Source organism: Lepidochelys olivacea (genome assembly GCF_965140295.1).
Source record: "Lepidochelys olivacea isolate rLepOli2 genome assembly, chromosome: 12".
NCBI lineage: Eukaryota > Metazoa > Chordata > Testudines > Cheloniidae > Lepidochelys > Lepidochelys olivacea.
The window spans coordinates 5,198,983-5,657,438 of record NC_140422.1 but is presented as its reverse complement, the minus strand read 5'-3'; the positions used below and the strand labels follow the sequence as shown (position 1 = coordinate 5,657,438).

Below are 458,456 nucleotides of genomic sequence, written 5' to 3'. Positions count from 1 at the left end.
TGTGAATGATGTCACTGCTCCTGTTATTGGAGGCAGCTTTTGTCATAGATACTGCAGCCGGCTGCAGTAGCTTTGAGGTTTGTGATTCATTTGTGTATCATTGTGGGGCGGGTGTTGTACGCACTGCATGGGGGAAGGGTTAGTGCAGCTCCTCCAGGAATTAAAAGAAGTATGTGGGTAGGAGGCTGGGAGGTGTGGTTCGGGCTAGTTGCTGAAATAATAAACAACTTTGAAGAGGAACCACACCCTGGGAAGGCTTGCGTGTGCTGGTTCAAACTGGGTCCTCCAGAGATCAACAGACAAAGAAAGGGCTTTTGGTATATAAAGGCTGCGTTTAAAATGGCACAGGACCTTCTGTTTGATTCAGCAAACAGACAGGATCCTCTGTCCAAGGGGCAGCCCCAAATCTTGTGGAAGGGTTGGAAAGACTTTGTCCCATGAGGGCTCCATAAGACTGATGGGTGATCGCTGGTGAGCTTTTAGCATGAGTATAGGAACTTGTGTTGTTTTTTAAATGTTTTCTCTGTAATGCTTTTACCCGAAGAATAGAATATGTTTTGCTTTGTGAAGGCTGGTTAGTGGCTGGCATACACTGTTGTAATAACCCCTGGAGAAAGGTAAATCACAGGTGCTGGATCCTGATCTGACCTGCTGGGGAAATCACAGTGAGGTACAGAGGCACTGCAAGCGTAAACTCCCAGTCTTGGAGGGAGCGAGACATGGGTCTCCGCCCAAGATAGGTGAAGGCTAGGAAGTCTCAAACCTTTAAGTGAGTGCCTTCAAGGAAGACCAGGAGGGAAGGGCAAAAATGCAGTCAATCCTGAAACTGTGACATAGCTGGTAGCAGAAGTGGAATCTATGGCCAGTGAAGTACCAACAACAGCGAAAGCAAGTGCTTCGGTAGGGCAAAGCACAGAGAAAAGTCTTGTAGCCTTTTGGGGAAAGGAAGGGTGAAGAGAGAGAGAGAGAGTAAAGTGAGTTATGAACAGCTAGAAAAAACATCAGCAGCTGAGACATGCAGAGAAAGGCAGCTCAACACTGAGGAGCAGACAAAGGCCCAGCTAGCCAACCTGCCGGACTCTGAGGACCAGGAAAGGAACAATGGTCCAGAATCGCAGGGAACACCCAGCCCACTGGCAGAGAGACCAGCAGGTAGGGGAAATCTGGGTGACACCTCCCTAAAGGGAGGAGGTTGACAGAAGCAGCAACCATGCTCCATCCAGACCGAGTGCACCCCTGCAGAGAGAGCGTGGACAGATCTACCAGTAGAGCAGGAGAGGGACAGACTGCATCTTGAAGCCCAGCTGCTTGCAGACAAGGAGCAAGAGCGAGCACCCCAGGAGAAGCAGTGCAGTTTGAGGAGAGAGAGAGAAGGACAAGAGGCAAGAGAGGGAGCATCAACATCAGCTCCATATGGAGGGAAAGTGACAGCAAAAACCTGACCCGGGAGGTGGAGCCAGACCCCAAGTACCTGGCCCAGCGGATGGCATAGACTCCAAGTTATTGCCTCCCTTCAGGCAAGGGGATGACAGGGATGTGTTTCCAAATGCTTTTGACATGGGATGTGACTGGCACAAGGTGGGGCAGGAGAACGAGGGAATCTGACTCCACTGCTGTCGGGAAAGGCCTTAGACATTTTCACCCGTCTGGCCAGAGAGGACAATGCAGATTATGGGCAGTGCAAACAAGCATGGTTGCAAAAGTGGAAATTGACCCCTGATGCGTACAGGAGGAGGTTCTGAGGAGTTCAGAAAACGGCGGATCCGGCCCATGTTGAGGTGTCAACTCAAATTAGGGGTTAGGTAAGAAAATGGGGAAATGGGTGGGGTATCCACAGTTGATGAGGCCTATGAATTAATGGGTTTGGAACAATTCTACAAACTCTGCCCCCAACCTAAAATAATTGTCAATAGACAAGGATGCTAGAGACATGACCATAACTGGGAAATGGGCTAACCAACAGGCCGGTAGTTGGACCAGGTTTGATAAATTCAAGGGACAGTGGCACAAAACTGACCCCCCCCCAACCAGGACCTCCCGAGAAGGGAATGGGCCAAGTCCAGATTGGTGCAGGGAGGAAACCCTACCCGGGGTCCAAACAAGGAACCCAGGGATCTGAAATGCTTTTATTGCAATGAGAAAGGCCAGAAGGTGATCCACTGCTTGGTGCTGGGGAGGCCAAGTACTAGTGGTAGCCCACAGCAGGTCCAGGTGACAGTGACCCCACCAATGGTAGAACCGGATCCAGTCCCAATGACCCAATCAGTAAACCTGACCATTTCAGACCCAGGAGAGGAATCGACAAAACTCATTTCCCAGTGGCTGTGGATGGAAAAAGGCCCAGGAGTGGAGGGCCCAAGGAACTCTGGGGGTTGTGAATTATACCTGATCGACTCTTGACCATTTAGGGACTTTCCATCATGGTCAGACCCATCTATAATGGGGTGGCACCAAGGGACCTAAGGATGTTGTGGTGTGCTACCTTCCAGATGCCAGGAGAAGTCTCGCTGGGGAATGACGGACTCCTGGTCCCAAGCCACTTGGCTGCAAGCAGCAGCCCTTGGCTCTCACCCCAGGCTGCAAAGGGCCAGGCTGGGAGGCGGCTCTGATTGCATGGCTAGGGCTGAACACAGTCCAGCTGATGAACTGACCTGGGGAGGGGCGGGGAGCAGGTCCCAGGCTGAGCTCAGCCCCCCAGCTCCTGCTATGGAATTCAGACGGGAACAATTGACTAACCCTTCCCTAGAAAAACCTAGGGATGCAGCTGACTCCCCAGACAGCCCCTGGATAGGAAACCAGAGGGTTTCTCTGGGATCGGGCTACTCTAGAGAGAGGGACTCCCTGGGAACGCTGAGCCATGGGGAATACAGAGACAATTGGTGGTACCAAAAAGTACTGACTTCGGCTACTCAGCCTGGTCCATGTTATACTCTTCTCAGGAGCCATGAGAATACTAAACAGCTTACTCCAGAATTTCTACTGGCCTGGGGTGTGTGAGGCAGTGCCAAAATACTGTAAGGCCTGTGACCTGTGCCAGAGGGTGAGGTAGGTCCAGGCTGCCCCAAGCCCGCTAATCATCACAGAGGAACCTCTTCAGAAGGTGCTCTGGACGTCGTGGGGCCCCTTAGCAAAGTTACCTGGATGGGAGGAAAAACGTCTATTTGGTTGGTAGTAGCTTATGCCACCTGCTACCCAGAAGCAACAGCACTGTCCTCTGTAGGGGCAGACATGGTGGTTGATGTCTTGCTAGCGATATTCAGCCGAGTGGGGTTGCCCTGCGTGGTTTTGGCTGACCGGTGGGGGTGGGGCACAGACTTTATGTCTGCCCTAGGGGCTATGGGAGAAATGTGGCGTTCAACACTTCAGGGTGTCTCCCTCCCACCCCCAAGCTAATGGGCTAATTGAGAGATTTCATGGAACCTTAAAACAATATTGAATCATAGAATCTCAGGGTTGGAAGGGACCTCAGGAGGTCATCTAGTCCAAGCCCCTGCTCAAAGCAGGACCAATCCCCAACTAAAACTTTTGTGGACCAGCTCCCCAGGGATGGGTTAAATGTTTACCTCACCTGCTGTTTGCCCATAAGGGGACTCCCAGGAACCCACAGCATTGTCCCCTTTGAACTGCTCTGCAAGGGGATGGTATGGGGGTTGGTTGGACTTAATGAGGGTGCAGTGGGAAGGTACAGCCTCTCCCAAGGGGGACTCAGCGGTGGAGTATATGTTGGCCTTCCAGGAAAAACTCCCTGAGCTCCTGGCTATTCCAGCCCCAGGCTGGCACACTCTACCTTCCCTCTCCTGTATTATTGCCTGGCTTTTCTCTTCTCCCACAGTCAGTTTTTTCTGTCTTCTCTGCAGGGGCAGTGGAACTGGGGAATGGGGGCTAGTGCCCCCAGAAAGGAAATACTGGGGGCGGGGAGTTCTGATCTATGTTTCTACTCCCATAGGTCGTTCTGCTACACATTCTAGGAACTAATGTTCCCTATGAACTGCGTGCACAAGTTGGGGGCAGAGGCAAGAGCAGGACACAGAGGGGCTAGAGCAGTGCCTGGAATTGGGCCAGGGAGTAAGTAGGACTTGGGGTGATCAGGCCAGATCTGGGAGCAGCTATACCTCGTGGACAGCAAGAGAGACATGAACTGTCAGGACCCCTCTTCCCCAGCCTGGAGCCAGCTGCCCATGTCCCCCACCAAGTCTCAGTAGCTCCCCTCACTCCCTATGCAGAGCACGCACCCTGCTCTACTTCCCGTCCCTCTGCCCCCCACCCCTTCAAAGCAAAGTCCCTGCCACCTCTCCTTGTCTGACCTGCTTGGATTATATGTAAATCTACAATCAGAATGTGTAAGCACAGATGGTGTCAGGGAGTATTGCCTAGAGGTTACACCAGGGAATGGATTAGGATGCCAGAGGCCCGGGTTTGCTACCCAATTACCATGTGCCCTTGGGCAGTCACTTAGGGACAGCTGTCAGGCGTATTGAGCACCCACCACTTATGCTCACAGAAGTGGCTTAATACTTCTGAAAATCAGGCCAGTGAGGCGTCTGGGTGTCTGTCTCCCCAGCTGGAGAACAGAACATAGCACAGTACTGCTTCCCGGCACCCTAAGGGGATGTGAAGCCTCACATATTAATGCTTAGGGCGTGCTATAGGCAGGAAGAGTGTTATTAGACGCAGGTCTTAATTCCTGGGATGAAAGGTAAATTGAGACTGGATGGACGGAAAAATATGCTAACAACTGAGCTCCATTTGCCTGTGGAATGGCTTCCAAGGGAAGTGATAAAGCCCCATTGCCAGACTGACTCGGAAGGAAGATGGACCGGTCACTATGTGACTATATTGCAGGGAGGAATTCTGCAATGGCCCCCAGGGGGGGAAAGAGAGTTTCCAATGTGGTCAGTTACACTCCACCCCTTCCCACAACCTGCTCCGCATTCTCTGTGGCAGGAACACGTGGCTGTGGTTCCTGCAGGGTGGGTGCCCTGTTCTGAATACAAGGAAACAGATGGCCTCAGCAAGGGGCATGCATGCCAGCCTCTTCCAATGGCTTTGCATAGCATCTTTCACACAAAGGTGCATGGCCCCCTCTGCTTGGCTGGGCCCAATGCCTCTGACATCGGATTTCAGAGTAGCAGCCGTGTTAGTCTGTATTCGCAAAAAGAAAAGGAGTACTTGTGGCACCTTAGAGACTAACCAATTTATTTGAGCATAAGCTTTCGTGAGCTACAGCTCACTTCAGTATGCATCCGATGAAGTGAGCTGTAACTCACGAAAGCTTATGCTCAAATAAATTGGTTAGTCTCTAAGGTGCCACAAGTCCTCCTTTTCTTTCTGACATCAGAATGACCCTGCTGCTTGCGGGAGTTCAGAAGCGGAGCTGAATGCTGCTGTTCAGGCCACGGCAACCACACACTGGCATCTTGGTTTCGTTCTGTTGCTGGCACGTTGCATCAGAAAGTTAGTGGCAAAGAAAACAGGCTGATGGCACTCAAGGGAAGCCGTGTGGCAAGCCAGTGGGTTTTAGATGCACCAATCAGAGCAGCTGCTTACTCTAGGCTTTAAATCTATAGGCTAATGGCATTATTGAAGACAAGTACTTGTTTTCTCACTGTAAAGCTTTGTCCCTAAGTGCAGGAGTCTCTGGCCCACTCCCTGGGCAATAGGTAAGTTACAAGAAAAAGCCCCTAGTCCCAGAAGGGTGTGTTGGCTTAAGATACTGCGTCCCCCACCTTTAGAATCATTTAAAGGCTGTTGGCCCTTTTCCACCCCGTCCAGCTGCAGCTTGAATAGCTGTTGCATTGTTGAAGCTGATGAGACCAGTGATACCAGGCCGCTGTCCCTTAGGACTAGCGATGCATTTTAAAAAGCTGCACACTGGCACTGAAAGGGGAAGTGGCAGCTTGTAGGGAGTTGTGCGAACCTATCCGCACCGCTTCCCTGGGACTGCCACAACAACCAGAGAGGAAGCAAGCAGCAGGAGGTAGCTGAGTTTTCGAGCGTGGCTAAGGGATTTAGAAGCACAAATTCTGTTGACTTTCAAGGGGACTTATGTTCCTAAGTCACTCTTGAAAATCCCATCCTGTCTGGGTGTATAATGCAGCTGGGGCTTCAGCCAGGATGCCTCCTAAATGGTCTCCCAGCCAGCACCACTGCTGCTTGGAGAAAACGGACACGAGGTGAGATAAGGGGTGCGGAAGATAGGAATTAGAGCAGAGGAGCACGTGGGAGGGAACTGAGGATTGCCTTTTACTGTCACCAGCAGGGGGTCAGGTCCAGAGAGAAGAATCATGTGTTACTGCTTCCTAATAAATTGGGCCAGGCCCTGAGCTCCAGAAACACATTTGTTAGCACGGCAAAATGGCCCTTCCACAGCGCACACTCCAGCAATGTGGAATACAGTCAGCTGCCCACTCCCCCTTTAGAGATCATGACATGGGGGCAGCAGCTTAACAAGGAGGAGGCTCAGCAATGGAGATGATCCACCTCCAGGAGCAACTCTTGGTTTATGAGTCATAGAGGGGTGTACTAAAGAAGTGCCTCTGCCCCTCCCCACCAGAAGCCAAGTAGACCACGGTTCTCAACCAGGGGTCTGGGGCCCCCCAAGCAGGCTTCAGGGGGCCTCCAAGCAGGGGCAGCATTAGACTCGCTGGGACCCAGAGGAGAAAGCCGAAGCCCCACCGCATAGGGCTGAAGCCCAGGTCCCTGAGCCCCGGCACCCAGGGCTGAAACCCAGGTCCCTGAGCCCCGGCACCCAGGGCTGAAACCGAAGCCTTGTAGCTTCGTGGGGGGTCCCTGTGGCATAGGACCCCAGGCAATTGCCCTGCTTGCTACCCCCTAATGCTGACTCTGGCTTTTATATGCAGAAAACCAGTTATTATGGCACAGGTGGGCCATGGAGTTTTTATAGCATGAGAGGGTGCAGGGGAGGAAGGCTCAGAAAGAAACAGGTTGAGAATCTCTACAGTAGAGCATCAGGCAGTGGTTAGCAAAAGCCTTTAGATCCTGCTGCTGAGAAGTACTGAGCACCGACTGAGCACCCCCGACTGAGACCTTACGGGTAGCGGATACTCAGCACTTCTGATACTCTGGCCTTCACTCTTCTTCAGGGCGGGTGGGTCCGTTCAAGCCCCGTGATTCAGATATTAAGGGGGTGATGGATGAGGGGCTGCAGAAGCAGGCAGCGGTCCGTCTGCGTTCTCCCCAGGCCACAGCTTGTCTGCTATTTCCACAGCTCAAGGTGTGGTGATAGGGCAGGTGGGGCTGGGGAGGAAGGGTTCTTTGAACTGGACGCACATTGGGGTTCCCGAGGAGCCAGAGAAGGCCCAGGATGTGCAGGGATAGAACGCAGACTGTGGCTCACATGGGTTGCAGGCCAGTGCTGGCCACACGGGAATGGGATTTGACTAAACTGGCATACACGCAACGCATAATCCGCTCACGTCAGCTCAGTTTTCCAGTACATTGTGATCCTAAGAGGGGACACCCATAACCTGGCTTGATGCTTCTAGATAAGCAAACATGAGGTACTGCTGCTAAGCTTCTAGGCAATGGCAGTAAAGGGAACAGAGCAAGAGAGGAGGTGGGGCTTTTCTGTGAGAACCTGCTTTCCTAGCGACTGGGCGTCAAGATAAGGTCAGAGTTATCACCACACACAGCAGCACCCTGAATCGAGGTGAAATTAGTCTGTTTTTAGAGCCAGGGATTAGCCACAAAGTGGGTTGGACCATTTTCCCCTTATAATGAAATAGCTAGCAATTCTCTCTCTTTACAAGCAGTTATTTCCAGTTCACAAGTAGGGAAACTGAGGCAGAGAGCAATTGAGGTTGGGACTGTCCAAGGAGTTTGCGGGACTTGGGCACAAATGCTCACAGGTGCTTGGAAAATATCAGCCAAAAGAACTGGCTCTAGGTCACACAGCTGGTAAGGGTGAATGCCAGATGTGGTAGGCAGGGAGTCCTGGAGGTCAGGCCTGTGCTCTCCTAACAGTAAGCCAACAGGCACAGGGCTGACTTGCTAAAGGGACCAGCCTGATTGTACCACTGAGGCAAGGTTTTACCTGTAGCAGCTCTGGAGTCCTGAAGGGCCAGCGACCCTAATACCCTGGACAACTCAATGAAGCCTGCCATATGATCAGCAGGCCCCGTTCTCAGCTCTGTATGACTGAGCTGGACCCAGTAACCCTGGTTAGCTGAGACCATGGGAAGGCAGGGGTAGACTCCCAAAATTCCCAGGGGCTTCCCAGCTGGTGTGTTAGGGGACAAACATTTTGCCCAGGAGTGGAGGACTATTGGGATCAGTATGTATTAATACTCATGGAAGGTACCAGATTGACACCACTCTGGCGATTGATGGCAGAGCACGCATAGGAGCAGTGCAGACCTCCTAGTACAGCCCCACCTACCTGTCTCACCTCAGCGAGAGGTATCACTTCTAGGGCTGAGAGTGAACAGAGGGAGCTTCAAGGCCCTATTTAACCCTAGGACTCTCTGCTGAGCCTCAGGGCTCATTTGCAGTGGCCTTGAGCAACAGGAGCACCTGTTCCCTGGAAACTGGGCTGAAACGGAGTGTGTTTTGGCAGTACCAGATAGCTACCCTGGCAGAGCCCCCCCAGGAGACGCACCTTATACTGACAGCAGGAGTTTTTCTGCTAGCCTAGGCCAGTCTACACTAAAACATTAGGTCGATCCAGCTACGTCGCTTGAGCATATGAAAAAGTCACTCCTGTGTGATGTATTTGAACCAACCTAAGCCGAATGAAAGAACTAGCTCCCACTTTTCAGGGAGGTGGATTAAACGACAGCACGGGGAGAACCCCTCCCATTGCTGCAGCGAGCGGCTACGCTGAAGTGCTACAGCGGAGCGGCTGCAGTGGTTGAAGTGTAGATATAGCCAGAGTAACACCGCCCCCCTGAACAATATTAGCAGTACGGATAGGAGCCCTCTTCTGGTGGCACAGCTGGGTCTCCAGCGGGGCTTCTGCTGGCAGAGCTGCGGCAGCTCGGGAGACAGTTTCTCCACACCCCAAACGACACCGCTCTGCTACCAAACCTTTGTGGTGTAGACCTGGCCTGAGCTGAGGCTTTTCAAACTGGAATGCAGGCAGCTAGAAAGCCATACTGTGCAACACAAAAGCACGCACCCTTCCCCTGTGTAAAATCAGGTTTTATGGTTAAAAAACAAAGCCAGCTTTATTTTATTTATTTCACAAAACAGACCAACAGAAAAGTTTTTAAATTCTAATGAGAACAGTTTGCCCACTGAGATCTAACTACGCCTCTACAGAGGTTGCAAACCAGATACTGTGCTAACCCTTGAGGCCATCAAAGTGAAACTGACTAGAAACAAAAAAGTGAGACTGACCAGCTTGTTTCTCCTCCTCCAAGCCCAGAGAAATGCAAACAGTGAATAGTATAGTTAGTTTACTCTTGGCTATTCAGAAATTTTCAGTTTTAATAATTGTAGGTGTTTTATATAAGCCACGTGGGAGGGCTTTTTAAGTTATGATTTTTACCCTGACGGTGTCCCTTTAAACCTAAGGGTATCAGCCCTGTCCAGAAAAAACATCCATCCTGGAAGAACAGGATTTGAAATGACAAGAGCCTTTGAAAACTCTGAACCCTAGAATCAATAAATAATTGTTACAGAGTCATAGCACCTTAACTAAATAGCGATCAAGCCCCCAAATGCATGAAGGGGGAACATCGGTTTTGTAAACATTACACTGCTTTATTGGTGCCCAGTGGCATGTCAGGACAGATGTGCTTTGTTAGATTCTTCCCTGGCCCTGTTTCCACACAATTACAAAGAAGCAAAAAAGTGATTACTACAAAATAGCCAATGAGCAGAACCTTCCAGTAAAAATGTAATCCAGAGGCAGGTTAAGTAATCCCCTGGTTGACATAAGTGAGAAAAGACTGACTAGATGAGAGAGCGAGAGAGATGTGAGAGGCTAGCATTTAAAAACAAAAAACAAAAAAACCCACAAAACACAGATATGGCAGAAATTTTTCTATAGAAACTAACTTGATAGCCTAATACAAAGAAAGGAATGTAATTACCAGAGTTCTCCAAGAACCATGATTAAGGAATTGCACTCAAGTGTATTAGATATCATATAAGCTAAAGAAAGGAATGCTTTTTATTCCCTTACCTTTCCCTGCTACTCTTACCATGACAGAGACAATGGTCTCATCATGCAAGAATGGAGTTCACTCTCTCTCACCCCTCCCACAAGGGGTGATCATCAATACAAGTATGGTTTCTTTGGGAAAATTTCCTGTGGTTTTATCATCTGAAGCTAAAAACCTGGACATGAATTATTCCTAAGTTCATAAGGCAAGGTTACCAGTTCCCTTTATACGACAAACATCTCACCAGTAATTTCATTATTAGAACAGGCAGTTTAAGGTCCTTTAAATTGTTTGGGAGAGAGGATTCGTCAGACACAAAATTCAGCCCAAAGTACTATTGTCTCCTGGTTCCCAGCCGGTCTCCTACCCAAAGGGGGGCCACTGCCTATTATGCGCTGTGAATCCCAAAAACACACTTCTTTAGAGATTTCTACCCCAAAAAGGGGTAACAAGAATTCAGCCTGGAATTCCAGTGTGGGGCTCCAGAGGCATTCTGCACAAAGGCTTCTGTCATGACCTCATTCCAGGAGGGCATTACACTGCGCACGCCCATTGGGTTAGTGTCTGAATTCTCTGTAGTGATCTCTGCAGTTCCTAAGGCCTAGGAACCAGAAGCTAAAACAAAACCCTGACTTGATGGTGCATTAGACAATGAACATACAACACTGTAGGACTCTCCCAATGAAACAGACTAACAAAACTCCCCAGCAAGAGAGGAATATGTTCCCCTCCAACCAACTTTTGGAAACTTCAGAAGCCAAATCAAAATTTTTCCTTCAGTCCTGGGCTGCCCCAAAGGAAAAGCTACTTCTAAGGAGGGCAGCATAAACCAGTCCTGTAGAACGAGTCAGGCCATCAGATCCACAAAGATGGCATTGGCAGTGGTTTGTCCAAAGATGAAGGCTCCAAGCGTGACCATAAATGTCCCATAGCTGACCAGAGCCCACCAGCTGTGAATCGAGAAGACAGGTCAGTGTGCAATGTCAGGCAAGGGAACCCACCTTGATACAGTGTATGGCTAAATCCTGCCAATGGGAACCAACGTCTGAATCATCTTGTGAAAAGGGAGAGAAAAATGGAAGGCAAATTTGTTTTTTTACCTGGTTGACCTGGTTTCCTGGATTTCAGAAAGTTTGGCTTGAATCAGGCACAGTCCTAGCAGGGAGGGAATGCAAACAACATTGAACATCAGAATAATTATAGTGATCAGCAGTCAAAAGATTCCTGAGTAGAGAATTAAACCACCACACCCAGAAGGCAGAGGAGTCAGGAATTTGAGAGAGAGACAAGCTCTCTTTGTTTTTCCTTAACTTGTTGTAGTGAAATAGAGGGAAGATAAGACACCCATCACCATCACCCTCCCAGCCTGGGAGGAGCAGCCAGACTGTGAAGAGCTGTCCTATCAGTGCTGCTAATTAATTAAAAGGGATCGAGGAATTCCCTCTGCACCCCCCTTCAGCATGCAGCTTCTCCTGTCCGGGAGCATAGATGACCCAAGAAGAAAGAGTCCAGAATAAGAAAGAACTGGATTCCCTTGCATGGCAGGAGACAGCACAATCAATCTGTACCACCAGGCCATGCCCTTGGTCCCAATATGTTGCATTTTATTGCCTTCTCAAAGGGGACCGAGGAAGGGAAGAGTTCCACCCTCTCTAGAAATGCATGCTAAGTGTCCTGCTAACCAGGCTGGGGGGGGGATGAAGGACACTCAGTGCCCCCCCACACCTTTCTCACCCAGCAAGCATATTAAGTTCAGGACACAGACAGCCAAACTTGCTCCCACACCCTATTTAGATCCCACAATCACAACTCTGGCTCCACAGTGACTCAGCAGTGTGTGGTACATGGCTGACTTCACATGGGCACAGGACCAACCCTTTCCTCTATGCTACTTCTAATGATTTGGGGCCATATTTTTTGGGACGGGGAAGGGGGAAGCCAGTGCGAACGGCCTTTGGACCTCCTTTGCTGAGAATTCAGCCCTTGATGTCTCCCTGTCCTTGAGGGGGGATAATGTTTTGTTTTCACTCAGGATCACCAGACTTTGGTTTTACTGGTTTTATTGCCATATCCTTCCTGTGATCTTTTCCCAGAACCTCAGCTCAAAGGAGCTGTGCGGCACTCAACATACTGTAGTGGGGGGGGGGGGGGCACGTGACTCCTGGATTTGGGGAGGCTGGGCATGAACGCCTGAAGCTCCCTAGAAGGGCATCGGCACCCGGACTGTGGCCTTGCCCCCTGCTCTGCCCCCACTCGGCCCCCCTCCCCCCAAGCTGCCCACGCCTCTCCCGCACGGGGAGGAAGGCGTGAGCCACGGGGCAGGGGAGCTTCAGAGGAGAGGGCAGAGCGGGGGCAGGAAGAGGAGCAGCGAGGATGGGGCCTTGAGGGAAAGAGACGAGCTGGAGCAGGGCCTCAGGGCGGAGCAAAGGCAGAGCCATGGCCCGGGTGCCCTTTTGGTGGCGGGCCTCCAAAGGGAGGTGCACTGCATCCTGTTTGGGGAGGCTTAGCCTCCCCTTGCCTCTTATCCCCGCCCACTCCATGGAGATAGATGTGGAGCCAGACAGCCTGTACCGATCTCCTAGTGGGAACAGATATGTAGGAGACCGGGCCCCTGGCACAAACTTCCAGTATTCATGTGAAGTGTGACCCCAGGGCCTAATTCAGCAACCCAATGAAACCCAGTGCTCATTGTTTAACATGCTGGCTGCTTTGATTGGCTACCGTGTAATCCCAACGCACGGAAAGTTGGGGCCGTACCCGGGAAGACGAAGATGAAGCAGGCAGCCAGACCCCCGATGAGAGAGATGACTTTGCCGATATCTGGGATGAACAAGGCCAGGAGGAGAGTGAGGAGAAACCAGCAGACTGTCTGGAACACACGCCGGCGCCTCTCGCGCACCACATCTTCCTCCACCGTTTCCCCCTTGTAGCGTAGCCAGAGACCCTCTAGCACAGCCCTGCGCCGGAGGCAGAGAGACAGGAGAATCGGTGGGCTTCCTACTGGGATCCCAGACCTCATGTATCAGATCCCAGGTCTCGGGACTCCCCCACCACTGATTGGTTACCAGGGACATACGTTCAGAACAGCAGCATCTCTTGTAGCCTGGGCACAGCCTGGCCTGCCCCTTGAAGGCACCATGGCAACACAGGGAAGAACCAATCCCATTTAGTCTGGAGCGCCCCACAAGCCACCTCCAGGGGGTGCTGGAACAGGGGAGGCTAGGGGACCGTGCCCCCCCATTTTTTACCAATAGTAAGGATGAGCAACAGGGGGGCAGGGAGCAAGCAGGGGGCCACAGTTTGAGTGCCTATGCCCCACCCCACACTTTTAGGGCACTTCTGCCACTCCTGGCCACCTCCCGCACCTCTCACCTGCCGCAGAAGTGCAGGATGGGATAGGACGTCAGCACGCAGACGATGATGAAGGCCCGTGCAATGGCAACAGGGACGTCGTTGGAGGGGTAGGACAGCAGCACATCCTGGTCCACGCTTGCGCCAAATGTCAGGAACCCGCAGATCCCTGGAGGGGAACAGATAGCCAGGGGAGGATGCCAGCAGGGGCTAGGGGAAGGATGGGGCACAGGGATTTGGATGAAGGAGGTGGCCGGGTTTGTCCCTGGGGCCCATGCTCTAGCTGGATCCGGGGTCTGAGTGCTGAATGCACACAGCTGACAGCAGCTCTTCGGCCGCGGTGGCTGCGGGAGAGTTTACAGCTATTCCAGTCCTGGGGTCTCTCACGCAGTAATGTGCGCAGTTTCTCCAAGGGGACGCTCACAGCTTCCCCAACCAAAGTCTTTCAGGAGAATGTGCTGTGGCAGCAGTGGCTGGGCCCTGTGGGAAGGCCGGAGAACAAGGGCCTTGCTCCTACCTGTCCCTGCGTAGACAAAAAGAGCGATAACCATGGCTGCCGTCACCACTGCTCCCCATGGCTTCACCTCGGGCCGCTTCATACTGTTGAAGACGGGCACACTGCTCACATGGCACTGCCAGAGACAGAAAGAGAGCATGCAAGGGGCTGCTGGGCCCGGCGCTCTGTGCTCCATCGACACCAGCCTTATCACGGGAGAGGAAGGGGTCACAAAGGCAGGCAGCCCCTCCACACACTGGAACGTATTACCAGGGAAGGCGACCGAAGCAGGGACCGTAACCAAGTTAAGAGACAACTGGATTTGTTTCTGGACAAGGGGAGCCCACCTCCCAGCTGTTCCTTGGGTTCAGTCAAAATTTACCCGCCTCAGGTCTGTCCAGCACAAAGCCAGGCCGTGTGCTGGCAGGGAAACACTTGGCCATGAAACTGACGTGACGGGAAACGTCATGGATGGCAAAAGCGTCCCTCTCCCTACTCAGCCCGATGGATGCCAGTGCCCAGCCACAGGGGCAATGAAAACAGGCCAGGGGGCAGGGCAGGGGATTGATGGAGGAGGAAAGGGGAAGAGCTAATATAGAGGGCCTGGCTAAGCGCCAGAATAACAATCTGCAAACACTGGACGGGTGTGAACGCTCAGGAGTGTTATTCAGCCTGAGGCAGGGGCATAGTTTGGAGTACTGAAGTGAAATTAAAGGGACTCCCAGGATGAATTCCCAGAGAAAAACACTCTGAGCGCGAGATCTCTCTCTCTGGCTGGGGAAACTATCTCCCAAGGAAGTGGTGGAAATCCTGTTACTTGGGCCAGTTAGAACTAGACTGGACACAACACTTGACAAGGTCTTGCAGGGTACAAGCCAGCTCTGACCTTAAAAAAGGGTCTAAGTAGAACACAACTGGTCATCTCTGTCCTCAGCTTCAATAGTCATTTTAAGACACTGTTGTTTTGCTTGCGTCCTTCACTTTAGGGCTTTATCTCACATCAGTCTGAGGCCCCAACAGGGGCAGTAGGAGCCTTGGTATTAAATTAAAGGAGGTGTGGGGGGCGGGGGGACCTAAACTAATCCAAAAGAGGGGCAGCAAATTAGATGGACATTTCCTGCTCCTAACTTGTCTTAGATCTCCATCGTCCCAGGTCTTCCTGGGAGCAGCCGTACCTGGAATCCGAAGCAGATGGTGGGCATGGCATTGAACACGGCCATCCAGGAGGAGGGGCTGTGGAGAGGGAAATCACAACCAGTTCAGATCTAGCTGCTGGCGCAGATACTTGGGTTAAACAAACAGCACACGTACAGTCGCCCTCCAGAGGGCATTTGCAGGGTACACCAGAGTATGCTCATTTCACTGCAGTTCTGCACAGTGACTGGAGGCTTCCCTGCACATGCAGTGGTCGATATTGTCAAAGGGCACTAGTGATTTTTGAGGTGCCCCGCTGGACACCTTAAAGGGCCTGGATTTTCCCAAAGTGCTGAGCATCCACCCTCTCAAAAATCAGGTTCTTCTAAAAGTCACCGTAAGTGAGGCACCCCCGAAACGGAGGCACTTGGAAAGTCACCAGCCACTGCTGAAAATCTTGGCCTGTGTTTCCCTCTTCAGCCCTGTTTAGTTTGTTCTGAAAATTCTCTATAAGGTACTAAGCAAATTTAAGGGAGATTAGGTTATCAGGCTAGATCTAAAAATCTGTTTGACCACAGTATGGATGGTGGGCGCAATGCTGCATAAGAAAAATTATTTGACCAACATAAAAACGATAGTGAGGCCTTCTTTTGAGGCACACGTACAAAGGGGAATACTCAAGGGCAAGGTGGACAGAATTTAATCACCCAAGCTGCAATTGGCTAGGACACTTGCAAAGAGGGAATTTTTGAAACGGCAACAAGTGATCAAGGCCTCAGTTTTAGGTCTCATCCATAAGATGGCACAGTGCTCTAACACAATGCCAGGACGTTGACGCAAAAGAACAGAGTGCCATCTAGTGACCCATTAGCAGAGAAGAGGACCTAATTTGAAACACTACTGGAGACTGGTGAACCGAATCTCTTGCTCTCCCATGAATGGGCCATAAAATACACCACTTTGTATCTACAGATAAATTTAACAAAGGCCAACAGCCTTTGCTTCCCCGTACAGCACAATATAATTCATTTCATTTTAGCCAAATGGATTGTACTTCATGTGCCCATATATTTATACCTTTATACCAGTATATTTATCCGATGAAGTGAGCTGTAGTTCACAAAAGCTTATGCTCAAATAAATTTGTTAGTCTAAGGTGCCACAAGTCCTCCTTTTATATTTATACCTGTATCTGTAATTTTCACTCCATGCATCTGAAGAAGTGGGTTTTTTACCCATGAAAGCTTATGCCGAAATAAATCTGTCAGTCTTTAAGGTGCCACCAGACTCCTTGTTGTTTTTGTGGATGCAGATTAACACGGCTCCCCCTCTGATACTATACTTCCATTGTTTTCCTTTATTATTGATATTTGATGTTATTTGTTGTATAAGATTAATAACTATAGAAGAGACTTGTTGGGTATTTTGTCCATTGCCAAGATATTCAAACCTGACCTGCCTGGAAAACACCCTATATTTTTCCCTGTTCCGAGTGACCATTTTAAGGTTTCCTCTCTAACCATTAGGAAATCCCAGCTTCTCCGTAACATACAGCACCTCTGTCTCGCCCTGATGGCTCATAAGATACCAGACTTTAAAAAACAAAACCAAAAACCCACATTATTCTCATTAGCCTCTTGCCTTGAAAGCTGTCAGACCAAGAACCAGGGTATAACAGCTAAGAGCCCATCTTCCCAGTTCAAGTATTCATCGCCCAACTAGAATACAGACTGCTAAAGATTGTGCTGGATTTCAAGTGGGGGAATACAAGCAAGCCAGCAGCAATAACAGGGACAGATAGTTGGTGGCACCCAAGGCCAGTGCTTGTCTGATGTACCAGACGTTTCTTCAGACTGTCATTTAAGAACCAACAATGCGCTCTGTGCTGTACAAATCAGCGATGGACACAGTCCCTGCCTCAAGGATCGTACAATCTTCCAGGACAAAACTGCACTGGAAGACCCACAGGGAACTAATCAAGTGCTCTCTCCCATCCTGTATAACAGTGGGACAGAGAAGGCACCTGGCTGGCATGAGTCAGCGTTTACACACATTATGAAAGTGGATTTAATTTCCCCTTTGGGGATTGAAATAAGAAGCTTCAATTAAAATATATTAATTTACAAGTTTTAATTCAAAAATGTTCTTAACCATCTGGTTGCAAAGCAAACCCTCCAGAAGCAGCCCCAATGGTGGGCTGTCTGCCTGAGCCTGCAGCCAAACCAAAAGAGCAGCTCTTGGAGACATGTAGACGGAACTCATTCAGAGTGGGAATTTATGACTGTTTGCATTTCAGCATCATTAGCCCTTTCACTGCTGATCAGAAACAGAACAACTGCTCTGGGATAGGAAGGGTGGGGATTTCCCATATAGGGCCACCCCTTCATCTCCCTAATCTAACTTGTGACTTGGCACAGCCTGGTTTTGAAGCATGGGTGCCACTCTCACATACCGTGTGGGGATGTGCCCTGGGGTGATCTCCTTGTCAGGCCAGATGTATTTGATGACAACAACGGCGGTGACGTACCAGGTGCCAATCACGCTCAGGGAGCTGCAAGAAAGAAGAGACTGGACAGATGACAATGCTTCCCCTTGCCTCTGCTCACTCTTACTCCTTGTTCAGAGCCTCCCTGGGGAGAATCTGGTGAGCCTGGACAAAGACATCTTCCCTTTCCCCGGTACATTCCCACCAGTTCTCTCAGGGGACCCAGCTGTGATATCCCACTCCACCCCACCCAGTTCTCTCTCCATGAGCCTGGCTCCTTCCAATCTCCCACCACTGCTACCATCAATCCAGCTCCTCCAGTGGTAGCCTTAGGATAAGCCAGCCACCAATGGCCACTGATTTTCTAACCAGAACATCTCCTGTTGTCTAGCCCTGCTCCAAGCAATTAGAGGACCTGGTGGTTAAAGCAGCAGATGCTCGTATACACCAGTGCTCCCACTGCTAGCTCTGGGGACAGCGTGATATGCAAAGGAAAGTGTTAGCAGAGACATATGATACCTGCTTACCTATGGGACCGTCTTCACTGTCCCCAGGGAGAAACCAGACACCCAGGGAACCCACTCCCGCCACCCCAGTCTCCTATTACGGCTTGGTATGGAAGAGCTGGCGAAAGGGGCACTTGTACAATTACTTCTCTGGGGCAATATATCACAATGCTTTTCATACGAGGACCTGAAAGCACTTTACACCTCATGTTACAGGTGGGGAAACTGAGGCAAAAAGCAGTGATGGGACATGCCCACAGTCACAGTTTATTGGGACTAGAACCCTGGTCTCCTTGATCCCAGTCCAGTGCCCTACTCATTGGGCTCTGCAGCCATCTTAGAACACGATGGAACACTCTGATCAGGCCCAATTGCCTGCCTGTCCCTTTAGCATCCTCCCACCCACAGTTCTCGGTTCAGCTTTTCCCAGCCACCCACCTGGCGTATTTCTGGAAGCCAATCTCCTTTGGGATGGAGAGGGGCAGGATTAGGAAGAAGGCCGTGATGCTGATGGTGAACTTGCGGTCCGCGTACCAGTGGCTACCATCTGCCCCCTGGGGATCCTTCACCAGTGCAGCAATGACTGATAAGGAGACAAAGGTAGAACAGTGTGGTCAGGGCACAGCCAAGCCCAATGCCAACTTCTCGCTAGAGGGCAGATCTCAAACCTTGGCCAGGGAACATGGGGAGGAGGAAGAGGAATGGAAGCTGCTCTGAATCAGGGGCAGGGAGCTCAGGGGCTCCAGCCTGGCAGTTCAGCCCTGGGACGCTGCAGGGTCTGGTAAAAGGAACCCGACAGACTGCAGCTCTGTGTGGCAGTCATTCAGGGCATCCCCTCAACCTGGCTTCTCAGGGCTGCAGAGCCCAGCACAGGCTGCCAGGATGGGGCATGGAAACTGCCCATCACCTGCAGAGAAGCAGGCTCCCCTCTGCTCCACACCCTCCCCTCCCTCTCAGGGTGCGGGCCCAGGGCTGGGGCAGCCATGAGCACTCACTCTTGTCCTGCTGGTCCCCGATGATGATGAGGAAGGCGATGCAGGTGCCAAAGGTGTAGATGGCGATGGCGACCTCGCAGAGCACGCCAGGGACCTTGCCGCACACAGCCCACACCACTTCCTGGTACGTGCGCTCGTTGCTGGCCCGCGAGCAGTAAGCCAGGATCACCAGCCCTCCGATAATGAACACCAGCAGGGACTGTGGGCAGAGCAGGGTGGTCAGAGCTCTGGGGCCTCAAGCCAATGGCCCATCCCACCCAGACAGATACACTGAGCCAGGGGCCTACCACCTGGCTCTGGAGAAGTGAGTGGGATCATTTGCTAGGATGTCTCCTCCATGATCCTCTGTGGTCTCCTGCAGGGGACCTCACGCACCCATACCCCCTCCTCCACGCCTGTCTGGCTCACCATCTGCAGCGCGATCCCTGCAGCCACGCCACCCGCCATGCTGAAGGCTGCAGGGAAGTTGAGCAGCCCAGCCCCGAGGGCAGCGTTCACCACAATGAAAACGGCCCCGAGGGCGGAGGTGGTTCCCACTCCTGGTCTCTGCCCCTCGTCGCTCTTCGGCCCAGTCTCCACATTGGGGCTCTGCAGCAGCCTGGCCCGCTCCCCGGCATCTGCGCTCCAGTCCCAGTCTCCGTACTCGCTGTTGATCCCCACATTGTGCTGGGCCATTTCCCCGGCTGGCAGTGCGCTGACCGCTCTCTGTGTCTCCCTAGTGCCTCATCACCAGGCCATGACTGCAGGCAACGGAAACACCAGCCCACATCGACTCCATCCGGCCCCAGCCTCCCAAGGGTCACAAAGCGGGCAGACCCATTTTCCTGCTACAGGGACAGGTGGCCTTGTCCGGGGTCCCCAGGCACAGAGTTCAGGCTACTTTACTGCACCTAGAAGAGGAGCAGAAGCAGAGCATCACCATCAAGTGCATATGAAAATCACGCTAGACACAGCTGGCTTGCTGGACCAACACTCCTCTTGTGCTCTAACAGCTGCTGCAAAACTTAACCTCTCATTTAAACAGGACACTGCATCCTGGGTGGGAACCCAATCTGGGACCTCCGGTTCTTACAGCTGGAGCCTCTGCTGCCTGAGTGAGATGGCCCAGCTCTATCATCACCAGCGATAAGGATTTTTGCATGCCACCACCACCGGTCATCTTTGTCTCAGCTGACAGACCCAGGGGTTGGATGGACAGAAAGAAAGCTCCTCTCGGTCTCCGTACAATTGGCCCCTCTAGGGCAGAGGGGAGGCACAATGGTGAGCCGGTGCATGGAGGAAGCATTGTCTCTGCTGCACCGGTCATGTCGCTCGAGAGAGCTTCAAGCCACAAGGCTGTGACGCTGGTGCCTGGTCACTAAAATTCATTCAAACACACGCTCACACAGAGCCAACTTCCCTATTTCCAACCCACATTTCTGCTAACGCAGCAAAAGACCTTGTCCTCCTTTGGGAGGACGTTCAGGGCAAGGGTTGAACAGCTGCCAGTTGGAATGACAGAAGCACAGAACCAAGCGGAGGGAGCACCTCAGAACGCCCCACGTGTCTCCTCTGCTCATCAACCTCCCAGGGCTGCTGCGGTCTCCCCGCCCCACCAGAGTTACCTGCGGGGGGTGGCGGGGAGGTCTGTCCTTCTCCCGCTGAGCCTCTCCCACGGCACGTTCGGCTGCTCTCCCTGGCAGCCAGGCCCAGGCAGGGAGCAGGAGGAAGCCATTTTTCATGCTGGCAGAAGCGGACTCTGTGCACCTGGCCGGCCCGAGCCTGGCTGCTGGGTACAGGGACAGAGCGAGCTGGAGCTCCCCGTTGGCACATTTCCGGCTCACTCAGACCCTGGCCCCAGCAGCCAGGCCTGGGTGGGAAGCAGAAGGGGCGAGGCAGGCCGCCCCCCCACCCCACCAGGCTCTCTCAGGCAGCCGCCAGACTGCACAAAGCAGGGACCCAGAGTGGCCAGCATGAAAAGTGCCTAGGCCTGGCTGCCAGGGACAGGAGCCGAACCTGCCTTGTGGCAGGGAGCCCCTCTCTCCCGCACCCCTGGCAGGCCAAGCAGAAATCTGGAGGGGGACTTCACTTCACATTCCCCCCCCACCCCAATGCATCATCTATGGCTTTTCCACATATCACAAAAATACACCGCCAAGTCACTGCTAGGCTGAGGATCCCAACTTTTGTGTAAGATCCTCAGCTCTGAAGCTCAGAGATGCACTAGTCTATGAAATCCTCCCCTTACACTAAGAGCTATTGCCAGTGCTTAAAGGGGACATGCAGAAGGCAGTGGCAAGAGATGAGACTGTAAGCTCTTTGGGGCAGGGAGCATCTTTTTGTTCTGTGTTTGTACAGCACCCAGCATAGAAGGGGCCTGAGTTCACCTCTAGGGCTCCTAGGTGCTACAGTTCACAATAATAAACAGAGATTATGCCCTTGTTTGCTTCTGTGTGATGAAGAAAGGAGACCTCAAAGGCCTCTTTTGCCATTAGAAATGCAGATCTTGTTTTCCATTTCTCTTGGAAGATTCTATGAAGAACTTGTCCACTATAAGTACCAAGGAAGTAAAACTTGATTCATTGGAAGAGGAAGTGATTTTTATTTAGACTGTTTAAAATCTTTTGGGTTTCGCGAATACCACTAAGTCAAATGCCCAACACACAGTTGGGAGGAAAGACATCTTTCTTCAAGATGCAACTTCTCTAACCCCTGAATCATAGGTTGAGAAAGCTCCCACTCTCTTGCTGTAGGTCCTTCAAAGATCTCTCCAGCAAAAACAACAAGGAAAACAAAAATTAAAACTCCCCAAGGGTTAAAAAGCAGGAAAGAAAAAAAAATCAAGAGGGGAAAAGGCTCCCTTTTTACGAAAAGGGCACAAACCCAGGTTACTTTGAATCACAGAAGTATTACTCACATGTCTGCACTGATTGCTTTGTCTCCAAAGTTCTGTTTACAATTGAGCTACATTAATTACAAACTGGTCATATGCAGAGGAGCAGCTTGAATTAGGAGTTAGACCGCATTTTTCCTCCCTTACCCGGCAATGAGGGCCTTTATACTATCCTTCATCGGCCCCACTGTGCACGGTTACTGGATTAACCCTTATAGTATGAGGCAAGAGATACTTCCCTCCTTCCACCACAAAACAGTAATGACACCAATTGGTGCAATTCACAGCTCCACAGTATATTTATTCAGCTCATTTTAGTGCCGATCAGGAAGCAGGGAACATGCAGACAGGAATGAGGAGCAGACTGGAGTTTGCCCTATCAGGAGATCATCAACTAAGACCCAAGCATTAGTAAAATAAACTACCCTTGGGGAAGCAGTTAAGTACTGAGTCAGGTGCCTTGTTAGATCCACATAAGTGAGTTGGGAAGGGTTCTATGGAGAAAGAGGATCCTGGGTGTGGGATGAGCATTCTTGGGAGAGGAGCCTGAGGAGCAGATACACATGGGGGAAGGTATGAGTTGATCTTTATGACCTCCCCATTGTTTTCTTTGTTAAGAAGTGGATGTCTTCAAACACTACATACAGTGTGGAGCACTTTTGAGCAGCAGGTTGAGAACAGCATCTCCTCGCACAGCCCTGAGATTGACTTCAAACACCTCTGTGTAATTACAGAGCAAGTCACCCTTCCAGGGCGAAAGCCAGCTGAGGGCAGACATATCCAAATTAATAAAAAACTTCTAACCCACTATGTAGTTAACCAGTGGAACTCACATGTACAGGACAGCACTGAGATAGATATTTTTCTCTAAAGTTTATTAAACTAGATACATACCTGGACAAGAACCACACTTGTAGGGTAACCAGGAAGTAGTAATAAGGGTTATCAGTTAACATTTATGGGTATAAAATGGATTGCCATCTAGGGTCTGGATGAAGTTGCCCCCTAGGGCCTGGTTCCAGTTATTGGAATAGTCATGGTTGCAAGGTGCAGGAAAGAGGGTTTCCAGTGAGCTGAACTAGCAGAGCAGATTCCCTTGCCTTGCATACTGCAGTATCCATGCTGGCAGCAAATGTCATAATGTCAGGAAGAAATGATCTCCATTCCCAACTTACTTCACACTAAACCCTCAAATAGCATGGCACAGTCCATCAGGTGTAATAGAGGGGTTCAGCCCTTCCTATGAAAGCAGGTGGCATCTGTCTCTGCTTACAGCCAGGAGGATCACACTTCTGTGACTAGCAGTCTAGTTCAATGAATGATTCCTATGAATCCCTCTGGAAGAGCTACACTGCCCACAGAAACTTTTAACCCCTTGCTTCCACTGCAGAGCTTCCTTGTGGGCAGTTTAACCCTGAAATCTGCTGACAGCAGGGACACTATAACCAGGAGAAAGACTCTTTGCTCTATGTCCTACCCTCTGCCACTGCTGACCCTCAGTCACAGCACAGCCAGGCCACATGCAGCAGGAGAATTCCAGCCAGGCAAAAAACAACCCACCTTTCGCACACCAGCCTGAAAAAAGAGCAGACCCACTAGCATAGGAAATGGGGACAAAAGAATGGGGAAGGGCAAACACAGAGCCTGCACCAAGCACCTCAAAGGGAACAGTAATCCTCATTTTATGGTGTGCACCAAGAGGGTTAAGGTCCAATGTCTGCAGCAAGCAGCTCCCCCATAGGCCCTGCAGCAGCATCCTTGGCAGCAGACGTGTCACAAGGGTGCAGCCACAGACACGTGTAGGTGTATGGGTGGCGGTGGTGGGTTTCCAGGGCCCTATTTCAGCACCGAAAGGGAAACGAGGATCATATAGCTGCTACAGAGTCTGTTATGTAGTGGCCTCCTCCCGCTCTGGGATGACTCGAGGGCTCCTGTACCGATGCCTACAAGGGGATGGGATGGGATGGGAAGGGAAGGAGGGGTGGGCTAGGGATGCTGTTTTGATACCCACCTCTGCAATGGGGAGGGAAAGGAGGGCTCTATCATACCGGCACCAAACCCCTCTCTGCTGGCCATTGGGGGACTCCTGTGCTCATTGATCCCCCAGCCACAAAGCCCCCCGGGATCACACAGCCTCCACCCCTCACTCATACCTGCGGAACGAGAACAAAAAGCCTCCCACGGTCCCACGCCTGCCTCTAAGCGCCGGCTCCTTAAGCAGCTGATTACGCACCACGTGCAACCCAGCTGGCGTCACCCGGCGCGCAGCAGGCTGGGAACTGTAGTTCTCTGGCCTTCAGCTGCCTGCCTGGTCCCTCTATGAGTAATTTCCTGTTTCTTCACTCAGCAAGATTTGCGTTTTCCTTCTCCATTTCAAGGCCGTGAGGGTTCCCACCAGATCAGCACAATTGTACAAAGTTTTCCACCTTACCAATCGCGCTTCCTCCAGCCAGGGCAATAAAAAGGCACCCCAGCAAAACAGGTTTCAGATCTTGCCAGACAGTTGTTTGCTGCGGCTTTGTATTCATAGGATCAGGGTCTTCAGAGGTGGAAGAGATTAATTAGGGTAGGCCAGCTCCTTACTGAGAAACACCTTGCACAGAGGCTGGCCTGTGAGGCACACTGTGGGGGGCGGTGGAGAGAGAGATTGTTATTTTCCAGACCAAGTAAACTATTTAAACATGTGACTGATCCTGTACATATGTAAACATGTAACTTTCATCACATGCATCCACTGGCTTTAGTGCAATGACTCACATGAGTAAAAGTATTCATGTTTGCAGAAGTAGGCCCCAAGTGCTGAGCATCTGCATTTCCCATTGGCTGCCATGGCAGAGGCAAGGGCTCAGCACCTCTCAAGCATTGGCCCTGTAGTTTGTTCTTTCCTTTCTGTTGCAGCTGGCCCTGATCCCCTGTAGCTTATGTGATCTGTTACACCTGCGCACAGTGTAAAATGCCACTGGCTCAGCGTGGAATGGTTCCACACTTGCTTTTCACAGGTATAAATGACACAAGGTGCAGGGCTGTGGTGAATCATCAGATCCTTGTCACTTCTGGTTTTCAGCTCCCTGAGGAAGAGCTCTGGGTATCTTTATTTTTCCACACATCCTGTCAGCTTTTATTCCCCTCTGAATCTGTTTCACTCTGAGGTTTGGAGCCCTGCACCTTGAAGTCTTTCCAACCAAGGCTGGAAATCAGCTTTATAGATGTGTATATGTACAGAAAGGGGCCTTGATGCTTTCTCTGCACAGATCTCTCACACATCACTGACCATCTCTCTTGAGGACAGCAGAGCCTGGTTTTCATGAGCAGAGGTGCTTCTGTAACCATCTATTCCCATATAGCCCCCAACATCTAATCACATACAGGAGGCCTTTGGCCAAGGCTTCTCTTTGTTCTCTGAAATCCCTGCCTCATTAATAATTTGTTAGGGGTCAGACGGTTTGAAAACCTCCATCTGGTGGCTAAAAATTAAACAAAATCCCTTAGGGCTGGCCCACACACAGTTTTTATTTTGCTTTAACGAAAAAAATACAGTTGAAAACTGATAAGCCTTAAAACAGTACACCGCTGGTCTGGATGCAGTTATACCAGTAGAGAAGTGCTTCTATTGGTATAGCTTATTTCTATAAAGAGAGAGACTTTCTATAAGCTTAGAGGAAACACATTTTTTATTTGATTATATGTGGCATGAATAAATACAGATTGACAGATCCTAGCATGCAAATGTATTGTCTTATCTGACAAGAGATTAGGTCCTGCTTTGAGCAGGGGGTTGGACTAGATGACCTCCCGAGGTCCCTTCCAACCCGGATATTCTGTGATTCTATGCATGCAAATCATGCATCAAAGTCATGAAATGAGCTACAAACACAATAAAAATAAGATATTCAAAAGTTTAACAAATTGGGGGGGGGGGAGATACGGAAGTTGCTCCTTGCCTGGGGCCATAGGCAGTGGGTATAATAGGCCTGGCGCTGACGCCAACCTGCTGCTGGACAACTGGGCCGCGGTGCCCCCCCTTCCCCGAGACTCCCACTGCCTCCTCCACTCGTCTCTGCTGCTCGCTGCATCCCTCCTCCTTGGAACAGTGGGTGGGGATCTCACAGGTATTGGGGCAGTGGGTCGGTGGCTCAGGGAGGTAGGGGGCTCGTGGGTGTTGCGGCAGTGGGTGGGAGGCTTGGGGGGTAGTGTGGGTGAAGGTCTTGTGGGTGTTGGGGCAGTGGGTGGGGCTCTTGGTGGGCTGGGGGGCTCACGGGTGTTGGGGCAGTGGGTAGGGGGTCTCTGAGGGGGTGGGGTGGTGAGGGTCTCGCGGGTATTGGGGCAGTGGGTCGGGGACTTGCGGGTATTGGGGAAGTGGGTCAGTGTCTCTGGGGGGGTCTTGCGGGTGTTAGGGCAGTGAGTTGGGGGCTCATGGAGGTAAGGAGAGTGGGGGGCTCACAGGTGTTGGGGTAGTGGGTCGGGGTCTCAGGGGGATGGGTGAGGGTTGGGGGTATTGGGGTAGTGTGTCGGGGGTAGGGTGAGTGGGTGTCTCACGGGTATTGGGGCAGTGGGTCAGGGGCTTGGGGGCATAGAATGGGGGTCATGGGTAGTGGGGCAGTGGGTCGGGGGCTCAGGGGGGCAGGCTGGGTGGGGGTCGGGGGTATTGGGGCAGTGGGTCGGGGGCAGCAGGCTGGGTGGGGGCCAGGGGTATTGGGGCAGTGGGTCGGGGGCAGCAGGCTGGGTGGGGGCCAGGGGTATTGGGGCAGTGAGTCGGGGTTGGGGGTCTCGTGGGTATTGGGGCAGTGGGTCAGGGGTTTGGAGGGTAGGGTGGGTGGGGGTCAGGGGTATTGGGGCAGTGGGTGTGGGTCTTGCGGGTGTTGGTGCAGTGGGTCAGGGACTCGGCCGGGGTAGGGTGGGTCAGGATCAGGGGTCTTGGGGCAGTGAGTCAGGGTTGGGGGGGTTAGGGGGTGAAGATCTCATGGCTATTGGGGCAGTGGCTCAGGGCCGGGTAGGGTGGGTGGAGGCCTCGCGGGTGCTGGGGCAGTGGGTCGGGGGGGCAGGCTGGGAAGGGATCGAGGGTATCAGGACAGTGGATCGGGGGACAGGCTGGGTGGGGGTCGGGGGTATCGGCGCAGTGGGTTGGGGGGGCAGGCTGGGTGGGGGCCTTGGGGCAGTGGGCCGGGGGGCAGGCTGGGTGGGGGTTGGGGGTGTTGGGGCAGTGGGTCGGGGGGGAAGGCTGGGTGGGGGCCTCGGGGGTGTTGGGGCAGTGGGTCGGGGGATCAGGGGGGCAGGCTGGATGGGGGTGGGGGGTATCGGGGCAGTGGGTCGGGGGGGAAGGCTGGGTGGGGGCCTCGGGGGTGTTGGGGCAGTGGGTCAGGGGATCGGGGGGGCAGGCTGGATGGGGGTGGGGGGAGTATCGGGGCAGTGGGTCGGGGGGGAAGGCTGGGTGGGGGTTGGGGGAGTATTAGGGCAGTGGGTCGGGGGGCAGGCTGGGAAGGGATCGGGGGTATCAGGGCAGTGGATCGGGGGGGCAGGCTGGGTGGGGGTCGGGGGTATCGGCGCAGTGGGTTGGGGGGGCAGGCTGGGTGGGGGCCTCGGGGCAGTGGGCCAGGGGGGCAGGCTGGGTGGGGGCCTCGGGGGTGTTGGGGCAGTGGGCCGGGAGGGCAGGCTGGGTGGGGGTCGGGGGTGTTGGGGCAGTGGGGCAGGGGGGCAGACTGGGTGGGGGTCGGGGGTATCGGGGCAGTGGGTCAGGGGGGAAGGCTGGGTGGGAGCCTCGGGGGTGTTGGGGCAGTGGGTCGGGGGGCAGGCTGGATGGGGGTGGGGGGAGTATCGGGGCAGTGGGTCGGGGGGGCAGGCTGCGGGGGGGTCGGGGCAGTAGGTCGGGGGGGGCAGGCTGGGTGGGAGCCTCGGGGGTGTTGGGGCAGTGGGTCGGGGGGCAGGCTGGATGGGGGTGGGGGGAGTATCGGGGCAGGGGGGCAGGCTGGATGGGGGTCGGGGGTCTCGGGGCAGTGGGTCGGGGGGGGCAGGCTGCGGGGGGGTCGGGGCAGTAGGTCGGGGGGGGCAGGCTGGATGGGGGTGGGAGGAGTATCGGCGCAGTGGGTCGGGGGGGCAGGCTGGATGGGGGTCGGGGGAGTATCGGGGCAGTGGGTCGGGGGGGCAGGCTGGGTGGGGCCGGGGGGCTGGGTGGGTCTCGCGGGGCGGCCCTTCGTGAAGCCGGGGGCGGGTAAGCGGCGCCGCCCGCCTGCTCCAAGGCCGGGAAGCCGCTCCCGCTCCGGGAGCGCCCGGCCCGAGCCGTGCGACCGGAGCCAGCCCGTCGCCTGCGCGGTTTGGTCCTTGCGCCGCGCCGTCGCCGTCGCCATGGAGACGGGCCCAGCGGCCTGACCCAGGCCGGCGCACGGGAGGTGCCTGGAGCCAGCGGCCTGGCCCTGAGCGCGCCCCGCGGGATGAGGCAGGAGCGGGGTGCCCAGAGCCGCCTCTCGCTGCGGGGAGAAGGTGAGGAGCGGCCGCAGCCTGGGGAGCCGGGTCTCCCGAGCGGTTCCTCCGGCTGCGGAGGGCGGAGCCGTCAGCCAGGGGCGGCCCGGCCCGGCCCGGCCCGGCCCGGCCCGGCCCGGCTGGAACCTCCGCTCGCGGGGGCCCGGGAGAGGAGCCGGGGCCCCAGGGGCCTGCTGCGCGTGTCGGTCCTCGGGGTGTAGCGCCCTGCCCTGCCTGCGGCCCTTTATAAGGCGCGCGCCGTGCGCCGGGCGGGCAGGGGGTTCATTGCAACCCCCCCTGCCGGGCTGCAGCCCTGTGTTTGTGGTGCCCGGGGGGGGGGGTTGCCAATTGTGGCTGGATGGATCCTTGGAGATTTCGTCGCATGACCTAATCTTTAGGGAGAGGTTGATCTTCAATTCCTGGAGACTCCAGGCCAACCCTGGAGGGTTGGCAACCCTAGCCTATGTCCTTCCAACACCAAGTGGGGTTTTTTCATCACCAGAGGACGGTGAATTATTAGAAATGTTGCCAAAGTAAATGTGACTGAATTTTATAACAACTTATAGTCGGGTTTAATGATTAATTATTCAAATAAAGAAAGCGGCTTTCAGTGGCTGTGCATGAAATGCTTCTCAGGTCCCGCAAAGGACACATCCTGGTGACTTGGACTGTTGTGACGTAGCTGGGACATGTCACTCCTCCAGCCTGACCCTTTATGCTTGAGCAATATGCTGACATATAAGAACATAAGAATGGCCAAATAGGGTCAGACCAAAGGTCCACGTAGCCCAGTATCCTGTCTTCTGACAGTGGCCAATGCCAGGTGTTTCAGAGGGAATGAACAGAACAGTGCAATTATCAAAGTGATCTATCTCCTGTCATCCAGTCCCAGCATCTGGCAGTTAGAGGCTTAGGGACACCTGGAGCACAAGGTTGTATCTCTGACCAGTTGCCGTTGATAGACCTATCCTCCATGAACTTATCTAATTCTTGTTTGAACCCAGTTAGTTTTGGCCTTCACAACATCCCCTGGCAAGAGTTCCACAGGTTTACCGTGCTTTGTGTGAAGAAGAACTAATGTTTTGTTTGTTACACACTGGTCCACTTCTGATTTGTAGAGGAACTGAGTTATGACTAGCTCTATATGACAAAATACTTTTGGGTCACCTCAAGGGATGCATCCTTGTGACCATTATGAATAGATGAGGATATGCCACGCCCGGAGCCAAAGCTTAATTTCTTGGCCAAAATTTTTCTGCCAAGTAGTGTATTCCCATATTCTTTGTTAGTAAACTTACAATATGCATATAAAAAACAACCAAAAAGCAATAATCAACCAATTTCTTGCAAATCTGGCTGGAATGTTTTCATAGGAATTATATGAGCAGTTAAAAATTACAAAGTCTATATGAATCCTATTTGTTAGACAAATTAAGAACAGGGAAAATGGCTACATTTATCAAAATTCATTTAATTGTGTAATAAATATAAAAATATTTCTTTTGATGTCTCTTGTCTTCAGAGGGGTAGCTGTGTTAGTCTGGATCTGTAAAAGCGGCAAAGAGTCCTGTGACACCTTATAGACTAACAGACGTATTGGAGCATGAGCTTTTGTGGGTGAATGTGCACTTTGTTGGATGCATGTAGTATTTAAACTGTTTAAAGGATATGACCCTATTATACAATTAGTTGAACCAGTCTTTAGACTTGCTGTGAGACTCATACAGCAGCAGAGTGACTTGCCTTTTCGAGGAATTTGGAGAACATTTCATCTGTGACTGGAATATCTTCACTTTCTTTCCTGTTTTTAATTCCAAAATTACATCATAGATTTGCCAACTGTGTTAGATCAAGTTTGTGGAAACATACAAAATGATAGCCCCTTTGCTTTAATGTTTATGCAGATAACTTTGATGTCCTCTATTGAACTAATCAATATTTGAAACAATAATGCTGCATTCAAATTACATAGGAAAGAGTGACAGATAAAAGGTTTTTCCGGAATATGGGCATTTCATTGTCTTAGTATTCCGTGAATAGCATTTGAAAAGATGCAATTCAGTACTTGGACATAATAACCAAAGTGCATCTTGCTTTCTTTCAACTTACCCGCTATCATGCACAGAAATGTCTGATGAAAATGGTCGAGGGTCAGCTTTTTGATTTTTTCTGAAGTCAGACAACTACAAGTGTAGTAAGTGAGATGCATGGTTCACTGTTAATTAAATCATATTTACTCAATTGACACAACTCATTCCATTTGTTCACTTTGACTCTGAAATTGTAAAATAAGAAAAAAGTTGCAGTTTTTGTTATAACTGTTTAATTGAGCAGTTGTTGCTGTTATTGTTAGTGCTAATCACTGGTGACGTACTTTGAGAATGTGTATGTGCATGTGTGTGTGCATGCATGCAATTATAAGTGTTCCTAATTATTTGTATTAAGACCCTTTTTTACACAGAAGGAAAATTTATTCATGAATTCCTGCATAATTTGGTGCGGTCTGCCTTTCCAAAAGGAAACTTTTATGATCGTAATAAGGATGCTACCAAGTCCTACACCAAACATCCTGAGGGAGGGAAAAACTTTGGTAAAAGTGTTTGTACAGAAGTATTGGTAAAAGGTTTTCATGATTCATAGAATTTAAGGATAGCAGGAATCATTAGGTGATCAAGTCAAACCTGTCTCACAGATCACAGAATTTCACAGATTCGCAGATTCCAAGGCCAGAAGAGGCCACTGTGATCATTTACTCTGACCCATATAACACACACAACTTCTCCCTAGAATTTCTAGAGAATATCTTTTAGAAAACATCCAATTTTGATTTATACGTCTTCAGTGATGGAGAATCCACCACAACCTCTGGTAAATTGTTCCAATGGTTAATTTCCCTTACCATCAAACATTTACATCTTATTTCCAATCTGAATTTGCCTAGCTTCAATTTCCAGCCATTAGATCATATTATACCTTTCTCTGCTAGATTGAAGAGCCCATTATTAAATATTTGTTCCCTGTGTAGGTACTTGTAGATTGTGATCAAATTACCCCTTAACTTTCTCTTTGTTAAGTTATATAGATTGAGCTCCTTGAATCTCACTATAAGGCATGTTTCAGAGTAACAGCCGTGTTAGTCTGTATTCGCAAAAAGAAAAGGAGTACTTGTGGCACCTTAGAGACTAACCGATTTATTTGAGCATAAGCTTTCGTGAGCTATAGCTCACTTCATCGGATGCATACTGTGGAAACTGCAGAAGACATTATATACACAGAGACCATGAAACAATACCTTCTCCCACCCCACTCTCCTGCTGGTAATAGCTTATCTAAAGTGACCACTCTCCTTACAATGTGTATGAAAATCAAGGTGGGCCATTTCCAGCACAAATCCAGGTTTTCTCACCCCCACCCCCACCCCCACCCCCCCCCACACACAAACTCACTCTCCTGCTGGTAATAGCTCATCCAAAGTGACCACTCTCCCTACAATGTGCATGATAATAAAGGTGGGCCATTTCCAGCACAAATCCAAGTTTAACCAGAACGTCTTGGGGGGGGGGTAGGAAAAAACAAGGGGAAATAGGCTACCTTGCATAATGACTTAGCCACTCCCAGTCTCTATTTAAGCCTAAATTAATAGTATCCAATTTGCAAATGAATTCCAATTCAGCAGTTTCTCGCTGGAGTCTGGATTTGAAGTTTTTTTGTTGTAAGATAGCGACCTTCATGTCTGTAATTGCGTGACCAGAGAGATTGAAGTGTTCTCCGACTGGTTTATGAATGTTATAATTCTTGACATCTGATTTGTGTCCATTTATTCTTTTACGTAGAGACTGTCCAATTTGACCAATGTACATGGCAGAGGGGCATTGCTTGCACATGATGGCATATATCACATTGGTGGATGTGCAGGTGAACGAGCCTCTGACAGTGTGGCTGATGTTATTAGGCCCTGTGATGGTGTCCCCTGAATAGATATGTGGGCACAGTTGGCAACGGGCTTTGTTGCAAGGATAGGTTCCTGGGTTAGTGGTTCTGTTGTGTGGTATGTGGTTGTTGGTGAGTATTTACTTCAGGTTGGGGGGCTGTCTGTAGGCAAGGACTGGCCTGTCTCCCAAGATTTCTGAGAGTGTTGGGTCATCCTTCAGGTTAGGTTGTAGATCCTTAATAATGCATTGGAGGGGTTTTAGTTGGGGGTGAAGGTGATGGCTAGTGGCGTTCTGTTATTTTCTTTGTTAGGCCTGTCCTGTAGTAGGTGACTTCTGGGAACTCTTCTGGCTCTATCAGTCTGTTTCTTCACTTCTGCAGGTGGGTATTGTAGTTGTAAGAATGCTTGACAGAGATCTTGTAGGTGTTTGTCTCTGTCTGAGGGGTTGGAGCAAATGCGGTTGTATCGCAGAGCTTGGCTGTAGACGAAGGATCGTGTGGTGTGGTCAGGGTGAAAGCTGGAGGCATGTAGGTAGGAATAGCGGTCAGTAGGTTTCCGGTATAGGGCGGTGTTTATGTGACCATTGTTTATTAGCACTGTAGTGTCCAGGAAGTGGATCTCTTGTGTGGACTGGACCAGGCTGAGGTTGATGGTGGGATGCAAATGTTTTCTAATCCTTTAATCATTCTCATGACTCTGAACACTCTCCAATTTATCAGCATCATTCTTGCATTGTGCACACTAGAACTGGACATGATATTCCAGCAGTACTTACAAAAGTAAAATAACCTGTCTTCTCCTTGAGATTCTTCTGTCTGTGCATTCCAGGATCGCATTAGCTCTTTAGGCCATTGTGTCACATTGGGAACTCATGTTCAGAAGATTATCCACCATGACCCCCAAATCTTTTTCAGAGTTATTGCTTCCCAGGATAGAGTTTCCCATCTTGTAAATATGGCCTACATTCTTTGTTCATAGATTTAATATGGCTAGATGTATAAAATACATATTGTTTGCCTGCGGCCTGTTTTCCGAGCGATGCAGCTCACTCTGAAACAGTGACCTCTTCTCTTCTTTATTTACTGCTCCCCCAATTTTTGTGTCATCTGAAGACTTTATCAGTGATGATTCTATGTTTTCTTCTAGGTCATTGATAAAAATGTTAAATAGTGTAGGGCCAAGAACCAATCTCTGCTGGACCCCATTGGATACAGACTCACTTGATGACAATTCCCAGTTTACAATTCTATTTTGAGACCTACCAGTTTTTAATCTATTTAATGTATGCCATGTTAATTTTATATTGTTCTAATTTTTTAATCAAAATGTCATGTGGCACCAAGTCAGACGCTGCTTCTAGGTATAAGGAGAAGCAGACAAGGCAGCAGTGCCAAGCTGTTAGTGATGTAAGAGGCTCAATTTCCCTTTTCAATTGTGGCTCACTCAGCAAAGCTGCTAGCATGCCTGAAACTGTAGGAACAGTTGAAGTGAAATCAGGAGTTGTATGTGAAGGCAAGCTGAGGCTTATATCGTGTAAGTGGAAGTGATGCTACTGGGCTAGGGAAAGGATCTTGAGGATATGCAGAACTTGTTTCTGTCCCTGTTATTGAGGAAGTTTACATTTTGGGATCCCAGGTGAGATGACTTTCCCTGAGAGCCGTAGATCAGACCTGGGAATTGACGTGTTCTAGGTGCTGGAGATTGTTCATGGGTCAATTAACTGCCTTTAATTTTTTTGCATCCTCCTGGACAGTGACTAGATCCATTGTTCAAAGCTTTCCCTAACAAGAAACTGACAAGAATCAGGTCAATTTCACATTGCCTACAGGGTTCTGAATGGAGGTAGTGAAGTGCACCATTTTTGTTAGCTTTTCTGAGGCCTGGTTTACACTATAAAGTTAGGTCGATAGAAGGCTGCTTACATCAACCTACTTGTGCATGTGTCTACACTAAAATTTGGCTCCCACCAACATAAGTGCCTGTTACACTGATTTAATAACATCACTGCCCTGAGCAGCATAGAGCCAAGTTCGGAGTTCCTAGGTAGACGCAGTGTGAGTGTAGACCCTGCCTTACTAAGTCAACTGTTACTGTCCTCTTCCACAATACTCCATACTGACCACTCTGGTCCACATTGTGAGCTCCACAGCCCAGGAGTCACAGAGACCGGCAGTCCAACCTCCCCATTAAATCCCAGTGAATTTTTGAAATTCCTTTTCCTGGATGCCCCTCTTCAGGAGCACACCTAGCAGCTCTCCATTGTTGAGTCCAACTTCTCAGCTGAGCATGCTGGCTACACAATCCAGACTCGCTCCTGTCTGGAGTAGACCAGAGGTATTGGCTCTCCATGGCTTGGAGGGAAAAGAGGCTGTGCAGACACAGCTCCAAATCAGCTGCAGAAACGTGGACATTTATGAGGAAATTGCTCAGGGGATGCAGGACAAGGGCTACAACAGGGACCAGCAGCAGTGCAGCGTGAAAGCCAAGGAGCTGCAGCAGGCATATCAGAAGGCCATGGAGGCAAACAATCGATCCAGTGCCAAGCCACGGACCTGCCACTTTTAGAAAGAGCTACGTGCCATACTCAGCAGAGACACCACCCCACCCACAAGAGCACTCTGGATACCTCTGAGAAGCCTGAGTCACAGGCCCCTGCTGTGAACAGTGAGGAGGAGGAGGAGGGACAGCTGACTGGGGGATCCAACTGGCCAGCGAGCCTAGGCCTGTTTTTGACACTGCGACAGTCCAGCCAGTCCCACTAGTTAAGCACTGGCAAGCCCAATGCAGGGGAAAGAACTTCAGGTAAGTGTGTAGTTTAATTTAAAATTACAGGGATGGCACTCCCAAAGTAGCAGGACACATCTTTTGACCTATCATTAATTTACTCTTGCTAGAAGAGGTAGTGGTACATCCAAGAGAGGTAGAATTGATGTCTGCTTTTCATTCCCCTCTAGAATTATGAGAGGGGTGGGGCAGGCAGAGCAGTTTTTGTGCAGGGTTGTCCCGGGAATCCTCCAGAGAGATCTCTGTGAAACTTCAGTGGAGGTACTCTGCAATCCTCTGCCAAAGGTTTCTAGGGAGGGCTGCCTTATTTCTTCTTCCACAGTAGGACACTTTCCCACACTATTCAGCCATAACGTCAGCAGGCACCATTGCCGTACAGAGTCTAGCAGTGTATGGTCTGGCCTGGATGGCCTCAGTGCTCTTTCTGCTTCTGTTACCCTCAGAAAGGAGAGATGAGCTGAAATCACCACTGCCTGCGCAGTACGGTGCCAGTACTCAGTGGCGCTGCCCAATACTACTAGAATCGTGCAAATAAGCAATTCCCTCCTCATTTCCCCAACCCCTGGGGGGGCTATGCTCACCATGACTGGTGCTGTGACTGGTGCCGTGCACAAGCAATCTCAAGCAGAAGTGAGAATATAGTGCTTAAAACTTTAGGGGAGTGAGTTCAGCATCTTAAGTTTCATTTTCCATAGTGAATACACCGAAAATGCTATCCACTGTATGTTTTATCTGCAGCTGCTGCCATTGTGGCCTTCAGGGTCTCCCCCTCCACACCCACAGAACACCTGAGCCAGATAAGGAAGAGAAAGAAAAGGACTCAGGATGACATGTTCCAGAAGATCCTGCAAGCCAGTTCTGCATCAGACAGCGAGCACAGGGCTAGGAGGATGAACATTGTGGGGATAGCTCAGTGGTTTGAGCATTGGCCTGCTAAACCCAGGGTTGTGAGTTCAATCCTTGAGGGGGCCATTTCGGGATCTGGGCCAAAAAATGGGGATTGGTCCTGCTTTGAGCAGGGGGTTGGACTAGATGACCTCCTGAGGTCCCTTCCAACCCTGATATTCTATGATTCTATGATTCTATGACAGCCTGGAGATGGATAGAGTGAAGAGGAGAAAGGTGCAAGAAAATGAAAGGGAGATGCACCAGGATATAATGGGGATTCTGAGGTAGCAAACACAGATGCTGCAGTCTCACCTGTCCCATGCTTGCCTCACTCTGCAGCCCATTGAGAACTCAATATCCAGACCTCCCTATGTGTCTCCTTAACATTCCATGTGGTCTCAGGGGTCGCTGCATTATCCCTACCGCTCCTTCCCGGGAGACATTAAAGACAATCACAGTGTCACAAACACAGACCTGTGAAAGCCACAGGTGGTTTATGTGTAGCTGAAAGGGGCATGAATGTTTTTTCCCCTTCATAAGTTCTGTTAATTTATTACTTTTTATTAATTTTTTAAAATGTATTTGTTTTTAAATGATGGGAGGTTTTTTGGGGTTTTGTTGTTGTTGTTTTTTGCACAGGTTTGGTTACAGAATAATAAAATTCTGTTATTTGGAACACAGTTTCTTTATTCGTTCACAACATATGCTGGCTGGTGCTCAGCGGTTCTGAACGCAGCCGATTACCTGTTAATGCACAGTGTCACACAACTCATAAGGTCATTCACAAACAAAATTAATAGGTGCATTGACAATGTTATATCCCCATATGTACAGCAATCACCACACAATTCATACCAGGCTGCAAAAGACCAGGGCCAGATAGAGTACACTACAGCAACACACACGACTCTGGGTCAATATTACAATGGTCTTTCAAAGCCTCCCTGAACCGTATCGCTCCACATGGAGCTCTTCCAATAACCCTTGTATCTGGCTGTTCAAATTCAGCAGAGAGCAACTCCACCTCCACCTCAGTGGAAACTTTTCCGGCCTAGCTTCACAGATGTTATGCAGGACACAGCAGGCAGCTATAACCATTGGGATATTTTTCTCAGGTGAGGTCAATTTTGTGAGTGAATAATGCCAGCATCCCTTCAAACAACCAAAGGCATATTCGACTGTCATTATTCACCTGCTGAGCCAGTAGCTGAAGTGTTCGTTGGTACTGTTGAGGAGGGTGGTGAATGGCTTCATGAACTGGGGAAGCAAGGGGTAAGGCTGGGTTGCCGAGGATCACTACTGGCATTTCAACATTGCCAGTGGTAATCTGCCGGTCAGGAAAGAGAGACCCAGCTTGGAGCTTTCTGATCCGTCCTGTGCGCTTAAACATGTGAGTGTCATGCACCTTCCCTGACAGCCCACACTGATATCAGTGAAGTGATCCACCAGTGCTTGTGTAACGATATAAAAGTCGCCCTTTCTGTTGATGTACTCTGTGGCAAGGTGGTCTGGTGCCAAAATAGGGATATGCATGTCATCTATCTCCACCGTGCTTCGGGAACCTCATTGCACTAAATCCATCCACTGTGTCATGCACACTGCTGAGAGGCATAGTCCTGCACAGTAGGAGGCAATTAATGGCCCTTCACACTTGCATCACAACAGCCCCGTGGTGGATTTCCTGACTCCAAATTGATTCCCGACTGACTGGTAGCAACCTGGCATCGTAAGTTTCCACTGTGCGATCTCCACTTACTTCTCTGCTGTCAGTGCAGCTCTCATTTTGGTGTCTCTGCACTGGAGGGCTGGGGCAAGCTTGGCACACAGATCCAGGAATGTGGCTGTGTACATCCAAAAGTTCTCCAGCCACTGCTTGTCACCCCAAACCTGCATGACAATGCGATCCCAACAAGTTGTAATGCTTGTTTCTGGGGCCCAGAACCGGGTGGTCCACCATCTGCAGCTGCTGCATGAATGCCAGCAACAAACTTAAATTGGTTCTGGCTATGTCCCACAGCAATCTGTCCTCCAAGGAATCATCATGTTCCCTGTGTCTCTTCTTGCAGCTCTGCAAGTACTATAGGATTGTGCACGCTTTGCTTGCAACACTCAGGACACTAGTGCAGAGCTGTGCAGGATCCATCCTTCTCTCAGAGATTGCAGACAGCAAGGAGAGTTGTTCAGGTTTGTGGCATTTTGAAAGAAAGCTGCAAAAATTATGGGGTATAGATGAAATTATGGGATGGAGATAGTTGTGACGGGGAAGTTGACCCAGTCACCGCTGCGCGATTGAATTAGCCCCATCATACATTGCCAAAACTTCCCAAAAGAGAATGTGCTGGACATGGGTGAGTTGCACAATGGGATACCTACCCATGGTGCACTGCAGTCTGCATCAATACAAGCACTCCTGGTGAATATGTGCCCCGCCGACATGAGCCAAGTATGCACGCACACAAGTGATATACTAACTGCGGTGGCTGTATGCTGACGTAACTTGAGTTGATGTAAGTTTGTAGTGTAGACATGGCCTTTGTAGCAACAGTAAAATTATGAGCAGAAGCATAGGCACTGGAGCTGCATGGTTCACATTTGGTAGGGTTCTTTTTCCACAATCATAAGGGCTAGAAATTATTTTTTAATTGAAGTTTGAGTTCTGCAGAAATTGATGTAAGTCTCCTTAATCACCAGGTAAAGCTTACTACCCGTTCCACCTGTGTACACACTTTTAGCCCTGGTCTACACTACGAGTTTAGGTCGGATTTAGCAGCGTTAGATCGGTTTAGCCCTGCACCCATCCACACTACGAAGCCATTTTTTCCAACTTTAAGGGCTCTTAAAACTGGGTTTCTGTACTCCTCCCCAACGAGTGGATTAGTGCTGAAGTCGACCTTGCTGGGTCAAATTTGGGGTAGTGTGGACTCAATTAGATGGTATTGGCCTCCGGGAGCTATCCCAGAGTGCTCCTTTGTGACTGCTCTGGACAGCACTCTCAACTCAGATGCACTGGCCAGGTAGACAGGAAAAGCCCCATGAACTTTTGAATTTCATTTCCTGTTTAACCAGCATGGTGAGCTGATCAGCACAGGTGACCATGCAGTCCCAGAATCGCAAAAGAGCTCCAGCATGAACCGAACGGGAGGTATTGGATCTGATCGCTGTATGGGGAGACAAATCTGTGCTATCAGAACTTCGTTCCAAAAGACGAAATGCCAAAATATTTGAAAAAATCTCTAGGGGCATGAAGGACAGAGGCTATAACAGGGACCCGCAGCAGTGCCGTGTGAAACTTAAGGAGCTCGGGCAAGCCTACCAAAAAACCAGAGAGGCAAACGACCGCTCTGGGTCAGAGCCCCAGACATGCTGCTGCTGCCATGATGAGCTGCATGCCATTCTAGGGGGTGCCCCTACAACTACCCCAGCCCGGTGCGTGGACTCCCTCAATGGACTCTCATGCAACAGGAATGCGGATTTTGGGGAAGAGGAAGATGATGATGAGGAGGAGGTTGAAGCACAGCAAGCAAATGTAGAAACCGTTTTCCCCGACAGCCAGGAACTGTTTCTCACCCTGGATCTAGTACCCTCCCAACCCACCGAAGGCAGGCTCCCTGACCTAGAAGGCAGAGAAGGGACCGCTGGTGAGTGTAGCTTTGTAAATATAATGCACTGTTTAAAAGCAAGCGTGTTTAATGATTAATTTGCCCTGAAGAGTTGGGATGCATTCACGGCCAGTACAGCTACTGGAAAAGTCTGTTAACGTATATGGGGATGGAGCGGAAATCCTCCAGGGACATCTCAGTGAAGCTCTCCTGGATGTACTCCCAAAGCCTTTGCAAAAAGTTTTTGGGAGGGCAGCCTTATTCCGTCCATGGTAGGACACTTTACCACGGCAGGCCAGCAGCACGTAGTCTGGAATCATTGCATAACAAAACATGGCAGCGTATGGTCCTGGTATTTGCTGGGATTCAAGCAACATCTGTTCTTTATCTCTCTGTGTTATCCTCAGGAGAGTGATATCATTCATGGTCACCTGGTTGAAATAGGGGAATTTTATTAAGGGGACATTCAGAGGTGGCCATTCCTGCTGAGCTGTTTGCCTGTGGCTGAACAGAAATCATCCCCGCTGTTACCCACACGGTGAGGGAGAGGGGTGAAGCGATCATCCCAGAAAATTGGGTGTTTGTGTGTGGAGAGGGGGGGTTAGTTGGGTTTGTGCGTTGCGGGAGACAATGTCAGAGTCCAGGAAAGCACAAAATGAATGCGAGGAGAGGAGGGATGAGCGAGAGGAGAGGTGGTGTCAGTGTGATGAGAGGAGGCAGGATGCAATACTGAGGCTACTGGAGGATCAAACTGATATGCTCCGGCGTATGGTTGAGGTGCAGGAAAGGCAGCTGGAGCAAAGACCGCCACGGCAGCCCCTGTGTAACCAACTGCCCTCCTCCCCAAGTTCCATAGCCTCCTCACCCAGACACCTAAGAACGCGGTGTGGGGGCCTCTGGCCACCCAACCATTCCACCCCAGAGGACTGCCCAAGCAACAGAAAGCTGGCATTCAATAAGTTTTGAAGTGCAGTGTGGCCTTGTCCTTCCATCCTCCCCTCCTCCCCCACCCCACCCAGTGCTTCCCTCCTCCCCCACCCCTCCCGGGCTACCTTGGTAGTTATCCCCCCATTTGTGTGACGAATTAATAAAGAATGCATGAATTTGAAACAACAGTGACTTTATTGCCTCTGCAAGCGGTGATCAAAGGGGGGAGGGGAGGGTGGTTGGCTTACAGGGAAGTAGAGTGAACCAAGGGGGTGGGTTTTCATCAAGAAACAAACAGAACTTTCACACCGTAACCTGGCCAGTCCATGAAACTGGTTTTCAAAGCTTCTCTGATGATCAGCGCACCCTGCTGTGGTCTTCTAACCACCCTGGTGTCTGGCTGTGAGTAATCAGCAGCCAGGCGATTTGCCTCAACGTCCCAATCCACCCTAAACGTCTCCCCCTTACTCTCACAGAGATTGTGGAGCACACAGCAAGCAGTAATAACAATGGCAATATTGGTTTTGCTGAGGTCTAACCGAGTCAGTAAACTGCGCCAGCGTGCTTTTAAACATCCAAATGCACATTCTACCTCCATTCTGTACTTGCTCAGCCTAGAGTTGAACAGCTCCTGCCTACTGTCCAGGGTGCCTGTGTATGGCTTCATGAGCCATGGCATTAAGGAGTAGGCTGGGTCCCCAAGGATAACTATAGTCATTTCAACATCCCCAACAGTTATTTTTTGGTCTGGAAAGTAAGTCTCTTGCTGCAGCCATTCCCATAGACCAGAGTTCCTAAAGATGCAAGCGTCATGTACCTTTCCCGGCCATTCCACGTTGATGTTGGTGAAACTTCCCTTGTGATTCACCAGTGCTTGCAGCGCAATTGAAAAGTACCCCTTTCGGTTTATGTACTGGCTGCCTTGGTGGTCCGGTCCGAAGATAGGGATATGCGTTCCGTCTATCGCCCCACCACAGTTAGGGAATCCCATTGCTGCAAAGCCATCCACTATGACCTGCACATTTCCCAGAGTCTCTACCCTTGATAGCAAGTTGGCTACTTGCATCACAGCAGCCCCCACCGTAGATTTGCCCACTCCAAATTGATTCCGAACTGACCGGTAGCTGTCTGGCATTGCAAGCTTCCAGAGGGTTATCACCACTCGCTTGTGAACTGTGAGGGCTGCTCTCATCTTGGTATTCTGGCGCTTTAGGGCAGGGGAAAGCAAGTCACAAATTTCCATGAAAGCGCCCTTACTCATACGAAAGTTTCGCAGCCATCGGGAATCATCCCAGACCTGCAACACTATGCGGTCCCAGCAGTCTGTGCTTGTTTCCCGGGCCCAGAATTGGCATTCCACGGCATGAGCCTGCCCCATTGCCACCAGGATGACCAAATTGCCGGGGCCCGTACTTTGAGAGAAGTCTGTGTCCATGTCCTCATCACTCTCCTCACTGCGCTGCCGTCGCCTCCTTGCCTGCTTCTGCAGGTTCTGGTTCTGCATATACTGCATGATAATGCGCATGGTGTTTAGAGCGGTAACGACTGCGGCGGTGATCTGAGCGGGCTCCATGCTTGCCATGGTATGGTGTGAGCAGGAGAGCAGAGTGGCAGCAGAAGCAGCGGGTGGATGATGATGCTGACAGCAATATGGCCCCCACATGGAAAAAGGCGTGAAACGATTGTCGCCCTTTGCTTTCACGATTGGAGGGAGGGAGGGGTTGTCTGGCAGCAGACGGTGCTGCTGGCTGGGAGAGCTATCCCTCTGCCAATATTCCAGGCAGGACAGAATCTCCATTAGACAAAACTTAAAGAAGAGAATGATCTGCGTCACTCCCATTTATGAGCAGGTGCTCCTGACAGACTTTACCGAGGTCTGCCAGGAGCACCCATGTCCGGCCAGGCGCCCCCGACAGACTTCACCAAGATCTGCCAGGAGCACCCATGTCTGCCCAGGTGCCCCGACCAACCTGACCAAGGCCGGCCAGAGCACCCAAGAGATGACGGGGACGGCTACCAGTCGTACTGCACTGTTTGCTGCCACAAGGCAATGAGCTGCTGCTCTGTAGCAACGCAGTCCCACATCTGCCAGCACCCAGGAGACGTACGGTGACGGTGAAGGCGCGAAACGATTGTCTGCTGTTGCTTTCACAGAGAGAGGGAGGGAGGGAATGGAGGCCTGACGACATGTACCCAGAACCACCTGCGACAATGTTTTTTGCCCCATCAGGCATTGGGATCTCAACCCAGAATTCCAATGGGCTGCGGGAACTGTGGGATAGCTACCCACAGTGCAACACTCCGGAAGTCGACGCTAGCCTCGGTACTGTGGACGCACTCCGCCGACTTAATGGTCTTAATGGTTTTAACTGGGGACACACACAATCGACTGTATAAAATCGCTTTCTAAAGATTCGACTTCTATAAATTCGACCTAATTTCGTAGTGTAGACATACCCTTACACGCACCCTGTTCTGCTAGTATTAGATGTTAGAACAGTTCTCAAAATATTTCTAGTGCACCATGTACTCATCAGGAATAAAGCTTGGATTGGGATTGCACAGCTAAGAGACATTCCCACAGTCTGTGCTCTGTAACGTTCATTGACCTCTTGTAGCCCATTCCACCCTCACAGTTTAATTGGGATGCTAGGCAGAAATATCACTGAAAATCCTAAACCAAGTAAGTTCAGTGAGTAAATAAATAAGTTAAACTTGCAGCTCATTTGATTTGCTACTTTTTAGCTCCTGCCCTTCTGGACCAAACTGGGTGCCAGTGTCAACCACTGAACGCCTTTGGGGATGTATTAATGTCCTATGAACATTGGGCTGGACTGGTGGTGCCCTGTCTTGTGCTTATCTCTGGGAACTCAAAAACAGCATGTGGGCACTGCATGTTGCTGTTAAATCCTATTGTTGAAGGAAAACTGCAGGGTTTACTTCTATAAGCACAGGTGGTTAAATAAGACTCTGTCGTATCTCAGGGCGGGTCTGCACTTAAAAATCTTCACCGCTGCAGCTGTGCCACTGTAGTGCTTCAGGAGAGCTTCTCTCATCCGTGTAGTTCAGCGGTTCTCAAACTTTGTTGCATCGTGACCTTCTGACAACAAAAATTACTACACGACCCTAGGAGGGGGGACCGAAGACTGAGCCCGCCCGAGCTCCACCGCCTGGGCGGGGGGGCCAAAGCTGAAGCCCCCCCGGGTGGAGGGCATGTAACCTTAGCCCTGGGCGGTGGGGCTTGGGCTTCAGATTTGCTGGGGCCCAGGGCCAACACCAGCCTTGGCGACCCCATTAAAATGTGGTCCCAACCCACTTTGGGGTCCCGATCCACAGTTTGAGAACCCCTGGCATAGTTAATCCACCTCTGCAAGAGGCAGTAGCTATGTCAACAGGAGAAGCCATCCTGTTGACATAGTGCTGTCTACACCGGAGGATCGCTCAGGGGTGTGGATTTTTCACACTCCTGGGTGGTGTAGCTATACCAATGTAAGTTTGTAGTGTATACCCGGCCTTAGAAACAGTTTTTAGCAATTCCCGTCTTGTCCCTGTTTTGGTATTTCCTGAACTCTGGATAGTGCTGATGTCTCTCTCACTAAGAGCTGTTATTTTACTGAAGCTTTCCAGCAAGATGATTTTGTCCATTGCAGGAAATGCAACTCACATTTCCCTCACTAGTGCATTCAGGTGGCTTTCAGAACTATTGTAAGTTCTGTTGATTTTTAAAAAATTGCCTAATCAATGTTAATATTAATTTTCTTTTTTCTAACCAATTAACGTTACCTTACAACAAGGTTTGAAAGACTTCTTCCTTTCTTAAGTGGGTAGAGGAGGAAGAATGATAAGCAACTGAATCAACTGATTGTATACCTTACAGTATTATAAAATATATAGAATGATGTCTTTTCTGAAAGCTGACACACTGATTAATATTGTGAAGTGTATGTATTAACATTATGTAAGTAATTATGGATACTCATTGATTTTAGATACTGTACAGTTTGCCCAGGCAGGAGGGAATGTCACAGCTATCTGGTGGTCTCCTATGTAAATTAAGCATTGTGGGATTAGAAACAATGGAAGCCAAGTTTCAGAGTAGCAGCCGTGTTAGTCTGTATTCGCAAAAAGAAAAGGAGTACTTGTGGCACCTTAGAGACTAACCAATTTATTTGAGCATAAGCTTTCGTGAGCTACAGCTCACTTCATCGGATGCATAAAGTGGAAAATGCAGTGAGGATGTTTTATACACACAGACCATGAAAAAAAGGGTGTTTATCACTTCAAAAGGTTTTCTCTCTTCCCACCCCACTCTCCTGCTGGTAATAGCTTATCTAAAGTGATCACTCTCCTTACAATATGCATGATAAGCAAGGTGGGCCATTTCCAGCACAAATTTAGGGTTTAATAAGAACGTCTGAGGAGCGGTGGGGTGGGGGCGTAGGAAAAAAAACCAAGGGGAAATAGGTTACCTTGCCTAATGACTTAGCCACTCCCAGTCTCTATTCAAGCCTAAGTTAATTGTATCCAATTTGCAAATGAATTCCAATTCAGCAGTCTCTCGCTGGAGTCTGGTTTTGAAGTTTTTCTGTTGTAATATCGCAACTTTCATGTCTGTAATCGTGTGACCAGAGAGACTGAAGTGTTCTCCGACTGGTTTATGAGTGTTATAATTCTTGACATCTGATTTGTGTCCATTTATTCTTTTACGTAGAGACTGTCCAGTTTGACCAATGTACATGGCAGAGGGGCATTGCTTGCACATGATGGTATATATCACATTGGTAGATATGCAGGTGAATGAGCCTCTGATAGTGTGGCTGATGTTATTAGGCCCTGTGATGGTGTCCCCTGAATAGATATGTGGGCACAGCTGGCAACGGGCTTTGTTGCAAGGATAGGTTCCTGGGTTAGTGGTTCTGTTGTGTGGTATGTAGTTGCTGGTGAGTATTTGCTTCAGGTTGGGGGGCTGTCTGTAGGCAAGGACTGGCCTGTCTCCCAAGATTTGTGAGAGTGATGGGTCGTCCTTCAGGATAGGTTGTAGATCCTTGATAATGCATTGGAGAGGTTTTAGTTGGGGGCTGAAGGTGACGGCTAGTAGTTCTGTTCCTCAGACGTACTTGTTAAACCCTGGATTTGTGCTGGAAATGGCCCATCTTGATTATCATACACATTGTAAGGAGAGTGATCACTTTAGATAAGCTATTACCAGCAGGAGAGTGGGGTGGGGGGAGAGAAAACTTTTGAAGTGATAAACACCCATTTTTTCATGGTCTGTGTGTATAAAACATCCTCACTGCATTTTCCACTTTATGCATCCGATGAAGTGAGCTGTAGCTCACGAAAGCGTATGCTCAAATAAATTGGTTAGTGTCTAATGGAAGTAAAATGTATCTAGAAATCATTGGGAAAATTTGGGACTGGGAGTGTGTTGGAGTCATCTTGCTGGTTGTAACCAAGGCTGGTGTAAGCCAGAGTGGGGCTGTGTGGCTATAGACAGGCTGCTGAGGTCAGAGCTGCTGAACCAGGCTGTCTAGCACACAGACAGTCAGGATGTGACCTGCATGCTCGTCGGCTGGTTGTGAGCGGCCCAGGTAGGGAGCTACAGCAGCAAAGCATTGTGGGGCACCCAGTGTTATAGGGTAGGTGGTGACACAACCCCTCAGTGGTCTGGTTTTGCACTGTAGAACATGACATCTCTCCTTGCAGAAAAATGTTCATTTTCCTTAGACTCAGTAACTTGGTTTCTTTTTGAAGAGTTGGAGTCAGATTAAGGCCATGTCTACGTTACAAACTTTGGTCGACGCAAGGTAGATCAGCATAAAGCAGCCAGAGTTAGTATATCACTTGTGCACATGCATACTTGACTCCTTGTGTTGGCGCTGCATGTACTCACCAGGAGTGCTTGTGTTGATGCACAGTGCGGTATACCATGTATGGGTATCCCAGTGTGCAACCTACCTCCGTCCAGTACACTGTCTTTTGGGAAGTTTTGTCAATGCATGGGGGGGGAGCAGAAATGAGTTGCACAGGGTTGACTAGTAGAAAGGGGTAATTTCCCAGTGTGCATCTGTCTCCATCCCATAATACCATCTATATCCCATAATTTTCATACCTTTTTAAAAAAATTCCATGAACCAACATGGCTGTCCTTGCTGTCCACCATGGAGCCTGCCCAGCTCTGCACTATTGTCATGAATGTTGAAGTAGAGGACATATAATCTTGCTGATCCGCAAGAAGAACTGAATGACAATTTTTTGGAGGGTAGATTGCTGTGTGACAAAGCAAGAACCAATTCAAGGTTGTTGATGGCATTCACGGAGCAGCTGCAGATGGTGGAGCGCTGCTTCTGGGCCTGAAAAATGGCAGCATTGATAGGTGGGATCACATCATAATGCAAGCTTGGGATGATGAGCAGTAGCTGCAGAAATTTTGGCTTACACAAAGTCACGTTCCTAGATCTCAAAAAGAAAAGGAGTACTTGTGGCACCTTAGAGACTAACCAATTTATTAGAGCATAAGCTTTCGTGAGCTACAGCTCACTTCCTCAGATGCATATCTGGATATGGATATGCATCTGAGGAAGTGAGCTGTAGCTCACGAAAGCTTATGCTCTAATAAATTGGTTAGTCTCTAAGGTGCCACAAGTACTCCTTTTCTTTTTGCGAATACAGACTAACACGGCTGTTACTCTGAAATCTGGTTCCTAGATCTGAGTGTTGAGCTCGTCCCTGCCCTTCAGCACAGGGTCACCAGAATGAGAGCTGCACTCAGTGGAGAAGCGAGTGGTGATCATACTGTGGAAACTTGCAATATTGGATTGCTACCAGTCAGTGGGAAATCATTTTGGAGTTGGAAAATCCATTGCCGTGGGTGTTGTCATGCAAGTGTACAGAGCCATTAATTGCCTCCTGATACACAGGAATGTGAATCTCAGCAATGTGCAGGACATAGTGGATGGATTTGCAGCAATGAGGGCCCTGAACTGCAGTGGGGCAATAGATTGCACGCATATCCCCATTTTGGCACTAGACCACATTGCCATAAAATACATCAACAGAAAGGGCTCCTTTTCTATGGTTTGCAAATGTTGGTGGATCACCAAGGACGCTTCACTGATATCAGTGTGGGCCGGTCAGGGAAGGTGCATGACGCTTGCATGTTTAAGAACACAGTACTGTTCAGAAAACTGCAAGCAGGGACAGTTTTTCCCAACCTTCACATTACCACTGGCAATGATAAAATGCCAGTAGTGTTCCTGGACGACCCAGCCTACCCCTTGCTCCTCTGGCTTCTGAAGCCATGCACCGGCCATCTTGATCACACCAAGGAAAGGCTCAACTAGTGGCTCAGCAGGGGCAGAATGAAGTTGAATGGCTTTTAGTCGATTGAAGGGACGTTTGCATTGTTTCCTCACAAGACTGGATCTCCGTGAAAGAAACATCCCAGTGGTTATCGCTGCCTGCTGTGTCCTGCATAATATCTGTGAAGCAAAGGGAGAAAAGTTGCTGCAGCGGTGGAGGGTGGACGTGGAGTGTCTGCTGTGTTTGAACAGCTAGACACCCAGTGGACCCAGTTGTATGCAGGCAGGTTGGGCCTCGTGGTCAGCATGGGAGTTGGGCCTAGTGATCGGAGTCCCAATGCCAGAGCCAAGGGTTGAGAGACAGTCGGAGTCAGGAGTCAAAGCAGAGGGTCAGAACTGGATTATCAGGTATCAGGAAAGGCAGGAGGAGGGGTGGTTCTGATGCAGGAGCAAGGCTGGAACAAGACTGAGTGCAGGGCAGGATGTGGGTTGGAGCATGGAGGAGCAAAGCAGGAGCAGGGCTTGGAGAGGCGAGCTCAGGAAGGCAGAGTCTGTGGACGTGTGCTTTGAGCAGCCAGTAAGCTGCTGCTGCTAGGTTTAATAACCAGTCTGCTGGCTTCCTCAGCCAATCAAGCAGGGTGGACCGGCAAGCAATCTAGCTGGCTCATTAGGGCATCAGAAGTACTGAGCAAGTGCAACTGAGGGCCTTACTTCTCACAGCTATACTGCTCAGGGAGACTTTGTAAGTGCACTTTAACAGTGAGTCACAGTAATGCATTGTGGTGTAGTGTTCTGTCCCTGGCCTGTTACAAATTGTGTGGTGCTTGGTATACATCTATGACTATAACAGGGTCAGTGCACCTGTTAATTTGGTGGTGCTTGCTGTACATTTATGATTATTACACTGTGTTTCTCACTGAGCCAATGAGTTGTCACACTGTGCAGTACCAAGTAAGTAGGTGCATTCAGAACTGCTAAGCACTCCACAGCATATGTTGTGAACTAATAAAGATGAATTATTTTCCAAATAATAGAATGTTATTCAGTACGAAAACCAATGCAAAGAAAAATCCATCCAGTTTAAAATCAGATGCATTAAAAACTTTATATATTACTGGAACAGAACTTAACAAGGGGAAAGAACATTCTGTCCATAATAGCTACACATATTGCTACTGAGGCTTTCACAAATCACTGTATGTGAAGCTGTGGTTGTCCTTAATGTCTCCTGCAGTGAGTGGTAGGTGTAGATCTGCAGCCCCTGATGCCATGTGATATGTTGGGAGGGGGGGAAGGAAAGGGAGGTGCTGTAATAGAGTTCCGATAGATTGCAAAGGGAGGTGAGCCAGTGATTGATGAACCTGTAGGTGCACAAGAGTCTGCAGCATCTGTGTTTGCTGGTGGAGGTACCCCATTATGTTCTGGTGCATCTTCCTCTCTGGCTCCTGGGTCTTTCTTTTGTCTGCTCTTTCTTTCTTCATACAGTCTGCTGCAGTATTCATCCTCCAGGCTCTCTGTTCATAGTCTGATGCAGCACTGGCTTGCAGGGTCTCACTGAACATGTCATCCTGAGTCCTTTTCTTTCTCCTCTTTATCTGGTTCAGGCATTCCACAGGTGTGGAGGAGGAACGCCTCAAGGCCGCAACATACAGAGCTATCCTTGTCAATAGAGTCACTACGGAAAGTGAAAGTTAATATTCAGAACTCCCTTCCTTTGCTCCCCTAAAGTTTTAAACAAGACATACTTATTGACACTTCTGCTCCAGAGTGCTTCAGTGCGGTGCTACTCACAGCACTAGCCATGGTGACAATGGCCCTCCAGGTATGAGGGAAATGAGCAGGGAATTGCTTGGTTGCATTAAACTATGAGTATAGGGCAATGGTACTGAATACTTGCACTGTTTTCCACAGGTGGTGGTGATTTTTGCTGCTATCTCATGCCTGAGGGTAACAAAGGCACAGAGTGCACAGCTGCTGTTGGCATCCCAAAGCTTCCTGGGCCTGTAGGTCTCTAGCCTGTGTACTGCAATGGTGTCTGCCGAAGTTATTGACAACTGGTGTCATAAATATAAAGGGAGGGGTAACCACCTTTCTGTATACAGAACTATAAAATACCTCTTGGCCAGAGGCAAAACCCTTTCACCTGTAAAGGGTTAAGAAGCTAAGATAACCTCGCTGGCACCTGACCAAAATGACCGATGAGGAGAAAAGTTACTTTCAAAGCTGGGGGCGGGGGGTGGACAAAGGGTCGGTCTGTCTGTCTGTGTGATGCTTTTGCCAGGAACAGATCAGGAATGCTCTTCAGAACTTCTGTTAAGTTAGTAAGTAATCTAGCTAGAAATGCGTTAGATTTCCTTTTGTTAAATGGCTGGTAAAATAGGTTGTGCTGAATGGAATGTATATTCCTGTTTTTGTGTCTTTTTGTAACTTAAGGTTTTGCCTAGAGGGATTCTCTATGTTTTGAATCTGATTACCCTGTAAGGTATTTCCCATCCTGATTTTACAGAGGTGATTCTTTTACTTTTTCTTTAATTAAAATTCTTCTTTTAAGAACCTGATTGCTTTTTCATTGCCCTTAAGATCCAAGGATTTGGGTCTGTGTTCACCTATGCAAATTGGTGAGGATTTTTATCAAGACTTTCCCAGGAAAGGGGGTGTAGGGCTTGGGGGGATATTTTGTGGGGAACACGTCTCCAAGTGTGCTCTTTCCCTGTTCTTTGTTTAACACGCTTGGTGGTGGCAGCATAGGGTTCAAGGCAAAGTTTGTACCTTAAGGAAGTTTTTAACCTAAGCTGGTAAGAATCAGCTTAGGGGGTCTTTCATGCAGGTACCCACATCTGTACCCTAGAATTCAGAGTGGGGAAGGAACCTTGACAACTGGCCTGGGAAAGTGTCCTACCGTTGAGGAAGAAATAAGGCTGCCATCCCTAGAAACTGTCAGGAGAGGATTGCAGAGAACCTCCATGGAAGTTTCATTGAGATCTCTGGAGGATTCAAGGGACATCCCTATGTACATAAACAAATTACTCTGCATGTTCCTCCTTGCCTAACTCAACAGGGGAATGAAAAGCGTATAACAACTCCACCTCTCTTTGTTGTACCACTACCTCTTCTAGTACGAGTAAATTAATGAAAGCTCGATTATCATGTCCTGTTAAATTGGGGGCACCATCAATACATCATTATAATGGAAAAAACAATTAAACACTTACCTGGGGTTCCTTCCCTTGCATCGGCTCACCCATGCTTGACTGCAGTGGAGTCTCAAACAGGTCCTGGCTCACAGCATAGCTGGACTCCCCCAGCCGCATGTCCCCCATCCTCCTCCTCCTCTTCCACCTCCTCATTCTTGCTGTTCATGCCAGGAGCTTGTGGCATGGACATCTCAGAAGTATCCCCAGAGGTGTGTGCGGTAGTGGTGGGATCTCTGCCAAGTATGGCATGCAGCTCTTTGTAAAAGGGGCAGGTCTGTGGATTGGCACTGAATTGGCTGGCCTCACAGGCTTCACAGGCCTTCGGATATGCTTGCCGAAGTTCCTGCAGTTTCACACAGCACTGCTGCGGATCCCTGATATATCCCTGCATCTGCATCCCCCGTGCAATCTGCTCATAGATATCCTTGTTTCTGTGGCTGGTCAGTAGCTCTGCCTACACAGTCTCTTCTCCCCACAGTCCCAGGAGATCCAATATCTCCTGTCTGCTCCAAGCTGGACTGTGTCTGGAGCATGTAGTTGTCATGGTCAGCTGGGCAGTTGCATACAACAATGGAGAACTGCTAGGTGTGCTCGCCAAGCTGGGAATCACGAAATAGGCATTTGAAAAATATGCAGGTCTTTAAAGGGGATAGGGGGCATTCCAGTCTCCATGACCCCTGTGCAGTGGATTTCACAGTTGTGATCAGAACGGTCAGTCGGGCATTGTGGGACACCTGCTGGAGGACTGTTAGGGTCAACATGGGTAATGCAGTGTTTAGACTCACACTGCATCAGCATCAGTACATCAACCATGGCTCAGTGCCTCTTGGGGAGGTGGTGTTACTGTGTGCTGTAACAGGGCATTTGCATCGGTGGGAGACAGATTTTAGTGAAGACACAGGCACAGCTAGGTCAGTGCAAGGCAGCTTACGTCGACCTAACTTTGTATTGTAGACCAGGCCTAATTTTCCTGTGATAGCTTTGGAAACCGATAACAGGCTGTTTGATTGAAGACGAAGGCAGATTTCACTTCGTTGCAGGAGGTATTATTATTCGGTGTCGACTATACCATGGAATTGTGGCAATCACCATGGTTTGGGGCAAAGGACGCAGTAATGACTAACAGAAAAAAATTAAATCTTTGAACAAGTTTGATTATTTGGTTTGAGTGAATGGTGAGGGAGGAAAACGGATTCTTGTTTTCTCTGAACTGGTTGGCCTGTCTTCTATACAAGCTAGGAATCTGATTAGCGTTTGATTCATATTCAGCTCATTCACAAGTAGGGCAGGGAAATAAATCAGAATGAAGGGAGAGGTGTTTGGTAACATAATTATTTTATATTCAGAAGTGTGATGTTTTAAAACTTATTAAAATAATATTAGTAAAACTAATAACGAAAAATTATAAAGTCTAACAAAGCAATCTTTGATTGGTGGGAAGAAGTTCTCATCCTCACAGAACTCTCTAGGTTTGAGAGCTCCAGCTACAAAGAGAATGGACCCAAGATCAGGGCTCCATTACAGTAACATTTTCCAATACACTGATAACGTTTGCAGATTACACAAAAATTGGGGGAGTGGAAAATAATGAAGAGGACAGGTCACTGATTCAAAGCAATGTGAATTGCTTGGTAAGCTGGGTGCAAGCGAACAATGTGCATTTTAATACAGCTAAATGTAAATTTATACATCTGGAGACATACAATGTTGGCTATATTTACAGAGTGGGGGACTTGATCCTGGGAAGCAGTGACTCTGAAAGAGATTTGGAGATGGTGGTGGATAATGAGCTACCGGTGCTGTGACCAAAAGATTTAATGCAATTTTTGGATACATAAAGGGGAATCTTGAGTAGGAGTAGAGAGATTATTTTACCTTTGGGTTTGGCAATGGTGTGACCACTGCTGGAATACTGTGTCCAGTTCTGGTGTCCACAATTCAAGAAGGGTGGTGGTAACTTGTAGAGGGTTCAGAGAAGAGCCATGAGAATGATTAAAGGATTAGAAAACATGCCTTATTATAGTGATAGACCCAAGGAGCTCAATCTATTTAGCTCAACAAAGAGAAGGGTAAGGGATAACTTGATTACAATCTATTGGTATCTACATGGGGAACAAATATTTTATAATATGCTCTTTAGTCTAGTAGAGAAAGGTATAACATGATCCAATGGCTAGAAGCTGTAGTTAAACAAATTCAGACTGGAAATAAGGTGTAAATTGGAGTTAACCATTGGAACAATCCACTGAGGATTGTGGTTGATTCTCCATTACTGACAATTCTTAAATCAAGATTAGTTATTTTTCTAAAGGGTCTGCTCTACAAATGTTTTGGGGAGAAGTTCAATGGCCTGTGTTATTCAGGAGTTCATTCTAGATAATCACAATAGTTCCCTTCTGGCCTTGGAATCTCTGGACATACCTTCTGAGAATGCCAAGTGTAATGGAAAGGGATTTTCCTTAGGATTACCTTTTTGTTGTTTTTTCCTGCTCTCTGTAGATGAACATCTGCAACAAACCTCCTAATAAGACAGCTCCAGAAAAGGTGGGTGAAACAACGGCTGAGGTCCAATCTCAGCACGCCCGAAAGAATGGCTGGAGCTGGCCTCTACATCCCTTCCAGGTTATTGCCTGGCTGTTATATCTCTTCTTTGCTCTGATTGGTTTCGGAATCCTTGTGCCTCTCTTGCCTCACCACTGGGTGCCTGCTGGATACATTGTATCCTTTCAACTGACAATTAATGTTATATCACAAACACACCTTCAACTATAATGGAGCAATGGTGGTATTTTTAAGTTTATCTAGGTACTGTAGATAGCCCTGGAGATTGAAATCATCTGTATGTCATCTCCTGCCTTGAGATGATAACTACCAGCTTGCTCTCCTCTAGTCTATATAAAACTCTTCTTTTGAGATTCTTTCTCTTCCACTACTTTAATTATGTTATTACCATTCTGCTCTATCCTTCCTATCTCTATACTTTTTACATTGAAGCTAGTAGTCCTTACCTCCAAGGCTCTTCCCATCTCCGCCATTGCCTATATCTCTCTCATTTCGTCTTGCACTCCCTATATTCCTGTGCTTCCTTTTGTCTCTTCTCCTAATCTTGTCTTCTTGACTTCGCTCATGCTGCCTCCTGTGTGTGGAATAGCTTCTGTTTCCTTCTGCAAATCCCTCTTTAAAATTCATTTATTTCATGAAGACTTCCTGTGCTGATCTTTCTTCCAGGGATATCTGCACATTTCTCTTGTTATGAGCTGCTATCCCATGTTTGTATTGATATTTGTTTGCATTGGATTGCAAGCACATCAGAGACAGACCTCACCTCTTTTGTATTTTGAATAGTGCCACATAAATTTGTGGGATTCTACAAAATCAGAGAGTCTCAAACTCTGGCATGAGGAACATTTATTGGTGAGCTGCAGAAAGATGGCTAGTTATATAGTGTTGGCTTTTCTTGTTTCCAATTGTTAAATCATGTTAAAAATAGCTACAAATGCATTAGTTTCCTCATATTATTTTTCCATACAGGTAATTGCTATAGTTGCCCAAAGGATGTTATATGATTATTAATGGGAGGGGAGTTAGTATATTCAAATGTGAATGTTGGGGGAACAGAAAGACAAGGTGGATGAGGTAATATCTTTTATTTGATCACCATCTGTTGGTGAGAGAGACAAGCTTTTGAGCCATACAGAGCTCTTGTTCAGCTGTTCAAGAGCTCTGTGTGGTTCGAAAGCTTGTCTCTCAAGCCAAGAGAAGTTGGTCCAATAAAAGACATTACCTCACCCGTGTCTCTCTAATATCCTGGGACTGACACAGCTACATCTACACTTCATATGGTGTTGGAGGAACGGTCTGTTAGGAGACAATCTCTTTAAATTTGGCCCACACCATGGAAAAAGTTTGGGAACCCCTGCTATAAATATTTATTCATGGAACAGATGCAGTAGCAGTAAGTGAGTGACAGGGCAGGTTCTGCTGAATTAGTAACCTTTCCTGTTTTCCATAATGAGAGTGTTAAGGAAGAGTTATTTGAATATTTTCTGTATTATGATGGAGCAGACACAAGACCATATTTAAGGTTGCACCAGATAGATCAATATCTTTAGGTAAACGTGTCCTTGCATTCAAGTTCCATCACCTGCCCCATCTCTGTTATCCTGAAATATTTATTAACTCTGACTGGTTAAGCCAAAACCAAAATGTAGAAGTTTATGTGGTGTCCATATCATCAACTTATCCAGTCACTATTCAAAGATCTTTTGTGTTCAGACATCCTACAATCAAAAGATTTCTATAAGAACTAATTTCTACCTTCTCTTCTATTTGTGAATCACCTCCTTGTTGAGACTTGAATCTAGGTCTTGCCAATTCTCTGTTTGAACATTTGGGTAAATGTTCTGTATATCATCTGTCCCTGAGAACAGCTTTCCTAGTAACAATAAAATCTGCCAATGGATCAGTGAGATCCAAATTATAATACCTGAACTTGCTTATAAAGTGTTCTGTAAAGAAGATAGTCTTATGCCCACATCTTTAGTTTGTGCTTAAGTTGTATCTGTTTTTCACCTGAACTTGTATTTTTCCATAAACAGCATACTTTACCAGTGGAGCCTAGACTACATAGTCCTAATGTACAAATGGCCTTCTGTAGGACTAAAATCCTGTTCACGTCTTTGTATGTGACAGAAAACCTAGAAGATGATTCCAGGACTATCTTTGCTCAGAGATTCTCTACACAGATCAAATTTTGCATACAAATGCATGTGTTAAAGTTACCTGAGCATCTTGGAACACATTCCACCCACAAGGTTCAAAGCAGATTCCACAGTACATCTGAGAAATGTCTATGCTGCAGAGACACATAAGGTTGCTACCTTGAGGTCTTTTCTTGCAAGTTCTTTGGGTCAGGGATTGTCTTTTTGTTTTTTGTTTGTACTGCTCCCAGCACAATGGGCTCTGTTGTGTTAATTTAGATGGAATATATGGGCCCAAAGAGTCAAAGATGTTAACATAACCCAGTCACAGTCTGTGATGGTTCTCGGAGTACCCAGGACTATGAGTCACCTTGTTACAGCATGTGGGAGTCTTGCTTGTGCTTAACTTGGTGTCAGCTCCCTGACACCACCAGCCTATTAGCTCCTCTAGCTTTTTTCCAGCATGGAATAGACAGCGATCTGCACACAATTCTTCACCCTGCAAACTTGGGTGCCTTACAGTGCTTTGCTGTTGTAGCTCCCATCTGGGCTGTTCACAAACCACCCTTCCAGCTTTCAAGTAACACCCTGAGTGCCTGTGTGGAACTGCAGCCTGACAGCACAATCCAGCTGTACTTTGGCTTCCATCCGCCTTTGTTACCACATGCAGGGTGACCCCAACACACTCCCAGTTCTGGATTTTCCACAAAAACATGTGTTTAGCACTGTCCAGCTCTCTCGGACAGTCTAGGGATCAAGATACAACAGCTTCCCATCTCAAATGGAGTTTCCCACACAGTTCACAACACTAGATTAGTTTTGATTAAAGAATAAAACAAGTTAATTTAACTACAAAGATTTTAGGTTTTAAGTGAGTTCAAGTATTAGGGCATTAAAGTCAAAAAGGTTACTAGAAAAAGAAAGATAAAACACTTCCTAATACTAAACTTAACAAACCAGACTTGGTTTCAGGTGATGTTCTCACCACAGATTTTCAGTACATTGCTGACAAAACTCTCAGGCCAGGATCTGCTTCCAAGGTCCAGTGGCTGTTTCTTTTGTCTTCATCGGTGAAAAGAGAGAGATGGACAGGGAAACATAACTTGGGGTGTTTTTGCCCCACACTTTTATAGCTTAGTCCTCCTTTGAAATGCATTTTCCTAAGACTGACCCCTAGATTAAGTTCTACCCAGCGGAGAGCAAGGAGACATGGAGTCTGGTGTGGAAGAGGTGTTACACTGTTTCTTTTCACCTATGTATGCTAAAATGCAAATCTGTTTGTCTCTTGTCTCCCCCTCTTCCATGCCAAAGAATGGCCACTTGATAGGTGATGGTCCATTAGCTTTATGACACCTGGCTGGGTGCGTCAACTTGTCCTTTATCTTTGAGAAACAGGTTTACTCACTTCCCAGACTTGCCTGGTAAACACACTTCAGTCATGGTTTCAGTTTATGTTAATAACTTTACATATAATGTTGCTACATACATTTTTCACCATGATAATATTGACCAGCAAGTTATTAGTTTTCAATTGATACCTTGCAAGTCATATTTTCAACAAAGATTATTACAGTAGCGTGTTGGGTGTGAATACAGGGGTGCATTCCATCATACTACCCAAGCACTGTGCTCTGGGCTATGCCAGCCCTTACTTTGCCTTACAGGTTAACAATAGGTGCACCCCAGTCCCTGAGACACTTTGAAGTGTCCCTGTAATGTTCAGCCCCTTATTGACTGAACATTCACCGAAGTACCAGGTCTGCTCTCCCCAAAGGGGCAGTGTATGAACCAGCTTATATGATTCAACTCAGGATCAGCACATTGCTTAATATCACAGCACTGAGGTATATTTATAGTGAAAACAGCAAGTTTATTATCAAAGATTCAAGATTCAAGTGAGAGTAACTAAGGAAATTGGAAACAAATGGTTATATATAAAACAAAATCATAACACGCTTTCTAGAGACTAAACTTAACTAACAAGTAACTCTCTTGTCTAAAGAAACTTACCTCATTCAAATCCTTTTCTGCAGCATCTTCAACCAAGATTGGCTGAGATCCTGTTTTTGCAAATGTAAACACACTGCCCGTTTACTTCCTGCAGGATAGTGAGATTTGTTCTTTCCTTCTTCTTATATCCCCAAAGATCATTGTCTGTACTCAGACACAGTATAAACCCCAGCAGCGTCTCTTTCCTGTGTGCTCTTCCCTGTTGACTTCTCATCTCTTTGATAACTTCGTATGTAAATAGTTATCCATTGTGTTAACTTACAATGCTTTTAACAGCATCCCGTATTTCCTTCCTCTTTAGCTAGAGAAAGTTTTTAGAAGGAATCCCTCCCTTGTTTGACTTTCGTTTGGGGAGAAAAGAGAAGAAGTTTGCTGAGATGGGGTGGGGCTGTTGTTATTGCTGTTCATAGAATAGGAAGGGACCGACCCCAGGAGGTCATCTAGTCCAACCCCCTGGTCAAAGCAGGACCAATCCCCAATTTTTGCCTTAAATCCCTAAAGGCCCTCTCAAGGATTGAACTCACAACCCTGGGTTTAGCAGGCCAATGCTCAAACCACTGAGCTATCAGAATACCTTTCCCAGGCCCGAAGAAGAGCTCTGTATAGCTTGAAAACTTGTCTCTCTCATCAACAGAAGTTGGTCAAATAAAAGATACTACCTCATCCACCTTGTCTCTCTAATATCCTGGGACCAACATGGCTACAACTATACTACATAAAATAGTTTGCAGACATTCTACATCTGATGAAGAAGAGCAGTATTTACTTAATCAGCACTCACAATAACTCCCTCCCCATAATAAGACCCATCTCCTTTGAGAATTGATATAGCCAGTACTCTAGTGCAGATCTGGAGACAATAGCTGCAGAACGGAAAGTTACTTTCTAGGAACTGTGGCTCTTCAAGTAGATAATCTGTATGGATCCCAACTTCCCCAATCTTTTGTAGTAATTCTGAATAAGCAAAAGGAACTGGCGGCATCAGAGTCACAGTTCTTTTATTTAATTTCATTCTGAAAGTTTGGTTCAGTGAGGGAGCATACATCTGACCCTAATTGGTCATTCCTATTCTGAGGGTTTTGGTATAGATGTCGAAGGAATGCATGGACTCAGAAGTGTGGACGTGGATGGACAATCCTGTAACATTGCACCCCATATTCTTCATAGTGATATTATTATATGATTATAGCATAATTATGGTGTATTTTATGCAAGATAAGTCATGTGAAGTGTCATTGGAAAAGTTATGATTTGCTGAATATGATTGACCTCTTCGTATGCATGTGTCATTTTTGTATGTGAAGTTATAAATACTGACTATGTAGCTGTACTTCAAATGTAGTTACACATGGGTAATGCCCACTAGACAAGATGCTTTCAGTCTAAATTGTGGGTGGGGAAGGGCCTGTTCAGGACAATGGGCCATTAGGAAAAACAATAGGCCTTGGGAGAATCTTATCCCCCACCTAGTGAGCCTTCCGGAGAATACTTCAGACAGCCTCTAAGTAATGGCTGCCATCACTCTATAAGGACATGTGACCAGGCCACATGATTCTGGACTCCATCTTGGTATGTCAGTATTTTTCCACAAACTGGTTTGGGAACCAAGCTTTCAAACCAAGGGTTCCCGCCATATGCTAAAGCTATATAAGGCAGGGAGTGACATCATCTGGGGTTCTTCACTTCCCACCCAAGAAGACTACTGTAAACCTGAGGAACAAACACTGAACTGGGGCAAGTGGTGGATCCAGGCTAAAGGGATTTCTAGCCTGTGTATGAAAGACCTGGGGCTTCCAAGGTGTAAAGCAAGTGCAGCTTGCCCCTTAAGAATCTGCAGCCTGCTTGTATAATTTCTCAGAGTGAGAATCTGCTAATTCATATCTAATCTATTTAGTATATTTAACTTAGGTTGTGTTTTTTTATTTGCTAGGTAATCTGCTTTTATCTGTTTGCTATCACTTATAATCACTTAAAATCTATCTTTTGTAGTTAATAAACTTGTTTTTGTTTTAATCTAAATCAGTGAGCTTTGACTGGAGTGCTTGGGGAAAATCTCTGCTTGGTTACCACAAGTGTGCATTGTTCTCTTCACATTTAGGGAGAGGCGGACCGGGTATTAAACACATATACTGGGCAGATTTGACCAGGGCAGGATGGTACTGCTCTGGGGTCCTAGGCTGGGAAACTGGTGGTTAGAGAGCCTGCATGTAACTGCAGCTGGGCGTGTCCCTTCCTGTGTGGATGCTGGTGAAAGGGCAGGCTAGAGGGCTTTGCAGCTTGTCACAACAGCACAGTGTGAGAGGGAGCCCAGGCTGCTGGGTCAGAGGGCTCAGTGGTACCCCAGCTTCAGGTGGCACCCTGGGGGGAACCTGTCGAAAATCCACTCAAAGAAGGATAGCTACTGGCAAGAAAAATTAAGTTTCTTGAAATCTCTGTAACAGAAAGGTAATAGTACTCCCTCACAGGATCACAGGAAGCATTGTTCCTTCAGACCTAGCTAAGTTTGCCTGGAGAAAGACTGATTGGGGGTGAGATAGGCAACTCTCAGTCTTAATGAGGAGCAGATTTTTGAGTGATACTGTGATCAGCTGCATGAGACTTTCTAATTGTAGACCATAAATTTCTTGCTTGTTTGGATTTAGTTTGTTGATGATAAGCATGAGAGTTAATCTTCTGAGCCATTCCTTAACGATGTACTTCAGTGTCCAGGAGTGTTTTTTATCTGCCACCTAGTGGTTCATTTCACTGCAGTCTCCATTGATCCAGCTGACGCCAGTGTGCGAGAGAATAAGTACCTAGGGCAGCTGGCCACTTTCAGCCGTAACCAACATGCTCATGTCATCGAAAACCGTCACTGCCATGTCTGTGATGTGGATGTGTAAGTACCACCCAGAAACACCCCCCCTTCTTTTTTCTTTCTTCATCAGAGTTAGAAGATGGGATGGGACGGGTACCCTAAAGTCTTTAGGGATGTGACTTTGGGATAGCAAACTGAGCATAATGTGCTCATCTCCAAACTCATGACCATAAAGACTTCTGAGCTCTCCACCATGTGTATCTGTGTTTCTACTGTATTTTCAATTGAGCTCCTGTTTTGGGGGAGAGATTGTATTGGGTTTAGTTCTGTGTTACTTGAATCCCAGATTTCAGAGTGGTAGCCATGTTAGTCTGTATCAGGAAAAACAACGAGGAGTCAACATGTAATTCCCTGGCCTGTTATACAGGAGGTCAAATTAGATGTGGTATCTTCTGGCCTTGGAATCTATGATTCTTTGAATTTCTTTGTGTTTGGATTCTGGGCACATACCAATTTGAAGATAGATATTTAGCTTGGGACACATTACGCTTAACATGGGGTAGCAGAATTTGTAAAGAGATTCACAGATTGAAAGCATTTTAGTGGACATTTCCAGATTAGAAATCTCTAAACTTGGGAAAAAGGCCTCAGAAACTCAGAAAAGGCAAATTTGGGAATATTTAGCATCATGGTTTGAGAGAGGCTCGTCCCCATGGGATTATGTGTCTGATGCAGTGCGGCATTGATGTCAACTGAAGTCTTTCTGACTTCACTGGGCTATGGGAGAAGAGCTGTCAGATCACTATATTATCAGTTTAGTACTGAATGTATCATATTTGTAAAGGTGGCTGTGTCTTGGAGGTTATGATTCTTATCATTCCTATAATGTGCCTAGAGGTCCCCTGGGGGATCAGGGCCCCATTGTGCTAGATAGCTTACCAATGCACAGTAAAGAGTTCCCTGCCTTAAACAGCTTGCAGTCTTGATTAATGATGATACAAGAGGTGGAGAAAACAAACAAGCAGGTCAGGATGGGGGAGAGGAGGGATGTGGTAGCAACAGCAGGAGCACATTTTCATGTAGACTAGCAGTATGCACAGTGTAGCTTGTTACTTGCATATGTGCTGTCTACTGGCAACACTAGGTAGAAATTGTGGTAAAACTGAATTTTATGGAGGGATTTGAAGGAGAAAAATATGGTAGGCTTTTCTTTTGTAAATATTGTGACGAGTGGGCATAGTTTATACAGGGTGTAGTTTATCAAGGCTCCAGAAGTTTTTGCTTGATTATTTCATTGTATCTGTATCTGGGAGAACTTCGGGTGATGGCAGATGGTGAAGGAAAAAATTGGCATATCAGAATGAATCAAAGAGGGGTGTTTGCTTTGCTTGATTGTATTTGCTCACACCAAGAGCAATGCTAATTCCATGCTGTATATGTTGGCTGATGACAAAGGATAGAGGCCAGAATGGTCCAACTCAGTGAGCCCCAAGGTGCAGTGTAGGGCAAAGTAAGTGAAGGAGCTGAAGGGTCTGCAGACAGAGCAGATTGTAAGTAATAGGAATTGAGAAGGGGAGGAGGACATGTCTAGTGGAATCTAAGGGACTCTAACAGGTGCATTGTTTGAAAAACTCATTTATTCAGTGAGAGAAAAGTGAATAAAGGGTGTTTAAGTGTTTCTGATCTAGTTAGTTTTCTCATTGTGGACCAGCCCTTCTCTGAATATTTGCTTCACAAGAAAGATCTCTAACCGGATGAAGATGAGTTACTGTTGCTATTCTGGTTTTATCTGCATTAACATGATCCTTTCTTTGGCAGAAGCTCCAGGTCGAAACACTGTGGAACCTGCAACAAGTGTGTATGTGGCTTTGATCATCATTGCAAATGGCTCAATAACTGCGTGGGGGAGAGGAACTACTGGTAAGGGTCTGGCACTCTGACACGAGGGCAAAGCCATCCAGAAAATGCTAGTACAGGACTTCTCAGCCTTTCTTGCATCTTGGCCCAATTTATATTCAGCTTCTCAAAACCACCCTATGCTGAGATTGCAGGTTCCTTTGTACTGATTCTCATTGCATGTTGGAGGACCACAAGAATTGGTGCAGCGGTTTACAGATTACTGCTGGCAAGGAACCAAATAAATTTGATTAATCCAGAAATCAGAGAAATTGAAAATGGGAGCAGGCTTGTGACACCCAGACAACTGGAGTGGATTGTGATGTTCAGGCTGAGAATCACTGCTGGTGCCCTAAACTTGGGTGAGAGGGTTGTAAAAGGGCTTCATTAGTACATCTGTTCAAGACCACTGCTCCATGTTTAAACGTCTTGTAAGTAACTTATCCCGACGCAATAGTGTCACAGCTGGGATCAGCAGAGGTCCTTGAGCGTGATCACCTCTTTATTAGAGGGAAGGAGCTGCTGGCATGGTCTTACCCTTTCCCTAAGATCCAAAATAGCCAGGTGTGCTGCAAAGCCCATCTGACTGAGTGAACATTATGCCAGGACTGAGACAGGTGGGATGTGTCTGGTGGGAAAGTGCAGTGGAGATTTAGTGGGAGATTTTCCAAGGCACAAATGGGCATTAGGCGCCTAACTCTCATTGACTTTCAGTAGGAGGTGGGTACCTATCTGCTCTTTGTGTCTTTAAAAATCTCCCTCTCAAGTGGTAGGGTCACAAGAGTGGTGATCAGATGATGTGTGATAGGGATGGGGAAAAAAGAACTGCTGTTTTGGATGATTTGTGGTTTGTATCTTTTGCACTCTTGTAATTTTAAATGAATGTCTAGGGTGCTTTACCGTGGGGGCTGTTTCACATGACACATCTTTCAGACCAAAAGCTAAATAATAAATATTTTCATAATTGCTTCTGTCTGTAGTGTTAAGAAATATTTATTGGAAGTTGTACAGGTATCCCTAAAAGTTCTGAGGTGTAGAGTGGTTAGAGGACTGCAGTCAGCTTGTTTCGGGGTTGGTATGGTGGTTATTCTAGGACCCCTGTCCTTCCAGCAATCTATCTGTCTAGGGAAGTGGTATCCAAGTTTTCCAGACAGAGCACTGAATGTATTATTTCAAAAAGGCTAAGGCAAGGCACCACAATCAATGTTTTGGGGCAGATTCTCTATCCCATTCTTCTCCCTTTGTGCTGTAGAACAAAGAGAGTACAAACTATGCACAGATCTCCTGAGATTATCTGTGTGGTGTCTCCAATGGGCATACAGCTGGCCAAGCTGGCTCCTATCCCTCCATCCCCACAGCTCCTGGTGCAGATGGTGGGATGGGCAGTAACTGGTCCACATTCTGCTCTGGTTATCCTCAGCTTGTATACTTTCCTTATGGGTCTGTTGGGAGCTGGCATGAGTTAGGCCAATGCAGAGTCAGCTCTAACCTGTGCTGGGCTGAGGCAGAGGGAGCCATAACTGGTGATTGTTTCTTGGCTTCTCCTTTCCTTCACTCCTGGATTGCACCGGGTGGTTGAGTGGGGGGAGGGCGGCCATCCTGTGCTAGGTGCAGGAAATGGAACAGCCAGAGCTAGTCTCCTTCCTCCCCTGTGAAGCAGTAGATAGGGAGTAGTAGGTGCCCAGGGAAAGAAGAGCAGCTGCTCAGAGCTGCTCCTAGGACCACAAGGAGAGCAGGGGCAAGTGTTGTCTCCTACTGCCTCCTATTGCCTCCTTTCAGCAAGTTCTTGTGCAGGGAGCTCATTTTCCACTCATAATCAAATACACACTCTTTTTCTTACCATACCTGCTCTAAAGGGCCACAATTTTGAGTCTCAAGTACAACATATTGGATACACCACTGGTCTAGATGGTTATCTATAGGGCCCTACCAAATTCATGGTCCATTTTGATCAAGTTCATGGTCAGAGAGTTTTGAAATTTGTCAATTTCATGTTTTCAGATGTTTATATCTGAAATTTCAGGATGTTGTAACCATGGGGGTCCCAACCCAAAAGGCACCTGGAGGTAGGTCTGATCTCTCCCCCTCCCTCCTCCCAACAGCCCTGCAGGGGAAAGACAAATCCTGTCCCTCTCCAGCCTGGCAGGGACTTGCAGCTAGGAGCCCCCGGGCTGGGGCACTCCCAGCAGGGGGAGATCGGACCCACCTCCACAAGCCTCCTCCAGATGCAGGAACCTCTGGGGCTGCTGCCCAGCACTGGAGCTTCCTGCAGGAGGAGGAGGTGCTCGGAGGTGAATCTGATCTCCCCCTGAGAGCTAACCTGCAGGGGATGGACAAGTTCTGTCCCTCCCCAGGCTGGCGGGGACTTGCAGCTAGGAGCCCCCTGGCTGGGGCGCTCCCAGTAGCAAGGGGGAGATCAGATTTCATGGGGAAGGGCTAATTCACAGTCCATGACACGTTTTTCATGGCCGTGAAATGGGCAGGGTCCTATCTAGTAGCCATACTGAGGTATCTGCACACCACTAAAATTATGGTGTGTATACAAACCTGTTTTACTGTCTCTGTCTTTTCCTTCCACTCAGTAGAGGCTGGGCTTTATTTATTTATTTGTATGTATGTGGTGTTACTGAAGGAGTGGGTTTTGCATTTTGCTCTGAAGATGCTAAGGTCTGTTATGCTTCCTTGGCAGGCTCTTTCTGAACAGCGTGGTATCTGCCATCCTGGGCCTCGTCCTCCTGTTGCTCATTGCATTCTATGTCTTTGTGGAGTTCTTCATTAACCCCATGATGCTGCGCACCAACCAGCACTTGGAAGGTATCTGGCCACACTCTGGATGAGAGTTGCTTCTGATCCATGCATCAGCCAAAATGTTCACTGGGCTTGGACTCCTCTGGACCCTTACGTGCAAGAGGAGCCTCCAGCTCTCTACCCTGCCTCAAACTATTATGTGACTGCAACCATCTCTGTGACCCAAATGGTTCCCTCCAGAGCCCAATGACTTTGCTCTCCAAGGGGGTTCTTAGGCAGCCTGAAAGATCCAGAGGCACTCTGGGGCTTCAGGACAGCAGATCGGGCCTATAGCTAGCTTTTTATCAGAATTACACTATTTCCAGCTATGAGGTTTTATTAGTGAGAGGTGTTTAAAGTCTGTACAATCTTCCCCCCCACCCAGTTTCTTTGTTTTCATTCCTTTACCTTCTACTCCCCGTCTTAGTTCTCTGGCCCAGTCACCTTCTTCCTGTACCTCTTAACTCCTTACTTTCTGGCCTCACCACTTCTCCGCCCTACATCTGTCCCCACCACTGAGACTTGCTCACTCTTACTTCCTGATGTGTGCTATTGCTGTGCTTTCATTCCATTGTTGTGTTTCTCTTTTTCAGTATTAAAGAACGACACGGACATCTGGTTTGTGTTTCTACCTGCAGCTCCCATCGAGACCCAAGCTCCTGCCATTTTGGTCTTAGCTGGGATTCTCATTCTTCTGGGCCTGCTGACTGTGATCCTGTTAGGGCACCTGCTGATCTTTCACATCTATCTTAGTAGGTATTGAAGTCTGGTCGCACTGCATTGTCCACTTGATTCTCTCTTCACTTCATGACATACACTCATTGGGCTTTCACCCGTATCACACATGCAAACTGTGCAAGAGCACCAATGAAAGCACAAAAGTTTTGTCCCACACCTTGGCATTCCTGCCTCTCTTCTGAGCTTGTGGTTTTGCTCTGCCTTCTGTAGGATGAATAGAAGAAATCTTTGTCTCTTGCTCATTTTTCCTGAAATGGTCTCTAACCTAAGTAAGATTCTTTTGGTACAGTTCAGAATCTAGCAGGGAGAAAAGGGGGCTTGGTTTGTGATGAGACAGCACAACATAGTATCTATTGGTCCCTCCGGCCTGCAGGTCTGTAAACTGAAATTAGTCTTGGAGTTCTTCAGTTGTAGAACAACTCTTTACAGCTCAGAGCCTTTGGTTGAGGTATGCTAAGCCTCAGCTGTGCCTAAATTCTCTCTAGAAATCATCACTGGTCCATCTTTCTTGGGGTGGATGGGGAGCTGCCCATTGTACCTCTCCAAAAGGAGGGAAAGAAGCCACTAATGAATAAATTCCCGCCTCTGCCAGGTCCCCCCCGACGGGTGAGCAGCACTTGCGGTTAATGGTATCAGAGCCTGCTGATAGATCTAATAAAATCAGCATGGACACCTGACTTGTCTATCACAAGGAGATCACTAACCAAGGATACTGATGCTCTCTCATTGCTCCACCCTGAATTCAGAGTTACCCGTCTGCAACCATTTCAGTAATCTCCAGAACCACCCCATGAACTAGCCACTAAGTCCTTAGTTCAAGTGATGGCTTCTGGAATTTAAGGACGAAAGGAGGCAATAAACTCTCTAACTAACCTCTTAACGTATTGGAGTCTCTTGGTTAATATAATAACACAGGGCTTTTATTTCAATAAAAATAACTGTACAACTCCTTTTCCATTAGGAAGCTCTACTTCTTGGTTGCGGTCTCCTGATAAGCATTGTGAAAATTGCACTGCATTTGCCCAAAGTGAGATTTGGAGGAGGATGTAGATGGACGCACAGTGGAGGGGCTGCTTACAGTCTCTCCCACCTTCTGCCTCATCCAGGAGGCACATTCACATTTAAAAGTATAGATGGCATTGAAAACCTCTCTGAGTACCCTTTTATCAGTCTCCACCAGCAATGAAGCTGACAACTCCCAGCTGGCTTTCACCAGTCATGAGCAGACAGACCTATCTTGCCATTGTCAGTGGTAGCAGAGTGGAAGGCAAGTTGAGTGTACCAGTGCTGGAATAATGATAACATCTGGAAAATGAAAGGGCCATTTTAGTGATATAGAAAAGACTAAAAACAAAATAAATGCGGTGGCTGTATCCGAAAAAGTTCACTATGGCTAGAATCTAGTTAAGTGCAGATCTAATGCAAGCGATGTGGTTACTGTATTGACCACAGTTTCCACGAGATGGTGCTGTTTCATTGGGATTAGGCTCATGGAATCATAGATTCATAGGGTTAGAAGGGACCGCAAGCCTCAACTAGTCCAGGGGTCTCAAACTCAAATGACCACGAGGGCCGCATGAGGACTAGTGCATTGGCCTGAGGGCCGCATCACTGACACCCCCACCCCTTGCTACCCCTGGCCCCGCCTCCACTCCATCCCTTCCATGAGGCCCCGCCCCTCCCTACCCCCATTCCAACCCCTTCCCCAAAGTCTCCACCCCAACTCCGGCCCCTCCCCACCCCCAGGGGGTTGCAGAAGGAGTGCGGGGTGTGGCGGGGGCTAAGGGCAGGGAGTTGAGGTGCAGGAGATGTGCAGGGTGCAGCAGAAGGCTCAGGACAGGGAGTTGGGGTGTGGGGTGCAGGAGGGGTGTGCGGTGCGGCAGGGGGCTCAGGCCAGGGGGTTGAGGTGTGGGGTGCAGGAGGGATTCGGGGTGTGGGCTCTGGCCCGGCGCTGCTCACCTAGAGTGGCTCCGGGGTGGCAGCAGCGTGCACCGGGGCCAGGGCAGGCTCCCTCCCTGCCTGCCTGCCCTGACACCGGCCCCGCTCCACTCCGGGAAGCAGCCTGAACCACGTCCCTACAGCCCTGGGGGGGGTGGGGGGCAGAGAGCTCTGTGTGTTGCTCTTGCTGTTCCTCCAGGTACCTCCCCCGAAGCTCCCATTGACCGTGGTTTCCCGTTCCCAGCCAATGGGAGCTGTGGGGGGCGGTGCCTGGAGGCGAAAGCAACACACGGAGCCCTCTTCTCCACCCCTGGCCTCAGGTACTTGCTGCCAGCTGTTTCAGGGAGTGGCGCGGGGCTCGCGGCTCCACAGGGGGTAGGCCCGCGGGATCTAGTTTTCCCACCCCGGCCTTCACGGGGGGTGGGCGTAGGGAGCTTGGCGGGCTGCAGGAAATATGCGGCCCACGGGCCACGTGTTTGAGACCCCTACTCTAGTCCAATCCCCTGCCAAGATGTAGGATTTGTTGTGTATAAACCATCCAAGACAGATGGCTATCCAGACGCCTTTTGAAAACCTCCAGTGAAGGAGCTTCCACAACCTCCCTAGGCATCTGTTCCATTGTCTTACTGTTCTTCCAGTTAGGAATTTTTTCCTGAGAGTTAATCTAAATTTGCTGTGCTGTAGTTTGAACCTATTGCCTCTTGTCCTGCTCTCTGTGGCAAGAGAGGCCAACTTTTCTCCATCTTTTTTATGGCAGCCTTTCAGGTATTTGAAGACCACTATCATATCCCCCTTAATCGCCTCTTTTCCAAATTAAACTTACCCAGTTCCTTCAGCCTTTGCTCATATGGCTTGCATTCCATCCCTTTCGTTATCTTTGTCGCTCGCCTCTGGATCCTTTCCACTTTCTCTACAGCCTTTCTATACATTGGTGACCAAGGTTGGACACAGTACTCCAGCTGCGGCCTAATCAGCGCCAAGTAGAGCCGTACTATCACCTCCCGTGACTTGCATGCTATGTCTCTGTTAATCCAACCCAAAATTGCATTTTCTTTTTTTGCAACAGCATCACATCTCTGACTCATGTTGAGGTTATGATTCACCACTGCTCCCAGATCCTTCTCAGCAGTGCTTCTGCCAAGACAGTTATTCCGTATTCTGTATTTGTGAATTTGGTTTTTCTTTCATAAGGTGCTACACCAGGGGTGGGCAAAGTTTTTGGCCGAGGGCCACACCTGGGTTTGGAAATTGTATGGTGGGCCATGAATGCTCATGAAACTGGGGTTTGGGGTGTGGGAGGGCTCTGTCTGGGGGTGCAGACTCAGGAGTGGGGCTGGAAATAAGGGGTTGGGGATGCAGGAGGGTCTCCGGGCTGGGACCGAAGGGTTCGGAGGATGGGAGGGGGATCAGGGCTGGGGCAGGGGTGCGGGAGAGGGTCGGGGGGCAGGATCTGAGTGGCACTTACCTCAAGCAGCTCCCAGAAACAGTGGCATGTTCCCCCCTCTGGCTCCTACACGGAGGTGCGGCCAGGCGGCTCTGTGCGCTGCCTTGTCCACAGGCGCCACCCCTGCAGCTCCCACTGGCTGTGGTTCCCAACCAATGGGAGCTGCAGGGGTGGCGCTTGGGGCGGGGGCAGAATTCGGAGCCCTCTGGCTGCCCCTATGTATAGGAGCCTGAGGGGGGACATGTCACTGCTTCCGGGAGCCATGTGGAGTGGGGCAAGATCCCGACCCTGCTCCCCGGCTGGAGTGCCAGAGCGGGGAAAGCCCCAGACATCACTTCCCAGCGGGAGCTCGAGGGCCTGATTAAAATGTCTAGAGGGCCGGATGTGGCCCCTGGGCCATAGTTTGCCCACCCCTATGCTACACTTACATTTGTCTTTGTTGAATTTTATTTTGTTGTTGATAGCCCAATTCGCCAATATATCAAGAGCCCTCTGAATTTTAGCTCTCTCCTCCAAAGTGTTGGTAACCCCCCATAGCTTTGTGTTATCTGCAAATTCGATCAGAATGCTCTGTATACCTACATCCAGGTCATTAATAAAGATGGTAACCAATACTGGCCCAGAACAGATCGCTGTGGAACTCCACTTGAGACCTCCCTCCAATCTGATATCATTCCCTTAATAGTTACTTTTTGTTTGCGATTGTTTAACAAATGATATATCCATTTACTGGTAGTTCTGCCAAGCCTGGATTTCTCCAGTTTACTTATCTGAATGTCATGTGGGACTGTGTAAGAAGCGTTGCTGAAATCCAGGTCTATTATGTCCACTGCATTTCCCCTATCCACCAACCAGATACTCTGTCAAAGAAGGACATCAAGCTGGTTTGGCATGATTTATTCTTGGTAAGTCCATTCTGGCTGTAAGGATCACCCCTTCATCCTCCAGGTATTAGCACATTGAATGTTTTATACATTGCTCTAGTCATTTCTCAGGAATTGAAATCAGGTGGTCTGGTCTACAATTTCCTGGCTCCTCCTTTCCCCCGTTTTTAAAGATGGGCACCACGTTAGCCCTTCTCCGGTCTTCCAAGACCTGTCCTTTCATCCATGAGTTCAAAAATATTGCCAGTGGCTCTGAGATTTCTTCAGCTAATTCCTTCAGTAACCTGGGGTGAATAGCATCAGGCCCTGCTGACTTGAATTTGTTCAAATTGGTCAGAAGATCTCAATATGTGTTCTTTGCTTATCCCGATCGGCATCCCTTCCCCTGTATTGTCTGTGGTAACTTCGCTAGTCATCCAATCACATGCTCTTTTTTGTGAGAAGAAGCAAAGTAGGCATTGAGCAGCTCTGCTTTTCTAGCATTTTCCATTACCAGCTCACTTCTCCAGTGAGCAGCGGATCCACACTGTCCTTAATCTTTCTTTTTTGTCTCACGTATTTGAAGAACCCCTTCTTGTTGTCTCTAACATTCCTTGGCCAGCTGTAACTCATTCTTCGCCTTGGCTTTCCTGGTTTTGTCCCTACACACTCATGCTATTCCCATGTATACTACCTTGGTGACATGCCCCTCCTTCCATTCCTTGTATGTATCCTTTTTGGTTTTTAGATAGCATTGGCCTCTTGTGGCTCTTCTTATCTTTCCTCTGCATCGGAATAGCTTGATGTCCTTTTAGGAACTGCCAGCCCCCTCTGACTCCTTTTCTTTCTAACTGGTCTTTCCATGGGACCTTGCCTGCTATGTCTCTGAGTTGGTTGAAATCTGCCTTTCTGAAGTCCAGTGTCCTTGTTTTGCTGTTCTCATGTCCTGCTTTCCTTAGGATCTTAAATTCTATCAGATCGTGATCACTTCCTCCCAAGTTCCCGACCACCTTCACATTCGCAACTAATTCATCCCTTTTGGTCAAAACCAGATTCAGTATGGATGACCCCCACTAGTTGTTTCCTCAACTTTCTGAATCAGGAAGTTGTCCCCTACACATGCTAAGAATTTTCTGGACATAAGTTTTGTTGTAATAGTCTTCTGACAGATATCAGGGAAGTTAAAATTCCCCATTAAAACTAGCTCAAGTATGTTAGCTAATATTGTTACCTGCTTGTAGAATGACTCATCCACTTCCTCTTCCTGATCTGATGATCTATACTAGACCCACACCATAACATTGCTACTATTCTTTTCCCTTTTTATCCTCACCCAGAGACTTCCAGCAGGTCCGTTGCTCACTTCCTCTTGGGCCTCAGAGCAAGTATATACATTCTTGACATACAGCACAACACCTCCTCCTTTTACCCCCATATCTGTCCTTTCAAAACAAGCTGTTTCCCTCAATGCTGGTACTCTAATCATGGGAGTTGTCCCACCAAATCTCTATAATGCCAATTAAGCCATAATTTTCTTCATATACCATGATATACCATCCTGCTTGTTCCCCATACTCCTTGCATTTGTATACAGACATCGAAGATATTTTGCAGACTGCCCTGTTGCTTTTCTTCTTGCTTTTTTAATGCAGTTGTGATTTCTAGTCCCTTCTCCAGAAATTAGTCCCTTCCCCTTGTCTTTATTACTTGATCCTAGATGCATGTTGGCTGGATTTTTGTCACCATCCCCCATAGGACCTAGCTTAAAGCTCTCCTTATTAGGTTAGCCAGATGTCCAAAGATGCTCTTCCCGGTATTTGATAGATGGAGCCCATCCCAGCATAGCAATCCTCTTTCCTGGAATATCAGATCATTGTTGAAGAAGCCAAAGCCTTCTCACCAACACCACCTGTGTAGCCATGCATTTACTTCCAAGATTCAATGGTCCCTGCCCAGGCCTTTTCCTTCAACAGGGAGGATGGACAAGACAATCACTTGCACCCCGAACTCTTTTATCCTTCCCAGAGCCACATAGTCTGCAGTGATCTGCTCAAGATCATTCTTTGCAGATTGTTGGTACAAAAGATGGACTTTCCTTTGTATGAAGGAGGATTTTAACCTGCTGAATCAATTTTACTCTGCTTTTTTTAGAGGAAGTTTTTGAGCCAAGTTGAGTTTTGTTTTAAAAGCATTTTTGATCCATAAGTGTGAAAGAGATTTTTATTTATTATCCTTATTAATTGTCTTACACTCATACCTAGAGAGACTTCAAAAACTGTGTAGCGTTTTGGGACATGACGTTAAGGGTCAGGGGAAATACAATTTCCCAAATATTTAAAAGAATAACTCTTGTGACCTGTTTATGGCCTGCTCTAGCGACAGCTGAAGTATAGCAAGGAATATTCCCTATCTGAGAATTGCTGCCTTTGAGTGTCACAGTGAAAGCTGGTTTAGATTTGGCTGGGTCAGGAGGATTTAAAAAGTCTTACTTTGTGTAAATGAAGTACAGTTTTCACAATGATGGTAGTATTTTTACCAGCTCCTGCTTCCATTCAGAGGGAAAGTAGACTTTGCTGTGTGTGCATCCACACTTAACTAATCAGCCTAGGAATTCTAATGCTCCTAATGAGAAAGCAGACAGAGTTCCACACACTGAAATGTCTTTTTGTTTCCTCCCAGTGTGGAACAAACTGACCACCTACGAGTACATTGTGCAGCAGCGTCCCCGACAAGAGATGAAAGAGGCCAACAAACAGCTGGAGTCTTGTCCTCCCCCAGTGAGGCCCACTCAGGTACTGATTGTGCTGTCAGCCTTTCTTTCAGAAAAACCTTTTATTTGCTGCAGAATGTTTTGGTGCATTTCAGTGGGAAATCCAGATTGGTCCAGTATCTCTGCTCGGGATGTTAGGCGGGTGCTGAAGGCAGGATTTTTGAGGTACTTTGGTGGAGTTGTGTAGGGCTCCAAACAGGAGTAGCAGTTTATAATTGAGGTGCATTGACAGAGCTGTACAAGGTTCCAGGACTGGACTAGCTCAGAGAAAGCGTCATTTTGGGAATACCAAGTAGCAAGTTGTACCAGCTAGGAAAGAAAAGGAGTGTAAATCATGGAGAGCAGCCAGCCATTCCCTTTAGTCTTAAATTTAATCCCAGAGTCAAAGGTGAGTTTCAGGGATCTTATCAAAACCTGTGCACGGGTGTGTTATACTCTGTTACTAAAACATGTCTCCATATTTGACAAGTCCTTTTGGGTTATGTTATAAATTGGGAGGTTCCTCGTCATTTCTGTTGCAGGAAGGCAATTCCTTGTTTCTCTTACCTAGTCCCTTACAGCTAAATTACCTGTTACTAGAACTGGTTTGTTGTTTTGTAAGAAATGAATTATTTGACTTATCTCCATCCTTAATCCATCTGGCGACATGAAAAATAGTACATGGTGTTGTAAATAAAGATGGTATTTTAATGCATTTGAACACGAGGCAGAGATACAATTGTAGCTTCCGGCGCACACTTCCAGACATTTGAATGTTTAACTTAACATTGCATTTGTTGTTATTTATTATTTGGTAGAGTCTCAAGGCCATAACTGAAATGCGAGGCACTGTATAAACAGTGTAATAAGAGACAGATTCTGCCTCAAAGAGCTTAAATAGTCTGAATAGACGAGACAGACAAGGGATGAGTGGAAAGGGATATTAGATAACAAGCAGTGTACTCAGTGTGAAGAATGGCAAATATCAGGTTAGTGCCATGATATCTGGGGGGAAGAGGGTAGCTACCTGAAAGGAATGGGGAGGAGACACTAGGAAATTAAAAAAACCACACCCTGAGCATGCAGTTATGCTGACCTAACCCCTGGTTGTAGACAGCGCTATGTCAACAGGAGGGCTTCTCTTGTCAACGTAACTACCGCCTCCTGGGGAGCCGGAGCACCTATGCCGATGGGAGAAGCCCTCCTGTCAGCGTAGGTGGCATCTTCACTGATGCACTACAGCAGTGCAGCTGTGCTGTTGCAGCTTTTTAAGTGTGACCTGCCATAGCAACACCACCTCCCCGAGCAGCATTGAGCCAGGCTGATGTATTGACGTTGATGCAGCATGAATGTGAACGCTGCGTTACCTGTGTTGATCCTAACATTCCTCCAGCAGCTTTTCCACAATGCCAGACACTGACTACTTTAGGCATAATTGTGAGCTCCAGTGCCCAGGGGTCACAGAGACCAGAAGGCCACCTGCCCCTTTAAAGCCCTGCGAATTTTTGAAGCATCTTATCCTGGTTGCTCAGCTTGGCAAACGCACCTAGCAGCTCTTGTGTGCAGCTGACCATGATGGCTACACACTCCATTCAGGCTCTGCGTTGGAGCAGGCAGGAGGTATTGGATCTCCTGGGTCTGTGGGGAGAAGAGTCTGTGCACTCACAGCTATAGACCAGCCATAGAAACATCAACATCTATGAGCAGATTGCATGAGGGATGCAGGAGATTAGCACAGATTTTTCTTTGCACTGATTTTATTACTGAGCAAAGTTATATTGTTTGGAAAATAATTCATCTTTATTAATTCACAACATATGCTGCAGAATGCCTAGCAGTTCTGAAAGCACCTACCTACCTGTTACTGTACAGTGTGACACAACTCATAGGGTCAGTGACAAACACAGTGTAATAATCATAAATGTACAGTAAGCACCACCAAATTAATAGCCGCATGGACAATGTTATATTCATACACGTGCACCAAGGACCACATCATTCCTAACAGGCCCCAAAACAGCAGGCTTAGATAGAGAACCGTACATCACTGTGGCTCACTATTAAAGTGTTTATTCAAAGCCTTCCTGAGCTGTATAGCTCTGTTGAGCTCTTCTAATAGCCTTTGTGTCTGGCTGTTCAAATTCAGCAGACAGATGCTCCGTCCTGCCCACCCTCCGCCCCAGTGGCAACTTTCTCCCTCCTTTGCCTCACAGATATTATGCAGGACACAGCAGGCATCTATATCCATTGGGATATTTTTGTCACTGAGGTCAGATCTTGTGAGTTAACAATGCCAGAGTCCCTTCAAATGACCAAAGGCACATTCAACTGTCATTCTGCATCTGATGAGCTGGTAGTTAAAGCATTCCTTGATGCTGTCAAGGTGGGTGGTGAGCCGGGGGAGCAAGGGGTAGACTGGGTTGCCCAGGATCACTATTGGTATTTCAACGTTGCCAGTGGCAATCCGTCAGTCAGGAAAGAAAGTCCCTGCTTGCAGCTTTATGAACAGTCCTGTGTTCTTAAAGATGCAAGCATCGTGCATCTTCCCTGACCAGCCCACACTAATATCGGTGAAGCATCCCCGATGATCCACCAATAGTTGCACAACCATAAAAAAGTCGCCCTTTCTGTTGATGTACCCTGTGGCAAGGTGGTCTGATGCCAAAATAGGGATATGTGTGCCATCTATTGCTCCACCACAGTTCAGGGACCTCACTGCTGCAAATCCATCTACTATGTCCTGCACGTTGCTGAGAGTCCCAGTTCTGCATAGTAGGAGGCAATTAATGACCCTGACACTTGCATGATACCAGTGTCTGCAGTGGATTTTCCAACTCCAAAATGATTTCCCAGTGACTGGTAGCAATCTGATGTTGCAAGTTTCCACAGTGCAATCACCACTTGCTTCTCTACTGTCAGGGCAGCTCTCAAAGTCTACTATCTCTGTGCTGGAGAGCTGGGGAGAGCTTGGCACACGGATCCAGGAACGTGGCCTTGCACATCCAAAAGTTCTGCTCATCATCCCAAGCCTGCATTACAATGCAACCCCAACAGTCAGTGCTCATTTCTTGGGCCCAGAACCAGCGCTCCACCATCTGCAGCTGCTCCGTGAATGCCACCATCAAGCTTTAATTGAGTCTCGCTATGTCACACCACAGTCTGTCCTCCAAGAAATCATCATGTTCCCCCTCTGCTTTGGTTATTCGTGTGGTTCTGCAAATACCAGAGGATAGTGCATCCTGTGCTTGCAATGCTCCTGACAATAATGCAGAGCTGTACATGCCCCATGCTTCTGTCAGAGATGGTGGGTAGCAAGGAGGACTGTGTAGGTTCATGGAATTTTGAAAACAGGTGTGAAAATTATGGGATATAGATGACTATGGAATGGAGACAGTTGCATGCTGGTAAGTTGACCCCTTGCTCACTGTCACCCCGTGCAGCTCATTTTGGGCCCACAATGCATTGCCAAAACTTCCCTGGATGGTGGTGGGTTGCACGCTGGGATACCTACCCATGGTGCACCACACTGCATTGACACAAGCACTCCTGGTGAGTAAACACAGCACCAGTGCAAGGAGTCAAGTATGTATGTGCACAAGCAATATACTATGTGCGGTGGCTTTATGCCAATGTAACTTGACATGACAAAAGTTTGTAGTGTAGGCATGGCCTTGGCCTTGGGATGTGCAGTGTAGGCTGTGAAAAGAGTACCCTGGCATTATTCATGTACGGTAGGTTCAGGATATCTGGTTAATTTGAAGCACTGCGCAGTCATTGCGGTAATAATTTATGTTGCTGCAGAGATGGAGGCAAAGTTTTCTGATCACTATGTTCTGGGAGGTGGCTTTGGATAATCTAAGGCATAGATTCTTCTGCGCCCCTAGACTGAGGAGACTAAAGAATTGTGTCCCATTATGTGATGCTCTGAGCCAAAGAAGGGATTATGGCTATGTTGTGCAGTATTCCTGATGTAACACAGTGAGAGTTCATCACATTTACTAGCTGTCAAGTCTGCTTCCATTTGTTTTTGCTGGTCAGTCCTTATGCCATACTCTGTTAGGGTGTCATGTGGGCATTATGGTTCTATGTGATTTACAAGACTAAAATGAATGAAGTGGATTTTAGAAGGCTTTTTTTCCTCTAGGAGGGTGTTGCTCAGAAAATTCCTGAGATTTGTACTTTGTTAGCCTTATTGGTGTTGCCAGGCCTGCGTTGCAATTCACTCATGTGTTTGCATTCTGTGGACATGGCAGAGAATGTTTTCCAAGAATGTGTGATGCAACAGATGATCAATGTTCCTCTTGTCTGAATGGGTAGCTTCTTTGTCTGTAGGACAACAGATACTTTGTCTAGTGATGACAGATTATACAGATCAACATGAGAAGAAAACTGAGAGAGCCTTGTCAATGATACATTTCTCATCCAACTCTGTTAAGGGAGAAGATGTCACACTTTGTTACTGAGCAATAATTGTTTGGATAGCAGATCACAGGGTTGAACTCAGCATTGAGAAACCCCTTCTTTGTAAACACTGAGCCCCAGTCACTCCCATTAGATGTGCCCTGTAATGGCCACTGTCTTGCTTGGATCTCTCCAACAGCAGCTCTTTTCAGCCACAAGGTGGTTTTCTTTGAAAAGATCTAAATCTTTCCTGTCACATGTCTGCCTTGGTGTGAGATTGTCTCTTACTGTGGCCTCCCTGTTGCCTCATTTGAAATATACCCTGCTCATATAATCTGAACAGCTAGGTAATTGCACACTCTCAAATTGGTTTGTTGACTTCAGAAAGTTCATAGCTTTAAATCTACTAAACCAATTATTTTCAAACTTGTCTTGATATTTAAGAAAACTGGTTCAATAGTTCTAAAGTTATGAACATTTAAAATTTAAGACAAGAGCGTTTTTGAAAATTTGGCAGTTCTGAATGATTCCGTTTTGCTTTCCTTTAATCATGAGGTAAGATGGTACGAGGACTTTAAACATTCAGACCAAGATTTTCGGTGCTTATAGTTTTGGGTGCCCAACTTGAGACTGATTTTCAGAGGCTGGGTGCTCAGAATTTTCTGAAGATCAAGCCCCTTCAAGATTTCCCAAAGTGGGTGTGACAGAATGCACCCCTGTATTCACACCTTACACACTATTATAATAATCTTTGTACAAAGTATGCCTTGTGAGGTATCATTTAAAAACTCATAACTTGCTGGTCAGTATTGTCATGATGAAGTATATGTAGCAAGATTGTATGTGAACTTATAAGATCCCCCTGTATGATGTTATTAGCACATCTTCCAAACCCCACAACTCCCAGGCAGAAGTCGGCAAACAGGTCTCCCTAAACAAAGGAATGTGGGCTTCCCTTAATTTGCATTTAAGCAGTAAACAGAGTCATCCAACAGAAAAGGGAATGGAGGAAACAAAAGGAAACCTGCATATGAGAATAGACAGGTGAAAAAACCCAGCAGGGAACTTCCTTCCACACAGACGCTTTGTCTTCTGGTTCTCAGCTGGAAATGTTTTTCAAGAGCGGGACTGAAACTTATAAAAGGAGAGGCAAACACCCCATGACAGCTCTCCTCTCCCTCCCTGTCCATTTCACTCTTTGCACCTGAGAAGACAAAAGAGGCAGCGGTTGAACTTGGGGGGAGGGATCCTACCTAGAGGTTTGGTCAGTAATGCTGTTGGAAGTATGTGGTGAGAAACTTTGCTTTAAATCTAATGTAGTTTGTTAAGTTGGGGAGTAGAAAGCATTTTATCTTTTAGTTTTTTTGTAACCAGTTCTGACTCTTTTGCCTCATTGCTTGTATTCACATAAAATCTCTCTCTCTTTATAGTTAATAAACTTGCTTTATTGTTTTACCTAATCCAGTGTATTTAAATTAAAGTCTCTGGGTATCTCTATTTAAGGTAATAAGCTGGTGTATATTATTGCTGTAAAGAAATAATAGACTTAATATATTTGGACTGTCCAGGAGAGGGCTGCGCAGTACAAGACATTAATTTTGGGGGGGAAATCCAGGTCTGGCAGTGTGTTGGAGTTGCCCTGAAGAAGTAACCAAGGCTGGTGAGAGCCAGCATGTAGCATGGCTGGCAGGTTGCAGTTTCACACAGACACTCAGGGTGTGACTTGCATGTTGGAAGGCTGTGAGCGGCAAAGCATTGTAAGGCACCCAAGGTTGCAGGGCGGGGATGACACAGCCCCTGATTGGTCTGAATTGCACTGTGGTATGTCACAGTGAGCACCCAAAGTCACTATCACTTTTAACAATCTTGCTTTCATAACTTTAAATCGATCTTAGTGATTTTCATTAAGCTTGTCTTTAAAGTCTCCATGAAACGTAGAAGCTAAATCAGGTTTGGAGAAGACTGGTTTGGAAGTTGTTCAGGTTTCAAATCAGTTGGGAAAAGTGTACTGAACTGAGATGTCTCAGCCCAGGCTCTCCTGAACCAAGCCTGTCTTCTCTGATGGCTGCCTATCAATCTCAATGCTTTTGTATTCTGGCCATCTCCATTGCATGGTCAGGTTTATTTACTTCTTTATAGGGGTGATGGGTAGGTTGGGGGGCCTTCCCCTCAATCCAGTAATTGGGATTTAAAAGATTTATTAACTCAGCCCTCTTGTATATTGACATCATAATGTCATCTGTAAATTCCAGATCATATGTTATCTTGGATACATGTATGTCTAGAAAACCATTTGTCCAAAGGAGTAGACTTAACCTTCACTCTTGGGGTTCCTGGCCTTTGCACACTTCCCTTTGAAACCTCAGTGTTGAATTCACAGGAATTTTTGCATTTAATAGTCTAATCACTCTTTTTCTTTAATCCAGCTGTTTGGGTCTGGTGCATATTTTTCCGAGGGACTGTTTTTAAGTCCCAAAGAAGCTGAGGTTTGTGTTCGTTTCTCCATTCTGAGTGGGCTGTAGATCTAGCCTCCGTTGTTTGGTCCCATCAGTATTTCACAGAGCGGGGCCTCAACCTTCTTTTTTTCATCTCACTAAACAATAGCCTCCACTAATGTGTCTTGCTGGTGGGCTGGCCGAGCAGAAAGCCTCCCTTCCGACTTGTGATTAAGGGGAAAACCTGCTTCTTAACCCTGCTGATGTGAGTCCTTCATTCAGGCGCCCAAATAGTTTTGTTAATGTTTATTCTTGTTCTTTTCAGGAGGTGGGTTTTTATGCAGGAAATCTTGGCTACACCAACCCGGAGATACAGGTGGAAGACTCGTCAACAGTAGCATCAGGCAGAGAGTGAGTACAACTAACGCTAGCAGAGGTTTCCTGGAGTGGTGTGTGCTGTGTATGAAATTGACACCAAAATCACCTCCTGTGACCCCAGTGGGGGTAAAAGTGCATTTGTGTGTTTGAGCATGCTGTGCTTTAACCTCGGTGCCTAAGAGTGTATAAACACCTCCAGAGGTTCTTTAACCTACAAGGAAAACATCTTTTCCAGAACTCTCTAGCAGGACTGTCTTACATTAAAATTACTTATGGGATCTTTGCAGTTGAAAATTCTGCTTGTGGTCTTGAAAGATTCTGTGCAGTACGACTGAAAACCAGAATACTAAGCTTTGTCCTCCACTAGAGGTGTGCACCTGCCTTTGGAGTACATGGGAGCTCCACAGGCATGTCTGAGAACATGAATGGGATTGGAGAGCTTTCAGATAGAAGCAGGAAGCAACTGGGTATCTGAGACTGCCTTACCATGAAAAGGGCTCTGCTGTTCTGAGACTTTGCCACTCCATTCTCATTAGATTTTTACCTGTCCTTGGGCACCATTTCATGAAACCCGTTCAGTGCAGCATGTTGACAGAAAACTACCCTGGTTAAGAAGCGGTGAACTTTACTGCCTGGCTGGTTAATATAAACGCATGAGGAAAATACTCTTTACTTCTGCCCTAGGGGTCAACTGACAGAGACGACTTCTTATCCAAGTAGCTTTTATTGAAACTGTAGAGGATTTTATCATAGAGTCATAGAAGATTAGGGTTGGAAGAGACCTCAGGAGGTCATCTAGTCCAACCCCCTGCTCAAAGAAGGACCAACACCAACTAAATCATCCCAGCCAGGGCTTTGTCAAGCCGGGCCTTAAAAATCTCCATGGATGGAGATTCTACCACCTCCCTAGGTAACCTGTTCCAGTGTTTCACCACCCTCCTAGTGAAATAGTGTTTCCTAATATCCAACCTAGACCTCCCCCACTGCAACTTGAGACCATTGCTCCTTGTTCTGTCATCTGCCACCCCTGAGAACAGCCGAGCTCCATCCTCGTTGGAACCCCCCTTCAGGTAGTTGAAGGCTGCTATCAAATCCCCCCTCACTCTTCTCTTCTGCAGACTAAACAAGCCCAGTTCCCTCAGCCTCTCCTCGTAAGTCATGTGCCCCAGCCCCTTGATCATTTTCGTTGCCCACTGCTGGTCTCTCTCCAATTTGTCCACATCCTTTCTGTAGTGGGGGGCCCAAAACTGGACGCAGTACTCCAGATGTGGCCTCACCAGTGCCAAATAGAGGGGAATAATTACTTCCCTCGATCTGCTGGCAATGCTCCTAGTAATGCAGCCCAATATGCCATTAGCCTTCTTGGCAATGAAGGCACACTGCTGACTCATATTCAGCTTCTCATCCACTGTAATCCCAAGGTTCTTTTCTGCAGAACTGCTGCCGAGCCATTCGGTCCCTAGTCTGTAGCGGTGCATGGGATTCTTCCGTCCTAAGTGCAGGACTCTGCACTTGTCCTTGTTGAACCTCATCAGATTTCTTTTGGCCCAATCCTCCAATTTGTCTAGGTCACTCTGGACCCTATCCCTACCCTCCAGTGTATCTACCTCTCTCCCCAGCCTAGTGTCATCTGCGAACTTGCTGAGGGTGCAATCCATCCCATCATCCAGATCATTAATAAAGATGTTGAACAAAACTGGCCGCACAACCAAACCCTGGGGCACTCCGCTTGATACCAGCTGCCAACTAGACATCAAGCCATTGATCACTACCCGTTGAGCCTGACAATCTAGCCAGCTTTCTATCCACCTTATACTCCATTCATCCTATCCATGCTTTTTTAACTTGCTGGCAAGAATTCTGTGGGAGACCATATCAAAAGCTTTGCTAAAGTCAAGATATATCACGTCCACTGCTTTCCCCATATCCACAGTGCCAGTTATCTCATCATAGAAGGCAATCAGGTTGGTCAGGCATGACTTCCCCTTGGTGAATCCATGTTGACTGTTCCTGCTTACCTTCCTCACCTCCAAGTGCTTCAAAATGCTTTCCTTGAGGACCTGCTTCATGATTTTTCCAGGGTCTGAGGTGAGGCTGACCAGTCTGTAGTTCCCCGGGTTCTTCTTCTTCCCTTTTTTAAAGATGGGCACTATAATTGCCTTTTTCCAGTCGTCCGGGACCTCCCCTGATCGGCACGAGTTTTCAAAGATAATAGCCAATGGCTCTGCTATCACATCAGCCAATTCCGTCAGCACCTCAGATGCATTAGATCTGGACCCATGGACTTGTGAATGTCCAGCTTTTCTAGATAGTCCTTAACCTGTTCTTTCACCACTGAGGGCTGCTCACCTCTTCCCCATACTGTGTTGCCCAGGACAGCAGTGTGGGAGCTGACCATGTCTGTGAAGACCAAGGCAAAAAAAGCATTGAGTACTTCAGCTTTTTCCACATCATCTGTCATTAGGTTGCCTCCCCCATTCATGAAGGGTCCCACACTTTCCCTGACCTTTTTCTTGTTGCTAACATACCTGTAGAACCCCTTCTTGGTACCCTTCACATCCCTTGCTAGCTGCAACTCCAGTTGTGTTTTGGCCTTCCTGAATACACCCCTGATTACACTCCTGATTATCTTTCCATCATGCACTGTGATGAGGTTGCACCTCCCTCCATGCCTTCCAACTGTTCTCTCTGAACGATGGGAATGCCATCCAACATCTGCCTCCGGAAGAGACAGGCATGACCTAGCAGTCTGAGCTTGGACCTGGGAGCCAGGAACTCCTGCATTCTAATCTTGGCTCTGATGCTGATTCACTCTGTGGCCTTGGACAAGTGACGTAACCTTTCTACATCAGTCTCCATACCTGTAAATTGGTGATAACAGTCACCTAGCTCACAGGGGTGCCATGACGATTAATGAGTTAGTGTTTGTGTAGTGCTTTGAAGGTAGAAGAGTGCTAGGTACTTCTATTCCATACGGAGGGTTGAACCCTGATTTCTATAACTGAGGTGCTTTTGGTTCTCTGTGCCTAACAAGATTCCCCACAGCTCGTGCAGGTATCTCAGGATCAGTACCTGTTTAATAAGACAGACTTTAATTCAAGCCTGAATGTGTTTACCTAGGGAAGGGGTTTGTGTGGGTGAGGGAGCAGCAAGAGCATGTTGTTAATGTAAGTGGCAGGAGGTGTGTGTGTCTAGGAAACCTGCTTCATTATGCTCTCCTTCCAACATCTCTTCACCCAGGACTACAGCATCAGGCCAGGCCATCCAGGGAAGGGATAGAGAGGAGAGGAGAGGAGAAAAAAGACAGAGAGGAATGTATGCCACTGACTTTTATGAAGTTAGGACAGTAGGAAAAGCCAGAATTGGACAACTGGATACACTCGGTCCCAGGTATAACCCTCCTCTGAAACACAAGCAACAGCATCAACCAACTGTTCCTCTGCCGGAGGGATATGCCCCTGGCATCTGCTCCCTTAGGGCAGCAGTAGGGATACGAGAGAGAGTTCCCACTTGCCCTGCACTTCTGGGACTCTCCTTCTCTCTGATTGGGAACCCTGTGACTTACAACATAAAGAACTCTCTGTAGAGGTGGTTCTTCTCCCCAGTCCTACTTCATTTTGAGATCCTCTACTCTCACCTAACACACCGTTGGGGCCCTGGTTGGGATGTGTTCAAAACCCGGCCCCTTGTTTTCTTCCTCTGTCATGCTGGACACAAAACTCACAGGCCCTCATGACTGTGCAGTGTGAGACTCTTTAAATACTTAACACACTCTTTCCTCTCTCCTTCCCACATACGCACACCACTAGCCCCTGGGTATCAGAAACCACACACCAAACCATACAGTGTTATTTCCTTTACCATACCCAAAAGTCCATCCTCTCTTTTTCAGACCAACTGCTAAATTCCTGGGGCCAGGTTTGGTTAACTCTCACCTTGAGTACTGCAACCTTCTCTTCTCTGGTCTCCCTGCCTGTCACCTTGCCGCTGTCCAGTCCATCCAAAAAGGATCTTCCTTGCATGACACTCAGATCATGTCACTCCACTATTCCACTCCCTTCAGTGCTGCCTTCTCACTGTCCACATTATATTCAAACTTCTGATCCTTCAAAGTTCTGCCTAGATTCATAGACTCCAAGGCCAGCACGGACCACTGTGATCATCTACTGTGACCTGCATAATACAGACATCCCCAGCTCCTGGTGTGGTCTTTTGGGGGGGCACTGCTGCTCCTGACTGTCCCTCTTTAGTCTGACCTCAGTCAGGGTAGTTCTTGGACCCTCAACTCTAAGTCTAGCAGTCTGCTTCGGTATCTCAGCTCTGTTCATGTGGGCAGCCAGGGCAGGCCTGTCCCAGGCCTTTCAGCCTCCCTTTCCTTCTCCAGACTCTCCCTTTTATAGCAGGCCTTGTTTCTTCTATTGCAGGGGTGGCCAACCTGGGGCTCCGGAGCCACATGTGTCTCGTCAGAAGTTAATCTGCGGCTCCTTGTACAGGCACCAACTCCAGGGCTGGAGCTACAGGCGCCAACTTCCCAATGTGCCGGGGGGTGCTCACTGCTCCACCCCTGGCTCTGCCACAGGCTCTGCCCCCCCTGCACCCCTTCCTGCCCCCTCCCCTGAGCCTGCAGTGCCCTCGCTCCTCCCCAGCATAGACAAGCCCTTAGGTTAGTTTTATGGTAGAGTATAGATAATTTAGTTTTCCTGGTGTTTCAATCACAATGCAGAGTTCTCCGGGATTTAAGCTGTGTTCAACTTGCAGGGCAGTAATGCCAGCAAATGATAAATAGTCTGTCTCTTTTGTTTGGAAGACGGCATGTGAGGGACAGGTGCCCTATTTGCACCCCATTCCTTTCAAGAACTACAGAATCTGGAGATCTTCAAGAAGACAACACATCCCTCCGCAGACCTTAATGGCCTTGCTCATGAGAAGGCTGAAAGCTCATCTACCAAAGTTTTCTTCCAGCTGCCTTGGTCCCTCAGGTGAAACCTGGGGAAAAGAGGCGTTCTTCTTCCTCCTCTGTGGCTTCATCAAAGCCAAAGAAGTCTAGTTTTCTGTTGGAGGCTGAGGCCAGATTGAAAAAGTCTTCATCCACAACTCCCAGGAGTGATGAGTCAAGTAAAAGATACAAGTCCTCCAGTACTGTGCTGAAGTCAGAACACAGGTAACAGTCCTCCTCTCTGATATCAACCGGCAGAGGGAACACTGTCACCTCTAGCACAGGGCCATCAAGACAGATGCCTTCAGCATTCAAGATCATTCCAACTCTGGTACCATCTTCATGTACTCTCTGTACGCAAGTCCATTCGGCTACTTTTATACCCATACCACTGGGACCAGTACTTCCTGCCCTACCTACTGAGGCTATGCCTCCTATTTTGGTCCTCTGGATGCCAAAAGCTTTTTTGGCTGCAAAAGACTTGTTATGTCTATTGGTACTGCATTTACCGATATTACATCATCCAGTACTGACCTGTGGCAGGGCATTAATAATGTTGGTACCAGTGGCGGTACAATCAGCATTTCACCCTAGTCTGCAGTCATCGTTGTCAGCTACTTCAACAGTTCCATCAGGATTGCCATCGATGCAGACATTGGTACCACCAATGTAGGGACATGCATAGCCAGTACTGAGATCATCTTTAACTTCAAATGGAGCTGCTCCACCTTTTGCTGAGGAGATCTGCATTACTTCCTTGGAGTTGGATGGTAGCAGATCCTTCTGTTCACCTTCCTTTGAAATACAATGTTGACATGCTGTGAGGACCTGTGGTCTTACACAAGAGCATTACTTGTCCAGATATTCTTCCGTGGTGCCCTCCCATTGCTCACCTAAGGCAGGAAAAAGTGATGGGGCCATGGCCCCCTGGTGGCCCCCCTGTTCTGGGAAGGGGGCAGAGAGGAGTGAGCAGTGGGCGGGGCCTTGGGGGAGGGAACGGAGAGGAGCGAGCAGTAGGTAGGGGGCATTGGGAGAAGAGGCAGAGAGGAGCGAGTGGCAGGTGGGAGGGCCTTGGAGGAGGAGGGAGGGACCTCGAGGGAGAGGGCAGAGTGGAGTGAGCAGTGGGCGGACAGGGCCTTAGGGGAGGATGCATAAGAACATAAGAATGGCCATACTGGGTCAGACTAAAGGTCCGTCTAGCCCAGTAACCTGTCTTCTGACAGTGGTCAATGCCAGGTGCCCCTGGGGGAATGAACAGAACAGGTAATCACCCAGTGATCCATCCCAAGTCACCCATTCCCAGCTTCTGGCAAACAGAGGCTAGGGACACCATCTCTGCCCATCCTGGCTAATAGCCATTGATGGACCTGTCCTCCATGAACTTAACTAGTTCCTTTTTGAACCATGGTATAGTCTTGGCCTTCACAACGTTCTCTGGCAAAGAGTTCCACAGGTTGACTGTGTGTTGTGTGAAGAAATATTTTCTTTTGTTTGTTTTAAAACCTTCATTGGGTGACCCCTAGTTCTTGTGTTATGAGAAGGAGTAAATAACACTTCCCTATTCACTTTCTCCACACCAGTCATGATTTTATAGACATCCATCATATCCCCCCTTCGTCGTCTCTTTTTCAAGCTGAAAAGTCCCAGCCTTATTAATCTCTCCTCATATGGAAACCATTCCATACCCCTCATCATTTTTGTTGCCCTTTTCTGTACCCTCCTAGTTTTCAGTACCATGTGCATGTTGAACAGGAGGGGAAACAAGATGGAACCCTAGGGAGTTCCAAACAACAGTGCCCTTGGGTGTGGGGGGAAACAATTGCCCCACAGCACTCTCTTGGAACACCCTGCAAGGAAGGATCCCAGCCAAGCTGTTTCGAGGCACATGGGCATCAAAAAGTTAACTGTTCCTTAAGAAAGCTGCAATATCTTGTGTATTCTTCATGTGTTTTAGCCTTTCAAAGTTTGGTGTCCACAATGGTGGAGCAGACCCCGAGCTCAACTCTTCTCCTGAGCTTCCAGCTCTTCAGTCCATAGTCCACACCCAGGTAAGTGGGAGCCTTGCTCTAGCTTGTACAGTGTCAGCATGTCTCTCACAGACACAGACACAGACACATACAGCGCACCCGACTGTCACTTCATTCAGACACATGCCTGCTCCTCTTGTGCTCACACATGTCTGCACCACTGTAGCTGTAGTGTAGATACTTACTACAGAAGCAGCGAGCGTTCTCACCTGTGGAGCAGCGTAGCTAGGTCGACCTAACTTCCTAGTGTAGACCAGCCCACAGAGACACATGGTCCCATCCCCTCACTTCACACACGGGGATACGCTCTCCTGTCCCCTCACTTCATGCATGCAAACCCCCACATATCCCTGTCTTCTCTTTTCTTTCACAAAGAACACACCCTGCCCACAGTAACCCAACCCGTACACCCCACTGTCACCTCACAAACGTAGCCCGCTGGCAGTGCATGCAGCATGTGCACTCTCCCACTGTTTCCTCTTCCACCCAACTCAGTACAATGCAGAACACTTTATTTCCAGAGTGAAAAAGGCAGGAACCTTGGGTTCCCTTGGAACCTCTGCCCAGGGAAGGACTGTGTGTTTGGGGCTTCCCAGTGTGCTTAGAATTAGTCACCTGTGCCACTATGCCACTGCTTTTCATTCCTGATCGGGTGGCAAGTTGCTATGTAGTGTGATGCTCCCTCCTTTCTCAGGGCTTATGCCCGATTGTTTCTCATTGCTTTTAACAGAAGGCCTTACTAGGCGGTTGCATACTTCGTAGCTTGTGTAGGCCAAACTCAGTGCACTCAGTAGGGGCTCCTTGCATCACTCCCTCCACCCCCTCAATCCCTTCCCTCCCAAACTCTAGAATGAAATCATTTATCAAGCTGATTTAAAAAATGAAGGAAGTTAAACAAAGACAGGAGTTATAAAAGCTGTCAGTGCAGCATCTTTGAACGAATGAGTGGATCTCCCTTCGTCTGAGCTCCTTGTTTTCATAGCAGCAGAAGAAGAGGAAGAAGAAAAAGGTGCATAAGGTTCCATCCTCAGACATGGATGAAAAATCCAAGACAAGCAGTCAGCCCAGGAGCCCTCTCCCAGCTACCCAAACAGGTGAGTGTGCTTCAGTAAGCCCCTCTGTTCCAGCTGCGTTTCCATGAGCCAGGCAGGCGAATGTGCCATAGAGAGCCCCTCTCCCAGCACCCTAACCAGGTCAGTGAGCCACAGGGAGCGCCTCTGTTTGAGCCCCACAATCAGGAGAAATGTAAGGGAATTAGCAGGGAAACGTTAGAAAAACAGAAGAGAGAGGAAAACCAAAGCGAAGAATGCAAATCCCTGGGGGGTTAATACCAAATACTATAGGCCAGCTAGTTCCAAACTGAGCTCTCTGGAGAGCTGGCTTGTCACGTGATGCCAGTTCGCACTTGTTTGTAGCTCCTTCCTCAGATATCAAGGCTTGTCAGGAACTACAGCTTCAAAAGAGGAAGGGGAAAACGAGAGGCAGCCCAGGGGCTGGAGCTGCCAGTGAGAGAGGAATGTTTAGGGGGAAGGGAATGAGGCAGCAAAGGAGTATGTGCAAGTAGGGGAAGCAAAGGACTGAGTGGCAGGGAAGTACCTGCAGGGGAGGAGACCAGCTAACAAAGAAAGGAGTGTGTGCAGGGGGAGCAAGGGAAGAGGGAGGAAAATAATAGGTGGCAGGGGGAGATGCAGTGAAGAGCCAAAGCAGAGTGTGTGATGAACTTTGGAAAGGACCAACCACTTTTCACGCTAAAGACAGTTATACTGATTGCTTCCTGGAGCAGCATTGCCTCTGCTGTGCCCCTTCCCACATGGCTGCCCTCAAAAGGACAGAACGAGGAGAAGATACTTCCAGACTGAGAACAGCAGCGAGGACCAGAGAACTCACCATCCCACGCTCCTGGACCCTCTCTAATATGGGGGTGGGAGCATCCATTGAGCTTTACCATCCAGCCTGGGATGGAGGGTGATGTGCTGGGACTTCTGAACTATTCTCCTCCTGTGGGCTTAGGCATGGCTGACTGGAGAAATGCAGACCTTGGGCATCCAGCAGCAGAAAGGATGACTTCACTGTTTGTTGAGCCAGGAGGAGACTCCAAATAATATCAGTAACAAATAGGACCCCCACCGCTCCCCGCTCTGTCACTTGACAGGTGGGTGAACTTCTGAAGTGAAGCTGAGGAGCTGCTGCTGTTTCAGACACTACCCATCCTCCTCTCAAACCTGGGGGGTAGAATCGTTTCAGCTTCTAAGTCACTTCTCACATACAGCTCTTCTTGCTTAGGGGGAATGGTTTTTTTGCAGGTGCATTTATCAGAAAATACCAGGCAGGATTTAGCTGCCATTGCCTTTTCAGGACTCTCATTGCACTTCACAGCTATGGAGTCAGGCAGAGCTGAGGTGCTACAGTGGGTTCCAACCAGCTCTGCACTGCAGAGCTCCGTGGTGCAGGATTTGACCCACCAGGAAAATGAGGCTTCCCCAGAAGGTGAGGGCAAGTCCTTTGAAATGCACTCATGAAATTTGGGACTTTGACTTCACTTTATCGTTAGGTGCCATGGTATGCACATGTGATTTCATATGTCAGGATACATGTGGGAATGTAACTGTAGGGTCAGGGGGCTTGTGGGATTTGTATGTGGAAAAGAAGATAAAGGGGATATGGGAACCCAGCTTTGGGGAGAACATAGCCTGCCTTAGAAGGGGAAATCAATTGGTCATGTGGTGTTTGGAATACTGTAAAATGTTTAGTGCATGTGTTACTCCATTACTGAGAATTGACTTGTGGGCAATTTTTACATCTGGTTTTGCATGAGCATGTATGGTCTTCTTCAATGTTGGTGGATCAGTCCCTTTTTTATCTTAATTGCCCCTGGGACTGGGACATGTGTCTGGGGATGAGGGAAACCACAGTCTCTTCTGATGCTTCCATTTTTCCTTTCTTTCCACCTTCAGAATTTTCAGCCACTGCTGCCATCTCATCATCCTCCCACAGCCTTCATCTCCCTATGCCAGCTTTCCCTCAAAGAGCTGCCATGCCTGCAAGCAGCATTGGCCATGTCCAGGCAGCTGGACCTCCTGTTGAATACCACTCAGAGTCTGCAGAGTCCATGGATGAGATCCCTGTGGCTCAAACCCGCCTGGGGAGCGCTGCCCCTATGAGGGCTTCCAACAAAAGCCTTAACAACTTTCACCATCATTCCTTGTCCACAGCACATGCCAGAGGTGATGGGGAGAAGAATCTATATCCTGGGCACCTGGTAAAAAGGAAAAGCTGCCAGAGAGCCAGTGATGGGGAACAAGCGCTGGAACTGCTCTCTAGGATACCTGCTGTGTTTGTGAGCGAGAGCAGTGGTGAGCCTCCAGTCCAACCTGGTGAGATAGCATCCAAGCCCCATCACAGGAAGTGCACTAGCAAACAGCATGTGGATGAGCAGAACCCACCCTTGTGGGACATGAGGACAAACACAAGACCAGCTTAGGCATACTCCTTCCAAAGCTTACTTTCCAGGATTTTGTCTTCAAGGGAAGGGAAAGGAGGTTGCTCACTCCACAAACATGTTGGTGTCCAAAGATGTTGATTCCAGTGACGCATCTTATTCCATGGAGTCAGCTGAGTTCAGATTCTTTGATGGAAAGATTCTTCTTTCCAGCAGACCAAGCTGCAGAGCAGAAGGAAACCTGTTATGCCACCTTCCTGACTGCTGCCTGCTTCAAGATCATCAGCATGTGCATCAGAGCAGGGTGAGATGTTAGCAACTCAGCTTCCTTCCCATTACCCTGGGGAAGCAGTGGGTGTCCTTGGGGCATAGACTGTAATATGGGGACTTCAGGTGTTCCCCAGTGTCCTGGAGAGCCCACACTCAAACTGTGGTCACCACCAGACTGCAAAGAGACATTTATTGCTGCCCCACCAGAGGCAAGAGCTACCATGGTGTCAGACCAGAGAATTCTGCTTACCTTGGCACATTACAATGGGGTACTATGGAAATCTGCTTCCCCTAGGCAGCGGGACACTACCTCTCCAACTGAAACTTGTGCTGACTCCACCAACATCCTGGCCTTCTGGAAAGTTGTTCGCCATTAATGTTGTTACATGGTTTATGTGTGAAAGAGGGGTGCATTGAGCCCAGATATCTGAGGATTGCTTTCTCACCATCTCTATGCATTGGCTTACCTTGTGAAGAACGTGGATTGGGATGGTTTGACCCCTCAGAGGGTTGAGTGACCCATATGTGCTAGCCACCGAAATTAACATGCTTAAATCTCCCAAGAGGTAGTTCCTATGGTCTCAGTCCAGAATGCAGCTTCCCTCTTCTATACTGCCCAATAGTAACATGGGTCTTTGAGCGTGATGGGCAGCACATGTGTGCGTGCGTGAGCAATACCTGTAGGGCACTCAGCCTGGTAGCAGGGATAGAGCCATCATACCACTGGTGTATCACTGCTAGGTAATGCCCCTGTAGCGTTGTTTCCACTTCTCTCATCTGTCATTGTCTATATCTATCATCTAGGTGAAATTCACCTTGTGCAAACTTGGCTTGAAATGATCAGAAGGCTGATTACTCCCATTGGCCTGGAAAGGGCTGGAAAATTATCTCGAACAGTAGCCACTGAATCACAACTTATTCCTTTATGTTCCCTCCTCATGCAACAATATTCTGAGTCTTGTTGTGTGGAGCTCCATAATTAGCTCTGTCCACAATAAAATTTTCTATGACCTTTGCTAATCATTTTTCATTCTTCATTGCAATAGTTGTTTGTTCCCTTGTCCTTGACCATTTGGTGGTGCCCAGGGTATTAAGAGGTGTAGGGGCAGCTTCACCTATCTCAGCTGTCCCAGCTAGTCCTCCTATGGCTAACCTGTCCCACTGTGAGAATGGGACCCTATGCACAGCACCTCACTGGCCATCAGAAAACACTGCTTTTTCCTGGATGTAGAGAAGCAGCTCCCTTATCAAGTGCATCATGTGACAGTGGCTGAGTCACTTTGCTGCGGCTGGAGTTGAATGAGGAAAGAGGCGGGAGGAGAGCAGCAGGGGTCCAAGTGTCCACTTTATCCCACAGCTGTGGTACGGGGGCTGTGGGAATTGGCCTTCGGCACAGGAAAGCTGTTGCTTCTTTTAGTGGACAATTAGGGCTGGAATTCCTGGCACTTAGATACAACCATAGCGAGTGCTGTAGAGTAGACAGTGAATTGTGCCTGGATACCATAATGATGGGCATGTTCTAAATGCATCAGATGGATAGAAATGAGGCAGGCGTCTCAGACAGCCAGGCCCTTTCAGGCAAGTTTCCTCACATGCCAACCTCCCGCTGTGAGCTCAGCACTCACCTAGTGAGTGCAAAGGCTCTTACCTGCACTCAGCACTTGGTTTCTCTTCCCTGCCCAGACTGTGTTCAGCTGCCAGAGGAATTCACCAGCTGTCCTGCTAATGTTAGGGTGGAGAGGCAGATGCTTCAGGGTGGGGATTTTGCTTTGCAGTTTGAATCAGCGCATTCTTTTTCAAGGGATTGCACGTGGTCGTTCCACTTCAGACATGCATGTGCCCTGTGCACCAGAGTCATCCATTTTCCCCTTGGCGTTACCCACTGGAGCAGCGCGTGTGGCCTTTGCCGCCTCGTGCTGCTGTGCAACAGTGTAAGGGCGGAGCCGCCCAGTACCTCTCCTTCACACCTGTGATCAGCAGTCAGAGTGCATCGGCTTGCTACTGCGCGTGGTCTCCCGCTCCGGGGGGTTTCTCTCCCTTCTGTAAATAGTTATTTAGCAGTACTCAGTGTAAGTTAGTGTTGGTTTTCCATGGTTATTTTCTATGGCAAGTGTGGGTGTTGAATCCTTACTATACAAAGGGTATGCCTTCAGAGGACTGGAGGGGTTAACATCAACAGGTCTGGTACATGTAATTCTGTGAAAGCTTTGGTTGTAACTCTTCTGAACTCAGGTAACACATCATGTTGGGGAATGTAAATATCACCACCGCTTAGAATGTAAAGCTCTGTTATATTGCTCCACAACCCCTGTGGGCTAGTTGTCGTGTGAAATGAAGACTTAGGCCTGGTCTACAATTGGAAATTAGGTCAGAATGGCTACATCACCCCAAAGCTGGTGGGTCACAGTAATGTTCCTAATGCATAGGCACCCCTGCAACTGCTGCTAATTGGGCCCCTTATTAGCAGTCTCAGAAGTGGGGGGCGGGGGTGTGTGTGAACAGGAAGAGAGCTTCCAGTGCTCTTGTCTTTGTCCTCATTCTGTGAGAATTAAGATTACAGTTTCCAGGGCATCTTTCTCCAGCACTGAATAAAGCAGAGTAGCATTCAGCAGTTCGAGGGACTTTATTCTGAGATCAGAAAGTGAACCTGTCCCTTGAACAAACTCATGACTTGTGAGAAGCAATGCCCTTAATTGGCCATTTCCGCCAAGGGAAATTCAGCCTATTACCAGGAAAGACCAATTTGTTTGCAGAGTGCTGACAGATAACTGGAATCCACCTTAGTGCTGGTTTAAACATCATGGTACTTGGTCACCTGCCATCTGCTCTGTCAGTCCAAACCTTCCAGCTTGGTCTCTTCTGTGCAGTCTGTCTACTCTGCACCAAATGGGGGCATGACCCCCTTCCTGGCAGCATCTCAGGGCATGGCATGGCTATTTGGCTTTGGCAGAAAAATCCTGCCTTTGGAGGGTATCAGTCAGTTTCCTGTTCATTTGAGAACTTTTCTCAGTTAAACCCCTTGGTGCCCTGTGCTCCTGGGAGCTGCCTCTGCCCTGTCTCTGTGTGAGCTGGGTCCTGACAGAGCAGCATTAGGGGGTCAGTGTGCATGGAGGCTCCCCTTCACCCTCTGGGGAAAGCAGAGGAGGGAGAGGAGCCCCAGCGCTGCTGGCTGCACAGGATTGTGAAATTCTCTGGAGGGTGTAGCCAGCTGTCCTCTCTCCTTCCTGGCTTGGGCCAAAGACAAGAGCCCTCATTCTCTGTTATCAGTTCAAGGGCAACTTATCAAGCTGTGGGCACAGGGGGTCTTTTGTTTTACAGTACCCTCTTTCCTCCTCCCCCCTGCTCTAGACGAAGCTCCAGGACCAAGCTCTGGATGTTGGTCATACACCGTGGAGCTACATTACCGTCTCCTGGTGATGGTGTTGCCAGAATTAATGTACACATATTGCACAAGCCCCCCAAATACTTCACTATGTTTTGTAGCAAGTCACATTACAGAAGCCCTGTCCCCATGGTGACAACCTCCTACCCCAGACTGTAGAGCCAGCAGTTACTGATTCCTGTCCTCCCTTAGCACAGCAGAACAGGCCTGCCAAACCTGCAGTGCACACTCCAAGGGGGGGCAGAGTAGGGTAGGGCAGAGCACAAGATGAAGCATATAAGGGAGGCCATTTGGGGTTTGGCCTCTCCTTGCAATTCCCCAGGACCCCAAAGCTATGCCATAAAGCTAATCAAATATTGCCCAGAATGCACTGAGCTGGGACTGAGGGAGATTATAATGGCAGTGTAGATAGCACCTCTGCTAATAGGTGGTGCTGTATCTTTATCTAAGTTGTCTTGTTTTCATAGTATGTTGGGTTTTTTTGGCGGAGAGGTTTGGGAGGGGCCGATGATAAGTCCTGCCTCTGTGTGCCTGAGTTGTTACGTGCAATATTGCAATAAATCCTTTGATTTCTATAAGCGAGTATTCAAACTAGAGCTGAGCAAATTATTGACTTTCTGTTTTGGTGGCTGAAAAGAAAAAAAATCAGACACAAAACAAAACTGATATTTTTTTCCTTTGCTTGCCAAAATGAAAATTAAAGAAAAAAATTATTTGGATGGAACTAAAGGTTTCAAACATTTTGAAAAAAGAACAGGAGTACTTGTGGCACCTTAGAGACGAACCAATTTATTTGAGCATAAGCTTTCGTGAGCTCACGAAAGCTTATGCTCAAATAAATTGGTTCGTCTCTAAGGTGCCACAAGTACTCCTGTTCTTTTTACGGATACAGACTAACACAGCTGCTACTCTGAAACATTTTGAAATGACATTTAGAAAATGTTGATTCCAAACGACATGGTTCATTCCGAAACAAAATATATGAACAGTTCATTTTGAAAATGGCAAAATGACCCATTTTGACTTTTTCAGAAACATTTTTCTTCATTTTATATTTGGCCCCAACTGTTAGTTCAATTTGACCCAAATTGGTGAAACTGCGTTTTTTGTCAAATTTACTATTTGACTGAAAAATTCCACCTAGCTCTAATTACAAATGGTGGCAGCAGCTTGAAGATGGCAAAAGTACTTTTACCTAAGATATTTACTGGTCATGCAGAGGAGACTAATTTGTGACTATAGATTCTGTCACACTAACTGAATATGGTTTTTTTGATGAGATTACAAGTTTGGCTGAAAAAGGTAGATAGTGCTGATGTAAGATACTTAGACTTCTGTAAGGTATTAGACTTGGTACTGCATGGCATTTGGATTGAAAAATTAGAAAGTAGGCCTGTCAAGCAATTAAAACAATTAATTTCATGATTTAAAAAATTAATTGCTATTAATCACACTGTTAAAGAATAATAGAATACCATTTATTTAAATATTTTTGAATGTTTTCTCATTTTCAAATATATTGATTTCAATTACCACACAGAATACAAAGTGTACGGTGCTCACTTTATGTTATTATTTTTGATTACAAATATTCGCACAGTAAAAAACAAAAGAAATGGTATTTTTCAATTCTCCTAATACAAGTACTGTAGTGCAATCTCTTTACCCGGAAAGTTGAACTTATAAATGTAGAATTATGTACAAAAAAAAAACTGTACTCAAAAATAAAAATAAAACTTTAGAGCCTACAAGTCCTACTTCTTGTTCAGCCAATCGCTCAGACAGACAAATTTGTTTACATTTGCAGGAGATAATGCTGCCCGCTTCTTGTTTACAGTGTCACCTGAAAGTGAGAACTGGTGTTTGCATGGCACTGTTGTAGCCAGCTTTGCAAGATATTTACGTGCCAGATGCGCTAAAGATTCATTGGCTATTAGCCAGGATGGGCAGAGATGGTGTCCTTAGCCTCTGTTTGCCAGACGCTGGGAATGAGCAACAGGGAAAGGATCACTTGATGATTACCTGTTCTGTTCATTCCCTCTGGGGAACCTGGCATTGACCACTGTCAGAAGACAGGATACTGGGTTAGAAGAACCTTTGGTCTGACCCAGTATGGCCGTTTTTCTGTTCTTATGTCCCTTCATGCTTCAACCACCCTTCCAGAGGACATGCCTCCATGCCAATGACAAGTTCTGCTCGATAACGATCCAAAGCAGTGCAGATGGACGCATGTTCATTTTCATCATATGCGTCAGATGTCACCAGCAGAAGGTTGATTTTCTTTTTTGATGGTTCAGCTCTGTAGTTTCCGCATTGGAGCGTTGCACTTTTAAGACTTCTGAAAGCATGCTGCACACCTCGTCCCTCTCAGACTTTGGAAGGCACTTCAGATTCTTAAACCTTGGATCGAGTGCTGTAGCTATCTTTAGAAATCTCACATTGGTACCTTGTTTGCGTTTTGCCAAATCTGCAGTGAAACTGTTCTTAAAACGAACATGTGCTGGGTCATCATCCGAGACTGCTATAACATGAAATATAGGGCAGAATGCAGGTAAAACAGAGCAGGAGATGTACAATTCTCCTTCAAGGACTTCAGTCACAAATTTAAGTCATGCATTTTTTTTTTTAACAAGTGTCATCAGCATGGAAACATGTACTCTGGAATGGTAGCCGAAGCATGAAGGGGCATATGAAAGTTTAGCATATCTGGCACATAAATACCTTGCAATGCCGGCTACAAAAGTGCCATGCAAATGCCTGTTCTCACTTTCAGATGACATTGTAAATAAAAAGTGGGCAGCATTATGTCCCGTAAAAGTAAACAAACTTGTTTGTCTTAGCGATTGGCTGAACAAGAAGTAGGACTGAGTGGACTTGTAGGCTCTAAAGTTTTACATTGTTTTGTTTTTTGTGTGCAGTTATGTAACAAAAAAAATCTACATTTGTAAGTTGAACTTTCACAATAAAGAGATTGCACCTCAGTACTTGTATGAGGTGAATTGAAAAATACTATTTCTTTATCATTTTTACAGTGCAAATATTTGTAATAAAAATAATAATATAAAGTGAGCTCTGTAACTGAAATCAATATATTTGAAAATGTAGAAAAACATCCAAAATATTTAATAAATTTCTATTGGTATTCTGTTGTCTAACAGTGTGATTAAAAGTGCGATTAATTTTTTTAATTGTAATTAATCGAAGTTAATTCACGCGATTAACTCAAAAAATTAATCGACAGCTCTACTAGAAAGATATGAAATTAACACAGCACACATTAAATGGATGGAAAGCTGGCTAACACATAGGTCTCAAAATGTAATTGTGAATGGCGAACTGTCATTGAATGGGTGTGTTTCTACTGGGGACTCTCTGGGATTGGTTCTTGGCCCTATTCTATTTAACATTTTTATGAATGACCTGGAAGAAACATAAAATCATCACTGATGATTGCTTGCAGATGATACAAAAATTGGGGTAGTGGTAAATAATGAAGAGGACAGGTCACTGATTCAGGGCAATCTGGATCACTTGGTAAACTGGACTGACGCGAACAATACATGTTTTAATATAGCTAAATGCATACAACTAGGAACAAAAAATGTAGGTCATACTTTCAAGATTGGGGGACTCTACCTTGGGAAGCAGTGACTCTGAAAAAGATTTGGGGGTCATGGTGGATGGTCAGCTGAACATGAGCTTCCAGTGTGACACTGAGGCCAAAAGGCCTAATGCAATCCTGGGATGCATAAAAAGGCGAATCGAGTGGGAGTAGAGAGGTGTTTTTACCTCTGTGTTTGGCACTGGTGTGGCCACTGCTGGAATAATGCATCCAGTTCTTGTGTCCACAATTCAAGAAGGATGTTGATATTTAGTTTAACAAAGAGAAGGTTAAGGGGTGACTTGACTATATCTACAAATGCGTACATGGGGAACAAATAGTTAATAATGTCTATCTTCAACTTTCAGGCAAATACACACTGGAAATAAGGCATAACCTTCTAACGGTGAGAATAATTAACCTTTGGAACAATTTACCAAGGATCATGGGGGCTTCTCCATCATGGACGCTTGAAATCAAGATTGGATGTTTTTCTGAAATATCTGCTGTAGGAAATATTTTTGGGCAGGTTTCTGGCCTGTATTATACAGCAGGTCAGACTAGATGACCACAGTGGTTCCCTTCTGGCCTTGGAATCTATAAATCTGTGAATGTGAGCAGTGGACAGACTTTGACCTGTTGCTCTCTGAATGAGTGGACCAATGGGAAAGCAGCACAGTACCTAGCAGTGGCTCTGGATGGTGATGCGAAAGCCTTTTACCTGCAGCTTCTCAGTGCAGACAGCCATGCAGACACTTATACAACTGCTATGAGAGGGGATTGGCCTTTCTGAAACACTGGAAGGAATAGAAGCCCGGAGGCGGCATAAAGGGGAATCCCTGCACACTTATTTGTGTGCATTGAGGAGACAGTTCAATAGGGTTGTGCCATCCTGGCCAGGACATGGCTCGAGGTGGCTGTCAGCTGTCAGAAGCGGACTCAAGGGAAGTGGAACCTGCTGTGCCAAATCTGGAACAGGCAATCTAGAGTGGGGACTATGCTCAGTGGCATTCCAAGAGAGAATCTCGCATGAAAAGTCATCTTATAAATGGTTTAACGGGAACTTCATAACCTGCTTGTGCAGGAGGATAGCATATTAGATAAACCTATGGACCTGATTATATGCAGAGGTACATACATGGAAGCAGTAACAGGGGTTTCCTGATAAGATGTTAATTCCCTGGCCCAAAGTGACTCCTTTATACGAGATGCAGCACTTCAAGAAATAATTGCTAGTAAAGGGCTAAAGAACTGGAAGAGGCCCAAGCTATACACAGGCATCCCAGGGGTCAGAAGAGAGAGTTTCCTGAATGGGTCTTAGTCCTGATGACATTTGCAGGCAATGTGGGGGCTAAGACCATTGGATACAGAATTGCCCAAACAGAGGGAAGCCACACCAGGGAAATTAGAAGTTGCTGATGTAGTAGGACCACCATCAGCAGCTGTAGGAACGGCGCATGTGAAGAGATGCGCAAATACCAGTTACGATGTATCTGGCAATATCAACAGTGCTGTTGGACTCAGGATCTGCAATAGGTCTGATCCATGGAGAACACCCAGTGTTGAAAGAAAGAAAAGTTTGTACAGCAGGAGTTAAATTGGTGACATTAATCATCAGCCACTGCAGACAAACCGGAGAAATCCAGCTTTCACTGAATCTGGGCTCTCTGCATAGTAAATGGACATTCATAGTGGTGACCAATATTTTTGGTGCTATTGTATTGGGAGTGGATTTGAAGGCATCACAAGGGTCAGTAGCAGGAAGATCCAATCTCGGGTCAATGGTTGGGGAGGCAAGGTAGAGTGAGACAGCCAGGCTGCAGGGCAAGACAATCTAGGCAGCACCTAGCAGGCAACAGTCTGTTGTTCAGACAGCTTCATGTTCCTATTACGGCTTTCATATTGTCCAAGCACCCAATGAGAGTACAAAAAGGGCAGTTTAGGTTGGACATTAGGAAAGACTTCCTAACTCTCAGGGTGGTTAAGCACTGGAATAAATTGCCTAGGGAGATTGTGTAATCGCCATCATTAGTCAAGATCATCTTTTATTTCCTTTGGTGAGACCAAGATGGAACTGATGTAACTGGGTCGGCTCATTCCAAGCCATATCCAGCACAAGCTGTCAGAACCGGGCTGCATATGTTGCAGCTAATCCAGAGGCCTGCCGGAGTCTCTGTAGAGCTACCTCTGTAGTGCAAGCTCAGTGTGGGGTCAACGAAAATTGCCTGCGGTGATCCTGATCGAGCAGAGGGGACACTCAGTCCAGGGCCTCACTTGTTAGAAGGCCGATGACCAGTCCCGCCTTTGGCTCGGGAAATAGAGCCTGCACTGGGTTATAAAACCCAAGTACTTGCTACTGGTCCCTTTGTAGTGCTCTGGTAATGATACTGTTGGGTCCTGCAGTGGTCAGGGGAATGAATTTGAATCACGGTTGTTACGCTAGGTTTGCCAGCAACTCCAAATAACCAAGGTGAGGACCTGTGTTATCTACCTGCAAGTAATGGAGGAGTGGAGAGAATACACTGGACCATTGGTTCCATGCTTAGCATCTTACTCAGTGGAGATGTTGATAAATGCAAAGTAATGCACATTGGAAAATGTAATCCCAACTATACCTACAAATTGGGATCTAATCCCACTCAAGACAGATTTGGAGTCGTGGATAGTTCTCAGAAAACATCTGCTCAATGTGCAGCGGCAGTCAGAAAAGCGAACCGAATGTTAGGAACCATTAGGAAAGGGATAGATAATAAGACAGTAAATATCATATTGCCACTATATACATCCATAGTATGCCCACACTTGACTGCTTGGTGCTGTTCTGTTTGCCCCATCTCAAAAAAGATCTATTAGAAATGGAAAAAATACAGAGAAGGGCAATAAACATGATGAGGGGGATGGAGCAGCTTCGGTATGAGGAGAAATTAAAAAGACTGGGACTGTTCAGGTTGGAAAAGAGACGACTGGGGGGGGGAGATGAGAGAGGTCTAAAAAATCATGACTGGAGACAGTGACTAGGGAAGTGTTATTTACCCATTCACATAACACAAGAACCAGGGTTGACCTGATGAAATGAATAGGCAGCAGGTTTGAAACAAACAAAAGGAAGTATTTCTTCACACAACACACTGTCAACCTGTGGAACTTGTTGCTATAGGATGTTGTGAAGGCCAAAAGTATAATTGGCTCCATCAATGGCTATTGACCAAGATGGTCAAGGATGCAACCCCATGCTCTGGGTGTCCCTAAGCCTCAAACTGCCAAGCATTGGGACTGAATGACAATTGATTATCATTTGATAATTATAATTATCACTTGATAATTGCCCTGTTCTGTTCATTCCCTCTGAGGAACCTGGCATTGGCCACTGTCGGAAGACAGGATACTGGACTAAATAGACCCTTGGTGTGACCCAGTGTGGGTTTTCTTAGGTTCTTACATTAAAACCAATGACACAGGGATACAAAGTCACCTTTTGTCATCTTTGCATACAACACTGGCCAGCTATCTGTATTCAGTGTAAAAAAATACAGTACTTTTTTGTTCATTTAAAGCTTCATCTGTAGACTTTTTTAAATTTACATTTTTTTAACATTTTACATTTTGTAAAATATTGTATAAGTTTATAAAACTGAAAGCACATAACACTTAGGAACTTGCGTCACCATTCACGCAACCCTAGAAAGATCTTCACTTCTCCAAACGCTAAACTGTAGCTTGCCGTTTTTTTGCCCCTTCCTTTTTCTGTTGACTCTACCGCATATGTACCGTTATTCTACAGTTACTCACCGTTATCCAACTATCCATTCCTCTGCTTAGGACACTATTTTTGGACTCCAGACTCATGTTTCCCTGTGACATGATGTTCCGACAGCAAGAACCAGCAAGGCCTCCTCCACCTGCCCAGGTGGGTGCCATTGGCAGTGTCTTATATCAGTGAGCTGAGATCAGCGTGCTAGGAGGTGAAGGAACAGATGAGCCGGGAGCAAGCATGCCAGGCATAACATGCAAGGAAAAAGAATTGTGTGTCCACTGGGGTAGGTGAGAAGGTGTGTCAGTGCAGCTAGAAAAGGCAGCCAGGGAAAAAGTCCAAACTTACTCCTTTTTGGAGGGGACACATTAACTAAGAAACTAAACAGTTTGTCCTTGTCAATACAAAACGTATGTCAAGAACTGGTTCACAGAGCCATTGGAGCAGGCAGAGACTGGAGATACTCAGCAGCCATCACAGGGTGTGGCAGAAGTGGGTTTGGAAATACCCCAGCAGGTTTCTATAGCTTGTAATTGGAGACCAGTCGTGGACAAAGAATTGCTGGTATGTCCTCAGAAACTCCCCATACTACAGTTTTCAACAGCAAAACTACCCCCAATAGATAGGCCTAATGTGGCAGACACGAACCCTTTACTCAATGATAAACTAGAGCCAACTACAAGAGGTGTCTCCGTGACTGGATACAGCACTCAAGGGGCAGACCAACATGGAAACCCGAGTAGCTGTCAGACTGCCCGAATTCCTAGGAGTTACATCAATAGCACTTGTGTTACTATTTTCAAATTCTTACGAAACTAAAGGGGGAAAGAGGAGTTGTAACGGCCAGTGTGAACAGCACCTCCAGCAATAGATGATGCTGTTATCTTATTTGAGTGTTAAGTTGTGTTGTTTTGATATTATGTTGGGGTGTGACTACACTGCAGCTGAGACCAAGTGGGGCTTGTGCTAGTGTGCTAAAAATAGGGGTGTGGGTGCTGTGGCACCAGTGGAGGCTCAGGCCAGCTACCTGCGCTTTGACCCAAGGACGTAGAGGGAGCTCGGGTCGCTAGCTCCTCTGCCAAGGCTGCAATCTCCACGCCGCTATTCTTAGTGTGCTAGCATGAGCCCATCTACCGCAAGTCTGTCTGTCTGGGCTGGAAGGCTCACTCCCCGCTGCAGTGTAGACATACCTTCGTTGCCTTGTTCCAAGGGGACTAAGAGGAAGTTACTTCTGCCTGTGCGTGCTGGAGTTGTTACTTACTCAGTGGAGATGCTGATAAATACAAATTGCACGTTGGAAAACCTAATCCCAACTATAATTCCAATGCACATTGGAAAACGTAATCCCAACTATACTTGCAAAGTGATGGGTCTAATTTATCTGTTCCCACTCAAGACAGAGATCGGAGTCGTGGATAGTTCTCAGAAAACATCTGCTCAAAGTGCAGCGGCAGTCAGAAAAGCGAACCGAATGTTACTTGCAGTGTCCTAATAAACTCCTTCAGTTCTGTAAGCCGATATGACAGTACCCTCCAAGGGGGCATTGCACCTCATTCAGGACAAAATTGCAGGTGTCCCTAAACCAGTGTGGCCTGGTCCCTGCTCAAACCAGTAGAGTGCTAAATAATCGATGGATGGCCCTAGCCTAGGGAACCCTCAGACACAGAGATGTTTTGCCAGAACCTCAGTAAATCCCAAAGAGACACCGGAGCCATGAGCCTGTTAATCTAGACTGTCATGGGGTGCAGTGGGAGGACAGATGGACCTTTCTGCAACTTACTCAAGGCAAATGGTCCTGGGAGGCTGTGCTTGCAGGGCAATGCTTCCATGCTCGGAACACTGGCCCATCTGTCCATTCTCCATTCCTTGTTTCTCTTGTCAGTGTTTTCTCTGATGTTGTAGGGGCACAGTAGAGGTGGCGGTCCATTCCCCAAGACCCAATGCAGGCTTGTTTTCCACATGACGCGCTCCGGTTCAGTTCGTCACCTGAGGTTTTCTCTGCGCGGGCTGCCTCCTGGGAGGTGCCTTTGGAGTTGGAGCATGCCTGCACGGTCACTCAGAGACCAGACTATCCCCTTGCCCAACATCTCCGATTGTCAGTTCTGCGCACCCACCCCGCCCCCGCTTCATGAGAACGGCCAGCAGGAATTTCTGTTGGAGGGGAGCTATCCCTGTGCTGGAGCAGACATTGGAGCAGGAGTAAGGGGAGATGATTTGTGGCCCCCGATCCTGGGGCTGCTGAGGGCTGTTTTAATTTGCACACTCTGCAAGGATACCTACTGGCCTTGTGACAGCTGAGGAATAGAGGGTGCACAGTATCCCCCGGCTTGCACACTCTGTGCCCTTGAACATGGCTGCTTGTGGGGAGTGTAGCCAGCTCTGCATCCCTGGCACCAGCCCCCTCCTCTGGGATAGCCTGCAGGGGAGGGTCATGTACAGCTGCTTTGTAGCCACTTCCCGCCAACCTAGATATTTCATTCCAAGAGCGTCTCTCTCCGTGTCCTCACTCTCCCCTGGGCTCCCTTCTGACATCGAGAGGAGCTTCTCCCCACCCCAAGCCCTTCCCTGAACTCTGGGTATAGATTCCCAGCTTCCCCCTCTCCCTTATGTGAGCCCTTTGTATCCCAAGGTGCTATGGTGACAACTAGACACAACAAAATCAGTTGCTTGGAAAACAAGTCTGCTGTGAAACCCAACCCTCTGTTGACAGCTGGGTGGGGTGGGGCAGCTTGCCAACCCTGTGTCAGGCGTAGATTGCTGGGGGTAAGTGCAGAGCTGCAGCAGCTCTCCAGACATGAGCGCGTCTTGCCTCTTCTGCTCAGGTCCTCAACCCCCCAGGAGGATGGAGATATAGGTGAGGAGTGGCTGGGGGACGGGCACCAAGCAAGTTTATGCAGCTGCTCCAAGCAAATGAGTCAGACTTCAATTTTTTCACTGTCATAAATACAGCTCATTGGGAAGCCGCGTTGTACCCCAGAAAGGGCGGCCAATGCCAATATTCCCAGCCCAGGTTTCAAGCCCAGACTTAAGGAGCCAGTCTTCTGCTACTTAGCTAGCACACCAAATGTTTAAGAGACAATCCCAACATGGCCTTTTGATGCGTGACCAGGACTGAAACAGCACAAGATTGCGTCCCCAGTCTGTGTCCCCCTTACAGAAGCTGATCTATACTGGGCTTTGGTTTAGTTTGGTCTGCAACAAACAGAAAAGTTTTTCAGGATTGCATCTCTAAACATTCATCTCCCAGCCTTGGGGGGAAGCAGTCCAGTCACCTGTGAGAGCTTCTGTCCATATGCCAGGAGCTCGGCAGTGGTCACATCATCTGCCGTGAATGCGAATGTTTTCTTCAGCATTCTGCCCCTTGCTCAACACTAGGCTTGCCTGGTATATAGTACTAATGTAAGAAATCCCATCTACTGAACCCGACACCTGCACAATCCCCGGTGTCCCTGGTTGGAAGTCAGTTTAACTTAGACACTGGCCAGAATTCAAGTATCTCACATGCTGCAGGTTCCGAGCCTCACACCATCAGTGTGCAGGGACTACCCTGGGGCCAGCGTCCCTTACCTTCTGCAGAATCCGGACCCGCCATAGAGATGCCATTGCAAAGTAGTTACCTAGGCCATGTCTATACTGCAAACTTATGTTGACTCAAGTTACATCGGGATATGGCCGCTGCAGTTAGTACATCGTGTGTTCATGGGCAAGCTTGGCTCCTGGTGTCAGCAGTGCATGTCCTCACCAGGAGTGCTTGTATCGATGCACAGTATGGTGCCCCACAGGTAGGTATCCCACTGTGCAACTCACCACGATCCAGATGGCTATCTTTTGGTAAGTTTCGGCAATGCATGATGGGGCCAAAATGAGTTGTACCGAAGTGACTGGGAGCATGGGGTCAACTCTCCAGTTTGCAACTGTCTCCATCCCATGATGTTATCCATATCCCGTAATTTTCGCACCTTTTTTTTCAAAATCCCACAAACCAGTGTGGCCCTCCTTGCTGTCCACCATCTCCAATAGAAGCATGGACCCTGCACAGCTCTGCACTAGTGTCCGGAGCATTGCAAGCACAGGGCACAGGATCCTACAGTATTTGCAGAGCCACAGGGAACATGATGATTCCTTGGAGGACAGATTGCTGTGGGACATAGCCAGAACCAATTCACAGTTGTTGGTATTCACAGAGCAGCTGCAGATGGTGGAGCACCAGTTCTGAGCCCGAGAAACAAGCACTAACTGCTGGGATCGCATTGTCGTGCAGGTTTGGGGTGACAAGCAGTGGCTGGAGAACTTTTGGATGCACAAGACAACATTGCTGGATCTGTGTGCCGAGCTTGCCCCAGCCCTCCAGTGCAGGGCCATCAAAATGAAAACTGCACTGACAGTGGAGAAGCAAGTGGCAATCGCACAGTGGAAACTTGAAGTGCCAGATTGCTACCAGTCAGTTGGGAATCAATTTGGAGTCAGGAAATCCACCACTGGGGCCATTGTGATCATAGAATATCAGGGTTGGAAGGGACCTCAGGAGGTCATCTAGTCCAACCCCCTGCTCAAAGCAGGACCAATCCCCAACTAAATCGTCCCAGCCTGACCTTAAAAACCTCTAAGGAAAGAGATTCCATCACCTCCCTAGGTAACCCATTTCAGTGCTTCACCACCCTCCTAGTGAAAACATTTTCCTAATATCCAACCTAAACTTCCCACACTGCAACTTGAGACCATTACTCCTTGTTCTGTCATCTGGTACCACTGAGAACAGTCTAGATCCATCCTCTCTGGAATCCCCCTTTCAGGTAGTTGAAAGCGGCTATCAAATCCCCCCTCATTCTTCTCTTCTGCAGACTAAACAATCCCAGTTCCCTCGGCCCCTCCTCATAAGTCATGTGCTCCAGCCCCCTAATCATTTTAGTTGCCCTCCGCTGGACTCTTTCCAATTTTTTCACATCCTTCTTGTAGTGTGCGGCCCAAAACTGGACATAGTACTCCAGATGAGGCCTCACCAATGCTGAATAGAGGGGAATGATCATGTCTTATGATCTGCTGGCAATGTTCCTACTTATACAGCGCAAAATGCCATTAGCTTTCTTGGCAACAAGGGCATACTGTTCACGCATACCCAGCTTCTCATCCACTGTAACCCCTAGGTCCTTTTCTGCCGAACTGCTGCCTAGCCATTCGGTCCCTAGTCTGTAGCAGTGCATGGGATTCTTCCGTCCTAAGTGCAGGACTCTGCACTTGCCCTTGTTGAACCTCATCAGATTTCTTTTGGCCCAATCCTCTAATTTGTCTAGGTCCCTCTGTATCCTATCCCTACCCTCCAGCGTATCTACCACTCCTCTCAGTTTAGTGTCATCTGCAAACTTGCTCAGGGTGCAATCCACGCCATCCTCCAGATCATTAATGAAGTTATTGAACAAAACTGGCCCCAGGAATGACCCCGGAGGCACTCCGCTTGATACTGGCTGCAAACTAGATATGGAGCCATTGATCACTACCCGTTGAGCCCGACAATCTAGCCAGCTTTCTATCCACCTTATAGTCCATTCATCCAGCCCATACTTCTTTAACTTGCTGGCAAGAATACTGTGGGAGACAATGTCAAAAGCTTTGCTAAAGTCAAGGAACAACACATCCACTGCTTTCCCTTCATCCACAGAACCAAAAAGAAAAGGAGTACTTGTGGCACCTTAGAGACTAACCAATTTATTTGAGCATGAGCTTTCGTGAGCTACAGCTCACTTCATCGGATGCATACCGTGGAAACTGCAGCAGACTTTATATATACACAGAGAATATGAACCAATACCTCCTCCCACCCCACTGTCCTGCTGGTAATAGCTTATCTAAAGTGATCATCAGGTGGGCCATTTCCAGCACAAATCCAGGTTTTCTCACCCTCCACCCCCCCACACAAATTCACTCTCCTGCTGGTGATAGCCCATCCAAAGTGACAACTCTTTACACAATGTGCATGATAATCAAGTTGGGCTATTTCCTGCACAAATCCAGGTTTTCTCACATCCCCCCCACCCCCATACACACACAAACTCATGGGGCTGGGGGGGATGTGAGAAAACCTGGATTTGTAGCTCACGAAAGCTCATGCTCAAATAAATTGGTTAGTCTCTAAGGTGCCACAAGTCCTCCTTTTCTTTTTGCGAATACAGACTAACACGGCTGTTTCTCTGAATCCACAGAACCAGTTATCTCGTCATAGAAGGCAATTAGATTAGTCAGGCATGACTTGCCCTTGGTGAATCCATGCTGACTGATCCTGATCACTTTCCTCTCCTCTAAGTGCTTCAGAATTGATTCCTTGAGGACCTGCTCCATGATTTTTCCAGGGACTGAGGTGAGGCTGACTGGCCTGTAGTTCCCCGGATCCTCCTTCCTTTTTTTTAAGATGGGCACTACATTAGCCTTTTTCCAGTCATCTAGGACCTCCCCCGATTGCCATGAGTTTTCAAAGATAATGGCCAATGGCTCTGCAATCACATCCGGCCCCATGGACTTGTGCTCGTCCAGCTTTTCTAAATAGTCCTGAACCACTTCTTACTCCACAGAGGGCTGGTCACCTCCTCCCCTACTGTGCTGCCCAGTGCAGCAGTCTGGGAGCTGACCTTGTTCATGAAGACAGAGGCAAAAAAAGCATTGAGTACATTAGCTTTTTCCACATCCTCTGTCACTGGGTTGCCTCCCCCATTTAGTAAAGGGCCCACACTTTCCCTGACCTTCTTCTTGTTGCTAATATACCTGTAGAAACCCTTCTTGTTACTCTTAACATCTCTTGCTAGCTGCAACTCCAAGTGTGATTTGGCCTTCCTGATTTCGCTCCTGCATGCCTGAGCAATATTTTTATACTCCTCCCTGATCATTTGTCCAAACTTCCACTTCTTGTAAGCTTCTTTTTTGTGTTTAAGATGCAAGTGTGATACAAGTGTGCAGGGCCATTAATTGGCTCCTGCTACGGCCTCTCAGCAGTGTGCAGGACGTAAGTGGATGGGGTTGAATGGGGTTCCTGAAGCATGGTGGAGCGATAGACAGCACGTATATCCCTATTTTGGCACCAGATCACTTTGCCACAGAGTACATCAACAGAAAGGGCTACTTTTCTGTGGATATGCAAGCACTGATGGATAACTGGGGACGCCTCACTGACATCAGTGTGGGCTGGTCACCCACCCACTCGCATCTTTAAGAACACAGGACTGTTCAGAAAGCTACAAGCAGGGATCTTCCTTCCTGACCGACGGATTACCACTGGCAACGTTGAAATGCCAATAGTGAACTTGGGTGACCCAGCCCCTACCCTTTTACCCCCGGCTTAGGAAGCCATTCACCATCCACTTCAACAGCACCAAGGAGCGCTCCAGCTACTGGCTCATCAGGTGCAGAATGACAGTTGGATGTGTCTCTGGTGTTGTTTACTCACAAGACTGGACCTCAGTGAGAAAAATATCCCAGTGGTTATCGCTGCCTGCTGTGTCCTGCATAACATCTGCGAAGCAGAAAATTTTTTCGCAGGGGTGGAAGGCGGCGGTGGAGTGGCTCTCTGCCGAATTTGAACAGCCAGATACAAGAGCTATTAGAAGAACTCAGTGTGGAGCTATGCGGCTCAGAGATGCTGTAAAAGAGCATTTTAATAGTGACCCTGAGTCGTGTGTGTTGCTGTAGTGTGCTCTCTCTGGCCCTGCTCTTTTGTGACCCGGTGTGAATCATGTGGTGGTTGCTGAATATGTAGGGATGTCAATGAACCTATTAATTTTGTTTGTGAATGAGTTGTGTGACACTGGGCAGGAACAGGTAATCGGCTGCCTTCAGAACGGCTGAGCACCAGCCAGCATATGTTGTGTACGAATAAAGATGAATTATGTTCCAGGTAATACAATTTTATTCTGTTACAAAATCACAGAAAGAAAAACCTGGGAAATTCAAAAACAAATGCATGTAAAATGTAATAAACAGTAAGAAATTAAGAGAACAGAACTTATGAAGGGGCAAGAACATTCATGTCCCTTTCAGCTACACATATGCCAACTATGGCTTTCACAGGTCAGCGTGTGTGAAGCTGTGAGTGTCTTTAATGTCCTTCAACGACCCTTGATTTTAAGTTGAATATTGAGAGGGGGTTGTAATGCAGGTAAACCCATGCCTGCTCTTGCCAAGTCTGTAGGCATGAGCTGAGCACTGACAAATTTGTAGCTAGAAACCAGACCAGCTCGCCTATCTGTTAATATTGATCAAGCTGGGTGTTACCCTTGTAAGGGTGTGTTTAGACTCTATAAAATGCTTGCAAGCTGCCACATGCATGAATGTTACTTGTAATGGCGGTATTCCATGCCATAAGGTAAAATATGTTTGTTTCATAATTGTTAAAATGCCTGCTCTGAACTTGTGAACTCAGATGTGAAGAGTGGCTCCACTTGTCCATCCAGGAGGACTATCAAATGTAAGTGGGCCATTGTAGAACACAAGTCTTGTTAATTGCCCCATACATGCATGGAGAAGTACATGCAGAAGGCCTTCTTCCATCAGTTTGAATGCTGGATGAGGAAAATAAAAATAGCTAACATGAAGATTTTTCTTCTCTTTTTTGTTTGGACTCTTAGAAGGGCTGAAGCTAAGAAACAAAAAGGAGAGCTCTCCAGGGTCACCCTGGGTTAGCCCTGAAAAAACATTCAGTGCTGACAGACAACTACATCTTTGTCACCTTTTGGAACCATAGACTGTGTACATCTGTAGCCTGCTTTAACCTGTAAATAACTCTCATTTCTGTTTCCTAGTTAATAACTCCTTAATTAATTGGCTACCAGCATTGTCTTTGGTGTGAGATCTAAGGTACAAACTGGCCTGGGGTAAGTGACTGGTCTCTTGGGACTGGGAGCAATGTGAATATTTTGTGATTTTTGGTGTAAGTAACCATTTATCACCAAGTCCAGCTTGCCTGGATGACAAGATAGACTGGAGAGCCCAAGTGGACTCCATGGTAAGGCTGCTACAGTGGTCCAGGAGTTCATATTTGTTACTGGGTTGGTGAAATCTAATTTTAGAACATGCCCCCAGTTTTGGCATATCTTCCCTTCTTTTGACAATCTTCCCTGCGGTTGGCACTCATCGTCGTAAACCACTCCAGGCAGCACGACAGGGGTATAGGAAGGTTTCAATGGGCTGCAGAGGAAGGTGAGCATGGGATTGTTGAATCTGCAAGTCCACCAGAGTCTGTAGCATCTGTGTTGCTGTCTGAGAAGCCCCAGTATGTGCTGGTGCATCTCTCTCTCCTTTTCCTGCGCCTTTCTCCTCTCCACTCTATCCTTCTCTAGGCTGTTCGTCCTCCAGGCCCTGTGCTCATTGTCCAGTGCAACACTGGCTTGCAGGATCTCATTGAACGTATCCTCCTGAGTCCTCTTCTTTTTCCTCCTTATCTGGCTCAGGCGTTCCACAGGTGTGGAAGGGGAGACCCTGAAGGCCGCAATGGCAGCAGCTGCAGATAAAACACACAGAGGTACCATTGTCAGGGTATTCACTATGGAAAGCGAAACTTAAGACTCTGAACTCACTCCCCTAAAGTTTTAAGCACTACATTCTGGCTTCTGCTTGGAATTGTTTGTGCACGGCGCCAGTCACAGCACCAGTCATGGTGAATTTGGCCTGCCAGGCTGGGGAAATGAGGAGGGAATTGCTTGGTTGCATGAGTCCAGTAGCATAGGGCAATGGCACTGAATATCGGCACCGTTTTCCACAGGCGGTGGTGATTTTAGCTGATCATAGAATCATAGAATATCAGGGTTTGAAGGGACCTCAGGAAGTCATCTAGTCCAACCCCCTGCTTGAAGCAGGACCGATCCACAATTAAATCATCCCAGCCAGGGCTTTGTCAAGCCTGACCTTAAAAACTTCTAAGGAAGGAGATTCCACCACCTCCCTAGGGAACGCATTCCCGTGTTTCACCACCCTCCTAGTAAAAAAGTTTTTCCTAATATCCAACCTAAATTTCCCCCACTGCAACTTGAGACCATTACTCCTCGTTCTGTCATCTGCTACCACTGAGAACAGTCTAGAGCCATCCTCTTTGGAACCCCCTTTCAGGTAGTTGAAAGCAGCTATCAAATCCCCCCTCATTCTTCTCTTCCGTAGACCAAACATCCCCAGTTCCCTCAGCCTCTCTGATATCTCACTCCTGCGGGTAACAGGCAGAGAGAGCACAGTCCCAAAGCCGCCTGGGCCCATATGCTGCTAGCCTGTACTGCAGTAACTGCAGGCACTGCTGAAGTTATCACGGAGTGGTGTGGCAAAGTGTCCTGCCACGGAGGAAGAAATAAGGCTGCCATCCCTAGAAACCTTCAGCAGAGGACTGCAGAGAACCTCCATGGAAGTTTCACGGAGATCTCTCAGGAGGATTCAAGGGACGCCCCCATGTGCATAAACAAACTGCTCTGGATAGCCCCCCCCCCCCACCTCACTCTACAGGAGACTGCAAAGCAGATAGCAACTCCACCTCTCTTGGTTGTGCTGCTGCCCCTCCTAGCACGAGTCAATTAACGATAAATCAAACAATGTGGCCTGCTACTTTGCCATCCCTGTCATTTAAAATTAAACGGCATACTCACTGGAGGTTCCTTCCCCGGAATCGGGTTTGCCCAGGCTCAGCTGCTGGGACTGACTGGGCTGCGGTGGCATCCAAAACAGGTACTGACTCACTGCACAGCTGGATCCCCTGGTCTCCTGTCCCCCATTCTCCTCCTCTCTTCCTTGTCCACCACCTCCTCACTGTTCACGGCAGGGTCCTGTGACTCTGGCTCCTAAGAGGTCTGCACGGTGCTGTGGGTGGTGGTATCTCCCCTGAGAAGAGCATGCAGCTCAGCACCAGACTGATTTCCGGCCTCCCTGGCCTTCTGGTACGCCTGCTGCAGCTCCGTGGCTTTCGCCCTACCCTGCTGCTGGTCCCTGTCGTAGCCTGTAGGTGCCCACGTTTCTACAGGTGGTTCAGAGCTCTGCCTGCAGTCTCTTCTCCCCACAGGCCCAGGAGACCCAATGTCTTCTCTGTACTCCACAGGGTGTGTAGCCAGCACCGACAACTGGGCAGCTGCACACAACAATGGAGAGTTGCCAGGTGTGGCAATGAAGAAAAGGAATTTCAAAAATTCAGGGGGCTTTAAATGGGAGGAGGGGCTGCCAGCCTCTGCGACCCCTGGATGGCGGAGTTCACAGTGATGACCAGAGCAGTCAGTGTGGAGCGTTGTGGGACAACTGCTGGAGGACAGTTAGGGTCGACATCAGTAATGCAGTGTCTACATTCACACTGCCTCTGCCTAATTACATCAACTGTGACTCTGCGCCGCGGGAGAAGGTGGTGTTATTAAGTAAGCGGAACGGGGCGCTTATGTCAGTGGGAGACCAATCTAAGTGTAGACACATGCACAACCAGGTCGACGTACGCTGCCTTGCATCTGCCTAACTTTGTACTGTAGACCAGGCCCTCATCCAGGCTAGGTTCACAAAGAGACTTCACTGCGGTTTCACTCAGCGTTGCCACGCCTAAGCCTTAGGCGCCTAGAAAATCACGGTGGCCTGGTCTACACTAGAAAATGAATCAGTTTAAAAACTGACACCCCTGAGCGGCATAGTTCAGCCGACCTAAGTCCCTGTGCACACAGAGTTAGCTCCTGCCTGGCGAGGTGGGGGATCCCCTACACCGATGGGGGATACTCCCTCCCACGGGAGAAGGTAGTGTCTAAACTGAAGTGTCACAGCAAGGGCGGGCAGCAGGTCACTCTGGTCTCGTCCCTCTGCGCCCCAGAGAGCACTGTGCGGAGGCCAGTAGTGCGTGCAGCGACTTGGAGTGATACTTGCGAGGGAGCCTGCAGGATGGAGAGTCAGAGACATTGATAATGACAGGAAGAATTAGTAACAATAAAGTCTCTGGTTTTCCCAGACCCCAAGGGAATATGATAGATGGAACTGGCTAGGCCTTTGTCATCCCTGATTCCCCTGATTCGGTGAAGCTGGCGTTTCAAAGCCCCAGCTCAGATGTGAATTATTTCGGGGCAGGTCTCTGGCCGGTGTTACACAGAAGGTCAGACGAGTTGATCACAATGGTCCCTTCTGGCCTTGGAATCTATGAATCTACGAATCTCTGTGTCAGGAGTGAGAGCCCGCAAAGCTCCAACAGGAAGTGACAGAACTGCCCCTAGGTGGGTGAGGCAATACGTTTAGTGTCTGTATGAACCATGTCAGTTTCTTTGACCTATTGCTCTGCTCCATCCTCTGAGGACAGACCAGAGAGAGGAATTTCATGGGCCTGGAACATGCAGGATTGTGAATGGGAGGATGCAGTGAGTCTGGTGAGGGAACTGTTACAGTGACTCAGTCCTGATAAATAGAAAGCTCAGACTAAATCTTATTAGCTTCAGAGAAGGTCACATAACTGTGAATTGTAGCACCAGCCGACAAGGACATCTGACAGAGGCAACGTCTGACTGAATGTGCGAACTAAATGGGGGCTATGATCTAGCAGGGATGCTCGGATGCCAAACAAGGCCAGCCCCATGGAGACTATGGGTTACCTGGCTTGGGTGTGGAATGATATCAAATCCCAACAGCCTCGAATCTGCCTGCCAAGTTGGTGGGGGGAGGAGGGGAACAGGTGGAATATGTGCAAGTATCTCAAAAGCTTCTCCTCATATGTCCATTGCGGACTTGTGCACTGTGACAGGCTTCCCTACAGAGTAACTCGTGCCCCAGATGTAGTTCAGGATACACCGGATTACTACTGGGTTTAATTGGAGCACTCTGGTATCTGGATGTTGTGTTCAGAGGTACAAGTGAGGAAGCTGCTGAAACGGCTATAAAACCAGTGCCGGTTTTAGGGAAAATGGTGCCCTGGATGAACTTGTATTTTGGTGCCCCTGGTCCCTGTGGGCATGGCACCCCCCATTGCCTCTGCGCCCCATGGGCTCCCCACTCCCCTTTTGCCCCTGGACCTTTGCCCCTGCACCTCCTTCCTGCACCCCCAATTCCTGCACCTTCCTCCTGCACCCCTAACCCATGCACCTCCCTCCTGCAACCCCAACCCCTGCACTGTGCTTCCTTCACCCCTAACCCCTGTACCCCCCCCCCCCATGCCCAAATGGAGAAACTGACCTGGATGCCTGGAGCAGCTGGCATTGCTGCTTGGTCCCTCCCTGGAACACTGCTCCTCTGCGCACCCCTAGGAGGCTGGGCAGGGGGATCAAGGAGCGAAGTCAGGGCTCCCTGCATCCAGGTCACTTTCCCCACCTGGACTGTGTAAGGGGAGGGCAGAGAGCAGCAGCTCCTGATGCTTGCTTCACAGCACAGCCCAGGTGGGGAAAGTGACCTGGATGCAGGGAGCGCTTGGTTTTGCTCCTCACTGCCCCCCTCACAGCCCCCTGGGGGGCACGGAGGAACGTTGGACGGGGAAGCAGTATCTCAGTGTCCCTGCTCGCCCCCCTCCCATGATCCTCGGCTGGGAGGAAGCAGGGAGAAATCTGGGTGTCCCCCCGCCCCCCATGCAGTGACCCCCAGGGAGCAGTTTCTGACATTACATAGGCAGCGCGCACCTCTGCGCTGCTGCACGGCACCCCTTTGACCACTGGGCACCCTGGGTGGCCACCCAGGTGGCCCACCCCTAAGGCCGGCCCTGTATAAAACACTTGGATTACAGGTGAAAACGGAAGAACTGTGCCTTCTCATCAGAAGTGACTTGAGTCCTGTGATTGATGTGGAGGGCTTGAGGCCTCTGCCAGAGAAAACAGAAGCAGGATCCAAAATAACTGTGCCGAAGAATGTCAGCAGAATTTAGATCCTTTCAGCCCTGGTTAAGTATGGAAAATGTCTACCTAAGCAAGTCCAATATTGTTAGAAGAGGGCTAGCTTGGGTTTGGCCTGAGAAATGTCCATTGGCACTTGAGCAGACTAGCAACAATACTTAGCACGTATCTGTGTGAAATGGTGCTCTGCGTTTTCCAACACCTTCCAAGCATGAAGGCCGAGATCTGCAAAACTGGAAGCATTAGGCTAGGCTCCTAAATCCATAACTAGGCACCTAAATAAGCAGCCTTGTTTGCAAAAGTGCTGAGCACCCAGCAGCTCCCACTGATGTCAACAAGCACCACAGCGGGGTTAGAGTCACAAAGGGGCCCAGGACGTATGGCCCTTACTTCGGCACCACTGGCATTCACAAAACCCCTGCTCAGTGGCTGCCTAACTCTAAAGGTGCCTAAATTCCCTAAGCACCTACATTTCACTGTAAAAGTCCCCTTTGCACCTGAGTTTCTGCCGCTGGGCATGTGCCCTGCAGCCACTGTCAGGCACCCGGACACACATACCCTGCCCAAGCTGCAGTGGGATTCTCAAACGACACATCACCCTGCCTGTGTTGCCCACAGGGCCCAATCTGCTAGGTGTGCTCTGAACACACCTCACAACCTAGGGGGTTGGCGTGTGAGGGGGGGGGCAGCAGCCTCCCTTATAACCTTTAGCCCATGGTTGGGCACACACCCAGGATCTGGGGGTCATCAGTTAAATTCCCCTCTCTGCCTGACGAGGAGAAAGGATTTGAAGAGGGGTCTCCCATCTCTACAATGAGTGTGCTAGCCACTGGGCTGTGGGGCTGACTGACTGTTGTCCAGGGGTCAGGGCTCTCACCTGAGATGGGAAATCCCTACGCAAATCCCTTCTTCAGATCAGGCAGAGGGGGGAACGGAACCTAGGTCTCTCACATCCCAGGCCAGTACTCTAACCACTGGGCTAAAAGCTGTCCCATCTGTCTCCTTGTACAGAGACCTTTTCTGTGTCAGCATGCCACATGCTTGTGCCCACCCCTAATCTCCTGTGGGGCACTAACCATGCTTGCAGCTTATACCTCTGCCCAACAGAGAAACTGGCACTTTGGGAAGTGAAAATGGAACCCTCCACTCCCAGGCCATAGCTAGCATGCTGGGGTTGATGCTGCTGGTGACTTTGTCCCTCTGAGATTGCTCAGCAAGACTGATCTCACCAGACACCTAGTGAGGAGCGTCCATTTTTCACTTCAAACGTAGACTCGTGGTCCTGTCCTACAGCAGTTCAATGGGTGAAAGCCCCACTTCAGACTGATTCACTTTAGTTAGGGGTTTGCATACTTATGTAGTTACGTTAGGACAAACTTCCTTAATGGGGTTAGGACCTTGGATTGCAGAGACTGTATCTTGTCTGCCCTGCCCCAAAGATGGGAAATTTCCACGCCTCAGCACCCTGTGCTCATAATTTTCCACTGAGTTCTGGTCAGCTTGGCTGTGTCCATGAATCCCACAGTCCCTACAAAACTTGAGGAGAGAGATTACAGTATAAAAGTTATTTCTTCTTCCCCTCCACCCATATAGCAAGCTCCTCTCCTTTTTAATCTCTGTGCCTCTCCCTGCAGAGGAGGAGTTTTTGTCCATGAGAATGCAGCCTTTTAAATTCTAATGTACAAGCTGGGGTAGGGCAATCATCTGCAATTGAATGGCAAATGACTACTCTGACAACTTGCTCTCCCAAGGTGAGCCAAGACAACGGGGTAGGAAGACAGAGATCATCTGGCAGAAGGACCCTTCTCACACTTTCCACTCCAATGGACCCTCACTTACAGAGCTACAACGGCTCTGCTTGTCAGGTAAGGAGCCACCTCAATGCTAGAACCTCTGTCACGCTGGGGATATGGAGAAACATGGTAGCCCCTGATTTAGGCCAGGTCTATGCTTGGAAATTAGGTCGGTATAACTACATTGTTCAGAGGTGTGAAAAATCCCCCCACCCCCGCTGAGCGACGCAGTTAAACCAACCTAACCCCTGGTGTAGACAGCACTAGGTCGACCTCTCAGGGAGGTGGATTACCTACACCGAGGGGAGAAGCCCGCCTGCCAGCATAGGTAGCGTCTTCCCTGAAGTGCTGCAGTGGGACAGATGCTATGTTTTAAATGTGGACAAGCCCTTACTTCTGTCCCTCAGTGCTCATGAGACCGAGCCACGTCTCCAAAGCACGATGCAGCTGTCATGCTCCTGCCTGGAGCAGACCGGAGATTGTGCATGTCCTGGGTCTGTGGGGAGAAGAGGCTTGCAGGCACAGCTCTGAACCAGCTGTGGAAATGGCAGCATTTCAAAAATTCACAGACATTTTTAAGAGGGAGGCGGCTTCTGGTCTACGTGACCCCTGGGCAGCGGAGCTCCCAATCATGACCAGAGTGGTCAGTGTCAGGCATTGTGGGACAGTGGCTGGAGGACTGTTAGGGTTGAAATAAGTAAAGCAATGTCTACACGTGCTCTGCATAGAGCTCCATACATCAACCATGGCTCTACACCGCGCGGGGAGGTGGTGTGACTATGGTGGCACAATGGGGCACTTACATTGGTGGGACACAAATTTCAGTGTAGACACATGCCCACTAGTTTGACCCAAAGCAGCTTATGTTGACCTGACTTTGTAGTGTAGACCAGGCCTACTGCTCTCAAAGCTCTCTTCTGTCTAGAGGTGTTTAACAATTAATGCTAGCAGACAGAGATGTGCATGCTAGCTTCATTCCACTGCCAAGCATGTGCCTGGGCTTACCAACAGCACAGATGATGCGCTCTCGATTGTATGGCAACAGATTCTGAGCAGTGGCACTGGAGGCCAAGGAAGCACCAGAACAGATGCTGGAAGCCCTGTGGAATCTTGGTTGCTAGAAGTAGCCAAGGGAGCCCTTGTGCCACACCCATTGAGGGGTTTCTCGGGGGGCCTGAGGTTCTACCACCGACCTGGCCTAGACCAGAACTCCAAATTTACCAGTTCATGGTCTAGTTATCACTAACCGGTTAGCCAGGGTGGCTTTTGACTGAAGGTCTGTGGGTCACAAGTTGCCGGGACAGAGAATAATGTCAGGAAGCCAGTGACTTTGCAGGTTCTTAGGCAATAAGTTGAGGCTCTTCCTCAGGTCTACCATTTGGTGGTGAGGCTGTACTCTTCAAGACAGGCTTTCTGTTGGTTTTCTTCGGGGCCTTCTGAGTCAATGAGTGGTTCCCTTCTGCCAAGGGAGACTCTTTGCGGTGGAGTCGCAAACTACAGGACTCTACAGCTCAAGGTCTGCAGAGCAAAAACTGATCAACTTGGGGTTGGCAAGACTGTTGCTTTGCACCACTCTGGTGAATGGGGCCTGGGGCCTGGACGGGCACTGCAGGCATATGTGAGTCAGTGAGGGTCCCCTGTTTCTGCATGAGGGACCGCTCCTTCCTAACCACATTCCGGTTTGTGGGAGTGTTTAGGGAAGGGCTGTCATTCCTGGGTTTGCCACGAGAGAGTACAGCTCCCACTTGTTTGATAGAGAGGCTGCAACAGCAGCTACCTAGCTGGGTCTGGGGGCATCAGAGGTCCAAGCTATAGGGTGTGAGTGCTCCGAGGCCTATAAGTCCTACGTGCAGTTGCCTGAGGGGAGGTCAATGCAGGAGGTGGGCCGTAAGTATAACCATGTCTATGGTATAGACTCTTAGAGCATGCCTGTGGCTGGGGATATGGATTTGCGGGCACAGCACTGTGCCCTGAGCTCCCAGGAGAGGGTGTAACTCAGCAAGGGTCTTGCAACTGGCCTTGGGGTGGATGCAGTTTTTGTCTTGGCACAGCAGACAGGGCTTGTGCTGGGTCCAGCTCATGCATCTTTTGCGTGGGCTGGTGCCCCATGAGGACACACTGGCATCACTGTTATCCACTTAGGGAAGAATGACGTGAGCATGGGCTGCAGGCTGCAGCTGATTTGGAAGGCTACGTGGGATATTGGCCTGCTGGTGGCCATGTTTCCTGGTGTGGGGGACAGTATGGTTGGAGACACTAGCCCACAGGGTATGGTGGACTGCAGTCCACCCATTAAAAATGTGGATAGGGCCCATAGGAAGGCCAACTGGAAAGTATTGACTGGAGTCCTGAGGTGGCTCAGTTATCAGCCCACAATGCGGCTGAGTTTTTATCAAGAGGATGGAGTGCACCTCTCCGATCTAGGGGCAGAGTTCTCTTCCTGGATGATCTTGGTATTGGATTGGCTGAATTTCTAGGTAGCTCATGCGGGGTGGGGTGGAGGCAGCCAAGCTGATGCTGGTTCCTCCTTGTGGCAGGTGCCCAGTGCAGAAACTCGCTGTTTTGGACTCTAGATCCAAAAAGGTAACATAGTGGGCATCCCGAGAGCATGGGGACATTGTGTCGAACCCCCTGGAGGCAAATGCAAACCATGGGCCAGGGCACTACCTGGAGGGAACCGCCCCACCAATGCATTGGATGGTGGTGCTGACTGGGGGACGAGGTCCCCTCTCACCTCAACTCCCAAAAGGGGGAGGGATGTTAGTGCGTGAGTGGAGGTGCCTCGTGTGATGATTGGCTCACTCTATGGTGTGAGCCCTAAGAATTGGCAAAAGACCAATGAGGTGCGAGTGATTGCTCTGGGCTGTCCCCCAACGGGGGAGCCGTGGACATAATAAGACTAATACATTTATGGCCTGGTTAAAACCCATCCCACGTGTCCTTGCCTTCTTCCGTGTTGTGAACACACAAGTGTTCGCACTGGATAGGACGTAACAGTCAGTCAATCAGTTTTACTTCCAGAACCTTATATAATGTAACGAAAAAATACACGCAGATAAAATTGAATCTCTGAGTGTATATTTGGACTTAGCAAATTACCTGAGTTTCTACGAGGGAGGACGTTTACTTCAGTTACAGATCATAAAGCCCTTGTTAAAGTTCTTAGACCAAAACCCAATATCGCGTCTTGCAACGCCTGGATCTCAGGGAGGGACTTATGCTAACATCTTAGCACACACATCAGGATTCTGAAACATACTGAAATGGCTGATGCATTATCTGAGCTGCTACCGCAATCCCATTTCTAGGGCCTCCTCTTGGGAGAACCTCCCAGCCGTCACTGCAGAAGAAATTGCAGCAGATGCTGAAAAAGATGCTAATGTAGCAGCTGGATGCAAAAATCACATTGGTGGGCAAGCAAAGATTAAGATAAAGAATGAGTGGGTGGACAGCCAGAGGACGCACTTGGCCATCATCCAATCCCTGCTAACCACAGAGAGATGGTTCTGCAGCATTTAAGTAGCTGAATATTTCACATGTAACACAAGGTCACAGAGTGAGTCTGAGCATGTTATATCCGCCACACACACAAAAAGGAATGATGCGCCTGGCCACTGTGCAGGGCACCAAGGTGCTGAGACAAGGGGAAGGGGCCAGAGGAGAGCTTGCTCCGGCATATCAAACAAGACTTTTCAGGCTGCACTTCTGTTTGTCATTCTCCAAGCTGGCTGGCCCCATCCTGATTAGGCTCTGCCCAATTTCATCAGCCACTCAGCATCAGTCTCCTTGCTGTGTAACCTTGGCAACAGGCTCCTCCACTCCTGATGGACCAGGACCCTTCATTTTCCTTCTCACAGGCAGCAGTTCACATGCCTCAGCTGTTGACACGTCATCGCCGATTCCAGCCCCTCCTTACACCGCAGCACTCCTTCTCCCCTGAGAGATCGGAAAGGCTTTTAGCTCGGTGTCAGCATTAGCTCCTTGTGCGCCCTAGTTTCCTGTAATTTTCCCTGGCGCCCTGCCTGAAAAGCCCTGCTTAGTTCCAGCCCACTTGCCAGTGCAAGCTCTCCTACGCTCTGAGCAGCTCTTTGTAAACCCACATTGCCTGCAGCTCTTCCCTCGCGTTTTTCTTTCGCCAGGTGATGCTTGGCTAGGCCTTTGTGACCACAGCTGCAGGTGCCAGCCCAGTTAATGAGATTTGTTTTTGTTTAAAGTCTATTCATTACGCTTCACCCATAAGCAGAGCCGTGACCCTATGGGCAGGTCTACTGTAGCCGCTACCTATGCTGACAGGAGGGCGGCTCCCATTGGTGTAGGTACACTACCTTCCGGAGAAGAACAGCGCCTGTCTACACTGGAGATGAGGCCGATTTAACGGCCTTGCTCAGGGGGTGAGGATTTTTCACTCCCCTGAATGATGTTGTTATACCAATCTAATTTCCTAGTGTAGCCCTGGCCTAGGTACCAAGAGGTGACCTCGGTTATTTAGATTGGAAAGGAAGCCCCCACCCAATGCACTTGTGAGGTGAGTGCTCTAATCACTGGCCTTTTGGGGCTCTTGGGTCTGGACTCAAACTCTCCTGTGGAACCTGTTCCACTTTGTGACACGTTTTAACAGCGGGTCACACAACTGTTTGTCAGCGCTAGGATGTTAGCTAACAGGCATGCTGGGTTTCTGGTCCTGGCTCTGGGCCAGGAGTGGAGTCTAGTGGTTACGGGCTAGCCAAGTACCAATTCAGCAGTCTTTCAGCAAGGCAGAGTGGCTGAGATTGGCTCTGCTAGTAGAGACCTGGGTTCTTCTCTCAGCTATGTCAGAAGTTATATTTCCTTCTTGCCTCCTACAACAGTAAGTGTTGTCGCATCAGAAATGGTGACGGTGAGAGAAATGAGAGGTGGTCTCCTGGATCCCAGTGTAATGTACTTTCTCCTGAGCTACACGGTGTTTTGGAGGGGAATGCTCTCACACATTATACAACAAATTGTCATTTTGCCTATCTGGGTCTCAGGAGGACAGGACAGCCTCCTGAATTTAGGGACCGACTTGTGAAATTTGAGACTGGTGGCAACCTTATTGTAGTGCAACACATCTGACAGCCGTGGAGTTGTCAGCAATATCAAGTTGTCAGCAATAGTTGCCAGGTTCAATATCTAGAGGTTCCTTTTGACAACACAACACAAAACCGGATCAAGCCCCCACCCAGTAATCTGGGAAAATGACACTCCACCCCTGGATGCCTCTAAGAGGCAATACTTCCCCTCTTGCAAGCACTGAGTCTGTGTTTGGAAAAGAAAACTTTTAATAAAAGTAGGGTGACCAGATGTCCCGATTTTATAGACAGTCCCGATATTTTTTTATATAATTTTTTTTATATAAGTTTTTATATAAGCGCCTATTACCCCCCCACTCCTGTTCTGATTTTTCACACTTGCTGTCTGGTCACCCTAACTAAAAGGGGAAGGAATCCAGCATTAATTTGGGAAATCCCCACAAGCATTATTCGAAAACATATGACCATGAGCAGAACACCCACCCCAGAGTACAGTGGGCAGTGTCCTTTCCCTCAGTCTCTCACCTTGTGGTGTGAAAGGCCGACAAACACATGGCCCTTTAACACGCCACTCCCCTCTCCCTCCACCGCTCCCTACTCCCAGTTGTTGTCTTTGATCAGCAACCACCCGGAGTTCCGAGGTTGGGGAAGGAAAGGCCTCAGCGGCTGCACCATCACTCTCCATTGCTTGCTCCACCGCCGGCTGCTCTGGTGTCATTCACTCTGCCACTGCCTTCTCTACTGCGGCCTCTGAGATGTCTTGAGGACCCAGCACGTAACAGCTCCCCGTGATTTCAGCTGTTCGCGGGGGAGCCTCATCCTTAGTGCAGGCTGGGCAGCCTCTCTCACCAGAGCCACTGTCCCACAAGCAGGTCTAAGGCTTACCGCTTAGACCAGGTTATCGCTGATTTCAGCTACAACGAAAGACTCTTAATTGGGGTCTTAATCAGCTCTGTCCTTAAACAGGGGAGAGGGGGGGTGGGTCAAGTGGTGTCTAGGGCCCATAGAGCCCGCAGGACAAGGCAAAACCACCCGTCCTCACCCTCTCTTATCTCCACTGGGCTTTGGCACCCCTCCTCCCTGCCGAGTTAGTGCACTTCAGTCGAGTGAGAACCCCTCAGCCAGGGCCTGCCAAGCAGAATTGTACCAATTGTTGTGTGAATACAGGGGCTGCAACGTGTACCCGTTCTGCTGCCCCTTTGTTCACACAACAAGGTTGACACTTTATTACCCCTGCACCCAATAACAAAGTGACTTGCAATCCAGCGTCAGCCAAAAGAGATCGTTTGGCCGCACAGCTGTGCACCAAGGCAGAGCAGACAATGCAGACAAGGTCAGTTCCTGAAGTCCTTTCCCCAGCTCATCACTAGTTATCCGGGGAGAGCTCATTCAGACCCCGCTTACAGTAGAGTGTAGGAATTGGGTAGTATCCCTTTAACTATTCTGCGGGTCTGCCGGTGGCCCTCACTGTCTTCTATGTTTCAGCCTCAGAACCCTGTCAGAGCAGCTGTGTTTGTGTAACTAGGCTTGTGTATAGTTCATAAACATGGTTATTTGGACTGCACTGTGGCCGTGTGGTTCCTTTATATTACATACGTGCTGACACAACACCTACCCACAGTACGCTGTACGCAACAAGTGCCTACACCCTCGTGAACCCACATGTGTACACGCCGCGTTCCCAGTCCAACTGGGCCCCCATCTGCAACATGTACCAAGATCCAGTGTTCCCCAACCAATACAGACCGTGTTCCCAGCTTCAGGACGCACGAACACCCAAACATGGCATGTCCCCAGCCCCCTTGGCAACCTGACACACCGTGTTCCCAGCCTCTGGGCATGCCCACCACTTTCCCCTGCCCCCCGTTACCAATATGCATTGCACCTACAGACGTTCTGTCGCCCAGCACATCTGTGCACCAACCCCCATGTACCCCTGTTCCCTTGCACTCAAGGGCAGCAGGTACCCAGCTCCTGTCCCCATATGAATAGCTGCTCTGTACTTGGCCCCATACACACTTGGTCTCGAGCCCCTGGGCACCCCAGGGCCACACACACTGTATCCAGCCCTGTCCTCCTGGGGCGCAGCTATGCTTTGTGTCCCATCCTTACTGCCTGCGCTGGGCCTTTTGCATGGGGAGTGCCGTTCTGTTGTGCTCAGTGAGCTGTAGAATGGCCCCATGGGGCTCCAGGACTGCCCCAGCCGATGTGCTCCATTTCCAGGTTTTGTCCGTCTGCCAGCCCTGCCGGGTGCTCCTGGAGAGGAGAGGAGAGTTGTGCTGGGCTTGCTCCTCCTCATATATTAGCCCCAGTAACAAGGGCTCTGTGCGGGGAACCTACTTAATAATCCCATTGTGCCGATGCCTGGACGAGACTATACTAGACTCCCTGCACTGCCCCTATAGCGGGGTGGCCAAACTTACTGACCCTCCAAGCCGCATGCGACAATCTTTAGAAGTTCGAGAGCCAGGGAGTGCCTGCTGGGGCTTGGGGCTTCAGCCCTGCCTGCCCTGGGACTAGGGCTTTAAATGGTGCCCTCCCCACTCTCAGCAGGCACCAGTCATCTCTGGCAGAAGCCCCCAGCCCCACCAACTCGCCCAGGGCAGAAGCCCTCCCTGAGCCTCCCCGGCGACCAGTCTGGGAGGCAGAGAATGGAAGGGAGGGGCGTGGGGAGCGCCGCGAGCCGCCCTTTAACTGGGAAAGAGCCACATGCAGCTCACAAGCTGCAGTCTGGCCACCCCGGCCCTCCAGGGATAGCCCTTCGGCGAGGGTACCAGCCGCCTAGCTCCTCTGACAGGCGCGGCCTGCAGGGCTGCTCCCACACCCCCCTTCCAGGCAGAGCTGCACATGCCCTTGGGTTCTGGTCCAGCAATGCTGCTGACGAAGGCGGCGCCTGTCCCTGACACCTGGCCCCTGCCTGCCCTTCCACCATCCCTCACCGGTAGCCAGCAAAGCCAGAGCCGAGGGAGAGGATCTGCAAGCCCGTCCCCCTCCCAGCGGCAGTGAGACGCAAATGGACCACTGGGCTCTGCTCCAGCAGGCTGGCTGGAGGCTGGCAGAGGACCCTTTCCTGCCCCAGCCGGAGGCGCTTTGGCACTGCAGGCGGGAGGGAGCGCAGCTCTTCGCCGTGACCTTGGTCACCCTCCTGCATGAGACCAGGACTGTTACGCGCCCGGGCTGTTTAGCAGGCTGTCTCTATGGCTACCGGAATAAACAGCAGATAAGAGCACGGCCGCCTCCAAGCAGCACTGCAGTCTGGAGACCAGGAGGGAGCCGGGCTTCTCCGGGTAGCCTGCCACAGCTCAGCAGAGGCAGTTCAGGCGGTAAGTCAGCGAAGCAGCAACCTGATGGGCTGCTTCTGCAGGAGGAGAAGGAGGGGGGTGCGGGCTGGCTGGCAACGGCGGGGGGGGACGCTTGCTCGGTGCACTGGCTGCCTGGATTGGCATCACTGAATGGTGGCGAATTCCCCCCATCTGGGGGCGCAGAGCAGGGAAGCGAGCTGGCCTGCATGCCCAGGGGACTATGCCTGTGGGAAAGCCCCGGCCTGACGTGCAGGGATGGAGGGAGCAGGGCTGGAGCTCATCTGCAGCGGCCTGCGTGTGCTGCTTCCAGGGACTTAGCTCAGAAGCCAGCTCCCTTGGGTGAAAAGGAGGGACACGCCCTGCAGAGCAGGCTGGCTGGCTGCTCCCACAGACCAGCTTTGGAGATGGGGTGCTCGCCCCCCGGCACCTCCCGCAGCATCGGGGCTGCCTTCAGTGCACCACATGGAGCAAACCACGGCACCCCGCGTGGGACCAGAACAAGGAAATGCCCACGACAGACACACTGCAGTGCACCCCTCCCCCACGCATCACCCCCGGCCACACCCAGACCCTGCATACACCTGCACCTTCCCCTCGGCCCTTGCACACGTTCCCCCCCAGCACTGCATGTGTGCACCCCTCCGTGCACTCACCCCTGCACACACGCTGAGGTCACGGCCCACACGTGTGCCCCGTGCAAACCGCAGCAGCGATGCTTAGCGCTTTTCATCCCCGGGTCCCAAAGCACTTTACAAAAGAAGGGACGTACCCAAACTCCATTTCACAGCTGGGGAAACTGAGACCAGAGATGAGAGATGGGGGGAGGGATAGCTCAGTGGTTTGAGCATTGGCCTGCTAAACCCAGGGTTGTGAGTTCAATCCTTGAGGGGGCCATTTAGGGATCTGGGGCAAAAATTGGGGCTTGGTCCTGCTTTGAGCAGGGGGGTGGACTAGATGACCTCCTGAGGTCCCTTCCAACCCTGAGATTCTATGATTCTATGAGCCAGGATCACCCAGCAGGACAATGGCAGAGCCAGGAACAGGACCCTAGCTCCCAGTACTGCACCTGATCCACTAGCAGGCTTCCCGCACACAAACATGAGCACAGGCCCTAAGACCTGCCCCGGGGCGTGGTGGCCTGTGTTGCTCTGGGGCCTGCCGTCCCCCACCCCCTTATGCCTCTGTGAATTCACTGAGCGCTCCCTGGAGTGGGCGTGACCCTGCGTGGTGCCTCTCTCAGGGCGGGGCACTGCATCCCACTCGGCTCAGTATTGTCACACAGTGTCTGCAGTGCTCAGGGAGACAGAGATAAGTAGGTTTGTGTCCTGCTGGCAGCTTCCTCCTCTTACCACCTTCCCCTCCATGCAATCCCTATGCCCCTGCTAGTCCACAGACCCACGGCTGCATGTGCGCTCACAGCCTGGAAAGGGGGACGGTCAGATTAGTTGTAGACGCTCCTGACCCGAGTGCTGGTGTGACTGGCCTAGGGAGCAAGGATCTCTCCACCAACAGCAGATACAGCCTGGCAGCAGCAGGCCTCACATTGCCCCCTGCCAACCCTCCGACCCCTCACTCCCACACTGTCCTGCCCCTGGAGGGACTCCTCCTGGCAGGGATGTTGGCATGGGCAGTCTCTGGGGCCCTGTCGGTCCTGGCTAGCTCAGGGCTAATTGTGATAGTGAAAGAGAAGGCAGAGCCAGAAAGGGTGGCTTCGTGGTATATCAGGTGTGAAATAGCAGGTTATGATCCCTGGCAAAACAGGGCCCAATCCTGGCCCAGAAGACCAGCTCTTCCCAGGTGCTGCGTGTAGCTTCCAGGCTAGTCTGCTCAGCACAGACGGCAGAGCCCATGGCACTGTGCAGGAGACCCGGGGGTTGGACTAGCTGCCCTGTCCCCGTCCCTGTTGTGAACAGGGAGCTGCAGGCTGGCGAGTGGGCCCCCGGCTTGCAGGAAGCCGCATTGCAGTGGGGCTGGGTGGGGAGAATGTGTCCATTAGCCAAACTGTGGCCATCAACTCGGTTCAGTAAGACCAAAGTTGCCTGAGCCAAGGAGAGGAGCATGTTTGTTAGGCCCGCTTCCTGGGAGAGAGAGACTCAGTGCCAAGAGCCTTCTCTGGTCCCAGCCGCTGTGGGAACCTGGCTCCCTTTGGCTGCAACATGCTGCTTTGCTGGCAGGTTACGCACACGCTGATTAATGGCCTGCAGCTGTTTCTGCTGCAGCAGGCCCGAGTGGATTCCCATTGGGAAGGCCAGATGCTATGAACTCCTTCCCTGTGCCCTGGCAGGAGTGCCCCAGATCCGCCAGGCGCCTGAAAATAGACAAGATGGGGAGTACCACAACTCCTGAGCGTGGCCACGAGGCCCTGCCCCGGATCTTGGGCACGGCTGTTGGCATGTCAGTGTCTCTCTGTATGCGTGTGTGCCCATGTGTGTACATACATGTGTGTGTCTCTGAGGCTGTGAGTGTCTTTATGTGCCAGCCTAGGCTTTGTCCCCTGCAATTCCCCCATTGCCAGCCTCAGGGCAGCTGCCCTGATGGGGGCCTTGGTGCTGCCAGGCTGCCTGGGGCGTGAGAAGACATGATGCCGCCTGGAGCCCTGGTTCTAGCAGCCCTGCAGGGGAATCAAGGCCCATGTGGCTGTCTGGACTGCTATGCAGTGCAGTTGTAGCTGTGCCGGTCCCCAGGTATTTGAGAGACAAGGTGTGTGATGTAGGATCTTTAATAGCTGGGACGCCGGGAGTACCTTTCCCAGACCTGAAGACAAGCTTGGTGTGGCTCCCAAGCTTGTTCCCGCAACAACCAAAGTTGGCCCAATAACAGCTATGACCTCACCCGCCCTGTCGCTCTGGCTCCGTCTGGACCGAGTGGATATGCTCGTAGTCCAGCCACGCCATGCCTCCCGCAGCAACGGCTCCAAGCAGCACAGCCCTCCCTAGCAACGGTCGCCAGGCAGCACAAACTCTGGCCACGCCAGCAGACAAGCCCACACGCCTGTTTTTGTTTAATGTCAGACTGTAACTAGGGCCCAGGGCTGGGCCATCCCCCCAGCCCAGCCCAGCCCAGCCCAGCCCAGGCCAGGCCGGGTGACTCTGCCCTGTGGCTGGGTGTGTCCAGGGGCCTGGAAGAGAGCAGGAGTGGGGTGGGGCGTGGAGCTGGGAGCTTGCTGGGTTAAGGCTTTTCAAAACTGACCAGTGCCACTGGCTCCTCAGCTGGCGACAGCTTAAAGGGTCCCGAGGCGGAGAAGGTGCTGCCCCCTCATCTGTAAACCAGGCCCCTGTACGGCGTCCCAGGCTGGGCCCCCAGAACCCCTAGTCCCTGGTGCAAGGCTTGGCCCTGGCCCCCAGTGACAGACCTGCAGGTGCTGAAGTACTTTGCCCGGCTGTGACCGTTTTGATGCACTGTGGTCCCCCAATGCCCCTTTCACACAGGATGAGGCGCTTGCTCTGTTCCCACTCACCTGCACACTGCCTCTGCTCCCTGCGCGGTGACAGCTGGATTTGCCGCACGGAGGGCACGCCATAGGCAGAGCGGAGCTGCTGGGGCCAGTGCATGACGAGCGCCCAGCCCCACCCAGTGCCAGCCCCGAAGGAGGTGACGGGATGACCTGAAGATGCTGACCTGTGCTTTGCTAATGCACGGAGCCAGCGGCATTGAGAAGGTGGGCCAGGCCTGTGAGAATCAGAGTGGCCAGGGAGTTGGAGGTGGCTGGCCGCAGGCTCTGTGAAAAGTGAAGGGGAGTGGCCTGGTGTTAACGGCTAAGAGGCGGGTGGCCATTGTGGAGTGCCGGCCGGTTGTTCCTCCCCTGCTCATGGCACTGAGGGGCTGCCTTCCGAGAGGCTGATCAGGCAAAACATGTCTCTTTAGCGCAACCGGTTTAGTTGTGAAAAAGCCTATTGGTGACAGCTTTCCAGGGGGTTAACAGACGTAGGAGGCAGGCGTGGAGGGGCCTGTGCCAAAGGGAGAGTATAACCTGATATTGAGCAGAAACGCTGATCAGCCAGTGCAGCGCTGGCTGAAGGAGGAGGAAAAGAGGCAGTGTTAAATCTGTCTCCATACACTGGGCCAACACTCCCAGACCAGCACTGCCAATGCCCCTCTCTCCTGACCCACAGTGCCAGCCTTGGGGCCCATACACAGCTCCGTCAACGCTCCCAGGTCCCGACCCGCAGCCCCTCTGCTATTCTAGCCCTGGGACCCACATGCACGGAGCTCTACAAGCCCCACAAGCCTGACCTTCAGCTCCCGCTGCTATCCTCATCCTCAGCTGCCCACTTCCACGTCTGCTGGTGCGGCTTCGTCGTGATGGGGCTAGGCTTTTGTGGGAGGCAGCAGTAAAAGGGGTGGTGCAGGGTGCAGGGGTGCACAGATGGCACGCACAGTATCTGGTGTGACTGCTGGAGTTTGCGTAGTAACTGGATCCATTTCTCCTCTGACTACCAAAGGTCAGCATGGCTGGAAGCACTGATGGGGCAGCTCTGCAAGCGAGCTTCCGGAAGTTTGCAATCTATGGAGACACCAAAGCTACAGGGCAAGAAATGACTGGGAAAAACTGGGCCAAACTGTGCAAGGAGTGTAAAGTAATGGACGGCAAAGGGGTCACCGGCACGGACGTCGACATCGTCTTCTCCAAAGTGAAGTAAGTGGCTCCCTTGCGTCCCTTCCCTAGAGCCTGCTCTACATCAGTGGCGTGGCTCTTGGAGCTTCGCAGGGCCAGCATCGCCAGGCCACTCAGTTCTGTGTGCTGCCCGCTGGGTCACCCATGGGCACACTCCCAGGTCATTCATTTCAGCCCCCTCCAGCCCTGTCAGACTCTGTGTGGAGCTTAGAGGAGCCTGGCATCCAGGACAGAGTTTCTTGTATAGCAGCTACTGGCCTCCGGACAACCCTCCCCACATTTATTCATTGATATTTGCAGCACATTGCTGCACATTGTTACATGGCTGCTTAGCTTTCATACACAGAGATACACACACACGTCTTTAGCCCTCGTTGTTGAAAAGGGCCTTGCCTATGGGACCCGAGTGTAACAGATGCAGTGACGTCTGAGTCTCACACGTCCCTGAAACCATGGCGCCAAGAGCTGTAACCTAAACTGGCTATTTCAATATACACGTGAATGATTGCATTGCTGATCATTTGAGCAGAACCAGTCAGCTCGCAGGCTTATCCCACCCACCCAACCTGCCCCTCGCACCTTCCCAGGGCCAAAAGTCCCAGCTTTGCCCTGACAAGGTCGGTGGGGCAGTTTCTCGCTCCCCATTAAGAAATCGATGGCATCCTGACACCTGGAAGTTTGGGGCAACAAGTTGAGACTATAAAGAAGGTGGGGGCTGCTGGATTAGTCATTGGCACGTCGGATTCTGTAGGAGCCTTGATTTAAATGGTATCTGAGGCTGCTGCAGAACACCCGGAATCCGCCGTAGAGTCTGCCAAACCCACAGCGCTTGCAGCGGCGTTTGGGAGCGGCTGTCCAGAGTGTGTGGGGCCTTCGATACAGGTTACTATGTAAAGATGATGCCAGAGGAGCCCTGGGCTAGATCCGCAAAGGGGAATGAGCACTGTGACGCTCAAGGACGCACCCTGCCAGCTAGTGAATCCACAGCCTTGAGTCAGGCGTGCAGGAATGGGGAGAGTTAGGGCTTTTCTACATTTAAAATGCTCCAGCAGAACAGCTATGCCACTCTACCTGCACTGCTGCAGAGCTTCAGTGTAGATGCTACCTGTGCAGATGGGAGGGATTCTTCCGTCAACCTAGTGCTGTCTCCAAAGAGCACTTCACTATGCCATTCAGGGGTGTGGATTTTCACACCCCTGTGCCACGTAGTCGTGCTGACTTAATTGTCTAGTGCAGACAAGGCCTTAGGTGCCTAAAGATGGGATCCACAAAAACCCATATGCTCACCAGGAAGCTGCCTAAGCTAGACAGGAAGGGTAGGAATTCCGGGAATTAGGAGCCTAAGTGTGGGCTGCTCAGAATTCACAGCCATGAAGTTAAGCACCTAAACCAGGTCACTCCTTTCTTGCAAACCAAGCCAGTGCCCCTCCTATAACCAGTAGTCCAGAGGCTGGAGCACTCACCTGGGCTGTGGGATGCCGACTTCAAATCCCCTCTCTGCCTGCTGTGGTCCAAAGCTCCTGTGCCTCCCTGTGGAGTGCCCTAGCCACTGAGGTCTGGGGTGTGCTAGAACCAGGCTCCTGCTGGACCTTGTACCACTTTATGTACAATACTTAAACACTCACTTGAGCAGGGACTTCAACTTGAGTCTCTGCCCTCCCAGCTGCGGGCCCTAACCTCCAGGCTACAGCGCCATTCCCATAGCCTCCAGCAGACCCCCATGAAATCTTACATGATGAGTAAGTCCCTCTCTGCCCTCCCTCCCAGCTGTCCCACCGTTCCCTGGGAACAAGATTCTGCCCATCTCATCACAAAGGAGTTTTTCAGTCTTATAAAGTATTTAACCCTAAATGTTACCAGGCTGCATCGCTGCTGGCTCAGTGCCGCAAGGGTTGGGGATGGGTAGATGGAACAGGGATGTTTGCCCCCGGTCATCTGCCTGGAAACAAGAGCGTGTCCAGTGACACGGCTCTCGCCAGCAAAGGGGTCAATGCCTGCCAGGGCCCGGCTCCTGCAGGCGCATCTTGGACTGCAGTGCCTCACCAGTAGCCCTTCCACATCCACATTGACCCAGGGCTGGATGAGGTCGCACTCTGAGGACAAGGCCTTGACCCGAAGGATTAAAGGTCAATGAGCAAGAACTTCCTGTATCAGTTGGTGTGTCAGTTCTCATGTCTCCTGCAGTCTCAGCCAGAGCTAAGATTCTTCTCTTCTGTCCGAAACTGTTCTGTAGCACAGCTGCCAGGTTCTGCTCAGCTGTGGCTGCATTTCTGGAGGAGAGACCCCTGGGTATCTAAAGCAATTTACATGTCAACTATTTCAGTAACTGGTGCATCAGAGTTTCCTCTTTTCCCTCAAAGACCACCTTCTCTGGGTATCAGGGCTTGTCACCTGGCTCTCCCTGCCACAGCTGGGAATACGAGTGCAATTTGCAAATGCAGCCCTGGTGTCTGTCTTGCAGCAGCTACCATTCTAGCGACGTGTTTGGTCACTCCCCAGCCCTTGTGTCTTGCAGAGGGAAGACAGCCAGAGTCATTAGTTACGAGGAATTCAAAAAGGCCCTAGAGGAGCTGGCCCCAAAGAGGTTTAAGGGCAAGAGCAAGGAGGAAGCATTCGAATCCATCTGCCAACTGGTGGCAGGGAAGGAACCGACCAACGTAGGCGTCACTGTGAGTGATTGCTCTTTTCGGACGCGTAGAGCAGGAGTGTGGGCTCTGTCTGGGGACATGCAGATGCTGCTCTGGGCCACGGGGAGCCCCACAAACGTCACATAGCAAAGCAGCGTGTCCCGGAAGAGGCAGGGATCTGGGAGGGCTGTGACAACTTAAGGGAGAGAATACGGGGCAGGGCCCTGAGCAGTGGGGACAGCAGGGGGTCCAGAGAGTGCATGGGGAATGGAGGTGTCTGGAAAAATGAGGGACAGGGCGGTGGAGTGAGCCAGTGTGATGGTCTATGGGGTATGGACAGGGCAGGGCCTGGGAAGGGCACACAGGGAATGGAGGGGCATGTGGGGGACGGAGGGCCTTGGGAAGGGCATGTGGGGGATGGAGGAGCCTGGGAAGGGCACGTGGGGGATGGAGGGGCCTGGGACAGGTACGTGGGGCACAGAGGGGCCTGGGAAGGGCACGTGGGGGACAGAGGGGCTTGGGAAGGGCATGCGGGGGCCGGAGGGGCCTGAGAAGGGCACGTGGGGGATGGAGGGGCCTGAGACGGGCACGTGGGGGATGAAGGGGCCTGGGAAGGGTATGTGGGGGCCGGAGGGGCCTGGGAAGGGCACGTGGGGGATGGAGGGGCCTGGGAAGGGCACATGGGGCACGGAGGGGCCTGGGAGGGGCACATGGGGGATGGAGGGGCCTGGGAGGGGCACATGGGGGATGGAGGGGCCTGGGACAGGCACGTGGGGGATGGAGGGGCCTGGGAAGGGTACGTGGGGACCTGGAGGGTCCTGGGAAGGGCACGTGGAGGATGGAGGGGCCTGGGAAGGGCACATGGGGCACGGAGGGGCCTGGGAGGGGCATGTGGGGGCCGGAGGGGCCTGGGAGGGGCACGTGGGGGATGGAGGGGCCTGGGACAGGCACGTGGGGGATGAAGGGGGCTTGGGATGGGCACATGGGGGCCGGAGGGGCCTGGGAGGGGCTATAATTACTTCTTTGTGTTTGACTCCCCTGACCTATTTTCTTGCTGACAGAAAGCTGCGACGGGCGGGGCAGTGGACAGGCTGACGGACACCACCAAGTACACGGGCTCGCACAAGGAGCGCTTCGATGAGAGTGGCAAGGGCAAAGGGAAGAGTGGGCGGGAGAACATCGTAGACACCAGTGGTTATGTGGGGGCCTACAAGAATGCTGGCACCTACGATGCAAAAGTGAAGAAATAGGGACAACTGGAAGTGCCACTGACCCTTCCAGGTCCAGGCACCCCACAGCCTCTGGGCCTTCAATCACATCAGCCTTGGGAACTGGCCTTAATGGCACAGGCCTCCTGAGACTGTGCTGGGCCCAGCTCCTAGCCACGGAGCCAAGGCTGACAGGCCTCTTGTCACCAAGGGCTGATGTGATTAGAAACTGACCTGGCCTTGTACTTTGCTCCCAATGTTACATCAACTCCAGATGTATTGTGAGCCGTGTCCCTCCTGCTGGCACTAACGAGACCTTCTCCCCTCTGCGCCCCCGGGGCGCCACGCCCCTCCTGCTGGCACTCACGAGACCTTCTCCCCTGTGCGCCCCCGGAGCGCCACGCCCCTCCTGCTGGCACTCACGAGACCTTCTCCCCTGTGCGCCCCCGGGTCGCCACGCCCCTCCTGCTGGCACTAACGAGACCTTCTCCCCTGTGCGCCCCCGGGGCACCACGCCCCTCCCGCTGGCACTAACGAGACCTTGTCCCCTGTGTGCCCCCGGGGCGCCACGCCCCTCCCGCTGGCACTAACGAGACCTTCTCCCCTGTGCGCCCCCGGGACGCCACGCCCCTCCTGCTGGCACTAACGAGACCTTCTCCCCTCTGCGCCCCCAGGGCGCCATTCCCCTCCTGCTACCTTCTCCCCTGAACCCTCCTAGGCCCTTCTGCTAGCGCTAAGATGCCTTCTCCTCTGTGCCCCTCGCAAGGCCACCACATTCCTCCCACTCGCTACGAGGCCTTCCCTTACTCGTGCCACCGGGTGCCTGCCTGTATCTCTTCCACTAGTGAGGTCTTCTACTCGCTACAGATGCCAATTTCCCTCCTGCTAGTGACAGATGGGCCTGTTCCAACCCTATGTCCCTTCAGCGAAGGCCAGGTCTACACTAGGCTCGTATAACTATGTCGCTCAGGGGTGTAAAAAATCCACCCCTCACCCACAGCAATGCAGTGGCACCGACCTAACCCCCAGCACAGACAGCACTGTCAACGGAAGGGCGTCTCCCATCCGCAGAGCGACTGCCCCTCAGGGCGGTGGGGTCCCCACGCTGATGGGAGAAGCCCTACAGCAGAACAGCTGTACGGTGCCACTTTTAAATGTCGACCTGCCCCAAGTTTAACGACACCTCCTCCCCTCTGGGCACATCAGTCACCAGCGTTACCGCAGCCCCTTCTCCTCAGGGCACTTCACTCGTCAGCATTAATATGATCCTGCATGCGCCTTCCCTGGAGAACTGGCTTGAATTGTGTTTAACTACCACCCTTCGGTCTCCTCAGGCCCCATCCTCAGATGCCTGCCTTCTTGGTGGAGACACAGCCAAAGGCTCCCCTGCTCTGTAACCTGGCTCTGCAATAAACCTCCCCCCGTTTTGTACTCGCGCCCCGTGTGTTTTTTCAGAGGGAAACAATGCAGGCAATTCAGGGCTGAGGCAGAGGAGGCTGGTTTTGACCCAGGATCAGATCAAACAGGCCAGTCAGTCGACTTGGCTCTGAGTCAGACTCTAGGCAGGGAGTGATGTGGGCTTGGCCCAGGTCACCTCATGACTTTGGCAAGCTCCTGGCCACCCATGTGCCCCGATGTTGCCAGAGCAACCGGAGAGACACACAAACATTCAGGCACCTGGCTCCAGCTGCTGCAGTGTTTGCAACCAAACACATGAGCTCCTGGTAACACTCACTGGGAACTGGGTCTTGATTGGAACCATCACATCCCATGGACGTGGTCCAGCATCTGTCCCCCTGCCCCACCACCTTGCTGTGCTTCAGACAGGGCTCTAAAGCCTCTAACACACAGGCTTAAGGCCTAGATCCTCAAAGGCACCTAACTCCCAGGTGCCTAGATACCTGGGGCTAGGGCTCTGGCCTCACACCCACTAAGAGCAGTGCTGGAATTGCTTCCCCAGACTGATGGGTCTATCTCTTCTGAAGTCACAGGTTAGAGGAATCCCAGAGCCACCAGGCCAGAGAGGACAGCAGAGTGGGCCAGAATACTGAGGTCAACAGAGACCAGGCCTTGGGAATACTGTGTGTCTGGGAGCATAGGCACCAACTTCTCCTGGCGCCGGTGGGTGCTCGTGCCCCCCGGCCCCGCCCCGACTCCACCCCCCCCCACCCCCATTCCAAACCCTTCCTCAAAGTCCCTGCCCCAATTCTGCTCCCTCCCTGTCCCTATTGGACTCCTTCCCCAAATCCCCGCCGCAGCCCCGCCTCTTCCCCGCCTCCTCCCCAGAGCACGCCGCATTCCCGCTTGTCCCCCCTCCCTCCCACAGCTTGTTATGCTGTGAAACAGCTGTTTTGTGGCGGCAAGTGCTGGGAGGAGAAGTGGGGAAGGTGCTCTCAGGGGTGAAGGCGGAGGTGAGCTGGGGTGGGGAGCTGCCAGTGGGTGCAGAGCACCCACCAATTTTTCCCCATGGGTGCTCTAGTCCTGGAGCACCCACAGAGTCGGTGCCTATGTCTGGGAGTGATGATGCTCGGCTCTCCCATCTTGTGCCGTCTCATGCCACTGCCTCAGGAAGCCACTGCTGGGCCACAGGACTGATCAGCTTAGAAAAGAGACGACTGAGAGGGGATATGATAAAGGTCTATACAATTATGAATGCTGTAGAGAAAAAGTGTTATTTACCCCTTCACATAACAAAAGAACCAGGGCTCACCTGATGAAATTTATAGACAGCAGAATTAAAACAAACAAAAGGAAGGACTTCTTCACACAACACACAGTCAACCTGTGGAACTTGCTGCCAGGGAATGTTGTGAAGGCCAAAAGTATAACTGGGTTCAAAAAAGAACTAGATAAGTTCATGGAAGATAGGTCCATCAATGGCTATTGGCCAAGATGGTTAAGGACGTTACCCCCGAGTGTCCCTAAATCTCTGACTGCCAGCAGCTGGCCCTGGAGAACAGCAGACGGATCTCTCGATAATTGCTCTGTTCTGTTCGTGCCCTCTGCGCATCTGGCACCAACCGTTGTCGGAAGACAGGATACTGGGATAGATGGACGATTAGTCTGACCCAATATGGCTGGTCTTATATCCCCTTTTCCATGCTTGTGTGCCTTGGAGGAATTCAAGGCATTGAAGCCCTGCTGTACTGAGAAAGCCGCTCCCCTGATGCACCACTTCAGCTCACCTAAACATTTCTCATCTGGATTTTCCCTGCTCATCAAAAATGTGGCCTTAGCTGAGTTATTATTTATTTAGCATCTGAAGTGTGCTAGTAACTTTACCGAGCAGAAAACACATCCTGGAGAAGTCACAGTCTGCCAACAGGTATAATAATGTCATCATCCCAACTGAGTTGGGAGGAGCAAGGAACAAAGGGAGAAAGCACTGGGGGAAGGGGAGAGGAGCAGGGGAAAGGAGAAGAATGGTAAGGAAAGCATGATGAAGGTTAATCTGATGCTAGGTTCCTGACTCAGCATTGCCTGTCCCCGTAGCTCCTGCTCCCTTAGTACGGCAAGTAGCTCTGCAGCAACTAAGCCAACCGGTTGATTAACTATCCTTCTCTCCATTAGCTTCTTTGTGGAGGCTAGTTCCTGGCACTTTCCCTCCTATCTCGCAGGCCAGAGACTCCTGACAACTGTGCAAAACACCCCTGAGCAGCAAGTACCCTACCAAGTAAACAGCCTTCTCATCAAGAAGTCAGATTACACTATGTGTCCCACCCAGAGTTCTTTGCAGGTGGCAAGTGGCCTCCTGTGTCAAAAACTTGGTTCACCAAGAAGTGTCTGTTTGGATGGCGGAGGCTACTTTAGGATGTTCTATTCTATTGAAAAGGAGTACTTGTGGCACCTTAGAGACTAACCAATTTATTAGAGCATAAGCTTTATATATTTATTTATATAAGCATAAGCTATTCTATTGAGGTTCTTATAGGGAGTTCCTGCTAGGAAACTTGCTTGCGTGAGATTTTCTCTCTGAAGCGGTCTAGAGAAGCCCATGAGTTATCGCATGTGCATCCAGACTGAGCCTGTGAACCTGCTGAGGTTTGCCCACCCCTGCAGCGTGTTGTGGAAATGAAGTACATAAAGCATGACCCAGATTTCCAAATTTTAGTCACCCAGCTCTACGGTGTCAATGGTTTCAGTTTCCATAATCTCATAATTTATATATGGATAGAATTTCCCTGTGCATCTCTCTCTTTCTTTTTCTGTCTAAACTATAAAAATGTCCCAAAAGTTGACAGCCAAGAATAACACCTTGTTTTCCTATGTATAGTGGCCATTGCACCCTGGAGTTCATCAAGTTCTCAGGAGAGTGTGAAAACCACAGGAGTTAAGCTAGGTAGAAATAACATTCTGTATGACTTGTAGAAAGGGAAAGGTTCTATGGGTCAAACTTTCTGATACTCCTAGCAATTCATGCCAACTAGCTTTCAGCCCAGATTAAGAACCGTATAGTTGTCTGCCTTACGAAGCACACATCCATCTCTCTGTATGCGGTTAACCTGCCTTTTCCCTTCAGAATAATGTCTTGTTGTAGTGTAAGTTCCTGAACAATGTGAAATGAAAGGTGTGAAAATATAACCAATGAATCTATGGACTAGGACCACTACATTTAGAGTAGCTAGAAAGGATTTTGTTGGCAATTATGTGAAAAGCAAAGCACACAAAGGATGTAAGTTGTAAAGATGAAAGATGTAAGTACCTAACCAGGGTCTAGTTTTGATGTAGTAAAAGAAATTGCTTGAAAAAGGGGGTATTCCATTTAAGAGTCTGGCTAAGACAGAAATACAGTCCTCGAAAACAATGGAACGTAAAAAAGCTTCTTAAGAAGAAAAAGGATAAAAGATATTTGTTACACACTGTTGCCATCTACTGGATATTGATGGAAGCAGCAATAAAAGTGAGAACAGAAACCAGAGACCCCTTGGCAAGTGTCCAAAAGAAATGAGGACCATTCTCCTCCGACAAATCCCCAAAGAGGGTATATAAATGGAAGTTACAAAGGTGGATCTCAAAGTTTTGCTGAACCTCCATGGCTAGCCTCTCCCTTCCTCCAGGACTAAGAAGAGAAGTTTGCTGAACCCACAAAAGAAGCTGCAGAATTCAAAAGTGCTACCAGACACTTGGCCCAGCCCTGTGGCCAGCTCTCCCACTCCTAGGGTTACAGGCCTGAGAAGAAGCAGTGACCTTCTATTTCAGAGATTAAGTAACTGAAAGTTTCCTTGCTGAGTCTGCACTTTCCAGTGAGACCCCGAGGAACCATATGTGTGATTTTAACTGAATAATGCTAGCTGTATGGTGCTCCATTGTAAGTCCAAGTAAACTGGCCCAAGAGACTCTCAAACAATTTGTAAGCAATTGCCTTTGATGTTTTAAATTAGACCCTTTTATACCCAACACTAGAAAGAGCAGGGACCATGTTCCTAAGAGTGCCTTAAGACCCATAGATTACAAGGCCAGAAGGGAACATTGTGATCATCTAGTCCAGCAGTTCTCAAACTTCATTGCACCGCGACCCCCTTCTGACAACAAAAATTACTACATGACCCTGGGTGGGGATGGAGTGAGGGGATTCCTGGAGCCTGAGCCTGTGCCCCACCACCCTGGGCTGAAGCACTCAGGCTTTGGCTGCAGCCCCCAGCGGTAGGGCTCAGACTTTGGCTTCAGTCCCAGGCCACAGCAAGTCTAACGCTGGTCCTGGCGACCCCATAAAATGGTGTCTCGACTCACAGTTTGAGAACCCCTGATCTAGTCTGACCTCTGTATAACACAGGACAAAGAACTTCCCCAAACTAATTTCTAGAACAGATCTTTTAGAAAATTATCCAATCTTGATTTAAAAACCCTCAGTGATGAAGAATCCACCACAACCCTTGGTAAATTGTTCCAATGGCTAATTACTCTCACCATTAGAAAATTTATTCCTTATTTCCAGTCTGAATTTGTCTAGCTTCAACTTCCAGCCATTGAATTGTGTTACACCTTTCTCTGTTGGACTGAAGAGCCCATAATTAAATATTTGTTCCCCATGTTGGTACTTACTGTAATCAAAAAGAAAAGGAGTACTTGTGGCACCTTAGAGACTAACCAATTTATTTGAGCATGAGCTTTCGTGAGCTACAGCTCACTTCATCGGATGCATACCGTGGAAACTGCAGCAGACTTTATATACACACAGAGATCATGAAACAATACCTCCTCCCACCCCACTGTCCTGCTGGTAATAGCTTATCTAAAGTGATCATCAAGTTGGGCCATTTCCAGCACAAATCCAGGTTTTCTCACCCTCCACCCCCCCACACACAAACTCACTCTCCTGCTGGTAATAGCCCATCCAAAGTGACAACTCTCTACACAATGTGCATGGTAATCAAGGTGGGCCATTTCCTGCACAAATCCAGGTTCTCTCACCCCCTCACCCCCCTCCAAAAACCACACACACAAACTCACTATCCTGCTGGTAATTGTACATTGTAGGTAATTGTGCATTGTGTAGAGAGTGGTCACTTTGGATGGGCTATTACCAGCAGGAGAGTGAGTTTGTGTGTGGGGGGGTGGAGGGTGAGAAAACCTGGATTTGTGCTGGAAATGGCCCAACTTGATGATCACTTTAGATAAGCTATTACCAGCAGGACAGTGGGGTGGGAGGAGGTATTGTTTCATGATCTCTGTGTGTATATAAAGTCTGCTGCAGTTTCCACGGTATGCATCCGATGAAGTGAGCTGTAGCTCACGAAAGCTCATGCTCAAATAAATTGGTTAGTCTCTAAGGTGCCACAAGTACTCCTTTTCTTTTTGCGAATACAGACTAACACGGCTGTTACTCTGAAACCTGTCATTACTGTAATCAAGTCACCCCTTTGGCATATAAGGCCATGTAAAGGGACACTGGCAAGGTTGCCAGGGCAAAAATGTAACTAACCTTTTCTCATTAGCTCTGTTTTTTGCACAGTCTGTACAATTGTTTCCCAGTGTTATTTCCCGCCCACCAAAACAAATTCAACTTGAAGAGGGGTGAGATCACTAGGACCCTATGTGAGGGCACTTTCAATAGAGTGGAGAGGACAGGAGGGTCTGGAAATTGTTGGTGTAGAGGAAAACATGGAGACAGATACCCTGCTCAAGGAACTTAAAGCTAAGGGGAGGAGGGAGATGGGCAGAGAGAAAAGTGGATCCAAGTGAAGATTTCCTTAGGACTGTGGAAACAATAGCTGCTTGAAGGAACAGGGGACAGAGAGGAGATGGTATTTACTTTCCTGAACCAGTAGCCGATTACTGCATGGGCCAATGGGGCCCATGCCCAGGGGGCCCAGCCAATTTCGGGCCCTGTGTCAGGGTGGACTAGGCCCTGAGTCCCCCTGCTGGAGGCCTTGTGTCCTGCCGTGCCCCACCCCAGAAAAGGGCAGTAAAAAGGTCCTCCAAGCGACCTAGAGTGGCTGTGTGGGGAAGCAGCCAACCAGGGCCCAGCAGGCTAGTATAAGAGGAGCTGCCAGCCCGTGGGAGGGTTGTTCCTTGCTGGAGATGGAGAAAAGTGGGGGGGTGCTCCAGGCTGGCTGCTAGGGCTCCACCAGGAGAAGGCAATGAGCGAAGGGTGAAGAATGCGCGGGCGCCATGGGGAAGTGGCCCAGGGAATTGTAGCAGCGATGCAGTTTATTTAAAGGGAGATGGTGGGTGGCTGTTATCTACAGGGTCCCTGGCCTGGGTCTTCTTCCCCCTCGCCCCCCTTCCAAGCCACTGTGAAAGTGGCCTGGATTTTGATGCACCCCAGAAGGGGAACTGAACTCTTTTAGTGGCCCAGCTAAAGAGCTGGGGCCAGAAAGGCCTGGAGAAGCAAAGAGCCTTCAGGGAGGGAGCCCTGGGGGATGTGGCCCCACACCAGGGCTGGGACTGCTTAAAGAGCAGGGATAACTTGAGGCAGCCCAGAAGGGGCTGAGAGACAGTTTGGCCCCTGTATTGTGATAGGCCCTGCTGAAATGATTGAAGAGTGAGCCCCAGAATAGGGCTGCAGATTGAAGGACCCTACAGAGGGTGCTGAAACAGGCCCCCTGTTGGCCTTATACCCCAGAAGGGGTTTGCTTTGCTTTTATCACACAGACAGTGTGAGACTCGGCCAGAAGATGAGTCACCATAGACCCACCACAGACAGGTGGAGAGAGAGTATAGGCACATGCACTCGGCCAGGGGGTGCTCGCGAGAGGTGAGTGTGACCCCCTTACAGGCTCCCAGTATAATTCCCCCCCTGCCAACTCTGGCCCCAGGGCTGGAGGGGCTCTCGTTCCCTGCTGCAGCCCTAGGGCAGAGCCTCTCTGGTCCCTGTGCCGCAGCAGTGGGGAGAGGGAGTGCAGAAAGGCGCAAGCAGGATGGGGCTGCCAGGGAAGGGGTGGAATGGGGTGTGGCTGTGGATAAGGTCGCAGGTTGAAGGGGTGGAATGGGCACAGCTGCAGGTGGAAGGGCTGGGGCAGGGCCACAGTTCTGGCACCGGGGCCCCGTCACTTGCTCCAGGACAGAGGCTGATCAAGGTCTCCTGGGGCCCAGGGCTGAACACTGAACTTGGTCAGATATTGCTGCTCCTTTCTACAAATGAGTTCAGGAGTGTGTGTTTCCATTTGCCAGGATAATAATTTTTTTTTGGCATTTCAGAGCCATTTGGCAACTTTCCCTATCAATCTGGGAACTACTGGATGCATTCCCTGAAAACACAATGGGAAACTGTCTCAGATGTGAGATCTTGGAAGCATGTAAATGTCAAAGACTATTATATTGAGGAGTGCCAGATGCTATGGGCACAGGGATCTTTGTAGACTACTGTATCAATAAGGGTTAAATGTGTCTTTGTGTTCCCGGCTCACTGTGGGGGGAGGGGGTGGGTAACAGCCCCTGGAGACCCAGCTCCTGCCAGGGTTCTGGAGGCTGATAGGTTGCCTGTGTTTCAGCAAAAGTTTCGTTGAGGATGCAAAAAAAATTTGCAGCAAAACATTTCACTTCAGCGAATGGGCATTTTCCAACAAAACTGGGAAACTGCCAGCCAGCATCACTCTCCTCAACAGAGGAAGCACCTGCTCTGTCCATCTTTCAGAGGGATTAGTCCACTGCAGGATCGGCAGGACTTAAAAGCAACAGGTTTGGAATCCAACATTTGAGGTGCCCTGTTGTGACCCAGAGCCTCTTGATGCCAGCTGGCAGAGGGCACCAGGGCTGCAGGGTTTTTATAGGTTATAATACTGTCAGGTTTACTGGTTGTCATAGTCATTTTGAAATGTGCACACAGATATTTAATTTCCAGTATAGGTTCATAACGTCTTATGTTCTCAAAGCCTTGGAGCGAAGGCTGGTAAACAGGAGGTGACATGCCCTGACTGGCTCCTTCCAGGCAGAGGGTAACAGATGCATATGTCCATGTCTGGTCATTGTGTTTGATGTGCTTGTGACCTGCTTCACAATGCAGGTCTATTTGCATACAGAGCCAAAATGCGAATCAAGAGACTGTGAAATCTTCAAGAGAGGAAATGTACGGCAGGAGGGGATCCTGTTTTTGAGTACAGATAATGGATTGTTTGGGTATAGCTGGGGGGCACAGGTAGCCCCTGCATCTTTAACTGAGAAGACAAGTTGATACTGTGACTTGCCTCATGAATGGAAGATCACAGCCAAGCCTGGCTGTAAAATGCTTTGGGGGGTGACCATTGTTCCAGAAGATGTGAAAATATCTTGTTATTTAAATCTAGGTTCTAGGATGCATGTTATGATTTTATTTTATATGTAACCATTTGTTTCCAATATTTTTACTTGATATCATTAGAATCTCTTGTCTTTGTTATATCACCTTTTGCTTGTTTTCACTATAAACATATCTAGGTGCTGTGTGTTCAGTGGAGCAATGATCTAGGCTGTAACCAATAAGATGAGGGGCAGGGTTCCTTTAGGAGCAGCGAGTCTGTGAATACTGTGAGTGCCCAATGAATCAGGGGCTGGACACTTCAGGGAGAAGCTCACTGGGCTCAGGGGGGGTTGGTGTGTGCCTTTCGCTAACATGCAGAGGGACAGCAGAGCTCAGCTGAACTCCTCTGATTTACTGATATATGACCATCAGGATCATCTGTGACCTGTCTGGAATAAATACTGACAATCAGACCTCCCTGGACATGTCCCCTGTGCAACCCACCATACAGACCTCCCTGTACAGGCATGACGCTTCCTGGTGGTACAACGGGTGGTGAGGCACCTCGCTACTACATACCCTTAAAATGAGGGGGTGTTGTCTGTGTGTACTGTGTGTATTTGGGAGACACCCACCAGACAACGGGCCGTTAGCCTTGAAGGGCCATTAGGAAGAAACAAGAAGACTTTGAAGATACTAACTTCTCTCCTTCCTGAGAGGCGTCCTGGGATGTAGCTGTGACACTGCTAGGTCAGGTTGTCCTGTCACCTGGTACTAAACACCATCTTGGACTTCTAGTAGTTTTCCACTAAAAGGAGGGGGAGGTCAAGATTGGGAAACAAGATTCCTGCCTTATGTAAATCTTTTTTTAAGGCTGGGGAGTAAGGCAAACAGGACTCTTCTCCATTGTCTTTCGGCCCAAGAAGAGAGCCTGCTGAATGTACCTGAAGAGACAAAGGAACTGAGCAGGAAAGGCAAGGGCTGAGTCCAGACTAAGGCAGGGAGTCTAGTCTGTAAAGAGAACTAACTGGAACTCTAAGCTACAGAAACTCTGCAACTTGCCTAAAACAACATTTAGGGTGAGAAATTTATGGAAACCAGTCTCCTTAAGATCTTAAGCTTGGTATGAATGTTTTGTTTTGTTTTCTGGGTAATCTGCTTTGTTCTGTTTGCTATCCCTTATAATCAGTTAAAATCTGCCTTTTAGAGTTAATAAACTTGTTTTGGTTTATTATTAAACCCAGTTTGTGCAATTTCTAACTGGGGATACCGCAAGAAGTTGTGCATATCTTCCTCCACATTGAGGGAGGGGGTGAATTTATGAACTTACGTTGAATACATTTCTCTACAGTGCAAGACAATATTATTTTGGGTGTACTTTTCAGAGGGGAGCTGCAAGTGAGTGCTGGGCGATTTCTTAGCTGAGTCTTCTCATAGAGAGCTGTTTGCAGACTCTGTGTGATTCTACAGCTGGTGCGTCCCTACCTGTGTGTGTGCGGCCAGAGGCCGGAGAGCCTAAGTCAGCAAAACAGGGAGAGGGGAGCCCAGGCTAGTGGAGCAGGCAGGCTCAGTGAAATCCCAGTACATCAGGTGGCATCCCTGAATGGGGAGGTCCAACCCAGCAGAATTGTTACAATACATTTGATTCTGCAGGTGTGAGTTTCCTCTCTCTTCAATCTGTGTTCTCTTCTTTGCTCAGTTGAGTTCAGATTGAGCAGTGCCTCCTATTTAAAAGATGACTCTTCTAAGCACTCTAAAATCTGCATGCTTATTCAGATTGTCTTGAAATTGTGTGCCCCATGGAGGAGCTAGGTAAGGTTACTAGTGCAAATTTGGTGTCATTTGAGCACGTGGTCCTGAGATACACCCCGCTCCCCAAACAAAAGAGCATTTCACAAAATCAGCAGCTTCTTACAATGTTTATTTTTGCACATGTGGGGTTCAAACCGTGGCTTTAATCATCCCCCACCAGTTACTCAATGTTCATCTCAGCTTGTGCCCCTTTGGGGGAAGCTCTATTGAAAACATTATTAAAGGAAGAGCTCAGCTCGCTAGAACGGTACATGGCAAGCACTCATGCAACAAAGAGAGTGAAATGTGCCTATGGAGCAAGACTAGGCCAGAGGCTTTGCAGCCGCCCTATGGTCCGCTGATGTGGCTGGCTCAAGGGGACATGCTATAGCTACTGAACCTAGCTACACCCCTGCACCATAAATCTGAACCCTGCACTTGGCAGAGATCTGAGCATGATTTGTAGGAACAGGGCTAGTAGCTGCCTCTCAAGTGTTTTTTAACTTTTGGGGACTGTGCCCTGCTAATTTGTACTCCTACTTTAGGAGGAGTTCAAACCACTTTCTCATAGACAATAAACTGCACATGCTCTCCGCAGATGTGTGAGTGATGGCAGGGCATGTTGCTACTTTCTCTACCTGCAATACCATAGGAGAGCGCAGCCCCGATTGATCAGTCAGCACAGAGGGAAGATGGAAGGGATGATGGCTGGAGGGAAGATGAAAGACAGGATAATGTAATCATGTTTCTTGAACAATGGAAATGATCACTTTAAAGCCAAGGGGTTCCCAATTCACAGCCCCTTCAACAGGAAGTATGCGTGACAGTTTTCACTGAGTGCATCGAGGCCTTACCCTCAACTCAGGGGCATTTCTGTTTTTTCCTGTTTGTCTAAATTTTTGAACGCTGCAACTGATCAATTCCAAAATTTCAGGGAAAGATCTAGACATTGGTGCCCAGAACCCTATTGCTTTTGGGGAAAATCAGAAAATTGAAAGGGGGGCTAATGGGGGCACATGAAGCCCCCACCAATTCTTTAGCACAGCCACTGCCTCAGGTACCCCCTTCCACTGTCTATAGATCAAACAACTGGTTAATCCACTTGTTAAAAATGTAATAATACCCCATCTCAGCCCTGCCTATCCTCCCAATAGCGTTTAAACGCTGAAATCCTGAGTGACTTATCACCCACCCAGAAAGATGACTAATGGTGAGGGGGAAGGCCCCTGGCCTGGGGTGGAGGAAATGGGGTACTCTGGTTTGGGGGGAGAGAAGGGGAAGTGGGGTGGGAAATGGCAGAGTTAGAGTGGGGTACCCTGGTATGGGGAGAGGGGGGAAATGGTAGTCAGAACCCCAGGCATGGCACGGAAGGGGAAAGAGGGAAAGGGCTTAATGAGGGTTCACTCAGAGCCCCTGCCATGAGGCAGAATAGGGGACGCTGCTGTGGGAGGGGGGAAGAGCATGGGGAGAAAGGGGAGAATAGGGGCACACACAGATCCCCTGCCAAGGGGAAGGGGAGAATGGGGGACCCTGGAATGGGGAGATGGAGGCCACACAGTACCCCTGCAATGGGTAGGGGGGAAGGTGGGACTGCAGAGGAAGGGGAATAGGGCTCACACAATTCCTGATTTGGGCCGGGGTGTGTGTGTGGAAGATTGAGGGATATGGATATGGGGGAGTAGGGCATGGGGGCATGCAGAGCAGCTAGTATGGGGGGGTAGAATGGGGTGGAGGGAATGGACAATATGGGGTGAAGTGGGCATAGGGGGCACAGAGCCCCTGCTAGGGAATATGGGGCAGGGTCACATCTATGAAGAGGAATGCAGACTTGCGGAGACACAGTGATAAAACTGGGGTGTTTGGCAGAGTGCAGGGAGGGAAGGTGGATGGGGGTAGAGGGTGTAAATAGGGATGGATGTAGGGGAGAAGGGTTGGGAGGGCTTAGGCCAGTGGAACAGGGAAGGGATTTGGGGAATGGAAGGGGAGGAGATGGAGTAGGTGAACATGGGAGAGGTGGGGAGTAAGGGCAGGGGCCTAGTCGCCTCCACATTCTTCCCTCCCCTGCCACTGTGCTGGCATCTGGAGTGCCCTTCCCCTCTGAGATCTGAGCTGTTCTCCCTGTCCCCTATGCTGAGCTGGGGGTCTGATCCCCTCTTGCTGCCCCTATATGTGAGCCAGAATCTCAAAAGGACCCTACCCCTCTGGGAGGAAGTCTGAGCCCCTCCTCCTATCCCTCCATGTGAGCTGGGATCCAGAGAGCCCTGCCCCTCTGGGGAGTATGAACCCCTCTCCCATGCGTGTGGTGGGATTGGAGGCCTCACCTCTCTGCAGGAAATCTGAATAATAGCTTCCAAGGCCAGAAGGGACCATTCTGAGCATGTAGTCTGACCTTCTGTATAACACAGGAAAACTAGGAAATTCTCTGACAAAAAAAATTCATTAATGCAGAATTTAAGGTTGCTCAGTAGTATCGCCTACCTTTCCAGAACACTGAGTTCAGCAAAATTTAACCTCTGAAACCCAGGGAATAGAGAGTTATGGTACCTGCCAGCGTCACCTTAACTCTGCCCTCTGAGCAATGATTCTAGCATATGCTACCTTTGCAGATAGTGCGGAACGTGCAGTCAATAGGGCACATGCCCTCTGTGGGGCAGAATCAAAGGCAAAACTCGCACGCAGCTGAGGGTCCTGTTCAGTGCACTACCTACAGCTGCCCTACACGCAGACACTGAGCCTGCTCCACCAAACATCCCCGTAACTAGTGCAGTTCACAGCCCTTTCATATTTGCATACGGGGTTCCTCTAACACAACGCTTTTATGTCTCCACCATAACACCCACACGGTACTCACATCACACCTCACTGCCCACAATCCCCAGGGGAAGAAGACCCCCTCAGTATCGCTACAGACACAACTACACAACTGAGTGCTGATATGAGGCAAACTGCATCCCTCAGGGTACACACATACCCGTTGCTTTTCAGCACACGGAAGTGCTCAGGTTCCACCCCACCCCCACGCATCACCTCAAATCGTATTCACAGTTCTGCTAATCTGCCCCACCCAATCCCTCCAGCATTCAATACAGCTACACTTAACCCAGTGACTGCAGCTAGAATGCATGCAGATAACTCCTAAAGGCTAGTCCCAGCTCCAGGGGGACAGAGTTAAGGTTGCATTGGTGTCCACCTTTCAGGCGTTAAAAGCTGAATTACCTTAATGCTTTATTTCCTGGTTTTCAACAGTTTGTGTTTTATTGAACTGGATGTTGTGGAAGAGCACAAGATACCACCGGGCAACCTTAACGCTTTACATCTTTCTCAGGGAACATATACTGGAATCACCATCCCATAGCTGAAATGCAACCATCTCTAGGGTAGAACACGACAGCTGTTAGCAGCAAACAGCAACACTACACAACACTTTAGGATGGGGGAGAGAAATTATTCTGTATTAAACTGAAATTGCAGAGGAAATAATTATCTGCAGATTATCATCCCAAATAACATTTCACCAGGACACTGGTTTTAGAACTCCAAATTCTTGCAAAAAATGCCATGGGACATTACCTTATTTTACAATTTATATCAAATATCGGATCTTCAACCACACAGCCACCTAGCACAGGACACTGATTCAGCACCATTTCAGAGGAAATTGAACGCACTACTGAATCACCAATACTTTCTGAAGTGTGAATCTGCATGTGCTGTAGCATCTGCGAAGATCATACGTCCTTGGGATGGCAAGACTGTAGACTACCATTTTATTTTAAGGAGCCTTCTGTATTTTTTTGGTAAATCAATAAAGACAGAAAAACATAAGAATGCTAACACCAAGTGGTGCTTAAGATGCTAATGCAAAGTAAGATTAGAATGAGATAATGAATTAATTTCAGTAAAAGTGGACACATTTAAATATAGTTTGACATCTCATATTGTACTTAAATGAAAAAGAACATAATCCATATAACATTAAGTATGTGAAGTGACTCCTTGTTTACTTTAGAGAGGAGAATTGCTTAATTGCTCTGCATTACAATACTGACTAGAGCCATGTGCTGATACAGGAGGAGTTCTTTCTAAGGGAGGCGATCTCTCACGAAGGGTGAATTTCTCAGAAGAAAGCGTTGTTTTTACGGAATTAGGATTGTGCTCTTTATTCAGCTGTTGCAGCAGAAAGTTGTTTGTGGACACTAAAGACCTGGGCAAGATGGCGAAGAGGCGGTTAAAATGATGCATAAGCATACATTCATCGGAATGAACTCTGCTAAGATGTGGAATGTATTCCCCAAAATGAGATACTAATTTCCATTTCTTCAAATTCATAGCAAACGAAAAGTTAAAATGAAGTGTGTAGTTCATGCTTCTGTATTTCAAACCAATTATAACAGCAGTCACACTTTAAGGTTCCATTTATAAATAGTTTATAAGGGGCTAAAATGATTGACGTTATAAACCTGTTACAGGCCTAAGTAATGTGTTATGGACAGCTACAAGCAGAAGCGGAAAGAGTTATATTGTAGATGATAATAAGAAATCTACTGACCTGATGGACAATTGATTAACCACCCATTAGAACATATGGGACTAGATTCACAAAAGGGGTCTGTTCACACCTGTGAATATATTAAATCCACTACTTCCATATTTGAGCAAAGTTCCCATGCCATCGAGAAACTCTCAGTAATGGGTGCCTTTGGTTATGTACATATGCATCTGATATGCAAGTATGATCCGTCCCCACACGCTGATGCATGCAAGCTACCTCTGTTTGTTGATGTTGTTCTGATCATTACACATAGTAGCTACATGTCTGAGAGTTTCCTAGCACGACACAACCTCTGTTATGGTCATTTTAGGGTTCAATAAGGAAAAGCCTGTCTTCTTCCAGTGACTGACTATGGTTTCAAAGAAGGAAGGAGTAGTCTGTAGTACCAATTGAGACTGGTGCAATTTGATGAAAATGCTGGAGTAATTCTATCAGCTACATTAGGCTACGGCAACACTACAGAGCTTACAGCCGCACCTGTGCCAGGGCACCGCTGCTAGTGCAGACCCTCTAAGTGGATGGGAGAGAGGTCTCCCGTCGATTTACTTAATCCACCCCCAACGAGTGGCGGTAACTACGGCATCGGGAGAAGCTCTCCTACCAACACAGCACTGTCCGCACCAGGTCGGTGTAATTTACATCACTCGGGAGTGGCTCATTCACACCTCTGAGTGAAGAAATTTATACTGGCCTAAGTTGTAGCGTGTACATAGCCAATGTCTAGTTAGATTGCTTCTAAGTTTTCAGAGTCACTGTTGCAATGAATAAGTATGCTATTTTATATGTCCATAATATGAATGCAGGATTGTCTCTAGGTTTTTGGCTGTTCTATGAGCTGTTGTACAAGATCAGACTTAAGATTACTTGAGTGACATCAACTGTAAAGTTCCTTACTTTTAAGGTTTAGCTCTTTTTTTTTTAATGTAATCTTAATTTTGATTTTTTTTCCCCAGGCTAATATGTTTGTATTTTAAGAAAACTGCAATATTCATTCATTTAAATAAAGTGTTGCTTTGGCCTATTAACATATTGAAGAACTGCGCAGCGTCAAGAGTCTCCGACAAACTTATGAGCTGTGCAAACACACCAGTGATACTGGGCAGACCTTGTAAAGTGTGCTTGGGGTCATGAGGCGTTTAGGACTCCATGCAGGGTTTAGGATGCATGAGGAAACTGCTCTGAACAGATAAATACTTTCCCCCTGAACTAATCCAAGTCTTTACCGAGATCAAAACATATTTGGAGTTTTAGGCCAAGACATTTTTGAAAATGTTGTAAGTGAGATCATCAAATGCTTTGTCCAATTTGGCTGAAACTCTGTGAAAAATCCTCCTCTGTTTAAAAGTTCATGCTTCTAAAATCAATCTGCTTGAAATTTCACTTTGATTTAAAACCGGGCTTATAATGAAAATTATAGTAGCTCATCACACACTATGGATGAGTCAATCATGTTTCTACAAATGTACAGTGGAGACAATATAGTGACAAAGTGCGAGTCACCATAATCTAGGTCAATCCCATTTTTAGAAAAGGAGATGAGCCTCAAATCCAATTTGATTTAACGAGTCAGAACTATTACCCCCCCAATGCACTGATGTGTACGCTGATTTTTCAGAGGTGTGGGGCATAGTTTGTTCTCACTGACTTCAATGAGAGTTGTGTGTGTGACTGGGACATTTGAAAATTAGGCCAGAGGCTCTTTTTCTGCAAAAAGTCTCCAGGCAGGTCTATACTTAAAGCACTGCAGCGGACAATATGGACGCCGATGGGAGGGCTTCTCCCATCAGCATAGGTACTCCACCTCCCTGAGAGCTGGTAGCTATGGCAACAGGAGGGCTTCTCTCACTTACATAGTGCTGTCTACACCAGTGGTTAGGTCAGGTTAACTGAGTCGCGCAGGGGTGTGGATTTTTCACATCTCTGAGCAACATAGTTATACTGACCTCATTTCCTAGTGTAGACCTGGCCGCCAGGTGTGTAAAACGTCTACATCAGACAGTTCATCATACCTCTGACTCTCCTGTAGAAGATGCACAGTCTCCTGCAGTTTCTTATGTTGTTTTAATTCCAGAGTTAAGTACTCTACTTGGACACTCAGCTGCTCGTTCTTATGTAGCAACTCATCTAAAAGAATTACAGTGAGTTGGGGTCAGCAAAATACAGAGCTGTATGCCTGAACATGCACTTTAAAATACGTAATTAACATTATTAATAGTAATGATAGTACCTCTGAGTAGAATTAACTACTAGTAATGATTACTATTACTACAGGGTTGCACATTTTGTAGCTTCTGTAGGCCGAACTCATGGAACAAATCAGGGGCTCCTGGCATCTTGCCACTCCAACTCACAAGCTCCGTGTGTCCTGCGTGTTTCCTTCTCCACCATGCCACTGTCTCCCGTTCTCCCCATCCATGCTAGAGTCTCCGTGTATCCCCCAGTTCCCCTTCCCTCATACCAGGGTCCCACATTCTTTCCAGCCATGCCAGGGTTCTGTGTGCTCCCATCCCCCACCCCCCAGGCCCAGGGTCTCCCACTCTGCCCCCTGCCAGGGGCTCAGTGTGCACATCCCCATTCTTTCCTTCCACTCTCCCCATTTGTCCTCTTTCTGTCTGGGTGATAAGTCATTCAAAATATCAACATGTTAAAGTCTATTGGGAAGATGGGCAGAGATGAGATGAGGTATTGTTATCCTGGAAAGTGTAAACTGGAATCATCAACCAGGTCTTTGATCTCTAGGTAATTACAGGGGTGCTTGAAGCCATGGCTCTGCAACAGAGAGGAAATGGAGTCCGTGTGTCCCCCATTTTTCCCCTTTCTGGTTTTCCGATTTTCACCAAAATCAGTACAGTTCTACTCAACTGGTTGTGATGTTCAAACCCTGTGTTACAGACTGAGAAAGGCCATTACACTGAATGTAGAACCTCAGCTCATTATTACTTTATTTTATTATTCTAAGTCACGTTTCTAAGGGGATTTTCACCATCGTTCCTAGACTCTATTTTAAACAAACTGGCAAATAATCTCTGACCTCCCCCCGCACCCCGAGGAGGAGTCAGTTCTGTATTTTCATATTTTGAGTAATTTGATCTAGATTCCAGGTGCATTATTTCAGGAGCAACTGCAAGGGCCATTTTATGGTTTGTCTGTTAGGGGATTGCCTACGTTAAAATAGGAGCCCCACAGCATCATCTACTGGTTGCAAGCTCTGGCCTCAGCCAAATCTTTGGTGTTATCAAATTCCACAACCAAAGTCAGGCCCTGTAGGAAAGCAGATGCTTACAGGTTCACTGTTCGGTACATGAACTTGGCAAAGCTGTTGCTCGCTTACTAGGCACTAGATATTTATGTAAATATATTCCAGCTAGTACAGATACATCCCAAACTAGTACAAGATAAGATAGTTTGACAACATAATGAATAGGGATGTTTTGTCCAAGATATCAGGAACAAGGGGAGGGTAACACCCAGCTTACACATTTCATGGCATTTGTTTATGTTAGTTTGGTTTTTTTAGCCTATAAATGTTGGGGTACTTTGCCTTGATTCTTTGTTCAGCTGAGGTGGCAGCAGAACGTCCAGTTGCTGACTGAGCTGTCCTTGACCCAGGGCACTCGTGTTAGCGTACCTGTAACCACTGAGCCAGGGCCCTAGGACTGTGTCTTGATGGCAATAAACCTGGCCGAGTGCCTTTGTCACTGAACCATGCCTGTGGTCTGTCTTTGAGTAACAGTGCAGCGTTAGTTCACAGGCTGCCATATCTGCTAATAACATTGAACTTCAAGAACAGAAGCACTGAGAAGCTTAAACAGTGCTACCCGAGGCAACAATATTCCAGCCCCCAGCACTTAACCATGCTGGGTAGTACTATCAAGATCTGCCGAACCATCTCTCTGCGCAGAGCTGGGAAAGCACACGGAAAGCACACACAAACACGCAAGCCAAGTGACAATACTCTATCACTGAAGAGTTAAAGGGTGGAAACAAAATGAATACCCCTCATCATGGGTTCATGTAAAATAGATCTTATGAAATGAACTCAATATACTTTGACAAGATTTAAAGTCCAATTGTTAAGAGTAATTGTGTTGATAAATGAATTTTAATATGGCCAAGTTCAAGATGCTACATCTAGGAACAAAAAATGTAGGCCACAGAATGGGTGACTGTATTCTAGAAAGCAATGACCCTGAAATTAATTAAAAGCCATTGATGGACCTGTCCTCCATGAATTTATCTAGTTCTTTTTTGAACCCTGTTATGGTCTTGGCCTTCACAACATTCTCTGGCAAGGAGTTCCACCTTTTTCTTGTTTTATTATAAGTGCTGTGTGGTATACAGGAACAGTGATTTAAGGTAAAATTAGTAAACTACTCCTTGGGAGGAGAAGATCTGGGACTCCTGTGAGTAGCCTGTGGCAGGGGCTGGTTATCAGAGGAGAATGTTTCAAGAGGACTTGGGGACTGGAGTGCACCTCTTGTTAACCTGCAAGATGAAGCCAGGACTGGCATAGCCCAGGGGAGAATGCTTGAGTGTCTGAAAGGCTGGTGCTGTTAGGGAGCTAACACCCAGTTACCACAAGCAAGACTCCCTCAGGCTAGAGGCAGGGGTGTAACTGTGACTCAGAGTCCTGGGCACCCCGAGAACCATCACAACACCACTAATTAGATGCTACAGCCTTTCTGGCGGAAAACGGATCCTTCATTTCTCAGGGTATTAGTGTTGAGCAGCACTTGGACTTATTTCTAACTCTTCTGAGCTGCAATAACAGCACTTACCAGCAAGGAGAAAAGAGTAATTCAGACACAATCATATTACATATAATAAGCCAAAACCAAGCCTTGTGAACCTACCGTAAGTGAGTGAGTGAGTCCCACTGAAGCAGTAATTAGAAGCAGCAGTGTAGTCCACTTCCTGTAATTGGGAAGATGACACATGGCTCTCCTCCTGCCCCTTGGCTTGCTGCTGCTTCACACAGTCCAGTATTTGACAACAGAGAATAAAAAAGGTTGAAAAATCAAAACGTTAAGAGAAATTAAATGTTTTCCTACAGTCTGATCCAATGTCCACTAAAGCCAATAGGTTTCAGAGGAGTAGCCGTATTAGTCTGTATCAGCAAAAACAATGAGGAGTCCTTGTGGCACCTTAGAGACTAACAAATTTATTTGGGCATAAGCTTTCATGGGCTAGAACCCACTTCATCAGATGCATGGAGTGGAAAATACAGTAGGCAGGTATAATACACAGCACATGAAAAGCTGTGAGTTGTCTTACCGAGTGGGTGCAAATTAATTCCAGTTCTGCAGTTTCTCATTGATGTCTGTTTTTGAAGTTTTTTTGTTGAAGAATTGCCACTTTTAAGTCTGGAATTAATTAGCAAACTGGACACCATCAAATTAGACCTCAGTAAAGACTGGGAGTGGATGGGTCACTCAAAAAGTAATTTTCCCTCTGATACTCACACCTTCTTGTCCACTGTTGGGAATGGCCCACATCCACCATGACTGAATTGGCCTCGTTAGCACTATAAAAAGTAATTTCCCCTCTGTTGATATTCACCCCTTCTTGTCAACTGTATTTTCCACTCTACACATCTGATGAAGTGGGTTATAGCCCACGAAAGCTTTTGCCCAAATAAATTTGTTAGTCTCTAAGGTATCACAAGGACTCCTCGTCGTCAAAGCCAAGAGGAGTCTTTCCATTGGTTTTGATGGTCAGTATATCAGGCCCTTTGTGCAGTGATGAATGCAAATGCGTGCAGTGCCGCTGTGCTCTTCCCCAAAGCCAATGCACCTCGCCTTTTAAAGACTTGGTTGAAATGCGTTCTTAAAGAAAAATGGTGCTTTCAGCTGTTAACAGAGTGTGGGGAAGTTCTGCCATTTCCAAATACTTTAAAAAACAATAAAATAGAAAAGGCACTTAAGGGACACTGGCAGGTAGTTCAAGGTTTGTCAGGAACCGGATTTAAACAGAAATGTTTTTCTATATGTTGTTTAAAGGATTTAATTGAAAACAGGTTTTAACTTTGGATGTAAACATTTCCCCTGCAGTGGCTGCAACCTGAACACTGAGCATGGGGTTGGGGATAGAAAGTCCAGCCCTGCCCCTGACTGACCCTGTGCTTTGGGCCAGTCACAAAACCTCTCTGCCCCAGTTTCTCCTTCTGTAACAGGGTGTAAACTTGCTCAGAGGGATGAGGTCTGGACTGATGTTTGTAGACTGCTCTGAAGATAAAAATTGCTATGTAAAGTGATGGCTATTCATGCACTGCTGCAAAAGAAGCAGAAAATGAAACCATCTAGCTACAAAGGTAAAAGTGACTAGTCTATTTCCATTGGTCATACTGCATGAAGCGCAAAAACCAGGCAAACCGCATACATGACAAATTATTATTTTTAATTCTTTCATTTTTAATAATCTGGAGGAAGATTTTACAGGCATAAAAGGCAGATGGGAGCTGAGTACCTAGCTACTTTGTGTGCCTATGAAAATTTGCCCCCTGAAATGGTGTTAGTGACCTAGATCACGGATGATTTTTAATATACATCTTTCCCCTGCCAATGTCCCTTTATTACATATTAACATATTACACTGCAAATCAAATGCAATACCATAAAACTCTCAAACCACCAGAGGCACAGCCAAGATAGACCCTGCTCTCACAAGGCACTGTCAATAAAAAAGTGCTCCCATTTGACACTTCCACTGCACTGATACTTCCCAGAAGGTCTAGTCTGATGACAGTACAGTGGGACTCAAGGAATACAAATCCCACTTGAATGCAGACAAAAAGGCAATCTGTGGGTCATTTACACCTCTTTGTAATTAGCTGTAGTGATTATCAGTTTTGGATTTTTATGTTACAAGGAAGTTTTCCTTATTGGAAAGTTCATCCCCTTGTTTCCATATGACATAGGCATGGGAAGGAAAGGACAACACATACCAAAGCCATGTTTGCTCTGTCAAACGGCTCAGCATACTTCAGCTGGGTCCTTTGAAGTCTGGGAGCATTTCCAGCTAAGACTGATGGGCTATCCCCACCTGGTAGGTGAACATCCTTCTGTGGAGGGGTAGAGGCCATAAGGTACAAAAGCAAATCTTGAACTGGAGCTACAGAAAAACAAATGGGTTGGAAAAGCAGAGTCTGAAGAATAGAGCACTGGTTTCATGTTTAGTGACAATATCAATAGCATTAGGTGGGAAATGGTTTTCCCCATATGGGGAAACTTTCAAGATTTTGAAAAATTTTCCTGCCTTGAATCAGGATGAAAAGTCAATCTCAAATTTTCAGACTGAAAATCTCCCCAGAAATAAATTGGTTCCTGTTTGTTTCAATAATTTCAAACTATTTTATTTAGATTTCAACCATTTTTGTTTGAACATCTTTTTTTACTTAAATTTTGAAGAGTCCTTAGTTTATAGTATTTTGAAACCAAAAATCATTTTGAACCAAAACCTGGAACTTTTTCATTTAGAAAATGTCAATGTCCCATTTTGACAAATTGGAAACATTTTCCCCTCCAAACATTAACAAAATGGCGATTTTGTGATAGAAAAATGCTTAGTTGAGAAATTCCTGACCAGTTCTAAGTATCAAGACACCTGGGCACTTAACAGTATCACAGCTGTAGAAAAGGCATGGATTCTAAAACATTGGACAGTTTAGCTCTGACATACTGGTTGGTCCCTAAGGACTAGATTCACAGAGGAGCTTAAGAAGGGTGACTCTGAGCATTGTCACACCATATTTTCAGGTGACTGGAAAATCACTGGGGTTCCCAAAGCCTGAGTTCAGTACCCAGGTTCCCTATACAATGAATGTCCCAGGCCCCGCCCCCCCCCCCAGGGACAGCCCTGGCCCTGGAATTTCTGTCAGCAGGCCTGGCTCTGTGCGGCCAAGATCCCTTACTGCAGTTGCATGCCATCTCTCTTGGTCTCCAACCTTTCTCTCACTCCAGGAGCTGCTGCTGCTGCCTTGTGACTCGGCCCTTTGGCCAGGTCCCTGTGCAGTTTCTCCTTCTGGGGTGGGTATCAAAGTCCCTTCTCACCAGCAGTCTCACGCAGTCTTTCCTTGATGCCACTTCCCCCGTGGCAGGTAGGGGTACCCAGGCCTGCCCTCTCCACTCAGCCTATATCACCCTCTTTTGCTGCTTAGTTGGCTGATTGGGCCTGTCTGGCCTAATTCAGCCCTCTCAGAACGAGTGTGGGGAGTGCACCCCATCACAGACCCCAGTCTGGTAGGTGAGGTCTGAGCATGCTTACCAGATCAGGCTCTGCAAGCGAGTTAGGTAGAAGAACCCCTCTCTTCCCCCAGCTCATGCATCATATTGGGGCTTAGGCTTCCAGATGTCTGGCAATATGGCTGTAGTGCAAGTGCACAGAGGTCGAAACATACGCACCTAGGGAACTCTTACTGCAAAAATATAGGTGCTGAGTGATTTTTAGGAGCCTACAGGGTTTTGGAGCAGTTGAGTAGCAGTTTTGTGAATCCCCATGGGGCCCGATTCTTGGATTTGGATGCCTAAAGTGGTCGTTAGCTCCTTTTGTGAATCTAGCCCTAGATTTATTGCAGCTTTTCTTGACTTGCATTTCTACTATGCACTACACCTGTACAGCATATACTATGCAGCAATTGTAAGGAAAACCACACCTCAGAGTCCCAGAAAACACTACTTACTGCTCAGCAATGTATGAAAAATTATCATATCTTAAGAGAATTCTCCAGAACGTAATGGGGAGCTACCACTTTGTAACAGGACGGGACTGCATGAGAGGAAAGTGATCAGGAACAGCCAGCATGGATTCACCAAGGGAAGGTCATGCCTGACTAATCTAATCGCCTTTTATGATGAGATTACTGGTTCTGTGGATGAAGGGAAAGCAGTGGATGTATTGTTTCTTGACTTTAGCAAAGCTTTTGACATGGTCTCCCACAGTATTCTTGTCAGCAAGTTAAGGAAGTATGGGCTGGATGAATGCACTATAAGGTGGGTAGAAAGCTGGCTAGATTGTCGGGCTCAACGGGTAGTGATCAATGGCTCCATGTCTAGTTGGCAGCCGGTATCAAGTGGAGTGCCCCAAGGGTCGGTCCTGGGGCCGGTTTTGTTCAATATCTTCATAAATGATCTGGAGGATGGTGTGGTTTGCACTCTCAGCAAATTTGCGGATGATACTAAACTGGGAGGAGTGGTAGATACGCTGGAGGGGAGGGATAGGATACAGAAGGACCTAGACAAATTGGAGGATTGGGCCAAAAGAAATCTGATGAGGTTCAATAAGGATAAGTGCAGGGTCCTGCACTTAGGACGGAAGAACCCAATGCACAGCTACAGACTAGGGACTGAATGGCTAGGCAGCAGTTCTGCAGAAAAGGACCTAGGGGTGACAGTGGACGAGAAGCTGGATATGAGTCAGCAGTGTGCCCTTGTTGCCAAGAAGGCCAATGGCATTTTGGGATGTATAAGTAGGGGCATAGCGAGCAGATCGAGGGACGTGATCGTTCCCCTCTATTCGACATTGGTGAGGCCTCATCTGGAGTACTGTGTCCAGTTTTGGGCCCCACACTTCAAGAAGGATGTGGATAAATTGGAGAGCAGCGAAGGGCAACAAAAATGATTAGGGGGCTGGAACACATGAGTTATGAGGAGAGGCTGAGGGAGCTGGGATTGTTTAGCCTGCAGAAGAGAAGAATGAGGGGGGATTTGATAGCTGCTTTTAACTACCTGAAAGGGGGTTCCAAAGAGGATGGCTCTAAACTGTTCTCAATGGTAGCAGATGACAGAACGAGGAGTAATGGTCTCAAGTTGCAGTGGGGGAGGTTTAGATTGGATATTAGGAAAAACTTTTTCACTAAGAGGGTGGTGAAACACTGGAATGCGTTACCTAGGGAGGTGGTAGAATCTCCTTCCTTAGAGGTTTTTAAGGTCAGGCTTGACAAAGCCCTGGCTGGGATGGTTTAACTGGGAATTGGTCCTGCTTCGAGCAGGGGGTTGGACTAGATGACCTTCTGGGGTCCCTTCCAACCCTGATATTCTATGATTCTATGACTGCAGGAAAAGTTACACTTTGAGCCAGAAATTGCACTAAGTGAAATGCAAAAGAGTTAGAATAACTTCCCATCCACAAATGCCAATTGGGAGGAAGCAGTTTGATGTTTAAGCCAAAGAATTTCAGGTCGCCTGGGAGGATAGGTACAGCAAAGACAAAAACAGACTTAAAACTATTCATTCAAATGAAATTTACCAAGAAAATTCTTGTTGAGGAGGAGGGACCCAGCTCCATCCCAGTAACGATCTACCAGCTCCAGGAGCTGCTGTAGGACAACTGCAATATGTGATGCTTTCTCAGTCCTTTTGGGACTTGGACTTTCTGTGAAACTCGTATCATTGCTCAGATCACTGGGGACAGACTAAGGAGAAAAAGGCAAAACAAACTGTTTATTTTTCCAGTAGATTTGCAGTAGATTTGCAAATTTGCAGTAGATTTGCAAGCACCTAACTTATGTGCATAAACCAGGTATTTGTGCTTGTATATTTCCAACTGGCACAGAACTAGCCAGGTGCACAGGAAGATACATTCTCACACAAATCAGGTAAGCTAGGGGCGCCTGAATTTACATGCACAATTGCATGAGGTTCATTTTGTAAAGGCCACATGTACATAAAGATACATACAATCTAAATAAATCACATAGGGCTTTAAAAACATAAAGAAAAGAGAATTTTTCCTCTCTTTATATTAAGGACATAAAACCTCTTTGAAGTCGTATGCTGCACATAGGTACTACAAGTAAGATGGGTACTAAGAGAGATACCAGAAGAGACTACTGGGACCATGTAGCTTCTCCTCCTGTATATCACAAGATAGAGAATTTCACACTGTAATTCATTCATCATCTCAAGAGCATATGTTTTAGAAAGACATCTGATCTTGATTTAAAGATTTCAAGTGCTGGACAATCCAACACATTCCTTGGGAAGCTGTTCCAATGGTTAATTACACTTGTTCAAAATTAGTGTCTTATTTTCAAGTTGAATTTGTCTCACTTCAACTTCCAGCCATTGGTTTCTACTTGATTAACAAAGGGGTCTCCACTATTTGCCTTCTCATTTAGGAATTTACAGATCATAATCAAGGAGCCTCCTAATCTTTTTCATCAACTAAACAGTCTGAGCTCCGCAAGTCTCTCATTTCCTGTATCTGAATCAGTCTCTTGGTTCTTCTGAGCACTTTCCAATTTTTCAACATCCCTTTTAAACTGTGGACACTAGAACTGGACCCAGTGTGTGAAATCCTGGCTCCACTGAAGCCAATAGTAGTTTTGCCATTTACTTAAATGAAGCCAGAACTTCACACTGATTTCCAGTAATGGTCTCGCTAAGGCCTCCTACAGAGCTAATATAATCTTCCTACTCAGCATTTCTCTCTATGTCAAACAACTGCATTTGCCCTCTTACAGCATCGCACTGGGAGCTCATGAACAGTTGGTTTCCATCAGCCATGACCCTTAAATCCTTTTCAGAGTCACTGGTTTCCAGGACACAGTCCCCCAACCTGCAAGTGTGACCTACCTTTGTCCCTACCTGTCTGACCTTGTGTTTGGCCGTATTAAAATATATGTTTGGCTATGCCCCATTTACCAAGTGACTCAGACTGCTCATTACTAATGATCATTAATGATCACGCAAGCAATATCTGTGTCATCTACATGCTTTGTAAACAATGGTTTTATATTTCCTTTCAAGAGCCTTGAGACATGGAAGAATTCCCAGCCTGTTCTCTTAGAACCTGAGAAAATTTACCATGGGGCACATTCTCCACTGCATCATGTGACCTGCTGGTATAATTCCATTGGCTTCCATGGAATTATATGAGTATAATGCGGTGGCAAATTAGTCCCAGTGTTAAGGTACATGGAACTGAGAGGACACAAGAAAGTAGACACAGGCCAAAGCATTAAAGGCTAGATCCTCAGGAATTCACAAAATGCATACAGTCGGAATCAGGACTAGTGTACAATGCTGGCATAAAGTCCCTGCTTGTGTTGTTCTGATTCCTAGTTTTAAGGCCAGGAGAGAGCACTAGATCATCTGGTCTGGCCTCCTGTATATCACAGACCATTACATTGCACCAAGCTACCCCATACTGAGCCCAGTAACTTAGCTTTGGCTAAAGCAGATCTTCCACAACGGCCTCCAGTTTGGATTTGAGACATCAAGAGATGGAGAGTCGACCATCTCCCTTGGAAGTTTGTTCCAACAGTTAACCACCTTCACTGCTAAAAAATTGTGCCTAATTTCTAACTTGAATGTGTCTGGCTTCAGCTTCCAGCCACTGGTTCTTGTTCTGCCTTTCTCCGCTAGACAGAAGAACCCTTTAGTACCCAGTATATATCTGGTGCTACTCTGTGCATGCCCTCCACTGGGTATATTATATTACAGCAGCCTGAGGGCTGCATATGTAATGCCTGCCTGTAAGAGCCACAAGGTGATGAACAGCAGCAGGCTTAGGACAGCTAGTATGGTGCAACGCCATCACAACCACTCCTCCTTTTTGGTAGCCCTGTCCCCTTCTCATCTACCCTTACAACGAAGAGGACATGTGATGTACAGCCTCTCAGACGGCTGTAGACCACTGCACGTTGACACTTGTGCTTGGGTGATAATCCCCAAACCACGTAGACAAAGTTTGTGTCCAACCTACATGGCCAGTGTGGTGCAAAGTGGGCACAATAACTCCATCTCTAAGACTGGACATTCCATATTAATGTGATCCCAGTGCTGCTAGGTTTGGACCCCCAAGTCTGCAAGATCCTGGATTCAAAATTAAGTGCTGCCAGGTAGTGTCAGAGGAGGATCTATTGCTTACTCAAGTTGGGGTACTGTTTTCTTAGAGTACCTTTTGTATGTTATTTTACGTAACCCATTATAAGTAGCATTCTACAGTTTTGTAGTATTTAGAATAATCATACAAAAACATAGCCACACCATAAAAGCTTTTACAATCATTTTCTGTTACAAACAGGCATATTATAATGAGATGCCAATATAAATCTCCATTAATAGTAAATGCATTTCTGTACAGCAAAGAGGCTAAATAGCAAGACACTTGCCTCCTTATTTGACTCTTTAAAACAATGCTGAGGGGACAGTGATGAATGCAGTCTGTCACTTTGTTTATACCCCATTCTAGAAGGGCTCAAGCACCTGTTAGCTGCCGATTCGCTGTCTTTCCTAGGCATTGCAGATGGGAATGTTTTTCTCATTGTTGCTAGCTGTGACTGCTCAAGCAACGCTTCAGCTGATAAAGGTTGATGCCTTGATGTTAAATCACTGAAGCTCGTAGATAATGTAGAAAAACGAGTGGCTAACAGAGCAGGCTCGCTGGTTAGGTGTGTATTGGTGTTCAGATCTAGGGGAAGGAAAACAGGAATGCAGATTAACCTTCTTAGACATTTTTATCCTCCTTTCCCCCGTGTATCTTTCTGTGCTCTCCGCTAAGCAGTAACTCACATTTACTTATCAGTAAAGGAAGGACTATGATTCTAACATAAAGTGTCAAGGGGGTCATTCATATAAAACAACAACAACAAAATCCCAAACAAACCAAAAACAAACCCAAAACACTGAGTGACTGTGTTTCTGGGATGGGCATAGCGTGGGAACAGCTGGGGCAGTGGATAGATGTAGGCCAGGTTGAGTGAATATGTCCAGGCCTGCCAAATGATCAATGATCTGCAATGTGACTGTAGAATCAACATTTTTACACTACATCAAAAATAATCTAATTAAACAAATATTAATTCAATTTTAGGCAAAATGTGGGAGATGCATCACTTTGCAGACATCTTGTCTGAAAGGAGGGTAGTCTTATGAGGTTAAGTGTGGAAAAGAGAGATGGATCTACATGAAAACATTTGATAGATATGTTCCCTTAGAAAACCGTCCTAGTAAGTTTAGTCAATGGAGATTGATTATGCTTCAAATTCTCGCCTCCACCCCCTTCAGTCACAGGAAGCACTGTATACACAAGCTGTAAATGAAACAAGCAATGCAAGAATTCCTAGTTATGTACACAACACTGTAAAGGAACTCGACATAAAAGATTAATAATTGGAAACAAAAGAATTTTGTTATCCCCTCCTTGTAAGTTGTTTAAAGGTACAAGACCAGGTAGCTGGTTATCCCCCCCCATTGTTTGCTTTTGCAATGAAGCCATTTGCAACAAATGTGAGAAACAGTCCCATGGTAAAGGGCATCAAAATGCCTTCTGGATGAGAACACCAAATAGCTTTGTACGTGCTGACAAGGTCTTGTTTTTGCAGGCACCAGAAACCCTGTTAAAAATTATAGAACAATTGACTTTGGAATGTGGGCAGGTAGCAGGGCTTCCACATGAACTACAAAAAATCTGAAATGGTAGGAATTTCTATTCCCCAAAGGGTCAAACCAAACTGTTGTCAGCTACCTACATTTAAACGGGTAAAGGAATCTTTAAAATATTTAAATATATTGTGGAGAAATATAAAGGGCATTACTGTCCAATGTGGAATAAAATAATAAAAGACTGGGAGGAATGGAAGACATATGACATTTCTTGGCTAGGTAGTGTTGTATGGGGACACTTTGGCAAACCAGTAAAGTGCCTGAAACCACTATGGCTTATTGCTAAAAGCAGCCAAGTCAGCAGGCTGTAAATTAGCCAAGTCAGCAGGCTTAGCTTAACCAAGGCAGGAGGGGAGGGTTTTTTTTTGGGTGCCACAGAAAGGGCAGCTTGACCCCGCATCCTTCCTGATAAGAATTATGTTGAAGTTGCTGATACATGTATTTTAGAAGAGCAGGATGTGCCCCAGGAATGTCTATTGGGGCCTCAAGGCTGCAAACTCTGGAAAAACCCACACCTGGTTCATCGATAATCAGAAGGAACCTCTTGCTTGACCATTGAGACTGCTTACTTAACAAGTTTGCTTTAAGGGACATGTCATTCTATTACTAATGTATAAATAAGGGGAAAAAGTTTGAGGTAGGGGGACTCTTCAGGACTGGACTCTCTCTCTCTCTGGATGCATCTTGTGTTTCCCAGCGGCAGATGGGCTGCCGCTGTGCCACTCGAGAGCCACACTCAGCTTTGGTAATTATCAAGGGTTGGGGGTGTTTTACTAACCTCTTGCGGACGTGTGCATAAGTGCTTGAGACTAAGTAAAGTTTAGCTTTAAGTGAAAGCACTCTGGTGTTGTCCGGTTTGTGCCAACCATCTATTGGTCGGACGGCCGTGTCTCCCGATTTATTCCCTGACACCACTCACACAGAGTAAAAGTTACCAAGATCTTTGGGTTGAAAGAACCCCGGGTAACAGTGTAGCCATGATTGTCTTCTTGTCATGTCCTCATACTACTTCCCACCACATCCATGCACATGTGACTGCTGATCACTGCACTCTGCCAGATCACCAGAAGAGCATTTATTCTCAAGCCACTGACATTACAGGAGATGCTTCATATTTTAAGGCTCTCTGCTACAGTCACAGGTATAGGGGCCAGAAAGATATAGCCCCACTTGAGCATCACATTTTGTATCTTAAAATCATTTACGCTCATAGGAAGTGGGATAAACGATTGACAAATAGCAGGGTAGGAGATGATTGCATGCTGGGGACCGGTTGTCAGTCCTCGACCATCGTGTCAAGAAGCTTGACTGGAAAAACCAGCTTGCCAAGAAGAAGTAGCGGCTGCAGAAGATGAGGGAGGAGGTGGATGCATCTTGTAATTTCTGCTCTTCTGTCTGGACAGGTCCTGGATACAAGGCATAAAAGCTGGATACCAGTGAGGATGCTGAGGGTGATACCGCTTTGTTTTTGTTGCTGGCATACAGATGCCCAGAGACTTAAGTGTTGCCCTTAAATATTTTAGGCTACACAGCCTATCATCTGTTTTGCCTGAAAACAGCAAAGGACCCTTAGATGGGAGACCTTAAATGGGCTGTTGAGTTGAACCTCTGGAGGACGGGAGTCATGAACACCTCTCCATATCAATGGCCATAGCCTGAGCAGCAGAGTTATCCCCATCTAGACTGACCTGGAGAGCCATCTTGGCCACTAATTTGCCCTCATCCACTATTGCAGCAGACTCCTGTTTCACCTCATCCAGTAGCCTGTTCTTCACCCTTAAAACATTTCCCACAAGGTAAAATCATAATGACCCAGCACAGCCTGCTGGTTTGCAATCCTAAATTGTAAACTTCCTGTGGAATAATTTTTTCTTCCAAATAGACCCAATTTTTTTTGTCTCTTTTCCTTTGAGCACTGATGTCTGGTGGTGCGCACTCTCTCTCTCATTAGTAGCAGAGACAACTAGGCAGCCTCAAGGGATATGGGTACACAGATACTCAAACCCCTGCAAGGGGACACAGTACATCCTTTCTGCTCTCTTTACAGTAGGGGGAAGAGAAGATGGGGTCTGGCATAACACCTTGCCGGGCTCAAGGATAGACTCATTGATGGGAGGGCTACTCTACAGGTACTTGCCAGGGCTAAAACATCCACCAGTCTGTGTGACTTCTCACTCCATTTAAATATCAAGAGCTGTGGTCATCCTCTTAAACAGTTCCTGATGAGCCTTGTAGTCATGGGGTAGGGGAGAAGTATTGTCCAGTTGTGACAGAATAGACACCCTTGTATTCACACCCTACACACGACTGTAATAAGCATTGTACAAAATAGGCCTTGTAAGGTATCATTTGAACACTCAATTTGCTGATCAGTATTCTCCTGGTAAAATGTGTGGCACCATTGAATGTGAATTTATAAGATTCCTCTGAATGGTGTTATTAACAGAAGATCCAAACCCCACAACACTGTCCAAACAGAAGTTGGCAAACAGGACTGTCCTAAACAAAGGAACATGTGCTCTGCTGAATTTGCATTTAAGCAGTAAACAGAGCCATCAAGCAGGAAGGGAAGACAAAAGGAAGTTCAAACAGGTGAAAAAAACAGCAGGGATCATCCTTCCACACAAACTCTTTGGCTCCTGGTTCTCAGCTGGAAATGTTTTTCAAGAGGGGGACTGAAACTATAAACGGGAGGGACTAACACCCTAAGGCACCCGCCTCTCTCTCCCTGCCAATCACATTAATTACACCTGAAGAGACAAAGGAAGCAGGTGTTGGACTCTGGGGGCGGGACCCTGATTTGAGAGTCTGATCAGTAATCTTAGAATGTGCTGGAAGCATGTGGTGAGAAACTTTGCTTGAATCTAATATAGTTTGGTAAGTTAGGAATTATTAAGCCTTTTATCTGTATTTTTCTTGTAACCATTTCTGACTTTTATGCTCATTACCTGTATTCACTTAAACCCTCTCTTTGTAGTTAATAAACTTGTTTTATTGTTTTAGCTAATCCAGTGTGTTTAAATTGAAGGGTCTGGGAAACTCCATTTGGGGTAACAAATTGGTGCACTTAAAGGAATAATGGATTCAATATATTTCCGCTGCCCAGGAGAGGGCTGGGCAGTACAGGAGATAGGTTTCTGGAGCAGGCTGGGCGCTCCCCAGGCAGATTGGTCAGCACAGCTCCGAGCAGCACCCCTGAAGCACTTATGCCTCTCCCCTGAAAGAGCCCGGCACCAGCCAGCGACACCCCCAGGGCCGTCCCCTGCCCGCGTAGCCTGGCTGCCATGAGGTGCTACCAGATGCCCTTACTCGCCGCTGCCCTGGCGCTCCTGACTCTGCTGCTGCTCCTGAGGAGCCAGGTCAGTGGTGCCGGGCTCCTTTGAGGAAGGGGCAAGAGCATATCAGGGGTGCAGCTCGGAGCTGTGCCACTCACCATGCCTGGGGAGTGTCTGGCTGTGCAGAGGCAGCCCGGCTCAGGGAGCAGGGCAGGGAGGGAGGCTGGGCAGCACCCCTGCTCCCACAGTGTGAAGAGCCTGGGGCCCGAGCAGCTCCCATCAGCTTCCAATCCACCGGCTCCTGGAAGGATGCAATGATTTCAAACTGTGGGGTTCATCCCACAGTTTGAATACCTCAGTGCTAAATGGAAGGCAGAAATGTGAGTGGGCGCATGACCCCATGTGCTCCCCAAAGCGTCACCTCTGGGGGGGGCACAAATATGCTTGCTCGCCCCAGGTGCTAAAATGCCTAGTTATGTCTTTGATCAAATTAATGTATTTGTTTATTATTAGAAGGTAAGCTTGCACGTTATTGGAAAGGTGTGACCCCTCCCACTACTGGAGTTGTGGTACAGCACAACATGGACTGTCCTTGTAATGAAAAAGCTTTCACATCAAGTACAAAAGAGAAGCACCAAAAAGAGTATAGGTATTTAGAAATTTGATCACGCTTTTTAGTGCAGAGGAGAGCTCCTTAGCTAAGAAGCCAGAATCTTTAGCCGGCCTCTTTGAATATTAACCTGCTCCTGAATAAATAACGTATCATGCAGCATGTTACCATTTTATTGTAACTTTGCCTTAATAAAAAAGAAAACAAAAGAAATCCACCTGTGCTAGTATATTAGGAATCTAAAAGAGGCTTCAATCTAAGTGAGCTTGCGTTCAGAGCTCTGCAACTAGTCAAATATGGACCCCTCAACAGACCTAGAGTCAGCCCATGACACAGGTGGATAGAGAGGTAAAAACAAGGTCCTGTCTACTCCACAAATAAAATGTCAGGGAGTCTGGTTAAAACTGGTTTTTTTCTTAACATGGTTCCAACTCGGAATGTACATTGGCCCTTCACGGTGTTTGTCCAGATCAGGCTTTACTCTGATTATGAGATTCCTCTGCTATCTGGAACTATATTTGCAATCAGCGTAGGGGACAACTGAGTTAAAATCATGCTCCCTGACAGGGTTTTATCAAATGCCCCAACAGCTATGTGGGTGAAGCCAGACAATCACTACGCTCTCAAATGAACTCACTCAGAAAAGTGATAGAAGACAAACACACCATATCACCCCTGGGCGAACACTTTTCACAAAATGATCACTCCATACCCAATCTTTCAATACTCATCCTCAAGGGAAACCTACACAACGTCTTCAAAAGGTGAGCCTGGGAACTGAAGTTCATGCTGCTAGACACTAAAAGCCATGGATTTAACAGGGACACTGGTTTCATGGCTCATTACAAAAACCTGCTAGCTAAACTTTAATGGCCCACTTCAAACTCTTTTTATATAAACAAGCTAACCCTTATTGCCTACTCTGTCTCCAGTGACTTCCTACAACACATTACCTCTTATGCTTAACTATCTGTCCCAACTTGTATTTAACTCAAACAATCTGATTTCTTTCCTCAGATCGAAGAAGAGTTTTGTGTAGTTTGAAAGCTTGTATCTTCCACCAGCAAAGCTGGTCCAATAAAAGATTACCTCACCTTCCTTGTCTCTCTCATATCCTGGAACGAACATGGCTTTTATTTGTAGGTTAGCCAGGGCCTAAAATTCATTTAGTGGCCACAAAAGTAGGAATGGCAGTAAATACAATCCTTCCTGCCATGGCCTGAACCTCTCAAAAGTAAAACCATTAAGAAAAGTAAGTATGTCTTTACCTGAACTGAGTTTTAAGAGGCTTCGAGTGCTATTGTCCATCTCAGTGTGCTGTGTCAGTAGATCACTACTAGTGGACTGTGAAGTTGTCTTAATTTCATTAGCAGGGCTTACACTGTAATCTCTGAAATTTGTACTTCTCTTATCTTTTTGAAGTCTCTTAAAGTCCTTGTTCTGAGGGGTGGAGGAAAGGTAGAGGTGGTCATAACTATCTAGACCAGTATCTCTGTGTGACTTGTATGGGTTTGTTTTGTTGGTGTCACTCAAATGCAATTTCTTGGTTGAAGAAATGTCCTGGTTAAGGTAATAAATATTAGGTTTTTCTATTATGTCCTTCTCAAGAGAGGAGTCTAAGGAATCGTTTTCTGAAAAAGTCACCCGAAATCCTCCTCTTGTGAATCCGGCTCTTATTTTGTCTGGGGAGCGCAGGGATGAACGCATTTGTGGTGGTGATGGAAGGGATCTGTATTCTGGCAAAAAACAAGCACAAACATAGGAGTTAAAAATTGTGAAAACTGCAAAACATTCACCTAAAGTTATTTTTATTCATATTCCAACTTCGCACTTAAGTTGCCTGCATTTGTAAGCCTCCTATGAAGAACTGGCCCCCACAGAAAGAAATCATAAGAAAGCAGGCACCTGAATATAACATGTCTTATGTTGTACACACTTATGAAATCATACATTAGAGATGGAAAAGGTCCATTAGATCTCAACTATCCCTTCTCCTACAAGAACCAATTCAGGATTATTCCTTACAACATATTCCCCAGTGCTTGAAAAATTCCGGTATTAAATGTCTCAAATGATGGGGCTTCCACCATTTCTCTTAAGCCTCACATTTAGATGACCTGTCACCATTCACAATCATGTTCTTTTTGTGATGTTCACTGCCCCCCAAAATCTCCAACAACTTTCAAACAGTGGAAATTCAAAGAGAGTAACATACTTCTCTAGTGGACTTTGCAAGATCCAGTGCTAATGGTTTTGAAGTTTTAACTCTTTTGCTGCAACAAGTAAAGGGTGTGAGAGCTGGGAGCCTGTGCAGTGAGGAGACATTGGTGAGCTGGCAGGAGACCTATGATGGAGGGGCCACTGCCCAGCTGGACCAACCACTATCAACCTCTGCAGTTGTGCTTGTGAGCAGAGAGCAAAGCAGCACTTGTGAAAATCCTGCAGCAGGAAAATCCAGTCCTTGCTCTTCTGAGCTAGAGACAACACCAGCAGGAGGTGCTGGATATAGCCTAGCACAATTCCTGATGGGAAGACAACTCAGAACTGCTGTTCCAACTCTTGATTATCATACACATTGTAAGGAGAGTGATCACTTTAGATAAGCTATTACCAACAGGAGAGTGGGTTTGTGGGGGGGGGGGGGGGGGAGGGGAGGAGAAAACCTGAATTTGTGCTGGAAATGGCCCAACTTGATTATCATACACGTTGTAAGGAGAGTGATCACTTTAGATAAGCTATTACCAGCAGGAGAGTGGGGTGGGGGGAGAGAAAACCTTTTGTAGTGGTAAACACCCATTTTTTCATGCTTTGTGTGTATAAAAAGATCTTCTATACTTTCCACAGTATGCATCCGATGAAGTGAGCTGTAGCTCACGAAAGCTTATGCTCAAATAAATTGGTTAGTCTCTAAGGTGCCACAAGTACTCCTTTTCTTTTTGTTCCAACTCTGGAAAAGAATCTATCTCCAAAGTGGCCAGACACAAAGAGTAGCCAAATCAGATAAAAGGAAAAACAGCTTATGAAAACTTTTACAACCGATGACGCTCAGGTAGACTAGGCAGTTCTCTAAAACCTGGTGACCATGCTTGTGTCAAATTGGATAGCCAACTACAGCAGTAATAAAGAAAAATAATTCAGTGCTCAAATCATGTGCAGGGCTGGCCCTACACCAAATGGCACCCCAGGCAAGGAACGTCTTTGGCACCCCCCCTCATTTGTTAAACTTTTGAATACCTTATTTTTTATTGCATTTGTAGCCCATTTGATTATTTTGATGCACGATTTGCACGCATGATTTATCCGTCATATAAGACAATACATTTGCACATTAGGCTAGGATCTGTAAAGTTGTATTTATTCATGCTAACAACAAAAACAGCACCCGGTGCCCCCTCAACCCCAGCACCCCAGACAGCTGTCTCGGTCTCCTGTCCCTAAATCCGGCCCTGATCATATGTGACTGAGACCAACAGTGGAGAGTTCAACAGAAGCTATCAACATCTACAGTTTGTTCCTCAGAAAGAGCAATCCGAGCAAAATTTACACATGACAGATGCAGAAGAAAATTCAAGAATTCCAGACCGACCTCTGCCGGTCGTTGCAACTAATGGACTGCCAGATGATCAAGTTGTTATATATTGTTACTAGTGTAATTAGAAAACCAGAACAGAGAGAGTACCAATTCAGAGATACTTAACACATTGATCTGTACTGAACTTTAAAGATAGGGTGATAGTGTACATTTTGTAAATGGTAGGAATGTAAACCTTAGGAGATTTGGAATGCTTAACTGTATTATACTGAAGTAACAGAAGGGTAGCCATGTTAGTTTGGATCTGTGAAAGCGGCAAAGAGTCCAGTGGCACCTTATAGACTAACAGATGTACTGGAGCATAAGCTTTCGTGGGTGAATACCCACTTCGTCGGATGCATGTAGTGGAAATTTCCAGAGGCATGTATAAATATGCAAGCAAGAATCAGGCTAGGGATAACGAGGTTAGTTCAATCAGGGAGGAGGAGGCCCTCTTCTAGCAGTTGAGGTGACTGTATTATACTGTTCAACCACTAGATGGTGCTAAAAGAAAAGGAGTACTTGTGGCACCTTAGGGTATGTCTACACTACGAAATTAGGTCGAATTTATAGAAGTCGGTTTTTTAGAAATCGGTTTTATATATTCGAGTGTGTGTGTCCCCACAGAAAATGCTCTAAGTGCATTAACTCGGTGGAGTGCTTCCACAGTACCGAGGCTAGAGTCGACTTCCGAATGTTGCACTGTGGGTAGCTATCCCACAGTTCCAGCAGTCTCTGCTGCCCATTGGAATTCTGGGTTGAGATCCCAATGCCTGATGGGGCTAAAACATTGTCGCGGGTGGTTCTGGGTACATATTGTCAGGCCCCCATTCCCTCCCTCCCTCCGTGAAAGCAAGGGCAGACAATCGTTTCGCGCCTTTTTTCCTGAGTTATCTGTGCAGACGCCATACCACGGCAAGCATGGAGCCTGCTCAGCTCACTGTCACCGTATGTCTTCTGGGTGCTGGCAGACGCGGTACTGCATTGCTACACAGCAGCAGCAACCCATTGCCTTGTGGCAGCAGACGGTGCAATAGGACTGGTAGCCATCATCGTCATGTCCGAGGTGCTCCTGGTCGCCTCTGTGAGGTCGATCAGGAGCGCCTGGGCAGACATGGGCGCAGGGACTAAATTTGGAGTGACTTGATCAGGTCATTCTCTTTAGTCCTGCAGTCAGTCCTATTGAACCATCTTATGGTGAGCAGGCAGGTGATACAGATTGCTAGTAGTCCTATTGCATCATCTTCTGCCAGGCAGGCAAGAGATGAGGATGGCTAGCAATCCTATTGTACCATCTTCTGCCGAGCAGCCATGGGATGTGGATGGCATGCAGTCCTTCTGCACCGTCTGCTGCCAGCCAAAGATGTAAAAGATAGATGGAGTGTATCAAAACAAGAAATAGACCAGATTTGTTTTGTACTCATTTGCAAACCCCCCTCTCCGCCCCCCGTCTAGGGGACTCATTCCTCTAGGTCACACAGCACTCAGTCACAGAGAAGGTGCAGCGAGGTAAATCTAGCCATCTATGAATCACAGGCCAGACTAACCTCCTTGTTCCAATAAGAACAATAACTTAGGTGCACCATTTCTTATTGGAACCCTCCCTGAAGTCCTGCCTGAAATACTCCTTGATGTAAAGCCACCCCCTTTGTTGATTTTAACTCCCTGTAAGCCAACCCTGTAAGCCGTGTCGTCAGTCGGCCCTCCCTGCGTCAGAGCAATGGCAAACAATCGTGTATCTGAGCTGAGAGTGCTGTCCAGAGCAGTCACAATGGAGCACTCTGGGATAGCTCCCAGAGGCCAATACTGTCGAATTGCGTCCACAGTACCCCAAATTCGACCCGGCAAGGCCGATTTAAGCGCTAATCTACTTGTCAGGGGTGGAGTAAGGAAATGGATTTTAAGAGCCCTTTAAGTTGAAATAAAGGGCTTCATCGTGTGGACGGGTGCAGGTTTACATCGATTTAACGCTGCTAAATTCGACCTAAAGTCCTAGTGTAGACCAGGGCTTAGAGACTAACAAATTGTAATATACCTTATTTAAGCTAACCTCGGCCATACCGGATAGAACAGTAGAGGAGACTACAGTGAACCTACGTGTGTATCACTGAGCAGGAAGCTCTGTGGCCAGTCCACACCTGGTACAAAATCCTGACCTGTTTGTAGCAGCCCTTCGGCCTATTGTGTACAGGACATACATGACAACTATACTCAGAGCACCACTTCGACTGGAACAGTCAATTAATAGATTCAGAGATTCCAAGGCCATAAGGGACCACTGTGATCATCTAGTCTGATATCCTGTATAGCACAGGCCATAGGATTTCCTGGAATTCATTCCTATTTGTACAAGACCAGATCTTTTAGAAAAGCATCCAATCTGGATTTAAAATTTGCCTATGATAGAGAATCCACCACAAGCAGAGGTAAATTGTTCCAGTGTTAATATTAGATTCAGTAGTGCAGCAGGATGAATTTGAAAAAGAATTACAGGATTATTATTGGTATAGGAAAGAATTAAAAGTCCCATTGTTGAAAGAAAATTGAAGATTGAAAGATTTACCATCTTCCAGATGACTGTGATTCAGCAACTGTTTTCCTGCCACTTCTTCCAGCTGAAAAATATTTGAAACATCAAATCATGCACTTTGTACCGACACAAAAGGGTCCGAGTCATCCACTTATTAAAAGAAAATTTGAAAATGTGAAGCCATGGGCCTGTCTAGCCCTTGTGCTCCCTGAGTGAAAGGATTGCAACTGTGCCCATCCTGTCCAGGCTACAAGACAGAGAGACTTTCTATGGCTACAGATGGCAACACTGATAACAAATTAGGTGCAGAACACAAGAGTGCAGGCTTGAACACAAATTTAAAAGAAGCTTTTCAAACATGAAGTCACTAGCACCAAGAATTCAAACCCACAGTACGTCTGCTTCATTAGAAGTCTGCATTAAGGTTAAGAATTAAACAAACATCAGGACAATCAAAAGTAAAGATTCCCACACCCAGGGGAACTAGGTCACGCTGCATGTCTGAAGTAGTCTATATACCCATTTATGATTTTAAGCTGATAGTTGTAGGTACAATGAATCAGAGTATAGCCTCAGCTCAAGTAGCCCAAAGAGGATGGAAAATGGAGTTTCCCCTTGTGGATGGGAGTCCCCAGGTGGTGGTGGCAAGCCAGTGTGGAGGTACACTGTCCGCTCCTGCCAATATGGAGCGTATGGGGAGAGCTAACGGCATGGCTAGAGCATGTGCCACACCGTCAATTTGGGGCTGTTATTACCACGTTAGAGCAAGCCATTCAGTGTGGCCTGGGATCAAGCTATCTATGCTGCCCCCATGTGTACCAACTGCAGTTCTGGGACATCTGAGCTGGCCTAATATGTGGGCAACTTATTGTAGCTGTAGGAACCATAGTTATGAATTTCTTGACTATTGTGCATTTCAATTCCCAATCTTAAGGTTCTATTCGTAAAGATTTTTGCACTGAACTTAATGTGCCTTTTAAATGATGTTAAAGTAAAAGAAAAAAGCTAAACTAAACTATGCTATCCAGCCAATCTGCACTCATATTACATACAACTGCTAAGGAAGGAAGGAGAAAAAAAATTAAAGCATCACCAAAAATAGATACAAGTCACTTAAAAGAAAAGCAGGCAATGTGCAAGCATACTGTTAGTGCTTAAACAACAACTCAAGAGTGTCTTACTTGTGTTCCCAGTGTGTTGCTGCATTGTTTATTCTCTCTGGCTGAGCTGCTGGCCTGTACTGCAGAAGCAGATGACGTGTTTATTGAGGAATCCTTTGCTTGGCATTTTAACAGAAGTTTATGAGTTAACTGCTTTTGGCTTGACTCTGTTAAACAGAAAATAATTAGAAGCCATGACTCAACATTGCAGAGGTAACTAGAAAGCGGTTGCTTTATTATGGGAGAAGCGTTGATTCTCAGAAAGAACTACCTGATCATTTGCAATTTTCAAAACCTCTCCCTAAAAAACATGCACCGTGCACATTGTGCACTCACTAATGTCTGGGCCTTGCAGGATGATTATTAAAGAGTAAGAGAGCTCAAAAAGGGGGCCAAAGGTCCTTGAAGCCCAGAGCAGCCCGTGACCAAAAAGGAAATGAAAAGGTTGGGAGTGCATTCTTTTTTAATACCTTTCAGCCTCATATTTGGGCTCATGATGGGACACCCCCAGGACCCCAACAATCACTCCTTTACAGCAGATTTCAACCTAGCAGCATGGGGGATGCACAAAGCCCAGAGTGTGGATCTACACAGCCAAATCTCAAAGGCAGTGCACTTTAGTTTTGGTACATGGACTGTAGTCACTAGCTTGAACTTTTTCCTTTTAAAGAGATGCTAATTATTGAGTGATTTCTAAAATTAGTTAGAACAAAACATGAGGCTACGCTTCCTCCTGTATTTTCAATACCTGCATATTTCCAACCTTGTATACAGGCCTACTATACATCTTTGTATTTGCTACATTAATTGGTAAGAAGCAACTTACCAGTTTGATTTCTGCTACTATCAATATCTAAACTAGATACTGAAGAAGTCCCTTTATCTACTGCATAGTTCTTCACTGTATTCTCCCTACAGCTGCAACAGAAAAGAGATTTACCAGGGTTAGATGTGGAGTAATATGAGTAAGAGTGGCAGAATCAAGCCCTGCGACTGTACCCAAATGTAATAGAATTTTAGTACCCTGTTTACACTCCTTTACTTCCTCAAAATGTCATTTCTTACCAGTTACATTTTATAAAGAATACCCCCACCCTCTGGATGCAAGTACAGACAAGAAAAATATGACTGGTTTAAAGGGCATGCCATAGATACCAAAAGTTTCTGATCTACCACTTTCTCTTCTACCACAAAGAACAGGAGTACTTGTGGCGCCTTAGAGACTAACAAATTTATTTGAGCATAAGGTTTCGTGGGCTACAGCCCACTTCATTATATGCATGCGGTGGAAAATATAGTAGGACAATTTTATATACACAGAAAACATGAAACAATGGGTGTTACCATGCACACTATAATGAGAGTGATCAGTTACGGTGAGCTGTTATCAGCAGGAGAGAAAAAAAAACCAACCTTTTGGAGTGATAATCAAGATGGGCCATTTCCAGCAGTTGACAAGAACGTGAGGAACAGTAGGGGGGAAAAATAAACATGGGGAAACAGTTTTACTTTGTGTAATGTCCCATCCACTCCCAGTCTTTATTCAAGCCTAATTTAATGGTTTCCAGTTTGCAAATTAATTCCAATTCAGCAGTCTCTCATTGGAGTCTGTTTTTGAAGTTTTTTTGTTGTAATATTGCGACTTTTAGGTCTGTAATTGAGTGACCAGGGAGATTGAAGTGTTCTCTGACTGGTTTTTGAATGTTATAATTCTTGACGTCTGATTTGTGTCCATTTATTCTTTTACGTAGAGAGTGTCCAGTTTGACCAATGTACATGGCAGAGGGGCATTGCTGGCACATGATGGCATATATCACATTGGTAGATGTGCAAGTGAACGAGCCTCTGATAGTGTGGCTGATGTGATTAGGCCCTATGATGGTGTCCCCTGAATAGATATGTGGACACAGTTGGCAACGGGATTTGCTGCAAAGTAAACCACTGTCTACCCCAGCATAGAAGAGTGACAATTTTCTTAGGGCTGTTCTACTCAAACATTTAGCTCATGGCAATTTGTGGTGTAAATCTATCTCCGCACACTAACTATTTCTTAGAGTGCTTTGATCCAGTCCCGTTTCAAAGTGGGGTAGATCAAAGCACACTAAGGAACTGTTAGTGTGCATCAGCAGGGTCCACAAACAGTTCCTTAGTGTGCTTTCATCTATCCTGCTTTGCAACGGGACTCAGTCAAAGTGCACTAAGGAACTATTAATGCTTGTCTACAAAATGCACTAGTGTACACCAGCTGGGGTATAAATTCTAGCACATACAAGCATATTGCATACTAACTGGCTGCATGGACCCTCCTGGCAGGCACACGGATGTAGGACTGTTTGAAATGGGATGATATCATCATGCACTATGGAACTTTTAGTGAGCGCCATCAGGGTCCACATGGCCAGTTAACGTGCGACACTATGGTGCACACTAGAATTCACACCCCAGCTAGTGCACTTTAAAGCACCACACAGACAAGCCCTCAGTGTGCATCAGCAGGGTCCATATGGAAAGTTAGTGTGTGGCAGGTTAGCATGGGGTAGATTCATATTCCAGCTTGCTGTGAACTAAATGGTCATGTATACAAGCCCTTACATTAACTTAAAATGGATTCAGATCGGATGGTCTAATCTTGCTTCCTTTGAAGACAATGGTAAAATGGTCAGTCCTGGAAGTGGCTGAGATCCCTAATTTTCCCCTGAAGACAATGGGAGTTGGGGAACAATCATCACTGTTCAGGAGGCACTGAGAACCTCATGGGATGGGGATCACAATGGGTTTAGTCAGAGACAGGGCAGAAAAATATGCTGAATATATCTCAGGGTTTAGGCACTTTGCCCTCTCTCTATACTGTTTCAGCTATGTAAATGTGATCAACATTTTGTTAAAATATTTGTAAAGAGTTACTGGTATGTAAACAGATTTTCAAGACTTGTATTTGCCAATCTGGAACAGAGCCCTTTGCAGCATTTAAAATATTGTTGATTGTTACTTTGGTGAAGCAAGGAGAGAGAAGTACTATGACTTATGCTGTATGTTGAGTGGAAAAAGGAAATCCCTACCACAGTTGTATTTGGGTCCTTTAGGGAAGTTGGGCTACAGACAGAGTTGCTTTATACATGACAAGCACTTGCATGTCTGGTGTTAATAAGACATTGCAAAACACTGCTGGCCCAATTTTTAAAAGAGCTCAGGTCCTGTTTAGGCACCCAGCTGAAGCAGCCAGATTTTCAAAGGTAGAAAATCTTGCCACTTGAGTTAGGCACCTAAAAGGAATCTGGGCTCTTTTCAAAAGCTTGCCTTTTATATTCAGAGAAATTATATACTTCTGTGTGCCAGTTAATCATGTTGCATGTTGCCTTTGGTAGCATAACCCAAAGCAATATATTTTGTAAATACAGGTACAGCTTATGGTGCTGTAAAGAACTGAAACAATTTAGAGAAAACTTGAGTTGAATAATACAAAACCCTATGAATTAGCAAATTGACACAAAGCAAAGAAAGACAGATTTCCCAGTGATATAGCTAAGGTGTGTTCCATAATATTCCCTTCCGTTGTAGTGCTTAGTCATTTTTTAGATAATCAGAGTTGAACAGATTTTAGGCAGAACAGTAAAGTACCAATCATTTTTTACAGCCCTTGATTTCTACAGAAGATAATTCCAAAGGATAGTAACTATTTACCATCAGGGCCAAACTGAAGTCAGTTGAGTGGCATCTCCTTACCCAAAGCTGAATTTGGCCCAGAGACTCATAGGGTATGTCTACACAGGGATAAAAGACCCTCAGCACAGCTGTGGCTGGCCAGGGTCAGCTGACTCGGGCTCATGGTGCTAAAAATTGCTGCGTAGACATTCGGGCTCAGGGGAGCCTGAGCTCTGGGATTCTCCACCCTCGCAGAGTCCTAGAGCTCAGGCTCCAGCCTAAGCCCAAATGTCTGTACAGCAATTTTTCAGCCCCGAAGCCAAAGCCCCACGAGCCTGAGTCAGCTGACCCAAGCCAGCCGTGGGTTTTTTATCCCTGGCTAGACATACCCATAGATTCCTGATGGCAGAGGGTTTGTTATATTTATTTCCAGGGACTTTGTCTACCTGGCAAAGGAACATCAAATCACTATGTAGGGCACTATCAATTAAACACAAAACAAACTTTCTTACCTTACGCTTTCTTTTTCAGAAAATAAACAATCCTCTTTTCTCTTTAGGCCAAAATGCAGCATGGCAGATTTTCTTTCACTCTCCCTCACTATTCTGTCATCTAAAAAGAGGAAAGATTAGTTGAACATTTCTAGATTTCCTTTTGCGTATAAGCACACTAGCGTTACAGTGAAGCCCGGACGTCTGTTATCACAAGTGTAAGCAAAAACAGACTCTCTTAACTGCCACAGCAACAGCCTGTATACTGCATAACCACAACTTGGGGAAGTAAAATATTAACAATTAAAGCCTTTCCCACACCAGGTGAAATTCCATTAATGATTAGAAAACTGACAACATATTAACCTAGCCAAAGAAAAAGATATACGTAACCCCATTTGGAATGTATGGGATACGCTCACAGTGCAGCTGCTAATATTATTACAAAAGTATTTCCATATGAAAACTCAGCGTATCACTTTATTAGCAAGTTAATTCAAAATCAGAAGGGAATTAATTTCTAAGATTCTGATAAATTGCTTTATCACCCATTGCCCAAATGTGTGCATTTAGTGTCACCAAGAAACATAAGATGAACGCATTGAATTTTTTTTGTTTGAGGGAGTGGTAGCACCTGTTTAAATGAAGATTACACAAACAACTCCACTAATTAATTGAGCGGCACAAACCCTGCTGGGGCGCTTTAACGTAGTGCTGTCTGAAATAGTATTATGTTAAGATGCATTCTGGAACTTTTAGTGTGCATCTGCATCATCTACACAGATCAGTTGATGCACAACACATTAGCGCACTTTAGAAATCACAACCCCGTAGAGTGGATCATTTCACCAGGTAGTCAAGCCCTTAGACAGCTGGGGCCATATCCCATGGTTCTTTGCACTGCAGTAAGCTGAGGGTGGTGGTTTTGGCACAGGGACAAAAACCTGTGGCTAGAGGGGTGTTTGAGGGGCTAAGGGCAGAACATTTGAAGGGCAGGCTACTGGAAGAGTTAGAACACGAGCAGGGGGGCCTAACAGCCTCCAGCCTTTTGGAGTGAAAGCTCTATCGACACAAGACTGAAAGAAGTTACAGTCTGCTCCCCTTCCTGTCACTGGGTGTGCTGTCTCCAGATCACATCCTGTGACTAGTAAACAGTGAGATCTCACCTTTCCCTGTGTCAGAGTTCAAGGCTGAAACATGGAGATCTCTGACTAAACGCTACGTTAGCTGCTGGGACTCTCAGCAGTGTTCTGGACTGGGGCTGTGGGTAAGTAATACAACATGTGCTGTGCACATTACTAGCAATTTGGGTGCTTCTATAGCTCAGAAGTACCCAGGAATGTTTTGCCCATAATTCTGAAATTATCACCTCATTATCACTTCATTCATTCAGAAATTTATATCAGCACACATGAGCAGGCACCTCTCCAAGATAAACAATCAGCAGGTCTGAAGAAGTCAAAATGCAAGTGTCTCAAGCCACTGAAAGGTCCACCAATGGAACCCCTGTTCCTTAGCAAAACTCCAATCCCTGTTACGTTAAGCCAAAGATTTTCAAATGGCTGCCCAATTCAATAAGTCTTTTAGTCTATGTCATGAAGCTTTCCAGACTCTGGCTCTGGCTGACCACTGGAGGGAAAAGGCCCAGAGGCATGGCTCTCCACGGAGAACACCCCCCTGCCCACTACAGACAGTCTAACCCAAGGATCCAAGAAGATTGTAACTCCTGCAATAGGATATATTAGAGAGAGAACACCCAGATGGGAGAGTCCCATTCAGGGCTTTAAAGACCATAACTAACACCTTGAATTGCACTCAAAGAAGAATCCGATATCCCAGTACAGAGCATTGGTGTTACATGCTCATAGCAGCTCACCCTCCTTAAGAAGTAAGTTACACAGTATTCTGCACCAGTTGGAATCTTCAGGTGTTTTTCAAGGACAGCCAGAAGTAGAGCACATTTTCTTAACTTGGCTAGGCACGTGGTGAGCTGTGACTGTCCCTTTCTTTCTGTTCTTGTTCCCTTACTTTTATTAACTCCTCTTTCCTTGCTATTCATGGTCACCCTACCTCACCCAACGTGAAATAAATAGCTCAACAACAAAACATGTAACTAGCACAAAATCAAGTCAATTTATCATTACATTCATTGGTTTATATGTTACAGCCCCATCCCCACCCCTTCATTTGTTTAGGTCTTTTAAATCCTAAACCCTCCAGGGCAGGAACAGTCTGTGTTTGTAGGACCCAACACAATGTGGCCCAACTCCCCCAGTATGCTACAGAGCTACCTGAGCCAATTTTATGGTTGTTACAGAGACCATGAGACCCCAGATGAATATAATAAAATCAACGTAGACATTTGTTACAGGGTGACTGGCGCTTTAAGAGGGAGCAGGGCCAGTGTACTTGTGCTGCACCAGCTGACCCAGGGCTGGTCTACCCCTAAAACACTGTACAAGGGCAGCTGTGCCTCTGTAGCACTTCAGTGAAGATGCTACCTATACTGACAGGAGGGCTTCTTGCATCGGCATAGATATTCTACCTCCCCCAGAGGCGGTAGCTCTGTTGATGGGAGAAGCTCTCTCATCAACATAGCACTGCTTACACCAGGGGTTGGAATGCCTTATAGCAACCTAATTTCTTAGACCTGGCCCCGGATTAGGAGGGCCCCTGACCTGGGGAAGTAAGAAAGACCTAATGAGTCAGAAGTAGGAAGCAAGGTTTCCAGTGTCCCATGGGAGAGGAAGCAGAATGAGTGCCTGAAAGGTAAAGAGGAAACATCCCCTGGGAGTTATAGTCCAGCGTGAACTGCAGAACTGTGTTTGTTTGGTTTGCTTAAGTTTGGGAAAATAAAACCATCTAAAAGAGACTCTGGGTGTGGCAATGGATCCTTTGCAGGGTGAGGAGAAGCCCTGCCTCGTTACAACATTGAAATCGATGTCCACAGCAAAACACCTGATGATTCCAAAGCCAGGCCTAAAAAGATCTAAGTCAAGGTGGGGAGGAATTTAAGGGAGCAGAGTGGTGCTGTTCATTACCATGGCTCCAACAGAGATTTCAAGCTAGGATCTAAATACCAATAGTAAACTTTTCAAGTGTGCCTCTGAATTAGGAGCTTAACGTCCATTGACTTTGAATAAGGTCTAGGCTCTCTTGTGCTCGAATCACTTTTGAAAAGGGACTGAGGCCTGGTCTACGCTACAGGGTTAGGTTGACATAAGCTGCCCTGCGTCTTGTGGAAGGCTCTTCACTTAAATTTGGCTCCCGCCGACATAAGTGCCTCTCTATGCTGATGTAGTAACACCACCTCCCCGAGCGGCGTGGAGTCACGGTCGATGTAATTAGGTGAGCGCAGTGTCAGTGTAGAGGCTGCGTTACTTACAACTGTTACTGCCTTTCAGCAGCCATCCCACAGTGCCCCATGCTGGCAATACAATCGATAACAAGCACGCCTGGTGAGGACGCACACCACTATTACAAAGAGCCAAGCATGCGTGCACACCAATGATTTAATAACTGTAGTGTCTGTGTGCTGTCGTAAGTTAGGTCGACATAGTTTTGTCATGTAGCCATGGCCTAAGTTACTCAAGGCTCTTTAAAATTTTAGCCCAAGTATACATACTTACCTTAGTCCACTTTGGGGTCAGAGTGCCTCAGACATGCCAAGAGAGGGACAGAATTATTAGCCACACTCCTCCCTAACTCATAGTAGCTGTGCACTGAACTGAGTATCCAAACAGAAAAAGGCTAGCCAACATAGGGCATACTTCACTTTCCAGTCTACTGCCATGGCAACCGCCTGCTTTGACTTCAGCTCTTTCACATGGATTCTGTAGTGAAGTCATAAACCTGCTTTTGTCTTCAGTTATTTCCATAGCAACAGACTGCAACGTGATAAATTCAGGATGAAGACTTAATTCTAGGTCGAGCATAAAGTGATGCTGAGGTCTAATCAAGTACCTTCAAAGAGTCGGAAAAAACACAGAATTATAAAACATTTAACTGGAGTGCAGCTCTGCACAGACTGTAGAAACAACCCTTCTTACACACAGCAGAAAAGACTGTAGACCAGGGATAAGCCTTTACAAAGCAACACTTTGTGGCTGAGTCAGCATTACTAGGAGTGCCTTATGTTTTTCATTTCCTATGCTGAGGATTTAAATTTGTAAAGTTACATTTATACAATTGTTTGTTTGGATTTTCTAGGAAAAGGAAGGAAAAATACTGAGCTGTTAAACTTGCAGAGCTTGTAAGGTCTCTGAACCACAACTATGGGAACTGTAGAGATGACTGGTTTTGCCAGCTTTACCTGCAGAACTTGGAAGAACCACAATTTGCATGGTTATAAACTCAGCAAGAAGGGAGGAGCCTGTGGAGCTGATAAACGACATGGGAGAAAGCTCCTTCCCATGGTGTGTATGAACTGCCACAACAGTTTATGACACTGATCCAGTAATAACAGATTGCTGCTACTGAATACCTTTTCTTCAGCATTCAACAGTAATATCTCTCACCCAGTTTTTCCAGGGCTTGTAGCGTATAGACAGCGAACAGTCTATAATCGGATTCTTTTCTGGTAATGGGGTTGAGGCGCAGATCCAGCTCTGAGAGGACTGGTAATGTTTGGAGGCGAGACACTTCCAGCAAGGATGAGATATGATTGTAATATAAATTCAGATTTTGTAACAAATATAAATATTCAATACCCTGTAAGGAAAAAAACAAAGTTATATATTTAATAGAGTAGGAGCATGGTATAGTCTTTAGAGCCCTAAACAGAGAGACTTCCACAGGATTACTGTGGCATGCTGGTCAAGTCTTTTACATTCTTTGCACTCGATCTCCCTATCTGTAAACTTGTGATAATTATACTTACGTATAGCTCTGTAAAGCACTGGGAGATCACGAAAGCTTATGCTCTAATAAATTGGTTAGTCTCTAAGGTGCCACAAGTACTCCTTTTCTTTATTCAGATAAAAGGCACTCTAAAAGGGTTATTATCCTATGACCCAAATAGAGACGGAAAGCAATACAGGATAACCTCTGATAAGCAAACATCATTTAGCCAATCAGTTCTGAATGGCTTCACTTTCTCCCAGTTGCCTTTCACAGCACATATGGTTTACCACACACCCATTTGTCTGAATAGTTTGGAGGGCTTCAGTCACAATCAATATTCCTTTCTGCAGAACTTTTTTTTTTTAACTTTTGTTACCTGGAAAGGTGATTGAACTCTGAGAGTGACCCAGCAGTGGAAACTGAGGCAGGGAGCTGTAGCACACAAAGGGGTGCTTGGGAAGTGGCAAGCCAGCCATGCTTGCTAAGAGAAGTTTGATTGCAGAGAAAGTCAACCCAGAGGAAAAGGAGCTAAGAAAAACTGTAAAATGGTTATTCTGAACCTGAGGAGCTGGACATCTTTATGAGTGCTTGTCTACCCTGCTGAAAAGGGAGGTACAAGTTCTTTTGGGGTTTTTGGTTGATACTATGTAGTCAGGAGCGAATCCCTTGGGGTTTTTTTTGGTTCGTTGTTTTTTCCCCTTTGCTTTGTCACAAGGGAGAACTGGAATTGCTTTTACAGGTCCCAAATTAATTTCCCCACCTAAAAGAAGGAAACAGAACTCTTTGCCTGGCGGAGGGAATGGGACTGCTGGGTTACCAAAAGGGTAATCATGAAAAGTTTTTCCCTGCCTGAGGTGAAAGGAAACCAGTTTGCTTTAGTCAGGTTATCAGATTGACTAGATTTTTTAAAAAATAAATTGTTAATCCTTTATAACAGCAAATCTCTTACAAAGTCTCTTGAGGTTGTAGAGAGTTCAACAGAGAATGGGGAACTTACCTCTAGACTGACAATCATGTTTCTGGACAGATCTAACGATTGGAGACTTTTAAAATTTTTGAAGGCATCTCCAAGGGAGTGGATTTTCCCTGCATATGTTCCCTGCAGTGAGAGGGACTCCACCTGTTCTGAAAAGAAAGAACTTGTAAAGGTCCTAAGGTCTCTCCTAGTTTTCTAAAAACTGAATGTAACTTATATTTTAGATTGTTCAATAACCCCAGTTTCATCAGCTCCTTGTATGTGCACGAGCCTTACTTTTTCATTTTTAGAGGTCTCTTTTGTTCAGTAACAGTGAGCTGAAGTGCCCTTTTTTTGAGAGAAAATCTAACCCCGCTAGAATTCTGCAGTGAATACCCCAAGTGCCTAGAAGAGGGGGGAAATCACAGTAGTACTTCCTTTAAAATAACCCTTATTTCAGGACAATAGTGTCCAGACCCACCATAGAAAACTGACTTATGTTGCGGGTGTCATACCCTTTAGAGCTCCACAGGAGAACTAACCTGGAGGGGAAATAGGAAATTTGGGCTTATATAGCACTCTATTCTGCTGGTGTCTGTTACCATGACCCAACATTATCTACATTAGGGGAAATACTCTGCACTGGTAAAGTAAGTGGGCAAGTCCTTATTAAAAAAAAAAAAGTGCCATAACACACTTCTGGTACTTCCTCGAAAAGTGCCAGAATGGTGTTCCAAAGCATTCTGGCATGTCGTGATCCCTGGGTAGAGTGTTTATTCCAGGTCTGCCATGCCCTGCTGCCTTCTCAACAAGTTTCTCTTCCCGTTGTCTATCAGCATCTGGACACACCTTGGGTCAATCTTGAGGTACTACTGTCATTTGAGTCACAACATAAAGACGGTGGAGGCCTTGGGGCTCTGTGTCTCACTGCCCCAGAATAGAGCAGTGAGAAGTCCTCCAGGCAGCCTAGAGTGGATGCAGAGAAGCAGCCAATCAGAGGGGCCGCTGGAGCGGCATAAGATGGAGCGACCAATAAGGGGCCAGATAAAAGGCAAGCAGCAAAGCAGAGTCTTCAGTTGCTGTGTGGAGCTTGATGAGGGAGGACTGGGTGCCTGGCTGGCTAGACAAACAGGAACAGGACCATGGACAGCTCACTGAAGAGAGCTCTCCAGACAGAACCACCCAGGGAAGGTTGCCAAAGACTGGGTGCCTGGCTGGCTGGCTAGAATAGCAGCAGGATCATGAAAAGGTCAATGTGGGAACTGAGCACAGAACCTGGACAGACCAGATAAGGGTACTGAGATGAGTCCTGCTAGTCTGGTTGCAGACTGATCCCAGGGAGGGCTGCTGAAAAAGACAGCAGCTGAGGGTACCAAAATGGGCTCCGGCTGGGTGGTTGAAGAAGGCAGTGCCTCTGGGAAAAAGCCTAAGAACTACAGCCCCATACCAGGGCCAGGATAAGAACTCGGGATTCTATACTCTGGAATTGGGGACAGCGTATGCAACTTGGCTGGAGAGCTGAGTTGCCGAAGACCTGTTGAGAGAACCATTGGCTGGGGGTTGCTCACAAGAGGTGGGTGCCACCCTGTTGAAAAAACTAAACCCAAATGCAGGATCACACCCAACCAACCAAAGGGGGCCCCCCGCATGATGTGAGTGCCATCCCTGAAAAGAATTGTGACTGCAGGTACATTGGCCAAAGAAAGGGGGAACTCATGAGAGGCGGGTGCCAACCGCATTACAAAGACCATGCATGGATAAGCTTTGCAAGAACTCAGTTGGAAGAGAGCAACGTTTAAGGGATTTTCTGCAAAAGGATTTTGCTGTATATGAAAGACTAAGAATTACCTCCACAGCAGCTCAGTCTCAGCCTGGAGTTTGTTTGCATTGAACCTTAGAAGATTTGGTTTCCTGACAGCAGGTGAGAACTGTAAATTGTTATGATCACTCCCTTCTTGTGTGACCTGATCATGTTCTATACCTGGCTTAATGTTCATCCTGTCTGAGCATCTCTGGATGTCTGTAGCTCTCTCTCCTTTGGTATGGCTAACATTATGCTGCTACAGCACTGAAAGAAGTACAATCCTTGCCATTCCAGCTTTTTTAATTAACCTGTTGATTGCATACACTCAACTGATCTCACTACAGCCGAACTACCATAACCACACACTGACTGTGTAGCCAGCCTTGGGAACATTCAGCCATGAATTAATTTCTATTCAGAGCAGGGCTTGACAACTCCACTTGACAGTGTTGCTAGTAGGCATATTTTCCTGGCAACTGCCATCAACTACTGCAGAACTGAGTTAATTTAAAAATAAACTATAGCTTCCAGCCCATATGGCTACAAACAAAACTCAGAACCAGAGTGTAACAGATGCGGTGCTGTCGGTGTGAATTTGCAGATAGTGCCAGTGTTTTTGCTGCTGTTCAGAGCTATTCCACACAGCAACTGAGTGAAAACTAACCTGGTTCTCCTCAGTTTTCACTACTGATATTCAGTATCTTGTGGCCAATCATGAAACTGACAAAAGTCTAATCAATTTCTCTTTTCTGCTGCTTGACAGAATGAGAGAATGGAGCTGTGTGCTGGAGAAGAAAACAAGATGAACACACTAGGGAAGGATAAAGTAAGAAACCTCCATGCAACAGGCAGAAAGCTGAGGGAGGGATAAGGGGACACAAACCAACCCTTGCAGCAACCAGGAAGCTTCTGAATGAGAGCAATGAACAGAAAAAGACTACTCATGCTTGCTTCACACAGCAGGCTGGGGGCTGGAAGGTGTTGGCTTCTCACCTGGGTAATGACATGGGGTAGTAGGAAGTTCTCATCTTTCACACAGGCATTTTGCTAGCGGGATTAGTCCTCTGTCTGTGATGTGTATGGTGAAATTTCACCACTTCTATGTGTGAGTAGGTGTGCTGTTGTGAGTGCATGGATGGGTGTAGAATATGAAAGGGCACTGGAGGGAAGTGAGAGAAGAAAGATGAGAGAAAATGTAAGGGCTTTGAATCAGCCAGAATAGGGATTCAAATCTGGATCTATAGGAGTGCCCTAATGATTAGGTCAGGGCTACACACATGCCCACAATGACTGTCTTTTATGTAGGGCTCAATCTGGTGGACTCAGGTCATGCCTACTGGATTGGGCCTTGCACGGGAAATAGATGGGGAAAAGCCTAGCTTGAGAATCCTGCCAGCGCTTAGTTGCCAAGTGACAGGACGTAGGTGGCTCTGCTTGTACCCCGTGGCAGAAGGTTAGGCACCTAGGAACTTCAGCTGGCAGTTGAGCAATGTTTTTTGTGAATGGGAGTGGGCCTAAGAGTTGGTCTTAGGCACCTTAAGAGGGAGTTAACCACCTAAGTCCTTTTTTTTTTTTTTTTTTTGTGAATCTAGCCATTAGGGGATGGTGCCTTCCCGCTGTTTATTGTTGTCCTACTCAGCGCTGATAGTATTTGCAGCATGCAGATGAGTGTGCCAAAGGAGAGACATGTTCCTCTGACTGCATAGACCACCAGAGAGATTGAACAGACTATGCATCATAACACTGATTGTCAGATTTTCCCACTTCAAAGATCCCTCTGAATCATACTGCTGTTTTGCATCTGTGCACACTACTGCGTGACGAGCTAGAAAATGCTGCGAAGACTATGCAGGACCTGTTTGTTTCCCACTCTGTGCTTGCAGCACTTTGTCTATAGGAATGTGTCCCTTCAACAGGGCTCGTGTATCTTACGCAAATGATACCTTTGTGCGGGTCCCGCTGTCCATCACTATTTCAGCTATCGCCATGACCTTCAATTTTGTTTATGGAAGTAAGGAGGCATTAACAACTCCCAGATAATGCATCAGAACCAGCGTTGTACACTTCTGTATACCCTGATGCTGACCTCCCCCTACCACAATGGGCTGGCATATGGTTTCATATCAAAGGGACACCTTTTACTATTACTAAAATATTTAATTGGTCAGACCCCGAGGCGTCATAAAAACCAGGGTCCTATTAGGGTGGGCCTAAGCAAGCACAGACGTTTCCTTTGACGTGGAGCCTGGGAAACGGGCCACCACTTATGTGCCTGGCTGCGGCGTGCACCTGTGCGGATGGCTACTAGCGCTCTTGCCCTGTTGAATGAGCGTCGTTTCCCGGGCGGTCGGTCCTGATACTCACGGGCCATCGCTGCTCCCTGGGTTCCTGTGCTTCCAACCATGACGGTTCCACAAACGCCCCTGCCTACCCCAGTGTCGCCCAGTACCCGTGCTGTGCCCTGCCGGCTGCCCCAGTACCGGCCCCCTGCTGCCGCCCCCCAAATACCCTGGGGCCCTGATTACACCCCAAGTCCCTGCTGCCGCCCCCCAAATACCCTGGGGCCCTGATTACACCCCAAGTCCCTGCTGCTGCCCCCCAAATACCCTGGGGCCCTGATTACACCGCAAGTCCCTGCTGCCGCCCCCCAAATACCCTGGGGCCCTGATTACACCGCAAGTCCCTGCTGCCGCCCCCCAAATACCCTGGGGCCCTGATTACACCGCAAGTCCCTGCTGCCGCCCCCCAAATACCCTGGGGCCCTGATTACACCGCAAGTCCCTGCTGCCGCCCCCCAAATACCCTGGGGCCCTGATTACACCGCAAGTCCCTGCTGCCGCCCCCCAAATACCCTGGGGCCCTGATTACACCCCAAGTCCCTGCTGCCGCCCCCCAAACACCCTGGGGCCCTGATTCTCCCTCCCCAGGCGCATGCCTCAAGCCCCTGCCCCCAAATACCCTGGGGCCCCCGTTCTGCCCCCAGGACCCTGGTGCTGCCCCGTCAGCATTTCCCGCATCCCCAGGCCTGCCGGGGGCGGTACCTGGGCCAATTCCCCGCAGCGCCGCCTGCTCCCGGATCCAGGCCTCGCTGAGCTCCAGCTGCAGCGCCATCCCGGCCTGTTGCCGGGCAACGCAGCCAAACACCCACGGCGCGCGCGCGCCTAGGACAAGGGGCGGCGGCCCGCGCAGAGATCGGAAGATGGAGGGCGCGCGCAGCCCCGCGGCGGGGCCCGTTACTGGAACCTCAGTCCAGCGCCCTCCCGCCCCGCCCCGCCCGCGCGGGAAGAGGGGCCGCCGCCGCCTTCGCCATGGTATGGACCATGAACGGAGAGGAGAGGGCGGCGCCCCCTGGATCAGAGGGGGGAGAGCGGCCCCCTCTGGGATCAAAGAGGGGAAAGTGGGCCACCCCCGTGGGATCAAAGTGGGGAGGAGAGAACTTGTCCCCCATGGGATCAAAATGGGGAGGAGAGAGCTGCCTCCATGGGATCAGGGGGGAGGGGGCAGCCAATGGGGGGAGGAGAGAGCAGCCCCCCATGGGATTAAAGTGGGGAGGAGAGAGCTGCCCCCCATGGGATCAGGGGGGAGGGGGCAGCCAATGGGGGGAGGAGAGAGCAGCCCCCCATGGGATTAAAGTGGGGAGGAGAGAGCTGCCCCCCATGGGATCAGGGGGGAGGGAGCAGCCAAAGGGGGGAGGAGAGAGCGGCCCCCCATGGGATTAAAGTGGGGAGGAGAGAGCTGCCCCCCATGACATCAAGGGGGAGGGGGCAGCCAAATGGGGGCGGAGAGAGCTGCCCCCCATGGGATCAAAGGGAGAAGGAGAGAGTGGCCCCTTATGGGGTCAAAGGGGGGAGGAGAAAGCAGCCTCCCTGGGATGCAAGGGGAGAGGGAACAAAGGCCCCCATGGGATCAAAGGGGGAACAGGGGGCATCCCTCCTCTGGGAGCATTGTGGGCGGAGGAGGGAGAAGTTGGGAAGGTTGCCAACTTTGTAATAGCACAATCTGAGCGTCCCTGTCCCGCCCCTTCTCCGAGGCCTCACCCCGCTCACTCCATCCCCCCTCCATCCATTGCTTGCTTTCCCCCACCCTCACTCGCTCATTTGGCCCGGGCTGGGGAGGGTACCTTTTCGCCCAGGTGTTCCGAGCAATGCATGAGTCGATGTGCAAACATTGTCTCTATTGCTCTCCTGTGATGGAGATGTAATTGTAATGGATTCCTCAGGTCACAGTTGAGGGCATCATGGTTGGTGTCTGCCCAGCCAGCTTGTCCCTGAGGCTTTGTATGCACAGAGACTGGCACTGCGTCATTGCAATCGGGTTTAATCGGAGCTTTCAGTGCCGGTCCATGCGTAGATGCTCTCAAATCTTTTTTGTTTTGTTTAAACTGACTTGAGTTTGGGGCCCTCTTCTCCCAAAACTGGCATCCACATGCAAACTTGTGCTGAAATAGTTGGTGTGAATTGCAGCTGATTTCATTACTTCACTTTCTGTTTCTGGGAAGTTGAGGCCTGAGTGTTGCGTTCACTGATGCAGAGCAGTTCACATAATTGTCATATTACAGGCAGGGAGATTGGAGCACAGAAGCCACACAGCTGGAGAGTGGAAGAGCCAGGTGTGGAGCCTAGTGTTCCTGTTGGAGTTGATTGGGCTGTCCTCAAACAGTTTTGTTCCTTTCTTTCTGACACTTCCTGACTCCAGAGATTTCAGGCTGCAGGAGGGTCCATTGGAGAGCCTTTGAAACCAGATGCAGTATAGAGCAGCTCAGCTTCAAGTTCATTGAGTTTGCTGCAGTTTACTGTGTGGCTGTTTCAGGCTGGACCTTTAAATAGTGAGACTGTGTCGGAAGTGCGTAGATGTTAAACAAACAAAAAAAAATCCATGATGCATTTTGTTAGAGTAAGAGTTCATTAGTTTGCCCTGGAGTAATTATGTAGTGCATTCTGTGCCTGTCTGTTGGCTGTTGCTCTCCTCCACAGAGGCTGCTGCAGTTCCATGATGCTTTATGTGTATAAAATGAAAGGTGCTATGTAAATATAAAATATTACTACAGCATACTCTTCTTCAATGGGACACACTATATGAGGATAGCTGTTTTATTGGGACATTTCAGAGTGTTATGCTGGAAAGTGTAAATGGCTGCTGTCAGGTGTGTCTTTGATAAAGAGACAATCACAAACTTTGTTAAATGTGTGGAGCAACTAAATGCTGCTTCATATAGTGATAACTGGAAACATTAGGAAACCATTGCCCAAAGCAATGGGCTATATTATGAGGCCAATCAGAAACTAAGGCTATGGCCACACTAGCACTTTTGCCAGTAAAACTTTAGTCAGTCAGGGGTGTGGAAAAAAACCACACTCCTGACTGACAAAAGTTTCACCAGCAAAAGTACTGGTGTGAACAGCACTGCGTTGGCGGGAGATGCTCTCCTGCTGACATAGTACCTCCACTCGTTAGGGGTTTGTTAATTAGAGCAGCTAGATGGGAGACCTTACAGCGGTACAGCTGTGCTGCTGTAAGGTCTGTAGTGTAGACATAGTGTTAGCCTTGTTGTCTGCCTGTTGTCCTGTGTGTCCTGGGACTAACTGCAAACACAGAGGTGAGGGGATTGATTGGCTGCAGCTGTGTGTATCTGTGTGTGGTAGAAGCAGAAACCGAACAAGAAGTGAGAGAGAAGTCATGAGTGTGGACCAGACATGAAGCAGAGATATGGAGAGGCAGGCTTTGAAATAGTGAGCCAAGAAACTGCCTGTGTTGATTTTTTCCCACTGTGTTCAAGGAAACAAGATTTTATGCCTGGTAAATAAACAGGATTGCACCAAAGTAATACCTGACTTATATAATCAATTTTTTTCCCCTCATGGAAACAGTTTGGCAAGGCCCTAGGCATTGGCTAACTGCTCAGGCCAAAAGGGGCAACAATAGGAAAATGACTCAGGGCTTGTCTACACTTAAAACGCTACAGTGGCAACTCCTGCAATTCCTTAGTCTTTAAAAAGTTCAGAAGGACTAGTGGGGGGACAGACTGCTGCAGCGGCACAGGAGCTAACAAACAGAGCTGTAAACAGGGGAGTTTCAGTGGGAGTTCTGTTGGAGGAGAAGGTATTTGTATTTGGTTCTGTATTTGTATTATTTGTATGTGGAGAGGCTTGCAGGGGCTTTGTGCTGGGAGAGAAGCTGAGCCCTGATTAGGGGGCGGGGCTTCTCTGACTAGGGGTCCTAAAAGGTAGCAGCCAGTCAGGCAGTAGCCAGCAAACAGAGCTGTAAACAGGGGAGTCTGTCTTGTGGTGCTTGTTTTTTGCTGTGGGGGGTGGTGTTTTGGTGTGGTTCGTGTTTCCCAGATTAACAGGGAAGGCTATGGCAGATACAGAGGCAGCAGTGGGAGTGACCCATGTAGCGGAAGACACAATGAAGATGACTGGATGTGGAAGGTGCGGTATGTACATGATCCTGGAGGGGGCACCTGGTAAGGGTTTTGTCTGTATGAAGTGCCATCTGATTGAGCTGATGGAGGAAAAGATCCGAGGTTTGGGGATGCAGGTGGAAAGTCTGATAGAGTTTAGGACGGGGTTTGAGCAGATTATGGAGCAAAGACATGAGGTATCTGAAGGGAAAAGCTCAGACTTGCAGATGGAAGCAGGACTGGGAATTCTGAGGGGAGACTGGGTGAGGAAAGTGGTCAGTGGAAGCATGTGACTAAAGGAACCAGGCAAAGGAAAAGACGGGCTAGTGAGGGAGAAATAGAGCTTAAGAATAGGTATGCAGAGTTGGAAAATGAAGAAGGGGCTCAGCAGGTAGTCACTGAAGGTGGAAGGGCAAGGAAGAAGAGAAGAGCGGCTAGTCCTATAGGAAAAGGGGAAGAGTTAATGGAGATTACACCAAATATGAGCCCCAGGAGGATACAGGATGGGTTAAAGAGGATTACAAGGGAGAATAGGAATGGAAAGAACTTGCAGCCAGAGGGAACAGGGGATAGACTGGAGAATAGCACCGTCACTAGGAAAAGACAGGTCTATGTGATTGGGGACTCTTTACTGAGAAGAATAGATAGGCCTGTAACCAGAGCTGATCCGGAGAATAGGAGGGTGTGCTGTCTTCCAGGTGCTAAGATATGGGATGTAGACCTGAGGTTGAAAAGGATTCTAAAGGGAGCAGGAAAGAATCCCCTAATTATCCTTCATGTGGGAACAAATGATACGGCTAGATTCTCGCTGGAAAGTATTAAGGGAGACTGTGCTAGGCTGGGGAAGACGCTTAAGGAAATTGAGGCTGAGGTGATCTTTAGTGGGATTCTGCCTGTTCCTAGAGAAGGGCAACAAAGGTGTGACAAGATTATGACTATCAACAGATGGCTTAGGCAGTGGTGCTATAAGGAGGGCTTTGGGATGTATGGCCACTGGGAGGCATTCATGGATAGAGGACAGTTCTCTCGGGATGGACTTCATTTGAGTAGGGAAGGAAATAGACTTCTAGGTTGGAGGCTGGCACAACTGATTAAGAGAGCTTTAAACTAGGAATTAGGGGGAGATGGTTGGGAGATGTCCAGGTAATCTCCACGCCAGAATTTAGCATTGAGAGGAAAGAAAATGAAGTAAGAGTGGATGCAGCCATGGGTAGGAGGAAGGGCAGTGTAGGTACAAGTCTAATAGGTTATACTGGTAGTAAAATGACTGTGCCTAATAGGGTACAGAATGTGAGTGAGGCCAAACAGCAAAAATTAAGATGTTTGTACACTAATGCGAGGAGCCTAGGTAACAAAATGGAGGAACTAGAGCTACTGGTGCAGGAAGTGAAACCAGATATTCTAGGGAGAACAGAAACAGGGTGGAATAGTCGTCATGACTGGGCTACAGGTATTGAAGGGCATGTGCTGTTTAGGAAAGACCGAAATAAAGGTAAAGGTGGTGGAGTAGCACTGTATATCAATGATGAGATAGAATGTAAAGAAATAAGAAGCAATGAAATGGATATGACTGAGTCCATCTAGGCAAAAATTAAATTGGGGAAGAAAACTATTAGAGCCTCCTTTGGGATAGTGCTTGGGGTGTGCTATAGACCACTGGGATCTGATATGGATAGAGCCCTTTTTAATGTTTTTAATAAAGTAAATACTAATGGAAACTGTGTGATCAGGGGAGACTTTAACTTCCCAGATATAGACTGGAGGACGAGTGCTAGTAATAATAACAGGGCTCAGATTTTCCTAGATGCGATAGCTGATGGATTCCTTCAGCAAGTAGTTGCTGAACCGACTAGAGGGGATGCCATTTTAGATTTGGTTTTGGTGAGTAGTGAGGACCTCATAGAAGAAATGGTTGTAGGGGATAATCTTGGCTCAAGTGATCATGAGCTAATTCAGTTCAAACTGAACGGAAGGATTAATAAAAATAAATCTGCAGCTAGGGTTTTTGATTTAAAAAGGGCTGACTTTCAAAAATTAAGGAAATTAGTTAGGGAAGTGGATTGGACTGAAGAATTTATGGATCTAAAGGTAGAGGAGGCCTGGGATTATTTTAAATCAAAGCTGCAGAAGCTATCGGAAGCCTGCATCCCAAGTAAGGGGGAAAAAATCATAGGCAGGAGTTGTAGACCAAGCTGGATGAGCAAGCATCTCAGAGAGGTGATTAAGAAAAAGCAGAAAGCATATAGGGAGTGGAAGAAGGGAGGGATCAGCAAGGAAAGCTACCTTATTGAGGTCAGAACACGTAGGGATAAAGTGAGACAGGCTAAAAGTCAAGTAGAGTTGGACCTTGCAAAGGGAATTAAAAGCAATAGTAAAAGGTTCTATAGTCAAAAATAAGAAGAAAACAAAGAAAGAAGTGGGACAGCTAAACACTGAGGATAGAGTGGAGGTCAAGGATAGTCTAGGCATGGCCCAATATCTAAACAAATACCTTGCCTCAGTCTTTAATAAGACTAAAGAGGATCTTAGGGATAATGGTAGCATGACAAATGGGAATGAGGCTATGGAGCTAGACATCACCATATTTGAGGTAGAAGCGAAACTCAAACAGCTTAATGGGACTAAATCGGGGGGCCCAGATAATCTTCATCCAAGAGTATTAAAGGAATTGGACCAAGAAATTGCAAGCCCATTAGCAAGAATTTTTAATGAATCTGTAAACTCAGGGGTTGTACCGTATGATTGGAGAATTGCTAACATAGTTCCTATTTTTAAGAAAGGGGAAAAAAGTGATCCGGGTAATTATAGGCCTGTTAGTTTGACATCTGTAGTATGCAAGGTCTTGGAAAAAATTTTGAAGAAGGTGGTAGTTAAGGACATTGAAGTCAATGGTAAATGGGACAAAATACGACATGGTTTTACAAAAGGTAGATCGTGCCAAACCAACCTGATCTTCTTCTTTGAGAAAGTAACAGATTTTTTAGACAAAGGAAACGCAGTGGATCTAATTTACCTAGATTTCAGTAAGGTGTTTGATACCGTGCCACATGGGGAATTATTAGTTAAATTGGATAAGATGGGGATCAATAGGAAAATTGAAAGGTGGATAAGGAATTGGTTAACGGGGAGACTACAACGGGTCCTACTGAAAGGTGAACTGTCAGGCTGGAGGGAGGTTACCAGTGGAGTTCCTCAAGGATTGGTTTTGGGACCAATCTTATTTAATCTTTTTATTACTGACCTTGGCACAAAAAGTGGGAGTATGCTAATAAAGTTTGCGGATGATACAAAGCTGGGAGGTATTACCAATTTAGAGAAGGACAGGGATACCCTACAGGAGGATCTGGATGACACTGTAAACTGGAGTAATAGTAATAGGATGAAATTTAATAGTGAGAAGTGTAAGGTCATGCATTTAGGGATTAATAACAAGAATTTTAGTTATAAGGGACACATCAATTAGAAGTAACGGAGGAGGAAAAGGACCTTGGAGTATTGGTTGATCATAGGATGACTATGAGCCGCCAATGCGATATGTCTGTGAAAAAAGCTAATGTGGTCTTGGGATGCATCAGGAGAGGTATTTCCAGTAGGGATAAGGAGGTTTTAGTACCGTTCTACAAGGCACTGGTGAGACCTCACTTGGAATACTGTGTGCAGTTCTGGTCTCCCATGTTTAAGAAGGATGAATTCAAACTGGAACAGGTACAGAGAAGGGCTACTAGGATGATCCGAGGAATGGAAAACTAGTCTTATGAAAGGAGATTCAGGGAGTTTGGCTTGTTTAGCCTAACTAAAAGAAGGTTGAGGGGAGATATGATTGCTCTCTATAAATATATCAGAGGGATAAATACCAGAGAGGGAGAGGAATTATTTAAGCTTAGTACCAATGTGGACACAAGAACAAATGGATATAAACTGGCCACTAGGAAATTTAGACTAGAAATTAGACAAAGGTTTTTAACCATCAGAGGAGTGAAGTTTTGGAATAGCCTTCCAAGGGAAGCAATGGGGGCAAAAGATCTTTCTGGCTTTAAGATGAAACTCGATGGTATGGAGGAGATGGTATGATGGGATAACATGGTTTTGGTAATTAAATATTCATAAATAGGCCCAATGCGCCTGTGATGGGCTATTAGGTGGGGTGAGATCCGAGTTACCCAGGAAAGGATTTTCTGTAGTACCTGGCTGATGAATCTTGCCCATATGCTCAGGGTTTAGCTGATTGCCATATTTGGGGTCGGGAAGGAATTTTCCTACAGGGCAGATTTTGCCTTCCTCTGTAGCATGGGGCACGGGTCACTTGCTGGAGGATTCTCTGCTCCTTGAAGTCTTTAAACTACGATTTGAGGACTTCAATAGCACAGATATAGGTGTGAGGGTTTTTTTGTAGGAGTGGTGGGTGAAATTCTGTGGCCTGCGTTGTGCAGGAGGTCAGACTAGATGATCATAATGGTCCCTTCTGACCTAAATATCTATGACGTAGTGGGGTGACGACATTGAGCCTGGAGCTCAATGGGAGTGGCAGTGCAGGGCCACACGGGGACATGTGCTGCTATGCCTGGCTGAATCGTTAATGGAAGTGCAGGGACACACGGGGACAGGGTCAGATGTGCCTGACTGAATGGGAGAGGCTAGGGGTCAGCCAGGGTCTGCATGGGGAAGGCTCCCCAACTCCCTAACAATCCCTCCCTGCCAAAAAAACCTGTGCCACAATTCTACCACCCACACCCAACAACCCTCCAGGTTCATTCTCAGACTCCTTCCCAGCAGTTACTTCCCTCTCCCTCAGCTCCTCCATTACCCCTGACTCCCCAAGGCTTTGCACTGCTTCTGAGGGGTGCAGGAATACGTTTTTGTATTGTAGTTTAAATGAACTATTACTCTAAGTTCTGTATTAATATGCCTAGTCAGGATTCAATTTTTCAAAAAACATTTCCCGAATCTTTTTTGTTGCCTGTTTTGTTACAGACATACTTGCTGACAGGTAATTTGAAACAAATTACCAAAACTAATTGAAACTGGCAGGATTATATTGTGTTATTTTGACAAGTAAATGTGCAGCATTTTGCAGAATTTTAAAATATTGTGTGCAGAATTCCAATTCATACAATTCCAATTCCATACAATTTTGAAATTTTTGGTGCAGAATTCCCCCAGGAATAGCTGCTGTAGGGCTTCAGGAAAGATGCTTCCTATGCCTACAGGAGGGCTTCTCCCATTGGCGGAGGTATTCCCCGATAGGCGTTAGCTATGTTGTCAAGAGAAGCCCTCCCATTGACTTAGCGCTATCTACAGTGGGAGTTAGGTCGGTTTAACTGTGTTGCACAAGAGGGGAGGATTTTTCACACCCCTGAGTGACACAGTTTTACCAGCCTCATATCATAATGTAGACATGGTCTAACTTTAGTCTTTCTTGATTAAAGAAATTTGCCATATGGATATAAATTTAAGATATATAAATTTTCATCTGAAATTTCTAGTTAAAATGATCTTAAGAAGGCATTAGTTAATGTTAAGTGTATATATAAGAAATTAGAGTAAAAACTTTACAGGGATGTTGTAATTACCTCAAAAACAAGCATTAAAATACAGGTACTTCAGGGTTAAAGTTCACCTTAAAAGAAATCCAAATGTGTTAACCTCTGGAAATTCACAATTAGGGTACCCAGGCAATCCCCCTCCCTTCCCCCCCCGGCCCCTTATGAAATAATCAGAATTGTGACTGAACATTCCATAATAATAGTTCATATATGCATTTCTAGATAGGAACAAAATATTTTTCTGCGATAGTTGTAAGATGCATTCATGTGTTATTCAGAGTTGTTTAGGATAGTACCTTATTAGTGCGGTTCTATTTTGGATTTTACTGCTATGTGTTTTCTGCTACTACACACACTGGGGCCAGGCTGATCTCACATTAATATAAATCACTGAACTTTACTGAAGCCAACTGAGTTACAGGTCTGTCAAACACCAGTGTAAGTAATTATAGTCAGGCCCATTGTTGTCAGACATGTAAGTACTTACTAGATGCTCAATTTTATTTGCGCATCTACAAATGATATTATTCTTTAAATTTTACTTTTCATTCAATGGTAACAAACTCACTATGCATTTTGGACCTGACTTTCGAATTATGTATTGTGTGCCTAATTTGCGTGCACAGTTACCATACTTGTGTGAAATATGGTGTTTGTATGCACAAGTGATTGTGTAGGTAAGGTAATTGGTCATATGCGTACTTTTTTCATCAGGCCCAAAATGTGCACTAAGTGTGCTGCCACTGAATAGAAAATCAAATGTAAAGACCACTGGCATTTAAAATAAATTATTATAAGACCCTGCTTCAGAACTTACCTGTTCACTCTAGCCTATTGATATGATTTTCTTTTTAATTAGAAGGAACCAGAGATAGTTAATGAATCTACAGAAGAGGACTCAATTCATTTTAATGTTGGCGGCTGGCATTTCTCTATTCCTAAAAGTAAAATTGCTCAGTTTCCAGAATCTCTGCTTTGGAAAGAATCTTCTTCCCTGGTTCCGTCTGAAAACCCAAGACTATTCATCGACAGAGATGGATTCACCTTTAGGCACGTCCATTATTATCTGCATACCTCAAAGTTGTCTTTTTCCAGCTGTGCTGAATTGAACTTGTTGTATGAACAAGCATTAATTTTGCAGCTGACACCTTTATTGCAGGTACAGTGTGATGTTATGTATTACTTTTATACAGCTTTTGTTAATTCATAAATAATAATGACCATATAAAGATTTCAGAGTATGTGTGAATATATAGATGCTTGGAATGGATGCCTAACAATTAATTTCAATATACACTCATTTATTATGGGCTGCTGAGTACAGAAATAAATCCCGAATATGACATTTGACCTTTCCATCAGAGGCCATTGAAAGGACTGTACTCATATTAAAAACACAGATCCATAGAAACATAGGGCTGGAAGGGTTCTTAAGAGGTCAAGTTGCAGTGGGGGAGGTTTAGATTGGATATTAGGAAAAACTTTTTCACTAAGAGGGTGGTAAAACACTGGAATGCGTTACCTAGGGAGGTGGTAGAATCTCCTTCCTTAGAGGTTTTTAAGGTCAGGCTTGACAAAGCCCTGGCTGGGATGATTTAACTGGGAATTGGTCCTGCTTTGAGCAGGGGGTTGGACTAGATGACCTTCTGGGGTCCCTTCCAAGCCTGATATTCTATGATCTATTCCAGCCCCTGCACTGAGGCAGGACCAAGTAAATCTAGATCATCTCTAACAGATGTTTGTCCAACCTGTTCTTTAAAACCTCCAGTGAGCGTGTGATGGTTTTCAGGGTACCCAGGACTGTGAATAACCTGCTTGCTCCCTGCATCTAGCTTGGGAGACTCTTGCTTGTGCTTAACCCGGTATCAGCTCCCTGACACCATCAACGTAGCCACTCACACGCTTTCCTCTGGACTCTGCCAGCCCTTAGCTTGTCTTGCAGGTTACCAATAGGTGCACCCCAGTCCTCAAGCACCTTTGAAGCATTCTTCTGTAGTGTCCAGCCCTTTTCCCACTGAACACTGATAGAAATACCAGGTCTGCTGTACCTAAGGGAACAGTGTACCTACCAGCTTGTGTGATTCAACTCAGAAGCTGAAGTACCTTAATATCACAGCACTTAAATATATTATAGGGAAAACAAGGAGAAGTTTATTATCAAAGATTCAAGTTATAGTGAGTAAGGATATTGGAAACAAAATTATAACACACTTTCTAGAGACTAAACTTAACAAACAGGTTAACTTCCTGTCTAAAGATATTTATCTCACCCAATGAATGTCTTTTACTGTATCTTCAGCCAAGGTTGGCTGAGATCCCGTTTTCATGAGTGTAAATGCACTGCCCATTTACTTCCTACGTGCAGGATAAGGGGGTGTCTTGTTTGCCTTCTTCTTATATCCCTAAAGTTCATTGTATGTACTGTAGTTAGTTTTCCTTTTGTGCTTCTGCCCTGTTGACTTCCAACCTCTTTGATAACTTCATATGTAAATGGGCATCCATTTTATTAGCTTACAATGCTTAATTTAAATCTGACTGAGAGATAAATAAACATCTTTTGTCTGACAGAAAACTTGTTTCTTCATGCCTGCTGGTGATTATACCTTGATACAGAATCTAAGAACACATTTTCAGTGTATATACCTAATTCCTTACATAGTATCTGTCTATGCAGTGTTGTTGTGCCATGTTGGTCCCAGGATATTAGAGACAAGATGGATGTCTGTTGGACCAACTTCTGTATTGTAAGCTTCTGCGCTTACATAGAGCTCTCCAGACCTAAAGAAGAGGTCTGTGTAAGCTCGAAAGCTTGCTCGGTCATCAGCACAAGTTGATCCAACAGAAGATATCACCTCACCCACCTTGTCTCTCTTTAATATACTGGGACCAACACAGTTCCAACAACACTGCATATGTGATTCCCATGTCTTGTCTTCATGTACTTGTGCAATGTCATCTTCTGTGTCCTCTTCCTCCTCCTTGTTATCATCAATTTCTTCAACGTCCCCTACCTCAACTTCCTCTACCTCCCGTACCCACGCACACAGATCCTAAACCCTGCGCACACAGCGAAACACCGCGCGCAGAATCATTTGCACAGAAGCACAACAATTTGCGCACATGGACTGTCAAAAATTAGAGGGAACATTGGTAATCACTGTTTGGCACACAGGCTAGTGCCTCTTCCTCACTGACATTTAGCTGGGATGAGCAAGTATATCTGAGCGTAATTTCAGCGCTACATGTATCACTGAGAGAAATTCATCTTCCAGCTCAGTCTTGTATATTGTAATAGTTGATACATTTTCTTCTCCTGCCCTGTCTTAACAGTTTAGAGCAGAGGTTTTCAGCCTGTGGTTCCTGGACCCTTGGGGGTCCACAGACTATGTCTAAGGGATCTGCAAAAAGTGACGATGAAAATAAAGCTTCAAATCCCAGAAAAGGCCAATCATTTTTCTGACCAATCAAAGGATGTGAATACCCTCCCCTATCAGGTGAAAGCCCAGACGTGTTGTCATTACCACAGAAGCCCACAGTTTAGCGCCCTTTCTCATGTGGCGTCAAATTCCGTGCAGAGCATGTGCAACTTTTATAGCTGAATTCTGTTCAGTCAGTTTTCAATCTAAGACTCTATGGTAAGGGTCCGCAGACCACAAGTTGTATTTCCAAAGGGGTTTTACCTCCATTTTAGGGGTCTGCAAATGGAAAAAAGGTTGAAAACCACTGCTTTAGAGAAAGGGATATGGTGGAATTTGAAAGGCACTAATAATGTTTGTCTCTCTGAAGCAGGTTGATCATGTAAGACAGTGAACTCGTAAGCACCATCAAGATGTAGACTATGGGGGGGGGGGTTAAAGGTTGCCAGATGGCTTACAGATGAATGTGGACCTCTCCACTGGCTTCACTTGAGAGAAAACTGTAAGGAGTCCATAAAAGGTTCAAACTGCCTTTTTCTGCAGTGTTTTAACCCAGTACTAATTCAGACTACTGGCAAGTCAATACCTTCATTCTTACTTTTTGTTACTTTTCTGAAGAGATGCTTCTAGCAGTTAGGGTGGTATTTCCCTTCTTAGGCTATAAGGTTCCTTACACCCACTGTGCATACACAGAGCTCATGTTCATACTTTGGTGCCTCACGGATTTGTTTGTTCATTTTGAATGTTGTCGGACTGAGGTTCACTTACTCAGTAGATGAGTCTAACGAATATTTATTAAGGCAAAACACTCAGAATAGTGATCAGTTACACTCACAAGTGAGAAGCTCTGAAGCTTAGCAGGACGATCTCATCACAGTTTGCCTCCAGCACCAGACAATACAGCATCAGCTTCTCTTTGTTACACACATTTATTTATAACTTTTCTTTTCTTATACATACCTATTAGTCTCTCATTTCCATGTTATCTCTCCTCCTCTCTCAGTACAAGATTAGTGTTAGTCCAAACTGGTCTTTTCTAGTTTTATAGTTACTGTATCTTTTCTTGTTTTCATAGATACGATTACTCTGCAATTTCTTACACACGCGCAACACTAAACACAATTAGTCTGCATTTTCTTAATATACGTAGTTCTACTTAGGTTTATGCTGTTAAATGTTATCAGAACAGACGCATAAAATCCAAAGCAGGCTTCTGTTAAGGCCTAAATATGCCTTCGCTCTCAACAGTTTTTACAGAAGAAAGTTTTTGTGTGGAACTTTCACCCTGGCAGAAAATGCAGACTCCAGTACACTGTGGGGAACTTGCTCTGAAGTACTGTCAAAGTTTTGATGATTGTAACACAAGACTGGGTTTGCAGTTCACCCTGACTGGGTGACGAAGTACCTTCAATGGATTTCCAAGTCTGCTAATTTGACCTTTACCTGTGCACATTGCATAACGGTTTTTATGCCAAAGTAATGATTGCCTGCATTCAGATTGAAGAGCTGACAGAAGTTTATCAGTTGCATCCCTGTTTTGGAAATCCCGGAGTTTCTGTCTTGTATTGTTTGCCTCTTGTATTATAGCCAATACCTGTTCACTAAAAGCAACAACACTGTCCTTTTTCACTTGCTGGCAAATAATGCATTGTTCATAAGATACAGTTGAGGAGTGCTTCATGTTCAAGACTGCCTCCATATTTTCTCTATGGGATACCTGAGGATAATAATAAAAATAATTAATAAATACCATACAAATATTAAATAAATAAATAATCAGTATTTACCAGTATGTAGCTTATACCATGGCCTAGGTATCCAAATTGATACTCATAGAATATCAGGGTTGGAAGGGACCCCTGAAGGTCATCTAGTCCAACCCCCTGCTCGAAGCAGGACCAATTCCCAGTTAAATCATCCCAGCCAGGGCTTTGTCAAGCCTGACCTTAAAAACCTCTAAGGAAGGAGATTCTACCACCTCCCTAGGTAACGCATTCCAGTGTTTCACCACCCTCTTAGTGAAAAAGTTTTTCCTAATATCCAATCTAAACTTCCCCCACTGCAACTTGAGACCATTACTCCTCGTTCTGTCATCTGCTACCATTGAGAACAGTCTAGAGCCATCCTCTTTGGAACCCCCTTTCAGGTAGTTGAAAGCAGCTATCAAATCCCCCCTCATTCTTCTCTTCTGCAGGCTAAACAATCCCAGCTCCCTCAGCCTCTCTTCATAAGTCATGTATTCTAGACCCCTAATCATTTTTGTTGCCCTTCGCTGGACTCTCCAATTTATCCACATCCTTCTTGTAGTGTGGTGCCCAAAACTGGACACAGTACTCCAGATGAGGCCTCACCAATGTTGAATAGAGGGGAACGATCACATCCCTCGATCTGCTCGCTATGCCCCTACTTATACATCCCAAAATGCTATTGGCCTTCTTGGCAACAAGGGCACACTGCTGACTCATATCCAGCTTCTCGTCCACTGTCACCCCTAGGTCCTTTTCTGCAGAACTGCTGCCTAGCCATTCGGTCCCTAGTCTGTAGCGGTGCATTGGATTCTTCCATCCTAAGTGCAGGACCCTGCACTTATCCTTATTGAACCTCATCAGATTTCTTTTGGCCCAATCCTCCAATTTGTCTAGGTCCTTCTGTATCCTATCCCTCCCCTCCAGCGTATCTACCACTCCTCCCAGTTTAGTATCATCCGCAAATTTGCTGAGAGTGCAATCCACACCATCCTCCAGATCATTTATGAAGATATTGAACAAAACCGGCCCCAGGACCGACCCTTGGGGCACTCCACTTGATACCGGCTGCCAACTAGACGTGGAGCCATTGATCACTACCCGTTGAGCCCGATAATCTAGCCAGCTTTCTACCCACCTTATAGTGCATTCATCCATCCCATACTTCCTTAACTTGCTGACAAGAATACTGTGGGAGACCGTGTCAAAAGCTTTGCTAAAGTCAAGAAACAATACATCCACTGCTTTCCCTTCATCCACAGAACCAGTAATCTCATCATAAAAGGCGATTAGATTAGTCAGGCATGACCTTCCCTTGGTGAATCCATGCTGGCTCTTCCTGATCACTTTCCTCTCATGCAAGTGCATCAGGATTGATTCTTTGATTCTCAACCCACACTGTAAGCAAAAGTCAGCTTTAGGTTAGCTTAGTGGTTAGGGCTAATAATTAGCTACTAATAATTTATATTTTTGAAAAAAGAGAACTTTCAGAAATGAACTATAACATACTATGTTGTGGATGATACTTCCGTTTACTTAATCTTAAATGTCATCCTGACTGCAAAACCAACAAAATTCAAGTGCATAACATCACATGATCAGAAGAAGCAGAGAGTCTGATCTTTGACAGAGATTGTTCTCCGCATTTTCTGATAGCACAGTTTCCAAAATTAGGAACATACTCCATAATTAGTACCTCTCCTTTACTTTCTGTTTTTATGTTACAAATGGTAACCGTTTTCTTTTTTCTTTTTATTTACCTGAACGTTCAAAATTCAGCTTGGTAAACATCACTTTCAGATTCCGCACATCCAAATTATGAAATAAAACCTGTTTATTAACTTTCCTCAGAAATGCTTTCTTGTTTCGTTAATATTAACTTGGTTTACTCTAGTTTTTAGGCAGGGGTGTGGCCCCAGTTGGTGGATACATGCTACTTTGTTGCATTTTATGTACCCTCTTTCCTGCAGGAAAGGAGGTAGACATTCCTCAGGATGTCTTTCCTTTGTTGTGAGTGATAGAGCTGAATTTAGTCAGAAGTTCAGGATGATGGTTGCATTCTGGTCTGGGTTAGGACAAGTTTTACTGATTTCATTCTGTTGATCATTTTTGTGAAGTAGGATGAGAGCTCTTTGTAATGGTGGGTGCTTGGGACTGATGTTTGGTTTATGTAATCCAGGTAGAGCTGAGCAAACTACAGATTTTGTTTGCTTCAGTGGCCAAAAAAAAAAAAAAAAAAAGAAGTGTTTGGGTCGAACAAAAAGTTTTGAATGTAAGATACTATTTACTACTAGCACCAGGGCACTTTTTATATGAAGCCAAACATTTACTCCCCTTCCTGATCCCTTAATTCCAATAACCTACCTTCATGATGTCATCAGAGCCCAGCAGGTCCTTCGGCCTTTGTGTTGGGCCTGTTTATTTCTCATTTTCTATGCTAACATTGCCAAATCAAAGTGTTCAACATTCATGAGTTAGACAACAAACAGGAGAGATTTATGAGAGTTTTAAAAACTAATATAGCACATTGCTTTTCACCTGTCTTTTGATTTTCATCTCGAGGGAGAAGTTGCTTACCCTCACTTTGTGTGTGACCATCTTGTTTTCAAAGTTCAACTTTAAATGTACACACAAAAATGTAGGCCTCGCTGTTAGCTACTTGAAGGGGATTTGCCTTATTCTACCCTCCTCCTGCCTGGTGTGTGGGAGCTACAATCCTATCCCCTGCCCTACCCAGGCAGAGTAGATCACTGCCTATTCCACTTTCTCCCTCAGTTTCCTTACTGCTCCCCACTCCCACCCCATGTTTATTCTCTGCATCCCTGCTCAGTCCCACTGACAGTAATTGGAGTAAGGGCCAAACTTCACAACCTTAAAGGTAGAAAACAGAAATTCCTAAAAGCCTTTATCCTCCTCTCCCTTCCAAAAATATTTGTAAGATTTGTGATAAAACTGTGAATGTTGGCTGTACTGTACTGTCACAGGGCTAGGCATGTCGACCCAAATACACTTTTTGGAATATGAGGGTTCTCATTAGATTACACATTCCTATGAAAATCCACCTGCCATTCTTATTTCTACAGAAAATAGGGACATTCTAAGTTTGGATCTGTTAACACCCATAGAAGCTATTGCATACTTATTGTACAATATTCCATGACATTTTTTTATGGCTGCAAAGGGCTGTTCACCAGGCATTAGAGTATCATCTGTGGCTTTTATGTTTTGAACTATTTTATTTGCATTTAAAATAGTCAATAACATTTCTATATCTTAACAGACTTTAGACAATTTGAAGGAAGGGAAACATAATCTGCGAGTGCGACCTGCAGATATACCAATAGCTGAAAGAGCATCCATGAATTACTGGAGAACGCAAAAATGTATCAGCAAGCCTTTAGAGTTTCCTATTAAAAGCCCAGCATTTACAGGTAAATGTCCCAGTCCTCCTCTCTGTGAATGTACCTGGTGCTTTAAATTACTCAGCACACTCTGTAGGTCATAAGCACCCACTTGTGTTCAGCCAAGACTAGGATTTTTAAAATACTTTAGAATCTGAAGGTCCTTAAAATGTTATGCTTTGCATGCACATGCTCAACTTCCAGACGACTGATTATATGAAAGGAAAGCTGCACATTTAGTTACGTGCACATGCAATGGGGGATTTTGGTGTGTGCATCCAGGCAGGCATGCATCTACCTGGGTGCAATATCCAGTATGGGTCTCACCAATGCTGTATACAGAGGAAACGCCACCTCCCTACTCCTACTCAATACTCCCTTGTAAAGAGATCACATCAGCCCCATTTGCCACAGCATTGTCATGGGAGCTCATGTTCAGCTGCTTAGCTACAGTGACCCCTAAGTCCTTTTCTTAGTCACGGCTGTCCAGGAATCAGTACCCCATCTGACAAGTGTAGCCAGTTAACCAAGTGATTCAGATCATTCTAGATCAGTGACTGGTGTTAGTCATTATGTGCCACCCTACCAATCATGGATTTATAGATTCCAAAGCCAGAAGCGACTGCTGTGATCATCTAGTATGCCCTCTGGTATAACGCAGGCTAGAGAACTTTCCCAAAATAATTCCTACAGCAGATTGTTTAGAAGAAGAATCCAATCTTGATTTAAAAATTGTCAGTGATGGAAATCCGCTGTGACGCTTGGTAAATTGTCATCTGCACACTTTATTAGCAGCAATTTTATATTTTCTTCTGTATTATTGATAAAAATATAGAATAGCTTTGGCCAAGAACCAATCCCAGCAAGACCCTGCTAGATAGAGCCTCTCGCAGCCCTGGTAAAGCTCCCCCTGCTGGACACACATCAGGCTGCTGTGCCTGGATCCCATATGCTGGACCAGTGTGTTTTTAAGTTTCCCTTGGTCTGGGGAGGTTCCAGCATTGTGTCTTTTTTTTGGCCTCTCTGGTGCACTTCCTGGTTGCAGGCACTGTCTGTTACTCCTTCATAACCTGGGGGCCTAGGTTCAACAAACCTAGGCCCCCAGTACCAGTGGTGATTTCTCAACACACTCCAAGTGCTTAATCACACCCTTTCCCAGAGCTCCGATCTTGTGATCATTCTGTTATAGTTTACCTATCCAGGAACACATAGTTGAAGGACGTAACAGTCAGACTTTGCAAAAGGGATTCTAAAACAATTACTCTTTATGTTATACAGTACAAAAGACATGCAGATCTAAACACCTATACACCCTTTCCTCCCTGAGATTCCTCACCACTCTGGAGTGTTCTTTGGGATATGAGCCAGAGTCTTCTAAGGAGTCCAGGATCTTCCCTCTCCCCCTGCTCTCCTCCAAGGGCTTTTCATTTTGAACATGAAGTCTCACTGGTCTCTTATCCCTCTCTCCAAAATGGCCAGTGACTCCTGATTTAACCTCCTTTTTGTAATATCCAGTCCCCATGCCAAGTTATCCATTGCTGAGTTAGCAGCCTACCTAGATGGACCGGTTTTCTTAGTCTGCCTTCTTTGTCCCAAGGGTGTTTCCATAGAATAGAAGACTATCAAGCTCTAACAACCCTCCTTTGTTAACCCTGTGTCACCATCCCTTGAAATTTCATTCCAAAATGAAGGTAAAAAGACAACAGAGAAGGGAGACACGCCCGACATTCAAAATTGAGTTTGCAGTCTATCATAAATACACACAGAGAATCCCCAGAGTCAAACAGAATTAATATGTTGTACATAAACAGATCCCCCAAATTGTCTCACACACACACCCATTAGGTGATAACTCCCCATTAACAACTATATAGTCTAGTTCCCACTATTAATCTTTGATATGTGCCATATTGTGTTTAGAGAGGAGACATGAACACCCATGCTAAGAAGAACTCTTTGTACCGTCCACCAATAGAAGTAACTCCAATACAAAATTAACGGCAGTCTTCCCTGTTTGTGTATTGATATCCTCTGATTTCGCTCTAGGATTACATGATAAAGCTCCTTTGGGGCTGATGGATACACCATTACTTGATACAGAAGAGGAAGTGCATTACTGTTTTCTGCCATTAGACTTGGTGGGAAAGTACCCTACTTTAGTCAATGATGATAATTTGCTGTGGCTCCTGGAGAATGCAGCTCTGATAGAATGTGAATGCAGTGAGTTCCGTTTTATAGGTAAACCTCATTCTTTTCTGTTTAGAAAGCACCTTGCACATTTGAGCACTACCAAAATAAGTTACAAATAATTATACTCTACCCCTGTCTCTCAACATCTTCAGTTTCATTCTGGTATCTGTATTATGTTAAACACACAACATTTTGAAAACAAATATAAACTTTCACTGCGCGTTAAGTATGCAGCGTTGTTGTAGCCGTGTTGGTCCCAGGATATTAGACAAGATGGGTGAGGTAATATATTTTATTGGACCAACTTTTGATGGTAAATGAGACAAGCTTTTGAACATACAAAGAGCTCTTCTTCAAGCCCAAGCTCGGAGAAGAGCTCTGTGTAAGATCAAAAGCTCGTTTTGTTCACCAGCAGAAGTTGGTCCAATAAAAGATATCGCCTTAATCCACAGAGAGTGAGGTAAGGGAGTTGGAGGAATGGAGAGAGGGCCTTGGAATTGGGGAGTTAGGCTGGGCGTTGAGGCTGAGTAACTGTACTCGCTTGCTTGCTAGCTACAGCCCTTGCCAACCCTTCATCCTACCTGCCTGTAGTCCCTCATCCATACCCCTTCAGTCTTCCTTGGATATTTTAAGCTTCAGCAATGGGATTCCCAGTCTACAGACCTGGTAAATTTAGTCAGACCAGACGACTTCTCCAGTGAGCTATAGAGAAACTGCCTCTGTAGCAGCGCAACAAGCTTCACTTGTCAGGCAACTTTGCCTGCAAGTTTACTTCACACTCTCTGGCTTTTTCCCTCTGTTTGCAGGTAGACCAGGGGTGGCCAACCTGGGGCTCCGGAGCCATATACGGCTTTCAGAAGTTAATATGCGGCTCCTTGTATAGGCACCGACTTTGCAGTGTGCTGGGGGGTGCTTTGTGCTGAACCCCTTACTCTGCCACAGGCCCTGCCCCCACCCCACTCCTTTCTGCCCCCTCCCCTGAGCCTGCCGTGCCCTTGCTCTTCCCCCTCCCCCTCTCCCTCCAAGCCTCCTGCACGCCACAAAACAGCTGATCGGGAAAGGCAGGGAAGGAGGGGGAGGTGCAGATCGGTGGGGCTGCTGGTGGGTGGGAAGCGCTGGGAGTGGGGGGAGGGGAGGGAGCTGATGGGAGCTGCTGACGTATTATTGTGGCTCTTTGGCAATGTACTTTGGTAAATTCTGGCTCCCTCTCAGGCTTAGGTTGGCCACCCCTGAGTTAGACCATTTCTAGAAGTAGTTCAGCTGCAGCCACTGATGACATCCATTGCTGGCAACTGGTAATTTCCTCATGCAGACAAGACTCATGATAACATTAAAACATTATCCATAAATGTATGTGTTTGTGTCTGTATATATTTATACTGTAATTGGCTGTAGAACACAAAATGCTCCATGAAGCATATATAATGCCAGTGAAACTTTCTAAAAAGAAAAGTTTAGATACTATATTAATATATATTCAAAGGGGTACCTTTCTTCACTTCATGTGGAAATGTATATACATGCAAAAGGTCAGGTTACAAATCCCAACTGTAATATCAAATGTTACTGGAAAACCAGTACCAACTATATATATCAGGCTCCTGGGGCTTGTGCTACGGGGCTAAAAATAGAAGTGTAGACGTTCGGGCTCTCAGACCCACCCCCACTGGGTTTCAGAGCTTGGGCTCCCGTCCAAGCAGGAACATCTACACTGCTCTTTTTAGCCCATAGCATGAGCCCTGGGAGGTCAGTCAATCCAGGTCTGAGACTTGCTGCCATAGGGTTTTGTTTGCGATATAGACATACCCTGACAATGTTAAATCCTTTCTGCCACTGCTGATTGCCAAGCATAGAATCCCCTTGATATGGATGAAAAAAGAGACTTATAACAAACCATAGCCTCACAGTGTGCTGAAGGCATCATCCAAGGAACAAACTAGCTATTGAAAAAAGGAAAAACATTAAGATATACCACAAAATATGGTCAAAATATACAGATTACTTTGAAACAGACAAAATGGTCTAAATATTTTTAAACCATTGCTTGTAGCCTTAATAGAAGGAAATATATATACTGGAACAAATTTCAATTAGACTGCAAATCAAACTAGTTATGCAGGTTTCAGAATATATAACACTAATGGTGAATAGTTTGAACCAAAAGAAAAGCTTATATTTGTTTTAATGTAATTCTCAGCTAGTATGATATACTGTATATTAATACAATAATTTGTAGATGTTAATGTAAGCTTACCTAAAAATTAATCAATATAGATTTAAAAATATTAATGTCAAAGTTAAAATAATAATTTAAAATATCTTAAACTCAAATACGGGATTAAGGCATGTTCCTATATCTTTTGCTTCTGTAAATAATCCCATTAATATGCTGTGGAACATGTGGAAGAAGGACGGTGGGCCTGATTCTCGTTTACACCAAGAGCCCTTTACACTGCCAGAACAGTATAAACGGATCTTAAGGTGGGAATAAATTTCACCCCCTTTTTAAAGCCTCTTTACACTACCAAAGCAGTAGAAAGGGGTCTTACTGTATATGAGAATTAGGTTCTTTATCTCTCCAGTAGTAACAAAATAATTTTTCATTTATGAAAGGATCATCTAGCTTCAAAAGAGTTATGTACCCTTTTAAAGTGTGGCAGAAAACCACAGCTCCTCCACTGTTCCATTCTGATATTGCCACAAGTTTGCCCTGGTGTTTTTGAAGGACCTGCTGGCATCAGATTTCATCAGCCCGTGGTAAACTATGTTGAAGCATACTTCAGGAAGGATTTCTGCTTGCAGAAAAGCCCATATTTGAGTCACGTGGAACATTGCTGCAAATAAAACCAAACTGATTCCTGTGGATTGTACTACCTATCATTTTGCTATGCTTTAAAGTAAAGTGACATTTGATTTTACATCTTGATCTTCAAAAACTGTTACAAATATATTAGTTTTCAGGTATTTATTTTCAAACACCAAGGATCTCCTGGTTTACTTCTAGAATATAAAACAACTAATGAATATATTGTTGTTGGGGGGAGGGAGGGAAATGTCAACAGCCTATTGTTTTGCTAGAGTGAACATTGGACAGGTAAATGACAAAATTAACACTTAGGGTTTTGTCTTTATTTTTCAAGTAAATTTTCTTCGCTCAGAGAAGATTTTGTTGCCTGATAATTTCTCCAACATAGATGTTTTGGAAGCAGAAGTTGTAGCTTTGGGAATTCCTAACCTTACAGACGCAGTGAAGCTTTATAGGGGTAATTTGGTGTCACTTTGTTTTCAGTGTATTCTTCCATTCACTTCCTGTCTCAGCTAAGGTGTTTGAATATTGAGGTGATACATAGATTCCAAGGTCATAAGGGACCATTGTGATCATCTAGTCTGACCTCCTGTGTAACATGGACGTAGAACTTACCTCAAATAATTCCGTTTGAACTAGAGCATTTTAAAAAAAAAAAATCTTGATTTAAATTTTGCCAGGGATGGAGACTTCACCATGACCCTTGATAAGTTGTTCCAATGGTTAATTACTCTCACTGTTAAAAAAAATTTACTCCTTTCTCCCAGTCTGAATTTGTCTAGCTTCAAATTCTAGCCATTGGATCATGTTAGACCTTTCTCTGCTAGATTGAAGAGCTCATTTTGAAATATTTGTTCTCCATGTGGGTACTTATAGACTGTCATCAAGTCACCCCTTTTCCCTTTGTTAAGCTAAATAAGATTGAGCTCCTTGAGTCTGTCACTCTAAGGCATGTTTTCCAGTCCTGTAATCTTTCTCATGGCTCTTCTCTGAACCCTCTCCAAATTTATCAACATCCTTCTTGAATTGTGGACACCAGAACTGGACACAGTATTCCAGCAGCAGTCACACCAGTGCCAAATAGAGGTAATATAACCTCTCTACTCCTACTCAAGATTCCCCTGTTTATGCATTCAAGGATCTCATTAGCCCTTTTGGCCACAGAGTCACACTGGGGGCTCCTGTTCAGCTGATTACCCACCCTCCCAACGCCAAATCCTTTTCAGTCTCTACATCCCAGGATAGATAACCCATTCCTGTAAGTATGACCTACATTCTTTATTCCTAGATGTATACATTATATTTGGCCACGTTAAAATGCATATCGCTTGAGCCCAGCTTACTAAACAATCCAGAATGCTCTGTATCAGTGACCCGTCCTCTTCATTATTTATTCCTTCCCCTATTTTTGTGTCATCTGGAAATTTTTAGTGATGATTTTGTGTTTTCTTGCAGGTTATTAATAAAAATGTTAACTAGCATTGGACACAACCTGACCCCTGCAGGACCTCACTAGAAACATACCCATTCAATGATGATTCTCCATTGACAATTACATTTTGAGATCTATCAGTTAGCTAACTTTTAATCCATTTAATCCGTGTCATATTAATTTTATATTGTTCTAATTTTCAATCAAAATGTCATGCAGTACCAAGTCAAATGCCTTACAGAAGTCTATTACATCCACACTATTACCTTTATCAACCAAATTTGTAATCTCATAAAAAAAATGAACTTAGTCTGACAAGATCTATTTTCCATAAACCCATCTTGATTGCCATTAAGTATATTACCCTTATTCTTTATTAATCAAGTCCTATATCAGATGCTCCACTGTCTTGTCTGGGATCAATGTGAGACTGACAGGCTTATAATTACCCTGGTCATCCCATTTACCCTTTTAAAATATTGGCACAACACTAGCTTTCTTCCAGTCTTCTGGAAGAAGACTTCAGTATCCCAAGACTTATTGAAAATCAAAATTAATGGGCTCAAAAATCTTGAGCTAGGGCAATTTCTGACATAACAGTTGCTGGAGACAAAAACCCCTTTGAGATGATCTCCTCAGATGCAGAATTACAAGATAAGTAATTTTACCTTCCTTGCCTTTTGATCAGACAGCATCACTTCCCTCTTGGAATCCCTCAGTTAGTGCCCCTTGCCCATGAAATTATATTTAAACTTCTTACCCTCATCTTTATGGCCCTGAACAACTTTGCCCTGGCCTGCAACTTGGATCTGAATTCTTATTGTGTCTCTTGTTGCTCCTTTGTGTCTCTCCATTAACAGTGGCCCCTACATTCTCTTCTCCCACTACTACTTATTCCATGTTGCCCTATGCATGGATCTACTTCCCAACCCCAGTGTGTCAGGTCCCCTTATATACAGCCCTCCTAAAGACTGCCTTCTGAATTTCTCTTACAACATTAAAGATACACCTGCACCACAAATTAAGGTGTAATTGTGCCACAGGTATCACTACCCATGCAAGTTTTAATCTAGCTAGTAACAATAATAGTGAAGATGTGGTGGCATGGGTTTTAGTGTGGTCTAGCCACCAGAGTACATACCCAGAGTCCTAGCATGTAATTTCTCTGAGCCATTTAGCTGTTTAGGTATCAGAATGACAAAAGAATTTTATGGTGCCAAATTTTTGCAAAATTTGAGAGTGTACAGAGTAATGATTAGGCACCAAGCAGTCTGCTAAGTCACCAATAACAGCATGAAATAGAAACCTATTGAAATGGTTATTTAAGGCATACTGTATTTCCATCAGCATAATTAACCAGAATTTGGATGCTCCCTTCCCCACCCTCTGTTACTTCTGGCAGACCATGATGACATGTCTTTCTTTCATGAAGGAAGAAAGATTAAATGAATGCTCCCACTCGGAAAAGATGTTCCTTTTGTTTTCAGAATTTGCATTTATAACTAACTCCAGTATAGCAAAGGTTTTGTTTGCTTGTTTAAGAGCAGGCCCTGCATTTCTTAGTGACCTGCTACTTAAGGGCTCTAGGAGCATCTTGAGCAAGCACTGCTCCTTGTAGTTATGCCAAAACAGCTGGCATGTTTTTAACATTCATTTCTTATGGACAGAAAAATGTATTACATGAATATTTTGAACCCAGAGTCTTCTCAACAGATTGTATGAAGGCTGAGAGAAGGGCCAAGTGTTGCTGTAATTATTCATAGAATCATAGAATATCAGGGTTGGAAGGGACCTTCTTGGCAACAAGGGCACACACAATCTTATATTATATCTCATATTAATATTAATGATATTAATCTCATATTAATATTTTGCTTGTTAGAGCACAGTCTTGATACTTTTATGTTTTTCCTTTTCATGTAGGAAATTGCTCTATGCTGACCTCTAACCTTGAAGATTCTATGAAGGGCATAGTAAACAAGATGCTGGAAGTTCAGGAAGCCGAGAGGCCTCCCTTGTATGTTATGGCATTTGGTGTCTTAGTAAAATACCCTGATTCAGCACTTGGACAGCTCCATATAGAAAGTACTTTAGACAGAAACCAGCTGTACGTCTCTGGGAATGGCGTCCTCTTCCAACATGTCAAGTAGGTTTTCTTTTATAAACTAGTCTTCATTAAATTCATGAGGTTGGGTTCTTTTTCTGTTTGAGTTCTTCAGCCATACTGCATACTAACTTTGGAAGAGCAGTCCTTCAGCCTTTCATTTAATTAGTGCTGCTCCTGAAGACTGTTACTACTGTCTAATCTCCGACAGTGGGGCTCTGCACAGGCAACTGCATAAGGAACAAAGGAAAGTTACTAACAATAGCTGGAGTTCTCCAAATATACGACATGGACTTCAGTTGGCGCACATCAGGCATGAATTTGGCTTATTCATAAATTGCATATATTTGACTTAATGAGCCTAACTGAGTATAAGTATATAGAGTGGTCTGTTACACCAAGAATGAAATTTGAGCCTATTTTCCTACTGTTAACATTCAGATAAATTGCTAACACTGAATATTGTAATTTCTAAACTGCATTGAAAGTGCTAAACTCTGCTTTGTGACAAAGTGACCCTGTATGCCTAGAGAAGGGCAGACATCATTACACTAGACAGAAGGAATGACTCCCCAAGGAGCACTAAAGAGGCATTGAAATGCTTTCCAAAAAGTGTATAAATGTAAGAAACAAAAAGGATGAAAGGAGGGAGTGAAAAGTTAAAAACATACTTTTTCAAAAAAATTGTTTAATAATTTCTTTCATTTACCTGTCTTTCATTTACCTGCTGTTACCCTCCTCTCAGCATTCTGCAGTCCTCTGCTTGTATCACTGATCACTAATATTGCAGAGTAAGGAGACACCTCTTAAACTGGTTTAGGTGTCTCTACAAACAGCAACCGTTGCCAGGTCTTGGCAGATGAAAGGCCCATAAGTTCACCTTTAAATTTTTTGGACAACACATATAGTCTGTTAGGCCCTGATACTGCAGACCTGTTCTAAGGCTGGTAAGGAGCACTCATGTGAAGGTTCTAGTGAATTAGCATGATTTGTCAAGTGGAAGAAATGCAAAAGTATTCAATGGGAAAAATCTCATTGAAAGCTCAAGTATCAATAGCTGGAAAAGCTTTCTACCAGGTGTTCTTAACAATGGCTTGGCCTGAATTACTTAAAAATAAATCATGTAAAAGTATTTGGTAGTATAAAAAGTAGACAAAGATCTAGTGACCTATTCTCATTTAACTTTGGATGGATAGGAACTGGCTAGGAACTTGCCGCCTCCCGCTTACTGAAAATATGTCTGAAATCCATGAGCTCTGTGATTACTTGGACAAAAGGGACATCACATATGAACCAATGAAAGATGCTTTGAAATCATATCTGAAACAAAAGATACCTGCAGAGATGAAGGGACACAGTAAGTAAATTGATTTAAATAAGTAATTATATTGTTTTAAAATATGATGAGTGGATATTGGCTGATTAAGAATAAAGACTCAATAGTCCAGTGCTAGCTAGGAGGAAAAGGTAGGTTTCAAATTAACCAGGGTTTTATGTGACCAACAAACTCCTCATTTTCGTAAAATCTAGTATAAGCCAATAGTTTTTAAGAAGTGGCTACTGCTACCCCCCAAGCTGTATAATTATACATACAACAAAAAGCTTTAGAAGAAATGCACAGTAACTGCACTACAGTGACACTTATTTCTGAAGAGGCATTCATATTTATGTTTAGAATATAACTGCTTGCTTGAAAATTCTGTCTCTCCCCCTCAAAAGAGAGAGAATTAGTGAAAGTCCTTCATGGCACACAGCATATTTCTAGGCAGATATGCAAATAAGCCTTACATTCCAGTAAGTCTCTGTGAATTGAGTTGCTCCAATACATTTTCTGGTTAATATTAGATGTCGTACATATGAGACTAGGGGACTGATATTCAGAGTGGGCTCCTGTGGGAAATCTCTGTACCTACAAAGGACTGAATCCTACTAATTATTTTGATGGAATTTAAATCCATGATAACAGGGCTTGGTATGAAGGAGTTCAGTCATCTCTGCGGCATCTTGATGTCATCATGACATAGTGTGGTGCATAGCTTGTGTTAGAGAAATTAAATGGGAAATAATTGTAACAATCTCAAATGCCTAACAACTGAGTTGTTGTTATTATTATTTGTATAACAGTAGCAACTAGGGACCTCAGTCATGGACCAGGGCTCATTGTGCTAGATGAGGTACTCTACACACTCATTTTATTTTACATATTCCCGTTCCAGAGTTGTCTAATCTTTTCATGTTATTGTTCATGTCCCTCCAAACATCACTTCTGTGAGTTTGTGACTGCTACGTATATCTTTCAGTACTGACGGGTGCTATTGTAGGCACACAAATCTTTTCTTAATGCAGGCGCTTTTCAAATATTTTTCACCATTTTGATTTGGGTGAATATTTATTTAAACTTTCCAGCCAGCATATCACAGGACAATACGGTAACTGTCTCATGGACTATTCCTGTGACTGATTTCAATCTGAACTTTTCCAGAAAGTCATTTCCGCATTCCGATAAAATCTAGAGGCTAAATGCAGAGGCTAAATTGTGCCCAAGCTTGTGCAGGTCCACAGGAGGGAATGGAGCGCTACTTCCATTCCTTGCGCACACGAAGTGAGTGAGGCTAGCCTAATGTCTCCAGAAGTAGTGGTAAAAGAACACACAAACAGTGGTGAAGAAATAGCTTTGCTTCCCGTGCGCTCCCAGGAGTTCCCTGAGCTTAAACCCACAGTCAAGTCCAGTGAAAGCTTTCTATCAGTCGTAACTTTCAAAGCAAACTCCAGCACACCTCAGCTTTTCCCACTGCTGAATTTTGACGCTGTGTACCTTTCGGGTGCAGGTTCAACAGCATAACCAGCTTTATCTACATTGGGCAGCTAAATGCACCAGGTTGGAGAGCCCAAACAGAACCAGACTTACGTTCACAGATGCAGGCCAAGACTTTGGACTGGACTAGAGAGAAGAATACTGGCTGCAGCATGGGTGTTTGCTGTTGTACATTTGCATGCCTGGTTATTTTTTGACAATGCTTATATCTGAGCCCTGGAACCAGAATGCAAGGCCTGAGCTCTGTGTGTGTTTGCTCAGAATTCTCTACATTCATTTAGCATACTAAAGAATCCATATTATTATTATTACACTATTGTGATATCCCCTCAGTAGCTTACAACTGTCATATCCACCACCAAGTTTCATTATTATTTAAAATGACTTCCACTGTGACCTTGACATTTTGAACCTTATCCCTTAGATGACGACTGGAAAGCAGAAGTAAGAGTCTACTCCCTGCATCAGATTGTGAAAATTTATGTAGGAAGCCATTGGTATGAAACATACTTACAAACCTTGCTGAAGGTACAGTCAATAAGTATCTTTATATTGCCTTACTGTAAGTTTGCCTAAGACATTTTAGTATTGGAAAGGTGATGAGATAGCATTTGATGGGGTTGCCTGGCAACCTGGGGCAAGCAAAGTTTCATTTCTGGGCTGGGAGCTGTATGAAGGCACCATGTTTAGCCCCTTGAGGAAATAAGCACCTAGAATTATTCATGAGAGAAGAGTTCCCCTCCTGGCCAACAACACAAACAGCATTGACTGGGACTGATAGGACCTGGTTAATTCTTCTTTCATCGGGTACATGGGCTGCCAAAACCATGTATGGGGGGCGAGGCTTCCTTCCCTCAAAATTAATATTAGAAATCCATAAGAACAAATAGAAGCTCATAAGCATGCGCTTAACTTCATGGATGATCTTAAGTTCCATTGAATTCAAGTTTAGGTTAAGCACATGCTTAGGGGCTCTGCTGAATGGAGATGGACTTAAGCGCATGTGTAAAGTTAAGAAAAAGCCTAAGGGCTTTGCTGAATCAGGGCCAAAAAGAGCCAATCTAAATCTCAAAATGTGTACACAACGCTCCAGGGCGCATTTTCAGAAAGGTGGCCTGCCTTTGGTCCTACAAGAATTGCACTGAATTGTGGGTTTGTAATTCAACTGAAGGCACAAATTTGAGCAGGTGCCCGATTCTAATTTCCTGACTGCAGGAGCACTGAACTAGAAGTGTAATTTACAGAAACAAATTACACCTGTAAGCAAGGAAAACAGGCCTGAGTCTGACTGAAAAGTTTCGCCCTCCACAGAGCCATTCTTGCCCTCCCTTCATCCCCATTTGTCTATGTAAAGGCAGGTAGAGAAGAAATGAGGGGGGTGGGACAAATGAGCCTCTTTTATAAAGGCAACCTTGACATCAAAGAACACACATGGGGCTCTTTCATAGGCCTTGCACGTTTCCAGGTCCAGGCAGGCCGACGTGATTCTAAGAGGGGAGGTCTCTGGAAGTTCTATATTCAGAGAACCCCCGTTTTCTGGTGAGTCACCTGCTATGCACTGGCCTCAGAGGCTTTAAATGACAAGAATCAACGGTCACCCTGAGCTCATGGTTAGCGCTGAGCTTTTGTGCTGCCACAAATGCCAGAGCAAGCAGAGCAAGTCTGGATATATTGCAGAAGTAACAAGCTCAGCCTGGGAAGGGACTATCTCATGTTATAAATCAGTGGTCCCCAAACCGTGGAGTTTGGACGGGGGCCTGGAGAACGTTTCGGGGGGCACATGGTGGGACTCTGGCCAGCCCCCAGGTGGCACCACCCACCCCAGTTCCAGCTCCAGCCACAGCTCCTCTTCACCCCCAGCCCCCTTCCAGCCCCAGCTGCACCTCCACTCCACCCCCAGGCCAGCTCTGGCCCCAGCGACACCTCCGCTCCGGCCCCATCCGCACCTTGACTCCACCCCCGGCTGAGCTCTGGCCCCACCCACAGCTCCTGTCTACCCCCTGCTCTGCTCCCAGTCCCCCTCCAGCCCCAGCCGCACCTCCGCTCCTCCCACAGACCAGCTCCACCCTAGCCACACCTCCGCTCCTCCCACAGACCAGCTCCACCCTAGCCACACCTCCGCTCCTCCCACAGACCAGCTCCACCCTAGCCACACCTCCGCTCCTCCCACAGACCAGCTCCACCCTAGCCACACCTCCGCTCCTCCCACAGACCAGCTCCACCCTAGCCACACCTCCGCTCCTCCCACAGACCAGCTCCACCCCTAGCCACACCTCCGCTCCTCCCACAGACCAGCTCCACCCCCAGCCACACCTCCGCTCCTCCCACAGACCAGCTCCACCCCCAGCCACACCTCCGCTCCTCCCACAGACCAGCTCCACCCCCAGCCACACCTCCGCTCCTCCCACAGACCAGCTCCACCCTAGCCACACCTCCGCTCCTCCCACAGACCAGCTCCACCCCCAGCCACACCTCCGCTCCTCCCACAGACCAGCTCCACCCTAGCCACACCTCCGCTCCTCCCACAGACCAGCTCCACCCCCAGCCGCACCTCCGCTCCTCCCACAGACCAGCTCCACCCCCAGCCGCACCTCCGCTCCTCCCACAGACCAGCTCCACCCCCAGCCGCACCTCCGCTCCTCCCACAGACCAGCTCCACCCTAGCCACACCTCCGCTCCTCCCACAGACCAGCTCCACCCCCAGCCGCACCTCCGCTCCTCCCACAGACCAGCTCCACCCTAGCCACACCTCCGCTCCTCCCACAGACCAGCTCCACCCCCAGCCGCACCTCCGCTCCTCCCACAGACCAGCTCCACCCCCAGCCGCACCTCCGCTCCTCCCACAGACCAGCTCCACCCCCAGCCGCACCTCCGCTCCTCCCACAGACCAGCTCCACCCTAGCCACACCTCCGCTCCTCCCACAGACCAGCTCCACCCTAGCCACACCTCCGCTCCTCCCACAGACCAGCTCCACCCTAGCCACACCTCCGCTCCTCCCACAGACCAGCTCCACCCCCAGCCGCACCTCCGCTCCTCCCACAGACCAGCTCCACCCTAGCCACACCTCCGCTCCTCCCACAGACCAGCTCCACCCTAGCCACACCTCCGCTCCTCCCACAGACCAGCTCCACCCTAGCCACACCTCCGCTCCTCCCACAGACCAGCTCCACTCTAGCCACACCTCCGCTCCTCCCACAGACCAGCTCCACCCCCAGCCACACCTCCGCTCCTCCCACAGACCAGCTCCACCCCCAGCCACACCTCTGCTCCTCCCACAGACCAGCTCCACCCTAGCCACACCTCCGCTCCTCCCACAGACCAGCTCCACCCTAGCCACACCTCCGCTCCTCCCACAGACCAGCTCCACCCTAGCCACACCTCCGCTCCTCCCACAGACCAGCTCCACCCTAGCCACACCTCCGCTCCTCCCACAGACCAGCTCCACCCTAGCCACACCTCCGCTCCTCCCACAGACCAGCTCCACCCTAGCCACACCTCCGCTCCTCCCACAGACCAGCTCCACCCTAGCCACACCTCCGCTCCTCCCACAGACCAGCTCCACCCTAGCCACACCTCCGCTCCTCCCACAGACCAGCTCCACCCTAGCCACACCTCCGCTCCTCCCACAGACCAGCTCCACCCCCAGCCGCACCTCTGCTCCTCCCACAGACCAGCTCCACCCTAGCCACACCTCCGCTCCTCCCACAGACCAGCTCCACCCCCAGCCGCACCTCCGCTCCTCCCACAGACCAGCTCCACCCTAGCCACACCTCCGCTCCTCCCACAGACCAGCTCCACCCCCAGCCGCACCTCTGCTCCTCCCACAGACCAGCTCCACCCTAGCCACACCTCCGCTCCTCCCACAGACCAGCTCCACCCTAGCCACACCTCCGCTCCTCCCACAGACCAGCTCCACCCTAGCCACACCTCCGCTCCTCCCACAGACCAGCTCCACCCCCAGCCGCACCTCTGCTCCTCCCACAGACCAGCTCCACCCTAGCCACACCTCCGCTCCTCCCACAGACCAGCTCCACCCTAGCCACACCTCCGCTCCTCCCACAGACCAGCTCCACCCTAGCCACACCTCCGCTCCTCCCACAGACCAGCTCCACCCTAGCCACACCTCCGCTCCTCCCACAGACCAGCTCCACCCTAGCCACACCTCCGCTCCTCCCACAGACCAGCTCCACCCTAGCCACACCTCCGCTCCTCCCACAGACCAGCTCCACCCCTAGCCACACCTCCGCTCCTCCCACAGACCAGCTCCACCCTAGCCACACCTCCGCTCCTCCCACAGACCAGCTCCACCCCTAGCCACACCTCCGCTCCTCCCACAGACCAGCTCCACCCTAGCCACACCTCCGCTCCTCCCACAGACCAGCTCCACTCTAGCCACACCTCCGCTCCTCCCACAGACCAGCTCCACCCTAGCCACACCTCCGCTCCTCCCACAGACCAGCTCCACCCTAGCCACACCTCCGCTCCTCCCACAGACCAGCTCCACCCTAGCCACACCTCCGCTCCTCCCACAGACCAGCTCCACCCCTAGCCACACCTCCGCTCCTCCCACAGACCAGCTCCACCCCCAGCCACACCTCCGCTCCTCCCACAGACCAGCTCCACCCTAGCCACACCTCCGCTCCTCCCACAGACCAGCTCCACCCTAGCCACACCTCCGCTCCTCCCACAGACCAGCTCCACCCTAGCCGCACCTCCGCTCCTCCCACAGACCAGCTCCACCCTAGCCGCACCTCCGCTCCTCCCACAGACCAGCTCCACCCTAGCCGCACCTCCGCTCCTCCCACAGACCAGCTCCACCCTAGCCACACCTCCGCTCCTCCCACAGACCAGCTCCACCCCCAGCCACACCTCCGCTCCTCCCACAGACCAGCTCCACCCTAGCCACACCTCCGCTCCTCCCACAGACCAGCTCCACCCCCAGCCACACCTCCGCTCCTCCCACAGACCAGCTCCACCCCTAGCCACACCTCCGCTCCTCCCACAGACCAGCTCCACCCTAGCCACACCTCCGCTCCTCCCACAGACCAGCTCCACCCTAGCCACACCTCCGCTCCTCCCACAGACCAGCTCCACCCTAGCCACACCTCCGCTCCTCCCACAGACCAGCTCCACCCTAGCCACACCTCTGCTCCTCCCACAGACCAGCTCCACCCCTAGCCACACCTCCGCTCCTCCCACAGACCAGCTCCACCCCCAGCCACACCTCCGCTCCTCCCACAGACCAGCTCCACCCTAGCCACACCTCCGCTCCTCCCACAGACCAGCTCCACCCCTAGCCACACCTCCGCTCCTCCCACAGACCAGCTCCACCCTAGCCACACCTCCGCTCCTCCCACAGACCAGCTCCACCCTAGCCACACCTCCGCTCCTCCCACAGACCAGCTCCACCCTAGCCACACCTCTGCTCCTCCCACAGACCAGCTCCACCCTAGCCACACCTCCGCTCCTCCCACAGACCAGCTCCACCCCTAGCCACACCTCCGCTCCTCCCACAGACCAGCTCCACCCTAGCCACACCTCCGCTCCTCCCACAGACCAGCTCCACCCTAGCCACACCTCCGCTCCTCCCACAGACCAGCTCCACTCCACCACCTGCTCCATCCCCAGCCCAGCTCTGCCCTTATTCCTTCTCCCCCACCAGGCCAGCTCTGCGTCAGCCCAAGCTCCTCTACTGAGCCAACTGTGCAGTAATGGAGGAGGGGGCACAGAGAAATTCCAGTACTGGTAAGAGGGGGCGCGACAGGAAAAGTTTGGGCACCGCTGATATAAATGAACCCCATCGGCAAGCGAAGTAGCATAATGTTCTAACAACTCGCTCTACATTTAGCTACATTCAACCTTCCCTGGCTAGAAGGAGAGCTGCTTTGAAGGGGGGACACGGTGGGAAGAAAAAAGGTCTTAAAGTAACTCTGACCTCCTAAGTTACGATATATATTTATTTCTCCAGTGTCCAGAGCTCCTGTCAAACTGCAAAAAAGTTTATTGGATTACATATGGTCAGAGTCTCCTAATCCATGGAGATGGGCAAATATTTCGACACATTCTCAACTTCCTTAGACTTGGCAAGCTGTTTTTACCATCTGAATTTAAGTAAGAAAAGAGAGATCATGCGTTTTATTAGTCTTATTCCAGATATCTATAGGAAGAAAGGTATTAATATTTTATTCCACCTATAGGTTTTCTGATTTACATGGTGATTAAAGCATTAAAGCAAGATTTTTAGTTCCAGTAGTATTTGTTATCAAATTCATACAGCAACATTAGTGTGAGAAAAATTAGCATAAGGCTTTGTGAATTTAAAGAAAACCTGAGCAAAAAATTGTAGCCAATAATTTATTCACCAAATTTAGCTTCTTTTTTTTGTGTGCAAATTGACTGCAAACAGGTCATGGTTTACTTAAACTCGTTTGTTGTTCAAAATTATTTGCTGTATGATTTCTACACATAAATCTTGCTCTGTTGAGTGTTCATGAGCAGTTTCTTTTCAGTGTTAGATATTCAAAGTTTGAACTGTTTTTCTCAAAAGAGTTCACTTATTTTGGATGTCTGGAATGAAATTCTGGTTCAACTGAAGTCAATGGAAGTTTTTCCTTGACTTCAGTGGAACCACAATTTCACCTTTCATTGTTTGGGTTCCCAACTTGAGATGCCTGTATGTCATCCAAAACACAAGGCACCCGAAAGTCATAAACACTTTTGAAAGTTTTGGCCTCTATTTTTTCCATGTGTTAATATTGCATCAGTAGCAAAATAAGAAATGACTCAAGTTAGGGAGAGTGCATTTTGCACGATCACTTTGCATCGTTGATTACAGAAGATGATTTCAAAAATTGACTAGTATTTAGAAAAGATAATCTAAATGTATTTGAGAGAATTACTGTACAGTTATGTTTATTTACAATTTACAGAGAATGGTCTCTATTTTGTCAAGAAGCAGAGGAGTACAGAATTCCTTCTCTTTTTGAAGCACTTTATCAGTGCGATGGATACAGGTAAAGAAGATGCCTGTCTATTTTCTATCGTTTCATAGGCTCATAGATTCCAAGGCCATTAGAGACCATTGTGATCATCTAGTCTGACCTCCTGTATAACACAGGACATAGAACTTTCCCCAAATAATTCCTTTTGAACTAGAGCATGTTTCTTTAAAAATAAAATCACATCTTGATTTAAAATTTTCCAGGGATGGAGAATCCATCACAATGTTTAGTAAATTGTGCTAATGATTAATTACCGTCACTTAAAAAAGTACCCCTTATTTCCAGTCTGAATATGTCAACTTCAACTTCCAGCTGTTGGATCATATTACACCTTTCCCTGCTAGATTGAAGAGCCAAACATTTGTTCCCCATGTAGATATTTAGACATTGTGATCAAGTCACCCTGTAACCTTCTCTTTGTTAAAATAAATAGATTGAGCTCCTTGATTCTATCACAATGAGGCAGGTTTTCTAATCCTTTAATGATTCTCCTGGCTCTTCTCTGAACCCTCACGAAATTTATCAACATCCTTCTTGAATTGTGGACTCCAGAACTGGACACAAGATCCCAGCAGTGGCTGCATCAGTGCCAAATATAGAGGCAAAAAAACCTCTTCACTCCTACTCGAGATTCCCCTGTTTAAGTATCCAAGAATCACATTAGCCTACTGCAGTTTTCACTCCATACATCTGAAGAAGTGGGTCACAGCCCACGAAAGCTTATGCTCGAATAAATTTGTTAGTCTTTAAGGTGCCACAAGACCCCTCGTTGTTTTTGCTGAAACAGATTAACACGGCTGCCCCTCTGACAGCCATTTGCCTTTTTGGCCACATAATCACACTGGGAGCTCATATTCAGTTGAATATCCACCTGCCCCCTCCCAAACTTTTTCAGCCCCCCATCCTATAAGTATGGCCTGTATTCTTTGTTCCTAGATGTATACATTTACATTTAGCCATTTAAAAACATATTGTTTGCTTGAGTTCAGTTTACCAAGCGATCCAGATCGCTCTGCATCAGGGACCTATCCTCTTCTTTTTTACCATTTCCCCAGTTTTTGTATCATCTGCAAACTTTATCAGTGATGATTTTATGTTTTCTTTCAGGTCATTGCTAAATATGTTAAATAGCATAGGGCCAGGAACCAGTCCCTGCAGGATCCCATTAGAAACAGACCAGCTCAGTGACAATTCCCTGTTTACAATTACATTTTGAGACCTATCAGTTAGTCAGTTTTTAATCCAGTTAATGTGTGCCACATTAATTTTGTATTGTTCTAGTTTTTAAATAAAAATGAACTATTAAGTCAAAGGCCTTACAGAAGTCTAAGGATATTACATCAACACTATTATCTTTATCAACCAAATATGTAATCTCATCCAAAAAAATATATCAAGTTAGTTTGACAGGATCTATTTTAGAGTAACCCGTGTCAATTGGCATTAATTATATACTCCACCTTTAATTCTTTATTAATCAAGTCCCATATCAGCCACTCCATTATCTTGTCTAATAATTCCCCAATAATTAAAATTCATATAAAACTAATTTTAACATTCACCAGAATGCACACACAACCCAACAACCTTAGGCTGTCCCTGGAAAAAAATTCAAAGGTTCACAAATGTAGAAAAACTGAAAAATATTCATTTTACAGATTGTGGGTCAAAAAACATGAAACTTACGATGAAGCTTCTTTTCCATTTAGAAGATTAAATATTGTGACTTGGGATAAGGAGCGTGAGTTCAGCAAAGACCCAAAAGAAGTAAGATTTTTTTCAGAAATACCTCAAAACAATAAGTTTTAAAAAACAGTTCAGACCTGAATGTTTAAATTGTCCAGTTGCAGCTTGGGACAAGTTGTCTTAACTCTTACTGCAAAATTATCAACAAAAATGAAAGTTCTGAAACTTCTACGTAAAGAGGAAATCTTTCTTCCAAAAGTGCAATAATTTCTAAGAATCTACTCACATCAAGATGCCAGTAGCAGTTCAGAAAAAATAATGACTTTTTTAATAGAACCAGGAGTGTTGGAACAATTTGTATAGTGGGGGTGCTGAGAGCCATTGAACCAAACTGTAAACCCTGGATATGATGGAAACCACTTCAAGCCAGGCGGTACGGCAGGACCCCCAGTCTCTCGGGTCCCAACACCTATGTATAGAACAACAGGTTTTTGAGCATCAAGAGATACAGATTCAGGGTAAAACAGCTGAAGGTATTTTCTTTAAATATTACAGAAAAATGAGAAGATTCCATCTATAAAAGGAGAAAGAAAATCTCAGTCATTTGCAGCTAATTGTTGTAGTTTAGTTTGTTTGGATAGTTTTTTAGTGTTCAGGTTTAGATAGCTTCTGTGCCATTGTCATTTTGAGTTCCCAGAGCAATTTGTGCTTCTTTTCTGGAGTAAACATGGCTGATCAAGACCTGTCCAGTTTGCCCCAGGGAAGGCCACTCCCTGTCTCAGTGTTCTCTGTGCTAGGTTTTTACCCATAAGAACAGGCACACTTGCCCTACTCCACATTCAGGCAGAGAAGATTTGAACCTGGGTTTCCCATCTCCTGGGTGATTGCTCTAACTAATGGGCAAAAGGGTGGCACTTCCTCCACCTGTGTCTGTTTTATGCAGGGTCTCATTTGGTAGGCATGCTCTGAGCATGCCTACTGGACTGGGCTCCACAGGTGAGATAGGCAGGGGAACGCCTAGTTGGAGAATTCCACTGGGCCTTTGGCATGAGTTGCCTAAAGTGGCAGTTAGGCACCCAAATCCCCTTGTGGATCTAGCCCACAATGCCTAAGTACCTCTGTGGGTTTAGCCCCATGTGGTTATAGCTCTGGTAGCATGGGCAAGGTTCAGTGTGCGGCCTCTGCAAGGTCTAGATGGACAAGTGCTCAGAATGACCAGTTCTCAGCTCCTGCTGCCTCACAAGTTTATGCCAATACAACTTAGACCACAAAATGGCCCTGTTTATGCAGTGCTAAAATCTAAGCGATCAGGTAAGGCAAAACTTACCGTGCCTTTGGGACAAATAAGAAGAGTCATTTAAAAATAACCGCTTTCCACTCCCTTTTCAGGAACATTCCTACACTGCTGTGGATTTCAGTAACTGGTGTGTTAATACCTGGAGTAAAATAAAAGACATGCAGGATAGCAAAGGAGAGAATGAGAAGTATACCAGAATGATTTCACAGACCAGAGGGACAAAACGAAGGAATAAATCTGGAGGATATCATCAGTCTACAGACATCGGGGAAAATTCCAGCTATTGTAAACATTCAGCAAGCCCTCCAAGGAAGAAAGGGGAAAGAGGCAATTTAGCAAAAAAATCAGAAAATAGAAACTCATCCACTCCCATTCAGAAATTAATTTCCCTGGTAAAGGAATGGGATATGGTAAACTCCAAAAGATGTGAATTCCGGCATGTGACAATATCCAGCAGTAACCTTGCAGATAATGTATTTTGTCATAAAACACTTGAAAATGGGGGTGACATCAAAGATCCTGCTGACAGATCTCCTGCGAAAATAAGTCATGGAGTTCAGGAAAATGACCAGACTATTCCAGCTGCATTCAGTGCCGAAGAGAAACATTCGGAGCAACACGCATCCAAACAGAATTTGCCAGTTACCCTACCTGCTGAAAAACACAGATTCAGCACCATAAGGGAGACTTACCCAATGGAAAAAATGGCAGCATTCAAAGAGTGGAGGGGCCGGGAGCAAACAGAAAAAGGTAAGTGTCATGTGCTCATTACTTTAACAATGGCAGGAGAAATTAATGAGTAAACGTGATGCTTAAAGAAACCAGAAATGTCTGGTGATACTGATTAACAAAAAAGAAATGTCAGGATGAAAGAATCTCACCTCTTCCTCTTGTTCTTCCACAAACCAGAGGGGTTCCCACTGCAGTTAGGGGCAGCACCTGGATGACTAAATTCACCCCGTACATAGCTCTAGTCCTATGCCACTTGAGGCCCACTTCAGATTCCAAACTCGGGGCAGATCTACACTTAAAACTGTCCTGCTGTAGCACTTCAGGGAAAACATTACCCATGCTGACAGGAGGGTTTCTCCCATGGGCGTAGTTACTCCACTCCCCTGAGAGGCGGTAGCTCTGTCGATGGAAGAAGCCCTCCCACTGGCATAGTGCTGTCTACGCTGGGGGTTAGCTTGGTTTAACTGCATTGCTCAGCAGGGTAGATTTTTCACACTCCTGAATGACATAGTTATACTAACCTAATTTCCTAGTGTAGACCTGGCCAAGGGTTTGAGTGCAACTGAAGTGATGCCTGCCCCTTGTGCTGATCCACAACATGTAAACTAATGCAGATTGCTCAGAAGGGGTGTGAAGGTGGTGAAGAGCAAGTTTCCTTTTCCTTCAGAAAAGAGATTCCCTACCAGGTATTAATTATGATTTATTTGTATTACTTTATTGTGTGCCAGATTTTAGCCCTTGTTGCAGGGATATAAGCATCAAAGCGCCTGATGTCGCACTGTGCTCAGCATCTGCTGCGGTATGTTGTGCACCCTGGACTCCTCAGCACCTTGCTGGAGTGAGGCCTGGGCCTGAAGTTCACAAGCCTGGGGAAAACAATAATTAATGTGTCTAGTGAAATGCAACATGGGAGGATGCACCTGGGCAGCAAGATGTAAAAAAGATTTGAGACGAACCGGAGATTAAAAGGAAGGAGCTGTGCGAAAAAGACCCTATTTCTTATTTGTGTCACGATTTCCCCTCTCTAACAGATCCTCACCCAACCCCTCCCTGGCTGAAGCAGCTTATAACTAGCAAGTTCAGCGTGGGGATGAGCAGTAGCACTTGCCCAGGTACCATGTCCTCTTCTTAAGTAGCTACTTTCAAATTATTGTTAGTTATTGAGAGCTGTCAATCAATGTACACACCACTGTGTAAAACATAGAGAAAGACATAGGTCCTTCCCCAAGGAGCTTAATATAAGAACCAATGCTGCAAGACACTACCGCCCAGATTCACAAAGGGACGTAGGCATCGGGATGCTGAGTGTCACAATGCCTAACTTTTAGGCGCCTAGCAAATCACACAATAACACTGTAATCCACAAAGCCTGAGTTTGGTGCCCAGGCTCCCTATACAGTGGATGAGGAGAGGGACGGGATCTACAAAAGCCAGCATGTTAGGCGGGAAACTGCCTAACCTAGCCAATGGGAGATGCCTATGAGAGATGTGTTCTAAGCCCTGCCCCTCTCACGGAGCTAGGTGCCTAAATCTGGGCTGCAGGGGGGCACCTAGCTCTGCTAATGATTCATGAACTGTGGTAAGGCAGATGCTCCTCCACCTAATTAATGTGAGGGGCCTGATCAAGTAGGCATGCTCAGAGGCCGCCTAGATCTACACAAAAGAACTGGGGAAGAAGGAAGCAGGAGCAGGTCTCTTATGATCTTTAGCCCAGTGGCCAGAGCACCACCAGGACATGAGGGATCACTTGTTCAAGCCCCTCTACTGCCTGATGAGAAGGGATTTGAATGTGTGTGTGGTCAGAGGCAGAAACATAGATGCCTAGGTGCCAAGTGAGTTTGTGTGTCTACAGAGGTAGGTGGCTGTCAAGCGGGCGTTCTGTGGATTGCAATGGAGCCTAAAAATGGGATGTTTTTCTAAATCCGACCCTAAGCTTCTCTTGTGAGGGGCTGAGTAACCTCAGTTCCTCTTGACTCCATTGGCATTGAGGACACTCAGTTCCCCAGGGAAATGTTCAGCAATTCATAGGGGCCAGACAGAGAGAACAATTCAGACACATCCACCAGATGACTCTAGAGTGGGCTAATCTGAAAGTGATTCTTTGAGTGGCTCTGCTTATTCACACTTATGGTAATGTGCCGCCCAGTGATGCCTAGCAGCAGAAACACCTCGGAGCAGTGGCCGTTAGAGCAAACGCATGTGCTGTCCTACCTGTCCCCTCGGAGTTTTGGAATGTCCTGAGGGAAAGGCTCTATAAGGGGGCACAGCGCCTTCTACCAGCTCAGTTCCTTCCAAGTGTTGCACCAGATGGAAGTGAAGCACTCCAGTCCATATGGATGAATCAGATAATTAATTTATTTTCCCCCCAAATCACATACTAATGTGTGTTACATACTTTGGATGCTGGAAGGGTTCTAGCAGATTATTTAAATAGAGCCACAAGGTTTTGGAAGTTCATCTATGTCGGTTGTTTCTTAGGCTAAGAATCCTGTGGGTCTTCATGTATCTGTGCAGCCTATTTACAGATGGGTTAGATAATGTATCATTGAATGTTACAAGTTGGTGACAGTTCCTGAGCCTACTGTTGTAAGATATTATTCGGCTCTTGCTTACCTTAAACATGGTCTTACTGGGGGAGTCTGTAAGACTGACTTGGAAGTCGATCCATTACCAAACATTATGCTTTGGATTTGGCTTCAAGAGCCGATGCCAAATTAGGTAGAATGGTTTGTCAGTCTTTATTTAATTACAACTCTGCTTTCTCTTTCTGAGTTTTTCAGCCCTGCTTGTCAACTTACCCGTAAGTGGGAATATGCAGACCCACGCAAAGAAGAGGTGGTTACTTGCTTGTAAATGGAATTCTTTCTTCCGCCACCTTTCCCCTCTTTCTCAGAGTCCTATTATGATTTGTAGCGGGGAAGGAACTGAGGGGGTAGAGCTCTCTTTCTCACAACTTTTGGACACCCTGAAGGGAGGAATGGGAAGGGGTGCACATGTGCTCCAATGGCCACTGTTGGAGAAGGTTCTACCACTAGGCTGCGCTAGGCAGCGCATTACCATTACTATGACTTCGCAGTGCTTGCAGAGAACTCTGGTTACAAGTAAGCATTCTTCATTTGTGTACAGCTGCCTGTTGGTTGTACCGGCATGCTTCTTTTGGTGTCACGCATTTCTCAGTTTGGTGGATGATTGCTTAAGTGCTCCGCAGAAGATGTGCTTTAAGGAGGGATTTGAGTGGTCACTGGGAACTCTGTGTGATGATGGTGTGATGAAGGTGTGAAGATATGAGTGGGAGAAGGACACAAAAGGGCTTTTTGGAGGTGGCTTGGGACAAACGTAGTCACTGGAAGCAGGAGGCTGAGAAACTGTTACTGAGGGAAGAAGAGTGGTGGAGAGGTTTACAGGTGAGGACAAGGTCCGGGAACTTGAGGCAGAGGAGAAGCCAGTGAAGGGAACTGGGATTGTTTAGTCTACGGAAGAGAAGAATGAGGGGGGATTTGATAGCTGCTTTTAACTACCTGAAAGGTGGATCCAAAGAGGATGGATCTAGACTATTCTCAGTGATAGCAGATGATAGGACAAGGAGTAATGGTCTCAAGTTGCAGTGGGGGAGGTTTAGGTTGGATATTAGGAAAAACTTTTTCACTAGGAGGGTGGTGAAACACTGGAATGCGTTACCTAGGGAGGTGGTGGAATCTCCTTCCTTAGATATTTTTAAGGTCAGGCTTGACAAAGCTCTGGCTGGGATGATTTAGTTGGGATTGGTCCTGCTCTGGGCAGGGGGTTGGACTAGATGGCCTCCAGAGGTCCCTTCCAACTCTGTTATTCTATGATTCTATGATCTGAAGCAAGAAGGGGGCAATGTGATCAGAAAGGTGGGAGAGACGATGATTTTGGTGACAGCACTTTGGTAGCATGATGTAACAACAGCAAGTTGTGCAGGAGAGTTGTTCACAGTGAGACAAAGAGAGCTGAATTCATCACTATTGATTTCAGTGGACTCGCAATTGGGAAGAATTTGGCCCAGTGAAATTAATTCACGGATATTAATTTCCCTGCTCCTCCTCCATTACAGACACTGGGTAATTCTGACCTCAGTTGCTGAGGTGTAAATCCAGAGTAGCTCCACTAAAGTCAATAGTTACTTCACATTTTCACCTGTGTAGCTGAAAACAGAATCTGGTTTCCTGTGCTTAAAAACACTTACTCGTCTTCCTGTCTGATACAGTTGGAATCTCAGTAACATATTATTGTCTCCGGAAAGAAATTGGACCAATTACTTTAATAACACTCAATGACTACTCTATGCAAACCACTCCACCTCGGCCAGTGTCCATGCAGTGTCCATGCATGGGTGTATGGTTGCTGCCTAATTAGAGTCCCAGACACCTTGTATACCTGGGAGCTCTTCTGATCTTCCAACCAGCCCATTCATCCCACAAGCATTCCAGGAGGGAGGGGGAGGGGGGAAAGCCACTTCACAGGTATTCAAAGGGGGAGAGGAGACAAAATGGGGGGGAGGTGTAACAGACCTTTTGAGCGTACAGGTTATACATAGCATAGTCATACAGAGCATACAGATCACTGCTGCTTCTACAACACTGACGTTCTGTGTGGAAGTTGGGAGCGTGATGAAAATACAATGGGAGTGCAATTCTAGTCCTCGTTCAGGGGACTGCGAAGGGTTGGTCCCAGGGCTTTTTGAGCAGAGGGAGAGGATCTGACTGAGTCTTCTTCAAAGTTTTGTGAAGATACTAGTACAATTCCTTTTAAGTATTGGAGTTATTTTATTCATTAGGCTTTGTCTGTAGTACATGCCTAGCACTGTACAGAACTAATCAGGGTACAAGACCAGCTCAGAGGAATTTATTTTCACAACAAAATTGAAAAGACTCTATGATTTGTATGCTTCTGAGTTTCAGATGCAGGGCATTACAGTAAGCCCAGAGCACACAATCATTAGTCTTGTGCTAGTCTGAATTGAGATAGGCTCAGCTGATGCCAGGCTGTAGTGAGAACATTTTGCAAGTCTCTGCTTGCCATGAGCTACTCCTGGGGAAAGACTGGAAGAGCTAAAGCTGAGGTTTTCAAAGGCACCTAGTGGAGCTGAGGAGAGTGGAGCAGGGCCTAAATGGGGTTCACCTGATCTCAGTTCAGTTTCTGTCTTAGCTGCAAGCTTACCGCATGGCCCTGCACAAGTCACAAAATGAACCCTGTGCCTTGTACAAAGGGGATGCTAGCACTGCCTACCTCCTGGGGGTGGTGTAAAGGTAAAATGTGTTAATGATTGCAAAGTGTTCCAGTACAATGGTGAGGAAGCCCATATGATTACCTCAATAGCTAGAACTCTTTTAGGCTCCTTTGAACATCCCAGGCTAAATCTGTTTGGGCTTGGTTAAGCAACGACTAAGGGAGCACATGCTAACCATCACTAAGTATTTCCAGGATTTCAATACCAAGGAGGGAGAGAATATTTGTGGTTTTGTACCTTCAGTTTGTAAGCTCCTTGGTGCAGGGACTGCCATCTGTCATTTATAATATGGTTGTTCTGCGCCTTGCACCAGACTGGTAGACTCTAGGTGCTACTGCAGTATAAATGTTTAATAATAATTCCTTAATAATAAAGGGGTACAGCTAGAAGTAAGGGGGCAAAAATGCTGTGCCCCTCATTTGCTGTGAATAGATGTGCTAATCCTGTTAGAAGTTTTGCAGGTTTTATTGTTTGAAAATCCACATATTTTTTATCCCCAGAAACAACCGCCAATGATCAAACCAACATGGTAACCAAAGAATTTAATAATGTAGGATTCATCCTTAAAGTCGAACATCCTCCAGTTGTAGGCAGTGATGGATCTTGCACTTGGCATGAAGAGAGTGTTGTTTACAGTGCTGGCATCAAACCGGCTAATGCAAACACTCAACCAGTGGCTAGAGGTAACATTGAAAAGAACTGGAAATCTGGCAGCTTATTTAGCGTTTCGATGGTGCCACAAGGCTTTTTGTGTGACAACAAATGCCTCTGATACCTTTTCCTGGTCTATAGTATGAGGAGCTAAGTACCAAACTTCTTGGTAGCACTTTTATAACTATTCTTGTTTAATTTTTGCGCTGGCATGAAGGCCAACAAGTTTATATCATTAGTAGAGGGAAGACAAGACGAGATGACAGTAGATTACCAAAATATCATAAATCCCTAACAAACTATAGACGTGTGTAGTCACAGTTGGTTAGAATAAATCAGTCCTAGCACTTACAGTACACGCCGAGTTCTAACTGACTTCCCCAAAGGGCAAGTGTGACGGGTTCCCTGCGGGGTGTCACCTGGAACTGGGGTACCACTGAGCCCTCTCACTTACCAGCCTGGGCTCCCTCTCACACTGTGCTACTGTGACAAGCTGTAGACCACTTCCAGTCCTACACTCCCACCAGCATTTACACAGGTGGGGACACACCCAGCTGAGGTTACATGCAGGCTCCAACCAGCTGCTGTATGAACCAGCAATAGAGAGGCTGCAGCCAAGATAAGACCCAGCTCCCCAGGCACGCACCCCCCACTGAGTATAAACCCAAAATTATACCGTGTTGCACTGCACAGGGATCTGTACAATGCAAGCTCATAAATGGTTCACCTCTCCCTCAATATGTTAACCAAGCTGAGATTTTTCCCCAAACACTTCACTTAAAGGCGTGCTGGTTTAGATAAACCAAAAAACAAGTTCATTAACTACAAAAGATAGATTTTAAGTGATTATAAGTGATAGCAAACAGTCCAAAGCAGATTACCTATAAATAAACAAAATTGCAAACTAAGCCTAAAATACTAGAAAGATTGGATATGAATTAGCAATTTCTCACTCTGGCTGTTGATACAAGCAGTTCACCAGGTTTCCATACATAGGCTAGAAATCCTTCTAGCCTGGGACCAGCACTTCCCCCAGTTCAGTCTTTGTTCCTCAGGTGTTTCCAGGAGTTCTCTTGTGTGGGGAGTGAGGCCACTAGATGATGTCACACTCCACCTTATATAGCTTTAACATAGGGCGGGAACCCTTTGTTCCAAAAACAGTTCCCAGCCTAGAAAAATACAGGTACTCAAAATGGAGTTCAGTACCATGTGGTCTGGTCACATGCCCTTGCTGAGACATAGGAGCCATTACTTAGAGGCTGGTTGAAACCTTTGCAGTAAGACAAAGCTTTTCTACAGCCCATTGTCTTTGCTGATGAGCCATCAGCACTGTCTAGCTTCATCAGTGTCATACCTGAAAGGCTGGCTGTCGGTGTTTCCAGAGTAAGCACATTTGAAATACAGATCCATAGTCAATATTCATAACTTCAGATACAAAAATTATATATCTTCAGCAAATCATACCTTTTCCAATAACACCTTACATGACCCATCTTGTAAAAAATGCATCATAATTATACCATAATCATGTCATATCATCATAATATTACTGTGACGAATATGGGGTGTAGCTAGAGCCTGCTCCTGCAGTACAAACTACAGGTAAATTTGTAGATTGAGTCCCCACTGGTAGTGCCTGGCGACTAATAAGCCAATCACTAATCTCTTCGTTGCAGCTACAATGTGCTCTTTATTCCTTGTGAGAAGTCCAGAGGGGCCAGCTCTGGGGCCAGGCCCCCCCCACCATACACACACACACCATGATAGACCTCTCCAGGTATGTGTACACCCACAGAGCTGCTTTCTTTGGTAGATCCCTGCAGCTACATTGCTGTAGTTGCTGTTGTAGGGGCCCAACCCTGTATCAGTCTCAGTGAAATGGACAGAGTGGCAATTCAGTTCCTATTGGAAAACGTTTTTTTAGAGACGTTCTGCTGTGCCAGAGGCTTTACTGCTTGAAATGTACTGATGCTGTTTGTAGCTAATCCCAGTGGCCTTGTCACGCTCCCCAACACTTCAGCAGGCAAAGCTGGAAATATTTTTAGCAATTAGAAAAAGCCAGGGTAGAATCCTGAAATCCTTGGTCAGTTTTTACTCTGCAACGTCCATTGACCCTGGATCAGAACATGGCGTGTTACAGGATTCTGTTGCACCCATGACAATGGAGACAGGTGGCTCAGTGGCCGGCTAAATGAAAAGGGCTGGTACGCTGAAATAGGGTGTCTAATTCTGTATGTTGTGTTTGACACTCTCCTTGTAGATATAGTTTTCCTAAGTTTTGCTTTGGCACGGGAAGAGATATTTTATGCCAGGAAGTGCCATTGTTTTCTGACTGACATCATCCTGAATTCCATCAGGCAGAAGGATGCCAGAGAGATCACAGCCAAAGTTGTGAGGCTTGTGCACAAGCTTTGGGTAGGTATGATTTCCTATCAATGCTGAAGCTGGGCCAGGGTATCGAGGTGCCTACTGCGTCTTTCTGCGCCTACATCCGTCACTTAGGTGCCACTGACATTTAATCAAAGGTGCCTAAGTCCCCATGGCACCTACGTTTCTGCCAGTCAGCTTTGCAAAGCTGCCTAAGTAGTGATGCTGCCCCGCAGCTAAGAGCCTAGCTCACGTCACAGCCCCAGAGGCGCTGAAGGAGGAGTCGCAATCTAGGCAGGGGGACACTTAGCTTGCCACTGGGGCATGATCCCATAGGTGTGCTTTAAGTACACCGGACACCTGATACCTCCCTGCCCCACATCAGGCCACCAAGAGGTGGAAGGAGCAGCAGAGTGCCTACATAAAAGCTAGCCAGAGGCACAGGGAAAGGTAGGGTGAGGGTCAGCATTATCAAGCATGAGTAGGAGAGAGATATTTGGCTGCTAGGACTTGGGCTACTTAAGTGGCTGAGCTGGCTTAGGTGCTTAACTCCAGGAGAGAGGGGTCCCGACTGTGAATCATGAGCCAGAGGAAGAAAATCCTTCCTTAGGCTTGTGGAGCAAAGGAGAAGAGTAGAGAACCAGTGTCCAAGGCAGCTCGCTCCCCTGGGCCAGAGGAGAGAGGAGATGCAAGGAATCACAAAGGCAAATTTCCCAGTGGAAGCAGTGAGTGCAGAAGCTCAAACTGCCAGCAAGAGACAGGGCATCTGGGGCTAGATCCACAGAGGGACCTCGGCACCTAACTGTCACTTTAGGTAGCTGAGGCCACCATTCCTGAGTGCCTCAAAAGTCCTGCTTAGATGCTGCCTAGCCCCGTAAGCACCTAAGTGACTGCTGGTTAAGGCCCCGAGGTGGCTACATGCCAACCCATGTGCATGCACAAAGCCACCAATGTCCTAACACCACCAAACTGCTCAGCGCCCTAGTGCACACCTAACCCCTGGCTGGATTCTCAGCCTGGGTGTTCCCCTCCCTGGCTCACCCGTGGGGCTTCATCAGGTGGGCGTGTTTTAGGCTGCACAAAAGCCTGCTGGAGGCAAGCACATTGGGACTTTGGGGGCAGCTGTATGGCCCAGAATACCCACCAGTGCAATGGTTAGGGCCCGCAGCTATGATCGGTTTTCAACTTCCTGCTCTGGCTGTGTTAGAGCAGTGACTGGCAGCCACATGCCCCGCCTCCCAGATGCGTGCTCTGCACCTGAGGCTTTGGTGCTCTCCTATTGAAGCCATTCCACTTTGTATAAATAATTAACTAGTGGGTGGGCCAGAGTGAGGGTGACGCTGTAGCCTGGTGGGCAGGGCACGTGGCTGGGGTGTGAGAGACCTAAAGTCAAGTCCCAGCACCAGTGCAGGGATTTGAACATGGGCTTCTCCATGCCTGCTGAGTGCCCTGCTCACTGGGCTACTGGCTGCAATGGGCTGTGTGGTGGATGCGGGTCTCTGACTCCAGGAGCGGGCTCGGCAATGAATCCTGTGGAGGGAGATGCCCAGCTACCTTTAAGGGGCAGAGGGGTTAGGATTCCTGCTCAGTGAGCTGGCTTCGTGAATTGCTTTCGTAGGATATGTTTAACCCTGCAGTTATTCACCCGCAGCTGGCCCACGCTTGGGCTGCGGGGCTGTTTAATTGCAGTGTAGCCCTTCAGGCCCAGGCTGGAGCCCGGGGTCTAGGACCCTGCAAGGTGGGATGGTCCCAGGGCTTGGGCTATGCTCCAGCCCAAAAGTCTACACTGCAGTTAAACAGCCCCTTAGCCTGAGTCAGCTGGCGTGGGCCAGCCGCGGGTGTCTAATTGCAGTGTAGACAGACCCTTAGGCACCTCACTCTCCCCATGTGCATTGTAGGGAGTCTGGGAATAACACTGCATGGCAAGGAGACGAAGTCTCTCTGTGGCTCTAGCCCTAGGCTACCACACCTTGCTGGTCAAGGCAGGCCCTGGTGAGAGGCGGTCGCATAGCTCCACCTCTAGACATGAGGGTTCGCTGTGGGCTGGCCAGGTGTCTGTGGCTGGACACGTCATCGTGAGTAAATCTGTTACTCGTACCTGTCTGTTTCTTATATCACTGAGTGAACCATGTCAACTAGGGCTGGGGTGAGCAAAGAGCGACCACCTGCCTCCTGCACTTTCCTGCAGTCTGTGCGGCTCTGTGAGCTGGGTTGGAAGCAGCTTCTTTTCAATGGCCAGTGTGTAAAAAGTGTTTCCTGTCAGACTGTGGAAGCCGAGTTGCTTCTCACAAGTCAGATCTAAGAATGTAGCAAATCTGCCACTCTGGGAGCAATGCATTTTCTCTCCCGGTCCTGTATACATCAGTATTACTGGGGGCTACCCGGTCTGGATGCAGCTCTGCACATGAATAAGCCCGAGGCTCATTGGCAGGACCAGGTAAGAGTACGACTGAGACAAACCTTTTATTTCATTAGACCCAACAGATCACACCAAGGGAGTTTGTTGCTGATGTCTTGAACACAAACCCTTTTAACGATGATGGACCTGTTCATGAAAAGCTACTTAGATGGGTGGAAGTAAGTACAGAGCATTCAAGAGCCTTGTGTTATCACTGAAGACAGACTATGCTGAACAAATTTATCCGCTTTTATATTAGTTTGTGGTTCCTCGGCTTTCCTTGTGGGATGGTTGAACTAGGAGCTAGTTTGCAGCATATATAGATAAAAGTTGTACAGATGTTAATATTATTAGTTTAAAATCATACCAATCTGTCAGTTAAATCTGAAGCCATTCAGGGAATCGTTTTCTCCACCTGTAAAAGGGACACGATGACACTTGCCGTCTCTAGAGCTAACGAGGCCTCAATTGGAGTATTGAGGAGTAGTTCAGGGAAGATGTGGACAAATTGGAGAAAATCCAGAGAAGAGCAACAAAAATGATGAAAGGTCTAGAAAACATGAGCTGGGAGGGAAGATTGGAAGAATTGGGTTGGGTTAGTCTGGAGAAGAGAAGACTGTGAGGGGACATGATCACAGTTTATAGTACCTAAAAGGTTGTTACAAGGAGGGAGAAAAATTGTTCTTCTTAATCTCTGAGGACAGGACAGGAAGCAATAGGCTTAAATTGCAGCAAGGATGGAAATACCTATGCCTAACTGTCAGGGTGGTTAAGCACTGGAACAAATTGCCTCGGGAGGTTGTGGAATCGCCATCACTGGAGATTTTTAAGAGCAGATTAGACAATCACCTCTCAGGAATGGCCTAGATCAGGGGGTCTCAAACTCAAATGACCACAAGGGCCACATGAGGACTAGTACATTGGCCCGAGGGCCACACCACTGACCACCACCCCTCACCGCTGCCCCGACTCCATCCCTTCTGTGAGTCCCCGCCCCTGCCCTGCCTCTTCCCACCCCTTCCCTGAAATCCCCACCCCAACTCCGCCCCCTCCCTGCCCCCAGGGGGTGCAGGAGGGGTGCAGGGTACAGCAGGGGGTTGGGGTGCAGGAGGGGTGTGGGGTGTGTCAGGGGGCTCAGGACAGGGGGTTGGGGTGCAGGTTGTGGCAAGCAGCTCAGGGCAGGGGGTTGGGGTGCAGGAGGGATGGAGCAGGGGGCTTAAGGCAGGGGGTCGGGGTGCAGGAGGGGTGTGGGGTGCAGCAGGGGGCTCAGGGCAGGGGGTTCGGCTGCAGAAAGGGTTTGGGGGACGGGTCCGGCCAGGCGTGCACCGGGGGCAGGACCTCCTAGGGCAGGCAACACACAGACCGCCCCCCCAGGTCCTGGCCGCTTCCCGGAGCGGTGCGGGGGCAGGGCAGGCAGGCACAGGGAGCTGGCGGGCCGCAGAAAATAACCCCGCGGGCCGCGTGTTTGAGACCCCTGGTCTAGATAATGAGTCCTGCCATGCGTGCAGGGGTGGACTAGATGACCCTGCAAGGTCACCTCCAGGCCTACAATTCTGTGACTCTCTTAGGAGCAGTACTAGTGCACTGCTCTGAATTCTGATTGATGTGTAACTCTCTCTTTGATTATTCCTTTCAGTTTACACTGCCATTTGCATGGAAGTACAGTCACTGCATTGATTTACTGGTAAAGAAAGGGTATTCCAAATCCATCTCATATTTTGGCTTGGGAAAATAATTTACAGGAGCTTTAATAAAGTTTGACCTGGCTGTTTCTCGCTGTGAAATGTCTGTCCTTGCTTCTGACAGCTCAGCTGGTAAATCCGCCATTAATGATGTGGAAGGTTAGCCAGGTCCCAGCTGAAAAGCCTTTCTAAGATGAATTAAGGTTGAGAGAACCAGGCACTGAAGCCCTAGAAAAACTTACACAAAACTTTTAGTGAATGCAAACCAACTACCGAAACCCAAAAATATGAAGAAGCAGGAAATGCAGAATTAGGTTAAATTTACCAGAAACAAAACAAGTTGAAAAAGACCATTGCGAGTTCAGGCCTCTGAACGCCTGGAACTGCCCCAGGAGAGACGCTGGCCTCTCAGCTTTCCTTCTGTGTGGGTGGAGGAGAAACCCTGTGATCACAGGCTGTCGGTTTTCTGGTGTGTGTGTCTCTCTCACGCCCCCCCCCTCCCCGTGCTGCCACCCTGACCTTGACCACAAGGCAGCGTAAAGGTGACAGACCCTGGCCCACGTGCTCTAATGTAATGCCCTGGTTCGTATGTGGAAACACGACCTGCGGCTCTCCTGAGACAGGCGTGACTGACAGGCACGTAGCGTCAGCGCACCTCCCCCTTTGCCTCGCTGAGCAGCCCTGGGGGCTCTGTGGGGCCGATGAGGCCTCCACTGCACGGCTCGGTGACCTGACTCCATTTGGGCAAATTAGGGTTGAAGAATTTTCTAACCACCTGCACCTTGTTAGATTAATGTCAGGCTTCGGGGGTGGGCAGGGGATTCAATTGCCAGAGAAATGGCCCTGATGCCAGGATACAGGCTTTGCTAGGCCTGCTTTGAATGAAAGCAGAGGGGTTCCCCCAGCAGTCATATGACACCCTGTTTTTAGCTGGTTGGCGCAGCCTTACTATGCTGTACAAATAGTAACTTTGAAAATGTGCATTTGAGCAACACTGGGCCTGTGCATTAGAGCCCAAGCAGCTTAGCCCCGTAAACTGACTCTGCCCCTTGCCTGCTATGGGGAGAAAAGTTTAGTTTCGGCTCATGCCTGCCGTAACATTTTGGCCAGTCGGCCTTCGTTTGCGGCTTTTATGGGAAGCAAACGCTGGCCTCGGTTGCAGCCTCACATTAAGGGCAGTGCCTGCTGCTGTCTAATGTGCATGTGTGATGAAGTGGGAATTCTCTGGAATGACCCTGCTGCATGCCTCAAGTTCCCCTCTGTGCTGCGTTAGTACCCACTGGAGGAAAAAGGGTGGTTTTCTCTTCGAGCAGACTGGGAACTGTAGGTACGAATGTTGTCTACTTATCTGCGCCTGAACGGGTCTTTACAAAAAAAGACTGATGCCCCTTCCCCCCCCATCAATGAAAAATCCAAGACAGTGGAAAACCCACTCACCGGGACATGACACCCAGCAACCAGTGCCCCAGAGGGAGGAGGATTCCCCCACCTCTCAGGAGGGAAGCTGGGCACAGACCCCCGCTCGAGAACAAAGGACTGGGTATGTGTGAGGTGGAGGGCGTTGGGGGCTCGGCCCTGGGAAACGCACTAAGGAGGTGAGACTGAGAGACAGCGAGAGCCTGAACAGCTTGGCTGTAGCAGAATGGACCATGCTTTAACCTTCATTTCTCGATGCTACCCTGAAGCCTCCCTATGCTGTGTTCCAGTTTAAACCCGGCTGCTTGGGTGTCACTGTAAATACTTGCTGAGGTGCATGAATCCCTGAAGAGTGCACAAGCCTCTTTCAGCTGGACCGGCTGAACAGAGCTTCTGGAATGAAGCAGGAGTACTGATGCCCCCGAAATCCAGTTTTAGAATGCAGTGAAGCCATGTGGCCTACCCTGAAGGAAGAGTGAGACCCCCTTGGACTGTTCCAAAGCTGGGGGTGGGGCGTAACACTAATCCTGTGGCTGCGTGACAGCATGCATTCCACATTCCAGCTTCCCGTCTCCTGGCCCCAACATGGACATGCAACACAAATCAACCGCATACGAAGAAAATAACCTTTATTAGGCTGTGAAATCAAATCCTGGAAAACCAGGTGGCAGCTGAACATTTCTAAAGATTCTTCCAGCAATGCAGAAACCTCTGTAACAGGAATTTCAGAAATTGGTCACAATGGTAGTTCCATGTGCCCCTTGGTTTGTTGGTAAAGTCTCTCCCTCGTTAGTGGTATTCGCTAGCACTGTGTTGAGGCACAAAGCTTAGAATTAGCTAGAGATTTTTACACACCGGGTTCTAAAATCGTCCCTGGCCAATTGTTCACCACACATTATTGTACCAAAATGTCAATCACCTTCCATTTTGACATCTAAAAAGGAGTAAGACTGAAAAAGTATCAGCTTATTAATGGAACATCAAAGAAGTGTCCTATGTACATTTCCGAACGAAAAGGAACAGGGCTGATATGCAAAGGCTAAATGTGTGCCCAGGAGGGTGAGCGTTTCTGAGCCTAGAAAGCACTGAACTGTGAATGGACCCAAACCAGCAGCTATGCAGAGAAACTAGTTAAGCAGTTGGCTGCTCCCTACTATTATTAAGGCCAAGTTGGCTGCTCCCTACTATTATTAAGGTGTGTGTACGTGTTGCAAAAGCTGGGGGCTAAAGGTTTGCAGCACTTGAAGAAGCCCTAAGTAAACATGCTCTCAGCCAGCAGGTTTGCATTTCCCCCACTACATGTTAAATGAAAGGATTCCAAGCCAAACAAGCCCTTGCGGTGTCAGTAAAGTCAAACTTCCCTGACGGCGCTTACCGAGGAGCTCAAACTGTCCTAAGGGGCGCATCGCACACAGGCAAATGCGTGTCTCTACTGGAATTACACCACATTAAAGCTGGGGCCTTGCCTGTTTCAGTGGCATAATAATCTGGGCTCAACACACTCCGTAGCTGCTGTGCTCAGACAGGGGCTCTGGTCCGTGCTACTTTGATTACCACCACCACATGCTGGGGCTGGGCATCTGAATGGGCCTAGAACACACGACAAAGGCAAAGGCAGACCAGGCCAGCAAACCGCCATTCCGCCCAGCCACACTGGGCACCCCCCCAGTTCCTTCTGTAACGGCCTCTCCACAATGCTGACTTTGCCCCTTATGCCTCATGCCCTTAGGCCCGGCTGCCGCCTGTGAGGGCTGCCACAAAGACAGCAACTGAGCTGGGGCTGGACAGCATGAACAGTTCCCTTCTTCTCTCCAACAGGCGTGCTGCAGAGCCAGGAGAGCACATCTGGCTTCTGCAGGACGGCTCCCACTGACGTCGCCTCTGACCTGCTCTGGCACCGCTGCTGTGCTGGGGCCTCCCCACATCTGCCCTGGGAACACTACTCTGCTGCCCAGGGGGATGTCTGGTTTTGTAGGGTTCTGGGGTCAATCTTCCCAGCAGTCAAACGGGGAGGTGGGAGACACTGACAGCTCATAGTGGTACTAAGGCAGGGAGCAGCTCAGCACGGCAAGCACCTGACGTAACAATGAACCTGGTTTGATTAAAACAGGAGTGTTAAGCCAAGGAAATAAATTATCGCTACACTAGCCAATCTAAAACAAAAGGGAGGCCGCCGATCTCACGCTGCGGCGCAGCACGCAGCCCAAATGGAAATGGCGCTACTTTTATTAAATACCTTGTTCGTTTCCTCCTCGAGCCCTTCCATAAACGTTATAACAAAACAAGTAACAAAATCTGTACAGTCCAGAGCTTCCAAAATACTCTGTCTTTGCAAATTGCTACGTTACGTGTTAATACATTTATAAATAAAGGACTAACTGCCCCTCCAACACGCCAGTGGTGGCGTCTAGTTAACAGGGCACTAATTGGGGGCGCTCCCCAGCCAAGTGCCCGTGCTGGACTGGTTTGACGAGCCTGTGGTTGGGCTTGAACATCTCCAGTCTCCTTGTGCCGGTCAGAGACGTGGACTCTTCCGTGGGTTCAATGGAACCAGTGATCAGACCTGGAACACAGCACCAGGCAATGGTTAGGCTTGCTGCACTCTACCCGGGGGTACAGTCCCCGTGACGACTGCTGCAGCGAGATGTAGGTCGCCACTTCCCCATGTGCAGAGTTGACCTTTGACCCATGACCTGAGCTCAGCGGATCAGGTAAATCGTCAGTTACAATTTAGAAGGAGGTAAGATGCTTGTTAAATGAGTGCCCCTGAAACTAAAGCCGTTCTGCAAGTAGGAGTAAGCAAAGAACTAAAAGCTTATTTTAACATACGAGCCGGAAGCATTTCGCTGGGTAAGAATTGTTAGCAGAAGACCACATGAGGCCTCATGAAAGTTAACAAAAGCAAGCAACCTTGGGTTGGAAGATTTAGCCATATGTGTCTTGAGAGAAACTGTCAGACTGCAAAGACTTTATTTAGCCAGACTCCTTAGCTGCACTGTGCAGAGACCCTCCAATCTGTGCGAACACTTACGACACTTGTCAGAGCCCCAGCGATGGACAGCCGGAGTGACACGTATTGACAAGAGGCACAAACAGAATCAACTATGGTCTCAGGGGTAGGTGGGCGTAAGGAATAGGTGTCTGAAAGGGAATCAAACCCAGCCCTCGCAGGGAACTGTGGGATAGCAGCGTGGTGGCAGCTTTAATGCTTATCTCGTTTTAACGGGGAACCCAGCCCTGCAGATTCATGGATAGGGCCCACCCAATTCACGGTCCATTTGGTCAGTTTCTTGGTGATAGGATTTTAAAAATAATAAATTTCATGATTTCAGCTAATTCAATCTGAAATTTCATGGTGTTGTAATTGTAGGGTCCTGACCTGAAAAGAAGGTGAGTGTGTGTGTGGGGGGGTGGGGGTTCGCAAGGTTATTGTAGGGGGGGTTGTGTTACTATACCATCAGGGCTAGGCAGCCGGAGAGCGGCAGCTGCTGGCCGGGAGCCCAGCTCTGAAGGCAGAGCTGCGGCCAGCAGCAGCGCAGAAGTCAGGATGGCCTGGGATGGGTATGGCCACCTTCACTTCTGGGCTGCTGCCCGCAGAGCCGTCAGCAGCTGCCGCTCTCTGGCCGCCCAGCTGTGAAGGCAGCGCAGAAGTAAGGGTGGCAATACCTCAACCCCCCTGAAATAACCTTGTGCCCCCCCCCCGCAACTCCCTTTTGGGTCAGGACCCCCAGTTTGAGAAATGCTGGTCTCCCCCCGTGAAATCTGTATGGCATAGGGTAAAAACACACAAAAGACCAGATTTCACGGGGTGGAGACCAGATTTCACCATCTGTGATGCGTTTGTCATGGCCCTGAATTTGGTAGGGTCCTCGTCATGAGTGCACATGATGTGGATTCTGCTGTTATTTTAATTTTGTTTTCCTAGTTCTGTGACTTTGCTTATATTGGCCATGTTATTAATATACCTCATGGAGTCTCTCTGGGTGTCTCACCAATCACCTTCTTAATTAATTTCCTAGATTCACGGATGTTAAGGGCAGAAGGGAACATCATGATCATCTAGTCTGACTAGGGATGTCATGGAAGCTCCTTCACTGGAGGTTTTCAAAAGGAGGCTGGAGCCATCTGTCACGAATGGTTTAGATACAACAAATCCTGCATCTTGACAGGGGTTAGACTAGGTGACCCTTGCGGCCCCTTCTAGCCCTACGGTTCTATGATTCTGTGACCTCCTGCACATTGCAGGCCACAGAACTCACTCACCTACTTCAGTAATAGACCCCAGCCTCTAAATCGCTAAGCAGCCACCCAAGAACGAACGTGTTATTAGTGCCAAGTGCATTTTGCAACCCAGATTAATCATAAGGCTAAGCAAACAGCCGTTTCACAAGCTATTCCCTCCAAGCTTGTATGAAAATCCAGCATGGCCCTTCTGGGTTTGCTGGGCCAGGGTCCTGACAGCAAGGTGCTTTCCCACATCCTGAGAGTGCCCCTCACCCTCACAAGGCTGCAGCCACAGCACGGGCTTTCCCTGCTGGAGAGGAAAGGGAGCCTGACCTCCGCCCCAATCTCAGAGTCCTGACACCGTAGCCTAATTCAGACAACAGGGCTGGGTTCTGATCCGCACCCAGCGCACCGTTGTTATGGAGCTTCCAGCTTTGCCTGTGAATTTGATTTCGCTCTGCCTCCGGCAGGTCACAGAACCCTGATCTACACTCTGGTGACACGTTGCCATGTGAACACAGTCAGCAAACCCCAAACGAACCAGCCGACTAACACAAGCATCAACTGGACCATGGACAGGGACACGGATGATGCACAGGAAGGAGGAGCCCCACTTGCCCCAATCCTGCATCCCCCCTTTTCATGCTGGCTTTGTTGGTTCCAGGGTAGGGGGCTTTTGGTTAAGAAGCGGAGTGAGGACTGAGTCACCACGTTTGGCTGCAGATCTGGAAGTTTCCCAGGGTTGGATCCTCCCCCTTCTACTAGAAAAGAAACGAGACTGTGTCAACCCCCCTGCAGGAACAGCAGCTGCTGGCCCCCAGTGTCATGTTCCATGGCCCGAGGAAGGGGGCGATGTTTGTGTCAGCTGCTCTCAGATATACTTGTGCTCAGGAGTGAGTCATGTGGTGTCCCCTTCGGCAGCTCTCCCCGGGGCTGCCTGAGAAGCATCAATGGAGCTCTCTTGGAGTCCCATGTGTGGCCTGCCCTCCCAAACCTGCATCGGCAGGACAGCTGCAGTCCCCTAGCAACAGTGCAGAGCTGAGGGTGGGCCTCAGGGCAGACAAGCAGAACCAGGCCGTCTCAGGGTCCGGCCTTCCTAACAAACTCTGCTAATGAGGGCCCTGTCTCCTTAGGCTCAGGGGACAGACACGGAGACAGTGAGCTAGCAGCAGCCTTGGGGGAAACATGGCTGACTCTCAGCGTCAAGTCAGAGGGGCTGGGGTGCAGCAGGATGTTGGCAAAGAAGAGACAGGGCAGCGGCTAGATGGCTGGGTCAAAGCCAGCCCAAGGATCCTCCCTGGGCCAACGGCACAGAGACTAGACCCAAGCTAGCGCCCGCATATCCTTGGTAAGGACTCGTTTACACACTGCCTCAGCCAGACCCTGCAATGTGTCTCTAAGCAGCTGGCCCACAATCTCAGGGGTTAGCCAGCAGCCATCATTAACATGGAGCCATGGCTGAGATTCTCCTGGCTCGGCACGGCTGCCAAACCCGGCCAGCACTGACCTCCCCCCAGCAGCTACTTACAGCTCTGCGCCTTGAGGCAGAACACTTGTGCAGAGGGGCTCACACAACTGTCGAGGGGCTCACGGTGACCGGGCCTGCTGTCTGCGGAGAGAAGCCAGCGTTAGGGGACACCATCCCGCTAGGCTGGGAAGAGTAAAGGGCTGGCAAGTCAGAGGGATGCCAAGGAGACATGGTAACAGAACATTCAAACTCATGAGTGTCCCACCTGGGACTCCTGCATCCCGTTCCCCCCAGAGCACACCCAGCCCTTCCCTGGGAAAGGAGCTGTGGGACAGCCCCTCCCAAGCTCCATTATTCTGCAGAGCAGTAGCTCAAACGTGCTTGCCAATGCCCAGGCGTGGCTATGTGCGTGCCGGCATTGAGTACCCTCTGGGAACGGCACAGCAGAGGGAACGGCAGCTCCCTCCTCAGGGCGGTGTCCAGTTGTTTTGTCAGGATCCCACAACACTCGGGGGTCCAGCCTGACTCTCTGGAGGCAACGTGAGCTTTGTCACCCAGCTGTGCAGGAGGAAGTCTCGTGTCCCCGCCGGGGTCACGCAGGTGCAGCAGCTGTTGCTGGGGGGCAGCCTGCAGCCATGCCGCGGCGCTGTCGTGCACGTGGGGGGCGTGAGCTGCTTTAACTCACCGCAGACCTGTACTGGCGTTTGGCGAAGTTGGGGTTCTCGTCCAGCGGGGAGGTGAGCGTGGCGCTGTGCCGGGAGCCCCGCGGCGTGTACGCCGGCGAGCCCACGTCGTCACAGAAGCTTTCCTGGGGGACGCTGGAGACACAGCCGCTGTCGGAGCCGCTGCCCGACAGGCACTGGGAGGACTCGGAGCTCTCCGTCGCTGGGAGGAGAGAGGGCAGGAACCACCCGTAAGGGACCACGGATTGGTGACCAAACGACCTGCTCAGGTGCAGCCACACGAGCTAATCCCGGGCTGCACACCCCAGGCTCCATGGCGCATGTCTGTGCAGCCCGTGGCCACCCCACCCCAGGGCAGGCTGCCCACGGGCCTGGCTAACACTCACAGCACTGGAGAGTCAGCGGGGGGAGCGGGGGTTCAGCATGAGCCGAGCAGGGAGGGGGCCTTTGGAGGGCACAAGTCGGGGGAGCCGGGAGCCCTTGGGTGGTTAAAAGCCCCATGGCACATGCTGCAGCAGCCGTGCTAGACAAGGCGTCCTGGCCTTCTCCCTCCATACATCTCCCCGGCAATGTCAACTGGAGACGAACTGCTTCGCCCTAGACTCTGTGCGCTACTAACGAGTTACCGTGTCCCACCCAGAGCGGCTGCCTTCCGGCCGGGGGCAAGTGCTCCCAGTCTATCCGGGCGAAAGCACTCGGGCTGAAAGGTGCTTGGCAGGGGGAAGCTGTTATGCAGGTGGGCCTTGGATGTGGAAGGGTGGTTTAGTGATAGGACAACAGTGGGGGATTAGAGCCCTGGAGTCAGTTCCTTATCTGGATGAGCCTGAGCAAGCCACTCAGTCTATCTGTGCCTCAGTTTCCCATCTGTGCAATGGGGATAACGGCCCTGCTCTGCCTCGCTGGGGGCTGTGAGGAGAAATGAGTGTGACGTTATGAGGGTATGGTGATGAAGGCCAGGTAAGATGGATCCATTTCTTCCCTAGGGTGCAGCACGCCCCAGTGCAGACCCCAGGCCTGTCTGAGAGCTCCCCACCACTGACAAAAGGTGGCCTGCTTTAGAGCTGCTTGTTCAGATGATGACCCTGCTAACATGCCAGAGGAGGCTGCAGGTTCCTACTCGGACCCCTCCTGCGGGTATCTCCACTGAGCTGGGCGTACAAGTCCCAGGGCTGCTGTGCCGGGGGCTCCCCAGTATCTGATGGCAGAACAGGGGAGTGTCCCTCTGCCCCCTCCCCATGGGCAGCACACAGCTCTACACCCTGGCGTGAGGCGCAGGCGAGCTCTGCAGAGGTGACATGTGGAGCTGTAAGGGTTGGGGGGTGGTCACCCCACCAGTTCCTTCAGGAAGGGTGGTAAGAAAAGGGTACCCCACGGACCGAGAGTGCGGGGGCGCCCAGGACCCTGCCTAAAGCTGGCAGAGCCGCGCTTGGGGCCTGGGAAAACAGACACCACGAAGCACTAACTGTCTCATGTCGAATTCACACAGGCAGAGGGCTTGGGGGACAGCATCAGAGCTGGGTCCCATGGGCAGCAGTGCCCATCGTAACCCCTCAGCAAACAGGGGCAGAGGGAGACAGGCCCATGGGAAGGGAACAGGTGAAGCCTGCGTAAGCAGGGCTCTGCGGGGAGCTGGAGGGGAGGAGTTGTCACTGCCCTGCCCAGGGGCCCGGCCTGATGGTGAGGGAGGTGCCCGAGGAAGCTCAGGGCTCTGCGCTGGGGCTGTGCAGGTGGCAGGGGGCTCCCTGCGTGCCCAGCGGCTGTCCGCTCATACGTACTCAGCGAAGGCTGGCTGCTGGTCTCATGCTCCTGCTCATCTTCCTCGATGCAGGCGCCGGCGTGGAAGGGGCGGCCGGGGGCCAGCACGCCCGGCAGCAGGGCCTGCTCCAGGTACACGTGCAGGTTGAGGGGCCCGAGCAGGGAGGAGGACGAAGGGCTGTAGGCGGAGGGGGCGCCAGCAGAGAGAGGCGTCTGGGCTCTCTTGTAGGGGTTGGAGTGGTCAAACAGAGACACCGCGATGGAGGCCCTCGTCCGAGCTCCTGCCACAAAACAAAGCCGTGAGCGTCAGCCCTGCGCTGGCTCTGGGCGGAGGGGCAATGGGGCTGGCACCTACCTCTGCCCTTCATGATGTAATCGATGGCGCGGTCGTTGATAGCTGCCTCGCTGGGCGTGATGTCGAGAAACGGCTTGTTCCCTACCCCCATGGACACCATCTCCTGCCTGCGGATTTCTGGGGAGACAGCAGCGGAGCATAGAGCGAAGTGCGGCTCTCCCCCGTCTCCAGCACAGAGGAGACTGCACTGATCTCCTGGGACTGGGCCAGGAGCCCTGAGCCCACAAACCCCCCTAGCAGGCTGCTGGAGCCCTGGTAGTGAAGCATCGGGCCCGGCTCCTTTGCCACTCACTGCTCGGGGGATGCTCCGCTGGGAGAGTTGGCAAACAAGCGAGCGAGCCCCACCAGGACTGGCAGCTCAGAGCCTCCAGCTGTGGGAGCTCTGGCCAAGGCCGAGTGCGGGGTCGGGCTCTGGATGGAGGGTCTTCAGCTGCATGCCTGGGGGAGATGGGTGCTGCACTGCAAGCCCCAGCATAGGGGTGCAGGGCTGGTAGCCTGTGTGGCCTCCTGGAAGGGACATTGCCCTAGGACTCAGGAGACCCGAGTTCTCATGTTGGTGTAACAAAAGTGGGAATTTATTGTAATAGTCTTATGTGTGCCTCAGTTTCCCCCATGGTTTGCATTGCTATCAGAGTGGGGGAAAGGATTATGGTTGCTCTTAGGGTAGGCTAAGGAAAACACTAGGAAATGAGGTCAGTACAACCGCATCACTCAAGTTCCACCTCAGCTGGACTTGCTGGGCCGAGCTCCTGGTGTGAACCCCAGGAGCTCAGTCTTGGAGGCGGTGCGGACGCGTGTCCTGCCCTGAAGGAAGAGTGGGACGAGGGTGACCAGACAGCAAGTGTGAAAAATCAGGATAGGGTGTGGGGTGTAATAGGAGCCTATGTAAGAAAAAGACCCAAAAATCGGAACTGTCCCTATAAAATTGAGAATCTGGTCACCCTAAGCGGGACCCTGAGGGGGTCTGGCGCACGAAGGGGGCTCCTCAAGGAGCACAGAGCCTGGGGAGCTGTGACACCTGCCTCGGCCACCGATTTGCTGAGTGACCCTGGGCAAGTCTCTGTCCCTCAGCCTGGGCAGCACGGGGAGAGGGGCACAGGCGTGCGGTACGATCGACAGAGGGAAAGACCTAGGGAGTGTTGTCGTTCCAGACCGCACGCGGCAAAGCACCTACACAAAGTTCCCAGGAACCAGGTTCCCTGGGCCAATGTGGAGAGCAGCATCCAGACCCAGGTACCCAAGGAGCCCTCAAGGGATGGAGGTGCCATGGGGAGGGGCCGCACCTTTATTGCGGGTGGCCTGCTGCCACAGGATCTTGGCAATGTCCTTGGTCCAGACTTGCTTGGTCTCTGCTGTGCTGGCCTGGAGGACGTACGTATCGCTGGACTTCCGCCGTCGGAACCAGATCTCAAAGCGCAGGCCGCTGTCCCCGGTGTTCTCCGTCAGGCCGATATCTGCCGTCTGGGGAGAGGGAACACGCAATGCTCAGGAGAGCTACGGGGGCACTGGGAAGGGGGGGGCCACGGATCCGTCCTGGATTGCACCCCCTCAGCCCATGCCATGGACCACGTCCCACTCTCCAGCACACCCCTGGAGAAGCCGAGAGAATTCAGCCCCCTGGCCAGCATGACCCTCATGGTGAAGGCTGATGAGGCCCAGCCCCCTCTCGCCTGGCAGTGCAGCAGCAGAGGAGAGCAGTGCCCTGCCAGCCCTGGCCCAGCAGGGAACACAGGGCCATACGCTTATCGTCTCCCTCTGGAGCCCGTCTGCTACACCGTGAGCTGCCTGGGCAGGGACCATCTCTCCGCCCTGCGTCTGTACAGTGCCTGGCACTGGGGGGTCCTGGCCCAGGTCTGGGCTCCGAGGGGTTCCCGCAATACAGGTGACAGGCAGTAGTAAGAGTGTGCCCAAGAACGCCCCCCAGAGGCGCTACTGTGTGGAGCAAGCCTGACCTTGAACGAGCGCTTGTAGATGTACACGTCGAAGCCTCCCTCGATCCTCTTGGGCTTGCTAAAGAGAATCAGGTCCTCAAACAGGAAGACGTGTCTCTGGCACTTCTTACGGCCCAGCCAGATGGTGAACTCATCCTGCCGCATCAGCTGCCCCTGCTCCTTGAGGTTCACCTGGCCAGAGGGAACGCCAGCCCAGTAAAGCAGAGCCCGCAGCTGAACCAGGTGGGACTGATGCCCAGCCCCACATCACTGCCTGGACCGCAGCAGACGAGCAGCTGCAGAGGGCAGGGCTGTGTGTGGAGAGCAGGGAACCTGACTCTTGAGCAGCCTGGTCCCCGTGTCCCCAGCTGCTGGTGAGATGCTGCAGCCAGATATGGCGAAGGAAGGGAATTTGCGGAGAGGAAGACACAGAGATTGAAAGAGGAACCTTCCTCGCTTCCCCCAGGAACCAGGGATCCCAAGAGAGATCCAGTTCACGAGGGGAGACATTCACCCCACAGAGCACAAGATGTAGGCACCATTTGAGCCCTCTAACTAGGATTTAAGTGGGGTATAAGCAATACCAAGGCCTGGCTGGCCCTCTGCTTGGGTGAATGTCCCCCTGCAAGAGTCAGGGCTGCCAGACACGTGCATGGCAAGTCTGGAGGTACCAGCCAGGGCCTGTTCTCTTCCTTATCAAGGGGGAATGTGTGAAGAAGTGAGAATATTCTGTAATATTTGTATGACTTCGAGGGCATGCCTCAGTTTCCCTCCGCATGGTGCATTGCTACCCAGCGGGTGTAAAGGGGTTAACACTGATCCTGGAACAGCACAGGAGGTGTGAGTGTCACCTCACTGTCTGGGAGGGAAAACAGAGTCATTAAAGAACTGGCTCAAACCAACCCAAATCAACACAGGGTCCAGTGAGACAAAGAGACGGCCCAAGGTCCAAATGATCAACATCTAAGAGCAGGATTTCCCAGGATTTGGGTACTGAGGTGGAGAACAGGGTGTCAGGTGACTGAAAGAAAGGGGCTTTTTGTGGGGACTCAGGAGTGTGAACTTGGGGAGACAAACAGGTGACGGGAGAGAGTCAGAGATGAGTCCATCACAGGTTGACTGGTCCATCATGGTGCTGGCTTAGCCAGGGTGGACCATGGCTTAACTTCTGCCTCTCTGAGCTAAACCCAGTAGGTTCAGATTCTGCAGCCAGGTGACCAGTCGATGGTACTGTGGTTTGGAGAGGTTGCCTGTGTCACTGTGAATACTCACTGAGAGCACTGCGCCCTGACAGGGGACAGCACAGGCCTCCTACAGGAGTCTGGCTGGGCTGGATTCGGTGCAGGGAGCCACGGAGAGAGACGGGGTCACTGGTGCCGACTGCCCAGTCTCAGAGTCTTCGAGGTCACAGGCCTGCCCTGGTGCAACGGTGTGAAACCTTGGGGCCAGGCCCACTACAGGGGCACCCCCAGGAGACTGGTTACAGGCTGGGGCACAGACCCTGGGACTCTGTTTGCTACTAAGTCACTGGAGAGCGGGGCGGAGCCCTGCAAACCCTGCGAATAGTAATGCTGACCCCCTCTAGCTGGAACCACCCCATGGCACCACAAGCCGTGTCCATCTCTGCACCCAGCACTCCTGCGAGGAAGAGAGGCTGAGCTCAGAGCCAAGCTTTGGGAGGGGAAATCCTGGACAGGTGGTTCTGTGGGTAGCAGTCGGCACCTCTCCCCACCCGGCCAGGGAAGATCAGACAGCTCAGCCTGGGCTACGCTCCACTGGCCAGTGAGCAGGGTCGGCATCACAGGACACAAGCCACCCCTTGCGCTCAGCCAGGAGCTCGATACAGCTCAGGCCTGGTCTACACTAGAAAATGAGGTCGGTGTCACCCCTGAGCGACGCAGTTAAGCCGACCTAAGTCCCCATGTGAAGAGCGCTAGGTTGACGGAAGAATTCTTCCATGGCCCTTGCTGCCGTCACTTGGGGAGGTGGAACGGCTGTGCCAACGGGAGAGTCCCACTTCGCAGCAATGGCTGAACTGGTGGAGTCTGTGCCCGCAGCCTCGGGGGCTCAGCACCTCCTCCCAAGGCCATGTCCTCAGCAAGTCCCAGGTGAGCTTTGGGATCCGATCGCCCACTGAGTGCTATGGGGCAAGTCCCAGCGCCAGCCGGAGGCTGGGTGTACGTGTGGAGGGCAGATGAACCCGCCGTCCAGGGAGGGAGAGAATGCGCTGCTCCTCTACGTACATCACAATCTCGGATGGCGTCCATGGCTAGCAGGTCGTTGCCGTGCCGAAGCTGGAATTTCACCATCTCCTCTGCTGCTCGGAGGTAGCCCAGCTCCTGCTCCTGGGCCTCGCCGCACTCCTTGATCAGGTCCTTCAGCAGCAGGGCGTATTTACTCATGCGCTGGATGGGTTTCAGCAGGTAGGAGGCAAGATCCATTTTATCCCCCAGTTGCACCTGCTTGAACTGAGACCCCAGAGAAAACTGATCAGCAGAGGGATGGGTGAGCAGCCGCCTGTCCCCAGCAGCTATTCCTGGGGAGTGGCAAGACCTCCGCTGCCCCAAGCCCGAGGGCCTGGGACTAATGGCTCGCTGAGTTTGCCAAACACTCTCCACTGGAGCCTACTGCTCACTAGGGTTCTGTAGGCTATGAGAAGGAACGGAGCAAGCTCGGACGTGCAGAGGAATTAATAAGGAGGAAGCAGTTGTTTGCAGGGCCCCTTTCCAAGGCAGAGTACTCTGCAGAGCAGCCACTGAGCAACTCTGCATTCCAGCCCCCTTCCCACTCCGCTCCTCACACTGTGACACCCAGGCAATTGCAGGAGACTGTTCCCTGCACCCAGCAGAGCCCATCTTCCCCAGCCCAGCACAGAGACAGCACCCTGTGTCCTGAACAGGGGCTAGGTTTCTGTAAACAGACAAGGGAGGGACCCAATCCCAACCCTAGTGGGAACCACAGAGTTCTGATCCGGGCTCGGGGCACAAGGGATTTACCTTAAAGAACGTGTTCCCATGGCTGGCCAGCAGCGAGTCGGATTTGGGTTTGTTTTTGCTGTATAATGCATACATCCCAAACTGATCCTTCTGCAACAGAAACAAACACCCCTGAAGGACACCTTCACACTCCGGAACTGCGGCTGTCCCCCGAGTTAATGCAAGGCCTTGTTGTCAAGTGACCCCGTTTCCTTTACAGAGGATTGCTGCAGAGAGTCTCCAAACCAACTGCCCCAGGGCCCTGGACTTTAACTGGCTACGCTGGGCCTGTGCACATGGGAACTGGGGAGGAGGACTCTCATTATGGATTCCTGGGACCTCCCCAGGAGCCATGGGTAACTCCTTCAACTCCATGTCATTATTATGGCAGACAGGGTTGTTTGCTGGTTCCTCCGCAAAATCTTCCTTCTGCCCCTTGCCTAGGAGTCCCTGTGGGCCGTATGGCCTGCAGGCCCTTACAGCGACCGCTGAACAGGGCTGTAAAGAGACACTGCAGCCAGCGTTACAGGCCTGGTGGAGAGAGAAACAGGCTGTCCTGGAACAACTCTGCTTTAGAGACAATGCTCCCAGCAGCTCTCCCGCATTGTGCTTCACTATTAAAGAGTCGAGGATCTTTGGACTTACGGTGTATCTACACTGCAATTAAAAACCCACAACTGGCCTTTGCCAGCTGACTTGGGCTCCCGGGGCCTGGGCTAAGGGGCCGTTTAATTTTAGTTTTGACTTCCGGTCTCGGGCTGCAGCCTGAGCTTTGGGATCCTCCCACCTCGCAGGGTCCTAGAGCCCAGGGTCCTAGAGCCCAGGCTCCAGCCCGAGCCTGGAAGTCAATACCGCCATTAAACAGCCCCACAACCTGAGCCTGGAAGCCTGAGTCAGCTGGCACAGGTCAGCCGTGGTGTCTAATTGCAGTGTAGACGTACCCTTAGAGACCACCTGCTCCTGCAATTCCTTCCCCATCTGACGCCACAGACGGAAGATAAGCCACGGACTGATGGACTCTAAAGAGCAAAGATCCTCTTGCCCGGGAAATGTCCCTTAACAGCCAGGAAAAATGGGAGAAAAACGCAGCATCTGCTCTTCCCCGGTATCGGCGGAGCTGCCTTGAGCGCAAGCTGCCTGCTGCATGCTGGCTGCCTTCACTCACAAGCCCTGAGGATTTGTTGCCTGGAAGTGGTTTTGCTGGTGAACTGGGAGCAGAACCAGGCCTAGGTCTGAGCAGGAAGGGGCAAACACATCTGCTTCTCCCGTGGCTTGTGCTGGGACGGTGGGTGTGACAGCAATAAACCCAGCACAGCCATACTGGAGTTCTCAGTAGAACTGATGAGAGAGTCACATGGCTATGTCTGCATTACGTTCCCCAGGGCTAGATTGTCCTCACTGTGCTCCGGGGCCCTGGCCTCCAAGGGAATCCTGGCTGGTGGAGCAGAGTGACTATGGGTAGCCAGGAGGTGTTCTCTACACTGCCCTCTGGCCCCAGATGAGCTTTCAGGGCAGGCTAGTGCACAAAGCTCGCTATTCCCTCTCATGCTGCGGGAGCCAGGCAACAAGCCTTGGGAAGCCTGTGGTCTGGGGGCCTGAGCCCAGCCATCACCCCCGGTTCAGGCATCCTGGGGAACACCAGGGGCTGTGTGTATGCAGTGACCTTGGCGATGGGGAAGAGATGTTCATTAAACTAACAGAAGATGCTGTGGAGAGAAGTGCTAAAAGGGAAGCGTAAGTAGTGAGCACACAGCAGAGCCTAGAAAATCAGCCCAGGGCAGTTCTAGTTGTTCCCTCGGGTATGGGGTCCCATGCACGGCTCTGCCGGTCCCAGGGCCTTGCCTTTATTGAAGGCACCACAACTCACCTTGCCAAAGCTTCCCCAGACTGCAGCTCCTCCCCACTTCCCAGCCCCTGCACTGGGGCAGCTGTGCCGTGCCTTGGGGACCGTATTGTACTGGGCCTGGCACCTCGGACTTGGCTGCATGCATGTGCGCTGCTCAGTCCCTGGATAATCACCAGACCATGCGTCTGCTAGAGAGAGAACCCTGCACACCTGGGAGCAGGCTCTAGCCACTAACTGTGTTAACAAGAGACGACAACTTCCAGAGCAGCAAATCCTTTTCCCACCCCGAGCTCTGCAAGCTCAGCTGGGCTTCGGAGTGTCTTGTAACAGGAACCTGGGTTTCTCCAAATGCATTACTCTGGAGCTCAGTGTCCTGGTCCAACCTGGGCCGGCTCCAGGGCTGACCCCCCAGGGACAGGCTCTGCAGTAACCCCTGGTCTGAGCAGAGGGTTCCAGCAATCAGACTGCACAGACAATGCCACCTTTCACGGCCCAGCCCAGCGGCGGAGCAGGACAGCCAGATGGATGCAGTTGCCTTACGTGTCTGAGGAAGCCGTGGCTGACGCGCAGCGGGTGGTTGCAGCAGCTCTCCAGTTCCCGCAGGAAGTACTGGCTGTGGAAGTCGTAGAGCTTCTCCAGGTTCCCGAAAATGACACTGCGCTTCCCTCTCAGGTCCTGGGGCAGGTCCAAGCGCTCCATCTCGGGGAAGTAGCTCTCGATGGTGTAACACAGAGACCTCACGTACTCCCGCTCCGTGGTCACCATCTCGTCTATGATGTGCCGCAGTTTGCTGCAGAGGAAGAAAATCTCAGTCGGGAAGGGGAGACTGGCAGGGCTGGCTCCGGGACAGGTTCTGCAGGCACACGGGTGCCTTGGGCTCGGCTCCTCAATCCGGGGCGGCATCAGAATCTCGGCTTTCATTTGACAACATTCTGTTTCCTGCCCTGATAACCGGGAAGGACAGGGTGAAAGTGTGGCTCTCCGAGTACATGCCAGGCTGGTAACTGGCCTACATCAGTGTAAGTGTAACCTGCATACAGAGGGGCCAAGCAAAGAAACTAACAGAGGGGGTAAGAAAATGCAGGATAATGGACATGCATGTGTGGGTGTTGGAGGGAGTACAGCCATCTAACAGCCTTTCCTGCTACACCCCCATCACCTCTGTGAGAAAGCTACTCCCTGCTCCCCTTGCGTACAGGCGGCCTACCTTGCCATGGGCAGCACCGTTGGGCTGGCCCAGGACAGATGGCTGTCACAGGGTGCTGGAGGGTGTCACAAGGACCATGGAAAGCTGCTCTTGGGGAGAATGATCCCAAAGGCCCCTCCATGGGAACAGTGCCCCAGAGAACCATGGGGGACAGCAGCCATGGCTTCCTGCTCACAGGCATCACAGCCCCGAGCAGGGCGGGATGGGCTGTCTACGTGTCCCTCCTCTGACCATCTACAACACTGCTCAAACCTCGGCATCTCTTGGCTAGAAAGATACTAACAATCTGAGGCCTGGGCGTGGGTGCAAAAGAAGTGATTAGAGAGCTCTGCCCCAGCCTTGGCCTGGGGGTTTGGCTTGTGTGCTGCGTAGCCAGCAGGGGGCAGAGGTGTTGGCAGGTCCCTTCTCTGGCAGGTTGATTTTTAGCTGAGAAGCTTCTGCTATTTGATTTAACTTTCAGTGGGAAATGAACTCCTTCCTGCCTGCTTCACCCTCACCCCTTTCTCTCACAGCAGCACCTGGGTGGGTAGGCAGCAAAAAGCCCAACAGGACCGTGCAACCGATGCCCTCAACAGGGGTCATACTCCCAGCTGGTTCCTCCTTCCAGCCTACATCCCCTCAGCCTTTGCCAGGTTGGTGCTGGGACAGCCGGGCGATGGCAGTGACTATGCTGGGTAGGGGAGAGATGAGGCTGTTGCGTGGCAAGTCAGCACGCAGAGCACTATTCCAAGGGCACACAGCCATGCCAGTCCATCCACCCAGGCTGAGAGGAGCGTGGGATTTGCCCTGCTGGTCAGACCACTGCTCTTGGCACGGGGGCTCCTGCACAGAGGCCGGGGGACCGGGGACTGCCATCGAGCCCTCCCGCCCAGGCAGCAGGGAAGCTGCTCATCAGCCTCTTCTCTGGGGCTGGGCTTCAGCTGGAGGGTCTGCATGCTGGCAGCTCCATTGGCCTTGTCCTGCAGCTGGGCTGGAGAGAACCTGAGAGGAAACTCCTCTACAGACCTCTGCACCACGCCTCTGCCCTGCATGGCCAAACCAGGCCGGTTACGCAGTGCCCAGGGCATCTGTGCCCCTGGAGGAGGGAACGCTTGCCCCCTGCCGACAATCCCTCTTGCAATCTGGCATGCCTGCTACCTGTATGGTGGCTGGCTCCAGAGGAGGGAAAATCGTAGTGGTCAGGTGGGCTCAGCGGAGGGAGGACCCGGCTGTAATCCCGATTTACTCCACACCAGCCCAGACAAAGTGGAGCTAGCTGTGCGAGCGCTGCATGTCCCTGCTAACCTGGCAGATCTCCTCACAATCACAAGTGAAATGCGCCTACACTGGGGCCCCACTGCGTGAGACGGGTAATAGCAACTACTGCCATTAGCAAGGGGTGTGACGTTGCCCGGGTGCATGCAGCCTGCTGGTGTAGAGACAGGACCATCACCAGTCATTACTGGTACCCACGGGAGCTGGGGGCCAGCAGGGTGTCTCAGGCACTGACAGGTGGGCACTACCATAGAATCATAGAATCTCAGGGTTGGAAGGGACCTCAGGAGGTCATCTAGTCCAACCCCCTGCTCAAAGCAGGACCAATCCCCAATTTTTGCCCCAGACCCCTAAATGGCCCCCTCAAGGATTGAACTCACAACCCTGGGTTTAGCAGGCCAATGCTCAAACCACTGAGCTATCCCTCCCCACCTGTGAGGAATAGTGGGGTTTCTTCCCCGAGCTCTCAGAAGAGCGGGTGGCTGATACGAAGAAGAGGTCCGGCCGTGGGTTTGAAGGAACAGACATTACCTCTCCCGCTGGACACGTCTTAGTGAAACACCAGACACCTACGCCAGAGAGGACTACGTGGCATCAGTGGCTGGTAGGCAGGATGAGCTGGCAGCAGCTCTTCAGCACGGCCCAGGGCCATGGTGTAGTGGGAAGCCTGGCAGCTGGGAAGGGGCATTCCTAGCAGAACGCTTACAACCGCTGCCCATGCCCATCCCTGGCTGCTGAGAGGGCGAAGGCTCATTCTCCCTCTCTGGCACCCCAGTGCCTCCGGACTTCTCATGGCTCCATCTCCACCCCAACCTAGTGACTGCTGGGTGCTCAGGTGGGTGTGAGACAACGGACTGCGAGAATTTCAGCGAGAGCTCCCACCCCTCCCCCTCACTTTATCCCCTGCACTGTGGCCACCCCTGCAGCATCACCTCCCCCACCTCTCCCTGGCTGTGTGACAGGGAGGGAGACAGAAAGGAGAGACCTGGAGCCCCTTCCTCCTAGCTGGGAGGAGGAGCCGCAGGGCCCAGAGGAGAACGGCAATCCTGTCTGCCAGCTGGGAAGGGCCAAAGTGGCTGCAGGGGTAAGGGTTCTCCTCCCCCCAGCCAGAGGCAGCCACAGTGGGAGCAGGGCATAGCCAGGAACACCCTCCCTTAGCAGCGGGGTGAGCGGCACTGTTGATGGGGGGAGGGGAGTCCCCTCCCCCTGGATTATCAGACCCACAGATGAACACGATTTGTTGGGGAAGAGTCAACATGGTTTTTGTAAGGGAAATCACACCTCACTAATCTATTAGAGTTCTTTGAGAGGTCAACAAACATGTGAACAAGGGTGATTCAGTGGGTATAGTGTACTTGGACTTTCAGAAAGCCTTTGACAAGGTCCCTCACCAAAGGCTCTTAAGCAAAGTAAGCAGTCATGGGACAAGAGGGAAGGCCCTCTCAATGATCAGTAACTGGTTAAAAGACAGGAAACAAAGGGGAGGACTAAATGGTCAGTTTTCAGACAGAAGAGAGGTAAGTAGTGGGGCCCCCCAGGGAGCTGTACTGGGACCTGTGCTGTTCAACATATTCATTAAACGATCTGGAAAAGTGGTATACATGGTGAGGCGGCAAAATCTGCAGACAATATAAAATTACTTAAGATAATTAAGTCCAAAGCAGACTGCGAAGAGTTACAAAGGGATCTCACAAAACTGAGTGACTGGTCAATAAAATGGCAGATGAAATTCAGTGTTGATAAATGCAAAGTAATGCACATTGGAAAACATAATCCTAGCTATACTTAAAAAATTATGGGATTTGAATTAGCTGTTCCCACTCAAGAAAGAGATCTTGGAGTCATTGTTGAGCGTTCTCTGAAAACATTCACTCAATGTGCAGCGGCAGCCAAAAAAGTGAACAGAATGTTGGGAATCATTAAGAAAGGGACAGATAATAAGACAGAAAATATCCTATTGCCTCTATATAAATCCATGGTACGCCCACATCTTGAATACTGCGTTCAGTTCTGGTCGTCCCATTTCAAAAAAGATATATCGGAATTGGAAAAGGTTCAGAAAAGGGCAACAAAAATGATCAGGGGTATGGAACGGCTGCCCTGTGAGGAGAGATTAAGAAGACTGGGATTGTTTGTCTTGGAAAAGAGACGACTAAGGGGGGATATGATAGAGGTCTATAAAATCATGACTGGTGTGGAGAAAGTGAATAGGGAAGTGTTATTTACCCCTTCACATAACACAAGAACTAAGGCTCACCCAATGAAATTAACAGGCAGCAGGTTTAAAACAAATATAAGGAAATATTTCTTTACACAACACATAGTCAACCTGTGGAACTCCTTGTTAGAGGATGTTGTGAAGGCCAAGACAATAACATGTTAAAAAAAGAACTAGATAAGTTCATGGCAGACAGGTCCATCACTGGCCATTAGCCAAGATGGCCAGGGATGCAACCATATGCTGAGTGTCCCTAGCCTCTGTTTGCCAGAAGCTGGGAGGGGACTACAGGAGATGGATCACTTTTTGATTACCTGTTCTGTTCATTCCCTCTGGAGCAACTGGCATTGGCCACTGTCAGAAGACAGGATACTGGGCTAGCTGGAGCATTGGTCTGGGTCTGACCCAGTATGGCTGGTCTTATGCTCTTACAATGGGAGGCAGAAGGCTCCTGGTAAAGGTGCTCCCCATGCCATGCACAGCTCTGGAGACGTCTGGATTCCACCCCTTGTCAGGCTGGATGAGAAAGTCTCCACTGGGCAGCCATTTTCAAGCCCTGCCACTCATTACAGACAGATTCACACCCACTGGGCGCCAGAATGGCTCTCGACACAGCTGAGTGTGCCAGCCAGGGGGATCCTCAGGTGTTCCTTATGAGAAGGTTTCAGCTCCCTTTACATACAGAGGACATCAGCTGGGCCAGAGCACAGCCCCCTGCCTCCAGTACATTCTCCCACGCATGAACACCTGTCAAATCTTCACGCTAGCCTGGGCTAAGGTCAACTTCCTCCTCTGTCCCTTTGCAGAAAGTCTCAGAGCAGAAGTCAAAGCACAGTGATGGGGCTCTTTACCAGCAGCAGCTCCAGCATTGCCTCGCAGAATCAAATAGTCAGTTGTTTGCCTGGCCACAGCCCCAAAGAATTGTTCTGAGCACTCTGCAGGGACTCTGGGATTGCTCCATCTGCTTCCCATGGACATTCCCCCTTCAGCTTCAGCACCCTTTAAGGGAACAGCCTACCAGCCGAGAGCCAGGCAGAACAGGAGGTCTGCCAACTCTGCCAGAGGCAGCTAAGATCCTCCCCTTTGCCCTTGGCTGCTGCAGTAGCAGGACATGCTGCACATACTTGGCAGGGGCGGCAGTGGGCCAGGGCACCCTGAACCACTTTGGGGTGACCCAGATCCTGAGCCCCCTCCCTCAAGTGACGGAATACAGCCCTGTGTTCACACCCTACATGCTACTGTAATAATCTCTGTACAAGCCATGCCCTGTGAGGTGTCATTTGAAAACTCATAACTTGCTGATCAGCAATATCGTGGCAAAGTGCATATAACCACATTATATGTAAAGTTATGGACATAAACTGAAATCAGCTGACTGGAGAGTGTTTCCCAGGTAAGTCTGGGGAGTGGTTAAAGCAGTTTCTCAAAGACAAAGGGCAAGCTGACGTTCCAGCCAGGTGACAACACAGCTAATGGGTTTACCTACCAAATGGCCAGTCTTTGACAAAAAATGGGGTCAGGGACAGAAAGATCTGCATCTTAGCAAAGAAACAGCATGGAGTCTCCTTTGTTCAGTAGACTGCCTGTCTCCTGGTTCTCAGCTGGAAATGCTTTTCAACAAGGGACTAAACAGCTCCAAAAAGGAGGGGCAAACCCCCAAGGCTCCCCTTCTCTCCCCCTGCCCATCTCATTCTCTGTCCCTGCGAAGACAAAGGAAGCAGCCTGCTGGACTCTGGGGAAGGGGTCCTGACCCAAAGAGTTTGGTCAGTAATGCTGTTGGAAGCATGTGGTGAGAAACTTTGCTTGAATCTAATGTAGTTTGTTAAGTTAGACACTAGGAAGAGTTTTAACTTTATTTTTTCTTGTAACCATTTCTGACTTTCATACCTCATTGCTTTTACTTAGAATCTTCCCCTCAGAAGTTAAGTTTTTTTATTGTTTTATCTAATCCAGTGTGTTGAAGTTAACTCTACCTAAGGTAACAAGCTAGTATATATTCTTCCCTTAGAGGAACAATGGATTTGACATATCTGGACTGTCCAGGAGCGGGCTGGGCAGTACAGAACGTACATTTCTGGGGGGAAGTCCGGGACTGGGAGTGAGCTGGGGTCACCCTGCAGCAGAACCAAGGCTGGTGAGAGACAGGGTGTGACTGGCAGGCTGCAGTTACACACCGACACATCTGGGAGTGACCTGAATGCTGGCAGGCTGCTTGTGAGCAGCCCAGGTTGGGAGCTATAGCAGTAAGGCATTGCAAGGCACCCCAAGCTATAAGGCGGGGGGGCACAAACCCCCCACTGGTCTGGATTGTACTCCAGCACGTCACATTATCCAAACCACTTTGGGATCCTCAGCCTCCTTCCTCGCCTCTCTTCCACTTTGGGGAACCCGTGCCATTGTTTTCGGGCATGACAAGCATTCTCTGCAGACTGCTGGGTCCTTGAGCGTGCTCCTTCCAGTTCAAGGCCACGCTAAAACACAACCTCCTTCCCCTTCTGGGCATCCCTTGGGGGGAAAGGCTGCAAGAGGATAGGTCAACCCTGTTGAAAATGGGAGCCTAGAGCCCAGTGTCTTACAGGGGAGAGGCTTTTCTTCCTGGTGTTTCTTTATCCCCAGGAAATGGGCGCCCCAGTTCTCCCATCGTTAATGTACCACTTGTGTAACTGCAAAATAAAATAAATATCCACCTCATTGCAGAGGGCCCACAGCCTGGCTAGAGGTCATCTTCCTTTAATGCCAATAACCTAGACGTTGCCCCATTAGAGACACTTTCTCCTCCTTCCTCAAAGGGGGCATCGCTGTAGAGCGTGTGGTGGAAGGTGGCGACTCCTCCCCGACCCAGCTGCTAGTGCTGTGTGTTTTAGGAAGCTGGAGCTTCCCTTCTGGCCCTCTCTGAATCTGCCTCCTCAGCCCATGGGGCCTGTCTCCACCCCAGGACTCGCCAGTGCCTGAGATTAAGCAGGAGTGCCGCTTCCTGCCTCAGCAGACACGAGAACCATCCCCACGCAGCCTGGCTGGCCCCTGCACATGGGCCGTGAGAAGAAGTCACCTACCTGCCCCGGCTCTTGGCCTCTGGCGTGGAGCTGTAGCTCCTTTGCTCCTCTGGCAGGCAGTGTGCAGCCCAGCTGTGAGCGGCTTGCTGCCATGCTGTGTGAGTCCTGTCCGCGAGCTCTGTGCTGCTCACTTCCAGCCCCTTAATGAAGACGCCCGTGTTGCCATACCTGGCCGGCTCGCTCAGAGTCCTCTGGCAGCTGGACCGCAGGCTCTCGCTGCAGGGAAGATCAAAGCTTTGGGCCTTTTTCAGCGTCCTCTTGGATGGTGGCCTCCTGGAGGCGGACGTGGTGGAGCAGGATGAATTTGCCTCAAGAATTTCTAAAATACTCTCCAGGTTTGGCTTGTCCTCGGGCATGTCGCGTGGAGCCTCGCAGGCCACTGTACCAAGAGAAACCCTGCTCAAGTGGGGACTCATGTTGGGAGCAGCTTGGGAGGTCAGTTCTTCCCCAGCACTGACATCCCCGGAGCTGCTCAGGGACAGTGAGAGAGCTTTTTCCCTGGCCCACCCAGGAGAACGGTTTGGCCTGCTGTAGAAATGGGACACGCTGTGATTCCTGTCTGAAAGCAGCCCAGGGATGGCTCCCTCCGAGTGCCTCCTGTGAGACAGCCTGCTGCTCTCACCACCACACCGGGAGCGCTCCCCCTCACCTGGCTTCCGCTCAGAGAGCAGAGACCTTCGTGTTCTCAGGGCAGCTTCTAGCTTCTTCTCAAAGACCAGTTTTGTCTCCTGGCACTTGGACAATGCAAATTTCCACTGCTTCAGCCCTTTGTCGCTCTTCAGCTCACAGGCCAGCTCTTTCATCTCCTGGAATTTGGCATCGCTGATTTCCGGGTGCTGTCCCTTGTAGCTTTCCAAACACTTGATCGCGGCTGCACAGTGCTCTGGGGAGTTGCAGTCCTCCATGCTGATGCAGGCTAGGTGTCGCATCCCCTCCAGCGCCCACTCGTACGCCTGCAGGGAGCAACGACAAGGAGATCAGCCAATCAGTTTGCTATGGAAGGAATAACCCCCCCCGCTCAGTGCCCACATGCAGCCCAAGAGAAAAGGGCCAGTGTGCGGGCCGAGGCAGTGCCAAGTGCATGAGCCGGAGGGGGCTGCCATTGTCAATGGGGCTTAACAACTTGGCAAAACAAAAGGCTCTTTATGCAGTGGGCTCCAGCACCGTCACTGCACCGCCCCGCAGCAGGGACACTCCCCGGCGCAGGTGTTCTTGAGATGGCCTGTGTGTCTCCTCTGGAGCCCACCCCAGAGGGGCAGGCTGCCTCTGGGAAGGACTTAGTAGCACCACAGCAGCTTCCAGACCTCTGTGGGCCTGTGAGGTGCTCAGCCCTGGAGCTTACCTGCTACCTGCATCCAGCATTTCAATTCACCCCCCGTTAACTGGGGCCGGGGGGGGGGTGTCAATAGCGAGCTGCAGCTCTTGTTGGGAATGAGACTGTGGCTCCTTCTCTGGCTCTGCTCGGAGATTGTGGTACGTGCACTGCCAGTAACACCATGGAGGACACCTTCCCTTTCAAGGGGCACTGGCAGCGGTACGGCGGGTCAAGCCCAGACCCAGATGCCTGCTCCTCTTCGGGAAGATGTTTCAAAGGCTTTAGGGGAGAGGTCTACAAAGTGTCCACTGAAATTGGGCACTGACCTGCCCCAGGGCTCAGCTGACAGGCTGTATCAGAGTGGCTGGGGGTCAGGCCTGCCCCTCCTCTCAAGGTCCTCTGTCTAGAGGGGAGCTGGTGCAATGCTGCTACCCGGAAGGGATGGAGAGGATTGGCTGAGTTCAGTTCCACAAGAGTGGGAAGCTGCAGGCTAGGCAGGTGCACCTGGTACTCTGCAGACACAACAGCCATTCCCCCCTCCTGGGGAGGGGGTGCACGTGGTGAACAGGCAGCTGCAGCTCTCAGGCTAGAGCCGAGGCTGCATAGCACATGGGAGAGGAGGACCCCTTCCCCCAGCTTGAGAGGAGGGCTCCCAGAGCGTTGCAGGCTGCTCGGGCTGGCAGGGGGCTGGGACAAAGGCCAGCCCTGGCCCTCCCACACTGCCATGGCCTCTAACCCAGCCACCCCCAATACTCCCCTGCGATCATGGCCCCTAACCCGCCCAGGCCTGACCCTTCCCCCTCACCATGGCCCCTCTCCCACCACCCTGGCCTGTGACCTGGCCAGCCTTTCCCCACCTCCACCCTTCGCTTCTCCTGTACAGGAATGCAGTATTGACAGAGACATGCTATATTAGAAGCCCCATATGGCTGAGATGCCTGGATTAGTCACTAGCGGGATTCTAGGAATTTGACACTTTGTTCGCTGTTAATCTGACAATTCCAGTGACACGCTGGACAGGGAAAGGAAGGGCCATGAGAGCGGGGCCCCAAGAGGTGCTATGAAAGCTCTGACGGAGAGTCGGAGATTTAAAAGCCAGAAGGGGCCATTGTGACAATCTAGTCTGATGTGCTGCAGAACCCGGGCCAGAGAATTCTACCCTGTGCCTTCTGCATTGAACCCATCGCTGGACACTGGCTTAGAGCTCCTCTTTCAAATTGCCTTTAATGAAATCATTCATTTTACCTCTCCCCCGTTATTTTTGTTAGTTTCTAAGGCACTGTTAATTCTCATGGACTGGCTGAGAACCCAACCATCAGCTTTGTAGGAGTCAGAGAACTGAGTTATTTACTTTGATAGCTTTGGTTTATTGAAATACAATGAAAACGCAAAGGACTGTATGCCCGCAGCCCCTTTCCCTTTCGCTGTGTGCCTGTCCTCCTGACTGCATTTGTGCCTAATGGTGGTTACACCCACTGGTATCCTGTATTCAGTGAACTTTTGGGGGTCGGGACTCTCCTGGAGTTGGCTTTGTGCCCCTCGCACAGTGGGGCCAATCCTGACAGTGCTTCGGTCTGCTCCTCCCTGACTGAATGATAAAGTATCAGTGCTGAGCTCACCAAAGTACAGTAACAGCTGTGTTATCTAGCATGTTGGGGGAATAGGGGGGCTGGCTAGTCAAAAATTCCAGTGAATTAAGAGTTATACGGAGGGTGGGAGTTTGGTTGTGGGAGAGGACTCAGGGCTGGGCGTTGGGGTATGGGATGGGGTGGGGGGTGCAGACTCTGGGAGGGAAGTGGCTTGGGGCAGGGGGTTGGGGTGCAGGAGGGGTTTCGGGGTGCCGGATCCGGGCAGCACCTACCTCAGGTGGCTCCTGGGAAGTGGCAACATGTCCCTGCTGCTCTTAGGCGGAGGCACAGCCAGGCATCTCTGCACGTTGCCTCCACCCACAGGCGCTGCCCCTGCAGCTCCCATTGGCTGCAGTTCTCACAATGGGAACCGTGGAGCCAGCGCTTGAGGTGGGTTGGAGGCAGTGCACGGAGCCCCCGTGGCCATTCCTTCACCTAGGAGCAGCAGGGACATGTCGCCGCTTCCGGGGAGCCACACGGAGCCAGGCAGGGAGCCTGCCGGCTCTGCACCAACCGGACTTTTAAGCAATATCAGAAATGCCAGTTTCTAGAGCTTTCCGGTTGGTAAAGTGCCGGATAACACAGCTTTTACTGTACGTGGATGCTACAGCATGATGTCAGTAAGAATTAAACCACACACCGCTGCCTAAAGCAGACTCTTCAAACAATCTCATATTGGTAGAAGTTACAATTGTATTGCAGGAGCAGCTTGGAGTAACTGACAAGAATCAGATCCCCGCTGTACTCAAGCACGGCCCAGATGGGCAGTAATAAGACGGTCGCTCTCCAAGGACTCCCAATTGAAATGTCAGATTTCTGTGAATAGTTACTGCAGCCACGGTTCTTCAGCATCCCCAAGCCTGGCTGGACTAAGAGTACAGAATTAGACGGGGCAATAAGGTGTACATTCTTAGTAGTAACCAACAGTTGGGACAAATTATGAAAGGTTGTGGTGGATCCTTCATCACTGGCAACTTTAAAATCAATTTTGGATGTTTTTCTAAAGGATCTGCTGTGGTTCACGCAGGAATTATTTCCGGGAAGTTCTCTGGCCCATGTTAAGGCAGTGGCTTCACTCTGATCTATTTTATGAAAATTAGTTTGCCCCTCAGACTCCTGGCAAGTTTCAAATGTGAGCCCTGGGTAAGCACAGTTTGGATGCCACAGCAGTACATGCTGTTATGACAGGTGCCACCAGGGGGCGCGGTTAAACAGGCTGCGTCCACACTAGGAGCTAGGGGAGTGATTCCCAGCTTGCGTACACATACTCCAGCGAGCTCAGTGAGAGCTGGCGTGAATATAAATGGCAGTGTAGCTGCGGTCATACGGGCAGCAGCAGCAGGGGCATGCCTCACCCGTGCTGAGTACAACCTCACCCAAATCCCGGGGGGATCTACTTGGCATGACTAAGCCATTGCACAGCTACTGCCACCCGGGCTACTGTGACTACCCTGCTATCTATACTGAGCTTGTGCGATTGTGTGTCCGCGGGCTGGGAATCACACACCACGCTCTCAGTGTAGACATGGCCTTAGTGTAAAAGCAAATGTAAGGCTTGGGAAGACCTGCTGTGCTGGTTTTCGTTTTGGTTTGAGGAGAGGTAGGTTCTTGGTCCGAGAAGTCTGTTCTCTGCGTGCTGTGCGACCACCTCTGTTCCAGGACTGGTGAAGGTGTGTAAATACAATGAGTTACACGTACAGTCTGCCCAGACCCTATGTCACTGCTTTCTCCTCCACTGGGGAGCCGACCCGCAAGGCCCCAACACCTGCTACCTCTCTGCAGAGGGGGACAACACTATACGGGACTGAGCTCTGCCAGAAATAGTGTAGCCAGTCAGGTACTGGACTCTTTGCTGAGCACTGGAGAATCACTAAAGCAGAAGCATTTGGCTGAACAGTCTGTATTGTTAATGGTCCTGATTCACTGCTATGCTCAATGGGGTGATCCAATGTAGCCAAGTGCCACCAATGGAGGGACAGCAACTAGAATGCAAGTGTGGAGCAGAAACTGTCTCCACAGAGAGAACACAAGGTTCCTCCAAACAAAGACAAAAAAGCCAGTTCCCCCTTAGTCTAGGAATGTTGATGCAAAGTGGGGAGAACATGCCCTAGGTGTTATGAGGCCATGGTGGAGGAACGTACGCTCAGCTCCGTGGTCTGTATGGTAACTTTGACAGGTTTCAGAGTAGAAGTCATGTTAGTCTGTATCCACAAAAAGAAAAGGAGTACTTGTGGCACCTTAGAGACTAACTAATTTATTAGAGCATAAGCTTTCGTTGGCTACAGCTCACTTCATCGGATGCATAGAATGGAACATATAGTAAGATAGTGATATAGATATATACATATATACAGATAAGTTGGAAGTTACCATACAAACAGTGAGAGGCTAATTAGTTAAGATGAGCTATTATCAGCAGGAGAAAAAAAACTTTTGTAGTGATAATCAAGATGGCCATTTAGACAGTTGATGAGAAGGTGTGAGGATACTTAACATGGGGAAATAGATTCAATATGTGTATTGACCCAGCCACTCCCAGTCTCTATTCAAACCAAAGTTAATGGGATCTAGTTTACATATTAAAAGAATAAATGGACACAAATCTGACATCAGGAATCATAACATTCAAAAACCAGCAGGAGAGCACTTCAGCCTCTCTGGCCACTCAGTAACAGATTTAAAGGTGGCAATTTTGCAACAGAAAAGCTTCAAAAACAGACTCCAGTGAGAAATTGCTGAGCTTGAATTAATATGCAAACTAGATCCCATTAACTTGGGTTTGAATAGAGACTGGGAGTGGCTGGGTCAATACACATATTGAATCTATTTCCCCGTGTTAAGTATCCTCACACCTTCTTGTCAACTGTCTAAATGGTCCATCTTGATTATCACTACAAAAGTTTTTTTTCTCCTGCTGATAATAGCTCATCTTAACTCATTAGCCTCTCACAGTTTGTATGGTAACTTCCAACTTATCTGTATATATATTTCTTCTTACTATATGTTCCATTCTACGCATCCGATGAAGTGAGCTGTAGCCCACGGAAGCTTGTGCTCTAATAAATTTCAGAGTAGCAGCCATGTTAGTCTGTATTCGCAAAAAGAGGAGGAGTACTTCTGGCATCTTAGAGACTAACAAATTTATCTGAGTAACCACTGAATGCATCCGATGAAGTGAGCTGTAGCTCACGAAAGCTTATGCTCAAATAAATTTGTTAGTCTCTAAGGTGCCACAAGTCCTCCTGTTCTTTTTGAATGGTAACTGAATGCCAATGCACAGGGCCATATCTGCAGAAGCAAGAGACAGAACAGAGCCACTCCAGAGACAGATGCAAGGGCCTGGGAGCCTCCTCAGTCCTTCAACTACTGGTCTTTTGAGCTGCAGTTACATGGCGTGTGCCCAGGCAGTCTCACTACACACGCAAAGCAAGAAACTACTTCAGAAACTGCAGCAGCTACTCCAGGACACATGCTGCCAGATCTAAAACAACAACAACCAAAGCCTGCGGACAGCAGCAGCCCCGTGCTGACCTGCCTAGCACAACGACAGTCCGTCCAGTCCTGCCTCCTCCCTACCCCGGCAATAGGCTTTTAAAGAACACACCTGGGTGGGGAAGGAGTGCCTGTGGGCATGGGAGGGCCAGGATTGGAGTGTGTGGGGGGTGTGTGTCCGTGGGGGGGATGGAAAGAGGGGAAGGCGCAGGGCTGTCACTGGGTGGACTGGGCTGGTCTCAGTGGGTTGGAACCAGGTTGTTCTGTGCTGTGGCAGTGACATCTTATCTCCAGGAAGGTGAGGGCGGGATGGGGGCGACCAGCCAGCAGCAGCAGAGCCTGGGCGATGCTGTCCCCCATGTGACACGTAACTAATTTCACTGGGCCATGCCCGGGGGTGGGGCAGTGGCTCCCGTTGTTGCTGGAAGGTTCCCTGGCAGCGGCAGAAAGGAGCCAGGAGAAGCTAGCAGCCCAAGAGGAACTTAGAAATGATTGTAAATCTTGATGGCAATTCAAGTCCCCAGTGCCTGTCACAGGCTAGTTAATAATCCAGCTTTGTCCGCTGCACAATGGCCTCTGCCTTCCATCCTCCCTGCAGTGGATGGCTAAATGGCCACTGCGGCTTTTCCAGGTCACGTCATCTTCACAACTGCACTTTTCAGCCGCAGAACAGCAGCAAGGAGAGCACCGCCCAGCACCCAGGTGAACAATGTGTGCACCAGCCCTTCCATGGGCTTTGCCCACTCAGGCCTTTCCTCACCTTTAATTTCATATGTCAGCCAGCTCACGTAGACCCGTGCTGGGAAATGGCCCCAGGGTGCAGGACAGGGTGATTTAGTTGGGGTTGGTCCTGCTTTGAGCAGGGGGTTGGACTAGATGACCTCCTGAGGTCCCTTCCAACCCTGAGATTCTATGATTCTATGACAGAGAAGCTCCCAGCTGACCTCCCACTCCGGGGTGCACTGGGATGTGTGGAGAGGGTGGAGGGGGACTGAGGCTCTGGGCTTCAGCTGCTGGGGAGGAGGGGCTCCAGGCTTCAGCTGCCGGGGGGTGTGTGTGGGCTCTGGCTTCATTTCTCCAGAAGCTAACAAACAGCTTGCACACTACAAACATGCAGGTCTGTGTGTGGTGGAGGAGCTGGATGCTACTGACATTCTCAAATTATGCCCAAGGAATTAACTCTGGGGTCAGCCAGGAAAGAAACTGCCATCTTTTATGATCTAATTAGTGTTAAACCATAGGGAGGCCTTTCCTGAAACTCGTTATCAAAAGGATTGTAACCGGCCTCCCCTCACAGAGCCTACCCACCCCACAATGGAATTTAGATGGCAGTGCCGGACCTGTCCTACACCAAGGGACCAGGGTAAAGCAGAGTTTGCAGTGACCATTCCATTAGGGAGAGCTAGAATATGTGCCTCAGAAAGGTGCGGCACACTGTCAGAGAGAAGGTGGATTTACTGCTCCCTAATCAATAAATTACCAGGGTATTTTTCACTGCTACCTACAGCATGAGCGTGGATTGGTACATATTCAAGAACAGAAGCTACCTGAAATTTGTGTCTCGGGGATTTCTACAGCACCCATCACAGCAACGTTAAAGGGCTGCCCACGTAAAGGGTGACAAGAGAACACTTCAAACCCACAACGAGTGGGTGGCATTCAGATCTCCACTCAGCACTGCGGACACAGCATCTGGTCTGAGCAGCACTTTTCACTCAGGTTCAAAGCCCTTCAATAATCAGCAGATCAAGAACCTTTTCTTCCTTAAAATCCACAGACACACAGAAGAGATTTCTCATGGACTGTAGTCACAGGGACCAATAACCCTTCAGAAAAGCAGGACGCATCTCCTAGAACGGCTTAAAGGCACCAGGAGTGAAGGAACAGGAGATGGGCATCCTGTTATCTGGGGATGGAGTTAAGAAAAGGATGGACTGGGAGACCCCTGTTCTTCCACCACTTCTTCCTCCTCTCCCCATGCGTGAAAGGCCGTAATATGGGGGAGCCGAAGGAGGAGATGTGCCTTTTGGAGAAAATGAACCCAATAGTTGGCTTCTCCTTAGTGCTCAGGGTGCTTAGCGTTTTTCACATACGGACTAACTACAATAGGCTCTAGGAACAAGGGCTGCCACCACACACAATAAGCCAAGAATCAAAGAGCCATAAGGACTGTAAGGATGTTGAGGGGGCATCATGCTTAATCCCCGAGGAGAAGGAAAAGCCAAAGGGAGAAGAGTGTGTAAACCAGGGCTGGCCCTAGACCAAATGGCACCCCAGGCGAAGAGCACCTTTGGCGCCCCACCATCCATTTTAAACTTTTTAATATCTTATTTTTTATCGCATTCATATCCCATTTCACGACTTTGATGCATGATTTGCATGCATGATTTATCCCTGTCATATAATATTATAAATTTGCATGCTAGGATCTGTAAATCTGTATTTATTCATGCCATATATAAGCAAATAAAAAAAAACAGTTTCCTCTAAGCTTATAGAAACTTTTTAATTTTAAGAATAACTGGAATGTAATAACATCAAGAAATTGAACTGTGCACCAACACTGGGTGGACCAGTATTACAGTCAGTGATGGCTTTAGAATGTTAACCCTAGTCCTTTCGTTTAAAAGATCACTTTTCTTGCCTCTGCCCTCATCAACTGACGCACTGTGTCAGAGAGATCCAAAGACTGGCCAACAGCATTTTCAAGTGATAAAATAGCAAGCTATGTCAGTCTCTCATCAGCCATCGTTGATCGAAGATATGTTTTAATGAGCCTGAGCTTTGAAAAGCTGCATTCACCACTCACGACTGTGACCGACAGCATGATCAGAATCCTCAAAGCTATCCACATGTTAGGAAAAGCATCCTTCAGCTCTGCATCATGAATGGAGTGGAGAGTGCTTCCCATGTGGCAAAACGTGAAAGATGTCGAATTCGACATAGAGGTCTTTATCACTGACATCCGAACATTCCCCATGTGTCAGGGTACGGTGAAGGTCCGTACAATTCTTAAGAGTGTTTTCCTGACCTGGCAGCTTACTAAGGTCATACAAAAACTCCCAGGTCTTTCTGCCGTGCTTCATTTGTCTAAGCCTTTCTTCAATGGACACTCAAGCAGTGTCAACAAGCGAGCAGAAAAACTCCCTCTTGAATTTTTCTTCCGAGCCTCCCATCACCTCATCTCTGCCCTCGTAATCAAATTGTCTCTTCTTCCAATGAATGCAAGTTTCCTTGAAGACAGGCTCAACTCCTAAATTTTCTGCCATTTCTTTGGCAGCAGTGATGGCATCTTCAAATCCGTTGTCTCTGTAGGCCACAACGAAATCGAGGCAGCTTCTTATCAAAATAGTAGATGTCGCGATGTCCATCGACTGAGTTTGTAATGCCTTGCTAACAACGTTTAGTTGGAACAGGATATCGTGCCAAACCACAATTGAGACCAGAAATTTGAAGTCAGTGATCTGGTTTGCCAGGCTTTGTGCCTCATGTCAGATTCTGGCCTCAACTTTACTTGACTGTGCCAATTCCATCAGGGCACTATAAACCTCATGGTACCTCACTGGCCTTACGCTGTCAATGCAGCTCTCCCAGTGAGAGTTACTTAGTCGGGCTTCACAGTCAGTTTTGTAACATTGTCTGTGAAGATCTTCCACCTGATAGTTGATACTGAAAACAAGATGTGTATCCTTTGCAGTACTCCGAAGAAAGATACTGAATTTAAAGAAGATGATGCTGCATCTGACACAACTAGGTTGAGGGAATGGCAGCCATAAGGCATGAAGAAAGCTCTTGGATTCAGCGCAAGTATCCTTGCCTGGATGCCACTGTTTCTACCCGTAATGGTCACACCGTTGTCATAGCCTTGGCCAAAGCAGTCCTGAAGTTTTATTTTATTTTCATTCAAAACATTCATAAACAGTCCTGTTAGGCCTTTTCCAGTAGAGTTGTCTCCAGACCGGAAACAGATAAAATGGTCCTTTACTTGGATGCAGCCATCCTCGTCATCAACAAATCTTACTGTAAATGACATCTTTTGCAGTGTGACTTTTAGAAGTGTCGCTTCTGCTCATTTATTGGAAACGTCATATTCTCCATTTTGCCCGGCCTGTTCAAAATTGTACGATCAATACATTCTATTTTCCCTTTCGTTGCTAAGAACAAAAACAGCATCCCGAGCCCGGCGCCCCCCAAACCTGGCACCCCATGCAGTTGGCTGCCCTAAATTCGACCCTGGTACAAACCTCCAACATGACTGAGGAGGTGTCTGGAGTGGGAGACAGAGTCACATCAACCACTCAGGCTCCCTCTTCAGAGTTGAAGAAAGCACACTGCTCCCAGGCCCTGGAGAATCTTCCATCCCAGGGAGTAGTGAGGCCGATGCTGAGGGGTCATGCATCTGAGCCTCTGAAGCAGAAACGAATGACTGTACAGGGAAGATCAAAGAAGGTGACAGCAGAAACCCAGGAAGCCACAAAGGACTGTCTGTGTCTCTGCTGAGAATGAAGCATAGGCTGAGAGTCTACTGGTGGCCTTGTGTCTAAGCCCCTTGCCACTAGTGATCAGCCTCAAGGAGGATGGCAACAAAAAGCTGCTGTAAGTCCCAGGCCGCTGTGGTTCTGGCACTGCCCGACACTACGTCCCCTGGCCCCTGTGGTATTTCCGCATTGGGAAAGGGAGGAATGGGCAGGCAGGGGGTGAGCTGGGAATACCGCCACTGAGACATTATTGATTTCAAACAACCAAACCATCCTTGGCCCCTACGAACTGCACACAGCTACTGTATGAAAGCACTATTACCCTCGCCACTCTGTGTACCTGCTACACCTGTCTAGTTTTACCCCCTGCAAGTTCTCTGGGGCAGGGGCTGTCTCTTACTAGATGGATACATAGCAAACAGCATCATGAGGCTTCAGTCTGGTTGGGGCCTCCAGCCATGACCGCAATGTAACTAGCAATCAGCATTTCAGATGGGAGTTTGAAAAAAAGCTCCTGGCAGGCGGGTGCTTTGGTGCTTTACACAGAAATTGGGAAAGGGCTTGGCACAGCTCAGTTCCGTGCTGTGTGTAGGGTGTGGGAGGCCTTTCCTTGGATCTCTGCTCCAGTTGCCGGAACGCTACATGCAGCATTGACCTGAACTGTGCCAAACACATGCCAGGTTTTTATATAAAGTGTAACACGTAGGGGCTTTTTGAAGCTGGCCTCGGCTCCTCCTACAGTGGGGTCCTGCGCTGCATTTATCTCCAGCAGTCAGCTGCCAAGGCACTGAACTCAGCAGAGTTGGGACCCCACAGACTGTCATTCTCTGCAAAGACAATCCTCACAGTGCAAGCTTTCAGAGCGACGGAGCACACAATAGAGCGAAAGCCAAAGAAAATGTCTCTCTCCCTTCTGTCCCCAGCAAACAATCTGACGGAGAAAGCACTCTGCATTTACTCCGAGAACGATTCTTTGTATTAAAAAACCCAATCATTCAAACCCATTCCCTCACAAATCCACACCACACCTGGACAACCACTAGAATTTGTCCACAGTCACAACAGCAAAGTGTCCTTTGTCACATTTTGCAATATGGGAAACCCACGCTGATGAGACCTGCTGTCTGGAGATTACACCCCACTTTAATAGTTCTCAACGACGCCATGAAAAAACAATTTTAGACTGAAAACACAGGCATGTTATCCAGGCTTACATGTGACCATCATAACAAAGCAGCCCATACACAAACAAAGAAAACCCTGCATCTTTGCTAACTTAGAGCAATTAGTTACACTAGAAATTGTTTCCGTACAGCCCTCGGCTTCTAATTTGCTTTGGGTCTGCTTTGTATCTGCCTGTGACAATAGCGGTGAGGCTCTCAGGCAGCACATTAACAATGCCCAGCAGAGAGACAAACTTCAGGCCACATAGGCACCACATTACTGAGTGATTAAGTTTGAAAAATAAACCTAATCCTACCTTCATATTTCTACAGAGGGGATCCATACTGCGGCTGAGTGCAAATCCTCGTGCCGAGTGCCATCATCCATTGCAGTCAGACTGAAGCAATGGCGCCCAATTAGTGCACCCTACCAACTCTGCTATTCACAAGCAAATGCTGCTAGCCTAAATACCAGATGGACAATCCCTGGTAACTAGAGAAAACAAGGTGGGGGAAGGGCCCCTTAACTTCACACTAAAGCTACTGAAGCGAGCGGAGAACACCCAGCACTGGACACTGGACATGCCACCTTGTATTTTAACACCGCAACAATAGCAGGAAAAAATGTCCCCACTAAAACCTAAAGAGATATTGCATGGCAAGGCAAGAAACTAACTGCTCCCAAGTTCACAAGTGCTTTGGAGAAAGCCGATTCTGATCTTTCATGGGGAAAGGAATGCAAAACCCTTCTTCCACATCCTAAAACAAAGATGTCCAGTCCCTTCAAAACACATGATGGAATTCACAGAGATGGAATTCACCTGTGACCTTTTCATGTGTCAGAAACCAGGTATTTCATAGCATAGTCTCTCATAGAAGGCTCATCATAGCCTGTCACTTCCTCTTTACACAGATGATTCATTCATTCATTCATTCATTCATTCATTACTCCGCTCCCTGCAAATGAAGAATTTTGCATCCCCACACTGAATTTGGAGTTCTGTCTGGGTTAAATTAACTAGCAGAAACTGAACAAAGCAAGATCTTATCTTACTCCTGATATATCTGGTAAAAAATCCCCTAACTAAGGAGATCAGATCTTCAGGCACTGCTGCAGGAGAGATATACACATTTGGAATAGAAGTGAATCGCTGGGTTGGTAACATGGTCTCCTCATCCCCTCTTAGTAGGGGAGGTAATGGCACTAAAATTACTAGCCCGCCTACATCCAGCCATCCTGCTCATCTTCTGAGCTATTATGATGATGATGTATTATTTGCACTGCGTACGTGGCCTCGCCAGGGACCAGGACCCCCGCCCCTCACCCCGGTGCTAACTGCTGTACAAACATAGAACAAGAAGCTGACAATCCAGGTACAAGGCAAGCGGCAGCAGACAGATGCAGGCACCAGACAGACAAGGACGTACAAGGGAACAATGAGGCAGTATTGACCAGCATGACAGGCCATGGTCTCAGCACACCAGTGGACTAACAATTGTCAAGTGTTTTGTAGGCATCATGGCAAAAGAGAGTTTTAAGGAGGGATGTGAAGGAGGCAAATGAGGTAGCTTTGTGGATGTTTACAGGGAGCAGTGTGCGAGGGGCAGCATGGGAGAAAGCATCATGGTGCTTGTTTGAAAATTTAATAGGTGGGCGACGGAGGCTGGCATCATGGGCCAATCAGAGGCAGGAGTTGACTTCTTGATAGTTATGACAGTACCCATCCTGTAGCCACAATGGGCATGTCCGTCCACAGTCCACTGGCCATTTCCCAGAAAACATGCCTGCCCTTAGTCAGCAAACCTACCCCATATCAGCAGTTATGCGTTCCGCTATGGCCATGTAATCACATAAAGACATGAGCTGGCCGATCCATGAGATGGGTGATTTTATCAGGGCTAAACAAGGAGAGAAGCTCTCCTTCCGATACCTTTGTGTCACCACCTTTGTGCACTTTTACAATGTGCAGACAGAATAAAGTCCATTTCAGTGATGTATAATACTTTGTGCTTTAAAAGGGACAGTTGCTCAAAGCTGAAAACAGTTATGAGCCAAATCAACAGGGAGGAAGAATTGAATCAGAAAAATGTAAATGATAATTGGGAACCAGATAACTTGCCGTCAAGAGTTTTAAAAGACCTGACTGAGGAGCTCACTGGGCTGTTAATGTTGCATTTCAATAAGTTTTGAAACACAGGGGAAATTCCAGAAGACTGGAAGAAAACTAATGTTGTGACAGTATTTGATAGACTCAAGGCACACAATGTATTTAGCTTAACAAAGAGAGGGTTGAGAGATGGATTGACTACAATTCATAAGTACCTACACGGGGAACAAATATTTAATAATGGGCTATTCAGTCTAGAGGAGAAAGGTTTAATACAATCCAATGGTTGGAAGTTGAAGCTAGACAAATTCAAACTGAAAATAAGGTGTCGATTTCTAACAGTGAGAGTCTCCATCACTGACAATTTTGAAATCAAGCTTGGATGTTTTTCTAAAAGCTCTGCTCTAGGAATTATGTTGAGGAAGTTCTCTGGCCTGTGTTATGCAAGGTGTCAGACTAAATGATCACAATGATCCCTTCTGGCCTTAGAATCTATGAACCTATCACTGACTCACCTTAGGATACGTGGAACTGAAGCAAACCACCACTGCTTTGAGTGGGGCTTGGGTACACAGAAGGTCTGTCAATTCTTCGGAGTTCATTGTCTTTTAAAAGACTAGAAACAGTCCCACCAGTTTAGAAGCAAGCTAAGACTTGGGATAGCCATGGGAATGTGGCTGGAGACAGCAGGAGACATGGTTTGGGACCTGGGACTTTAATAGGACATCCCAGCCTGTATAACTAGGCCTTTGATATGCGAATTGGAGCCTTGTGAGCTACACCCCCTCTGTACAAACTGGGGAGGGTCAAGCTCCATGGCCAGATTGTCGATTTGTTAAATTCCCATGCCCTGACGAAGTGGACTTTGAGTCTCCTGGAGCGAGTAGCAGATGCCAACAGGTGAGCATTCCTGTGAGTCCCACTCACATTGCAAAATCATGGGGAAGAACGCCTTCCAGAAAGTGTAGTTGGATTCCATGAATAGGGTACTTGACACAGTCCAGGAGAGGTCACTGTCAGCAACAAACTCAACTGGGAAGGGATGGGGGTGGGGTGTGAACTCCTCGATGGGTTTCTTGTGAGTGAAGCTGAGAAATCCCTCAGCCCAGAGAAAAGAGAGGATGCTTTACTGTCATTAGGAAGGTGGCTATAAAAGTTCTGATTTCTGCATGTTTAGATTCCATTTTGCTCAGAAAGCCTGCAAGTCACTGACTTTCACAGATGCAACTATGTTCTGTACAAGAAGGGAGGAATGGGGGCACATGGAAATATTTACGTTGAGGATCTCAACTGATCCGAAAGTCTTGGGGAATAGAAGCTGCAAGGGCAGAGGGGTTCAGATCTTTTGCAGTGTATCAAGGAGTCTGAAGCTGGATCTACGTGAACTAAACAAGACATCATATAGGCAGGCCTGGAAATGTAAAGATAATACCAAGCAGGAGGTGAAAAGGGTAGCCTGGCTACTGAGAAGAGATGTGTGTTGGCCAAGAATCCTAGCTACTTCCGCTACTGAGCAGATACCACCACAACCTCCTCTCCCCATCAGTCTCCAGGTGCAGGGGGAGTGGACCCTCTGTGAGCTGCAAGAGGCCCATAGAGCAAGATTCAGTCAGTCCTGGAAGAGAAGCTCTGGGAGGCAAATGGAGAGGGAGGCAAATGGGGGAGCAGTGGCAGCAGACACTTGGGATCAGGCTCGTGATCAAGTGCGAGTCATGGGAATTTTGTGCATGCGTTTTGCTGCACTGGAAAGGTCAGGGAGCGTCTTCTCTAGGTGTGTGGTCTGACTGAGCAGTTGGTCATTGTGAGGTGTGGGTGCTAAGGCATGTGCACCCATATTGCCTTAACCAGAGACTTCCTTGTTTTCAGCTGTTAGAGTTGCTTGGGTGTAGCACCTCAGAACCCGTGTCTGTAATGCAGTGAGGTCTTTGGATGGTGGGTTAAATAGCACTCGATGGACACAAACTGTTCGTCCCACATCTGAGCCATGCAGCACAAGGACAAAGAGAAGCACAGAACATTGTGAAGTCTCTAACCGCAAGCTTTGCTAAGACAGGAGAGTGGCAGTGAGTGAGCAAAGGCTTATTTCCTTTGGGATGTCAATTCAGCAATGCAGCTCAGAACAGACCCCCTCGAGGAAACAGCCTGGAAGCTGATGGAGCTGACAATGAATTCTTGGAGGAAGATCAACACTGCAGAAATCTCTGGTCACTAATTTGGCAAAACATAAAGCCCTTGATGAGCTGTCGCAGGCTGGATTTAATCTTTCAATAATTCCTTTTTGTTATAAATCAGAATCACTGTATAGAGAGAAGTCTTAGAACTCTACATACAATGCTCCATCTTGTTAAACCCGAGGCAGAGAGTTTTCTACCAGGTCAATAACTTTGTCAGAGAAGTCAACTTTAGCAAGGAGGTTTATAGGCCTTAGAAGAGAACTTTTCCCATAAGAACCAGAGGGCAGAAATAGCTGAGAGCTCCTGTTGCGTGGATCAACCTTCCACCCCCAAGCCTGTTCACTCAGCAGCACTGGGCGTAATAGTAACTGACTTTCAAACCCACCTTGGTATGGACCCTTTACAAGAGATGACGATAAAAGACGACAATAAACCACCTCAGAGAGGACATCTCTGTGGGATGCCTGATTTTACAAGGAAACACAGACTGTAACTGAGGGAGATGACAAGAGAGAAAGAGGACCTGAAACCAGAGGCTGTCTCACAGAGATGCTGCCTGTCTAAGAGGGGAGAAAGAATCCAAGGTGACTCCATCTAGATGAGTTTTGCAGACTGGCAGACTACACGTGTTATGCAGACTACTTATTTTATGTTAATCTGATCTTTTTTTCTCTATCCTGAGTAAATCTCCTGAGTCTCAAGCTGCTGCTAATTAGACCCCCTGAGTCTCAAGCTGCTGTTTGGGACTTTCATGCAGAACGCCCTGAAGAGAGAACACCATCCACTGATAAGCAGAGGTAGAGGGAGAGCATGCTACATGTTTATCCCACTATGGATTCTTGATCAAAAGGGATGGTGTCAGAGGCCACGCGTGGGGGTATGTCCCAGTTTGTAGCCATTACCCTCGTGGGAATTAGGCTTATTTGCTGAGTTTCTTCTTTGACTCTGTGCTTTTCACTGCCACTGTCTTTGGTTATCATCTAATTTACAGAGCTGGGAACCTGATCTTCATTTAAAGACAAGTAACTCGAAGGCTGATCTAGACTCCTGCATGCAATAAAAGGTGGCTCAGAGTTTGAAAACTCTATGGTTCATCTATAGTAGTGGTTCTCAACCAGGAGTACGTCTTCCACAGGGTACATCAGCTCACCTAGAGATTTGCCTGGTTTTACAACAGGCTACATAAAAAGCACTACCAGTCAGTACAAACTAAAATATCATACAGACAACTTGTTTATACTGCTCTGTATACGACACACTGAAATGTAAGTACAATAGTTATATTCCAATGGATTTATTTTATAATCATATGGTAACAATGAGAAAGTCAGCCATCTTTCAGTATTAGTGGGGCTCTGACACTTTTGTATTTCTATGTCTGATTTTGTAAGCACGTAGTTTTTAAGTGAGGTGAAACTTGGGGGTACGCAAGACAAATCAGACTGCGAAAAGGGGTACAGTGATCTGGAAAGGTTGAGAGCCATTGCTCTATAGCACCTCTTGTCTTTGTGCCTAGGGGGAAGGGCTGAGTAGCAGAGAGCTGTCCCCTCACTGCAGCCAGAAGCAGAAAGCTCCTTCTCCCATTCAGTAGCTGGAGGGACTGAACCACCAAACATAGCAGGGGCTGCAAGCTAGAGCAGGGGTTCTCACATGAAAAATTTTGGTGGCCTCAGAGTGCGGCCACCAACTCTTGCTGGTGGCCGCTCTGACAATTTTTCCTAAAATACTTAATTAACTTCAGGAAAAACAAATAACTATGCACATACCCATGTCCAAATCATTGTAATTTATTTATGTAGTTTTTTTTCAGACTCAATAATAAAAATAATGTACAGTTGTCTCTATTTGTTACTGGACCTAAACAGAATAGAAACAAAATAAGGTGCTTTGCATGTTCTTCTCTTTTTTGTTGTTGTTTCTTTTGCTTTTTTGGTTGCTGGTTTTTTTTTTTAGCTTTGCTAGCTACTACCTCTGCTCCTGTGAAAACTGATATTTGTAGGTTTGTTAATATCACGTTTCACAGCAGACTTACTCAGCCCTGGCAAGCCAGGGAATGAATTAAGCTCTGAATGGAGAGGTGGGGAGGGAGGCAGCAGGGGCCATGGGTGATGGGGTGGTGGTGAGCCTGGGGCTGGATCCCAAAGCCCCGCAGCCAGGGGATGAAGCCCTGCAGCTGGAACTCAAAGCCCCATGGCTGGAGCTGCCGCCCAACGCCCCAGGGCTGAAGCCGGAGCCCCACTGCCCTGGGAAAGGGAGGGAAACACACATGGGCTGCCTGCTCCTCTAGTGTTTGTGGCTAGAGGCTGACAAGAAAGATCCGCAAGCCTGGTGGTCTAGGACATCTCCTTCCCATTTTCCAGCAGCAGAATGAACTGGGTGCTGGGTGTCTCACCAGCGAGATGCCCCTGAAACTTGCTGGTGGGAACTCCAAGTTTTGCTGTCCATAATGTCCTCTGGTGAGGGGGTCCAGTCTTCTGTCTTGGCGGAATCTGGTTAATTTTTCAAACCCTAGTTTTCAAATTCCAAAATCTAGATAGCAAGCCCATCCCCTGAAACGGGAAAGAGCATTCACCCCACAGGACAGCTGAGCCCCGCACAACTGGAAGCAGCATGGAGTGACCAGCAGGACCAAGTCACAGCTTTCTGCTGCCTTACATTGTCCACAACCAGCCAAACAAAGCCATGCAGCAAAAGGGACAGCCTGCACTCTCTAACTGCTCATGCCAAGGGTTTCCCAGGCACCCAGCGATCACAGCAGCTACATTTACACTAGAGTGCAAAGATCATAAAGCATTCGCAAATAAAGGGAGAGTTCACATTAGTGGGTTTGTCGCTGCTATATTAAAAGACAGGCAGTGCAACTCTGGGCTTCAGAGAGCATGCAAACGCACCCACACATGGAGAGTCCTTTGGACTCTGTCTGAACACAGAGAGCTCACAAGCTTCACCCTGAATACACACAGACAGACCAGTGCACCCGAGCTACTGAATGGAACGTCTTGTTCTCATCCGCCTCGATCCAATGGCATGCTGGATGCTTGGTACTTACAAGAGCATTTTCAGTGTCTGTTTGCTGCTGAAAGCAGGGGAGAATGTATTTGATTCAAAGGGAAAATGCAAGGAGAGCTGTAGAGAACTGCTCCTGAGAGCAAAGTCTGGCCCACATGCAGCTGTGTGAGCTGATGTCAGCCAGGGCCCCCGGCCCCCGTTTCGGCCCATAGAAGGAGTGACACTTGCTGGCAGATGGAATGCACGGCCACATTAGCATTCCTACATGGACAATGGGGGGGAGCTGCTATATAGATTACAGGCTGGCTGTCCCTCCCTCAGTCACAGAGGGACCAGGAACCGCCTTCCCTTGCCAGGCCTTTGTTTGCTGACTCACAAAGGAGAGTGCTGTCTGTGTTCAGAGTCCAAGACATGAGAAACCCTGCATGAGGGGGGTATGTCACAGAAGGGGCAACTCACACACACAGGGGATGGGGGGGCTCCCAGCCCAGGGAGGTGGGAGGAGAGGGAGCACTGCAGCAGACAGGCCACCAGGTGGGGTTGGAGGATGCTCTCCATGCACAGCAGAAAACTCTGGAGGGGAGAGCTGGCTGTGCACATGAGACAGAGAGAACCCAGCTGTCTTGGAGGGCTGGGAGTCTCCACAAGACAGAGACCCGGAGAGAATCCTGGTGGGGCAAAGGATCCTGTGACAGAACGAACCCCACAAAGGATCTGACTGGGAACCCAGAGAATCCCACAGAGGTCAGGCTTGGTGGGGCAGACAGAAAATGCACACATATCTCCCTTGCAGAAAGCCTCTTACCGGCCCTTCCTCCATCAGGGCAGCGCATGTCAAATCCCTCCTCCAGCCCAGTCTCAAACATCCCAAGCAATGGGATGCCCACAGCTTCCCTTGAGAGAATGGCTGCAGGAGGAGCAGAGGGAGCACCCCCACAGCTGAAAGCAGTTCCCCTCGCTGGGTTGGTTAACTTCCCGAACCTTCAACAAGGGACAAATGAGCCACAATCTTGCACAAACCCTCAACATGCTGGAGAAAACCTCGGCCTGGAGCCTTTGGAGTTGGAGGTGGCTCACGGACCCATGGAGGGATCTTTTCAGCACACAACAGAGGTTTTGCTCAAGCTAAATCCAAGCTACATATGAGAGTAAGAAGTTCCATGAACGGAATGAGGGGGAGCAAAGACAACCAGGGAAACAATTTTACTTAGAGACATAAATGTAGAGAGAAAAAACTTAAATGAGTGAGGAGAGAGCACGCAAGACCTTTTGGGCTTGAGTGAAATAGGTCCTGAGATGTCCCTCCCGTTCCCACAGTACTACAGGCCAGCAGAGGGGTAGTAAAAGGGTGAGGGAGTGGCCAAGGCTCTGTGTAGCCAAACACATTGCATTTGGAGATGATTCAAGTGGACACCCCAGCCTGTCCTTACATCCATAAGCGCTGCTCTCAGGGAGAGGGTCAAGAAGTCCCTCACGTTCCTTCCTCATACTCAAAGGATCCAGCCACCAGGTCAGTTCTTGCGGGATTGAGGCTGTACTGTGACAGGTTTGTTCAGATGGTGCTTGGCTGGGGAGTGCACTGTCCTTAGCCAGTGTTGCAATGGCCGCAGGGGAAGTCTGGCAAGCGGCATCACAAAGTCATGTGCCAATGTGTGCCCTAGCAATCCAAGGCACGTGTGAATTGCTGTACATGGTCTTGCCCTTATGTCATGTATGAAGAACTGAAGGGACCTGAATCTGTGTGGCAGAGCAGCCTGTGCTGGCTGTGAGTTGAGCAGAGCTCCTGTGAATTATATTCTCTGTGAGTGTGTGAGAGACAATTTCTTGTAGTTCACAAGGAGTCCTGGAGCTTGGAGTGACAGAATGATGGAGGCAAGTGTTACCTCCTGAATCTGAGGCAGTGAATGTGTTCGCGGAGCCTCCTCAGATCCAGCACAGGATGAAGACCCTTTCGTCTCTGGAATGAGGAGATACAAGGAGTTAGAAGCCCCTTCCTCTGTATTCCTGAGGCACCTTCTCTATGGCTCCTAGACAACGAGGCCACGGCTGACTGTAAAAGGCTCTCACAAGAAGGATCCCTGAAGAGGGATGGGGAAGGGGGATGGAACTGGATAGTATAGCTATGGGTAACGATATCTATCACCCATTTGTCAGTGGTGATGCCCACCCTTGCCCTGTGGAACAAGGCGAGGTGGCTTCCAAAAGCAGCACTCACTAAGCTGGTCGTGATGCAGCTCTCAGCTGAGCTGGCAAATTTGCCGCCATGTGGACAGAGTGATGTGCGTGGAGGGGGGTTGGGGAGGGTTGACGTGCTCTACCATATCTTGGCCACATCTTGGACTGGCTGTGATATGAAGGTGTCCCCTGTCTCTGTTGGTGTTGCTGTTGGGGTGGTATGTTTTGCGGTATATACCAGATGTGTGTAGATTCACAGGGGCTATAGGGCTGTCTTGGCATCCTTTAGCGAGTGTAAGGGACTGTGTTTTCTTGTTAAACTGCTCTGTTACCTCAAATGGGGCCCACACTTCATGAGGAATGCCTGGAGCCCTCATAGTCACTGTACACTCCCAATGTGCAGAAAGAATAGCAAATATGGCAGGCGACCAGCTTGGCTCAACAGAGAAATCTTTGGTGAGCCTAAACTCAAAAAGGAAGCTTACAAGAAGTGGAAACTTGGACAGATGACTAGGGAGGAGTATAAAAATATTGCTCGAGCATGCAAGGCTGTAATCACGAAGGCCAAAGCACAACTGGAATTGCAGCTAGCAAGGGACGTGAAGGATAACAAGAAGGGTTCTACAGGTATGTTAGCAACAAGAAAGTCAGGGAAAGTGTGGGACTCTTACTGAATGGCGGAGGCAACCCAGTGACAGAAGATGTGGAAAAAGCTGAAGCACTCAATGCTTTTTTTGCCTCGGTCTTCACACACAAGGTCAGCTTCCACACTGCTGTCCTGGGCAGCACAGTATGGGGAGGAGGTGAGCAGCCCTCAGTGGTGAAAGAACAGGTTAAGGACTATTTAGAAAAGCTGGACATGGACAAGTCCATGGGGCTGGATGCGCTGCATCCGAGGATGCTGAGGGAGTTGACTGATGTGACTGCAGAGTCATTGGCCATTATCTTTGAAAACTCGTGCGATCGGGGGAGGTCCCGGATGATTGGAAAAAGGCAAATATAGAGCCTATCTTTAAAAAAGGGAAGGAGGAGGATCCGGGGAACTACAGACCGGTCGGCCTCACCTCAGTCCCTGGAAAAATCATGGAGCAGGTCCTCAAGGAAACCATTTTGAAGCACTTGGAGATGAGGAAGGTGATCAGGAACAGTCAACATGGAATCACCAAGGGCAAGTCATGCCTGACCAACCTGATTGCCTTCTATGATGAGATAACTGGCTCTGTGGTTATGGAGAAAGTGGTGGACATGATATATCTTAACTTTAGCAAAGCTTTTGATACTGCCTCCCTCAGTATTCTTGCCAGCAAGTTAAAGAAGTATGGATTGGATGAATGGACTATAAGGTGGAGAGAAAGCTGGCGAGATCCTTGGTCTCAATGGGTAGTGATCAATGGCTCGATGTCTAGTTGGCAGCCAGTATCAAGCGGAATGCCCCAGGGGTCGGTCCTCGGGCCAGTTTTATTCAACATCTTCATTAATGATCTGGATGATGGGATGGATTGCACCCTCAGCAAATTCGCGGATGACACTAAGCTGGGGGGAGGGGCAGATACACTGGAGGTTAGGGATAGGGTCCAGAGAGACCTAGACAAATTGGAGGATTGAGCCAAAAGAAATCTGATGAGGTTCAACAAGGACAAGTGCAGAGTCCTGCTCTTGGAACGGAAGAATCCCATGCACCGCTACAGGCTGGGGACCAACTGACTCAGCAGCAGTTCTGCAGAAAAGGACTTGGAGATTACAGTGGACGAGAAGCTGGATATGAGTCAACAGTTTGCCCTTGGTGCCAAGAAGGCTAACAGCATATTGGGTTGTATTAGTAAGAGCATTGCCAGCAGATCGAGGGAAGTGATTATTCCCCTCTATTCGGCACTGGTGAGGCCACAGCTGGAGTATTGCGTCCAGTTTTTGGCCCCCCACTACAGAAAGGATGTGGACGAATTGGAGAAAGTCCAGCAGAGGGCAATGAAAATGATTAGGGGACTGGAACGCATGACTTATGAGGAGAGGCTGAGGGAACTGGGCTTGTTTAGTCTGCAGAAGAGAAGAATGAGGGGGGATTTGATAGCTGCCTTCAACTACCTGAAAGGGGGTTCCAAAGAGGATGGATCTAGACTGTTCTCAGTGGTAGCAGATGACAGAACAAGGAGTAATGGTCTCAAGTTGCAGTGGGGGAGGTCTAGGTTGGATATTAGGAAAAACTATTTCACTAGGAGGATGGTGGGGCACTGGAATGGGCTACCTAGGGAGGTGGCGGTATCTCCATCCTTAGAGGTTTTTGAGGCCCGGCTTGACAAAGCCCTGGCTAGGATGATTTAGTTGGGGTTGGTCCTGCTTTGAGCAGGGGGTTGGACTAGATGACCTCCTGAGGTCTCTTCCAACCCCTGATATTCTATGATTCCATGGTAGCCATGGACCTAGTTGGGGTGTCAGCTGCGTTCATTAAGGCTTGTAGGCAAGTCTTTGTCACTAGCTTGTCCCTCTTTTACAATGTCCTTAAACTCCTGTCTAGCCTGGTGAGGCAGTTTGACTGATGAATAGCATCACTCTGTCCCATGTTAGAAAATTGCATTTGGCTAGTAGGGTTTGGAAATTAGCGAGAGTGATGTAGAGGAATGGGACTTCCTCTCAAACAGCTCCAGTTGTTTGGGATCTTTACCTTTCAGTGGATCTTGGCCTTTCAGTGGATCTTGGCCAAGTTGGGATTACTTGAGATCTGGGTTTGGGGGGTGAATAAAAGTATTAGAACCCACAAAGTGGCACCTGCATGGACACAGATGACGACTTTCCTGCCTGGGTGAATTCCACATCCCAGGCCGCTGCTCGGTTTGCCTTCCATTCTCCACTTGAACCAGAAATCACAGGACTCAAGCACTGCCTCCTAGAACAATCTCTGAGAGTGGTGTCAGGCCCGAAAGAGTCAGACTCGAACATCCCTATTCAGGTCAGAACCCGACCATCCAGCACTCCATCCAGCAGTCAGGCAACTCCAAGACTTGGGCAGAGAAGTCAGCACCAAGTGAAGGAGTGTAGGTACAGACAGCTCCTGCTAGGGTTGACAGCAGATACAACACTGCGAGTTTCTATCCTGCTGGCACAGGTGGTAAGAGGGAACCTGGGGGGGGAGGTCGTGGGCCTGCCCTGCCCTTTGTGCCCTCGTGATAGAGCATGAGGAGGCGGGGGGCATGTGTGCAGCCTCATGGGCGCTGCTAAAGAATCTGGCTTTGTGCACTTGAGGCACATGTGCACCAACACTGGGATCCACATGGACACATACTCAGAGAAGCAACCCTCCCCCCTTCCTTCCCTCAGCAGGGGCAGGATAGGAAGCCTCCTCTTCCACTCAGCCCAGCACATGCCCAGCCTTTGTCAGGCACCAAGAACTGCTGATATAAAGGAAGTACAGACAAGGGGAAACATTCAGCTTGGCCTTAGCTGCATCCTCTGAGGAGTGGGGAGGGAGGGAGAAGGAATCCAGCCAGCCCAGTGTGCGAACTGCCTGCGGCCTGGCCCCAGCTCAGGCTGCTTTACCACACAAACCTTTTCTCCAACGGCTTGTCCTCGGCCTCTAACAAACCCTTCAGGCAATTCTGGTTTGCCCAGCAAGTCCCTCTCCTGGGGAAGGGCTGCACCTCCTAACATGCATGCTGCAAAGGGCACTGGGACACTGAATACTGGAATCATTCACCCACCCAACATTTAATAGCCTAAGTCAAGTCAGGACTGAGAGCAGGATCCAAAGGACAGGTCTTTAGGGGTCTGCCAAGCAGTGAAGCGCCTGGTGCAGCAACCAGCCTGCCCACGGGGGGCAGCACTACCCTCCTCTCACGCCCTGCACCCAATACCCCAGGGAGCACTTGCCCACCACAGGAAGCCCTCAGCTGGGACAGCAGCCAGCCGATTTCCTGAGGTGGAATTCACCTCTCTCACTGGGCAGCAAGGTGTGTGCATGGGCCAGCCACACAATCCCCATGGAAGCCTGAGCTCCATTCTTCTGGCACCTGCCATATCCTGCAGTGCCAAGGAGACTCTCAAACCCACAGAGCATGCGGCCTGACAGCTCGCTTCCAGACCACGTGATCTGGCACATTGCAGGATCTTTATGGGGAAGAAAACCAGGGATGCTGCTAATCTCAGCCTCTTGCCACTGCCCCATCCAGGCTCAGGCTTAACAAGAAGGCCTTTTCGGGGTCAGGGACCCACCAGCAGGAGCAAAAGGTGGTTGTGTGAGATCAGAGAGGCCCGGCAATGGAAGACAGTAAATTAATTTAGACTGAACTTCTGTTCTTCCCTCTCCACAGCAGACCATGCCTTTGACTTTGCCTTAGGCAGGCAGAATGGATTTGAGATAGAGATCTAATGTAATCATCTCATGAAACTTTCAAATTGTTCTGTCAAGTTTTGCATTCACCAATGCACCTGCAGCGCTTGTAAGATAAGCTTCTATCCGCAGCCCTGCTCTGCCCTGTGCATTGTTCAGCATGATTCTTTAGAGCCAGCTCAACTGCAAATGAAACCCACACACCTCCTGGGTGTGGTGTTCTGTCCCATCTATTGGCACTGAGACTTCTTAGAGAGAGATTAATGCGTCTGCTTTACAGCCTTAGCTAACAGCCACATGGTTTTTAGCTCATGTGGCAGAGGCTCATGCATTTAGCTCCAGAGGCCCCAGGTCCGATCCTGCCCGCTGACAACCGGGGTCTGTTGGTGTTACAAGTGGGGGCTCATCCGGGATTTCAACTGGGAAGTCTCTGAAGCTTGGGACATGCTTCCTCAGCTAGGGGAAGTATGTAACCCACACACCTTCTGGGTGTGGTGTTCTGTCCCCTCTAGTGGCACCGAGACCGGTTAGAGAGAGATTGATGAGTCTGCTTTGCAGCCTTAGCTAAGGACCACATGGCTTTTGGCTCCTGCATTTCGCTCTAGAGGTCCCAGGTTCGATCCCACTCGCCGACAACCAGGGTCTGCTGGTGTTACACGAACAGACGTGAGTGTGCTGTACCACATCTTACAACCCAGGCCACAGGCGCTGCAGAACACTAGGCGAATGGAGATTTTTCTACAAAGGGACAGCATCTCCTTAGATACAAGCTACCTGGACTCTAAATAAGGGGCTAAACAAGTTTTTAAAGGGTACAAATGACATGTTAATCATTAAATAGGTAAGGAAATAACAGAACATGGACTATATGGAACATCCTATGCAGTTCAGAATGGCGGAGCTCTCCGAGCCACGTCATCGCAGGTCAGATTGCGTTTAGCTGCTGCCCAACAAGTGACGACAGTAGCAGTGGCAGTCTCCTCTCAGAAGAAAGGGTAGTGCAGGGGTTAAAATAAAGGACTGGGGGTCAGGAGATGTGGGATCCACTCCTAGTGCTGCACAGACTTCCTGGGACATTGGATCAGTCGCTGCCCTTCTCCGTGCCCTGGTTTGCTCAGCCGGGGAGAGTGATCTGCAGCCACAGGCCGCGGTCGTTATCCAGCGCCACACAGGACGAGGCATCCTTATCACTGGAGCCCTCTGACCCCTCTCTCCAGTCTCTGGGAGCTGTTCTGTGACATCCTGGGGCTCCCTCCACAACACTGCCAGGATATTCTGCTCTCCGTGAGCGCCTGTGACCTCCCCTCCATGACAGGAGCAAGGGCAGAGCATAGCCCGGGGTGGGGGACGCACATGTGCAGAGACTGTCGCCAAACAACCACCCTGTTTACGGCTGCACAGCAACATCCTGGGCCACTTCCTCTTCGCCCCTTTGCGCTGGAGCCTGTTTCTGAATGTTTTGGGGTTTAGCAGAATCCACCCCCAACCCCCCCCGAACACCTCTGGCTGCCAAGGCAATTCAGAGAGACGGCGTCTAAGCGGCGCCTACATCTGGTACAGCTTAACTGGAAGGGTCTGATTCTTTCTGGAATTTGAGAACTTCAGTACCCAGTGTTTGTACAACTGGGAAATAAATGGAACACGGATTCATTTGCCTTTTACGCTTGCCAAAGGTTTTTAAATGTACATGGAAACTCTTACTGTTTCTGCACAGGCGACCTCAGAAACTAACCCGCACCAATCCCCCGATAGCAAGCAGGCCGTGTTCACATCAAGGCAAAGGCGTGAGAATTCTGGGCACTCCGGGCTCCTGTACAATGTGCATGGCACATGGCCTCACCTGATTTCAGGCCATTTGTTCTAAGGCCAATTAGAACAGGCCAATTCAGGCCAATTGTTCTACTCACTCCCTATGGGCCTCACCAATACGGTTGCCAACCCTCCAGTATTGTCCTGGAGTCTCCAGGAATTAAAGACTAACCTTTAGTCAAATATTATATCATGTGATGAAACCTCCCAGAATACTTCCAACCAAAATTGGCAACCCTACTCACCAGGAAGCTGCCATCACCCACAAGGTTCTGGGCACTATGTTCTCAGGCCTGGTTTCGTCGCACGGACTTGCCCAGAACAGAGAACTGGCTCTTTTTATGGTTGCAAATGAGGGGGCTGCATCTGACACATCAACACATATAACTATCCACAACATGAAGTACACAGTATTCAGCAAAACACCAGCACTGCCATGGCCTGGCAGCCTCCTCTGTGCTGAAAGGCAGGACACCAGAATTCTGGTCCCTTGGTCTCCAAGACAACTGCTGAAGGACCCTTCTATCCACTGGTGCTGACAGTAAGGATGTGCCCACCACACTGGGCCTGGAGCTTAGAAGAATTAGACCAGAGGAAAACTATGGGGTCTTCACCCTATTCCGCAGTGGAAATGTCCTTTCATGGGCACATACCTTTTCCCCTACTCAAAGCTCAGCGCTTCATAATTTGGATATTAGGAAAAACTTTTTCACTAAGAGGGTGGTGAAACACTGGAATGCGTTACCTAGGGAGGTGGTAGAATCTCCTTCCTTAGAGGTTTTTAAGGTCAGGCTTGACAAAGCCCTGGCTGGGATGATTTAACTGGGAATTGGTCCTGCTTTGAGCGGGGGGTTGGACTGGATGGCCTTCTGGGGTCCCTTCCAACCCTGATATTCTATGATTCTATGATTCATTTCCTCACCTTGTCGAAGAATTCGTACAGCCTGACTGTCTCTCCAATCCGACTCCTGGTGTCATCCAGTCGGGCGCAGAACTCCTCCAGCTGATTTCTATATGTTTGCAGCTTGAGTCCATAAACATGCAAGTCTGCAGAGGAAAAATCTTCCCACCTGTCCAGCTTCTTTAACACTTCCTGTCCCCTTCTACAATATTTCTGAAAGAAAATTTCAGTTGTGGATCAGTGTGCCGCACTGGAGAGCTAGAAACAGAGACCATGGGAGACTTCCAAAGCCCCAGGGAACCATTAGGACTAGCTAAACCTAGCATGGCACAGAGATGCAAAATAGTAGCTCTCTCAGGCAATCATTCTTTATAAGCACCCACATTAAATTGTGAAGCTCAGATTAGATGCAGTGAATCTGTAGCTTTAGCATAAAAGGCCTTCATGACAACAGGCTACTTAGGGTCAAGGAAATTGAAGTGTTTCAAGAATCTAAAGTGAGTTCAAAAAAATCCATGACACGTTCTGGAAATTTCTGTAAACATTCCCATCCCATGCACAGACATGTAACTTATCCACTGAGCTGTACGTACAATAACTGTCTCATAGGTGGCTTGAAAGCGGTGAGCTTTTCAGAGGAATTTGCCTGAGGAGGCAGCTGTGGCTTGGAGAACCAGGACCAGGAAGGTGTTTTATTCATGTAAGCAGGTCTGAATGAGCTCTCTCCTGATACTAGTGATGAACTGGAGTGGGGAGGGGGGAAAGACTTCAGGAGAAGACAGTTTTGAAAAGACAAACCTACTCCGTCTAGGGCAGGGGTTCTCAAACTGGGGGTTGGGACCCCTCAGGGGGTCATGAGGTGATTACATGGGGGATTGTGAGCTGTCAGCCTCCACCCCAAACCCAGTTTTGCCTCCAGCATTTATAATAGTGTTAAATATATAAAAAAGTGTTTTTAATTTATAAGGGGGGTCGCACACATAGGCTTGCTGTGTGAAAGGGGTCACCAGTACAAAAATTTGAGAACCACTGGCCCAGGGGCACAGCAGATGGAGCTGCTTTGCCAAAGTATCAGTTTTGGGTTACAAGTCACTTCAGTTTTGAATGCAGGAGTAATGAAAAGTTGTTATCTGGATTGTAAGAGTAAAAGGCAGCAGAACTGTACTGACCATGCCCTAACTGAGGGAGTCCCCTGAGCTGAAAAGACGGTTACTCACCTTTGTAATTGTTGTTCTTTGAGATGTGTTGCTCATATCCATTCCAATTAGGTATGTGCACGCACTGCGTGCACGGGCGTCGGAGAATTTTTACCCTAGCAACACCCGGTGAGTCGGCTGTGGAGCCCCCTGGAGTGGCACCTTCATGGCTCTGGATATATACCCCAGCTGACCCAGTGCCCCCTCAGTTCCTTCTTGCCAGCTACTCCGACAGAGGGGAAGGAGGGCGGGTTTGGAATGGATATGAGCAACACATCTCGATTGTGTCTTTTCTTCTTTGAGTGCTTGCTCATATCGATTCCAATTAGGTGACTCCCAAGCCTTACCTAGGTGGTGGGGTCGGAGTGAAGTACCGTGGATTGTAGGACTGCTCTACCAAACACTGCATTGTCTCTGGCCTGCCGAACGACGGCATAATGGGAGGCAAACATATGTACTGAAGACCAAGTTGCGGCTCTGCAGATCTCCTGGATTGGCACCTGGGCCAGGAAAGCCGCTGCCGAGGCCTGAGCCCTCGCGGAGTGAGCAGTGAGAGGAGGGGTCGGGACCCTGGCCAGATCATAGCAAGCACGAATACAGGACATAATCCAAGAAGAGATCCGCTGGGAGGAGACCGGGAGGCCCTTCACCCGGTCTGCCACCGTGACAAAGAGCTGCGTTGTTTTCCGGAATGGCTTCGTACATTCAGTGTAGAAGGCAAGAGCCCTACGAACATCGAGGGAGTGTAGCCGCTGTTCCTGATGACTGGTGTGCGGTTTTGGGTAAAAAAACAGGAGGAAGATGTCCTGGTTGATATGAAAGGTCGATACCACTATGGGAAGAAAGGCAGGGTGAGGTCGCAGCTGCTCCTTATTCTTATGAAAGATCGTGTAAGGTGGTTCTGAGGTAAGAGCCTTGAGTTCGGAGACACGCCTCACCAAAGTGATAGCAACGAGGAAAGCTGTTTTCCAAGAGCGGTATAGGAGGGAACAGGTGGCCAATGATTCAAACAGGGGCCCCATAAGTCTGGAAAGGACCAGGTTAAGTTCCCACATGGGGACTGGATGCCGTACCTGTGGGTAGAGATGGTCCAGGCCCTTGAGGAATCTACCGATCATGGGGCTGGTGAAGACAAATCAGGCATTCACTCCCAGGTGGAAAGCTGAGATGGCTGCCAGGTGAACTCTGATGGATGATATGGCCAGGCCCTGTTGTTTCAGGCTCAGGAGATAATTCAGAATGAGAGGCACGGACGCCTGGAGGGGGGCCGTGCTGCAGTAAGTGCACCAGCATGAGAATCGCTTCCATTTAGCCATATATGTGGGCCGAGTGGAAGGTTTCCTGCTGCCCAGCAGGACCTGCTGCCCCAAATAAAAACAGAGGCGTTCTGAATGGCTCGGCCATGCAGCATCCACACCATGAGGTGGAGGGACCGAAGGTCGGGGTGACAAGGTGGCCATGATCTTGAGTGATCAGGTCTGGAAAAAGGGGCAGCGGGATTGGGGCGTCCACTAAGATCTCCAACAGTGTGGTGTACCAATATTGCCTGGGCCATGCCGGGGCGACCAGAATCAGCCGTGTTCTGTCCCTGCGCACCTTGAACAGGACCTTGTGTACCAGGGGAAATGGCGGGAAGGCGTAAAACAATCAGCTCATCCACGGGAGTAGGAAGGTGTCTGTGAGAGAGCTGGGGAGCGGCCTTGGAGGCAACAGAAAGCTGGGCATTTCCAATTGCTGGGGGAGGCAAACAGGTCGACCTGGGGAAACCCCCACCTTAGAAAGATGGGGAGGATGACATCCGGATGGAGCAACCACTCGTGGGATTGGGAGGACCTGCTGAGGTGGTCCGCCAGCGTGTTCTGGACCCCTGGGAGAGAAGACGCCACCAGGCAAATAGAGTGGGCTATGCAGAACTCCCACAGTCGAATGGCCTCCTGACAAAGAGAGGAGGAATGAGCGCCCCTCGTTTGTTGATGTAGAACATGGCTGTGGTGTTGTCTGTGAGGACTGCTACACAACAAACATGCAGCCGCTCCTGAAAGGCTTGACAAGCCAGATGTACCGTCATCAGCTCCCGTACGTTGATATGGAGAGAGAGATCGGACGGGGCCCATAGACCCTGTGTCTGGATGTCCCTGAGTTGGGCGCACCATCCCAGGGCTGACGCGTCCGTAACGAGGGACAAGGAGGGCTGAGGGGTGTGGAAGGGGACTCCTTCGCATACTACCTCGGGATCTAGCCACCATTGGAGGGAGGACAGGAAACTCTCTGAGACGGTGACCACCAGGCTCAGGCTGTCTCAACCTGGTCAATAGACTGATGCCAACCAGGCCTGAAGCGGGTCGAGCCGTAGTCTGGCATGCCTAGTCACGTATATGCAGGAAGCCATGTGACCTAGGAGACTCAGGCACGATCTCGCCATTGAGGTTGGGAAGCTTTGAAGGCTCCGTATGAGGCTCGACAAAGCTTGGAAACGAGCGTCTGAAAGGAGGGCTCAAGCACGCATGGAGTCCAGGACAGCTCCGATGAACCCTATTCTTTGGGTTGGTTCTAGCGTTGACTTCGCCACTTTGAGAAGGAGGTCTAACCAACAAAATATGTCTGTGACCAATTGAAGGTGAGACTGTACTTTTTCTTTGGTGTGCCCTCGGATGAGCCAGTCATTGAGATACAGGTATACCTGTATCCGTCGTCAACGAAGGAAGGATGCCACTATCGCCATACATTGGTGAACACCTTGGGGGGCCGTAGAGAGGCCAAATGGAAGGACCATGAACTAATAATGTTCGCGGTTGACCACAAAGTGGAGGAAGCATCTGTGTACCGGATAGATCGTGATGTGGAAATACACGTCCTTCATGTCGAGGGCGGCGTACCAGTCTCCAGGAAAGGTATAATGGTGCCCAAGGAGACTATGCGGAATTTCAATTTTACCATGAATTTGTTGAGTCCACGCAAGTCCAGGATAGGCCGAAGCCCACCCTTTGCATTGGGGATTAGGAAGTAACAGAAGTAAAACCCCCTGCCCCTTAGCTCCCTTGGAACCTCCTCAATCGCCCCCATGGTGAGGAGCATCTGACCCTCTTGAATAAGGAGTTACTTGTGAGAGGGGTCCCTGAAGAGGGATGGGGGAGGGAGGGTGGGGAGAAAGAAAATTGGAGAGAGTATCCCCTTTCCACTGTGTGAAGAACCCAACAGTCCATGGTTATGAGGGACCAGGCACGGTGGAAACGGGATAAATGATTCAAGAAGGGTGGGGTAGGATCCTGAATGAGGTCCGGTACACCGTCCTGGGGCGTCCCTTCAAAAGTTTTGTTTGGAACCTACCAAGAGCTTAGAAGGACCCTGGGACTGGCCAGATTGTTGGTTGAAGGGTTTCCTCCTGCCACTGCGCCCCCATCTCCTATAGAAGTCCTGCCTCAGCCGAGGAGGAGGATAGGAGCGTTGAGGCTGCGGTTTAAATGGCTTCTGCTGGGTAGCCGGTGTGTGCATCCCCAGCGAACACATTATGGCCCTTGAGTCTTTGAGTCTTTGAAACCTCGAGTCAGTCTTGTCCGAAAACAGGCCCTCTCCATCAAAGGGGAGATCCTGTAGTGTTTGCTGAAGCTCTGGTGGTAAGCCAGAAGCCTGCAGCTAAGAGATGCACCTCATTGTGATTCCTGAAGAGAGGGGTCCGAGTGGCAGAGTCTGCGGTGTCCAATGAGGCTTGCAATGAGGTCCACGAGACCGTTTTGCCCTCTTCTACCAGAGCCCCAAACTCTTCTCTGGACTCCAGAGGAACCAGCTCCTTGAACTTCATCATGGAGTTCCAAGAATTAAAATTGTATCGGCTCAGGAGAGCCTGCTGGTTCGTGATCTGGAGCTGGAGCCCCCCCCGAGGAGTAGACCTTGCGCCCTAATAAATTGAGGAGTTTGGCCTCTTTTGACTTGGGCACTGGGGCTTGTTGACCATGTCGCTCCTTCTCATTCACTGAGGCCACCACCAGTGAACGGGGCTGTGGGTGAGTGTACAAATAGTCATATCCCTTGGAGGGGACGAAATATTTCCGCTCCACCCCCTTAGCAGTCAGGGGAATAGAAGTGGGTGTTTGCCAGATTGTTCTGGCCACGGTTTGAATGGACCGGATAAGTGGTAAGGCCACCCTGGATGGACCCTCTGCGTGATGGAGAGTGGTGCCGGGACTGCAAACGGTGCCGGGACTGTGAGCAGCGTCGGGAGTGGGAACGGTGCCGAGAGCGGGATCAGGGCCGCGGCTCAACCAACGGTGCCAGCAGGTGAATAAGAGCCGGTTTGCCTCCGGATGGTGCCAATCGGACAAGTGCTGGTGCCTTGGTCAGCTGAGGGGATGCCAACACTGTCATGGCAATCAGATCCCTTCCAGCCACAAAGGTATCTGGAGTAGACGGCAATTGGACCTCAACCACGCTGCGAGTCGGGGAGTCCAGTCACACCAGACTCAACGGCTCCGCTCTCGGTGCCAGAGTCAACAGAGCTGAGGCCGTCACCTGTGTCCCTGGGCGCTCTGCTGTGGGACGTGGCTCTGCTGGCAGATCCGGAAAGGGTGGTGCCTGCTGAGTTGGGCCAGCCTTTTCCGGTTTCCAGTGCCGCTTCTGGCCAGGCGAGTGAGATCGGTGCCAGACCGATGGGGTCGATTGCAGTGCCAGGGAACGTCAGTGCCGCGGTTCTCTATCAGAGTCCAACTGCGGTGCCGTTCCTGCCGCTGAAGCCAGGGCACTGCGCACCGAAGCACTTGGTGTCGGGTCTTGTCGCGCCGCTGGAGGCTGAGGACTAAGAGACGCCTCCATAAGGAGCTGTCTTAAGCTAAAGTCCCGCTTCTTCTTAGTCCGGGGACGAAAGCTCTTGCAAACCCTGCACTTCTCCGCTTGGTGAGATTCCCCCAGACACTTCAGGCAAGAGTTGTGGGGGTCGCCCGTTGGCATGGGCTTGGAGCAGGAGCCGCAGGGCTTAAAGCCCGGAGCCTTGGACATGAGCCCAAACAAAGTACGGGGAGGAGGGGAAACTCCTTCCACTCCACTAATACAAACAACTATACAACTACAACTATAACTATTAAACACTATAACTAAACTTAACGAACTGTAGGAAGAACGCTAGGGAGAGTGGAGAGTAGTAAAGCCACGCTCCACAGTTCCAACGACCGTCACGGGCGGTAAGAAGGAACTGAGGGGGCGCTGGGTCGGCTGGGGTATATATCCAGCACCATGAAGGCGCCACTCCAGGGGGCTCCACAGCCGACACATCGGGTGTTGCTACGGTAAAAATTCTCCAACGGCCGCGCACGCAGTGAGCGCACACACCTAATTGGAATCGATATGAGCAAGCGCTCGAAGAATAACCTCACTTGCTAAGCAAGGGGTGAGATGCCAAATCCTGGTGAAAGTCAGATGGGGCGGAGGCAGGTGTTCCTTCCTGGTGGCGTGAACTCTGCTTAACAAGTCCGGGACACCATTTGACCCACCCCTCTCCAGTATTTAAAGACAGAGCTGATCAGGCTCACTGAGTGGCATATTGAAGGGACATTCGTTCGTTGGACTTTCACTCCGAAAGGTAGGACACTGAGGCAAACGACACTGCCCAACGTACTGTTGGGTGGGTGGTTACTTAAGGCGTACATGCTTTTGAATCGGTGTTGCAGTATTTTCCCAAATTAATGCCAAGTTTCCTCTCACTTCAATAAAAAATTTTCTTTTGTCATACACAGAGCCCGTGCTTGCGAACAGGGAAGTACTGCCTCTAAGAGGCACCTGGGGTGGTGTTTAGTTTTCTCAGATTACTGGGTGGGGGCTCGAGCCAGTTCTGTTTTGTAATGTTAAGAAGACCCCTGGATATTGAACCCAGCCCTGGTTGCTGCTGAAACCACTTAGCAGAAGGGTTACAAACATATGGACAGCATGGAAAAAGTCCTGGAGAGAGTGATGGGCAAAGGAAAGGAATGGGGAGGTGGTGGGGGAGGCAGACACTGCTGGCAGTTTGGAGAGCGGACAGGGGAATGTGACAGGAGACATCATGAAGGCCCAGGTGGAGTTGTTCAGAGACACAGATGTGAATTACACAGTCTCCCTCTGAAACACATGTTCAATAAAATTCTCAGCCCACATAGGCAGAGACTAAGGCGGACTCCACAGCATTCCAGGAGGAATAGCACAATACCGCCAGTCTCTCTCGGAGCTACACACAAATGTGTTGGTGTCTCCAGTCTTGTGTGTATGGATCACTCTGTTCAAGTCTAGGTCAGAGGTTGTTTAAGGCTGATCTATGGGATGTGCCCCAGGGTGGTGTCAGCATACACTATGGAATCAGCCTGGCAGGCTACATTCGCCTGCCAGTTCCCCCACTATTGTGGTAGGCAGGGGTGTTCTTTCCCACCACGAACTCTTCTGCCCCTCTTTCCAATCGGAGAACACTTACACTGGCAACAAGATCAAATTCCCTGAACTGCTTTTGAGCTTGAAGCAGGAGCTCCAAAGAATCGTCCAGGTCAATCATTTCCTTTAGCTGCTTCCTGCCAACATTCTCGATCCAAGTGCTGACCTAGGAGAAAAAGGGGAAAGCAGTTGTATTATTTGTCAGTCAGTGCCGCTGTGCAAGGCAGGCCTTTGTGTGGAAAGAGCAGGGAGATTCTCTGGTGAGGTTGGTCATTTAATCACTGGAAAGAATGCATGAGCATTTCTCCCCACATCTCAGCATTTCAGTGTATGCCTTCTGCTTTACACATGGACCTTTCCCACATTAGGTCCCTGGATAATTGCTAAGCTCTGCTGTTGCTCACAGGCCTTAGGCATAAGCAAAGTGAGCAGCTGCTTGAGGTCTGTGCTTCTGGGCAAACAGCAGTCAGATGAAACCTCTGCAACTCCTGGGCTGGTCCTATCTTCCTACTGCTCCTGCTGCCAACGCTCCGTTTGCTGCCACATCTGCTCCCCACTCCAATTTCTGTCTGGCAGAAGGATGAGGAGCAACGGCTTTACCCTGATCACAGCAACGGAGTCACTCTTATGTGGTTATCTGGGGCCCTATGACATCTGCTCTCTGTTTCCTGAACACAGCGCTCAATATAATCTCCAGTGTCCATGCTATTCCTAGCAGCTCCTCATCACAGGCCAATCACTGGCACTGGGCTCATCTCCTCAGGGATAGTCAGACTTTGTCAGCTGGGTAAGGATGTTGGTCTTCATCTGCCTTTCCTACAAACACACTCCCTAATCCCATTCCCATCATGGGGGCTGAGATGGCTCTGTTCACTCTGAAGGGATGGAATAAGCCCCCATCAGCCTCCTCTGACGTGGGAGAAGGGCTCCTCAGAGGTACCTCCAGATTTAGATTTAGTACAAATGTGGAACTGAATCTGCAGTGCATCATGGGAAACACCATGTGTTTGTGCTCCTGGCCAGGAGGCCTCTGCACTCTAAGGGACTAATCTGACTTCCATCAGTGTATATCAGAGGGAACCTCGCTGACATTAATGGGGTTATACTGGATCAAACAGGTATGAAGGTCACATGTTTGGGGCTGGACTTTCAGAGGTGCTGAGCATACAGAGTACCCGCTGACTTGGTGCTCAGCACATCTGAAAATCTGGTCCCAAGTCTGTATGTCTCATCAGTACAGGAAAGCCAGGTCACTGAATGCTATCAGGCGGGGTAGGGCCCGTCTCAACCTGGGCAGAAACTACTAAATGCCAAGTTGCTTATGGGGTGTTTTTGTGATGTGAAGGCATGTTACTTTACTACCACCTGGTTCAAACCCTGATGTAAACTGGGATTAAATACCTTTGTGGGACATGCAGTTAAGGCTAATCACTACAACCAATGACAAACTGGCCTTACCTCCCTAAAACATTCTTCAGAAGTCTCGAATTCCGTCACTAGCTCCAGCTCCTGGATGCGTTTGTTTGACAACATCACCAGTAGGTGGACGCCCTCATCCACTCGGTTATAAAGCGTGCTAGCAGCATCCAGAGCATCTCTGAAAGGGAACACAAGTCCAGTCAGTGTGTTTCACATTCTTATTAATATTTCATACCTATACATGACTTTGCTATTGGCAGCCCCTGAGGGTATGTCTACCCAGCAAAGAAAAACCCGTGGCTGGCCTGTGCCAGACGACTTGGGCTCATGCAGGTCTGTGTAGACTTCTGGGCTCGGGCTGGAGACCGGACTCTAGGACCCTGCAAGGTGGGAGGGTCCCAGCTACTGGGTTTTCTTGGCTGTGTAGCCATACCCTCAGCCACCCTGCATCCAGAACTTTTTTGTCATGCAAGAACAAAGTACATCACAATATATATTAGAGAACAGCGGGGCTCTTCCACTGTTTCAGCTTACACTACGAGCATTCCAATACCCATTTAGATTTTGTACACATGTGGAACTGAATCCAATGCCTTACTGAAATCCAGGTAAGTTATATCTATTGCATTTTTTTGTCTAAAAAATCAGTTATCTTCTGAAAGAAAGAGATCAGGTTGGTCTGGCACAATCTATCTTTTGTGAAACCATGTGTTTTACCCCAGTTTCCGTTTACCTCTATACCCTTAACTACTTTCTCTTTCAAAATTTGTTCTAAAACCTTGCATACAACTGAGGTCAAACTAACAGGCTAGATCACCTTTTTTCTTTTCTTAAAAACAGGTACTGTACTAACAACCTTTCAGCCACAGGGTATGGCCCCTGAGTTTACAGATTCATTAAAAATCCTTGCTATTGGATTTGCAATTTCATGTGCCAATTCCATTAATATTCCTGGATGAAGATTATCCAGGTCTTCTGGATTTAGTCCCATTAAGCTGTTCGAGTTTGACTTTAACCTCAGATGTAGTAATTTCTATTTCCATATACTCATTTCCATTCGCTACCCTGCCACTATCCCTAAGATCCTCATTACCCTTATTAAAACTTGAGGCAAAGTATTCATTTACGTGTTGGGCCATGCCTAGATTATCTGTAATCTTCATCCCATCCTTAGTGCTTAGCAGTTCCACTTCTTCTTTCTTTGTTTTCTTTTTATTTATATGGCTATAGAACCTTTAACTACTGGTTTTAATTTCCTTTCCAAGGTTCAACTGTGCTTGGCTTTTGGCAGTTCTCACTTTTTCCCTACACTTTCTGACCTCCAAGATGTAGCTTTCTTTACTGATCCATCCCATCTTCCATTCCTTGTCGGCTTTCTGCTTTCTCTTAATAACCCGTTTGAGATGCTTGCTCATCCAACATGGTCTGCAAGCCTTCCCTAGCACTTTTTTCCCCCTTGCTTGGGATGCAGGCTTCAGAGAGCTTCTGAAACTTTGACTTAAAATCATTCCAAGCCTCCTTCAAATTCAGATCCTTGAGTTCTTCAGACCAGTCCACTTCCCTAACTAATTCCTCTTCTATAGGGCGCTTAATCAGGGAAGCCCCATCCCTCAATCAGGGCTCTGCTGTAATTGATGCTGGAGCCTGAATATTAGTGAGTTCCTGTCTGCTTGCATCATCCTCACCAGAAACAGAGGTTCTGGAGCCCTGCTAGAGATTGTAGAGGACCCACATGTCAGGATCAAAGCTCAGTCTTCCCTAGCTACAGAGGCTCAGTTGGGAAACCCTTGTGTTTTAGCTAGTGTGTGGTGTAACTGAATTGCTCAGATTTATTTATTGAACTATAGTTATAAAGAAGGGAAAGATTTGGAGCAGAAAAGTGATATCTATCACCCCTTACAAGAAAATACTAGGGTACCCTTCAGTGACATGGCCAAGCACTGTCACTGTAGTCTGGTCTCACAAGGGATGCAAATGGTCACTTTGGGTCAGACGTACATGCCCTGGTATGGTTAGTACCCACCCATCTATTTTACAGATGCTTCAGAGCATTTTTTTAACTTGGTATTAGGGCTACAATTTTTATCCTACTAAGGCCAGGTGTCTTAGTCACATGAGTCCAAGTGCACCCCCGAGCACAGAGGAGTCATAAAACACTCTAAAAATGATCTCATTTTCTTTCCATAACGCTGCCACAATTTTAAGAGCAGCTATATCTCGGGATATTCCAGGGCTAAGAGTGAGCGTGCTGCCCCTGCTGGAAAACTGGGAGTCTCCACTCCCCAACAGGATAAAGCTTCCTCTTCCAGCTGTGTGGGGTTGCAAGCAATCAGACCTTGTTGCTGGTTCAGGACTGAATATTGCCCATCCTGGGGCTTGGACAGGAGTAATTACTTTTTTTGGGCGGGGGGGGTGGTGGCGAGAAGATTCCATATTTGGAGGAAAAGCAGGGACTGTTCTCTAAAACAAAACGAGTGGTGGCTATTTGAGCTGCTCAGTTGCTCAGAATGTTAGGGTAACCGGGAGTGGGAGGAGGAATAATAGGCAGAGTGAAGGTGAAACATCCAAAGTGTATGATACATTTTATTCGTCACTTGTCCCAGAATCCATCCCGTGATATCAGCTCCACATTTCTAGTATGTCTACACTGACACTTTGTTAAACTTCCTGGATTAAAAAGGCACAACAAGGAAAAATTTTCAAAAACATCTAAGTGACTTAGGAGTCTAAGAAAGGGTATAATCCTGATGTTTTAAGAGCAGGTACTCCATCCCCACCAGCGCCCCCGCTGCCATAGCCCTGGCTTGATAATGTGCCCCCCTCTCCTCCCTGTCACTGCATTTGCAAAAGAGATTTAGGGCCCAGATTTTGAAAAGGTTTCAGATACCTAAAGATACAGATACACACCTAGTGGTATTTTCAAGAGTGTTTGGGCTCCTGACTCCACTTGCCTATCTGCATCTTTAGCACAGAAATCTCTTTAAAAATCTGGCCCTTAACAGCCTAACTCTCAGGTTCCTAAGTGACTTAGGAGCTTTTGACATGGGCACCCCTAAGAAGTAAGTTATTAACATGGATCCTCAGCAGTCCAGGACCAAGTACATCGCTACCATAAATTACAGCACTTTTGTCTATGAAATGCAGCTGAATGTTGGTACTTAATGGCAATCATCCTGCAATTTTCTATTTAGTACCTAGCTGGCATGAGGCTGTGTGATAGCGCTGAACAACTAACTCTGCACAGTACAGCTCCATAGAAAACTTAGAATCATAGAATATCAGGGTTGGAAGGGACCTCAGGAGGTCATCTAGTCCAACCCCCTGCTCAAAGCAGGACCCATCCCCAACTAAATCATCCCAGCCAAGGCTTTGTCAAGCCTGACCTTTAAAATATCTAAGGAAGGAGATTCCACGACCTCCCTAGGTAACGCATTCCAGTGTTTCACCACCCTCCTAGTGAAAAAGGTTTTCCTAATATCCACTCTAAACCTCCCCCACTGCAACTTGAGACCATTACTCCTTGTCCTGTCCTCTTCTACCACTGAGAATAGTCTAGAACCATCCTCTCTGGAACCACCTCTCAGGTAGTTGAAAGCAGCTATCAAATCCCCCCTCATTCTTCTCTTCCGCAGACTAAACAATCCCAGTTCCCTCAGCCTCTCCTCATAAGTCATGTGTTCCAGTCCCCGAATCATTTTTGTTGCCCTCCGCAGGACTCTTTCCAATTTTTCCACATCCTTCTTGTAGTGTAGGGCCCAAAACTGGACACAGTACTCCAGATGAGGCCTCTCCAATGTCAAATGAATAGAGGGGAACGATCACATCCCTCGATCTGCTGGCAATGCCCCTACTCATACATCAAAAAAAGCCATTGGCCTTCTTGGCAACAAGGGCACACTGTTGACTCATATCCAGCTTCTCGTCCACTGTAACCCTTGGGTTCTTTTCTGCAGAACTGCTGCCAAGCCATTCGGTCCCTAGTCTGTAGCGGTACATGGGATTCTTCTTCCGTCCTAAGTGCAGGACTCTGCACTTGTCCTTGTTGAACCTCATCAGATTTTTTTTGGCTCAATCCTCTAATTTCTCTAGGGCCCTCTATATCCTATCCCTACCCTCCAGCATATCTAACCCTCCTCCTGCAAACTTGCTGAGGGTGCAATCCACACCATCCTCCAGATCATTTATGAAGATATTGAACAAAACCGGCCCGAGGACCGACCCTTGGGGCACTCCACTTGATACCGGCTGCCAACTAGACACGGAGCCATTGATCACTACTCGTTGAGCCCGACAATCTAGCCAACTTTCTATCCACCTTATAGTCCATTCATCCAGCCCATACTTCTTTAACTCACTGGCAAGAATACTGTGGGAGACCGTGTCAAAAGCTTTGCTAAAGTCAAGGAACAACACGTCCACTGCTTTCCCCTCATCCACAGAGCAGTTATCTCATCATAGAAGGCAATTAGATTAGTCAGGCATGACTTGCCCTTGGTGAATCCATGCTGACTGTTCCTGATCACTTTCCTCTCCTCTAAGTGCTTCAGAATTGATACCTTGAGGACCTGCCCCATGATTTTTCCAGGGACTGAGGTGAGGCTGACTGGCCTGTAGTTCCCCGGATCCTCCTTCTTCCCTTTTTTAAAGATGGGCAAAGAGATGCCAGATGCGCAGCAGCCAATTTGTAAACCTCAGTCTCTTCGGGCACTTGTAACTTTGTTTTTTCTCTTCAAAATACCACCCAACTGAATGGATTCCTTGATAGAGCAATCAAGAGCAAAATCACTCCCAGACTGACACCTGGTACACTAGAGTTGAAAGGAGATGGGGTTTTGACAGCAACACTGCAAACTCTGACAAAAAGATGTTAAAGGGAAATGCTGGTACTGCCTTTCACAGACCCTGAATAAAACCGGGTGACTGTATACCTGCTGTCTCCCAACTCTCCTGGTAGACAGCAAAAAATCAATGAAGGAAAAATTGGAGACTAGCATTGCTATTGGACAAAGTTAAGATTATTTGGGTGCATTAACAGTGCTTTTCCATATTTACAAATGTTGGGGCTCCTTTTAAGTTTAATCTTAACTCTGAATTTCCTGGGATTTTAATGCTTGTTATTATAACTAGAACATTTGTGTAAGTTACTTTTTACCTTTTAACTCCCTAATATGTGCAAAACAGATCTGACTCTCTGGTTTAATATTGTGTAGAAAAGATGGCTTCTGCCTTGTTAACATAAAAAGTAAAAAAATGGTGGTTAAGTCTTTACTAGTGCCCTGTGCAACTCTCCCAATGAAAAGCAGGGGGCTGTCTGAAAACACTGGGAAATCTCATCGAGAACCAAAGCTCAGATTTGCTTGAATCAGTCAAAGTTTCCCCTGCCCACATTAGTGTGGTAGTCAGCCTTTCATTGCATTCTTTCAGGGTCAAATCATTCACATTAAAATTGCAATACTGCAGATTCAATATAATTTATAACAAAAATGAGTAGCTTGATGTCAGCTTATATTTCTCTGAATCCTGTTTTCATTGGGCAATTATCGTTTGTGTGGAAAAGGTTCCAAGAGTCTTTAACGGTTTTCTGGTTCAGCGCCAGTCCTGTTGTATAATTCTAGGGTAATTTTAGACCTATAATTCAAGACTTTTTTCACTGCATTTTTTTCTGAAGACTCCTTTCCCAAAGCTAGAATCGGACTGTCATGGGGCACTCTCACTGCCAGATAGTGCCTCCTCCGGCCGTTCTGGGGATTAGCTGTGCAAGGTCGATGTCCCTTTCCGCGGCTGGACACCATCTTTCTGTCTCTCTCTCTCTCGGTCTGCAGCCCCTCTCTTGCTCCCCGAGCTGCTGCTGCCTCTTTGTGACTCAGCCTCCAGCCAGGTCACTACGTGGTCTCCCCTTCTGGGGGGTACCAAAGTCTTTCTCCAGCAATCCTAGGCAGTCTTCCCATTCACTGCCTCAGGTGCTACTCCCTCAATATCAGGGACGAGAACCCAGGCCCACTCTCTACTCTGGGTTCCAGCTCAGGGGTCCTCACTTCAGCAGCCAACGTCTGCCCTCCTCCACCCCTTGCTGCTTTTCCACTGAGCCTTTCCTACCTTTCTAGCTCTCCCCCTGCTCTGGGGTGGCCAGCCCAGACTCCCTCCTCCCAGGGAGTAGTTGTAGGCTACCTAGCTCTATAGCCCCCCAACACCTCCCTTCTCCCAGGGAGTGACTGCAGACTACGTCCCTGCAGCACGCCCTTTGCTGCTCTCAGCTCCTTAGGCTTTAGGTAGGACCCTCCTGTTCCAGTCCAACTGAAACTTGTCTAATTCGTTCCTGTTCCCTGGCTCCTCGTCCAGGTGCAGTCTGAGGGGTTCATTGGCCCCCTCAGCCACCTTAATCCCTTCAAGACTTGTGTGGGGGTGGACACCCCCATCACATGGAGATTTAGGGATTCACTTTCCAGAGAGGGTTGTGTGTAAGAACACGGCCCCAGGAGAGGACCCAGTGGGCTGCCAAAACCAGGTGCCTGTGTCTCGTGCCTGTAGACCAAGGTGAAGAGCAAATGGAGTACAGATTTCTAAAAGAAGCAAAAGAGTGGCCAAGGCCTCCAACAAGTGCTGTGACAAAGGCATCCACATCAAGAACTCTTCTGGGTGTATCCAACGCTGCCCAGCACGGGGCATGTGTGCTGACTCTCATGGACCTAGAGATTCCACAGCTCGAGGGCTCCAAGGCCACTGGCACAAGGCCACCGTTGCAGTAGGCCAAGACGCAGATCACCACTGAAACAGTCTCCTGGGACATGATGTCAGTCAGTAGGTCCCCCGCTGTTCCAGGATCCATGGCCTTCCTTCTCTCAGCCTTGTGACCAGCACACATACAGAGAGAATGAGAACTGTCCCTGGCAGTCTGTGTGAGGAGTCTGCCCGATTCCCCTCAGAACTGTGCAGTGGACCACAGGGCGGGGCAGGAATGGGGTTATTAAAACATCCCAGAAACTCCGATCAAGTTCACCACTTCACACCCCAAATACAAGAGCAGAAAACAGACTGTCTGGAAAATCAGCTTCCTAGCAGACAGTGTAAGGCTTGCTAAGTACAGACCAGGGGCAGAGTTGCCACTCCAAGTCATTATCTGCACAGAGTCAGGGCATCCCATGACGTTGCAGGGCTGCCAGTTGGATATCACTTGAGATGAATATTTGTGTACATTTCTGAAAAGATCAAAGGGAAGGAGACTTGAGAAAGCACAGTTTGATTAAAAATAACCAGCCTGGATTCAGCAAAGAGAAACCATGCTTAATTAACTGATGGGAGTTCTCCAAGACTTGGGCTGGGATGTAGTTAGACAAGATGAAGAGCATGTCTACTTAGCCATTCAGCAAGGCCTTGTCAGAGTTCAGCCCAGAAGACTGTGTCTACAGTGCAGTTATGAAAACTAATAAAAGGTCAGGAAACAAAGGACAAATGCAATATTTTCAAGCTAGCAAGAGAGGTGACTTGACGGTTGTCCTTTACAAGCAACTCCTGTCTCAGACCTGACAAACTCACTGTGCCTAATATACTGCTCTCATGGTATTTATCCATAAAGGATAGCATGTGGGGTCTCTACTGAAAGCTTGTAATGTATTAATATTCATAATTGTTGTGAGATGTGCGTATAAGTAATATTTAAGGAGTAATGTGACAATACTGAAAATGACACCTAATAGGCTTGGAGTACAAGTTAGTCATCAGGGAAATACATGTGTCGGTGATGACCGTTCAAGCGGGAGGGAGTTGCCACTCCTCCCTGGTTAGCCAGTAACGCAGCGCAAGGCTCAGTTGTCTACCCTTGCCCCATCACAGAACTATCAACGGAAAACCATGAAAGACAACTGAAACCACTGGGAGGTAAAAAGAGAACATTATAACAGAGAGGGGACTGCAGGTCTTTGAATAGAGACAAAAGCTTGACTCAGTATCTCACAGGGTGGGGAGAGGCATCTGGTGGAGTAGAGGTGTTTCATGAAAGATTGGATCCTGATTCCTGGGAAGCCAGCCAGCTCTGCAACAGACTGAACTTTGGGAGGGGGGAAACCTTTTATATTAGCTAGAAAAGTTATAGGACCTCTGATAGGAAAGGTAACCATTAATAAGTGTTGCCCCTAGATCAAGTTTTATCATTTGGTTTTGTATGTAACCATTTGTTTCCATGACTCGCTCTTATTTCTAGTGGAATCTCTGTTCTTTCTTAAATAAACCTTCTTTTGTTTTATTGGAAGTGCTCACAGCTGCCGTGTGGTTTACAGGAGTGGTGATTTAAGGTAAAGCTGATACACGGGGGCACAGGCTCCTATGCAGGCAGAGGACCTGGGGTCTCGGTGAGTAGCCGGTGCCTGGATGTCAGAGAGGAATGATTCAAGGGGACGTGGGAAGTGGGGGGCACCTCTTGTTAACCTGCAGGGCAAAGGCAGGGCTGGCATAGTGTGAGTGGCTGAGGGTGTAAGGCGCTAACGCTCAGCTAGGGCGGGCAGGACTCTCTCACTAGAGGCAGAGGGTAGCAAGGTGACGCCGTCCTGGGCACCCCAAGAACGGTCACAAACACCTTTACATGGGAAGGCCAGAGGGAAAGGGCTTCTCTCCACATCCACGCACAAGGTAGGAGACTCTGAGGGGGTGAAGTGGCCCATTCGTGTCAATGCGATAGTCTCACTGAATGAGAACAGCCCCTGGAAATGATACAACCTGAAACAAGAGCTCTGAGCCATATGAACCAATCCATTCCTCTCAGTAGGTGTTCCCATGCCCCCCGACTGCCTTAGACCCTGCATGATATCCTGCATGTGGGATAGGCATGAAGCATACCGATTCTCCGCTCCCCATTCAAAGGGGCAGGCTTTCCCAGATCCTCACGCACATGGGGGCAGAGAAGGGGCCTGAGACGCTCCTAAAAGAGCAAGCCCCCTAGATCCTGGCTCACATGAAATGTTGGGCGGGAGGGGTCCTAAGGATGCCAACAGTCCTTTATTAGAAGGGACATCCCTTATTTCTTCATGGCTGTACAACAAGATCGGGAGCAGCAGGAACTATCCCAGTGAACTTAGGTGAGTACTGCTCATTAATTATGATTGATTAGGATAATATTAAAATAAAATATCAGGAAGAGAGGGGAGTGGGGGTGCTAAGAACACAGTCCCTTATTTTTGAAATACAGTGTTGGTAACCATAGGTCCAACTCCTGTAGATGGGCATGAGCCCCCAGATTCTCCCCCCCGCCACACACACACGGGAGCAAGAGGGACTCTGGCACTTCCAGATGGGCAAGGACCACATATACCAGACCACATGAGGGGGGCAGGGAGGGGGCTCAGACCCCCGTAGAGGGGCAAAAGCACCCCAGATCTGGGCACATGCAGAATGTGGAACTGACAGGTGCCCCTGTCCCTATTCTCCCCAGGCCTCCTGAAACTCACCCACATACCTGCCGTTCACTCTCCCACCCCTCCACCCCCTAACTCCCAAACCTCCCTCACCTTAGCCCCCGAACCATGCCCCCTCCCCTACCACCCATCCTCATTTATCCCCTCCCCATAACCCCACTCCTCTTGCTGTAGCCCCAAACCTCTAGACCCCCACTCCTGCATACCCAATCACCCCTTCCCTCCCAGGAACCATTCACATCTCTACATATTTTTTACCCAAAGACTTTGAGAGGTCCAGAGTGGTTGAGATTCACGGGAAAAGCTGGAGAGTGCAGGGGGTTGGTCTGCAGTGTTGGGGTGCACTGGCAGAGCTAGGGTAGCATAGGATGAGCTGGGGGTGTCATGCCTCCCTTGCCTGAATCCCCACTCTCTCTCAGCTCCCAGACCATCCGTCCCCATATAGCCCACTCCCCATAACTCCCCTCCACTCCCTACAGCTCAAAACCCCTCTTCACACACTCCTCTGCCCCCAATGCCCCTCCCCTACAAGGAAGCATTCACATGTCTAACTTGCCCCCCTCAAATATTTCGATTATTTTCCCCCCAAAATAAAAGTGCCACCCATGACTCACAAACTCTAGCCAGTCACTCAGTCCAAAACGCCTTTTGTCTTAGGTGGGGGCTTATGATTAACCGACCCTTAGTTATGTTAAGTGAGGGTGAGTTTGCAGCCATTACTCTCAAGGCATTTTGTGTGGTTCATCCAGTGATTGGTACCTCACAGTTTAACAGCACAAGGCAGCAGAAGGAAACAGTGTTTGGGGGGATGCTGTTATAATACCCACTGGCCAGACTCAGATTGATTCTGAAGTCTCAATGAGATCAACAAAAGAAGCTAAATTGGAATAAAACTGGATAATAAAATCTGCTTATAGGGATAATTGTACTTCATGTTTGTAAGTGGCCTTACAAGCACTGCCTCGTATGAGAAGACAGGTATCTAGCTCTGTGTTCATATTAACTGTTAATTTATTTGCATTTAGCGTTGTGTTATCCAGCTGGTTTGTGTTCTCTGAGTAAGAATTACTCCTCCTTTAAAAGACTCAGCACAACACACAGATCTATGGGGGCAATCCTCATTTATAAACCACGTTCCCCAATTTTGCACACACTCCACATACCCTCTTCTAGACAATCCATTCCTTTACACTACATATAGTGACTATGGCTATACCATTAAATCTGTACCAACCTTAGAATAGTTCCCCCAAGAAGAGCTGAGCGCTCCCAACTCATCCATATGAACAGCCAGGCCTGTGGGAAGGAGCAGGCTGACCCAGAAGCAACCAGGTAGCAGAGCTGGTGTCTAGCATAGACAACACAGGATTATTTTTTCCCTAATATTTTTAAAAAGTCAGGATTTGCAGCATGTAACTAAGCACCCCACACAAACCCGGCACACTGCAAATACCGAACAAAAATTAGCCAGAACCTTGAATTCTTCCCCATACAACACAGTCACTGACTCTCTGGGCACTTGCTCATGCAAAGGTCTAATTCAGTAAATAGCAGCAGCGGCAGCAGCTTCTCTCGGCTACAAGCTGGGATTCAGCAGCTTGCCCTTCCTGTCACTGTAAATCCCGCTGTGTGTGCTACTTTCCATTTATGGGAATTTTGTCCCATGGGAGAAAGCCACCTTTCAGGACCGTGAAGCACTGCCTACCTTCACTACAGCACTGGGGATCCAAGGAGACACCTCAAGGAGCAACCAAAACTTACCTAAAAAGGCCTTGAACGCCTCTGCCTGTCTTTGAGAGGCTCAGGAACTGCTACTGCAGCCTCCATAACACACCTGTGGAATGTGCTCAGTATGAGAACGGCTGTGCACTCCTTTATGTACAGAGCAACAGGGTTTGTATAACTGTGAAGTGAGTGCTATTCACCAGGCTCAAACCACCATGTAAACACAAAGAACAGGTTGGACTCTCCGAAAACAACAGCCTGGAGCGAAGGTATGTGTCTAGATAGAAATGTCACTGTGTGCGTCTTTGCATTTTGCCCTAGACCTCACAAAAATGGATGAAAACATGGAGCAATTACCTGCTCACCGGGGAGAGATCAGAATACATTCTTTCAAGAGAAATTGACAAAATATAACTTGACCTCCCTTCATAGATTCTAAGGCCAGAAGGGACCAGTATGTAATAATAATGGTCAAATCCTGAGATCCTTAACCAGATTTGCAGAATGACTGAGGCCGCGTATACCCAACAAACTTTGGTTGACGCAAGTTACGTAGGTATAAAACTGTCACAGTTAGGATATCGCTTGTGCGCAGGCATATCTGGCTGCTTGCGATGGTGCTACACATACTCACCAGGAGAGTCTGTGCTGTTGCAAAGTGAAGTGCACTGTGGGTAGGTGTCCCAGTGGGCCACACGCCACCCTCCAGTGCAATGCCTTCCGGGGAATTTTTGCAATGCATTGTGGGGCACACGCGCTGCACAGGGGTCAAGTTCCCATCGTGCAATTTTCTCCATCCCTAGCTCAGCATTTTCACACGTTCTTTTTTCAGTCCCACAATCCTGTGCAGCACTTTTTGCTGTCCACCATCCGACAGAAGCATGGAGTCTCCACAGTTCTGCACGGTTATCGCGAACCTTTCAGAGACACGGGAAGAACCACAGCAAAGAGGGGCAGGACGATTTCTTTGAGGACAGATTGCTAAAGTAATAGCAAAAAACAACTCAAGGTTGTTGGTGGTGTTCACGGAGCAGCAGCAGAGAGTGGAGCGCTGCTTCGGAGAAACGAGCGCTGACTGGGAGCATTGGCACGGCAGGGCTGCACGTATAGCCAGAGCCTTACTCAGAGTCTTCGCTGACGAGGGGCTAGAACCCTGAATGCCAAGAAGTGTGGATTCTGGCAAACTCACAGGGGTCAGAGCTCTCTCGGGCCTCAGTCTTCAATGGCAACCGTTTCTGGGCAGTCAACAACACAATTCAGCTGATCTCAGCCACCATACTGCTGCATAGGCAGAGAGGAGAGGAGGTTTCCAAATTAGTGAAGTTCCAAACCACATAATGGCTTTATAAAATAAAACCAACACGCTGAAACTGCACCTGGAAGTATTAGGAAGCGAGTGCTGCACATGGAGCACAAGAGGTACAATCCCTTTGACCATCTTAAATATCTCCTCTCCCTCCTTGGCACTAGCGCCATTTACACACCTATTTCCTAGATTTTCAGAACAAGGGACCACTCCTTTGACCTCCTGCGTAGCGCACACCATGAAACATGGTTGAGTAAGGCATCTCTAGGCTATATTGTTTAGAAAGACATTCAGTTGTGATTTAAACACTTCAAGTGATGAATACATCATGTTCCTTGGTGAGTTGTCCCAATGGTTAATTACACCTCCCTGGAAAAGGAGAGTCTCATCTGAAGTTTGAATTTGTCTAACTTCAGCTTCCAGCCACTAGCTCCCATTCTGCCTTTGTCTGCTAGATTAAAGAGGCCTCTGCTAACAGAAATTTTCTCCCCATGTAGGGGCTGATGGACTTTGATCAAATCACCTCTTATCCTTCTCTTTGATAAACTATACACATTCAGCTCCTTAAGTGACTCACTCAGATTTTCCAGATCTCAAATTCGCGTAGCTTTTCCCTGAACCCCCCTCCAATTTCTCAACATTTTTTTGAAGGGTGGACACCAGAACTGGACCCAGTCTCCAGTAATGGTCTCACCAGCATTACAGGTAAAGGTAACACTGCCTCACTGCTGGGCAAGGCCCTTGTAGTTTGGGTTAGGGTTCCTACGGGTAGGGCTCCCCGCCCTAGTGCTATGCTTCCTATGGGTAAGGCATTTAGAGTTAGGTTTCCTATGTCCAGGGCCCCTGGACTTAGAGTTAGGGTTCCTATAAGTAGGGCTCCCCACCCTAGGGTTAGGGTTCCTATGGGTAGGGAACATGGATTTAGGGTTAGGGTTCCTATGGGTAGGGCTTCCCGCTCTCAGGTTAGGGATCCCATGGGTGGGGCACTTGGAGTTTGGGCTAGGTTTCCTATCGGTATGGCTCCCCGCCCTAGGGGTATGGTTCCTATGAGCATGTCAGTTGGACTTAGGGTTAGGATTCTATGAGAAGAGTTCTTGAAGTTAGGGCTAGGATTCCTAAGCATAGGGCTCCCCCCTAGGATTAGTGGTGCTAAGAGTAGGGCAATTGGAGTTAGCATTAGGGTTCCGATGGGTAGGGCTCCCCACCGAACAGTTAGGGTTCCTACGGATATGACTCCCCACACATTGATTGGGGTTCTTCTGGGAAGGGCTTCCTGTCCTAGGGTTAGTGTTCCTATGAGAAGGGTTCTTGGAGTTAGGGTTAGGATTTTTATGAGTAGGTCTCCCCACCCTATGGTTAGGGTTCCTATGGGTAGGGAACATGGATTTAAAGTTAGGGTTCCTATAGGTAGGGTACGTGGAGTTAGTGTTCCTATCGGTAGGGCTTCCCGCCTTAAGGTTAGGGTTCCTATGCCTAAGGGACTGGGAGTTAGAATTAGGGTTCCTATGAGTAGGGCACTTGGAGTTCGGGTTATTGTCCCTATGGGTCAGGGGGAGGAGCTAATCTCACTCTGGCTGGTCATATACAAATTAAGGATTGTATGGTTCACAAGAGATGCCCATTTACAATCTTAACAAGATCCCAACCAACAGATGCTAGGGGCTGGAGGAAAAAACAAAAACAGCGGGAGTTACCTTTTTTTGGAGTAAGACAATATATTTTGAAACTATATCTTGGGTACAGATGAAACCTCAGGTATTCAAGAGAAATATCCAACATAACAAGAGAGACAAGGTGGGTGAGGTAATATCTCCTGTTGGACCATCTTCTGCTGGTGAGAGAGACAAGCTGTTGAGCTACACAGAGCTCTTCTTTAGGTCTGATCTGACGTTGGTCTAACAGAAGATATTACCTCACCCACCTTGTCTCTCTAATATCCTGGGACCAACATGGCTATCACAACACTGCATACAACATAATAACAAGTCGTGTTCAATAAAGATGAACCTTACTATGTTGTGGATGAATATATATTATCCGTCATGCACTTGATGTAATTCTAAGAATGTATATAGAATATTTACTGCACTGATAAATTAGCGCCTCCGGTCATTTTTCTTTATTTAGTTTATACTTTATTTAGTATAATTAAAGTATTACAAGATTCTCAGTTTAGTCTGGTCACCTTTGCAGGTTTAGTGTGCTGTACTATAAATCCAGATATTTTCCTCTCCGTGAATATACACAGTTGTAGCAACACAGCAGCAAGTTAGTTCAGTGTAAGAAGACTTAAAAAAAAAAGTGTAAGCTTGCCCAAGGACAAAAATAGAGTGCTCAGTGGCGTTTGTATCTCACTCAGTGTATAGAAAATTTAGAGAGACTGTTGCTAAAGAAGAAAACTGTTCCTCAAAAAGCCTTAGAAGTATCTTATGTTGTGGCCATGCACATTGGAAAATGCAACCCAGCACACACCAGAGGAGACCCTTCTACTTCCAGTAGCAATAGACATATATAGAATTAGGACGGGGATCAGCCATGGCACTGAAAACTATTCCTATGTCAAAGAATGCCACCTGTCAATACACTGATGACATTGCAGAAAACATGCAGGACCAACTGACAGAACAAGTTAAGAAGAGTCAATATTTTGCACCGCAGCATGAAGCTGCCACAGGCTGGCCAACATGGCTCAGCGTCTGTGTTATGTGACAGTAGTCAAAGCAGGTACAATAGCTGAAGAACTTCTACTTAACAGGCCCACTCTTCTCACTGAAATTTTAGGCTGAATCGGAACATACCAAAAAATTTGATATTTTCAAATGATAGCTTTAAAATCCCAAATTAGATCAGATTATATAATTAAACCATATGTGGTTGAATAGAGTCACAAAACCATCCAAACTCTGGTAACCCTCTTCAATCTAATGTACTCAGTTGGTTTTAAAAAAAAGAAGAAGAAGAAGATATTTGGCTCTGGGGAGCCCGCAAGTTTTAAAAGATTTGTAAGGAAGCCGCAGTACGAAAAAGTTTGGGATCTCTGGTGCTAGACTAAATGGACACAGAGCACATGTCAATGACATGGTGATTAAAAGATCAGCAGCCACTGGGCACCTCGTCTCTGTGAGAGCTCCCAGTTTTTCTACACAGCTGTAGCTGCAATAATGGACGTGCAATGGTGAGAAATGTTGAGCTCGAGACCAGGTTTTAGTGACTCGCCTCCACTCACCCCGCAGCACCCAGATCACACTCTTTCATAAGGACTCACATGGATGCTGCCTCACCTCAGCTGGCTTGTCAGTGCTTAAGATGAGAGTCTACAGAGTAGGTGTCTAAATCCCCCACAAACTAAGCAGTGAACTAGAATATTTACCAAAACTAGTGTCGCAATGAGTTTGCTCTGAGCTGGTATGCAAAATAAAACGCCTCTTAAATACATATAATTTACCTGCCAGAGGAGTTCATTTACTGTTTGAAATGGCACTGAGGAATTTCACGGGCAGTAGCAGTGTCCGCTATTGCAGGCAGAGTCCATAATTTTTATGCTGCTATTATTTATCTACATTATTTGTCTGCTCTTTGTCTAATGGCAACAGCAAGACTAGCTGAGATTCCTAGATTTGCATTTCAACACCAGCCATGCCAAAGCTACTGCACCAAAGGATCTGCACAGTAGAACCTGAAGGCTTCCATTGTCCACGCTAATGACCCTGAATTTAGTATGCCAAGTACAGTAAGCTGAAATCTTGGTTACAAACACAGATGTACGGTACTTGCAGCTGAAAACATTGCCCCCCAAGGACTCTAGTCAGCAGAAATTACGAGCTGGCTACCATGTCACGGAGGGCTGTGGAAGATCCCAAGTGGGTGCTGCCAGGCTCAGCGCTCAGGGGTCACTTTTTGGGGCTGCAAGATCATTATTAGACAAGATTCCCCCATAGGCTGGACTGGGACAGGAATCTCTTCATTTCCCTAATTTGATCTGCGCCTGATTGACGAAGACCATCTTCTACACATGGATATTATTGGGGCAGGAGGAAAAGCAGGTTTAGGGGCTCCATGTACACTAAAAAGTGAAGAGAGCAGATAGCTTTGGCTCTTGATCTGTACTATGCTAAGGGTGGATGTAGCGGGGTGGTTACCCGCTCCTGCCCTGTGGGGCTTAAAAGCCAGCCCTGGGAGAGAGCCAGGGCTGAGGGCAAGAGAAGCTAGGCTGATTGGAGAAATGGCCGCAGCTGGGCCTATAAAGGGGCTGCTAGGCTGAAGCTTAGCCAGAGTTTCTCTCTGCATGCAGAGAGGGAAGGGCCTGGCTGCAGGGATCCGAGGGAATACCTAGATTGGAGCAGGGCTGAGGGGGAAAGGCCAGGGGAGCTCCAGCCTGGAAACCCCCAGCTGCGAGGCCTAGATTAGGGCCTATTAGGTACTGGGGCTGTAAGGGGGCAGCCCACGGGTAGACAGAGGCAGCAGGTCCAAACCCCTTCGCCTGTGATGAGTGGCTGATACACTGCAGTCTGCCCTGGGGAGAGGGGCTAAGCGATGACTGGCAGTAGCCAAGACTGAGGTGAGGTGGGGGGTGGAGTTTCCCAGGGAGGGGAGACCCTCAGGGATTGTTGGGGTTTACTGCCAGGGTGCAGCACCCCAGTGGGGGGGAGGCACTAGGGACTGGGGCTGGCGGTAAGGCGGATCACCAGATGGCAGAGGCGCTCCAGAGGCTGACGAGCTAATTCCCAAGGATGACCAGCAGGAGGCGCCGCCGCGTGAGTCCGGCTATTACAGTGGATTAGAGTACAAGGCAGCTGGGGAACATCCAGTGAGGGTACCAACAGACATCTACACTGCAGTTGTCTATAGGCCTAGGTGAAACTTCAAGATTTTGTCTGACACAGATTTACACGCCACACCATGCTCTTCTCAGGTAACAATATCTCTTACACTGATAGTGTCGTTCTCAATTTCTGGGACAAGCCACTTACCCTTCAGGTTTAGAAACTTAGTTAGAATGCCCCAGGTCAGGTCCCCAGCTGTCACATGCAGGGAGATTGCTCTATGTGCCATGGAAAGCATGGAACCATAAATGTGCATGCTAGAGTGGTGGGGAGGAGGGAAGGGAGCCAAAACTAACAGGTGGGGCAGGGTGCGGGATGTCTCATGACTAAAGAATGACTGAAGTGAGGTTTTTTTTGCAATGTATTTCCAAAAGGTGTTTGTCAGATAATACCCCACTACAGGGAGTACAAGCCTGCTTCCTTTCCAGGCCACTGATGTGGGCTCCTGCATATTTTAGTGCATAGGTCATTAACCTGAAAGAAGGCATTAATTAAATGTTTTCCACTGGGTTTGTTTTGCTTTGTAGTCCCACTTTAGACCTTGAATTTTCTGTCACGTTAAGCCACGAGCTAGCAAGGGAAATTAGGCCTTCAGAGCCCGCAAGTGTACTGAGGTTATCCTTTGTAAGAGTTTTGCTTAGTGTGGTTTAGTACAAGCCCTGGACAAGGACGGAGCTGGCCTTTCACTCACGGCATCCAAATGAGAATGATTATAATCTGTATCAGTCATTTCTATGCCTTATCAATGAACGTTATCAAAGTGACACAGTCAACTGAAAAGCCACACTGCAGTCTGACATGGTTTAGCTACTATGAATACAAGTATTGACTATCACCAAGACAGATTAGAGAAATCTATCATTTCCTCCATTGTTTGTTTGATTACTTTGTGTCTTTGATTACACCTTGTGCACAGTCGGTCTCATTACCTCCCAGCACCAGCCAATTGCAGTGAGTCACATTCCCCTGTTATGTCAGGCTTCCACACCGCAACGGGAGACAGAACAGAATTTTAAATAACAGGAAAGTGTGACTCAAGTGACAAAATATTGGCAGGGGGACCCGAGAGTAAAATGTAAAACTGTGTTTAACTCTCTTGTAAAAAATTAGATTTCAAGTCCTTTTAAATAAAACAATTGTCTAATGACTGATAAAATTGTACAATCCACACCCAAAAGTTAGGAAATGCAAAAGTTAAGGATGTCACAAGAGTGCCCCTGCCTGTGAGTCTCTATAGGTCACAGAGCCAAATTCTGCTATTTTGCCCCAGTATAAATCTGCAGCTACTTCCCTACTAGTTCTAAAGGTCAAACAGGCATAAGTAGAGGTTACTGACCTTACGCAATCACTGCAGTCTTTTGACCTGTGCCCCACTATGGGTGCTCCGCTTCAGGTGCACATGTGCCTCTCATGCCCTTCGTTAGAGGTTTTTCGGCTAGCAGTGCCCGTTCAGCCTGCACATGCGCCCTTTGCCTTCTAGTGCCAGACACTGAAGCTACACAGGGATGCCCGGGTGAACTGACCTCGCTTTCTTTTCTACCCAAATGTCTCCACAGAGAACAGCCCAAAGCAGAGGGGAAGGAAGGGCGGGTATCCTATCGATAGACTATCCACAGTCTGAGCAGAAATCATGGATCCCTGGGATCTATCTGCGAAGGAGATGAACAATCTGGCTGACCTTCAAAATTGCTTGGTCCTACCCAAGTAGGAGGCCAGAGCCCTTCTAACACGGAGGGTATGCAAACGGGACTCCAACAAAGAGTTGTGTGGCTTCAGGAAAAACACTGGTAGATGAACAGATTGGTTAAGGTGGAACTCCGAAAGAACCTTAGCTAAGATTGTGGGGTGTGGGTGTAAAGAAACCTTATCCTTGAAAAATACAGTGGGGGGGGTTGGGGGAATCTGCCATCACATCACCGATCTCCCCAATTCTGTGGGCCGACGTGATGACTACTAAAAGGTCAACTTCACAGATAAATGGAGTAGAGAACAGGTTGCTGTAGGTGTGAATGGATGTTTCATAAGGTAACTGAATACCAGGTTGAGATCCCCGCTTGGGGTGGGTCTCTAGTCTGGGGGTAGAAATTTCCAGAAACTTCAAAACCAGATGATACAGGATGAGCAAATACGGAAATAGATGAAAGTCTGATACTGCAGACAAATGGAGCTAACTGACCTAACTGATAACCCCAATGTCTTCGGATCCAGCAAATAATGCGGGATGATTGAAAGAGGCACAGATACAGGCAGCAAGCAGCGATGACAGCACGAATGGGAGAATCTCTTCCATTCCTGCAGGTAAATCATATTGCTTGACTTCTTCCTACAATTCAGTAATACCTGTCGCACTTCCTTAGAGTTGGAGGATTCTAGCCCTGTGAACCATCGCAGAACCATGTCCAGGGGTGGAAAACTCCTAGACTGGGTGAAGCATGCAAGGGGTGGTCGGGAGCTTTAGTGGTAGATGGATGCGTAGATGAAGCAGGTAAGGGTACCCAACTTGTCTTGGCCAGATTAGTACTACAAGGATAACCCTGGCCCTGTCCTGTCTGATTTTGTTCACCACCCTCAGTATCAGTGGAACTGGAGGAAACACAGAGCAGACCCTACTTCTAGGGCAGAAGAAAGGTGTCCCCCAAAGAATGGTGGCCCAGACTCCCCCTTGAGCAGAAAAGAGGGCACTTCTTGTTCCTGGAAGTGGCAAAGAGATCCACCTCTGGCAGACCCCATCTTTGGGACATGCTATGGAGGCCTTGAGAATCTAGCTCCCATTTGTAGCCCTATGAGAAGTGCCTGCTGAGAACATCAGGTGTGGTGTTCTGAACACCTGGGAGGTAAACCACCAAAATTTGGCTCTGCTTCATGGCTTCAGCCCACAGAGAAGGGGATTTTGCTCCTCCCTGTTTGTTGATATAGAATAGGCAGGACATGTTGTCCATCATGACCCTGACTGATTTGCCCCAATGAGGGGTAGGAAATGGAAGCTGGTGTTCCTGACAGCCCTGAGCACCAACAGATTCATGTGGAGATTGTTTTCCTGAATTGTCCATCTGCCAGAGACATGAGAGCACTGAGATGAGCCCCGCATCCCAACAGTGATGCATCTGTTGTTAAAGTTAGCAATGGAGAGGGGTGACAGAAGGGAAGGCCTGCACAGACATTGAGTTGATCTTTCCACCAATTCAGGGAGTTCCTTGCTCATAGAGGAACCGTCACCTGTCCGTCCATGGTGTTGCTGACCAGAGAATAGGTCATTCTGAGCCAGACTTGAAAGCTGCGGAAGCATAGCCTTGCATGATTGGTCATGACAGTGTAAGCTGCCATGTATCCCAGGAGCTGAAGTACGTTCCTTATAGTGGTCCAAAGACTCCCCTGAATTGTCTGTACCAAACATGACAAGGTTATGAACCTGTCTATGGAAAGGTAGGCTCTGCCTGCCAATGAGTTCAAAAAAGCCCCTATCAACTATACCTTTGTTATGGGGGTTACCATGGATGTCCTTACGTTTAGCTAAAGACCCAATTTCTGGAACAGAGCAAGGGCCGTCTGGGTGGAAGACAGCACCGCTTCGTAAGAAAGGCCCTTGAGTAACCCGTTGTTCAGGTATGGGATGACCAGGATCGCCTCTTGTTGGAGATAGGCAGCAACTACCTCCAGGACCTTGGAGAACCTTGGGGCAGAGGAGAGACTGATGGGAAATGATCCTGGCCTATAGTGAATTATAAATATTTCCTATGCAAAGGGTGTATCGTTATATGTAAATAGGCCTCTTGTAGATTGAGGGTGGAAAACCAATCTCTCTTGTCCAGTGAAGGAATTATAGATGCCAGAGTCACCACTCTCAACTTCTGGGGTTTTACGAACTTGTTCAGAAATCTTAGATCTAAGAATGGTCGCCACCCTCAATCCTTCTTTGGTACGAGGCATTATTTGAGTAAAATCCTTTGCCCCTGTGAGGGGCAGGGATCAGCTCTATTGCTCCTAATCCGAACCTAGAGTCCACCTCTTGTTAGTACAAGCTCGTGAGTGGGGTTCCTGAAGAGGGATGGGTAAGGGGAGTTGAAGGGGGGAGACACACAAAATGGATGGTATAGCTCTATGAAATGATCTTTATGGTCCACTTGTCTGTAGTAATCTGCTTCCAGGCATGCTGCAAATGGGAAAGGCAGTTCTCAAAGGGAAAGTGATGGGCATTTGGGAGAGGCTATGAAACCAGAGATACAGAGAATTCAAACCCTCGACCAGCCCATCAATATTGCTGCTTAGAAGATGGTTACGTAGTTGTGAAAGGCAGGTGGGAGGCCCTCTTTCCCTGAAATGTATGTCTTTTCCTGGTGGCGGGGGCATCAGGGGATCTGTGGAATCCAGAGAACTGAGAAGGACATGATCTCTGGGAAGTTTGTGACCTACTGTCTCTTATCTGTAGGTGTGTATATGCCCAGGAAACAAAGTGGCACTGGAGTCCTTCAGTGTATGCAAAGACTCATCTGTGGTCTCCGAAAAAAGCCTATGACTCCTGAAGGGGAGGTCCTCAATGATGTTCTGTATTTCTTTTGGAAACCTCAAGGGCTGGAGCCATGATGCCCTGCACATAACTACCGATGTTGAGATGGACCTGGCGGCAGTGTCCACAGCATCCAATGATGCTTGAAAAACAGTCCTGGCCAATAACTGGCCCTCTGAAATGGTGCACTGGAATTGCTCCCTGTGTTCCTACGGCAGGTGTTCAATAAAGGCCAATAATCTATTCTGGTTTGTGAAATTGTATTTTGCCTTGACCACCTGATAATTCACAATCCTGAACTGCAGGGCTGCTGAAGAACAAACAGATCCACTCTCTTTTGGTCCTCATCCTGTGGAGCAGATCTGGAGAAATGCTGCCTGCCCTGCTCGTTTACTGTACCCATTACTAGGGAGTTAGGTGGAGGGTGGGAGAACAAGAAATCAGTGTCCCTAGGAGGGAAGATAATACTTTTTATCCAGTCATTTACATGTTGGTGGAAGAGTAGCAGGGGTTTGCCTCACAGTCTTAGCTGGACCAAGGAGCACCTCGTTGATGAGCATCGCCACCCTGGCAGGTGTTGCTGACTGTCGGATATCCAACAGCTTGTGTTGTGAATCCCTGACCTCTTCTTGTGGAATATGGAGTGTGTCAGCTACCCTCTTTATGACGTCTTGAAATTGCTGAAAATCACTGGCCATGAAAGGTGGTGGAGGCATAACCACTTCATTTGGATATAAGGATAATATGGGTGTTTGAGGGGTGGCCTCTTTATCCACCCTGCCCCCTGTTCCTCAGATGTCTCCTCCTGTGCAGGGGACTGGTTGGGGAGAAGAGGACTGAGCAACCCTAGTCTCCCTTTGAGATGGCACTGGTGGTCTGGAGAATTGCTGTCGGTAAGCAGTCCAGGGATCCCTGTATGGCCACTGGGGAGCCCCCATGGAAAAGGGTGGAGAGTCCTGTGGTGCCAGGGGACAGTAGCAGCCTGGAGACAGAGATCTTGGTACCAAAAGGCATTCAGTCTCCATGAGAAGCAGGGATTCCGACTCATCCACTATGAACAGGTCCCTTGCATATCTAACCTCCTGCTGTGTCGAGTAGGGCATTGGTGCCGAAGCTGAAGGCATCGTTGATAGTAGGTGCCAATGGAATCTGGCGCCGCTGCTTGCTCAGTACCCAGGTGCCAAATGGGTAGGTGCTGACAGCAGGACTTAGTCTGATGGCATGGGACCAGGGTGCTCATCCTTGCCCTCCTTGTTCCGGATACAGAGTAACGAAGCCCCATTGGACCCATGTCTTTTCCTGGAGCTCCAGGGCTTTCCAGCTCCCACAGTACTCGACGAGGAATCCTTCAACTCAACAGTAGCAAACCAAGAGGTCAAGGCTTTGGAGATCTAGATCTTGCAGGGAATTTGGGCTATTTAGGAGAAGGTTACTTCAGATGATAGTCTGTACTCCTCTTTTTGGGAGCCCTCTCAGAAGCCTGCAATGACCTCCCCTTCTTAGGGGAAGCCTGAGCCAAAGTGGAAGAGGCACTGGATCTGTCCAGAGACAGATGTAGGTGGAGTTCCCTGAGCTGACTCAGAGGCTGGTCAAAGGAAGCGCTCCATCACTAACAGGCTGAGCTTAACTTTCCTGTTCTTCCTTGCCCTTGACTTGAGGGAGATGTGGGACTCCCTCAAACAATGGACACGCTGAGAGTATAGCCTCACAAGTATAGCCTCTTGGCAGGAGAGGCAGCGTCTGAAGCCTGGTGAGCCAGGCATGCCCTGCCAGGAAGACAAGGCTCCTCAAGGAAAAAGAGGAGGCAAAAAAAGAAAAAACTGTCCTCTCACTGCTAACACTTACTAAGTAACTACTAACAACTAACAAAACTTAAACTATAAGATGACGAAATAGCCAAGCCACGCTCAAGGCGGACACGCTAGAGCTCTGTCTCAGGCTGAGGTAGCAGAGAAGGAATTGAGGGTGGCTCGCCCCCACATCCCTATGTAGCCTTGGTGTCCTGCATAAGGAGGCACAGGGCACATAAGCCGAACAGGCACTGCTAGTGAAAAAATCCCCCATCAAGGGCTTGAGAGGCGCATGTACTTCTGAAGTGCAGCATCCAGAGGGACGCTATTCAAAGAACAACCAACTTTCTTCAAACCCGATTAGAATGTATGTCTCAAAGGGGTCGGCACTATAAGCCCAGTTTGAGTAAAATTAGTCCCATAGTTTTAAGACCAGGAGTGTGTACAATCAGCAAACCAGTTTTTAGAACACTGAATCACAGAATGTCAGGGTTGGAAGGGACCTCAGGAGGTCATCTAGTCCAACCCCCTGCTCAAAGCAGGACCAATCCCCCACTAAATCATCCATGCACTCACCAAGCTGGGCATGAATAAGCAGGAGGTCTGTAATGGGCTAAAACGAGCCCTGCTTGTGTGGTGGGTCCCCTGGCAGAAAAACGAGTGAGGTTCCCCCATTTAAAGGGGTGGGGTTCAAACAGTCCACAGGTACAGGATGGGAATGGAGCTGCATGAATTCTGGGCTCCTCTGCCCTGCAACGGAGCGTATAAACGCTCATGTGCAGCTACTTCAGCCAACACACCATGTGGATTGTAGCTTCAGTGACCACACTACGGCAGGGGTCTCAAAGCCCCGGCCCGCGGGCCAGCTGCAGCCTGAGAACCTCTCCGTTGCGGCCCGCAGCGGAGAGACGCATGCAGCCACGCTGCCGGCACCGCCCCCGCAGCTCCCATTGGCTGGGGGAGAGGGACAGGGATACCGTCACTAGTTGCCAGGCAGAGTCAGCCATGGAGGCAGCCTCATGAGTTGCCATGGAGGCAGCATCACTTTTTTCCACAATGAATATAAACAAGTCAAAAATACCAAGCACAGCTCTCTGATGCCCACCTCGCTGCAAGCCTGAAGTTGTCAATTGCTCAGTCACTGAAGCCAAACATCCACAAATGGACAGGACTTAAGCACTGCCAGGTGTCTGGCAAACTCTCTGGCAGGCGAAGAATTGTATAAAGAAGTATGACGGTTTTATGATTTCTAAGAAATTCAAAATAAAAAATACAATATAAACGTTTTCTTTTCGGAACACCATCTTGAGTGACCTTCTTGGCCTGCTGGGAGGAGCTGAGGACTGGCGCTGGCCTTAAGGTAAATTGAGTTTGAGACTCCTGCTCCATGGTTTGGAGGAGTAGGAGGTCTTCCCTCATCCACAGATGTCTATGCTAAGCCAGGTTTCTCTGGCTGGGCACTGTCATGAGGATCTGGCCCCACTGACTTCAGTAGGCACGAGATCAACCCTTACTGACCAAGCAGAACAAACACCTACTACACACGCTCAGCATGCACTGCACACAGAACTTTGTCCGGTCAAAGCAGTTTGTTTTCCAAAGCAAACAAAGCGGCTGGTTCTCCAAAAGGGCTCTGCCCACACTAAGTTTCAGAATCAGTCATTTCTCTATAGCTTTGTCTACGTGAGTGTAGTCAGGATTTTTTGTGGGAGAAATATATTTTCCCCACCCTCTCTGAACTCCCAAATGGCTAAACTATCCATATCCAATGCTGCTTTTAGAGAGAGGCCCCTTTGCTTTCCCCTCCGCACAAGTTTGCACATTTATTTTCTTTGCTAAAGTCTGATGTGTTCCAGTATATGCCAGATAGCATTTTACTAACCCCATTAAAATTTTTAAATGGGATATTCTTTTCCCTAAATTTCCCATTGGCTCCATTTTCCTTTCCTTGTTCCCTTCTGTCCTCTACAGCTCCCATCAGCTCTACCCACTCCTCTTCCCCTCTCCACCCCAATCTCCCCCACAAGCACAAATATAGGTCCCACACCCTTCTTCTCCTTACTTCTGAAGGACCATCCCTGGCCCTCTCTCCAAACCCACCCTCTCTCCCTGTCCCCATCCCTCAAGTCAAGGGCATCTCTCTCCTCTCTCCCAGGACCCACCCTGTCCCCATCCCCACCTCTGTCCCTCTCATGCCACCATTCCTAACTTCACACCCTTCTCCCTTCTTGCCCCTGTAGCTCCCCTTCTCTTGCTACTCCATCTCCATAAAAATCTCAGCCATCCATGACCTCTTCATCGCTCTTTCCCTGCAGCTCATTTGCAAAACATCGAATTTCATCTTCCATTTTGTCATCTAGTCAAGTGAGATCCCTTATAACTCTTCGCAGTCAGCTTTGAACTAGGGCTGTCGATTAATCGCAGTTAACTCACGCAATTAACTCAAAAAAATTAATCACGATTAAAAATCGCATTTTAAACAATAGGATACCAATTGAAATTTATAAAATATTTTGGATGGTTTTCTACATTTTCAAATACAGAGAATACAAAGTGTACAGTACTCACTACATTATTTTTATTACAGATATTTGCACTTTAAAAATGATGAACAAAAGAAAAAGTATTTTTCAATTCACCTCACACTAGTACTGTAGTGCAATCTCTTTATCGTGAAAGCTCAACTTACAAATGTAGATATTTTTGGTTACATAACTGCACTCAAAACCAAAACATTTTAAAACTTCAGAGCCTACAGGTCCACTCAGTCCTACTTCTTGTTCAGCCAATCACTAAGAGAAACAAGCTTGTTTACATTTATGGGAGATATGTTGCCCGCTTCTTATTTACAATGTCACTTGAAAGCGAGAACAGGCGTTCGCATGACACTTTTGTAGCCAGCATTTCAAGGTATTTATGTGCCAGATATGCTAAACACTCGTATGCCCCTTCAAGCTTTGCCCACCACTCCAGAGGACATGCTGCTGATGCTCATTACAAAAATATTGCATTAATTACATTTGTGACTGAACTCCTTGGGGGAGAATTGTATGTCTCCTGCTCAGTTTTACCCGCATTCTGCCATATATTTCGTATTATGGCAGTCTTGGATGACGACACAGCACATGTTCGATTTAAGAACACTTTCACTGCAGATTTGACAAAACACAAAGAAGGTAACAATGTGAGATTTCTAAAGATAGCTACAGCACTTGACCCAAGGTTTTAGAATCTGAAGTGCCTTCCAAAATCTGATGGGGTGTGGGGCATGCTTTCAGAAGTCTTAAAAGAACAACACTCTGATGCGGAAACTACAGAACCCAAACCACCAAAAAAGAAAATCAACCTTCTGCTGGTGGCTGACTCAGATTATGAAAATGAACATGCATTGGTCTGCACTGCTTTGGACAGTTATCGAGCAGAACCCATCATCAGCATGGACGCATGTCCTCTGGAATGGTGGCTGAAGCATAAAGGGACACATGAATCTTTAGCGCATCTGGCATGTGAATATCTTGCAATGCCAGCTACAACAGTGCCATGCGAACGCCTGTTCTCATTTTCAGGTGACATTGTAAATAAGAAGTGGGCAGCATTATCTACTGCAAATGTAAATAACCTTGTTTGTGTGAGCAATTGGCTGAACAAGAAGTAGGACTAAGTGGAGCTATAGGCTCTAAAGTTTTACATTGTTTTATTTTTGAATGCAGTTATTTTTTGTAAATAATTCTACATTTGTAGGTTCAACTTTCATGATAAAGAGATTGCACTACAGTACTTGTATTAGGTGAATTGAAAAATACTATTTCTTTTCTTTTTACAGTGCAAATATTTATAATAAAAATAAATATAAAGTGAGCACTGTACACTTTGTATTCTGTGTTGTAATGGATATCAATATATTGAAAATGTGGAAAACATCCAAAAATATTTTTATAAATAGTATTGTATTATTAACAGCGTGATTAATCACGATTAATTCTTTTAATTGCTTGACAGCCCTACTTTGAACTTAGCTGGCTTAAGTAATTTTGTATTGTCTGCAAATTTTGCCACTCCACTGTTTACTCCTTTTTCCAGAATATGTTGACCAGCACTGGTCCTGTACAGACTCTAGAGGGACATCACTATTTACCTCTCTCCACTGTGAAAACTGGTCATTTATTCCTACCCTTTGTTTCCTATCTTTTAACCAGTTACTGATCCATGAGAGGAGCCTCCCTCTTATCCCATGACTGCTTACTTTGCTTATGAGCCTTTGGGGAGGGACTTTCTCAAAGGCTTTCTGAAAGTCCAAATACACTGTATCCACTGAATCACCCTTGTTCACGTTTGTCGATCCCCTTAAAGAATTCTGATTGGTGAGGCCTGATTTCCCTTTACAAAAACCAATGATGCCCAAGTAACTTGATTCCTGCCTCCAGTTGGCCCATGATATCAGCCTCCACAGTCCACTTGTTAGATTTTCAAAAAAGTACCTTCATGCTTTCTCCTATGCTGCTCTTCACACCTGGGAGGAGCACTCATAAACATCCACATAACTAACTCATTAACATCTTTAAAACTCTCGTTTGTTATGATGCCTACAAAACACTTGGTTAGTATTGTCTCATTGTTTCCTCCCCTATCGCTCTTGTCTGTATCTAGCTGTTTTCTCTTGTCTTTTAGTTTAATTGTAAATTCTTGGGGGCAGGAAGCATCCCTTTGTTCTGTGTTTGTACAGTGTCTAGCACAACAGAGTCCTGGTCCATGACTTGGGCTCTTAGGTAAGACAGTAACACAGATAATCTATATAATAAGTTTCCAGGACTGTCACTCTGAAGCCTAGAATGTCTGTACAGTCAATGTAAAGTATGAAAACAGCCCTGTTTGGAGCGCTTTTCCTTCAGAATATCACCAGGTTGTGTCATCACTGGGATTCATGGCCTGTTACCATCCCATTTTTAAGGTGTCAGCCATCTTGACTTTACGAATTACCCCTGTGTGGTGTACAGCTGTAGTAGGGCATGAATCTATGCCATGCCAAGAGTCCTAGACCACTGCGACATCAGAGGCAACTCAACCAATGTCAACCCTTACTCTGCAGCTAATCTGCATGCCACAATTTCCCTAGTTGTATGAGGGAGACTGCACAGACAGGATTACTTGGCCCAACTGCCATACACGGGGCCACAGCCCAGACTTTCAGCTACTAGTAAACAATAATAATGCCATGCCAGGTATATTTCCCTACTGTGCCAAGTACAGTTACGTGCAAATCTGAGAGAACTGCAACTACTAACATTTGTGCCACAATTGATTTCATGATGCACAGATGCAAGGAACATCATTTATGGGTGCAAACTGCACCTACAGCCAAGGAGACCAGACCTCAGCGCATCAGAAAATATCCCATCGTGTACAGGCCAGAAAATCTCTCTCGGTGAAAGAAGCTGTTCGTTACATATTGAAGCTGTATTAATTTAACATATAAACACTGCTGGTATCACCACTTAAGACAATTTTGTAAGAAATTGATGGTATGCAGATGAAATCCAAGCATAATTCTGGGCAGGAGCAGTCCACCCCTTCACAGGAAAGGGTTTGGTTTTAAAATGGAGCTCAGCATTAACTAGAGGAACCTACCCTGCAGGTCAGTAGGAATTTTAAAGAGACAAGACAGTTCTTGGTATTTGAAAAAAAATCAGGAAAAAGCATATTCATCACATTCTTCATTTCTGCTGTTTTCCCCAAAGAGCCATCGAAGCAGGAAAGCTGCTATTGCCCGGGGACATTTTGCTTGGAAAGCTTTTTAATCTTTCCCCACAAACAGTCTCTGTCTGCCTTTGTTTGACTCCCTCTCCTTCTTCCCTGCGTTCCTATGGACTCACCTGTAGTCCTCGGTGACAGTGACACAGGACTCCTCCTTCCTCAGCCGAGCCAGAAGAGCTCCGCCCTCCAGCTGCAGTTTAACCAGCCGCGTGTCATCAAGGACGTTCTTCATTAATTGCCTATAATTCCTCAACAAAACACTGGCCTCCTGAGGAGTCAGAAGAGCAAAGCAAATACAGTTATTTAGCTGTACAATGTACAGGCATCAGCAGAACAAAGAAAACACACCTTGCCCCAATGGTACATCTCAACCCTACCCTTGAAAAGCCTCCTCTCTAAGTGCTAGAGGGGGAAATTCAGTCCCCATTGCCCTTTCAGTCCACAGCCTGTCTGTCCAGGCTGCCAAGAACAGTGTGATAGCGGTGTTTTGCTCTCAGTGTTCATTTGATTGATTTGGCTCTAGAAAGAGAAGCCTTCCAGCTCATCCTCATTTTGCTACCCGAAGCCATTGCGTGATAGCCATTCATCTCCAAATGATGGACCTCATTGCACCCCAAGTACTGGCAACAGCTTTCACTCTGATGGCACATGGTGTTGGTGGATGTGCATGCAGGAGGAAGAAAAATCTGGTACAGCATCTTTCACACTCTCTGCTTGGATGAATGGCAATAAATTTTAGCTGCTTGCACAATGACAAGGTTACATAGATTGGTATAACTCAAGCGTACCTTGAAAATACATTTTGGGCTTAGTAACAGAAAGCTATTGTTGCAGAGTCGTACTGATGTAAGGCTTTCTACAGCTGCAGAATTACACTCGAGAGAAAGAGGGAGATTTTTTCAGAGAGTCCATTTTAACACCCTCAAACCCCACAAGCTCTTGTACAAACAGGATTTAGAAAAGGCTGTCTCTTAGGAAGGATTTTGTAGTTTTAGATGTCAACCGCCATGACAATAAATCTTGGGAACAAGTGACAGGCACAGTGCTGTAATTAAAGGCTCTTTGTTTCACATTTGCCTTCTAGCAAGGCCTGATCTTTCCTCACTCTGAACTAGCTTCCATTTGACTGGCATGGTTAATTGAATTTCTAAGCTATTTAATGGTAACTACAGAGAGAACAATTTGTCCTGTTCTCCTTGCCTTCCTTTTATCATACCCCCTGCCCCTGCCGCCCCCTCTCTCTGTCCTTCAAGGAACAGACTGGAAAGGATATGGACTGTACAGCACTGCTTTCTTTCCCACTGAAATCAATATCTCATCAGTTATCTCCTTTCCTCTGGTCTGGCAGCAGGCTCTTCAGAAAGATCAATGAGATGACACCCCTCAGAACAATGCCCTCCCCTGAGGGGTTTCCAATAATGACAGCACCAAGGCACTTATTATTTCAAACAAATCAGTACTCTCTTTGGACATGAAAATGGTCATCAGAGACTCACTTTACTCAAATGTCTCTTTCCTTAACAGCTAGAAATCCCATTGTAAATCACACTGACATATCACCACACAGCTGATTAAGTGGAAACCTCCCCCAGCACTGGGACAGGAGAACAACGACAAGGTTACATAGATGGGAGTTATACCAAGCAACTCATGGCCAGACACCATACTGGGTCTGCTTATTATAACAGGGAAAAGAACAATAAGTATGAGCTTTTAAGCAAAAGTGCATCCAGAGAGGAATGGAAAGAAAACTAGAAATGAACCCTGTAAAAGCCTTCATAATGCTCCACTGCTGAGTTTCCCTCTTCCTTCCAGGTCCTCTTCCATGGCAATATGCGGACCTTAGCGTTTTTTGCATTTCCTTTTCACAACGCTTGATTTTGTCTCTATGTGCCTCTAGCCTCACCCATATCTTTTCTTTACTTCTTGTTCTCTTAGAAATCTGAGCCCCAGAACAAACATTACAATAGCCAGCTCACTGCTAGAGTGGGAGGGGCCTTGGATTAGGCCCAGGACGCAGAGAGCTGACCTATGACAATGTGGCTTAACTTTGATGGTAAATTTAATCGCTCATTTTAATCCATTTTTCTCTAATCCAGATATGAAGTCCCATCTTCCCAATCTCCATACAAACACTTAGGCATTTGGACACCAGGTTTAACTTTAAAATCTTTGCTCTACCTAATTTACTGAGAATTTGAGTATTAAAAAAAAAATTAAAAATGCCGCATTTAGCGTGAGCTGCCATTATAGCATTAAAATTTCAGCCTGGCAGCCCCTGTCTAGCATCCTGCTCTTTGTGCCTGTGTCTGGCACTAGAAGACAACACTTACCTCAGCCTTTTCTGGTAATCTACAAGACTCCATCCTCTGAATGGCCCCCTGCAGGAAAGCACAAGCGCCCTGACATCCTTGTAGCAAATGCTCCAGTTTCTGATGGGGAAAGGAACAAGGCAGAGGTTACTGTCAGCACGGTTTTCTTCAGGACAGAACAGAAACAGCAGCTTGCATGGAGCTATCGGGACTGGTAGAAAGATGTGGGTGGAAATCTAGAGTGGACCGATGTCATGGTGTTTGATGGGTTCAGGGCTCTGTCTGCAAAACTTATGAATTTTGGTTAATACGACAAAGTTGCTCTTATGAAAACTGTTGGATCATGGAAAGCTGGGCTGAAAGACTCCGAGAGGAAGAAGCAACCCAACAGGTACAGTCCTCATGAGTCAGGGGACCCTGCCTGCCTTCCTGAATACCAGCGGTCCCCCAGGACTCCCCAGAGAAGAGTGAGCTATTGAGGGGCATTGCAGTTAGGGTTGGTTGTGCTGTATATGAGCCGTACTGCTTGTGCTTTAACTGTCAAATAAAAGAGCAATGATGCTAGACTCCGGTGAAAAGTCTCTCTGTGTGTTATATGTCTCATGCCTCCTGCAAAATTTCAGCTGTAACCCAGGAGGCTCACCCCTTGGGTGTGTTAAACTACGGGGGAGTCTGAAGGGTCAGCTGTGAGCAAAGGGGTTGGGCAGCAAGTTCTCAGTGTGAGGTGACAGATACAGTGTCTGCACCCTGAGGCTGTGCCTATGGACCCCAAAGACTGGGGCAGTAGTTGGGCTCCATTTAGGCTCCCAAGTTTAAAACACCCAGGGATCCAGAGGCTTGGGTTCCCTCACAGCAGTCCAGTGGGTAGTCAAGATGGGGTGTTCGAATGGGACCGGAGACAGTGTGGTATTAGAGAGAAAAGGTGGGTGCGGTAATATCTTCAGGTCAGACCTGAAGAGCTCTGTGTAAGCTCGAAAGCTTGTCTCTATCACCAACAGAAGTTGATCCAACAGAAGATATTACCTCAGCCACCTTGTCTCTCTAATGTCCTGGCACAAACATGGCTACAACAACACCCGTACAAGTGAGGTATTAAGCTTTTCATGGCTTGAGTCTGGGATGGCTGCATTAGCCACAAGTGACCAAACCAGGAGTTTAAATAGGTCATCCCATGGAAGGTCTAAAACAAACCTAATTTATTCCCACCCCAAGCTATTATGGATTTTGTTTGTGCCACGGTTTAGAGAAGAGGGATTCTGTAACATTCTTTTAAGATCTGTATTTTTTTCAGAAAGAATAGTTTTCATATCCTTCCACTGGTAAATCTAAATTGCCTCAGTTATAATGTATTGACCCTGGAGTGATAGAAAAAATAGAATACACATTTAAGACTTGTATGCATAACCTAAGTTAGCTATTCTACACATCAGGGTGGTACAATTTTAAGGCCTGTCACCTGGCAAACCTCCAGAACTAGATACAAACAATTTATACCATAGAAAACCTGCATTCTCAGCTCTCCTCTGGGACAATGGTGGTTCATGAGATATCGCCCCTTAAAAGTGTCATTGATCCAGGTCAGAATACTTTTGTCGTCAGCCTATAACCAGTGAAATTTGGGGGCAAATTCCACATTCACAAGTAGGTTCTTATTTTTTTTAAAAAAGAGGAGCTGTTTGAAGCTGCTCCCAGGTTTGGAATGTTGTGAGCAGCGCCGCTGGAGACGGATTAGTAAGCAGGATGCAGGTGAGCTCATCAGAGATGTTAAATAAATAGTGTTTGGCATGTGGTTGCAGAGCTACAGACATTTATCACTTGGGTCATGGTCACATTCAGTGCATCGATTAGCAGCTGTGCCGTCAAATTCCTGTATGAACTCCCCCCTCAGCTACAGCTTTGGGAAAGATATTGACTTGAAAATGTAAGAAATGTGAAACAAGAGGTGGCCCTGGACTCCAATATTCTTCCCCAGATTCTTTCATTTTATTTCCATATATTTCCCCAGCTATTCCCCACCGTCTCTCATGCCCAATACGTTCTTGGAACATACTGGGGACAACTTTCTGTTTCAGAAGGTGGAGGAGATAATGAGGGAGATAACTATTTTAGACTTACTTCTAACAGGGAGGAATTGGTTGTGAATCTGAAGGTAGAAGACAATTTGAATGAAAGTGACCATGAAATAATAGATTTCATAATTCTAAGGAAAAGAAGGAGTGAGAGCAGCAGAATAAGGACAATGGACTTAAAAAAAACAGACTAACAAACTCAGAGATCTGGTAGGAAAGGTCCTATGGGAAGAAAATCTGAACCATAAAGAAGTTCAAGAGAGCTGGAAATTTCTCAGGGAGACTAAAATAAAGGCACAACAGCAAACTATCCCAATGCAAAGAACAGGAAGAATAGCAAGAGGCCAATATGGCTCCATCAGGTGTTCTTTAATGACCTGAAAATCAAAAAGGAATCCTACAAAAAGTGGAAACATGGACAAGTTTCTAAGGTGGAGTACAAAGAATAGCACAAACATGTAGGGACAAAATCAGAACGGCCAAGGCACAAAATGAGTTACATTCATTAAGGGAAATAAAAGGCAATAAGAAAAGGTTATTTAAATACATTAGGAGCAAGAGAAATACAAAGGAAAGTGAAGGTCCTCTCCATAGCAGAGAAGAAGAACTAATAGCTGATAAAAATCAAGAAGGCTGAGGTGTTTAATATTTTGGTCTGTAATTTTCACTCCATGCATCTGAAGAAGTGGGTTTTTTACCCACGAAAGCTTATGCCCAACTAAATCTGCTAGTCTTTAAGGTGCCACCGGACTCCTCGTTGTTTTTGTGGATACAGACTAACACGGCTACCCCCTAATACTTTGGTTAAGGCTTTTGACATAGTCCCACACGGCATTTTCATAACGAAACTAGGGAAATCTGTTCTACAAGAAATTACTACCATGTGGGAACACGACTGATAAAGACTGTACTCAAAGAGTAGTTAACAATGGCACACTGTCAAACTGGGAGGGTGTATCTAGTGGGATCCTGCAGGGGTCAGCCCTGGGTCCAGAACTATTCAATATTTTCACTAACGACTGGGATAATGGAGTGGAAAGTATCTCTATCAAACCTGCAGATGAAGACAACCTGGGAGCGAACTCTGGAGGTCAGCATTAGAATTCAAAACAACCTTGACAATTTAGAGAACTGGTCTGAAAGCACAGGATGAAATTCAATAAAGTCAAGTGCACAATTCTGCACTCAGGAAGGAAAAAAATCAAAAGCACAACCACAAAGTGGGGAGCAAGTGGCTAGGTGGTAGCAGGGCTGTAAAGGTTCTGGGGGTTATTGTGGATCGCAAATTCAGTATGCAGTTGCAAAAAAAAGGTTAACATCATTCTGGGATATATGAAGAGGAGTGTTGTATGTAAGACCTAGAAGATAATTGTATGATACTACTTGGCACTGGTGAGGCCTCAGCTGGAGTACTGTGTCCAATTCTGGGCACCATGCCTAAAGAAAGACACGTACAAATTGGAGAGAGTCCAGAGGAGAGTAACAAAAATGAGAAAAGGTTCAGAAAACCTGACCTCTGAGGAAAGGGTAAAAAAACCTGGGCATGTTTAGTCTTGAGGAAAGAAGACCGAGGGCGGATCTGGTAATAGCCTCCAAATCTGCTAAGGGCTATTAGGAAAAGAGGACGGTGATCAATTGTTCTCCACTACGGAAGGTAGGACAAGGTAGGACAAGACGCAATGGGTTTAATCTGCAGAAAGGCAGATTTAGATTAGAAACTAGAAAAAACTTTCTAACTTTCAGGGTAGTTACGCTCTGGAACAGGCTTCCAAGGGAGGCTATGGAATTCCCATTCTTGGCGGTTTTAAGAACAGGTTAGACAAACACCTGCCAGGGATGGTCTAGGTTTAATTGGCCCAGCCTCTGAGCAGAGGGCAGAACCAGACGACCTCTCGAGGACCCTTCCATCCCTACAGTTCCATGATTTCATGATTCGATATGGGTAGGGAAGAGAACTTTAATAATTATGTTTCTGATTGTCTTATATTTGAAGCAAGTTGAAATTAAGAGAGACAACCTCAATTTGCCATCAGAGGCACAGCAATTTCATCTGTGACATCTTGACAGACAGCTCAGCATTTCGGCATTGTTACATTGTGCCCTGCCCAGTAACAACGTCAGGGCAGAAAAAAGGCTGAATCCCTTGGAAGCAGAAGCCATAAAATTGGTGCTGTCCCAAACAAAGTTAGGCAAATCAAACACAAATGGAAACACTGCCGGTTTGTGCATGCTGCAGATGATCCTTGCGGGGAGTCACAGAGGAAATGAACCCCCCATACCCGAACATGTCGAATCACACATAGCAGTACTGCTAAAAATGTGGCTCTTATTGATACAGGAATACCCTGAAGTGTGTGGCACAAAGGAATTGAAGCTCCCTGCTGGCCTCCTGGGGTAGAATGTGGTGGCAAGTTTGGTAAAATCTGTCAGTCATCACTGCTGGAGGACAGGGGTGTTCTTAGCTCATCCAAGAACTCCAGCACCTGTGTTGTAAAGCTTTACGCGTGCCAGAAGCATAGTCTTCAGTGGGGAGTTTTTTATGTATTCCAGGAAATCTGGCTCCAAGATAACAGAATTCTAACCAACTCTGATAACTTTGGAATGTTTATTATTGTAATTATTATTTGTTAAGTGGCGACATTATTCTGATCACTGATGAAGAGACAAACTTTAACAGAGTCCCTGCCTTGGAGACCTGGGAGTGTACAAGAAGGAAGGAGTCTGTCTCCCCACCCTGGAGAGGGCTGCAATGATCCTGGTCCCTACTATCAGGGTCAGGCCGTGGTCTGGCCACTTGGCACATCTATAAACACTAACATGAGCACGGTAAGACATACATGCACAATGTAGGTGAGACATGGCTATCAGGGTAACCAGAACTTCACATCTCCCATCATTTGTAAGTTTCATATTTATTTGCTGCTATACCTTGCACTAACCCAGTTAATTATACAATGTTTCTCCTCTCTGGCGTATGGGAAATCTGGCCATAATCCTAGAAGCAGCCAGCGTAAAGACTGTGGCACACCTCACTCACCATGCGAAAGCTTAGCCAGTCCTGATGGCAGTAAGGGAAGGCTCCATCCAATTCCAGTGGCAGCTGTGTGCTGTCTATGTGCTTGTGGAGGGACTTCATGGAGGTGAGAAGTTCAATCTGAGAAGAAAAAAGCACATCTGCATCACATGTCGGCCTGCAGAAAGGCGCACCGGAGAGTCAAGAGTGTAACGTCTACGCTGCCAGAAAAGGTACGTTCTTAGCTCAGGTCAGAGAACATGCATCAAAGCAGCGAGTGAAGACACAGCAATTCAGCTTTTTACTCAGGTTAGTAGCTCAAGTTCAACCCCAGGCTTCCCTTATAGGCGTTAGTGGAGGAAAAAAACCAAGTTGCTGGATCTTCAGTGTTATTTTAACCTGAGTTAGAACATAAGAACAGCCATACTGGGTCAGACCAAAGATCTGTCTAGCCCTGTATCTTGTCTTCCAACAATGGCCAATGCCAGGTGCTTCAGAGGGAATGAACAGAACAGGGAATCATCAAGTGATCCTTCCCCTGTCGTCCATTCCCAGCTTCTGGCAAACAGAGGCTAGGGACACCATCCCTGCCCATCCTGGCTAACAGTCATTGGTTTCAGAGTAGCAGCCATGTTAGTCTGTATCCGCAAAAAGAACAGGAGTACTTGTGGCACCTTACAGACTAACTAATTTATTTGAGCATAAGCTTCCGTGGGCTACAGCTCACTTCATCGGATGCATAGAATGGAACACATAGTAAGAAGATATATATATATATTCATACAGAGAACATGAAAAGGTGGAGTAAGAGGCTAATTAGTTAAGATGAGCTATTATCAGCAGGAGAAAACAAACTTTTGTAGTGATAATCAAGATGACCATTTAGACAGTTGACAAGAGGGTGTGAGGAAACTTAACATGGGGAAATAGATTCAATATGTGTACTGACCCAGCCACTCCCAGTCTCTATTCAAACCCAAGTTAACGGGATCTAGTTTGCATATTAATTCAAGCTCAGCAGTTTCTCACTGGAGTCTGTTTTTGAAGCTTTTCTGTTGCAGAATTGCCACCTTTAAATCTGTTACTGATCATTGATCATTGGCTAACCGGAGTCAAGAACACACCTTTTTTTGTTGCAGTTCAGGCACACCCTACGAGGGGAGGGGGTGAACGTCTTTCTATTGATCCACTTTCCAGCAGGGCTAACAAGAGATCCCAGCTCTCTATGACAGCCTGAACCTCTACATGCACAGGGGAGGTACGTGCAATCCAATCACAAGGTGAAGGAAAAAACAAAAGCTCAGCAATCTTAGAATAATTCACTAGCTTCCCACTCTGTAGTTCAGTGAGCAAACTGGACGCAAAGCAGTGTGAAACGGAAGATTGAAAGGAGCCAGGAATTCCTCCAAAGCCAAAATTATCTGGTGGCGACAGAGCAAATCTCTGCCTTCCATGGTCACATGGCATGGTATGATTCATGCATGTTTACAAAGTTTCTGTGGGATTGTAAAACTGGCAATGGGCTTCCCAAAGTAACGTCCGGAGAAGCATCCTAACACAGCAGCCCTTCTCTGCTCCAATCACAGTGTGTCTCCGGTCTATGCCAGGAGTCATTTGCCACTTAGAGGGTACCCAAGATCCAATACACCCCAGCTTCCTCCCGTCAGAGGCTGCAGCTGAGCTGGTGCCATCCAAGAAACATAATACCCACTGGGAAAATGGACAAGAGCCGCTGAGAGAGCCTGCAGCGCTGGGCTGGGAGTGAGAAATTCAGACAAAAACATCCAACATTCCTCTAGAGTTGCAAAGTTTCCATTTTCTCATTAAAACTGTGATTTTCCCTTTGATTCTCCTGTATGCCAATTTCTTTATTAATCTCTATTCTGCCAGTTTCTGATCCCCTTGGATTTGGCAGCTTTCACTTGTTTAAAACTTTTTTTCCCATTCATTACTTTGGTTGTTTTCACCCACACAGATATTCCTCCGTATCCCTTGCTCTATGTCCCTCACACACACACACACACACACACACACACAAATGCCCCCCTGCGTGTGAATGATCGGTAACAAATGCCTCCAGCTTATCAGCTTTGCTCATTCTCTTTGTAACCAGAGATGGCCAGACTCCGCACACATAGCCACAGTAAAACAACTTCTCCCAAAATGAATCTCAGAGCATTCAGGACCTTTTTCTGTAGGAATCCTGGGTGAAATCCTGGCTCCACTGAAGTCAATGGGAGCTTTGACTTCAAAGGGGCTAGGGCTTCATCCCAGGTCTCGTGGCTCCTTACACATTTACAACTGAGGTCATGTCTGACTCAAGCGCTGACAGCATGCTGAGTCCAATCCTCCACTCACTCACCTGCAGGCAATTCAGATTTTGAGCTCTTTGGAACAATGATTGTCCTGCTATATCGTGTATGAACAGTATCCAGCAAAAGGGGCCTGTGATGGAGTATGCAGCAAACCCCGTGCTGGGTAACACAGGTTAACAGGATAATGTGGGCCCCGCCCCATCACATCTGGGAGAGCTTAAAAGGGAGAAACGCAGCTCAGCTGATGCAGACCAGGGAGGAGGGCAGACCAGACCAGACCAGACCAGACCAGACCTGACCTGACCTGACCTGATCGAGAGAGGGCTGGCTGAAGGCAGGAGCTCCTCAATGAACCCTCCCTGAGGGAAAGGAGGTCCCAATGCTGACTCACCTTGAGAGGGAACCATTCCCCTTTATTACCTGTGAACTCAGCCCAAGAAGTGCCCTCTGAAGGAAGAGAGCCTACGTTCAGCTTTGGGATGATTCCATTGGGTTATTTTCCTTGTTGTTCTGTTCACTGACAATCCCAGAAGGGGCCGACTACCCAGGGCCCAACCAGAGGGCTCTCAGAACTGCAGTGGGGAAAATGCCCAGATATCACAGAGCAGTGGCTTGAGTGAGTGCTTGGGTTCTGCCCAGAGCCTTAGCGTGTCCCTGGTGAAGGAACACTGGTGATGCATGCCTTGTCACCACTTCCTCAGTATGAATCAGGAGGCCTTCTCTATTGCCCCCTCCTCCTTGTGCAATTACAATTATTTTTACAGCTGCTGTGCTCCCACCCTACAAATAATGCACTTTTGGATGCTGCTCTATCAATTTTAACTCACTGAAGTCACACCGCAGCTGCACAGTCAGAACTGCAGGTGATCAGGGGACGCAGAAGTTAAGCTTCCGACAGCCACACTAACTCAGCCACGTTGTGCATCTTGTATGTTTTGAGGTTTACATTTTGCAACCATCAGTAGTATATTAAGCTACTCCTTTAACATGCCTCTCCCTCTGTGTTGGACCTTTCTGTGTTGAGCTTCCTGGAGTCACAGAACAGCACCTCCGCCATAGAGTTCAAGGCCAGGAGGGGCTGCATCTAGTCCAGTGTTTCTCGCATGCGGCCACAGTCATCTGGGCTGTGCTGGGGGGGTGCAAAGCAGTGGCCCCTCTCCCAGGGCCACCAGCAGCGGTGGGGTCCTGCCCCCCTCCAGAGAGAAAAACTCTGGAGGTGCAGGCAGCTGGTGAATTCCCCACTTTCCCAGGGGTAGGGGAGGCAGGCTTTGGCAATGGGGCTTTGAGCTCTGTCCACATGGTGACAGGCTCTGGTTCCAGGCTCTGGTCCCAGGCTCACCACCCCCGCCATTGTCCTTGGGCCCCACTGCCTCCCTGCCCGCCTCCCCATTCAGGACTTAAATTTGTCCCAGGGCTTGCCGGGATTGAGTAAGTCTGGTGTGAAAAGTGATATTAACAAACACATAAATAACACTTTTCACAGCAGAAGACTTACCAGCTAGCAAGTCTCAGAAGAAGAAAAAGCGCAACCAAAAAAGCAAAACAAACAATAAAAAGACAAAAACATGCAAAGCACCTTATTTGTGTTTCTATTCTGGTTAGGTCCAGTAAAGAATAGAGACAACGAGGAGTCTGGTGGCACCTTAAAGACTAACAGATTTATTTGGGCATAAGATTTTGTGGGTAAAAAACCCCGCTTCTTCAGATGCATGGAGTGAAAATTACAGATACAGACATAAATATACTGACACACGAAGAGAAGGGAGTTACCTCACAAGTGGAGAACCAATGGTGACAAGGCCAATTCAGTCAGGGTGGATGTGGTCCACCCCCAATAATAGATGAGGAGGTGTCAATACCAAGAGAGGGGAAAATTGCTACAAATTAGTGCACAGAGTGCTCACTGTTCAGAGGCTTAACACAAGTATCAGGAGCTCCCCAGCAGTTCCTGAATGAATGATTCCATTACCTGCACCGCTGTTGGCTTCTCCATCCGAAACGTGAGCTCTCTTTCAACAAGCAGGAGAACTCCATGAATACAATGAGGAACCATGTCCTGTAACAGAGAACAGAGCACAGATCTCTTACGAGCTGGATGGATTGCTTAGGCGTATGTGTGACATTGCACCCCTTAAGGCTTTATGGAAATATGCTTATGAACGTGTATATGACATAACTGGAATATGTTTTATGCCACATATGCCATGTAACATATCTCTGAAAAGGTTATTATCCACTGAATCTAATCATCCCATTTGTATGCATGTATCATTTTTGTATTTGAAGTTATGAATATTGGCTGTATACTTGTTGAATTTTAAATAGCCTCAGTAAAGCATTTGGTCAGCTTCCTGAGAAGGGAATGTGCAAATTAAGTGCCCAATCAAGAAACACTTAATGGACAATGGATCTTGGAAGGCTCCAATCCACATAAGAAGTTTATTTGAGGACTTTCAAGGTAGCATGTGAACCATGGCTGCTACCTGTAAGGTCTGAGTCGTGCGTGGACATGTGACTTGCCCATGTGACTCCAAAACTCCATCTTGTAGCTGGAATTCTACACAGGGGAAGGGTGGGGTGTCCACCCACAAGAGAAAGTCTATTTAAACCCCTGGGAGACCTCTCCATTTTGTCAGCTGCTGGCTCAAGAGATAGCCTCTCCACCACCAAGGATACCTGAAAGAAACTGGAACAAAGGACAGTAACTACAGGGTGGGTGAGCGATTGCTGGACCCAGACTAGAAGGAGGCTAGTCTGTAAAAGGAAGCTTACTAGAACACCTCTGAGGGTGAGGTTTTATCTGTATTCAGTTTTCTTACTGTATTAGGCATAGACTTGAGTGTTCTATTTCATTTTGCTTGGTAATTCACTTTGTTCTGTCTGTTAGTACTTGGAACCACTTAAATCCTACTTTCTGCATTTAATAAAATCACTTTTTACGTATTATTTAACCCAGAGTATGCATTAATACCGGGGGGGGGGGGGAACAGCTGTGCGTATCTCTCTATCAGTGTTATAGAGGGCAAACATTTTGAGTTTACCTTTATATAGGGTAAAACGGATTACTCTGGGGTTTGGACCCCATTGGGTGTTGGGCATCTGAATGTTAGAGACAGGAACACTTCTTACGCTGCTTTCAGTTAAGCCTGCAGCTTGTGGGACGTGGTTCAGACCTGGGTCTGTGTTTATAGCCGGCAAGCATGTCTGGCACTACCAGGCAGGGCTCTGGAGTCCCAAATTGGCAGGGAAAGCAGGGGCAGAAGTAGTCTTGGCTCATCAGCTGGCAGCCCCACGGGGTCTTCTGTGATCCAGCCCATCACATTATGTACCATTATTTTATTTCAACACAAGAGATTGCAATGCCTTCTTCAAAGATAGCTGCAATTCAAACTGGAGGGCACAGTCTCCCCTTAAGGGGCAGGCAGTTATACCTGTTGGTGAGGGTCTTCCCTAAAGAGAATGTACTCTCCAAGCTGTTAGCCCTGCAGTTACCTTAGGGAAACACTGCACAGAGTCAGGTTACCTGGATGCAGTAAAAAGTTGCCTTTTTCGCCAGGCACTGTCCCTACCTGAAAAGTGGCATTTTCCTCACAATGCCAGCAATTTTGTGTTCTTTACTTAACTGCTCCCAGCCCAGCACCAAGGACTTGCCTCCAGCCACCAGCATTAACAGACAGAAGCACCAAAATTCAAGGATGTCCTGGCAGCTGTGGCCTCAAACTCTCTCTCTCTGCTCCAGCAGGAGGTCTCTAAGTGGGAGAGCATTCCACAGGGAAGTTAGAGACAGGCACAAAGAGCTAAGACAGGAGTAAAGAAAATGGACTATGTGAATAGTGGGGTTGCTAACCAAATCATGGCTTGGTTTGGACGCAGGGAAGGCTTCATATTTTAGCAAGTGTTCTAATAGGAGCTCTTCCAATAAAAGGCTATAGGAAAGCCTTTGCCCAAGCTAAATTGTGAGGGTCTCTGGATTCGTAAAGCCAAAATATCAGAAATAAAATATTAAGCAACTGTGATGGGTGTCCACCCCACACAAGACTTGAAAGGTTAAGGTGGTGAGGGGGGGCCAATTAACTGCCCAAGCTGCACCTGGAGAAGGAGCCAGGGAGCAAGGATTAATTAGACAAGGCTCAGCTGAAAAGAACAGGAGGGGCCTGTCTAAAGCCCAGGAGCTGAGAGCAGCAGGGGGGCTTCAGGGAAGTAGTCTGCAGTCATTCCCTGGGGGAAGGGAGGTGTGTTTGGGGCTATAGAGCTAGGTAGCCTACAGCTACTCCCTGGAAGGAGGGAGTCTGGGCTGGCAACCCCAGAGCAGGGGGAGAGCCAGGAAGGCAGGAAAAGCAGCAACGTATGGGGTAGGGCAGACCTTGGCTGCTGAGAGGGGCCCTGAGCTGAAACCTGGTGTAGAAGGTGGGCGCAGTTTTCTCTACCAGCCACCAGGGAAGTAGTACGGAGCAGACAGCGGCGAACAGACCGCCTGGGACAATTCACCTTGGAAGACTTTGATACCCCAGAGGGGGAGGATGATAGCCACCTGGTTGGAGGGCCAAGTCATGAACAAGAAGCTGCAGCTCCTGGGGCAAGAGGTGCAACAGGGTGAGAGAAGACAGGTGAAGGGACTGCCAGAGGAAGGTGCAGCACCTGAAAAGAGTTAATCCCCAGAGCAGCCAGGAGGAGGTGCCCTGGTGCCAAGTGAAACCCCCTGACAGCAACAAACAAATTTTTTTGGTATGGCTTCAGCTGCAATCTGTCCAGAAGAAATGCAATTGACCGGCAAGCCTTTGACAGGAGAACTCTGTAACCATGTTCTCCAGCGACCTTGAAGGACGTAACACCAAAAGTGAGCAGCAGCATAAGCAAACAAAGTAGGCAATCACAGGGAAACGCAGGGGATGATGAACTCCAGCGAATGGCGCTGCAGGTTGCTTTAACAGTCTCCCATTTCTACCCCATCGGCTGAACTTGACTCTAAATTAATGGCTTGAGAGCCAGCTCTAAGAATACAGTTCTGCCTCAGCTCTCACTGTGAAAGGTGGAAGAAGCTGTCCAAGTCTAATGTCTTGAATCCTAGAGGTGCTTCCCTTTAACTGATCTAGTCATTGGTCTTTCTTTTGATCGAGAAATAAAAGGCCGATGTTCAGAGAGGCCCAATTCAGGATTCTACAAATACAAGGGCCATAACCGCAGCGGAGATCTCTGGGCAAGGAAACAGACTTTTCCTTATGCTAAAGAAGGATCTCTCCTCACCCCACCCCCTTGTATGAGTGGGATACAATGCCCTTCGAAGCCTACAGTGGGTTTTCTGAAGAGTTTGTTTACCTTTTCATTGGACCACTGACAAATGTCAGCAAAAGGCCAGAACAGCACACAGGACACACAGCTAGCTCAGAATTACTGGAGTAAAAACTGGAGATCACCTGGGAGAGGAAGGGAGAAGGGAGAGGGACATAGATCACAGCTGTACAGACATTCTGAAATTTGAATGGTGTGTCTGCTGGACAGTGCGGGTGGGTGAAGATGAACTATCGTTTCCAGACAGCTGGTGGCACTGAACATTTATATTTAATTCGGCTCCCCACCACCACCTTTCTTTTCCTCCTACCTGCTTGCATAATAGGGTCATGATGCTACTGTTCTGACAACCCAATAATTTCTGAGAACACACGGTGAGACTGTAAAATTGGAATTATGATTACAGATAACCAGAAAGTGTGTGGGGGGGTTCCTTTGGAAATTTTCATTGAAAAACTAAAATTTTCATCCAAAAACTGTCAGAGACAGACATTTTTTTAGTTTTCCAGAAAAAAAAATGTCAGAGGACTGGGTAGTAGGTGGCCAGGCCTAGTGGTCAGAGTAGGAGTCAGGCCTAGTGGTCGGCATCTGAACACCAGAGCCCAGGGTTGAGACAGGGCCAGACCCAGGAAGCAGGGCCAAAGATCAGAAGCAGAGTCAGAGTCCAAATGCCAGAGCCAAAGGTGCAGATGGAGTCAGGAATCAGAGCCAAGGGTCAGAACTGGATTACCAGAAGTCAGGGAAGGCAGGATCAGGGCTGGTTCTGAAGCAGAACCAAGGCTGGAACAGGATGGGAACATGGCTGGGTGCAGGGCAGGATGTGGGCTGGAGCTGTGGAGGAGCAAAGTAGGAGCAGGGCTTGGGGAGACAAGCACAGGAAGGCAGAGAGTCTGTGGGCATGTGCATTGAACAGCCAGCAAGCTGTTGATGCTGCTAGGTTTAAGAACCGGCCTGCTGGCTTCTTTAGCCAGTCAAGCAGGGTGGTCCATCAGGCTGCCTAGGATGTCAGGAGTACTGAGCAGGTGCAGCTAAGGGCTGTACTCCTGACAGAAAATGGAATATTTCCAAGGAAAGCAGACACTTTCCACAACAGTTTTTGTTTTGTCAGAAGCTCAATTATCAGTTGGAAAAAAGTTAAAAGAACAATTTTGACCAGACCTAATTCTGACTTGCAGGTTGAATGCAGCAGAAGGAGGGACTGGTGCACAAGAGGTTAGAAAGGGCAGGGCAGAATCTGAGCAGGCAAGAGGCTGGCAAAGGAAACTTCCTATAGCTCACAATCTATTTTTGGTTTCTTGCTTGCAGTGTTGTTGTAGCCGCGTTGGTCCCAGGATATTAGAGAGACAAGGTGGGCGAGGTAGTATTTTTTTCTGGACCAACTTCTGCTGGTGAAAGAGACAAGCTTTCAAGTTTACATAGAGTTCTGTCTCTCTAATCTCTTTGTTTACATTTTCACTAATAAGATGACACCACGCTAGAAGGGGTCCCAAGCACTTTGGAGGACAGGGTTAGAATTCAAAAGGACTTTAACAAATGAGAGAATTGATCAGAAAGCAACAGCATGAAATTCAATAGATAAGTGCAAAGGACTACACTGAGGAAGGAAAAACCAAAGGCACCACTACAAAATGGGGAATAGCTGGCTAGGTGTAATTCTGCTGAAAACTATCTGGGGTTACAGTGGATCAGAAATTGAATATGCGTCAATGAGATGCAGTTGTGAAAACAGCTAATATCATTCTGCGGTGTATTAACAGGAGTGTTGAACGTAGGACACGAGGTAATTGCCCCACTCTACTCAGCACTTGTGAGGTGTCAGCTGGATACTGTGTCCAGTTTTGCCCACCACACTTTAGGAAAGATGTGGACAAATTGGAGAGTCTAGAGTAGAGCAACAAAAATGACAAAAACCTGACCTATAAGGAAAGGGTAAAAAAACTGGGTATGTTTAGTTTTGAGAAAAGAAGACTGACGGGGGACCTGAGAGTCTTCAAATATGTTAAGTATGTTATAAAGAGAATGGTGATCAATTGTTCTCCATGTCTACTGAAGGTACAACAAGAAGTTGTTCCTTGACTTTAGCAAAGCTTTTGACACGGTCTCCCACAGTATTCTTGCCAGCAAGTTAAAGAAGTGTGGATTGGATGAATGAACTATAAGGTGGAGAGAAAGCTGGCTAGATTGTCGGGCTCAACACGTAGTGATCAATGGCTCCATGTCTAGTTGGCAGCCGGTATCAAATGGAGTGCCCCAAGGGTCGGTCCTTGGGCCGGTTTTGTTCAATATCTTCATAAATGATCTGGAGGATGGTGTGGATTGCACCCTCAGCAAGTTTGCAGATGACACTAAACTGGGAGGAGAGGTAGAATTGCTGGAGGGTAGGGATAGGATACAGAGAGCCCTAGACAAATTAGAGGATTGGGCCAAAATAAATTTGATGAGGTTCAACAAGGACAAGTGCAGAGTCCTGCACTTAGGACGGAAGAATCCCATGCACCGTTACAGACTAGGGACCGAAAGGGTAGGCAGCAGTTCTGCAGAAAAGGACCTAGGGGTTAAAGTGGACGAGAAGCTGGATATGAGTCAACAGTGTGCCCTTGTTGCCAAGAAGGCTAATGGCATTTTGGGATGTATAAGTAGGGGCATTGCAAGCAGATCGAGGGATGTGATCATTCCCCTCTATTCGACATTGGTGAGGCCTCATCTGGAGTACTGTGTCCAGTTTTGGGCCCCACACGACAAGAAGGATGTGGAAAAATTGGAAAACGTCCAGCGGAGGGCACCAAAAATGATTAGGGGACTGGAACATATGACTTATGAGGAGAGGCTGAGGGAACTGGGATTGTTTAGTATGCAGAAGAGAAGAAAGAGGGGGGATTTGATAGCTGCTTTCAACTACCTGAAAGGGGATTCCGAAGAGGATGGATCTAGATGTTCTCAGTGGTAGCAGAGGACAGAACGAGGAGTGATGGTCTCAAGTTGCATCACTTTAGGTTTAGGTTGGAAATTAGGAAAAACTCTCACTCGGAGGGTGGTGAAACACTGGAATGGGTTACCTAGGGAGGTGGTGGAATCTCCTTCCTTGGAGGTTTTTAAGGTCAGGCTTGACAAAGCCCTGGCTGGGATGATTTAGTTGGGGATTGGTCCTGCTTTGAGTAGGGGGTTGGACTAGATGACCTCCTGAGGTCCCTTCCAACCCTGAGATTCTATGATTCTAAGTAATGGGCTTAATCTGCAGCAAGGGAGATTTAGGTTATTTAGTAAGAAAAACTTTTTAACTCTCAGGGTGGTTAAGCTCCTGAACAGGCTTCCAAGGGAGGTTGTGGAATCCCCATCACCGGAGGTTTTTAAAAACTGGTTAAAGAAACACCTGTCAGGGATGGTCTAGGCCAGTGGTTTTAAAACTTTTTTTCTGGCCACCCAGTTGAAGAAAATTGTTGATGCCCACGACACAATGGAGCTGCGAATGAGGGGTTTGGGGTGTGGGAGGGGCTCAGAGCTGGGGCAAAACGGTTGGGGTGCATGGGTGAAGGCTCCAGGGTGGGGCTTGGAATGAGGGGTTCAGGATGTGGGAGGGGGCTCTGGGCTGGGGATGCAGGCTCTGGGGTGGGGCCAGGGATGAGGGGATTGGGGTGCAGGAAGGGGTTCCTGGTTTGGTGGGAGTTGCGGGCTTATCTCGGGCAGCTCCTGGTCAGTGGCGCAGCGGGGGTACAGAGGCAGGCTTCCTGCTTGTCCTGGCACGCGGACCGCGCTGCGTCCCAGAAGCGGCCAGCAGCAGGTCTGGCTCCTAGGCGGAGGCGCGCAAGCGGCTCCACGCAGCTCTCGCCCGTGTGCACTGCCCCCACCAGCCCCCATTGGCCGGGAACCAGCCAATGGGAGTGCAGAGCTGAGGCTTGGGGCGGGGGCAGCGCACGGAGCCCCGTGGCCACCCCGCCTAGGAGCCAGACCTGCTGCTGGCCACTTCCAGGGCACAGCACAGAGTCAGAACAGGTAGGAACTAGCCTGCCTTAGCCAGGCAGCACTGCCGCTGGGACTTTTAACCCAGCAGGCCTATTCCTAGCTATTCTGGGGCCCTACGCATACCCCCCGCGGAGTGTGGGTGGGGGCCCAAGCCTCTGCGGGGGGGGGGCTGGCTTGGGAGGCAGGGGGGAACCGCTCCCCAGCACTCACCAGTGGTGAGTGCGGGCCCGGCCCTGCTGCAGTCCTCAGGGGAGTGCGGGCAGGGCAGGGATGGGGGCGGGGCTGGGGTGGAGCAGGGGTGGGAAGAGGCAGGGCTATCTAAGGGCTTATTAACTAGGACAAAGGAATGAGAGTTATTTATCGGTTGAAGTAAGGAAACATACACACACATGAGTTACCATGTAAATCCTAAGAATGACAGAGTTGTATGATCTGTCAATTCAAAGTGTCTTTCAGGGCAGACCCAGGGGGCAGCTCCTGGAAATCTCTGGTTTCTCTTTAGAGTCTCTGGCCCTTCAGAGTTCAAACAGCCAAAAAAGATTCAGTTTCTTCTTGTCAGGGATTTTTATTCCCTTCCCCTAGAGTTCAAGAAGATGGGACGAGTTCACATGCATATCTCTCCTTCTTGGGTGGGGGGAACAATCAACAAAGTCTTTTGTCCTCTGATGCTCCACAGTGGTTTGTCCGGTGTCTGTGGGCCTTCTTTTGCTGGGCAGGAGATAACACCTCCTGTGGCAAACTACTATTTTACAATTGGTAATGTTTCTCTCCCAACTGGGGGGGGGGGTGTTACCGTTTCAGAGCAAACATTTAAATATTACCTTATAACATGGGATAGAGATATTATCAGTGAGATTAATGCATGCGGCAATTTACAAACATTTCATTGAATCTAAACATGAAATACATTCTTATAAGACTCATACCTATTTTGAGCAGAACTAACATACAGGTGACCTGCTCTGGTCTCCAGCCACAAGCTTGTCAGTTCTTAGCTAATGTCTGCAGCCTGGGCTAGAGCTGGCATCTGGTTTGCCAGCGTCAGTTTTCTTTACAGGGAAAGATTGTGGTTTGAATTTTGCGTGCCAACACAAACTTTTAATCCTGTAATCTGCTGGTTCTGCATGTCGAAATGGGAAAAGGGTGGCAGTGGAAAGTGTGTGTGAGGGCAACAGAAAAAGCAACAGTTTGCAACAGGCAGTTTCCCGTGTTGGTCTTGCCTTTTAAGGGAGATGGTTGATGCATGAAATGTATATCTCTGTATTCTCAGCTAAAACTGATCCAGGTCCTCCATAAAACAGGAAGATTCCAAATACTTGAAAGACATTTCCTTTACTCTTGTAAGTAGCATTTGGATCAGCTAACGATGAAGCATAGTAATCTAGGGCCTGTAGTCTTCATATTAAAGCAGAGAGCTAACATCACGGGCCGCTGGTCCTTTATTTAAAATTTTAGGAGTGTCATGCTGTTCATTAGCAGAGTCCATTAGGAAGCCAGAAGATGGGTTCTTGAAGTTTTGTGCTTGATAAGGAAGGTGGCGGGAAGATGCTAACCCTTTATCTATTTGAAAAGTCTCACATTTGTTTTGGGTCTTATGATTTTTTTCTTTATAAAATCAATGTGCTCCCAATATGCTGAGGCCTAGACATATCAGTGAGAGGGGGCATTGTGTCCATAGCCGAATCTCCACATGCGGAACAGAGTTCACTTTTGTTTGATTTTAGTTAGAAGGTCTTAGAATCATAGAATCTTACAAATGTCAAGGCTGGAAGGGACCTTGAGAAATCATCTAGTCTGTCCCCTTGTGCTGAGGCAGGAGAAGGTACACCTAGACTAATGGTTTTCAAACCGTGGGTCGCGACTCAGAACTGGGTCATGGAATGGAGGGGACAGGGTCGCGGCAGCTCTGGTCAGCACCACTGACTGGGTCGTTAAAAGGTGGCAAGACAGACTGGAGAGTCTCAGGAGACTGTCTGTGACTCCATGGTAAGACTGTTATAATGATCCAGGAGTTCACATTTGGTACCAGCTTTGCGAAATCTAATTATGGAACACACCACCAGTTTCGGGTGTCTGCCCTGTTTTTGACTGTTTGCCCTGAGGTAGGCATTCCTGGTTGTGAGCCACACCAGAGAGTGTGACAAAAACAAGCAGAGAAAAATCCTGCAGGTGTTAGATCACTAATTACCCTTCAGAATTTCACTGTGCACTGGCCCAGTCCTGCTGCTCATTAACCAAAGAGCTGCCCAGTGGCACTGCACAGCAGCCATGAAAGTCACCTGGCTTTCTGCTGTGCAGAGATGAGGAGAGCTTTCTAACCCATTTGCTCAGCAACTACAAGAGTCCATAACTTGTGAGGAGAAGAGGGAAATTAGGTAGCCAGGAAGGCTATAAAGATTGACATTTCCCCTCTGATGGGCAGTTAACATTACGTCCTAGGAACAACAGCCAGAACAAGTTCTCAGCACGGGTATCACTCCCTAACTTCACTGGTCATACAGTATAATCAGTGTATACTGATGACAGCTCTTCCACAAAGAGCAGTGTCCTGGAGAGAACCTGAAAGATTCTGCAAAGCAGCCCAGTCAGACAGAGATATGTGGAAATGACATGCTTTGTTCTGTATCAACAGGGTGTAGTGGGATCATGCTACACTCCGTTTTAAGCAGAATACGGAAACATATTTGATTTTTCTTACAAAATACATATGCTGTTGGAAGCTTCTGTATTGCTGAAAGAAGTCTGTATCTATGGAAGTATGAGCATGACTGATAGGTATAAAGTATCTGCACCTAAGGCACAAAGGCTTAAATTCACAAAAGTACTTAGGTATCCAAGTCCCAGTTCCAGGCTCCACTGCGATTCACAAAACTTCCACTGAACTTTGTAGCCACCTAAACTCACTAAACTTTGCAGTAAAAGATCCCTAGCTGCCTATGTGTATGCCTCTGGGCTTGTACACAGCTGCCTCCCTCATTCTAGGTATCCAGACACCTAAGCCCCAGGACGATTCACAAACCTAACTCGTGTGCAGGACCCAATCCGGTACATGCCTGCTGAGTACAGCGACTGGATTGGGCTCCTTAGGCAAGTTGACACAAAACACCTAGGGCGGTGGTTGGGAGAACAAGGAGGATCTCCCTCGTAACTTTTAACGCAGGGGTTAGGGCACTCAGTTGAGATGGGAGAGCCCCCGCCCACCGTTCAAGTCCCCTCTCTGCCTCAGAGGGGGAAAGGATTTGAACAGGGATCTGCTACCTTTGAGGCGAGCACCCTAACCACTGAGCTATGGGATATGTCTCTCCTGTTGAAGCTGTTCCATTGTGGAGAACTAATGAAAGAGTGATTTAGGCCAGAGTGAGGGAGAAAAGACAACCCTGAGAATTTTGGGTGGCACGTATAAGAGACTGGGGAAGGCTGTGCCTTCCCAAACAGCCCCGCATGGCCCCGCCCATGCTCCACCCTGAAGCCCCCTCCTGCTTGCCACTAGTTGGCCCCAGCCCAGGCAGGCTGCTCCTCTTCCGGGAAGCCTGCTGGGGTGGAGCTAGGGCGGTTGGCACTTCGGATGGCTGAGGATGCCCAAGTCCAGGGCTGGGGGGGGGGAGGGCCGCCTGCTGCCCCCTGGTGCTCCGGGGCTGTGAGGGGGCATGCCAATCGCCTGCCCAGTGCTCTGGGGCTGGGCGGGGGAACCATACATTGTCCGCTGGTGCTCCGGGGCTGAAGGCGCTCGGGTGGCCTGAGGCAGGGGGACTGGCGGCCACTGGGAGGGGGCCCTCTGGGATTCAGCAGGGGAAGGGGGGCGGGAGGGGCAGGACCTCAGGCAGAAGGGGTGGAGCTAGCCTCCCTGAGCTTGTGGTTCACCCACCGCCCATGCCAAAAATGACTCTTACCTGGTGGTTAGTGCACTCACCCAGCATGTGAGAGACCCAGAGTCCACTCCTCCTGCTCTAAGGATGCTTTAATTATTTAGCCACCGTGCAATAGCTTCAAGGCAGAGATTAGGGGAATACCCTCCCCCATCAGCATGTCCTATAGCCCTGGGGCTAGAGCATCCACCTGAGAAGTAGCAGAGCATGCTTCAAATCCCTTGTTCTCCTCAGGCTGAGGGGAGATGTGAACCAGGAGTCTCCCATGTGCCAGGTGAATACCCTAACCACTGGGCTAAAAGCTATGTGGGAGGTCATCCTCCCCACTGGCTGCTTGCGAAATTGGAGTGGACGCCTAACCCCAACGAGGGTTCCTGGCTGTGAATCAGTGGCAGAAATAGATGCCTGCCAGCAGCCTGGATTCAGGCCCCTATCTCTGAGAGGGGGTTAGAGAGGAGCAGCTTAGCGTACATCCTTCTTGTTGACCTGTCCCATTGGCTAGCTTAGGCAGCTCCCCACCTAGCATGCTGGCTTTTGTGACTCGCAGTTTAAGGCACCTAATTCTCCCCATTCATTGTATGTGGAGCCAAGGCACCTAACTCAGGCTTTGTGGATCACAGGGAGTTTCTAGCACCTAAACGTTAGGTATTGTAATGCTCCTTTTGTGCAGATTCCAGGCCAAACTCCTTGTCCTTCAGCCATGTCATTTACACATTTGCCTTTGGAAACACTACGGAATGTGACAGGTTTACATGGAAGAAGGACAGGTTCAGGGTCTGAAATAGTCCAGGATCTATTTTCCATTTCTCAACAGAATTAAAAATATATGGCTTAGCAAATTCCATTTGCACTGCGTTCCAATGAGTCACATTCAGAGACCACTGTGAACTCGGCTTGAAAGGAAGGAAATGCACAGCTAGTCACTGAAAACGGGATAGCCACATGCACCTGCGTCCTCTCATTTTAATTATTCCCTAAATAACTCTGGCCCGTTGATTCTCGCAACCACATTATCAGATATCTGCAGATGTTCCATCAAATTAGGTGAACAGACAGGAGAAGGTGGGTAGTACAGCGGCGGGAAACAGAGGAGAGGAAAACAGAAGTAGTTTGTCTGTGGGGAGCTCCCACAGAGTTTTTTGCCTTTCTGGCTTCTGTGAGCAGTAAATACAACATCTGAAGAGGCTCTTAGAAGGAAGACAATACGGATAGTGAGCCATCAGCTGTTGTGACCTGCCCAGGAAGTGCCATGTTTGTCTGTCTCCCAGAGAATAGAAACAACTTCGTCTGTACAAAGTGCAAGCTGGTCTCCCTATTGGAAGAGAAGGTTAAAGGACTAGAGACCCAAGTATCAACCCTGCGTTGCATCAGAGAAAATGAAGACTTTCTGGACAGAAGTCAGCATTTGGTACTGCAGGCAGAGCATGCTGAAGATTCAGAGAGGGCAGTGCAAAACGGGGAAGAAAATTGGCAGCATTTGGCCTCCAGAAGAAAGAGGAGAACCCATATACCCCCAGTGCAGATAGAGGTAAGAAACCGTTTTCAGGCTCTCTGAACAGGTACTACTGCAGAGAAGGATTTGGAAGAGCCCTCTGAGGGAAGGGATCAGAAGGAGACCCTGTCGACCGGAAGGCATCGGATGCATTGTCCTAGGGATGGGGGTTCCACGACCACCACTCCCAAGAGAAGGAGATGGGTGGTGGTGGGTGGGGACAGCCTCCTAAGGGGGACAGAGTCATCCATCTGCCGACCAGACCAGGAGACTTGAGAAGTGTGCTGCTTGCCTGGAGCTATAATTCAGGATGTGACGGAGTGTCTGCCAAGACTGATCAAGCCCTCGGACCGCTACCCCTTCCTACTTCTCCATGTAGGCACCAATGATACTGCCAAGAATGACCTTGAGTGGGTCACTGCAGACTACGTGGCTCTGGGAAGAAGGATAAAGGAGTTTGAGGCGCAAGTCATGTTCTCATCCATTCTCCCTGTTGACGGAAAAGGTCCAGGTAGGAACCATCGAATGTGAAGGTAAATGCGTGGTTACACAGGTGGTGTCAGAGAGAGGGCTTTGGATTCCTCGACCATGGGATGTTGTTCCAGGAAGAAGGATTGCTAGGAAGAGCTGGGATCCACCTAACAAAGAAAGGCAGAGCATCTTTGCAGGCAGGCTTGCTAACCTAGTGAGGAGGGCTTTAAACTAGGTTCGCCGGGGGATGGAGACCTAAGCCCTGAGGTAAGTGGGGGAATGGGATACCAGGAGGAAACACAAGGAGGAGGGTAAAACGGGGGGGGGGCTCCTGATTCATACTAAGAACGTAGGGCAATCGGCTAGTTATCTTAGGTTCCTGTACACGAACGCAAGAAGCCTTGGAAACAAGCAGGAAGAACTGGAAGTCCTGGCACAGTCAAGGAACTATGATGTGACTGGAACAACATAAACTTCGTGGGGTAACTCACATGACTAGAGCACTGTCATGGATGGGTATAAACTGTTCATGAAGGAGAGGTGCCGGAGAAAAGGTGGAGAAGTTGCACTGTATGGAAGAGAGCGGTATGATTGCTCAGAGCTCCAGTATGAAACTGGAGAAAAGCTTGTTGAGAGTCTTTGGGTTTAGAGGGGAGAGCAACAAGGGTGATGTTGTGGTGGACGTCTGCTGTAGACCACCGGACCAGGAGGATGAGGTAGGCAAGGCTTTCTTCGGACAATTAACTGAAGTTTCCAGAACACAGGCCCTGGTTCTCCTGGGGGACTTCAATCACCCCTGGGAGAGCAATACAGCAGTGCATAGACCATTCAGGAAGTCTTTGGAAAGTGTTGGGGACAACTTCCTGGTGAAAGTGCTGGAGGAACCAACTAGGAACCATGCTCCTCTTGACCTGCTGCTCACAAACAGGGAAGAATTGGTAGGGGAAGTAGAAGTGGGTCACAACCTGGGCAGCAGTGACCATGAGATGGTCGAGTTCAGGATCCTGACAAAAGGAAGAAAGAATAGCAGCGGAATACAGATCCTGGACTTCAGAAAAGCAGATTTTGACTCCCTCAGGGAACTGATGGGCAGGATCCCCTGGGAGGCTAATATGAGGAGGAAAGGAGTCCAGGAGAGCTGGCTGTATTTTAAAGAAGCCTTAGTGAGGGCACAGGAACAAACCATCCTGATGTGCAGAAATAATAGCAAACATGGCAGGCAAACAGCTTGGCTTAACAAAGAAATCTTTGGTGAGCTTAAACACAAAAAGGAAGCTTAAAAGAAGTGGAAACTTGGATAGATGACTAGGGAGGAGTATAAAGATATTGCTCGAGTATGCAGGGGTGTAACAAGGAAGGCCGAAGTACAATTGGAGTTGCAGCTAGCAAGGGATGTGAAGGGTAACAAGAAGGGTTTCTACAGGTATGTTAGCAACAAGAAGGTGGTCAGGGAAAGTGTGGGCCCCTTACTGAATCGGGGAGGCAATTAGTGACAGATGATGTGGAAAAAGCTGAAGTACTCAATGCTTTTTTTGCCTCAGTCTTCACAGACAAGGCACTGGGCAGCACAGTATGGTGAGGAGGTGAGCAGCCCTCAGTGGTGAAAGAGCAGGATAAGGACTATTTAGAAAAGCTGGACATACACAAGTCCATGGGGCCGCATGCAATGCATCCGAGGGTGCTAAGGGAGTTGGCTGATGTGATTGCAGAGCCATTGGCCATTATCTTTGAAAACTCATGGTGATCAGGAGAGATCTCAGACAATTGGAAAAAGGCTAATGTAGTGCCCATCTTTAAAAAAGGGAAAAAGGAGAATCCGGGGAACTACAGACAGGTCAGCCTCACCTCAGTCCCTGGAAAAATCATGGAGCAGGTCCTCAAGGAATCCATTCTGAAACACTTGGAGGAAAGGAAAGTGATCAGGAACAGTCAACATGGATTCACCAAGGGCAAGCCATGCCTGACCAACCTGATTGCCTTCTATGGTGAGATAACTGGCTCTGTGAATATGGGGAAAGCGGTGGACGTAATATACCTTGACTTTAGCAAACCTTTAAATATGGTCTCCAACAGTATTCTTGCCAGCAAGTTAAAACAGTATGGATTGGATGGAATGGACTATAAGGTGGACAGAAAGCTGGTTCGATCATCAGGCTCAACGAGTAGTAACCAACAGCTCGATGTCTAGTTGGCAGCTGGTATCATGCGGAGTGCCCCAGAGGTTGGTCCTCAGGCCGGTTTTGTTCAACATCTTCATTAATGATCTGAATGATGGGATGGATTGCACCCTCAGCAAGTTCGCAGATGACACTAAACTGCGGGGAGAGGTACATACACTGGAGGGTAGGGATGGGGTCTAGAGTAACCTAGACAAATTGGAGGATTGGGCCAAAAGAAATCTGATGACGTTCAAGAAGGACAAGTGCAGAGTCCTGCTCTTGGAACAGAAGAATCCCATGCACCGCTACAGGCTGGAGACCAGCTGACTCAGCAGCAGTTCTGCAGAAAAGGACCTGGGGATTACAGTGGACAAGAAGCTGGATATGAGTCAGTGTGCCCTTGTTGCCAGGAAGGCTAACGGCATATTGGGCTGTATTAGTAGGAGCGTTGCCAGCAGTTCGAGGAAAGTGATTAGTCCCCTCTATTTGGCACTGGTGAGGCCTCATCTGGAGTACTGTGTCCAGTTTTGGGCCCTCCACTACAGAAAGGATGTGGACGAATTAGAGAGAGTCCAGCAGAGGGCAACAAAAATGATTAGGGGGCTGGGGCACATGGTTTACGAGGAGAAGCTGAGGGAACTGGGGTTATTTAGTCTGCAGAAGAGAAGAGTGAGGGGGGATTTGATAGCAGCCTTCAGCTACCTAAAGGGGTTTTCCAAAGAGGAGGGAGCTCGGCTGTTCTCAGTGGTGGCAGATGACAGAACAAGGAGCAACGGTCTCAAGTTGCAGTGGGGGAGGTTTAGGTTGGATATTAGGAAAAACGTTTTCACTAGGAGGGTGGTGAAGCACTGGAATGAGTTACCTAGAGAGGTGGTGGAATCTCCATCCATGGAGGTTTTTAAGACCTGGCTCGACAAAGCCCTGGCTGGGATGATTTAGTTGGGGTTGGTCCTGCTTTGAGCAGGAGGTTGGACTAGATGACCTCCTGAAGTCTCTTCCAACCCTAATCTTCCATGATAGTACTTTTCCTCTGGCAAAAAAACAGGAGTATATAACCATCCATCCCCTGAGATACAGTGGAGTATGAACATCAAAATATATTCTAGTCTATACTCTAGGCAATAGAGTACTAGGGTACCGGCCTAGGACTCAAGCGTACAGGGTTTTATTCCTAGCTCTGCCATTGGCCTGCTGGGTAAGAAAGTCACTTTAATTTCTCTGTGCCTCACTTTCTCCATCTGTAAAATGGGGATAATGATACTGACTAATGATACTGATAGTGACTAATGATACTGAAACTTCCAAGTTCAGAAGAGACCATTCTGATCATCTAGTCTGAACTCCTGCATAACACGGGCCAGAGAACATCCCCAAAATAATTCCTAGAGCATAACATTTAGAAAAACGTCCAATCTTGGCTTTAAAATAGTCAGTGATGGAGACTCCACCACAACCCTTGGAAAATTGTTCCCAGTAGGAGGAGTGGGGAGAAGAAACCCAACTGGTTTGAAGATGGAGCTTGATAAATGTATTAACAGGATTATACAACTGGGGTACCTATGATAGCAGGGAACGGGACTCAATGACCCAAGATCCCCCCTTCTAGTCCTATGTTCTGATCACCCAGTTCCCTAAAAGCATTACTGATTTCTAGGAAGTCTGTCATCTGAAACACAGCTATGCACCTTTCAGAGCCCTGACCCGGGCACCAAGGAGCGACACTGTGAAATGAAAGACAGTCCCTTTCCTAGGAGCTGTGACTGTTACCCTGGCAGCACTGGGAGCAAGAGCTCAGCACCATGAGATACTCCCTTGCCCCAGGGGCGAAGCATGCTGCTTGAGCACAGCTCCCAACTCCACCCAGCTTTGGAAGGAAGAGAGGAGACCCATGACTCAGCCCCAGCTCTCTGATTTGGCAGAGCAAAGCACCACCCACGCAGCCAGCAGACTGCCCTCTCTGCATGCACAAGTGTCATTAAAATCTCATCATGGGTTCATTCAGAGTCTGATTGAGTGGACACCCTGCAGGGCCAAAAGGCCAGTGCAAAGAGGCACCTGCTTAACCATGATTACTTGTAGCTACAACTCGTTACCTCGTTTGGATTTCTAACAACAGATGGGAAATAAGTTCTGATCAGTGTCAACACAATACACTTGATTTCCAGCTGACTGACATGAAAGCCTTTGACCTGAAACAAGATTAAGTTACAGCATGTCTGCTTCCAATCATTCACCCCCTTGCCAGATCAACAGCAGTACACGTTCCTCCCAATAGCACTGACATAAAGCACCGCCCTTCTCCTTCAGGGACAGTCCCGCGAGCCACAGCCCTAGCCTTTCTGCTTCACTTCTAATGCGTCTTTGTAGGTGACGGTCCACTGAGTATTTCACGCAGCTGATGAATGAAAACAAAATCTTGATGCCAACAGAGACACTCGCCAGAAATGTGGTTGCACATTCTGAGCAGAGTTCCGTGGACAGCACTTACGGGCCTGGGGACAAGGCTCTCAGAGTGGCTGAAAGGAGTGCAGCTGTTTCCCCCCCAAAGTCAGGGCTCTGGCTTTTCCAGAGGACTGGGAAGTACAGGCAAGGGGTCCCCCTGAAACAGGGCAGCGCTCCACCTCCTGAAAGCAGCCAAAACCTGGGATGGCACAGATGGATTTCAGGGCAGCTGGCAGCTGGAACGCAGCAACCACACCAAAGAGCCTGGGGCCAAAGGGCTGGGGCTGCTTCTGCGGGCTCACCTGTACTAAGCTGAAAGCCTTAAAAAGGGCAGGAACTGGTGAACAGCGACGAGCATCTACCAGAATGGTTAGGCCCAAAGCTCGGCACTCTGCTCTGTGAGGAAAGGGAAAGAAATAGTTAGTGTGTCATTGCTCCAGTGCAGCACGGGTTATTCATGGGGTACTGTTAGATAACATGGGGTACCATGCCGGGCATACCCATACCACTCTGTAAAGGGAAGCCACTAACTGGCGTCTTTTTATTAGCCACAATATCTTCCCTTTGAAGTTGCCTAGGCTGCTCTTTCTTCTTCCCTTTTACTGCTAAGTGAATTCCTGATGCCCCACCTACCACACCTCCTCCCATGACACTGTCATTCTTGCCATGCCGCACCACACCCCAGACCCCAGCAGCAAATCTGCAGACAACACAGACTATCACATCTCTCTGGAGGCAGGTAGTGAGGAGGAAAGCCATGGGGAGTGGCAGCACTCACTGACTATGCCCAAGGGCTGGCACGCAGCAGCCTTTCGGCTGCACTGACGACAAAGCTCACACTTGGACCTAATCGTATTTTTCAAAGCATTACAGAACGCAGACCAGGAGCTAAGACCTAACGGAGTCTGCGAGGAGCTGGAAGAAGCCCCGTCAGCCAGGGAGCCCATGGCAGCAGCAGTAGGGGGGAAACGACACAGCACGTGACAAACGGATACATTCTGAATGCGTTTAGCCCTTCCTGGCAAACTGCATCACATCCGTGATGCCAATATGTCGCTCGTCCACCTGAGGCACACTTGCTCAGCCTCTGCAGCTGCCTTCGTCACTGGAGGACAGGCTGTCAGGAAGGTTGTTTCCTAGAACTATGTCACGGGGCTGTTGCTGGGCTACCCCAGAACTGTCAACGTCAGGTTTTCTAAGCCCTATTTTTGGAGTTAATGCAGAAGAGTGAGAAATGGTTTGGATTTATGGCAATGCTTGGAAACGTAGAACAAGATACACATAACGCTGCTGCTTAGCATGCGTATACCGCACGCTGCATGTCCAAAGCACGCAGTCAGCGGATCTGTTGCTCGTGCAGTTTCAGAGCTGTTTGGGGCCATCTCCTCATGCTGCCAAAGGACGCCAGCTCCATTCAGCTAGCCCCCAGTCGAGTTTGCCCTGTCCTGCCTGTCTGACACCCTGCCCAGCCTGGAAATGGCACCAACCTTGGGATGCTGTGTAAGTACAGGAGGAGGCCCACCAGCTCGTTGGTGTTGCAATGGGGGTTTAGCCAAATCGTGTTCCTTGTGGTGATTATGGCCACTGCACGTCCACATTTGTCTCTGGTGCCTGAAAATGAGAATTTATTTTAACATCTGCCATTTGTCAGAGCCTTGACGGATCCTCCCCACCCCCCACAGATTACCCCCAGGGCAGCCCATCTCACCCACAGCCCTTAGTTATGCTCCCTGTAAATTACAGCATTGCTACTGGGACCAAAGGCTCTTCCCCCACTTCCCACCCCCACAGAATTGAGCACACAACCTCTACAACATGCCAGTGCCCATCGGGAGAAGACCAGGACCTGCCATTGAAGCAGTACTATAGCCACTGAGAGGCACAGATAACGCTCGCTGTTTGCACGGTCTCTAATAAAGTTTTGTTGTAGTTACTGGAAACAGCGATTCAGGCCCACACTCAGCACTGCACAAAGTAATACAACTCAGGCTTGACGGGCCTAAAGCCCTCTTGGCCCTCAGGCAGCGTGATTACTTCTGCAGCTGATTGCTGTCAGCTGGAAGGAATTTAAACAGCTTTGAAGAACTGTGTGCAGCCTAATCAAATTCAGGACTAATACTCCAGGCGGAGGGAGGAAAGCCCAGTCTCCCAGCACACAAAGCAGCAGGCTCCTCTTCAGAACAAATCTACAGAGAGAGAACCCGCAGCTCCCACTCCAGGGCCAGCGCAAGGTGGAAGCATCAGAAGCATGGCTTTCCCCTCACTGTGGAGGAGCCCATCACACTATGGTAGCCCTAAAGGGACAATGGGCGCTGGGCACACACTGTTAACCTTGCAGGAGGTTTGGCGTCCTTCTGCAGGGGATGCCAGCGGGTTAAGGTGTGAACAAAGAGAGCATGCACAAGGCAGCTGATTCCCCCACCCAGAGCAAGCTGAATTCCCCAGGGCTCTGTGCGTGGAGCAGGTGAAAGACCTTTGCTTTCACCAAACACCTTTGATCTTGCCAGCCAGGAAAGGAGAGCTGAAAGGCAGTTGTGGCTCTCTCCTTCATGACAAAAATTCCAGGGGCAGAAGTTATGGGGGGAGGGGGGCGGGTTTAAGAGGTTATCCATCTTTATCCCAGGAATTCTGCAAGATGTGTTAATTGGTGTTCAACAATCCTCCTTGCTTGGCTTGGGATTGCTTGGCTCTGCACTGAGAACAAGGAAGCAAAGGACCCAAGGGGACAGTGCAATTGCACCCGACCGGTGTGTTTCAGAGTTCTATATTTCACCTCAGAGATCCATACCTGGTCTCTTCTATTCAACAAAACTGGCAGAGACCCCCAGGCAAGGGCAAGTTACCAGCATTGCTGTACCCCACAATCTCACTGTTCTGAGGAGACCGCTCATCTATACAAGCTGGGAACACATGTCTCTTGTTCCAGTCGTAAAAATGGCATGACATGATTAAAAACATCCCAAGAAACCTAACAAAAGCAGAATCCTAAAAAAATAATAATTAAATTACACTTTTCTGTATCTTACCCACTTGGCCCCTGCTGTCCCTTGGAGGGAATGTGAATAGAAATAAAATGAAGTAAATAAGTCATTTCAGTGAGGGCACAATGAGCCCCAAATAAACAGATCTGCTCTGCTAGGAGCAAACCTCTCAGTGAAGTCCAGCAATGAGAGCCAGGGCCCCGAGCAGCCATTATTTAAAACAGAGGGGAAATCACAAGTAGGGTTAACTCCTTTTCAGGGAGCAGGACCATTAAATGGTCTTTGTTCTTCTAAAGTCAGGTCTGAAAGGGAGATTAAATAAATCAGGAGCACTGTTATTGCACCTGGAATATTGTGTTCTGTTCCAGGCAATACACGACCAGAAAATGGTGATAAAATAGAAAGAGTTCATTAATAATATACGTAGCTCTGTGAGTTAAGAGAGAAGTCCTCAAAACTCTCATGCTCCAGGACATTATCTGACTTCCTGAGAGATCAGGACAGAATCCTCTCTTTATGGACAAGATGATACAATGGTCAAGTTCAGCAGGGGTTGTTTTCACCTTTTTCTTAAGCATCAGTTATTGTCCTCAGAATTATTAACCGCAAGAACTGGATTAAACTTTCCCCTGATTCCCACATAGGAGTATAGAAATTACCTGACCGGATCAGACAAGGGGTCTGTCTCCATCAATGGCTGGTACTGGATAATTCATAGGAAAGTGCAAGGGTTGCCGCAATTGACTAATGAAACATCCTGCCCAGAGGAAAGCCTCTTCTGAACCTCCTCTGTTAGTTCCTACCCCTTATAAAACTATATTTACTCTCTTCACTGTAACCATGGTGTTCCCATAACCCCTACCCATGTCTAACATCTCATGGGGGGGGGGTGTCTGTGTGTGTTTGAGCATGTGCGCATCTCCCCCAGCTCACACTCCTCCTAATAGTATGCTGGGCACTCCCACTTCCTGGGGATGATTTGGATGCATTTAGTGCTTCTGATGTTGCTCCTCCCTCAGATGAAGGTTCCCTTCAAGCATTTCTGGAAGGCTGCACCTGTGTTCATGGGTTATTATTTCTAAGTGGTTTACGTGCATGTGACATTTTTGGTTTGCATTTTTCATAGATTCATAGAGTTTAAGGGCAGAAGGGACCATCAGATCATCTGATCTGACCTCCCGTATAACACAGGCCAGAGACCTTCACTCAGTTACCCCTGTGTGGAGCCCAACAACTTGTGCCTGGATAAAGAATATCTTCCAGAAAGGCATCCAGACTTGATTTGGTAGTTTGTTCCAATGGTTAATTATCCTCACTGTTAAAAAACGGGGCCCTATTTCTATTTTGTCTGGGTTCTATGTCCAGCCAGTGGTTCGTGTTCTGCTTTTCTCCACTAGATTAAAGAGCCTTTTAGTAGGTGTTATTTTCTCCCCACGAAGGTACTTATATACAGTAATCAAGTTGCCCCTCGGCCTTCTACACATATTGAGCTCCTGAAGTCTCTCATTGTAAGGTGTTTTCTCCAGCCCTTGAGTCATTTCTGTGGCTCTTTTCTGCATCATACTGGAAAGCATCATACTGGATGCAGTATCCTGGTGTTGGTCTCACCAGTGCCATATGCTGAGTTAAAATCACCTCCCTACTTCTGCCCACTATTCCCCTTTACACAGCCAAAGATTGCATTAGCCCTTTTTGCCACTACAGTGCACAGGGGGCTCTGCTTAGTTGCTGGTCCACTGTGTCCCTTTTCCGAGTTGCTGCTTTCCAGGACACAGCACCTCATTCTCTAGGTACAGCCTGTATTCTTTGTTCCTAGACCTTGCATTTGACTGTATTAAAATACATTTTGTTTGAACGGACCCAGCTTACCAAGCTATCCAGATCATGATGTATGACTGCTGTCTTCTGCAGCATAGTTATAGCCATATGCTCGAAAGCTTGTCTCTCTCAACAACAGAAGTTGGTTCCCTAAAATATATTACCTCACCCACTTTGTGTCTCTAATATCCTGGGATCAACACAGCGACAACTGTCAGTACTGGGGCTTGTGACTTTGCATTGGGAATAAGGAGGGAGGCAGTAGCTAGCTAAGTGGGGCGGTTGTCACTCTGTGTGGGTTTGCAGAGAGCCGAAGAGAAGGAAACTGGAGGGGTTTGTTGGGGAAAGTTTACTGGCACCGAAGCCAACCAGGAGCACCCAAGATTCACTGCTGGACCGGAACTCTGTCCTGGATTCCTGAGCTCTGAGTCTAGATGCAGTGCTTGGCATCCACCCTTTCACACTGGACACTCATGGTAGATGAACCCTTGTTCTAATGCTCCCCTTATCTTTCTCCTGCTGTTTTTCTAAATTCATCCCTCTGTAAATAAATATTTCCCTTTCCTATATTCATTGTACTGTTCCAGTGTGTATGTATTTACGTTGGGGATTGGAACAGGTGCCCCTGGGGTGGAAGGGAGTTTCCCTGCTGGGTTCCCGTGTGCACCTTTCCTTGACCGCAGCCACCCCACAGAGTGGACTCCGTCTTGGCCACAAGGGTGTTATAGTTACATTAGGACTCCTGGATGCAAATTATCCAGTCCTTCTTGAGAGTGAGTTCCTGTTTCCTGCCAGTCCGCGACTCAGCTTGAAAGCTCCAAGAGCTGGCCAGCGAATTTCAGAAATGTTTCTAGTGAAAGGAATACGGCACACACAGACCTCCTGCCCCCCGGGAAAGTCTAAAATGCACCCCTACCAGCAGCACACCTACATCAGCCCTTCTCCAGCATAACACTTCCTGCCCATCCCTCTGGCTCAGTTACTCACCTGGCAGACAGGCAACTCCACTCGTGAGTACGTCGAGGTTCACTTCCTTTGCTGTGACAGGTGCAGTTTGAAAACTTCTGGGTGCCACATCAGATGGGGGCTCCTGGTGAGTAACAGCTGCTGAGCCTTCCTCTGGGGAACAGACTCGACCCACTGGCTCCCACGAATCTGTACACACTTCTTTTATCTTTTCTCCCCCTTTCAGCCGTGTTCCTGTAAAATAAGAATAATCCCACTGGTGTCAAGGGCCTGGGAGCAGAACACATCCCCAGTCAGAGGTGTCAGCTAACAAACTCCAGACGCAAGAGACCTGCCAGGACCACCGGCACCCCAAAGCTCTTCAACAGCTAGTACCGTTACCAAGTAAACTGCTGCATCAATACCTGCTGTCACTACGCCCCTTATTTACTAATAGAGAGACATTTGGAGCTACTTAGTTAAACAGCTGTTCCCAGAAAGCTGTATCTCTTCCACTGTGGCTTGAAGTGGGACCCCTGGGAACTCTAGGAGCGAATGCTGCTGTTTATAGGGTGACGCCCATCCCATGCTACTTGCAAGCTCCCTTTTCCCAGCTTTTTAAATAAAAAAGTTTTAAGTTGTCTTTGTGCCCTACGAGAATTCTGGGCAGCAGGTAGGAACAGGGACGGGTTCCAGGCCTGAAGGTCACGGACACATTGAAGAGTTTGCTGGTTATCTTATGATGACATCATTCTCTGATGGAGTCCAACTCTGGATACACTGGCCTACCCCAGATAAGTGAAAGGAAGGATGCCTTGTGCCTGGACCACATACTGGGAGGGAGGAGATTAGGGTTTCATAAATACATAGACTCCAAAGCCAGAGGGGACCACTATGATCATCTAGTCTGATTTCCTGTATAACACAGACCGGCAAATGTCTCCAAAATAATTCCTAGAGCAGATCTTTTAGAAAAACAGTCCATCTTGATTTAAAAATTGTCACTGATGGAGAATCCACCACAATCTTTGTAAATTGTTCCAATAGTTAATTACCCTCACTGTCAAAAATTCACACCTTCTTTCCAGTCTGATTTTGTCTAGCTTCAATTTCCAGCCACCAGATCACGTTTTACCTTTCTCTGCTAGACGGAAGAGCCCATTACTAACTCTTTGTTCCCCATGTAGATACTCACAGACTGTGATCAAGTCATCCCTTAACCTTCTCTTTGTTAAGATAAACAGATTGAGCACTTTGAGTCTATCACTATAAGGCATGCTTTTTAATCCTTTAATCTTTCTTGTGTCTCTTCTCTGAAACCCTCTTCAATTTATCAATGTCCAATTCACCAGAATTGGACACAGCCTCAGTCACACCACTGCCAAATACAGAGGTAAAATAACCTCTCTACTTCTACTCAAGATTCCCCTGTTTATGCATGATTTTATGTTTTCTTCCTGGTTACTGATAAAAATGTTAAATAACATAGGGCCAAGAACCAATCCCTGTGGGACCCCACTGGAAACACACCCATTCAATGATAATTTCACTTTACATTTTGAGAGCTATCAGTTAGCCAGTTTTTAATCCATTTAACACATGCCATGTTAATTGTATATTAGTCTAATAAGTGTTATGAAGGGAACAGATATATGAGCAGCAGCCTAGTGGAAGACCTGGGAATAGAACTCATGATCCCTAAGCTTGCAGTTTAATGCACTAGCTATGGCAGAACTGGTATGAAATACCCCAATGGCTTCAGAGCTTTGTGCCTGGGGAATTTCAGACCTGGTCATGTACAGGGCCCTGAGTCTGGAACTCTGCTATGATGCATATTGCAACAGACAGAATATCCTATAATATCCTGAACAAAAGTTTATCTTATGGAGGTAAGATAAACTTTACTGAACTGAGTTCAACCTTACTGAATTTGGGGTCCACTGTATTAAAAAATGTGGGTGTGCATGTGGAATTTATGTATTTCCATGGGAAGTGCAAATGGGAGAACAGCAAGGGAGTGGTCAGGCTAATTCACTCAGGTGGGACATCGGTAGAGAAGTCACCCCTGGAAAGGTGCACATACACTAGTTCAAACTGGGTTCCCCAGGGACCAACAGACAAAGACAGGGTCTGCGTCCTGTTCCAGAAAATGGACAGGACCCCAGGTCCATAGAGGGTCCCAGTCCTTAGGGCAGGACTGGAAGGACCAGGGCTACTGAGGCCACATAAGATTGATGGCTTGTTCTGAGCTAAAGCTGTGATGAACTTGTAATCACAAGGCAACCCCGTGGGTGGCGGGGTGAAGAACTGCTCCTGCCATGTTGGGGTGAACCCTGGTAAGTTTATTAGCATGCATGTAGGCTCTTTTATTGTGTTTAATATGTTTCCTTTGTAACAGCTTAAGAATAAAGTTGGCTCAGAACTGTAGCCATTATACCTGTTAACCATCTTTGTAGAGAAAGCAAGCAGGTGTTCTTTGGCAATTTGTCTGCGCTGGGAATAACACAGTGAAGGCAGGGAACTGTGCAGTCTGGAAATACCCTGGTCAGAAGGGAGAGGGACATGGGTCTCCATGCAAATAGCCAACAGCTGGGGAGGCGGAGGCCTGAGAGTGGGTGCCCTGGCTGGACCACAGAGGGGAAATACAGGAGCAGTTGCGCTGAACTGACAGGTATGTTTGGAGAATTGTCATTATGATTTGGAGCAGGGGCTGTGGGATTCTGTGGCTATCCAGCCTGCAGTCCCAATGAGAGCGTTTGCTTTGGATTAGTAATTGCATCATTACAAGCAGGTTCAACCTGTCCTGTAGAATGGTCACCAAGGAGGGTAACTGGCAAAGCTGTGTCCATCTGGAGCAGCAAGGAAAGGTAACCACTACGAACCACAAAGAGGGAACTGGAAAGGAATTCAGCGCACAGGAACGTCTCTCTCTCATCCTCCCAACCGCTGCCCAGCACTGAGACAGATAGCAGGGCAGCTGTGAGCTGAGCACGGGCCATTCCTCACCCAAACCAGGGAATACACCCCCTCTGCTTCTGCACCTAGACTACATCGCTATTTGTAACATATTAAATGCAAGAACAAATATGTTTGCAGAACACTGAAGCCCTGACTGAACTGATGAGGAAAGGCATCTCTCAGAGGTACAGCCACTCTGGCTACAGCACAGATCAAAGCTGCAAGTAAGCAGTTCTAGCAGAGACATTTTTTCAGAAATATGAATGAATTGTGCATGCTTGTGACCTCACCCTTTGTGCTGCCATCGGCAGGGGGGTCAGTATTTAATAGTGGACACCAAGCAAACCTAGGTGATTCAGCAGCTGAGTCAGTCCTGATCCAGTACCCTGGCACACCAGCCATCCGCTCCCAAGTTCCACTCTGTGTCCCAATTCCACTATCTGGGCTGGACAACTATAGCTGGAAAAAACACTCGGTACAACTGTCTTCTACAGGCTGCAGCTGCTGGAGCTGCCAGAGACTAGTGCACTTCAACTCCTGGTGGCTCTCCGTGCTGGCCTCCCAGTGTGGGGAGGGGGTAGGAAAGAAAGGGGAACCTAAGGATATTAAAAGAGAGAGAATATGCCAGGACAACTGGAAGGGGGAACCTGGAGAAGGGAGAGAGAGAAGGGACAGTTGCCCCTGGAGATGCCAGAGAAAGAAAGGGCTACTGGTCCTTGACTTCCATTTGCCCAGGGGGCGGGACTAGAAGGAAGAACCTAGGCAGTTGTAAGGAACAAGTCCATGGGAAGACTAGAGAGGGGAGAAGGAAAAGGGGGAAATCTCCTGGTGTGAGCTACAGGGGACTGCAGGTCACTGGGCTTCCCAACCAGAAGGCCAGAGCCAGTTGGGCAGGGGGCTAGTGTTGCTGGAGCTGTGCAGCCTTCACACTGCACCAACCTGACGTCTGCTTGGTCGTGAAAAGAAGCCAATTCCTGGGCTTCATGAGGTAAGTATTTCACTGGCCCAGCCAGGTTGGGGCATTCACACCTCACTGATAACAGGGCTGCAGCACATCTGTTCATGTTAATGCAAAGTTGTGAAGGGGGGGGGGGAGCTTAATTTTTAAAAAATGGAAATTGCAGAATGTAGCAGATTGCAGCAAAATCTGCAGTGAGAGCACGGGCATACGAACTTGCCACACCTGCAGATTTCTCCTTTCCCTGAGGTTAAGGCAGCAGTTGTGGGGGAGGGCTGGGCTGTACAGGTTGCAAAGGGGCTTTGAAATTCCTCTTGCAAACTGCCTCAGCAACAGCCTAAGAGCCTCAGCTCTTTCCAATTCAGCACAGTGTACTAGATCATCACTAATGGGCGGGGTAGTAAAAAAATCATCGCAGACGCTGCAGAGCATCCTTGGAAGTGATTTTTCAGTCATATAACCATTTAATTCAGAGCCAGTTTCCCCCCAGATGAGGGCTCCTTCCACGGCAAATCTGAATTGTATTTACATGATCAGTGCAGGGGGAACGGGAGCCGGAATTTCTGTAAGTGTGAGCAACCTGGGTTTGCCGGGCTCTCCCAACTCAGACACAGCAGAAGGGGCTTTGCTCAGACTTTCCAAAGACAGTTCACTTTTGGGCAGAGATCAAGCAAAGTATGTTTCAGCTCAATTTGGGAAGTTAGGGGTGGGATAAAATATGGGATTATAATGGCAATAGTTTTACCACCTCAACTATAATGTGAACTGGCAGGGGGTTAGACTAGATGACCCTTGCAGTCCCTTCTAATCCTGTAGTTCTATGATTCTATGAACTTACCTATCAAGAATTTCACTCTGTAGCTCTTCGAACTTACAGACACAGAACAGCTGGCAGGGAACGCTGCTGGAAACGAATACCAAAAGGATAGCAAATTGTGGCTAGTTCACTTTGGAATTGTATCTCTAAGGTTATGTCTACACTACAAGCACTACAGTGGCACCGCTCAGCACTCCAGCTACACCACTGCAGTGTAGACACTCACTACAGTGCGGGAAGAGGTTCTTCTGCCACTGTAGTAAATTCACCCCCTTGAGAAGCAACAGCTAGTTGACGGAAGAATTCTTCTGTCAGCCTAGCAGTGTCTATACTGGGGCTCAGCTCGGTCTAACGACATCTCTCACTGGGGTGAGTTTTTCAAACCGAGAGTGATGTACATAGGTTGACCTAAGTCTTAGGTGCAGATGAGGCCTTAGTTGTTCTTTGGGTTAGAAATGGCGAGATGAATCATAATGAATTAAACAAGCACCTGCCATCCAAGGATCTCAAAGCCCTCACAAATGTTATCAACCGAACTAAGCTTCCCACATCTCTGTGAGGTACATTATCCCCTTTTGCACTTTAATTTGCCTGTACAAAGTGCAAGCTGGTCTCCATATTGGAAGAGAAGGTTCAAGGTCTGGAGCAACAGCTATCGATCTTGCGTTGCATAAGAGAAACTGAAGATTTTCTGGACAGATGTCAGGATATGCTTCTACGGACACAATGTTCTGAAGATTCAGAGCAGGCTGCGCAGCGGGGACAGGAGGATGGTGAAGAAATTTGGCAGCATGTGACCTCCAGAAGAAGAAAGGGGAGCATCCATGTACCAGCAACGCAGATACAGGTAAGTAACCGTTTTCATGTTCTCTCCACAGGTACTAATGTGGAGAGTGGACTAGATGATACATCTGAGGGAAGGGAACAGAAGGAGACTCCACCGATTGGAAGGCATGAGATGCACAGTCCTAGGGTTGGGGGTTCCATGACCACCACTCCCAAGAGAAGGAGGCGGGTGGTAGTGGTCAGGGACTCTCTCCTCAGGGGGACTGAGTCATCTATCTGCCGCCCCGACCGGGAAAACCGAGAAGTCTGCTGCTTGCCAGGAGCTAGGATTCACGATGTGACGGAGAGACTGCCGAGACTCATCAAGCCCTCGGATCACTACCCCTTCCTGCTTCTCCACATGGGCACCAATGATATTGCCAAGAATGACCTTGAGCGGATCACTGTGGACTACGTGGCTCTGGAAAGAAGGATAAAGGAGTTTGAGACGCAAGTGGTTTTCTCGTCCATCCTCCTCATGGAAGGAAAAGGCCTGGGTAGAGACTGTTGAATGGTGGAAGTCAACGAATGGCTACGCAGGTGGTGTCGGAGAGAAGGCTTTGGATTCTTTGACCATGGGATGGTGTTCCAAGAAGGAGGAGTGCTAGGCAGAGACGGGCTCCACCTAACCAAGAAAGGGAAGAGCATCTTCGCAAGCAGGCTGTCTAACCTAGTGAGGAGGGCTTTAAACTAGGTTCACCGGGGGACGGAGACCAAAGCCTTCAGGTAAGTGGGGAAGTGGGATACCGGGAGGAAGCACGAGCAGGAGTGCGCAAGAGGGCAGGGCTCCTGCCTCATACTGAGAAAGAGGGACAATCAGCGAGTTATCTCAAGTGCCTATACACAAATGCAATGAGCCTGGGAAACAAGCAGGGAGAACTGGAAGTCCTGGCACAATCAAGGAATTATGATGTGATTGGAATAACAGAGACTTGGTGGGATAACTCACATGACTGGAGTACTGTCATAGATATAAACTGTTCAGGAAGGACAGGCAGGGCAGAAAAGGTGGGGGAGTTGCACTGTATATAAGGGAGCAGTATGACTGCTCAGAGCTCAAGTATGAAACTGCAGAAAAACCTGAGTGTCTCTGGATTAAGTTTAATAGTGTGAACAACAAGGGTGATGTCGTGGTGGAATCTGCTATAGACCACTGGACCAGGGGGATGAGGTGGATGAGGCTTTCTTCTGGCAACTCACGGAAGTTACTAGATCGCAGGCCCTGGTTCTCACGGGAGCAGTTTATATTGCTGGGAGAGCAATACAGCAGTGCACAGACAATCCAGGAAGTTTTTGGAAAGGGTAGGGGACAATTTCCTGGTGCAAGTGCTGGAGGAACCAACTAGGGGCAGAGCTCTTCTTGACCTGCTGCTCACAAACCGGGAAGAATTAGTAGGGGAAACTAAAGCGGATGGGAACCTGGGAGGCAGTGACCATGAGATGGTCGAGTTCAGGATCCTGACACAAGGAAGAAAGGAGAGCAGCAGAATACGGACCCTGGACTTCAGAAAAGCAGACTTTGACTCCCTCCGGGAACTGATGGGCAGGATCCCCTGGGAGAATAACATGAGGGGGAAAGGAGTCCAGGAGAGCTGGCTGTATTTTAAAGAATCCTTATTGAGGTTACGGGGACAAACCATCCCAATGTGTAGAAAGAACAGTAAATATGGCAGGTGACCAGCTTGGCTTCACAGTGAAATCCTTGCTGATCTTAAACACAAAAAAGAAGCTTACAAGAAGTGGAAGATTGGACAAATGACCAGGGAAGAGTATAAAAATATTGCTCGGGGATGCAGAAGTGAAATCAGGAAGGCCAAATAAAACTTGGAGTTGCAGCTAGCAAGAGATGTTAAAAGTAACAAGAAGGGTTCTTCAGGTATGTTAGCAATAAGAAGAAAGTCAAGGGAAGTGTGGGCCCCTTACTGAATGAGGGAGGCAACCTAATGACAGAGGATGTGGAAAAAGCCAATATACTCAATGCTTTTTTTGTCTCTGTCTTCACGAACAAGGTCAGCTCCCAGACTACTGCACTGGGCAGCACAGCATGGGGAGGAGGTGACCAGCCCTCTGTGGAGAAAGAAGTGGTTCGGGACTATTTAGAAAAGCTGGACGAGCACAAGTCCATGGGGCCGGATGCGCTGCATCCAAGAGTGCTAAAGGAGTTGGCGGCTGTGATTGCAGAGCCATTGGCCATTATCTTTGAAAACTCATGGCGATCCGGGGAAGTCCCGGACGACTGGAAAAAGGCTAATGTAGTGCCCATCTTTAAAAAAGGGAAGAAGGAGGATCTGGGGAACTACAGGCCAGTCAGCCTCACCTCAGTCCCTGGAAAAATCACAGAGCAGGTCCTCAAGGAATCCATTCTGAAGCACTTAGAGGAGATGAAAGTGATCAGGAACAGTCAGCATGGATTCACTAAGGGCAAGTCATGCCTGACTAATCTAATTGCCTTTTATGATGAAATAACTGGCTCTGTGGATGAGGGGAAAGCAGTGGATGTGTTGTTCCTTGACTTTAGCAAGCCTTTTGACACGGTCTCCCACAGTATTCTTGCCAGCAAGTTAAAGAAGTATGGGCTGGATGAATGAAAGGAGGATACACAGCTACAGACTAGGGACCGAATGGTTAGGCAGCAGTTCTGCGGAAAAGGACCTAGGGGTGACAGTGGACGAGAAGCTGGATATGAGTCAGCAGTGTGCCCTTGTTGCCAAGAAGGCCAATGGCATTTTGGGATGTATAAGTAGGGGCATAGCGAGCAGATCGAGGGACGTGATCGTTCCCCTCTATTCGACATTGGTGAGGCCTCATCTGGAGTACTGTGTCCAGTTTTGGGCCCCACACTTCAAGAAGGATGTGGATAAATTGGAGAGAGTCCAGCGAAGGGCAACAAAAATGATTAGGGGACTGGAACACATGACTTATGAGGAGAGGCTGAGGGAGCTGGGATTGTTTAGCCTGCAGAAGAGAAGAATGAGGGGGGATTTGATAGCTGCTTTCAACTACCTGAAAGGGGGTTCCAAAGAGGATGGCTCTAGACTGTTCTCAATGGTAGCAGATGACAGAACGAGGAGTAATGGTCTCAAGTTGCAGTGGGGGAGGTTTAGATTGGATATTAGGAAAAACTTTTTCACTAAGAGGGTGGTGAAACACTGGAATGAGTTACCTAGGGAGGTGGTGGAATCTCCTTCCTTAGATATTTTTAAGGTCAGGCTTGACAAAGCCCTGGCTGGGATGATTTAGTTGGGATTGGTCCTGCTTTGAGCAGGGGGTTGGACTAGATGACCTCCTGAGGTCCCTTCCAACCCTGATATTCTATGATTCTATGAATTTATTGTAGTGACACTGGTAAGGAAATACTATGGCTATTTTTAAAAGCCACGTACTCTCAGCTTTGAAACAACATTTTGGTTTTCCTGAACCCTTAACTCATACTTTACTCAAAATATTTTTAACATAAGACCTTTCAACTGAAGGGCCACTGGCCACAGCTCAGAATAGCAACATCCAGGCGGGACTCACCTAGTTCTGCAATATCACCACTGGCATGTCCTTTAAAACCCTAGTGTATTTTTGAAACAGAAAGGCCCTTTGCTTTCCCCCAAGTATTATGTCACTAAGTTCCACTACTGCAGTGATTAGACATTGCACATGAACTGGAGAGCAGCCAGCATCTCTCACTTTCATTATCTCATAACCTCAACTGGAATCAGTTATTTTTGGACTCCTCAGATAGGAACATTGAAGCACTGAGGCAAAGAGACACTGGGGTCATTTAAAAAGTGTGTGGCAAAACCCTGAATGCCCAGGTTTTCTGACTTCCAGCCATGTGGCTTTCACCTCTGGGTAATCAGGCAAAATCTGGCACAGGACAGCAATGACTAAAACCAGTTACCATCCAATGGCTGCTTTGTAGCCCATGTGGAGAGTGTCTCATTCTAAGGGGACATCACAGTTGTTAAGTACTAGCATCCACCATTGAAAAGCCTACATGCTGGGCATGGAAGTGGAATCCTATTCTTTGTGTGGATGTGTCTGGTCCGGACTGATGTTCATTAGTTGGGTGGCACTGCCAGGGGGAACTCACCTGTACCAGAATGTACAATGTACCAGAACAACAGGTAGAGCAAGTTGGTTTCTCCAGCTCTCAATACGTCACTTTCACAAACACCCAATCTTCTCTACATCTATAACTGCCAGGAAACCCAGTTACATCCCAGTGGGTCCTGATGCTTTTCTGTAGACACGCTCTAACTGTGGGTATGTCTACACCGCAATCAGGAGGTGTGACTGCAGCACCAGTATCTAGCTAGCTCAGGTAACAATAGCAGTGAAGCTGGGACAGCATGGGCAGCAGCTGTGCAAGTACATACCCAGGGTCCTAAGAGGGCAGGGCTAGGCCCCTGGCATCCACCCCGCTGCCATGGCTTCACTGCTATCGTTACTCAAGCTACCTTTGATCTAGCTACGTCTACACATGCTGCAATCAACCCTCCCAATCGCAATATAGACATGGCCAGTCCAAAAGACACAGAATATGATGTTAGCCCAATTACAGGGATATAAGTAGGCCCGGACAATACTGCAACTTTTGCACATGTGACAGTCAGGTAACAACAACTATGCTTGTAATCAGAACCCACAGCTCAGTTATGGCTGCAGTGCAACAAAAGGAAGGTGGGGATTTTGTATCTACAGTACAGGCACTGTATGGAAGTTCCCATCTGTCTGCCGAGACCCCACAAGATCTTTTCTGTAGTATCTGGCTGATGAATCTTGCCCATATGCTCAGGGTTTAGCTGATCGCCATATTTGGGGTCGGGAAGGAATTTTCCTCCAGGGCAGATTGGAAGGCCCTGGAGGTTTTTCGCCTTCCTCTGTAGCATGGGGCACGGGTCACTTGCTGGAGGATTCTCTGCTCCTTGAGGTCTTCAAACTACAATTTGAGGACTTCAATAGCACAGATATAGGTGTGAGGTCTTTTTTAGGAGTGGTGGGTGAAATTCTGTGGCCTGCATTGTGCAGGAGGTCAGACTAGATGATCATAATGGTCCCTTCTGACCTAAATATCTATGAATCTATGAATCTATGAATTTGGTCAGGTAAGGTCAGGCAAGCTCTAGCTAATGCAGTTTCATGGTCTGTTTCCCATAGCCTTTCAACTGTCCTCTCATTCTACTCTTCCAGCCCCTGCTAATTTTTCCTTGACTTAGAGATGTCTCACTGCCAGGGCCGGCTCCAGGCATCAGCGAACCAAGCAGGTGCCTGGGGCGGCCAATGTAAAGGGGCGGCAGGACGTCGGGCTCTGGGGCGGCAATCCGCCCGCGGCGGTGGCAGGAATTCAGCGGCCGCTCCGTCAGAGCGCGTTTCGCGCTGGGCGGCAGGGACACAACTCTTCTTCAGTCGCCGGCAGCAATTCCACGGCCGCACCTTCACTCCACCTCTGTGTTCGGCGGCAAGGGGTTTTTGTTTTGTTTTTTTTTTGCCACTTGGGGCGGCCAAAACGCTGGAGCCAGCCCTGCTCACTGGAGTGTCCTGCGCCCATACAATGTTTTGGAAGATCTGAACTGCACGGCTAGGTTTGTAGCTCTGCTAACTCTCAAGACACTATGACTCTAGTATTACACTCTGTCTGAATAGATGCTACACGCGTATAACCTTGTGCAGGAGCCTGAAATTTTAACTGCATGTCCAACTTCCTCTGTGGGAAGGATGGGTGATTTCATTAATGCACAAGCCGGGGAGTCAGGTGATCTGGAATCTGATCCCAGCTCAGCCACTGAAACACTGTGTGACTTGGGTCAAGCCACTTAACCTCACTGTGCCTTCGTTTCCCCACCTGAAACGTTGCGATGAGCCAGGCCACTCAGGCTAATAGCCTGCTAGTTTAATCATAAGTGAGTTGGAGAGAGGGCGTTTTCAGTGGGGGTCCTCAATACTAGGATTTTCTTTCTACACTGCTTAACCAGAATCCAAATCTGGTGTTCAGGTCACATTAAAAAGCCTATCTGTTTTCCTGTGGTCTTTTTCTGCTGTAGCCTTCTGCCCCAGGTAACCTCCCAGATTTGGCCTTCAATTATGAAAGGGTCAGAACAATATACATTCTATTATGATGGGATGATTTAGTGGGGTTGGTCCTGCTTTGAGCGGGGGGTTGGACTAGATGACCTCCTGAGGTCTCTTCCAACCCTAATCTTCTATGATGATTACATATTTCGATTGTGCATATTTATTAAGTGCACATTACCATGGGATGTGGGGATTACCTGGTCAACGGAAAGGCTTTAAAGGTTGGCAATGTTGTGTTGGACAAAATACCCACACTATGTCCACTTGAATGTAGGATGACAACCCCAGGCCATAGTGATTCTGGGTGAGAATAATGCCTCTCCTACCAGTATACATTCATAGTGAAAAGGTAAATACTTCCAGAATCCTCTCTCAGCCATAGGCTCATCTAAATGCACAAATATAATTAGTGTTTGAATAGTGTTTAACATTTGCCAAATTCTTTTCTCCAGGAGGCAGCTGACTGTCAGGGGTAGGCTGTCTGGGCCCTTCTCTCTGTATGCGTGTGTGTCTCAAATACAGAGGATAGATGCTTACCTTTAGAAGGTGAATCCTGAGAAGCTGCTTCCTGCTTGGAAGGGGTGGGTTTTGTATTGCTGTTCCATTCAGCCAACTGCATTGGCCTCTTAGCATTATCCCCATCAGTAGGTGGAGAAGATGGCAGTGCGGCCGCCAGTTCCTTTGCTTTGGGTTTCAGCATGTCTAGAGTTTCCAAGGCTGCTGACTCATTCCCAGCCTTTGGGTTGGTCCTTCTGCATGACCCCTCTTGTTCAGGAGCACCTCGTTTGTTCTCCGGACCCCCTTGCAAATCCTGTCCCGCCACAAATTCCAGGCCAACCCCTTCCCTTGGGGTTTGCAATAGCACAGAGTTCACTACACTTTTGTGACACTGGATTTCCACACAGCTTTGTTTCTCCTCACATTTCTCTCTATCCCTTTTGGTTCCAATTTGGTAGGAGCTCTCTATATGTACATCTACCATTGTGCCATTGTTGTCTAACTGTTTTGCTGTCTGTCTGATCTCTATTAGCCCAGAGGTTTGGAGTAGTTTAGTTTCTTCTCCTTTCTGTTGTGTACAGCCCATGACCTCCTGTCCTTTGTCCTGTGACAAGTATCCATCCATCCCCCTGTCAACAGCAGAGGAGTATGGATGGCTATTCTGCTTCTCGTTCCCAGTGAATGTTTGTTCATCAGTCTCTTTGCAGACTTCCTCAACACTAACTCCACTGCCTAACTCTCCTAACTGGTCTGCTTGTCCTCGCTTCAACTTTGCAGGCTGACTTAACAGAGGACTAAGTTCTACTAGCGGATTACTGCAATGATTGTGTTCTACAATTCTATCTGGCACATCCACTGATGAACGGAAGCATTGTTCTGTCAGACGTGAGGATTCAGATGTAATCTGAATGCCAGAGTCTTCCTCAAGTCTGCAGTGTGGTGTGGAATGTCCTATGACCGAAACAGGAGAAAAATACACCCTGGCGCTGTCACTGTCCTCATGGGCTCTCAATTGATTTTGCATTCCCTCCCTAGCAGCAGCATTAAATGGAAGGGCTTCTGGGCTCAGCTCTGTGGTTTCTTTGCCAGTTTCTGCCCCACGGACATCGCTTTCAGCTTCTGTTTTTCCAGGAGTCTCTATTAATTGTTCCTTGCATTCAGCACTGTCTCCAGCACAAACATCATTGTAACTGCACATTGCATATCTCCAGTCTATCGTGTGCTCACTGTGTGCCCCTTGCCCCACGGAGGATGAACTCTCCGCACTGCTGGCTGGAGATGCAGCTGTGTGAAAGTTACAGTCTGAATTCCCTACACTGCCAGGATCATTTGATTCCAGCTGACTTTTTGGTAACAATTCACCATGTCGCATCATTTTGTTGTTTTCCAAATGAATTACATTTTCATGAGCCCCTGAATAAGGGGTCCTTGATGTGTCCTTCTGACTGTGCTGCTTTTGTATAAGTGCTGAACAAACCAAGTTTTTTGAGCATGTGCTACTGTCCCGAAGGACAATAAGCCTGTGTTTGTCTTTCGAGACATTCACTCTGGGTCTGGGTTGAGTTCTAGAATTTAAGGCTATCGATTGGGTTAAGGAGCCCACTTGTGGCCCAAATCTCGGCAGTGAAACTTCCGTCAGCTCTACGTACTCTCCTTCAGGGTCACTTTCAGAATCCTCCAGGGGCACAGGACACACACCATTGACAACGGTGTCAGCTGATTCCTGAGTCGTCCTGCTAATGACCAAATTGTCCTGCATCACTTCTTGCTCCTGCGAAGCTTGAGGCCCAGGAGCAGGTGAGTCGCATTTGGGATGCTCCATTGGGAAGCACAAATTTGAAGATTCTTCAGCCATTTTGAGAGCTGTGATATTATTTTCAATTATTTTTGGTTTATCAATAAATTCAGGATTGACAACTTTATCCCAAGGAACCCGGAATATTTTATCATCAGAGGCTAGTAAACAATTTTCCAGCGCTGTACCCATCCGCTCTCCATTGATGGACTCCAACCATTCCACAGAAAAAACAGAGGTGTAGGAGACCTCTGGGACCACAACTTCCTCTACATTATGTTTGTCATTTGCCAAACATTTCAGTACTATTCGTGGCGACTTCTTTAGGTAGGGCACCACCTGCAGGTAGAAGTCACCGGGCTTTAAGGCTCGCCAGTCTATGGAGGCCAGCTGGACTATAATCTTCTCATGGACACAGAGAGGCCAGCCTTCATGGTGGAACAGCAATCCACAGTACTGAACCTGTAGGGAGGAGAAAAGCATTTCAGCACCAGTGATAGAAAGAGGTCACCACAGTCTTTGTGACAGAAAAAAATGACTGGCTCCCTATTACAGTTTGCAGTGTTGCTGTACTGTGTTTTGATCCTAGGATATGAGAGACAAGGTGGGGGAGGTCATATCTTTTAGTCCAGCTTTCAAGCTACACAGAGCTACACAGAGCTCTTCTTCAGGTCTGGGAAAGGTCAGAGTGTCACAACTACATACAAGGCAGAACAGATTGTTAAGCAAAATGAATCAACACATTGCAAGGTGGCCTCGTGCCTCATTATTATCCCTGTTTTAAAGATGGGGGACATGAGGCACAGAGATGTGAAGTGACCTGGCGAAGGGCACAGAGAAGCTGGATTTAGAACACAGAAGGATTCCCACATCCTAGGACAGTGGTTCCCAAACTAGGGGTGCTGCTTGTTCAGGGAAAGCCTCTGGTGGGCCGGGCCGGTTTATTTACCTGCTGAATCCACAGGTTCGGCCGATCGCAGCTCCCACTGGCCACGATTTGCCGTTCTTGGCCAATGGGAACTGCAGGAAGTGGCGCGGGCCGAGGGACGTGGGAGCTGCGATCGGCTGAACCTGCGGATACGGCAGGTAAACAAACCAGCCCGGCCCACCAGGGGCTTTCCCTGAACAAGTAGCACCCCTAGTTTGGGAACCACTGTCCTAGAGCAATGCTCAAGCCAGAAGACCCCACCTCTCTCTGAGCTGTGACTTACTGGGGCAGAGGGAACTGAATGAGAAAGGAATTCCAAACATTCTGAACTTCACTAGCAACCAAGACAATGTATGTACCTAAGCCAATGCACCCAGACAACTGCTTACTTGTTGCAAATTTGCAGATGATTTACTGCACTAACATGAACAGTTTTCAAAGGCTGCAGGCAGAGTCTTTTACTCACTAGTGCAAGTGGCCAGACGCCTGCCTAGAATGAGACATAGGCTGTGCAAGCATTGGTGATGTTTGCCTGCCTTCACGTGCTCACAATCTGCACTAGACGTAGACCTCAGTACACAGGATACCAGCGTGCAGGTTGAGACTACAAGCTGCCTTTTTCCCTTTGCTATAGGCTTCTCTTCTCTATATTCTTTGTGGGCTATCACCGAAAGGATTCATGAGTGAGATGTGTTTTACAGAGGGATCTGAATGAAGAACATTCAAGCCTGTGCTAGCAAAGCAATGCTGAAGTGGTCAATATGGGTCCGGCTTAAGGTTTCTGTTTTCTTCTGTAGAATGTAAGTTCTCTGTTTTTTTAAACAGAGCTTTTGGAGTGTCTCTAACGCAGTTACACTAGGAGAATGACTCAATTCTGACAAGTATGGGCAAAGGGGCATCATTTCAGGAACCGGGGTTAAACCCAGCTGGAATATTGCACCAGGTAAAGGACACTGCTTATCTGCCACTATTTGAGGGTCTACACTTGGGAGATGGAGGCCAAAAGATCTTGGCCCATGGTAGGAGGCCACTGCACCTGGCTGGCTGAAGGAGGTGCAGGTACAAGGAAAGTTGATGGAGGGAGCACAGCAGGGCTTCTAGCGGGAGGAGCAGTAGTCAGCCACCTATCCACAGGCTCTGGGAAAATACCCTCCAGTTGCCAGGAGTGGTTCTGAGCTGGGAATTAATCATGGATTTTTGGTCTGTCTCCTGATATTTGAATCCCCCCCGCCACGTGTGTGATAACTGCTTTGGCCATAGAATCATAGAATATCAGGGTTGGAAGGGACCTCAGGAAGTCATCTAGTCCAACCCCCTGCTCAAAAGCAGGACCCATCCCCAATTAAATCATCCCAGCCAGGGCTTTGTCAAGCCTGACCTTAAAAACTTCTAAGGAAGGAGATTCCACCACCTCCTTAGGCAACACATTCCAGTGTTTCACCACCCTCCTAGTGAAAAAGTTTTTCCTAATATCCAACCTAAACCTCCCCCACTGCAACTTGAGACCATTACTCCTTGTCCTGTCCTCTTCCACCACTGAGAATAGTCTAGAACCATCCTCTCTGGAACTACCTCTCAGGTAGTTGAAAGCAGCTATCAAATCCCCCCTCATTCTTCTCTTCTGCATACTAAACAATCCCAGCTCCCTCAGCCTCTCCTCATAAGTCATGTGTTCCAGACCCCTAATCATTTTTGTTGCCCTTCGCTGGACTCTCTCCAATTTATCCACATCCTTCTTGTAGTGTGGGGCCCAAAACTGGACACAGTACTCCAGATGAGGCCTCACCAATGTCGAATAGAGGGGGACGATCACGTCCCTCGATCTGCTCGCTGTGCCCCTACTTATACAGGCCAACTCTTGTATACAGCATGATATGCCTGTGTCCCCTGCACACCGACCCCCATTCGTTATGCACCCCCAGCCCCAGCCAGGCAAAGGGCCCCTGGCTGACAGCGCCACCCCTGCTCCTCCTGCAGCTGTGGAGATTCTGCCTGGTGCAGGCGGCGCCTCCGGCACTCACCACGCCCGGGCCGGGTGACAGGGAGCTCCAGCAGGGCTCCTCTTCTGCCGCTTCCCAGGGTGCAGCACAGAGAGGAGGCGGGAGGAAGAGGAAAGCACCGACCCACGCTCCGCGGGAGGGCCGGGGGAGGAGGGCAAAGAGCCGGCCCCGGAGCTGTGCGACTCGCTCTGCTTCTCCCCGTCTCCTCTCAGCCCTCCCGCTTGCCTACCCACCTCTCCTTGGCCACTGAGGGCCGGGAGCGCCAGCAGCCCGGAGGGGCTGTTCTCCCCCAGGAGGCGGGAGGTGGGAAGGCAGCCAGTTGGAGGGAAGAAGCTGCCTGCAGCAGGGGCCGAAGACCCTTCCTTCGCCGTGGACTTGCCAAGGTGGCAATGCCAGGCATTTGTTCAGAGGGGCTGCCCCACAGGCACTGCACAGCAGCAAGTCCCAGGGGGCTGCCACAAGGCCCCACGCTCGCCCTGGGAAACCCTCACAACCACCCCTTATTTCCCAGCATGCTCTGCCAGACCCTAGGGTCTGAATATGATGACCAGATGGACTACATATCCCAGCAGGCCTTGTTCTCAAAGAATGACTGGCTGTCATCACCAAGAATCAGCTGATCCCCTCTGACTGGGAGGGGAACTGCGGCCCACCTGCCCCAGCCTTGGGCCCTAAAGGTCTGAAGAAGGAGCTTCTTTATAAACCCAAAGTGCTTCCCCACAACCCCTGCCTACCCCCCAGGGACCACATCTCCTGTTTCACAGGATCTTTATGGGCAAATCTAGAACAGGGTATTACTGAACGGGGAGGGCTCCCCATAAATCTCAAAGAGCCTGTACACTCTGTTACAGACTGCAACCTGGCCTGCACCTCTGTGTGTACAATGTCAGATGTGCACACCTGCATATATACATTCAAGCATGAACACCTGCACATCCAGGTGACAGACTGCAGCCCGGGTGCATTTTCATATGTAAATCACAATTTTCATGCACTGACAAATAGATCACACACAAGTGCGGTAGTGCAAAGTACATGTGCAAGGTTGCACACACACCAGCTGGAGGCCACTCACAAGCAGGCCAAACATTTTACAGTGTTGCCAACATTTGCAACCCATAAAACACATAAAAGCCACAGTTCTCATGATATTTGTTGTTTTTCTTAAATCCCCAACTCCTGGAGGCAAGTGATCAAGAATCTCAGCTTTCAATAAGAAGTTTCGAGCCCTCCTGGCTGAGGTGAAAACCATGAAAATGTGACCCAGGTGCACCCTAAAGGCTCAGAATCCAGAAGACCAAAAAAAACAAACAAACAAACAACAAAACCCTGTGTATTTTTTTTTTAAATCACACAATTTTTAAGCCAATCTAATGACTTTGGCGAGCCTGACTCATGATTGTGTAATGCTGAGCACTGGCAATGCTGGAAAATGCTAATCTCAGCATCATAGTAGCAGCAATGTAATGTGACTCCTCGAGGCTACTGAGTCTGGGAACATTCCAGCAACCAGCAACAAGGAGTGGGAGTTCTGGGCAAAACACCGACTGGCAGTGTTTCATCCAGAGTGTTCTCCTGCCAGCAGCAGAATCTGGCCTCCTACTACGTATCACTGAGGAGACGCTAGGGCATAGGAACTACCATATTCCAGTCAGGTGTACCTCAGTAAAAGTTCAGAAGGAGACTCAGCTAAAACTCCCTTCAGTCGGGGTCTCTGTTTACGCTCTACACAAAGGCACCAGCCCGCTTCTGATTTCTGGAATGCAGGTTTCAATAACTAATCCTCAACCACTTCTTGTCTATCTGCCTGTCCACCTACTATAAACTAACCATAATAATAAATAAATACATTAATGATACTTTTTGCCGGCACTTTTATGGACTAATGCTACAAGAAAAGTCTCCTGACAAGCCTCTGGGAGACAGTGATACTTACACAGGCATCCTGCTGAATGCACTGCAAGATGTGCTTTGCTGGAATCAGGAAATCTATGAGGTAGCGCAATCCATCCCCGCGGTATGTCTTCTCCACCACGTCAAAAACCTGGCACAGAATTGTGGCTGCTGTGGCCTCAAACGGAGGGTAGAGCACTGATAAGGTACTCTGTATGCACCTGTCCAGTGATTCGGAGTCCTGTCAAAAGAGAGAACTTTAATGGCACCAAGATGCTGCATGTCCCAACCTCGCCTCGCATAGAACAGAGGGGATAGCATGCTAAGGACCCTCAAGACTCCTGGGGTGCAGCACCTGCAGGATGTAGGGCCTTTCAAGCAAGGGAGGAAGAGGAAGAATGAGCTTAAGTCCGTGTTAGCTTCCTTATTATGTGAATTTTCATGTAAAATAGTCTTTAAAATAAGCTCCCTCAGTGCGTGAGCGAAGCGCTCACATAACAGAGAGCTGCGCCCGGTGCTGAGATCATCGCAGCATAAAGCTAACACAGCAAATCCTTCTCCCTGCTGAGTCGGGTGGGGCTGCAATTAACGTGTTATTACCGCACATCAGTGAAGTGGGGCGTGTGGATCTGCAGGCCCAAGTTTCAAACACCTTTTCAAACACTCCACATCTGGAAGCACCACTCAGCACATAGGTGTGTAAAGGCCGGTGTTCCATGCCTCTGAGGGCTACCGAAAGCCTTCATTAACCCCACCCTCTCCCCATGTTTGAAAATTAGACGTGCAGCAGGACAGGTGTAGCCACGTGGAGTGAGTGGTGATTTTCATGATGGTGCACCGTGCGTCAGATGCATCAGCGGGAGAAGTTGTTTTGTATGTGCTATTGGGTAGCACTCGGAGAGCCAAATGGTATGTCATTCTGATTTTTTCAGATAATTCCCTCAAAGTAATGAGCAGATGCTCGACTCCCAGGGGAGCTTGGTGGCCAGAGAGCTCCCACAGTAGCCTCAGCAGTGGGAGGGTCTCTACCGTCCGAGATACTCCCTGTAGATCCCATTCTGGCGTATGTGAGTGGGATCTCCCTTCTTTCTAAATACACAAATCTGCAGTGCTCAGTGATGGCACTTCCATTATTCTCACACTCATACCATTCCTGCAGCCCTATGGAAGTCTTCACGAGACAATTATTAACATGGGCATTGAGTCAAAACCTCTTGATAATGTTACAAAATTCCAATGTGCATATTATCCCACCTTTAGTGAAATAAGCACACAGAAAATAGCCATTGCATGTTGTCAGTGTTGTTTAATACAACAGTACAAACACAGAATATAGATAATACCTAAGTCCCCACCTCTCTTCAGTTACATCTATCCCCAAAAGCCCGCAGGAGTTGCGTTTGTGAGGGAGAAGGGATCCATTCTGTTCCTTATGTAGGAACAGTACAGAGATAAACGTTAAACACCAAAACACGGGAGTGTATACAGACCAGTTGTCTCTCACGGGGCACAGAGAGCACTGATATCCTGGACAAAGAGCCCTGTGGCTGCAGCAGCAACATCCTTAGGTAAACATAAGACCATAAGAACAGCCATACTGGGTCAGACTAATGGTCCATCTAACCCAGTATTCTGTGTTCAGACAGCAGCTTCAGAGGAAATGAACAGAGCAGGGCAATTTTGAGTGATCAATCCTCCGTTGTTCAGTCCCAGCTTCTAGCAGTCAGAAGTTTAGAGACACCCAGAGCATGGGGTTCCATCCCTGATCATCTTGCCTAGTAGCCATTGCTGGACCTATCCTCCATGAACTTATCTAATTCTTTTTTGAACCCAGTTATAGTTTTGGCCTTCACAACATCCTCTGGCAACGAGTTCCACAGGTTGATTATGCGTTGTGTGAATAAGTACTTCCATTTGTTTTTTTTAAACCTGCTGCCTGCTAATTTCATTGGGTGACCCTGGTTCATGTGTTCTAGGATAAATAACACTTCCCTATTCACTCTGCCCACACCAATCATGATTTTATAGACCTCTATCATATCCCACCTTAGGGAAGCTTTTCCATACCCCTAATAATTTTTGTTGCCCTTCTTTGCACCTTTTCCAGTTCTAATATATCTTTTTTGAGATGGAGTAACAAGAACTACACACAGTATTCAAGGTGTGGGTGTACCTTGGATTTATATAGTGGCATTATGATATTTTCTGTCTTATTATCTATCCCTTTCCTAATGGTTCCTAGCATTCTGTTAGCTGTTTTGACTGCCTCTGCGCATTGAGCAGATGTTGTCAGAGAACTATCCATGATGACTCCAAGATCTCTTTCTTTACTGGTAACAGCTAGTTTGGACCCCATCATTTTATATGTATAGTTGGGATTATGTTTTACAATGTGCATTACTTTGCATTTATCACCACTGAATTTCATTTGCTATTTTGTCACCCAGTTCCATAAGATCCATTTGTAACTCTTCATAGTCAACTTTGGACTTAACTATCTTGGCAAAATTTGAAGACAATACAAAATTACTCACCTCATTGTTTACCCCCTTTTCCAGTTCCTTTATGAATACATTGAACACAACAGGTCCTCAAACAGATCCTTGGGAGACCCTGCCATTTACCTCTCTCCATTGTGAAAACTGACCATTTATTCCTATGCTGTTTCCTATATTTTAACCAGTTACTGATCCATGAATGGACCTTCGCTCTTATCCCATGACTTCTTAATTTGTTCAAGAATCTTTGGTGAAGGACCTTGTCAAAGGCTTTCTGAAAGTCCAAGTACACTATACCCACTGGATCAGCCTTGTCCGTAGGCTTGTTGACACCCTCAAAGAATTCTAATACACTGGCGAGGCATAATTTCCCTTTACAAAGCCATGTTTGTAAAGCCACTCTTCCCCAACATATCATATTTATTTCTATACCTGATAATTCTGTTCTTTACAATAGTTTCCAGCAATTTGCCTGATACTGAAGTTAGGTTTACAGGCCTGTAAGATGCATTACAAAGATGTAGTTAATCTTCCCAGTCCTCAATCTGCTTTTGGGGGCTTGATTTTAAGCAATCTATGGACACAAAGAGTACCCACAATTATGCACCTAACTGGCAGTTACATGCACAAATGGCTGTTTCTGGGCACATGCACACATAGGTACCTGATTTGAGTGTGCAACTGTAGTAACCATGCACCTAGCTTGTTTACAAATCCAGCCTTTAACACAGACATTTCCTGAGTCTCAGTTTTGAGTAGGAAATCTTAATGATCATTAAGGGCACAAACAGGGATTAACTCATTAACACACTGATTGCTGCAACAGCACCTTCTAGCATTCTCTGCAGTTCCACTCAGCCACTGGCCCTTTGAGGGTGATGGATCTAGAGCAGCTCTCGAGATAAGCTTTGCCCTGTGTATGAGGCACTGTACAGTGGGTAGAACTAAAGCCATTCTAGGAGTCCATTTGGAAGCCAAGGGCTGGGGGAGCAGGTAATGGTAGGTGCTACACCTGCAGGATGGCATGTCCCGATCCTGCTGGGTCCCAGACTCACTATGGGACCTTGGGCAAGTCCTCCTCATCTCCTTGTGGGTCAGTCAAGCCAGACTGGGAGACAGACTACAAACTGGAACTTAACTGAAAACCAGATGCTGCCTCAGAGCTGCACTTTCTGAAGTAAATACATGACAGCTGCAATCAGCTGAAGTGTCTAAAGGGTTAACTGAATCTCTCTGGGGCAGCCAATTCACTATGCTCATTAAGGCAACTCCACCCCGGGAATGCGGGAATTCTGCTGGTTTGGCCTACCTATTCATTTAGCTTTCAGAGATGTCTGAAGAAACAGCCTCGGTGAAGGGCTGAAAGAGGTCAATATTGTGTGTCTAAAATACAAGTTTAAGCCAGTGAGCAGTGCAGTTCCTCCCTCGTGCTGCTCCAGCAAACACCACAGGTACCGGCCAGGTTTGGGGTTAAGGAAGAAGGAGAGTTGCTCCTCACTCTCTCCCTGCCCCCCAAACGCCATAGGGGTGTGAAGAGGAGGGGAGCGAACAGCAATGCCAGCTGCTCCATGCCCCCTTTGTGCAGGGGTTAGGGGTAAACACACATTACTAGGCTCAGCATTGCAACACCTATCCCCTAGGTGGGCACTACTGTCTAGTGCGCAGGTTGGGCATGATCTGAGCACACCTCCTGGATTGGTCCCTCAGGTGAGATAGATAGGGGAATGCCTAGTGTGAATCCCATCGAGGCTTAGGTGTGAACGAGGCACCCCGCAGCTCATTGGCATCAGGAATTAGGTGGGTTTGCACATGCCCACCAGCAGAAATGAGATGCCATGGAGACTTTACTGGTAGAAACGCAGGTGCTTAGGGAATTTAGGCACCTACAGCGTTAAGAGGCAGGTGAACCCTGGTTTTGAGGATCTTAGTGGTGTCTAAATGTTGGACTTAATGTGCCTAAAGTGGCAGTAAGGCTCCTAAGTCCCTTTGTGGATCTAGCCGCTGGGCCTTTTTGTGACCAAGCAGCACACATGCATACGCTTGGGCCCTGAATTGCTCAGAAAAGTCAGAATGGAGATGTCAGAACTCACACTTGGCCACAGCCTGGCTCTCAGTTCCACAAGTGTCTACCCCTCACTGAAAGCCACCCATGCACAGGTACACTCTGAGGCATGGGGGAGCATGGGAAGAAATGGTAGGGGCACAAAGGGAAAGGGAGGGAAAGATATAGAGACTAGGAATAATAAAAAGAGGAGAGACCAACACAACAATGGACAGAGAAGAGAGAGAAATGGAAATAACGGAGAAAGCAGCAAGGTGTACCCAGTGCCAAGTTTAGCACCATTCTCCTTGGACCCCTCGCACTACCCTGCCTCAGCCAGAGAGTAAACCACAGTCCCGAGCTAGCCCTGGAATCTGCAGGAGGGAGACAGGAAGGAGAACTAAGCAGGGGTTCAACTTAGACTGCAACACCCTGAACAACCTGGACGAGAGAAGTACTGCTGAGCTCACTGCTAAGAACCACAGCAAGCGCTGGTTGAACATTTTCCACTGAAACTTTTTTTTTAAAAAATGGAAAATTGGATTTGACAAAATGAACCTTTTAGCATAAAATATCTACGTTCCTCAAAATGTTTCAATTTTTCATCCAAAAACCTAAAACTGAAAACTTGTGTTGGAAAACTGGAGGTTTTTCCAGTTTTTGAGTTTTCTGCTGAACTTTTTTCAGTGTTCATTCTTTCGACAAACAGTCTAAATTTTTCACTTATTTTCCAATCAGCTCTAATTTCAGCAACCATCAGTTTCCAAGAGAGCACTCTTCAGAGAACAAATGTAAGCCCACACCCTGCACTGTTCACTCGGAGGTACCAATGCTTAGGGGCAGAATGGAGAAGACAAGCCGATGTTTTACCCATGCTTGGCTTACAGTCCCCGAGTCACTAGATGTTTTTGCTAAAATGGTCTGCTGTTAAATTCTGTAGCTGATACTTAACTCTGAAGCCTAATGTTGGCAATTTAACTTCCCAATGACATAAACAGGAGCAGTTCACCTCTCTCATAGGCTTCTTGCTTCAGCCTGCTGGTAGGTTTAGGATGAAAGCACAGAATCCTTGCACCCATGGAAGGCTGTACCTGCAGTCAGAGGAGGACTACATAGTCAGGTCTGATTTTTCAGAGGTGCAGCCATAGCTGTTGATCTCAGCTGGAAATGTGGGTACTCACGTCCTTTGAGAATATGGTTTTTATGCTTACATCCTGCAGAACCCAGTGGGCCACCTGGTAGCGCTGGTACAATGGGCTACCACAACCCAGCTCAAGCCCACCAAAGCCGACACTCAGCCACAAGCCTGACTGCTCTACAGCTGGTTAATAATGCAACTCATACAGCAAAGTGGTGCTCCACAAAATGAAATGAGAAAAAAAATCACTTCCGCATGTGGCCAATCCACTCTCCTAGCTCGGTACTGATGCTACAGCCTTGGAAGCTGCTGCAGGACAGTATGCAGCATAATTGGTACAGTCACTGCAGAAAAACAAAACACTTGGAAATGATTAGCTTGCAATCTCTGGTTTAGTTAAAACCAAATTAAGATGAGACACTTGCTTTCCAGAATGCACTTCAGACACGGAGCCCCACTTCTGTACATATTCTTAGCATGGGATTCCTCAGCTCTTTGTAAAAAGCATCTCGATGCCATGCCCAAACGCAGGCAGCGACTGCAACATCTGCCGGGAAGTGAAGAGCAGAATAGACTGGAAGCAGCCTGAACTTCCAGATGACAGGTATCATTCTACTCAAGAAGGGCTTTCCCACGACTGCTGCCAAAGTCAAGTACTGCCCCTAACATGCCTCTCCACTGGGCACAGGCAGGCCGAAGGCCTTTGGATTTAAAGCGTGGCACAAGCTTTCACCAACCAATATCTTCCCACTCCAAAGGAAAATAGACTGGATGCTGGGTGGCTGAACTTAGTGGGTGCTAGGGCAGGGCAGGGGATGCTGGGTGGCTGAACTCAGTGGGGGCTGGGCTGCCTGGTGGCTGAGCTTAGTGTGGGGGGGAGTGCAGGGACGGGGGGCTGGGCTGCCTGAGGCAGGTGGGTGCTGGCAGGCAGAGCTCAGTGGGTGCTAGGGCAGGGCAGGGGATGCTGGGTGGCTGAGCTCAATGGTGGGTGCTGGGTGGGAGGACTGGGGACTCTCGAGCCCAGCGGAGTCCTGCTTTCCTCCCCACCCACCCAACTTCTGTCCCCCTGGCTGCTCCTGCCCTGCTTGGAGCCAGAGGGGAGGAAGATAAGCAGCCGTGCTCCACAGCGCTCTCCAGCAACCAGAAGGGGGAACTGCAGCTCCTCACAGCCCAACTGAGTGGGTTTTGGAAACACCTTTAGTTACACTGGTGTAGCTCTGTGCACAGACAAGGCCTCACACGCTTTCGAAATGCCAGACGATAATGATAATCTTTATACAATGTTAGTGCAACTTAACACTAGCTAGTTTTGTTCCACATTCCATTGCTTCCTAAAGAATTCACAGGATGCCTCAAAGGTCACTGTATTTGAGAGTGGCTCCCGTGACATGCCCAGGGTACAGCCCATCAGCCTTACACTGCAAGAGCCCAGCGACAGACTACATGAGTGCCCTCCGCTTAACTGTCAAGTGGGACATGTATATTTCTAAAACCAGGAGTCATAAGAACTGTGATATCGCAAGTGATAGAATGACAGAAGTTAGAGACAGGAGAAGATTTATTAAATCATTAGTCCCTGAAAGGCTAGCTGTCCCACAGGTGTAATTCGTAAAGGCATGTGTGTAAAAAAAAGCCATAAATGGGGGCTCTGGTTTCCAGGCCCTGTGCGGTAGTGAGCAACGTTGTACATGTTCCCAAGGCTTGTGCACCAAGCTGCCCCCGGTGGGACGCACAAGCACCCATTTCTTACCCCCATGGAACTGTTACTGTCTCCCAAGCAGCTATCATGATCCTACCACCACGGAGCCTTTCGACTCCAACATCCCATCTGGTTCGCCCAGGGCCATGTGATATTTGAAACTGGTGATGTTCTGAACATCACTCACACTGACTCAACCGACGTTCTAAGTGTCAGTATGATGCAAACTAGCTGTAGTAAGGGTGGTGATTGGAGGAGTTAATTCTGATACCACGATGGTTTAGGACTCTTGTCATGGCACAGATGCTTTACTGCCGCTGTATATCAGTGTAAAGTTGAAACTCAAAAAGTGGATGCTTGCAGACCGTAAAACCCAGTGATGATTCAGCCTGGATATATTCTGGAATAAAAGAGCTCTCAGCCACGCTTGTAGCTGCTTCCATCACTTCACATTGACTCAGACAGACATTCGAGGCCCCAGACTGACACACAGAGTGAGATTCCTGGAATCTTATTGTAGATAATAAGTCCACCTCCATTTAACTCATGCAGGATTGTGCCTAGATTTCCAGATCAACTTTGAAATGACCCAAACAATAGGGCATCCATTCCTTTCCTTAGTAGGTGTCTAAGGAGATTCTGTGGTCTAACAGATTTCACTATTAGGATCTTTTTCCCCCTATCCAGCATGCATTATTGCTCTTGTTTGATTTCATCCCATTACTACTAAATATAACCCTACACTTGTTCCCAGCGCCAGACTTCAGCACTGTGTGTGACATGCCAGGAAGCACGACCACAATCACTCTGACCAAGGCCTAGCACCAAGGGGAAGGAGACTCGCATGTTTGTGAGCAATCTCCAGAGAGCAATGAGACAGGGAAACCAGAGCAAAACGAAAGGGCTTCATTTATATCAGCTTGGCACTGCATAAACTTTCAGTCAGACATGTTGGCTCATTTTTAACATCTTTTAGCCAGGAGCATTGTACAGTTTCAGCAAGTTTTACACAATATCCATCACCTTGAACTCAAACACCCATCCGGGAGCATCGTCCAGCAGAGTGGAAAACGCCTTTGCTAAAAAGGGAAGATAATCCACTAGCAAAATGACTAAGCAGTGCCAGAAACTTTATCTTCACATCAGTGAGCACTTAAATCATTATTTGTGTTACTTGATCATATGCATTTCTCTGGCACACAAATGCATAACAAGATCCAGTGGCTAGAAGCAGAAGCCAGACAAATTAAATAAGAAATAAGACTGTTTTTAACAGAGAGGGTGATAAGCCACTGGAACTAACTACCAAGGAAAGTGACTGATTCTCCATCTCTTGAAGTCTTCAGATCAAGACTGGATACCTTTCTGAAAGATATTTTAGGACACAAGCTATGGGGCTCCATACAGGGGTAACTGTGTGAAATGTAAGGGCTGTGATATACAGGAGGTCAAATCAGATGATCTGATAGTCCCTTCTGCCTCTAAACTCTATGAATCATTATGACACACTGATGCAATGTCATAGGGGAAAGGAGCTAGCCGCATCAGACTAATACACCAAAGTAGCAAGCCCAGGAGGGGAGGGATGGCTTCCTAGGGAAGCAGCTGGTTCATAAGAGCCCCTCCCTCTGGGTGCCTATCACTGGATCCCAAATGACAAGAGATGCTATGGTGGATCCCAAACACTGGGAGCCCATATCTGGGGTACAGGCTGAAGGAAAGGATCAGCCACATGGGATGCTTCCAGCCCGGAAGAACCCTGGCAACTCATCCCTAGAGCACAAGGAGAATGGTCAGCTGATTCCTCATGAGACCAGCCCTCTGCTGCTCCAGCCACTTGTGCTCCTCCATTCCCAGGAGTCATGTTCCACTAACTCCACAGAGCTGCTTGAGCACCGAGCAATGCTGTGTCACCTCAACATGACCTGTGTTCTCTAGTCAGACACAGTTCAGGTTCACCCAACTTTGCAGCTAACACCTGAACCTAAAGTGCTTTGAAACTCTGGCCATGAGAACAGGAACACTCAAACATGCTCCACACTCAGTAGATCGCACTGAAAACAATGGGAGCCACTGGGTGCAGAGCTCTCTGGAAAATCTGCCCATTAATACATAACATGACAAAACCTTTTGTCAGAACTTTTCTATGACTTTGGCATCACCACAACTTGTTGGGAAAGAAAGAAACATGTTAATCCTGCCATGAGTGCAGGGGACTGGACTAGATGACCTCTCGAGGTCCCTCCCAGTCTTATGATCCTATGAATAGTCATGACCACAAATTCTCCATCTCCCAGGGCCTGCTGTTCAGGACTTACATGAACTGGAGGAAAACTTTTCCCATGCTCAAATACAGTGTTAGAAACGCATGCCAATGAGTTAGCTAACTCAGTGATAAACTGAGTGGATCATTTTCACTTAACTCCTAGTTAGAAGGAATAAATATAGCCCCAGAGATACTCCCTTTATAACCTTTTTGAACAAAAGCAGCCTCACGCATTTCCATTATTTCCATACTTATCAAAGAAGGGTGGAGATTTAACGAGTGATTTCTAAAAGACATCTTTGTGCACAGAAGAGATGGATGCCAAAATGTGGGTGGTTATGAAGCTCAAACACAAAAAAGAATACATTCACAAGCATTTTTCCTTTCATCCATGAATGGGCCTGCATACCAGCCTCCTGAGAGTATGAGAAGAACCTTGTTCAAAGGGTAAACGTAGTCTGAGAGGCAGCACAAGTTTGAAAGAATCCACAGCCATTCAGCATGGTTCAAGCTCAACAGGCACTGCGATGGTTTAAACCTAGCTCTGAGATTCTGCCCCCGAGAGAATGCCAGCTAGAGGAGGCATGTAACCAATGGAGAAATACACTGAGAAAATATGGAGAAATATTGCTGCACTATACCCCTCCTGGGTAAGTCACCAGAACCACACAGGGAGACTACAGCCTTAGAATTAAGCATTTTCCTCTTTGTGTTCCTTTCCTAGGACATCCAGATCACAGGCCTAACCTCAGGCCCCTGTACCCAGTCTATAAGGTTATACTGGGGATAATCACATATTATACAAGTGCTCCACACCACCAGATCCGTTGACGTTCACAAAAGGAGAACATAAATAACAGCAGATCAGAAGTGTGATTAAAGCTGTCCTGTGGAAATCTTCCTACATTTCCCAGCACACTGCAAACCACCGTCTGGTCACGGTGACACCAGTGGAACTCCATTGAAGTCAGGGGAGTTCCGTTGGTATAAGTGAGAGGAGATTTGGGGTACCACAGCATAGGCCTGGCTGATAGTACACCTGGTTGTGCAAATGTAAGCACTCAAACAAGTGGATTTTCAGCATTCACTTTATGTCTGTTAGATCCCCTGAAGATTCGGATTGGCAAAAGACCTGCCATCATTTGACTATAGCCCAGTACTGGTAAATACATTCCTTAGCAGCCAGCTACCAAACAGCTCAGCGGTAGTGCCCAATTTACCTATGCTGCCTCCTTATTCTGGCAATCTGGCCTTGCCTCCCACAACCACTGCTCTGTCAGTAGCGTACCACAGTAGGGGCTGGTGTGAGCTACTTGATTCTCTACTCTTGGGAAATGTGCCCTTCAGCTCTGAGGGGAAGGAGCCAATGTAGGTGCCAACGTCCCCCGCATGGGCGATCTGTGCGACATTGCGGTGATCACCCACACCTTCCACCTGCTGACGTGTCCCGACACCATGGTAAGGAACATCGCGGCAAAAGCCTTCCGTGACGCGACAAAGAAGCAAATTAGCAGAGTCCCCTCCAACCAAGACATCGCCACCTTCCTGAGCAGCTCCCTGGATGGCAAATTCGGAAGGGAGGGGCACGACAACGCTTCTCTGTGGTCCTGCGCTCGCAACACCACACGTCGCCTGGGGAAGCACACCAGCTGCCGCCGAGAGTGGTGCACGGAGCGCCGGGAGCTGGGAGTCCTGGTGCCGCAGATCAGGTCCGACGACAACACCATCGTCACCCCGAGCACCAGGGGCATGCTGGAGGGGACCCTGAAGGCAGCCATCCACTCACTGTATGTAGAAACCCTGAAGCGTAAACTGGACCAAGGTAAAGCCTTTGAGCTGACCAGCAAGTAGGATGCCAGCAACCATTTCCTTGCCGGGGGCAGCTTCACCTACCGTGCCCAGCTCAACTGCATCCCGCTCAACAGAGCCGCCTGCCACAGGAACCGAGACAAGCGTTGCAGGAAGTGCAGCTACGACAACGAGACCCTGCCCCACATCCCGTGCAGCTGCAAGCCCGACTCCAGAACCGCCTGGTGAAAGCCACCACACCGCAGCTGGGGGAGGTCTCCATGAACTGCGCCATCCCCAGTACTAGCGGCCAGCTGCGACCTGACGTGGTCGTCACCGATGAGACCCAGAAAAAGATCATCCTCGTCGACCTCACGGTTTCCTTTGAGAACAGGACCCCGGCCTTTCGCGAAGCCCGAGCTCATAAGCTGGAAAAGTACACCCCCCTGGCCAATGCCCTGAGAGCGAAGGGCTACAAGGTGCAGATGGATGCCCTGATCGTCGGAGCCCTGGGTGCCTGGGACCCCTGCAACGAGTGTGTGCTGCGGACCTGTGGGATTGGTCGATGCTATGCACGGCTCATGCGGTGCCTCATGGTCTCGGACACCGTCCGATGGTCCAGGGACATCTACATCGAACACATCACCAGCCACCGACAGTACCAGGAGGTGTGAGCCGGTACGACATCGTGCATCAACTACAAGAAAGGGACTGAGAGACTTTTTCCATTGGACCATATGAACTGGAACCATAAACTCACTGAACATTAAATCTGACCAAATGAGGGTAAATCCATCCTCATCATTATGCTCCACACCTGAACATAACCATTATATGGTCAACATAATATCTCATATCTCAATGTCTGTACTTTGACCCGTTAACCTTTTACCCCCATTGGGGATATTGCAGATTACGTATTCCTTACGCCATCCACTCCTAAACCGAACTGCGCGCCCCTTGATAATCTGTACGTTATTCCCTGATAACCAGAAGCTTAAACTCTGTACCTTTTTCTTTTTATTTTAACATCATCTTAATAAAATTCTTATATCTGGGCTCCCACACAAGACAACTGCAAAGGAGCTGGGGGGGAGGGATAGCTCAGTGGTTTGAGCATTGGCCTGCTAAACCCAGGGTTGTGAGTTCAATCCTTGAGGGGGCCATTTAGGGATCTGGGGCAAAAACTGGGGATTGGTCCTGCTTTGAGCAGGGGTTGGACTAGATGACCTCCTGAGGTCCCTTCCAACCTTGATATTCTATGATTCTATGAATGAAAACCTCCCTTACTGTTGTACCCCCCAGGTGGGGTCAGATGGAGGGGCTGTGCCGGCAAGGCTTTGCAACCTTGTACAGTCTCTGGGGGGATTCTGCAGGCTAGGATTCTGCAGCAGCTTCATTCAAATGTTAAAATAGAGGGTTTTAATTAGTTAAATGTGAAATTGATTAATCTAATCAGTAAAGAAGCCTCTGTATTTGTTACTCTGCTAGTGATCTAATTAGTGCAGTAGCCTCTAATCATTGCTGCCATATCCAATTCAGTTTTATGCTGGCCTTACATGTTCAGGTTTTTTTTACACCCAGATTTGTGTTGGCTGCTCCTAACCCTATTTGAGAAGTTGTCAGGGAGCAGCTGGACGTCTTGGCTTCAGGGGAGGAGACAGCTGGGATTATTGGCCTCTGGTGCACAGTATAGGATTGTGGAATAATTATCTTCCCTGGGTGTTACTACTAAAATGATCAGCTGTGAAATAGTAAATAATGTTCAATATTTACAGTGTGCTCTTTTGGAATGGGAGTGACTGGGGCAGTTCACCCCTGCAGGGTTATTGTTTCACGCTGAGTGTAGACTCAGGCAGATGTCACTGTATCAGCTACTCTGGGGTTATATTTTCAAGGTTTTCCTCCCAACCATGAGGGCTAGGAACATGAGTTTTTTAAAATTAAAGTTCAGAATCTGGGGGTGCATCTGCAGCAAGGGCTGGGCAAGAGGTGGGGCTCAGGACCCTCACCCTCCAGCATGACATTATCCTGTTACAGCGGGTGATCCTGCATTCTGTTCGCTGGTCACTTGATGAGGCTGCCTGGAATCGGAGCATCCTCATTGAACGCTTGTAGTTTGGGCACCAGTTTGGCCCAGAATATTTCATTTCCTCTCTGGTGCCTTATCTGTTGTGGTTAGTGGCTCCAGGAAATCACGTTTAACAATGACCTTAATCTCTTTCCTCACAACGAAGATATGCAGCTATCTCTGCAGCACTCTTCCCTCTGACAAGGACAGGTGCCTGCTAACTGTTTGTCCTCCCTGTCGGTGTTTGGGAAGAAAGCTTCTCTAGCGCTTGGACCGTCAAAGTCAGTACCCCTATGGCACTCCCCAGGATTGCTGTGCAGCATGCGTAAGCTTTAGGCCAAAATAGCTGGCCCTGGCACAGCTGCCAGTGCTGGGTGCAAGGAGCCTTCTCCCTTCCTTGGGCTCCCAAGGCAAAGGCAAAGGCACAAATGCACTCCCTTGGTTTAGGATAGCAGAAGGATTGCGCTCTCTTACCACCCCTCAGGATGCAAGCCCCCCCCCAAAGAGTGCAAGGAGGAAGAACAGAGTTGTCTCCCCACCCCACACAGTCTGCCACTAGAGCTGCCTAGGCACGGAGAGGGGGTGAGCCCACTGTCTTAATGCATAGTCTTTCCCAAAGGCCTCTCTGGGGCAGCGTCTCTCCTCTCTGTTTCCCTCTCGGGGCTGTGCCTCACAACCAAAACAAGAGCCCTTCATGCAGCATTACATGCTGGGTTTGGTGTACAGTAAAGAAAGCTTCTTGGTCTCAGTCCAGGCTTTGGCAAACGTTCACATCACATGCAGTGTTTTGAAACCATGCAATGCTGTCATTTGCTTGTGTTAGGGTTACCAGTTTTGGTTGGATGTATATGTATCCTGTAGGGGTGTTGTCTAGATATTGATCTCAAAGCCTAAAGAGTTAAAGTTGTTTAGAAACTCTTTCACTGTCTAACATTAAACAGCGATAGGTAGGTTCAGAGTTATTTTAAACAGAGGCTTTGGTTCTACTTGGTTACTTAGCAATCACTTCAAACATTCATTTAGATTAAAAGTGTATGATTTAATAAAAGAACAAATATTGAATTAAAACAGGTATTTGTACTGAAACTCTGGTTGAGTGATTGCACAAAACAGTTAAAACTTTTGAAGTCTTTCTCCTTTTGGAGGCAAAATATTAGTTTCTTATTTTCAGAAAAACCTTTCTTTGATGAAAAGGAAAGGGGTTAATTTTACTCAGTCCTGAAGTGTAGAGGCAATTTGCTTATCCTGTTCTTAGCAAACAGACACAAGGAGCAGGAGAGAAAAGGTGGGTGAAATACACTCCCTGGTTAGTTATGAGTGAATGCTTTGGCTGGCAAATCAACCACCACACCTGCTGCCTGGATCCTGGTTTCAGGGATGTCATCTGATTGGATCTTTTCTATTTCAACAAGTCAAGCTTGGATGACTAGGATGTAGCTTTTCATTGAATCCTGAAATCAGCTAAGAGTGAGAGAGAGGATAGCAGGAAAGAAAGGGGGCAGAAAATAACAACAAGGGAAGGGAAAACAATGCCGGATCTATGTGCCTCTTGCTGAGCTGGCACTTAGATATGCCCACTGATGGGCTGGGGGTTGGATGGCATGATAATGTGATTTGCAGTGTGGTTGTAGCCATGTTGGTCCCAGGATGTTAGAGAGACAAGGTGGGTGAGATAATATCTTCTGTTGGATCAGCTTCTTTCACCAACTGATGCAAACTTTCAAACTTACACTGAGCTCTTAGTCACCTGATGAAGAGCTCGGTGTAAGCTTGACAGCTTGTCTCTTTCACCGACAGAAGCTGATCCAATAAAACCTATCAGCTCACCCACCCAGTCTCATGATAATGTGATGACTTTCAGCATTCCCAGTGAAAACAAAGGTCCTTGAACAAGGTCAGGGCTAGCCTTGCTTTTAGGAAGGAAGTCTTTTAGATGAGTTCAGATGTGCCAAGAGGAGTTGCCCTGCTGGCAGTTCGGGGGACGTGCTGGGGGAAGATGTGGTGAGGAGAGCTAAGGCACATGGTGGGACAGGAGAGGACAAGGAGAGCTGAACTGATCTTTTTTTTTCCCCCCCGAAGTCTCTTTATAAGAAACCCCCCAAAGGGAAAAAGTGGGTGGCATAGTTCATCCCCTCGTTATGTTGTCTACCAATTAAGCGTAATATCCATCACAACAAATTTTAGTCTATTAACATCCGGTTCCATGTTTTTTGTCTTTACCAAGCATAATTTTAACAATCCTTGGATTACAGTAACACGGCATTTTTTGATTTAGACTAATCCAGCTTCTTTGTCTGGCTCTCTTGCACTTGCTACAACATTTAACGTCGTAAACAACTTCATCTATTTTTCATGGTTATTGCAACATCTTATGAACTTTCACATACTTTTTACAGTTGAGCTCACAATGAGGTACGCTTTGTAGGTTCAGTAGACATTAACTCTGCACCAAAGAAAAAATGCCATCAGAGAGATTAAGCCAGGAAATGGACTGTACTGGTCAGATGCACTGCTTCTAAAAAGAAATGCACCACAATTAACAATATGTGTACGTTCCTCTCAGATTAACTGTTTATACCATCTATTCAACAGAACAATCGGTAATAGTACCGCCGGACAACTTCCAATAATATTACACGCAAAACTATTTGCATTTTTGGTCTATATAATTTCTATTGTGTGTATAAAGTTTATTGGAGTTGTCTGGTAATTTGAGAATTGTGTGCTTATTTCTGGAGAGAGTACAGTAGCCACTGTTAGGGTGGATTACCCATGATTTCCCAGGAGGCATGGCCATTACAGTAGCAGTTTGAGTTATCTAGATCAGCACTGGGAGGACTCATGAGTTCCATGGGGAGACTCACATTGGCAGATTGACCCAGGACCTCATGTGGCAGGGCACACCCTAAACCCCCTGAGTTCATACCATCAAAGGCTTACAAAATTAGAGGCACCACTAGGGATTGTAGTTCCTGCTCATAAAGACTGGTCAGGATGGACAAGGCACCTCTTGTCTCTGTGGCACCTGGTCTCTGGGATAGAGAACCAATCAGAGCTCCCCTAGAAGACTCTCACCAGGTCAGACAAGGCCCATAATGGACATCAGAAGCTAACAGAAGTTAAGAATTTTCTCTGGACTGAAACCTACTCATAGATATCAGGGTTGGAAGGGACCTCAGGAGGTCATCTAGTCCAACCCCATGCTCAAAACAGAACCAACCCCAACTAAATCATCCCAGCCAGGGCTTTGTCAAGCCAGGCCTTAAAAACCTCAAAAGGAAGGAGATTCCACCACCTCCCTAGGTAACGCATTCCAGTGCTTCACCACCCTCCTAGTGAAAGAGTGTTTCCTAATATCCAACTTACACCTCCCCCACTGCAACTTGAGACCATTGCTCCTTGTTCTGTCATCTGCCACCACTGAGAACAGCCGAGCTCCATCCTCTTTGGCACCCCCCTTCAGGTAGTTGAAGGCTGCTATCAAATCCCATCTCATTCTTCTCTTCTTTAGACTAAAGAACCCCAGTTCCCTCAGCCTCTCCCCATAAAAATGATTAGGGGGCTGGGGCACATGACTTGTTGCCCTCCACTGGACTCTCTCCAATTTGTCCACATCCTTTCTATAGTGGGGGGCCCAAAACTGGACACAATACTCCAGATGTGGCCTTCCCAGTGCCGAATAGAGGGGAATAATCACTTCCCTCGATCTGCTGGCAGTGCTCTTACTAATACAGCCCAATATGCTGTTGGCCTTCTTGTCAACAAGGGCACACTGCTGACTCGTATCCAGCTTCTCATCCACTGTAGTCCCCATTTACTTTCCTGCAGAACTGCCGCTTAGCCAGTCGGTCCCCAGCCTGTAGCGGTGCATGGGATTCTTCCATCCTAAGTGCAGGACTCTGCACTTGTCCTTGTTGAACCTCATCAGTTTTCTTTTGGCCCAATCCTCCAATTTTTCTAGGTCACTCTGGACCCTATCCCTACCCTCCAGCGTATCTATCTCTCCCCCCAGCTTTGTTTATTCATGCCACTGAGTGACATAAGTTATGCTGACAGAAGCGGTAGTGTAGACATAGCCTAGCAAACCCAGCAGCTTCAGCCAGGTCTGTAATTGTCTACGGATCTAAGAACTGGCTGATGGCAGCCATTTACACCTTCCAGCAGAACCCCATGCCCCTGTACACACACATCTCAGCTGTAGCCATCAGCGTTTAATATATTGACGCCCTGAACGATTTCTCCCCCAACCAGAAAGAAAAGAAAGAATGGTGATGGGGGCACACAGATCCCCTGGCACAGGCAATGGGGTGGGGGTTGCAGCGAGTCCCTGAACTAGAGGGGGATGGAAGGGTGGTGGCACATAGGGAGCTTGTGGGTGGACTGGAGGGATGCAAGGAGTTCCTGGTCTGTGCAATGAGTTCGGTTGTGAAGTACACGAGCCCCTAGTCAGTGAAAGCTGAGCTTCTCACTAGCAGAAACCAGCATTTTAAGTATAACCCTTCTGCCAGGCAGAGTTGGCAGGGACAAGACCCTCCTTACGTAAGAAAAACACTAAATATTAACTAATTCATTAGAGCTGGCAACACTGTATGCAGACTCTGTCTCCTCTGCCTGCTTAGTAGAAATAACTTGTTCATCCCTGATCTTAACATGAGTTCAAGGAGAGACTAAACGTGTTTTACATGGGGAATGCAGACAGGAAGCTGGGGAAATAACCTGGGTAAACCAGAATAGAAGCCATCAGAGAACCTTACAGGGGTAAACTCTGGGAAGGACACAGAACAGGGCCTCTCTCGAAAAGGTAGGGTGTAGTTCAAGCACATGTTGTTGGGCTCAATGTCACTTATACAACAAGGAAGAATAAGCCACCGTGGAAGTCTCTGGTCTGTGTGATGCAGGAGGTCAGACTGGATGATCACAGAGGCACCTTCTGGCCTCAAACTCTCTCTCTCACACACACACACACACACACACACGTTCACCAGTGAGTGGTTGGAATGGGTAGAGCGCATCTGTTTGGATTTCCTTTTAAAGTTCCTGCTGCTTCCTGGTATTGACCATTTATCTGGCTATGGCCCTGTGCTGACCTCTCCTCTCGTCTGCATTTAGCAGCTAACATCCAAGATTTGCAAAAGGGACTAGTGTTTTTGTATGCTAAACACTTTCTAAAAATCAGGCCCCTTTTAAGGCATCTCAAAAGTTGGACCCCAAAGTCACTTTAAAAATCATGGCCTCTGTATGATTGTTTCCACACCCAGGAATAGTCATGTGTTTGTCAAGAGGTGAAGGCTGTCTCCAAAGAAATGGGGTAGGGGATGGGTTGCTGGTGGAATCAGAGACAAGTTAAAATGGCTCCATGTGAGCCCCACCAACATTAACACCAAGAAAAAAGGAACCAAGTGTTCCCCAAACACTAGTGACCAGGACCTTACACACGTTAAATCCAGGAAGCAGTAAGTGATCAGGCCCTCTTGAGACATGCTCCCTGCATGTCCCTGCCTGTTACCAGTGTGCAGCTGGCATTCCTTACTAATAATTTGTATTACAGTAGCACCTAGAGGCTCCAGCCAGGATCAGGCCCTATTGTGCCCAGCATGGCATACACACCTAGTGGGAGACAGTCCCTGCTCCCAAACAAGTCTGTCTCTTCTATTCGGCCTGCAGACAAAGAGTGGGAGGGAAAACGGAGGCCCAGTGAGTTGCCCATGGTCACATAGGAAGTCTGTGGCACAGCCAGGAATAGGAATCAGGCTTCCCAGCCCCTGGACAATGCTGCCTTTTACCCTATACTGTATGGCTTTTTAGCCTAAGCTAATAGAGTTGGCAATGCACACATGCATATGCCAAGCACACGGCGCACAACTCCAGTGCCTCATAACAACAACGCACCACAACGTTTTTGCAAGCACATGGGCCAATAAAAAGATATTACCTCGCCCACCTTGACTCTTTACAAGCACGGACATTGATTCACACTGGAAAAAAACCCAGGGTGCCGGCGTTTTCAAATGCCTGGGCTCCCTGACGCTCAGTATGGAAATACAAAGGACTAAAGCACAGTTTAGAAGACTATTGAAATATGCAAATCTCCAGCATCTCTGCTGTGAGCAGAACCATTCAATGTGTGAGTGCACGAGACATCCTGTGTACTTCTTCCCTATGTAGCATGGCCCTTGCCACTGGCCCCCTGGTCCTTGAACATGCCATCTCTTCTCTCCCCAATCACTCCATTTGAGCTACACTTGGCCCTGCAAAGTCCCTAACTGAGAGGTGCGTGTTAGGCCATATGTTAGAGAAAGGAAAAAAGTAGCAGACCATCCCAGAAGGAAAAATATGCACCTAAAACTGTAGCTAGCCAGTGTACGCATTGGGTTGGAGGGCAGGAAATTTTCTAGCTGCTTTTCAAACTTACTTTAGATACAGTGGCCATCCTGGTCCACATCAATATGTGTGCAATGCCATCTGCAGCACTCTCCCAGAATCCTCTCTCCAGCAATTTCAATCAGTCCAAAATCTTGCAGCACGCCCCGTTTTTATTCCCATTCCCCTCACTGGCTTCCTAGCCATCTGCTGCCACTTGAAAATTTCCACTCTTTCATTTCATGCTGGCACCAGAATCTCTCCAGTTCCTGCCTTCCTTTGTCACTTCCAACCTTTGTGCTCCATTCCTTCATCCACACACAGTCTCCTTACTGTGAGTCACTTCTTCTAACTCCACTTCTTTGGAGTTCCCTTCCCCTCTTCTCTTCATTTTCCTGAATCGGATCATCCTAAAGCCCTTCTCAAAACCTCTCTTCTTAATGCTTCTGCTTCCCATGAGCACATTCTTTTTCCTCTTCACATGAGCCTGATGTCCTGCTCCCCCTCCCTTCAGGGCCACCACTTGTTGACTTCTCTTTTGTATAGTATAATCCAAGTGCCTGGCCACATTGCTTCCTGAATCCATCTTTTTTGTGTGCTGCACCCAGACTGAGGGGCATGTTAGGGTTGTGGTGGTGCATTGAACCCCTGCGAGGAGCAGCATTTGGTAGACCTGTTTTTTTAAGGATTTGTATTTATCTAACCCGTTCAGAAAAGAGCTTCAGGAATGATTCCAGGTCTGGAAAACCTGCTTTACAGCGAGAAACTAGGAAGCTCGATCAATTTAGCTGCACAAAACAAGATCAAGAGGTGACTTGATCACAGTCTACCAGCACTTACATGGGGAGAAGACTTCTGAGAGCAGAAGGGTCCTTAATCTTGCAGACCGGGCAGAACAAGAGCCAGTGAGTGGCAATAAAAGTCAGGAAAGTTCAAACAGGAAATAAGAGGCAAGGGGTTGTGGGGTTTTTTTTGTTTTTTCTTCAAGTAAGGGTAATTAGTCATTGGAACAAATTGCTGCGGGGATGTGGTAAATTGGATGTCTTGCTAAAAGCTATGCTCCAGTACAGCCATAAGTTACTGAGCAAGATGCAGGAATAATTGGGTGAAATTCTATGGCCTCTGTTATGCAAAAGGTCAGACCACTAGATGAACATAATGGCTCCTTCTGACCTTAAAGTCTATGAATCTCTTCAACTGCAACTTCAGACACAGTAGCATTGAGGCCAGATTTGTAGAAATGGGTGAACGTAGAAATTTGCATGCACAATGACAGGCTGCACACAATCATTGGAAATAAACATGGAAATGGCTTGTACAACAGATAAGCGGCACCTGCAGTTGAGGGAATTGCGCACACAAGTCTGTGTAGATGTTTTTGATCATGTAATTGTGCTTTTTTTTTTTAAAATTCAGGAAGATGTAGGTCAGATGTAATGTGTGTGGAAAAAGGAATTCTATTAAATGGCTATGTTAAGAGGCAGCCCTGTTCTCTTCAAGAATAAAGAAGTTCCTGTTAACACTGGTACTTACCTGGTAATGTGTTCTGCTTCCTCTTAGCTTCAGCAGCTCCCATGCCCTCTTTTTAAGAGCCACTGAGTAGTTTGTTTGTTTTTACAGGACACTTGACATCTTGGAGGTCATAATGTCCCTGCTCTGTGTTTGTATCAACTCCTTGTTGGAAAGGCACTCCCTGCAGCATCTGTGTCCAAACACTTTCTTAACTACACTCTTACACATTGGGCCAAGCCTGTGTGAGTGAGTAGTTTCCAACACTCAAAATCTATTGTATCAGAGCAGCCAGAGGGAGAAACGTCCTACCAGATCTTCCCGTTCCTCCCTGTGCAGGCACAATATGGAAACCACGGAGAAGATGCGCTTGATTATTAAACTAAGACGGACACTACAGAACTAATGCCAAAATGAAATCATTGCAAAACAGTGGTAGTATACAAACAAACCAAATGCAAAGCAAGATAACATTCTGAAATAGTGCAAACAAATCCATCCAAAACCAGCCAGGTAAACCTCAGTCATCAGCAGTTGGAACATGCTCCTGATCAGCAGGACTTCAGCATAGGGAGGGTTAAAGTTATTACTGAATTGGGAATGTGCACACTCCTGCCACACATGAATCAACCTAATCAGAGAAGGAAGCACAAGGCCCAGGCTGGTTTTCCTAATGCTCTGGGGGCTAAGGGGGAGATTATCTTCTCATCCCACTGAAATTAGATCAGGCCAAAAACTTCTGAGTTTTTTGGGGTTTTTTTGTTTTTTTTTTTTTTACAGTTGAGAACTTCAGAGTCAGTGAGGGAAAAGTGACAGTAAACTCCTGATGCTCTCACTGGATGCAGCTCTTCAGACACTCACCGCTTTGCATTTGCAAAGGACTGAGGAGGGAAAGGAACAGCACTAGCATCGGGGAAGCATACAAAGAAATGACACAAAGTCTCAGCTCCATTCCAGTCACTTGCCCTTCTAGTTTCCGTGTGGCTATCAGATGAGATGTCTCAGTCCTAACTCCTCTCTGAGGACAGCTCTGCATCTCTCTGGCAGTGTATCCAGACTGTAGCTAAGTTACAGACAAGCTTGGGGTTTTTTTTTTTTTTTAATTTATTCTTTCAGTTCAAATATGGTTTAATGTAAAAAATATTCAAAGACCCAAACTTGCCTTCCTAGGATTAGCTCAGGCTCCCCTCTGCAAGCCCCGACAGCAGCTACACCCAGTGCCCAGAAAAGCGATCTCTGTATTGTGATCTACTTACCATGTTTCTAAACTCCTTTATCCTCTTCCTCTCACTTCCAAAAGCAGCATTTTTTCTCTCTTTCTTCCATGGTTTTCCCCCCAAGCTTTTACTCTCTTCTTATAAATACGCATAAACCACTGAACCACTTTGAGCATGGAGCTGTAATCCAAGCCCTTGCCCGCCCCACTCTGCATTTCCAACTAATCTAACTCATGACACAGCCATGGGGCTGAACTAGGGGACCCTGAAGGCTGCTGTGACAGCCAACATGCTGCACGTTGTTTAGCAGTAACAGATGTAGTGACAAGTGCAGTAAACACTGGATTCCACGTGCAGTGCAGCTTCAGGGACACTGCAAACCCAGCAATATACAAGTACCATAAGGCAGAGTCAACAAAACGTACAGACCTGCTATTCCAGAGAAGCCCTGTATAACTGATTTATACTTTCACTCAGTGGTTTCTTTGGAATCTGTCTGACCTTACTAGGAGACCTTCCCTTAATGCAAACACTCCAATTCAAAACTGAGGAAATGTACTGCTCTGTTTTTCCAGAAACAACATCTAAAGGGAGCAGTGCATGTGGGGAGCATGCCAATGTCCCCCAAAAAGAGGCCTCAACCGATGCATGATTTTCAACAAAATTCACTTTCCGTTTCTGGAATTTAAAGAAAAGTGGAAGGTTTTCACCCAGAAGAGACCCCCAAAGGATTCAGAGGGGGTGCCGTGGATTTCCAATAAATGAGTAACAGGTCAAGTTAAACTATGGGAAACAACAATGGAGCCTACAGAAATAGTTTGCTGAACAACCTTTAGAAAGGAAATAGAAAAGTGGTGACTATGTCATGCAATGGCACCAAATCACATCAATATCAAGCTGGGTCTAAAGGCCTTTTTTCCCCAAGGGAGGAAGTAATTTAGCATGGCAAATTCCTCCACCCCTTCTTTAATTGTTTAAAATGGCCAGTGGCCAGAGCAGTGAGGAAGGTCACGGAACAGGCAGACAGTGGCCTACAGAAAAGACAATGGAAAAGCCAGTGGGGGTAGAAGGTGGGTGGAAATGCAGGTGCCTCAGTGCTTTCAGTGATCCAACAACACACAGGGACCTGACAGAATTGTGGCGGAAAACACAGAGCCATAGACATGAGGACACAAAGCCTGATACTGAGAATCACTGCAAAAAACTGTGTTGCGTGGAAAGACAACAACATCCTGTGCCCCTCAGTGGTGGCGCGGGGTTTGGCGGCTCTGTTGGACGTACTGCTGGAATTTTTGTGCACCACACGAAGGAGAGCAAGTGAGCCCCTCTCTCTTTCACTAGGACACTAGATTCAGGAACATGACGCAGGAGACCACTGGGACAAAGGAACCAGAAGCCAGCCATCATCGATGGTAGAACAGAAACCAACATTGGTATCTTCCACCGCCACCTCAGACTCAACAGGGCACGGTGTGTGCTGGCAGCCTCGTTTGGGTGTTGTCCACAATTCAAAGGAAATTGCGGTTCTGTGGAGACAGGCAGCCATCACGTACTGCCACAGCAACTGGCAACGGAAACACAGACTAACTCAGCAGAGAAGAGGAGGGCGAGGGAGAACTACACAGGAGCCAGAAAAGAATAGAGTGACACTGTAAGCAACAGGAATCGCTACGAACAGCCCTCTTTCCCTTCAGAGAGAAGCCTTCCAAGGGTATCAGAGCAATGATGGCTAGAGGAATTGATGCCAAGGACTGGAGAGGAGCGAGGGGCTTCTCTTACACTCCTGAAATGGTGAGGTTTGTGACTTCCCTGAATTATAGAATGGCACAGCTGGTAAGTTGTTCAAGCACTCACTAGGCAGTTACCAGATTAGCAGTTAAACTGACTTGGTTTCAAAATCTTCTCCCTTTGGTGGAATATTGAGACCATGCCTATGTCTGTGAGGTCGGTAATCAAACTGGTGCCTCTGTCTCACTTTTAGTGGGCGTATTCCACATGGACAGCCCTGGATCCAACAGAAAAGTCTGACCCAACTGCAGAACTCGCCTTGGATGCTTGATTATTAAGGTTAAGAGTGCAAGTAGCCAGTTAAGGAGTGGTTCCCAACATTCTCTGCCACGGCGCATATTGATACCTTTAATTATTTTGAAGCACACCACCATATTGTCTCCAAATGAACTCATGAATATTCATGAGCCAATCCAGAGCAAGGTGATCTGGCTATTGTGTCAAAATTAACATTTTCAACAGTAGAAGCTAACGTTAAAGCTAAACATAAGAACTCTGGATAAAAGTGTGTTCAGTGGAGAAAGTGACATGCACCTGAGAATATTATTTTGGGATGACAAGCAATTAATAATTAATTGTTTCTTCTCATTCCCAAAATAGTCTTCCCAAGTGGGTGTACATTTCTCCGCTGTTTTTAAATGCAATGTAATTAAGTCCCACTCAGAATTCTGCCAACCTCAAGAGATCAAAAAACAAACAAGTCAGACCCCAACAAATCAGGAGATTGACCCCCAAAACATGTGGTTATTTACAAAGAGATAATATTGTTTTTTCAGTCTGTCTAACGATTGGTGAACTGCCCTGTCCACCCTCAAACAGAGAGAGTGTGATCGTGCTGCTCATGCTCCCATATGTACAGGGTAGGAGGGTTTTGGCCCCTGCTGCAGGAGTTATGAGCCCCACATCTGCCCATCCCCTGCCTGGCAATGAATTCTGCCTCCCAACCTCCCAATCAATCCTGTGCCCCAAGGCTCCAAATCAGTTCTGCCCTCCAGGCCCCACGAGTTCCGTCCTCACCCTCCACCCGTCCAGCCCCCACCTCACCCCGGTTCTGATCAACCCCATCAGTGCTGCCCCCCCCGCCAGCTTCCCCACCCAGCCCCACCAGTTCTGACCCAGCCCCACCCCCCCGTTTAGCCCCCTGCCTCACCTCTGCTTCTCCTGGGCTTCTTCCCAATCCCAACCCTGGGGGGCTGCAGTGGGGTCCCCTCTCCCCTTCCAGGCTGGGGGGGATGGCTCCTGGGGCTCTGCCCCTGCTTCCAGCCAGCAGCTGCAGGAGGGAATGGGAGGGGCAGAGGAGCTGACCCGTTGGGGGGAGGAGAGGGAGACTGAGCTCTGGTTGGTTGCTCTGCCCCTGGAGGAGGGGGTGCAGTGAGGCAGACGGCCAATCACAAGGCAGCTTTCCCCACCTTCCTTCGCCCTCCCCTACCTCCACTCTGCAGGATTCAAATTTGCAATCTTAACCTGGCTTTGGGGAATGGAATGTGACACATGCATAATATCTGAAAGGGGCCTCGGCCTGGAGAGCTAAAGGACAGACTGCCATTCGGCTCCGACACTCATTAAAATACAAGGGAAGGGTTTTTCCTTCTCACGTGTCGGTTTTCAAAAAATTCCACAGCATACCAGTTGGGAAGCACTGCGTTAGGGGACATCTACACAGCATTTTGGAGGGAAGGAGTGAGCCTCCCAGCCCAGGTCTACAGATTTGGGCTAGCACGGCCCGTACCAGGTCTCTAAAAAGAGCTGTATAGACAGAGCTTTCAAGTTGCAACTTGGGCTGGAGCTTGGGCTCTGCCTGCATGGGCTTCTGAATGCTCCAAGATCTCTGGTACCCGGTACACACTCTAGTCTTACAATGTGTTTTGGGTTGTAGTTTGATTTCAAAGTCCTGGGGTTTGGATGTTACTGGAGCTCATGATCTGATTACGTACATAGTTTGGCCAGTTTCATCAGGTTTGCCATTGGCATTGGGGAAGGCTGACGTTCTCTGCAAAACCCCAGTGAGTCTTTTCTTAAGCAGAAAATTGTATCAACAGGAAAAAATGGCACATACGTTCCTGGAGAACGTCCAGCATGCACCAAGGCACAACACGCTTCTTGTGGCTCTGGCATGCTTGTTTTGGAAACAGCCTTGTTTAGAGCAGGTTTTATTCTGGCCTATGGCAGGTAGGTGGCTAATAAAATTATTTAAAAAGGGACAGCAAATGCCCTCTCCAAGAAGGCCCAAGAGGGCCTCTGCAGGATGTCATCTGTTCAACAGGGCACTATAAAAGTTGAAGGGCTCTGGCCTGTGTTATAAAGGAAGTCAAATTAGATTATCACAATGGTCCCTTCTGGCATTAAAACCTATGAATGTCTCTCCACAGATCATTAGACTGGTATCTGTCCAGTATGGACACTATCCAGCTATCTTCAGCTGCGTCTGTATACTCTCTGCTGCGTGTATATGGGGCAGCTTTTCCTTTTCAATCAGAAAAATACTCATAAAGGGAAGGTGGTGGCAGTGGAGGTGGCAACTGCTCTAGCAGATTTCCATACACATTCCTCTAGGTTTTAGAGCATCAACTTTAATTACAGGTAGGGCGGGTGAAGTTTAGGTGTAGGCCAACGGGCAGGCAGTGAAATGGAATAGCTGTCCATTAACATTAGCAACAAGGAGAATCGCAAGGTTAGGGTTAGTGATACTTATCCGTGTCCACCCAAAACCAAATACAGGACGGGGACAAGAAGGGGTATCCGGGATGTGTGTGGATATTTTCTATATATTTGGGCAGAAAAGTGAGCCATCTCAACAAAGGGGTTTATACATTTGTAGATTTTTATGGCCCAAGGGGACCTATATGATCATCCACAGGCTACAGAATTTCACTAAGCAATTCCTGCCTCAGTCCTGTAACTTCTGATTCAGTTACATCAGATCTTTTAGAAAGACCACCCACTCTCAACTTAAAGATTTCAAGTGACTGAGAACCCACCACAGCCCCTAGGTAACTTGGTCTAATGGTTAATTACCCTCTCTGATAAAAACGTGTACCACATTTGTAGTCTGAATTTTTCTCACTTCGGCTTCCAGCCATTGTTTGGCTAAATGAAAGAGCCATTTCCAATCAGAAATTTTATCCCCATTTAAATACTTATAGACAGTGACCAAGTCACCTCTTAACCTTATATCTGATTAGTTAGATCAATTGATTTTCTTAAGTCTCTCACTGTAAGGTAGGTTTTCTAGACCTCACATCATTCTTAGAACTCTTTTCAGAACCTTTTCCAATATTTCAACATCAACAGTAACTGGACACTGTATTCCAGATACAGTCTCAGAAATGTCCTCTGCAGAGGTAATGCCACCTTCCCTATACCTAACTGATGCCACAAGACTACAGAGTACAGTTGGGGATTCCACTGAAAGAAACGTTGATTGATCAAGGGTGATGAGGCAAATCCAAATGATAAACACAAAACTTCAGGTGCAGCAGTGACTTGCGGCTTCTATTGCATTGGTACCACGTTTAGGTGAGAGCAAGATCTGGGGAGCTCCTAAGTGGCTTGAAATGAAATTCCATAGATCAGAAGCCTGCCTGAGGTAGCTTGAGTACAATCTACCATCCTGCCTGAAGGTGAGTGAAGGCCAAAGATGTGTGACAAAGGTATCATTTGGGAGAAATGGACAAGGAATTCATCAGGCAGTGATTTGAGAAATCAGAGGTCTGCACTTTTCAAAAGGTTCTTAACTTTTTTTTGGGCCACATCAATTTAGAAAGTTTGGCCCATAAATTCTAAACACAGCCTATTCGGTTGTCCTCAGTATGGCCTTTCACTATTTTTGCAAAGGTTGTATGTTCATTTTGGAATTATTTGATTTGGAATTATTTTTAGAACCTATCAGAACTCTGCAAAGTTTACAGGTTGTACACAAAGGCGTAACGGAGACCTAGGATTGAAATTTAAAAAATTAAGTCTCTAATGGGAAAATTTCCAAAAGAAGCTAAAGTCAGCAGCCTAAATCCCATTTTCAAAAAGGATGTAGGCACTTTTGAAAAATAGCACTTAGGCTAGGTCTACACTAGGAAATTAGGTTGGTACATTGCTCAGGGCTGTAACAAATCCACCCCCTAGAGAGATGCAGTTAAACACTACTAGATATAGAGACCCATCAGTACTTCATTCTCCAAAACATATCACAGGCTATGACCTACACTATTTCAGACAGAAGACTCAGATTCCAAGGCCAGAAGGGACCACTGTGATTATCTAGTCTGGCCTCCTGTATAACACAGGCCAGAGAACATCCCTGTAATGGAGCGGACTCACCCCTGCAGCACCTCCTGCTGGTTGTCAGTGGGAATTAGCTCTTTTCCAGCTTGGAGCGCCCTCTGCAGGCCAGTGATCCACACACATTAGGCCCCCCATGTCCCTCATAGACCTCAGTGCCCCCTTCTCTGGGGTTCTGCCACCTGGCAGTAGCCCCACACTCTGCCTCTGGGTCTCCCCTTGCTGGGGAACCCCCAACCCAGTATCCTCACCTTGCCTCAGTCTGGGCTACTGCCAGTCATTACCAAGCCTCCGCTCCCTGGGGCAGACTGCAGTGTAAAGGCCACTCATCATAGGCAAGGGGGTTCAGACCTGTTGCCTTCCTCTGCCTCCCAGTACCTCCATGGGCCTTGGACCAGGCCCTACAGCTTGGGGAGTTGCCAGCCTGGAGCACCCCCACTCAGCCTGCTCCTTGCACTGCACTGCACTGCACTGCACTGCACTGTCAGGCTGGCAGCCAGGCCCTGCTCTCTCCCAGCCTGGAGAGAGACTCCTTGGGCCTCTGGCTCACAGCCTTTTTATACAGGCCAGCTGGGGCCTGACTTGGTCGTGGCACAGCTGCAGCTGCTTCCCCAGTCAGCCATCCCCAGCCACAGCCCTCTCCAGGGCTGCTTTTAACCCCTTCTATTTTAGGAGTGGCGGTAGCTACCCCGCTACAATCCCCAAAATAATTCCTAGACTGAAGCTTTTAGAAAAACATCCAATCTACATTTGAAATTCACCAGTGATAGAGAGTCCACCACAACCCTTGAAAAATTGGTCCAATGGTTAATTACCCTAGCTGTCAAAAGTTTACACTTTATTTGCAGTCTGAATTTGTCTTGCTTCAGCTATTGGATCGTGTTATACCTTTCTCTGCTAGATTATACACTTGTTCTATATATAGAAATGTATAGACTGTAATCAAGTCACCCCTTAGCTTTCTCTTTGTTAAACTAAATAGATTGAGCTCTTTGAGTCCATCACTATAAGGCATGTTTTCTAATCCGTTAATCTTTCTCGTGGCTCTTCTTTGAACCCTCTTCAATTTATCAACATCCTTCTTGAATTGTGAATTGATGGAGGAGGAATATTGCCTAAAACACACAGTATTTCATTTCCATCGGTAACCGTTTGGAAAAATATACCGCTAGCTATGACATTCATGGCACATTTAGGGTAGCTGTTTAAGACACATTGTAAAGTCATTGTAAATATCTTGCTGCTTTGCCTGGCCGGTGTACAGGGTGAGAAAGTAAAAGGAACTCATCAGGTTGTTTGGGGATCTGTAATTCTGCATCTCAATACTTTCACACCTGTGATGGTATTGTTTTTAAGGTAGAATTTCCTTGTTTTCTACCTTTATAAATTGCAGTGTTTTGATAAGATTTTCCATTCTGAAACCATGGCTATAAATTTATAAACTTAATTCGATCTTAACTACATTTTTGTCAAGTCAAAAATAATTTCATCAGCAAGTGGGTCTTTGCAACAATCACATCCTTTGCCGATGGGACAGTAAACTGCCCCCTTGTCATAAACAGGCATATCCTACTTGCTACTGAAGCTCCACCCATCCGAAGAGCCTAGAACCATACCATATTGGCGGCAAACAATAAAGACTGCTCAGAATACAAACACTCATGGCGTACAAAGAAAGACAAATCCATGGCTGACTTTGTGAGAAGTTGTGCAGATTCATACAGTGATTTTGACCCCTAAGTATGATGGTTTCAGGTCCCTCATTTGGAATGGGATGGTGCTGGCCTTGGCAGGGCCGGCTCCAGGCACCAGCAAACCAAGCAGGTGCCTGGGGCGGCAAATGTAAAGGAGCGGCAGGACGTCGGGCTCTGGGGTGGCAATCCGCCCTTGGCAGCGGCGGTAATTCGGCAGCCGCTCCATCGCAACGCATTTCGCGCTCGGCAGCAATTCGGCGGCAGGGACACGACTCTTCTTCGGTTGCCGACAGCAATTCGGCGGCCGCACCATCACTCCACCTCCGTGTTCAGTGGGCAGGATTCCGCCTCCCTGTTTGGCAGCAAGTTGTTGTTGTTTTTTTTCTGCTTGGGGTGGCAAAAACGCTAGAGCCGGCCCTGGGCCTTGGTGCCAGCCAGGTTACAATACTATATTTTGATTCTGGCTGTCTTAACACAATGTTTTTCTTACTTGGAGTTTCTGATCAGCACATTGTGCTGTGTAAAGTAAAGCTCTCAAAACCAAGGGGCAGGCTGAATGAATGCTAGGTGCCAGCTGGGGACAGAATGGGAGCTTGTCTGTATTCAGATGCTATCGCTAAGCTGACCACTTGTACCCCGTATAGAACGCATCTAGTTGATCCAGAGCTAAGTCAGCTCTTTGCTTTTTCACGTAATTTGTTGGCTTTGATTATGAGGTTATTTTTCACATTCGCTCTGATTATCTCCAGGACAATGCACTGTTGAGTCTGTTCTTTCTATCAGCTGCATTGTTTGGAAATAGAAGAGGTAAAAGTCTCCTAGAATTCAAGGTCTCTTATATGAGAGTTCCACTCCTACCATTCAACCAGCCCAATGGGAAAAGTTAGGCTGAATAGCTGTATTACATTGTTTTTAATGATTCATGTATGGACAAAGAATGTGGATGGAACTGTTTGTCAGCTTGAAGAGCAAACGGTCTCTAATGCACACATCACAAGCTTTATTCCCCGATCAAAAACTTCAAGGCTGAAGTTCACCCCCTCAGCCCTAATTATTTGAACTGATGAGGTATTTCCTGTGCCTGCAGCTATCAGTAATAACAGGGAGTCTATGCCCAGAAGGGCATCCCATTGCTATATTTACTTGTGGTCGTATCCCAATATAGCTTTTTTATTGGAAAGCTGCTTTCCCTCTTTTTCCTGTAGTTCAGATACATTTTATGTGCAGGCACATGGGAGACAGCTGCAGCCAGCACTCCAGTGGGTGTTAAAAGCCCCTCTTCATTGCATGCTGCCAACAATGCCAGGCTTGTTCCCCAGCACAGGCCTGCACTGTCTGCATGGTGGAGCAGGCGTTTGCTCTCGCACTCAGCTTCCAGTTGCTATGGCAATTCAACTAAATGTAAAGCTAGTGAGAAAGGCGTTGTGCTGGCTCCCTAACAGGTTCTGGTGCTGCCCACTGACCCGGATGGGAGTGACCCAGGGGAAAGGGAAATACCCATGTCAAATGGAAATAGCACCCCCATAAATGCATTACCAAACGCGACCATGGGGAGTGCTGCTCCTTCTCCTTGCCCCAATGGCCCAGGGCAATCACCGAGTGTGAGCAGAGCTAAACCCCCACCTGCATTCCTCCAGGGCATTGGGCTCTCAGGCCCAGCCCCACTTCTTATGTGCCTGGACTCGGGCCTTTTGCACAGGTGCTGGAACAATGTGTATAGTGGGGGGACTGAGACCCATTGAACCCAACTGTAAACTCTGTATATGATGGAAACCACTTCAAGCCAGAGGGTGCAGCAGTCCCCCAGCACCCCTAGTTCCAGCACCCATGGCTTTGGCTCCTGAAGAACAGTCTCGGGGTCCGTAAGGAATGACACTTCCTGCCAAGCGTTGTGAAGCATTAGCTACTTTAGAGGTGCATATAATATAAAGGTCAGGACTTGAATGTCATTTACTCCAACAAACTGTCATAAGTGACCCTAATAGCCAAGCTCAGCTCTCCCTCCCCACCAGCCAGGCTTGGTGGGGGAGGAAATTATTATTTGTACTCATTAACCAAATACCTGACTCTTAATCCTTATCAGTCTTCGGGAGTTTACATTTTCAACCTCTTTATGCTGGTGCAGTACAAAAATCCCCACTTGTGTCCATGTGTAAGGGAAAGTGCAGCTCTCCAAAAGTGAAGTTCACCCCTGTGGCAGGGGTTGCATAGGAACAGGCCCCACTTACATGTCACGTAAGGACTCATCCCAAACGCATCACACTGATGTTGTCTCCTAGACTCATAGACTTTAAGGCCAAAAGGGACCAACGTGATCACCTAGTCTGACCTCCTGCACAATGCAGGCCACAGAACCTCACCCACCCACTCCTGTGATAGACCCATAACCATAACATCATGATTTACGGACTTCGAGTTACAGAGAATCCGACATTTACACTAGTTTAAACCTGCAAATGACCCGTGCCCCATGCTACAGGGGAAGGCGTAAAACCCCCCAGGGTCCCTGCCGATCTGACACAGCCAAAAATTCTGCTCCCTGCAGTAGCTGCTGAGTGGGAGCTGCCCTCCGTGATATCCAGGGGGCAGCCAACAGATTCTCACCACTCTGCCAGAACCTTCTGCTTTAATTGCAAGTTTGTGAATCAGTCCATTCTGCCTTACTCATAAAGAGGCGGATTAAGATTTATTGGGGCCCTGGCCACAAAGAACATTTGGGCCCGCCCCTCACTCCGCTCGCCATGAGGCCCCGCCCCTGCTCCTCCCCTTCCCCTGAGGCCCCGCCCCCTGTTCCTCCCCTTCCCCTGAGGCCCCGCCCCCTGGCCAGACCAGAACCCGGGCTCTGGTAAGAGGGAGCCCCGGCCTGCAGGCTTTGCTGGGCGGTACCCAGCTCCCACTGCCCACGACCGCCTGGCACCTGCCTCGGGGCCTTACCCAAGCAACAGGACCAGGGCCGGGCGCAGACACGGCGCGGGGATGGGTGGCACAGTCACCACGGAGACAAGCCCCGCCCCGTCTCCCAGGACCCCGCCGCTGCCACAGCTGGCCTGCGGCCACCTGACAAACAGCAACATCTCCCCCCCAAACGATGTCTGTGCACGGACCCTCCCCCTGCCCTGGGCGGCGCGCCCCAGGGGAGGCGGGGACATGGGCCCCGGGGCTGCTCTCGGGCATCCCAGCCTCCCGCCCAGGGCACGTGGAGGGCCCAGGGCTTCCCATAGCAACCCAGGCTCCCCGGACAGCTATTACCACCGCCCGGCTCCTGCTTCCAGCCTGGCCAGGAGGCAGGGCCCTGGCCGTGGGGGGGGGGCACAGTTCCGGCGCCAGTGGCCCCCCACTTCTGTACAGGTTCTGGCACCCCTGCAGAGGCCCCCAAATTGGCCAGGGCCCCTGGGCACGGGCCCCATGTGCCTGTGCGCCTGTGCATGAATCCACCACTCCACTCATCATGGGCACTGTCCAGCTGCCTTCAGCGAGAGCGCAGCGTGAGATGGGCTTGCAGTGCGAGGCTCTGAAACACAGGCAAGCGGTACCTTTGAACAGCAATGGGGACCACAGAGGAGGAAAAGCCAATGAAGCTATTTGGACTCCATTGGATTTGCCATCGCATGGCTGTTCCCTCTCTGGCATCCCCCATGGGATGTTTGTGTGAGCCGCTGCCTGATGCTCAGCACGAGCCTGCGGGTTTTAGTAGGGTTGTTTCCATTGTTCGGTTATTGTTAGTCCCAAACGTGGCAACGTACTTTCTTTCTGGAAAGTTTGTTTGGCCAGCTGGGGGAGGGGGCGCTTGGGTTGGTGAGGGGCTGTCGGCTCCTCTCCAGCCACAGGATGCAGTGTCTGAGCGCAAGCAGCATTGCTGGTAAAACAAAATGATTCCAAGTCACAAAACAGTATCAAGTGTCTGATTTATAGGTGCTGAGTAGGAAGGGGCTCTCATCCCTGGAGGGAGAGGGGGATAAATCCCCTGTCAAAAGAAGGAGGGTGAAATATAGATCAGAATGGGGTATGGCAGGGCAGAAGAGGCCAATTAGAAAGCCGTTTGCGTGAGCTGACCTCCATGGCACAACTGCTGGTATTTGAAAAACGTACATTTGTATCTGACTATCTTCATATTCCTGGTGCTAAAGCAACACATCTGACACAGCCAGAATAGGAATTAGGATTTGCATCCTCACAGAGGTCCCAGTAAAGCTAACATCATGATACTATTTAAACTCTATGGACAGCTTAATACCATTTCCCACTCCTCAGTTCTCCTTCCCTTAACTCCAGGTCAGCTCCATGCGAGTACACTTCAGAGAAATACTCCCCTGCAGTTGTTCTCTGAGACAGATCCTCACACAGCATCCACTCTCCTGGCTCAGAACGGGGGTGTATCCCTGCAGTGGGAACTTTGCAAGGCTGCTGGTTTTAGTGTGGGAAATCTCAGCCAGCCCATCTATGGAAGGTGGGTGCCTGTGGTGATCGTACCATCTGTTCCTTTCAAACCAGGAAATAAAATTACCCCATGTAACAAAACAAAAAATTGACTAGTGAAAAGACAAAACAGGTTTGGATCCTCAGGGAATAGGGAGGGTGGGGGTGCAAGTTCTGTATATGTATGATGAGGCATAGCAAACAAGAATCACAGGGAAGTAATTTTCCCTTCTCTCTCATAAGAGACCTGCAGTAGACAGAGCTGCAAGAGGGACCATAGACCAAAGCCCTAACGCACAAATACTGCAGTAAAAGACAACGGAAATTCGCTATACCTCCAACTCCCCAGCAAATGTCTTGTTACAGAGTAAGGTTCAGATAGTTCCCCCAAAATAAGATTGAGACTTCCCCAAAATAAGATTGAGACTTCCCCAAAATAAGATTGAGACTTCCCGCAAATTGATTAAAGTATTCTGAGGGAGTGAGACAGTTTGGGCAGCCCAAGTCTGGCAAGATTTGGGTAATGCAGGTCACTCAGGTTCTAAAGCCAGAGTTCCAGTGCAACGTGTCTTGCCAAGGAATACAGATGCTCCCTGGTACTCCAATTTCCCGTTCCTTTCTGAGAGCGACCAGTGAAGGAGGGTCAGTGTACCGAACCACCTCAGCTTCCCCGCTAACCAGCTCTCAACAATGCCTCAAGCAGTTCTCATTTGTTCAGCGTATCTTTTACTCCTAGTGCTTTGAACCTTCGCTTGCTTTTAACAAGAAATCATTCCAGAACTGGCTAGACCGGACATGGAGTCATTTGAGGCAAGAGGCAGGGATCGGCTTCACCATTTGAAATTACATCTGTTGGTGAGGTAACGGTGAAACTGTCTCCAGAGACCCCACTCCAGGACTCTCACCGTCTCAGAACAGTTCCAGAGCGTCAGACAAGCCTTGTACCTCTACATACATACTCACAGCTCTGAGGCCCGGCCTTACCGTATTTATAGACTGTAATGACCTGTGGCCAAGGCAGGCTAGGAGCAATCCAGAACAGTAGGCAAGTGGATGCAAGTGGTTGAGTAGCTGGCAGGTCAATCCGTATCAGAGGCAGTCCAGGGCAGCATTTCAGTTCTTGCAGGGGTCAGTAAACAGAAGATCCAGGCAGCAAGGCAACAAGGCAGGGTCAGAAGAAGGAGCAAGACAACCAAGGCAGCACCCAGCAGGCAATGGTCTGTTGCTTAGACAGCTTCAGTTTCTTGTTGGGGCCTTTACATAATCCAGGCACCCAATTAGAGTGCTGCCCGTCCATCCAATCTGGGCCTGGGGTGTGGCCTTGTAGCACTTTGGCACTGAGGCTGTTGGCTAGGAGCAGTGCCTAAGGATGCTGGCTGAGGTTCTGCTGGGCCTGGTTCAATCCCAGGCTCTTGATATCACCTCCTTCCTTCAGGGCACCAAAGGGCCAGGCTTGTCTGTATAGGCTCTGTGAAAGGCTGTGAACACTGCTTTTCTCCGGCTCAGCATAGAGCCCGTGTTGGCAGAGTTTTTCTCGGACCTTGTGCACCTGCTGGTTGTGCACAGGGCTAGTCTTCAGAGTAAATTACGACGTCATCTAAGTAGGTGACCACACAGTGGTCCAGCATATCTCATAAGACATCATAATTAGATGCTAAAAGGTCACAGGCACATTTGTAAGTGGCCACACAGAGTGCAAAGAGCAGTTTTTCATTTGTCTCCCCACTAGACTCTGAGTAGGTTGTACAGCCCTCAGAGGTCTCACTTGGTGAATACCCAGGTTGTTCTTGCCCAGTCCAGAGGTTCTGGAATCTGGGGTAGCGGGTGTTGATTCTGCACTAGTCCACCCAGAGATTTAGGGAGCTATCTTTCTCTTTCACACTGAGGATAGGGGCCCCGGCCAGGAATGTGGAATGCCAGATGAGACCTTTCTCCAGATTCTCATGGATGTAGTCCTTAAGGGTGGCTAATTCGGGTTCTGACATGGAATATATATGGCTGAACAAAATTTTGGCCTCATGCTGTAAGTCGATCGGGCAGTCGTATTACTAGTGAGAGGGTAGTGTGTCTGCATTTCATTTTTCGAATACATCTGAAAACTCTTGGTATTTTGTGGTGAATATGATGGCTGACATTTGTAAGAAGGAGCTTCCTCTGTTGCCTGGAGCATCTCTCCCTGTTTCCGAAGCCCAGGCAAGGCATCTGACCAGAGGTTCTGAAGGCTTGAGCTTGGAAGTCAGGAGTTAGTTGTCCTGGCAAAACTTACAATTAAATGTCATGGTGTGCTATTGTCAGAATATGTACGAGGCATGTTTCGCTAGCCAGGGGATTCCGAGTATCAAAGGGAAGTGTGGGGACCGGATCAGGCTAAATTGGAGGAGCTCTCATAGTGCTCCCCAACCATCACCTCCAAAACTAGTTTCCTGACTGATAGGGTCAGTTGCAAGCAACGATCCTGGAATGGATTTCTGGGTGGGGTGTGGTGGAGATTTCCCTACGTCGCCCACGCTCAACCCCCTACTGAGGCTGGGCAGGGTCGTTTCCCAGAACTGCATGGTTCAAAGACTTAGCAGGACAGAAGGACACCACCAAGCTCCATCCAGAAACCCATTCCAGGTGCCTGGCCCGACACTGTGGAAATGTTCCTGCACCTACAACTCCAGGTACAATTCCAGCTCTAGGATTCCGGACAGGAATCCACCCACAGAGAACAGAACATAGGAACATAAGACTGGCCCTACTGGGTCAGACCAAGGGTCCATCCAGCCCAGTATCTTGTCTTCTGACAGCGGCCAGTGCCAGGTGCCCCAGAGGGAATGAACAGAACTGGTAATCATCAAGAGATCCATGCCCTATGGCTCATTCCCAGCTTCTGGCAAACAGAGGCTAGGGACACCATTCCTGCCCATCCTGGCTAATAGCCATTGATGGACCTATCCTCCATGAATTTATCTAGTACTTTTTTGAACCCTGTTATGGTCTTGGCCTTCACAACATCCTCTGGGCAAGGAGTTCCACAGGTTGACTGTGCATTGTGGGCCATGATTGATCCAGGAGCTGGTGATAAGTTCATGCACACTCTCGTGGCTCAAGTACCTGGCCTACCAATACAGCCACCCCTGATTTAGTCAAGACGAATTTTTTCCCCTTGCTTGGGACGCAGGCTTCAGATGGTTTCTGCAACTTTGACTTAAAGTAATTCCAAGCCTCCTCCACATTCGGATCCTTGAGTTCTTCAGTCCAGTCCACTTCCTTAATTCTCTTAATTTGTTTTTAAGTTAGCTCTTTTGCAGACCCTTGTTGCAGATCTGTTTCTGTTTATCTTTCCATTTAGTTGAAACTGAATTACCTCATGATCACTCGAACCAAGGTTGTCCTCTATAACCAGTTCTTCTATGAGGTCCTCATTACTCACCAGAAACTACTCTTGTTGGTTCAGCAACTATTTGGTGCAGAAATCTGTCAGCTATCACATCCAGGAAAATTTGGGCCCTACTGTTATTAGTAGCACTTGTCCTCCAATATATATTTGGGAAGTTAAAGTCTCCCATAATCACACAAGTCCCAGTAGTATTTATTTCATTAAAAACATTAAAGAGGTCTCAATCCATACCCAAATTGGATCCTGGTGGTCTATGGCACACCCCCACCACTATAGCAGGGGAACCTCTAGAAGTTTTCTTCCCCAAAGTGATTTTGGCCCAGACAGACTCTGTCTTATCCATTCCATCACTTCTAATTTCTTTACTGTCTACTTCAGCATTAATATACAATGCTACTCCACCACCTTTGTCTTTATTTCTGTCTTTCCTGAACAGCACAGACCCTTCAATACCTGTGCTCCAGTCATGACTACTAGTCCACCATGTTTCTGTTATCTTAACAATATCTGGTTTCACTTCCTGCACCAGTAATTCTAGCAGAAGTTCCATCTTGTTTATCTGGGTGAGGGCCATTCAATGAGAGGATGTGAGCTTTGTTATTCCTCACCCCCATGTGCCAACAGCAGCCAAGACAGATCCCTCAGACCTCTGCTTGAAAGCTCTCTCACACAGGGCATTGCAGCCAGGTGTAGATCAGCTTGAAAATGTCTTCAATTCAGCCTTTAATTCCATAATCTGCAGGATCGTTACCCCCAGCCCTTCAGTGGGTTTGCGCCTCCCACTCTAAGAAATGCCAGGGGCAGATGTGGTGCAATTATTTTTCCTTCGCTAGGACCATGAAACGTAAGGGCTCACAAAGCTCCATCTTTTCATCCCTCCAGCTCAGTATGTGTGTGAGGTCCTTTGAGATGTTTGGGGCTGCAGCTAACAGGCTGGTCGTACTCAGTCCTACCTCTCTTTTTCACTGAATTTGGATTCCATAGGTCCACAATTTTGTAAGTGCTGGGCTGAGATGGGGAATCTGGATGAAAACAAAGGCTGCAGTTTGCCCTGGATAATGTTTTGTTGATTGGGGAATGGACGGAGTTTTGATATGAAAAAGAACAACACAGTCAGCCCTTGGGTGCCTTATTGCGATACTAAATTCTGTTTATTTTACTGCATCCCTATGTTTCCAATGTGCCATCAGTGTTTATGCTGAGACTGCATAACTGCCAGCGGGAAGCTAGAGGTTCTGGAAAAGTCGCTGGCGGGAAGCTAGAGGTTCTGGCTCCTGGCAGGGGGCAGCTGGGACTTTTGACACTTGGGAAGTCGTGAGATTGTGGAATAAACACTTTAGACATTTTCAATACAAGGATCAGCAGTGAAATAGTTAACCTTCATGAGATGCAATTCAGGAAAACCCATTGCCCATTAGATCAACATGATCAGTAAAAACGATGCATGTTTAATGATAGAGAAAAAAGGATTGCCTGAAAAGGTGAGTTTGCCCTTGTGTGTCACTGAATCAGCGTTCCTACTGTCCCTGGATGCAGGTTCCCAAGCCTTGAATTGGAAGTGAATCGTGTCTTAGGGAAGAGATTTGCATCTGGTGCAGCTCAGTTTCTAACAGCCAGTGCTGTGTTTCTGTAGTCAATGGAGAAGTGTAAAAATATGTGACAGATCAGAAAGCCTGAAAGGAGCCTGATTATGTGACAAACAAACCCATAAATAAATAAAAACATCACTAAAAACAGCTGAAGTGCCAAGGCAGCAGATGCTGTTGGCAGAAAATCCTATTCACAGCTAACATCTGTCTTCTGTGCTTCTCACCCAACATGAACACGGCATATGGATAAACAGCACTCCAATAGCACCGTCCTCTGCTAATATATTGCTAAGTGGGGAAAGAGCATATGACTACTGATGGAAAGGAAAGCATGAGGATGTTGTACTGAGTCTGCGTTTCCACTACTTGGGAAAACTTAGAAGAACACCTGGTTATTAGCTGTGTTTTTTCCAAAATCATCCTGATATTATCATCTTGCATTTCTATAGAGCTGTAAAGGTACATCTTGCTTTACAGACTTTGATAAGACACATTTGCTGTCCTGAAGAGCTTGTTTAGTCTCATTTAGACTGCACAACACACCCAGGGCAGGACAGTGGCCAAGAGAGGGTGAGGGCTCAGGGATTGTTGATGAGATGAAAGGAGGAGGAGGAGAGAGAGAGGGTCTTTGGTGGATAAGATGCCACGTGGTGCTCACATGGGGGTAACCACAGTAAAAGGCAATACACTGAGAGTGGAAGAAAGAGAGACTGGGAGCAGTAAGGTTTGAAGATGAAGATGAGAAGTGGGGCTGAGAGAAGTCAATGTCTGTGTTGTGTTGCACTTGTATTTGTGTCTGTGTATGACTCCTGCTTTGGCAGAGGCCAGGTCTTCTCAGCATGAACATAGACATGAACTGATGCGCCTTCGCAGACCCTTCCCCAGGAGCTGGGTGGGGGGTGAATAGCACAATGAGGATATTTCCATATTATTCCTGCAGACAATGTTTTCTACTATGATTTGTTCTGTTTTAGCCCATTCCTCTCTCTTGTGGTTCTCAGACTGCAAGGTTTGAGGATAACATGAACAGGTGATAATTGGGAACTATTTAAGAACACTTATTAGATGGCCAAAAGGCCACAATTGAGGAAGAAGTCTGTATTGGTTAAAAATGTCAACCTGCTTCAGAGAGGAAGTGAAGGCAGTTATGAAAAAAATTATAAACAAATGGATGAAAGAGGAAGTTGATAGTAACGAATATCAATCAGAAGGTAGCAACTGTAGAAAATTGATAAGGGAGGCAAAGGGGCACAAGGCGACATCTATGGCCGGCAGAGTTAAGGTCAATAAGAAGTTGAAGTATATTAGGAACAAAAAGAATTCTAAAAATTGTATTGGTCCATTACAAGATGGAATGTTAGAATTATCAATAATTATGCAGCAAAGGCAGAAATGGTCAATAAATACTTCTCTTCTGTATTTGGGAAAAGACATATGATGTAGTCATATGATGTGATAACACTCTTTTCATTCCACTGTTATCTCAGAAAGATGTTTAGCAGCTACTAAAGTTAGACATTTTTAAAATCAGTAGGTCCAGATAACTTGCATCCAAGAGTTTTAAAAGAGATGGGTGAAGAGCTTGCTTGGACCATTAATGTTGATTTTTCAGTAAGTTTGGAACACTAAGGAAGTTCCAGAAGATTGGAAGAAGGCTAATGTTGTGCCAATTTTTAAAAAGGGTAAAATGGAATGAGCAGTGTAATTATAGGCCTGGCAGTTTAACACCGATCCTTGGCAAGATAATGGAGTGGCTGACACTGGATTTGATTAATAAAGAATTAAAGGAGGATAATATAATTAATAGTAATCAACATGGCTTTATGTAAAATAGATCTTGTCAAACTTAGTTAATATCTTTTTTGATGATATTACAAGTTTGGCTGATAAAGGTAATAGCACTGATGATACTTTGACTTCTGTAAGGCATTTAACTTGGTACTTCATGACATTTTTATTATAAAACTAGACCGATATAAAAGTAACATGGCACACATTAAATGAATTAAAAACTGGCTCAAAGGCTGAAAGGCCTCAAAATGTAATTCAAAAATTCATAGGTTCTTGCAGGACTCCACTGGAAACACTCCCGCTCGATGACCATTTCAGAGTTAGAGATGACCTTTTTAGATTTACATTGAGATCTATCAGCTAGCCAGTTTCTAATCCATACCATTGTAAATAGGGAATCATCATCGAACAGGCATGTATCTAGTGGAGTTCTGCAGGGATCAGTTCTTGGGTTTATGCTATTTAATATTTTATTAATGACCTGAAAGAAAAACATAAAAATCACTGAAAAAGTTTGCAGATGACACAAAAATTGGGGAGTGGTCACTGATACAGAGAGACCTGGATCACTTGGTAAGCTGGGAGCAAGCAACCAATATGCATGTTAATATGCCTAAATATAAATATATACATCTAGGAACTAAGAATGTAGGCCATACTTACACAATGGGGGACTCAATCCTGGAAAGCAGTGACTCTGAAAAAAATGTTGGGGGATGGGTGAGTGGGTGAATAATCAACTGAACATGAGTTCCCAGTGTGATGCTGGGGCCAAAAGAGCCAATTCAGTTTTTGGATGCATAAACAGGGGACTCTGAAGTAGGAATAGGGCGGTTATTTGACTTCTGTATTAGGCACTGATGTGACCGCTGCTGGAATACTGTTTCAGTTCTGGTGCCCACAATTCAAGAAGGATGTTGATAAACTGGAGACGGTACAGAAAAGAGCCATGAGAATGATTAAAGGATTAGAAAACCTGCCTTGTAGTGACAGACTCAAGGAGCTCTGTCTATTTAGCTTAACAAAGGTTAAAGTGTAACTTGATCACAGTCGATAAGTACCTACAAGGGAACAAGGATCTAATAATGGGCTCTTCAGTCTAGTAGAGAAAGGTCTAACATGATCCAGTTACTGGAAGCTGAAGCTAGACAAATTCAGAGTGGAAATAAGACATACATTTTTAACAGTGAGAGTAATTGACCATTGCAACAATTTACCAAGGGTCATGGTGGATTCTCCATCACTGACAATTTTTAAATCAAGACTGGATGTTTTCCTAAAAGATCTGCCCTAGGGACAGTTCTCTGGCCCATGCTATACAGGAGGTCAGGCTAAATGATCACAGTGGCCTCTTCTGGCCTCAGAATCTATGAATCTTCTATGAGAGGTAGCAGAACTGTCTCTCTTGTTTAACTTACACAGTGCTAGGGACAGAACCCCTCTCCTAGAGCCCCCTGCACATAGGAGGGTGAATGGAACAAGCAGCTGTACATGTCCTGGTCTTCAGAAAGCATGGGATGTGGATGAAACTAACTAAAGGGCTGGCCTTCCTCCAACGCACTAGTCCACTTCACTCCTTATTCTCTCCTAGCTCCCAAAGGCTTCCCAGAGATCAGCGTCACTAAGGATACGAAGAACAGAGTTTGCTTTTCTCAGTTTGGTGGGCATGAAAACAGATGTGAAATCTCTCCAGCCATGTCACCTTACACACACCTACATACGCCCCCTTTCCCACCCCCTTGCAGAATCACACGGCTGTCCCTAGTCATAGGAACCACAGCAGAAAGCAGGAATGGGGAGACTGTAATGGCACCAGGACACTCCTCCAGGGGGAAAAGTGGGAGGAAGAATTTGAAGCTTCATCTTCTATTCAGTATCCCTGCAGGCCCTGCTTCAATGCAGCCTTCCTTTCCCATTCTGCGCACAGGCCTGCTGTACCACCCCATGACACCAGCTTTATGCTGCTGTGAATCCACTCATCTCAGTGATCTCAGTGATGGTTTTTCCATCAACGTAGTTAATCCACCTGTCCAAGAGGCAGTAGCTAGGTCAACAGAAGAATTCTTCCATCGAACTAGCCACATCTACACTAGTGGTTAAGGTCGACCTAACTACAGCACTCAGGGGACAAAATTTTTCACAACTCTGACTGCCGTAGTTAGGTCGAGCTACTTTTTACTTGTAGACCAGATCAGTGTCTCCAATAGCTGCTTGTTGTAATGCAGGGCAGAAAGTGCCTATTGTAGGTGGAGAGGCAGCTGATAGGTGGGAACACAAATGGTTAATATACAGTCAGGGAGTCTAGGTGAGCTAAGGGGATCTGATACCTACTGAAAGGACTGACTGCTCACCAGTGTAACCGCCATTGCTGCCGACCCTTCGGCAAGGTCACAGCTGTAAACGCACGTTGACTCTGTTTATGTACAGCGTGATGCTTGTTTGAGGCAAGGGAGTAAGGATCCTTGACAGTCACACTGTTGTGTTTTATAGCCATTATAGTTCTAAATTAGCAGTATGGAGGTACATTTTCAGACAGGTGTAACTTATCCAGCAAAATATGTGACCACAATTTTCATCTGCAGTTAAACTGCTGGTACAAAGCTGAATGTTTGTGCTTTCAACACCTGTGTTAGATGTCTTGACATCCAGGAGACGGTTATTAATGTTACCAAGTGAATGGTCCTGTGCACAGAATATGGAGAGAGTTAGAAATGCACCAGGAGAAAGGGAAAGGGAAACAGAAAGGAAACGCTTCCCGTTTGTGATAAAAATGGATTTCAATTACACAAAAGAAGCATCATGACCTTGAGGAGCTCGTATCAGAATGAATGCAGGGCAGGAATCAAATGCTCTGTCTTTATTTATAGGCCAAGAGACGCTACTCTGACACAGCTGAAGCACAACCAGTGCAAGGAAATGGTTTTGCCTTCCCAGGGGAGCTACAGAGCCCAGCACCAGGCGCTTTCCAAACAAGGATGGAAAGGAAGCCACTCATCATGGCCTGCCAGAAAAAAAATGCCCGACCTTCAGTGATGGCACAGCATGAAAGTACCCCTACGTTCACAGGGCCAGATTCACTCCTGGCATAACTCACCGATTGCTGGGTAGCAGAACATAAATATGTCAGTGGGTCTATTCTCGCCTTAGGGCCAGAAGGTATCCAGATGCACACAGTGGGGAGAGAAGAGACCACCCACCCTGTGGCTAGGGAGCAGAGCCAATGCTCTGTGCTAGCCCAACTGGTGATGCCACCCAAAATGGGCTGGGGGGGACAGTGCAAGGCCCTGGCTTCAATGCCTCAGTTTTGGCCAGAGCAGTCCAGCTGTAGGATGGTGGGTTCCCATTGTAGCATGCGCAACCCCATGGCGCAAACAGTCATTACAGCTGAGTCTGCCTGAATTGGACTTTATTGGACTCCTGCTGCAGCATGATTCTGTCACAAATCCTGACTGCAGCCCTGGGCCTTAGGGTCCCCAGCTTGCCCGTCATTTCCACTAACCTTAATGGGCAAGCAATACCCAACACCGCAAAAGCAGAGTACCTGCACCCCTGCACTCTTCTTACTCTCCATCCCATAGTGAACTTCTTCACACACCGGACAGTCAACCTGTGGAACTCGTTGCCTGGGGATGTGGTGAAGGCCAAAAGAATGACTGGATTCAGAAAGAAAAGGAGTACTTATGGCACCTTAGAGACTAACCAATTTATTTGAGCATAAGCTTTTGTGAGCTACAGCTCATTTCATTGGATGCAGTGAGCTGTAGCTCACGAAAGCTCATGCTCAAATAAATTGGTTAGTCTCTAAGGTGCCACAAGTCCTCCTTTTCTTTTTGCGAATACAGACTAACACGGCTGCTACTCTGAAACCTGGGTTCAGAAAAGAATTAGCTTAGTTCATGGAGGATATGTCCAGCAATGGCTGTTAGCCAAAATGGTCAGGGACACAGTCCCATGCTCTGGGTGTCCCTAAGCCTCTGACTGCCAGAAGCTGGGACTGGACGACAGGGGATGGATCACTCGATAAATTACCCTGTTCTGTTCATTCCCTCTGAAGCATCGGGCACCAGCTGCTGCCAGAAGACAGGATACTGAGCTAGATGGACCATTGGTCTGACCCAGTGTAGCCGTTCTTACGATTAAGGCATGTGCCATAGACTGCACTTGTGGCCCCACTGACAGCACTGCACCTAAACTCCCTCCAAGCAGACACTGCTCCTCTGTCGAGGTATTAAAGGGAGTGAAAGCTACACCGCCTGGAGATGGAGACTCCACGTCCTTGTACAAGACAGTAGAGCTGCACTACCTCCAGGCTGTTCTGCAGCAGTCTGATGGCCTGCCAGACGACACTAACATCAAGCGGCATCTGCTTTCAAGGGGACAAACCCTGCACAGGGCTGGGTCACTCTCTCTTCCCTTGAGGCCGTCTCTTTCTCCTCTGCAATGGAAACTGCCCACCAAGATAACTCCAAACTCAAACAAACCAGGAGAAAGTCACGGCTGGCCTAACGCCATGGACGCCACCAAGAATCCGAAGCCAGCAGAGAACTGCCAGCACTCGCCTGGCAGTCTTAAGCTTTCGGTGCATTTTGAGATTACTGTGGCTATGACACTGTGCCATGCCCTAGCTGGGGCAGGCGGCTTTTGTCATTACAGATGGATTATACATCGGCTTGGCAAAATGCAACTTTTATTTGTTTATCATTTTGATGGAAGATCAGTGTTTCTTTTTAAGCACTTTTAAAAATGTTTATCTATTTAAATTTTCACCATCACAGGATTATTTTTTGTGGGGGGAGGGCAGACAATTATTTGAATGACAATAAACAGAGAGTCAAAAAGTTAAAGCTTTGTCACCATTAAACCCACAAATTATCAACCTCACATGGCAGAACATACCAAGTCAATATCCTTCAATCAAACTCTAGTAAGTTCTCAAGCAGCATTTCTCTTACTTTGCCTACCTGTGAGTTTGGATCATCGATCGAAAGGGTTTTGTCCGTTTGTGTGTATATGGGGAAATCGACATTTACCCATAAAATCGAATCCTTCCGAGCCTAGTTAAATCCAGTCCCAGCGCTGCATGCAGGCTTTTCACTCCACCCTTGCTACAGGGCACAGATCACATGGGCAGAGCAGGGTTCTAGCCCAGGTGCTTATGCAGCTCCTTCAGGGAAAAGGCAGGACAGAGAAAGAGGGAAATGGAGACAAGTAGAGAGAGACAGGGTGTGGAAAGGACAAAGGCAGAGGAAAGAAAACACCAGCCCCTTTCTCAGCGACTGGCCCATGCTGACACTCCCTAAACATCCGTGTGAAGGGGGCTGGAGGCAGGGCACACACAGGGGAAGGGCCCGGCCTTTGAAACCCACGTCACCTCTCGGTGCAAGGGCCATGTTTGTGATCTCTGGGGCCTGTTCCCCCAAGATGGAGTGCAGGGAGGGGTCTGGTTTGCCAGGAGAGCTGATATTGGTCAGTTGATGTTGCTCACAGATCATGTTATTCCTGGCCTTGTGCTCAAAGTCCCCACAGAGGCACATTTCACACTAACTAACCCAACGCCTTTTAGCTACCTGGCATTTCAGTTGTTTCCACTCACATTTCCACACCTCCACTTGTCAGCATCTCACAGCAGCTGCAGGGGGGAGGGGGATCTCTGGGAAGCCGTCTGATTTTCACTTTGATTATTAGCTGCTTTTGCTGTACCAGGCTGGTTTTAGCCGGAACGAAAGCCCTTGGCGTTTTAAGACCCTGTTTTCCGTAACATCCAGGCTGGAGCTATACTGTGATGTATTCCTGCTGCAACAGCTCTAGAATGGTCTCACATACTGCCAGGGTCTAAGTTACCCAGGGATGTCCGGGTATCAGGAGGAGCTCCGTTGGGGTGTTTACAAGAGGCCCTGCCCCTCCGATGCTAAGCAATTATTCTTGTCAAATTCACTAACCTTAATGAAAGAATCCCCTTATGAGAATATTGTTCATTAGCTGCTGTGGGTTCTCGGTGGCCGTGCTTCGGGGTCCATCTGGGGAGCTGCGATGCCCGTTCACCACGGAGGATAAGTTGTATGCTGAAAGCACAGGTTCAGTTAAGATACATTATGAATTCATTAAGCCAGCCATCCGAGTATAGTCAATTCACCTAGCACTTAGTCTGCTTCACAGACATGGGAAACCCAGGATTAGGCCTGAAAAGCCCCACAGAGCACCAAAAAGCAGCTGCCACCAGCGGAGTGATTTTCCGATAAACATGTTTCTAGCAAGTGCAGTTATTAACCAAAGCAAAAATATGAAATTCTACAGCAATTAAAGCCATGAACAAAACTCCCTCATACTGACATGGGCATTTGCAAAGAAAAACAATTCTTCCCTGCAGCCCTGTGAACATTTCACTCAAAAATTCCAGATACACTGTTTAACTATATTAAATCCTCATTTCAGATTGCAAGTAAAGTACGGTCTTTGCTCAACAAAAGGATGTCATGGTTTAACTAATTAATTCGATAATCTTCTAATTGCAATCCTCATGAGAGGGTCTGCTTTTAAAGAAAATAATTACCACTAAGTGACAACCTCTTTGTGAAGTCCAGTCTGATCAGGGGAATTTTCTTAAGCCAGAAATATAATCATGGCATGATTTCCCAAAAGAACAGAATGGAACAGCTGGGCACAATCACAGTCTGAAGAGTCAAGATTCACTCAATTATTAGATCTTCAGTTCAAAATGTCATTCTACAGATTGTGCAAACATGATGGTTTTTTAATATTCATGCTGTGTTAAAGCTGAAATTGTATACAGACAACAATCAGGAAACTCTGACTTAAGATTTGCACACAAACTGTCCATGTGCCCCATAAGAAATATACACAACTCTTTCATAGAATATCAGGGTTGGAAGCAACCTCAGGAGATCACCTAGTCCAACCCCCTGCTCAAAGCAGGACCAATCCCCAATTTTTGCTCCAGACCCCTAAATAGCCCCCTCAAGGATTAGAGTTCACAACCCTGGGTTTAGCAGGCCAGTACTCAAACCACTGAGCTATTCCTCCCCATTTCAGTACATTACCACACATCACACACTGTATTAAATGCAAAAACAAACAACCTTATGTTAATGCAACCGTTAGGCTGCAGAGTTAACACAATCTAATGTCAGAAAATGCCAAAGTTAAAGCTGAACATGCAACTTTGACTCTGTCCTCTTGTGCATACATACTATGAACCAGTTTTTAAATTATGTGATCACATACTACTTCTCAAATAAGACAATATAACGTGAATATTCTTTGGATGCTGGATACACTAATGTTTGCTCTAAGTATGTATTTTAATACTTCTGTGAGCCCTGGGATGCTATCCCTTTAAGATGATATTTTTCTTTTTCTTTGAGTGTATCTTTACCTCATATATTATTGTAGCATCTCACAAGGTGTTTCACAGACAAATACACTTAAGTAGTAAATTGCGCTTAAGTATTGAGTGCATTTTAATGTCTTGTTTTACTAAGTCACTTTGATGTGAGCTGTCAAACTATCTTAATAAAGCTCAACTAATATTCTGAGAAGTAGATGCACTTTCCTAAAAATATCATTAAAACTTTTTTAACTTACTGAGAATTTTTGCACAGAATCTAGACATGCAAGTTACTGATTTGATACTTATCAGTATATTTCTCATTAGACAAGTACAAGTAAATGTTAAATCGATTTTCCCCATAACTGACACAGAAAGGATGTGTGTTTCCAGGTGCTACGTATTTAATGGCACGAAGCAGTAATGAGTAAGACTACGATTTTGTCACGGAGGTCGCAGAAGTCACGGAATCCGTGACTCCCAGAGACCTCCATGACTTCAGCCTGTGGCAGCTGGGAACTGGAGGTGTGGGGACCCGACCACTCCCCATTTTGTCACATGTATTTTTAGTAGAAGTCAGGGAGAGGTCACGGGCTTCCATGAATTTTTCTATATTGTCCGTGACCTGTCCGTGACTTTTACTAAAAATATGCATGACAAAATCTTAGCCTTAGTAATGAGATATTTACCAGTCCTGTGGTGACAGAGCTGTGACAGAGAGTGGGACAATAGCACCTATTGAGTTCCCGGGAGTGGATGGGCCCAAGCCCACCAGCGTCTGAATGCCCCTTCCCCAGCCTAAGGGGAGGAGCTACTGAACCCAGAGCTCAAGTAAAAGCGGGGGACAACAAATGATAAAACAGGGATGAGCGTGAAGGTTACAGGATCAAAAGCAGGGAGCCAGCACTCTGAGCTCTGCAAGTCCAGTTAGCTGCCCCAGAGCACGCCTGGCTATGGACACTGGTCCCAATTGATAGATAGGGATGGGCTGGGAGGCGCTAAGAGGCCAGTTAACTCATTAGCCCACATGGTAACAAAAGGCACAGGAAGAGCGTCTGTGGGGTGCAGAATCAGAGCCATGAGCTGCTCCACCACAAAACCCCAATCAGAGGTAGTGACGCTGTCCCTGAAATGATTAGTGTGATTCAGTCCCTTCCATAGGGAAGCACACTTTCACTACACACCTGTGTTGTTGGACATTGTTGTTAGCCTGTTGTTTTAGTGCAGTTTATGGGGTTGTTGTGTCTTCCAGGAAACAGGATCGGACTAACAACAGCAATGATGAGAGCTCCAGCCCATCTCAACTAACTTCTTCACTTTCACCCCCACAAAAGAACAGTTATTACCAGCTTTAATACCATCTAAAACTGTCAAATGGGGTGTGTTTCTGTCTACCAACTCCAGACAAAGCAAAGAGACCAAGGGATGCTGTTACAATGAAAGCTTGACTTAATTCCTTACATTTCAACATGCTTTCATGTTTCCTTCTTTTCTGCCTCTTTAATAAAAGATTTGTACTGCTGTGTTTGCCATGGGACTAAGCAGGCTCAGGTCTCTGCCTACCAGGCCCCAAACTTTGTTTAACACTGTTTAATGTTGGGTAGTGACAGGGTCTTGTTAACACCTTTGACTCTGTGGGCCCCTTTATTCCATCACAATACATACAACAGTGCTCCCAGCCATAGAATCATAGAACTGGACGGGACATTGAGAGGTACCTAGTCCAGTCCCCTGCACTCATGGCAGGACTCATTATCTAGACATCCCTGGCAGGTGTTTGTCTAACCTGCTCTTAAAAATCCCCAATGATGAAGAAGATTCCACAACTTCCCTAGGCAATTTGTTCCAGTGCTTAACCTCCCTGACAGTCAGGATGTTTTTCCTAACGTCCAGCCTAAACCTCCCTTGCTTCAATTTAAGCCCATTGCTTCTTGTCCTATCCTCAGAGGTTAAGAAAAACAATTTTTCTTCCTCCTCCTTGTTACAACATTCTACATATTTGAAAACTGTTATTGTATCCCCTCTCAGTCTTCTCTTTTCCAGACTAAACAAACCCAGTGTTTTCAATCTTCCCTCATAGGTCACGTTTTCTAGACCTTTAATCATTTTTGTTGCTCTTCTCTGGACTCTCTCCAATTTGTCCACATCCTTCCTGAAATGTGGTGCCCAGAACTGGACACAATACTCCAGTTGAGGCCTAATCAGTGTGGAGTAGAGCGGAAGAATTACTTCTCGTGTCTTGCTTACAACACTCCTGCTAATACATGCCAAAATGATGTTCGCTTTTTTTGCAACAGTGTAACGCTGACTGGTCTGTAATTCCCTGGGTTGTCCATATTTCCCTTTTTATAGATGGGCACTATATTTGTAGCATACATATTCATAGCAGCTGGCTATGACCTGTCTCACAGCACAACTCCTGTTTTAACCCACCCCAATGCCCTTGGGATGGAGGAGTGCAGAGCAGGTAACAGGAGCAGCGCTGGCCTGAGGCCTTCTGCCTTCAGAGGCCTTGCCTAGGATAAAAGGTGGTGTTTAGAAAGCGAGAGCTAACATGTCTTACTGAACGCTTAGCGTGGACAGGAGAAGGTGTATTATAATGCTTGTTAGCTGGTCAGGAAGAATCTAGGCTCCCCCTAAGCCATGTCACCCACAGCTAACACAATTTCAAAGGGGTTCAGCTCCATCTACACTAGGTGCTAAGTGATATTGCAAACACCTTAGCTAACCAGAGGAAAAAGTAGTTTTTTAGCAAGTCTCGACAAGGCAGCAAGCAGCTCTAAAGGTCATGACAACAGCCCGTCTCTCCCCCACTCGGGGCTCTGGGGGCAGGCCTCCCTCCGCTACTCCCCCACACTAGAGCCACCAGGGGCTAGCTCTTAATGTGAGTCATGGGGAGGATTGTGCTGGGCAGGGCAGGAGGGACGCTACATGATACACTGACAATTTTCCTCTGGCAGGCTGGCCCAGCATCAGCCCCTCTGCCTGCTGGCCAAGAGCCTGCTCTGGGTACTGAGAAGTTAGGGTAGGTGGGACCATGAAACTCTTAGTACCTGTCTGCGGAGCTTGGTCGGAACGGATCTTTACCAACAGCCCAGAAGTCTTGGATTCTCACATCCCCCCCCCCCCCACCCCCCACACACGCACACACTCTTAACGAAAAGCCCCCACCTCAGGAAGGCACATTTCTTGCTCCGCTTTTTCGGAGCAGAGTTGTGAAACAAAGACAGTACCACTTCTTTTGCCCCCAACAACTTAAAAATAGCGAAGGGATTTTCCTCCAACTTTCAACAACTGTGAGAGCCCGCGAGCGAGCGAGCAAGCGAGCACCTCTTGGCTGAGGCCAAACATGGCAGGTTTCTGCCTCCATTTCAGACTGTTAGGAACACGTGAAATGAGGGGTTACAGGGGAAGACCTGACATAACATTAACTAGAGTGGTCATAACCAGGAAAACTCTGTAACAGGCAAACCACTTCCAGCTGCGTGCATCGTAACCCGGTTTTAGGAAAGTACACACAGTTTGCAATGCCACGGTTTCTTGCTGAGATTATTGGTGTTTCTTAGCTTCGCTCATTCACATCAAGGCTATGAACTTGAGGAAGGGACTGTAAGACTGGAGTTTCCCCACTTTGGAAAGTCTCAGATATCCCTACATTTGCTGCTTCTACAGATGTTGTTCCCTGCAATGACCCCAATCTGTGGCCCTCACCCTGGTTCCACTCAAAAAGTTCGTTTCGTTTTGGAAGATTGTGCCAGTGAGAGTGATACACCCTCCGCTGGAAATGAGCAATACCTCTGGGACTTGAGAGCTCTCACTACGGAATAAACTCCAGTGCTACCATGGTGATGGCGGGGGGCGGAAGAGGGATCTGTTTTATTGACCCCTCCGAGCTCTCTTCCCCAGTGATATTGATAAGCATTCACAGCTGCAACACTTGCATTCTAAGCCAATTGATTGAGTCCCTGTCAGGAACTGCTGCCGTGGAAGCAGATGCAACAATCTGTGGTTCCCCCCACACACTCGGGACCTTACTTCAGAGAGGAGGGAGAAAAAACAACTCATTTTTTACAAATAAATGCAAGTTTCCCGCCATGTCTCTACGCTCTCCAAACACACAACGCCAACCTGACACAAGGGTTTGCTGGATCCACAGACACATGCTTTCGGTGCACGGCTTGCATCCGACCTGCTCTTTCAACGTGGCCTGCACGACACGACAGTGTTCAGAGACGGCAAGTGCTCCTGTTGAGTTCAGTGATTTGGGTATTTTGCTGTCATGGGACTTTCATAAAAGCCAAACCTACGATTAGATTTGCAAAGAAGACCATTTTCCACAACCCCGGAAAGCCCCTCTGCTTCCTCTTCTCTTGCTAATTCTTAATAAAGCTCGCAGAATCCTCACCTGATTAAAGCTTGCTTAGAGTTACCAGCTCCTCTGGGTTGGGAGTATGAGCCAGAAGGTTGAATTGGTTCTGCTGACACAACAATAGAGCTGCAGCTGTATACCTGAGAAAGCTGCAGCTCTGGCTCCAGCTGTGAACATATGATCAAGATTTTATATGGCAAATGGGTGTTCCCTTCAGCCCAGCTTTAATTGCTAGCTGCAGCTCCATTGCCTGGCCTCTGCTCACACGCTGCTCAGCGAACACATAATGGGACGCTATACAGCTCAACCAGGTGTGTCCCAACAAATTCTTAAATCACTCCACTATTTTTAGATGGGTAATGGAAACCTGCTGTCTTTAGGGCACATAGCCTTTGCCTCCACATTGACCTAGCATAAGAGCTCTGTCTAGCGCCCTGTCATCCCTGGGCAACTCAGCTTTTGGGGTAATGTGAAGGAGAGTCCCATGATTCAGCATCCTTTTGTAAACTAATACTGGACTTTCCAAAAACGTCATCATGCTTGGAACTCAAGTTGCACTCCAGTCGAGAAACGTTTGGTCAAGGGCCAGGAAAAGACAAAGACTCTCCCCTTGCAAAAGGTCTGAGTATATCAAAACTGGGGCTAGCTGGAGAGGGAGGATGGTTAGATGGGCACTAGCATGCCTAGGGGACTTTGAGGTGAAGAAGGAGCTTGAACCTGTGTTTTCAGACTTCCTGGGTGGCCTTGAACAAGTCACTTAGCCTCTTGGTGCCTCGGTTCCCCATCTGGGAAATACCAACTCAGAGAGGTGCCGGGAGGATAACAACATTAAATATAGTGAGGGGCTCAGAAACTGCAGTGATCGGAGCCAGATAAGTTCCATGGATAGACAACCGGAGGGTCAGCTGAGAAGCGAGCCAACCCTGTATTCATCCTTCCTTTTGGGTCATCTACCAAGTCACTCGCTCAACACAGTGCAGTGGTATTAGTTGGTGACAGTGAACCATAAATACATCTCCATACAGAATTATTCCCAGTCAGAAGACTCTTGTTGGGCTCGTGTTAAGGTTGCAAATGAGTAACTATTCACATAAAACCGCCCCAAATACTGGGAAAATCAGGGTATTTGGAGTTAAGATTCCACAAACAACCTTAACTCTGACCCACTATTAAGACCCATCTGATCACAAACCTTCCCCTCACACACCATACACAGAGAATCATTCTTAGATCTATTCCCATCTCAAGTCAGCCCCAACCATCCTCCAGTTCATGGCAAGACACACCAACATCTTGCTTCCTACCCATATAAAGGACAGAAAGCGCAATGATAGACTGGGTTCTTTGGCTCACAGACCCACCTCTCTGCATCATCCAGCCAACCTCTTGAGGCAGCTGAGAAACAGTCTGTTCTTCTCCTTTTGCCTGAAGATCTCTAGCTTTAATCGGTCTACTGTTCACCTTTACTCTGTCCATTCTACCCATGAGCCGCAGAGCCAGAGCACCAATCAATGGAGCCGACTGAATCTTGCGGACAGGATATATGGCATTTTCTTTTGTAGTCAACGATGTGAACAGTTTGAGATGTTGCAACACGTGTGATGGCCACGTAGCCGTGTCCCTGTCAGATGAGCACGGGGTCAGGACCGGGACTGTCTGCAGAACCCGAGGTCTGACTTTCCTGACTTTTGACTGTTTCAGTTTTTTTAAATAGCAACAAAGTTCTAACAATATGTTAATGCAGCTAGTTACCTGAACAAGACATTGTCTGGGAGTTTCCTAATTTAGAAAAATCCTAACATTTAGAAATTGTTATGACATAAAAGTGTCTTAAGAAATATACATTTTCCTGAGAAAGCTGTGATATAACAAACTCACGTCCAAACTAGCGCTCCTGGGACAGGTGCATATGGAGACTTCATCAACAGCTCCACTCCTGCGTAGCTTAGAAGCTCTACCTGCAGTCCCCGTCCTGTGGCGTTTATAATCTCCATAGGATTCACAGCTCAAGTGGCCTCTCTGGCCCTGCTGAGTTTATAAATACAGCAAAAACTTTGGCCCTACTTGCTTTTCTTTTGTCCTGCAAAGTTTATACGCATTGGAGGCTTCCTGCTTTGGACGACTCTCTGGTCCTGTAGGGTTTAGATACCTTGCAGGCCAAAAGAGAGCCACTGAGGGCAGGACCAGGAGTTTGCATCGCCTGCATGCCTATGGAGTTTATAAGCTCTCCAGGACCAAAGCTTTTAGGTTCAACTCTGTAGCCCACCCTGCTCCTGTGGTTCTTATATGCAAGCTCCCCAGACTAGAAAGGCCTTTACTGTGCACAGCATGTGAGCTTATATACTTAGCTAGGCACAAATGGAGCATATATACTTCTCCAGTGACAGGCAGAACAGACTTTGCAAACTCTGCCAACAGCTGTGTGGATTTTATAGAATGCCAGGGTTCCTGGGCTTTATACATTCTGCAGGATGCTCACAGGACCAGAACCACAGCAGCTGCTTACTCCAGATCTAACCCCCCAGTGCCAATAACAGTCAAAGGCAACGGTCCTTTGTGAGGGCAGCAGAATAAATCACATTTGAAGTTTTTAGGCTAAACAGTTTAAATGTCCAGAGACTTACCATAGCAAAAACTCCTGTCCACATCTGAGGGGCATCTCGCTGGATTACCCCCAAATATTCTGGAAAAGTTCTCCGGCAGAGAAGCATGCATCAGAACAGGCAGGCAGCTCAGTTTCATTTGAGGAGGTCAGAGGAAGGAGAAAAGCCAGACTTGGAACAGAAAGCTAGGAACGAGGGAGAGATCTTCCTAAAGGGGACTGAGAAAAGGTAGCTACCAGTGGGCTAAGAAGTCATGCTGCCACAGGCAGAACAAAGTCTCTGATCTGGCTGGCTACTAGCCTTCGTTGCCACTCTCAGGAATTTGACTTGGAACAATGCACTGGAGTCTCTCCACATGGTGACTGGGGCTTTTGGTGCCAGGAGTAAACACAGCACTTTGTGCTCCGTAAGGCATCCTGCCATGGTGCAGACTGTCAGTGACCCTCTCCCCTTCCCCACCACCAGGGCTGGAGCCTGGGATGCAGAGACAGCATTACCTGCACCTTTAACGTTCGACAGCAAGCAGCACGTGAAGCAACCCCATCACCAATAATTACTTGCCCATCTCCTGAAGGAGAAGAGCAGCTTCATAGAATCATAGAATATCAGGGTTGGAAGGGACCTCAGGAGGTCATCTAGTCCAACCCCCTGCTCAAAGCAGGACCAGTCCCCAACTAAATCATCCCAGCCAGGGCTTTCTCAAGCCTGACCTTAAAAACTTCTAAGGAAGAAGATTCTACCACCTCCCTAGGTAACGCATTCCAGTGTTTCACCACCCTCCTAGTGAAAAAGTTTTTCCTAATATCCAACCTAAACCTCCCCCACTGCAACTTGAGACCATTACTCCTTGTCCTGTCCTCTTCTACCACTGAGAATAGTCTAGAACCTTCCTCTCTGGAACCACCTCTCAGGTAGTTGAAAGCAGCTATCAAATCCCCCCTCATTCTTCTCTTCTGCAGACTAAACAATCCCAGTTCCCTCAGCCTCTCCTCATAAGTCATGTGTTCCAGACCCCTAATAATTTTTGTTGCCCTTCGCTGGACTCTCTCCAATTTATCCACATCCTTCTTGTAGTGTGGGGCCCAAAACTGGACACAGTACTCCAGATGAGGCCTCACCAATGTCGAATAGAGGGGAACAATCATGTCCCTCGATCTGCTGGCTATGCCCCTACTTATACATCCCAAAATGCCATTGGCCTTCTTGGCAACAAGGGCACACTGCTGACTCATATCCAGCTTCTCGTCCACTGTCACCCCTAGGTCCTTTTCCGCAGAACTGCTGCCTAGCCATTCGGTTCCTAGTCTGTAGCGGTGCATTGGGTTCTTCCGTCCTAAATGCAGAACCCTGCACTTATCCTTATTGAACCTCATCAGATTTCTTTTGGCCCAATCCTCCAATTTGTCTAGGTCCCTCTGTATCCTATCCCTGCCCTCCAGCTTCTCCCAGACAGAAACAGAAAAGGAAAGGGAGGATACACACTACATGACCAGTAAATCAGCCCCAGAGAATCTCCGCCTGCCATCTTCCTTGGCATTCCCACCTTCTGCCATTCCCTTCCTCTCCTTTTTGTCTCCACTGTTAGTCCAGCTCCCTTCCGTATACTCCCAGGTAACCCCTGTGAAAACAGGGCTACGGTTGAGTATGCACCTCAGGAATTTCACATACAACCCATTCCAGGGCTGTTGTCCTGATCCCCAAAACAGGCACCGTAAGTCAAGGAGATTCAGGTGTAAGGTTAACCTTACAAGGAAGTGACGCATGTTCAGGTATGGAAATGCACAATTAGGGCACCCAAACAACCTCAACCCAGCCCTGCAGGCCCCAAGCAGTAAGCAGACAATTCTAATTGGAGAAGATCACTGGTCCCAGAGTAGATAACCCTGATTTTTAAAGATGCATTTGATTTTTTTCCATGTTTTTCTCCTGACAGTATAAAGGGCTTCTTCCCAGAGGGCAACTTGGCTTTACTCCCGTTGGGAACAATGGGAGTTGGTGGCCATTTTGAAAGAGAGAGCCACCATCTTCTCTGAAGGCATTTCTATGGACACTTTTTCAGATGGCTACTGTCCACATGTAGAACCCCTAGCATCTTTTGTGCAGAATTCCCTACCGGAACTCTTGCTGGGAGGGGCCTTCAGACCCCCATAGCTATGGCTAAATCTGTCCCGAGACTTTCCAGACTGCAACATTGTCATAGGCTTCATTATTCACAGAGATGATCTCTAGCCCAAAATAGGTTCCCCCTTAGACAAGATGGCATCTAAAATCATCTAGGTCTCTCAATGTAGAGACTGAGTGCTGGCTTCAAGCCCCCATTGCGGGAACGAATCAGGCTGGGGAGCCATGGGTGAGTCATGCTGGTGAGGGGGAAAGACTGGCAAAGCAATGGTCTAGTTCAGATGAAACCCAGACCCCATGTCAGTGAGAAGCCAGGAGAAAGGCTGAAGAACGACCACCACTCTGTCCTTATAGAAGGAGTACATGGGAGGAACCGCCAGCACATGGGGCTCACCCAGCTGAGTGGAGGGAACAGTGGCAAGAACAGCTGCCATTTCAGGGGAGCAGCAAAGAGACCAGTCTGGGAACGGTCCCAAGGGAACCCGGACATGCTTAGGGAGAGCCACGGTAAGATGCCAAGACAGAGCAGGAAGCTTCAGTGGAAAAAAGAGGTGAAGGCAAGGCTGTTTCAAGAAGTACTGCAATGAAAGGGGAGCAATAATCTCCTGGAAGGCAGGCTGAGCTTTAGATCCACTGCCAGCCCCTCTATAGTGCTTCACACAAACCTGAGTTCAGACTGCTCCAGTCGTTGTCGCACAAGACTCAGGCCTGGCCGTGAAAGGGAGACAGCTCTTACCTTCCGCCCAGTAAAACACCTTCCTGCCGCTTCACATAGGGGTGCTGGAGGAAGGGTTTATGAGGCACAAGCGGAACCCTCTGCACTCCCATGATAAATCAGGGCCACAGAGAGCCTCATCACTAAGCAGAGAGATGACGAGTCCAAATGGAGAATCTGCCCATTGCTGAGAGGAGAGATCTGGAACTGCAGGATTCCAGAGGGACTAGTTGCAGTTGACACTGGCCCTCCCAATAGACTTGAGGGATGCCCTATTTCACACCCAAAGGGCCAGAAGAATAGCAAATGAGCATTTCTATTCAGTCAAATGAGCCAGCTGAAGGAACTAGAGATTTTGCTGTTGACTTGAATTGGGGCAGGATTTTTTTTATGTTACTAGTAATCATATTTATTATGAAAGCACATAGGGACCAACAGGGCCCCATTGTGCTAGCCATTGAAAGACAGTAATAGACAGTCCCGGCCCTCAAGACCTTACAATCTAAACAGACAGGATAGACACAAGGCAGGGGAAAGGGGCGTAACACACCAGCATGGTGAACAGTGTGATAGCAACAAACGTCACGTTCGTTCCACGATTATTATTATTGTGGCGTGGCATGAGCCCTTAAAGTATTCAGCTGGAGAACATAAAAGCAACTACTAAAGGAGAGACAATTAAGTTATTGCCCTGACAAATCCTAATTTGTAATAGCAAATATGGTTATAATTTACCTTTACAATATACAAGACACAGGTAAAACCTCACTGATGTGTTTTTTAATTAGTGTAGGGATTTTATAACCCTTTCGTGTTTTTGCTAAGAATAGTTCCATCAACAGCCTTAGAGAGTATCCGTTACTGGGATTAAAACGCTGAAAGATCTCTTTAGAACAGGGTACACAGTTCTTGAAAAACAATGCCAAATAGCTCCATGACAACTACACATTGATCTCAAAAACATAGCACACCACCCCCTAAAATTCAAAATCCGGCCCCACAGAACTTCAGTAAAGACTGTCAGAGCAAATTAGTTTGTGTGTGCACGCAGAGAGGGGAATTTGGAGCGGTCAGCAATGCACATTCAGTCAGCTGGCCGCGAACAGGTTTCCAGCAGGACACGTTGGCTTTTCAGAAGCTCCAAGATCACCGAAATTATCAGTCCAACACACTAATGCAGATTTTTCTCCTCAGTTCAGTCTGAAATGGGGAAAGACCCAGTCACTAACTCCCAAAGGAACTAGCTCGCAATACAAGTTACAAACAACCAGCATCAAACAAGTGAGATGAAGTAAAATCCTTTCCTTTAACAGTCGTACTCATGTGCACGAGCATACAAAATCCAGGCTATTGCAGTGAATCCAGAGTTCTGCACACTGCCTACCTGAATCTCTTTCTAGCTCTCATTTACTAACACAACAGTATTTCTGATTCCAAAAGATTGCCTCAAAATCTCTCAAGATGTAACAGGTCACAGCTAGGGTCTGGGAAAGCTGTTAGGATATAGATATTCAGGCCTGTCTGTAAAGGCCTACACTCTAAGAATTTAGGTGTATTCTTATCACTTGGCTAGTTATAGAGGTATAAAAGAAAGAATCAAAATCACTGCCTGCTGGTGTAAGGGCCTTCTCTTACTGTGACAGTCTGAGGCCCTGTGCTTAGGCTAAGGCCTTTGGCTAAGCAGCAGAGGCAGCCATAAGCTGGGAAGCGACCGGTCCCCTCCTCACATTCCAAACTAGTCACAGTGAAAGAAGGTGCTCTTGGGCTGTTAGGATATAATCCTGTCCTGATAATGTCTGTCACCTCCAGAGAAAGGGAAGTGCCTAGAAGATGTAAAAGGAAACTTAGTTTGATAGCATCCTGTCTGGCAAGAACTCACTTATCAATAGCTGGGATGTGAAATCCTCACTTCTGTATTGTTTTATCATTATAGTTCCCACTTTGCTATTGTTTGTCTGTATAATCTCTGTCTGGTTCTGTGATTGTTCCTGTCTGCTGTATAATTAATTTTGCTGGGTGTAAACTAATTAAGGTGGTGGGATATAATTGGTTACATAATCATGTTACAATATGTTAGGATTGGTTAGTTAAATTTCAGGAAAATGATTGGTTAAGGTATAGCTAAGCAGAACTCAAGTTTTACTATATAATCTGTTGTCAGTGAGGAAGTGACTGGGGGTGGGCATGTGGGTGTGTGTGATGGGAACAGGGAATGGGGGTAAGAAAATTGGAATCATGTTTTGCTAAAGGGGGAAATGGGAACAGGGAATGGGAGTAAGGAAGTTGGAATCATGTTTGGCTAAGGGCAGGAATGGGAACAGGGACACAGGTGTAAGGCTCTGTGGTGTCAGAGCTGGGAAGGAGGATACTAAGGAAGGAAACTGGAATCATGCTTGCTGGAAGTTCACCCCAATAAACATCAAATTGTTTGCACCTTTGGACTTCAGGTATTGTTGCTCTCTGTTCATGCGAGAAGGACCAGGGAAGTAAGTGGGTGAAGGAATAAGCCCTCTAACAAAAGCGTGTACAGTATGGGCCGGGATGACTGGTTAGCCCGGACCATGCTCCACTTAGGCAACAGCCAGGAGGAGGCTAAAACTGTCAACAAGGCAATCTCCATCTCTGCAACTTTTATGGTCCAGGCCCGCTCCCACTGATGTCAATCGGAGTTTGCCACTGAATTCAGTGGGAGCAGGACTGGGCCCTTAGGTTGGGGATAGTTTCCTCCTGCTGAGGCCCGACTGGGAAGGTCATAGGGTCAGTGCCGGCTCCGGCGTTTTTGCCACCCCAAGCGACAAAAAAAACAAAACAAAAAACCTTGCCACCGAACACGGAGGCGAAGCGATGGAGCGGCTGCTGAATTGCCACCGGCAACCGAAGAAGAGTCGCGTCCCCGCCGCCAAATTGCTGCCGAGCGCGAAACGTGCTGTGACGGAGCGGCTGCCGAATTCCCGCCACCGCCGCGGGAGGATTGCTGCCCCAGAACCCGACGTCCTGCCGCCCCTTTACATTGGCTGCCCCAGGCACCTGCTTGGTTCGCTGGTGCCTGGAGCCGGCCCTGCATAGGGTTGTCTAAGGAGCCCACACTCCTAGGCCTACTTCTTCCATTCTGCCACATGGCAACTTCCTGTTGCTGCTTGCAGTCCTTCTGCCCCCATCCAGAGACTTGGGGACAGCTGGCAGGAGGTTGAGAAAAAGGCCCTTTCAGGATTTTGTGCTGGTTTTTGACTCTAGTTTTTGACTCTACAGTGACACCTACTGGTATCATGTGGTATTTGATTGTTCACACCATGCTTCTGGAACATCTGGCATTCACTTTGGATCTTGCCACTCACGTACAACACAGCTGGGTCCCACTCCTTCGAGACCACTGCATAATTGAGAACCCTGCTGGTTAGACTCGGAAAGCACCAATCCGGTCATTACTACGTCTCCGGGGGCTGCCTAATGCCTAAATGGTCCCAAAGTTTCTAAAGGATCACTGGTTCTGGTTGCCTCCGGTTCTGTTGCTCAGCTTAAGACAACCTGGGCTGATTCTGACGTCCATTCCAGCTGCTTGGCAATGCTGCAGTGCACAAGGCAGCCTGAACTCCACCTAACCAGCTCCACATGGAGAGACAGGGACTCCCTGAGGGGTGCAGAGCAAGTGCAGCAGACCACCTCTCTGGGAGGACAGCCTGCCCACGCCCTTTGTCTCTGGGCTCTGCACAGCTGGCTGCATCCTTTGCCAGGGACAGCCCCAGGATCAGTGGAGTGCAGATGTGGCTTAAGGCTACCTCCCTCCTACACTCATCCCCTTTGGTCCTGCCCCAGGTGCTGCCTGGTCAGACCAGAGATCTGTCCCTCCTGCTGCTCCCAGTGATGTCAGTGGGAACGGAGAACCCGCAGCCCTTCTGGGGACTGGGACAGCAGCGTTTCTCTGGGCACCCAGACTTAGCGCCATGTTGGGACAGGTTGGCTGTAGGGCCATACTTCCCACCTGGCCACGAGTGCTGTGTCCCCTCCTAGATCGAAAGGACCCTCCCCACCAAAGGGGCTTGTCTCACCCCAGGAGAGTCTCTTGCACAGCCCACTAGCTTTGCCTGAGAGTCCATGTAAATGTCCCCTGTCTTAACTTCATCCTCCCTTCCCAGCTGCACAACCTGATACGGCCCTACATGACTCTCCATCCTCAGTGCCAGATTAATCCTGGAGCCCTAAGGTGCAAACTCCATACCTGCCACTGCCAAAGTGGGGGGTCTCCTCCAGGAAAGAAGTTTTAACACCCAGCCAGAGCTCCATAGGAGCCCCCTGGGGGTGGCTGCATGCCTGGGAGAAGAGTCCTGTGGATCGCATAGGCCCGCCCTGGCCCTACTCATTCCTGGGGCTGGGCCAGCCAACTCCCTGTCCTTCTGTGCAGAGGGAAATGTGGATGGATCGCACGGGGACGTCTCTGCTCCTGGAAGACTGATCTCCTCCCACGGCTGCAGCCTAGAGCCAGAGAAGTCAGAGCAGCTAGTGCAGCAGCAGAGGGAGGTGCCATTATCAAGCTGTCTACTGGCTTTGACACTGCTGTGCTTCCTCCCAGCTGGACTCGGCAGTGGAGGGACTGAGGGGGCCTGACTGAAAGCAGGATGTGTTTGGTGGACAGTTCTGCCCCCTGACAGGTGTGTGTTCTCCATGGCCTGCAGGGAACAGCCTGGGCAGCCGTTACTGAAACACCCTGTCACGTTCTGGGGTACAGCCCAGACCAGTGAGGGCTAGGTCACTGCCTGCCCTGTAGTCCTAAGTGCTTCAAAAGGCTCTGCTGCTGTGGGGTGCTTGTCTGGACACTCCTAGCTAGCAGAGCAGCCTGGATTGAGTGTCTGTGGGGTAGGCAGCTCTGATTCCAGCACACTCTGGTTACAGCTGGCAAGTTGACCCCAACACACCTGCAGGCCTGGATTTTCCCCAAACCGTGTGCTCTGCCGTGTTCAGCTCTCTGCTGGGCCATTCAGAAAGACCAAACCCCCACATCTTGCCACATTCACCAGAGTTAACGTTCACGTTACATCAAACACAGCCCTGGGCTGGCTTAGATGAAAAGCAAAACAAAACAAAAAGTGAGAGGATTTTAAGTGAGTTTGCGTACAAGGGATAAAGTTAGAATTGGTTGCAAACAAATAAGTGAAAAACACTTTTCAGAGGCTAAGGTCTTAACAAAACAAGTGACCGACAGCCTTTTGTTCAAAGTAGTTTCCTACCAGTCTATCTTCCAGCAAGATGGCTGACCACCTGTCTGGTCAGGATCTCCCCAATTCCTCATAACTCTACTATCCTCTCAGTGTTTACAAATTGATCATTTCCACATTTGTTCCAGTATCTTTCCAAACATCAAAGTTAGGCCAACCCATCTAGAAATCCCTGGGTCCTGTTTGTTCCCCTAAAAGATAGGTGCTGTGTTTGCCCTTCTCCAGTCCTCTGGGAACTCACCCACCCTCCAGGACTTCTCAGAGCTAATTGCTAACTGTTCTGAGATGGCTCCAGCTAGTCTCTTAAGCATCCTAGAATGAATCTCATCAGGCCCTGTCAACTTGAATACATCTAACTTATCTAAATATTCTTTAATCTGTTCCTTCCCTATGTTGGTTTGTGTTCCTTCCCCCTTGTTGTTAATATTAATTGCGTTGAGTATCTGGTCACCATTAACCATTTTAGTGAAGACTGAAGCAAAACCGGCATTAAACACCTCAGCCTTCTTGATGTCATCAGTTATTAGCTCTCCTTCCCCACTGAGTAGAGCACCGCCACTTTCCTTTTTCATTCTCTTGCCCTTAATGTATTTATAGAACCTCTAATTATTGCCTTTCATTTCCCTCGTTAGGTAGAACTCAATTTTTGCCTTAGACTTTCTGATTTTGTCCCTATGTGCTTGTGCTTTTGTACTCCTGTTAAGCAATTCATCTATATTTCCACTTTTTGTGGGATTTCTTTGATTTTCAGGTCATTAAAGAACTCTTGAGCCATATTGGCCTCTTACTATTCTTCCTGGTTTTCCTTTGCATCAGGATAGTTTTCAGTTGGGCATTTAATTTTGTCTCCTTGAGAAACTGCCAGCTCTCCTGAACTCCTTTTTCGCCTTAGATTTTCTTCCCCTGACACCTTACCTACAGTACTCTGAGTCTGTTTCAGTCGGCTTTCCTGAACTCCATTGTCCTTGTTCGGCTGCTCTCACTCCTCCCGGGCCTTAGAATCATGACTCTATCATTTCACAGTCATTTTCACCCGAATCGCCTTCCACCTTCAGAGTCGCTGCCGATTCCGCCAAGTTGGTCAGAATCACGTCTAATGTGGCTGTCTCCTGGTTACTTCCGCCACTCTCCAAAACAAAAATGTGTCCAACCCATTCCAAAAACATATTGGAAATTTTTAAGGTGGATGGATACACTTTATCAGAGTCAGTCGGGAGGTCTGAGACCACCTGCTTTCAAGACCAGATGCAAACACCAGAGCCATTCCACCTGACTCTCTCCCAGTTCATGTAGGACAGAGATCCCAGCTGATTCATAAATTTTAAGCAGGGCTGTCAAGCGATTAAAAAAATTAATTGTGATTAATCATACAATTTAAAAAATTAATCGCGATTAATCGCACTGTTAAACAATAACAGAATACTGTTTATTTAAATATTTTTGGATGTTATCTACATTTTCAAATATATTGATTTCAATTATACCACAGAATACAAAATGTACAGTGCTCACTTTATATTTATTTTTGATTACAAATATTTGCACTGTAAAAAACAAGAGAAATAGTATTTTTCAATTCACCTAATACAAGTACTGTAGTGCAATCTCTTTATCATGAAAGTTGAACTTACAAATATAGAATTATTTACAAAAAATAACTGCACTCAAAAATAAAACAGTGTAAAACTTTAGAGCCTACAAGTTCACTCAGTCCTACTTCTTGTTCAGCCAATCGCTCAAACAAGTTTGTTTACATTTGCAGAAGATAATGCTGCCCTCTTCTTGTTTACAATGTCACCTGAAAGCGAAAACAGGCATTTACATGGCACTGTTGTAGCCGGCGTTGCAAGGTATTTAAACGCCAGATGCGCTAAAGATTCATATGTCCCTTCATGCTTCAACCACCATTCCAGGGGACATGGATCCATGCTTATGATGGGTTCTGTTCGATAACAATCCAAAGCAGCGTGTACCGATGCATGGTCATTTTCGCAGGTTTCAAAGTAACAGCCATGTTAGTCTGTATTCGCAAAAAGAAAAGGAGTACTTGTGGCACCTTAGAGACTAACCAATTTATTTGGGCATAAGCTTTCGTGAGCTACAGCTCACTTCATCAGATGCATACTGTGGAAAGTTTAGAAGATCTTATTATATACACACAAAGCATGAAAAAATACCACCTCCCACCCCACTCTCCTGCTGGTAATAGCTTATCTAAAGTGATCACTCTCCTTACAATGTGTATGATAATCAAGTTGGGCCATTTCCAACACAAATCCAGGTTTTCTCACCCCCCCCCCCCCACACACACACATACAAACTCACTCTCCTGCTGGTAATAGCTTATCCAAAGTGACCACTCTCCTTACATTATATATGATAATCAAGGTGGGCCATTTCCAGCACAAATCCAGGCTTTAACAAGAACGTCGGGGGGGGGGGTAGGAAAAAACAAGGGGAAATAGGCTACCTTGCATAATGACTAAGCCACTCCCAGTCTCTATTCAAGCCTAAGTTAATTGTATCCAATTTGCAAATGAATTCCAATTCAGCAGTTTCTCGCTGGAGTCTGGATTTGAAGTAAAATAGCGACTTTCATGTCTGTAATCGCGTGACCAGAGAGACTGAAGTGTTCTCCGACTGGTTTATGAATGTTATAATTCTTGACATCTGATTTGTGTCCATTTACTCTTTTACGTAGAGACTGTCCAGTTTGACCAATATACATGGCAGAGGGGCATTGCTGGCACATGATGGCATATACATCACATTGGTGGATGTGCAGGTGAACGAGCCTCTGATAGTGTGGCTGATGTTATTAGGCCCTGTGATGGTGTCCTCTAAATAGATATGTGGGCACAGTTGGCAACAGACTTTGTTGCAAGGATAGGTTCCTGGGTTAGCGGTTCTGTTGTGTGGTATGTGGTTGCTGGTGAGTATTTCCTTCAGGTTGGGGGGCTGTCTGTAGGCAAGGACTGGCCTGTCTCCCAAGATTTGTGAGAGTGTTGGGTCATCCTTCAGGATAGGTTGTAGATCCTTAATAATGCGTTGGAGGGGTTTTAGTTGGGGGCTGAAGGTGACGGCTAGTGGCGTTCTGTTATTTTCTTTGTTAGGCCTGTCCTGTAGTAGGTGACTTCTGGGAACTCTTCTGGCTCTATCAATCTGTTTCTCAGATCTTGTAGGTGTCTGTCTCTGTCTGAGGGGTTGGAGCAAATGCGGTTGTATCGCAGAGCTTGGCTGAGTCATCTAAGTCAGATGTCACCAGCAGAAGGTTGATTTTCTTTTTTTGTGGTTCAGGTTCTGTAGTTTCCACATCAGAGTGTTGCTCTTTTAAGACTTTTGAAAGCATTCTCCACACCTCGTCCCACTCAGATTTTGGAAGGCACTTCAGATTCTTAACCTTGGTTAGAGTGCTGTAGTTATCTTTAGAAATCTCACATTGGTACCTTCTTTGCGTTTGGTCAAATCTGCAGTGAAAGTGTTCTTAAAACAAAGAACACATGCTGGGTCATCATCCGAGACTCCCATAACATGAAATATGGCAGAATGCGGGTAAAACAGAGCAGGAGACGTACAGTTCTCTCCCAAGAAGTTCAGTCACTAACTTAATTAAATGTATTATTTTTTTTAATAAGCATCATCAGCATGGAAGCATGTCCTCTGGAATGGTGGCCAGAGCATGAAGGGGCATGCAAATTTTGTTTATTATTTTTACAATGCAAATATTTGTAACAAAAATAATATAAAGTGAGCACTGTACCCTTTGTATTCTGTGTTGTAATTAAAATCAATATATTTAAAAATGTAGAAAAAGATCCAAAAATATGTAATAAATTTCAGTTGTAGTCTATCGTTTAATAGTGCGATTAAAACTGTGATTAATCACGATTAATTTTTTTTTAGTTAATCACATGAGTTAACTGCAATTAATCAACAGCCCTAATTTTAAGGCCAGAAGGACCATTATGTTCATAATGTATGCTTGAGAATGCCTTTTAGAAAGAGAAATCCCATCTTGATTTAAAGACTTCTGGCAGGGCAGAACCCACCATATCTCTTGGGAACCTATTCCAGTGGTTATTTGCCCTCCCTCTTATTTTCAGTTTGAACGTTGCTGATTTAACCACCAGACACTGGGTCTTGTTATGTCTGTGAGAATCAAGAGCCCTCTCGGATCAAAAAACTCCCCATGTCAGGACTTTCAGAGTGTGATCAAATTACCTTTTAACTTTCTCTTTGATGAGCTAAACAGACATAGCTTCTTAAGCCTGTCACTGCCAGGCAGGTTTCCCAGATCCTGAATTATTCTAGTAGCTCTTCTTTGACCCCCTCCACATTTTCAACATGTTCTTTAAAGTGTCTAAGGTAGTGGGCTCCCCAGTGCCATACAGGGGGGCAATACCATCTCCTGATAATAGCCCTATTAGAACATCTAAGGACTGTGTTAGCTTTTTTTGCCACAGCATCACAATGGGAGCTTGTGTTCAGCTGAGTCTACATAATAACCGCTAAGTCCAGAGGCAATCTGCCGCCCTTAGACTTTAATGGCAGGAACCCACTTCCCCTCTGCCCCCAGCATCCCTCCCTGGAGACCAGGGACCTGCTCCCCATCCAATCCTTCCCCAGCCTCCTCCTCTTCCATCTCTGGGGCCGGGGACCCACTCCCCATCTGTCCCCCACAACCGTTTCCCTGGAGAAGCTCAGCACAATCACAATAATACCTAGGCACCACCCTCCTGGCCCCTGCTGCCACATGCCCAGCCTGCACCCCCACACACCCTCCACTCAGCACCCCCTGCACTCCACACCCAGCCCCGGCACTCTGCACCCCATCCTGTGGCCTGGCCCCCTGCCTGTCCATCTCCCCACCCTACAAACCCAGCCTGCACCCCCCACCCTCCCACCCCACCCTGTAGCCATTGCCTGGCCTCCCAGCATCCCCACCCCCTACTATGCCCCCCATACCTTTCCAGCTGACTTCCTTGCTGTTGGCTGCAGCATGAGTCCAGGCTAGTGGCAGCTGCAGCCGGAGGCCTATGGGGGCCAGGTGTCAGGCAGATTGGCTTGTGGCCGAAGCCCTGGGAGTGCTTGCAGTGCCACCAGGAGCACCCAAGCCCCTGCCATTATCTTACCTGTGCTGGGGACAGGGAGAGGGCGGGAGAACCTCTCCGACAGCCAGGCTGGTGGCCACTTCCCGCTCCTTGGCGCCCTGGCTGGTGGCCATCCCTTGTCCTGGACAGCCCCACTGGCCTCATCCCTGCCACTGCTGCCCAAACCACGCCCCTGAGAGAAGCTGTGCATGAAGCTGGGAACAGGCGACGTGGGACGTGTCACTCGCTGACCACCCTGTTGTGCTCACTCCCTCGGGGGCACCTGGCCTTGGCCACTGTTGGAGAACAGGACACTGGGCTGGATGGACCATTGGCCGTCTGGTGTCAGTCCATTCTCATGAAAGATGTAGCTATGCCGACCTAAGCCCCATTAGAGATGCCGCTAAGTCAACGGAAGAATTCTTCTGTCGACCGAGCTACTGCTTCTCAAGGAGGTGGGTTTAGAGACACGACCGAACGATGCCTTCCAGCGACCCACCATGGCCCAGCTGCAACCCCACAGCTGTACTGCTGCAGCATCTGCACTGCAGACAAGCCCCCAGAAACAGGCCACCCTCGGCAACTGCCTAGCTTGCCTATGCCTACAGCAGCCTCTCCCCAAGCCCTTGTCAGCGTTACTGCTTGCCGGGACATGGTCCCCCATCTGCTAAGTGAGAGCAACCTTCTTTATTCCTAGACGTAGGACTCTGTATTTGGCTGTATTAAGAAACATGCTTAGCTGCACCCAGCTTCCCAAGCAACCCACGCTGCTCCGTGGGCTTGTCTGCATGGCCATTCGTTTGCAGCCGGCGGAGGTGTAAATCTACTCCGCACCTGCCCTGTCGTGTGTCGTGTGTCTCCATAGACCTCAGCTTTCTAGTCTGCCCTGTTTTGAAGCGGCAGCAGCTCAAAGCGCCCTGGGGACCGGTTAGTGGGGCATCAGCAGGGCCCACAGGGACAGCTAGGACCGGGAGAAGCCCAGCCCAGCTTGTCGAGCACTAAGCGTCTGCGCAGATAAGCCCCATGTCAGTGATCTATCCATGCTGGTTATTGGTCAGCCCACCAATGAACGTGTGATCTGCAAACTTTATCCGCACTGATTTTATGTTTTCTTCCAGATCATTCGTAACAACAGCTTGGGGATAAGAACCAACCCTTACGGGACCCCACTAGGTACACCTCTGCTAATTGATCATTCCCCATTAACAGCCCTGTATTGATATCTAATCAATTACTCGTTAACCCATTTTATTTTGGCCGTATTGATCTGGGATAGTACTTGTTTTTTAAATCAGAACATCAGCTGGTGCTAAGTCATATGCCTCACAGAAGTCCAAGTATATTTTATCAGGTTACCTGTATCATCCGAGCTTGTAATCTCGGTAAAAATGGTATCAAGTCTGTTTGACAAGCCCTATTTTCCATGCAATCACGTTGATTGCTATTAATGATAATTTCAGTTAAGTTTCCAGATGGAGTCAGCTGGGCTGACAGTGGGCCTGAAGCTCCATCCATCTAGATCTGTTGTATCCGCACATAGGCACAGCTAGGGGCTTCATGAATGGTAATTACTTTATTAGCCACTGACCTTGGACTCAAAAGAAATCAAGGAATAGAGTCATCAGCAGCAAACACACCATACTCCTGAGATGAAACCCTGTCCTCAGGGTCTGGTATTAAATTCTGCAGACTCTGCCTCCTATTTACTTCCACCTGCATATGGTATTCTCTCTCTCTCTCTCTACACCCCCTCCCCCCCGCATTGATTCTAAGGCCAGGAGAGACCATTGGAATCCTCTAGTCTGATCCCCTATAAAACACAGGCCAGAGAACTGCCACAAAATAATTCCTAGAGTGGATCTTTTAGAAAAATATCCAATCTTGATTTAAAAATGGTCAGTAATGGAGAATCCACCACAAACCTTGGTAAGCTGCTCTAATGATTAATTACTGACTGTGAAAAAGTTATACCTTATTTCCAGGCTAGATTCATCTAGTTTCAACTTCCAGCCACAGGGTCAAACCTGAAGCTGGAGTAGCAGAGGAGTTCATAATCAGGTTTCAGGCCAAGATAAATACCAAGTGTCTGACTCAGGTTCCAGGCCAGGAGGCAAGGTACAAATCAAGCTATCAAAACCAGACATTCAAGAGCAAGAATGGTCATAGCAGCTACAAAAGATCCTCACTGTGGCCTGGTTAC

The 458,456-nt window shown here is 47.9% G+C and overlaps 6 protein-coding genes across 14 annotated transcripts; 3 read left to right on the top strand and 3 right to left on the bottom strand.

The window, feature by feature from the left end:
• Positions 1 to 9,144: 9,144 nt before the first annotated feature.
• Positions 9,145 to 24,237, bottom strand: SLC38A7 (solute carrier family 38 member 7). Its single transcript, XM_084644816.1, has 11 exons — positions 24,120 to 24,237; positions 19,503 to 19,984; positions 19,095 to 19,293; positions 18,538 to 18,682; positions 17,561 to 17,659; positions 15,150 to 15,207; positions 13,996 to 14,110; positions 13,500 to 13,647; positions 12,885 to 13,084; positions 11,228 to 11,282; positions 9,145 to 11,077 (listed from the first exon to the last, which is right to left on the bottom strand). The coding sequence occupies exons 2-11, from the start codon at positions 19,767 to 19,769 to the stop codon at positions 10,975 to 10,977; spliced, it is 1,389 nt and encodes a 462-aa protein (XP_084500942.1). The 5' UTR covers positions 19,770 to 19,984; positions 24,120 to 24,237; the 3' UTR covers positions 9,145 to 10,974.
• Positions 24,238 to 28,176: 3,939 nt separating this feature from the next.
• ZDHHC1 (zDHHC palmitoyltransferase 1) lies at positions 28,177 to 91,866 on the top strand. Of its 6 annotated transcripts, none has more exons than XM_084644876.1 (12): positions 28,178 to 28,440; positions 53,543 to 53,761; positions 60,456 to 60,631; positions 62,369 to 62,470; positions 65,136 to 65,260; positions 65,827 to 65,985; positions 72,896 to 73,008; positions 80,127 to 80,212; positions 87,070 to 87,163; positions 88,128 to 88,236; positions 89,519 to 89,629; positions 90,097 to 91,866. In XM_084644876.1, the coding sequence occupies exons 2-12, from the start codon at positions 53,543 to 53,545 to the stop codon at positions 90,621 to 90,623; spliced, it is 1,821 nt and encodes a 606-aa protein (XP_084501002.1). In that variant the 5' UTR covers positions 28,178 to 28,440; the 3' UTR covers positions 90,624 to 91,866. The 6 variants fall into 6 exon arrangements, with proteins under 6 accessions (XP_084501004.1, XP_084501002.1, XP_084501000.1 ...); XM_084644874.1 differs by having other exon boundaries at positions 89,498 to 89,629; XM_084644875.1 differs by having other exon boundaries at positions 88,125 to 88,236.
• A 33,384-nt stretch (positions 91,867 to 125,250) lies between these two features.
• TPPP3 (tubulin polymerization promoting protein family member 3) lies at positions 125,251 to 135,396 on the top strand. Of its 2 annotated transcripts, none has more exons than XM_084644646.1 (4): positions 125,251 to 125,536; positions 129,958 to 130,151; positions 132,646 to 132,799; positions 133,819 to 135,396. In XM_084644646.1, the coding sequence occupies exons 2-4, from the start codon at positions 129,964 to 129,966 to the stop codon at positions 134,005 to 134,007; spliced, it is 531 nt and encodes a 176-aa protein (XP_084500772.1). In that variant the 5' UTR covers positions 125,251 to 125,536; positions 129,958 to 129,963; the 3' UTR covers positions 134,008 to 135,396. The 2 variants fall into 2 exon arrangements, with proteins under 2 accessions (XP_084500772.1, XP_084500771.1); XM_084644645.1 differs by lacking the exon at positions 125,251 to 125,536 and adding an exon at positions 128,930 to 129,173.
• A 10,131-nt stretch (positions 135,397 to 145,527) lies between these two features.
• LRRC36 (leucine rich repeat containing 36) lies at positions 145,528 to 190,408 on the bottom strand. Of its 3 annotated transcripts, none has more exons than XM_084644642.1 (14): positions 190,272 to 190,407; positions 185,469 to 185,596; positions 184,147 to 184,339; positions 179,651 to 179,750; positions 176,323 to 176,414; positions 175,518 to 175,663; positions 174,370 to 174,421; positions 169,504 to 169,971; positions 163,078 to 163,376; positions 160,209 to 160,374; positions 156,910 to 157,076; positions 154,820 to 154,934; positions 151,976 to 152,090; positions 145,528 to 149,618 (listed from the first exon to the last, which is right to left on the bottom strand). In XM_084644642.1, exons 1-14 carry the CDS (start codon positions 190,339 to 190,341, stop codon positions 149,420 to 149,422), a joined length of 2,310 nt encoding a protein of 769 aa, XP_084500768.1. In that variant the 5' UTR covers positions 190,342 to 190,407; the 3' UTR covers positions 145,528 to 149,419. The 3 variants fall into 3 exon arrangements, with proteins under 3 accessions (XP_084500768.1, XP_084500769.1, XP_084500770.1); XM_084644643.1 differs by having other exon boundaries at positions 154,820 to 154,931; XM_084644644.1 differs by having other exon boundaries at positions 149,492 to 149,618; positions 151,910 to 152,090; positions 190,272 to 190,408.
• A 50-nt stretch (positions 190,409 to 190,458) lies between these two features.
• On the top strand, positions 190,459 to 242,207 carry KCTD19 (potassium channel tetramerization domain containing 19). The gene is made up of 17 exons (XM_084644641.1): positions 190,459 to 190,541; positions 200,033 to 200,332; positions 207,615 to 207,765; positions 209,782 to 209,973; positions 213,066 to 213,188; positions 216,087 to 216,309; positions 217,464 to 217,624; positions 219,507 to 219,610; positions 225,052 to 225,194; positions 226,013 to 226,096; positions 227,743 to 227,851; positions 229,160 to 229,817; positions 230,831 to 230,911; positions 235,551 to 235,733; positions 237,962 to 238,116; positions 240,544 to 240,645; positions 242,103 to 242,207. Exons 1-17 carry the CDS (start codon positions 190,539 to 190,541, stop codon positions 242,199 to 242,201), a joined length of 2,871 nt encoding a protein of 956 aa, XP_084500767.1. The 5' UTR covers positions 190,459 to 190,538; the 3' UTR covers positions 242,202 to 242,207.
• A 1,969-nt stretch (positions 242,208 to 244,176) lies between these two features.
• PLEKHG4 (pleckstrin homology and RhoGEF domain containing G4) lies at positions 244,177 to 409,988 on the bottom strand. The gene is made up of 25 exons (XM_084644640.1): positions 409,908 to 409,988; positions 387,325 to 387,522; positions 380,705 to 382,922; positions 368,586 to 368,798; positions 364,287 to 364,410; positions 363,102 to 363,195; positions 345,090 to 345,176; positions 340,830 to 340,946; positions 335,745 to 335,843; positions 333,531 to 333,679; positions 304,148 to 304,286; positions 302,733 to 302,855; positions 295,128 to 295,319; positions 267,183 to 267,486; positions 266,534 to 266,912; positions 259,342 to 259,591; positions 256,977 to 257,066; positions 256,224 to 256,448; positions 254,002 to 254,172; positions 253,333 to 253,510; positions 252,050 to 252,166; positions 251,715 to 251,975; positions 249,942 to 250,141; positions 249,317 to 249,397; positions 244,177 to 246,127 (listed from the first exon to the last, which is right to left on the bottom strand). The coding sequence occupies exons 1-24, from the start codon at positions 409,908 to 409,910 to the stop codon at positions 249,356 to 249,358; spliced, it is 5,973 nt and encodes a 1,990-aa protein (XP_084500766.1). The 5' UTR covers positions 409,911 to 409,988; the 3' UTR covers positions 244,177 to 246,127; positions 249,317 to 249,355.
• Between the last annotated feature and the right edge of the window lie 48,468 nt (positions 409,989 to 458,456).

Bases quoted from the DNA above. Each gene is read 5' to 3' on its own strand.
- SLC38A7 (XM_084644816.1), bottom strand. From the start codon at position 19,769: ATGGCCCAGCACAATGTGGGGATCAACAGCGAGTACGGAGACTGGGAC. The intron at 19,294-19,502 runs GTGAGCCAGACA...CTCTGCCCACAG, and splicing joins CAGGGATCGCGCTGCAGATG to TCCCTGCTGGTGTTCATTAT. The intron at 14,111-15,149 runs GTACGGCTGCTC...TGTCTCTGGCAG, and splicing joins CCATCTGCTTCGGATTCCAG to TGCCATGTGAGCAGTGTGCC.
- ZDHHC1 (XM_084644873.1), top strand. From the start codon at position 53,543: ATGAACATCTGCAACAAACCTCCTAATAAGACAGCTCCAGAAAAGGTG. The intron at 53,762-60,455 runs GTATCCTTTCAA...GATGTACTTCAG, and splicing joins GGGTGCCTGCTGGATACATT to TGTCCAGGAGTGTTTTTTAT. The intron at 65,986-72,895 runs GTAGGTATTGAA...GTTTCCTCCCAG, and splicing joins GATCTTTCACATCTATCTTA to TGTGGAACAAACTGACCACC.
- TPPP3 (XM_084644645.1), top strand. From the start codon at position 129,126: ATGCTGACCTGTGCTTTGCTAATGCACGGAGCCAGCGGCATTGAGAAG. The intron at 129,174-129,957 runs GTGGGCCAGGCC...TGACTACCAAAG, and splicing joins GAGCCAGCGGCATTGAGAAG to GTCAGCATGGCTGGAAGCAC. The intron at 132,800-133,818 runs GTGAGTGATTGC...TCTTGCTGACAG, and splicing joins CGACCAACGTAGGCGTCACT to AAAGCTGCGACGGGCGGGGC.
- LRRC36 (XM_084644642.1), bottom strand. From the start codon at position 190,341: ATGGCGCTGCAGCTGGAGCTCAGCGAGGCCTGGATCCGGGAGCAGGCG. The intron at 154,935-156,909 runs GTATGTGTTGTC...GACTGTGTGAAG, and splicing joins ACAGAGCAAACATGGCTTTG to CAGCAGCAAGCCAAGGGGCA. The intron at 149,619-151,975 runs GTATGATGAACT...CATCTTGCCCAG, and splicing joins CTTCTACAGGAGAGTCAGAG to GTCTTTAGTGTCCACAAACA.
- KCTD19 (XM_084644641.1), top strand. The intron at 216,310-217,463 runs GTAGGTTTTCTT...TTGGATGGATAG, and splicing joins GTCCTCTTCCAACATGTCAA to GAACTGGCTAGGAACTTGCC. The intron at 227,852-229,159 runs GTAAGATTTTTT...CTCCCTTTTCAG, and splicing joins TCAGCAAAGACCCAAAAGAA to GAACATTCCTACACTGCTGT.
- PLEKHG4 (XM_084644640.1), bottom strand. The intron at 304,287-333,530 runs GTGAGTCCATAG...GTTCCCTTTCAG, and splicing joins ACTGTCACCGAGGACTACAG to AGATGCTCTGGATGCTGCTA. The intron at 302,856-304,147 runs GTAAGGCCAGTT...TTTTTCTCCTAG, and splicing joins CTGAAGAATGTTTTAGGGAG to GTCAGCACTTGGATCGAGAA.